This window comes from Homo sapiens, chromosome 14, assembly GCF_000001405.40.
Source record: "Homo sapiens chromosome 14, GRCh38.p14 Primary Assembly".
Taxonomy (NCBI): Eukaryota; Metazoa; Chordata; class Mammalia; order Primates; family Hominidae; genus Homo; species Homo sapiens.
In genome coordinates this window covers 69166191-69611713 of record NC_000014.9, presented here as the reverse complement: position 1 = coordinate 69611713, position 445523 = coordinate 69166191, and the positions used below count along the sequence as shown (strand labels likewise).

The window sequence follows — 445523 nt, the reverse complement described above, 5'->3', positions numbered from 1 at the left end:
CGCTCTGGCCGGCGCTGTGGGCAGAGGAAGCGGGCGGGAGGGAGGGAGGAGGTGGGGCGGTCGCCGGCTTCGGAGAATAGAACGCGGCGGTAGCGACGGCTGCAGCGCCCGCGTCACTGACCCAGCTGTACCGCGCGGGCGGGGGAGGCCCCGCGGAGGGGAGGGGGCGGGGAAGGGGCGGGAAAGGGGCAGGGCCAGGCGCGCACGCAACGGCGCCGGCGTCGCGCCGCCGCGACCGCCCCGCCGGGAGGCCCTGCACGCACGCGCCGCCGGCCGGGCCAGGTACCCAAGGGAGAAGCGACGCGGTTGGGGAGGTGGGGGGTCCTTAAAGAGACAGTCCCTCTGCGCTGGAGTGGATGGGGCGGTGGCACCGACTCAGCTGGACTATGCGGCGTTTCCAGTGCGCTCTCCAGTTCGTTTACTATTATTATTATTTGCATGATTGAATTACTATTATTTGCAAAGAATTGTACTGCCCTGAGGTTTACAAGGCTTTTGGCGCATGTTGCCTTGTTAGCTCTTGAATTGCTCGTCTGACCTAGCTCGTCTGAAGCAGGTTATTATCTCCCTGTTAAGCAGTAATCCGAACTGTGGTTCCTAGCCTGCCAACATTAAAGCTGCCCGGGGGGTGGGTGGGGGTGAAAATGCAGATTCGGGGCCCCGAATGACCTCCAGCCATTGTGATTCAGTGGGGTCGGACTTGGGAATCTGTATTTTCACTAGCATTCTGAAGTGAGTGATCCTTCAGCATACTAAAAGCACACAAGGGATCTCAAGGTTGAGAAAACCGCAGTTCAGAGCCAGGACTGGCAGAGCCCGGGCTAGAAGCCTGCCACATTCCTAACTGTATTTCCCCTCTTGAGCCTTGCCTTCTGGGGCTATTTTCTAGCACATACTGAGTGAGCAGTTTGTGCACTGTATGGCTACATCGTTTATTGGTGATCTCTCATGCAGTGTGTCCTCGGTTTATGTGTTTACAGGGCCCGTGGCGCCTTGATGGGGAGGACTCTGGCTTTTTATCTTTGTACCCCAGGGCCTTGCACCGTGTCGGTCTCAGAGGTCCTCCATAAGTGTTAAGGAACTCCTACTTGTAAATCAGTGGTAGAGTCCACATCTGGACCTACAGACTTGTGTCTTTGCTGCAGCTTGGGTCAGGCAGGCCTCTTCTCCCAGATGCTCTTGGACAAAAGGATACACCTTCTCAGGGCCTCTCACCAGGCCTAGTTCTAGTAGGCTTTCGGGAAAAGCACTGTGAATTAACAGGGCATGTCCTTGTGAAGTAGCTTGAACCAAATAAACAGGATGCTCCTCCCCATGCACACAGACCCATCCCCAAAAGAACCCTTCCCTTCTGGGCCCCACAGCAACCTGTGGCTCGTTGCTATAATGCCTTTTTCATAAGTCTATCCTTGTTCTGCCTTCTTTCTTCCTTGCCTTCTTGGGTCCAGACTCATTAGAGAAGATGGGCACCCCTCCCTTCCTGCTCATTTGGGGCCACACTGCCCAGACCACTAGAAGATTGAAAAGCACAATTCAGAACTACCTGGGTCTGCCTCAGAGCACAACCAAATCAGTGTGGGCAGCAGGAACATGCCAGGCAGACCCAAGGCTCAGGGAGGGGACAAGGGGGAAGGAAGCAAGGGAAAGGGATGGAGGAAGAATTGGAGAAGATGAATGGAGGAAGGAGAAAAAGAAAGAAAGGAAAGGGAAGAAAGCAGGCATGGATGGTTCAGGTCAGATCAACTGCCAAAGTAACTGAGCCCCTGGCTGTGCACTGAAGTCAGTTTGGCCATTAAGAGGCTCAGTAACTTCATACAAGAACTGCCACCTTATAAAATCCCTTGTGAGACCCTATGCAGATCTGTCCATCACTACCCAAAAATCCTCAGTCGGGCGCGGTAGCTCACGCCTGTAATCCCAGCACTTTGGGAGGCTAAGGCAGGCAGATCACGAAGTCAGGAGTTTGAGACCAGCCTGGACAACATGGCGAAACCCCTTCTCTACTAAAAATACAAAAATTAGCCAGGCGTGGTGGCACATGCCTGTAATCCTAGCTATTCAGGAGCCTGAGGCAGGAGAATTGCTTGAACTCAGGAAGCAGAGGTTGCAGTGAGCCGAGATCGTGCCATTGCATTCCAGCCTGGGTGACAGAGTGAGACTGTCTCAAAAAAAAAAAATCCTCTCCCAGACCTTCAGGGTCCACAGAATGAACTCAAAGTCATCAGCAAGGACTGTAGTATCCTGTGCTGTCCACAGTCCGGCCCAAATGCTCTCCATCCCTCCACACACCCCACTCCAGCCTCCCCATACCACCTGCTGGTCTCTAACAAGCCATTCCTGTCACAAACCAGGTGCCCATGCTGTTTCCTCAATCTTGAAGGCCTTCTCTACTTACCCTTCAGAATCTTCCCAAGGCTGCTGCTTCTACTTTTCTGTGGCACTTTGGTTGAGCCCCAAAGTGCCACAGAAAAGTATTAAATTAAAATTTTTAAACATTTTAAATATTTAATTATTTATTTATTTATTTTGACGGAGTCTTGCTCTGTCGCCCAGGCTGGAGTGCAGTGGCATGATCTGAGCTCACTGCAACCTCCGCCTCCCGGGTTCAGGGGATTCTCCTGCCTCAGTCTCCCGAGTAGCTGGGTTACAGCTGGGATTAGCTTCCATTTCCTTCTGCTTTGAATTGCCAGAATCAGGGTCAAGTCTCCTCCCTTTATAAATGTCAGCTCACCAGCCTTTCCTGTCTTCTCATCCCCTCCTATCTGAAGTTCCACTGGCCTCTTCAGTACAGCTGACGAAAAGCCCCTGTTACATTCTACGTATAGGCCTTGCTCTTCTCACCCGCAAAATGGAATGGTACTTCCTGGCCTGGGGTGAATATTATCTTTCTGCCATTGAAAAGATCTCACAAGATGAAGGTTAAGAATAATTTAGACTTAGACATTCTCAAGTGGGAGGGATCATAGATTTTTTTAAATAAAATTCTTTAAAATTTTTAAGATTTTTTTTTAATTTAACAGCTTTCTCACACCTGTAACCCCAGCATTTTGGGAAGCTGAGGCAGGCTGATCATTTGAGGCCAGAAGTTCAAGACCAGCCTGGCCAACATGGCAAAACCTCGTCTCTACTAAAAATATAAAAATTAGCCTGGCGTGGTGGTGCACGCCTGTAATCCCAGCTATGTGGGAGGCTAGTCACAAGAATTGCTTGAACCTGGGAGGCAGAGGCTGCAATGAGCTGAGATTGCGCCACTGCACTCCAGCCTGGGCGACAGAGTGAGACTGTGTCTTAAATAAATTAATTAATTAATTAACAGCTTTATTGAGATATTCACATACCAGCAATTCACAGTTTAAATTTGTATTTATTTTGTATAACTTTACAAATTGTACAAATTTGCACATGTACAATTGTACATTTAGAGTGAACAATTCAATGGTTTTTAGTATATTTACAGAGTCGTACAATATTTTAGAACATTTTCATGACCCTAAAAAAAACTCCCATACCCATCAGCAGTCACTACCATTTCCTCCCTCCCTACCACCTTCCCTGCCTCCCTCCCTAGGCAACCAACAATCTACTTTCTGTCTCTATAGATTTGCCTATTCTGAGCACTCTCTATAAATAGAATCATACAAATATGTGGCCTTTATAATTGATTTTTTGTTTCTTCCACCTAACAATCAATTTTAAACCAGAGCTAATTTTTTATTTTCACTTTTCAATTCAGACCCTGCCTTATTCTAAAAGGACTTAAGATGGCTCTTTGAGCTAATATTCCTGGGTCCTTCCAGATTTCCAGCATAAATCTTTTTTTTTTTTTTTTTTTTGACGGAGTCTTGCTCTGTCGCCCAGGCTGGAGTGCAGTGGCATGATCTGAGCTCACTGCAACCTCCGCCTCCCAGGTTCAGGGGATTCTCCTGTCTCAGTCTCCCGAGTAGCTGGGACTATAGGTGCGTACCCCCACACCCAGCTAATTTTTGTATTTTTAGTAGAGACAGGGTTTCACCACGTTAGCCAGGCTGGTCTCAAACTCCTGACCTCAGTGATCAGCCTGCTTCTGCCTCCCAAAGTGCTAGGATTACAGGCGTGAGTCACCACACCTGGCCAATTTCCAGCACAAATCTTAATATTCTGCTCTAAATCTAGGTGCTGGAATATGGCATGGGGGTTAGATTAGTCCCAGTTGGTGGTGAGTAGAATAGCCAGCCATCCCAGTTTGCCTGGGACTAAGGGGATTCCTGGCACATGGGACTTCCAGTGCCAAAATTAGGACAGTCCTGGGCCAATCAGGATGAGGTAGTCACTCCTATGATAAGAGTCAGGAGGCACAGTATTCCTTTCATCTCCCAGGAATATAACAAGGAGTGTGTGCCTTTACTGCTTGCAGGGCAGGACAGAGGAGTTTGGCTCTCTGAAAGTGAGAGAAAAGGTTCAGAATAAGTACATGGAATCTCAGTTGCTATGGTTATTACATACAATAGTAGTAATGACAGCTACTATTTACAAAGCACCTACTGTATGTCAGGTGCTTGGTAGGGACTTGATACGTGTAACCTCTAATTTTGGCAACAGTCCTCCAAGTTAATTATCATTAACACCATTTTACAAGCAAGGCTTAGAGAGATTTTTTTTTTTGACATATCAAAACCACATAAGTATGTATGTTGCAAAAGCAGAATTCATTCTTGTTTGTCTGTTCCAAAGGTCACACTTTCCCAAATAAACCATGTGCTTCCTCCCACCCCTAATAAAAATAGCAAATAAAGATTGAAATTGTCCTCATATATCTCTTGCTTTTTAAAAAAGTGCTTTTTTGCATACCAGCTAGTTTTTTACAACATCCCCATAAAACGAAGAGACATTATTGTCCCCAATTTTACCTATAAGGAAGTTGAGGCACTGAAAGGTTGCTAGCTTGTCTGATCTCATATAGAAATTAGCATGAGTTTCATGTTTTGATTCAAGATTCCTTGGGCAGCTTTCAAAGCCCTGTGAAGGTAAACCCATTTGACCCCAGAGGAGGTGGAAGGTGAGGCCACCCTCACCGCAGAATGTCAGAGTCCAAAATGGGTGGGCTGTACAGGGCTAGGCCAACAGGAGCTGAGAAGCAACTCCCACTCCAGAGGAGGAAGATCTAGGCTCAGGAGGTTATCTGAATTTGTGAGCCTGCACCATCACCAGGGGCAACCCTTCTTGCAGCTTGTCAGGAGCCTGTGAGAGCCAGGCTTGGTGACGCAATCCCTGCAGGCCACTGGTCGGAGGGAGCTTTGTAGAGGTCAGAGTTCAGGGCTTAGATCTGGGCTATTCACAGCAGCAGCTATGATTCCCTATCCACCCCAACTCTGACCCTAGCCTTAGAAAATGTGCACTTGAGGCTGCCCAATTAGCAGATACATATAAGAGGGCAACCCAGCCCCACCTGCTTTTCTGAAGCATGTCTTTGACAACATTCTTTCCCTAATACAGGTCAGGTTAACTGGTAAAAGTGTTGGCCCCATTTTTCACACAAGGAAAAGCCAAGGTAGAAAGGGAGCATCCACCTGCTATGTCTCCAGATGGTATCCCAGTGGAAGATGAATGAATATCAGATCCCCCCCACCCCTGGTGCCAACCAGCCTGATGACCTGCTGCTTGCCCTTTGCCCAAGGGCTGGGCAGTGACTCTAGGAGACAATCTGCAGGGAGGAAGGAAGGGACTGGGGATAGCCTAGGGCCTGAGGCCTTTCTAGACAGAGCCAGCCCACAAACCCCTCCCACATACACACACACACACACACACACACACATATACACACACACACACCTACACACACACACAGCTCCTGGTCATTGGACACTGTATTCCCTCCCTGATGGTTCATTTTCATGTGATTTAATGGTGAGAAGACAGAGCTATATGATTGGCCTTGCTAGCTCTGAGCTGCCAGTGCATAGAGGAATGGAGTTGCTCCCTCCTTCAGACTGTCTGGGGAGGCAGGGATAGGGCTGTGAAGCTCTGGCAGACACAACACCTCAGAAGGTTCTTGGCTCCAGGACTTGTTGGCTGGATCAGTAGGGTCAGTCCCTCTTTTGGCTGGCCAGGGACCTTCAAAATCAGGGTATTTTGATACCTCCAAAATCAGGGTATTTTGAAGGTGCTGATGATGGACCCCAAGGTGCAGCTTTGCCCCCAGGCATGTCAATGAATCCCCTGAAAAAAGCTCCAATACATTAAATATGTACTGTCTGCCAGATACTTTGCTAGTGGCTCCACATACATGATTTTATTTAATCCTTGCAATAGCCTCTGAAATAGGTATTAATACTATTATCTTCATTTTGCATATGAGGAAACTGAGGTACATAAAGTTTAAAGATGAGGCCAAGGCCACAGTTACTAGTAGCATGTCCTGCTTCTTAGGGAATACAGCTGTAATTTGCACTGTAAAAACCAAATGTGATTTTTAAAGGGGGACCAGAGCAGGTTACCTGCAGTGGTGTGCTGAAGAGTGCTCAAACTGTCAAGAATCAATTCTAAAATGTTCAAGATTTTTGTAAGCTAGTTGTTAAACACAGCCTTTGTTAAAAATTAAATTATGGCCAGTAGCAGTGGCTCACGCCTGTAATCCCAGCACTTTGGGAGGCCAAAGCAGGAGGATCACTTGAGCTCAGAAGTTTGAGACCAGCCTGGGCAACAGAGTGAGACCTCTTTACAAAAAATACAAAAATTAGCCAGGCATGGTGGCACACGCCTGTGGTCCCAGCTACTCAGGAGGCTGAGGTGGGAGGATTATTTGAGCTCGGGAGGTCAGGACTAAAGTAAGCTGTGATTGTGCCACTACACTCCAGCTTAGGTGACAGAGCAAGACTCTGTCTCAAAAAAAACCAAAAAAATTAAAAATTAAAAAAATTAAATTATATATATGTAAAATTAAATTATAGTTGTTAAAGTAATAAATACTCAAGTTACCACTTCCTAATTATTAATTATTTTACTACATTGTATTTTTTTACTTTTTCTGCCTCCCTTCTCTTACATTATACTCTTATCTATGCTTTCAAGTTTATTTACATCTCTTATGAAGTACTACATCATATTATGCCACTTCTCATCTCTTCTCAACTCCACATTCAGTGACATCACATTGATAGTTTGAAATCAGATACAGTGGAAGTATTTACACCACAGAAATTACTAAATATAAATCAGCTCCCACCTATAGAACAAGTTGCTAAACATTTACAATTGAAATGTGAAACATTTACATCTGGAAAACTGAAAGCTTCCAGCACCAGGGTCTGTAGCAGTAGTGGAGGAGGTGAACCCAGGGCTAGCTGAGCTCACCAGCAGAGCCAGCAGGGTTAGTGGGTGCAGGGCACATGTGGAGTATCTCTAGGAGGCAGCCAGACCCCATAGTCTCCATTTTACAGGGAAGGTGAGTTCTGAGGCCAGGTGAGAAATGTTTGATGCCTCAAAAGTGTGTCGGTTCCAGCTGGGTGCAGTGGCTCATGCCTGTAATCCCAGCACTTTGGGAGGCCAAGGCGGGCGGATCACCTGAGGTCGGGAGTTCAAGACCAGCCTGACCAATATGGAGAAACCCCATCTCTGCTAAAAATACAAAATTGGCCGGGCATGGTAGCACATGCCTGTAATTCCAGCTACTTGGGAGGCTGAGGCAGGAGAATGGGTTGAACCTGGGAGGCGGAGTTTGCAGTGAGCCGAGATCATGCCATTGCACTCCAGCCTGGGCGAAGAGCGAAACTCTGTCTGAAAAAAAAAAAAAGTGTGTCGGTTCTATTTGAGATGCACTCCACCTAGATGCACCATAAAGATTTCTTACTTTCCATATCCCCCAATAGAGTATGTTCTCCAGTTACCAAGGGAGATGGAGGGACAGGAACCTGAGAGGAAGCCTGCCTGGAAGAAGGGGGCTGCTGGTCCTCAGTCCCTTGTGAATGCCCAGCCTCTAGTGGTGGGATTAAGAATGCAGCCTCTGCCCTCCAACCTTAGGTCAAGACGCTCAACCAGAGTCTCCCTCCACAGAGTACCATCATGGCATTTCCCAGCACAGAGCACAGGACAGCTGGGACAATCCTTGTGGGACAAATGGACGATGGACAGAAGCATCTGCTTCCAACAGGAGGGTCTCAACCATCCCCTTAGAACCTATGCCCCCTTTGGATAGTATTTTATGACATCCCCCATTCCACTACCATGAAATGAAAATCATAGCATAATCTGCCTACACACATAATTGCAAAAAATAAATGCATGCATAGGTTCACCAAAAGACACGTACAAGAATGTTCACAGCATCATTATTCATAATGGCCAGACACTAGAAACAACACAAATGGATATGGTATGTCCACATGATGAAAACGAACAAACTTCTGCCAGGCACGGTGGGCACAGTGGCTCATGCCTGTAATCCCAGCATTCTGAGAGGCCAAGGCGGGCAGATCACTTGAGGTTAGGAGTTTGAGACCAGCCTGGTCAACATAGTGAGACCCCGTCTCTACTAAAAATTCAAAAATTAGCGGGGCATGGTGGCGGATGCCTGTAGTCCCAGCTACTCGGGAGGCTGTGGCAGGAGAATCGCTTGAACCTGGGAGGCGGAGGTGGCAGGGAGACGAGATCGCGCCACTGCACTCCAGCCTGGGAGACAGTGAGACTCTGTCTCAAAAAAAAAAAGAAAATGAACAAACTTCCAATTCACACAACAACATGGATGAATCTCACAAATACGATTTTGGCTGAAAGAAGTCAGACATGAAAAAAGCATGCATGTATGTTTCCATTATATCAAGTTCAAAGGTAGGCAAAATTAATTTAAGGTGTTAGAAGTAAGGAGAGTAGTTACCTAGAGGAGTTGTGACTGGGTGGCACCATGAGTTGGACTTCCAGGGTATTGAGAGTGTTCTGGTTATGAAGGTGTGTTCATTTTGCAAAAATTCATAGAGGTGTACTCATAAGATTTGTCCACTTTTTTGAAGTATGTAGTTATTCAATAAAAAGTTTACTTAAAAAAAAACAATCAATCAATACAATGCCCTAACTGTAATATAAAAAAGAAAAGGCCGCTTGCACCTAGAGTCAATTCATAGCAATTACAAATGCAGACAGATGTAGGTGTGTGATTTTAGTGATGCAAATGCCTTCAACAATGTCGCTATTATGTTCTGATATGTTCAGCTCTTGGTAAAATGCTGAAAAATAAAGCACATTTTTCCTGTAGTTGTATTCTTTTTCTTTCTTTTTTTTTTTTTTTTTCTGAGACGGAGCCTCACTCTGTTGCCCAGGCTGGAGTGCAGTGGTGCCATCTCGGCTCACTGCAACCCCTGCCTCCTAAGTTCAAGCAATTCTCCTGCCTCAGCTTCCCAAGTAGCTGGGATTACAGGTACCTGCCACCACAACCGGCTAATTTTTGTATTTTTAGTAGAGACAGGGTTTTGCCATGTTAGCCAGGCTGGTCTCAAACTCCTGACCTCAAGTGATCTGCTCGCCTCAGCCTCCCAAAGTGCTGGGATTACAGGTGTGAGCCACCACGCCCAGCCCCTGTAGTTGTATTCTGATCATTATAACAGGGTTTTTTGTTTGTTTATTTATTTGTTTTCCCTATAGAAACATCTAGTGGAAGGCATACAAGAGTCTATGACTTTGTATAGGCACACAGGATGGTTCTATGCTGTGTAGGGCTATCTATTGCAGACTGACTATGCCCCCTTGTCTGTGAAATGGGAGTGACAGCAGTACCTGCTTCATAAGGCTGTTGTGAAAATGAAATGAATTCACTTCAATGAAGTGCTCAAAACAGCAGTTGGCACACACGAGCACAAAATAAGTGCTTGATATTATTTGTATCATCCTGGGCCCTACCCACTAAATGCCAATGGTGCCTTCATCGTCATAACAACCAAAAACACTCCCACAGATGTCCAAACAGCCTCTAGGGTTGACACTGCCCATAAAGAACCATGGCTTTAAACCTACTGGATGAACAGTACTTACACCAAGTAGCAGTGCTATTCATTGATTCATTCATTCATTCGCTCACAAAGCAGTCTGTGCTGAGGATTGCTTTGTCCAGCTCCTGCCCTCAAGTTTCTGAGTAGGGAGATAAACGTGTCCACAAGTAATAACACAGTGTGATAGTGTTTACATAGCCCAGAGGTAGCAAAGTGTCTCTCAGGCTCCAGCCCCCGGCAGAGGGGTTTGATCTACTTTGTGGTTTGCTTTCATTTATTATTATTATTATATTATTATTATTATTATTATTATTATTATTAGAGATGGAGTCTTGCTCTTTCGCCCAGGCTGGAGTGCAGTGGCACGATCGCGGCTCACTGCAACCTCTGCCTCCCGGGTTCAAGCGATTCTTCTGCCTCAGCCTCCCAAGTAGCTGTGATTACAGGCGCTCGCCACAACACCCAGCTAATTTTTGTATTTTTAGTAGAGACAGGGTTTCGCCATGTTGGCCAGACTGGTCTTGAACTCCTGATCTCAGGTGATCCACCTGCCTTGGCCTCCCAAAATGCTGGGATTACAGGCGTGAGCCACCGTGCCTAGCCATTGCTTTCATTTTTTATTTAGTTGCCAGTATTTGAAGATGAGAAGATTTCATGCATTAAAAAGTCCAAATTTCCTGCTTCTCTTGAAAAATCCATCGCTTTGTAAACATCAGTCCTGCATGTGTATGGTCAGGAGACCTGTGTTTGCCACAGCCCCCACCTGACCTTCATTTAGTTTTCCTACCAGGTCTCTGCAGACCCTGGGGCTTCAGGCCATCTCACAGGTCTGTCTCCTGATAGCTACGGGAACTCAGGACAACTAAAAGCTTCCAGAAGGGGCAGAAGAGTTCCAAAGACTCAGTGCAAGGCAGATAAAGTGGGAAAGGGCTTTCTGGGTGGAAGGAGTAGCATATTCAAAGGTCTATGCTACAAGAGCAGTGGCATGCCCAAGGGCCATTCCCTCATTCATGGAGACACTTGGCAGAGTCCTTAGGCCCACTGCAGCAGGAGGCCAGGGGTAAGCTAAGAGACAGGCCCGAGCTTTAAAGTTCCCAGGTCTAACACCAGCCTGCTCTCCTGCTCTGCACACTGCTTGGCAGAGGTACAAATTCAAAATAAAAGTGAGTTCCAGGGCTGAGGTGCTGTGGGACAATACTCACAGTCTCCTTGCACCTGGGACAGCCCTAAGAGATGAGCCAGAGAGTGAGGGAAGTAGCAGGAACAGCCTGGTCCTTAGGTCTCTGCAGGGCTGACTTAACGTGGTAAGAGTGAAGGGGCAGGAAAGGGCTCCCCTCACTTCTGAAACATATCATTAGGGATGTGCATCCCCTAGCTCAGTGCTTCTCAAACTTTTATGTGCACATGAATCACCCAGGGACCTTGTTAAAACACGGTAGCTCTGAAGTGGAGCCTGAAAGTCTTCATTTCAAACAACCTACCAGGGATGCTGTGCTGTTTGTCCAAAGACCACACTTACACAGTCGCTGGAGCAGGGTTTCTCAACTGCAGCAGTATTGTGTGGGATAAGCATTTGTATGGGCTGTCTTGTACCTTGTAGGATGTTTAACAGCACCCTTGGCCTCTACCCATGTGATGTCGGCAGCAGCCCCCAGTAGTAACAAGAAAAAATGACTTTGGGCCGGGCGCAGTGGCTCACGCCTATAATCCCAGCACTTTGGAAGGCTGAGGTGGGTGGATCACTTGAGGCCAGGAGTTCAAGACCAGCCTGACCAACATGGTGAAACCCCATATCTACTAAAAAATATATGAAATTATCCAGGCATGGTGGCACACGCCTGTAATCCCAGCTACTTGGGAGGCTGAGGCAGGAGAATCGCTTGAACCCAGAAGATGAAGGTTGCAGTGAGCCAAGATCACTCCATTGCACTCCAGCCTGGGCAACAAGAGCGAAACTCCATCTCAAAAAAAAAAAAAAAGAAAGAAAGAAAGAAAAGAAAAGAAAAAATGACTTCAGACATTGCCCCGTCTCCCCTACCAGAGAAGCAAAACCCTCTGTTAAAATTTTAGAGGAACTTTTTTTTTAACATATATATAAGTTCCCCTTCTGTCATGCAGTGGTGCGATCACAGCTCACTGTAATCTTGACCTTCTGGGCTCAAGCAATCCTCCCACCTCAGCCTCCCAAGAAGCTGGGACTACAGGCACACGCCATCAAGCACATCTAATTTTTAAATTTTTTGTAGAGATGAGGTCTTCCTATTTTGCCCAGTCTGGTCTTGAACTCCTGGGCTCAAGCGATCCTCCTGCCTCAACCTCCTAAAGTGCTGGGATTACAGGCGTGAGCTACTAAGCCCAGCCTGGAACTCTTTTTAAAAAAAAATGCCTATGGGCTTTTCTGCAATCTAGAGAGACTCCAAGACACTGGGACAGGGCTGACCATATAATTTGTAAAGCACAGTACAAAATAAAGATGCAGTGACCTTATTCAAAGAGCAGGAAAAAAGTGTTGCTAAAGGTACTAGAATATATAAAGCTTTTGCCTTTAAAAATATTTTATTACGGCCGGGTGCGGTGGCTCACGCCTGCAATCCCAGCACTTTGGGAGGCCAAGGCGGGCGGATCACAAGATCAGGAGATCGAGACCATCCTGGCTAACATGGTGAAACCCCGTCTCTACTAAAAAAAATACAAAAAATTAGCCGGGCATGGTGGCAGGCACCGGTAGTCCCAGCTACTTGGGAGGCTGAGGCAGGAGAATGGCGTGAACCAAGGAGGCAGAGGTTGCAGTGAGCCAAGGTCGCGCCACTGCACTCTAGCCTGGGTGACAAAGCGAGACTCCATCTCAAAAAAAAAAAATTTATTACTTATAAAACATAATGAGGTAATAGCGATACATGAGTAACAACATAAACTCACAAATGACAAAAAAGTACTTTGGTGTCATATGTCATGTAATGCAATAAATCATAATACTTTATTAATATTATAGTATCTTGACCAGATTTTCCGGGCTAACTTTTCTGCAAGTTTATTTATCAGGTTATCAAAATTTACAATTTTAGCAACTTTATTTTCAATCAGTATAACTAACATTGAAAGCAATGTTAGTTGCCATTGGCAAATCCAAGATCACAAATAATTTCTGATTGTTGTGAACAAATGTACTGTACAAAAATTAGCTGGGCATTGGCCGGGCGCGGTGGTTCACGCCTGTAATCCCAGCACTTTGGCGAGGTCAGGAGTTCGACGCCAGCCTGACTGACATAGTGAAACCCCGTCTCTACTAAAAATACAAAAATTAGCCAGGGATCGTGGAGGGTGCCTGCAGTCCCAGGTACTCGGGAGGCTGAGGCAGAAGAATCGCTTGAACCTGGGAGGCAGAGGTTGTGGTGAGCTGAGATCTCTCCACTGCACTCCAGCCTGGGCAACAGAGCAAGACTCTGTCTCAAAAAAAAAAAAAAAAAAAAACTAGCTGGGCGTTGTGGCAGGCACCTGTAATCTCAGCTACCCAGAAGGCTGAGGCAGGAGAATCGCTTGAGCCTAGGAGGCAGAGGTTGCAGTGAGCGTGAGATCACGCCACTGCACTCCATCCTGGGTGACAGAGAGAGACTCTGTCTTAAAAAACTAAAAAAGCAAAAAACAAACAAAAAACCCCCAAAACAAATAATTTCTGATTATTTAATTTTTTATTTAATTTTTTTTTTAGCCCAGCTAATTTTTGTATTTTTGGTAGAGACAGGGTTTTACTATGTTGGCTAGGCTGGTCTTAAACACCTGACCTCAGGTGATTCACCGGCCTCGGCCTCCCAAAGTGCTGGGATTACAGGCATGAGCCACCACGCCCCGCCAAATTTTATTACATCTAGAGATGATGATTCTCATGGAACAATTTTTCCAAACAAATTTAATTCATACAAATCAGCTTCATGCAGGTCTGAATTAATTTACTTTAATTACTATTTTTTATTTTAAAAATTAAAATTATTTTGAGCTCATCTGTGGAAGTGGCATAAATTTAGTTTTAAATGTAAGTTTACACGGCCGGGCACAGTGACTCACGCCTGTAATCCCAGCACTTTGGGAGGCCAAGGCAGGCAGAACACCTGAGGTCAGGAGTTCGAGACCAGCCTGGCCAACATGGTGAAACTCCGTCTCTACTAAAAATATAAAAAATATTAGCCAGGTGTGGTGGTGGGCACCTGTAATTCCAGATATTTGAGAGGCTGAGGCAGGAGAATCACTTGAACCCGAGAGGGAGATGTCACAGTGAGCCAAGATTGTGCCATTGCATTCCAGCCTAGGCGACAGAGTGAGATTCTGTCTCAAAAAATAATAATAAATAAATAAATAAAAATAAATGAAAGTTTATACAATGGCTTTTTTTTTTTTTTTGAGACGGAATCTCGTGCTGTCACCCAGGCTGGAGTGCAGTGGCGTGATCTTGGCTCACTGTGACCTCTGCCTCCCTGCTTCAAGTGATTCTTTTGCCTCTGCTCCCCGAGTAGCTGGGATTACAGGTGCCTGCCATCATGCCCAGCTAATTTTTGTATTTTGCGAAGAGACGGGGGTTTCGCCATCTTGGCCAGGCTGGTCTCTGAAACTCCTGACCTCGGGTGATCTGCCCACCTCAGCCTCCCAAAGGGCTGGGACTACAGGCGAGAGCCACTACGCCCAGCCCCTCAATGGCCTTTTCATATCTCCTCTGACATACCCCATAATTTGTGAAGGTCACATAGCAAAAGTGACTTCATCTTTTGTGTATAATTTAAAACACCTACTATGCATTCTTTCATTGTATCTTCTATTACAAGAAAAATTAATTTTGAAATTGTTTTGCTTGTTAATAATTGGTTTCTCCAAAGCTTCATATCAAAGTATTCTTTTCCATTGAGTACAATGACCTTTAATTTCTCTCTGTAAGTCTATGAATATTTGCTTGCAATTTTGCAGCACTTTTCAAAACTGAAAATTCAAAAATTTTAAACGAATTCTAATAATTCCCTGATATGCTTTATTACGACGTCCATATATATGCTTTTATTTTCTAATCATTTACAGACAAAGTTTACTGCCTGAGATCCAACAATTCCTGTCCTGGAGCTTAGACCCAAGAGTTATTTATCATTATTATTTTTTATTTTTATTTTTTGAGACAGAATTTCACTCTTGTTGCCCAGGCTGGAGTGCAATGGCAAGATCTCATCTCACTGCAACCTTCGCCTCCTGGGTTCAAGTAATTCTCCTGCCTTAGCCTCCCAAGTAGCTGGGACTACAGGGGTGCGCCACCACGCCCAGCTAATTTTGTGTTTTTGGTAGAGACAGGATGTCACCATGTTGGTCAGGCTGGTCTCGAACTCCTGACCTCAAGTGATACACCCGCCTTGGCCTCCCAAAGTGCTGGGATTACAAGTGTGAGCCACCGCGCCCAGCCCTATGAGTTATTTTTTATACAGCCAGGGACAGACAAGCAGGCTTCCCAAGCAGGGTTCCAGCACTGATATCTCATGTAGCCCCTTCTCTTTCCTGTGGTTGCTGATGCTGTCACTGTTGCTGCCACCAGTCTGGGCTCAGGTTCTGGCCACCTTGGGGCCCAGAGGTGCTCCAGACTGTTTCAGGCATGCATGTGCTTGCCGGGCCATCAGGCTCTTTGTTCCATGTTTCTGGTGCTTGCCCTGCCCTGTGTGTGCTGTCACCAGGTGTCTAATCTCCACTGCTCACATCCAGCCTGCATAGACCCACTGGATTTCACTTATAAAACCCAAATTCAGAGATAAAATTATTAAGAATTTCAAGATAGAGACAGCAGAGGATTAAACCAAGACAGAGTCCTTCTGGTACAACTGCACAGGTCGCATGCCCAAGCTGGCTCTGCACTTCGTAGTGATGGGCAATGCATGAGACTGCTGATGCATCTCAATGCAGAATGCATGTGGCAATGCTGATTTGTATGAAGAATTAAATTTCTTTGGAAAAATTGTTCCATGAGAATCATCCCCTCTAAATGCATTGAAATTTATATTTTGAAATAATTTATCAGAATTTCGGGGGTAATTTATCAGTATTCCAATGTTGTCACATCCATAAAATACTTAGTGAGAGCAGTGCTTAGTGAGAAGCTTTATGAGACCAGTTACCATGCGAATGCATTGGCCTCCCAGAGGCAGCGGGAGGGCAGATAGAAAGGGGAGCCAGAAGACTCAGGACAATTTTAGAATCTACACAGAGGCACCTTCTGCACAACTCCATGGGGGAGCTGGCTGCTTGGCATCCCAGAGGGCACAGGAGTCCTCGGTTGTGGCCAAAAGCCTGTTCATAAGGACTGCTGCTTCTCACAGTAATTCAGGGAGCAACCCACCAGCTACAAGGCCTTCTACCTATCACCTCTAACTCCCTGCATTTTCTCTCTGTGCCGCTATCACATCTATTCCTTTTCCTGACTTCCCTTCAACTTCAACTTTTTCCTTCTTCGTGCTTCTCTTCCAACCCTTCTAGAGTGCCTGCCCTACTCACCTTTGCAGAATGTCATGCCTGGGGGCAGGCTCAGATCTTCTTTGGTGGTAAGAAATACTTTCAGAGAAAAGTTAATTTCAGAGGAACTAGAGAGATGAAAACCCTTCTCTCATCAGCCAAGAATAAATGAGAAAAACATGACAAAGGGGAACGGGCCTCAAAATGCAAGTATCTTTTAAGGCTTCAGTGAAATCCAAGCCTCCAGCCTCTCAACAGCTTTCAGGGAATGTCGTCTCAGCTTCTGAAGTCACCGCCCAAGAACAAGCCCAGGTCTTGAGCTGAGATGAACAATGACAGCAAAGAGAATTTGCTCAGCTAATGGAACATCCCAGCCCAAGACACGCATTGTCAGTGATGACTCTTGGGCCGCTTCTAATAAATTACATGTGTGCTCGAGGTCTCAGTTAAAAGAGCATTTCACATTCATACCTACCCAATAAGGCAGGGATTATCAGCCTTACTTTAGCAATAGGAAATGAGGGCTCAGAAAAGTCAACTAACTAGTTCAAAGTCACCAGCTAGTAAGTGTCAGAGCCAGGATTCAAACCCAAATCCAATGCTCTTTTTTTTTTTTTTTTTTTTTGAGACACAGTCTTGCTGTGCCACCCAGGCTGGAGTGCAGTGGCGCAATCTCGGCTCACTACAACCTCTGCCTCCTGGGTTCAAGCGATTCTCCAGCCTCGGCCTCCCAAGTAGCTGGGACTACAGGCGCGCACCACTGCGTCCAGCTAATTTTTGTATATTTAATAGAGACTGGGTTTCACCATGTTGGCCAAGCTGGTCTCGAACTCCTGACCTCAGGTGATCTGCCCACCTTGGCCTCCCAAAGTGCTGGGATTACAGGCCCAGTGCTCTTTTCTTTTCTTTTTCTTTTTTCTTTTTTTTTTCTTTTTTGAGACAGAGTCTCACTCTGTTGTTGCCCAGGCTGGACTGCAGTGATATGATCTCGGCTCACCACAACCTCCGCCTCCCAGGTTCAAGCGATTCTCCTGCCTCAGCCTCCTGAGTAACTGAGATTACAGGCACACGCCACCATGCCCAGCTAATTTTTGTATTTTTAGTAGACATGGGGTTTCACTATGTTGGCCAGGCTGGTCTCAAACTCCTGACCTCATGCTCCGCCTGCCTTGGCCTCCCAAAGTGCTGGGATTACAGGCATGAGCCACCACCCCTGGCCTCCAGTGCTCTTTTCTCTGTACTGTGTGATAACGTGTCTTTTCCCTAAAGCTACTCTTAAGCAGATCGCTGTAGTCAGCCAAGTGTATCTTTCATCATGTTTGTTAAGGTCCCCTGGCTTCTCCTTTTTGCCCCCTTTGCCCAGACTCAACTGCCCAGTGCTTCAAACTGAAATGGCAGAATTTCAGGCAGGCCCAGGGAAAGTGGCTTCTAATTGGCATACCTCTCTCGTCCCTCAAATCACCTATTCCAAAAGGCAGTAAGATCAGCTCTGTCTGAGTGGCTGGGCTTTGTGTGCAAAAACGTGGTTAATGGATACAGTGCCTACATTATTTCTACCATTTCTCAAATCCTGACTCCTTTGCAAACTACAGACATGAAGTTGTTCCCATTTTTAAAACAGGGAGGCTGAGTGTGAAGCTGGAAGAGGCAGGAATATCCGCTAAGTCCTCCGTGGGTGAGGTGTCAGGGAGGTGTTCACATTAAAACTTCTTCTGTGCCTTTCTTTCACTTTGGAAATGACTCACTGTGATTCTAGTCTCTTGGGGGGGCTGACGGGGGCTCCCCAGGGACCCCTGATGACAGCTGACCCTTCCTAGGTCTCTCCATTGGTGCAGTGTCTGTGGGTCTTTGTTCAATGGTTTTTTTTGAGCTATCCAAATCCCAGTCCTTGCCTGCTGCCTGCCTAGCTCTCTGAATGCTCTCGATCCACAGGCAACATCTGCTCCAGAGGCTTAATCCCCCATTTGGAAGGTTTCCCTTCTAAAATCTCTGGCCTGGCACCACTCCCAGCCCTAGTCAGCAAAGAGCTGCAGCGTTTATGTGGCTTTTCCAGCAATAGCTTTGTATGGTGTAGGGGGCAGCTTTGATCTCTGTGTTGCTGGGAAGGGTTGAGAATGGAGGAGGTACAAAGAAGAGAAGAAAGGAGGGCCTGCACACACTTGTTCAGGCTCAAGACCTTGCGCCCAGCACCTGAAGGCTCTGTACAGCCCTGAGGAGTCAACAGGTGTGATTTACACATTTAAAATGCAACTTTGATACTAACCCTCAGGCAGAAATATTTGTCAGTTTTAGGAGTATATTGTGGAATTTGGAGTTAAGGGGGGTGTCTATCAACGCATCTTGTTATCTTTTGGAGTTAGGGAGTGTCTATGAATGTACGTAGTTTTCTTCTAGTTATGAGACATTTAAATATTTTGTGATCGTATTAACAAAGACACTATGTCTACAGTCCTACTCTCTGGATGCCTCAGCTTCGTAGATTATTCTAAAGTCTTGCTGTATAATATGCCTCAGAAGAGGACACGGCTTTTGTGACAAGTGATGACACAGATGCTCAAAAACAAGAAGTAATTTGACAAGGTTACAGAAATTTTGCAGAGAAAACCACATAATTAACAATCCAGGCTGGGCGCAGTGGCTCCCGCTTGTAACCCCAGCTATTTGGGAGGCCAGGGTGGGTGGATCACCTGAGGTCAGGAATTCAAGACCAGCCTGGCCAACATGGTGAAACCCCATCTCTACTAAAAATACAAAATTAGCCAGGTGCGGTGGTGTGTGCCTGTAATCCCAGCTACTTGGGAGGCTGAGGCAGGAGAATGGCCTGAACCCGGAGGCAGAGGTTGCAGTGAGCCGAGATCGTGCCATTGCCCTACAGCCTGGGCAACAAGAATGACACTCTGTCTCAGAAGAACAATAAAAAATAAACAACAACAACAAAAAAAAATCCAATGACTCCCAGACCCCCCAAATTTAACAAACTCAAGGACCCAAGTTCCCCATGGGTCACCCTGGCCTCAGAACCCTGCAGCAAATCCTCCAGACCCTTCTATCTTGTCCCAGACCCCAAGAGCCCTCACTCCCTCTTCCAGCAGGCCCATCTGTAGCCTTTCTAGAGGCACCGAATGTTCAGTTTGGGAATCCATCCTGGGATCTCTCAGACTTCCCCACCAAGACACACACTCTGACTCTAGCCTTCCTAATGTCCAGTTCTCCCTAGAGCCCCTTGGAGCCACAAGTCTCAGCAACACCCACCCCCAGCCCACCCCAACCTGTACAGGACTGGCTCTTTCACTGGGTCCAGGAATAGGATTCAGTGAAAACCCATTGCCTCTGACTGGTTGCCTTCTGCAGCTTCCCTAGGGGACAAGAACACCTCCCGGGCTCTTGCACCTGCACTCTAGAGGCCTCATTTTTCTCTCCCTGAAACTGGCATTGTTGGATGGAAAAATGGTCTCACACTCCTGATGCCAGCCCTGGATAGAATCCTCTGTCCCCATAAGGCCCTCAGTGCCAGTGAGTGGTCCTCCCCTCCCATTGTCAGTTTGGTAAGGCACTGCTTCCTCTCCATTCCACATGAGATGATTTGCAAGAATCAGAGCTTGGAAAAGATATCTGGGGTTCAGTGGGGGCCATGCCCATCCACCCAGAAAGACAGCCACTTGCATGTAAAGTGTGTGTTCTTTAGATTATCTCTTTGCAATCTTGGGGTCTTAACTGGCTGTTGGCCCAGCACCATCTGTAACTGTGTTTGAGTCTGAGTGTCTAGGAAAACCATGCTTGTTTGCAGTCTGCCATGGTTCCCTCCACTCGGCACTGCCGTATACCTCACATGTTTACAAGAAGCTGCTGTAGAGGATACAGTTATCTGGCTGACATCTGAACATTTTTAAAACAGAGGGCTTTATGGTGAGTGAGGCAGCTCATTTTCAGTCAGATCTTCTCTGGGAGGTATGAGGAAGGTATTCTCCAGCAATTGGTCCCCTCCCCAGGGACAACCATTGTTAACTAGTCTTTGTACCTCTATGAGCTGATCTGGATTTCAATCTTGATTCCACTAATTATCTAGGGCTAAAAGAGGGTAGGTGTAAACCAGTGCTCACCTCTGCTAAATGAATTCTTGATAGGCATCAAACATCTTTAAAATCTCCAGTTAAATTATTGTCTGTTCTTAACAAGGCAAAGCAGCTAATTTTTTTTTTTTTTTTTTTTTTTTTTTTTTTTTTTTTTTTTTTTTAGACGGAGTCTCGATCTGTCACCCAGGCTGGAGTGCAGTGGTGCGATCTTGGCTCACTGCAACCTCCACCTCCCGGGTTCAAGCAGTTCTGCTGCCTCAGCCTGTCGAGTATCTGGGATCAGAGGCATGTGCCATCACACCCGGCTAATTTTTGTATTTTTAGTAGAGATGGGGTTTCACCATGTTGGCCAGGCTGGTCTTGAACTCCTGACCTCAGGTGATCCACCTGCCTTAGCCTCCCAAGGTGCTAGGATTACAGGTGTGAGCCACCATGCCCAGCCGGATATCATTTTTTTTTAAATGGGGGTTATACATACATATATCTGCTGTTTGTACTAATTATCGTTTGAAGCATAAACAAGAACCTGATTTTGGTGCCACTAAGTCGGGAAACTGGGAGACAGGAGTCACTGGAAGACTTCCTTCTTACTGTATATCCTTTTGTATTGTGTGAATGTTTTACATTTGTATGGTTTCTCTTATCCAAAAATAAACTTTTTAAATGTAAAAAAAAAAAGTGGGGGGCGGGGGGCGGGTGCAGTGGCTCATGCCTGTAATCCCAGCATTTTGGGAGGCCAAGGCAGGTGGATCACGAGGTCAAGAGATAGAGACTCTCCTGGCCAACATGGTGAAACCCCATTGCCTCTGACTGGTCGTCTCTACTAAAAAACCCACAAAATTTAGCTGGGCATGGTGGCGGGCACCTGTAGTCCCAGCTACTTGGGAGGCTGAGGCAGGAGAATTACTTGAACCCGGGAGGCGGAGGTTGCAGTGAGCTGAGACCGTGCCATTGCACTCCAGCCTGGGCAACAAGAGTGAAACCCCGTCTCAAAAAAAAAAAAAAAAAGAAAAGAAAAGAAAAAAGAAAAAGAAAAAAATACAGAACAAAGTCCACATCCTTTAACCCAGTAATTTTACTTCTGTGACTCTATCCAAATGAACCAATCAAAAATGTGCCACTTGTAAGTAGTGCAACATGAGAAATACACAATATCTCACATTGGGGGATGTCTCAATAAGCTATGGGAAAATATATGAAGGGATTTTATTCAGACAATGGAAAGATGTTTACATACAGTTCTCGACATCACTATAAAATGCTTATTGTGTTAAAAGAAGGATGGTATTTACTTATGTATTAAATATGTAACTTAGGTTTGTGCAAGCACTGTTTTTAGTGTTTATAACTACTATTGGCTCATTTACTCCTCAAATAACTCTCTGTGGTAGACACTAATATTACCCTCATTTTTTGGATGAGACTGAGGGATGGGAGGTGGAATCCCTTGCTCAGAGTCACACAGGTAATAAAAGGCAGATCTGGGATCCAAGCCCAGGCCAAGCACCCAGAGTCTGCCTCTAGCCCCTCTCCTCCACTGCCTCCCTAAACATCTAGACAAGCATAGACACATCAATAAAATCATGCATATGCACAGTATGATTTCAGTATGTTTTCTTTCTTTTTCTTTTTTTTTTTCTTGACAGAGTCTCAGTATGATTTCAGTATGTTTTCTTTCTTTTTCTTTTTTCTTTTTTTTTTTTTTTGACAGAGTCTCAGCCTCCCAAAGTGCTGGGATTACAGGCGTGAGCCACCACACCCGGTCCCAGTATGTTTTCTTAAGCCTAGAAAAGAAATTATGCCAAATGTCATCAGTGATTGCCTATAGTAGATAAGGGATTTAAATGATTCATTTTCCTTTTTCTAATGCTTTTTTTCTACTTTAGATATTGCACATATCTCTTTTATCAATGAAAAAAAAGAAGAAAGAAGTAAAAGAAATCTAATTCCTTGTAACTCCTTCCCACTGACCCTAGATTTTTCTGGAGGCAGTGCTTGTGCCTCCCCATATCTCCTCTGCCAGGAGTAAGTGGTTTTTCCGCCCCATCCTGCTCACTGTCCTGGTGGCAGTTCTCCAGGCGAGACAGTCTAATTTGTCCATGTGCAGCCCGGGAGCATGCAGATCTCCTGGTGGGTCTGACCAGCACACAGGGGAAAGAGTCCATCCCCTTCTCCACCCCAGACACTACTTTATCAGCGCAGCACAACAAGATCGTGTTAACTTTACCAGACCAACTGAGACTCCAGCCTCTCTCACTCAGCCCAGTCCAGGCAAGTCCACAGTACCCTGGGCCCAAGCACAAGACCTGACATTTATCCTAAACAATTTCTTGAAACTCAGTCTAGAAGCACAGCTCACTTAATCCATTCAAGTTGATGCTGTTTCTCAAAGATGCCAAACCTACCCCTGCCTACAGGCCTTCCCCAGACACTCCCCACCTGGCTCCCTTTTGCCACAGATGTCAATTCCTAAGAGACACCTTCCCTGGCCATTCAGTGTAAAATGGACTTATCCTATTGCCTCACTTTATTTTTATTTATATTTATTTATTTATTTATTTATCAACTTCTTGGGCTTAAGCGATCCTCTCATCTCAGCCTCCCAACTAGCTGGTACTACAGGCGCACGCCACCATGCCCAGCTAATTTTTTTTTTTTTTTTATAATCAGGGTCTCACTACATTGTCCAGGCTGGTCTTGAACTCCTGGGCTCAAGGAATCCTCTCACCTCAGCCTCCCAGCGTGCTGGGATTACAGGTGTGAGCCACTGCACCTGGCCATGACTTTATTTTTCATAGCACTTCTGTGAAATGTTTTAAAATTGGTTTACTTCTTTATTTTCGGTCTCCTTCCTAGGATGTAAGCTCCATGAGAGCAGGACTTTGTCTGCCTTACCTCACATGTCGCCCAACACTTGGAAGGAGTTCACTAAATCTTTGTTGGATGGATGGATGGATGATGGATAGCGGAGTGGAGTTTGTCAGTGCTGGTGAGACCCTCAGACGGTTTTCCAAGCCCAACTCACCGCATATTAGCTATGTGACCTTGGGCATGTAGCTTACCCCTGCCAAGTCTCTGTTTCCTCATCTGTCACCTAGGGACATCATTCCTACTTCTTAGAGTCATCATGAGAATTAAATACAATGCAAAAGTGTGTGGCAAAGTGAAACAGGCCAGGCATCTAAATGCTAACTATGATGATTTTCATTATCTCTCTGCCCAGATTAGTGTCATCTTTGATCACTCTATCTACATCCAAGTTATCAATATCCCTTCAATGGCACAGCACTCAGGACAGCACTGCCACTAAAGATGCCACCATCTGGCTATGCTCTAATCGGGCATATGTGTCCTCATCCCATCTGCAGAGGGTCTACAGGGGCTTGCCTCTTGTTGCCAGCACTGCCTGGCTCTGCAGCCTACTCAAGAAAAGAAAATGAAAGCAGCCTGACTCCATTCGTCATGATTCCTTCTTTTCCTTTTGAGGCTCACAGACAGACCGTTGGCCAGCCTCGCCCAGGACTGACGTCAAGTTCATCTTTTGCCCTTGTTTGGGCTGGGTCCTCTGGCCCAGCGATGGAACACTTGTGTACCTTCACCTGGTGCCCTGGGCTGCTCCAGACCCTGGCCTCTGGCTGTGCCAAAGCAGGAAGGACAGACTCAGGGTGTTGCCTGTTTGCTCTGGTGGGGAGAGGCTAAGAATCGCAGTGACGTAGGGAGAGAAGAAAGATGGACCCATGTGGCAGGAGATTGTGCTCAGGGTAGAGTCAGCAAAACACTGACAAGATTCCCCAAAACTCTGGCCAGAAAGTGCCTGAGATCTCCGTTTTTAGATTCTGTTCTTTAAAGATACTTCATCTGTATGTGTCCTTGAGTAGAAGGCAAGTTCTCCTTGAAGGGGACACGTTTCTCTGCTGTCATCTTAGGACAACTTCTTTGAGAAGGAGACTCTAGTTCCTGCAGCCATTTGAGAAGGGGGCTGGAGGGGCTGAGCCAGGAGGTTTTGGGGGTGAGGCCCAGGTAGAACTTTGTGGCAGGGAGTGCTGGGGTGTGCACCCACATGGGCCACCCCACAAGTTGATGGGGAAAGGGGGCAAGTAGGGAGTACAAGGATGGAAGGGGTTCTCTTCTCCCCACCCACTTTGCCTGGCTGACTCCCATTTGTCCTTCATATCTCAGTTTCAGCACCAATTCCTCAGGGAAGCCCTGCAGGCCTCAGAACAAGTGAGATCCCCCTGTCATTCCCTCCCAGAGCCCACACTTTTTATCCATAGCTCTTACCACAGTTACAGTTAAGGCTGTCGCAAGGTGTGCGGGTATCTCGCCTCCATCCACGAACTCTCTGTGATGGCAGTGGCCAAGTCTATCTGTTCACCACTGAGTCCGAGCACCCAGCCCTGGGCCTGCACACAGTAGGCACTCAGCCATATGGAGTGTTGTATGAATGAATACATGAATGGAAGAATGGACAAATATAACTGGGAGGACACAGTGCAGAGGCACTGCAGCCCCTTCTCATTTTTCGCTGGCCTAGTTGGACACAGAGGACTTGGGTAAGCGGGGGGAGGCTGACATTCCATTTCCTATGCTGGGGCAGGGGAAGCTGGTGTTTCCCAAAGATCCATATTGTCATTGTTCCAGCTGCATAATGAATAACAGCCGTTCCTCCCCAAGGAGGAAGTCATTTTCCGAGAATCAACATAAAACCCACAGGAAAGGAAATAAACATTTAATGCTCACCTACTATGCCAAGCAGTTGGGTATCTTATTTGACTCCCACAACCATTCTGCAAATCAATTATAATTCTTATTTTTACAGATAATGCAACTGAGGCTCAGAGACAATAAACAACTTGTCATGTTCATTTTTTAAAAAAAGAAAGGCCAGGCACGGTGGCTCATGCCTGTCATCCCAGCACTTTAGGAGGCTGAGGCAGGGTAATCGCTTGAGATCAGGAGTTCGAGACCAGCCTGACCAACACGGTGAAACCCAGTCTCTACTAAAAATACAAAACTTAGCCTGTCATGGTGGTGCACACCTATAGTCCTAGCTACTCTGGAGGCTGAAGCAGAAGAATTGCTTGAACCTAGGAGGCAGAGGTTGCAGTGAGCCGAGATGGCACCACTGCACTCCAGCCTGGGCAACAGAGTGAGTGAGACTCTGTCTCAAATAAATAAATAAGAATAAAAAAGAAAGAGCTGAAATTTGGATACATGTATGTGGTTCCAAGCCCATGCTGTTTCTAGTGTACCAAGCTTTGGTGGCAGAGGGTGTCATGGTAAGACATCCCTAGTTCTCAGTGTCGGGGGAGTGCCCACGGCTGACTCCTTGCTTGCCTCTCAAAAACTGAAGGCATAGATGGGGAGAATCTCCCAAAAAAGGAGGAAAGCAGAAGAGTATGAACAGAGAAGTGGGACCGAGTGTACTTCCATTTATTCCTCAAACTCTCACTGAATATCTATGTCAGACACAGGGGCTGGGGAGGAAATGTCATAAAATACAGGTCCTCTCCTCACAGAAGTCACTGTCTAGTAGGTGAACTGGATAAGAAAATAAAACATTACAATTCAGTAAGTTTGCGGTTATAGGGGGTTATTATTTATTCCTTTTTTATGTTTGAAGTTATTTTTTATCGATGTTTTTTGTTTTGTTTTGTTTTTTTGAGACAGAGTCTTGCTCTGTCACCCAGGCTGCAGTGCAGTGGTGCAATCTCGGCTCACTGCAACTTCCGCCTCCCAGGTTCAAGCAATTCTCCTGCCTCAGCCTCCCTAATAGCTGGGATTACAGACGCACACCACCACGTTTGGCTAATTTTTTGTATCGTTAGTAGAGACGGGGTTTCGCCATGTTGGCCAGGCTGGTCTCGAACTCCTGACCTCAGGTGATCTGCTCACCTTGGCCTCCCAAAGTGCTGGGATTACAAGCATGAGCCACCACGCCCGTCTCACCCAGGAGTTTTGATACCACACCTAATCACACACCAATTTTGTTGATTCTCTCATACCTTGTCTCTACATGCAGATGACCAGAGGAGGGACGCCACCTGGTGGTAAGAGTGTGGAGTGAGCATTGAGTTCCCTTCTCAAAATTTGCCTCCAGTAAACAAAATAATCCTGCCTTCTAGTCAACCCTATCAAAGAGCTGAGCATCAGGGAAAAACTCCGATCTCCAGGAACAAATGACAAAAAAAAAAAAAAGTAGAAGGCACTGTTTCCAAATGGAGCAGAGGAACTGAAATCCAAGTTAGAGACATGATCTATAAACACACAGGAAAGCAACCAAAAGAAAGCTTGGATTTGCTCATCATTTCATCTAAATGTAGTGATAATAATAATGACTTTCCACTTACTGCGTAATACTACGTTCCAGATGCATGGGTACACTGTGCTGTGTGCTGAACATATTTAATCTCCTTTAATTCTCAGCAACAACCTTATAAGGGAGATATTACTATACCCATTTTATGGGGAACAAATGTCAGTTCAGAAAGTTTGAGTAACTCCCAGGATCACACAGCCAGGACCTGACAAGCTGGGATTTGACTTCAGGTCTGTGGACTCTGAAACTCATGATATTAACCATTAGGTTAGACACCTGATAGATATGGCCATTCAACAGGTTGAAAGTGGATCTCATCATCTTTGCTTCTCTTCCTCCTCCACTTCACACCTCAGCGAACAGCACAACCTGTCCTCCCCACACCTATCCAGTTGACCAAGCCAGACATCCAGGCAGGTTTGTTTTTGTTTTTGTCTTTGTCTTATGTTTGAGACAGAGTCTCACTCTGTCATCTAGGCTGGAGTGCAGTGGCACCATCTTGGCTCACTACAACCTCCACCTCCAGGGTTCAAGCAATTCTCCTGCCTCAGCCTCCCAAGTAGGTGGGGTTACAGGCACCCGCCACCACACCCGGCTAATTTTTTATATTTTTAGTAGAGAGGGTTTCACCATGTTGGCCAGGCTGCTCTCAAACTCCTGACCTCAAGTGATCCGCCCACCTCAGCCTCCCAAAGTGCTGGGATTACAGGCATGAGCCACTGTGCCTGTCTCACCCAGGAGTTTTGATACCACACCTAATCACTCACCAATTTTGTTGATTCTCTCTCATAAATTCACATTTTTTTCCTATGCTCTCTATCCTCACTGCTGCTGCCTTAGTTCAGGCCATGCCCATCTCTTGCCTGATTAGAGGGTCTCCCAGCAGTCCCTCTGCTTCCCAGCACATGTGTGATTATTTATTTATTTTTATTTATTTATTTATTTTTTGAGACGAAGTCTCACTCTGTCACTCGGGCTGGAGTACAGTGGCACGATCTTGGCTCACCGCAACCTCCGCCTCCCGGGTTCAAGCAATTTTCCTGCCTCAGCCTCCTGAGTAGCTGGGATTACAGGCACCTGCCACTATGCCCAGCTAATTTTTTGTATTTATGGTTCCACAGGCTGTACAGGAAGCATGATGCTGGCATCTCCTTGGCTTCTGGGGAGGCCTCAGGAAACTTACAATCATGGTGGAAGGCAAAGGGGAAGTAGGCACGTCTTACATGGCTGGAGCAGGCAGAAGAGAGGGAGCAGGGAGGTACTACACACTTTTAAACAACCAGCTCTCATGATCACTCATTTACTCACTATCACGAGAAACAGCACCAAGAGGATGATGCTAAACATTCATGAAAGACCATCCCCATGATCCAATCACCTCCCACTAGGCCTCACCTCCAACACTGGGGATTACAATTGACATGATATTTGGGCAGGGACACAGATCCAAACCATGTCATCCCTTTAAAGAAGTAATTAAGGCTGGATGTGGTGGCTTATGCCTCTAATCCCAGCACTTTGGGAGGCCAAGGGAGGATGGCTTGCAGCTAGGAGTTGGAGACCAGCCTGATCAACATAGCAATACCATCTCTAAAAAATAAAAAGTAACTAAGTTAAAGTACAGTCATCAGGGTGGGCCCTAATCCAATGTGACTACTATCCTTATAAGAAGAAATTAGGACACAGGAAACAGAGGGACAAATGTGAAGACATAGTGAGAAGGTGGCCATCTGCAAGCCACGGAGAGAGGCCCCAGAAGAAACCAAGCTGCTGACATCATCATCTTGGACTTCTCGCCTCCAGAACTGTGAGAAAATACATTTTCGTTGCTTCAGTCACCTAGTCTGGGGCATTTTGTTACAGCAGCCCTAGCAAACTAATACAATCAAGAAAGGAAATCAGACTCAGCAAGGCTGAGGGACCCACCTAGCGCTGTCTAGCTCCTTAGTAATGCATTCATCACATTCTGCCTGTGACCACTCTCTTATGTTGATTATCAGATAAAATAATGGATTTAACTCTTATTATTTAACTTCTTGAGTGTTTGGGTCTTATTGCTCCAACTGGCACTCAGGGTAAGGGGCCTTGTCTTCCCCTTCTCAGTATTTGCAGATATCCTAGCTGAGCTTGGTGCATCTTAACAATAACTTTTTGATGCATTTCTTGTTGTTGTTGTGTGGTTGATTGACACATTTGGATGGGTAAAAAGGAGCCTGATGGCTGGGCATGGTGGTTCATTCCTGTTATCCCAGCTGCTTGGGAGGCTAAGGTGGGAGGATTGCTTGATTCCAGGAGTTTGAGGCCAGCCTGGGCAACATAGCAAGAACTCATCTCAAAATAAAAGTAAAAATTAAATTTAAAAGGAGCCTGATGGTAAATTCCTGATCCCCAAGAGACACATACAAAGGTAAATTCCTGATCCCCAAGAGACACATATTCTGCCAGTGATCACACATATTCCCAGAAGTAGAATATGACTCATCTCTGAATGTCTAAATATATATATTGGGATGACTGGTCTGAGGCATCATGGAAGGCAATGGTGCATAATGTTCTAAATTAGAATTGTCCATTAAGAAGAAAAAGGAGGGGGGGCTAGGCACAATGCTCATGCCTATAATCCCAACACTTTGGGAGGCCAAGAGGGGAGGATTGCTTGAGCCCGAGAGTTTGAGACCAGCCTGGACAACATAGTGAGACCTCATCTCTACAAAAAATTAAAAAATTGGTGGGCATGGTGGTGCATGCCTTTAGTCCCAGCTATTGGGAGACTGAGGTGGGAGGATCACTTGAGCCGTGGGGGTTAAGGACATAGTGAGCCATGATCGTGCCACTGCACTCCAGCCTGGGCAATAGAGCAAGACTCTGTCTCAAAAAATAAAATTAAATTAAAATTAAGTTAAAATGTAAAAAGAAAGAAATACATCAGTGCGTGTGTGTGCGTGTGTGTGTGTGTGTGTGTGTGTGTGTGTGTGTGTGTGCGTGCATGTTGGCAGGCAGAGGCACGGGGGAGAGGCCAGTGGGAACAGTGGCTGTGATGCCAGTGTAGCCTCTCTGAAATGGAAGGGGCCTAAAGGGACTGAGCAGAGAAGTGGCTTATGCCAGAGGCAGATGGCCCAGCAGGAGAGGCAGAGACTGGAAACAAGCCTGGCTCCTGAGCACCAGCCTGTTCTTTCAAGCACAAGCATTTCACAGAGGAGATGCCCATGGGGCAGCACCCCTGGTTCCTGGTCATACTCAGGAAGGAGGACGCTTCTGCAATATCATACAAAAGGCTGGTGGATGGAATGAGGTGCAGCCCTTCACAGAGTGAGAGAAAAGCCCATTGGATTAATCATAAGGCTCCCTCTACATCTCCGCAGTGACGCAGCTTCACAGTTAAGGGCAGGCTGGGCCTCTCCTGTCCCACGAGACAGTTCTTAAACATGAGCATCACCTGCTTAAGAAGCCTAACTCTGAAGATTCACCAAAGCAGCTTAATGGCTCAGGGTACTTTAGGTAGTTTTATGGTACACAGAGTGGGCAAAGTAGCACTACTTAGATCTCATTTCCTCTCGATGCATCCAGCAGGAGGGCTACCACTTACTGGACCCTAAGCAATTGAGAGCAGAAACAGACAAGAACCTGTCCTGCAGCTTGCAAGTCCCTGCCACCTACACACCAAAATGTAACAGTGGTGGTCTTTCAGCAATGATTTTTCTACACGTGATTTTTTTTCCTTCCTTTTCCTGTACTTTTTCATTTCCTCTTTTGATGAACATATATTACTTCATTAAAGTATGAAATAAAACACTTTACTTTTAACAACTATTACCTTTTACCTGCTGGTTTGTGTCCTAAATTTCTTCTTAAGGCTTTAGTCTCAGAAATTGGGAATGGTTACACATTAAGCTGTATATAGTTCTGGGTCCAATCAAGATACAGAAACCACATAGCAATTTAAACAGAGAAGCCTAACACAAAGAGGTATGAAGCTAACGGTTCCCCAAGGCTGAAGGAGAGTATTCAAGGAAGGACAACTTGGAAGGAGAGTTCCCTCCTCAAGACTGGGGAGCTGGGTGCAGTGGCTCATGCCAGTTATCCCAGCATTTTGGGAGGCTGAGGCAGGAGGATCACCAGAGGCCAGGAGTTCAAGACCTTGTCTCTACAAAAAAAAAAAAAAAAGATTGGAGTTCAGACCTCCTTAGAGGAGGTATTGTTACAGCCCATTGGGTGACACAGAAGTCTGCCCAGGGCAGAGCCACTCCACAGCTGTTGAGCAAGCAGGAAATTATAGGTAAGCTGAGGCTGGTGGGAGGGAGCCAGAGTGCCACTACGGGTATGAGGCCTGGAACACCTGGTGTCCACCTCAGGAAGGCACTGGAAGGTGGTCACCAGGCCTGGGCCGGGGCTACAAGGTCACCAAGGGGCTGTTATGGAGATGCAACTGGAGCAGAGTACCACAGACGTTCCCACACAGCTGTACCACCACTAACCACACAGCAGGGGCAAGAAAAAGCAAATAGCACCGCACACAGGATTGGGAAGAGTAACCCCCTTCCTCCTGCAACATTGCCCTGGTTCCCCCTACTGGCAAGCCTTCATATTGGGCTCACTGTCAGGCAGAAAACGCTTACAGCAAACGCTTACAGCACATCACCCCAGAGAAGGTACTGTAGGGTGAACTTGGAGCTATGAGGCAATACATTGATGACTGGCCCAAGCTGTTATCAGTCATTAGGACAGGGGTTGGCAAAGTGTTTCTGCACAGAGCCCGATAGTAAATACGTCAAGCTTTGTTGAGTCAGACAGTGTCTGTCCAAACTACTCAAGTCAGCCATTGTGGTGCAAAAGCAGTACAGATACTATACAAACAAATAAGCATGACTGTGTTCCAGTAAAACTTGATTTACAAAAACCAAGCAGTGGATCTGGCCCACAGATCATAGTTTATCAACTCCTGATGTAGAACTTTAGAGTGAAAAAACCTCTGTTCTGCAAATTCGACTCTACTGAGAGGAAGGAGAATGGATGAGCGTGAGTACACTGAGCTGAAGTGGGTGGTGGGGGCTGTGCAAAAGGAATTTAAATGGAGATGATAATGTCTACACTGTATTTGTCTAGATTAGTGAGCTAGTAATATTAAAGGACCTAATGGTGTACCTAATTGTTATTATCTGTAAGGGTCTGTGTAAGGCAAAATAACAGTCCATATTGTGCCTTCCTTTTTGAAAGACGAAGTTGAGGCTCAGAGAGGTTAAGAAACTTGCCTAAAATCACACAGCCTGGAGGAGCTGAAATTAGAACTACCCATCTGCCTTTTTTTTTTTCTTTTAATGAGACAGGATCTCACTCTGTCGCCCAGGCTAGAGTGCAGTGGTTGCAATCCTAGCTCACCACAATCTCAAACTTCTGGGCTCAAGTGATCCTCTCACCTCAGACTCCCACAGTGTTGGGATTACAGGTGCCAGTGACTGCACCCAGCCCCATCTTTTTGCCTCCCAAGCCCACATTTTTTACCATCATATCCACTATCCCCACTCATAAGAAGCAGGTGAGTGTTCCCAAATTGGGCTGCTGTCTTTACTGGGTACTATAATAAAATTGGATTTAACACTCTTAAATTACAGCAGTCTAGAGCTCCCAACCTGAAGTGAAATCCATCTCCTGAAATGTCCAAGGCACTTAAAGATGAGAAGTGGGAGATACCTGACAATTCGATGGCACCGCATTGACTACCAAGTCAGTTCCAGCAAAGTGGCTGGATATGTTGGTGTCCTATTTCAAGGCCCCCTTCTCCTGCCCTCTCCTTGCATGACCTTCCCAGATGCAGAATCATTCTTTAATCAAAGGTAGAACATTTGTCGGGCTTCCCCTTAAGAACTTGCAAATACTGCAGATGTTGATTCTCACCATGTCTGTAAGATAAGGTTTATCAAAATAAATGGTAACCAGCCGGGCGCAGTGGCTCACTCCTGCAATCCCAGCACTTTGGGAGGCTGAGGCGTGTGGATCACGAGGTCAGGAGATCGAGACCATCCTGGCCAACATGGTGAAACCCCATCTCTACCAAACATACAAAACTTAGCCAGGCGTGGTGGTGTGCGCTTCTAGTCCCAGCTACTCAGGATGCTGAGGCAGAAGAATTGCTTGAACCCGGGAGGTGGAGGTTGCAGTGAGCCAAGATCGCACCACTGTACTCCAGCCTGGGTGACAGAGTGTGAGACTCCATCTCAAAAAAAAAAAAGAAAGAAAGAAATGGTAACCATTGTATCACTGCTTACTGACAATGTGCTGGTCTAGGTACTTTGCATATAGCTGTTCCAGTTCTGCTAACACTCTTGGAAGGTAGGCATTATTGTCCCTATTTAACAAATGTGAAAACTGAAGGATAAAGTTAACATCTACATAGTTTTTCCACAGCCATGATTAGCCATTGAGGGAGGCAATTTAATAAGATTCTATGCAAGGGGGGAAAATGAGGTTTGGAGAGGCCAACTTGCCCACCCTACTCATCTCCATCTGAATCTACATGTCTACAGACACTCAGTTTGGTGTGGAAATATTAATACAATGCATGTGATCCACTTCAGAATCAGACAGAGCCAGGTCCAAATCCCAGCCCCACCTGTACTAGCTTTGTGACCAACTGCTTTTCTCTATTCAGAGCAATTTTTAATGTCATTTCTACATGTCTTTTTTTTTTCCCCCCGAAACGGAGTCTCACTCTGTCATCCAGGCTGTAGTGCAGTGGCGCCATCTCAGCTCACTGCAACCTCCGCCTCCCAGGTTCAAGCAATTCTCCTGCCTCAGCCTCCCAAGTAGCTGGGATTACAGGTGCCTGCCACCATACCCGGCTAATTTTTGTATTTTTAGTAGAGATGGGGTTTCACTATGTTGGCCAGGCTGGTCTCCAACTCCTGACTTCAAATGATCCACCCACCTCGGCCTCCCAAAATGCTGGGATTACAGGTGTGAGCCACCGTGCCCAGCCAATTTCTACATATCTTGTAAAGAGGATTATTCCTTCCTTCCTTTTTTTTTTTTTTTTTTTTTTTTTTTGATGGAGTCTTACTCTGTCACTCAGGCTGGAGTTCAGCGGCGTGATCTCGGTTCACTGCAACTTCCACCTCCCAGGTTGAAGCAACTTTCCTGCCTCAGCCTCCCGAGTAGCTGGGATTACAGGTGTCTGCCACAATGCCCAGCAAATTTTTGTATTTTAAATAGAGACGGGATTTCACCATGTTGGCCAGGCTGGTCTCGAACTCCAGGGCTCAAGTAATCCATCCAACTCGGCCTCCCAAAGTGCTGAGATTACAGACGTGAGCCACTGCACCCAGCCATCCTTCCTTTCTTGACAGAGTCTCACTTTGTTCCCTAGAGTGAGAGGCTGGAGTGCAGTGGCACAATCACAGTTTACTGCAGTGTCCAACACCCAGGCTCAAGCAATCCTCCTACCTCAGCCTCCAGAGTATCTGGGACTACAGGTGTGCACCACCACGCCTGGCTAATTTTATTAATTTTTGTAAAGACAAGGTCTCACTATGTTGCCCAGGCTGGTCTCAAACTCTTGGGCTCAGCCAATCCTCCCGCCTTGGCCTCCCAAAGTGCCAGATTGCAGGTAGGAGCCACCATGCCCAGCTGGACTGTTTTTCAAGGATGATAGAGATAGAATCTCCCTCCAGGGAAGCAGGGAGATTTGTTTGCAGTCCAGGATAATAAAGATAATGCTGTCACTGGGGCAATGGTTGAGCAGGTTTGCTAGTAGCCCTGTTGAGAAGTTTAGGGTTTACTAATCTCTACCTAATTCACTACCTGTCTATGACCCATGGGACACATGGAGCAAGGGGAGCCAACAAAAGCATGATCTCATGCTGCCTGCTGTGCCATGAGTAACAAAGTCAGTGGTTTCTGACCCTGGAGTCTCCTGTCTTCTGCCAGCATATACAGAACAGTGGCAGGCTCACCTGTTAGTATGTAAGTAGGGTAAAATTCCAAAGGCTTCGTGTTCTTAAAACTACTACCTGAATGTCAAAAGCATCAGTAATTCTCACCTCCCATTGCACCTCAGCTTCCTGCACTTGGCATCTGCCCTAGTGCAATACTAAGCTGTTTTTGCCAATGTCACCCAAGACTCATAACTGCCAGTTTCAGTGGGTATTTGACTCCAGGTGAAACCTCCTGGACCTCTGCAGCCCTTAACACAAGGGGCACACTCTCCTTCTGCAGTGCCCCACTGGTAGCTCACACAAGACCACACTTTGCTGTCTGTCCTTGTTGCACTCCTTGTTGGTCCCCTTCGTGCACTCCTTTTCCCTTAGCAGCCCTATCCATGCCCTGCCAGCCTCTCTCATTGCTCCACCTGCCCTCCCTGAGTGATCTCACTCACACTGTTGGTTTTAGGAACCAGGTATAGGGTCACGATGTCCTAATTCTAGCTCCAGTCCAGATCTCTGACACAACTTATCAGCCACCTGCTGAGCAGCTCCACCTCAATCAAGAGGTCCGAAAAGGAAACCATCCTTCCCTGGCCCTCCCCATCACTATGTGCTGTATTCCTCCTGCCACTGTTCCTCTCTGGCCCCAATCCTTCCTGCCTGGGGTGACCACAGTGTCCAGCTAACTGGGCTTCCTGCCTCCTCTTGGCCCTGGCCTTTGTAAAGCCTCCACTTCACTGTTGCCAGAGTTATGTTCCTAAAATAAAAACCAAATCATGTCATTTCCCCACTTAAAACCCTTCACTTTCTCCTCACAGTCTACCTGACAATGTCAAGGTTATTTTTTAAAATTTAATTTTTTTTTCTTGAGATGGAGTCTCGCTCTGTCATCAGGCTGGGGTGCAGTGGTGAGATCTCGGCTCACTGCAACCTCTGCCTCCCAGGTTCAAGCGATTCTCCTGCCTCAGCCTCCTGAGTAGCTGGGATTACAGCTGCATGCCACCACACCCGGCTAATTTTTGTATTTTCAGTAGAGACGGAGTTTCACCATGTTGGCCAGGCTGGTCTCGAATTCCTGATCTCAAGTGATCCATCCGCCTCGCCCTCCCAAAGTGCTCGGATTACAGGTGTGTGCCACCACACCCAGCCAAGGTTATTTAATGCATAGTTCAATATTCCCTCTAATGTTATGTCCCATCCTCTCCTCGACTTCCCTCCATCAAGCACTCCTCCGGTCTGTCTCCTACGGCCACTATCACTCAAAATGGAAAAGAGGTGGGCAGGAGATGTCTCAAAATAACACTCATTGTATGGCACTAACTGGTTATAATTGTTATTATCTATAACCAGGAAGTCATAAAATGTTGCATTAAACACCAGTTACATATGTTCCACCTGCGTCAAACCCATAAGTGTTCTTAGTTTTTGTTTGTTTTTATTTTGTTTTATTTTGTTTGAGACAGGGTCTCACTCTGTCACCCAGGCTGCAGTGCGGTGGTGCAGTCATGGTTCACCGCAGCCTCAACCTCCTGGGCTCAGGTGATCCTCCCACTTCAGCCTCTGGAGTAGCTGGGACTACAGGCACAGGACACCACCCCAGCTAATTCTTGAAAATTTTTTTAGAGATGGGGACTCGCTATGTTGTCCAGGCTGGTCTCAAATTCCTGGACTCAAGTAATCCACTGGCCTCGACCTCCCGAAGTGCTGGGATTACAGGTGTAAGCCACCTTGCCCAGCCTGTTTTTAGTTTTTCATTGAAAAAAAAAAAATCACAATTTGCATCAGGCGCCATATTTCCACCCAATTATTCGCTATCAAGTTTGTTTGCTCCTCAGGGTTTCCTTTAGAAACAAGCTGAGCAATTCCTTCATTCTACCCAGTTAGGCTGCTGAAAGACTAGGGTTTCTTGGTGATTTATATATCGATATCTATCCATATCTATACCTACATCTACCTGTATGTGTGTAGTGTATATATATACATATTATATGTGTGTATATATGTACATATATACATTTAAACAAAAATTTCTCCTTCGTCCTCGAAGCAAACAAACCAGCACCCTCGAGTGTCCGCCAGGAGGCGCAGGGGGCAGCGTGGGACCTGCGGTACCTCCACGGTTGTAGAGGTGTAGAGGGATGCCGCAGCGACGGAACCGGGCTTCTTTTTTAAAGAATCAATGTGAGGGAAGGGTGCAGAGCCGCGTTATTTTAGGGAGACATTGTCGCACTCCCCCTCCCACGTGTAGGTAGCATCTGGGGTGCGTGCGCCCTGTTCGCAGACCCCATGGAGAGACGCTGGCGGCGGCAGATGGGGCTCCTTTCACGGTTGCAGCCGGCAGTAACCCGACCCCGCCGGCGCAGAGACTGAAGAAGCGCAGGGGACAGCGGCGAGCTGCGAACAAAAGCCCTTGGCGCGGGGCCGAAGCCCAGGACGCGGGGTGAGTAAACCGGCTCGGGTACCGGGAGCTGCGGGAACCTGGGCGGCCAGGTTCTTTGCACTCCAGGAGCCCACCCACTGGGATGCTGTGGGGGAACTCGGAGGGCACCCGAGGGCGGGTATCTGAACCCCGACTGGGGTGGATGGTATCTTTAGCACATTCAGACTTGGAGGAGATCCGGTGCGTCTGAGAGTATCCAGGCACCTTCTCCATCCCCAGCAAACACCCGGTGGGGGTGGAGGTGGGGGCGGAGGCGGCGTGCAGAGCCCTCAGTAAGCCCTGCCAGAGCTGCTGGAGCAAGAATCCATCACCCCTCCCGGAGAGGCCTTTGGGGACTTCTCCCAGCCCTTTAATCACCCGGGGGCCTTGCGACCGAGTCTCCTTTGGCAGGGGAAATCAACCATAAACTTCTTCCCTTAGGCAAATGGGGTCCCTTGGGATGAACAGGCCTCTTGCTTTTTTGTTCCTGCAAAGCTGCATCCCCAGTAGCCCGCCTAAGCTACAAACAAATACGCTAATCCTCCCGGGAATCCTCCAGCGCCTCCCTCTCTAGCTCCTGCCTGCACCTGGATCTTTTCATCTTAACTTGCAGCAGAAAGGGGATGCATCTAGCGGGCTAGGCGCCCAGAGGAGCCTCGCCACAGGCCTCCACCCCGCATTCCGGGGCTGAGGGAGACCCAGGCTGCTCTCTGAACACGAGTGTCCGCCCCACCCCCATCCCCGTTCTGGCGCTCAGCCTGGGCTTTCCGACATCGGTTTTATGATTTACGTTCCACCAAAGCCTCTGAGCCTAATCCGAAAGCGGATTAAGTTGGGATGGGGTGACTATGGATGAGGAGGGGGGAAGAGCTCTCAGACGTATTCCTCGATGTCCCTCCTTGTGATCTGCAGAGATTCCAACAAAGGACGGGGCTCAGCCATGGTGGACCCAGTGCCTGAAGAAGAGAAGGCAGGAGCGGAACCCGGCGACTCTGGAGGGGACGAGGCCGTGGCGTCCGTGCCCCCTGATTCCCAGGGCGCACAGGAGCCCGCAGCTTCCTCGGCCTCGGCCTCGGCCTCCGCGGCGGTGCCCCGCAAGGCAGAAGTCCCATGTGCAGCCGCAGAAGGCGGGCGGCGGGAGCAGTCCCCGCTGCTGCACCTCGACCTCTTCAACTTCGACTGCCCAGAGGCGGAGGGCAGCCGCTACGTGCTGACCAGCCCCCGCTCGCTAGAGGCCTGCGCCCGCTGTGCGGTCAAGCCGGTGGAGCTGCTGCCACGGGCCCTGGCCGACCTGGTGCGAGAGGCTCCGGGCCGCTCCATGCGGGTGGCCACCGGCCTGTATGAGGCCTACGAGGCGGAGCGGCGCGCCAAGCTGCAGCAATGCCGGGCCGAGCGCGAGCGCATCATGCGCGAGGAGAAGCGGCGTCTTTTCACGCCTTTGAGCCCCGCGGCCGCCGCCGCCGCCGCCGCCGCCGCGGCCTCGGCCCCGAGCGCGGGCAGCAGCAGCAGCTGCAGCAGCGCCAGCCTCCCGGCCTCGCCCGCGCCGCGTGCGGCCCGCAAGGCTTCCCCTAGTCCCTCCTCCGCCCGGACCCAACCTCCGCCAGCGGGTTCTCGAACAGGCAGGAAGAGCCATTCGCTGGACTCACTGTCCCGCCGGCGTGAGGGCGCCCTCAGCTCCGAGTCGGGCGCATCGTCGTCATCCTACAGTGGGGAAAGCTTGAGGGAGCTGCGCTGGCCGCCTCGGGCCTCGGCCAGGAACAGCTGCCCAGCGGGGTCGGCGTCCTCCACCACCAACGCTCCGGGCCGCCCGTCTGCCCTGACCCTGGTTCCGATCACCGGCCGCAGCTTCAGCCTCGGCGACCTGAGCCATTCGCCGCAGACCGCTCAGCACGTGGAGCGCATCGTGCGTCAAGTGCGTGCAGAGCGCGGCCTGCGCGGGGTGCCGGAGCGTGACCGGAAGATCGCGGCGCTCATGCTGGCGCGGCACCAGGAGGAGCTCCTGCTGCTGGAGCAACGCGCGGCTGCCCACGGCCAGTGGGAGCTGCAGCGCGTGCACGCCAAGCAGCGGCGGGAGCGCGAGGAGCGGGAGAAGCAGCGCGCCCTAGAGCAGGGCCGCCGAGCCTGGGCCGCGCAGGTGGAGGAGCGGCGAGGCCGCCGTGGCCGCGAAGAGCGCGAGGCGGCGCGGCGGCGGCAGCGGCAGTACGAGCGCAGCGAGGAGCGGCGGCGGGAGCTGGCCGAACGCCAGGGCCTCCTGCGGCGGGAGCGGGCGGAGCGCGCGGCCCGGGAGGATCGGCTGCGCAAGCTTCAGCAGGAGCAGAACCTGAAGCAACGTGAGGAAGGTCTACAGGAAGGGCGGGAGCGGGCTGAGCAGATCCGCAGGGAGCGCGCCCAGCGCGCGGCCCGCGCCAAGCAGCGGCAGGAGGGCCAGCTGCAGCGGGAGAAGCGGGAGCTGAGCCGGGCCGAGCGGGCGCGCCACGAGGCGCTGCTACAGGGTCGGACCCGGCAGCAGCGCCAGGAGCGAGAGGGCCTGCGGAGCTCGCTGGAAGCCAGTTTGGGCCGTGCGCAGGAGAACTACGAGCATTTGGTGGAGCAGCGCACCCGGGAGCTGCGGGAGCGGGCCCGGCGAGAGGAGCTGCAGGGTCGGCGGGCCAAGGAGGCGGCAGAGCGCAAAGAGCGGGAACATCAGGCGCACCTGGAGGCGCTGGCCCGGGCGGGGGAGCGACGGCTGCAGCACGCGACGCAGGTGGCCGAGGAAGCAGTGCAGCAGAAGGCGCGGCGCGTGGGCCAGAGCCGGCTGGAGAAGGAACGAGCCCAGCGCGCCAACAAGGAGAAGGTGGAGAGGGACGAAGACTGCCGCCGGCGAGAGCTACTCCAGGCCATCGGGCGCAAGCTGGAGCGCAGCGAGCAGCTGACGCGGGAACGGCGCAGTGCGCTGGAGAGCGCCCGCTCCACAGCCCGGGCTTCCTTCCACGTGCGTGAGAAGGTGCGCGAGGAGACCAACACGCGATCCTTCGACCGCATGGTGCGGGAGGCCCAGCTACACGCCAGCCTGGACCGCAAATAACTGCGGCTCTTTGCCAGCCAGATTGGCACGCACAGCCCCCTGGGGCCTCCCTCAACCACTGACCATCGTGGGAGTCCCCGCTCGGTGCGCAGCGCGGTGGCCTCTCGAGGCTTCTGACCAATGAGGCAACAACAGTACAGACGTTTGGGACCTGTCAGCTGGCCCCCTTTGTTTTTAAAACTTACTTCATTTGGAGATGACAGCACAATCTGCCCACATCCACCCTTGATGGCTCCCGCACCGACCCTTGCCAAACTTCCCTATGTGTCTCTTGGGCTGGAATAGAGAAGCTTGGGGGAAAGGGGCTGATCAGGACTGGTGAGAGGGCCCCCCAGGAGAGGGCAGAGGTGGTTGTCCCCACCCCTTCTGCAGCAGTTGCCCCAGGCACCTGTTCGACATTGGTGTCTGAGACAGTGTTGCTACTGCTGAGGGAACATCACCCTGGCTCACCTCCATCTTTCAAAATATGGCAAGCTGCACAAATCGCGGAGGCCTCCCAGAGAAACACAGCTCCTCCAAGGTGTCAAGCCACGCCCAAATGATCCAAAAAGCAGTTGATTTTTTAGACCTTTTAATCGGCCACCTGAGCAAATTCTCACCAGTTTTGATAGTTTTCCAGTTTAGTCCCTTGGGTTTTCTAGTTAGACAGTCATCTGCAGATAATGTTCAATTTTTGTCCTTTGCCCCCTCCCTCATTCTACCAAGTGGCACAGGAAATTGGTTGGTTTGGTGATGCTGTTTAGCTTTAATAGAAACCCCCAGCCCCTGGAGGGGCTGGATTCCTTTGGGAGCAGTGTTCCATTCCATTAAGCTTCCTTGCAGGGTGGGGCCCACTCCATGAAGACAGCAGTCATGCCTTAAGAAGCAGAGCTACCTTACGTGCCTGCCCAGGCTGTTCCTGCCTAAATCTCCAGCCCTGCATGCCGTCTCAAGGGTGGGCCCCAGAGAGTTTGGAGTGTAGGATTCCCTCTGTGAAGGAATCATCTCTACTTCTCTGAGGACAATTAGGGTATCCTTGGCTGCTTTACTGTGGTGGCCGAAGAGCTGGAATTGCCTTTGTTGAGAGTTGTGTTCACTATCAGTGGTCGTGTACCTTCTCCACCTGCCCCCAGGAAAAAGAGTCTCCCCCTTAAATTTCCTGGTACCCCCTCACCTATGCCTGAAAGCATTTCACCCTCTCAATGCCTCACCTTTCCCATTCGCCAGATGGAACCATCAGTATTCCTCTCCTGGTACCGCAAGGCCTCCTGGATCCAAAGCACCATGTCAGTATTATTTGTTGGTCCTTTTTGTGCCTTTCTTGACCTGGAGGGGGAGGCAGGAGGATTGCTGTCAGCCTAGTTTCTTTCTGGGAATATGGCTCCCTAGTGTTGGAAAGGGCAGTGCCTCGTGGACAGATGGTCATTTAGCCTCTGGGGTGAAATACTTGCAATACCAGGTCACTCTGTGGTCCAAAAGGTCACATTCAGTTGTCATCAGGCAACTTTAACCCTTAGAGTGCTTCCCTTCCATTAAGCTGAAATTGCCCCACGGCCATATCCACCCATTGACTCTGCCTTCATCAAGGAAGGTGGGAAGTAAAACATCACTTTTTACATTAAACCAGGATCAGGAATAAAATGTTACCAAAAAAAAAAAATGGAAACAGGGTAGAGAACTGCTACATTAAACATATTTCATATATATTCTGCTGGGTAAAATTGTCCCTGAAATGGCTGATTATTACACACACATCCATACACACACACTTTGTCAACCCTTCACCCCCACTCCATCACATGCCAACAAATATAAAAGGTGTATTCTGTAGAAGGAAGCAGTGCTTGGGTGTTAGGCTCAAGATATCATGAAACAAGGAAAGGAGCTGTTTACCGAGGTTTTTTTATTGAATGGGTGAATTTTTTCCTTAAATTTTCTTCTTGTTGATAACCAGGTTGTCAGTGAGTTGAAATAATTGGTATTATCCATGAGTCAGAAGCATTTAACTAAAAGGTTAATGTGATTCTGGTTCTTACCTTGTGGTTCTTGAGTTGGTAAAGGGCTTTTGAAACCATAGAAAATTCCGCTTTAAAACTACTTACTTCCAAAGTATGTGCATTCATTGGAGGAGACAATCTGATTTTTCAGATAAGGCACTGAAAGGAACATAGGTGGTCTTGCCTGGACCTTTACCTAGTTTGTTTTCTGGCTTACTGAGTGACTTTGGGTTGATTGCTTCTCTGTGCCTTGGTTTCCCCAACCTGTAGAATGGGGGATCATGATTTCTGCCCTGTCTGTCACACAAGCACTGTGAGAATGAATCAGAATCCAGATGGGTTCCCCACTTCTACAACTCTGGAACCAAAGGTGCAATTGCTATAAACAGGTAGGGTCAGGTAACTGTACCGTGGTTACAGAGTGTGATGTACTGTCATGACCTGGTGCAGAAAGGAGTAGTCTTGAAAAGCACAAATTATGGTATCATGTGTTGCAAAGGCCCAGGCCTGAATCTCACCAAATTAGAAGTTTGCACTTAGAGAGATGCACTGTGTAAACGCAGAAACTTTTAGATTCTTCAAAAAACAAAAATCCACATAGCCAAGTAGAATTAAGGCAAAAACAGGGCTGGGTATGGTGGTACATGTCTGTAATCCCAACACTTTGGGAGCCCAAGGTAGGAGGATCACTTGCATCCAGGAGATCAAGACCAGCCCGGGCAACATAGTGAAACCCTGAAAAAAAAAAAAAGCAAAAACAGAAGCCAAACCTAGTGACAATAAAGAATGTTGCAGACCATCTGCTAGAGTATAGGCCGACCTCCATATTCTAGGATAAATATCCATATTGCTTTCTGAGGAGAAGCAATTTCCAGAATCGTTGTCGGGCCCCTTGTTTATATCCTTTTCTTGAAGCAATGCCAGAGAGAAGAGGTTGTTTCCTATTCTGAAATGCAGCAAGAGAATGTTGGAGGTGGAACAAGGATAGTGGGTGGAAAAATGGCTCCTGATGTATATTCTTTTGGGTGGAATTGTCCCTAAATGATATTCTAACAAGTGCCCAGAATTTTCTTTAGAGCACCATGGTGGATGTGTTCTTACCACCCAGGGGATTGCAGCCTTGAAGTGACCACAGACCTTCACATTTGTCCTCTTGGAGCATCCCCTTGTTCTACAAAACAGAGACTGTGAAATGAAGTGAGGAGGTATGGGAGGCATTGGAAGAAGCTTAGGTTTAGTTCATTACCATGGAAGCAAGAAGGACAAAACGATTTCAGATTAAATCATCAGTGAAGCTTAGTTTAGTGTCCTGCTCAGGCAGTGACCCAATGCCTACAACCCTATCTAGACAGGATGGTGGAAGATTCTTTTTGGAAGCATGCAGACTGTGACTCTCCAATGAGGGTAGTAACCGGGATTTGCTAAAGGCAAAGACCCTGTAGGATAGTGAAGATATATGAGAATGCAGTCTGTGTTCAGACTATTCTGTAAAATCCATCACTTATCATTTCTTCACCTTTACAAAGTCCATTGAAATAGAGGTGACTCTAAATAAAGGGCTGTATCTTGTTTAGCATAGAATCCCCTACAGCCAATGGTTTTACATCTCACATATGGTAAGCACGTAGATACTGGATGGCGAGAAGGACAGAGGGATGGATGGACAAATGAATGGTGACCAGAGGAAATGTGTATAGACCAGCTAGGCAGGACTCCATTCATTCAACACATTTTCAGTGAGCCGCTGCTATGTGTCAGGCACTGCCCTTGGTGCTGGAGAAACAGCCTCTCCAATCATTGACCCTGGAGATCACGTATGTACAATGTCATGAGCAGACGACATCTTTGTTTCCATGTTGGGGGCTTAACAACCTTCTCACCTGAGTATCCATCTGCAGGCAGACCTGATGGTCCCTCAAGGCACTAACTTCAAACACTGTCAGCCTCCTAAGGACAAGTCATCCACCATTCAATCATCATTTAGTCACTGTTGCTCTCTTTCTTGGAGAAGCCTTGATTAATCAGGTCAAATTCATGCTATGCCCTTAATCAGCTTTAAATTTCAGTAAACAAAGAGATAAACTGAGAGAGAGAGATGAATCACCTTCAAGGGCATTACCTGTCATGCCTTTAAGAGAGGCAGCATAAATAATGATCTTCGACCTAGAGAACCGACCCTCAGGCTGTGCAGAGTCCTAATTCACCAAACGTCATTTGGTGCCAGCTCCTCATCTGACTGTTCTTACTGAGACAAGAAAGTCAAAATTGCAGGACCATTTCCAGTTTAAAAGTCTCAACAAAAAGAAATTTCTGGTTAATACTGAATCCATAAAGAGATTTAGTAAACCAGAATATCTCACTTCTTAAGCCTTCCAGGTAATTGAGCCCAAAGATTGCTATGTAGGCTTGCCTTTTCTCTGCTGTATGACCACATCTTCATCCAGTGAAACATTTGGCAGAGGAACATGAGGAAACTTGGTATTTCTTCACACAGCCTGCAAAGGGGCTTTCAGGGACCCAGAAGCAGAAAACTCTCAGTTCTGGAAATGTTGCTGAGGCCTCAGGTGTCTGGCATAGCACCTGAATATTACACCTCATCATATGCTTTGGTTATGTGTGTCTTTAGACAAGAGCAGTTCATCAGTTCATATGTGCTCTGTTACACAGAGCTCCCTGGCATCTCTCTCTACATGCATCTCCTCCCAACCCCATGGATCTTCCCAACAAGCCCCCAGCCCTTCACTACTATCCCTGGTGCTGCTTTGGTTTCCAATAGGTCAGGGCTGGGACAGAGGGTAGAGTTCTTGCCGTTTTCAATGCTGCCTCTCTTAAAGTCATGACAGGCAATACCCTTGAAGGTGATTCATCTCTCTCGCTCTGTCTCCCTCTGTCTCTGTCTCTCTTCCTCTATCTGTCTATCTTTTTACTGTAGCAGATGTTAGGATATGGAATGTGGGATGGTTTCTTTCAGAGAAACGCTGATAATGTGATCATTTGCAGTGTTATTACTTCCCAATTCATCAAATACAGTCATGTCTCAAATGAGCATAAAAACCTAGTCCAAAGTGATTTTTAAATTAGCTGTCATTTTGAAGTGTTCTTGCCTTTCTTCCTCTCCACTAGTACAATTTTTTGTTTGTTTGTTTTGGTTTGGTTTTGAGACAGTCTTGCTCTGTCGCCCAGGCTGAAGTGCAGCGGCACCATCTCGGCTCATTGCAACTTCCGCCTCCTGGATTCAAGCAATTCTCATGCCTCAGCCTCTCAAGTAGCTGGGATTACAGGTGCATGCCACCACACCTGGCTAAATTTGTATTTTTAGTAGAGATGGGGTTTCACCATGTTGGCCAGGCTGGGCTCAAACTCCTGGCCTCAAGTTATCCACCCACCACAGCCTCCCATAGTGCTGGGACTATGAGCCATGGCACCCAGCCCTCCATTAGTACAGTACTGATAGCATATTTTTGTGTCAGACACTTACACAGTTCACAGGACTTTCTTGTGAATGATCCATATCTTCTGTGTTTGAGCACACATGTGCAAGCGTGCATGCACATACACATGCGCACGCCCACCCTTACTGCTTCCAGCATCAGTGTTCTTGCAAAGGGAGGAACTATAGCCATCTTATTCTTCCAAGGAGAGCTAAGTTCTGGGAAGGCTGAGCTGCCCCTTGTAAGGTTCCATTGCTCCCACCTGCCTCCAGCCCCAAGGCTGCTTTAGGCTGTGGCTTGTGAGCATGGTGTCTGCATCTCCCAAATCCATCATCGAGCCTCATGTTGACGAAGGGTTTTCATGCTGCCACTACACTTCTCCTTCCCAGTGCATTCTCTCACTGGGTGTCAGAGATTTACTGGGAGATAGAATTTAGATACCAAAATGCCAGCATTCGGGAACATAGTATAACAAAATGACTGACGTCCATCAAATTCTGAAAATCTATTCCCTGTGGTTATCACAACTTAAGGCAAAGAGTTTGGCAAAGGAGCAAGTGTCTTGACTTATTCAAGCTATTCTCAACTTGTTCCTCTTGTCTTCTGTGAAATGGAGACAATAGATCCTATCTGGTAGGGAGCTGTTAAATCATTTAGTTCTTGGAAAGCAGTAGCACTTAATTTGTGGATACTGTTATCCTAAATTAGAGAAGATGGTAAAGGAAGGAATGGGGTAGATCGAGCTTAAGCCAGGTGGTCCTGGTGGACACCAGACTTGAATGGTAGCCCTTTTGGGGGTAGTCCTTGTTGCGTGGCAATCTTCCAACCATTCCAAATGAGGGGCTCTGGAAAAATGGTTCCCCTGGTAATAAGCAGTAGTCCTGGGGTTGTGGGGGCTGGGGGAGGTAGGGATTTACTTGTTTACCCATTTACCTTGTTTGGCAATAAAATTGACATCTGATAATAATTTTGGAAATTTTATTTTAAGACTTCTTAAATGATGGGTAAAATGACAGAATGCTTTAAAATTTGTGTATCTTTCTAGGGCAAAAGAGGGTGTGCTTCTGTCCTGGTGATGCCCAAATTCTATGATAGCATCTTCAGCAGGACCAAGTAGGAGAGGTTGTGGGAGAACCACTGTTCAGGGGGACTCTGGTACTACAGGGTGTGGTGGTACTTGGCAGGAATTCTGGACTATACAGCCATCTTCTGCTATGGCCACACAGGAATAAGGAAGAGGGTCTGGGACAAGCCTAACCTGGGAGAGTGCTGATGGGCTCACTGTAGGGGTAGTGTTGGAGCAGGAAGGATAGAGGTGGATATGCCTTAGCATCACTTCATCCTCAACTAATGACTTTCCTTGAGAAGCCTCACCAAATGTCCCCACTCTCCCTTCCTGGTCCTCTGGCCCTGTTGACAACTGCATGGAGCCTAGCTTCAGGCCTGGGTTTGTAAATGTCTGTTCTCCTCTTTGGACATACATCAATACACAGAGGTGCTAAACAGGTAGGCTGGCCCATCCTGGCTCTCACTGTGCATGGGGAAGTGAGGATGAAGAGTATGGCAAGCTTCTAGGCACTCTCCTACCTCATCAGCTTTCTTCCATCCTTGGATAACCTAGAGGGATGCCCTAGTGGACCTCAGAGTACTCCTGAATCCTCAGCAAAATTGTACAGTAGGCAGAGTGTGCTTCCTAGGAACATCTGCTTATTTCCAGAGAACCTGCAGGGTGAGCAAATGCATAGCAGAAAGGAACAATTTGCTAATGCTGGGATTGCAGGGGTAATGATAGCCAGTGTGTACTAAGCACTTACACTGTGCAGGCTACTATTTTAAGCACTTGATTCTCACAAGATTCTCTGTGCGGTAGGTACTGTTATTGTTTCCATTTTACAGATGATAAAATTGAGGCATAAACTTTAAGCAATTATATGCCCATAGTCACACAGCCAGTGTTGAGCAAAGTCAGCTTGGATTCCCTTAGTCTGGCTGTACAGCACATGCTTTTAACCAGTATGTTCTGTTGCTTCTTGGTAATCGGAATGATATTTTATAACCAAGGGGACCTCCTGGAGCATCCCAATGGCAGCCATTTGAATCACTGCCAGCAATATCTATGTGTAAGGCCTGCAGGGAGAAAGCTTAGATTTCACTGGAGCTTAGTGCCACCAGGTGGGTCCTGCTGGCACTAAGGATGGACTGAGGCTCACTGCCCAGAGACAAGACGAGGGACTCTTGTGCTGACCCTGAAGCTTACCACATCAGGGATGATGCATATTCTAGAGCAGAGGTATTCAAAGGGTGGTCTTTGGGCCAGCAGGATCAGCATCAGATATTCTGGGGGTGGGAACCTCAATCTGTGTTTTCACAAGCTCTCCAGGTGATTCTGATGTAAACTTAAGGTTGAGAACCACTGCTCTAGAGCTATGCTTTCCAATTCAATAGCCTCTAGTCACATATGCCTATTTGAATTTAAATTAGTTAAATTTTGTGATAGCAACAGAAAATGAAAAAAAAGTAAGTTAATTAAATTTAAGTAAAACTAAAAATTTAGCTCCTCAGTCACACTAGCCACATGGCAAGCACTCAGCAGCCACATATGGCTGGTGGCTAGCACAGATATCAATGTTTCCATCATCACAGAAATTTCTGTTGGGTAGCCCTGCTCGAGAACCTTGCTAATCCAGAGTGTGGCCCACAGACCAGCAGCACTGGTCTTAAATTTATTAGAAATGAAAAGCTCAGGCTGGGCTCGGTGGCTCATGCCTCTAATCCCAGCACTTTGGGAGATCAAGACAGGCGGATCACCTGAGGTCAGGAGTTCAAGACCAGCCTGGCCAACATGGCAAAACCCCCATCTCTACTAAAAATACAAAAATTAGTCAGGCATGGTGGTGGGTGCCTGTAATCCCAGCTACTTGGGAGGCTGAGGCATGAGAATTTCTTGAACCCAGGAGGTGGAGGTTGCAGTGAACTGTGATGGCACCACTGCACTCCAGACTGGGTGACAGTGAGACTCCATAAAAAAGAAGGAAAGAAAGAAAGAAAAAGAAAGGAAGAAAGACAGAAAGAAAGAGGGAGGGAGAGAGGGAGGGAGAGAGGGAGGGAGAGAGGGAGGGAGGGAGGAAGGGAAATGAAGAGCTCAGACTCCACCCCAGACCTTTTGAATCCAAGTCTGCTTTTTCTTTTCTTTCTCTCTTTTTTTCCCTTTGGCAAGGTCCCCAGGTGATTCGTGTTGCACATTAAAGTTTGACAAGCACTGCTCTAGAAGGCAAGTCCAACTCAAGGGCAGTTTGTATGTGTGATTGATTAACTCCCACTGGTAGATTCTCCCTCCTCTACCTCCTTGTTCATTGGTAATTATTTACTTTATGGCAAATTTGTATCATTTGTGGCTAGGCTTCAACTTCCCAGGCCACCAGATTACAATATTGTGGAGCTTGAAGGGAAGTTAGATGCCATCCATCTGTCTATTTGAATAATAGGAATAAGGCCCCTCTCCTGGACAGAAATTGTGCTCCAGACCCTCCACGCGTTCTGATCTTATTGCGGGTGGTTGCAAGTGTCCAGGACTTGGCTTCCAATTATCACTAGGTATGTAGTTTTCCAGAAGACTTCATTCGCTAAAGGCAGACAATTTTTTTTAAATCAATTTTAGAGCATTTAATAAAAATCTCCCCTTTGCTCTCTCCATCTTCAGGCTGCCAGCTGCCTGTTTTTATTTTCTGGGCATTGTGTATACTCAGTATTCCCACTTATAACTGGCTATTTCTTCACATATAGGTGCCTGTTTTCATTATCACATGAAGCCAGGGGATTGTGTTGGAAAGTCTGGCAGTTCACCTGCTTCCTTCCTGGGAAGGGAAATCCAGTGGGCTTAATCTCACCTGATCCACAGGTGGCATTTACCAGACAAGCCCATCTTGCCTCCTGCTTGCAATTCACAACAAAAGGATATGAGGATTGAAGCAGTCTCATTGTTTGATGTGGATTCAGCCAAAAGCTGTGGGCCTGGGTTTCACAGTCTGCCTCTGCTGCCCTAGGTGGGTCTAGAGTTCTGCCTGGAATCCCACTTCTTACAGCCACTAGAAGAAGTGGAAACAAAGAAAGCAGGGAGGGAAGTGTGCAAAAACCTCTGGGAAGGGAAAGGGCTGGTTTACAAGAGGTCATTAAAATAAGTGAAAGCATCTTTATGTTCAAAAAAGGAGAGAATGCAGTGAGAGCATCGAAGTAAGGAAATAAAAAGGGAGAGGCTGGGAAATACTAGTCTGATGCCACAGACAGAAAAATTCAGGCGGGATATATATCTCAAGGGGCTGAGGATAGCTAAATAAGCCCATGCCTCAACAGAAAAATAAGAGGCCCGTCACTAGAGCCATCTTAAAGCAGCTGAATCAAGATCCAGGGAGGAGGAAGGAGAGGGCAGATGCCTCAGAACCTGATAGTTGCTATTTAGGTCCTGATGCAAAATGCGTTCATAGTCTGTAGATGTCATATGTACATAGATAAGGGTAAGCACAGACTTTTCAAAAGTTGCCAAAACTTCTCATAAGAAGAATGGCTCTTCCCATGATCCTCTCCTTCCCTTTGCCATCTTTTCTTTTCCCCTGGAGCTGCCACCATGAAGGTCAAGTTGTACAGTTTAAGCGGGTACAAGGTCTACCCTAGACATGGAAGGCGCTACACCAGGACGGACAGGGAGGTTTTCCAGTTTCTTAACGTAAAGTACACGTCAGCTTTCCTTTCCAAGAGGGACCGTTAGTAGATAAACCGGATTGTCCTCTACAGAAGAAAGCACAAAAAGGGACATTTGGAAGAAATTCAGAAGAAAAGAAACTGCCAAGCAGTCAGATTCCAGGGGGCCATTAGTGATGCATCTCTTGCTGATCTAATGGCCAAGAGGAATCAGAAATTTGAAGTTAAAGAGGCTCAACGAGAACAAGCTCGCAGGGCTGCTAAGGAAGCAAAATAGGCTAAGCAAGCATCGAAAAAGATCCACAAGGGCGTCCCCTAAGCAAAAGATTGTGAAGCCTGGGAAAGTTTCAGCTCCCCGAGTTGGTGGAAAAATGCTAAGTTGGCAGATCAGATTTTTTGTTTTGTTTTGTTTTTTTGAGACAGGGTCTCACACTCTGTTGCCCAGGCTGGAGTCCAGTGGCGTGATCTTGGCTCACTGCAGCCTAAACTTCTCCGGGCTCAGGTGATCCTCCCACATCAGCCTCCCAAGTAGCTGGGACTATAGGCTCATGCTACTACACCTGGCTAATTTTTAAATTTTTTGTAAAGGTGGAGTTTTGCCACATTGCCTAGGCTGATCTCTAATTCCTAGGCTCAGGTGATCTGCCCACCTCAGCCTTCAAAGTGCTGGGATGAAAAGCATGAGCCACCATGCCTGGCCCAGCTCAGATTTTAAATAAACATTGTACTATATTAAAAAAGAATGTACAAGTAATACAAATATATAGTTTCTTGTGCTTGTGATCAAACCAATTAACACATCTTTGGAGTCCATTAGAAGATACCTTTTCTCTATATGGGCATGGGAATGGATCTAGCCTCTACCTCAAGGAGTAGAAAGAGTATACAAACCTTCTCAAGGAAAAGGCGTATGCTCTGTAGCTTTCAGGGCATAATTAGTAGCATATACATCATTTGGAAGATGAAGACGACGTGGACACAGAGTACCAGGATTTAGAATAATTTAGAAGGGAAAAGATTGTATCAGGCAAGAGAAAATCTATTAATGATTTTCTTTAATGATCTTATCTAAGCCTGATGAAAGTGTCAAGTCACCCCAAAGCTTTCAATTAGGTTGAACAATATGAAATTGTCAATATTCAACTGTTTTTGACCTACAAAGCTGCAGACAGTGGTGTGGCAGGTGCCCTAAATTGGCTGTCTGAAGTCCTTGCAGGAACTAGGTGTGGGAGGGTAGAGGGGGTGTCCAGGTGGCTAGGACATCTAGGCCCCATGAGGAGCTGGCACAGATGGGTCAAGGGCAGCCTGATGGCATACATAAGCAGAGGGCAGCTTTTCTGTCTGCATGAAGCATAAATTTACATCAGAGCATCTAAATGGTTGAGAGCCCACTTGGTCTCCTCCCACAGATTGGGCTGCACGGCAGTTCATTTCCCTAGAATCTGTAAACTTCGGCAGAGGCTATGGCCTTCCGTCTGCCACAAGCTCCCAGGAGTCCTGCAGGAACCAAGGCAACCAGCAAGCTGCTGCCTGCACAGAATACCAAACAGCAAACAGCAGTGCAGGCTCCCATCCCTCTGCCGCGGCTGGCTTCCCTGGCACTAGCTCTGTCCTCCAAGAGCCCTTTCTTTTCCTCCATTGTGGCTTTTCTACAAACCCACTTGTTACCAGGTGGCAGAAATACACCCACAGTTCAACAATATGTTTCTAAAACCTTCTCCATGACAACGCAGAGCAATGAGCAGGCTGCCAGATCAGAGCCAGCCAGAGAGGGGCCCTGGGGGCAGACAGTATAGAAACAGCACAGAGCAGCCAGGGATGCCAGAATTCTGCTTTGGCAGTAAGGCAGCCTGGGGGCTAACACCCCAAATTCTGGGACAGCGGTCAGGAGACCAAGTAGACCAAGGAAGCAGTGAATATATGTCTATGGATGCCCAACAATGATGATTTATAAACCTTTATTACAACACAGAAGCCAAATGGTTCAGAGCAGCTTGGACTTTCTTTCTCCTTGAAAGATCTTTTGGCCAGGTGCGGTGGCCCATGCCTGTAATCCCAGCACTTTGGGAGGCCGAGGTGTGCGGATCACTTGAGGCCAGGAGTTTGAGACCAGCATGGCCAACGTGGCAAATACAACTAAATCTAAATACTACTAAAAATACAAAAATTAGCCAAGCATGGTGGCACACATCTGTAATCCCAGCTACTCAGGAGGCTGAGGTGGGAGAATTGCTTCAACCCGGGAAGTGAAGGTTGCAGTAAGCCAAGATCGCACCACTGCACTCCAGCCTGAGTGACAGAGTAAGACTCCATCTCAAAAGAAAGAAAGGAAGGAAAGAAGGCAAGGCAAGGAAAGGAAGAGAAAGAGAGAGAGAAAGAAAGACAGAAGAAAAGAGAGAAGGAAGGAAGGAAAGAAAGAAAGAAAGAAGGAAAAGAAAGAAAGAAAGAAAAGAAATAAATAAATTAGAGAAAGGAAGGAAGGAAGGAATAAAGAAAGAAAAAGAAAGAAAGGAAGGAATAAAGAAAGAAAAAGGAAGGAAGGAAGGAATAAAGAAAGAAAAAGCAAGGAAGGAAGGGAGGGAGGGAGGAGAAGGAAGGGAAGGAAAGAAAGGGCCGGGCGTGGTGTCTCATGCCTGTAGTCTCAGCACTTTGGGAGGCTGAGGCGGGGGGATCACAAGGTCAGGAGTTCCAGACCATCCTGGCTAACATGGTGAAACCCCATCTCTGCTAAAAATACAAAAAACTAGCCGGGCATGGTGGCACATGCCTGTAATCCCAGCTACTTGGGAGGCTGAGGCAGGAGAATCACTTTAACCCAGGAGGCGGAGGTTGCAGTGAGCCAAGATTGCACCATTGCACTCCAGCCTGGCGACGGAGCAAGACGCCGTTTCAAAAAAAAAAAGAAGGAAGGAAGGAAAGAGGAGAGAGGAGAGAGAAAGTATAAGAAACCACCAACAAAGAAAGACATGGGTTTTTCAATGGGCTGCCATTGTCTTGTGATGGGACAAACTATTTATAAATCAAAATGTTGCCAGGCAGCTGGGTGTGGTGGCTCACGCCTGTAATCCCAGCACTTTGGGAGGCCAAGGCAGGGAGATCACCTGAGATCAGGAGTTCGAGACCAGCCTGGACAACATGGTGAAACCCCGTCCCTACTAAAAATAAAAATTAGCTGGGTGTGGTGGCTCACGCCTGTAATCCCAGCTACTCGGGAGGCCGAGGCAGGAGAATTGCTTGAACCTGGGAGACGGAGGTTGCAGCGAGCTAAGATCGCGCCATTGCACTCCAGCCTGGGTGACAGAGTGAGACTCCACCTCAAAAAAAAAAACAAAAAAATGTTGCCAGGCATGATGGCTCACTCTTGTAATCCCTACACTTTGGAAGGTCAAGGCAGGAGGATCACATGAGGCCTGCAGTTCAAGATCGGCCCAGGCAAAGTAGTGAGACCTCATCTCTATCAAAAATAAAAAATTAGCTGGGCATGGTGAGATGCACCTCTAGTCCTAGCTACTCGGAAGGCTGAAGCAGGAAGATTGCTTCAGCCCAGGAGTTTGAGGGTACAGTGAGCCGTGATTATGCCACTCCACTCCAGCCTGGGCAACAGAGCAAGATCCTGTCTCAAAAACAAAACTAAACGAAATGGGGTACTGAAGGCTCTGAGCTCCCGCCTGGGATCAGAAGGATATATTAATGTCAGATGCATTGAAATTAGACCCTCTGCCACCAGTCAGGGCATCAAGCAAATCCAAACTCAGGGAATCTTGAGCCACCTGTCCTTGTTCTCCTGGGATTTTCAAATAGGCCTAGGGCTCCCACCATCTCTATTCCGCTGGACTCTTCTGATGGGTTCATTGCCGAGCTCCTGCTCTGATGTCAATACCAGTTCTCACTGCAGGGCAAGTGAATAGACAACCTCCTTGTGTGGTCACTTACTCTCCACACAAACAGAATACACAAGGGAAGGACCCCAGGCACCCCAGCTTTGGTTCTGGAGTAGCTCATGGCTGCAGCTATTCTAGGTTACATCGCATTATTTTTAGTTTCCTAAATTGCAGGATCAGCTACAGAACTTGCAGTGCCCAGGGCAAAATGAAAATGCATGGTCTCTCATTTAAAAATTATTAAGAATTTCAAATGGACAGCAGAACATTAAAGCAAGGGTGGGCCCTTCTAAACTCAGGGCCCTGCGTGACTACACAGGTGACAGCCTTCGGGAAGCCAGCCTACCAAATCATTGTACCTGGTAGAAGAGGCTGTAGACAAGTCACCAGGAGATAACATTTCTGGAGTTTTTAACTTTGAGATTGATTAGGATTTTTCAGTTGCAAAACCAGACTTGCATTGGACAAAAGGAAAAAATTCAGACACTCCCTTTTGTTATGTCTTTCTTTATCTAATTCCTGTTCTGATCCTTCTCTACACATGAGAACAAGGGTTAGTGAGTGTTTCTTTAGGACCATCTGACATGGATGGCAGGACACAACCTTTCCCAAAGTGGGAGAAGCTGGTTTCTCCCCATTCACTAAGAATCAGCCCTCTCGCAAAATTGTATCAAATCCAGAAAACCCTGGCCTTTTGGTCAACTTGGGCAAATCACATAATTTCTCTGAGCCTCATTTTCCTCATCTGTAAAGTGGGGACCATAATGATACCTACCAGGCTGGGTGTGGTGGCTCACTCCTGTAATCTCAGCACTTTGAGAGGCCAAGGCAAGGAGGGTGGCTTGAGGCCAGGAGTTCAAGACCAGCCTGGGCAACATAGCAAGACCCAGTCTCTACCCCTAAAAAATTTTTAACAACAAAAAACGGTATCTACTGCACAGGTTGTCATGAGGACTAAGTGAGAAAAAGCATGCAGAGAAAATAGCACAGTGCCTGGCACATACTATGTGCTCAATAAATAGCTTTTTTTTTGAGACAGAGTCTCGTTCTTGTCACCCAGGCTGGAGGGCAGTGGTGTGATCTTGGCTCACTGCAACCTCCGCCTTTCAGATTCAAGTGACTCTCCTGCCTCAATCTCCAGAGTAGCTGGGATTACAGCATGCGCCACCTCACCCAGCTAATTTTTGTATTTTTAGTAGAGACAGTTTCACCACGTTGGCCAGGCTGGTCTCAAACTCCTGATCTCAGGTGATCCGCCCACCATCTAAACCCAAAGCACTGGGATTAGATGTGTGAGCCACCATGCCCTGCAACAAATAACTTTTATTATTAATTTCATCATTACTTTTAAGTAGGTGATTCTAAAAGTTGAGCTATGTTGAAATAAAGGTAACCACAAGCTAAACTATTACTTCTAGTTTCACCCTCAGAAAGAATGTTCTGGAAGGGATGCAGAGAGGCTGACTGGGGGTGTCCATGTTCAACCCAGATCACAAAGCCTAACAGTCCACTAGGGTGGGATCAGTGACATTTAATTAAGCTCCCGAGTTGTCCCTCCTTCCCAAAGCTGAATAAAGGCATGTTCCTTTTCAATTCACAGACAAAATTAAGTCAAAGCATAAAGCTGTCTTACTTTTAGATTTTCCCCTATGGTATTTTTTTCTCAAGAACTTTAAAGTCTAAGACCACATAAATTCAAGACTTCAAGGGCTTTGTTACCTGAACAGGTTTAAGTAAGATGAACACGAACTTTGAAGGTAACCTTGCATCAACATTGGCTAATGTAAGCAGAGGGTATTAGTGGCCCCCAAGATTCCCCTGTTTGATGGGACTCTTTGAAGGTGACCTCCCCTCCTGCCCCATCTCACCCTGTGCTCTACTGGGGAGGAAATATGAGATGACCCATCAAAGACAGGACTGCGGAGAACAGCACCACTATCAAAGGTCTCCGCAAATGTGAGAGCTTCTGGTTCTACCATCAAGGACAGTTAAACCACCATAATTACCTGGTTGCAGTAGAGGGCATGCCTGAGTCAAATAGGAGGTCTGAAGCTTCTCCCCCTGAGTTGGCACTTTGCTTTTTCTCAAAAGCACCAGTCTTACTCTTCTTAGGCAACAGGACAGAGAGCTCCTGCTCTGGGGCAAACTTCACCCACAAAAATCTGCTTACACGGCCGGGCACGGTGGCTCACGCCTGTAATCCCAGCACTTTGGGAGGCCGAGGCGGGCAGATCACTTGAGGTCAGAAGTTCCTAACTAGCCTGGCTAACATGGTGAAACCACATCTCTACTAAAAATACAATAAAATTAGCTGGGCATGGGATTAGGCAGGCACCTATAATCCCAGCTACTTGGGAGGCTGAGGCAGGAGAATTGCTTGAACTCGGGAGGCAGAGGTTGCAGTGAGCTGAGATCACACCACTACACTCCACCCTGGGCAACAGAGTGAGACTCCTTCTCAATTAAAAAAAAAATCTGCTTACACCTCCAGCTGAGGGTGGCTGGCCCCACTGAGCCCTCAGGAGAGCTGCCATGGTTTCCAGCCCTCCTGAGCAGTGAGATCACAACTGTGTGTATTTGGAGGTCAGTTTAGGAGTGTGGATGACGTTGTGCATTCAGTCCCCAAAGCAGAGGCTGATGGGTGGTGAGGCCAGCCCACTGTCCTCTTCTAAACCCTCAGGTTAAAACGAAAGCCACTGTCTGCAGAAAGAACCCCAAAAGAGGGCCTGGAAAAACAGAAGGAAGCACTAATAAAAAGCAGCAGCATCTAACTGCTGCCAAGGGCAATGCGCTCAAGAAATGTCTTCAAGGAAAGGCTGGCTGGGAGCCAGAGCCCTGGCTTTCAGAGTTGGCTGCAAGACCTTGGTCCTTGTAGGCTGCATAGCGCCTTCTACACAATGACCAGAGAAGTCCACCAGGACTGCTCCATCCCAGATTCGTTTGTTTGTTTGTTTGTTTGTTTGTTTGTTTGTTTGTTTTGAGACAGGGTCTCACTCTGTCACCCAGGCTGGAGTGCAGTGGTGCAACTATGGTTCACTGCAGCCTCAACTTTCTGGGCTCAAGCGATCCTCCCACCTCAGCCACCCAAAGTGCTGGGATTACAGGCATGAGCCATTAAGCCCAACCCCATCCCAGATCTGTAAATAGACCTCTGTAGCTGTGTATAAATTGAAAAAGTTTGCATGCCTTTTCCAATTACATTTGATCTGTGAATCCTCTCCCCACCCCACCCCTGTTTTTTTTTTAACCAAAGCCTCTGTTTTTGCCTAGGTTTTCCAGGCAAAAATAGTCTAGTGGGGACAACTGCTACTACACTTCATGGACCTGGTCACATACTACCAGGTCTCACACTGGGGTGGGATTCTGCTAATAACTATGGACTTACAGAAATATACTCACATAGACTGGTGTCCAGCACTGGGCCAGGCCTTGGCCATAGTCAACAAGGCCCCTTGGGGAAGGCTTCTTTCCAGGGTCTGCTCTGGCCAACTGGTCATGGAAGAAAGCCCTGGGCGTGTTTGGAGGAAGGGAGAAAAAAAAAATGGGAATTGTTCTTTTGTTTTTGCTGGAGATTAAGCAGGTGGACGTGCTTACGATCCCTTTAGGCAAGAACTAAGGCAGTTTGTAAGCGTGTGGCACTATCATCGATTTATTCAACATTTACTAAGTGCCTACTGTATTCCTGTTCCTGAGAAAACCTGCGCAGATGAGACCATGGTCCCTTCCTCATGGTGCTCCTAGTCTTGTGGGGCTTGCAGACATGAGGGCATGAGTGAAGGCTCATAGGAAGCGCTGGTCTTGGAGGGTCAGAGATGGTGAAGTGACATCTAAGTCAAGGTGGGAGAATGAGCAGAGGCTGAGAAGAGGCTTTTCTCTTGCATACTAATCTATAGGTAGGTGAATGGTCCAGGCTGGGAAGATAGTCCCATGTCAAGAGGTTGTCTGGGGCCCATTGCCATTTTCTAGGGTGTTTTCCTCATTTGCATGATCAAAGCTAACAGACCAGCACCACTCCCACATTCCAGGAAGAAAGATGGAAATTATGGAAGGCAAACAATTTCTTCTTGAAGAAGCTGCACACGTCACTTTTGCTTGCATCATTCCTCTGGCCAGAGCTTAGTCATGTGGCAACTCCTGGCTGAAAGGGAGGCTGGAATCTATAGTGTCTAACTAAGTAGCCATGTATCTAACTAAAACTAAGAGGGAAGAAGGGGAGATGGGCACTAGTGGGCAATTAGAAATCTCTGTCCCAGGAGGGGAATAATGGTCTATGGAATTGCATGGTCAAGGGCAAGAGACACAAGAGAACAATGAAGCTGGGGAGGGATGTGCTAAGCATTATATCAAGTGCCTTCTTTTCTTTCTTTCTTTCTTTTCTTTTCTTTTCTTTTCTTTCTTTTTTTTTTTTTTTTTTTGACAGAATCTTGCTCTGTTGCCCAGGCTGGAGTGCAGTGGTGCGATCTTGACTCACTACAACCTCCGCCTCCTGGGTTCAAGCAATTCTTCTCTCTCAGCCTCCCAAGTAGCTGGGATTACAGGCACGCATCACCATGCCCAGCTAAGTTTTGTATTTTTCGTAGAGATGCAGTTTTGCCATGTTGGCCAGGCTGGTCTTGAACTCCTGACCTCAGGTGATCCGCCCGCCTCTGCCTCCCAAAGTGCTGGGATTACAGGCATGAGCCACCACGCCTGGCCAAGTGCCTTATTTCCATTATTTCACATAAGCCTCACAATCCTATAAAAAATGGTTGTTACTATTTTCATTTTGTGGAACAGGACAGTGAAGGTCAGAGAGGTTTGTTGATTTGGCCAAAGTCACCCAGCCATAATGGTGAAATCAAGATATTAATCTAAGTAAGTCCTCCTGCTCCAGAGTTGCTGGTTTCTCCATGAGGCTACACTTCCTCTCCGTAAAGCTACCTACGATGCCATGGGAGATCCAGGCGTCACTGGCAGAATGGTGTCATCAGTGGGGCACTGCAGGGGATGAATGAAGACTATGAGGTAGGGAGGGGATTGGCAACAGTCAGGAGGCAAATCCAAGAAGCAACACCTGACAAAGCCAAACAGTTGTGAGTCTAAGGGAATCCAAGTTCAGATTCCAGTTTTGAGTCTAAGGGAATCCATGTTCAGATTCTACTTTGAGACCATTATTCCTAGTAGTTGAATCTTAGATTTGTGAGGAACCTTTCAAGATACTCAGATGTGAGGATGATCTTGACCCTCAAATTGATTAACAAGATGGCTTTGATCATCCACAGACATCCAGTCCCATCTCCACCCAGAGCAGGAGCCCCTCCCACAGCATGCCTGATGGTTACTCATCATTTCCAACCCAAACCATTTCAGTATTGGGGACCTCACCGCTTCTCCAGCCAGTATGTCTGTCAGACAGCTCCAGTTACCCACGTGCCCTTCTAAATGGTCCAGAACAAGAGGAAATGGATTCCATACAGGTGTAGAGTTCGAGGAGACCCAGCTATCCATTTATGTTGAATACATGTGTGTTTAATCCATCAACCCACAGATTGAAGAGTTCAGAGAGATTAGGGTTCCATCCACCAAGGCCAAGACAGTGTGATTCTCTATTCAGGGCATTTCTCTTCACTGTGATTGTCCCAGGGCTGCGTGAGCCTGAGACCCTGGGCTGTGTGAGTCCAGGCAGCATTTCTCACCTCTGTGAGTGTTAGGCATATTCATTACTCCTTTCACTCTGCAGCCTCACAGCCACAACCTTGAAGAAAATTCCCTCTAAAACTTGCAATACATTGGCCTATGAATAATTCAGTGCTGCTCCTGACTCAGGGGAAGTATTCTGTTTCTGATGCCTCTTCACCTAGAGAAACAATAGCTAGCACACTACAGGGATGCATCGCCTAGATTTGAGTGAATGGATGGGAGGAAAAAGGAAGGGAAGGAAAGATAAAAGAAGACAGGGAGGGAGGGAGAAAGAGAGAAGGAAAGACACAGAATAAATTTCCTCCTTCAAGTGGTCTTAGAAGCTCCCAAGGACTTTAGCTCATGCTGGGTAACAGGCCCTGAGGAAAGAGCTGTGACCAGGTTGTGGGAGCTGCCTTGGTGACAGGTCACCCTGCCTCCTATGGCAGCTGCAGGGGTATAAGAATTGAGTGTGGAGCTCATCCACTATAGAACCATCAACCGAAATAGGAACTTAGAGCCAGTGTGCAAAGCTCCTCCCAGGACGGCCAAGGACCACCCCCACTTTGGCCCAGCATCGCTTTAAGACTCAGAAATGCGGAAGAGGAGAGGAAACAGGTGTGGACTTGGGTCAGATGTTCCAGCCCCAATTCTGCCTTTTGTGGTAGTGGGAGCATGGGAGGGTCCCTAGTGCATGTTGAGGGATGAGGACAGGATCATGGGATCTGGCCAGAAACCGTATCCTCCACTCCTGTCCCATCATAGGGTGGGCAAATGCAAATTATTTATTACTGAAAATTTTTGCCTGGGTGGACCAGGCTGTCCCATGTAAGAGATTCCTTAATGTAGGCTGGGGGGCTCACCTAAGTAGGCTATGTGTCTTTTCTCCTGAAACCCAAACCAACTTAACACTCCCTTAGTAAGGAAAGGTGAGTTCAATAAAAATCACACCAAGGAAAAGCGAGCAAGACTTTCTGTGCAAAATCCATGCTGAGTAGGCGCAATCCACCTACCTCACACTCACACAGAAAGGGAAGTCCCAAGGCATGGCAGAAGAGCCTTCCCCTCACCCCGCACCGTGGTCACCCTCCCCACCATGTAGGCCGAGAACATTATCTCCTCCCCAGGTAGAGGTACTGGGGAGATACCTGAATGACTTACACCTGGCATCATTCTGTTCCTCAAGGATTGAAGACAAGGGTGGTCAGGGCTAGGCAGAGTGGGATTTCAAGGTTCTCTTGAGGCCAGCACTCACTGACCTCTAGTTCCTCATCTTTTTTTTTTTTTTTTTTTTTTTTTTTTTTTGAAACAGAATCTCACTCTATCACCCAGGCTGGATTGCACTGGTGTGATCTCGGCTCACTGCAACCTCCACCTCTGGGTTTAAGCGATTCTCGGGCCTCAGTCTCCCGAGTAGCTGAGATTACAGGCGTGCACCACCACACTCTGGTAATTTTTTTGTGTTTTTAGTACAGATAGGGTTTCACCATATTGGTCAGGCTGATCTCGAACTCCTGACCTCAAATGATCCACCTGCCTCGGCCTCCCAAAGGGCTGGGATTACAGGCATGAGCCACTACACCCAGCCTATTTCCTCATCTTTAAAATGAGAATTGTAAAAGCACCAGCCCTGTTACCTCAAGGGGTGACTGGGGAGTAAGCTAAGGCAGTGGGGGTGACAGTATGTCATGGACAGCAAGGAGCCTCACAGTCACACACCCCAGCTGCACCTGGCTCCTGGGAGGCACACACTGTGTATAAAATGCAGTCCCTGCCTGCAGGCTGCTTAAATGCTAGTCAAAAACAAAACACTCTAGGGACACCCTGAGGAAACAGCACAAGATGGCCGAATACCAATACAACCTGGTATTGGTTCATGCAGATGGTGTGTGCAGTTAGTACGATTGTTCTAGAAGACTCCCACAGCTTTCTCCAATCGGGCGCCTGGCACTCTCTGTGCTTGGTAGGGTCACCAAGACTCCCAGCCCAGTCCTTGACTCTGCAGCTCCAAAAACCCTTTCAGAAACTGCTGTATCCTGGGAAAGGCTTGTGCCAGCCAGCCCCCCAGTCCAGAAAGCCAATGCATTCTTTACAGTGGAAGAGCACCCCTTCATTTGCACAGAGCACACATCTTTCTGGGATGTAAATCCATTCAAGGAACAGAGTAAGAGACCAGAAGTCTTCCTCATAAAAAGAATGAACCTAGAGGGTGCTGGTCCACCTCCCCTGGTGTCATTTTGCTCCAGCACGAGTGCATAGTGATCGCCTCCCACACCCTTCCCACCCAGAGCGTCTTTCTCTCTGGGTCCACTGGGGGTCCTGAGTCCTCATTTGGACCAAACAGTTACTCTCCTGACAGTCTTTTATCTCTCCTTTTTCTGTCCTGCATGAACCAATCTGCCAGGAAAACAAGGAGCAGGTTAGAACGCAGCTTACCTGGTGTGGTTCCTACTTTAGACATTGGCCTCCTTAACAAGACTGACGGTGAGCCGAATCTCCAAGTTCCTCCCCACCTCCCCCCACCCCAGACCCAGGCTTCCAGCCCCAGGGAGCACCATTCCCTTCTGTGATGGGCTGGACTGCGGCCACTGTCCCAAGGACCAACACTGCTCTTCAGGGGAGGCTCCATCCTCCACAGCCAGGGAACTTATAGCAGACAATCTGCTAGGTCCTGGTTCTCAACATTTTTAGCTCACATCCCACCCACAAAAATTCTGTCAAGCTTTACTACCTGTGGTTTGAATGACAAAAACATTGAATAATAATCCTTATTATTATTTATATGAGACAGGGGTTTGCTATGCTGCCCAGGCTGGTGTCGAACTCCAGGGCTCAAGGAATCCTCCCACCTCAGCCTCCCTAGTAGTAGGATTACAGGCACGAGTCACCACACCTGGCTAATTATTATTTTAAATTATATTAGAATGATGGAGGCATTTTCAAACGCTGCTGTACCAGGTCCACATGCTGACACCCCACCCCCACCCACTCCCAGGAGAACATTCCCTTCCACTCCCACCTTGTCGTGAGCCGCTGTTTTGGAGTGATCCCTTCAAATGGACCTTCCTGCTCATGCTAGTGAATCAATTCCGCCAGCATCCGGAGTGCCAGGCTCTGTACTGATGTAGCTCAGCCTGTTTGTGGGTGGAGTGGGGGTGGGAAGAGGCAGTTTCCAAAGAAATCACCGCCACAAAATTCAATAGCTAAAGAGTGAGGATTTTTCTTTGTTATTTATTTTTTAAATTTTCACTATTATTATTGTTTTAGAGGCGGGTCTCGCTCTGTGGCCCAGGCTGGAGTGCAACAGCTCGATCATAGCTCACTGTAGCCTCGAACTCCTGGGCTCCAGTGATCCTCCTACCTCAGCCTCCTGAGTAGCTGGGACTACATTTCATTTTTTGTAGAGATCTCCTTATGTTGCCCAGGCTGGTGGAGCAAGGATTTTTCTAATTCTGCTTTTGAATTCTGTGGATGGCTCTGGAGTGAGGGATGGCACCCCTGTGAGCATAAGAATATCTAGTGAGCTATAGAAGGAAGATAATCTTGGAGCACAGCTGGACCTGCGCAGGGAGCACAGAGAGCGGGGGGCCGGTGCCTGGCGCCCCCTGGCGGGACTGCGCGGTGCGGCGAGGGAGGGGCACGCGGAACCCGCCCGCGGCCCAGGGACCCCAGCCCTCCGCCTCCAGCTCTGCGGTCTGCACGAAGCGCGCATTTACCCCAGCACAAATTCCTGCAGACGACTGACGCTGCGTGCCACCTCACTCACCAGGCAGACGAGAACCTGGAGGCCTGCAACCAATGGTGTCTCTTTCCGGAGGTCCCTGGGGGCGTTCTCGCTGTTGATTATCCCGTGGAGCCCGCAAGGCTTTGTCTGTGCTGCCAGTGAGACAATGAGTGCTGAGCCTCACCGGCGTTGGATGTGAAGGAAGGCGGCCGTGTCTCGCCCACCCTGGCAAGGCCACACGCGTGTCCCAGCGTGGGATGCGGGGCGCGGGGAGCCAGCCTCTGCGAGGAGATGAGGTCCTCGGGCGCAGACAGCAGCAGCCACTGGGTGGGGTTGAGACAAGCCCGGGAACAGGGGTGGGGGAAGCGGCCGAGACAGGATTCCAGGAGAAGGGGCGGCCAGGCAAAGCACCTCCCCTCCCCTCAGGAGTGCATCGGAGTTGAGCGGTAGGGAGGGAAACCTCGCAGGCGTGGATGATCAAAGTCAGATCTTGTAGCTCTAATCTCACATTTTTATGCTTATTTATTTATTTATTTATTTATTATTTTTTGAGACAGAGTCTCGCTCTGTCGCTCAGGCTGGAGTGCAGTGGGGTGATCTCGGCCCACTGCAACCTCCACCCTCCAGGTTTAAGCAATTCTCTGCCTCAGCGTCCGGGGTAGCAGGAATTATAAGGCGCATGCACCACGCCCGGCTGATTTTTTGTATTTTTAGTAGAGACAGGGTTTCACCATCTTGGCCAGGCTGGTCTTGAACTCCTGACCTCGTGATCCACCCACTTCAGCCTCCCAAAGTGCTAAGATTATAGGCGTGAGCCACCACGCCCGGCCTTATGCTTATTTTTTAAAAGGCCACGAATTAGCATTGAGAACCTCTGGGCCACAGCAGGATAGTCTTAGGGCAGAGGCTGGGAAATGTGGCCTTGCAAGGAGGTCAACAATGGGGAGAGCAGAAACTTGTCTCTGGGGACCCACGGTACCTGGTCTATATTATCCATCTCCCTTTTGTCATTCCTTGGGCACCCTGGTTTTGAGCAAATCAGCCTTGTTCTCAATCTCCATGGCAGCTGGTCTTGTTGGGGTGCACCAGGGTTAGACCACTGTCATGGCTCCTCTCTCACTCCCTTGATGATCTCATCTGCTCTCATAGTTTAAATACCATCAGCATGGGATGACTCCCAAATTTCTATCTGCATCCCGGGTCTCTCTCCAAACCAGGCTTATATACCCAGTTACCTACCTGATATATCCACCTGGATGTCTAGCAGACATCTCAAACTCAACATGTCCAAAACTGAAACAGCTGATCTTTTCACCTCTACCCGCTCTACCGGCAGCCTTCCTCATCTCAACTGACGGCAACTCCATTCTTCCCTGCCAGAATCTTAAGAGTCATTTTTCACTCCTCTCTTCCTTTCACACTCCTTGTCCAATTTGTTATGAAATTCTGTGGACATTACCTTCCACATATGTACAGAATCTGACATCTCACTGCCACCATTCTTATCACTATGGTCTCAGCCACCATCATTCCTTATCTGGATTTCTGTAGAAGTTTCCTAGCAGGTCCTTCTGTTTCCTACCTTTACTCCCATGGCCTAGTCTCAATACAGTACTGGGTGGTCATTTAGAACATAAGGCCGATCATGTGGTCCCTCTGGTCAACCTCCCTGCGATGGCTCCCATTTCTCTTGGAGGAAAAGCCGAAGGCCTTACGTGGTCTACAAGGCCCTATAGGACCAAGTCCCATCGCTTCTCTAACCTCACCTCTCACTATTGTCCTCCTTGCTCTGCCCACTGCAGCCACAGTGGACTCTTTGCTGTTCCTCCAACATGCCGGGCACATTCCTGCCCCAAGGTCGTTGCTGTAGCCACACCACTGCCTGGAGTGCTCTTCCCAGATATTCTAATTCTCACCTCCTTTAATTCTATGCTCAAATCTCACCTTCTCAATGAGGCTTGGTATGGACTGAATTGTGTCTGCCCTCCAAATTCCTATGTTGAAGACTGTGAAAAGAAAGCAAATCTCAAGAACCCCCAAATCACGTCAAAGGGAAAAGTCAAGCTGAGAACTGCATCAGGCAAACCTGCCTCCCATTTTATTCCTAAATGATAAGATAGTTACAAAGATAAAAAAGCTACATACCTCCCTCACAATTTCCTCATTAGGAAATTCTGGGGCCCAAGATTTTTACGCTGAAATGGATCTGCTGAATTTTACCCGGACAATGTGAATGGATAACCTATCTTCACAGGCATGGGACAAATGACAGAACTCTAAGTCATCCCTCTGCTCACTTGAGACACATGCATATCTGATTGCTTCCTCTGATGTAAAAATGCAGATTCACTGAGCTAGACATGGCATAGGGACTACTCCTCTACCACCCCTCCGCCCCACCCACCCCCCCACCTCATGTAAATTATGTATTCAGTGAAAGGCTCATCAAAGACTCAAAAGAAGTCTGGGCACGATGGCTCACGCCTATAATCCTAGCACTTCAGGATGCTGAGGTGGGCAGATCACTTGAGGTCAGGAGTTTGAGACCTGCCTGGCCAACATGGTGAAACACTGTCTCTACTAAAAATACAAAAATTAGCCAGACATGGCGGTGGGCACATGTAATCCCAGCTACTCTGGGGGCTGAGGCAGGAGAATCACTTGAACCTGGGAGGCGGAGGTTGCAGTGAGCTGAGATTGCGCCACTGCACTCCAGCCTGGGCGACAAAGTGAGACTCCATCTCAGAAAAAAAAAAAAATACAAAAAATTAGCCGGGTGTGGTGGTGCATGCCTGCAATCCCAGCTACTTGGGGTGCTGAGCCACGAGAATTGCTTGAACCCAGGAGGTGGAGGTTGCAGTGAGCCGAGATCATGCCACAGCGAGATGGCAGCCACCTGCAAGCCAGGAGAAGAGGCGTCAGGATGAAACCTGCCTCGATAGCACCTTGATCTTGGATGTCCAGCCTCCAGAATCATGAGAAATGTTTCCGCTGCTTATGCCACCCAGCCTGGGGTATTTGTTATGGCAGCTCTAGCTGACTAAGACAAGGCTGATCCTGCCACTCTATATGCTATTGCCACCTGTCCCACCCTTCTTCCTAGGGCTCCCAAACTCCCTTCCTTGCTCTACCTTTTCTATTTACCATAGCTCTTAATGCCTTTAGATATATATTATATAATATTTTTTCTTACATACATTGTGTATCGTCCATCTCCCCTGCCAGAACATAAGCTTCATGAGGGCAGGGATTTCTGTTTGGTTCACTAATGTATCCAAGTGCCTGGAACAGTAAGTTTCTGGTGCATAATGGCCATTCATTAAATCTTTGTCAGATGAAGGAATGAATCCTTCTCAAAGAGGCAAAAGGAAGCAAGGAGAGGGGTTTTAATTTATCTTAGAGCTGCTAATCTTTAAAGGGGAAGTCCATCCAGGGGATGGACAGAAGGGCTGAGCAGGCCTGGCTGTGGCCTCAGGCACACAAAGGGCTCAGGAGACTGGAGACAAGGTCACTTGGCTGGCACCATTCTCATCTGAGAGTCACACATTTTATTTAAAGGAGACAAGGTTCTCTGGTGGAAGCAGGAAGACATTCCGAGCACACAATATGCACAAAGACACAGAGGCAGGAAGCTCTCTGGGAATAGAGATTTGCAGGGAGTGTGAGCAGAGGACAGTGACAGCAACACAGAGTCCAGAGAAGGCGAGATGAGGAGGAGGACTGTCAAGCTCAGGTACTGAACTCTATTTGACCAGGAATCTGGAGCCGCTGAAGGATTTAAGCAGGGAAGCAAGCTGATGGGATTCACTTGTTTGAAAGATCACTTGGGCAGCAGCTGAAGGAGAATCTGGCCACAAGGAGACCACTTAGGAGAGGGGGCTACACTTGTCCCAGGTACCTCACGGCAGTGTGCTTTTCCTCATGCCTTGGGAAGAAACGTTAAGCACAGGCACATACATCTTTGTTAACAGGTAACAGGAAAAGCTAGTGCCAGCCTGCCCCCCGAAACCTCAGGGGAGAGAGGGAAACCCAAACTTGACACCACAAGGTACTCCTACTGACCTCCCTACTCAGAGTGAGATGGACCCACATAGTCGGGCTTTTCTTTCTTTGGTTCTTAGCAAGAGAGGGACTCATTGACAGGCAAATATGATTCAAAATACTCCAGCCTCAGCGTTTTCCTTGAGACCTTCCCATCAGGCTGTTGCCATGACAACCATTGCTGACCCAGGCTTGAGGAAGCGGCAGCTGGATCCCAGAAAGGATGTGGTCCTGCTACTGCCGCTGTTCCTCAACATGACTCACCCTGTGATGCAACAGTTCGTCCTGGCAGGTTGCACCTCATACACACCCATACCTCCGCATCTATCCTCAGCATGTATTCTCCCTACCAGCCAGGCTGGGCCTGCCAGTGGCTGTGTTCTTGTCCAGGTGTTTGCAGTGGGAGAGAGCAAAGCCATCATCATACAAAGAACTAGAGGCAAGCAGAGACAGCAGCCATCCCTGTGGCAGCCAGTCCCCAGTTCTAGGCGCTGAGGCCCTGGCTATTATGGCTAATATCGTGATTCAGAGTCCTTCCCAGCTTTGGATGCCACTAGATTGAGGTCAGGAGTTTGAGAACAGCCTGGCTAACATGGCGAAACCCCAGAGTGTCCTATTTCCAAGTGGATTCTTCTCAGTTAGTTCCCATCCACCTCTTTGGCCCCATCTGAAGAAATCGCTTCTCCTCTCTATGCCTTCGTTTTCATAGCTCTGAAATGGAGAGAACACATCATGTTTACGGTGTCTCTTCTCTCTAGGAGCTGTTAGGGGAGCAAGAAGAGACAGCTTAATGTCAGGAATATGTCACGGGACTCAAGGAGTGGCCGAATGGTTCATGGTGAGGAGAGGTGGAGAGGCGGAGAGGGACCAGCCCACAGACCTGTCCTAAGGACGGGGACAAAGCGGCGTGCTGCAGCACAGCTCCTACTTGTGGGCTTCTGGAACTTCAAGTGAAAAATGCATTCAGCCGCCACACCGGGGAGAGGGCAACCACGACCCCCAGCTTTCCTCCCTGTCCTGAGGGTGCTCCACGGGCATTAGATCTCAGCTCCTCAGCTCTGACTTACAGGCCTTATGCTTAATGCCAAACAGACAAGCTCCACTGTGAGTGTACGTGTGCGTGTGTATGCACACATCCAAAGGGGCTTGGAAGAAGGGGGAAAGGCTTTCAAACAAGGGGCTTACAAAGGTCAAATCAGATGCAGTGAGCATGAGCAAGACCGCCATCACTCATTCAAGGATTCGCGCAGCCCCTCCTAAGTGCAGACACTGCTCTCATCGTCACAATGTATGTTTATATAAAGCTTGATGGTTCACAAACGTCTCCCCTACTTCAGCTCTGCATCCTCTCAACAATGTGTGGGGTAATAAGGGCAAGTATTAAACCACGTTTACATTTGAGAAATGTACATTTATAAATGAGGACTCCAATGCTCAGAAATATTAAGTAATTTGCCAAAGTCATAGCTTGTAATTGGTGATGCCCAAACTCATATACAGGGCTTCCAGTGCCTCTGCACCATGGCTGTGTTCTGTATCCTGGAGGCTGTAGCCTTGTATCTAGAGTTACTAGCACGAACTGTACTGAGAAAGCCACCCAGCCACCTCCAGTCTCTCTGAGCAGACAGAGTGGGTGGAATCAGCAGTGCTAAATGATGGGGTTTCTGGGCACTCCTGGAAAATCTCCTCTGCCCAAAAATTTCTCAAGTAGAGAGTTTCATTATTTAGAATAAGCACCACAGGTTCCACTAACTTCATTAGCCCTATGGGTCACCAGGTCTGTTAATAATGTTCACCAGTCATGAACATCTTCCTATTTGGTGGTGTGCCTGATATTCAGGACAGCATCTCAAGAGATTGTGGCAGGACAGGCAAGTTGGGGTTTTTGTCTTCTTTTCTTGGAGAGGCCCTAGGCTGCTGGGACTCTCCTCCGCCTGCACAGTGCTGCTTACAGTATGCAGCACAGACCATCGACTCCTCATCCACAATAATATTCATCAACACCCTTTTTCCTAGACACTCAAACTATACCTCCCAGACTCCCCCTGCAAGCACATGGGGCCATGTGACCACGTTTCAGCCAATTACATGAAAACAAAGGTGCTCTGAGCCACTTCCAGGCACAATGGAAAGGGGGAATCCTTATGGGTGACTGGAGAATATGCCCCCAGGCCAAACTTGGAAGCCACCAGTTGATGATGGAAAAGTAGCTATTATATAGGTCCTCAAATGACATATAAAGGACTCTGGGCCAGATGCGGTGGCTCATGCCTGTAATCTCAGCACTTTGGGAGGCCCAGACAGAGGATTGCTTGAGCTTAGGAGTTCGAGACCAGCATGGGCAACACAGCAAGACCTTGTCTCTACTAAAAATAAAAAAAATGGCGGGGCGAGGTGGCTCACACCTGTAATCCCAGCACTTTCGGAGGCCGAGGTGAGTGGATCATCTAAGGTCAGGAGTTCAAGACCAGCCTGACCAACATGGCGAAACCCCATCTCTATTAAAAATACAAAAAATTAGCTGGGCATGGTGGCACATGCTGTAAACTCAGCTACATTGGAGGCCGAGGCAGGAGAATCGCTTGAACCCAGGAGGCGGAGGTTGCAGTGAGCCAAGATCACGCTACTGCACTCCAACCTAGGAGACACAGCAAGACTCCGTCTCAAAAAAAAAAAAAAATTAGCCAGGTGTGGTGGTGGGCACCTGTGATCCCAGCGACATGGGAGGGTGAGATTGGACGATCCTTTGAGCCCAGGAGATCAAGGCTATAGTGAGCTATCATCATGTCACTGCACTGCAGGCTGGGTGACAGAGGGAAGCCCTGTCTCCAAAAAAATAAGTAATAAAGGGCTCTGCACAGTCAACTTGCACAAACAACCAGAGTTTTTGTCTCTATTGTCTCTATTGCTGCATCTAGGACCAGAGCAGTGCTTGGCACATGGTATATATCACCCAACTTACGACACCAGCAAGTACCAGGCACATCGTCATTTTATGTGCCAATAAAAAAGTAGAATGCTGCCAATTGAACTATGACACTCTCCTTTCACTTAGAATTTTTATTTTGTACTTATTGAGAAAAGCTTTTATAGATTCAGTTCACCGTAGATTTCTATTATAAATCACTTTTGTGCATAATAAAACAGTAAAGAGAAGTGAAAGAAGTTGGCTAAGATATTTCTAGAATTTCTTCTCATTCCAAATCTGACTCCTCTGTTTTTGACTCAGACTTGAAAATGACCATCTTTTTTCACACACTGTCATTCTCTGTGGCATCAAGAGTGTTGGTGATGAAACGTTTCTCAAAAGAATCCATAAAAGAACTCAGGGTGGGTCATATGTGCTGGGTTCTTAAAACCAGCTTCATGGCCGGGCATGGTGGCTCATGCCTGTAATCTCAGCACTTTAGGAGGCTGAGGCAGGCAAATCACCTGAGGTCAGGAGTTCGAGACCAGCCTGGCCAAGGTGAACCCCGTCTCTACTAAAAATAAAAATAAAAAAATTAACCGGGCTTGGTAGTGGGTGCCTGTAATCCCAGCAACTCAGGAGGCTGAGGCATGAGAGTCGCTCAAAACAGAGAGGGGGAGGTTGTAGTGAACCAAGTTTGTGCCACTACACTCCAGCCTGGGCAACAGAGTGAGGCTTTGTCTCAAACCAACAACAACAATAACAAAAAAAACAGCTTCATAATTTTGTGGATTTAGCTTGCTGTTGACTCCTATAATCATGAATGCTGCCAAACATGTCGAATTCACCACTTCCCCCACACCACCATTTGATTCTTATGGGCTAAGAGCATGCTTCATGATTGTTTGTGGATTTTTTCCTCCAAGCTATTGACACACATTCTGCAAGTTCTGACGTTAGAATTTTTTTTTTCTTTTTTTTTTTTTTTTGAGGCCAAGCCTTGGTCTGTTGCCCAGGCTGGAGTGCGGTGGCGCAATCTTGGCTTACTGCAACTTCTGCCTCCTGGGCTCAAGTGATTCTTGTGCCTCAGCCTCTCAAGTAGCTGGGATTACAGGAGCACACCACCACACCCAACTAATTTTTGTATTTTTGGTAGAGACAGAGTTTCATCATGTTGGCCAGGCTGGTCTCAAACTTCTGACCCAAAGTGATCCACTGGCCTCAGCCTCCCATAGTGCTGGGATTCTAGGCATGAGCCACTGCTCCCAGCCAATGCTGGAACTTTTGATGTTTGCACAGGGAATGATAACCTCATCAAGACTGCAGCATGGCCAACAGCAATTGCAAGATGCCAAGAATTTAAGATACAGCCCAACTTCAGAGATTTTTAAGTTGTGAGGACAGCGGGGAAGCATCACAGAATTTTTAAAAATATGTTGTAGGTTCTCAATAAATATTTGTTGAATGAGTGAGTAGATAAATTCCAGTTCCCTTTCGGTGACTGGAAAATGCTTTGACTTCCTTGGGAAAAGGCCTTCAGACTTTGAGGATCATACAGTTCTGATAAAGCTAAAGTGACTGTGTTGGTTAGACTGTTCTTTTGTTTGTTGTTGTTTTTAAGATGAGGGTCTTGCTATATTGTACAGGCTGGGCTTGAAGTCCTAGGCTCAAGTGATCCTCCCTCCTTGGCCCCCCAAAGTGCTGGGATTACAGGCATGAACCACCGGGCCCAGCCTGGTTAAATTGTTCTTATTTGCAAATGAACAGAAAACCCAATCGAAATGGCCTAAACTGGCTGGGTGCGGTGGTACATGCCTATAATCCCAGCACTTTGGGAGGCCAAGGTGGGAGAATCACTTGGGTCCAGGAGTTCAAGACCAGCCTGGGTGACTCATGGCTAAAAGTTACAAAACATTGGCCCGGTGTAGTGGCATACACCTATAGTCCTAGCTACTCAGGAGTCTGAAGTGGGAGGATCGCCTGAGCCTGGGAGGTCGAAGCTGCAGTGAGCCCTGATTGTGCCACTGCATTCAATAATTAAGAATAATTTCTTAATTATTTCAAAAGTAGGGGGCCAACTCCTTGTTAGGTCTGATTAGATCATAGTTGTTCCTACCTATTGTAATAGAGTTAACACAGCTCTTGTAGGGGCGGGGAAAATGTCAGCACTTCTTTTCCTTGTTGTATGCTTATACTTGTGCTAATAGTATGACTTGCAGCTTTATTGCAGGAAATGTTCAGAGCCATGTATGCAGTCTATGAGGGTTAACTTGTTAAAACTAGATAGTGTAATCTGTATACTCATTTCACAAGATGTGAGTGAGACCTTGTCTCAAAAAACAAAAGCAAAACAAAATGGCCTAAACTATAAGGAAACATAAGTTAGTTCATATCACAAGGAGCCCTGAAATTGGGCAGATACAGTGTTGGCTAATTCAGTGACTCTGCAATTCAGTAAGGACTATGGCTTCTTGCCATTTTTCTGCTTGGCCATCCCAGACATGCTGGCTTGGTCCTCAAGCCAGTTGCCCTCATGGTCCCAAGTTGGCTGTCTTAGTTCTAGTGTCATATTCAGACATAAAATATCCAGTAGAGAGAAAAGGATCGTATCTGCCCCATGACTCTTTTTTAAGGAGAGAAAATCTGTCCCAGAAGTCTTCCAGTGGGCTTCTCATTTCAGTGGCCAGCTTGGGTCGCATGCCCACTCCTAATGAAATCTCTGGTAGAGAAGTGAAATTGCCATGATTGGATTAAACTAATCAGGATTTACCCTCGAGCTTGAAATAGAGTTCACCTTTCCCTTAGGGGTGAACCGGGATTTTGTTCTTAAGGAAGAAGTGAATGAATTTCAAGTGTTAGGGTAATGCTATCCAAGTGTTTTATTGTACAGTAAAACTGTTTTCAGCATCACTCCCCTTATACATGTATTATATTGTCAGAGAAAATATCTCAAGGCTCAATAGTTGCTTTTTTTTTTTTTTTTTTTTTGTAGAAATGGAGTCTCACTATGTTGTGCAGGCTGTTCTTGAACTCCTGGTCTCAAGTGAGCCTCGCCCTCCCAAAGTGCTGGGATTACAGGCATGAGTCATGACACATAGCCTCAGTATTCACTTTTTATGAAGTACATCATTAATGATGAGTGAATGTAAATCCATACTTAAGCACTTTTGTGGCAAACACTACTGGTTGGCTAATTTAGCAGATACTCCTAACTCCCTTCTCTCTTGCTACCACTGCCACAAAGACTAGAAAGCCAAATAGTCACTCTCAGCCTCTTTTGCAACTGGAGGTGGCCATGTGATCCAGCTCTGGCCAACAAAATATCTGCAAAAGTTTTTGAGGTGCTTTGGGGAGTTTTCATGAAAAATAGGTCAAAGGTGCAGACATTGCCTTTTATTTCCTTCCCACCTTCTTCCTGCCATCAGTGCCGATGTGATGGCTGAACATCTTGCAACTGTGAGAGAAAGGCCAAGAGAATGGCAGAGAAGCTGGCCCTCATTTCTTTATGTGATTTAGCAATATCATCAGCTGCCTGCTTTCAGTTCTCTAGATACATGAGAAAAATAAGCCTCTGTTTGTATAAACATGCCTGTAATCTCAGCACTTTGGGAAGCTAAGGCAGGTAGATCACCTGCGGTCAGGAGTTTGTATAAGCTGCCATGGTTGGGCTTTCTGTTACTTGCAGCTGAATACCTTCCCAAGTTTTCTTAATTATTTCAAATGTAGGGGGACAACTCCTTGTTAGGTCTGATTAGATCATAGTTGTTCCTACCTATTGTAATAGAGTTAACACAGCTCTTATAGGGGCGGGGAAAATGCCAGCATTTCTTTTCCTTGTTGTATGCTTGTACTTGTGCTAATAGTATGACTTGCAGCTTCTTTGCAGGAAATGTTTAGAGCCATGAATGCAGTCTATGAGAGTTAACTTGTTAAAACTAGATATGTAATCTGTATACTCATTTCACAAGATGTAAACTACAATGCACCACAATACCCTGAATATGACATGGGAGAGTGCCATTGTCACTTCCTCCTCCAAATTGTGGCACTCAGAAACCCTCATGTGATCATGACATAACATCCCTGGCATCCAGGGTAAGTGAGGGTGCCAGTGTCAATATATGTATTGAAACTAAGGAAGACTTCATTTTCTTTTAATTATTTTAGAGAAGAAAACCCTTCAAGAAAAAGTTCTGCATGTTTATTCCCCATGGCCCAAAGGGGCCATCATGTGTGTCCCCAGGGTGCCCATGCCCCTCTTTGGAGACCATTGAAGTTGACCCACAGTATCTGCTCCAGTGACCTGGATGGCAGGTGCCCTGCTCTAGACAGCCACGTGCAGGAAGCTGCCTTCAAGTGGATGAAGGCAGGCGGTCACAGGGGAGAAATGGGGATGGCATTTAGTAATGTGTCAAGGTAGAAGTGCTATTGACTCCAAAAACAAAAATGATTTTTCAAAAATATGCTGATACTCATTTCCTGCAAATGTAACATTCTTCCCAAAAAACCTCCATAAGGTAGAGATTTTATATAATCTACACCAGGATTGGAGGAGAGTTTTGGGAGCATCTAATTGCACACCCTCATTTTACAAAGGGGAGGTTGGATGTCTCGGATTAATTGTTGGCTCTTCAGGATCACCCAGGCCTTCAGATCCCCAGCCCAGAGGCTTCCCATTGGCTGCCTCCTCTAAGAGGTTACTTCTCTTCTAGAGGATACTTGATGTGGGAAGTGTGGATGAAGGGCAAAGAAAAGAGAAAATCAAGAGAGTGCCAGCTTGGAAGTAATTGAAGGCAGCAAGAAACTAGGCCTGTTGGCCAGGCACAGTAGTTCATGCCTATAATCCCAGCACTTTGGGAGGCTGAGGCAGGAGGATCACTTGGGGCCAGGAGTTTGAGACCAGCCTGGACAACATACCAAGACCCCACTTCTACAAAAAATAAAATTAGTTGGGCATAGTGGGACATGCCTGTAGTATCAGCTACATGGGAAACTGAGATGGGAAGATCACTTGACCCCAGGAGTTTGAGGCTGCAGTGAGTTATGATCTCACCACTGTACTCCAGCCTGGGCCACAGAGCAAGACTCTGTCTCTAAAAATAAATGAAAAAAAGAAATGACCTGTTACTTTGCAAAGTCCTTAGGTTGAGAAACTCTGAACTTGTTACATTGGACTAACCAGACTTCCAGAAAAGAAGAGTTCTTAGGAGACCAGCAGTTACCAAACAGCTGAGTTAATCCCTTAAGAACTCATGATAGAAAATCTCTGAGTGAAGATTCTTGGGACCTAAAATATAGAGGAGCTCAATATATTTACTGAATGAATGACTGAATGAATGAATAAGGCAATGGAAAAAAGTCACTTAAAATTTTTACATTTTTTTAGGGGATGCTAGAAAAAGCACTGCCCTTGAACTCAGATACAAGCTGACCTTCCAGTTACAAGCTGTGTGACCTTGGGCAAGTCCCCCAAACTATGTGGGTTCCATTTTTTTCTGTAAATCAAGGAAAGATATGTGAATACAGAAGAGAAGTCAATGTGAAAGTGCATGGTATATAATGGACTCAGTAAGTGATGGACAAAGCAGAGTCCTTTGTTTCATACCTTAAAGGGGAGAACAAGGGTGAGACTCAACACCAATAGTGCAAAACTGCAGCAGATTGTCACCAAAACCCCTCCACCCCCGCCGTCTCCCAGAGGCTCAGCTCACTTTCCCATTGGAATTTGCAAGCCAGCTCGGAGCATGCTGCCATCTGCTGGGAAGAAGATAGACGTGAACACCAAAGCATCCCTAACACCAGGCCACAGTGGGGAGGGAGAAACCTGGAAAAGGAAAGGGTAGGGATCCAGTTTCCTTTGGCTGTGACTCTCTTGTCCTTTAAGACATCCAGGGCCCTCCCCATTGGCCAACAATTTGTCAGAAGAATGAGATTTCAATCAGGTTTTCTCCTGAAAACTGATAGGACATTATCCAACTTTAAAAAGGAAGGAGATTCTGACATACGCTACAACATGGATGAATCTTGAGGACGTTATCGTAAGTGAAACAAGCCAGGCACAGAAAAAGACCAATGCTGTATAATTCCACTTATATAAGGTATATACAGTAGTCAAAAATCATAGAGACAGAAAGTAGAATGGTGATTGCCAGGGGCTGGGGGTTAGGAGAATGGGGAGTGTCTAATAGATACAGAGTTTGAGTTTTACAAGATGAAAAAGTTCTGGAGAGTGGTTGCACAAAATGTGAACATATTTAACACTACTGGCATATATTATATTACACTTATAAATATATACATGTGTGGCCGGGCACGGTGGCTCACGCCTGTAATCCCAGCACTTGGGGAGGCCGAAGTGGGCGGATCACGAGGTCAGGAGATCGAGACCATCCTGACTAACATGGTGAAACCCCGTCTCTTCTAAAGAAATACAAAAATTAGCCAGGCGTTGTGGCAGGTGCCTGTAGTCCCAGTTACTCAGGAGGCTGAGACAGGAGACGCGTGAACCCGGGAGGCGGAGCTTGCAGTGAGCCGAGTTCGTGCCACTGTACTCCAGCCTGGGCGACAGAGCAAGGCTCCGTCTCAAAAAAAAAAAAAAAAAGAAGAAATATATACATGTGTGTGTATGTGTATATATATATATATATATATGTATGTATTTTGAGATGGAGTCTCATTCTGTTGCCCAGGCTGGAATACAGTGGCACAATCTCGGCTCATTGCAACCCCCGCCTCCTGGGTTCAAGTGATTCCTGTGCCTCAGCCTCCCAAGTAACTGGGATTACAGGTGGGCGCCACCACGCTCGGCTAACTTTTGTATTTTTAGTAGAGATGGAGTTTCACCATGTTGCCCAGGCTGGTCTCAAACTCCTGGCCTCAAGTGATCCACCCACCTCAGCCTCCCAAAGTGATGGGATTACAGGTGTGAGCCACTGTGCTCAGCCTCTGTACACTTAGAAATATTAATAGTTAAAATGGTAAATGTTAAGTTGTGTGTATTTCACCACAATTTAAGAGCCAGTAAGTGAAAGAGATAAGCACGTGGTAGACACTTGACTTCATGCAATAGAATCACAATAAATACGTGTTGAACGAAGATGGAAAGAAGTGGCATGGTGGCTCACACTGGTAATCCTACAACTTAGGAGGCTGAGGCAGGAGGATTGCTCAAGCCCAGGAGGCTACAGTGAGTTATGATTATACTAGTGCACTCCAGCCTGGGTGACAGAGCAAACCCTGTTTCTCAGAGATGGAAAGAAGTGATGCTGACTGATGGTCTCAGATACAGGGTGAACATGACAATAGGCATCTTTTCTTTACCAGAAAAGCCTTCCAAGCAACTATGATTAGTCACAGTTACCTTTTCCTTGAGGTGATAAATTAGTTATCTTTCCTATTCTCATCTCAAAGCAAACATATATTTTCATAGACAGTTCTAAGGATGGCATGGCATTGAGTGCTACCTGAGCCAGAACCTGACATCCTGTATGTTCTTGATCACTTGTAGCAGTGGCAGCCAATTTTCTGTTGATTTCAGGGATGCAAAGTCCCAATCATAGAACTTCAGAACCACAAAGGCTCTGAGCAGCCTGTAAGATTGAAGGGATTTCTCTCCTGCTTACTAAAAATGCATAAATACAGTAAACATTTTAAATAGTGACTTTTCAAAAGCCACAGGAGCCAGCAAGTGGCAAAGCAGAGCCTTCCCCCGCACCCACAGCAGCAGACAGTGCACAACAACTTCTTCCCCTAGGTCTCGTCTTGCCACTGGAGTCACTGCTCTGCAAGGGGGAAGGCTCTCTTTGTGGACACTCCAAGGCCCACCAACCACAGCTTTTGCCAGGATTACAAGGGGAGGCTGAGTCTGTTCACAATGGGACTCTCAGCCCAGAGGCAGGTGTCAGATCCTCCAGGGGAAGGGTGGTGGAGTGCAAAGAGAGCATGAGCCCCCAAATGCAGCTGGCTCTGAAACTGCCTGGATGTCTCCTGGAGCCCCTGCTGTTGAGCCCTTGTGAGCAACTCTGACTCACCCCAACTTCCCTGCCCAACTGTCAAGTCTCAGCCAGAGGCATACTCAGAGTTGACAGTGACAGGTAAAGTTCACCACAAGGGATTTGGTTATTAAGGTCCCCACCCCCCAGGACTCCTGGACTTAGAGTATTTCCTATATTTCCCATGAACACCTTTAACCCAGTAAGATGGAGTGAAGTTCATTTCTGGGTCAGAAGAGCTGTAAGCCATGGGTGGAAGCCCACGTCCAGGGAAGGGAATGGGAGATGGGATGTGCCGAGCCAGGAGAACTGAACCTGGGGATGTTGACACCACAACATTCCACACCCACTCGGAAGTTTGAATAACCAGTTTCTCCCAGTTGCTTTGTGTGTCTGGGAGTGGCTCTCTTTCAGGAGGTAAAAACAACCATTGTAATCTCTCCTAAAGCCTTGCAAAAGACATCCCTCAACTCCTGTTTGCCAGGGGTGGGGTGAGATAAGAGAAGTCAGCAGCTTTTTCTCCAAGAGTCAAAGCTGCAGAGTTTCTGACTTTGGAGAGACCTTGCAAGGCCTGGGGGTCTGAGAAGTGTCAACATGGCTGATTGCAGAAGCACACAGTTCCACAGGGACTGCTGGACTTTATCTGAGGGCTTCAGGACTATTTTGCCCAGTGGATTTATTTATCTTCCTATTGGATAAAATCTGACACACCTGGACTGGCTCCCTGAGACTTGAGCAAGTTTTGTTCCACTATCATCATTCATTGTGGACTCCAAACAGGCTGCTGAGACTATGCTGAGCTGGGTGGGCTTGGAGTGGGTTGGGGGCAAGAATTACATCCTTCCAGATGAATAGAGGGAGAGCATTCTTGCAAGGACTGGGAGCTGGGGAATGGGTCAGAACCCAAGTGTTTCACGATCTCTTGCTTCATCCATTAACATCATTGGTGGAAAAGCACACAAACCAAACAGGAGGAGAATCCAGTCATCACCATTTCTCACTCATTTCTGGCTCTCCTTTATATGATTACTAAACAAAAGCATACACTTCCCCACATCAGAGCAGGTAAAACTGTCAGTTTCCAGCAGGGATACTGAAACTAGCAGGCCATAAAGCTAGGTATCCTGGCTGGGCATCATGGTACGTGTCTGTAGTCCCAGCTACTCAGGAGGCTGAGGTGGGAGGATCACTTGAGCCCAGGAGTCTGAGGTTATAGTGAGCCATGATCACACCACTGCACCCCAGCCTGGGCAACAGAGTGAGACTCTGTCTCTTAAAAACAAAAACAAACAGGAAAACCAAACAAACAGGAAAACCTCACTAAACAAAAAACCTAGGTATCCTTTGTCTCCCTGAGGCTATTCTCACTGGCACAGTCAGTCCTGTTCCTTTAGTCTGTGCTAAAATCAGAAGAAAATCTAGCTGATAGTCCTTGTTACACAGGGACAGCCAGGACCTCAGGGCTGGAACACAGATTTTTCAATTAATTATTAGGAGGTGCAGCAGTGGGGAGCACTTCCTCAAATGTAGAGAAGCATGTGCAGGAGTACGTATTAGAGACAGGACAAGCAGATTCCATAATTCTACATTTGGCCTGCAGGTAGCAACATCTCTCTAGCAATGACCACACCACATACTTAAATAGATACTGCAGGAAATGCATTTAATTGGCCAAGGAATAAGAGTTTTGTTTTTAAAAATTAAAAAAATTACATCAACATATCTCCACTAAGTAATTTCCACTCCTACGTATTTTGATATAGAGATGTTGCTATTTTTCTATTTACAGTGCTAGGTACATAGTGAGCTTTTAACGAATAAACACTTATGGATTGTTCAGTTGGCTGAAGATAATTCAGACTTGCCTGAGGCATGGAAAATACAGGGTGAGAATAGGAGGAAGTATCGATTGGTAAATGTGCATGGAAAAGCACTGCTACAGTTTGAATGTTTGTTCCCTCCCAAACTCACACTGAAATTTAATTACTATCCCAGTAGTTTGCAGGATTAAAAAAAGAAATTTGATTGCCATTGTAACAATATTAAGAGGTGGGACCTTTTTTTTTTTTCTGAGACAGAGTTTCACTCATGTTGCCCAGGCTGGAGTACAATAGCACAATCTCGGCTCACTGCAACCTCCACCTCCCAGGTTCAAGTGATTCTCCTGTCTCAGCCTCCTGAGTAGCTGGGACTATAGGCACCCACCACCACGCCCAGCTAATTTTTGTATTTTTAGTACAGGTGGGGTTTCGCCATATTGGCCAGGCTGGTCTCAAACTCCTGACCTCAGGTGATCCGCAAGAGGTGGAACATTTAAGAGGTGATTTGGCCATGAAGACTCTCCCTTATGAAAGGATTAATGTCATTATCGAGGGGGTGGGTTTGTTATAAAAGAATAAGTTTGGCCCCTCTTGCTCTCTCACCCTCTCTTTGCCTGTCAACCATGGGATGATGCAACAAGAAGGTCCTTGCCAGATGCCAGCACCTTGATATTGGACGTCTTAGCCACCATATCTGTGAGCCAGTACATTTCTGTTCCTTATAAATTACCCAGTCTCAGGTATTCTGTTACAGCAGTACAAAGCAAACGAAGACTAGCACTTTCCTGTCTGGTTAATAGCTCGCCCAAGAAAAACAAATGCATCTGAAAATTATGAAAGATCTCTCTAAAAGCAAGCCATGATTAATTCTTTTAAAAAAAAGGAAACAGTAATCTTGGTTTTATAAATATTCCCCTTCAATTCAAAGTTCATCCTTCATACGTGTTAGAGAAACAAGTTCCAGGTTTATGCATGTTATACACGTTTAAAGTTTTACATTTAGGCTCAGCCCTGTCAAATGCATTTATTCCAAACTGACTCAGCCCTCTCCCCAGCTAGATTCTGCAGAGACTGTATGAAGCCACCAAAGTCCACCCATCACTGAAAGGAACCACTGAGATTAGTTTTGGCAGGAAGCACTGAGCAAAGAGCAGGGCAGCCCGGCCTGGGCTCGGCCAGCCTAGCAGCAGATGTGCATGTGTTCTTAGAGGCAACAATGCTCCTCTTCCCACAGAATAGGTTGTGGGCTCCCAGGTTCTTGCACTTTTTGCTGGGACTTGCCCCGAAGCCATCTGTTTATCTCTCAGAACTTCTTGGTTTTCCAAGCAGCAAAGAATGAGCACCTTTAATGTCAACAGTGTCCAAGAGCACCCTGATCCCAGGTGGACCCCTTTTCTGGAGGCCAATAGCCTCAGGTAGCTTTGGAGGGTGGGCCTGCAGGGAGAGGGTCTGGGCAGTCTGTCTGTCCATGAGTGAGAGACAGACACACCCTTCAGCCCCCTGGAGGGTGGTGGTCTTCCACAGAAGCTGCAGATTGGCGTTTCAGCTTCACTCCCAATGACACTGAGCCAACCAATGACTACTGGCCTCATCACAGGCCCAGGGTCCCCAGCTGCCAGAGTTCATGGTCACATTGCTTCACAGGCTGAAATCTCTGCAGGGAGAGGAGGCAGCAAGGTGACTGAAGCAGGGGCAGCTGGGAAGGAGATATCTGTGATCTCTCGACCAGCAGGAACACTGCCTCCCTGCGCAACCAGAAGTACATAATGCAGGAACCAGAGTGACTTTCCTTCACTCCTGAGCTTGTTTTCCTTGTGTTTGTTTGAGACAGGGTCTTGCTCTGTTACCCTGGCTGGAGTGCAGTGGCACAATCTCAGCTCACTGCAGCCTCAACCTCCCAGGCTCAATCAATCCCCTCATTTCAGTCTCCCAAGTAGCTGGGACTACAGGCATGCACCACCATGCCCAGCTATTTATTTTATTTTTTTTATTTTTTGTAGAGACAGGGTTTTGCCGTATTGGCCAGGCTGGTCTCAAACTCCTGACTTCAAGTAATCCTCCCGCCTCGGCCTCTCAAAGTGCTGGGATTACAGGCATGAGCCACTGTGCCCAGCCCACTCCTGAGCTTGTTACGTGTCCTCTGGGGGAGCCCCCAGCATCACTGCTGGCCCCAGCTCCCAGCCAGGGCCCTAGGTACACAGGCAGGAGGGACTGGTGCCATCATTCTACCCTTGCAGGGTGCCAAGGCTGTGAGTGAGCTCACCAGAGGAGGAGGGGAATCAGTGGGTGGCCCCACAGCCAGGGCCTGAGCTCAGGAAAAGCGGCACTGTGGCGGGTGTGTGGTATGTCAGGAGCCCAGAAGCTGCTGTCCTAGGCCCCTTTCCTCCTGCACAGCATGATGTGGTGTAAATGAGGGGTCTCAGCTGAGGGACATTTTGCTGAGTGTCAGAAGCAAAGGGAGGGTTAGGAAACCCTGGGGAAAAGGGAATGTCAAGGTAGGGAGGCAAGGCCTTTCTACATGAGGACCACGGGCAGGGCAGCAGAGTCCCAGAGAGGTCCAGTGGGCACCAGGGAGGGCTGCCATCTTCCTCAGTGGGGCAGACCCTGCCTGATGGCACAGTGGTAGACAGCACCTCCCCACCCCACTCCCTAACCGACACAAATCTCCACATACAACCAGGTCCTGTCCTCACCTCACCATGACAACCAGCACCCAGCTCAGGCCTGCATGGCCCTGGTGTGGACCCAAAGGTGGGGTGTGGGGTGAGGATGAGGAAGGCAGCGTCCATGTCCTTTGAGGGCAAGGCTGGCCCCCAAGTGGAGCTCCGGCCCAGAGGAGACATAGGCTCCAGACCAGAGAGGCCAGGAGCTGGTAGAGTGAGGCCTCCCTCTGCCACCCCTTCCCCTCCCCCGCCCATCCAGGGGAGACTTGGGAAGCAGGGGAGGAGCGCCCATCACTTTCCACCCCGGGAGAGTGCCGAGGGGGCTCCAGGCTGGGTGGCCATGATGTGGTAGATGGATTCCCGGAAGCGCTGGTCCCTGCTGAGCCGCTTGGCCACCTCCTTTAGCTCCTCCATGTTGTTGGCATCCAGCTGGGAGGTCATGAAGGACTGGGACGGCTTCACTGGGGAAACAGGAGCCCAACAGCCCTGTGAACAGTGCTCCCTCCACGAAGGCCTGGCCCTGTCCCCAGCCTCATGCCACCCCCTCACTCCTTTATGTGTGCCAAGCTTCTTCCAGCCCCTTCCCACACACACGGGCTTCCATATCCTTTGAGAAACCCAGGGCCCTGAGAATTCACCCGTTTGCCCAAGGATGGTGGGGCCAGGTTCAAGGCCACACTCTCCAGCCTCAGAGCTGGGCCAACCCTTCTGGCTCCCCATGTTGCCCTCTTCCTGCCTTGTCACCATCCCACCAGGGCACGCAGACAGCCACACTCACTGTCATTCCAGGAGGTGCTGGACCGGCGTCGGTGGAAGCGGCAGCTCTTGATGCGGCGAGTGGCTGCCTTATGGATGTACACGGAGTTCTTCATGATCACAGGCATCTTGGCCTCCAGCTCGGCATTCCGGATGCACTCCTCAAAGAACCCTGTGGCGGCAGGGCCAGGAAGGGTGGGGTTCCGACTGCATCCTTACCCCCAGCCAGTCCCTCCCTTCCCAAGGATCCTGGTGAGATTGAGTGGGAAATATTTTGACCCCGTCCCTCGAGATTCCAGAGCCACCTGCTGAAGGGGACTTTCTTTGCCTTTCAAACCACAATCTGCAGCCATCTCAGGGCACGTCTGCTGAGAACAGAGCTCTGAGCTTTTGATAAATGGAAGAAGCTCCTGGCTTTCCTCTCACCACAGATCCAACAGCCACAAGAAAGCAGTGGTGCTGAGATGCCTGCAGGCAGGTAACTGGAGAAGAAACCCTTCAATATCCAGGGAGCACCTCATGCCTAGCAGACCCTGTGTGGGTTTCCTGGCTCTACAGGGCCGGGATCCCATCTGGGGCTGAGTGCCAAAGCTGGGGGCCAGGGCCTAGAGGCAGGGCTTACTTTTCAGATGGCTCACATCAGCCCGCATCCTCTCCTCCTTCTCCTTATTCCGCACCTTGGAATTCAGCCCCTGTTCCAGGCTTCGCAAGGCCCCTTCTGCCTCCCGGAGACGCCTCTCCAGGTCCATGCGGACCTTCACCTCAGCCTGAGGTTGAGGAGAGGGAAATGAGAAGGAAGTCAGGTCCTGGAAGTAGCTGCCATCTTCCCTGGAAGCCTTCCTTGGTCACCCCTGGCTCAATGGGCGTGGATGGGAGTTATCACATCCCGCTTCTGAGTCTTACCCTTTGAACCAGATGGACTGGACTTGGCACCTGCACCCAGCAGGTGTCTGTCAATGATGCAGCAGACTTGCTGCTTCCCCTCGTGGTGGCTCCATCCCCCATGCCTGGCTGTCTGGTCAGACTGACAGAGATAATTCATGCAGCTACCCGGTAAAGTGCAGGGGTGGAAGGGGAGTCTCCAGGGAAGGGGAAGGGCCCTGGCACCAGCAGGCCAGGTCGCACCTTGAGCTCCCGCTCAGCCTGCTGCTTCTCTGCCGTCAGCTCCTGCAGCGAGTTCTGCAGTGCCTGGGACTGGCTGGAGTAGAACTCACGCTCCTCCTCCAGGGCCCGTGAGCGCTCCTCGTTCTCCTTCATCCTGTAGGGACAGAAGAGGCACTTTCTCAATGCTCACTCGCCAAATGGGATTGCCAATGGATGGACAGCTCCTCTTAGAGACCTGGGCTGGAGAAACCTTGAATCCCAGGCTTTATGAGCCCCTGAACTTTGTGGGTCCAGGCACCCAGGGGATGAGATTGATGGTGTGGTCAGTGCTGGGAGCCCTAGGTTTAGAGTCAGAAGACTGGAGTCCTGGGTCCAGAGGTTGCTTGTTCTGTGACCTCAGAAAAGTCATACAACCCCCCTGAGGCTCCATTTCCTCATTTGTAAAAGGGGGCTTAAAAACTTGCCCAGCCTGTCACAAAGCATGGTGACAAGGACTTAATAAGTCTGCATGGTTCACACCATTGCACAAGATAATTATCAAGCCAGCTTTGGGTAGTGAAAGTTCTCTTCCCACTTTCCTGGTGGGAAAACAGAGTCCTAGGCAAAAGGAAGTGAGTGAGTCCTACTTGGTCAGTGCCAAGTAGAACCCAAGAGTCTGGATGTCCAGTTCGAGGAAAGTCCCCAGACCCCAAAGTCAATGGTGTCTTCAGGGGTCGGGGCTCCCTCACCGCTTCTCTGCCAGGAGCTTCTCCTCTAAGAGCTGCTGCATCTTCTCCTCGATCTGCCGGAGGTTGCTATGGAGGCCCCCACTGGGAGGGGGCTGCTCACTCTGATTGGCCAGTGTCTGCAGGTGGTTCTCGTTCTCCTCCAGCATTTCCAGGGTTTTCTTCTTCTCTATGGAGAGTTCCTGGCATGGAGGGAGGCAAGGAAAAGAAAAGCCCAATTTAGGTTCTCCATCGTGGCTGCCCTCACCTGCTTTTCCGTTTGGGGGAGTGACCCACTCCTCTCTCAGTCCTCTATGGCCGCTGAAATGTCTTCATTCTTCTCCAGAGCTAAAAGGCCCAGATCTCTCCCACAACAGGGCAAGGTTACTCCTCCATCAAGAGTCATAAAGGAACCCAAAGTGCCTTCCAGTGGAGACGGCACCTACTAGAACGGGGTCGCATGATCTTCTGGGGTCCTGGTTCCTCCAGGGGTGAATGAGGAGACATAGTGGGCTTACGTGAAAAACACCCAACAGGAACCAGCCCAAGAGCATATTTAGATGCTCTCACAAACAGAGCGAGGCTGCAGTGAGCTATGATTGCACCACTGCATCCCAGCCTTGGCAACACAGCTAGAACCTGTCCCCAAACCACCCCCCACCCCACCTCCAAAAAAAAGATGTCCTCTCCATTTATCAGACTGGGATCTTGTACTCAATGGCATTACACAGAAGCAGAGTTGAAAATATCCATGGGAACCACCTCCCATGATGTGAAACAGGGAAAGATAAATGAATAAAGGCCCCACAAGCTCCAAGGCTCCAGTCAGTCAAGGGAGACAAGAAACCTTTGCAGCCTTGAAGGTAATTCATGCGTACAGCACAGGTATGGGCCATACACCATATGTGCCAGGCCCACTTCAGGGGATGGGCTTGGAGAGACCATGAAGACACAGTCTACTGAAATTCATAGTTTGGAAAACACACCTAGCATGTTAAGTCCCATAAAATATGTACAAAATGCCACGGGAGCCAAGAGCTCAGAGTAGATACCTGCCTTGAAAATCAGAGAAGCTTGACTGAGGAGATATTTGAGCTGAGACTTAGAAGGGTGAATAGAAGTTCTCCAAGCAGAGAAAAGGTGGAAATGATACACTGTGTAGAAGGAACAGTGTGGGAAAAGGTATGGAGCATGAAAGAGCTTGCTTCCTTGGAGTACCTGAGCTCCGCGGTTTGGAGCAGGGGTTGGGAGTCTGTGCAGGGCATGGAGGAGCAGTGAAGGGAAGAGTGAGGCGAGAGGGAAGGGGAGACCAGGGCCAGAGTTTTCACTTGCTTGCCATGCTAAGGAGTTTGTACTTTGTCCTTGAGGCTTGTCACCTCCCCACCCCATCCCAGTTTCTGTGGTATCAGATGATGGTGACCTGGCAGTTGATTTCCCTTTACGTTCAATGTCACTCAGGAGCAGCTAAGCGAACAAGACACAAGAAGGAAGCGGTGGGTAGCTCCACTGCCCACCTTAACCAATCCTCTATCTGGTATAAAAATGTAAGCACCAGAGGTGGATTTCCTGAGGCCATGGTAATAGCAAGGACAAGCCTGAATTTGTCCTTTTAGGTCTGAGAACAGACACTTCTTGCTTTGGGCCTCATGCCTCGGCCAGAGTTTTCAATGATCCATAGAGAAGAGACCCTTTAGATCAGCACCCCTCCATGCCCATTTCTCTTACAGATCACCCCCTGGGGAAACACTGCTGGAAAAAACAGTGTCATGTGGTCCAACCAACCAGCCTGCCACCTGGTCAACTAACCCACCAGCAGCCCCTCACCTCCAGTGTCTGCTGCAAGGACTCCGTGAGGTGCCTCAGTTCCTTTTTCTCTTGTTCTACACCCTTAAGGCATCTTGCAGTCAGTTCCAGCTCCCTGTGGAGACAGAGGGCTGGGTATGGCAGTGCCCACTCTCCCCACCCCCCACCAATCACCTCTGCACTTAGAAATGCTTTTGCTTCACTTCCTGATGGGGCTCAGGAGGGCTCTTGAATGGCCAGCCCCTCTGCACAGCTGGGCCCTGACAGCAGCAGTAGGGGCCTGGAGTTGAAAGTAAGTCCTGGCCACATGGGGTTGGAGTCACTTGCTCCAGGTACACATGCATCTGTCACCTGGAATAAACCTAGGGCCACCCCACAGGCAGAGGGAAACACTGGAGAAACAAAGGGGCCCCAGCCTCACCCTGTCTTCTCTGGACAGCACTTGCTAGAACCCATGGTCATTCTGACATAGAACATGGCTAAGGCCCCTCTTTGGGTTAGTAACAAGCTCCTTGCTGCCTTCTTCACAAGCTTCAGTCACCTTAGGCTTTTACACTAGTGTCCCCTCATCCTACTTGGAAAGTCTTTCCCTTCTCCTGCCCAATTTTCAAAATCCTACTCACCTTTCAAGGCCCATCTCACTCAGCCCTGTATTCAAGCCCACAAGCATCATGCATGTGTCTCAATTCTCGTAACACAGGAAATCTGCACCATGCCTTCTAGCACCTGATTACATATTATTACACTAATGTTTCCTGGGTATGAGTCTGGTTTCCCCAACCAGATCATACGTCCACTCTTCAAGGGAGTGGACTTGTCTTCTATTCCTTCTAATACCTGGCAACATTCTGGAAGCTGAGTAGGTGCTTGGCTATTTACTTAGTAAGATCCTCTGGGTTTTTCCCTCCTCAAAATACATAGTTAATTGACACCCTTGGATAAGGTTGTTATAAGAAAACAGTTTCTGGGCTATCACTGATCATGTGTGGTGATGATAATGATGAGGATGAGGATGACGATGATGACTACCCCACCCACAGCAGCAGTCTCCACATTCCTGGAGGCTGCCTCAGAATCACCTGGGGTGTTTTTAAAAAATATATAGATTTCTAGCCCTGGTGCGGTGGCTCACACCTGTAATCCCAACACTTTGGGAGGCCAAGGTGGGAGGATCGTTGAGGACAGGTGTTGGCGACCAGTCTGGCCAACATGGCAAAACCCTGGCTCTGCTAAAATTACAAAAATTAGCCAAGCATGGTGGCACATGTCTGTAATCCCAGCTCCTCAGGAGGCTGAGGCACAAGAATCACTTGAACCCAGGAGGCGGGGCTGCAGTGAGCCGAGATCGTGCCACTGCACTCCAGCCTGGGTGACAGAGTGAGACTCTGTCTCAAAAACAAACAAACAAACAAACATTTTTATATATACATATATACATGTATATAGATATATACATGTATATATATAGAGAGAGATTTCTAGGCTCTACCTTTAAAAGATTATAATTCAGTAGATGATTATAATGTACAACTAGGTTTACAAACAATACATGGTACTAAAGTTCTCAAATGACACATTCCCAAAAAGGACTATGCAGGAAAGACAGCAAATGTTGAGGGTCTTGGCCAACAGCAAGCACCTCTAGGCCAGCGTGTCCTGTCTGGCCCTGGGTGAGAGAGGCTTTCATGAAGGCAGGGGGCTTTGTGGCTTGGAGGGATGCTCCATTGCCTTATGCTCTAGTGGGTAGAAATGACCCCATTTATCTGGGTCAGGGGAGTCTACAGATTCTTCTGGGAACACTCAAACCTGGAGCCTTGGAGGACAGACTCAAACTGGGATAGACCCAAGCCTGGAGCCTTGGGAAGATAGCATCTCTGAGGTGGAGGCCTCCTCAGATCTGACGGGGAAGGTGGGCTCTGCATGCCCTAACTTAGTGGCACCCCCAATTCCCAGGCACCACCACCACCTCTTGATCTGCTCCTGCTCCATTCTCAGCTCCTGCACCACCTCCTCGAACTGCTGCTTCTCGGCCTCCAGCACCTGGTTAAGGCGCTCAAGCTCCTGAAGAGACCAGAGAGGAAGAGAAGAGTCACAGGCAGCAAAGGAACCCTGAGATCAGGATCCCCCACTCTATCCCAAGGGACCCTCTGGGATTTAGCACAGCCTGGGTCATGTGCTGCACCAGACCGGGAATTAAGTTCTAAGGCCCGCTGGCCCCACTCATTGATATGTAGTCCTGACAAACCCAAAATCTATGATGAATCGAGCCCACTGAAAACACATTTTGCATGCTGAAGACTGGGTTTAGGAACACTCCCAACATTACTCCCTGTGGCTGGAGGAAACTATAATTCTAAATATCTACTCTGCAGGGCAGCTCCAGTCACTGCCACCATCAGGCGGGTTGGCTGTCCCTCACACCTGGAGGAAAGAGTGGTGAGTGTGTATTTCCATTCGAGATCCCTGGAGTGATGTCTGTTAGAAGTGGCAAGGAAAAGCTATTCCCAACCCAAAAGTCAGAGAATAAGGACTCTATTTTTCTTGAGGTATCTGGGAAGCAATGACTCCAGGTGGCTTCAGCTTCCCTCTGCTCCGGCCCCAAAGTGGAGGAGAACTAGAAAGTGCAGGACAGGCCCCAGGGGACCAGACTTGCCCCTTCAGGAATCCCAGGAAGCCCAAGTGTTTTCCCAGCAACTGTGTGTCCTCCAGGAGTCCTCTTTTCCTGGGGTTCAGTGGCAGGTGGCATTGGGGGGCACATTTCACGTAATTTGGCTTGAAACATTTTTGTGACAACTGCTTTGTTCCTCCACATTTTACACTGTGGGAGGATATTATTTCCACATTCACTTCCTTTCTCATCTTCCAGCTCCAAATTCCACTCTCATTTTCACCTGGGGGCTTTGTTCCCAAGTTTAATGGAAACCCCACTGGGGAGGGAGGCTGTCTATATGGAGAAGTTGCCATGGGCTTTGAGGAGATGCAAAGAAGGAATAAAACATGAGGCAGAGGAAGGAGCCTGCGTTCAAACCCTATGACCTCCATTTCTAAACTACTTACCCAAAGAGTTGCTATATCTTTCCCTTCTAATCATTACTGGCACTTTGGGCATGGATCACTGGTTACAAACTGACCTCAGTTTTTGCCAATTGTTGTCACCACCAAGACTGCTCACTGCTCACTGGTATTATTATTAATATTATTATGTTTATAGATGGAGTCTCTGTCACTCAGGCAGAGTGGCACTCGTGCAGTGGCACGATCATAGCTCATTGCCGCCTTGAACTCCCAAGCTCAAGCCATCCTCCTGCCTCAGCCTCCTGAGTAGCTGGGACCACAGGCTCAAGCCACCAAGCCCAGCTCTCACTGGCATTCTGATGCTCCTCCTGGGCACACCACATGGCCACAGTGCACCTGGTAAAGGTGAGTGGGTCCGTGGGACTAGCTAAAGCCAATGGAATGAGAGCAGAAGTGTGTTACTTCTAGGCAGTTGCCTTTAAGAGGCAATGCATGATGTGCTACGTTCCCTTCCCCCTGCCATGGCAACCAGTGTCTATATACAAGATACCATATATAGACATAATATAAATATAATTAAAATTGTATTCTTTTTTTCTTTTGAGACTGAGTCTTACTGTTGCCCAGGCTGGAGTGCAGTAACACAATCTCGGCTCACTGCAACCTCTGCCTCCCAGATTCAATCAATTCTCCTGCTCCAGCCTCCCGAGTAGCTGGGATTACAGGCACTCACCACCACACCCGGCTAATTTTTGTATTTTTAGTAGAGATGGGGTTTCACCAGGTTGGCCAGGCTGGTCTCGAACTCCTGACCTCAGGTGATCTGCCCACCTTGGCCTCCCAATAAAATTTTCTTCTTATAGACCCCAATCCCTCTTTGATGAAATAAGAGTTTGGAGCTTCAGAAAAGTTTGAAACTCCCTATATTATTCATTCTCAGTAGCTAACACATGATATTGGATATTGCTTATGATGATAAACCCCTTTATAGCCTCAGATTCGACAAACCTCACATATTCCCTCTCCTCAGTGGGCTCTGCCTCCTGGGGCAGAGCCGTTTAGAGGCCTGGGGAAATTACAAGCTGTAAGCATCCCTGGGCTTACACTGGAAAATAACAAAGGTGCCCAGCTCTTTTTTTTTTTTTTTTTTTTTTTTTTTTTTGAGACAGAGTCTCGCTCTGTCACCCAGGCTGGAGTGCAGTGGCACGATCTCAGTTCACTGCAAACTCCGCCTCCCTGGTTCAAGCAATTATCCTGTCTCAGTCTCCCGAGTAGCTGGGATTACGGGCGCGCACCATCACACCTGGCTAATTTTTGCATTTTTAGTAGAGTTCAGCGGGGGTTCTACCATGTTGGCTAGGCTGGTCTCGAACTCCTGACCTCGGGTGATCCACCCACCTTGGCCTCCCAAAGTGCTGGGATTATAGGCGTGAGCCACCGTGCGCGGCCAGGCGCCCAGCTTTTACAGGTCTGGGGCCTCTGCCGCTTCACAAATGATCACCCTGGACCCACCTGGAGGCTCCACCCCATCCCTGGAAAGTCCCTTTCTCTAACACTCCAACTTACAAACATTTCCCGTTACTTGATATTACGCTGGGATATCCTTTTGTAGTTGAAAACGGGGGAGGGTCAATGATTAAAACCCATTCCTTCCCTCCCTGGCATTTAAGTGCCTCGTGACGCCAGCAGATCCCAGCTATGCCTCTGAGAAGAAGAAAGTGAATGTGATCCACCTGAAAATAATACGGCAAGACAATCATTTGGCTTGGAATGACTGGAATTCCCTTCCTTCCCCAGTAGTCCCCTATATATGTGATAAGGTGCTTTTCTACCTGAGTCTGTACTACATGTGCCCGCACAGCATTTATTGCTCTGTGAAAGGGCCAGAGAAACAGGCACCCATGAGTCAGAACCCTCCAGGGTCAAAGCAACTTTAAAGGCAATTAAAGTCTCCATCAGATGCTTCAGTCTCCTGCTTGGTTTTCCTGCCAAGAGATGGTCCAAGCTTTGCTTGACTGGCTCTCGTGACAGCCCATTTCACCCCTGAACAACCCTGATAAAAGCCTTTTCCTTACAGGCTCAACCCTCTGCTATGCTCAGCCCTGCCACTCCCTGACAGCTATAAATACAAAAGCATTTATGAATAATGAAGATTTTTGTTGAAAGTTTTGTGGGGCTTCAATGAGAGCGTTCTATTTCATTTATGGAGCAAAATTCCCCTCCAAAATCTCATAAACCATCTCTGTCTCTTGCCCAAATTTTTTCTCCCTTCAGCTGCTGCCTGGCTTCCTGGGCCTTTCTCTCTGTCTCAGCTGTACTCTCTCCTGAAGCCCCTCTCCTCAGCTAGGAAGCCTGCATGTCCCTGTCACCAAAATAAGAGCTAGGGAACAGCTCTTAGCAAAACAAAACACAGGCAAAGCCAAGGACAGCAGCCAAAGCCCAGCCACTCTGGGCTGCTCAAGCACACCTAGGGGAGGAGGCACCCCATTTCCACCACCAGCTCCACTTGAGCCAAAAGCTGCCTACCTCATAATCCTTCAATGGGTCCGGCTTATCCCCCTTGAGGCCATAAAACAACACTAACCTCTTTTCTCTTCAAGTATTTAAAAGAGCAATTCTGTCCTCAAGTCTCCTCTCCTCCAAGCCAAAGAATTCCTGTTCACCACACTTCACAGGGCATGATTTCTCATCCTCAGTAAAACTAATTGTATTCTTGAAAAGAATGCAATTCTAGACTAGACTCCTGGTTAGGAAGACTTAATACAGTAAAGATTCTTTCAAATTAATTTACGAGCTCAATGCAATTCCAGTAAAAACCTCAGTGAGATTTTTTCTTATAATTCTATTCATTCATGCTACACATATTTATTGTCTAATATGTTTCAAGCATCTGCCAAGCTATGCACTGAGGATATGAAGATAAGCAAAAACAGCTGTATCCTTGCTCTCAGGGAGCTCACAGTCCAGTGCAACTATTAATAAAATCAGGGCCGGGAGAGGTGGCTCATGCCTGTAATCCTAGCACCATGGGAGGCCGAGGTGGGAGGATTGCTTGAGCTCAGGAGTTCAAGAGCAGCCTGGCCAACACGGCAAACCCCATCTCTACTAAAAATAAAAATACAAAAAATTAGCCAGGTATGGTGGTACAAGCCTGTAGTAGTTCCAGCTACTTGAGGGGCTGAGGCAGGAGGATCCCTTGAGTCTGGGGGACAGAGGTTGCAGTGAGCCGAGATCATGCCACTGCACTCCAGCCTGGGTGACAAAGTGATGCCCTGTCTCAAACAAACAAACAAACAAATAAATAAATAAATAAATAAATAAATAAATAAATAAAATCAGATCAGGATTGTAGATCAAATGCAAACATCAAATATTACCAAAATAATCAGACACATTAGAGTAGCATTACAAACCAAGATACATGATATGCAGGACAGGGACATGGTTCTATGTAGAGCTACCCTGATGGGAGTGAGGCAGGTATGCGGTGTGAGGTTAGGGGAGATCAGGTGATTCTTTAGGTGACAGATGAAGATGAATCAATAGAAGGAAAAAGAAGGAGCATTCCAGGCAGAAGGAAAGGTAGGTACAAAGGCCCTGTGGAAACCTGCTGCCCTGAAAGAACCGAGATTGGCCCACATGGTTGGGCCCAGAGTGACAGTGAACATGACTCTGGGAAGCTGGACAGGCTGACAGTGGCTATCGTTTATTAAGCACTTCCTATGTTGCAAGCAGTTTGTATGCAATCCTCCCAACAGCCCTACCATGGAGTACTGCCTCAGTTCAGAGAGTGCTGCGCCTGCCCTCTCTCTGTCTGCGCTAGATCCAAGGCAATCTAGACCACTCCTACTCCCCCACCCCTCCCTGCTTCATTTGCCATTTATGTGCAAATGACTCCTATGTTGATACCTGTCGTCCCTACTCTTGGTTGAGCTCCATCCTCTTATATCCAACTGTTGGCTTCACATCTCCAGCCAGATATCCAAAGATATCATAAACACATGTCCAAGAACAAATTCATGATCTTCCCCACCAGAGCTTGTGATCTTCCAGTGCACCCTGTCTCAGGGAATGCACCACCATCCACTGCTTATGCAGGTGAGAAACTTGGGATTCATGCTTCACCTCATCCTTCCCCACTCTACTCTTTCCCACTCCACCCTCAAGTCCAGTTCGTATTGCCCCCCACCCCCAGCCCCCACTCTAGAACCTGCCAGGCAACTTCTCTTCATCTCACTGCCCTGCTCTGGTTCACACTGCTATTAGGTCTTGCCTGGACTAATGCAGTGGCCTCCCACCTGGGCTCTTTGCACTCTTTCTGGCCCGCCTTCATCCTTTTCTCCATATTGCAGCCAACTTCACTATTTAAAATAGAAATCACTGTAATCCCAGCCCTTTGGGAGGCCAAGACAGGCGGATCGCCTGAGCTCAGGAGTTCGAGGCCAGCCTGGGTAATATGGTGAAACCCCATCTCTACAAAAAATACAAAAAAATAGCTGGACATGGTAGTGTGCACCTGTGGTCTCAGCTACTTGGAAGGCTGAGGTGAGAGGATCACTTGAGCCCAGGAGGTCGAGGCTGCAGTGAGCTGAGATCGTGTCATTGCACTCCAGCCTGGGTGATAGAGGGAGACACCCTCCCCCGCAAAAATGGAAATCAAAACATGATACCCACCCTTTTTCCTTACTCCCTGCTCAAAACCTTCATTGCTTCTTCTTGGTCAGGAAGAAGGATCAAAAATAGAAGATTATTTAAATAAAACATCACATACAATGAATCAGTACATTGCCATTAAAATTGATGTTTTCAAAGAATGTTAAAGGACATGAAAAATGTATAATGTTAATGAAGGTATGATGAAAAGTATAATGAAAAGGCAGTCCATAAAACTGAATATCCAATATGCTGATAATTATATTTAAAATATACCATATATAAGAATAGTATATAGAGAAAAAAAGGCTAAAATGAAAAGCACCAAAAAGTTTGGTGACAGTTGTCTGTCAATTATGGGATTATGGATAAATTTTATTTTCTTATTCATGTTTTACAAGTTTTCTACAAAGAGCATGATTTCTACAAATAGGGGAAAAGTTACATATTAAGGAGGAAAAAGAAAGAGAACGGAAGAACTTCAGTTTCCAGTTCAGCATGTAAGGAATTTAGAAGTTGTCACTTTATTCTAATAAGTAAAAAGCTGAACAAGGCAGGACACAGTGGCTCACTCCTGTAATCCACAAAGTGGATCACTTGAGCCCAGGAGTTTGAGACCATCCTGGGCAACATAGTGAGACCCTGTCTCTAAATAAAATAAATTTAAAAACCAAACAAACTGAAAAATCAGCAAGTCTTCTTACATCATCAGAGAAGTGAGGTCATAAAGCAAAGTTCTATTCCCAAAATTGAAAAGACAGGCAGATTAATATAGCTTGGATATTTGTTCCTGCCCGAATCTCATGTTGAAATGTAATCCCTAATCTTGGAGGTGGGGCTTGGTGGAAGGTAGTTAGATTACGGGGGCAGATCCTTCATAAATAGCTTGGGTCATCCCCTTGGTGATAAGTGAGCTCTCCCTCTGAGTACACATGAGATCTGGTTGTTTAAAGTGTGTGGCACTTCCCCGCGCCCATGCTCTCTCTCTTGCTCCTGCTCTGGTCATGTGACATGTCTGCTCCACCTTCACCATCTGCCATGATTGTAAGCTTCCTGAGGCCTCCCTAGAAGCTGTGCAGATGCCAGCACCATGCTTCCTGTAAAGCCTGCAGAACCATGAGCCAATCAAACCTTTCTTTATAAATTACTTAGTCTCAGGTATTTCTTTATAGCAATGCAAGAATGGCCTAAGACACAGATACAGAGAGTCACATTAATGAGGCAGAAACTACCAGCAGAAACCTCCATGGGAACCAGTACTGGGGTAGGAAAACCTGAACTGCAATTGACAAATTGCTGGAGGTTCAGTTTGAAGAGTTAAAACTCCAGGGGGGGCCAATCTTAGGGAGGCCTCCTCACTTCTGTGAGTTATAACTCCAGGAGCTCTACCAGGTTCTCAGTGAATATAAGGGGAAAGCAGCCATTTGGAAATGCAACACAGCATTCTGTTTTTTTGTTTGTTGGTTGGTTGGTTTGTTGAGACAGAGTCTCGCTCTGTCACCCAGGCTGGAGTGCAGTGGCGTGATCTTGGCTCACTGCAACCTCTGCCTCCCGGGTTCAAGTGATTCTCCTGCCTCAGCCTTCCATGTAGCTGGGACTACAGGCATGCACCACCACACCAAGCTAATTTTTGTATTTTTAGTAGAGACGGGATTTCGCCATGTCACACAGGCTGGTCTTGAACTCCTGACCTCAGGTGATCCAACTGCCTTGGCCTTTCAAAGTGCTGGGATTACACTGTGCCTGAGGCCATTCTGTTCTTCTTTACAAAGCCTGCCATAAACGATTATACCAGAGCCTAACCTGTTTTATCAGAGTGTAACCTACTTGGGGGAAGGGAAATACCAAATTCCAGCCCACTGTACCCATGCTATTCTACCTAAGGTGGGGGAAAGCCCTGAGAAGCATTTATGAAGTTCACAGTCCAGGGGCGCAACTCACCAAAAGGCTAAGACCACCACATCACTAAAGGCCTATTCACCACAACTCCTTTTACCCAATACATCGTGGCCAGGGAAAAAATAAAGGGCATTCAACAAAAAATCACAAGGCATACTAGAAGGTAAAAAACACAATTTGAAGAGATAGAGCAAGCATCAGAACCAGATTAGATATGGCAGGAATGCTGGAATTATCAGACCAGGAATTTAAACGCAAACTAAGATTAATGTATTAAGAGCTTTAATGGCAAAAGTAGACAACATGCAAGAACAGATGGATAATATAAGTAGAGAGATGAAAATTCTAAGAATAAAAAAGAAATTGCAAGAGATCACAAACACTGTAAGAGTGAAGAATGCTTATGATGGGATCATTGCGAGACTGGACATGGCCGAGGAAAAAAAATCTCTCAGCTTGAGGCTATGACAATAGAAATTTCCAAAACTGAAAAGCAAAGAGAAAAAAGGCTGAAAAAAAAAAAACCCAGAGCAGAATATCGAAGAACTGTGCGACAACTGCAAAAGGTGCAAAATGTATAATGAGAATAATCAGAAGGACTAGAAGCAATATTTGAAGCAATGACTGAGAGTTTTCCCATATTAATGTCAGACATCAAACCACAGATCTAGGAAGCTAAGAGAACACCAAATGAATAAATGCCCTAAACAAACCATATCTAGAAATTTCATATTTAAACTTCAAAAAATCAAAGATGAGGAAAAATATCTTAAGAAGCCAGAAGAAGAAAAAATTACCTATTGAAGAAAGAAGATAAGAATTACATCTGGCTTCTCAGAAACCATGAAAGCAAGAAAAGAATGGAGTGAAATATTTAAAGTATTGAGAGAATAAAACACCAGCTTAGAATTCTGTACCCTATAAAATCATCCTTCAAAAGTGAAGGAGGAATACTTTCTCAGACAAACAAAAATAGAGGGAATTTGTTGCCAGTAGACCTGTCTTGCAAGAAATGTTAAAAGAAGTCCTCAGGGAGAAGGAAAATGATATAGGTCAGAAACTCATATCTACATAAGGAAAGGAAGAGCATTGGAGAGTGAATAAGTGTGTTAAAGCAAAATAAATATGGCCTGAGAAGGACTCCATACTTTTATATTTGAGTCCTTATGGATGAACTGTAACTTAGCTTAACAGACAAAATTGAAAACCTAATTTAATAGTATGCACCTGTAACAATAGCTGAGTGTTAGCCAATCCCAGCGGCCACACTTCAGCCACTCATAGACTGCTGAATGTCCAAACTGCGTTCAAATAAGGCAAACACCAAGCTGTAACCAATCTTGCTGCTTCTGTACCTCACTTCCGATTCCTATATGTCACTTTACCTTTTTTGTCTATAAATTTGTTCTGATCACAGGCACCCCTGGAGTCTCTGTCAATCTGCTGTGATTCTGAGGGCTGCCTGATTCGCGAATCTTTCATTTACTCCATTAAACTCTTTTTTATTTTATTTTATTTTATTTTATTTTATTATTTTATTTTATTTTATTTTATTTTTGAGATGGAGTCTTCCTCTGCCACCCAGGCTGGAGTACAGTGGTGCCATCTTGTCTCACTGCAACTTCCGCCTCCTGGGTTCAAGTGGTTCTCCCGCCTCAGCCTCCTGAGTAGCTAGGATTACAGGCATGCACCACCATGCCCAGGGTCTTGCTGTCATCCAGGCTGAAGTGCAGTGGTACAATCATAGCTCATTGTAACTCCTGGGTTCAAGTAATCCTCCTGCCTCAGCCTCCTGAGTGGCGAGGACTACAGGCATATGCCACTATCCCTGGTGAATTTTTTTCTTTTTTCTTTCTCTCTCTCTCTTTTTTTTTTTTCTTAGAGACTGGGCCTTGCTGTGTTGCCCAGGCTTGCCACAAACTCCTGGCCTCAAGCAATCCTCCTGCCTTGGCTTCCCAAAGTGCTGGGATTACAGGCATGCATCACTGTGCCCAGACCACAAATATAAAATAATAGAAATCATGTAATGTCTGCTCCTAAACCAAAGTGGAATTGTGCTAGAAATCAACAAAAGAAAGTTAACTGGAAAATCCACAAAATACTTGAAGATTAAAGAACACATTTCTAAATAACACATGTGTCAAAGAAGAAATATCAAGAGAAATCTAAAGATACTTTGAACTAAATGAAAATACAACTCATCAAAATTTGTGGAATGTAACAAAAGCAGTGCTTTGAGAGAAATGCATAGCATCAAATTAATATATTAGAAAAGAAGAAATATCTAAAATCAATAATCTAAGCTTCCACATTAGGAAACTAGAAAAAAAAAGAGAAAATTAAATCAAAGGTAAGCAGAAAAAAAGAAATAAAACAGAGCAGAAATCAATGAAATTGAAAACAGGAAATCAACACAGAAAATCAACAAAATCAAAAGCCAGTTCTTTGAAAAGATAAATAAAATTCATAAGACTCTAACTAGGCTAAATAAAAAGAAAGAAGACACAAATTATTAATATCAGAAATGAAAGAGGGAACATAACTACAGACACCACTGACATTAAAAGGATAATAAAGAACTATGATGAATAACTCTATGCCAATAAATTTGATAACTCAGATGAAATGGACCAACTCCTTGAAAGATACAATCTGTCAAAACTTACACAAGAAGAAACAGACAATTTGAATAGGCCTATATCTATTAAATAAATTGAATCAATAATTAATGCCCTTCCAAAACAGAAAGCACCAGGCCCAGAGGGGCTCAGTGATAAATTATATCAAACATTTAAGAAACTATACCAATTATCTACAATCTTTTTTTCTCAAGATAGAAGCCAAGGGAATATTTCCTAATCCATTCAATGAGGCTAGAATTACCTTACCAAAACCTAATAGAGACATTATAAGAAAACTACAGACTGGCCAGTCACAGTGGATCATACCTATAATCCTAGCACTTTGGGAGGCCGAGGCAGGCAGATCACTTGAGGCCAGGAGTTTGAGACCAGCCTGACCAACATGGTGAAACCATGTCTCTAATAAAAAATACAAAACTTAGCCAGGTATGGTGGCGCACACCTGTAATCCCAGCTACTTGGGAGACTAAGGCACGAGGATCCCTTGAACCTGGCAGGAGGAGGTTGCAGTGAGCTGAGATGGTGCCACTGCACTCCAGCCTGGGTGACAGAGCAAGACTCTGTCTCAAAAAAAGAAAAAAAAGAAAAGGAGAAAAAGAAAACTACAGACCAGTATCTTTCATGAACACAGATGCAAAAATTTTCAACAAAATATTAACAAATCAAATCCAACAATGGTCTGTGTGAGGTGGCTCATGCCTGTAAACCCAGCACTTTGGGAGGCGGAGGCAGGTGGATTATCTGAGGTCAGGAGGTTGAAACCAGCCTGACCAACGTGATGAAACTCCATCTCTACTAAAAATACAAAATTAGCAGGGCATGGTGGCACATACCTTTAATCCCAGCTACTTGGGAGGCTGAGGCAGGAGGATCGCTTGAACCCAGGAGGCAGAGGTAACAGTTAGCCAAGATCACACTACTGCAACTCTAGCCTGGACAACAAGACTGAAACTCTGTTTCAAAACAAACAAACAACAAACAAACAAACAAACAAAACAAAGAAAACCAAATCCAAACGAATAATACATCACAACTAAGTGGAATTTATTCCCAAGTATACAAGGCTGGTTCAATATTTGAAAATCAATTAATATAATCCATCACATCAACAGGCTAAAGAAGAGAAAAAGAATCACATGGAAAAAGCATTTGACAAAATCCAACACCAATTGATGATGAAAACTCTCAACAAACTAGTAATAGAGAGGAACTTCCTCAATGTGATAGAGAACATCTACAAACACCTACAGCTAACATCATACTAAATGGTGAGAAACTAGAAGCTTGCCTGATAAGATCAGAAAGGAAGAAGATGAGGATGTCCCTTCTCACCAGTGCTTCTCAACATTGTACTGGAATTCCTAACTAACACAATCAGACAAGAAAAGGAAATAGAAGGTATACAGATTACAAAGAAAGAAATAATACTGTCTCTGTTCACAGATGACATGATTGTCTATATAGAAAATCTGGAAGAATTGACCAAAAAAATTCCTGGAATTAATAAGCAATTGTAGCAAGATTGTAGGATACAAGATTAATGTACAAAGTCAATTATTTTCCTATATACTGGCAATAAAAAGGTGGAATTTGAGATTTTTTTTTTCTTTTGAAGATAGGGTCTTGCTCTGTCACCCAGCTGGAGTGCAGTGGAAATTTGAAATGTAACAACACATTACCATTGACATTAGCACCCTCCAAAATGAAATACTTAGGTATAAATCTAAAAATAATGTACAAAATCTATATGTAGAAAACTACAGAATGTAATAAAAGATATCAAAGAACTAAAATGAAGGGATAGTCCATGTTCATAAATAGGATGATTCAATATTTGCAAGATATCATTTCCCAACTTGATCTATAGATTCAATACAATCTCAATTAAAATCCCAGCATGTTGTTTTGTGGAAACTGACAAATTGATTCTAAAGTTTACATGGAGAGGCAAAACACCCATAATAGCCAACTCAATATTGAAGGAGAAAATTGGAAGACTGAGACTACCCAACTTTAAGACTTACTATAAAGCTACAGCAATCAAGACATTGTGGTATTGATGAAAAAATAAACAAATATATAAATAGAACAGAATAGAGAGCTCGGAAACATACTAACATAAATATAGTCAATTCAACTCTGACAATGGAGCAAAGGCAGTACAATAGTATTGGAAAAGCCAGTCTTTTTTTTTTTTGAGATGGAGTCTCACTCTGTAACCCAGGCTGGGGTGCAGTGGTGTGATCTTGGCTCACAGCAACCTCTGCCTCCTGGGTTCAAGTGATTCTCCTGCCTCAGTCTCCTGAGTAGCTGGGATTACAGGCGCCCGCCACCACGCCTGGCTAATTTTTGTATTTTTAGTAGAGGCAGGGTTTCACCATGTTGGCTAGGCTGGTTTCGAACTCCTGACCTCAGGTGATCCACCCGCCTCGACCTCCCAAAGTGCTGGGATTACAGGCATGAGCCACCGTGCGTGGCCTAAGATAGTCTTTTCAACATATGGTACTTGAACAACTGGACAGCCACATGCAAAAGAAAAAAAAAAGACTCTACACAGACCTTAAACACTTTTCACAAAAAATAAATCACAATGGATCATAGAGCTAAATGCAAAACACAAAAGTATACAACTCCTAGAAGATAACATAGGAGACAACCTAGGTGATGTCTACAAAAAGATTTTTATCAAGGTGATGAAAATCTACAGTACTGACTTTTTAAGACATAACACAAAAGGCATGATCTTTGAAGGAAGTAATTGATAAGATGGATTTCATTAAAATTAAAATTTTATTCCCTGTGAATGACATCAAGAGAATAAGAAAACAAGTCACAAACTAGGAGAAAACATTCCCAGACACATCTAATAAAGGACTGTTATGCAAAATATACAAAGAACTCATGAAGCTCAACAATAAAAAAATGGGCAAAAGACCCAGACATCTTAGCAAAGAAGATATAAAGATGGCAGGCCAGGCACAGTGGCTCACATCTGTAATCCCAGGATTTTGGGAGGCCAAAGTGGGAGGATCACTTGTGTTCAGGAATGCAAGACCAGCCTGGGCAACAGAGCAAGACCCCATCTCCATAAAATGTTGGGAGCCGAAAAGGCCAAAGGGATTGTGACCAACTCAGCATTCTACTGGCGGCTATATGATCAAACAGCAAACTGTTTATCATGAATGTAGAATGTGAGCAAACTTACACACCTGCCACCAAAAGGCTTACTGAGGGCCATCACTCCCTGGCGCTGGGCTCCTTGAAGTTACCTGTTGAGAATCTAGTGCCTATTGTTCAAAGAATGCAGTCTCACAAGCTTGCTGTGAATCAAACAGTCAACTGACAATTACCCGATAATCACCCCCACTTTCTCACTATCTCTTTTGCCTAATAAATATGGAGGGCTGTGTAAAGCTCAGGGCACTTGTCCGTGAGGTGCCCCAGACCCCTTCTTCCAAATATACTCTTTCGTCTCTTGTCTTTTAGTCCCATGTTTGCCCCCATTTGTTCAGTCCACCAGGGATTGTGGCAGGCAACAACAAAAAATAAAAAATTAGCCGTGCATGGTGGTGCATGCCTGTAGTCCCAGCTACTTGGGAGGCTGAGGCAGGTGGATCACTTTAGCCTGGGAGGCTACAGTTAACCGTGATCACGCCACTGCACTCAGCCTGGATGACAGTGTGGGACCCTGACTCAAAAATAGTTTTTTTGTTTTTGTTTTTTTTTTTTGAGATGGAGTCTTGCTCTGTCACCCAGGCTGTAGTGCTGTGGCACAATCTCGGCTCACTGTAACCTCTGCCTCCTGGGTTCAAGCAATTCTCCTGCCTCAGCCTCCCAAGTAGCTGGGATTATAGGCACACATCACCACCCCCGGCTAATTTTTGTATTTTAGTAGAGACAGCATTTCACCATGTTGGCCAGGCTGGTCTCGAACTCCTCATCTCATGATCCGCCTGCCTCAGCTTCCCAAAGTTCTAGGATTACAGGCGTGAGCCACCACGCCCGGCCTAAAAAAATAAATAAAAATTTTAAGATGGCATATAAGCATATAAAAGGATGTCCAACATCATATATGATTAGGTAATTGCAAATTAAAATAACAACGAGCTACCGCTAAACTCATGAAAGTGGCCAAAATCAGCCAGATACAGTGGCTATGCCTGTAATCCCAGCACTTTAGGAGGCCAAGAGGGGAGATCACTTGATCTCAGGAGTTCAACATAAGGAGACCCCATCTCTATAAAAATAATTTAAAAAAATTAGCCAAGTGTGCTGGAGTGCACCTATAGTCCCAGCTACTCAGGAGGCTGAGGTGAGAGGATCTCTTAAACCCAGGAATTCAAGGCTGCAGTGAGCCACACTCCACTGCACTCCAGTCTGGGCAACAGAGCAAGACTCTGTCTCAAAAACTAAAAATTGAAATAAAAAATAAAATAGCCAAAATTCAAATCCCTGACAACACCAAATGCTGGCAAGGATGTGGAGCAACAGGAACTCTCATTCATTGCTACTGCAAATACAAAATGGTACAGCTACTTTGGAAGACAGTTTGGCAACTTCTTACAAAACTGAACATATTTTCACCATGCAATCCAACAATCATACTCCTTATTACTTTTCCAAATAAACTGAAAATGTATGTCCACACAAAAACCTGCACATGGATGTTTATAGCAATTTTATTCATAATTGTCAAAACTTGGAGGCAACCAAGATGTCCTTAAGTAGGGAGAGGGATAAACAAACTGTAGGACATGCGGATAAGGTAATATCATTCAGCACTGAAAAGAAATGAGCTATCAAGCCACAAAAAGACACGGAGGAAACCTGAATGCACATTACTAAGTGAAAGAAGCCAATCTAAAAAAGCTACATACCATATGACTCCAGCTACATGACATTCTGGAAAAGGCAAAACTATGGATACAGTAAAAAGATCAGCAGTGGCTGGGCACGGTGGCTCATGCCTGTAATCCCAGCACTTTGGGAGGCCGAGGAGGGGGGATCATGAGGTCAGGAGTTCGAGGCCATCCTGGCTAACACGGTGAAGCCCCGTCTCTTCTAAAAATACAAAAATGGTGGCACGCGCCTGTATTCCCAGCTACTCAGGAGGCAGAGGCAGGAGAATCCCTTGAACCCAGGAGGCAGAGGTTGCAGTGAGCCGAGATCGCGCCACTGCACTCCAGCATGGGCAACAGGGCAAGATTCCGTCTTTAAAAAAAAAAAAAAAAAAAAAAAAAAAAGCAGTTGCCAGGATTTTTAGGACAGTGAAATGAGCATTTTTAGGGCAGTGAAACTATTGTGTATGATACTACAGTGGTAGATACATATTGTTATACGTTTGCCAAAATCCAGAGGATGTACAACACCAAGAGTGAACCCTAATGTATGCTATGAACTTTGGGTGACAGTGTGTCAATGTTGACTCATTGATTGTAACAAATGTATCACTGTGGTGCTGGATATTGACAGTGGGGAACCCTGTGGGGAACAAGTGTTATGTGGAAAATCTCTGTATTTGCTGCGTAGTTTTGCTGTGAATCTAAACTGCTCCAAAAAATAAAGTTTATTAAGGAAAGAGAAATTCTCACTTCCTTTCTCATTTCTTTTCCACTTTTCACTTCACCTGTATGTTTCTTAAAGGAAGCCAGTGTCCAAGTGTAGCCTGAGAATGCTGATAAGAGTGGAAGTTACCACTTATAAACCTGGAGCAGCCAGAACTTGCTGTTCCTGAAGCCCAGCATGGCTTGAGTGTTTGTAGCAGCCCCATTATAGACTGAGTTGTCTGCTAAGCCCTGCCACAATTCAAACCTTTCTCTACTATATCGTGTGTTCTGCTGAATCTTGGGTCTGACTTAAGTTGCAGGAGTATAAAGGTGAGAAAAAGTCACTAGAAGGCACACTTCAGCTCAATGAAAGGAAGAGCTTTCAAATAACTGAGAAATCATGCAAAGGACACCTCTGGAGGTAGTGAGTCATTCGTCACAGAACCAGGAACAATGTCCACCAAAAAGGTTGACAAAGAGCTTCAGTTGTAGTGGCACATTTTTTCCAACTCAAAGAGTCTGTACTCTGACTGTGAGCACTCCAGGTGGCAAGAACCTTGCCAGAAACCCTGCCCTACCCTGGGCATTTCTGATTTTTCTCCTGCACCTGCTCATGTGCATGGCTGAGCTCTCACAACTCAGTCAGAAGGGGAAAGGTAGGCAGGCTGCCCTCCTCCAGGGGTGAGAGGGATAAGGCCAGAGGGAGCCAAAGACCAGGAACCCAGGGAAGGGCATGGACTTCCGGCTCTGGGAAGATGAGTCAGGAGGGTTCCCCCTGCACGCTCTGCTCATTCCTCCAGAGTCCCAGGACTTTTCTGCTGCATGGAGGATGTCAGGACTGTACATCACACAGTGCACAAGGGCCTTTCCAGTTCACAAATCCCTTCCCCGCGTTCTACTTCATTGGGCCTCGCAGCAACCCTAGAAGTACGCAGCAGCCAGCATAACTCTAATCAGACATCCCAGATGGGGGGAAATTGAAGCTCAGAGAGGGTAACTGACATGCCCAACATCACACAGTCAGTGATAGAGTTAAGACTCCAATCCAGGTCTCCTGGTTCCATATCTTCAGTCTTTCTTTAGGCCATGTTGTCTCAAAGAGACCACAGCAATCAGCAGAAGAACCTTCATCTTATCACTAGGCCATTACATCAATTGCCTCAGCGGCTCAAGGCACACCCAGACAATCTCTGACCTGAGTGCAGATGGGAAAAGTGCAGGAGACAGGCAGACCCATCCTATGCATGAGAAAGTTAAGGAAGAAGAAACTTTGACTGAATGACTCAGTGGCAAAGACTAGAACCTGAGCTCTATTCCAGATCTAGAGCATGCAGCTGACAAAAAATGAGAACTGAGGCACAGTTCTCTCCATGCCCAGAACAGCCTTCATGGTGGGTACCAGCTGGGCCTGAGTCTCATTCACATTTTATACCAGAAAGCCAGGGAGTTCACAGCTGACAGGCCTCCCTCCTTCCCTGTGCTGTGGCATTAAGGGAGGCCTGTGTGCAGTGGGTCTCCGCTGTCCTAATTTCCTGGCTAAAGACCTAGATAGAGTGTCTAAATTTTCCTCCAGCCAACTGCTGCCCCAGATTTAGCCTCTCTGATGGATAAGTCTGTCTCTCTCCCTGCCAGTGGCTGTGTCTGCCACTCCATCCCATCCCTGGGCACCTGTTTTTAATTTGCTGACAATACAGAAGCCTTGCTTGAAATGTATAGAATTGTGTGCAGAAAATGCCAAAACCCTAACACAGGACCTAGAGGAGAGCCTGGAGACACAGAGGACCAACTCTGGTGATGGAAGAAGACTCATTGCCATTATAATGCCAGTCCTCAAATCCATGCCATCCAAATACAAATCCCCATTCTTTTTTTATTTTCTCTTTAATCAATGAAATGATTCTGAAGTCCAGCTGGAAGGATAAAATGAGCAAGAATAACCAATACAATTTTAGAAGAAGAAAAATGAGGGTGGATTGTCCTGTTGGATTAAAATTAAGATGTAAAGTTGTGAAAAATCAATCCCATTCATTTACTAATTCATTCCACAAACATTTACCAAGAACTCGTCTTGGGCCAGGAGCTGTGCCAGGCCCTGGGAATATTTGGGGTGCAAAGGGGACATGATGCTTTTTGATGATATGGCCTGTTTCAGAGCCCAGGGAGGGGTGGGTGGGAAAACTGAGGACTTCCTAAGAGTCAAGTTAGAGGTTCTGAGCCAAGGCTGATAGCCCCTGCCCTGTGACTTGCCTGGGAGAGGACAAGGACAAGTGACTAGGCAAAGAAAAGTGAACTAAATAAGGCCCTCCCTCTGCAGGCTGCTCTGGTCAAGCCACTCTGCTGCTTCAGGCCTCAGACAGTTCACTTGCAGCATGGGCCTATATTAATAATACGATCATAATGCTAACAAACACAGATATTCGTTAAGCATGTACTATGTGCCAAACACTTTATATGGAACATCTCACTAAATCATCACAACATCCCTAAGATGGATTCTATTATCATCTGCATTTTTCAGATAAGAAGATTTGGAGAAGTTAAATAACTTGCCTGAGGTCACAAAGCTAGAAGTATTGAAGGTCAAATACAAATACAGGCAGCCTGGCTCCAGAATCCACGGTACTACCCACTACCGCCCCCTGCCCTTAATATGTGGTAATGACTCCTCAGAACAGGCAAGGCCCAGTGCTTCGCTGAGATTTTTTTTTTTTTTTTTTTTTTTTTTGAGACGGAGTCTCGTTCTGTCGCCCAGGCTGAAATGCAATGGCACAATCTCAGCTCACTGCAGCCTCGGCCTCCCGGGTTCAAGCGATTCTCCTGCCTCAGCTGCCCGAAAAGCTGGGACTATAAGCACGCACTTCCATGCCCGGCTTATTTTTTTTTTTTTTTTTTTTTTTTGAGACGGAGTCTCGCTCTGTCGCCCAGGCTGGAGTGCAGTGGCGCGATCTCGGCTCACTGCAAGCTCCGCCTCCCGGGTTCACGCCATTCTCCTGCCTCAGCCTCCCGAGTAGCTGGGACTACAGGCGCCCGCTACCACGCCCGGCTTATTTTTGTATTTTTAGTAGAGACGGGGTTTCACCATGTTGGCCAGGCTGGTCTTGAATTCCCGACCTCAGGTGATCCACCCGCCTTGGCCTCCCACAGTGCTGGGATTACAGGCGTGAGCCACTGCGCCCAGCCTGCACTGAGATTCTAAATGAAGAAGAGGGCTTCGGTGGCTCCCCTCCTTCACACAAGGCAAGAGTCTCCTTTACCCTCCAGTCTGCCTCAAGCCAGTGCTTAGCCTGCTGTGGACTTTTGACATTCAGAGAATGAAGGAACTTCTGAGATCATCAAGCCCAATCACCCTCAGGTGCCAGATAGCCCTCTATGGATAACAGAGGGCATTATAGCTCCCGTGAACATCATTGACAAGCAGCTCATTACCAACTGATGCAGCTGATGACACTTTGGATGGCTCTTTCTCTAGAAGGTCATCACCCACCCTTTTCACTTTACTCCCAGGGGTTGGTAAGGAGAAAGACACTTCTTACCAACAAGTTACAGCAAGTCCCAAGCAAGCACTGTGATCCCATTTGGCCTCCCCGCCCTGCCCCATCTGATCTTCTAGCAAGTCCTCTGTGCACCCAGCTCCCCTGCATCATTCCCTAGTGCTAGAAACGTGAGCCATTACACCACGGCTGCTGAGAGCCCCTTGGTGTGCACCTACCTCTCTCTGCTCCCTCTGAAGGCAGAGTTCTTCGGTCTCTTCCATCAGTTTGTCTGCCAAAACAAGCACACACACACACATGCACACACAATCAGGAAAGTGCTCTGAGGTCCTGAGGGAGCTGGTGCCTGAGGTGGTCGCTGTCACCCCCAGCATCTCCCAAGGAAGGGGCCTGCAGCCCTGCCAGCCAGAGGGTGGGCCAGCTCCTGGTGATGGAAGCTGCCACCCTCCTTCCCCCATCATCATCCTGCTTTTTCTTTTCCTAGGGTTATGAGGGGCCTCATCCTTGGAAGTTCAAAGCAGTCTCTGCATCCCCCAGGCCTGCTGCACCTGGGCTAGTCCCACACCCACCTTCCACCTGCACTAATGTCTGGCTAGTAAGGAGGGCAGAACCTAGGAAGTTCTGAAGCAGGCATAGGGGAGCAAGTGCTGGGGCCCCAAGTGTCTAAGCAGGCAGAGGGGAGAGGGTCCCAGGCTGAAGGCAAACCCTCAGTCTCATCTTCTCTCCCAAACAGTGCATGTTTACCAACCTGTCAGGGGCACAAGGTCTGGAATGCTGTGGCAAGGTTTAAAATGGCCTGGGGCAAGGGTACTGGGGACAAGCCAGACCCTGGGGACCCAGGATAGGATAACAACATCAACTCCACTTATGGAGCCCTTACTGCATGTCTGGCTCAAGCACTTACAGACATTGTCTCATTTAACCCAATCCTCTAAAAGCTAGAGACTATTTTTAACTCGATTTTAAGGATGAGGAAATTGAGGCTTAGAGAGGCTGAGCTGCCTAAAGATATACACAGCTGAGATGGGTGACAAATGATGAAGCTGGATCCAGAGCCCAGGCTCTTAACCATCAGACGCTCCTGCCTTCAGTCATGTTGGCCAAAAGGATGCGTAGTGTACCAGGAAGCCCTCCAGGTGCCAAACTGGTCTCTGTTCCCTCATAGCCCCACCTGAGAGACCCTCATCCCTGCTGCATCCTTTACCAAGCCCCTGGCTATAGCCCCTGGTCCCCAAGTGCTGCTACCATTAGGGAACCACCCCTCCAGCCAACCTAAATACTCCTGCTTTTCCTTAGCCAACTGCAGCCCCTGGGCCTCCAGGCTTTTGATCATGGCTTCTCCCAGCTGGGCATTCTTCCAGGTCCTGGGGAGGGAGGGCAGATGGGACAGAGGAGAGAAGAGGAAGAAACAGAAAATCATTAAAACAGAAGGGTAGAGGGGAAAGAGAAGGCATACGTTTTGTACTCGCCCACCCTTTCTCCTCCAGAATCTCAACTTGCATTCACTCTGGCACCCATGGCTCTGGGCATGTCACCAGCACGGATCAGTTACAGTAGCTGGAGGCTGGCCCAGGCTGCAAAGTGGGCCACTGGGGGCTGGGCCAACAGCACTTTTAGAGCAGGGAGGAGATTGCTTCCTGGGTGGCTTTTTTACATTACTGAATGTCCGCTACCCAGTGCAAGGCCTGCCACAGAGCACACGGTCGGTGTTTTTGGAACTAAAAGCATGACCTAGCCTGACTAGGCAGGTGTCAGGACAGTGGTTTACATAAAAATGGACTGGGTTGGCAGGAGATTTCTGTGATCTTGACCCTAATTTACAAAGCACTAGCTCTAGTCCTTGCTAGAATTAATTATGGGCCTGGGGAGGTGAGATGGGTGTCAGGAGGCATCAAATACAACTCCCAAGAGTTGGAGACAAATGGTACCCACACCTGCCACCTGTGACCTAGACACTTTTCAAGCTCACTCAGGGGACCCCTCACAGATGCTCTAAAACCTGGCCTGTCTGCTCTCCCCTACCCTAGCCATCTCCCACAGCCCTGGCCCTGTGCCCACCAGGATCCCAGCAGAGAGGCAGGGAGTTCAGGGGCAGCCCCGCCCACCCCATCCTGGATCTGCAGGCTGCCCTCCTGGCTGTGAGCACTTACACCTTCCCAGACTCCTGCAGCATCTCCAGCCACTGGGTCTGCTCAAACTCCGACTCAGCAGCAAGCAAGATGTTCCCCTGCCAGGAAGAGGAGCCATGCGCATGCCTGAGAGGCAGCCACGCTGAGGGTGATGGAGGCCCAGCTCTGCCCTGTCACCCACCCCACATCCCTGGGTGCTGATGCCCCTCTCCCAGGCCAGGACATGGGATGTGTGTCCTGAAGAGGCCTGAGAGGCTGGTCTGCTCCTGCGGAGCCCAGGCTGAGGGAAGAGCTTTACTCACATGGAAGTCCTGGTGGGAGATCTTCATGGCATAGGGCATGCTAGGCTCTTCCTTGGGCTCCACCAGGCAGCCCCCCAGAGGGATGACGCCCTGAGGAAGAACCAGAACAGGCAGCCCCCACCCCACCCAACTGGGGTCACTCAGGGGTTCTGGGGGCCCCTGGACAAAGCCAGTTCCTGCCAAGTGCCCCAGGATGGAAGCTAGACCCTGGGGCCATGGGACAGAGGCCAGAACTGATGTTCAGAGAGAAGAGGAAGGGTTGGGGCAGGGTCTGGGGCACAGGAGAGTGAGGGTCCAGCCCAGGACAGGGGCAGGGGGTCTTTTGCCCCAAGAGGATTTGCTCTCCAGACTCTCTGCTAGGCCAGAGCAAGAGCGCAGTCCCCTCCCCTCACAAGATGCAAGCTCTGATGCCCGCACTGGGCCCTCCCCTGCTGTGGCCCTGGGAGGGGCCGCCTCACCTTAGGATGTATATTGAAGTATTTATTGGTTTCAAAGCTCTTTTTTTCGCTCTCAGAGTAGTAAAGCAGAAAGCTCTCTTTGATGATGAAAAACCTATAGTGGGCGGTGGGGAAGGAAAAGCAACCAGGAGAGAAGGGGTGAGGTTTCTTGGGACAACAAGAGCACCCTTGGGGGCCCTGGACTCACATGGGAGCCCACAGGGACACCAGCTCAGCCATCCTTACCAACTCAAGCTCCACACCCTCACAAAGGCCTCAGCTGGCCAGTGACGTCCCCACAGGCAGCTGGGCCCCTGCACAGGTGGCCAGCTGGAGCGGGAGCCCCACTACTGGCTTCCAGGTCTGGCTGCCTCTGTCCCGCTGAACCACCACCCTGGCTCAGCACAGCAGGAGAGCTGTGGTTCTTCCCCTTGGACACCTTCAGCCCCTTGAGCTCTCACCTCCAGCCACTTAGGGTCTCCTCTAGGAAAAGGAACGCAAGAAGATGCAAGATGCTAAGATGGGTCTTTGGCAAGTAACATGAAAGCTGGCAATCTGCAGCCCCGAGCACCCCAGTGTGACATTGGCATTCCGTTTGTCTCAGGCTGCTCCCCAGTCTCCTTCTTCCCTTTGTCTCGGGCTACTCCCCAGTCTCCTTCTGGGACTCAGGTCTAACTGAGGGCTCTGTGACTTTGGTGCTTTTTGACTGCTGGGGAGGCCACGTCCTTGAGGTCAACATGTGGAGCATTTGGACCTGCCCCAGGGGCTCTCCCAGGACTCATGTTTGGAGCTATGATGAGCCACCAAGCACCCTCTAGGGGAAGGTCCGATTGGCGCTCAAAGCCCAGAGATTCAGGGACACCCAGAGTGGCTGGCTCCTTCCTCCAGGGCCCCTGCTAATAAGTGCTGTTGTAGTGACGGGGTGTGAGCAGAATGTGGTGGCGATTCTGAAAGCTGGTGTGAGTGTGTGTGTGTGTGTGTGTGTGTGTGTGTGTGTGTGTGTGCACGTATGAGAGTTTAAAGTTTACATGCAGGGAGAGTTGGAGCCAGCTCAGATGGGCTCATAAGAGCCCACAATGTCAATCTCTTCCCTGCTCTGCATTTGGTCACATGGTGTTGGTAGCTCAATAGTGGCTGTGATGGGAGTATTTGCACCATGCAAGTCCAATCCTACAGAATTGCCTCAGCTCCCTCCCCCAAGAGCCTAGTGTAAGCATTTGCCAGCACGCCACTGGTCGAATGGGCCCTCTTGTGAGGGGCTTGAAAACTTGCCAGTGAGGCTGGGTTCTGTGGCTCACACCTGTAATCAATCCCAGCATTTTGGGAGGCTGAGGCGGGCGGATCACTTGAGGTCGGGAGATCGAGACCAGCCTGGCCAATATGGTGAAACCCCATCTCTACTAAAAATACAGAAATTAGCTGGGTGTGGTGGCGCACACCTGTAATCCCAGCTACTCAGGAGGCTGAGGCATGAGAATCACTTGAACCCAGGATGCAGAGGTTGCAGTGAGCCAAGATCACGCCACTGCACTCCAGCCTGGGCAACACGAGTGAGACTCCATCTCAAAGAAGAGAAGAGAAGAGAAGAGAAGAGAAGAGAAGAGAAGAGAAGAGAAGAGAAGAGAAGAGAAGAGAAGAGAAAACAAAAAGAAACCTTGCTGGTGAGCATGACGAAGTCAGTGAATCTCTGAAGGTCCTACCAGCCACATGATCTTTCCTAAGGCCACAGCTGCTATGCGGAGGCAGGCCTGGGACTACTGGCAGCTGCCATCTGAGGAAAGTGAAGCTCAGCTCTGTGCTGTGGTGTGAGCCTCATGTCAACCCATTTTCTTTTCTTTTTCAAAAATAGAAGGCTGGGTGCGATGGCTCACACCTGTAATCCCAGCACTTTGGGAGGCTGAGGCAGGTAGATCACTTGAAGTCAGGAGTTTGAGACAAGCCTGGTGAAAATGGTAAAACTCTGTCTCTACTAAAAATACAAAAATCAGCCAGGTGTGGTGGCTCAGGCCTGTAATCCCAGTTACTCAGGAGGCTGTGGCAGGAGAATCGCTTGAACCCAGGAGGTTGCAGTGAGCAGAGATAACATCATTGCACTCCAACCTGAGTGACAGAGCAAGACTCTCTAAAATAAAATAAAATAAAATAAAATAAAATAAAATAAAATAAAATAAATAAAATAAAATAAAATAAAATAAAACAAAATAAAATAGAAACAGGGTCTTGCTATGTTGCCCAGGCTGGCCTCGAACTCTTGGCCTCAAGTGACCCTCCTGCCTCGGCCTCTCAAAGTGCTGGGATTACAGGCTGAGCCACTGTACTCAGCCCCATTTTCTTTACCTGAACCTACCCTCTCTGACCGGCCACATAACAAACACAGCCCTGTGGCCCCTGCTCAGGGTTGATACCCTACTAAAGCCAATGCTCGTCCTAGGCCTTTCTGCCCCCACTGCGGAAACAGCACATGAATACCACCTGCTGCAGAACCTCAGTGACATTCCAGGCCTGCCAGCACCTGACCTCTTCCCACCTCTCAGCTTTCCTGCCATGTCTGCCCTTCAGCCTCTCTGTCCTCCAGTCAACTGCCGAGCTCACTGTCCCCTGCCTGCTACACTTGCGTGGTCCTGCACATGGAGTTTGTGTGGCTTGGCCTGGAATGCCCTCCCTCTTTCTCTTCAGCCAGCGGGACCCTTCCCACCCTTGGTGACCCACCCAGGCCACACTGATTTCTGGGCTCCTTCTGCACTTGCTAGCAGAGCCTGCACTTGGCACTTAGGCCCACTGCCACATCCCATGTATGCATCTTGCCCCAATGGGGCATCAGGCTCCTGGAGGGCAAGTCCATCCCACTTCAGTCCCATGGGCCCAGGTAGGTGTCCCCTGGCTGTTCCAAGGGAATTTCATAGAGTAGTTAAGAGCATATAGGCTTTGGCATCAGAGAGACCTGACATTTTCCGGCTGGGGTTGGGGGTCCTTCGGCAAGTCAGCTTTCCTTTCTGAGCCTTAGTTTCTCTATCGATAGAATGGGGATAATAACAACTACCTTATGCGGTTATTTTGAGGGTCAAATGAGATTGCGCTCATCACCCCACCAATCTGCGGAGGACTCAGGACAGCGCTGAGTGATGCATTCCATGGTCTGAATACAGTCACTGCAGTAAGCAGCACACGACTGTCTCCAGGGCCACCATCTCCTCTCAATGGCTTTGGAAATGCTACTATGGACTCAATATGTCTCCTCAACGTTCATATGTTCAAGCCCTAACCCCACATGTGACTGTATTTGGAGATAAGGTCTTTAGGAGGTAATTAATGTTAAGGAAGGTCTTAAGGGTAGGGCCCTAATCCAATAGGACTGTGGCCTTATAAGAAGAGCTCTCTTTCCTGGCTGGGTACAGTGGCTCATATCTGTAATCATGACAGTTTGGAAGGCTGAAGCAGGGGGATTACTTGAGCCCAGGAGTTCAAGACCAGCCTGGGCAACATAGCAAGGCCTTGTCTCTACATTAAAAAAAAAAAAAAAAAAAAAATTAGCTGGGCATGGTGGTACATGCCTGTAGTTCTAGCCAGGAGGCTGAGTGAGAGGATCACTTGAGTCCAGGAGTTCAAAGCTGCAGTGAGCCGTGATCACACCACCACTGCACTCCAGGGTGGCCTCCAGCCTGGGTGACAGATCAAGACCCTGTTGCAAAAATAAATAAATCAAACCTCTTTCACCCTCTTTTTCCTCTTCCTCCACCGTGTGGGGACATATTGAGAAGGTGGCCATCTGCAAGCCAGGAACAGGTGCCCTCATCAGAACCTGACCATGTGGGCAACTTGATCTCAGACTCTCAGCCTGCAGAACTGTGACCAAATACACTTCCAGGGTTTAAGCCACCCAGTCTATGGCATTTTGTTATAGTAGCCCAAGCTGACTGAAACAAATAAATACCTTTATGCCTTCCTGTCACTTCTGGAGCCCCACCCACTTAAGGAAAAGCACTGTGCCAGGGCTGGGAAGTGGGTGGGCAGAAGATCATTAGACACATGGCAAGGAGAGCACAGGGCTCTGGGGTCCACCAACCCCCATCCTTCAAGCTGCAGCCTCAGGCAAACTCCCAGCCTTACTAAGCCTCCCTTTCTTCCTCTATAAAATGCGGGTACAAATAACTGTCTCTTAGGGCTGTTATAAAGATTCCTCCATTGATTCAGCAATTACTGAGTTGCCACTGTGTGCCAAGCACTGCTCTAGGTGTTGGAGATACAGTTGTGAACAAGACAGACAAAAATCCCTGTCTCCTTAGAGCTTACACTACTTGCATGTAGTGGGTGTCGGATGACGAATAAATGAGACATAGAGATGTCATGTGCCAGATGCTGACATATGCTATGGAGGAAAATAAAGCAGGTTAGGGGGAATTGGGAGTGGGCATGGGTCCATGTCAAAGAGGGTGGGCAGGGACAGCCTAGTTAAGAAGGTAATCTTTGAGGAGAGGTAAGGTGTTTCCAGCAGAGAAGCTGCAGGTGCAAAGGCCCTGAGGCAGGAAGTGTGCCTAGCTCTCGAGGGAACTGCAAGGCTGCGGCAGTTGGGCCAGATTGCATAGGGCTCTATGGCCATGGTAATGACAATAATGATCAAGCTAACATTTATAGAGTACTTTCCACATACCACACCTCATTCCAAGCAGTTACTGCTATTAATGCACTTAACACCACTCACAATGATGCTATGAGAGAAATGCTCCCTGCATTTTACATGGTCAGAAATGAAGCAGAGAGGAGGCATGACTTGCTGAAGGTCACAGCACTAGTTGGTAGAGGCTGGCTTTTTCTCTGAGTAAGAGAGACAGCCACTGGAAGGCTTTGAGCAGGAGTGACCTGGCTTACATTGCAAAAGTCTCGACCCTGCTGTGTTGAGGGCAGATTGTCAGGGTAAAGGCAGGGAGATTCATTAGGGGATGTTGCCACATATCGTTAGGGGGCAAGAGAGGATCCAGTGGATGGAGGCATGTAAAGTCCTCAGCACTTGCCTGGCACACAGAAAGTGTTCCCTAATGTCATATCCCTTCTTCTCCTCGTGCTTCTGAAGGACAGCATAAAGAGGGGCAGGGGAAGGAAGGTGGATGTTCAGGGTAGTCTTTGCTCTGTGAGGGCCAGAGTTCAGTAGGGATTGTGAAGGGCCCACACATCACACATGCCACACCCGGCCTGGCTGCAGCTGTCCCCAGAATGGCTTGGGTGGAGATGGGGGTCAAGGGAGGGGAGCTAGCATGGACCTGGAGGAGGAGGACGATGGCCTGGCAGGCAGGAATGAGTTCGGCCCAACGGAGGGCTCACCTGGCAAGCAAATTTCTAGGACCCAAAGATCTGGCCTTGCTTATAAACCTGTCTCAGTGACAGCCCTGCTATTTTAGCTGCCCCTTCTCAGCATCTTCTCAACAGGCAGGGGCTCAGAACACCAGTGCCCTGCACAGAGGTACACTTCCTCTTCCCACCCTATTCCAAAGTCCCCTTGTTCCCTGACACTCTCATTCTGACTGCAAGCCAGGGGCCACGTCTTCCCAGGCCCTGCGCAGTTGGTCTGGCTAGAGACGGCCCAAGGGCGAGAGATGGCTGCCCTTTCTGCAGCTGTTCTCATGCATTGGCTTCTGTGCTAAGGGTTCCACATGTATTTGATCCACGTCACAATTGTGGACGGTTGGGCATTTTATTCTCATTTCACAGATGAGGAAACTGAGGCTTAGAGGCAAAACAGTGTATGCAAAGCCATACTCCTAGGGCAGAGGTGGAACTGGGATTGGAACCCATGGTCAATAGTCCCTACACCTACTTCCCACAGCCACTGCCTAAGGAGCTGCTCCATCCAGCTCCTGACCAGGAAACAGATGGGCCAGAGGCTGTAAGTTTCAGGGTTGGGGTAGCCAATGTTAGAGCTCTGCCACTGACTGGCAATGTGACTGGGGCAAGTTACCTAAGGTAGGTAGGTCCCCACCGTGCAACTTGAGGATAATAATAATAATACCTATATAATAATAATAACTATATCTCATAGAGCTGTCAGGATAATGTTCCCCTAAAGACTTAGAACATGGTGGTAAATATTTAATAAATGATTACTTTTATGATTAAAATTATTATTTATTATGATTGGGTTCAGACTCAGTAATAATAAGCTGCACTCTCCCCTGACCTCCTTTTCCATTTGTGCTCACAAGGCTGCTACTGGAGGGAGCTCTTGGCTCCAGCCCAGCTGGCCAGCTCCCTGACCTCCCAACACATGGCTTATCCCTGCATATGCTGCTTCCCCCTGCCCCCCGTGTGAAGCCCATCCCTCCTTCCAGACCCAACATCAATCCTGGGAGAAGCTTTGCCCATCAGCTCTGGCCCTTTTCTGTCCCCATGTGTTGGGGTGAAGCCCGGAGCATTGGGTGAGGTATGGGGCTTGTGTCAACGCTGGCTGTCTCTCTCTCCCATCATAAAGAATAGTATTTTCATTTCCAGATTAAAGAGCATTCGCAGGGTGCCAGGACACTCACCTTGCTAAGAGAGTGGCCAGGGAGAGCCGAGTTAAGAAGGTAATCTTTGAGGAGAGGTAAGGTGTTTCTGGCAGAGGAGCTGCAGGTGCAAAGGCCCTGATGCTAAGTGTTTTATTGACTTTATCTTATTTAAATTTCTCATAACAACTCTAAGAGAAGTTAAATAATATGTCCCAGATCACACAACTCAGAATGGCGGAGCTAGGATAGTTGTGAACGTGCTTGTTTTTTCTATTTCACTAGTGAGGAAACTGAGGCACAGAGGTTTCTCTAGTGAAATAGGAAACTATTTCACTAGAGAGGAAACTGAGGCATAGAGATTAAGCGACTAGTAAGTGGCAAACTCAGAACACGGTTATTTCTGCTGACAAAGCCCAAGTTCTCACCTGCTGTGCTCTGTGATGCCTGGTCCTCCTCATTACATGTGACTGGAATTGTTTCTCTTCCTAGAGCTTATCTCTGCTATCTCTGCAGAGTGACTGCAAGCTGCTGGTCAGCTCAGGTCAGAGAGCATGACTGATTCCCCTGGTACACCAAGCTACTATGCTGGGCCCTGGAGCTTGATGATTTGCTGACCTCAGGGAGCTGATAATCAAAAGCAGGAGAAAGAGTGTAGAAACCAACATACTTTTAAAAATAGCTAATATTGGCCGGGTGTGGTGGCTCACGCCTGTAATCCCAGTACTTTGTGGGACCAAGGCAGAAGGATCATTTCAACCCCGGAGTCCATACCAGCCTGGGCAACACAGGGAGACTGTCTCAACAGAAAATTAAAAAATTAGCTGGGTATGGTAGCTCGTGCCTGTGGTCCTAGCTACTTGGGAGGCTGAGGTAGAAGTATTGCTTGAGACCAGGAGGTCGACGCTACAGTGAGCTGTGATCATGCCACTACCCTCCAGCCTGGGCCACAAAGCCAGACCCTGTCTCAAAAGACCCTAAAAAACAAAAACAAAACACCTAATGTTTATCAAGCTCCTCCTTTGTGCTAGGTGCTAAACACTGTTCTAGTAACAGCATTGTGCTAACTCATTCAACTCCTCACATGAGGTAGGTGAGGAAACTGGGGCATAGAAAAATTAAATAATGCCCCAGATCACATAGCTGGGAATGGGGGAGCTAGGATAGTTGTAAAGCATCAAGAGGATACACCGCAACATTGTAAAGCTCCAGGGTAGGCTTTAACTTTGTAACATACCAGGGAAGTACTCTGCAACATCGTAGCATACCACAGTACACTGTAACTTTACAACACACCAGGAGAGTAGACTGCAACATTGTAATGTGCCACAATATATTGCAACATTGTAAGTTTATATTAGGTATAGGAAGAGTGAAGACCGGGAGGAATCAATGGTTTAGGGGTCCAGCCAAGGGAGCTCCCCAAGATGTGACAACTAAGCAGGGCTTTGAAGAATGAATAGGAGTATCTTGGGAATTTGGAAGGAAATGGAAGTGGGAGAGATCCATTCCAGACAGAGGGAACAGCATAGGCAAAGAATAGTGTGTTCAAAGTTATAAAAATATCTCTGGTATTATTGGCAGAAAGTGCAAAGGGTGGGCAGTGGTGCAGGGGAGGTGCGGTAAGGAGTGAGTTAAGGTCAGAGAGCAGGGACAGAGCGGGGCAGAGTGAGTAGTCCTTGTGAAGACGCTGGACTTCTTCCTGCAGACAAGGGGAGCTGCCAGCAAGTTTCAAACAGGGCACTTATAAGGTCATATTGTAGTTTTAGCCATAGGGAAGTCCACAACCAGGCAAAGGGAAAATTAAATTTATTGGGAGGTACAAATCAGCAAGGCTCATCGAAATGTTAAACAAGGGCAGAGTGAGCAGGAACTGGGATGACACGATGACCAGGACTCTAGCTTGGGTCACAGAGTGGCACAGGTGCCATCCAATATGAATTAGGGAATCCAAGAAGGGTTTTCTCAAGCTTTAGCTTTGTCCCCATCTTCTGCCCCCCTCCCCAGTGCTCTGAATGCAACAAGGGCTCAACCAGAGCTTGATGGTCACCACTGCCTCATGATAAGCCCATCTGGAGCCAAGGAAAATGTTATCTAGAACCACAGGTATCTTCTATGTTGGGCAGGTCCTGTTAAACAAAGGCCTATCCAGTCTCTGTCCACTCAGGTGAGCTCCCTAATGTTTGGAGATGCGAATGCCACTGAGTTTAGGAGTAGGAGCTAGAAAGGGCTTTGCTTAACAGAGTGAAAGAAATTTGAATTTGGGGAAAATCCTGTAGGACAATAGGGAGGAGGAGTGATGGCAGAGTGCAGAGGAGAGAGGATCCTGGGAGGATCCAAGAGTCCAGAGAGAGAGTGATGTCACCATCTCTGGTGACAGCGAGGTGGGGTGCCTACCAGAGACCTAACGCTCAATTTGAAGATGTTTGCAATTCTGTAATTTAAATACCTCCTCTGCCCTCCTCTTTGCCACAGCTTCCCTTCAGGATAGGCTGCTAGACTCATAAATACCTGCTGTGTTTATGCAGCAGTGTGGAAGGCTGGAAAACTGAGGAATAAAAGCTGAGTTCCACCTCTGGTTGTGCAACAAGGACCGTGTACATTGGTCAGCAAATTAATCCATCAACCAAGAAACTAGTTTACAGCCTCTTAGAGATTAACAGAAACCTTGGTACAGATTTTAGACTTCCTTTAGATATGGGATTTGGTCTTGGGACCAAATTTATCTCACTCTCAAGAGAGCAGCAAGAGCCTAGTGGATGTGTGAGTTACACATGAGTTACATTTTCCAGGAAGGCGAACATCCAGCCTGGCTTCTCCCTCTTCCCCGGGCACAAACTTCCAGAATAGGCCCAGCAGCCAGTCTCCCTCCTCTCCGAGCCTCCTGGATACTGAGAATGGCTATGTAGGGGGTGGAACTGGAGAAGGACTGCCCTCAGAAGTGTCCTTTTCAGAACTGGCAGAAGGAAGGTAGAAATGACACAGCCCCAGTGTGTGTCCCTTGTGTCCATTCTGGATGGCCTGGTGTGCTCAGGAAATGCTCATCCTGGCCTGTGCTTCTCATCTGGCATCCAGTCTAAGATGGCAGAACAGCAGGAATTCTATCTGTGAAATGCATGAGTCATGACACATTAGAGTTCAGAGAGATTATCAAGTCCAAGGGGGCTCAAAAAACTTAGTCCCCCTGGAACAAGTATTCCAACAACAGTAAGACAACCGTAATGTGTAAAACAGGAGTCTTCAACCCCTGGGCCCTGGACCAGTACCAGTCCATGGCCTGTTAGGAACTGGGCCACACAGCAGGAGATGAGCAGGTGAAGCTTCATCTGTTTTTACAGCTTCTCCCCGTGGCTGGCATTACCGCCTGAGCTCCGCCTCCTGTCAGATCAGCGGCGGCATTAGATTCTCATAGGAGCACCAACCCTTTTGTAAATTGTGCATGGCAAGGGATCTAGGTTGCACAGTCATTATGAGAATCTAATGCCTGATGAAACCACCCCCACACCCACCCCTGTCCTTGGAAAAATTGTCTTCCATGAAACCAGTCATGGCACCTGGTGCCAAAAACGTTGGGGACTGCTGGTGTAAAACATATAACAGGGGGCTCATGCCTGTAAACCCAGCACTTTGGGAGGCCGAGGCGGGCAGATCACCTGAGGTCAGGAGTTTGAGAACAGCCTAGCCAACATGGCGAAACCCCATCTCTACTCAAAAATACAAAAATTAGCCGGGCATGGTGGTACATGCCTGTGATCCCAGCTAATCGGGAGGCTGAGGTATGAGAATTCCTTGAACCTGGGAGGCAGAGGTTGCAGTGAGCCAAGATCACGACACTGTACTCCAGCCTTGGTGACAGAAGGAGACTCTCTCTCAAACAAACAAACAAACAAACAAACAAAAAATATATATAACAGTGCAGAGGTATTGCTTGAAGTGGGTGGGGAGTCTTGGAGCTGTACCCCTGTTCCCCATTCCCTTGTGGTAGACTCAAGGCACCTCTGGGGTCATTTGTGGCACACAGTTTGACCCATCCCATTCCCACTCTATAGATGAGACACTGCTGGCCAGTGGGGTGAAATGCCACAGCCTGGATCATGCAGCTGGTTACTGGCAGAGCTGGGGCTGGAACTTGGAGCACCTGCCTCTAAGCTTAGATTCACTTTCTTTTTTTTTCCTTTTTTTTTTTTTTTTTTTTTTTGAGATGGAGTATCACTCTGTCCCTCAGGCTGGAGTGCAGTGGCTCAATCTCTGCTCATTGCAACCTCCACCTCCTAGGTTCGAGCGATTCTCCTGCCTCAACCTCCTGAGTAGCTGGGATTACAGGCACCCACCACCATGCCTGGCTAATCTTTGTATTTTTAGTAGAGACAGGGTTTTGCCATGTTGGCCAGGCTGGTCTCCAACTCCTGACCTCAAGTGATCCACCCACCTTGGACTCCCAAAGTGCTGGAATTACCAGCCACCACACCCGGCCTTAGATTCACTTTCTACCATACCCACAGCTGCTCTCAGAAGCAATTACTTTGTTATTTTTAAGTCTTGGGTACAAGGAAGCTGAACTCTCTGCAAGCTGGAGGTCTGACCCATACACAGGTGAGACTCATTTTCAAATAGGACATCAACAGCCATGGAGGGCAGCTCCTCAGGGAGTGGGTGAGAAAGAAATGCCACCTGTTTGCACAATTAACTCACTTAACTTTGGCAGACCTGGTCTGGGTAAATAATCATACGACCCCAGTGACCTGATGTGTATCATTTCATTTATGGCTGGGTGATCCAGAGAGTGTGCCCATCTCCCTAACCCAAGGATTCACTGTAACCTGGATGCTACCAGCACAGAAAGGGAAGAGGGTGATGGGTAGAGGAATCTGAGGAGACTCAGAAAAGGCACCTTCCCCCTGCCTCTGTGCCTCAGTTTCCTATCGTGAGCTTGGGAGAACAGCTCTGGAACAAGGAGCCAGAGAGTGAAAAACACTATGAAATCTTCAGAATAAAGTAATTTGGTCACTTTTTTTTCTGGAGGCAGAGACACTGTTCCCCAAGTCCTTCTTCTTTATCAATGCTGAAAGAGCTCCTCTGCTCTGTCCCCTCCCCAACTTCCCACACACATTAGCAGAAGATCCCTGCCCCTCAACTGCCACCTGGTCACTGTTCCCCACACCCTATGTTGCCACTCTGGTAGAAGTTTGAAGAATAGAAGTTTATTTTTTAAAGGGGGTCCTTCAGGCACCCTCCACAGAGGAAATGTTACAATTCTGCTTGTGGGATACCTCACACAGCCAGCTGAGGGAAATGCCAGGGGTGCCAGAAAGTGAGACCAAACCCCAGGGTCACCAGGGTGAGGCTGAGCCTAGTGCCGTGAAGCTGACATGATAGGCTCTTCTCTCTGCTCTGGGAAAGCTCGGCATTGGTGTCACCTCTGGGAAGCAGTGCTGAGCACCAAAGTCAAAACCCTGGGCTCCAAATCCCTGTGGGAAGAAAGTCTCCTCTAGTCTTTTTGGCATGGTGACCCTCATCTGCACAGATAATCTTTACACACTGTACAGGTTGTGGCCTGAGATTTAGGACACATGGCCACTGTCTCCATGGCTCCACTGGCACCAGGTGGACACAATGAATCTTAGCTCCCTAAGTCAGGGACCCACCGATGCTCTGCAAGAGTAAACTGCGGAGCTCGGTTCAGGCCCTACTGGCTACCCTGCCCCTGGGGAGGAGAAGGGGTGAGGAGGATTATAGATGCTCCTGTTGCAGGAAGGAAGTGGGTGGGTCCTCCTCCTTAGGGGTTCCGGCCTTGGGAAGTGTTCAGCAGGGATTTGGGAGGTGGAATAGAATGCTGGAAAAAGCATTCAATCTCAGGAAAGAATTAGTCTAGGCCAAGCCCTCACAGCATGACACTGGCTGAGGCTGAGATTTCCCACCCCCTTCCTCTTTGTCCTGGCACTGCCCAGGTCTTTGCACTTCCATCTCCACTCACAGACCAAGATGAGGACACAGTCAACAGCCTTCCCTTCTAGACATCTCTCCCAGATTATCTGATCTCTGCTAATTAATGCTTTTGATTCCCTTCCCCTTTTGTTGCCCCCAGGAAATAAGTTGACCCTTCAGCTCAAGGGCACCTTCCCACCCCAGGCAGGCAGGGCTGCTTGGGCGGTGGAAGCTGGAGGCACAGGTCCTAAGACAGACCCTGAGTGGAAAAGGTTTTATAGAACCCAGCTGGCCACAGCCAGTTCTCTCCAGCTTATTCTTTACTAATGCAGTGCTGAGACTTTTCAGGCCCCCTCCCCTTAACTGCTCCAGCCAGGGCATTGATCGCCCTAATGGCAAGGCTCTGCGGTGGCGGCCCTCAGCTGCTCTGTCCCCAAGTCTTCCTGTGGCTGCTAATTAGCTGAGCCCACAGACTCTACTTTACAAATGGGAAGCTGGGGCCCAGGGGGCCCTGATGGGAAGTGAGAGGGGGCTGAGCTGAGCATCTTTCTCCCCCACACCCAGGCCCTCTCTGGCTGGCTCTGTCACTGACCCAAGACTAAATAGCGTGTGTGTGTGTGTGTGTGTGTGTGTGTGTGTGTGTGTGTGTTGTGTATTCCCAGAACTGAGAACACAGAGGCCTAGAATGGGCAGGTGGGATGTTAGTTCTTTCTTGAGCCCCAGGTAGTCTTTGCACAGTGGCAGCTCTGAAATTCCTACAAAGGAAGGGAACCCAGGTAACAATCTCCTTGGAAGGAGGCTAAAGGACTTGACTTTTAGCTGTATTAGCAGAGCATACATACTGCTCAGACTCTGATTGCATCGTTTCGGGTGGCTTTGGGGGCCACGGTAGTGGATGGAGGAGAAGATGGAGTCTCTGGGTGGGGGACACTAAACCTCTCCAAGCCTCCTTGGCACTACCATTGTGCTTTTAGCTGGGGGCCTATGCCCTGTACTCCTGACACTTCCTAGCCCTGGAATCAACTGTAGGTGCAGAGACCAGTTTCCCAATGTACCTGCAGTGGTGAAGGGGAGGACCAGGGGACATACCCTGGGGGTCACAAGCACCTAGCATTTTCTAGGGATGCTGTCAGGTGAAAATGTCTGGCAAGAGAAGTCTTGGTTGACAGGACCCAGAACAGCAGCCAGACCCAATAGAAAAGAAAGATTAACTATCTGGAGCTGCTGAGGCAGAAGAAAGATGGGTGGTGGGGGGAGATATTCTGCTAATTGTGCTTGAATCTACACACAGCCTTTCCACCCCAGCTCTCCTGGCCCTGGGGGCTGTAGCTCACATAGCACAATACTGGAAGCTCCCCAAATACACTCCATGTTGCTCCAAGCCTTCATTTAGGGGGTCAGAGATAAGCTGAACTTTGGAGGAACTCAAGAAGCCTGTATCCCATTAAATCCCAGAGAGAAACCTGTCAGAAGCAACAAAACAACATGAAACCAGAGATATAAAATGTGAGCTACTGTCCACAGCTCCATTTGTTCTGCGGTCTTATAGAAACATTAAATTATTCATCAGAACAGAACATCAGCACCCACCACTACCACATCCACATGATCTGTGGTCCTGGGAACATTGGAGGCCCCCTCTGCTCAGGGGCAGACTCATAGAGTGTGGGATGGGGAAGGGGCATCTGGATACCCCTGGTTTCCTGGAAGGGTCACACCTCCGCGGAAGGGCTGGACAGGGTCTGCATTCTCCAGGCCATACCAGTAGTGAATCTCAGAACTGAAATTGACTGGAGAGTGGAAACTGTCCAGAAAATGGCCCACAGCACCTGCAGCCAGTTGGGAGCTTCCTGCAAGTCCAGGGCTGTGAACTCCCTCTTCCCTCAATACCTCCCAGGCTAATTTGTAAGTGGAGAGTGGCTACCGATGTCCGCGGAGTCGCGTCTGAGTTGGGGACCAGGCAGCTGGGGCTGAAGGATGGTTGGGACTACCCTGTCTCTCTCCACCACCCCTTTCAGAGGATCAATCCTTGGCAGAACCAATCTATCCCCTCCTTCACTCCAGCTGCCTCCCTCCTTTCCAGCTCCTCCGTCTGAAGCACTAGAATCTCTCTTCCCTGTGCTCACTTTTAAAAAAATTATTTCAAGGGACAGTTGGAGGGGTTGCCAAGGTCACTTCCCCATGGACAAGCACCCTTCCTGGCCCTTCCTCCCTCCTTAGCCTGAGCCTTTCAGAAGGGCCAGGTCCCTCTCCGTCTTAAGGGTGGGTGGTTGGCGGGAGGGAGACACTCAGGCCCGGTCCTCGCGGCCTGGGTCAGGGGTTGTGAAGACGATGGAATTGACAGTGGGGGTCCCGGGGTTGGGGGCATCTTTGGCTAGAGATGGAGTTTCTGCCTCCCCTCAGTCTGGCCTGATCTGACCTAGCTGGGATCCCACCCCGACCACGGTCTCTTCTGCCCACACCCAACATTCCCACTCGAGGGTCAGGTTCATTCCATAGAGAATTTGCCACCGCCCCAGGGCAGGGGCCCCATCTCCATTCTCCCGGCCCAGACTATGGTCCACATTTTCCTGCGGGAGCCAGTGTAGAGTGAAAAGGGGTGACGCCAAGGTCACACAGGAAAGCAGAGGCACGACGGCGACTGGAGGGGGTGGGAGGGGTAACGACGCCCAGGCTCTCTCCCCGGCGGTCTCCTTGGGGCGCGGGGGCGCACTCACCGCCGGGACCACTTGGCCGACGGCCTGCCGAAAGGCCTCTTCCACAGCACGCCGTAGAGCTGCACTTTGGTGCTGATATCCAGGGCGTCCGAGTCAGCCTGCTCCAGGGACGGCGAGGGCGACACCGAGTTGGACTTGGACGTGAACATCCTGCCTCAGCGGGGCTGTGCCCGGCCCGGACCCCACCTCCCCGGGGTCAGCAGGGACTCGGGGCGAGAGGCGAGGGCGGAGCCGTCGGAGAGCGTCCCAGCGAGCAGAGAAGCAGAGCGGCCCGGCCCGGAGCTGCAGCATCAAAGCGCGCTGGGCACTGGACGCGGCACCAAGGGGGCGCAGGGCGCGTAGCCGGCGGCTTGGGCTCCGGATTGCAGAGGGCCGGGCGGGAACTCCGCGGGGAGGGTGGCTCAGCCTCGGGCCGGCAGCATCTCCTCCCCTCCCGCCCTAGCCACCCACCCCCCCGGCGACAGCCCCAATTCTGGTGGCCCCGATTGGCTGGGAGTGGCAGGTGAGCCGGCGGGAGGCCGGCCTCGGGCGCCAATCAGGGCGGGCGCCGGCTGGAGGGCCGGGCTCCGTGCGTCCAGAAGGTCCCTGCGGGTCGCAGGGCCCGGGGACTTGGCCGCAGCGCGTCCCCGTCCCCGCCCCGCGCGCCCAACACCACCCCGGGGTCCCTCTCGGCGAGCAGCGCCGACATCGAGACGAGGGCCACGTCCGCTTTGCAATGGGGTTGGAGGCACTCCTGCAGACACCTGCTCGCCTCGGGGTGGAGGAGAGGACGGAGCTAGGGCGTAGGGTCACACACTCCGGCCTGGAATTCCACCGCAATTCCTACCGCTCCGTGAACTGCGGCGGTCTGGCTTTTCTCCCCAGTGAAGTGGCGATGCCTGATGCCCCGGGCAGGCGGGTGGCCAGGTAGGACTTCAGGAAGTGCCCAAAGTGCCCGCATGGGGAGGGGCTCCATCAAGATTGGGTTCCCCCCAACCCTTCCCCCTCAGGTGGGTTTCACTGTGCTCCGCCGCCGCCGCCTAGCGCGCATCGGATCGGATTTCTCTTCCTGGAACCTGACCGTGTCTGTGTCGGCATTTGGCACTCAACGCCAGTCTGGAGCTATCCGTGCAGTGTGTGTCCGTGATTTATCTGCGCGCCTGGCCCGCGCTCCCTGGGACCAGCTGTTCCATCCGCTTCCGCTCCTTTCGGAGTTGGCGTTTGGGGTGACCGGCTCATTTTCAGGCCAGGGAGATGCCGGCCGGGCCCCAGGGGACCGCCTCCTCCCGGCAGGTGGAAATGCTAGGCTGGCACAGCTGCCTGCCCCGCGCCACCTGCCAGGCGTGGAGACCGCGCAGTGAGCGGCCGCCCGCCAGACCACGCCGCAGTCGCGCTTTTCCAAGATGAGGAGCCAAGGACGCCTCTGGAAGTCGGATTGCAACAGAAGTTTACAAATGGTTAGCCCGAGAGCCAGATCCACATTGCTTTATGAATTTGCCCCAAGTTTTTAAATTGAGGTATACTTCATGGTAAAATGCACACATCTAAGTTATTTCTTTGATGAAGGTATATAAGATGTAACCCCACCCAAAGCAACAGACAGAACATTTCCATCACCTGCAGAAAGTTTCTTCATGCCCCTTTATAGTCAATCAGCCCCCCAACAACAACCACTTGTATCATTCTTACCACCTCTGCACAGTAGACTTAAGTCTTTGAATGTAATGCCTAAAGGCGCATCCCCACAGGCCCCATCATCCCCTATTGTCTGACCTGCCTGGCCCCTCTGCAGGCATTTGGATGTGTGACGCCCACTAGATGTTCCCCAAGGCCATGCTAGATCTCCCCATTTTATGACTCTAGCTAATCATCACCCTGGTACTCTTCCCTTAACCCCCTCTGGGGTTCCCAAGCTCAGACAGCATCCCCTTGTTGCTCACTGTCAAGAAGTGCCCATCTGAATTCCTTGCACTTCTCTCATGGCTCAGGCCCCCATGCAGAACATCTCAGGCCAAGCCTTAACACAGGGCCCGGGGCTTGGCTCCATCAGGTGGGAGGAGGTGGGACTGGGAAGATGATGAGAGCCCGGGGCCAGAGTACAAAGTGGACATTTTCTGTATATTTTTTGTCTATTTCTGACACATGGTCTAATGCTTGGAAATCTTCCCACTTTAGGAGCCCTGCTTTTCTTTTCTTTCTTTTTTCTTTCTTTCTTTTTTTCTTTCTTTCTTTTTTTTTTTTTAGAGAGATGGGGGTCTCATTATGTTGCCCAGGCTGGTCTTGAATTCCTGGCCACAAGTGATCTTCCCACCTCAGCCTCCCAAAATGCTGGGATTACAGGTGTCCTGCTTTTCTAAGATGAAAGCTAGAAAACTTGTGTTAGGAGCCTGTGGTCTGGAGTTCACCAGTCAAGGGCCCCTGACTTTGAGTTGCAGGTAACAAATGTGAGGAAAAAGCATACACAGGCTTGCACTTTTCAAGGGAACATGGTGGCACATGCATCTGACGTGCCTTGGGTGACAGCTGTGTGCTCCTGGGGTGGCAGCAGCATGTGTGGTGGGTACCACAGCAGTCATGGGGAGGTGGGCTCCTAGTAGTGCACAAACAGCAGCAGCAAGAACTCAGGGGCAGCTGCAGCATTCTCATCCAACAGCTTCTGCAGCACTTCTTAGATATGGTTCCTGGAAGCTTTGCCTCAGGCCTGGCTCCCTGGCTCTCCCAATATCCTTTTAGTACATTCATTTCTTTTCTGCTGAGTCAGGTCAGTTGCAGCTTATGGCTGCTGGTGATGAGGACTAGTGGTGAGTTTGTGAGCCATGTGGGCCAGAGAAAGGCAGGATACCTGCAATCATTCAAAAGAAGTCCTGCACGGTAGGGCCCAGTGAGCCCAGATAATCCTGGGGAAGGCTGATTCCTTCAATAAGAGAAGTGAAGCACAGGTTTCTTCAATGACAAAGAGCAACCAATCTTTACCTATTCCCTCTGCATACAGGACGTATGAATAGACCTCAGATAATAGCAGTTAAGGCTGGGTGAAAGGAAGGCTCTGAGGCAAACAGCTGGAGTTTGATCAACCACTAGATACTTGAGTGGTTTCTGTTCCCCTTGACTAACCAGCCCAGACTGCACCAGGTCAGCCTTGGGAGAAGCTGTTTCTGCTTCCATTGTGTTCTCTACCTCAGCTGGTAGGCGTGCTGAAATCCTGGCTGAGTTCTACAGAAGACAGAACAAGCCAGGTGCCAATCCTGTGCGCTAGACCAAGTGGGTCAGGGCCGCCCAATCTTGCCAGGAAGTAAGTGAGACCAGTCAGGGGTGAAAACTCAGGATCCCTAAGTGCCCTACACTGCTCAGACACAGAGCTGATGTTCTAATACATTATTTACAACAGACACATTTCATTTAATTTTTACTATAGACCTATGAGGTACATACATATTATTTTTAGTTTTCCAGATGAGAAAAATAAAGTTCAAAAGCGTTGTCTACGTAAGTCACATAGCTAGTAATTTCCCAGAACATGATATAGGTCCTAAATATGTGTTGAATGAGGGAAAGTGACAAGCTGAAGTTTGGCCTGAGTCCTTAGCCCTTCCCCTTCACCTTGCAGCACACTGTCATGTGAAGTGAAGTGCAGTCTAGGAAATACTAGACCACTTTCAGTCTTTCCTCTCTTTTCAGGAATTTTTCTCAATTGCCAACTCACCTAGGGCTCAATTTCCTGTAGAACTGACAAAGCAATTCTACGAGTGCTACAGAATTTTAGCTGTGCTCAGGGATAGACTCCTAATGAACATATTTTTTTGTTGTTGTTGTTAGAGACAGGGTATCACTCTGACCCAGGCTGGAGTACAGTGGCGTGATCATAGCTCACTGCAGCCTCGACCTCCTGAGCTCAGGTGATCCTCCCATCTCAGCCTCCTGAGTAGCTGGGACTACAGATGCACGCCACCACATCCTGCTATTTTTTATTTATTTATTTATTTTAAGAGATGAGGTCTCACTATCTTGCCCAGGCTTGAACATACATTTTTATAATATTGTTTTATCCGTAGTCTGCAGGCAGATGTGATAGTCCCCACTTTTCCATAAAACAAATATTAGCATGGCCATTTTAAGTGACTAGCCCATGGTAAGGAAATGTGTGAATACCGTAGGGAATCCATCTCTTCAATCTTATATTTCAGGCTGCGCGTGGTGGCCCATGCCTGTAATTCCAACATTTTGGGAGGCCGAGATGGGTGGATCACTTCAGGTCAGGAGTTTGAGACCAGCCTGGCCAACATGGCGAAACTCCATCTCTGCTGAAAATACAGAAATTAGCCAGGCATAGTGGCGCATGCCTGTAATCCCAGCTATTCAGGAGGCTGAGGCAGGTGACTTGCTTGAGCCTGGGAGGCAGAGGTTGCAGTAAGCCAAGATTGTGCCATTGCACTCCAGCCTGGGAGACAAGAGCAAGACTCTGTCTCAAAAAAGAAAAAAAAAAATCTTATACACAAGGGTATTATTTAGCCCACTAAAACCAGGAATGGGCAGGAAACATTGCCTAATAGAAAATGGTGACAGAGGTCACCTGGAGTCATCGTTATTGGACTACCATGAGCCACAGAAGCTCCCAGCAACCTGGACAAAAGTGGCTCTTCCCATAGTGCCAACTCCTCAGCTCCCTGCCCCTCTGTCCCTGACCCCACCCTCAGGCAGGCCACGTCGTGTCTACTTGTTTCCAGGCTTGTGCCAAGTGAAGGACCCAGGAATGCTGCGACTCTGGCTTCAGCACCGGCATCTGTCTGTCAGCTGGGCCCAGCCCAAGTATCCCTGAGGGGCCAAGAAGCAGAAGAGGCAGAAAGACCTGAGCTCCAGGCCAGGCCCTGCTGCAGCACCAAGTGTCATCCATGGAACCCCTTTCCCTCCTCCAAGCCTCCTTCCACCATTCAGGCTCCTGCCCTAGATTGCACAAGGCTGTGGCACCGATTTCAGCTGAAACCATACCCTCCTCTGTCTTCCCGTGGATCTTTGTCCATCGCCCATTCTAACACACGTCTGTCTGCCTTGTTTGGAGTTTTTCTGTATGTGTTTTCTTCCCTTTCAAACTTGGAGGTCCTTGAAGACATAGTCCAGGGCATGTGGTGGGTGCTCAGCAAATGCTTACTGAATCGGTTTGTCCTCGCTTAGCCTCTGTTCAGGTGCTGCCATTTCCTGTTTCAATTTGCCAAACAAATGGAGACTGACCTATCAGGTCCTCAACTTCCCCTCCTCTATAAAATAGTCTGTGTGTGTGGCGGGGGGGTTGGGAACGTATGTGAAAGCAATCTCTAGATGGCAGATTGGTCACCTGCTTCTAGTGTTAACATAAGTTTAAGTCCAGGCTCTGCCACCAGCTGTATGAACTAAAGACAATCACTGGGCTTCTCTGGGCTTTCGTGTTCTGAAGGAACTCCTCCTTCCACTCTCAACTTGCTTCATGTCCAACTTTTTTTGTTATTATTATTATTTTTTTAGAGATGGGGTCTTCCTATGTTGCCCAGGCTGGCCTCTAACTCCTAGGCTCAAGCGATCCTCCTGCTCTGGCCTCCGGAGTAGCTGGGACCACAGGTCCACACCACCATGCCTGGCTCATATTCACCTTTCTCACTAGGACTGTGCAATACCATTTTCTGGTGACTCTTCCCACCAACAGCTGACTCCCTAAATAATCCAGCTCCCCACCATCATGCGTGCTCTTTTCAAGGCCCCAAGCTGATCCTGTAAGTCTCTTGTGTAAAGCCCTCTGCTGGGTCCCATTCCCTTGACCCCAGCTCCTACCTCCTGACTTTGGCTCTAACACTGATACGGTTTGGCTGTGTCCCCACCCAAATATTATATTGAATTCCCATGTGTTGTGGGAGAGTACTAGTGGGAGGTAGTTGAATCATGGAGGAAGGTCTTTCCAGTGCTGTTCTCATGATAGTGAATAAGTCTCACCAGATCTGATGGTTTTAAAAAGGGGAGTTTCCCTGCACGAGCTCTCTTCTCTCATCTGTCACCACGTGAGACATGCCTTTCACCTTCTACCATGATTGTGAGGTCTCCCCAGCCACATGGAACTGTAAGTCCAATAAACCTCTTTCTTTTGTAAATTGCCCAGTCTCAGGTATGTCTTTATCAGCGACGTAAAACCAGGCTAATACAAACACCCTTCACAGTCTAGTCCCTGGCCCTGTCCGCACTCAAAAGTTTGTACCAGTAGAGTAGGGTGCTGCTGAAAAGTTACCCAAAAATGTGGAAGTGACTTTGGAACTGGGTAACAGACAGAGGTTGGAACGGTTTGGAGGGCTCAGAAGAAGACAGGAAAATGTGGGAAAGTTTGGAAGTTCCTAGAAATTTGTTGAATGGCTTTGGCAAAAATGCTGATAGTGATATGAACAATAAGGTCCAGGCTGAGGTGGTCTCAGATGGAGATGAGGAACTTGTTGGGAACTGGAGCAAAGGTGACTCTTGTTATATTTTAATAAAGAAACTGGTAGCATTTTGCCCCTGCCCTAGAGATTTGTGGAACTTTGAACTTGAGAGAGAAGATTTAGGGTATCTGGTGGAAGAAATCTCTAAGTAGCAAAGCATTCAAGAGGTGACTTGGGTGCTGTTAAAGACATTCAGTTCTGTAAAGGAAGCAGAACATGAAAGTTCAGAAAATTTGCAGCCTGATAATGTGATAGAAAAGAAAATCCAAGCCAGCTATGGAGATTTGCATAAGTAATGAGGAGCCAAATGTTAATCCCCAAGACAATGGGGAAAATGTCTCCAGGGCATGTCAGAGGTCTTCACAGCAGCCCCTCCCATCACAAGCCCAGAGGCCTAGGAGGAAAAAGTGGTTTCATGGGCCGGTCCCAGGGTCTCCTGTGTGCAGCCTAGGGACTTGGTGCCCTGCATCCCAGCCACTCCAGCCAGGGCTGAAAGGGGACAACGTAGAGCTTGGGCCATGGCTTCAGAGGGCACAAGCCTCAGGCCTTGGCAACTTCCACATGGTGTTGAGCCTGCAAGTGCAGAGAAGTCAAGAATTGAGGTTTGGGAGCCTCTGCCTACATTTCAGATGTATGGAAACACCTGGATGCCCAGGCAGAAGTTTGCTGCAGGGGCAGGGTTCTCATGGAGAATTTCTGCTAGGGCAGTGCAGAAGGGAAATGTGGGGCAGGAACCCCCACATAGAGTCCCTACTGGGACATTGCCTAGTGGAGCTGTGAGAAGAGGGTCAGACCCCAGAATGGTAGATCCACTGACAGCTTGCACCATGCACCAGGAAAAGCTTCAGATACTCAACACCAGCCAGTGAAGGCAGCCAGGAGGGGGGCTGTACCCTGCAGAGCCACAGGGGCGGAGCTGCCTAAGACTATGGGAACCTACCTCTTGCATCAGTGTGACCTGGATGCGAGACATGGAGTCAAAGGAGATCGTTTTGGAGCTCTAAGATTTGACTGCCCTGCTGGATTTCAGATTTGCCTGGGGCCTGTAGCCACTTTGTTTTGGCCAATTTCTCCCATTTGGAATGGCTGTATTTACCCAATGCTTGTACCCCCATAGTATCTAGGAAATAACTAACCTGCTTTTGATTTTACAGGCTCATAAGTGGAAGGGACTTGCCTTGTCTCAGATGAGATTTTGGACTGTGGACTTCTGAGTTAATGCGGAAATGAGTTAAGACCTGGGGGACTGTTGGGAAGGCATGTTTGGTTTTGAAATGTGAGTACATGAGATTTGGGAGGGGCCAGGGGCAGAATGATATGGTTTGGCTGTGTCTCCACCCAAATCTCATCTTGAATTCCCATGTGTTGCAGGAGCAAGCCAGTGGGAGGTAGTTGAATCATGGGGGTGGGTCTTTCCTGTGCTGTTCTCGTGATAGTGAATAAGTCTCATCAGATCTGATGATTTAAAAAGGGCCAGCCTGACCAATGTGGTGAAACCCCATCTCTACTAAAAATCCAAAAATTAGCCAGGCTGTGGTGGCACATGCCTGTAATCCTAGCTACTTAGGAGGCTGAGGCGGGAGAATTGCTTGAACCTGGGAGGCAGAGGTTGCAGTGAGCTGAGACTGTGCCACTGCACTCCAGCCTGGGTGACACCAGAGGGAGACATTGTCTCTAAATAAATAAATAAATAAATAAATAAATAAAATAAAGGGGAGTTTCCCCGCCCAAGCCCTCTTCTCTTGTCTGCTGCCATATGAGACATGCCTTTCACCTTCCGCCATGATTGTGAGGCTTCCCCAGCCGCATGGAACTGTAAGTCCAATAAACCTCTTTCTTTTGTAAATTGCCCAGTCTCAGGTATGGCTTTATCAGCAGCGTGAAAACAGACTAATACAAATACCCTTCACAGTCTAGTCCCTGGCCCCTGTCCGCGCTCACTCACAGTCATTCCCCTGGCCCTCTGCTCCAGCCACGCTGGTTCTGCTAGCCTGGGAAGGTCCCATGCTCTTCACATCTTCTCACTTGCTGTCTCCTCAGTCTACAATGCTTCTCTTATTCCCAAAATCCCTCTTCAACATTCAGCCCAAAGACTTCTTTAGTGATGTCTTTTAGTTTTCTTTTAAAACATTATTATTATTATTTTAAGAGATAGGGTTGCTCAGGCTAGAGTGCAGTGATGCCATCATAGTTCACTGAGCCTGGAACTCCTGAGCTCAAGCAATCCTCTCTCCTCGGCCTCCCAAGTAGCTGGGATTACAGGTACATGCCAAAACGTCTAACTAATAAACTTTTTTTTTTTTTTGAAATAGGGCCTAGGGATCTTGCTATGTTGGCCATGCTAGCGTTGAACTACTGGGCTCGAAAGATCCTCCTGTTGCTGGGATTACAGGCATGATCCATTGCACCCAGCAGTGATGCCATTTTTTTTTTTTTTTTTTTTTGAGACAGAGTCTCACTCTGTCACCCAGGCTGGAATGCAGTGCCTCGATCTCGGCTCACTGCAACTTCCACCTCCTGGGTTCAGGGGATTCTCATGCCTCAGCCTCTGGAATAGTTGGGATTACAGGCACACACCACCACATGCAGCTAATTTTTGTATTTTTAGTAGAGACAGGATTTTGCCATGTTGGCCAGGCTGGTCTCGAACTCCTGACCTCAAGTGATCCACCTGCCTCGGCTCCCCAAAACGCTGGGATTATAGGCGTGAGCCATTCCACCCGGCAGTGATGCCTTTTCTGATGCCACTTCCTCCTCCCCTTGGTTGAATTATATTCCTATTTTGATTGTATTTCCTAAGGCCACGATGGGCCTTGGGCTCCTCTACCTGCGCAGGACTGGGTTTCCCCCAGGGCAACCCAGGAGAGAGTTGAGGTGGGGCACAAGGTACCACATGAAGGTGCAAAGCCAGTAGGCCAAAGGACTATGGGGGAGGGAGAGCCACAAGGGTGTGTGGGCACAGAAGACTAGTTGACCCATCTCTGGGTGCGCTGGGGAGTAGGGTCCCCCGGGGCCCCTGTGGGAAGCCTCACTTGCGGGGAAGCACAGCCTGAAGCCACATAAGCAGGCCCCCGCTTCAAAGTCTCTCTCCACTTGAGCTCCCTGGCACTAGACTAGATGGGCTGTGTTCTCATCAGCAGGGCCAGCCTCTTGCTAGGCTTCTACCCCACCCCACCCTCTCACTGCCCAGTAATCACTCACACCCAATGTTGCCAATGCAGAAGCGTTTTTGGGAGTGGCTGGAAAACCATGCCACCCTGTCAGCCTGCCAGCTACTCTACCGCACTAACATTAGCTCTTGGTACCCACCGGCATCGCTGTGGGCAGCACACTCAGCAGACACCCTGAAGGTATTCAGTGCTCCCTCTTGTGGGTGATGCATGAATTAGAATATACATTAATTTGGCTTCTAAGAGCAAGTATATTTTGGGAATGGTAAGAGGCAGATATGTTGAGTCTGGCCAATAAGCCCATAGCCATTTATTGCTATGATCTCACACACTCTCCCAGAACATCTAAGGGAAAGCCAAGATGCTGGCCCCTCATCTAGAACAGAATTAGCAGTTCACTGGACTAGGAGCCAAAGGCTGGTCACCAGCGTTAGCTCCATCTTTACTCAATGAGAAGACTTTGGTCAAGTTACTTTAAAACACTCTTGTCTTCATATATCAAAAGGGAGCTAACCAGGAACAGTGGCTCATACCTATAATCCCAGAGCGTTGGGAGGCTGAGGTGGGAGGATCAACTGAGCCCAGGAACTCGAGGTCACATTGAGCTGTGATTACACCACCACACTCCAGCCTGGATGACAGAACGAGATCTCCAATCTCTTTTTAAAAAAAGAAGGGGGTGACCAGGACATCTAACTCTCTGCATCATACTTTCTTGGAATTTTTTTTCCAGGTTCAATAGCATGTTCTTTTCTGGCTTTGTTACTAAACTGAATTTGCATCCGCACACCCGGTGGAGCAAAGCCAAACACGGCCATGGGGATTGCAGTCAGAGAAAGTGAGGCATTTATTGCAGGGTGCCAAGGAAGGAGAATCTGGCAGTTTATACTTCAGACCAGAACTCCCAAACAGCTTACAGGCAAGACTTTCTAAAGGCAGAGGTTACAAGCAAAGTCATAAGCCATAAATTAATACAATGGAGGCTATACGTTGGTTTGACCTAAAAAGGTGGACATCTCAAGGCGGGTGGGGCACAGGTCACAGGTGAATTCACAAAGATTTTCTGATTTGCATTTGGTAAAGGAGGCAAAACTTTGTCTAAAAATTCGGAGTTAGCAGAAAAGAATGTTAGCTCTGGCCCATGGTCGCGAACCGGTGGTCAGAGTTCAGCCCTCATTTCCCCCTATCTGAGGTCTATGTGCCAGCAGATCATTTGGTGGGGGTCTGGGTTTCTGGAAAGCAACTCAGGAAAATATGGTAAGATATTATCTTTAGTTTCTAAAGGGAACCAAACTTTCTGAGACTCTAACTTCCTTGGTTATTGTTTTAGGCTGCTTTTGCCTTCTTGCTTATGAAATTGCTCGCCCACTTCTCAGGGCTAGCTAGGTGCCTGGAATTTCCCTTGAAGGAACTCAGATTTTCCTTTATTTCCTTGATGAGTGGGTGGGGAGGGTGCCTGGCAGGCTCCTAAGAGGAGTCCCCGCTCCTCTCAGTTTGTCAAGTACTGAGCAGGGCGAAGGCAGGGACAGATGAAAATACAATATAGGTTCTACTGCCATTCCCACCCTCTGCCCCTAGCCCAGCAAACACCCAATTCAGATGGGGGCTGGAGGGCTGGAAGGAAACAAGAGTTCAGGAGTGGAAGCTTTGGTGAGACAGTAGTTGAAGTATCTGAAGATGGTTATCAAATTCTGCCCTCAAGAGCATTCCAGACATAAGCAAGCAATCCAGGTCCTTCTAGCTTCCTCGAAGACCCCAATCTCCCCCTCGATCCCCTTCTCCACTGGGCTCCCTCCTCTGATGGCTCCTGAATTTGTCGGGATTCCTCAATTCTTGTGCAACCAGAGTGGGACACAAACTTTTACTCACATTCCTGTCCAAAAATTACAAAATTGGGCAGTGGCTAACATGGTAACAAAAATCAGTGGCTGAGCCAGTAATAGGATCCGGGTTTTCTGATTCCTAAATTAGTCATACAGCACCTTGCTGTGGCTGGTCAGCACTGAGTTAGTAACCTGAACCCAGTTAATTTCCCACCTGTACACTCAGTTCCATGCCCTTTCTGATACTGCTAACTCCCAAGCAGCCCTCACCAAGTGAGGCAGAGGTGGAGCTACACACACGCAGGGTCAGCAGCTGGTCCTGCCAGGGATCAGGGCTGCAGCTGGGGCGGGGAGAGGGAGGGTTGGTGGGAGGGTGGGGTAGGGACACATTCTGAGAAACATGTCCTTAGGCAATTTTGTCCTTGTTTGGACACTGTAGAGCAGTGGTCCCCAACTTTTTTGGCACCAGGAACCAGTTTCATGCAAGACAATTTTTTCATGCGCTGGAGTTTGGGGGGAGATGGTTTCAGGATGATTTAAGTGCAATACATTTATGGTGCACTTTATTTCTATTATTACATTGTAATATATAATGAAATAATTATACAACTCACCATAATGTAGAATCAGTGGGAGCCCTGAACTTGTTTTCCTGCAACTAAACGGTCCCATCTGGGGATGATGGGAGACGGTGATGGATCATCAGGCATTAGATTCTCATAAGGAGCATGCAACCTAGATCCCTGTGTGTGCAGTTCACAGTAGGGTTCATGCTCCTATGAGAATCGAATGCTGCCGCTGATCTGACTGGAGGCAGAACTCAGGTGGTAATGCTTCTTCACCTGCCGCTCACCTCCTGCTGTGTGGCCCGGTTCCTAATAGGCCAAGGACCAGTACTGGTCTGTGGCCCGGGGTTGGGGACCCCTGCCATAGAGTGCACTTACACAAACCTAGATGGCATAGCCTACCACACACCTAGGCTGTATGGTACAGCCTATTGCTCCTAGGCTACAAACCTGTGCAGCACATTACTGTACTGAACACTGTAGCCAGTTGCAATGCAATGGTAAGTATTTGTGTGTCTAACCACAGAAAAAGGTGGAGTAAAAATACAGTATTATAATCTTAGAGGACCATGGTTATAAATGTGGTCCATCATTGACCGAAACATTGCTCTGTGTTGCATGGCTGCTTTATAAAGCACATGACACGGTGATTAACGTTACCGAAAAAGAAATAGAGCAGCATACAGAACATGGGGGTGGGGACAGGTTACAGTTTTAACTCACGCGGTCCCGGTAAGCCTAATGGAAGGAGACATTGCATCCAGAGTTGAAGGAGGGGGAAGAGCATTCCAGACACAAGGACAAAGACTCAAGGTTGCTTACTTCTTACATTATAAACAGTATACGGGAGGATGCAGCTCTAGCTTAGAAGAATTAAAAACAGACATACATACATGTGTAGGCAGGTGAGTGTTTGATTCCCTGGGTTGCTGCTTGAAGGGCTGTGGTGTTGGGTGTGCCGCCTGTGTGTGATTCTCTCTCTGGTTGTGGGTGAGTGACCGAGTGGGCATGTGACCATCGCTGTGTGTGGTGATTGTTGTGACGGTGTGTGGTGTTTGGTTCTGACTCAGCACGGGTCGTTGAGTGTGTGGCTGGGACCATTGAGAAGTAGATACACACTTGTGTGTGACTGTGTAAAAACGTGTGAAACATTTTCTCACCATTTCCGTGAAGCAGCCGTTTCACCAGAAGGTTTGGAAGGAACCTTAAGCTCTGGAAGCCTAAGAGTTTATCTGGTAATTAATTTTAAACATTATATCTATGGTAAAAATAAATGTGGATTATGAAGGAGAAGACAAAGTCAGCAAAAGTGAGATGTCAAGGAGCTTCCTGTGTATAGGTTGACATCTCTCGGCCAAATACTAGACTACCATGGGTGGTGGTTCATTCTCTTCTGCTGTTAGGCACCTTTGGCATGGGAAAGTGTGGGGAGCCCTGGACTTGAGACATCCTGAGGCAGCATGATTCTGAATGACTGGGACTCCGAGGTCCTGGATGCTGGCCAGCCCCTGCGATGCCCAGTCCTGAATGAGAAAACCATCCCTATTCAAGGTAGTACAGTTTGTCCTTGAACCAGGTCTAGACTCCAGAGCTACTCTCTCTTGGTTTGATCCAGTTTCTCTCAGACCTTGTGACCTCTACAGTGTAGTTAAGAGTGTGGACTCAGGAGCCAGAATGCCTGAGCTCCAGCTTCAGAGATGTGCCTTGGTTTCCACATTTGAAAGTGGGGATGAGCCAGGCGTGGTGGCTCATGTCTGTAATCCCAGCTCTTTGGGAGGTCAAGACGGGAGGATCCCTTGAGCCCAGGAGTTTGAGATCAGCCTAGGCGACATAGGGAGACCCCATCTCTACAAAAATAAAAATTTAAAAATCAGTCGGGAGTGGTGGTGTGTGCCTGTGGTCCCAGCTACTCAGGAGGCTGAGATGGGAAGATTGCTTGAGCCCGGAGTAGAGGGTGCAGTGAGCCATGATCGTACCACTGCACTCCCAGCCTGGGGAACAGAGCAAGACCCTGTCTCAAAAAAAAAAAAAAAAAAAAAAAAAAAAAAAAAAGGCCAGGCACGGTGGCTCACGCCTGTAATCCCAGGCCTTTGGGAGGCCGAGGCAGGCAGATCACAAGGTCAGGAGATCGAGACCATCCTGGCTAAAACGGTGAAACCCCGCCTCTACTAAAAATACAAAAAATTAGCCGGGCATGGTGGTGGGCACCTGTAGTCCCAGCTACTCTGGAGGCTGAGGCAGGAGAATGGCGTGAACCTGGGAGGCGGAGCTTGCAGTGAGCCGAGATCGCGGAGCTTGCAGTGAGCCAAGATCATGCCACTGCACTCCAGCCTGGGCGACAGAGCGAGACTCTGTCTCAAAGAAAAAAAAAAGAAAGACAAGAAAGAAGAAAGAGAATTGTAGCACATAGCTCACTGAGTTACTGGGGAGGACTAAATGTAAAATAATGCCACTACTGCTGCTTCTGATAAGGATGATCATGGGCAAGAAGTTAATGCTTTCTTTCTTCCAAGGTGCTTTTTCCAGGAAATACACCACATTGCCTCTTTCTTTATACATTCTTCAGGAGAGGGCAGAGGCAGCATTTCCCTTGTAGACACAGTGATGTGGTGGAATTGCACACACTTTAGAGTCAGACAGACGTGGATTCAAATACCAACTCAGCCATTTACTAGTTTTTTTTTTTTTTTTGATCTCTGTCACCCAGGCTGGAGTGCAGTGGCACAATCTCAGCTCACCACAACCTCTGCCTCCCGGGTTCAAGCAATTCTCATGCCTCAGTATCCCGAGTAGCTGGGACTGCAAGTGTGCACCACTACGCCTGGCTAATTTTTGTAGTTTTAGTAGAGATGGGGTTTCACCATGTTGCCCAGGTTGGTCTTGAACTCCTGACCTCAAGTGATCTGCCCACCTTGGCCCCCCAAAGTGCTGAGATTACAGGCATGAGCCACTGTGCCCGGCCATTTACTAGTTTCTTAAAGCCTGTCTTAGTTTTCTTTGTTCATAAAAAAAAGAATGTTAGTGCTGGGCTTGCAGCCTGGTGCTGAGGATCAAATGAAAAACTGTAATTAAAGCAAACCTCAGACCTTAGTTACTGATTACTGATATTAAGAGACAACTTGGCAGGGCACGGTGGCTCACGCCTGTAATCCCAGCACTTTGGGAGGCCTAGGTGGGTGGATCACCTGAGGTCAGGAGTTCGAGATCAGCCTGGCCAACAAGATGAAACCCCGTCTCTACTAAAAATACAAAAATTAGCCAGGCATGGAGGTGGGTGCCTGTAATCCCAGCTACTAGTGGAGGCTGAGGCAGAAGGATGCCTGAACCTGGGAGGCGGAGGTTGCAGTGAGCCGAGATCATGCCACTGCGCTCCAGCCTGTGCAACAGAGTGAGACTCCGTCTCAAAAAAAAAACTAAAAAGAGACAACTTAAGTCTGGGAGTAGTGGTTCACACCAGTCGTCTCCGTGCTTTGGGAGGGTGAGGCGGGAGAATTGCTTGAGGCCAATAATTCTATGTTGCCTAGGCAACAGAGTGAGACCCCCATCTACACAAAAAAATTAAAAAATTATCCAGGCATGCTGGCGTGCACCTGTGGTCCCAGCTACTCAGAAGTCTCAGGCAGGAGGATCACTGGAGCCCAAGAGTTCTAGGCTGCAGTGAGCTATGATCTTGCCACTTCACTCCAGCCTGGGCGATAGAGCGAGAGAGACCCTGTCTCTTAAAAAAAAAAAAGAGAAACAACTTAAGAAAGAATGGTTGAATTTTAAGCTTGTGAGCCTATAGTTCAAGGAGACAGTTGTAAATGTATCCAACCTGACCTTATTCATAGTCAGGACAGTGTTGTGAGTTCAAGAACAGAGAGTAGCTGCCAAAAATAATGATCTTTTCTGTGTTCTCTGATCCTGGGAAGGGGTGAGTGGCTCTAGTTTCCCTCTAACATCCTCCTCTCTCTCTCTCTCTCTGTGTACATGTGTGAGTGTTTGCTTATGCAAGAAAGGAAGGAAGAGGACCGAGCTGGTGCAAAGCCAGCTTCTCTCAGGGTATCTTTCTTCCATACCATCTCTACTTCCTCAGAATCCTTGATCTGCCAAAGAGAAATCCGGAAAATGATGAAATGGCCATTTCACTTCTATGTGTTTTGAATGCAAATATGCACATTTTGAATGTAAAATAAAATTTCTCTTCCTAAGTTGAAAAATTCCATTTAACAAATGACTTTTTTAAAAACCCCTAATTCTATAGAAATAAATGGTGATTGTCGGGTGGGGCACAATGGCTCATGCCTGTAATCCCAGCACTTTGGGAAGCCATGGCAGGAGGATGGCTTGAGATCAGGAGTTTGAGACCAACCTGGTCAACATAGTGAGACTCCATCTCTACAAAAAATTAAAAACTTAGCCAGGCATGGTGGCATGCACCTGTAGTCCTGGCTGCTCAGGAGGATGAGGTGGGAGGATCGCTGGAGCTCAGGAGTTTGAGGCTGCAGTGAGCTATGGGCTTATGATTGCACCACTGCCCCTCCAGCATGGGTGACAAAGCAAGACCCAGAAAGAAAAGAAAGAAAGAAAGAAGGAAGGAAAGAAAGAAAGAAAGAAAGGAAGGAAGGAAATATATGGTGATTGTCGACAAATGTGAAAGCACTTATAATAAAAAGAATAAATCAAACATTACTCACAATTCCACAATCCAGAGATAATTACAGTTGAAATTTGAGGGTATAATTTTCTGAACTAGTTGTATTCATTTATCTCTGCCCTTCTTTTTCACTATCCTTATATTACAATTTTCGAAAGGAGTATCTGCCACATGCAGTCTGGTAAACTGCTTTTCATACCTGAAATTAATCATGAACATATTTGTAATTACATTTTTGATCTCATAGTATTCCATTGTATTGCTTTTCCATAATTTAACTAATCTGTTATTGTTTAACTCACGGCTCTGAACACTGGATAAAAACATGGTCCTATCCATGAACTATCTCCCTTGTCTTAACTAACTCCACAAGTCCTCCCAAAACATGTGAATGCCTGACCTCTTCATGAATAACTGTGTTTATTTCTTGGCCTACTGACATTCAAGAATGTGGCCTTTATTTCTCGAAGGAGTGGGGTTGATCGAAACCAGCACAGAAGGCTGTGTATCAAGATGAGGTATTGGAGAACTACAGGAATTTGGCTCACTGGATAGACATCGTTCCACCATGGTTGAAGATGTAACTCCTGTTCAGAAATGATTTATTAGTGGTGAAATTCCAAGGAGCTTCTGAGGTGCCTCCTGTTCACAAATAGTTGAGATTTGAGGGTTGATAATAAGCAGCTCTACTGACCCTCACCTGAAACTCCATCTCCCCCAAATCCCCACCTTTTTTTTTGAGACAGAGTCTGGCTCTATCACCCAGGCTGGAGTGCAGTGGCACAATCTCAGCTCAGTGCAAACTCTGCCTCCTGGGCTGAAGCCATCTTCCCAACTCAGCCTCCTGAGTAGCTGGGACTACAGGCACGTGCCACCATGCCTGGCTTTATTTATTTATTCATAGAGACAGGGTCTCGCTATTTGCCCAGGCAGGTCTCCACCTCCTAGCCTCAAGTGGTCTTCTTGCCTCAGCCTCCCAAAATGCTGGGATTACAGGCATGAGCCACCACACGGGGCCTTATCTTCCCCTTTCACCAGATTGACTATCCCACCTACATTTCTGGCTATTCAGTGATTGCTCTTAATGACTAAGGGACAGGGTCTGAACCCTTAAACCAAGTCTCTTATTTCCTCCTGGAGGAGTTTGTATTTCTCTCATTTATGAGTAATATGTTGGTATATAAGAAACAGCCCTGGATGATAGGAAGTGAAGTGATATTTTGGTGCTGGGGGATAGAATCATGTTAGGAGGAGGCTTTGCATGGGACATTCTGCTTTCCCTGAGGAGTGACTGCCTTGCTCTCAAAGAGGGTAATTAACAATGTCCAGGGGCCAGAAAGTTAGAGGAGAATGACAACCTAGAAAAGACCTTTTGAGTTGGAAACAGGAATCTTAAGTTTCAGTAGAGTGAGATGAACTCAGTTTAATGAGGGCTAAAGTAGAAAGATTTCCTTCTCTGAGATATGAAAAAATTTTATTAATAAACAATATGGGACATGGCAGCATGGCTCATGCCTGTAATCCCAACACTTTTGGAGGCCAGAGCAGAATTTCTTGAGCCAAGGGGTTCGAGACTAGCCCAGGCAACATAGCAAGACCTCATCTCTGCATACGAAAAATAAAATTAAAAAAATTAGCTGAGTGTGGTGGTGTGTGCCTGTAGTCCTAACTACAGGCTGAGGCTGAGGTGGGGGAGGGTTGCTTGAGCCCAGGAGTTGGAGGTTACAGTGAGCTGTGATCCTACCACTGCACCCCAGCCTGGGCGACCCTGTCTCTAAAAAAAAAAAAGAAAAAAATTACAAAGCGGCATAATCACAAATATGTGCCATTTAGTAACAAGAAATAAGTTACTCATAACTGAAAGTCCTTGTCACTCAATTTATGTATTTTTACTAGACTATATTAACACAGGTAAATATTTCTAACTATAAACAAAATTTTGTTCCAGCTTTCAGTCACATAAGATTACATCATCCCATTTTTTCCTCTGCTGGCATAATCTCAATGAGATATATTATTGTATATTTAGGCTAATTCCAATTTTATGCTATTAAAAATACATTTCCCATAAACATTTCTAGGCGAATATATATTTTTGTAATTGCTTATAATAAATTCCAAAGGTGGAAGGCCTGGGATAAAAAGCATAAATATATTCAAACTCTTGGTATGCTCTTTAGAAATGTAGTATCACTTTACACTGGCTTCCATTTTATCCATTTTTTTCTTTTAACATTTCACTATTTTGTCCAGCTACCATTTACTGCATATATGGTATAAACCTAGCATTTAATCTGATTGCTTTTCTTAAAATTTCCCAACAATTACCATTGTGTTTTTCTATGCTGTGGCTTTTTCTTTTTTCCTTAAGTCATCTTTAGCCATATTTTAGATTCTTAAATATTCTGCTTCTTACTGCTGGGCTCTTTCATTCCACTATCTCTGTGTCAGTGCTTGCATTGAGACTTTGTCAGTTTAATTAGGCCCTCCATGTGTCTTCCTTATTTTTTTTTTTTTTTTTTTTTTTTTTTTTGAGACAGAGTCTCGCTCTGTCGCCCAGGCTGGAGTGCAGTAGCGTGATCTTGGCTCACTGCAAGCTCCGCCTCCCGGGTTCACAGCATTCTCCTGCCTCAGCCTCCCAAGTAGCTGGGACTACAGGCGCCCGCCACCACGCCCGGCTAATTTTTTGTATTTTTAGTAGAGACGGGGTTTCACCGTGTTAGCCAGGATGGTCTTGATCTCCTGACCTCGTGATCCACCCACCTCGGCCTCCCAAAGCGCTGGGATTCCAGGTGTGAGCCACTGCTCCCAGCCCTTCCTTTTCAACTATTCTTTCCTCACTCCATTCCAGCTGCACTTGTCTTTTTGCTTCTTCTTGAACAAGCCAAGTAAGCTCTAATGTTAGGACCTGTGCTCTAGCTATTTGCTGTGCCTGGGATATTCTCCTCCCAGGTATCTGCTTGGCTCAGGTACTCACTTCTTTCAAGTCTTGGTTCAGGTTTCACTTTTTTTTTTTTTTTTTTTTCCAGACAGAGTCTTGTTCTGTTGCCCAGGCTAGAGTGCAGTGGTGCGATCTCAGCTCACTGCAACCTCTGCCTCCTGGGCTCAAGCAATTCTCATGCCTCAGCCACCCGAGTAGCTGGGATTACAGGTATGCACCACCACGCCTGGCTAATTTTTGTATTTTTAGTAGAGACAGAGTTTTGCCATGTTGGCCAAGCTGGTCTTGAACTCCTGGCCTCAAGTGATCCCAAAGTACTGGGATTACAGGCGTGAGCCACCACGCCTGGCCAGGTTTCACCTTTAAGTGTCCAGCTCTGACCATCTGTGTAGTAAAGAATTAGGCGGCCTTTGTCTTTGGTTTCTGGGAAGTAACCTCTAATTCTCTGGAATTTCCTGAGTGATAGGAGTATTCATTATTCACGGTGGACTCCTGGGATCCCACTTGATAGTTTCTGCTAACACAGTGACTCACGGAAGACCCCTGGATAGTTTATGTTTGCAAGATGACTCAGGCTGGGAGCTGGCCACCCGGAAAAGCCAACCATGTAGTTAGAGTTGGGGCTTTGAGTCATGTGATACCAGTCCAACCTCCAGGAAGGAAAAGGGGGCTAGAGATTGAGTTCAACCACATAGCCAATGATTCAATCATACCTAAATAACGAAGCCTCAATAAAAACTCCGGATACCAAAACTCAGGAGAACGTCCCTGGTCAGAGTATTTTCATGCTTCAATGCTGGGAGGGCAATGTGTCCCTGAGAATGAGGGAAGCTTCACATTTGGGACTCTCTCAGACTTTGCCCCAGGCACCTCTTCTTCTGTTTCTGGTCTGTCCTTTTTGCTATAATAGAACTGCAATCATAACATAGTTTTTTCTGGAGTTCTGTGAGTTGTTTTAGCAAATTACTGACCAGAGAGTGGCTGTGGGAAACTCCAAATTTGCAGCCAGCTAGTCAGAAGAAAGGATGACCTGGTAATTCCTGAACTTGCTGCTGGTGTCTGGAGAGCAGTTTTGTGGAGGAATGTGCCCTTAATGTTGAGTTCCCATTTTTTAAGTGTACAATTCAATAGCTTTTGGTAGGTTCACAGAATTGTGCAGCTGTCATCCCCAACATGTTTTTTGAACTTTCAAATTTCTGATCTGGTTCAATCAAAAAGGAACCTCCAATCCAGGTTAATCACTGGAATTGATTATTTCATCTCTTCAGACTCTCTTAATTTAGAACAGAATTCTTCCTTTTTTTTAAGTGAATTTTTTGAGACAGAGTCTTGCTCTGTTGCCCAGGCTGGAGTGAAATGGCGTGATCACAGTTCACTGCAGCCTTGACCTCCTGGGGTCAAGCAATCCTCCCACCTCAGCTTCCCAAGTAGCTGGGACCACAGGTGCATGTCACTATATCCAGCTTTTTTTTTTTTTTTTTTTTTTGAGACAGAGTCTCGCTCTGTCACCCAGGCTGGAGTGCAGCGGCGTGATCTCGGTTCACTGCAAACTCTGCCTCCCGGGTTCGCGACATTCTCCTGCCTCAGTCTCCCGAGCAGCTGGGACTACAGGCGCCCGCCACCACGCCCAGCTAATTTTTTGTATTTTTAGTAGAGACGGGGTTTCACCATATTAGCCAGGATGGTCTCAATCTCCTGACCTCGCGACCCACCCACCTCGGCCTCCCAAAGTGCTGGGATTACAGGCGTGAGCCACCGTGCCTGGCCCCAGCTAATTTTTTTTTTTTAATTTTTTGTAGAGATGGGGGTCTCACTGTGTTGCCCAAGCTGGTCTCAAACTCCTGGGCTCAAGCAATCCTCCCACCTCAGCCACTCAAAGTGGCTGAGATTACAGACATGAACCATCACACCTGGTGACACTGACTTTTAAAGACTTTTTATTGAGCTATGACATAAGGTAAAAAGCACAAATCATGTGTACTGCTTTTTCACCTGCTATAACCCTGTAACCAGCACCTAGATTAAAAAACAGATCAGGCCGGGCGTGGTGGCTCTCGCCTGTAATCCCAGCACTTTGGGAGGCTGAGGAGGGCGGATCATGAGGTCAGGAGATCAAGATCATCCTGGCTAACACAATGAAACCCCGTCTCTACTAAAAATACAAAAAATTAGCTGGGCGTGGTGGTGGGCACCTGTAGTCCCAGCTACTCGGGAGGCTGAGGCAGAAGAATGGCGTGAACCTGGGAGGTGGAGCTTGCAGTGAGCTGAGATCACACCACTGCACTCCAGCCTGGGCTACAGAGCAAGACTCTGTCTCAAAAAACAAACAAACAAAAAACAGATCATGTGAGCAGGAAAAAATAAAATAAAAATGACACCAAACAGAAAAGGATTGGTGGCTATTTTGGCTAAGCCCAGGTGTGTGTGTGTTTTGATCTCAGGGAAGCCTCCCGAGTAGCTGGGATTTACAGGTACCCCCCTACCACACCTGGCTAATTTTTCTATTTTGAGTAGAGACGGGGTTTCACCATGTTGGCCAGGGTGGTCTCGAACTCCTGACCTCAGGTGATCTACCCACTTCGGCCTCCCAAAGTGCTGGGATTACAAGCGTGAGCCACCATGCCTGCCCTGAGCACAATCTTTGTAACTAGCTATACATGTAACTATACATATAGAAAACCAGCACAAAGTGGGCCAGTAGTATTTAATGAAATCTAATGACTAACCATAAGTCCACAGAGGGAGAAAAACATTTATCAAATTCACACGTCACGTTTCTAATCAAATCTCTTTAATTTCCAGGGTCAGTTGTTCATAGCATCTATCTACTCATATAACAACTCTGCCCTATGAAATGAATCCACTGTGGTTTGGATCTGTTGCCTCTTTCTCTTTTCTGAGAGTAGAGAGAGCTACCTTCGTAAATAATATTTGCTAACAACAGCAAGGCAAAAACAATTATCAATGCATTTGTGTCTTTCAGGGCAGATTGGTCTATCAAGTCCTTAATTTCCCCTCTCTCCTTTCTCCCTCCCTTCCCTAAAGGATGTGCCTGTGGTAGGTACATCTTTCTACCATCCATCACAACTTTTCATTCTCTTTTCTGATGTTCAAATACAGGTCAATTCTGGTCATCAAACAAACTGCCAAAAGGATAAGTAATGAGCCACTCAGATTAAGGTATGCACTAATAAAAATTTAATATCAGAAAACAGCATTTTTTTAACCATTCACAATTAAAGTGGAAAGAGACAAAATTATAAGGCAGCCATCCATGGAATGATTTCATGTTTACAAGGGATCCAGAAAAAGGGACATTTAAAATCACTGTTCCAGCTATTGAACCAGGGGAACTGCAGTCTTATCCCATGAGACTTCTAACTTGCTGGAAGATGCCACAAGAAAAAAAGATCAAAGCCAATCTCCTTGTGTTAAGCCACTGGGTTAGGCTGAGTATATCTAGAGAATTCCTAAATGGTTGTCTAGTTCTTTCCCACAAGTTACACATTTCCTTCAGGCCTCCTGAGGTGAATCTAGATGTCTCAGGTACAAAGAGGTTTTAATTTCACAGCATCTCCAACAGTGCACTTTGGGTGATGTGGACCATTCTGTATTGAGCAGAAATTTTCTAATGGAAGGAAGGTTCCTCTGCAGAACAACTACAGAGGATTTTCACTTAACACTGCAGCAGTTCTGGATGAATCTGGTCATGATTCTCAGTCTCCCAAGGGGCTCAGGGGCCCACAAGGCAGGAACATCCTTTGGGGGTTTGTGCTGCTGTCATACGGTTCCTGTGTTCAGTCCCTAGCTACCATGTGTTTCAGGGGCTTAATACACTCCGATGCTGGTGTGTCCTCTTAGTTCTAATCCTTGAAAAAGAGAAAAACCAGGCAGTGACACTTAGAAGTAGGCTGGTAAAAAAAAAACACAATCACATTTTCTCCTTTCTGCAAAGAAAGGACAACTCAAAACAGCCACTCCCTTTCTTTTCTCTAATGATTCAAAATACCAGAACAGGGCTCACTTGGCTGTTTTGAATTGGGAAAGAAAGAGGTGAAAGCGGGGAGAAAGAGAAAACACATAACCTCTAGGTAGGTAGTACTGTTTCCAACTGTCTACGTTCCAGTGCAGAATCTTTGCTAAAAAAAAATTTGGCAATAGTGTGCACAGGAAAACTGAATCAAACCTGGAACATCACTGCTTTCTTGAAATGGAACTGACAAGCAATTAACTGGAGAATAAGTGAGGGGAATGGAGCAGTAGTATTCTTTAACTTAATTTGCCATTTAAGAGAGCACTTGGAATCTGAAGAAAGTCTATCCCTACCAAGGAAACGGAGTCAAATTGCAATTAAGATTAACTTTGGTTATATGGAAGCAAGAATCATGCTTCTCATCATCAATTGCGTCTCTTTGGTAGCCAATAATTCCATCTGTAATCATGGCAGCAACTTAAGTATTGCCAATGTTTTCAAATGTGTTACAGCATTAAGGCATCCACATCTAAAGAGGCAGTTTTAAACAAGAGGAAAACGGAACTGAAATGTGCCAAGAAGTGAACACGGACATGGCCTCTCCTGGAATACTGCCCACCATGCCAGCAAGCTCTTCCTCCAGTCAAGAAGGCCTGTGCCACGCTGCTTGGTTCCCTGCTGCCTGAAGATGCATTTGAGCCCTATGAGATTAGTATGGCTATTTCTGTCTGCTGACCAGGAGAGAAATGAGTAGTTCTCGAGGCAGCAGCTTTAAAATCTGGGAAAGCCCATACATAGCTTCTGAGAGCTAAGAGGGCCCTGAAAGGTTTGCTTGTTAATAGTGAGGTCCAGAGGGGAAGGCAAATTTGGAAGTCAGATGGTTCAATCCTTGCCGGAGTTCAAGGCTCCATCCAGCAAGATATACTAGCCAAACTTTTAAGCATGATGGCAAGGCACTGCTGAAAGAGGCTTTGGCCAGTAGAACAAATTACCATTGCACACAACAATATGATAGAAAGCACTACTGTCCAAACCAAACCAGACACTACAATCTGCTATTTATTTGACAAAGTCAGTTTCCAGAGAGAATCTAGGCAACCATATAGTTTTGAAGGACTAGATGAAACCTCAAGTCTCACACCAGTCAGCTGTTAACATCCAATCAAGGAAGTCATTTGGACTTTCCATACTATACCTTCTCTTGGTAGTAAAATTGTATGCAATTGTTGCCAATGACTACATACAACTGTATCCTATTTGTGCTACTTTCCTCACTGTGGCCAGCAGAGGGCTCACAAGCTTTATTTCCACAGCTGCTGATCCAGTGACAAATTCATGAAGGAAATAAATCATAGGCATGCTAGCTTATGCGTCATAGAAAACGTTTTTACAAACTACTACGTCCACTGCCCTGAAGAAACTAGTCTTGGTTCCCCCTTAGTGTAATGTGTTTTGAAATGGTATAGAAAGTAAAAATAAATTAATAATACAATATTATACACTTATTTGACAAGACAGGGTTTACAAAAATTTTGGCAAATATGAAAAAAAAATTATCCTAGTCTGTTAAACACTTTTGCTATCTCAATTGTTTAAATTACCAGATTAGTGATTGTGTCAATTTACACATGAGGAGGTGGTATTTTAAGGGCTCAACAAAGCGGCATTTGACACAAAGGTAATTTCTTTGAAGGGGGATAAAGAATAAAGATATTATTATCTTCATTATTACAGTTCGAGAAGTGGTTGTCCTGATAAGAATTCATCCCACACAAATATTAACACCAGCAGTAAGCAGCAAATTGTGGCGAGGAGAGGCTAGAGGGAAAAGTTAGAAGAAAAGCAAAGAAAAGACGAAGAGACAAGAGACATGATTCCAATAAGCTTTAAATCAATAGGCAAACACTTCTCATTTATGATCCATCTTGCTACAGGTGGTTATGTGAGAAGACACAGTGTCGCCAAAGCTGACCTAGTATTTAGGTCCCTAGAGGGATTGCTGATCTGCTAAGAGAAATAATTAAAAAAAAAAAAAACAAAAAAAAAGGACAACCATACATTTTGGTAGTCTTTTAAAAAAAGCTACTACAAAGATATCAATAACCATCCAAAAATCACTTAAAATTTAATATCCCTTAATTTCCAAAGACACTTTGTGATCTGACTGTTCTTGAAGGAAAGCCTAGAACTGAAACTACTAGAACTTGGCTCCTCTCTAGGAATGTGGAGACAGGTATTCTGCAAAGGAGAACTTGACAAGGAATGCTACAAAATACCAGTCACCTCTTTAGAAGCTCCTCCCACCTCTCCTGCTCCATTTGATGGAATGGCAGGCTGGATTCAGAGAGGCACGTGCCAAAGGAGCTGTTTAAATCCCTCTAGACATCCCTTTTCAATGGATATCTCTTTTGAGTATAAAGAGAGCTTTCAATGTGTCTTGCTATCATTTTCCTGACCCTAATCCCAGATTAACTAGAATCACCTTTAGCATCTAAGTGAGTGGGTGCTATGACCTTCCATCAACGCATGTGGCATAGATGCTAAAGCACCAGTCTTACATGGTGGGAACCATGTTAAAAATCAATGGATAAAGTAGCAGAGCCTCTAAACTAAGAAGAAAGAGACATAGCTTAATTACAGAACACTGTATTTTCATAATCACTATTTCATTGTGAGTATGAAGTTCTCCTCTTTTCCTTAAAACTAAATTCCATCTTCCCTGAGAATAGGGTTAAGAGAAATATTAAAACGCAAAATGTCAAGGGCCTTTTAAAAGATAACACAATGGGATGTCTATAGCTAACTGCAACGTAAATGTGTTTCTACTCTAAAAGCTTTTCCATTACTCAGGTTTTAACCTCACCTCCCCTCTGGACTCTAGGAATACATGTAGAGATGCGCAAGGTGAGACAAGAGACTGAGGAAGTGAGTAGCTGTCACGTGCCGGCTGTTCTCACTGGATGGCAAACGGCCCTGGACCAAGGCTGGACCTTGAACATTTAATGCTGGTGTCCTACTGACAGGATGAGAGGGATGAGGCAACCCAGAACCAGGGCTGCCACTTCCAGGCGGCTGAGGCCTCTCCCTCCCGTGGCATCGGGCTTGTGGCTGTGCCCTATTCCGCCCACCTCAGGGAGGACATGTACTGTGGCAACATAAAGAAATGTCCCGGCAGAGAAAAGCATGGCCACTCCCGTGGCGTTCACCTCTGAAAGGGCTTCTTTACTGCTCTGTGAATTAGAAGAGAGAAAGAGGAAAAACTAAGTCAAGTAAAATTCAGGGTCAGGAAGAAGTCCCAGTTAAAAAACACTCACTGTTCTTAACTGGTGCTGTCTAGGACACTGGGGACATCTAGAGAACACAGCAACTTTAAGTTATTCATGGGAAGCTTCCAAATAAGGGTTTAAGAATATCAGTGATGTACGCAATTGATTTTTTAAAAAATTTATTGTAAATCAACAATTTATAATTATATATATTTATAGGGTATAAAGTGACATTATGATTCATGAATAAAATGTGGACTAATTAAATAAAACTAACATCTGTCATCTCAAATATTTATCATATTTTGTGGTGAGAACATCTGAAATTTACTCTTAGCAATTTTGATATGTACCACACACTATTATTAAACTATATTCACCACAGTTCCATCATTCTGTCCATCCATTCATTGACTGTATCTGTCTTTAGAGATGAGGTCTCGCTATGTTGCCCAGGCTGGAGTTGAGTGGCTATTCACAGGCACAATCATAACACACTACAGCCTGGAACTCCTGGGCTCAAGCAATCCTCCTGTCTCAGCTTCCCAAGTAGCTGGGACTACAGGTATGCGCCACTGCTCCTGGTTCACAATTGCTTTTTAAAACGAACTTTAAGTGCTGGTTCAACAGGTTTGGCTTGTATTATTCTTGAGATAGAATCAACAATATATTATTGCAGATATTAAATTTCAGACATAAATTTATTTATTCTACTAATATTTAACAAGCATCATCTATGCACCAGGCTCTGGGCCAGGTGCTTGAGATACAGTGGTAATCAAGATGCAGTAGTTGACCTCATAGAGCCTAGAAATATCTCTTAAGCAGCCGGGCGTGGTGGCTCATGCCTGTAATCCCAGCACTTTGGGAGGCCAAGGTGGGCGGATCACGAGGTCAGGAGTTCGAGACCAGCCTGGCCAACATGGTGAAACCCTGTCTCTACTAAAAATACAAAAATTAGCCGGGCATGGTGGCGGGCGCCTGTAATCCCAGCTACTCCGGAAGCTGGGGCAGGAGAATCGTCTGAACCTGGGAGGCAGAGGTTGCAGTGAGCCAAGATTGCGCCATTGTACTCCAGCCTGGGTGACAGGCAAGATTCCATCTCAAAGGAAAAAAAAAATGTGTGTGTGTGTGTGTGTGTGTATATATATGTATATCTCATAAGCTAATCTTTATAAAACTAATTTCAACCTTTTCTGTTAAAAAAGTAGACCTATGGACTAAGACAACTAATTAAAATTTTAAGAAAAGGACATCCCATAGATGCAGCAAGTAACTCCATGTCTCCAGAATTATCAGCACCTTCCTGTCAAAAGGTTAAAAAACTGACACTGATTACTGAAGTGATAGAGTAATCTGTTAAAGGGAACAACATACTGCTCACTGAAAGAAGAGAAGGCTCTTCAGGTAAATGGAAAGGGTTTTTATAACACACTCTTAGCATCTAAGATCAACAAACCCTTGCTTAACAGGAACTTAGCCATTCTTTATCTCATTTTTCACATGTTCCTATTAATATGGGTTTTACTGCCAAATACTGAATTGACTGATGCTCAGAAGAATCAATGACCTTTAGAGAGGGTGTTGGGGAAAGCAGTTCCCATCAACTAGCCCTGAGTCAGTTTGCTTCTAAGATTTTCCTCCAGTTGCCTGCCAGTTGACATCTGGGTAAAATGCGGAGGGTTGTTGCTCAGAGCTACAGACAGGATTATAAGGCATGGGAAGGTCCAGCTTGGAGTCAGAAGAGCACATGTTACCTCAGGTCTGAAGCTATGTTCAGTACAAAGTATTCAATAGAAAGAACTGTACAGTTACTATCTGGGGACGTGAGAGCTGGGAGAAGAGGAGGAACGTGAAAAATGAGACCAAGAATGGCTAAGTTCCCGTTAAGGAAGGGTTTGTTGATCTTAGTTGCTAACAGTGTGTTATAAAAACCCTTTCCATTTACCTGAAAAGCCTTCTCTTCTTTCAGTGAGCAGTATGTTGTTCCCTTTAAAAGATTACTCTATCACTTCAGTAATCAATGTCAGTTTTTTAAACTCTTGACAGCAATCTCTGCCCAGCTGCTGCTCTTCTCAAAGCGGCTATGTGGCTTGTTACTCACGCTTCAGGTGTCTACCTCACATTAAATATGGACAGATTTGACTTATTAGATATCTGTCAAATGAAGCTAGCATGGCTGGTTACGTTATACTATTTTAAATATTGAAGCGCTATCATATTTATGCAAATATTCTTGGAACTGATTGATAGGGAAGAAGTTTTCAAATTAAATGAATAAGAAAATGCTAATATGAAGAGGACGCATTGGAATTAAGATATTTACCCTGTATAGTTTTTACTCCTAATTTTATCTTTAGTTTGAGAGAGTAATGTATTGGAAAAATTCAATCTAAGAGATCATAAATTCTAAGAGATCACAAGACACTGGTTTAGATAGCTGGGAATAGATTAGCTTACCTTACTCAGTCCTAAGTATGTCACCATGGACATAACTGGTGCTGCCAATGCAAAGACCAGCAAGTGCTTTCTGATTCGATTCCGCTCTAAGCCAGCATGCATCAAGAAGGAAACCAGTCCAAAAGCAGCTGGTGCCTGGAAATAAAAAATCATCTCTTATTATCATTCTAGAAGTATGGGTTGCTTCTACATCAAGAAGTATATGCCATTTGACTATGATTTCTCATACAAAGAAAAACTCACAAAAGGCCAGGCACAGTGGCTAATGCCTGTAATCCTAGCACTTTGGGAGGTCGAGGTGGGTGGATCACCTAAGGTCAGGAGTTCGAGACCAGCCTGGCCAACATGGTGAAACCCCGTCTCTACTAAAAATACAAAAATGTGTGGTGGTGGGCACCTGTAATCCCAGCTACTTGGGAGGCTGAGACAGGAGAATCGCTTGAACCCAGGAGGCGGAGGTTGCAGTGAGCCGAGATCACACCATTGCACTCCAGCCTGGGTGACAAGAGCAAACTCCATCTCAAAAACAAAAAACAAAAAACCCACACACACACAAAAAAAACCAAAAAACAAAACCAGGCAGAGTACAAACGCTGAGCTATGCCTCTTAGGAATTAATGTTCTAAGCCAAGAAAAGATCCTATTTGTGTGTTTCTTGGATAGTAAAAAAGAGAAACAGTCAAGAAAAGAAAAATACTTTTGAACAGAAATTATTACTATGAAATATAAAAATCTGAGGAGAATTTGACAATTTGTGTATATGTCTACACAAAAAAATTGAAACCCCTCAAGGAAAAGCTTAAGAAAATGGGAACAAGAAGCTATGAACAGATTTATTCAATTTTCCAAAATGAATAGCAATTATGAAATGAAGAAAATGTTCCCATTCCAGGAAAAACATTAAGGACCATGAGAAATTTTAATTATGAATACACTCAATACCAAACCTTACACCAAAATGTTGCTTACCTTATGTAGCATGATTGCCACAAACACAATTAACTGGACACTGGTCTGTGAAGTAGATGCTGCTGCTCCCAAAGCAACACCATCAGCTATATTTGGAAACAAGGAAACATAAAATACTATAAACAACAACAACAATAACAGTGTAGTGGTTGAGTGTATGAGCTTTACAGTCAGGTCCAGCTGGATCTAGTAATGTTACTTAACCTTTCTACATGCCAGCCTTATCTTTAAAATGTGTTCAATGAAGTATGTATTTCTTAGGGTTTTCATGAGGATTAAATGAGATAACTTATGTAAAGAGCATAGCATCTGGCCCAGAGTATTCAATGTTAGTTATTTTGGTTGCTGTTGTTGTTATTGGAAAACTAACATTCAATTTTCCAACTAATCAAAAATCCATTGATTAGTTAATCAAATTCTAACAAGGGAAATACCAAAGAAGAATTTCAAAGGAAGCATCTCTTAATCTTATAGGTTAAGAAACAAAATAGTCCCAGCTACTTGGGAGGCTGAGGCAGGAGGATTGCTTAAACCCGGGAGGTGGAGCTTGCAATGAGCCGAATCGTGCCAGTGCACTCCAGCCTCGGCAACAGAGTGAGACTCCGTCTCAAAAAAAGAAATAAATAAAATAAAGATACTAGAACTCTATATAGATGATTACTACTTAATAAGTAAACACTGGTTGAATGAATGAAATTTGTTAGAAAAGCATATTATACTTAGAAAGGGCCAGGTAACAGTGTACCACCTTTCACATGCCTTTCTTTGCCACTGACAGAATTCTATTACTAGGACTAGGTTTGGGTTATGATTCTAAAGTGTACCCTGTCAGCAATGCTAAGATCTCTGCATTCCACTGCATACCACTTCTGCTTAAACTGGTGTTTTGCATATAAACTGGTAACAGAGCTGTTCAGGACAGAAGCGCCAAGGCTCTTTTCCAGATGACATTCTAGAGCCAAGAATGAAAAGAGCAAACTTCTTCTTAAGAGCTAGACAGTAAATATTTGAGGCTTTGCAGTTATTTGGTCTCTTGCAACTGTTCAATTCTGCCACTGTTGCACAAAAACAAAAGAGATGGATCATTGTCATTGTCTATCTCTTCCTCAGCCTCCTGCAACTTTATCTTCATTCTAACATCAGTCACATTTGCCTTTCTCCATTTTTTATTGCCATCACCCTAACCTAAATTTTCATCACTCAAACAAACCTAAATCAGCAATAGGTTCCCTACTCTCATTTTTCCCTAATCAAATTCACTGTCACAAACAATACATAAATACATGGGCAAGGCTGTGTTCCAATAAAACTTCCTTAATTTGAATTATATAATTCTCATGTGCTACAGTATGTTCCTCTCTCTCTTTTTTTTTTTAAACCATTAAAAAGTATAGAAACCATTCTTAGCTTGCAAACCCCTGACACTGAGCACACCAAGCTTGTGCTTGTGTTGGAGGACTTCATTAAGAAACCTTTTCCTCAAAGGCCAGTCCAAGAGCATTCAATGAGGACGGTCCCTGAAATATAAACACTAAGGTCTCCCCTGTGCGATAGAAAACAAAGAAGTTCCACTGCAATCCAACCCTACCTGCAGCATGGACAACCAGACCCAGCGTGGTGGTGATTTTGGAATTGCTAGACCTTGCTGCTTCTGGATCTAAAGTGAAAATGAGAAAGACAGCGTTAAGCTATGTGAGACAGAAACTGTTCAAACATTGGTCTGGAGGTGAAAGAATTTCACTAATGTTGGCCAGGCTGGTCTCAAACTCCTGACCTCCAATGATCCGCCCGCCTCACCCTCCCAAAGTGTTGAGATGATAGGCGTGAGCCACCGCACCCGGCCACTATCTTTTTTCTTTCTGCTTCAAACCCTTAGAAGATTTCCCTGTCCTGAAGAGGTGGCTAAGAGGGAACTCTTCATTTGACTCAGCCCTACCTTAACAGAAAAATCACTGAAATGTGTAACCCCCAATGGCCCCAACTTCCTCCTATTCCTTAATCCTCTTCCTCTACTATTCCAAGGAAAGTGATCTATGGCCTCTGATCATTTCTTTCCAGACCAATCTAATTGTCATTGTCTATCTCTTCCTTAGCATCCTGCAACTTTATCTTCATTCTAACATCTGTCACATTTTTATTGCCATCACCCTAACCTAAATTTTCATCACTCAAACCTAAATTAGCATCAGGTTCCCTACTCTCATTTTTCCCTAATATAATTAATCTTACACATCCGTGTCAGATTCATCGTTTGAAAACACCACCCTTGGCCGGGCACAGTAGCTCACACCTGTAATCCCAGCACTTTGGGAGGCCGAGGCAGGTGGATCACCTGAGGTCAGGAGTTTGAGACCAGCCTGACCAACATGGTGAAACCACGTTTCTACTAAAAAATATAAAAATTAGCTGAGTATGGTGGCGGGCGCCTGTAATCTCGGCTACTTGGGAGCTGAGGCAGGAGAACTGCTTGAACCCAGGAGGCAGAAGTTGCAATGAGCCGAGATTGTGCCATTGCCCTCCAGCCTGGGCAACAAGAGTGAAACTCCGTCTCAAAAACAAACAAACAAAAAACCCACCACCCTTATGATGTGTCAGTTACCATTTAAGAATCTGCTGCTTTTCAAATTCAGGGCAAACTGCTATATTAGATAGGTTCTTAAGCCCTTTATCAACTAGTTCCAACTTATTTCTCAATGTCCAGTCTAGTTAAACCAGTTTGCTTAACACCATCGAACAAAACCTTCTTATTCTCCTTTCCCCAAGTCTCCTCACCTGTAATTCTTGGCACATACTGAACTTCTCAGCTTGTTAAGCCAAAACTTGGACATCAATCAAAGTCTAACTACAGAACCACTTCCCTCAAGAAAGAATAAAAAATTGAAGACTAAGCATGGTGGCTCATGCCTGTAATCTCAGCAGTCTGGGAGGTCGATGGGGGAGGATCACTTGAGGCCAGGAGTTTGAGACCAGCCTGGGCAACATCACAAGACCCTATCTCTACAAAATTTTTAAAATTTAGCCAAGTGTGGTGGTGCATGCCTGTAGTCCCAGGTATCTAGGAGGTTAAGGTGGAAGGATCACTTGTGCCTAGGAGTTTAAGGCTGCAACAAGCTATGCTCATGCCACTGGACTCCAGCCCGGGTGACAGAGCAAGACCTTGTCTCAAGAAAAATTAAAAATAAATTTAAAAAATTGATTCCAGCTCAAAGCAACTCTCCCCTTGCCTAGACCTAGTGATCTATGCAGGCAGTCTTCAAAGGTTCCTCTATACACCACCTCAGATATACAAAGCCATTTTCACTTGAATGTTTTCTATCCCCAGATGGACTGTAAATGCTAAAGCATTAAATTTTCTACCTCTCTTTTCCTTTAACATGTCTGACAGAATGTAGCACAGCACTAGGCACCCAATAGTTACTTAATAAATCCTTGCTGAAGAGTGAAAAAAGCATTTATGTGTATTAAATAAAGATGTTACTGCTCTTGTAGGAAACATACAAGTAAATAAAGTTAAAAGATGGGGACATCAAAATGCCAGGTAAAATGACAGATGAACATCAGTCAAGTAAGTTACAGGGGATTTAATCTTCTTAGGAGTCCAGCATACAAAAGGAAGGGGTTTACAATGGAAAAAGTATACAAGTAAAGTAAGATATTACCTCTTATTAATAAATGATATTTTCCTATTAAAACACTGCAAAGAAGGGAAGCTAAAGACCCTAATCACTCTGCGCCAGCAAATAGCTCAATGCTACCCTGAACTGGAAGGAACAGTCAAATTACACTGTGTGCAAGCTGGCTCTGGCCTTTTTTTATACAAAGGCTTATCATCCAGTTATACTTAGGATCTTAAACAATTAGAGGCTTTAAAATTAGAAAGTTTTTATAAACCTATAAAGACTGCAGTTTAGCATAAATTTAATAAATACATTTTATTGACATTTTATAATACATAAAACTCTGCAGAAAATAGGTAAAACCAGGTCATCAGACACGAAAGCCAGCAAAAATAATGACTTCAGAGATAAAACAGGAAGAAGAATAATGGAACACAAGCTACATTTAACTCTCTGTATAGGATTACTGGCTACTACTGCGCCCACACATTTTATTTTTATTTTTTTAGAGACAGAGTCTTGCTTGTTGCCCAGGCTGGAGTGAAGTGGTGCGATCACAGCTCACTGCAGCCTCGAACTGAAATGATTCTCCCTCGCATCTCAGCCACCTGAGTAGCTGTGATTACAGGCAAGTGCCACTATGCCTGGCTAATTTTTAAAGTACTTTTTTGTAGAGATGGGTCTTGCTGTGTTGTCCAGGCTGGTCTCAAACTCCTGACCTCAAGCCATCTTCCCACTTTGGCCTCCCAAAGTGCTGGGATTACAGGCGTGCACCATTGTGACTGGCCTGACAATCACCATATATATCTTTAGAATCAGGTTTTTTTTAAAAAATCATTCGTTAAATGGAAATTTCTTTCAACTTACTGAGGAGGAAAAATTTTATTTCACATATTTAACATGTTTACATTTACATACATGTTTCAAAACACATAGAAGTGAAGTGGCCATTTCATCATTTTCCAAATTTCTCTTTGGCAGATCAAGGATTCTGAGAAAGTAGAATGGTATGGAAGAAAGATACCCTGGGAGAAGGCTAGCTTTGCCCCAGCTCGGTCCTCTTCCTTCCTTTCTTCCTTTTTTTTTTATTTTGAGATGGAATCTTGCATGGTCACCCGGGCTGGAGCGCAGTGGCGTGATCTTGGCTCACTGAAACCTCTGTCTCCCAGGTTCAAGCGATTCTTGTTGCCTCAGCCTACCAAGTAGCTGAGATTACAGGTGCCCGCCACTGCGCCCAGCTAATTTTTTTGTATTTTTAGTAGAGACGGGGTTTCACTATGTTGGCCAGGCTGGTCTCGAACCCCTGACCTCATGATTCACCCGCCTCGGCCTCCCAAAGTGCTGGGATTACAGGTGTGAGCCACCGTGCCCAGCCCCCTTCCTTTCTTGCATAAGCAAACACTCACACATGTGTATACACACACACACACACACAGAGCAGGATGTCAGAGGGAAACTAGAGCCACTTGCCCCTTCCCAGGATCAGAGAACACAGAAAAGGTCATTACTTTCTGCAGCTACTCTCTGTTCTTGAACTCACAACACTGTCCTGACCATGAATAAGGTCAGGTAGGAGAAATTTACAACTCCCTGAACTATAGGTTCACAAGTGTGAAATTCGACCATCCTTGTTTCTTTTTCTCTCTCTTTTTTTAAGACACAGGGTCTTCCTCTGTCACTCAGGCTGAAGTACAGTAGCACAATCATAGCTTACTGCAGTCTCGAATTCCTGGGCTCAAGCAATCCTCCCATCTCAGCCTCCCAAGTAACTGGGATTACAGGCACATGCCACCATGCCCAGCTAATTTTTAAGATTTTTGTAGAGACGGCGTCTCGCTTTGTTGCCTAGGCTGGTCTCAAACTCCTGGGCTGAAGCAATCTTCCCGTCTTGGCCTCCCAAATCGCTTGGGATTACAGGCGTGAGTCACCATGCTCAGCCTACGTTAAATTGAAACTGACAAGAATCACAAGAAAAATGTCTTGGAGCCCAGTGTGGCCAACTGTGTGATACAGCCAGAGTCCAATACCACCCAACAGTGCTTCTCATTTGCTGTTTGGAGTAAGGCACAATAAAACCATTTATTCTTACATCAACTTTCCAAGATAAGATTTTATTAAAAAATATAACTCTATGGAAAAAAATTTAACACATAGTAAATACAAGGAGATTAAAAACCGTTCTAGACCAAAATTATTTTGTTTTGTTTTAAGCTTACTCCCATAATTTTTTTAAACTCTAATTTGGAAATAATTTTAAACCTTCAGTAAAGTTGCAAGAATAGTAAAAAAAAATTCATACATCCTTTTCTCAGATGGACCAATATATTGATTAACATTTTGCCTCATTTGCTTCATCATTTATACTCACGCTCTCTGTACACACACACATTCTTTTTCTCTAACATTTAAAAGTAAGTTGCACACATCAATAACCCTTTATCCCCAGATGCTTCAATGTGTATTTTCTAAGAGAAAAGATATTTTCTTACATCATCACAGTACAGTTATCAACACTGACACTTTTTCTAATTTTCTTGCATATTGTAATTTTGTCAACTGCTCAATAAAGTACTTACTTCAGGGCATGTTTCCTTTCCAGGAAGGATCCAGTCTAGAATCACACATTTCACTTACTTGTAACTCTTTAGTCTCCTTTAATCTGGAACATTTCCTCTCGCTTTGACTTTTATGACATTGCCATTTTTGGATAATATATTCTCCTCCTTTCTTGTTTTTTTAGTAATAAAAACTTTTGTGTGTATGTCCTTAAGACTACGGGTTCTTGGATGAAATGTTATAATGGTGATGATGCTTCTCCGGGTATCACATCTAGAGGTGCAGGATGTACATCTGCTGCTCACTGGTGGTGTTAATTCTGAATTATATCCTGGACATTGCCAACATTATCTCATGGATAGTCAGATTTTGTTATATTCCTCCAAAGAGTGACTTTTTTGTTTGTTTTGCTTTAAGTAGCTTGGTTGGATTAAAACTGCAAAATGTCTTTTGGGTTGCTGCTCAATTTTCAGTTTAATTTTTTTTTGTGCTTTTTTTTTTTTTTTTTTTGAGACAGAGTCTCACTTTGTTGCCCAGGCTGGAGTGCAGTGGCGTGACCTCGGCTCACTGCAAGCTCCGCCTCCCATGTTCACGCCATTCTCCTGCCTCAGCCTCCCGAGTAGCTGGGACTACAGACGCCCGCCAACACGCCTGGCTAATTTTTTTGTATTTTTAGTAGAGACGAGGTTTCACCGTGTTAGCCAGGATGGTCTCGATCTCCTGGCCTTGTGATCCACCTGCCTCGGCCTCCCAAAGTGCTGGGATTACAAGCCTGAGTGACTGTGCCCCATCACTTTTTTTTTTTTTTTTTGGAGACAGGGCCTCCCTCTGTTGCCCAGGCTAGAATACAGTGGCACAATATTGGCTCACTGTAACCTCCCTGTCCTGGTCTCAAGCTACCCTCCCACCTCAGTCTCCTAAGTAGCTGGGAGTACAAGCGCAGGTCACCACGACCAGCTAATTTTTGTATTTTTTTGTAGAAAAAAGGTTTTGACATGTTGCCCAGGCTGGTCTCAAACTTCTGGGCTCAAGCCATCCACCCACCTTGGCCTCCCAAAGTCCTGGGATTACAGGCATGAGCCACTGCATCCAGCCCAGTTTAGTTCATAATTATCTTCAGCTGAGCTACCTGGAGTCTGCCAAGCATGGTTCAGGGTCAGCTGGAGACCGAGGCAGTTCATATACAGAATTTGGGGCTGAGTTTCTCTTCGTTCTAGGATTCTCCCTTATTTTCAGTGCTGTAACCACTGAAACTCCTGAACTCTGTCCTCTGGTTCTTCAGTCCAGAAAGACTGAGTTTTCTATCAGAGTTTTAGCTGTCCCACAGGGGGCTGACTACTGAAAGCAGTAAAAATAGGAAATGCACCCTGTTCTAAGTGTTGACTCCCTTCCAGAATTTGCTTGCTTTGGGTTGCTCTCCACTGGTTTTTTGAATTCTGTCCAGCATTTTTAGTTACCTGTAAGGAGGCTGATCTGAGAGCTTACTTGGTCATATCAAAAGCAGAATGCTTGTGACCTTAATTTTGACTATCCGATCAAGGTATCATCTGATTTCTTCATTTAGTTACTTCTTTCCCCTTGAAGCCAATAAGGAAATAAAAATTTGCCCCCTACATTTAACATTCATTGATGATGCGTGCCTGAGCCAACCTTTAAGGAGGGTTGCAAAAATGAGTATTTTTCCAACTCCAGCACTCTTTCTACATTTAATAATTGGAGCATTCTACTATAAGCAAGTGCTCTCTCTCTCTCTCTCGCTCTCTCTCTCTCTCTCTCTATATATATATATATATATCACAGATGGGCTCATGGATTCCCATTTTTTTTTCTTTTTCTTTTTTTTTTTTTTTTGAGACAGAGTTTAGTTCTTGTCTCCCAGGCTGGAGTGCAATGGCACAATCTTGGCTCACTGCAACCTCTGCCTCCTGGGTTCAAGCAATTCTCCTGTCTCAGCTTCCCCAGTAGCTGGGATTACAGGCGTGTGCCACCATACCTGGCTAATTTTTGTATTTTTAGTAGAGATGGGGTTTCACCATGTTGGCCAGGCTGGTCTTGAACTCCTGACCTCAGGTGATGCACCCGCCTAGGCCTCCCAAAGTGCTGGGATTACAGGTGTGAGCCACCGCGCCCAGCCAGATTCCCATTTTTTGAATGGTTTATGCTTTATTACTGTTCTTAATTATGTTGGTGCTCAACTTATCCCACATGTGGCCAGTGGGAACCCTTTTAAGAGGGTTCCTATATCCTATGACATGCTCCCATCTTCTTCCTTCCTTCTGTTTTTTTCAGTTCTAGATGTTCCAAGCTCACTTGTACTTACCCTGCCCCTGTCCTGGAATCAGCCCTGAGTCTTCTCTGAAAGGCCCTGGCTTGCTCATGCTAGTGGGATGTCTTTATTTCTAGGCCCCATCTTCAGACAGAGCTAGGACATATATATATATATATGTATATATAAATATATATACAAAACCAAATACATTTAGAAATCCCGAGTCCAATACTTCCAATTCCAATAAGTCCCTATAGGGGTTCTTTCTTGCCTTCCTCCACTCCATACTTGTGTGTTCCTTCTTCCACACTTAGAACCCTGACTCCACCAACATCAACATGACCCATTGACTCAATCCTATAAAACATCTAAAGCAGCTTCAGAACTGTTTTGCCCATTCCATTACAAACAACAACAACAACAACAACAACAACGAGTTCAGTATTTGTTTATGGTTTTCTCCCAACTCTACCCAAGACTAAACATATGTAGTCAAATACTACATTCATAATTTACTTGAATTAGTTTTTGTTAAATCCCTTCAGTGTGATTGTATTATTCACTTGAAATACAATTCATCTGTTTCAGTTAGCGCTCCCATCCATATTGGTTTCATTCTATTTTTTGAATATGTAGAACATTAACATGTTTCCAAAAGTCAGAATTATACCAAAAAGGCATGCTCAGGGGAATATCATGTGCTCCCAAAACCCTTTTGCCCTCTCAACTCCTCCACCTCACCCCATGCAGTTAATAAATGTCTTTTGTTTTCTAGCCAGTTCTTCTTCTGTTTCTTTTTTGTAAAGGTAAGTAGATACACTTGACCACTGCACTGAACAATGTGGATGTTGGAGTGTTGACCCCCTACACAGTCAAAAATCCACATACAACTTTTCACTCCCCAAAAACTTAACCACTAATAGCCTACTGTTGATCAGAAGTCTTAATGATAACAAAGTCGATTAACACGTATTTTATTTGTTATATGTATTAATACTGTATTTTTACAAAAAAGTAAGCTAGGTAAAAGAAAATGTTATTTAAAAATCATAAGAAAGAGAAAATATATTTACTATTAAGTGGAAGTGGATCATCATAAAGGTTTTCATCCTCATCATCTTCACATTGAGTAGGCTGAGGAGGATGAGGAGGAAGAGGAGGGGTTGGTCTTGCTGTCTCAGGGGTGGCAGAGGTAGAAGAGGTGAAGGAGGTGGAAGGGGGGCAGGAGAGGCAGCCACACTCAGTGTAACTTTTATTGAAAGAAAATCCATGTATAAATGGACTCACACAGTTCAAACTCATATTGTTCAAAGGTCAACTGTATGTTTTTCTTATTTCCCCTTCTTTCTTACATAAAACATAGTATATGCTAGATGATCATTACATTTTTTGCTTTTTTTTTTCCATTTAACAATACCTCCTGGAAATCTCTCCCTATCAGTTCACAGATACCTGAATCTTTATTCTTTTATTATTATTTTTTTTAGAGCGACAGGGTTTCGCATTGTCTCCCAGGCTGGAGTGCAGTTATGCGATCATAGCTCACTGCAGCCTTGAACTCCAGTTTCAAGTAATCATCCTACCTCAGCCTCTCAAAATGCTGGGATTAAAGGGGTGAGCCACTGCGCTCTGCCTGAATCTTTATTCTTTTCTACAGCTACATAGTACTCCATTATGTGTACATACCATAGTTCATTCAGCCAATCTCCATGACTGAACATTTAAGTATTTTCCAATGATAAATAATGCTGCATTGAATAATCTTGTGCATATGTATTTTCATATTGGAGCTGTATTTGAGTAAATCCCTAGAAGTGGGATTTCAAAGGGTAAACATATATGTAGTTTTGTAAGATACTGCCAAATTCCTCTCCATGGGCATTGTACCATTTTGCATTGCCACCCCAATATATGAGTGCCTATTCTATCACAGCTTTGCCAATCGGGTGTATTGTTAAGCTTCTGAATTTTTGCCTGACAGGTAAGAAACGGTATCTCAGCATAGCTTTGACTTGTATTCAAGTGAAATTGAACATCTTTTCATAAGTTTAAGGGCCATTTTAATATCTTATTGCGATTATCTGTTCATGTCTTTTGTCTGCTTTTCTGCAGATTTTTCTGTCGACCAAAGATTCTTAGCCTGGGGTCTATAGAGGTGAGTACAGGTAGAATTCAGGGGATGTCTGTGACTTTAACTTGAAAAAAATGCGTTTTTATTTTTACTAACCTCTGAAATTTAGCATTTCCTTTGTCTTTATTTTTTTTGAGATGGGATCTTGTTCTCTTGCTCAGGCTGAACTGGAGTGCAGTGGTGTGATCGTGGCTCAATGTAGTCTCAACCTTCTGGGCTCAAGTGATCTTACCACCTAAGCCTCCTGAGTAGCTGCGACTACAGGCATGCCTCATCATGCTTGGGTAATTTATTTTTTTTTCGTAGAGATGGGGTCTCACCATGTCTCCCAGGCTGATCTTGAACTCCTGGTCTCAAGTGAACCTTCCCCCTCAGCCTCTCAAAGTGCTGGGATTACAGGCATGAGCCACCACGCTTGGCCACATTTCCTTTATTTTTATTATCATTATTATTTTTGAGACAGGGTCTCACTTTGTCACCCAGGCTGGAGTGCAGTGGCGTGATCTCAGCTCACTGCAGCCTCAACCTCCTGGGCTCAAGCGTTCCTCCCGCCTCAGTCCCCCAGTAGCAGGGACTCCAGGTGCGTACCACTATGCTCAGCTAATTATTGTATTTTTTGTAGAGATGGAGTTTTGCCATGTTGCCCAGGCTGGTCTCAAACTCCTGAACTCAAAAGGATCCGCCCATCTTGGCCTCCCAAAGTGCTAGGATTACAGGTGAGTCATGGTGACTGCCCCCTCATTTCCTTTAATTATGAATGCAGACAATAAACCACAAGTAATATCAGCACTATCTTTACTGCCAGTAGAAATCAGACTAATCAGGTTATTTTACAGTTGTAGATTATCTTTAAATTATCGCTTTCACTCATCACTACTTTAAATTAAGGACTTATAGAACTGCTGCCATACTGCATGATTACAGCTTTCCTGTCTGCAGATGCTCATGTGATGGAGCTGGGCAACTATCAAGTAGCTCTGCATCTAACAGTCACTCAGCCACCAAACAGTGATAGTCACAAGGCTCTCCCATTGGGGACCAAGATACTTATGCTGCTTTCCAATATTTCCTATCTGCAAAATTCCCTGCTGACATATCTGAAAAAATATGTCTACACATCAATCCCTGGAGAAGTTTTATAACTCTCAAATTTATTTCTATCACCACAGGATCGAAGTGTATCATGTATCAGAATCCTTTTTTATTAATATAAATCGTATGAAAAATGTTGACCTAGCCAAAGATAAATTCATTGATCTTAAAACAAAACAGTTACTATGACTGGAGTCAAATTTGAAAAGTCTTGGGGAATTCTAGTTGTCCTTTAGAGAAGCTTATGATTCCTTAAAAAGCAAGCTACAAATGTGTTTAGGTACATTTGTAAGAAAATACCTTTGTAAATCAAGATTTTCTACACCAATAACCATCAAAACAAAAACCCAAAATCAACTAGATGTTTAACTTGACATACATGTTGCCTTGTTACAGACTACCTCATAATTTAATGTTCTTAAGCCAAGCATATTATTATGTAATAGCTAGCATACTAATGTCCTAGAAAATAAAATTCAACTCTAACTTGTTTAGGATTTAAATGTATTATCTCATTATTTAATGCACTGATAAAGACATACATTACTATATCACAAATTTGTTCTGATGTTTTAGTAACTGTATTTCAACAAAGGTGGTTTTCTCTTTGATCTTATGTACTATGTTTTATACATTTAAAAACAATATTCCAATAAAAGGTCCACAGTCTTTAGACTGCCTAAGGGCTCCACAGCAAAAAACTAAGTTAAGAACTTCTGCCCTAGACTCTCAACCAAATGTGACAACTTTAAGACAAGCAAAGTAATAAACCAATAAACACTTCTTTGCGCCACATGCCACAACTCACTAGCTCTCCCCACTTAGTTAAATGTTCACTAGAACCCAAGGAAGACAAGAGTTTTAGCACTAAATATGGCCACTGATACAGACTGAAATATTTGATCGTTTGTAACTTTCTCAACTGCAAATGTATTGCACTGCCCAGAAAGCCTTGGAGCCACTCACCGTCAGTAGAATGCACATGGGAGTTACCAATCTGGTCCACCAGCAACATGAAAACGAAGCCCAGAACGAGGGAAACACCAATATAGGCATGCAGCTGTGTGTGGTCGTGGCTGTGCTCATGTTCATGGACAACTGATTTTTCTGCTGCTTTGTCTGATGCAATCACATTATGTGTTTCACTTGCTTGGTGGTGTTTTCCTAGAGCAGAATAAACCATAAAGAGAAAATATGTTTTTCCCCTAAAAACATTTTCATGTAGGAGTTTCCATTCTTTGTATTTCAAGCTCTACTTACTTTACTGTAAAGACATCCACTTTTTATATTGTAATCCAGCCAATCATTAACTCCTTCAACTTAAAGTTCATGATGAAAAAATTCCCAAATGTCTTCTGCCTTTGGCATGCAGACCTTCTGACTGCCTATTATTCTCAACACCTGGGAAGTGGAAGCAAATCACCATGCAAGAAAGCAATCATATTCCCAAAGGGACACCATCCCCAAATATTCCTTTATCTGAGAAATTCATGCCAATCTCACCAGAAAATACACTGTTTTTTTCTGATGAAAATAGGCAAATGAAGAGCAGTAACAATGAAAATAATTGCAATCAAATTCATCTAGTTTATACCTAGGCTGAGATAAAAATGTAAAATAAGGAACAAATTGAGTAGAAAATTTTTAGCTTTATAAAATATCAGCAGACAATTGCCAGCAAGAAACCAAAAGGGCAGAGCAGTTTAAGAGGCACATCCTTCAGTCTAAATTCAGTTCTAGAAATATGGAGGTTGGGAGACTCTGAACTGCAGTAAATGATACCTGGCCAGCTGATAATCCCAGTTTACAGTAACATATTTGTCATTTAAAACATAAATGCTTCAAAAGGCCAAAAAGCTTATCTTTGCTATATTTCATGAATAGAGAATAACATACTAGACATTTATCATTTATAATCAGATTAAGCAGTTTAAGCCTTCTTTAAAAATTGAGACAAGGTCTCATCTTTCACCCAGGCTGGAGTACAGCAGTGGTGCAATTATGGCTCACTGCACCCTCGACCTCCCGGGCTCAAGCAATCCTCCTACCTCAGCCTCCCAAGTAACTGGGAAACCACAGGCAAGTACCACCATAACCAGCTAATTTGAAAATTTTTTTGTAGAAATGTGGTCTCCCTATGTTGCCTAGGCTGGTCTTGAAATCTGGGGCTCAGGTGATCCTCCCACCTTGACCTCCCAAAGTGGTGGATTACAAGTATGAGCCACTGTGTCCAGCCTAGAGATCCTGTCTCTTAAAAACAAAACAAAACAGGCCAGGTGCAATGGCTCATGCCTGTAATCGTAGTACTTTGGGAGGCCAAGGGGGGCAGATCACGAGGCCAGGAGATCAAGGCCAACATGGTGAATCCCCGTCTCTACTAAAAATACAAAAACTAGCTGGGCACGGTGGCGCGTGCCTGTAATCCCAGCTACTCAGGAGGCTGAGGCAGGAGAATCGCTTGAACCAGGGAGTCGGAGGTTGCAGTGAGCCGAGATCACGCCACTGCCTTCCAGCCTGGCAACAGAGGGAGACTCTGTCTCAAAAAAACAAAACAAAACAAAACAGTTTCACAAAATAATATCCAACCTTACAACAGTTACAATGTACTCTTCTGTTTCTTTCTCTGTCTCTCTCTCTTTCTTTCTTTTTGAGACAGGTATGGCCCTTTCACCCAGACTAGACTACAGTGGTGCAATCTCAGCTTACAGTAACCTCCATTTCCTGGACTGAAGTCATCCTCCTACCTCAGTCCCCCAAGAATCTGGACTACAGATGTGAGCTACCAAGTCCTGCTAATTTTTATATTGTTTTTGTGGAGATGTAGTTTTGCCATGTTGCCCAGGCTGGTCTCAAACTCCTGAGCTCAAGTGATCCGCCCACCTTGACCTCCCAAAGTGCTGGGGTTACAGGCTTGAGCCACCGTGCCTGACACTATTCTTATGTTTTTGAGACAGAGTCTCACTCTGTACCCAGGTTGGAGTGCAGTGGCATGATATCGGCTCACTGCAACCCTGTGCCTCCAGGGTTCAAGTGGTTCTCATGCTTCAGCCTCCCGAGTAGCTGGGTTTACAGGTGTACTACATGGTGAGTTCTTGCAAGATCTGATGGTTTTTAAGGGGCCCTTCCCCTCTTCATTTAGCACTTCTCCTTCCCGCGGCCTTGTGAAGAAGGTGCCTTGCTTCCCCTTTGCTTTCCGCCACGATTGTAAGTTTCCTGAGGCCTCCCCAGCCATGCTGAACTGTGAGTCAACTAAACCTCTTTAATTGACCTTTATAAATTACCCCGGCTTCAGGGCCTTTTGTGGTTACATATGAATTTTAGGATCGTTCTATTAAGGTTTATTTGGCTTACAGTTCTGCAGGCTGTCCAAGAAGCACGAATCTGAGGATCTCAGGAAGCTTCCAATCATTGCAGAAGGGGAAGAGGAGTCAGTATTTCACAAGACGAGAGAGGGGAGGGGTGCCATGCTCTTTTAAACAACCAGTTCTCTTGTTAAATTATAGAGGGAGAACTCACTCATCAGCAAGGGGATAGCACCAATATGTGCATGACGGATCCACCCTCATGACCCAAACACCTCCCACCAGGCCCCGCCTCCAACACTGGGATCAAGTTTCAACACTAGATGTGGAGGGGACAAATATCCAAACCATAGCAAATGCCACTGGAATTATGATAGGGGTTGCATTAAATCTGTAGATCACTTTGGGTACTACGGATATTTTAACAATATTAATTCTTCCAATTCATGAACACAGAATACCTTACTTATATTTTCTCCAATTTTTTAAATCAATGTTTTATAGTTTTCAGCATATAGATCTTTTACCTCCTTGGTTAAATTTATGCCCAAGTATTTTATTTTATTTTATTTTCTGATGCTATTATTATTTTTTTAAAAATTATACTTTAAGTTCTAGGGTACATGTGCGCAACGTGTAGGTTTGTTACATATGTATACATGTGCCATGTTGGTGTGCTGCACCCATTAACTCCTCATTTACATTAGGTATATCTCCTAATGCTTTCCCTCCCCCTCTGATGCTATTATGAATGAAATTGTTTTCATAGTTTCTTTTTCAAATAGTTCATTGTTAGTGTATAAAAATGCAACTGATATTTGTATGCTGATTTTGTATCCTGCAACTTAACTGCATTTGTTTATTAGTTCTAATTTTTTTGTGTGTGGAATCCTTAGGTATTTCTATGCATAAGATCATCTCACCTGAAAACAGAGACAACTTTACTTCTTCCTTTCCAATGTGAATGCCTTCTATCTTTTTTGTCTGCCTGACTGTTCTGGCTAGGGCCCCCTATATTTTATTTAATGTAGAGTAAAGTGACAGAAAAAGCCACAGTTAATCATACCTCTATAAAGAATCTGATACATGGCATTCTTACAGAACTGATAAAAATGAGTGGGATAATCTACATTGAGCCATGGCTGACAATAGCAGTTTTGACAATACATCACATTTATATTTTCATCTTTGACCCAATAGTCTACCTTCCTAAACATACCAATTCTAACAGTCCAAAGAATTTTGAGATGTTTTCAAATTTTGGCTGCACAGTAAAGTGCTGCATTACCCAACAATCTTTGAAGTTCTTAAAACTTGTTTCTATAGACAGTTTTTTTTTACGTGAAAGCTGATAATCATCTAATTCCAGTGATTTTAGAGCTATAATTACAGAAGAGTAAGAGGTTCCTTTTTACATTAATTAGTATTTAATAATGCTTATTAAAGCATCAGAGCACTTAGTTAACATGATATACTGAGTTCTGAAAACAATGTATTATAATTATAAGGTCCACAGAAGAACGAAACCATAGGCTGTAGTAACATGTATACAAACGTCTTTCTTGAAGTACGAAGAAAAGTTGTTTTGGTCTACAATAAAGAAAGAGGGGGGTCAGGCGCGGTGGCTCATGCCTGTAATCCCAGCACTTTGGGCGGCCAAGGCAGGTGGATCACCTAAGGTCAGTTGTTCAAGACCAGCCTGGCCAACATGGTGAAACCCCGTCTCTGCTAAAATACAAAAATTAGCTATGCCTAGTGGCAGGTGCCTGTAATCCCAACTACTAGGGAGGCTGAGGCAGGAGAATCACTTCAACCCAGGAGGCGGTGGTTGCAGTGAGCCGAGATGGTGTCACTGCACTCCAGCCTGGGTGACAAGAGCAAAACTCTGTCTCAAAAAAAAAAAAAAGGGTAAGGGAAGAGGGTAAGAAAAGAGAGAGTAAAGCAGCAAAAACAAAATTACAATGATATGTCTAAACTCATCAGTATGAAGAAAGATGTAAAAAATCTGGAGACAGCTTAGCTGAAAGGTAATATCATGGTTAAGTTACTTCACAGATTTTTTTGAGTTACTCTTCCCAGCACTTTGGGAGGTTGAGGCAGGTGGATCACGAGGTCAGGAGTTCAAGACCAGCCTGGCCAAGATGGTGAAACCCATCTCTATTAAAAATACAAAAATTAGCTGGGCATGATGGCAGGCACCTATAATCCCAGTTACTTGGGAGGCTGAGGCAGAGAACTGCTTGAACCCGGGAGGTGGAGGGTGCAATGAGCTGAGATGGTGCCACTGCACTCCAGCCTGGGCGACAGAGTGAGACTCCGTCTCAAAAAAAAAAAAACAAACAAAAAAACTTCTTTAACAGAGGTATTAACATTTTACATTTTAAAAGGAATGTTGGAGACATCTGATGCTGGCCATGTTACAGTAAGAGCATTTTGACGTCAATCACCCACTGATTACAACAAAAACTGGACAAAACACACCAAAAAACAACTACTTCAGGACTACAAAAAGTAAACAACAGCAAGTGAAGGCAAGGCAGCAAAAACTTCTAGAAAAACCCTGTCTTTCCGGCCAAAGGACCAGGAAAAGAGGTTGCTAAGAGGTAGTGAAGTACAGGAAAGTCTCCCCTTTTTTTCTCTACCTCCTCTTTTTTCTTTCCTGGTCCTGCCTTTAAGGCAGCCCCAGTTGCAGAACTGCATGGTGGCAACAAAGGCAGTTAAAACCCCATCTTTCTGGCCAGAGCAAATAGAAAAAGGGATCCCAGGCCGGGCGCGGTGGCTCACGCTTGTAATCCCAGCACTTTGGGAGGCCGAGGCAGGTGGATCATGAGGTCAGAAGATCAAGACCATCCTGGCTAACATGGTGAAACCCCGTCTCTACTAAAAATACAAAAAATTAGCCGGGTGTGGTGGCAGGCACCTGTAGTCCCAGCTACTCGGGAGGCTGAGGCAGGAGAATGGCATGAACCCGGGAGGCGGAGCTAGCAAGGGATCCCAGTGGTCTGAAGTGTATGGGGGAAACCTGGTTATGCTGTTCTGCCTTTTCTGCTGTTACTTTCTTTTGATAGAAGCCCAAGTCACATGGAACTATGTGGTGGCAACACATGTAGTGTTGCATGCAGCCACAGCTCTATAGAGAAACCTTGTCTTTCTTGACAGAGGACCAGGAAAATGGGGTCTGTTTGCAAAACAATGTGGAAGGAACACTGGAGAGGAAAGAGCTGAGAGAGGGGTTCTTTAATCCTATGTATAAACGGCACAAGTCCCAGGCTCACCCCTGAACTCAGTATACACAGGACATAGCCAAAGCAGCATTGTAAAGGCTTTGAAAACTCAGCTAAAATGAGAACCATCATCCAAAAAACAAAAAACAAAAACAAAACAGAACTTTTAGGCTGAATCTAAATAGGTTAACTTCCTGCTAAAACAAAAGAAATAAACATTCTCCAGAGATTTTGACGGGACTCAGATTCTCAAGTTATCATATTCAAAATGTCCAGCATACAACCAAAAGTTATTTGACATACAAAGAAACAGGAAATTTTGACCAATTACCGAGGGAAAAGACAATCAACCCAACCCACAGATCACTCAGATACTGGAACATTCAAAGACTTACTTAAAGCAGCTACTCTAACTATGTTCTCTAAGCTAAAAATAACATACTTTTGGAAAAATAATTTTTAAAAAATAGAGACAGGGTCTTGCTATGTTGCCCAGGCTGGTCTGGAACTCCTATACTCAAGTGATCCTCCCCCACCTGAGCTTCCCAAAGTGCTGGGATTACAGGCGTGAGCCACTGCGCCTGGCCGAAAGGTAAAAATTCCTCAAATAAATGAACATCCTCAGCAGAGAAACAGACACTTATAAAAAGAAACGAACTGGAAATTTTAGAACTGAAAAATATAATATCTAAAGTAGTAAATTCACTGGATGAGATCAATAATAGACTGGAAATGGCTGGGCACAGTGGCTCACGCCTATAATCCCAGCACTTTTGGAGGCCAAGGCAGGTGGATCACCTGAGGTCAGGAGTTCCAGACCAGCCTGGGCAACATGGTGAAATCCTGTCTCTACTAAAAATGCAAAAATAAGCCAGGCGTGGTGGCACACCCCTGTAATCTCAGCTACTTGTGAGGCTGAAGCAGGAGAATCGCTTGAACCCGGGAGGCAGAGGTTGCAGCAAACCCAGATCACACCACTGCACTCCAGCCTGGGCAAAAGAGCAAGACCCTGTCTCAAAAAAAAAAGAAAATAGTAGACTGGAAAGGACAGAGGAAAGAATCAGGGAATCTGGCTACAATGGCCGAGGTAAGAAGTACAAATTAAGATCACGTGGCTCACAAAGTCTAAAATATTTACTATCTGATGCTTTACAGAAAAAGTTTGCTAATCTCTCGTCTAAACACATCAATTAGAAGACAGAGGTTGTCAAACTAGAGTTTAAAAAAAATGATACAACTATATGCCATCTGTAAGAAGTCCACTTTAAATGAATGGCACTGGCTAAAAATAAAAGGATAGAAGGGAAAGATATAACCATGGAAACACTGATCAAGAGAAAACTGAATGGTTATATTAAAATTAGATGAAGTAGACTTGTGAACAAGAAATATTACCAGGAATAAAGAGGGATATTGCACAATGATTAAAAAGGTCAATTCACCATGGCATAGCACTCCTAAACATGTAGGTACCTAACCAAAGAGCTTCAACATACATAAAGCAAAAGCTAATAGAAATGAAGAGAAACAGATAAATCCACAATCATATTTGAAGACTTCAATACTCCTGTCTTAGTAATAGAAGCAGAAAATCAGCAAAGATATAGAAGACCAAACAACTTGACTTGAAATTTACAGAACAAGAGAATGTACATTCTTTTCAAGTGTGCATGGAACGTTCCACAAGATAAACCATATTCTGGACCATTAAAAAAGCATTTACAAATCTGTAAGTTTTCAAATCATACTAAGTATATTTTCTTACCATAATAAAGTTAAACTAGAAATCAGTAACAGAAAGAATCGGGGGCAAAACCAAGCAACCAACCAAATTTTAAAAACCACCACTCAAAAATTTGCAAATTAAATCACACAATTCTAAGTAACACACGGGTAAAAGAGGAAGTTGCATGAAAAATTAGAAAATATTTTGAACTAAATAAAGATAAAAATATAGCACACTAAAATTTTGAGATGCAAATAAAGCAGTGCTTAGAAAGAAATTTATAGCATTAAATTCTTTTTTCTTTTTTCAGGGAGGGTCTTGTTCTTTCACCCAGCCTAGAGTGCAGCGGCATAATCATGGCATGGCTCACTGCAGCCTCAGCCTCCTGGTGTGTGTGTCACTGCGCCCACCTAATTTTTCTGTAGTCACTGCGCCCACCTAATTTTTCAAATTTTTTTGTAAATACAGGGTCTTCATATGTAGCTCAGGTTAATCTCAAACTCCTGGTCTGAAGTTATCCAGCTGCCTTAGCTTCCCAAAGTACTGGGATTACAGGCGTGAGCCACCATGCCTAGCCTAAATTCTTAGAAAAGAATAGGCCAGGTGTGGTGGCTCACGCCTGTAATCCCAGTACTCTGGGAGGCCGAGGCAGGTGGATCACCTGAGGTCAGGAGTTCAAGACCAGCCTGACCAATATGGTGAAACCCTGTCTCCACTAAAAATACAAAAATTAGCAGGACGCGGTGGTGGGCGCCTGTAATCCCAGCTACTTGGGAGGCTCAGACAGGAGAATTGCTTGAACCCGGAAGATGGAGGTTGCAGTGTGCCGAGATCATGCCACTGCACTCCAGTCTGGGCAACAGAGCAAGACTCTGTCGCGCAAAAAAAAAAAAAAAAGAAAAGAAAAGAATTACATGCCTGTAATCTCAGCACTTTGGGAGGCCGAGGTGGGAGGATTACTTGAGGCCAGGAGCTTGAGACCAGCCTGGCCAACATGGTGAAACCCCGTCTCTACTAAAAATACAAAAATTAGCTAGGCCTGGTGGCACATGCCTGTAGTTTCAGCTACTTGGGAGGCTGAGGCATTGGAATCACTTGAACCTGGGAGGTGGAGGTTGCAGTGAGCTGAGACTGTGCCACTGTACCCAGCCTGGGCGACAAAGTGAGACCCTGCCTCAAAGAAAGAAGAAAAGAAAGAAAAGCAAAGAGAAGAGAAGACAAGAGAAGAGAAGAGAAACCTCAAATCAATGAGCTTCACCTAAAGAAACTTTAAAAAGTACGAGGAAATAAATCAATTACTTGAAAGACACAACTTCCAAAGCATACTCAAGAAGAAACAGGTAACTTGAACAGTCCTATATCTATCTATTTAAAAAACTGAATTCATAGTTAATAACCTTCCATCATAGAAAATGCCAGGCCAAGATTGCAAATTCACTAATAAATTCTAACAAATATTTATGGAAGAAATATTATTGATTTTATATATTCTCTTCTAGGATATAAAAGAGAAGGGAACACTTCCCAAATCTAAGAGGCCAGCATTACCCTGATAAAACCATACATAGATGTTGTTAGAAAGGAAAACCACAGGCCAGTATTCTTCATGAACAGAAACACAAAAATCCTTAATAAAATATTAGTAAATTGAATCCAGCAGCATATAAAAAGAATTATATATAATAACTAGGAGGTGGGTATATGCAAGTCTAGTTCAACATTTGAAAATCAATCACTGCAATTCACTCCATTAACAGACTGAAAAAAGCACCTGATGAAATTCAACAACCATTCAAGATAAACACTCTCAGCACACTAGGAACAGAATGGAACTTCCTTATATCATTAAAATGGCCATACTGCCCAAAGCAATCTACAGATTCAATGTTATATCAAACTACCAACATCATTTTTTACAGAACTAAAAAAAACTATTCTAAAATTCATATGGAACCAGAAAACAGACCAAATAGCCAAAGCAATCCTAAGCAAAAAGGACAAAGCCAGAGGCAACACATTACCTGATTTCAAACTACACTATAAGACTATAGTAACCAAAACAGTGTGGTCCTGGTAGAAAAACAGACACATATACCAATGGAACAGAACAGAGAACCCAGAAATAAAGCCATATACTGACAGCCATCTGATCTTCAACAAAGTGACCATGGAGGACTCCCTAGTCAATAAATGGTGCTGGGATAGTTGGCTAACCATATCCAGGGGAATGAAACTGGACCCCTACCTTTTACCAAATACAAAAACTAACTCAAGGTGGATTAAAGATTTAAATGTAAGACCTCAAACTATAAGAATCCTAGAAGAAAACCTAGGAAACCACTCTGGACATCAGCCTTGGGAAAGAATTTATGACTAAGTCCTCAAAAGCAATTGCAACAAAAACAAAAACCGACAAGTAGGACCTAATAAAACTAAACAGCCTCTACACAGTAAACTATCAAGAGAATAAACAGACAACCTACAGAATAGGAGAAATTATTCACAAACTACACATCTGACAAAGGTTTAGTATCCACAATCTATAAGGAACTTAAAAAACGGAACAAGTAAAAGACAACCACATTAAAAAATGGGCAAAAGACATAAACAGACCCTTCTCAAAAAGACATATAAGCTGCCAACAAACATGAAAAACCACTCCAAATCACTAATCGGCAGAGAAATGCAAATCAAAACCAAAATAAGATATCATCTTACACCAATCAGAATGGATATTATTAAAAAGTCAAAAAACAACATGCTGGCAAGGCTAGGGAGAAAAGGGAACACTTATACACTGTTGATGGGAATGTAAATTAGTTCAGTCACTGTGGAAAGCAGTTTTGGAGATTTCTCGAAGAATTTAAAACAGAGCTAACATTCAACCCTGCAATCCCGTTACTGCATATCTATCCAAAAGAAAACAAATCACTGTACCAAAAAGACACCATGCACTCTTATGTTCATCACAGCACTATTCTCGATAGCAAGGACATGGAATCAACCTAGTTGCCCATCAACGGTGGACTGGATAAAGAAAATGTGGTACATATACGCCACGGAATACCATTCAGCCATATAAAGAATGAAATCATGTTCTTTGCAGCAAGGAGGATGAAGCTGGATGCTATTATCCTAAGTAAATTAATGCAGGAACAGAAAACCAAATACCACATGTTCTCACTTACAAGTGGGAACTAAACATCAGGTACTCATAGACATAAAGATGGCAATAATAGAAACTGGGGACTACTAGAAGGGGAGGAAAGGAAGACAGTAAAAGGTGAAAAACTATTGGTATGCTCAGTGCCTGGGTGATGGGATCATTTGTACCCCAAACCTCAGCATCGTGAAATAGACCCAGGTAACAAACCTGTACATGTACCCCCTGAATCTAAAATAAAAGTTGAAAAAAAAAAAAGAGAAACAGGGAATCCATAAAAAACCTATATCTAACCTCATATTTAATGGTGAAAGACTGAATGAAAGTAAGGCAAGAATGTTCATTTTCATCCCTAATCAATCTCATAATGGATAGTCTAGTCAATGCAATAAGGAAGGTAAAAAAAAAAAAAGGCAGATAGGAAAGGAAAAGGTTAAGCTGTCCCTATTCACAGACGACATGATTATTTACGTAGCAAATCCCAAGGAATCTACAAAAAAGTGCCTATACGTAATGAAATTTCTTATATTAGAACTTTTTATATACTAGAATACTAGAAATTGAAAACATTATAAAAGTATTATTTACAATTACTAAAAACATGAAATATTTAGGCATAAATCAATAAACTATCTGCAGATCTGTATGCTAAAATTACAACACTGATGAAATAAATCAAAGAAGATCTAAATAAATGGAGAGATACACTGGGCTCATGGGTTGGAAAATACAATATTCTTAAGATGTCTATTCTCCCCCAAATTTATAGATTAATCTTGGTTAGAATCCCAGCATGATTTATTCCATAGATATTTGACAAGCTGATTTTAAAATGTTTATGGAAAGGCAAAGAAGTTTATGGAAAGCCAAAACAATTTTCAAAAATAAGAACAAAGTGGGCTGGCTGGGGTGGCTCACACCTATAACCCCAGCCAAGGTAGGAGGGTCACTTGAGCCCAGGAGTTCAAGACCAGCCTGGGCAACAGAGTGAGGCTGTCTCTATATAAACAGTTTAAATAATTAGCCAGACATGGTGGCATGCACCTGTAGTCCTAGCTGCTGGAGAGGCTGAAGTGGGAGGATTGTTTGAGCACAGGAGTTCAAGGTCACAGTGAGCTATGATCATGCCACTGCACACTCCAGCCTGGGTGACAGAGTGAGACCTTGTCTCAAGAAAAAAAAAAAAAAAGAAAGAAAAATAAGAACAAAGAAGGACTCCACTACTTGATTTCAAGATTTGCTATAAAGCTACATCAAGACAACGTAGTGCTGGTAAAAGGTAAACATACAGATCAATAAAACAGAACAGAGAATCCAGAAATAGACCAACACAAACACAGTTAATTGATTTTTGACAAAAGTGCAAAGATAATTCAATAGAGAAGGGATTTTTTTTCAAAAAATAGTGTTAGAACTACTGAATATCCACCCATATGCCAAAAAATGAACTTTCACCTGCATTCAAAATAGATCATAGGATTAAATGTAGAACTGAAAATCATAAAAGTTCTAGAAGAAAACAAAAGAGAATAACTTTGTGAATTCGGGCTCAGCAAGGGGTTTTAGATATGACACCAAAAGCAAAATCTCAAAAGAAGTAACTGATAAATTGGACTTCATCAGAATTAAAAACTGCTCTCTAAAAGATACTGTTAAGAGAATGAAAAGATAAGCCATGAACTAGGAGAAAATGTTTGCAGAACATGTATCTGATAAAGGACTTGTATCTAGAATATATAAAGGACTCTCAAAACTCAGTAATAAGGAAACTCAATTTTTAAAATGAACAAAATGTTTGCTATCACCACAGAAGCTATAACAATGGCAATTAAGCATATGAAAAGATGTTCAGCATCATCACAGGGAAATGCAAATTAAAACCACACTGAGATATCACTATGCTGCTATTAGAATGGCTAAAATAAAAAACTAAAACAAAACAGACAACACTAAGTGTTGACAAGGAAGGGGAGAACTGGAACTCTCATCTATTATTGATGAGAATGCAAAATATTACAGCCACTTTAGGAAGAGTTTGTCAGTTTCTTTATGAAATTAAACATATATTTGTCATGTGACCCAGCAATCCTACTTGCAAGTATTCTTTTGTCTTGCTCTGATGCCAAAGCTGGAGTGCAGTGGCACAATCTCAGCTCACTGCAACCTCTGCCTCCCAGGCTCAAGCAATCCCCCCACTTCAGTCTCCCGAGTAACTGGGACTACAGGTGTGAGGCACCATGCGTGGCTAATTTTTTGTAAGGACAGGGTTTCACTATGTTGCCCAGGCTGGCACCTGTAAGTATGCAAGAAAAATAAAAACTCATGTTCATACAACAACCAGTACATTAATAGTGACTTTATTCATAGTCACCCAAACCAGGAACCACCCATATATACATCTTCCAACTGGTGAAGGAATAGCCAAACATGGTTCATGCAAACAATGAAATACCACTCAGAAAAAAAAAAGGTACAAACTATTGATACACAGAATATAAGGGGACTTCAAAAAGCTTGTGGAAAAATGGAATTAAAAGATTAAAAAAATTTAAAAATATAAACATTATTACTGAACATAAGCTCTATCAAGTGTGAGACACTTTTGTAAATGATGATACCAGCTATTTAGTTCACCCCTAAATAACTGAGGGTCCTGGAAATTTAACCATGTCAATGCAGTCTTTTTTACATTATTAACTGAAGAAAAATGGGTACCCTTTATAGATTTTAAGATTAGGAAACAAAAAGAAGTTGGAAGGAGCCAAATCAGGACTATAAAGCTGATGCCCAAAACTTTCCTATTGAAAACCTGGCAAAATTGCCCTTGTCTGATGAGAGCAATGAGCAGGAACATTGTCGTGGTGGAGGACTCTGATCAAGCATTTCTGGGCATTCTTCTGCTAAAACTTTGGGTAACTTTTTAAAAACCATAATACGCATCTCATAATACGCAGATGTTATGGTTCATTGGCACTCTAGAAAATCAACAAGTAAAATGTCTTGCACATCCCCAAATACTGTTGCCAGTGACCTTTGCTCTTAACCGACCCACTTCTGCTTTGACTGACCACTTCCACTTCTCAGTAGCCATTGCTTTGAATGTGGTTTGCCTTCAGGATCGTTGGTAAAGCCATGTTTCATCTTCTGTTACAATTCTTTGAAAAAAACCTCCAGGATCTTGATCCCACTTGGGTCCCATTTCCATTCAAAGTTCTGCTCTTGTCTGCAGCTGATCTGGGCACAACTGTTTTGGCATCTATCGAGTGGAAAGTTTGTTCAGTGTAAAATTTTCAGTCAGAATTGTGTAAGCTGAACCAATTTAGAGGGCTATGGGGTTGGCTATTTTTTGTGTTGTTAATTGTTGGTCTTCTTTAGTTAGGGCAAGAACAAAATTAATTTTTTCTTTGAAAATAGGTGTGGATGGTCTGCTGCTGCAGGCTTCATTTTCAACATCATCTTGTCCCTTCTTAAAACAAGTTAGCCATTTGTAAACTGCTGAATTCTTTGGGGCACTGTCCCCATAAACTTTTTTTTTTTTTTTTTGAGACAGAGTCTCGCTCTGTCGCCAGGATGGGGTGCATGGCACAATCTCGGCTCACTGCAACCTCCGCCTCCCAGGTTCAAGCGATTCTCCTACCTCAGTCTCCCAGTAGCTGGGATTACAGACATGCGCCAGCACGCCTAGCTAATTTTTGTATTTTTAGTAGAGATGGGGTTTCACCATATTGGCCAGGATGGTCTCGATCTCTTGACCTTGTGATCCACCCGCCTTGACTCCCAAAGTGCTGGGATTATAGGCGTGAGCCACCATGCCCAGCCCCCATAAACTTTTTGTAAACCATCAATGATTTTATCATTCTTACACCCAACCTTCCCCATAAATTTGATGTTTATTCTTGTTTCTATCTTAGCAGAATTCATGTTGCTCCAATATGGGCTCTTTTCAAACTGCTGTCTTAACCTTCTTAGTGCCTCTAAGTAGATCCTGTTCAGACATGTTATAACAAGTTAGCGCAAGTTCATTTTAGTGCAAAAAAGTTTTTTGAAATCCATGCATAGTTTTTCCATAATACACATTTTCCCTTCATATACTGACCCTCAAATGCATTATGCTAAGTAAGAAGCCAGACCCAAAGGTTACATGATTCCATTTATGACATTCTGAAAAGGCAAAACTATATAGACAGAGATCAGTGGTTGCCAGGGGTTGAGAGTGGAGAAAACATTACAAATGGACAGCACAAGCATACTTTTTAGGGTGACAAAACTATTCTGTATTTTGATTGTAGTGGTGATAACATCACTCTCTATGCATTTGTCAAAACTTGTAGATGTGTACACCTAAAGTGTGAATGATAAATATATAAATGAAAATATTTTTTAAAAAATTTAAATGACTTAGGGCTGGAAACTAATCTATGATGAAAGGTTAAAGAGACCAGAATGCTTATTTTCAGAAGAGACTTATAAAGCACTTTGTAATCTGTTTTCAAATGACACCACAAAATTACTCTGGCTGGGTACAGTGGCTCACACCTGTAATCCCAGCACTTTGGAAGGCTGAGGTGGGTGGATCACTTGAGCCCAGGAGTTCGAGACCAGCCTGGGCAACATGGTGAAATCCTGTCTCCATAAAAAAATCTGAAAATTAGCTGGGTGTGGTGTCATGAGCCTGTAGTCCCAGCTACTTGGGAGGCTGAGGTAGGAGGGTCACCTGAACCTGGGGAAGTCAAGGCTGCAGTGATCACACCACTGCACTCCAGCGTGGGAGACAGAGTGAGTCCCTGTCTGAAAAAAAAAAAAAAAAAAATTATTTTGGGTCAAAAATCAGGAAAACTGAAAATAAGGGAATGCAACCTGTGGTGTTATTTTATGTATGTGTGTGTGTGTATGTGTGTACATATGTGTATATATGTAAACACATATATACATAGTATATACACTATACACTTACAAACATATACACACACACACAAACGTTATGTGTATATATTGGTTTTTGTCCACAGTTCCTGGTTCATAACTTACATAGCCTTTGTTGCAGTCTTTTGTTATACTGTTGGGTGTGTTAGGCCTCAACAGCAGGCTTCTGACCTTCTCCTGCCCTCTTTTCACCTGCCCCAAGGCAGGACTTGGGGTCTTAAGCTCCCATGAGAGGGTACGATCCTAAACCCTTGGGGGAGGAATGCTAACATCTTGAAACTTCCATAAAAACCCAAGAGGACAGGGTTCAGGGAACTTCTGGCTAGCTGAACATATATGAAGGCTGATAGAAAGGTGAAGAATTCATCCATGTGCCAGGAGGGTGGCGCACCCCAACTCCACAGGGTCAGAAGCTCCAGGACCCAGGACCCTTCCATACCTTACTTAGTCTTTGTATTTCTTCATCTGGCTGTTTGGCTGTTTATCTGTATCCTTTAAAATATCATTCTTAGTAAACTGGTAAATGTAAGTGTTTCTCTGAGTTCTGTGACCCACTCTTGCAAATTGACTGAACCCAAAGAGGGGGTTGTGGGAACCCCAACTTGAAGCCAGTTGGTCAGAAGTTCCAGAGGCCCAGGCTTGCGACTGGTGATGGGTGAAGGAGGGAGCAGTCTTGGGGACTGAGCCCTAGATCTGTGGGATCTGATACTGCCTCCAGGTAGACAGCGTCAGAATTAAATTGGAGGACACCTGGCTGGTGTCCACTGCTTGGTAGTGGGGAGATATTGCCACGCATCTGGTTACAGAAGTTTTTCTTCTGTGTTTATGATTGTTGTGGTGTGAGAGCACAGGAAAAACACGGTTAGAGAGAGTTTTTCTCTACACACAACCTAACACACGGTAGATAATTTTAGTCTTAAACTACACCTGGGCTGGGTGAGGTGTCTCACACCTGTAATCCCAGCACTTTGGGAGGCCAACTTGGGAGGATCGCTTGAGTCCCGGAATTGGCAACCAGCCTAGGCAACAGAAGGAGACTCTATCTCTACAAAAAAAAATTAAACATTAGTCAGGCATAGCAGTGTGCATCTATACTATAGTCCCAGCTACTCAGGAGGCTGAGGTGGGAGGATTGCTTAAACCCAAGAGATTTCAGCTGTGATGGCAAAACTGGACTATAGCCTGGGCGACAGAGTGAGACCATGTCTCAAAACAAACAAATAAAAAAAAAAACCCAAAACCCCCAACTATACCTGAAACAGGGTATGTAAATTATATCTCAAATTGATATTAAAAATAACACAAAGAAACTATACTTGAAGCACTTCTTTCCTCTACTCCAGTGTTTCTGAAACTTGTTTCATAAGAATTGCAGACAGCTTGTTAAAAATAGATATTCCCGGGATCCTTCCTGGAGGTCAGGAAATCATACTTTTAAAATGTGCCTCTTCCTCAAGGAATTTTCATTATCAGACAACTTTAGAAAACAACTGCCACCCATAAAAGGACAAATGTTAGGATAGTGATTTCTATAGTGGAATCACATCCCAGAAAAATTCAAGATGACCCACTAGAATATGAAAGAAAATACTGTTCTATGTATATTTAAATCTCAGGTCTCAAAAATATTCCTGTTTTAGGAGTGTATTTTATAATGTACACATTAAATCAGTGCAATAGTGCATGTAAATCATTCCTCCCTCCCTCTGTAGGATGTGTGACCATAAAAAAAGTAGAGACCACTGCTTTAAGGCTCCTGATTTATTACTGTTCCCCAATGCAGCTGACCACTCCTCAGCCCCTGTCCTATCTTGCAACACTTCTGCAATCCTCATTTATATCTGCCAAAACTCTTTGTCTATCAAACCCCAGGCCTAAGAGCATCACCATTCTGGATAAAGGACACAGTTCTTTTCCTCTACCAAGATCTGAAAAAGTATTTATTATATTGTATCTAGTAAGAAATTTGGAAGTGCCTACCTCTTTATACTATTCTTAACATCTGGTAGACTTGGTACTTGAGGATTCAGCTCATGGATTTAACAGCTGTGGTGTCAATCCTTCACAGGTAACTGTGAAGTTTCATGACATGTAGTAATCGGATTTTGCTAAGTCACAAATGTGAATCAAGTATGCTTTTCAGCTGTGTGAAGGACCAAATTACTTTGCTGGTGAGTAAGCCAAGCTGACCACCAAGCATTTACTCTCACACAGCTATACTGTTCCCTCTGCTTGTTGCTATTAGGGTCAGGAAAGGCCTCTTTAATTTTTTCAGTTATCCTTTACTGCATGGGTCCTCATCAATTATCTATAAAGTTTACTGTAAAGGGTCCTTAAATTTAAATATTTATATCTATATATTTTTAAATTAAACAAAAAATGCAGCCACTATCATGTGGGATTTGGGAAGTGTTTGAGTAAGCATTAAAAAAGAACTGTCATAACTTAAAATGACTCATTCATGCACTGTGGCAAATAAACATTAAGTGGTATTCATGAATTGGGACATTCAGTTGACAAACTGCTAAGGATGTGTCAATATCAAAGATATCAAGATATCTCTCAACAAATCTTCTCAGGGTAGAACTCTATGGTAAACATGAACTGTGCTCAGAAAACATACCACTAAGCTTCATCCTGCTAACCCTCCAAGTCAATAACATATCTCAAATAATGCTCTTCCCTTTCTCACCCTCAAGAATATCTTCATAAAGGGCATGTACTCCTTCAGGCACGATGACTGCCAGAGCAGTTCCACAGAGAAGGCCAGCACCCAAAACAGTCACCAGCTTCAGTCGTTCCTGGGGAGAAAGCAAAAGAAATAATTGCAAACTTTGATTAATTAATGGGAAAAAGTTTCTCAAGTATCTGTAATCAAGACTGTGAGCTGCTCATTTGTGAGACCAACATCTACAATAGACAGCGAAGATGAAAAATGATCAATTGCATGAGTAATGCCAAGTAAAACAAAGAGATGAATTTTTTTTTTTTTTTTTTTGAGACAGAATCTTGCTCTGTCGCTCAGGCTTGAGGCAGTGGCGTGGTCTCGGCTCACTGCAGCCTTCGCCTCCCAAGTTCCAGCGATTATCCTGCCTCAGCCTCCCGGGTAGCTGGGATTACAGGCGTGCACCACCACATCTGGCTAATTTTTGTATTTTCAGTAGAGACGGGGTTTCACCATGTTGCCCAGGCTGGTCTCCAACTCCTGACCTCAGGTGATCCGCCCGCTTCGGTCTCCCAGAGTGCTGAGATTACAAGCGTGAGCCACTGTGCCTGACTGAGATGAAATTTTTTAAATGACCAGGTTAACAATGATTTGGGAAAATGTCTACTATCCATGATAGGAAGAATGAGTACACTTTAATACTGGAAGGAATGTGAATTGCTACAACCTCTGGAGACTACAGTTTGGCATTTAGATTTAAAGCCTCAAAAATGTGAACTCTTTGATCCAGAAATTTTACTTCTAGAAATTCATCCTAAGAAAGAATTGTGCAAAGATGACCACTGTGCTTATTACTAATGCAAACCTGAAAATAAATGTCCAATAAAGGAGACTGGCTAAATAAACTATAAATTTCATCAGAGTACCACACCACTCAGCCATTAAAAATTAAGAAATAAATATGTTAATGGATATAGGAAGTCACAATATGCTGCTATGAGGAAAAAGCTGATGGCAATCAATATGTATTGATAATCTCATATTTATAAAAAATATTTATAAGTAGAACAAGTTATATTAAACATTAACAATTTTTTACTTAAAATTTATAACTTGCAATATATAAATACATAACTTTTAAAACATTTATAATTTACCTACAATAAACATGTATTACTCATACGATGAAAAAAATGTATTTAGACATCAATGCTAAAATTCTTCTGTGGTTTTAATCCAACTTAATCCTAATTGTCTTCTTTTTAGCCAAGTTTGAGGGACTCCCTCTTGTCATACAAAAAGATTAGGTTTCAAAGTTTCTTGAAGCAGCAGTATACCCTAATATGACTTACTGGGATCTTAGAAGTATGAAAAATGATCTTAAAAACTACAACTAGGTGGGTGGATCACCTGAGGTCAGGAGTTCGAGACCAGCCCGGCCAACATGGTGAAACCCCGTCTCTACAAAAATACAAAAATTAGCTGGGTGTGGTGGTGTGTGCCTGTAATCCCAGCTACTTGGGAGTCTGAGACAGGAGAATCACTTGAACCCAGCAGGTGAAGGTTGCAGTAAGCAGAGATTGCACCACTGCACTCCAGCTTGGGTGACAGAGCAAGATTCCATCTCAAAACAAAACAAAAAAACCGGCAAGGAGAGCCAGGCCCGGTGGTGTGCACCTGTAGTCTCAGCTGCTTGGGTGGTGGAAGCAGAGGATCGTTTAAACCCAGGAGTTCAAGGCTATAGTGTGCTATAATCACATCTGCTATAATCACTGCACTCCCACCTGGGCAACATAGTAAGAGCTGTCTTTAAAAAAATAAAAAATAATAAAAAACTACAAGAAGCCAGGCATGGTAGTACGTACCTGTTGTCCCAGATATGGGGAGGGTGAGGCTATAGTGAGCTATGATCTCACTGAATTATACTCAAGCCTGGGCAACATAAAGAGACCCCATTTTTGAAAATAAACAAAACCACAAGGGAATAATTATATATGTTGTTTATGAAAAAGTTTCAATAATTTAATGGTACATCATGAACTTCATCTGTTTGTTTCTTTTAAGAGGTTAGTTAGCAAACAAGCGGTCCATTCCAAGATGGCCGAATAGGAACAATTCCGGTCTGCAGCTCCCAGTGTGATCGACGCAGAAGACAGGTGATTTCTGCATTTCCAACTGAGGTACCTGGTTCATCTCACTGGGACGGGTTGGACAGTGAGTGCAGCCCAGGGAGGGTGAGCTGAAGCAGGGCGGGGTGACACCTCACCCAGGGAAGCGCAAGGGGTCAGGGGATTTCCCTTTCCTAGCCAAGGGAAGCCATGACAGACTGTACCTGGAAAATCGGGACATTGCCACCCAAATACTGCGCTTTTCCAACAGTCTTAACAAACGGCACACCAGGAGATTATATCCCGCTCCTTGCTTAGCGAGTCCCACACCCATGGAGCCTTATTCACTGCTAGCGCAGCAGTCCAAGATCCAACTTCAAGGAGGCAGCCTGACTGGGGGAGGGGCGTCTGCCATTGCTGAGGCTGGAGTAGGTAAACAAAATGGCCGGGAAGCTCGAACTGGGTAGAGCCCACTGCAGCTCAAGGAGGCCTGCCTGCCTCCGTAGACTCCACCTCTGGGGGCAGGGCATAGCTGAATAAAAGGCAGCAGAAACTTCTGCAGTCTTAAACGTTCCTGACTGATAGCTCTGAAGAGAGCAGTGGTTTTCCCAGAATGGTGTCTGAGCTCTGAGAATAGACAGACTGCCTCCTCAAGTGGGTCTCTGACTCCTGTGTAGCCTAAGTGGGAGATACCTCCCGGTAGGTGCCGACTGACAACTCATACAGCCAGGTGCCCCTCTGAGACGAAGCTTCCAGAGGAAGGATCAGGCAGCAATGTTTGCTGTTCTGCAGCCTCTGCTGGTGATACCAAGGCAAACAGCATCTGGAGTGGACCTCCAGCAAACTCCAACAGACCTGCAGCTGAGGGACCTGACTGTTAGAAGGAAAACTGTTAACAAACAGAAAGGAATAGCATCAACATCAACAAAAAGGACATCCACACCAAAACCCCATCTGTAGGTGACCATCATCAAAGACCAAAGGTAGATAAAACCACAAATACAGGGAGAAACCAGAGCAGAAAAGCTGAAAATTCTAAAAACCAGAGCACCTCTTCTCCTCCAAAGGACTGCAGCTCCTCGCCAGCAATGGATCAAAGCTGGATGGAAATTCCTTTGACAAGTTGACAGAAGTAGGCTTCAGAAGGTCAGTAAAAACAAACTTCTCCAAGCTAAAGGAGGATGTTCAAACCCATCGCAAGGAAGCTTAAAACCTTGAAAAAAGATTAGACGCATGGCTAACGAGAATAAACAATGTAGAGAAGACCTTAAATGACCTGATGTAGCTGAAAACCATGGCATGAGAACTACGTGACACATGCACAAGCTTCAGTAGCTGATTCGATCAAGTGGAAGAAAGTATCAGTGATTGAAGATCAAATTAATGAAATGAAGTGAGAAGTTTAGAGAAAAAAAGAGTAAAAAGAAATGAACAAACCCTCCAATAAATATGGGACTATGTGAAAAGACCAAATCTACGTTTGATTGGTGTACCTGAAAGTGATGGAGAGAATGGAACCAAGCTGGAAAACACTTTTCAGGATATTATCCAGGAGAACTTCCCCAACATAGCAAGGCAGGCCAAAATTCAAATTCAGGAAATACAGAGAATACCACAAAGATACTCCTCGAGAAGAGCAACCCCAGGACACATAATTGTCAGATTCACCAAGGTTGAAATGAAAGAAAAAATGTTAAGGGCAGCCAGAGAGAAAGGTCAGGTTACCCACAAAAGGAAGCCCATCAGACTAACAGCGTATCTCTCAGCAGAAACTCTACAAGCCAGAAGAGAGTGGGGGCCAATATTCAACATTCTCAAAGAAAAGAATTTTCAACCCAGAATTTAATATCCAGCCAAACTAAGCTTAATAAGTGAAGGAGAAATAAAATCCTTTATAGACAAGCAAATGCTGAGAGATTTTGTCACCACCAGGCTTGCCTTACAAGAGCTCCTGAAGGAAGCACTAAACATGGAAAGGAACAACCAGTACCAGCCACTGCAAAAACATAACAAATTGCAAAGACCATCAATGCTAGGAAGAAACTGCACCAACTAACGGGCAAAGCAACCAGCTAACATCATAATGACAGGATCAAATTCACACATAACAATATTAATCTTAAATGTAAATGGGCTCAATGCCCCAATTAAAAGACACAGACTGGCAAATTGAATAAAGAGTTAAGACCCATCAGTGTGCTGTATTCAGGAGACCCATCTCTCATGCAGGGACACACATAGGCTCAAAATAAAGGGATGGAGGAAGATCTACCAAGCAAATGGAAAGCAAAAAAAAGCAGGGGTTGCAATCCTAGTCTCTGATAAAACAGACTTTAAACCAACAAACATCAAAAGAGACAAGGCCATTATATAATGGTAAAGGGATCAATTCAACAAGAAGAGCTAACTATCCTAAACATATATGCACCCAATACAGGAGCACCCGGATTCATAAAGCAAGTCCTTAGAGAACTGCAAAGAGACTGAGACTTCCACACAATAATAATGGGAGGTTTTAACACCCCACTGTCAATATTAGACAGATCAACAAGACAGAAGGTTAACAAGGATATCCAGGACTTGAACTCAACTCTGCACAAAGCCAACCTAATAGACATCTACAGAACTCTCCACCCCAAATCAACAGAATATACATTGTTCTCAGCACCACATTGCACTTATCCCAAAATTGACCACATAGTTGGAAGTAAAGCACTCCTCAGCAAATGTAAAAGAACAGAAATCACAATAAACTGTCTCTCAGACCACACTGCAATCAAACTAGAACTCAGGATTAAGAAATTCACTCAAAACCGCACAACTACATGGAAACTGAACAACTTGCTCCTGAATGACTACTGGGTAAACAACGAAATGAAGGCAGAAATAAAGATGTTCTTTGAAACCAATGAGAACAAAGACACAATGTACCAGAATCTCTGGGACACATTTAAAGCAGTGTGTAGAGGGAAATTTATAGCACTAAATGCCCACAAGAGAAAGCAGGAAAGATCTAAAATTGACACCCTAACATCACAAAAGAACTAGAGAAGCAAGAGCAAACACATTCAAAAGCTAGCAGAAGGCAAGAAATAACTAAGATCAGAGCAGAACTGAAGGACATAGAGATGCAAAAAACCCTTCAAAAAAATCAATGAATCCAGGAGCTGGTTTTTTGAAAACATCAACAAAATTGATAGACCGCTAGCAAGACTAATAAAGAAGAGAGATGAATCAAATAGATGCAATAAAAAATGATAAAGGGGATATCACCACTGATCCCACAGAAATACAAACTACCATCAGAGAATACTATACACACCTCTACGCAAATAAACTAGAAAATCTAGAAGACATGGATAAATTCCTGGACACATACACCCTCCCAAGACTAAACCAGGAAAGAAATTGAATCCCTGAATAGACAAATAACAGGCTCTGAAACTGAGGCAATAATTAATAGCCTACCAACCAAAAAACGTCCAGGACCAGACAGATTCACGGCCGAATTCTAGCAGAGGTACAGATTCACAGCTGAATTCTACCAGAGGTACAAAGAGGAGCTGGTACCATTCCTTCTGAAACCCTATTTCAATCAATAGAAAAAGAGGGAATTCTCTCTAATTCATTTTATGAGGCCAGCATCATCCTGATACCAAAGCCTGGCAGAGACACGACAACAACAAAAAAGAGAATTTTAGACCAATATCCCTGATGAACATCGATGCAAAAATCCTCAGTAAAATACTGAGGATGCAAACCAAATGCAGCAGCACATCAAAAAGCTTATCCACCAAGACCAAGTTGACTTCATCCCTGGGATGCAAGGCTGGTTCAACATACGCAAATCAATAAACATAATCCATCACATAAACAGAACCAAAGACAAAAACCACATGATTATCTCAATAGATGCAGAAAAGGCCTTTGACAAAATTCAACAGCTCTTCATGCTAAAAACTCTCAATAAACTAGGTACTGATGGGACGTACCTCAAAATAATAGCTATTTATGACAAACCCACAGCCAATATCACACTGAATGGGCAAAAACTGGAAGCATTCCCTTTGAAAACTGGCACAAGACAGGGATGCCCTCTCTTACCGTTCCCATTCAACATAGTGTTGGAAGTTCTGGCCAGGACAATTAGGCAAGAGAAAGAAATAAAGGGTATTCAATTAGGAAAAGAGGAAGTCAAATTGTCCTCTTTGCAGATGACATGACTGTATATTTAGAAAACCCATCATCTCAGCCCAAAATCTCCTTAAGCTGATAAGCAACTTCAGCAAAGTCTCAGGATACAAAATCAATGTGCAAAAATCACAAGCATTCCTATACACAAATAACAAGCAGAGAGCCAAATCATGAGTGAACTCTCATTCACAATTGCTACAAAGAGAATAAAATACCTAGGAATCCAAATTACAAGGGATGTGAAGGACCTCTTCAAGGAGAACTACAAACCACTGCTCAACGAAATAAAAGAGAACACAAACAAATGGAAGAACATCCCATGCTCATGGATAGGAAGAATCAATATCATGAAAATGGCCATACTGCCCAAGGTAATTTACAGATTCACTGCCATCCCCATCAAGCTACCAATGACTTTCTTCACAGAATTGGAAAAAACTACTTTAAAGTTCATATAGAACCAAAAAACAGGTCGCATTGCCAAGACAATCCTAAGCAAAAAGAACAAAGCTGGAGGCATCACACTATCTGACTTCCAACTATATTACAAGGCTACAGTAACCAAAACAGCATGGTACTGGTACCAAAACAGAAAGATAGACCAATAGAACAGAACAGAGGTCTCAGAAATAACACCACACATCTACAAACCATCTGATCTTTGACAAGCCTGACAATAACAAGAAATGGGGAAAGGATTCACTATTTAATAAATGGTGCTGGGAAAACTGGCTAGCCATATGTAGAAAGCTGAAACTGGATCCCTTCCTTACACCTTATACAAAAATTAATTCAAGATGGATTAAAGACTTAAATGTTACACCTAAAACCATAAAAACCCTAGAAGAAAACCTAGGCAGTACCATTCAGAACATAGGCATGGGCAAGGACTTCATGACTAAAACACCAAAAGCAATGGCAACAAAAGTCAAAATAGACAAATGGGATCTAATTAAACTAAAGAGCTTCTGCACGGCAAAAGAAACTACCATCAGAGTGAACAGGCAACCTACAGAAGGGGAGAAAATTTTTGCATCTACCCATCTGACAAAGGGCTAATATCCAGAATCTACAAAGAACTTAAACAAATTTACAAGAAAAAATGAAACAACCCCATCAAAAAGTGGGCAAAGGATATGAACAGACATTTCTCAAAAGAAGGCATTTATGCAGCCAACAGACACATGAAAAAATGCTCATCATCACTGGTCATCAGAGAAATGCAAATCAAAACCACAATGAGATACCATCTCACACCAGTTAGAATGGCGATCAATAAAAAGTCAGGAAACAACAGATGCTGGAGAGGATGTGGAGAAATAGGAACGCTTTTACACTGCTGGTGGGAGTGTAAACTAGTTCAACCATTGTGGAAGACAGTGTGGTGATTCCTCAAGGATCTAGAACTAGAAATACCATTTGACCCAGCCATCCCATTACTGGGTATATACCCAAAGTCTTATAAATCATGCTGCTATAAAGACACATGCACACGTATGTTTATTGCAGCACTATTCACAACAGCAAAGACTTGGAACCAACCCAAATGTCCATCAACGATAGACTGGATTAAGAAAATGTGGCACATATACACCATGGAATACTATGCAGCCATGAAAAAGGATGAGTTCACGTCCTTTGTAGGGACATGGATGAAGCTGGAAACCATCATTCTGAGCAAACTATCGGAAAGACAGAAAACCAAACACAGCATGTTCTCACTCATAGGTGGGAACTGATCAATGAGAACACTTGGACACAGGGTGGGGAACATCTCACACCAGGGCCTGTCATGGGGTAACACTTGGACACAGGGTGGGGAACATCACACACCAGGGCCTGTCGTGGGGTGGGGGCTGGGGGAGGGATGGCATTAGGAGAAATACCTAATGTAAATGGCGAGTTAATGGGTGCAGCAAACCAACATGGCACATGTATACATATGTAACAAACCTGCACATTGTGCACATGTACCCTATAACTTAAAAGTATAATAATAATAATAATAAAGAGGTTAGTTAGCAAAAACAGTAGCTCTATTATCTCTGATACATTACTGAACTTCTGACTGAGGGGCTGGGAGCCTAACTAGCTTTTGTAAATATTATCTCTATGGGAAAATAGTTTTTTTTAGCTGAAAGGCTGGTTGAAACATCACTCCCTCCTTGTTTGGAGAGGAAGAAAGGGATCTAGGTATCTATTGAAAAAGGGGAAACTAAAGCTGCAACGTCAACACCAATTAATACTTGCCATATAGCAAGAGAAGAATCCCCCCTGATCCCCAGCACACAGCCAGGTCAACCCTTATACATTCAGAATGGCTACTAGGTACTTGTAAACTGAGAGTATTCCAGTGGTTGGGGTACTGGCTTGGGAGGCAGAACAGACTCCATGACGCTGACAAAGGATTTGTATTTGAAGTAGAAAGAACTTCTACAACTCAATAATAAAAGACAAACAACCAATTAAAAATGGGTAAAACACTGCACAGACACTTCACAAAAGATGTATGAATGGCTAATAAGCCCATGAAAAGGTGCTCAACATCATTTAGTCATCAGAAAAATGTAAATCAAAACTATGCAAGATACCTTTTCATACCCATTAAAATGGCCAAAATTGAAAAGACTGACAACTTTAAATAATTACAAGATATAGAGCAACTGGAAAACTCACACATTGCTGGTGGCAGCATAAAATGGTACAACCACTTTGGAAAATTAGCAGTCCCTTATAAAGTTAAACTAGCATTCCCCTTTTTCATTTCCCCAAAAGAAATGAAAACATATGTCCACAAAAAACTTGTACAAGAATATTCATAGAAGCTACATCAAGAATAGCCACAATCTGGATCAGATGTCCATTGACAGGAGAATGGATAAACAAATTGTGGTATATTTAAACAATGGAATACCACTTGGTAATAAAAAGGAATAAACTGCGGCTACATACAGCACATAAATGAACAAATCTCATAAACATTTTCCTGATGTTTGAGTGAAAGAAGCTTTACACAAAGGAGTATATACTGTATGAATAAATGTATATGAAGTTTAAAAACAGGCCAAACTAATCTATAAAGATTGAAATCAGAACAGTGACTGCCTCTGGTGACCAGTGATGAGAGGGTGGCCACACAGTGGGGATTCACTGGAAAGTGGCATCAGGTTACTTTCTAGAATAACAGATATGTTCTAAATCTTGATTGGGATGTTACATTTGTAAACATTTGCTAAAATTCATCAACCTATATTAAGATCTGTACCTTTCATTCTATAAAATTATCTATTTATAAAAAAATTAACTGGGCAGTAATTTACTTAGCCAGGATTTCTGAAAGGATTCATTTTAGAATATTCAGTTTTAACAAGGCTTCTTTCCTCACGGCAGTTCTCTGAAATCAAGGTCAGAGATCTAATTCGAATACTAAAAGGCCCTTCCAAAAATTTTCCTTAAACAATCTCATCTGCCATTCAGATACTTCTCAAAAATAATTCACCACAATTTTATGTCAGTAACATTATGGGGAAACCAGTGGTGTTCACAATTCTGGATCAACCCACAATTCACTAGGCACTTACCAAGTGCTTCATAATACTCTACCCTAGGGTCACATGAAAAACTACATTGAGATAAGTTTTAAAAGCAGGAAAAGAGTTCGAGACCAGCCTGGCCAGCATGGCGAAACCCTGTCTCTACTAAAAATACAAAACTTAGCCGAGTATGATGGTGCACAACTGTAGTCCCAGCTACTCAGGAGGCTGAGAGAGAATCGCTTGAACCTAGGAGGCGGAGGTTGCAGTGAGCTGAGACTGTGCCACTGCACTCCAGCCTGGGTGACAGAGCGATACCCTCTCTCAAAAAAAAAAAAAAAAAAGAATATGAAATATAAACAGGAGTTTGGTGCAAGTTTTTAGAAAGCCACAGTAAAGGTTTTTATTAATCTTTAGACCCATGTTTTAAAAATAGGGATATTAGCTACCAAAGTTATCAATTCAAATTAAAGAACTGGGAGAAAATATAAAAAATGATTTTCTCTCAATATATAGATGGAGAATCGAAGGCCAAAGATGAGAAGTGATTTGCCCAAGATCACATGACTAAGCTAGTTAGTGGTTACAGGGATGATTAGATTCAGCATTGCACTCCATGACAATGCTCACTGCATAGCATAATACATACAATCCATTATAAAAAAATTTATCTCCAAAAAAGATGATATTCATGCAACCTTTCAAAATAGTATGAATCAGCAAAATCCCTCAGCAACACCGAGAGAAAAAACAAAATCATAAATAGTTGTAATTCTTCTCTATTGACAGTTTCTAATGGTTCATGACAAAATAAAATAAGGACAATACAGTGAGCACATCATAAAGCTTTATTTCTTCAATATAAAGATCTATTTTTTATTCTGAGATTATATCCTACCTAATTTTGGTTATAATGTCCTTTCTTTTAAGAAATGATGGTGACAACAGTTTTTGTTTTTATTTTTAGTGTCCTTACATGGCAAAATTAAAAGGAGGTAATCCTGTATCGATTCTTTGAAAAAAAATTTTTTTTTTTTTTGAGACGGAGTCTCGCTCTGTTGCCCAGGCTGGAGTGCAGTGGCATGATCTTGGCTCACTGCAAGCTCCACCTCCCGGGTTCATGCCATTCTCCTGCCTCAGCCTCCCGAGTAGCTGGGACTACACGTGCCTGCCACCATGCCTGGCTTATTTTTTGTATTTTTAGTAGAGACAGGGTTTCACCATGTTAGCCAGGATGGTCTCGATCTCCTGACCTTGTGATCTGCCTGCCTCGGCCTCCCAAAGTGCTGGGATTACAGGCGTGAGCCACTGCGCCTGGCCGAGTCTTTGAAATTTTAAATATATGACTGATCTATGAAACCCAAAAGCTGGAAAACCCTGATCTAAGTGCAAACATGAAATTATAATGCCATCAAACATTCAGAAACAAAGAATTTGAGTTTGTAGGATGAGACCATCAAGGTAAATCTGAATGAATCATCTAGCTTTGCAGTATTTCCTTCGAAGAAAGGCAGCGTGAGGTAAAACTATTGTATTGTTTTCAGTTCACTTTGAAATTAAGTGCATTTATTTACCAAATGAAGTTAAATATCCACTCAACACTATGTTTACTGTTTGTCCCTGTAACCCCTTCCCCACAAAATTACCAATTCTGTCAGGGCAGAGATCTTTAATTTACTGCTGAATTCTCAATTTATAAGGAAGTATCTGGCACACAGCAGTTTCCCCTAAATATTTATTGAAAGAATGAATTAAATGCCCACCACCAAGCAAAGCACTGGGGACTTGGTACCGGCCACTGGGCTCTGATACAAACAATTACACAAATGTAGCGGAACCTCTTTAGAATATTTGTGCCAGGAAATAGACCTCATATATTCCTTGTAACTATATCAAGAATTTTCAGTGATTAGTTGATTCAGAATTGATAGTTTCACTCAAGGGGCATGCAGATACATTTATTTATTTATTTATTTATTTATTTATTTATTTATTTATTTATTTTTGAGATGGAGTCTTGCTCTGTCGCCCAGGCTGGAGTGCAGTGGCGTGATCTTGGCTCACTGCAAGCTCCGCCTCCCGGGTTCATGCCATTCTCCTGCCTCAGCCTCCTGAGCAGCTGGGACTATAGGCGCCCGCCACCATGCCCGGCTAATTTTTTGTATTTTTAGTAGAGATAGGATTTCACCGTGTTAGCCAGGATGGTCTCGATCTCCTGACCTCGTGATCCACCCGCCTCGGCCTCCCAAAGTGCTGGGATTACAGGCGTGAGTCACTGTGCCCAGCCGGCAAATACATTTAATAAAGGGCCATAGGCTGGGTGCGGTTGCTCATGCCTGTAATCCCAGCACTATGGGAGGTTGAGGCAGGCGGATCACGAGGTCAAGAGATCGAGATAATCCTAGCCAGCATGGTGAAACCCCATCTCTACTAAAAATACAAAAATGAGCTGGGCATGGTGGCATGTGCCTGTAGTCCCAGCTACTCGGGAGGCTGAGGCAGGAGAATCGCTTGAACCTGGGAGGCAGAGGTTGCAGTGAGCCGAGATCCCGCCACTGCACTCCAGCCTGGGCGACAGAGCGAGACTCCGTCTCAAAAAAAAAAAAAAAAAAATTCTTTACCTGATCATTTTAGACTCAATCTGATTTATTTTAAGCGCTAGAATTGTGGCTTCATGTATTTGTATGGCTGTATTCTTTCACACAACTTGGGATTCAATCTCAAGTTGTGTTTATATTAAAGTTAACAAAATGCTGACAGGTTCTTTCTTTTGCTTATGGTAAATCACTAAAAAGTTTATTTAAATGGAGAACTACAAATTCCAAGTGTCATTCAAGATCAAAAGACAGTTCCCAAACCAACAGTTTCTGTCAGTGAAATGAAGTATTTGCTCAGGAGAGGCATGAACTGTGCAATGCCATTGGTTTTATGTTATCTCATTTTAGAAGTTCACAGTTGCAGCCTGACTGAACCAAAGGATCTGCTAGATACATTAATTAAAACAACAGCTTGCACTCTATGCCGTTAACCATCAGCACAAGCTTTGAAGTCAGTTTAATATTTCTTGGCAGACACCAAGGTAATTAAATGGTCTTTCTTTCCCTGCTCACAGAAACAGTCAACAAATTGGTTCACCTAAAGACAAGCCAACAATTTTTAAAGTTTTTTTTTTTTTTTTTTTTTGAGATGGAATCTCACTCTATGACCCAGGCTGGAATGCAGTGGTGTGAACCTGGCTTACTGCGACCTCTACCTTCCAGGTTCAAGCGATTCTCCTGCCTTAGCCTCCTGAGTAGCTGGGATTACAGGCATGTGCCATCATGCCCAGCTAATTTTTGTATTTTTAGTAGAGACAGGGTTTCACCATGTTGACCAGGCAGGTCTCAAACTCCTGACCTCAAGTGATCCACCAGCCTTGGCCTCCCAAAGTACTGGGATTACAGGCATGAGCCACCGCATCCAGTCTTTAAAAGCTTTTGATACGGAAAACATTTTATCTCAATTTTCCTTGTGCCATGCCCATTTTAGTAGTCAAAGTGTCAACTACAGCTTCCTAAAAAAAAAAAAAAATCAAAGGTACATCTCTTATCATAAGATTGATCCCTTCAAAGTTTTAGGCACTGAAGAGATAAAATATCACAGGCTATGAAGTAACTCTTGTTCAGGCAACAAAGTTTTCCCCCATATTCTTACAAACAAACCTGCTTCAAGAAAGAGATATTTCTTAATGTCAATTTAGCCACTACATTATCTGCTGCTAAGTGTTAGTAACAGATAATAAAGAAAACTCAGATCTAATTTGGTTCTTCAAGTCCTTACAGCTGAAACAAGATGCCCAAAAGCTTCCTGGCTCTAAGGAGCAGCTGTGTGAAACAGGACAAGTCTTTAACCTTCCTGGGCTTCATGGCCTCCTCTGTAAGAAGGGGCTACTGCTACTAGTATTATTATTGTGTAGGAGCAGGATATATTAGTGCACTTAGCAGAGTAGGGGTTGTTATTACTTGTCTTCAACATCATCAGTAGCATGCAAAAAAAAGCTTCTAAGCACCTCCACTGCAAGAATAATGAAAGTTCCAGTGAACGAAGTTACAATTCTGCCATGTTGCCAGGGGCATATAAGCTTCCTATTTCCTAACTCATTTGACATCAAGGTTACTTAACACCTTCTAAGGCAGTAATAACAAGCAAGTACTTTATTAATGCCATTTCCTCCAATCTTGGAAAATAAGATTAATTTATTTTTCTTTTTGCATAAAATTCCTTTCTAAACATAAAAGAAATAAATATAAATCCCGTAAGATTGTTTGATGTAACTACAAAGCCAAAACAAACAAAAATCCATTGAAAAATAACCTGGAAAAGCATTGCCAACAAATATATCATTGATACATAAGAGTTCAACTGAACCGAGCAGACTAAAATAGTAAATATACCTTTTCCTCTATGAAATTGGTACAGTTTTAAAAATGAATAATGATAATGTTTGTGAGAATATAGCGTTATTTGCATTTGTTGTAAAAATGCATTTTAAAAAACTGGTAATATAGATTGAGAACCTTCTGAAGAACATTCATGCCCTTTATCCCCATCATTCTATCCCTGAAAAAAATAATCTGAAATACACTCAATGCTTGAGACAAGAAAATATTCATGCAACACTATTATCATGACAAAAATGTAAAAACATATTAAATGCATATTAAGAATTTCTGTACATAATTGAATGTAATGAGGACATTTTTTAAAATGCCCAAGGCAGGGCACAGGGTCCCCTACTGGCAATCCCAGCACTTTGGGAGGCCAAGACAAGACGATTGATTACTTGAGCCCAGGAGTTTGAGACCAGCCTGGGCAACATAGTGAGACCTTGCCTCTAAAAAAATACAAAAATTAGCTGGGCCTGGTGGCACATGCCTGAGTCCCACCTACTAGGGAGGTTGAGGTAGAAGGATCGCTTGGGCCCAGGGTGCGGAGGCTACAGTGAACCAAAACAAACATGCCACTGCACTCTAGCCTGGGTAAGAAAGTGAGACCTTGCCTTAACAACAACAACAACAAATGACTAGAACAAGTTTTTAAGAATAAAGGAAAATGCTTATGATATACTACCAGGTTATAAAAGGGAGAATGTAAATGGTACATATCAACCATAATTAACTATGTTAAAAATGCAAACAAATAGAAAAAAAGAAACAAAAATGTTATTAGTGATTCTAATTGAACAGTTGGATAATAGATAATTTTATTTTCCTTTTATACGTTACCGTATTTTCCAAATTTTCCACAGCGTCTTTTAAAAAATTGTTAATTTAATTAAAGCCTATATAAATAGGGGATTTGTACTTACTAAACTTGAGGCCCAGTTTCCTTATCTACAAGCAGGACAAGAATTCTTCCCTTTCAAGGTTACTGTTAAAATCAACGTAGAACCTGACATATCAGTTGACATGTGTCATTAATTATTATACTATAGTCAAATTAGAGAACATAGTGTCTTTAATGTGAACATAGAGATGTTTTCCCCTCTACTAAGTGATTCTAAACAACTGCACTTTGACGTTGTGTAATAATTCAAAATGTTTTTCTGTCTCTCCCATCCCCACTGCCATGCTGTAACTTACTTCCTCTACTTGCTTGCCCACCCCTTCTACATTCAGAGGGCTTAGAAATCAGGCAGTCTAGAGGCTTGTAGACTCACAAACATGGGTTGTTTGGCCCACGCACTGATACAATATTTGAATAAGTAGCCAAAGGATAAAATTCAGGAGACTTCATATAAAAATCCAGATTTCTAGCTTTGGAAAAATAGGAAGATTTGGTGTCATCAAATGATATGTGCCCTTTAGATGCCCACAGTTCTCACTTCTCCCTAATGACTCCCAGGCACTGACACTGAAGGTCAGCTGCCATATATCATGACACTGGGGCTGTCTTATTTTACTCCAGGCTTAATTCTCTGTTCAGCCTTATTTGATTTTATGATCCATTACCTACCTCTATCAGTCAGGGTCCTTTCATCAAAGAGAAAGCATAAAGTAATTTGAAGAGAGAAAGTTTAACATAAAGAATACCTACAAAAGGGGGCTGGGCATGGTGGCTCATACCTGTAATCCCAGCACTTCCGGAGGCCAAGGCGGGCTGATCAACTGAGGTCAGGAGTTTGAGAACAGCCTGGCCAACATGGCAAAACCCTGTCTCTACCAAAAATACAAAAATTAGCCGGGCGTGTTGGTAGGCAGCCGTAATCTCAGCTACTTGGGAGGCTGAGGCAGGAGAATCACTTGAACCCAAAGAGAGAGGTTGTGGTGAGCCAAGATCATACCACTGCACTCCTGCCTGGGCAACAGAGCAAGACTCCATCTCAAAATAAGAAAGAAAGAAAAAAGGAATACCTATAAAAGCATAAAAGGGGACTAGAATGATGAGGAATTGACTAAGAGAGAACCGTAAAGAATATAATAGCAGGGCCGGGTGCGGTGGCTCATGCCTGTAATCCCAGCACTTTGGGAGGCCGGATTCACCTGAGGTCGGGAGTTCAAGACTAGCCTGACCAACACGGAAAAACCCTGTCTCTACTAAAACTACAAAACTAGCCAGGCATGGTGGCAGGCGCCTGTAATCCCAGCTACTTGGGAGGCTGAGGCAGGAAAATCTCTTGAACCTGAGAGGAGGAGGTTGCAGTGAGCCGAGATCGTGCCATTGCACTCCAGCCTGGGCAACAACAGCAAAATTCTGTCTCAAAATAAAAAAAAAAAGAAAGAAAATTGGCCGGGCGCAGTGGCTCACGCCTGTAATCCCAGCACTTTGGGAGGCCTAGGCGGGCAGACCACCTGAGGTAAGGAGTTTGAGACCAACATGGAGAAACCCTGTCTCTAACTAAAAATACAAAATTAGTGGGGCGTGGTGGTGCATGCCTGTAATCCCAGCTACTTGGGAGGCTGAGGCAGGAGAATCACTTGAACCTGGGAGGCGGAGGTTATGGTGAGTCAAGATCATGCCATTGCAGTCCAGCCTGGGCAACAAGAGTGAAATTTGGAAGGAAGGAAAGAAGAAAGGAAGGAAGAAAGGAAGGAAGGAAGGAAGGAAGGAAGGGAAGGAAGGGAAGGAAGGAAAGGAAAGAAAGGAAGGAAGGAAATTAACGTCAGATAAATACAGGGTTTGCAATAGATAGTTTGATGTAATTATCTATTAGTTACCCTCAAGACCTTTTCATTTAAAAATGAATTTCCATGTAAGAATTTCCAGGGCTGGGTGTGGTGGCTCATGCCTGTAATCCCAGAACTTTGGGAGGCCGAGGCAGGCAGATCTCAAGGCCAGGAGATCCAGATCATCCTGGCTAACATGGTGAAACCTTGTCTCTACTAAAAATACAAAAAATTAGCTGGTTATGGTGGCACGCACCTGTAATCCCATCTACTGGGGGGGCTGAGGCAGGAGAATTGCTTGAACCTGGGAAGGGGAGGTTGCAGTGAGCTGAGATCACGCCACTGCACTCCAGCCTGGGCGACAGAGCAAGACTCCATCTCAAAAAAAAAAAAAAAAAAAACAAAGAATTTCCAGTCTAACTAATATTTATTTCCATTTTATTTCAATAAGTTAAAAACTGAATATTAGTATTCAAGGAAGACTGAGATTTCTGTAATTTCATTATAGGTTTTAAGAAATACCAGTACTCATACTTAGTACTACTACTTTTTTTTTTTTTTTTTAAGACAGTCTCGCTCTGTTGCCCAGGCTGGAGTGCCATGGTACAATCTCAGCTCACTGCAATCTCCGACTCCAAGGTTCAAGCAATTCTCCTGCCTCAGCCTCCCGAGTAGCTGGGATTACAGGCGTGAGCCACTGCGCTCAGCCCAGTGTGGAATTCCATACTGAGCTGAAGGGGATCTTATCATTCAACAAAAGTCTCATCATTAAATTCTTTAATTAGAGGAGAGGTTAAGACTATCATATACAGAAACATTCTGAATCCATTTCATGTCATCTTCTCTTGAAAAGGATGTCACTTCTTGAACAGCACAATTTACGACTAACCTGTGAGGATGTCAAGTGTGAAATTCATCTTGGATAGTTCACAATAGGAACTACTTCAGATTCCAAATTGGCAGGTGTTAATTTAAAAGGCATCTAAGACATATTAACTTATTTCTTATAGGTTTCAATGGTATTTGGAGACTGTTTACCTCTGGAGTTTCAAGTTCTACTCCACTGACTAGGCAGAAAGCATGAGATATACTGTGGAAGGTATGAAAGATGTTCCTAATTTGGGGAGCTAAAGGCATCAATTTAGGTAGATCCTATTTTCATTCCTTCTTTACACAGCATTCATTAGGAAAGGCAACATTTAGTAGTCAAGTGACTGATTTGGCAACAGGAATCAAAATGACTTAGTTCCAAATCACACCTCTACCAGAGTCTGTGACCTCTTCAAGCCTGAGTTTGCTCATTTGTAAAGTGAGGTTTAACAGTATCTCATAGTCTTGGTCCTGAGGATTAATAAGATAGTGCATATCATTGCCTGGTATACAGAAAGAGCTCAATAAACATTATTAATATTATTATGCAGATAAGTCTTAATTATGTTTATCAATATAGTATCCTGGAGAAAACAAAGTTTTTCAGGAAAATAATATTGAATCATATTGCAACCGGATTTTATTTGATCCAAACTTAGTTTTATCAAGGATCCTTATGAAACAATAATCTGTAGTTCAATCTGAGAAAAGACAAGCTGATGATTTCTTTCCAGATATGGATAAATTTACTGAGATTGCAAAGTTTAAAATTTTATAATTTACGTTCATTCATCTGAGACAGGGTCTCACTTGTTGCCCAGGTTGGTCTCAAACTCCTGGCCTCAAGCAAACTTCCAGCTTCAGCCTCCTAAAGCACTGGGATTACAGGTATAAGCCACCATGCCCGGCTCAAATCTTAGAATTTACAAATGAAATTCCAAACAGGTATAAAATCTCTTGTATTACCATAAGAGGGTAAGAGCAATGTACCAGACAATATAAAAGTCCTTAAAAATGTAACATTGTTAAATCTACTTCAAAGAGAACCTATTGTAGAGGCAGAAGCATACTGAATAAATCTGTTCTTCAGACACAATAAACCTTTGATTTGCGGGTAACTCAAACCCCTAAAGATACTTATTATGAATGAGTCAGTTATTATAATCAGACACTGATATGGTTTGGTTGTGTCCCCACCCAAATCTCATCTTGAGTTGTAGTTCCCATGCGAGGGACCTGGTGGGAGGTCATGCTGTTCTTGTGATAGTGAGTTCTTGCTGTTCTTGTGACAGTGAGTTCTCACGAGATCTGATGGTTTTATAAGGGGCTTTCCCCCTTTTGCTCAGCACTTCTCCATCCTGCCGCCCCATGAAGAAGGATGTGTTTGCCTCCTCTTCTGCCATGATTGTAAGTTTCCTTAGGCCTCCCCAGCTATGCTGAATTGTGAGTCAATCAAACCTCTTTCGTTTATAAATTACCCAGTCTCAGAAATGTCTTTATTAGCAGTGTAAGAATGGACTAATACAGACACAAAACTTTAAAACACGAAAGAACAAAACAAAGCTTAAAATGAGAGTAAGTATAATGAAGAAAAGAGAGTTAAATACTAAGAAAAATAGTATAAAGCAGGGAGGGTAGAGGAAAAGCCCTGGCCTCTCCAAATAGAATGGTAAATAGTAATGCAAACCAAACCCCACAACAAGACCTTTGGATTCCAAACAAATTGCCGAGAAGTTTCCATGACTGCGAAGGGGAGGAGGGGGAGGAGCTTCCCATTATTAAGTCTGTTTCCAAATAAAAGGTTTAACAATTATAAATTAGAACAAAGTTATAAAAATGAAAATCTTTACAAGTTTTTCTAATCAGTATTGAGAATCTGCCTCAATATTTTTGAAAGTTTTTATTATGTTCTAGACATAGTGTTAAGCCTGTGCTTATATTATTTCAACCTCACAACAATCCTAGAAGGTCATTTAACAGAAGAGATTTGGATTTTAATAGCTTGTTCAAGTAGTAACATTGACTTTGAATGATACTGTCTCAGACAGTCCCTTTTGAAATCAGTGCATTATTAATCATATTCATCTTTAAAATCATCCTAAGAATAGCACTACTTTCATCTGCCAACTTATGGATTTATGCTGTTGGTTATTTTAGGGAGTAGGTCTCCTTATGTTGCCAGTGGCTATTCACAGGCACACTCATAGCTCACTGCAACCCTGAACTCCTGGGCTCAAGTGATCCTCCCACATCAGCATTTGGAGTAGCTGGGACTAACCAGTGTGTGCCACTACATCCAGTTTTGCTGTTTTTGTTTGTTTGTTTTTTGTTTTTTTGAGAGGGAGTTTTGCTCTTGCTGCCCAGGCTGGAGTGCAATGGCGCAATGTTGGTTCACTGCAACCTCCGCCTCCCAGGTTCAAGCGATTCTCCTGCCTCAGCCCCCCAAGTAGCTGGGATTACAGGCACGTGCCACCACGCCCAAATAATTTTGTATTTTCAGTAGACACAGGGTTTCTCCGTGTTGGTCAGGGTGGTCTCGAACTCCCGACCTCAGATGATTCGCCTGCCTCGGCCTCCCAAAGTGCTGGGATTACAGGCGTGAGCCACCACGCCTGGCCTGCTTTGCTGTTTTAATACATGAAAAATGTGGCATTATAACTCAAACTGGTCTGCAATAAGAAAAGTATGGCAACTGAGATAAAGCCTTCAGAAATTTTTAGAGCAATATGATTATTACAATTATAGTAGTAATTTTTTATCTGTTGAATTTAACAATACATTTGGGCTTGTATTTTCTATGTCTTTTTTTCACTTCATTTTCCTACTATTTCATTTTTATAAGTGTATTGGTATGGATTGAAATAAAAATTAAAAACAAAAACTGATCCTTTACCAGGCAGTTTGAGGAATATTGCTGTAGAGCTCTGAGCCAAAAACAGCTTGCTCTCTGTTACCAGCTCTGTGACAAAGAGGAGACATACTCAGGTGAGTAACAACCCTCAGATAATCAATCTGAAATCCCACTTGAGCCATCTGTTTTTGTATCATAGCTCCATTTATCAACTGCAGCAGCACTGAGTTTATACTAGGTAATATAGGCTCTCAACCTACTTATGTAACATTGTTATTTAGAGCCAAAGAAAACTACTCATTAGCAATTCAATCGAAAAAACATAAGACAGTGTTAACTATAAACCAACGGGTCTCACTCCCTTACCAAACAGGGCTTCCTTTGTGTAAAGCATGCTTTGGCCTCCTTTATTTATTTATTTTTATTTATTTATTTTTATTTTTTTCTGAGACAAAGTTTTGCTCTTGTTCCCCAGGCTGGAGTGCAATGGTGGGACTCGGCTCACTGCAACCTCCGCCTCCTGGGTTCAAGCAATTCTCCTGTCTCAGCCTCCTGAGTAGCTGGGATTACAGGCACATGCCACCACGCCCAGCTAATTTTTGTATTTTTAGTAGAGATGGGGTTTCGCCATGTTGGCCAGGCTGGTCTCGAACTCCTGACCTCAGGTAATCCGCCCACCTCAGCCTCCCAAAGTGCTGGGATTACAGGCGTGAGCCACTTAGCACCTGGCTGGCCTCCTTTAAAAGTTAAAAGTGTTTCTCTTTCCTGTATACTGAAAAAATTTACATCCTGATTATCATAGTTACTTATAATTGCATTTGAGAATCGGATTTTTTTTCCTTTGTTTTATAAATTTTTAAGGCATGAAAGTACAGTTGCCAGGTCAAAGGGCAAGGAAGAAGGCCACAAAAGTATCAAGAAAGGTAGTTTTGGGGTGAGGAGAAACTGACAGAGAAATCAATGTCACATAAACCTCTTGGTGGGCACATCTGGCAGGTAGACCCCACCACTACTGCAATTTCAGACTACCTAATTTTAACTCGTTTTTAAATACTAATCTTGCCATAATTGATCATCTGACTTTTATTCCTGTTCTGAGATATTTTTAGAAAAAGTATTGAATGAGAAAGCAGCAGCAAGATTAAAAACATGAATAAAAAGCATATCTTTTCATGTAAATCAAGCTTGTCCAACTCATGGCTCGTGGGCCGCATGCAACCCAGGAGCACTTTGAATGAAGCCTTACACAAATTCATAAACTTTCTTAAAACATTATGAGTTTTTTTTTGCATTTTTTTTTTTTAGCTCATCACCTATCTTAGTGTTAGTGTATTTTATGTGTGGCTTGAGATAATTCTTCTTCTGATGTGGCCCAGGGAAGCCAAAAGATTGGACACCCCTGATGTAAACGAAAGTGAACTGTAAAACAGTAACACTAGCCTCTAAGAAAGCCAGACTTCCTTAAAAAGGCAAGTCATTTATCCAGTGTAGGAGTTTGGGGAATTATTTTCTAAGGAAAGAAATGGTGCTTTCCAGTCCCCCGTGAATGAAATTTATTTTTACAAATTTACCATCTCACTAGTTTCATTACAACATTGGTCCATAATAATGGCATAATTTACCTAGAAAATATGTTTAGTTCCTAGGAGATAGAAATCCTAGTTGAATTCTAGGATGTCTTTAAGTTATATATAACTTTCATTTTTTATTCTAATAGCTCAAAATGCATTGCATCTACTCTAATAATAAACAGATATTATGAATGCTGATTTTAGCATTTTAAGACCTACAGCTGGAAAAGACCATCTGACCGTCAATTTAAGAAAGCCACAAATGACATGACATACTAATTATCTGTATTAATGACCCAGTTATTAACACCACTCCTGTAAACATTTCCTTCTAGTGAAAAAGGAAATAGTATATATCCGCATATTGCAATAATCATTCAAGGTAGTTTGAAAAAATACTGGAATTGGTAAAGTTAAAGGCATTTTATAGAAATAAAAAGTTTTACTGGTTGCTTATCAGAATTAATTATGATTATTCATAAATGTTACTTCAATATGTTTAAAAATACACAAACCAACCCAAATCTCACACATGTCAGCCCTACTAATGTCAATTCAATTCTAATATAGTTATAAGAAAATATGGTTATGTCAAAGGAAACATAGCAGGTTCACAAAGTACTGGGCAGGCAGGTAACCCAAATAAGTGAAACAGGCTTCAAGGGCAAGGAGGACTGTGCCTAACAGCTGCTACTCAGCCCGACCCAACCTTTGCCTCTAGGAAATACTGGTAAAGAACAACAATAATAAACTTCTGCTAATGGAACAGTCTGCAGGCTGGATTTGGCACACAGGCTACCATGTATATGTACCATGTACCTTTGCCGAAATGCTTAGTGGCTACGAACTAGTCTGAGTCAGAAAAGCTAGACTGAAAAAATACCTCTCTTCTGATTCTAACAAACTTCATGAACCTATCCAGTCTCCGTTTCCTCATCTATATGTCACTGATTTTTATTTTCTTTTTTTTTTTTTTTAAGAGAAAGAGTCTCAATGTTGCCCAGGCCAACTCCTGGGTTCAAGCAATCCTCCTACCTTATCCTCTTGAGTAGCTAGGACTACAGGCGCGCCCCACCGCACCCAGCTTGAGTTTTTTAAGTGAAGTTAGGTAATGCACGTAATTTTTTAAAATGCTATCATTAGATGCTGAGGGGTACAGATTAAAAAGGAAACAGAAAAAGAACAACAACAATTTAAGCATCTGTTCCATCTGGCTATGGGCTTTACTTTTCCTCAAACTGACAACACCTTGTCCCACCTTCTTTCCCACCCACAGGCTATTTTCACCTGTAATGTCTCCTCTTCCTCAGGTTTCTTCAAGGTGTACTTAATATTTCATTTATACCTTTCCTTTCTACTTCAGGCCTCCTTTGAAAGTACTTTCAGGAATGGCACTGAAACTAGGGCCTATTTTACTGCTGAACTCTAGGACAAACTCATGAAATCTTGTTCCCTTTGAATGTAGTAGTTTTTCCCCCCTAAATCTTTGAACGCTGTGCACTTCGTGAATTCCTTTTGCCTACCTAAAGGACCTATCAGCATGTTCACTGAACAGTGCTTTCATCTATCCCTCTTCCCGGGACCCTCGCTTAACATCTGTTCAAGGTGCCAATCAAATTAACGAAAATGTCAAAACGTATTAACCAAAAATTCATTGCTAAGCAAATAGATTTGAAACAACTTCAGAATATCAATTCCAAGGCTCCCCTTCTTTAAAAGGAAATGTGAGTTAAGAACAATCTTAGTTTTTTCTTACATTCATTCTAGTACAGACATCCAAAAAACAAAACAGCTTTCCTCAGAAAGGTGTGTTTGACTTTCTCAAAAGGAAGTTATCATATTGATTTCAGTTCATGTAGAAAAATAACATTCTCCATTTCTTTTTTTTTCTTTTTTGGAGACAGGATCTCACTCTGCTGTCCAGGCTGGAGTGCAGTGGCCCAAACACGGCTCACTGCAGCCTCAACCACTTGGGGTCAAGCGATCCTCCTGCCTCAGCCTCATTTGTAGGGACAAAGTCCCGCCACGTTGCCCAGGCTGGTCTAGAACTCCTGGGCCCAAGCGATCCTTCCACCTCAGCCTCCCAAAGTGCTGAGATTACAGGCGTGAGCCACCGCGCCCAGCCCTCCATTTATTTTCTTGATAACAATCTGGAATCTTGATTCCATGAAACCTCTGAGAATCAAAAGAAATGTTATGGTGCCTCTCTCCAGGTAAATGCACAGAACCTCAAATTTTTGTAAGCAATTCTAGGGGATTCAGAATACTCCAGGATCTTCCGTGGAATATCTATCCACCCCAGGTTAAGAATTCCACTAATGAATATGAGGTTTCTTTCTATTATTAAGTGTCATGTATCTTTTAAAAAAGATAGTCTTTCTTAATGAGACCTTCAGCTTTGAGATTTAACTAGGGAAGCAGCTTCCCTTTGCAACTAAAACTACTATCTCACAGCCATCCTGACAGCTGACAGAAAATTGAGAATTTCTTACCTCTGAGAAATTAACAGCCAAGGGAATGATTCCGGCCACGTAACATCCCACCAACATAGCCAGAGACAGCAGGCTAATGGAGATGAAATCATCCATTCTGCCCTCCTTTATTCACCCACAACCACTAGACAACAAATTTCCAGTGGCTTTAAATGGTGCTTAGGTTCTTTAAACAGGTGTGGTGGTTCCAAGAGAGTGGGCTTTCCAGTTCTTTAGGCCTTCCCACCAGCAGATGTGTTCACGAGGCACCTTCCTCTTGAACGTACCCGGCAACAGACCCTTTTTGCTGATATTAGCACCAGAGAAAGCTTACAGCAATCTAAGGTCCCAGGCTCTGGGTTCTCAGATGCCAGTCATTAGATTCTCGTGGGTTAACAGAGATGGGAAAAGTCAATGGGGAAAATGTGCGAATGATCGATTTCTTCGATTGTCGGATTGAGGGTGGCACAATGTCTTAGGCGGCGGCGGGTAAGTGACTCAAGCGAACCTGTTCGTTCCCTAGGCGCCCCTGTCTCCAAGAGGCGGCCCCGAAGGTGATCCGCCCCCCAGAGCAGGAAACCAGCCCACCAGTCCCAGCAAACTCTCCTCCGAGCCTGGGATGAGGAAAGGAGTCCTGCAGGTCTCTAACGATGGGTCCTAGGGGTTCAGCAGCAAAGTTGACACAAAGCTGTCTCTGCCCTATACCCGGTGCTGCCCATGGTACTGCACTCGACCGGGCCTTGACCCGGAGTCGCCGATACTACAGCTGCCATGGCCGCCAAGTGGCATCTCTTCATTCCATCCACTTCCGGATTGTCTAACCACCCCCTCCTTTACAAAGGCACTTCCGGGTTACAACCGACCTCCGGCCCAGGATACTTACGTTGCCGCCATTTTTGAGTAGGGCTAATGAAAGATGTCTGATGTCACTGTCTATACCGGTGATCACTTGAGCCGTATGTTTAATAACGAAAGTACGGAAGACAGCGTCTTGAAAAAAAATAATTCTTCCTAAAGCTTGGAAACTTTCCCTTACCTTTTTGCCTTTATCGAAGATGGCTGAAACAGAGTCAGTAGCTGCTCTAGCTGCCGGAAGTGACTGTGCCTCTATGATCCAAAAGGCTCTTTTGCGTTGCACTTTCGACGACTTCCGGCGGCTCCTCTCGCGAGGATTGGCTGTTAGCGGCGTTGTAGTTAAGCTCGTGTAACGGCGGCGGTGTCGGCAGCTGCTGTAGCGAAGAGAGTTTGGCGCGATGGTGAGAAAGGCCTCCGCGGCTACCCGAGTCCGAGTCCCCGGCCTCCAGAGCGACCCCAGCCCCATACGTTTTCCCCTCCCCACGAGCCCCATGCAGCGCCGCGTGATGCTCCCCGCCACTCTAGTCGGTGGATTGACCCTTCTTCCCGCCGCAGGGACGCCAGGCCTGACTCTAGGCCTCGGAGCCCCGGTCCGCCCTGCGGTTGCGCGCCCGCCTGCTCGCTCGGGTCCGGCGTGCCTTGGGCCTGAGGATGAACTCTCTCCCGATTGTTACTCGGTAGAGGGAGACGTGGGGGAGGTGTTTTGTTTTTTGAGATAGAGAGTCTCACTCTATCGCCCAGGCTGGAGTGCAGTGGCGGGATCTCAGACCCCTGCAACCTCTGCCTCCTGGGTTGAAGCAATTCTCCTGTCTCAGCCTCCCTAGTAGCTGGGATTACAGGCGCCCGCCACCTCGCTCGGCTAATTTTTTTATTTTAGCAGAGACGGCGTTTCACCATGTTGGCCAGGCTGGTCTCGAACTCCTGACCTCAAGCAATCCACCCGCCTCGGCATCCCAAAGTGCTGGGATTACAGGCGTGAGCCACCGGGCCCTGCCGGATATGGTATTTTTCCCTCCAAATGCTCTAGCCTGCTGTAGGAACAATGGGCCAGGGTTGTCTAACTATTCTCGAAGCTGACAGATCCAGCTATACCCAGCATGTGGGCCAGGAGAGGACGTATTTGCTTTGCAGTGTTTTTTCAGCTTTCGTTTTCCTGTGCTCTGCCTTTTTTTTTTTTTTCCTGTTTTTGAGACCTCTAGGTATTGCGTGTGGCGCGTCCCTCAGCCCTCGATCCTGTACTTATCTGTATTTATATCCTCTTGGGGCTGGAGGCTGAAAAGTAGGCTCAGCTCAGAGACCAGCTCTATTAGAACCCAACCGGGATGATCAGTAAGCTCCAATTCGAAGAAAGTGACCAAAACTGGCTTGAGAGGTGGTATAATCTGTAAAGAATTTGAGCAGGAAAGCATTGCCATTTAAAAATGATAACCACTTGACCACAGTTTTTAAAATGTATCATGTTATGTTCTTAGTGATTTTTAATCCTTGTCTTTGGGCAGTAAGTACTGAAAATAGTAAACTTTGCCCGGTGTTCATTTTAAGACTAGATATAAAAAGCAACATGCTGTATAGCTTTTTCCATTCTTACCCTTTCAAATTAGTCCTTTAATTTGCATTAGAATTGGAATACAATTATTATAGTAGCAGTTGAGATAGCTAGTGTATAGGGCAACCTCTGTTGCAAGAATGCACGTGGTTTCTACAAAATTATTTTTTCTTAAATGACTCGTTGAAACTTTTTGAGTAGCTAGCTTACAAAGACTTCTGTATAACAAATAATCTAATATGATGCTTTCTGTGGCTTTTAAATCGATTTAACAAAGGCTTTGACTGCTCAGGTTATTACAGGTGAGAGTTAATCCTTCGTCTCTTGTCACCAAGTTCCGTTTTTATGTCAAACCCTCTGAAACTTTTAGTCAAAGTGGTTTAGTTCTTGATGGGGAGAGAAGGGTATGATAACCCTTGGTTTTGCATGTCATGTTAAATGTACTATTTTTCCATTGTTTATTCAGAAAGTCTGGGCTTCAGCTATTTCTGTTCCAATTTGATGGTTAAAAATTCTGATCATTTTGTCCAGGCGCGGTGGCTCACGCCTGTAATCCCAGCACTTTGGGAGGCCGAGGCAGGCAGATCACCTGAGGTCGGGAGTTCAAGACCAGTCTGACCAACATGGAGAAACCCCATCTCTACTAAAAAGACAAAATTAGCCGAGCATGGTGGTGCATGCCTGTAATCCCAGCTACTTGGGAGGCTGAAGCAGAAGATTCGCTTGAACCCGGAAAGCAGAGGTTGCGGTGAGCTGAGATCGCGCCTTTGCGCTCCAGCCTGGGCAACAGGAACAAAACTGTCTCCAAAAAAAAATTATGTTATTCCAAAACAGTTTAGGGTTCCTGTTAGGAAATTTTTGTTTTCTGGTTTTTGGCTGAAAAATACTAGTACAGCAGAAGAGAAGGAAAAAGGTGAATAGTTTGATTTGGGACTGGATTTACAGTGGAGTTGCATCATACTTGCATTTAATTAACCTTACACATGTAGCAGAAAATTGGATGGGTCATATTTTCAACAGACCAGTGAATTCTCAGCTGGATGAGATTTTTTGCTCCCCAAGGGACATTTGTAACAAAGAATCAGTCAACCCAAAAGGTAATAGAGCCCACGTTGAGAAAACACTGAGATTGATTTGTTAGTGACTGATCACTAACAAAAACATGTTTCCCAGTGAGCACGAAGTGGAAGACAAGTCTGTCTGCTATGGGCATTATTTCACATTTCTCATAGTGTGATGACCTAACTTTCTGTGTGATTCTAATATGTGATTTTGGTATGAGAAAGCCCAGTAAGGCAAGTCATCTACTAGGTGAATAGTTTAATGGATTTTTAAGGGTAATTCTTATGATATGTTTATATTGCTAATTTATCTACTGCTTTAATGTTAAGTCTAACCCCTGGATAAAATGTGACTTTGCTCTTACGCTGAGGTTGGAAAAAAAGCTTAAGTTGAAACCATGCTTGTGATTATTATACTATTTCCCCTTTTGTTTCCTTTCATCAGCCCATCTGAGTTTTTATTAGTGACTTAAGAGCATTAAAGATGGAAAGTGACCACTGGAGACAGAAAACCTAAGCAGGTTTATAATTTAGTTGGGAAGAAAAGATAGAAAAGGAAAAGGAGGGCAAGGTAGCTTATACTGATTACTTGTAGGCAGTAAGTACGGTAGGACTGGGAGACTTAGGGAGACCGTACAGCAGAGTTGTGAATCCAGCTAGATACTATACTTAGACTAAGACATCAATATTTTTGTGGGAAAAGTATCCTAATGACTTTTTTTTTTCTTTTAAGAGATAGGGCCTCACTCTCCGATGCAATGGTGTGATCATGGCACACTGCAGTCTCAGCCTCCTGGGCTCAAGGAATCCTCCTGCCTTAGACTTCCAAAGTGCTGGGACTACAGGCATGCACCCGGCAAATTTTATTTTTTTGTAGAGACAGGGTCTTGCTATGTTGCCCAGGTTGGTCTCAAGCTTCTGGCCTCAAGTGATTTTCCCCCTCTCAGCCTCCCAGAGGATGAGGATTATAGGCATGGGATGCCATGCCTGGCCTCTCTAATTACATTTTAATAACTAGCAATCATTATTGCATTACAAATGGGGATTTTTTTTTATCATACTATGAATTTCTCAAATAGAAACTTATATTGAAATCATGTTTTCCCCTGCAGTCTCACACCATTTTGCTGGTACAGCCTACCAAGAGGCCAGAAGGCAGAACTTATGCTGACTACGAATCTGTGAATGAATGCATGGAAGGTGAGTTTAACACTAATCAAGGGGTAGAAAAATGTCTCATTTAGGAACTGGGTTTTTCCCCTCCAAATTTTTTTTTTTTAATAGTCCATCCACCCCAGGCCCTGCCTTTATCACTTCCAACCCTCCAAATTTATTGAATTGCTAATTTTAGGAGGGAAAGCAGATATTTAGGATGGACCATAATTATTGAACATTTTATTTATTTGTTTGTTTATTTATGTATTATTTGAGACAGAGTCTCGCTCTATCACCCAGACTGGAGTGCAGTAATGCGATCTCGGCTTACGCAACCTCCGCCCCCCAGGTTCAAGTGATTCTCTTGTGCCTCAGCCTCCCAAGTAGCTGGGACTACAGGCATGGGCCACCACACCCAGATAATTTTTTGTGTATTTAGTAGAGATGGGGTTTCACCATGTTGGCCAGGCTGGTCTCGAGCTCCTGACCTCAAGTAATCCGCCTTGGCCGGTTGAACATTTTAAACATTAATTATGTATATAGTATCCTCCTTGCTACAAGTATTAGGTGTTTTTTTTTTTTAAACTAATGTATATAATGAGTGACTTTCCAGAGCTGCTTGTTGTTTTATAAATATTCTCTTCTTATTTGTCACATGTTATTTTGTTACAGTATGGAAATATTTTACAGGTATCCCTTATATATTCTGGTTAAGCTCAAACACTATAGGCTTGTGTGTCTGTCTGTTTTTAATAGGTTGTTTTAATAGATTTAAGGGATACAAGTGTAGTCTTCTTATATAGATATATGGCATAGTAGTAAAGTCTGGGCCTTTTTTTTTTTTTCCTTAAGACACGGGGTCTTGCTCTGTCACCCAGGCTGGGGTACAGTGGTGATAATGGCTTATTGCAGTCTCAGTTTCCTGGGCTCAAGCAGTCCTCCTGCCTCAGCCTCCCAAATAGCTGGGACTAGAGGCACCTGCCGCCACACCTGGCTAATTTTTTGGTTTTTTTATAGAGATGGGGTCACTGTGTTGCACATGTTGGTCTCAGACTTCTAGCCTCAGGCAGTTCTCCTGCCTTAGCCTCCCAAAGTTCTGGGATTACAAGCATGAGCCACCGCGCCAACCAAGTCTGGGCTTTTATTGTAGCCATCACCTGGTGTACATTGTACGCAGTAGTGATTTTTCATCCCTCACCATTCTCCCACCTTTTGTAGTCTCCAGTGTCAGTTATTCCACTCTGTCTGTCCATGTGCACACATCATTTAGCCTCCACTAATAAATGAGAACATTAAATGTTTGACTTTCTGAGTTACTTCACTTGAGATAATGACCTCCAATTCCATCCATGTTGCTGCAAAGACATGGTTTTATTCTTTTTTTAATAGCTGAGTAGTATTCCATGGGATGTGTGTGCATGCATTCTCATACACCACATTTCCTTTGTCTAGTCATCCATTGATGGATACGTAGTTGATTCCATGACTTTGCTGTTGTGTATAGTACTGCCGTAAACGTATGAGTGCAGGTGTCTTTGTTTCTTTTTGTTTTTTGAGACAGAGTCTCACTCTGTCGCCCAGGCTGGAGTGCAGTGGTGCATCTCAGCTCACTGCAACTTCTGCCTTCTTGGTTCAAATGATTCTCCTTCCTCAGTCTCCTCAGTAGCTGGGACTACAGGTGTGTGCCACCACGCCCAGCTAATTTTTGTATTTTTAGTAAAGACAGGGTTTCGCCACGTTGGCCAGGCTGGTCCCGAACTCCTGACCTCAAGTGATCCACCCACCTCGGCTTCCCAAAGTGCTGGGATTACAGGCGTGAGCCACCACTCCAGGCCATCTACTCTAATTCTTAAAGAAGAACATGGCATTTTTTTCTTCATCTCTTTACAGATCCATTTCTCTGCTGACATTTCTGCCTGCTATTGATGTAGATTTTGTATGCAGGCTCTCTTAGCAAATTGTTACCTAACCTACATTATCATGTTTGGTCTTTGATTCTGCAATACTCTTATTTCTCAGGGCAGTTTCAGGGTTCTAGAAAAATTGAACAGAAACTACAGTTTTTCCGATATTACTCTCTTTCTTCACCCCTACACAATTTCCCCTATTATTAATGAATTTCACTGGTGTGGTGCATTTGTAACAGTGGTGAACCAGTATTCATTACTGATACATTGTCATTAAGTAAAGTTCATAGTTCATACTAGGTTTCATTCTTATGTCCTACATTACTGTGGATTTTCCCAAATGCGCAGTGTCATGTGTCCGCCATTACAGCATCACACAGAATGGTTTCACTGCCCTGCCCTAAACATTTCTTGTGCTCTACCTATTCATCCCCTCCTACCCCACCCTCAACCTCTGGGAACCATTGGTCTTTTTACTGTCTCCATAGTTTTGTCTTTTCCAGAATGTCATATAGTTGGAATCATTATCGTGTGTGGCTTTTTCTTAACTGGCTTTTTTTACTTAGCAATGTGCATTTATTATGTTTCCCCCATGTCTTTTCATGACTTGGTAGCTCTTTTTCTAAAAATTAAAAGTGGTGATTTATTTCCCATTTAAAAAACTAAAACAAAAAAATGTTAAAATAATTATTAAATAAGTTCTCACATGATGTGGTTGCCAAATGGTAATTTTATTATTCTTTTTTTTTTTTTCTTGTAGTAAATATTCCCCTGTAGATCAGAGCATTTTTTTCCTCCCCCCTTTTTTTTAAGAGCAGTTAAAGACTTTATTTAAGACCATGTTTTTAGAGCAGTTTTAGGCTTATGGGAAAATTGTTTGGAAAGTACAGAGCTCCAGCATACGCCTTCTTTCCTCCCCTTCTTAGTTTCCCCTATTAGTGCATCTTCTATTAGTCTGATTACACTTGTTGGGATTGGTGAATTAATATTCATAGATTATTATTAACTAAAGTTCGCAGTTTATGTTAGGGTTTACTGTATGTGTTGAACATTCTGTGGGTTTTGACATGTATAATTACGTGTATCTACCTTTACTGTATCATACAGAGTAGTTTCACTACCAGAAATCCCCATTGCTCCACCTATACCTCCTTCCCTGCCACCACCCCCAAACCCCTGATCTTTTTACCATATCTGTAGTTTTGCCTTTTCTGGAATGTCATGTTAGAGTTACGGAGTATGAAGCCTTTTCAGACTGGCTGCTTTAACCTAGCAATATGCTTTTTTTTTTTTTTTTTTTTTTTTTTTGGCGTGCGAGACAGAGTCTTACTCTGTCACCCAGGCTGGAATGCTGTGACGTAATCTCAGCTCACTGCAACCTCTGCCTCCCTGGTTCAAGCGATTCTCCTGCCTCAGCCACCCAAGTAGCTGGGATTACAGGCCTGCGCCACCATGCCTGGCTACCTTTTTTTGTATTTTTAGTAGAGACGGGTTTTACTGTGTAGGCCAGGCTGGTCTCAAACTCCTGACCTCAAGTGATCCGTCCACCTCAGCCTCCCAAAGTCTGGGGATCACAGGCATGAGCCCCCATGCCTGGCCAACCTAGCAGTATGCTTTTATGGTTCTTACTTTTTGTGTGTGTGGCTGCATAGCTGATTTCTTTTTATTGCTGAATAATATTCCCTTGAATGAATGTACCATGGTTTGGTTATCCATTCACTTATTGAAGAGCATCTTGGTTGCTTCTATTTTTTGGCAATTATGAATAAAGCTGCTATAAACATTTCTGTGTAGGCTTTTGTGTGGACCTAAGTTTTCAGCTCATTTGCGTAAATACGTAGGAGAGTGATTGCTAGATTATGTGGTACAAGTATGTTTAGCTTTGTCAGAAACTGCCAAACTGTCTTCAGACGTGGCAGGACCATTTTGCATTCCCACCAGCGTGAATGAGTTTCTGTTCCACATCCTTACCAGCATTTGGTGTTGTCACTGATTTAGATTTTAGCCATTCTAAGGTATCTTATTGTTTTAATTTGCAATTCCCTAATGACATACAATGTCATCTTTTCATGTGCTTATTTGCCATCTGCATCTTTATTGAGGTATCCAGATCTTCTGCCTATTTTTCATTGAGTGATTATGGTTAAGTTTTAGGAGTTCTTTGTATATTTTTAGACATTAGTCCTTTATCAGATAGATGTTTTATAAAGGTTTTCTCCCCGTTTGTGGTGTCTTCTCACTTTCTTAATAGTGTCTTTTGGAGCACAAAAGTTTTTTATTTTTATAAACTTTAACTTGCATATTTTTGTGTTTTTGGTGTCATATCTAAGAAACCATTGGTTTATCCAAGGTCACAAATATTAATGCCTTTATTTTTTTCTATGGGTCTTATAGTTTGGGCTCCTACTTTTAAGTCTCTGGTCTGTTGTAGAGATGTGTCCAACTTCATTCTTTCACATGTGACTATCCTGTTGTCCTAGCATCATTTGTTGAAAATACTGTTCTTTGTTGAATTGTTTTGGCATGCTTGTCAAAAAGCAGTTGACCATAAATGTGAGGGTTTGTTTCTGGACTCTCATTTCTGTTCCATTGATGTAGATACCTATCCTGATGCCAATACCATATTGTCTTGATTGGAGTAGTTTCATAGTAAGTTTTGAAATCAGGAAGTTTGAATCCTCCAGTGTTTTTCTTTTTCAAGATTATTTTGGCTGTCTTGGGTCTCCTGCATTTCTGTGTCAAACTTAGGATTAGCTTGTTGGTTTCTGCAAAAACAGCTTGGATTTTTATGGGAATTGCGTTGAATCCGTAGATCATCTGAGGGAGTATTGGCATCAGGTCTTCCAACTCATGAACATGGGATGTCTTTCCATTTATTAAGCATGGTGTGGTGGCTTTACTTTCTGCATGGCGTGGTGGCTCACACCTGTTATCCCAGGACTTTGGGAGGCCAAGGTGAGCGGATTGCTTGAGCCCAGGAGTTTGAGACTAGCCTGGGCAACATGATGAAACCCCTGCTCTCCAAAAAGTACAAAAATTAGCTGGGCATGGTGGCGCGTACCTGTAGTCACAGATCCTTGGGAGGATCACTTGAACTTAAGAGGTCAAGGCTGCAGTGAGCTGCAATTGGGCCACTGCACTCCAGCCTGGGCAACAGAATGAGACTGTGTCTCAAGGGAAAGAAAAGAGTCCTTCCATGACATTTTATAGTGTAGGGTGTACACGTTTTGTACTACTTTTGTTTCGTTTATTTCTAAGAATTTTATTCTTTTTTACGCTGTTATAAATGGAGTTTTCTTAATTTTATTTTCAGACTTGTTGTTAAGGCATAGAAATAAAATTTATTTTCATATACCAATCCTATATCCTGCAACCTTGCTGTACTCATTTCTTAGTTCTAATAGATTTTTATTGTTTCCTTAGGATTTTATATCTGTAAGATAATGTCATCTGCAAATAATGATGGCTGTACTTCTTCCTTTCCAATCTGAAGGCCTGTTATCTCTTTTTCTTGCCTAATTGCCCTGGCTAGAACTTCTAGTACAATGTTGAATACAAGTAGCGCAATAAATATTCTGGTATTCTTCCTAATCTTAACAGAAAAGCATCCCGTCTTTAACCATTAAGTATAATGGAGGCCGGGCATGGTGGCTTATGCCTGTAATCCCAGCACTTTGGGAGGCCGACGCGGGTGGATCACCTGAGGTCAAGAGTTCAAGACCAGCCTGGCCAAAATCGCAAAACCCCGTCTCTACTAAAAATACAAAAATTAGCCGGGTGTGGTGGCACACACCTGTAATCTCAGCTACTCGGGAGGCTGAGCCTGAGGCAAGAGAATCGCTTGAATCCGGGAGGCAGAGGTTGCAGTGAGCCGAGATTGTGCCAATGCACTCCAGCCTGGGCAACAAGAGCAAAAAATCCATCTCAAAAAAAAAAAGTATAACTGTGGGTCAATGCCTTTTTAACATATACGAATTTATTTTCCTAGTTTTTATTTTCTTTCCATTCATTAACTCATGGGTGATATTCTGTGATCACAATGTAGTATGCCAGTAGCAATAAAAAGCCCTAAGATAGTTGTTTAATAGTTCTGTGGTTGAATAGTGTTTTTATTAGGAAATTTATAAAGTTAATTTGGAGCTAATAAAAGGCTTATGTATACAGTATAGGACATGTTTTTTCTAGATAACTAGCATTTATGTCACTTAGCCATTCATCATAGTAGTCTTAAAATAGTTGACAGCGGGAATAGACTGAAAAGGTGTATTCTCCTTTTGTGGGAATAAGAAAGGAGAGTATCAGGCCGGGCACGATGGCTCAAGCCTGTAATCCCAGCCCTTTGGGAGGCTGAGGCACGCTGATCACCTGAGGTCAGGAGTTCAAGATCAGCCTGGCCAACATGGTAAAACCCCGTCTCTACTAAAAATACAAAAAGTTAGCTGGGTGTGGTGGCGGGTGCCTGTAATCCCAGCTACTTGGGGGGCTGAGGCAGGAGAATCGCTTGAACCCAGGAGGCGGAGGTTGCAGTGAGCCAAGATCTCATCATTGCATTCCAGCCTGGGCAACAAGAGCAAAACTCCATCTCAAAGAAAAAAAAAAGGAGAGTATTATTGAATAAAAACTAAATAGATAATATACTCTATAGCTAATTATAATTAGTAATGTGGGCTTGCTATTAATGATTTTGCTCATTATCTTTTTTATTATATTTAAGTACTTATATCCTTGTTCATGTGCTAATGCTTTATGTGTATTATTTCAAATAAACCTCACAATTCTATGAAGAGGCACTCTTAACTCTGTTTGACAGGTGTGGTTCAGGGAATGGCGTCGTTTGTCCTCGGTTTGACAGGGGCAGAGTTGGAACTAAAGTCTGTCTGAATCCATAGTCTAGGATTTTTTGTTTGTTTGTTTGTTTGAGACAGAGTCTTGCTCTGTCACCCGGGCTGGAGTGCAGTGGCCGATCTCGGCTCACTGCAATCTCCACCTCCCAGGTTCATGCCATTCTCCTGCTTCAGCCTCCCGAGTAGCTGGGGCTACAGGTGCCTGCCACCATGCCTGGCTAATTTTTTGTATTTTTTTAGTAGAGACAGGGTTTCACTGTGTTGGCCAGGATGGTCTCTATCTCCTGACCTCGTGATCCGCCCGCCTTGGCCTCCCAAAGTGCTGGGATTACAGGCGTGAGCCACTGTGCCCGGCCTAGTCTAGGATCTTAAATATACATTAGGATAATCTCTTTCCTTGTTGCCAATTTTTTTTTTTTTTTTGCTCTGTGGCTTTAGGAAGAATTACTGAAAAACCTGTTAAGACCCACAGTGTTATTTGTTTGAGCCATCAGATGGCAAGTCTTTAAAGCCCCTTAGCTCCAGTGGTTTGAAGTAATCATTTTATTATTAAGACACAAAATAGTTACATCAACATTGTGGTGAATTTCTCAGCTGCCCAGACTGGAGTGCAGTGATGCAATCACGGCTCACTGCAGCCAAGTGATTCTCCCACCTCAGCTTCCCAGGTAGCTGGGACCACAAGCACACGCCATCACGCCTGGCTAATTTTTTAATTTTTGTAGAGATGAGGTCTCCCTGTGTTGCCCAGGCAGGCTGGTCTTAAACTGTGGGGCTCAAGTGATGCTCCTGCCTCAGCCTCCCAAAGAGCTGGGATTACAGGCGTAAGCCACTACACCTGACCTGGTGAATTTATAAAATAAAAAAGTATTTGCTAGTGGCAATAATCAAAAGCCATCAATCTATCATCTTTTCCCCAGCCCAACTTTATTAAAGTAAATATGATATCAACATATAGCACAGCTCATAAGCACTGCTCATATCTAGAAGTGTATGCGATTGTAAGATTTTGCTTTTTTTCCTATCCTTTCTTAGGTGTTTGTAAAATGTATGAAGAACATCTGAAAAGAATGAATCCCAACAGTCCCTCTATCACATATGACATCAGTCAGTTGTTTGATTTCATCGATGATCTGGCAGACCTCAGCTGCCTGGTGTAAGTATTAGCCAACATGTCTTTTATCTTGTATTTTCTATTGCTTTTCTGTCTGTTTGAGGTGATTTATGGTATTGGGAGCTAATTATGTGCCTGATACTGATCTTTGCATTTGCATAGTGTATAGTAATTAATATTTCTCTTACAGAAATAAGAGATTGGCAACATAAAGCCAAAGGCACAGAAAAAAATAACTTTGCTAATTGATATAGTTAGTATCCAGAAAGGATCCTAATTCAGAAGTTCCATGTGCCTCTTCTTTGTTCCTTATACCTAATTTTTTTTTTCCTTTACAGTCTTTGTCTTAAAGCCATTGGTTTTGGATTAAAACTAAGATTATCTTTTTTTCATGACATTTCAAAAACTTAAATATGCGTATAGCTGAAATTTAATTTCAATCCTACGCTGTGTAAGTACGTATATTTTGGTATGTTAGAGTGAGATTTTTTAACATATTTGTTATAGTTTGTATTGATAATCTGCTTCTGACAATTACTAACAAGGAGCATAAAGTGTTACTGTAGACTTACCTAATCTTTTTTACATTAGCGAACAGAAATTGAGTGTAAATACAGCTCATTTAACCGAGGAAAATGGAAGCACCTTATGATACAATACTCAATCATCAGATACTTGAATATTTATTACATGTCAGGTGCTGTGCTAGAAGTTGAAAGAGCAGTGATGAGAAATATACAAGTCTTACTCATAGGCACTTCCTGGATCACCACTGGAGCCAATCATGGAATGTGGCTGCACCATGCTGTCTCCCCAAAAGTTCCAAAACACGCATTTCCTTGGGATGTTTGAGTTTTGTTTTCTGTACCTCTTCATTGTGTTCCGGTTGTAGCCATTTCACTTTGATCACTCAGAACATTCAAATGAATGTTGCATGGTACTTTAAGCCATTCAGACATCTATAGGAAAAACATACCAGACAGAGGGGATGAGGGACAGCTAGTGTAGAAGTCCTGAAGTAGGAGTGCCTAGCATGTTTGAAGTCATTAAGGAAGCCTTTGAGGCTGCAGAGGAATGAGTGAAGGAGAGTGTCTTAGGAGATTGGAGGAGCAGGGAGCAATGATATCCTGGAAGCCAAATGCAGAAGTGTGTCATATCATTGATAGGACAGATATGTGAGGACTGAGAATTTAATTGACCCCTGGATTTGACACTGTGGAAGTCTTTGGTGACTTCCAGAACGGTTGTGGTAGAGTGCCAGGAGTAAAATGCTTACAGATTTCAGTGTATGGAAGGGAATGAAAAGAGAGGATTTATAGGTGGCCATTACAGGCTTGCTTTTTTTTTTTTTTTCCTTTTTTTTATTTAAAGAATTTTGCTTGAAAGAACAGAAAAATGGGGTTGTAGCTGGAGAAAGAAATTGCTTTTTTTTAAGTGGGAAAAGTAATGGTAAGTTTGCAGGCTGATGGGATGATGTACCAGAGAAGGAGAAACTGATAGCTCAAATTGGCTCTTGGACAGTTCAATCATAAAAAAGGGAGGACAGGCAAATTTGGGAGCTGGGGGGAATTATCTTCTGTATGCTTCAGTTATCTCAGAAAGATAAGGAGCAAGGACATCATTTGAAACAGGTGTTACAGGTTTGTGGAAAAGTAAGAAATAAGCTAGGAAGGTGAAAGAATTAGGGAACTGCAATTAATTCAGGGATGCATTAAGTGTCCTCCAAAGTACCTATCTGATAGTGATTTAAAGTGAAATCAGTCATTGTGATCATGGGATTTTTTTCCTAGTCTCTCTCACCTGGATGGTTACAGGTGAGGAGTAGGTAGAGAGTAAAGATTTTGCTAAAGGTTGAGGGCATATATGAGGACAACAGCAACGACTGAATGACCATGAGCTTTAATTGGGGGTGTAGGAGGAGGTGCTGGAAACAGAGGTAGATCAGTTCATTGTAGGTCCCACTGGATCAAGGATTGCTCACATTAGAGTGTTAGGAAGTGGTGATCAGAGAATGACATGCTTGAAATTAGGAAATTGAAGTAGTTGGAAATGACAAGGTCTAGGGATCTGGCCAAGAGAGGGTAGGAGATGAGATCATTAGAGGAAAAGACTTCATGGAATTGGGAGGCCTAAGTGTTGACAGAATCATCCACTGGATATGAAATTACCAATAATGTGTATATTAATTGATAGAATTTAAGAAGAAGTTGCTTTGTGTTTGTTCACTGCTGCATCTCTGGTACATAATTAGTGCTGAGTAAATATTGGTTATATAAATGCACGTCACTTGTGTTGTTATTTGAGGAATAGCTTTCTAAAATTATTGATAATTTTCTATTTCCCTTATTTATATTACAGAGCTATATTCTGCATTGATTAAAAATTAATGGTTGTCTTTATGGTTTTATAAAAGAACCTTACTGAAACATTCAGGATGTAATCCTGACGCTTTTGGGATGTCATACTTACTCCCAGTAAGTGGGAAGTAAACTTGAAGCAAAGGATCATGTTTTACTTGTCTTGGGAGGCTGTGGTTAAGAGCTAGCTGGAGTGGCAGAATTAGACATAGCTGGGTTTGAATCCTGGGTCTACCATTTGCTAGCTCCCTTTGACAAGGCAGCTTTGTATTGCTAAACTTTAGTTTGCTAATTTGTAAAATTCAGACAAATCTAGTTCATAAGACTCCTTGTGAGGATCAAGTGCTTGCTGAGCACAGCATTATTAGATATGCAGCAACTCCCTTTTCAACTAGATTGAAGAAGTCAGGATAGAGTTTTATTTTTAATTACAAGCATGTTCTTAAATTTGCCAGGAGTAGAATGATATGAATTTTAATGTCTACGTGTGAGATAAATTATAAATTTCAAGGGAGATTTAAAAGGTGTTGAGGTTTTTTCAACAATATGAAAATTGAGCAGAGTAAAACAGTTACAAGTGACATGTTAATGATATACAAGTATGTCATTAATGACATAACATAACTTTTCTAACTTTGTACTAGACTTTATAAAAAAAAAATTTTAGAGACAGGGTCTTGCTATATTACCCAGGCTGGTCTCAAACTCCTGGGCTCAAGTGATCCTCCTTCCTCAGCCTCCCCAAGGAGTGATATTACAGGCATGAGCAACTGTGCCCGGCTGCATTAGACTTTAAAATGTAAACTAGAAACCATATCTAGCATACTAAACTGATTTTTAATACAATATTTGCTATATTAAAGCAACATAGGGGGAAAGCTTTAATTATTACCTAGATAATTCTTCCCACCTACAGTATTTCCAGAAATATAGAAGAGAGGTTAATGATAATTTATGGTTTTTTAGTAGTTTCAGAGTGTTAAAAACCGTAAATTATCATAGCTTGAAAACCTGTAACTATTTGTTTGTTTCTAATGTTGAAAATTTTTTGGCCTCTGAAAAACTTTCAGAATCAAATTTAGGATTTAAAACTATTTTCCCCAGGTGACTTTGGTTATGTCCTTTTTGTTCTTTGAATATTCAGGAGAAATAAGGTATTGTTTCCAAAGAGGTAACCCACTGCCACAGCACATCCTGTGATTTGGGCCGTTACTCCTCAGACCAGAGACTGGGTCCGTTTTTGGTTTGTAGATGGTTGTGTGCTCATAGTTTCTATTAAATTTACATGGCAGTGACCTAGGACTTTTTTAAATTAATTCTTTTTAAACAGCGTAGGTGGAAATGGAATAAATAAGATTCTACTTTGTAACATGACTAAACCCAGAGCAAACTGACCATGCATTAATAATAAAATGTAGGCATGAAAATTTGTATTTCGTATACTTAAAGTCAGAGTCAGATTTTTCCAGTTTTCTGATCTGTATGTTTTTTAAATAAGCTTTTTGTAAGATGAAAATAATGCCCTTTTGATTATGCAGTATTTTCTTGTTTGCTTAGAGACATAAAGAACATTTAAACTGTCAGTTATTATAATGACAAGAGGTATTCCTGATCAGTAAGAGAAGTTATCACTGAAGACATTTCTGATTTCACTGCCCAGACCCACAGCTTCTGTTCTTATATAAACCTACATTCATTGACCATAACAATAGGTTAAAAGATTCATCTGTGCCAATGACTAGGCATTTTATTAAAGTATTTAACATTTAATTGTCTCATTTTCAAGTGCCAGTTAACAGCCATCGACACACAGCTTTCCATAAAGAAGGCATTATTGCTTTTTTTTTTTTTTTCTTTTGGAGATAGAGTCTTGCACTGTCGCCAGGGTTCAAGCGATTCTCCTGCCTCAGCCTCCCGAGTAGCTGGGACTACAGGTGCGCGCCACCACGCCCAGCTAATTTTTGTATTTTTTTTTTTTGGTGGAGACGGGGTTTCACAATGTTGGTCAGGATGGTCTTGATCTCTTGACATTGTGGCCCGCCTGCCTCAGCCTCCCAAAGTGCTGGGATTACAGGCATGAGCCACTGGCACCTGGCCTACTATTTGATGAGTTGGAAAATTGCATGCAAGTTGATGGATTCCTTAATGTTCACAAACCAGAGTGATTTTTGTTGGGGGGAATGGTATAAACAAAGCCTGTCCCACCCAGATATGATAATTGTGAGAAATTTTGTTCCTTTTTAAGTTATTTTCCAGTGTTAATATAAATGTTATAGTCTCTTCTGCTACATTTTGCAGTAGACTAGCTTAGAGCTTATTTAATTAGGAAGCATGGACAAAGAGTTTTCAGAAAAAATTAAATTTTAGAATTTTTAAATTTGGTTAAGCATTTTTAAAAATGGGAATCTTGTACATTTTTAATAAACCAGATTGTGACCTTACTGTTCAGAGGAAGAATATGATGTTAATTGTATAAAGCATTCCTACTTTGGAATTTATTTCCCTTGCCAAAAATTGTAGTTTAGGTTTCTAACTTAGTGATTAACAGTGAGGACTCTGGAGTCAGGAGTATTTAAAATCTATCTCCAGTCCAGCATTACCTAGCTAATAACTTGCTTCACTTTTTAAAGCCTTGGTTTCTCATTTATGAAAAAGGAGGCCAGGTGCGGTGGCTCACGCCTGTAATCCCAGCACTTTGGGCGGCCGAGGCGGCTGGATCACTTGAGGGTCAGGAGTTCAAGACCAACCTGGCCAACATAGTGAAACCTGGTCTCTACTAAAAATACAAAACATTAGCTGGACGTGGTGGCACACACCTATAGTCTTACCTACTCAGGAGGCTGAGGCAGGAGAATCATGTGAACCCAGGTGGCAGAGGTTGCAGTGAGCCAAGATGGCACCACTGCACTCCAGACTGAGTTACAGAGTGAGATTCTGTCTCAAAAAAAAGCAGGGGTCGGTGGTGGGGGTGGTGGGAAGTGAGGATAATTGTACCTACTCACAGGGTTGTAAAAATGAGTTAATTCAGATAAGAATTTAAAGCGACACCCAGTACTCTGTGACATCTTACTAGATACTACTCACAGTCCCATTGGAGTTTTACTGCTAATGCTAGTCTGTGTACTCCTTTTCGTTCTGATTAGAGATATTTTGGAGCTTACTGTATCTTCTGATAATTCTTCTCCATAGGCCTCTAGCATTATTTATTTTAAAAAGCAAATCCTAAAATATAGGTTTAAGATTTCCTTAATACTTTACAGGGGGAAGGAAATTAGCAAGAAATCTTTGTTGCCAGTACATGTTTTTTAAAGGTTTTTTAGTTAATTCAGAATAAACATTGCAAATCTAAAGTTTGTTCTAGTATTGTTGTTTTTGTTTTTTTGAGATGGAGTCTCACTCACAGGAGTGCAGTGGCACGATCTCGGCTCACTGCATCCTCCACCGGTTGAAGCAATTCCCTTGCCTCAGCCTCCTGAGTAGGCAGGACTACAGGCGTGCACCACCATGCCCAGCTAATTTTTGTATTTTAGTAGAGACAAGGTTTCACCATGTTGGCCAGGCTAGTCTTGAACTCCTGACCTCAAGTGATCACCCGCCTCAGCCTCCCAAAGTGCTGGGATTACAGGCATGAGCCACTGCACCCAGCCAATTTTTTTGTTGTTGTTTTTTAATCACTAAAGGAACCATAAAAATAGAAACTATGTAGGAGGAAGAACACATGGTTTCTGGTCATACTCTGTCAAGAAGTAGATATGTAACATATTGGGCATTTAACTTAAAAATTCTAAGTCATGTTTTCTTTTTCCACTATAAGATTGTACTAGGTGATATAAAGTTCATGTCACTTAAAATTCAACGACTGTGTAAGTAGCTCTTTCAGCTTTTCATTAAGTTCATTTTTGGAAATGTGCACATCTATGCCATCATTGGGCAGTTATAATTTGGGGATTTAAACACCTGGCAGTGATTGACCACTGTGACTTTGCTTATTCCCTTTCTCTCCTCAGTTACCGAGCTGATACCCAGACATACCAGCCTTATAACAAAGACTGGATTAAAGAGAAGATCTACGTGCTCCTTCGTCGGCAGGCCCAACAGGCTGGGAAATAATTGTGTTGGAAGCACTGGGGGGGTTGGGGTGGGCTTGGAACACAGGTGTGTACAGCGTGCTGTAGTGGAAGTTTTGTATCATAGTAATCCTGTTTCCACTTTGTTATACTCTAGCCAAGATTGACTGTATTAGATGAAATGTGAGGATCTTGTTCAATCGGAAACCCCCGTTACCTCCTCTTTTTCTTTCTCTTTCTTTTTTTTTTTTTACTTAAACATTTTTATGATGATTTAGATGGAAGTTGTTCTTCGTCACTTAATGTTGGTTCCAGTCCTTCAACTGTTCATATCTACTTTATAACATTCACATACTAACCCTTCTTCAAGATGGGGTGGGGGGTGGAAATGCAGTTTAGCCATGTCCTCAAGATAAAGTCTTGGTAAAAATAAATAAATGTCCTTTAGTTATATTTTCTCCCTGAGTGCTTTTTTTTTTTTTGTCTTTGAACATTGAATTTTCTTGCAAAGCATTTTTTCATTTTAAGTTTAAAAACCAATAGCTGCTACACAAAGAATTTGAAGAAAGTTTAAGTAGTGCGCAACACATTTTGCTGTGAAGCTAATAACACTTTTACCTCACTTTTCCAGCATAATTAAATGAATCTTAATTATAGCTCCAAGGTTTGTACCTACTATTGACGCAAACGTTATAAATGACTTTCTGGTGATAAAGCTTGTCCGCAGCAGCAGCAGCAGACAGATGAACTTCTTAGTGTTGATCAGATGAAGTACTCTTTCTAGGAGGTCTTTGTGCCCTTTTCAGAGCCTTCAGTTGGATACTAGTTACCCACTACTGTAGGGAAGCTATAAGGGCAAGGGAAAAACCACAAAAAAGTGTAAGATAGTCTTGTCTCTTTTTTGTTGTTGTTTTTTTGAGACAGTCTCACTCTGTACCCAAGCTGGAGTGTACTTCCAATCATGTCAATCATGTATTTTCAATCAGCAAGTACATGAGCACTCTCTGATTCTGCTATTAGCACTTTACCAACAGCCAGTGATATCTTGACACAGCATAAGATTGAAAGTTTTTTGGAAGGCTCATGATTGGTTTAATATCCCCCTGTTCCTGCCTCTACTTGCACATTAGGGCCTTAACTATTTTTTTTGTTGTTTTATGCAAGACAAAATTTTACCTAGAACATACTCATATGTGCTCAGTTTTTCTATAGAATAATCTGGTTAATGAAATGTTATCACTGTACCAAGAGATTATTAGAATTTTAGGGTACCTGACAAAATTAAGTAGAGTTGTAGTTAATGTTTCACTGTGAAACCAACCAAATTTTAAAGCTAAAATAGGCCGGGTGCGGTGGCTCACGCCTATAATCCCAGCACTTTGGGAGGTTGAGGTGGACAGATTATTTGAGGTCAGGAGTTCAAGACCAGCCTGACCAGCATGGTGAAACCCTGTCTCCACTAAAAATACAAAAAGTAGCCGGGCATGGTGGCACACGCTTGTACTATCCCAGCTACTTAGGAGGCTGAGGCAGGAGGATCCCTTGAACCAGGGAGACAGAGGTTGCAGTGAGTGAGCCGAGATTGCACCACTGCACTCCAGCTTGGGTGACAGAGACTCTGTCTCAAAAAAAAAATAAATAAAGCTAAAATAATCTCACACAAAAAGAAATAGATCCAAAAGTAATCTGATTGTCCTGTTTTTCATTTGGCCTGTCCTGCTAAAATAGTTTTATTTCTTTAACAAATAGAGGATCTTTGGCTTTATTTATTTATTAATTTATTTTTTAAATACTCTAGAGCAGATCTGAAGGGAATGAGTTCCCTTGATTCTCAGATATAGTACCATTTCTGGTGTTGGGCTTACAGAGGAAAATATGAGAAAGGAATGTGAGAAAGTATCTGGGTTCTAGATGTTGAGTGATGAGAACAAAAAGAAGGGGAGCAGTGTTTGGAATCATTAAAAGCTTAAGGAAGACTAGAACTGGAATAAATACAAAGAAACATTTGTCTATGTCCCATAATACACAGAAAAAGAGCCTAAAGTAGCCTTTTTGTGAAGGTGAAATGTGCAATGAAAGTTTCTGTGGTTTGGCCTAGGTACAACCACTGTCCTTGTGTTAGAGATTTAGAGTGTTGGTTGATTGGCCTTTCCCCAACCACAAGTAAAACAGGTTTGATTTCCGCTTATTAAGTGATATTTTATACTGCTACATAAAGGTGAAACCTCCCAGACAGATTATACAATTTCCGATTCTCTAATCCAGATTTATAATCTAAATTTATATACCTGAGAATTTCTAAAATATTTCTTGATAATGGCCATTTCTGTCCTGTAGTGCTTGATTTAAGAGGTCCCAGGAGTATAAAAAGAGTTCAACGATCTCACTTCCCTTCCAGTTCTCTGGCTTAATATATTTCCAGCAACTTACTAAATGCTCAAACAGGTTATGTGTCTTAACTCCCATTGTTGGGACAGAAGTAGTAGTGAACTGTTTTACTTTCAGCAAGAGAGGGACTTAAGGGATGAGCAAATAATTTTGTACTGTCCTAAAAGCAGACCAGGCTGGGTTGGGGGAGAGAGGACAGGGTAGTTTTCTCAGTATGATTGTCAACTTTACATCAGGATGGTCTTCCTTTATCAAATTGTTTTAACTAATCATTTGAAGGTTGGAATGAAAATCAGGATTGATACATAAATTGATTAATGTTACTATATTTGTAAGGATACTTTTATGTTCATGTTCTTTTTTTTTTTTTTTTTTTTTTTTTTTTTTTGAGACAGTCTCACTCTATCACCCAGGCTGTAGTGCAGTGGTGCAATCATGCCTCACTGCAGCCTCAATCTCCCAGGCTCAGGTGATCCACCTTAGCCTCCTGTGTAGCTGGGATTACAGGTGCACACCACCATGGCCAGCTAATTGTTTAAATTATTTTTTGTAGAGATGAGGTCTCCTTATGTTGCCCAGGCTGGTCTTGAGATCCTGGACTCAAGTGATCCACCTGCCTTGGCCTCCCAAAGTGTTGGGATTACAGGCATAAACCACTGCACCCAACCTAAGGATACTTTTGGAAGAAATATTAATTTATATGTTAGCATAATGATACTAGTATTGCCACTTAGACATAGCATTTTACTGCCTAGGAAATATTTCTACATATTTATCATCACAGCAACCCTTTGAGATAGGAAATAATTATATCTCTATTAATGGTAAAAATAAAAATAAAAATTTAGATTGCCTAAGTGATTCACCAGATCACAAAGCAATACCAAAATTTTGCTAGATGAAAAAGACAAGGTTTTAACCTCAAAGACCTTGAAGGGGAGCCCCATAATATGAATAGCTGTGCTAAATAATGGACCTCTAATTCTTGTCAAAGGGACCTTTTTAGACTCAATCAAATATTTGGATTCACAAGACCTGAAGAGGTCTTACTTGGCACCAATTTAATCAAAAGCACAGGGGACACAGAAAACAGCTTGCCAGCCCAGCATCATCAAGTGTTTCTCTTCCACGGGAGTATTCCTCATGGCAGTTCACACAGCCATCCAAGAATTATCCTCCGAACACACGGAAACACACAGTAGCTCAGATGCAAGAGATAAGACTTAGGTAAGTGCAAGAGCTACCCCAACTTAGAAGCTTCATGTACAACAAGAGCCACTAACTCTTGTAATAGCTTCATGGACATAGTTTCTAGGTCCCTGCAAGGAGCATGCCGCATTTACAAGTCATTGTATTCAGAGAAACACAAGGCCATGTCTTCCCATCAGGTATTCATTGTTTCTCCCAGTCTAGGTGTAATTTATCACATAAGGGCCATGTTTCTCATAAGCAGTCTTGTCTAGTAATACATTGCACCATTGTGTTTCCTCAGGAACAGAGCTACAATGTTAACCCAAGTTGACCATGAGTCAGTGTATTACATAATGGTGCAATGTATTACTAGACCAGATTGCTTATGAGAAGCATGGCCCTAAGTGGTTACCTTGGGTTAACTTTCTAGCTCTGTTCCTGAGGAAACATAATGGTGCAATGTATTACTAAACAGGATACTGATGGAATGATTAACCTCAGAAGAAAAAGTGACATGGAAAGTTGAAAGAGTTTGTGTTAAATGGTCTTAACTCATTAAATGAGTAAAATGAATTACTATCTTGGAGGAAAGGAGGCTGGGCATAGAATGGGGAGTCAGAAGAACAATTCTCAGAGCTCATACAGGGTGAGGAAACATAATCTGACCACTAGAGTCCTGTGTCACCAACTAAGGGATTCACTGAAGCCTCCAAAAGTGTTAAAATTTGTAATAAGACCAGTGGTCCCTTAAATTAAGGCTACTATGGATTTACCATAGCAAAGTTTAAAAATGGATCTTAGGCCAGGTGTGGTGGCTCACACCTGTAATCCCAGCACTTTGGGAGGCCAAGGCAGGAGGATCAAATGAGCCCAAGAGTTGGAGGCTGCAGTGAGCTATGATCACGTCACTGTACTCCAGCCTGGATAGCAGAGTGAGACAGTATCTCAAAAATAAAAAGTATGACAACAATAGTGTAAAGGACAATAGGGGGAAATGGAATACATGGTTGAAATGTTTTTTAACGTCGACGGTAGACTGAAAAGTTAAAGATGTCTATTTGAGGGCCAAGCATGGTGGCTAATGCCAATAATCTCAGCACTTTGGGAGGCCAAGGCAGGAGGATCACTTGATGCCAGGAATTCTAGACTGCAGTTGAGCAACATAGCAAGACCCTGTCTCTACGAAATAAAAATTTAAACATTAGCCAGATGTGGTGGCATGTGCCTGTAGTCCTAACTACTCAGGAGACTGAGGCAAGAGGATCACTCAGGCCCAGAAGTTCACGGCTTCAGTGAGCTATGATTGCACTCCAGCATGGGTAACAGAGTGAGAACTTGTCTCACAATAAAATAAAGATCTCTATTTGTAAACCCTAGAGAAATCACTTTAAAAAAAAAGAATCCAAAAGAAGATAGGATATCAGGATAATGTGGAAACCTGCGGTTGGAGGAGTTGCCATGGTAATGTTAACTCCCACCTTCATCTACAGGCTTTTGTTGTGGAGGCTTTTGTTTTACTGTGTGCCAGGACCCCAGAACAAAGAATAGGTGGGAAAATAGATAACAAACAGCAATATGGTAAATTTAGACCCAGTCATTAATAATTTCATTAAATGTAAATGGTCTAAACATTTCAATGAAAAGACTCGGATTGTCAGACTGGATCATGAAGCAAGACACCACTATATGTGGTCTATAAGAAATCCACTTTACATGTTAAGACACAGATACAATAAAAGTGAAAAGGATGCGGAAAGTATGTCATGCAAACACTAAGCATTAGAAGCAGGAGTGGCCATACTTAATATAAGGCAAGGAGACTTCATAACAAGGAATATTACCAGGGATGAAGGGGGATGCTTTGTAATGATAAAAGTGTAGCTTCATCAAGAGACATAACAATCCTAAAAATACGTGCACCTGCTGTCGTTTGCATGTGTCTCCCAAAGTTTATGTGTTGGAAACTTAATCCCAAATTCAACAGTGTTGGAAGTAAGGCCTAATAAGAGTTGATTGGGTCATGAGGGTATGAGCCTTATGAATAAATTAATGTCATTTCCGCAGGAGTGAGTTAGTTATCATGAGTGGTCTTGTCATAAAAGTGAGTTCAGTCCCCCTGCTCTCTTTCTTGCTCTCTTTCTTGCTTTCTGCCTTCCACCATGGGATGACATGAAGGCCCTTGCAAGGTGCCAGTGCCATGCTCTTGGACTTCCAGGCTCCAGAACTGTGAGCCAAATAAGTTCCTATTGTTTATAAATTACCCAGTAAGTATTTTGTTACAGCAACAGAAAATAGACTAACACATCACTCAGTGACAGAACTTCAAAATACATGAATTAAAAACCTCGGGATATTCCAATGTGCAATATACCACTACTGTTCAAAATGTTGCACACCTGAGTATCTTGAGCAGATTTTTATTTGGTTGGTCTGTGGTGGACTCACAGTCTACAATTTTAACAAACTTCCAGGTAACCACACTTTGACTAGCAAGACATCCTACACATACTGCTTTTCATGAGGTAGCATAGGAAAATGCCTGGTATATAGTAGGTGAACAGTAAATAGTGATAGAATCTGACTAAACAGAACAAGGCACATAAATGGCAACAAAGATGAACAAGAATGATCTTAGGCAGTAGGGATAGAGAAGAGCATAAACTTTAGTACATGAAGCAGTATAACATTTTTATGGGAGGGAGTGCTGGGGGAGTGTTAAGTGGACAAGGAATCATAAGTAAGTAACAAGCATAACACTGAAAGACTACTCACACTCTAGGCTAGACATTAAGGCAAGTGAATGATGGGCTAGGAGATAGGAGGGGCTGAGAGGCTGAAATCATGAGGGCACTTGAAAGATGGAGAAGTTGAAAGAAGCTAGATGATGGTCTGAGGGGAATTTCAGTGATACCTTAGAGGAGGGCCAGGCACAGTGGCTCACGCCTGTAATCCCAGCACATTGGGAGGCTGAGGCGGGCAGATCACTTGAGCTCAGGAATTTGAGACCAGCCTGGGCAACGTGGCAAAACCTCATCTCTACAAAAAATGCAAAAATTAGCTGGGTGTGGTGGCATATACCTGTAGTCCCAGCTATGCAGGAGGCTGAGGTGGGAGGATTGCTTAAGCCCAGGAGGTCACAGCTGCAGTGAGCCAAGCCGAGATTGTGCCACTGCACTCCAGCCTGGGCAACAGATTGAGACCCTGTGTCAAAAAAGAAAAAGGAAAGAGAGAAAGAGAGAGAGAAAGAAAAGAACAAAGAGAAAGAAAAAGAAGAGAAAGAAAAAAGAAAAGAAAAAGAGAAAGAAGACTTAGAGGGAGATAATCTCTTAGTGATTTGCTTTCCTGTCTACTCCACTACATAGTTTGTCTTGTAAGCCTAAGAAAGATGTTTTGCCTTTGAAGATAATAGTAACTCCTTCAGCTACATTTAGAGATCCTGTGTCAACATATCTAGCATACCCTTTCTTTTTTGTAATTATACACTTAAGTGGATGTTCAGTTTGAGACATACTGTGAAAAGGTTGGTTTAAAAGCCTTTTCTGTGCCAGAGGTAATTTTCTTTATGCTTTTCAAGAGACTATGAAGAGGCTAATGAGAACTGATGACATCGCTTAACTGAGACAGGCCCTGCATTCTTGTCAATAGATGTTTGAAGTTAAAGTGTGTGGGCTGTAATTTAAGAGAAATGGGATAGATCATGGTTTCTTTCTTGGAAGCCCAGGGTTGGAGGAGTTGTCATGGTAATACTAACTCCCACCTTTACCTACAAGCATTTGTTGTGGAGTACCTACTCTGTTACAGGACCCTTGGGCTTGGCCAACTATATTGCCTCTCTAGCCTTGGAGAAAAAGAGTATAGTTGAGTCTTTTAGTGTCTGTTCCATGGTGAGTAGTTTGAAGAGTATCCCACAGTTCTGGGTCCTTGCCCTGCAATGCCCCTGGCCATTCTAGAGATCACTTTGTCCTTGACACTGTCAGTGAGCTCAGAGACCTGTTAGAAGTATGGTCACCAACTTCCACCTACAATGCAACTCCAGGAAGGATTACCACAATGCTCATCCCAATTATTTTGCAAATCCCAATGGGAGGTTGCAGGTATAATGACAGAGGGCAGGAAACCTCATGTTTCTTGCAGAGTGTTAGGAAAAGATTTGAAGGTGCAGGTACTGAAAGGCTGTTGAGGACAAATGCTTATTAGAATGAAGTTGATTAGAGATCAAAGTCCTGCTTGATACCTCAACGTATCCTTGATACCCTTGCTTCTCTTAAGCCAGGCCCTCTGAATCTTTTCAGGTACTTGGATTGAGAAATTACTTCTTTCCTTCTTAGAAAAGGCTGAAGATCCCAGGCATGGTGGCATGCGCCTGTAATCCCAGCTACTCGGGAGGCTGAGGCAGAAGAATCTCTTGAACCTGGGAGGTGGAGGTTGCAGTGAGCCGAGATCGCATCACTGCACTCCAGCCTGGGCAACAGAGCAAGACTCCATTTCAAAAAAAAAAAAAAAAAAAAAAGGCTAATGATCACTACTAAGACAATTATGTATTTGAGCCTTGTGACCTATGTGTGAATGGTGAGCATCTCTGAATACTACCCAGCATTCCTGCAACAGACCAGTGTAGATATTGGGATTCCACAGTTTGTATAAGATTCTATGTCAACAGACCCCGTATCAGTGAGTCAGTGTTTGCAGCCAACACGGAGTATGTTGCCCCAAGAGCCTGTGGATGGATCACTCAGGCTTCCCAACAAGGACAACCGCCTCACCTCCCCCTGCCCATCACCAGCTTTGATAGGCACTCCAACCCCCAGCCACCTTCTGCCTAGACAAGCTCCTCTTCCTACTTGGGCTCTAACTCCTCACTGCAGGCCACTCCTGCACAGGGATGCCCTACTCATCCTGCTCATCCATAAAGGTAACTCCACATTTATGTGACCGGCTGTCCTAGTAACAGTTATGCTGTTTCCACCTCATTTTCACTGTTTAACTTAATCCTCGGGTAAGTGTAGAGCCAGGTGAATGATAACTTATTATTATTTATTATTTATTTTTTTATTTTTTTTGAGACAGTCTTGCTCTGTCGCCCAGGCTGGAGTGCAGTGGCACGATCTCGGCTCACTGCAACCTCCACCTCCCGGCTTCAAGCAATTCTTCTGCCTCAGCCTCCCAAGTAGCTGGGATTACAAGCTCACGCCACCACGCCCGGTTAATTTTTGTATTTTTAGTAGAGATGGGGTTTCACCATATTGGCCAGGCTGGTCTCCAACTCCTGACCTCATGATCCACCCACCTCAGCCTCCCAAAGTTCTGGGATTACAGGCGTGAGCCACCACGCCTGGCCAATGATAACTATTATTACAAAACAAACTCTTAAGAGTTTTGCACACTTTCTATATGTACGTTATACTTAATCAAATGTATTCCCCAGCAATATTTAATATTGCTGTTAGGCCGGGTGTGGTGGCTAACGCCTGTAATCCCAGCACTTTGGGAGGCCAAGGCGGGTGGATCACGAGGTCAGGAGACCGAGACCATCCTGGCTGACATGGTGAAACCCTGTCTCTACTAAAAAAAAATACAAAAATAAGCTGGGCGTGGTGGTGCGTGCCTGTAATCCCAGCTACTCGGGAAGCTGAGGCAGGAGAATCGCTTGAACCAGGGAGTGGGAGGTTGCAGTGAGCTGAGATCGCACCACTGCACTTCCAGCCTGGCGACAGAGTGAGACTCCATCTCAAAAAAAAATAAAAAAATTACTATTAATACAATACTACCAGAAAGAAGTCTAAAAACATTCATGTTACCGTGAAGTTACCCCTGTATCTTAGTGGAGGCCAAGGACCCCAGGGCAGTCCAGTCACCAGCTGCTCAGGCAAGGAATCTTGTTCAACTTCCGGCACTTCTTGATTCTCTAATAGGCTATCCTTGTAGCACTTTGATTCTCTAATAGGCTGTCCTTGGCCCTTTGGTAAGGGCCAAAAGATCTGATAAAAACATAAGGACTGTTTATTTGGTTTTTAAAATTGTATCAAGCTATTTCAAGAAATATTTTTAAATTGCTAAAGCTGCTCACAAAGCAGTAATGACCCTAGCATAGGTGGGATCTTGCCTTTTGCATTGATTTGCACTTGGCGCACTGTTCCTGTTGGAGATGGAGGGCAAAGGAGAAGATAGCACCAGGAGGCTCCTTTGCCCATCAGTATAAGATTCCAGCAGTATTAAGGAATTATTGTGATTTTTAGATTTGATAATGCCATTGTGGTTATTTTTTCAAATTCTCTTTTAGAGTGTATACTGAAATATTTACAGATAAAATGACATATATGAGATGTGCTTCAAATAATCCAGTGGAAGGGTGTAGATGAAACAAGATTAGCCATAAATTGATAACCTGGGTGGTGGGTTTCACCTCTTCTTTTTCATATGCTTGAAACTTTCCATAATGAAAAGTTAAAAAAAAATAAAAGATTCGATCACAAAGTTATATCCTATCTTGGCTACTGCATAGCGGTAGTGCTAAAGCCAGTAGGAACACTTCTAAGACTGACAATGCATCCATGATCCTTACTCCTCCATAGGGCTTTACCATTCACAGACCACATTCACTGCTCCACTCCACCTGGATACGCTGCCCCACCCTCTCCCCTCAGCCTGAGCAGAAGAGGGAATGATGCATTATCAAAGCAGGGCATATTTGGGCCACAAAAGAAGCCTTTGTTGAGGACGACTTGTCTGGTTGCTTGGCAGGCGGAGCTTGCAAGGAAGCCCGAGGTAGCTCTGCTATGTCAGGCTGGTGTTCTGTAAGCCTGGGAGCAGTGGGGAATGTTTGGGGCCACTGAAGCTGCATTTCTGACACATGCTAATGAGCTCGCCCAGGGATGTAAACAGAGTCAGCACTTCAAACTAAATTCTGGTGACATTTAACAACCCTTGCTTAACCACCTCCCTAGACTGCTTCTGACTGGACACAAGAATGCCAATAGAAAAGGGGGCATTTCCCACCTCTGACAGCTTTCCAATGCCAGTTTATAAAAAGCTGCCAAATGTGCCCAGCCTCACTCAGTGTGGGCATCCCCAAAGGAGAAGAGCAAATGTGTTTTCTGAATTCCCAATTTCAGGCCTCTCCACTCATCTCTACAATCTTCCCCAGTCTGGTTGGGAAGTAAGCTGTCCTCAGGGGGACCTTAGAGAGCTCCTTCAGGGAGTCGGAAGACTCATTAAGCTGACAGTTGACAGCTGATTTTGTCATGCTAACTTTAGACTGTTCCTAATCAGGAGCCACTAGTCCCTGAGGTGGTTGTGTTCATTGCCTACTTGTAAAAGTAGGTCTTTCTCTAGTTTTGAGTGCACGTGGTTGCGTCACTCTGTAGGTAACGTGGACAGAGCTGGGGAGGCCAACAACATGGATGTTCCTATTGAAGAAAAGTTAACCACTCCGTTCCCTAAGATCAGCCGCTTGCCTTGAAGACACATGCCAGTGGTTCACAGTGGAGCTCACCACCCCTCCTCATGGACCCCATCCAAAGCAGCTCTGTCTTGAATGGTGTTGCTAGCCAGCCAACCTTTCACGGCTGAGGTCTGGGTACAAGCTTTCATTTCTTTCTTCCTCACTTTCCACATCCAGTTGGTCAGCAAGTCTTGCTTTTATCTTTGTCTCTCTGCCTCTATTCATTTATTTAATTATTCATTTCCACAAATATTTACTTAGCACTTACTATGTGCCAGACACAATGTTAACATCTGGGGATATAATGGAATAAGACCGTCTGCCATGATCCCTCCTTCCATTCCTATGTGTCCTCCTGTTTGGGCCCTAATCAGAACCCCAGTGCCTTCATCAGGCCCTCATCAGTTATCATCTGCAATAGTTTCCTAATTGATCTTCCTACCTCAGGGTGACTCTCGATCAGTTAGTCAGTCATCATTCTCTCGTTACAAATGACAGAAACCCATCCTGACTTAGCTCAGGCAACAAGAGTGAGGGGTATAGTTTATTGAGTTGTGTAAACAAATTACAGGAATGGCCAGAGCACAGGTGAGTCTTAGGATCAAGTGGAACCAGAAGCTGATGGGCAACAGGAATGCCTGCTATTTCTGGTCCCTGCTTCCCTTGAAGTGTTAGTGTCATTCCCATCACAGGCCAGCTCTTTCCCACAGGGATGCCCATTGTCTTCGAGTTTTACCACTTTAGAAAGATTCCTTCTTTCTAGTCGAGTTAAAAGATCCCAAGAAATGTTCTGACTGGACTGGCCCAGCTTGGGTTACCTGCCCTGAGGACATGGTGGGATCTGTGTGGTGGGCAGCCTCTGAGGTGGCCCCCAGTGATTCCTGCCTCCTGGTAGTCAAGCCCTCGTGTAAACCCTCCTCTTAGGGGAAGGCTGAACTTATGAATGACTCTCCTAAAATAGCATACAGCAGAAGTAATGAGATCTCACTACCAGTATGAAGTTACAGAAGGACTGTGGCTTCCATCTTAGGTGTGCTCTCTCAGTCTCTCTGAGACTGTTGGTTCCAAGGGTAGCCAGCTGCCATGTTGTGAGACAGCCCTATGGAGACAGCCCATGGAAGTGAGCTTGGAAGCAGATTCTCTAGCCCTGCTTGAGCCTTGAGATGACTGCAGCCCTGGCTTGACACACTGATTGCAACCTCATGAGAGTCTCTGAGCCAGAACCCTCAGCTAAGCCACTCCTGGATTCCTGACCCATGGAAACTGTGAGATAATAAATGTTAATTGTTTCCAGCCACTAAATTGTGGGGTAATTTTTTACACGGCAATAGGTAGCTAATAGAGTCTATAATAAAATGGAAGTTTCTATTCAACCCACAAGGGAAAGAGCTTTTCCCAGAAAAAGGAGGCAGGAGGTTTTGGCTGATAAAGAATAGACATCCATCACTACCCTCTAATAGTCTGTCCTCTTCTGTGCTATGGAAGAGGACGTTTTTCATAATGAAAATCTGATTATATCACTTTCTTGCCATTCTTTCTCTTTTCTTTTTCTTCTTTTTTTCTTTATTTAGAGATTGGATCCCGTTCTGTTGCCCAGGATGGAGTGCAGTGGCACAATCATGTCACTGTAGCCTTGAACTCCTGGGCTCAAGCGATCCTCGCACCTCAGCCTCCCAAGTAGCTAGGACTAAAGCTGTGCAGCACCATGCCTGGCTAATATTTAATTTTTTATTTGGTAGAAACAGGGTCTCCCTATGTTGCCCAAATTGGTCTGAAGCTCCTGGCCTCAAGCAGTTCCCCCCCACCCTGCCCCATCTCCACTTCCCAAAGCGCTAGGATTATAAGTGTGAGCTGCCATGCCTGGCCTTCCTGTATGGAATTCTTTTTCTTTTTTCTTTTTCTTTTTTTTTTTTTTTGCCTTGCACAGCCCCTGCTTGGAATTCTTGAAGCTCTCTATCACTCTTAGTTTGTTCATGCTGTTACAACGAAGTACCATAGACTGGGTGGCTTATAAACAACAGAAATGTATTGCTCCAGATCCGCAGGCTGTAAGTCCAAGATCAGGTGCCAGGATGGTTAGGTGCTGGTGAGGGGAGTCTTCCAGGTTGCAGGTTGCAGATGGCCACCTTCTTGTTGTACCCTCACATGGAGGAGAGTTCTCTAGGGTGTCTTTTATAAGGGTATTAATCCCATTCATGAGGGCTGCCACCCTCACGACTTAATCACCTCCCAAGAGCCCCCACTTTCTAATACCATCACTTTGGGGGTTAGGTTTCAACATATGAGTTTGCGGGGGTGGAGCACAAACATTCAGTCCATTGCACATTCTTAAAATAAAATCCAAATTTCTTAGCTTACCGCCCAAGGCCCTTCATGATCAGCACCTGCCTACCTGTCAAAACTCAGCCCCCAAAAATCCGCCTCCCTGTTCCCTGTACGGACCACACTTCTTGCGATTCCACAAGTACACCCCACAATCTCTCCATGCCTCTTATACCTTCTTCCTTTTAGGGGTACATCTCATTCCTCAAGGCTCATACACTTTAACCCTTAATCATAGGTTAAGGCTCCATTCAGGCGTCACCACCTCCAGGAAGCCTTCCATGATAACCTAATCCCTCCACCCCAGCATGTTCTGACATGGCTTATATTGCACTGTGTGGGACTGTTGGTGTGATTGTCTACTTCCCTCAATCATCTCTGCTCTTTGAAGAGTGAACTACATATTTCACATTGGAATCCCCAGTGCCTTCTAAATCATAGGTTCTCAACATATGTTTGTGATTCATTAATCAATTAGCTAGTTAGTTGATTTTTGGTATCAGGGAATTACTCTCACTTGTGTATGCCTATTCATACTGGTTCCATTATAAAGGAGTATGAGGCAGGGAGGGAGGTCAGCTTTCATTTTTATTAACTAAGGTTCATAAACAAATTAAGTACACATGACCCTTGATCCATGATACCCTCAGAGAGTTTTACAGCAAAAACTAGAAGCTAATTTAGTTGTAGTTATGAAGGAAATCATCAGGGTTTTATGAGAGAGAATAATATTTTGAGCTGCTTGAACATGGATGAGCAGAGGGCCCTGTAAGGGCTGACATTTAAGCTGAGACCTGAAAGATGAGAAGGAGCCCCTCAGGCAGAGTCGGGGAAGCACGCAGAGGATCTGCTGTGGGAAGGTGCTAAGCAGAGAATAACTTGGTGCCTTCGAAGGATTCAGAGAAGACTGGCACAGTGAATGAGAGGGCAACTGGATAGGTAGGGAGGGGGCCATCATGGATTGAGGTGGGGGATAGCCAAGGGACTGGAGCTTACTACATGGGAAACCCCCATGGGCATGCATCCACTCTACCCATGCTGCTCATTCATTCATGTCATTCATTCATTCCTCTGTGAAATCTTACATCACTACTTTCTCTGCCCAGAAAGCTCTTCCCCAATCTTTCTGACTCCTATCACCCAAGTCTTGCATCAAATGCCAACTGATGCCCCATCTGAAGTTAGCCCTTACCCCTCCACACCATCTTCCTAGTGACTTTCCGTTGTCCCGTTTTATTTGTACATAACACCTATTACTATCTTGGAATAAACTTGTGCATTTTTTGGTTTACTTGTTTCTCTGTCCCTCTAGACTATATGTGCTATGGGGTCAGGGACCTTACGTATGTTGTCTACTGCTGTGTCGCCTGTGCCTAAACCCTGCTTGGTATGTAGTAATGATAAGTATTTATTGCATTATTTCATTCAAATAGCCAGCAGTGTTTTCTTTTTTTTCTTTTAAGCTCAGGGGTACATGTGCAGGATGTGCAGGGTTGTTACATAGGTGAACGTGTGCCATGCTGGTTTGCTGCACAGATCATCCCATCACCTAGGTATTAAGCCCAGCATCCATTGACTATTCTTCCTGATGCTCTCCCTCCTGTCCCTGAGCCCTCCAACAGGCTGCAGAGTGTGTTGTTCCCCACCAATGTGTCCATGTGTTCTCATCATTCAGTTCCACTTGTAAGTGAGAACTTGTGGTATTTGGTTTTCTGTTCCTGCATTAGTTTGCTGAGAATAATGACCTCCAGCTCGATCCATGTCCCTGCAAAGGACATGATCTCGTTCCTTTGTATCAATTAGCCAGTAGCTTTTACTGTCTACCATGTGCCAGACCCAATGCCAGGTACCAAGACAAAATAGACATACATTCCACCCAGAGCTCTGAGCTTAAAAGGGCCCCACACTTGGTTCAATACTCCACTGTCATCGTTTGAAATTATTAATTATTTATGAATTAGATGACCCATATTTTCATTTTTCACTAAAGCCTCCAAATTATGTAGCTGATCCTACCCCCACTTTAACTCCAGAAAGCTCCTAGCACATTCACATTTGGAAACAGTTTAGGGACAAGTCAGTAGACTTGGCATACTATTGTTAATAATTTTAATAGAATTGCCTAATATATTTAAGGGGACATAAAGAGTAAGTGGTTTACAGAAACAGCATAGATTAAGACTCAATTCTGGGAATCAGACATCGTTGGATTCCAGGCTCTGCCATTCCTAGCTGTGTGACTTTGAGAGACTCACACAACATCTCTGAACCTTGATTTCCTCATTATAAATGGATATCATAATAGTGTCTACCCTGAAGAGCTGGCTGGGTAATTAAATGAAATAATACTTAAAACACTTAGGTCAGGTTCTGGGCATCCTGAAAAGCGGGTTCCATCACTCAGCCACCTGCTCCCCTTCCTTTGGCTCCTTCCACCCTCCTGCCCACTCCTGGGGTGGGAAATCTGGGTCAATGTGAGTGGCTCCTAAGCAAGAAGAATATTGAAGAGAAAAAGCAAGGAATTATGACCTTCAGGGAAGCAATAACATTTTGCTTAAAAATTGCTTGAGCAAAGAATTTGTAGATATTTGCAATTTGTATGCAAATACAGACTCCTATATCCTGAGCTGAGACATGGCCCTGGGCAAAAGCTTGAAGAAGACGACTGTTGGACCACAGAGAAGCCTGCATCAGTTTCTCTTTGCTGCCAGTTTAAATGAAAACCTTAGATAATTTCAAAGCTGCAGTTTCCACTGCCTTAGCCTTTCAACAAATCCATTAGTATGGAAGGCAGTTTTCTAACAAGGTAGATGCATCCCCATCTGTATGTACCGCATCATCTCTGCTGTATAATCTTTGTTCTCACATTCATTGTCTGTTTAATCAAGCACTGATTTGGCATCCACTTGCAAATGCTGTGTCTCCTATGCCTGATGAAAAAGAATTTTCAGTGGGTCAAACCTCACCTAATTTCATGAAAATGCAAGTCAACAGCCAAATTAAAAGAGGAAGCCGAGAACAAACTGACAAAGAACAATCCCCCAAGACTCTCAGAACTGATGGAGAACAGTAGTTTTATTGTACTCATCGCCACTTGTTCATTCATTCAAGAAACACTTACTGCAAGCACCCACCATGCACGGGGTACTATACTAGGTGCAATAGACAAGTCTTTGTCTTCATGTAGTCTGCAATCCAATTGGAGTACAGAAGAGCACAGGCCATTCCAATGCAACCCTGATTCAAGGTAAAAGCGGGGAAGTACAGGCACTCAGGGAACCTCTAGTGGGGGCCAGTCACCCAGTGGCTAGGGATAGGGGTGGAGAATCTCAAGGAAGCTCCTGGCATTCTTGCCCTTGGATTGCATCCATTTGTCCAATCCATCCCTGACAGGATTCCTCTATCTGCAAGGTTAACAAGATCGGCATGCATCTGCCTTGAATGCGTGCCCCCTTTTAGAGCCCAGGAACCAGGGTTAGGACTGGGGTTAGAGTCAGTGCCTTCTAGGAGAGGCTCATCTTGCCTCAACAGAGCCTCATTCCATTCATTCATTCATTCATTAGCACACACTTACTGACCACTTCTGTACCAAGCTCTGGCAATCCAGCCGTGAGCAGGACAAATACTTCTTCCTCAAGGAACTGGGGCAGTTTTTTGGGCACCATGCCTCTTTTTCTTTTATTTACTTCAGCTCATTGACAAATGTTATTTAAATCTCACAGCACCCCTAAGAAGTAGTTATTATTATCCCTGCTTTGCTGGTGAGGGGACCGAGTTTCAGAAAGTTCAAGTAACTAGCTGCAGGTTGCCCAGCTAGGAAGGGAAAGGCTTCAACTCTAGGTTAGACTCCCAGCCTCTTCTCTTTCTCCTCTGCTGGGCAGACCGAATCCTGGGCTGGGAAGGGGCCTTCCGACAGCAGCTTTCTCTGTGTTGTTGATAATATCTGTGGGTCCTTCTCGGCAGCGTGACTGCCATCCTCCCTCAGGCCTGGTGATGGCAGCAAGGCCATGCGTGCTCTACGGCCCCCACAAGCAGAGGGCACTGGCCGAGGACTGTCTCCGCAGCCTGCATCTTCCCTGCTCCAGGGAACCTAAGTCATGTCAGACAGGGATGCAGACAACGGTGGGACAGCTGTGCTCTGAAGACCCCAAACAGAACCACTCTTCCTGCCTCATAACCTTCCCTCCCGGTCCAATATTCTGATGGTTTTCAAAGCCTTGTTGAAACATCAAGTCCCCTGCTGAACTCACTTTGCTTTCTTCACAAGGTAAAGCAAGTGTCATGAAGCAAGGTTTCAAAGCCAGACCAGCAGTCTTCCACTCAGGAACGAAGTAGGTGCTGGGACTCCCCAGCCTCCTCTCTCTGGTCAACTTCCCACCATTTCAGGCCACCATGTCTGAGCTGCAAAGTCTTGCCCTGGTGGCTGGAGACAGTCCTGACCAGCTGGAAAATTCAAAGCTTTAGAGTCTAGCAGCTCTGGCCTGCCCAGGGTCGCATAAACGTATCCTGAGGATTCCCAGACTGCTGTTTCCACTTTACAAGACCTGATGACAGACATTTTCCCATTTGATCTGCTCCCACATCATACCCATTTTTCAGTTGAGAACAGTGAGGCTCAGGATGCCTAAGCAGCTGGCTAAAAGTCTCCCAGCTCAGAAATAGCTGGGCCAGAGCTACAGCAATTGTTCTCTTATTGTGAGGCTGAACTCTCCTCTCTATCCCTGCAGTCCAACACAGAAAACCAGCCAAGAAATAACTGAGATGGACACATTTGGTTATAATAATTTTAAATAAGCCTCACTGCTTAATGAGCATGCAGAGATCCAGGCACCTGGTGGAAGCTGTGGGGCTCCACAAAGCACCCTGGAGCCTCCACCTCAAGTGGACAAAGCCACAAGGCAGAGTACACACGGGTCTGAACAAGCTCAAAACGAATGTCTGAGGACAAATAAGGCAGAGCAGAGAACCCTGAGGCCGGGAGGACATTGGGAACAAATACCCCTGGCCAGGAGGCAGGGAGAAAACAGGCCATGCTGGACATAGCCCTGGGCCCTCAGGCCAGCTCAGTCAGGGGTCTCACCCTCCCGAGCCCCAGAGAAGATGCCTGGCCCCAAGGCAGACCATTCGCAATCGCCTCCAGAGCTACATCACGGGACATTGTATTCTTGGATCTACCATGTCCTGTGCTCCCAATTTCCTGCCCTGTGACTTTATTATTTATTTATTTATTTTGAGATGGAGTCTCATTCTGTCACCCAGGCTGGAGTGCAGTGGCGTGATTTCGGCTTACTGCAGTCTCCGCCTCCCAGGTTCAAGCATTTTTCCTGCCTCAGCCTCCTGAGGAGCTGGGATTATAGGCATGCGCCACCACACCTGGCTAATTATTGTTTTTTTAGTAGAGACGGAGTTTCGCCATCCATGCCAGGCTGGTCTTGAACTCCTGACCTCAGGTGATCCACCTGCCTCGGCCTCCCAAAGTGCTGGGATTACAGGTGTGAGCCACCGCACTGGGCCCCCTGTGACTTTAGGTGCTTTAGCCTCTCATCCTGTTTCTACATCTGCAAAATGATGATTGTGGAACCAACGTTGGCTCATCCTACCTCCATTCTAAGAATCAGCCATGTAAGGATACGGGATGTGGGGACAAAAGCTCTCAGCCTGTTAGAGCTTTGCACAGGGCCTCAGTGTCCTCAAGTGCAACATGGGGATAACAGTACAAACATGTCAGTGTTCTATGAATATACAGACTGATGGGTGAAAGGCAATAAGGAGCAGCAAGGAGCATGGACCCTGGATCAGACTTCATGATTTTAAATCCTGGCCCTCCATCCTGCCAGCTGGGTAATCTTGGGCAGATATGTTAACTTCTCTGGGCTTTGATATCTAGTTTGTAAATGGGGTGGTATTGAAAATACCTACCTGATAGAGTTGTAAAGATCAAAGAAGATAAAATGTGTGTCTCAGTGTTTGGTCAGTGACTGACAGGACCAGTTATAAATGTCATTGAATGGAGTACTCATAGAAAGGGCTTTGCCATGTAACTCACGGTAAAATGTATGCCTGTCCTGCAGGCTGGAGGATGCAGCACTGATTCCTTGATTAATAGATCTTCTGAGGCAGAAGCTCTTCTAGAATGAAGTCAACCATATGTGGCTGGTATTGGGGAAGAAACTCATAAATCATGCAAAGCGAGGCTGGCATGTGGCAGCTGGTTCAGTGGCAACCCTCAGCCCAGCCCAGTGCCCACTCTCCCTCCGCCTCAGAGTGATCCATCACTGCCCAGAGCTCTGTGGCAGGCAGCTTGCTTAGCAGGGGCAGGGCCCGCAGCACCCAGCTCTCTGAGCCTTCTGCACCACGTGGTGACACGTGGCCCCGTCAGGGGACCAGAACCCATCTCAGTCACCAGAACAGTGGCTCTCAAACCTGAGCATGCATCAGAATCCCCAAGAGGCTTGTTAAACTCAGAGGGCTGGCCCCACCCCCAGAGTTTCTGATTCAGTAGGTCTGAGTGGGGCCCAAGGGTTTGCATTTCTTCATTTCTTTTCTTTTCTTTTTTCTTTCCTTTTTTTTCTTCTATTCTTCTCTCCTCTCCTCTCTTCTCTTTTCTTCTCCTTCTTCTTCTTCTTTTTTTTTTAGACAGTCTCACTCTGTCTCCCAGGCTCAGCTCACTGCAACCTCCACCTCCTGGGTTCAAGGGATTCTCCTGCCTCGGCCTCCCAGATAGCTGGGACTACAGGCACTGGGCATCATGCCCAGCTCATTTTTGTATTTTTAGTAGAGATGTGGTTTCACCATGTTGGCCAGGCTGGTCTCGAACTCCTGGCCTCAAGTGATCCACCTGTCTCAGTCTCCTAATCGGCCTCTTCTTTTTTTTTTTTTCTTTTTGAGATAGGGTCTCGCTCTGTTGCCCAGGCTGGAAGTGCAGTGCTGCAATCATAACTCACTGCAGCCTCAACCTCCTGGGATCAAGTGATCCTCCCGCCTCAGCCTTCTGAGTAGCTGGGACTACAGGCATGCACCACCACACCTGGCTAATTTTTAAATTTATAGTATAGATGAGGTCTCACTATTTTGCCCAGGCTGGTTTCAAACTCCTGAGTTCAAGTGGTCCTCCTACCTTAGCCTCCCAAAGTGCTGGGATTCTAGGCAGGAATCGCTGTGCCTGGCCAAGAGTTTGCATTTCTTTTTTTCTTTATTTTATTTTATTTTATTTTTGAGACAGAGTCCCACTCCGTCGCCAGGCTGGAGTGCAATGACACAATCTCGGCTCACTGCAACCTCTGCCTCCTGGGTTCAAGTGATTCTCCTGCCTCAGCCTCCCGAGTAGCTGGGACTACAGGCGTGTGCCACCCGCCTGGATAATTTTTTGTATTTTTAGTAGAGATGGGGTTTCACCACATTAGCCAGGATGGTCTCGATCTCCTGACCTTGTGATTGCCCACCGCGGCCTCCCAAAGTGCTGGAATTCCAGGCGTGAGCCACCGCGTCTGGCCCAGAGTTTACATTTCTAATAAGTTCCCAGCTGAAGGGGCTGGTCTGTGGGACCATTGACACATGCTCCTGTGAGAGTGAGTTTAAACCTAGCTGTTTATCCTTGGGCAAATTTCTTCTCTCAACTGAGCCTCCCCTCCTCATCCATAAAGTGAGTGTATGAGAACCTACCTCATTGGAGTGCATATGGTAGCCTTACTAAGATTCTGGGTACCCAGAAAGTGCTCAATCTGTGTCAGTCCTCAGCATCACCAACACATTGCTGTTGAGACAACTAATGAATAGGGAGGGTGGAGTTGTGGCAACATCAAACTTGTAAGAAGTGAGACGAAAAATGGACAAGTGTATATTGCGTGCTTTCTATGTGCAGTGTACTAATTCCTAAATGCCAAAATGCTTTATCATTAAAAGACAAAGCAAAACAAAAACAAACCCAGTTAGAATGCTTTATCTTTAATTAATTCATTCAGCAAACAAACATTTGCTGTAAGTCTGAGAAGCAGGTTCTGTGCTGTAGCAGTGGGAGGTATGAAGCTGGAGCAGGCGTGGTTCCTGTCAGCAAGGAGCTACAATCTAACAGAAAAAAGAGGACAAGACTAGAGAAGACAGGAACACACCATAGCGTATGGAGGAAGGTGATGACAGGCTGGGAAGGAACGCTCAGCACCCTGAAGAAGCAAGCTGGAGAGGTACTTTTCAGACAGGTGGGGGATCAGGAAGGGTTTCCTTGCAGAAGCAGCACTTGTCTGGGAAAATGGGTAGCATTTAACTCATGGAGTTAACAAAGTATGGGGCAGAAGAAACAGCAAAAGCACAAACAAGAGAAAGCAGAAAGCAACTTCGCACTACACGACTCAGGTCACTTTGGCTGATTGTAGGGTGAGGAAGAGAGAGTGGAAGCCGAGGTTGGCCTGGCTGTCTGCCATCAGGCATTGGATAGTTGTAACCATCGGTGGTTCATGGGGCTCCTCTGAGAGCATTCCACCGTCTTTGTGGGGCAGGTGTTCAGTATACCACTGTGGGCTTGATGATGGGTGTGATGATGACGCACCGGTGTGAGAGCTTGCATGTTCTAGGAGGGGGAACCCCCCGGAGCTCTAAGCACTGCCAAAGCCAGCTCACCTTCCCAGCATCCTTCAGAAGGAGAAGTCAGTCCCAAGCCCCCACCTGATGGCTGCAGAACCAAGGCCACACCGCACACCCAAGAGAAAGCTCCCAGTGCCACTCTGCTGCTCCACCTGCTGCCCCCACAACTTACTGTGACCTGATTTAACCTTAGCATCCCCCACACTCCCACCCCCAGGGAGGCCAAGGCTCTGGAAGGCAGAGTCATCCTGGGCGAGGGGCAGCCCCTGCCCTTGTGGGCAGAGAAACCTGGAGCTCTGCAGCTGCCTGACAGGGTTGTGGGAACTGCAGTCCACCCACGGGGAGAGGAGCAAGCCTCCTGCCATGCTGAGAGCCATCTCTGACTCAAACTGTGGGGAGGGGCCCAGACAGAGACCCCATCGAGGTGGCCCTAGAGCAACTGTCTCCAGAGACTCTTACCTCCTGGTTCTCCTGCCAGAGAGTCCCCCAGACTCTCCTGCCATCCCTAGTTTCCCATCCAACTGAGGGTCTCCCAGCTGGGGACTCTCCACCACTGCTGGGCTCAGACCTCCGGGTCCAAGATGTGGTCCCTACATTCTTCTGGCTCCTGGGGAAGTACAGTAAGGAGTACAAGGGTAGCCTTCTTTCCCCCTGGCTTCTCCCTCTTGTAGTGAGTCCAGTGCTGAGTGTCAGGGTACTCAATCCAGGGCCCAGCTCATTCTGATTCTCTCCTGCACAGCTTCCCCTCTCTGGGCCTCCAGCTCTCCTTCCTGGTGCATGGGACTTAAATGTGCAAACGCATCACTTGGACCACTCAATACAAACACAGGAATTCTAAGCCTCCCCGTCTGGGTCAGACCCAGGAGCATACAGGTCTACAATCCCTCCAGGGATACTGAGCAGGTTATCTGGACCACATCTTAAGAGACACATATTTGAAAGACAAATTGTTGAAAGACCGGCTTTGTTTTCAGATGGCTTGAGGGGATCAGAAGCAACCTGAGAGCCAGGCAAAAACAAGTCTTTCCTGGAACGCCTCCACCATGAGTATCCCTTCTCTCCAGAGAAGGATCACTAATTCCCGTACCAACTAGACCCACCTTCCCGAAGGAAGAATACCGAGCCCTGGAGGAATGGTCCCTAGCTCAAGAAGCACAGGCTGTGTCTGTTGGGGTTGAAATGGCTCCCACAGCTTCCTTCTAGAATTCTCCTGTTGTAACAGGCTGGTCTACGTCACCACAATGCTGCCTGCAGGGTAAAAAGCCCAGGCCACCCAGCAAGGTACCAGCTGAATTGCCATCTCTGCTAGTGTGGCCAGTGGACTTCACCAGACCTTATCCAGTCCAACCTTTATCCAGCCTGAGGCAGGCATTGCCTGGAATGTCATTTCAAGCTGTCCTGGAAGCATCATCTTCTGGAGAGAGAGCACCAACTCACTGACGCTCTGGGTGAGAGCTCCCTCTCCTTGCTCCCATAGCTCCTGCCTTCCCCTGTAGCTTTTATCATGTGGTATCACAGTTGCTGCTGATTGGTCCATCTCCTCTGCTAGAATATTTGTTCTCGAGGGCAGGGACCGTTTCTGTCTTGTTTACATTTGTGTCATCACCCCTAGCAAAGTGTTTGGCATGTAGCAGGCACTCAGAAAATGTTTATTAATAATAGTAATGACATATTGATTAAGCATTTGGAAAGGGCCAGATGCTTTGCGATCAGGCTTCACAAAAAAATCCTTTACGGCTATGAGTACCCCATTTAACAGGTAAAGAAATCAAGGCTGAGAGATGAAATAACTTATTCAAGAGCTCAGTCAGGCGCAGTGGCTCACGCCTGTAATCCCAGCACTTTGGGAGGCCGAGGCGGGTGGATCACGAGGTCAGGAGATGGAGACCATCCTGGGTAACACGGTGAAACCCTGTCTCTACTAAAAATACAAAAAAAATTAGCTGGGCATGGTGGTGGGCGCCTGTAGTCCCAGCTACTCGGGAGGCTGAGGCAGGAGAATGGCGTGAACCCAGGAGGCAGAGCTTGCAGTAAGTGGAGATCATGCCACTGCTCTCCAGCCTGGGTGACAGAGCAACACTCTGTCTCAAAAAAAAAAAAAAAAAAAGAGCTCACAGCTGGCAAATGGCAGAGTAGTGAGGGATCCAGCTGAATGGGTATTTTTTGAAGTTGATTTGAATTTTTATTTATAGAGATAGGGTCTCGCTATGTTGCCCAGGCTGGTCTCGAACTCCCCTGGGTTCAAAGGACCCTCCCAATTCAGCCTCCTGAATATTTGGGATTACAGGTGTGAGCCACTGCGCCTGGCTTGAATGGGTCTTAAAGACCCAAGAGTCCGCACCCCTAGTACACTCTTCTCCACGCTTCACAGGGCTGAATTAAGCAGGAGAAATTGTCCTCAGATGGCTCTGGAGCCTCAGTCCAGGTCGGCTACTCAGACAGCCCAGCTGCAAGCCCAGGAGAGTAGGCCCTCCCCTGATCCATCTCCAGGTCTTTCCTAAGTGCCTGGCAGTGAAGACCTCTTCCCATTAGAGAAGCTGGCTGGGTTGCCCCCTCCTTCTGGAGGAGCACTGACTCAGACCATCACAGGGACACACAAATACCAAACACACTGAGAACATTGTTGGCAATGAAATTACAGACGTTATAAATGCCAGCCTTTCCCTTCCAGGTTTCCTTTCCTGTTCCCTGGTGGGAGAAGGACCACACCCCATGCAGTGCTGGGAGACATCCCCCGCAGGCCTTGGGGTGCTGGAACCCTGGGACGACAGTCATATTGTCCAGGTTATTTCTCCCAACTGCAGATGGAGACAGCCTTCCTGAGGGGCCAGGGGGAACAGCCCTTGTAAAAACTGAAGCCAAGTCACAGAGGCCCAGGGATCCTCAGGAACAGCTCCCTGCTGTACAAATGGGAGTCTGGCCCTGGTGCAGAAGTCCCTTCTGCTGCCCTGCCCATAGGCTTTCGGGGGACTCTCCTGCCAGTGACGTAACTGTTAATACCCAGCCTGGGGCTTTTGCTGATTCCTCCAGGGCCTGGCTAAAGGCTGACAGCCTTATCTCCTAGGGAAAAAACTGGGTGGCACAGAAAATGGGCTTTGGGAGAGGTAGGTTTGGAGGAGAGCAAGCAAGAGGAGAGAGCCTGACTCAGGAGAAGCAAGCACCAGAGCCCTCCAAGGCTGAGGGTGAAAATAGATGGAGAGTGGAAATGGGGCTCAGCGCGCCAGGAGGGAGCCCTGAGTAGGCGGTGGGTGGTGGGCTGTGCTCCCTGAGAGGACGGAGGGGTGGATGGGGGAATGGAGGCTGCAGCCAAGGTCTTTTACAGTGACTTGCTCCTAAGCCCAGACCAAGCTGGACATTGTAGCCAAGGTGTATTCTCTGCAGCCAGCTAGGGCTTTGCTCCAGGCTCCTCAGGCCCAGGGGTCAGAAGTTCTGGGTAACTCCAGATCAGCAGCCCCACGGCAAAGTGGGGCTGAGGGCAGAAATGGTTGCGTCCAGGAGAGGCTAGTGGTGTGCTGGCCTGCCAGCTGCAGTTCATATGTATGTTGAAGCAGCGTTTATTTTTACCTGGGTAGGTTCAGCTTCTGATCACAGACATGGTGGGGGTTTTCCATTGGTTTCCATGGGAACATTAGGCAGAGCATCTGCTACCCAATCAAGCAAAGCTGGTCTGGTAAGACTCTTTTCAGAATTATTTTGCTGTTTTTACCCAGGAAGTATGTCCTGCCTGAATTTGTACCACTGCCTTCTTGTGTGGTAGAGCAGGGGAGGGCAGCTCCGAGGGGACAGGCCTGGCTCACAGGGAAGGAGAGAGGGCTGGCTAAAGGCAAGCACGGCGGCAGGGCAATACCTATTTGGAGAAGCAATTTGCTTTCCATTTCTAAGCCCCAAGTAGAATCCCATAATGAGGCCACAGGAGCCTGGGCTCCACCTGACCTGTGCTGATTCCTGGTTTTGGTCCAAGGCCTGCCCTTGCAGTAGGGCCACCTGTTGGCCCCCACCAGAGCAGTCAGGAGTTCCTGGGGCACCACAGGGCATGGAGGCCGACGAGCAAGCTACCAGGTGCAGGACAGGGCTAGACTTGAGCATGTTCAGTTTCACTTTTACAGAAAGGAGGCCCGGACTTTCCCCACGAGGCGGGGGAGGGTGTGCTGAAGGGCTAGGCCTGGAGGCAGAAAGGAAGGCGCTGGTGCATGTGGACATGTAAGAAGTGGTTTTATTCCAGGTGTGTGTTTCATAAAGACGAGGTCCTCAAGGACAGCTAGTGGCACATGCTTTGGTCAAGAAGAGGAAAAGCAAAAACAGAACAGGGCTGCGTTGCCACAAAGGACCGGCTGATAAGTGCAGAGCCTGATCTGACCACAGCAAAGGACAGAGAGACCCTCTTGAAGGCCCTCTGGTCAGCAGTCCTCTTACATTCAACAGGCGCAGCCCCGGCTCCCCAGCCCCAAAGGTCCATGCCCGAGTGTGGCCCAGGCCTTCTAGTCCATCCTCTGGGGAGAGGCCTTTGCCCTGGGCCCAGTTCTGTCCTAAGCTGTGGCAGGAGGCTTCCCAGATGAACAGGGGATCTGAGGCTGCACCTGGCTGCGGAAGAAACATCACGACAGAGGACAGGCAAAGCATGGCCCTGGGAGCGAAGGGGCCTGCGCTGGCAAGTCCAGAGGGGTGCACTTGGGCACGGGAGTGCTGCCGAGAGGACGCTGGTGAGAGTCAGGAGGCGAAACTGCTGGAGAGCCCTCCAGAGCAGGTGCTGCGGACCACAGACACTTGGCTGCTGACCCCAAGGGCCGTGTGGAGGGAGCAGGCGATGGCAGTTTGAGCACGCCAGGGAGGAAGATTAGGGGGTGGCAGCTTGGGCAGACAGTGGCTTCAATCCAGAGCAGAGGTTCAGGCCCTTTGGGGATCAGGGACCTCTTTTAGAAGCCATGGACTTTTTCCCCAGGAAAATGCATGTATGCACACACATGCAGTATTTTAGGGACAATTTCAAGAGATTCCTAGACCCTCTAGAATCCATGAACTCTATGGGTATGTGGATCCTTGGCCTATGAAAGACAGGGGGCTCCTGTGGTAGGTATATCTGCCCCAGGCTGGTCTGCTTTGTAGGGGAGACCCCCAGGGTCCTGGTACCAACAGTCATTTGCCCAAGAGCCAGTGGGGTGAGGAAGCAGGGTGTGGGGATAGCAGGAGCAGTTCCAAGACAAGGCCGTGGGGTAGATGTGTGGATGTGTTCTCAGCGGCTGTGAAAAGGAACTGGGAGTTCTCTTCACAAACAGGAGCCACAGCCAGCCTCCCAGCACAGTGCAATAGCTGACCCTTCAAGAAAATCCCTCCTGTAGTAGGGAGGGGAATAAGGGTGAGGTTGAGCCCTAATGACTTAGGGGCTCCTGTAGCGGGGAGGGGAATAAGGGTGAGGTTGAACCCTAATGACTTAGGGGCTGTTCTTGGTCCAGAAGGGAAGTTCCCTTCTTTCCAACCACCCATGATGCTGTATTGACAGAGGCAAAAACCTTTGAGAAAGCAGGAGTCAAAAATGACAAATGAGGCTGGGACTACTCAGGGATGTGTGTGGCTACCCGTCCTTTCAGTGGGTCCTGGCGGCAGGGACAGGGCACTAGCTGTTCATTAATGCCCGAGAGAGAGGTCTCAGCCTGACACATGGCCAAATAGAAGTGGAGTCTGTTTAATAAACTACGCCCGAATCTTCCCCTAAAGATCCCTCTGCAGCCTCTTGCTAAGAATGTGGGCACCCACAGGCACAGGACCGGAAGAGGCAGCGTCGGGCTCAGACCCTGGGGCTGGTAAAGTGTGGAAGGGACTGTGTCCTGGGTAAGAGACCTTGTTCTTTTGGTGCTTTGCTGCTCTTCTATCCATGTTCATTTGCAAATTACCCATCCTTTGCTGCCAAGACACCATCCGTCCCCACCCAACCCAGTGCCACCCTGGGCTTGGCATCTCTGACAGGTCACCGGGCTTCTCACCTCCTTCCTGTTCTTCAGCTACCCCTGCAGGCTGCCCCTCTCCCCTTCCCTCTTCCCAGCCTTCAGCCTCTCCATCCATGCTGCCCAATTTCCCCTGGCCCTGCCTGCCTGCACAGCTGGGCCTCATGACCCAAAAGACCCCTGTGTGGGCTTCTGTCCTTGCTTTCTCCGGGCAACAAGGGAGAGACCACACACTATTGTCCCAGCCCCAAGAAGCGCCAAGGGAGAGGACAAAGGGCCAGGGGCACCTACTCAGTCTCTACCCAGCAACAGTCCAGCACCCTGACCATCTCCTCTCCCGGGGCAAGGCCAGGACAGCACTGAGGGCATCGGGGCGTGCCCGCCTGCGCCCTCCTAGAACAAGCTTTGGAGAACGTGTGTCATGGTGGGTATTTGCTGATGGTCCTGGCAGAAATGTGAGGAGATGGGAACAGCCCACTTTGCACTCCCCCACCCTAACCCCCTTCCGGTCCCGAAGTCTCATGCAAAAGGTACAGGAGGCCCCAGGGCTACCGTCATGTGTGTGGCAACAGCTGCCACTGCTGGGCCTGGGCGTCAGCCTGACACTTGCTGGTCACCAGCTGGGCAGGCTTTGTCTCCAGGCAGAGGCCACTGACTGAATGCTGGATGAAAGATCCTTTTCTCCTCCATTTCTAGGAGGAACAGAGATGGGTTAGAAGAGGAAGGAGAAAACAATGATTTAAAAAAATAATGTTGTACTTTCATTCCACATGTATGCACACAGCCCTTGTATATAACTAGGACACATCCCCCTCCTCCTTTCTTTTTAGGCATGACCTTGTTCTTACAGTGGTGCTACCACAGCTCACTGCAGCCTCGAACTCCTGAGTTCAAGCAATCCTCTTGCCTCAGCCTCTGAGTAGCTAGGACTACACCTGCATGCCACCACGCCCAGCTAATTTTTAAATTTTTTGCAGAGACTGGGTCTTGCTATGTTGCCCAGGCTGGTCTAGCTAGAACGTCTCACCTCAAGTGATCCACCTGTCTTGGCCTTCCAAAGCACTGGGATTACAGGCATGAGCTACCATGCCCAGTCATGCCCCTCATTTAAATCAGGCTGTGTGTTCCTATGTAAGAGGCTGCCCCCATCCTGCCTCTAACACCAGCTTTAAGCCCTGCCCTTCCCAGCAGGGCTCTTGCTTTTCTGTAGTTTGCAGAAGTTCCTGTCCAGATCAGAGGAGGAGGCAAAGCAGAAGTCCCCTGTGTTTATTTACAATTTAGCTTGGTTGCCACGTGCAAATCTGCATTTCCAGCTTCTATGTAGTTATTGGACCCAGTTTCTTACATGGCATCAGTTGCTGGGGCTGAGGATTTGCCCTCTGCCTTAGATGGGGCTCTTGTTCTGCAGGTCACCATAGTTCCTGCCTGGTCCCGACTTTTCTCCTATTGGGGTTTTCCCACCAGCTCCCTGTAGGCACTTGAGCTTGTCAGTCCTGGCCTAGGTAAATCTTTTATTTCTGTAAACAAGATTTATTCTTCCTAAGCTTCTGACCTGTGAGGCCAGTAATCTACACCCCCTAGTGGGAAGCTGCCTTCTTTGTAGGGATGAAGTGTGGGGCCAGCAGGGTGGTGGGAGACTGGAGGTCTCGCATCACAGAGTCATGCAGGGGCTCCTGGTCAGTGCCTTCACCTCCTGGTGCCTCCCCGACCCCGGGTTTGACAAGGGGGAGAAGAGTTGCTCCTGTAGAACATTACGGAAGTGCCTGGGTGGAGGATGGAGTGTTGCTTGGAACATTTATGAGAAGGGATGAGAGGCAGAGACCCAGGTTTCAAGGCTCAGGGAAGAATAATAGTAAGATAGGTCTAGTTTGGGTTTCTCTCCTATTTGCCTCCCATTGCAACCACCTCCCCTCTTCCATCTTCTCTCATTCACCGTGTCTTCGATTAGAGGCAGGAGTGCTTGTGACCATGTGGAGGAAGCCCAGAGGGCTCTGAGGGCAGTTGGTGGACAGGGAGCAGCTGAGGGGAGAGAGATGAGCCCACCCAGCTGCAGGGATAGGGCTAGGGCTGCGGGGGGATGTGCACACAGGGTGGAAGGCAGGGGCGGAGCCTGGGCTCCCAGTGGGAATGCAAGGACGTGATGGGTAGGGCTGAGACCCAGCCTCTCTGGGCCCACATGGCCCCCGCAGAGAGCCTAAAGGTCAAGGGCCTTTGGATCCCCCCTCCTGTTTCTTCATGCTCTTCTAGTCCTTGACATTTACCTCATGTAGGCCAAACCTCCAGCAATGCCCAGCTGGAGAGAGTATGGCCATCCTCACCCCAGGGAGTCGTGGTGCTTGGAGCTACCTCAGCATCTAGCCTTCTGTAATATAGTGTCTTACTCCCTTCTTTCTCTTCCACTAAAGTGCAAATTCCCTGGGGGTCAAGGACCATGTCCGTTCATCCTTGTGGCCAACATGATCTGTACATTCTCTGGCACAAGGTAGGCACCCAGTGACATTTTGTTTGTTTGAGACTGAGTCTCGCTCTGTCACCCAGGCAGGAGTGCAGTGACACGATCTCGGCTCACTGCTACCTCTGCCTCCCGGGTTCAAGCGATTCTCCTGTCTCAGCCTCCTGAGTAGCTGGGATTACAGACGCGCGCCACCACGCCCGGCTAATTTTTGTGTTTTTAGTAGAGACGGGGTTTCACCATTTTGGTCAGGCTGGTCTCGAACTCCTGACCTCATGATCCACCCATCTCAGCCTCCCAAAGTGCTGGGATTACAGGCATGAGCCACTGCACCCAGCCGTCATTTTGTTTTAAGATGAACGAATGACTGAATCACCCAATCATTAGGAAGTGCTCCCCAAACAGCGGGATTCTCACTTCTTATCAGTGCTATTAGGCACAATCTCAGGGCTTCTTGACTCTCCAGGCCACTCAATTCTGGGCTTGTCTGAGAAACAATGTCACATCACCCACTGTCCCATCTCCACATCTTGGTTCTTGCGGATTCCTTGTGAGGTAAGCAGGGGAGGGAGCCCCTTATTTTATAAGTGAGGAGACTGAGTGAAGGGAGGGGGAGGGAAGACTGAGCTGGGGCCTGCTGACTCCATCACACCAGGTCTGAGGCACAGGAGCCTCTCGGATACAGGAAACCCAGCTAGCCTTGGAAATAGGACCAGCAGGGGACCAAGAAGGACGGCCCGGATTCCAGAAGGCATTGGCAGTGGGATAGCTGGCTCATCCTGTCCTCCTGGGAGAAGAGGGGCACAGGCACCCAGAATGCCATCGGGAGCCTGGCAGGACTTGCAGGGGCAGAATGAATGGGGCCAAGGAGATACCTACACACCCCGTAGGCTGGGTCAGCACAAAGGGGGAAATGTGTGATTCAGCCCCAGAGGGGCAATTGAGTGGAGGCTTTGCTCGGAGATAATTCCTCAGTGGGAGGGGGTGGGCGTGGGCTCAAGGATTTGCCCTCAGAGAGGTGGGTGCTCTAGGTGCAGGAGACACTGCACCAGCCCCACTGCAGGGCAGGGCCGAGGGTGGGCTGCATCCCCCCACCATCCAAAAGCGCTTAAAGTGTCCCACAGGTCCAGCAAGTGGGCTGGGCACACAGATCCCTCAGACACACACAGGCCGGAGGGAGAGGCTGTGGCTGCTTTCCAGAATGGCACAGCAAACTGCTGTTCATCCTTTAAAAAACGTGCTGACCCAAGCAAAGAAAAAGGGGTAGGAGGAAAACCATGCAGGCCAAATCAGAGACCCAGGCACCCTCCTCACTGCTTGCACCGACTGAGGCAGGCTAGCCAGTGGCAGGCACAGGGAGGGCTTCTGAGGAGGGTGAGCAGGGGAAGTGCTGGAGCAGCCTCTGGGCCTTGGGTCCCATTCCCTGGGTGGTGAGGGAGCCCTCCAAGACAGGAAGGGAGTAGCACAGAAGAGAGCTGGCTGGATTCTGGAAATCCACTGTCACTGGTTGCTGTGTACCCTGAGCAAGTGACTCCACCTCTCTGTGCATCACTTTCTTCCTTGACCCTGACCTGTCTCCCAGGATTAGTGGTGACAGTGTGGGTGAGAGTGTCGGATCAATGGAAAAAGCAGTGCTCACGTGAGGCTGGTCATGCCAGCTTGGACATCACTGTGTCTGGAGCTCAGTTTCCCTAGTCTGCCAACAGTCAAGAAATACTTATTGAACATCTACTATGTGCTGGGTTAAGACTGTGGGCCTAGAAGTCACTGACCTGGGTTTGAATCCCAGCTCCACCCCTTCTCAGCTGTGTGATCTGACATATATTCTTTAGATTCAGCGAGCCTCAGCTTACTCACTTATAAAATGGAGGTAGTACTAGAACCCACGTCACTGGGTGGCTGGGAGGATTAGATGAGATGATCTATTTCAAACTTCTAGCACAGACTGTCAGTAAAAGCTAACACTTATTTGAACTGTGGTGGTTGTCAGGAGCTAGGGATACAGTGTTAACAAGACAAGTGGTCCCTGCCTTCATGGAGCTCACAGCCTGGCAGGATGGCATTAAACAAATAATTACCCAAAGAAGTATTTCCTCATGGGCAGAATAATTGGCTTGACCTAGATGTAGACTTTGCTCCCCCTCCCCACAGATCCTCGCTCTGAAGGGCTTATTTGAGTCAATCAGGGGCTCTCCTGCCAAGGTCTGCCACCCTGAGGCATGGCCCCTCGGGCTGCTGGGCCTCTGGGCCAGAGGCAAGGAGACTCACCTGCTTGCCTTCTCTAGGGTTGCACATCTGCAGTATGACTGGGGATCCAGGGGAGGACATTAAGGTGGAGGTGGCAGCCAGGCACTTCCCCTGCTGCTGGATGAGGTGGTCACTGAACAGCCATGCCTGCAAGGCAGGGAGCAGAAAGGCCAAGTCAAAAAGTACAGCGATGGGTGGAGAGATGGGTAGATAGGGGATAAAGCAAAAACACGGCATATTTTTGTAAGATTTCTACAAATAATTGTAGGAGCTAGGGTAGATGTATGGGTATTCACTGCATAATTCTTACTATTTTTCTATATGTTTGAATTTTTTGGTAATAAAATGCTGGGGTGGGGGAGCTTAGCTGGAGCTGGCCAGAGGGCAGTCAGGGCTGTGCCAAGAGACTGTGGGGGATGAGAGAGAATGACAAGACATGGAACCAAGGCAGCTGAGAGCTGGTCCTCACTGGAGTCTCCATGACCTGCTTTAGTTTCGATGTGGGTGCAACACTCATATGTTGCACCCATGTGCGCACAGGAGTCTTGGACATTGCCTGTCACATGAGCCGACCCCAGCTGGATCTCAGGAGACAACTGGGCACTATCTGGGCAGCTCTTCTCCCTCGGCAAGAACAAAGCAGGTGGTGCACACAGGATACCCAAGTGACAGGCTGGAAAGGGGATATGAATGTGTAGGAGCAGGGTCTAGGGGCCCCTGGCAAAGTGGGTTTGTGTAAGATGTAGACAGAGGAGGAGAATGAGTAGGGGGAAGTCCCTCACCCCACTCCTGGACAATGCCTCCAGCTCTCTCCCACTCCCATTCCTACCCGAGGTCCTTACCTGGGCGGGCTGCGGGTTCTTGGCAGACCCTCTGCAGATCCCCATTCCAAGCAGGAAGTCACCAGCTGTGTTCTGGCCCTGAGATTCTAAGCAGTTCACCCCCTGCTTAATGATGCCGGGGAGTGCTTCCTTCACGGGGACCCTGAGAGAAAAGGCAGCAGTCAGGCTTGTGCTTTCCCCCCCAAGGCTTACCTACACCCTCTGCCAGACGTCAGCATCCTATCAGCTCTGGGAGCGCCGAGGTCTCCGTGGGAAGGGGCCCGGGAGCAGCCTGGCCAGCAGGGGGAGGTGAGGAGCAGGAGTGGCCTCTGGGAAGACTGGGCCTCGGCCCCAGGGGTTCTTCCAAGTGGCTCTGGGACCCTCTGCCCTGGAGGCTGGGCCTGAGACATAGAGGATGGGGGAGCCATGGGCGGAGCTCAGGCTGGAAAAACAGAGCCCCTCAGTCCAGAAAGAGGAAAGCCTCAGGAGAGCCTGGGGCCAAAATGCATGCTCAATAATCAATCCCAAAATGACAGGGAAGGGAGCGCTTTGAAGAGGCAAATTAAACACAAATATGAAAATGTGTTTAATCTCAGTAATGATTAAAGAACTACGTATCAGAGTCACCAATGTTTATTTACCATGTATGTACATTTGTACACACACACACTTAATTTAATGACAATGCCCAGTGTCGGCAACAGCTGTGGGACTGAATCTTCTCACACCTTCCTGGTGAGAGCATAGATTAGCACAGCTTCTCAGGAGGGCAGTGTGCTATTGTGTCTCAAAGCCCTTAAAAATGCACACATCTTTGACCAATATTGCCCCTTGTAGGAACATATCCTACAAAAATAATTATAAATGTTGTAAAAGACATTCATCTCAGAGTGGTTGATTATATTGAAAACACCAGAAATTTCTAGATATCTAACAACAGGAGCTGGGCTAAATAAATTCGGATTCATCCATACGATAGAAAACCCTGTAGCCATTAAAAATGACTTATGGCTGGGCATGGTAGCCCACACCTGTAATCCCAGCATTTTGGAAGGCCAAAGCAGGAGGATCACTTGAGACCAGGAGTTCGAGACCAGCCTGGGCAACACAGAAAGACCCCATCTCTACAAAAATTAAAAAAAAAAAAATTATCCAGGCACAGTGGCACATGCCTATAGTCCCACGTACTTGGGAGGCTAAGGTTGGAGGATCACTTGAGCCCAGGTAGTTGAGGCTGCAGTGAGCCATAATGCCACCACTGCATGTCAGTCTAGGCTTCAGAGTGAGACCCTGTCTCAAAGTAAATAAATAAAATAAAATTTTAAAAAATGACTCTGTGAAATGATACTTGCTAGTATGGAAAAATGTTCACAGCACACTATTAAGTAAAACAGGCAAGTTTTAAAATATTATATTATTAAAACACTTTATATGCCCAGGAAAATATGCTTATACACACATACAGACACACACACACACACACACACACACACACACACTGACACCTTATGGGTAATAAACCTGAGGAAGCTGCCGGCCCCAGCTGCTGCAGGCTTGCATACCTGAGTTCAGGTTATGTTCGTTCTTGGATTAAGGAGTCACCAGGCCTGGGAGTTACAGGGGAGCAGGAGGGATTACAGCGTGTGTGCCTTCTCTGCCTCCTGTTACCTCTGTCAGTGAAACAATCTGGGCCTGGGGGGTTGGGCCATTATAAGATGTTTGGCATTCTTTGATGTGGACATCTGCAGGATCTAGACCAAACCAGGTCTTCCTTCCTCAGGGGTGGCTAGAAGCCGCAAAGTTCCAGAACTGATCTGCTCACAGGAGGCTCAGAGAGACCCTTTCAATTCCTCTCCCACACCCCTGGCAGCAGCCTGTGCCTCTCCAGACTCCCTTTGGGAGGCATTGCAACTCTCTAGCAGAGGTGGCAAACTGCTGGCTGCCAAGCTGAATCTGGACCCTGGACATGGTCTGACCTGCATAGCGTGGTGGTTGTTGCTTTTAATTAGTTGGCAATATTGAATGATTTTAAGGTTACATAGAAACCTTCAAATCTGAATCTAGCTTCTCTTAAAAATTGGAAGATCAGGCCACAATGAGCTTGCATTCCAGAATGGTACTAATCCACTGCAGTGAGTAGCAGCTGCCCCCTCTGAGTGGGGCTTCTGCATCGCACTTTGCCCCAGTCCCCACAACTCTCTATTGTCTCATCCTTACCCATTTGACTTATTGACATCACCTGCCTGACCACTGTAAGAATTTGAGTTTGCAACCCCTGCCATGTGCAAGCATGTTGGAGGGCAGGAGCTCCACACTCTCAGCCTCATCCAGGAGCAATGTGTTACATTTCCCTTCTCTATAGAGACAAGATGGGTACTGAGGCCTCTTTGATAACTGCACAGGGGGAATACAGCACGAGGGCCAGGGGTTGTTCCAGACCCTGCTACTCCCTTGTTGCTTAGGGTGTTGTGCAAGCTGATCAGCTTTCAGAGGTGAGGTGGATACTGACCAAGAGTGGCAATGCCCAGTGATGCTTACGGAAGAAACCCTAGGCTTGGGAGCAATCTCAAGATCAGATGCAGCTCCTAAGCTGTCATCGTGGTAGCAGTCCTGGAGCAGCTGGAATAGCAGTCGTCACCATCCTTCCCCAGCTCCCCAGCAGTGCCAGGCTAAGCTGTCCTGTTTGTCAGCAGCCCTCTAAACTCTGCATCCACTTCCTTCTCTATGGGTCTCTTCTATGTACACAGGCTGCCATTAGATCCATTCCCCAAGACACTACTTCTTTCTGTTAGAAAACTGACATACTGGTTTTGTTAGAAGAATGCTTACTGCCATTTGCTTGGAATTAGTGTCATGAATGTGCAATGTCTACTATGCAACTAGCACCCTCACAAACATGGTGTGCTTGTGCAACGCACAGCCTGAACAACTGTTCTTGATAGTCCTAATGCAAGTAATAAATTAGCAGTTCCTGAGGCCAGCTGCAGAGCTCTAACCTGGAGAAGGGGCAGAGCCACGGCAGGCCTAGGAAAGCAAAAGCCTCTTCTTTCAGCCTCCTCGGTCTCCCCACTGACTGTTTGCAAGTGTAGGCAACTATTTAGGGACCCCCTGTTTGGAGGAAAGTTGGTATCACTCAGGCCTATGGGTCCCCTTTCTAATCAGCAAATTGATCCACTCCTGGCCCCTCAGCCTAGGAACTGGGGGTGAGTAATCCAGACAGGAATGAGGTCTGGGGTTTCCATCTTAGCAACAAAAAATTATTTTAACTTTCACACAGTGGCAGAACAAACAGAAGAGGACTTCTGCTCCTCATCGACGTAGCTGGTTCATCTACTCTCCTGCCTTGTGATCGAGCCAGGTTTCTGATAGTTATGAGACACTTCTTCCCCTTGGTCCTTGGGGGTGTCATCAGACCCTGTGGCAGGGCACTGAGGTTGGAGAGGAAGGGCATTCCCAGGCCTCCCCCACTCTTCCCACAGGCTGCCCAGCTCCTGCCCTAGGGCTGGAACTAGTGGGCTTCACCCAAATGTTGTATGAACGCTGACACAGTGTAAAGAAGTGACTGCTCTTTTTTCTTCAGGGTCTCAGAAATGATGCATCTGAATGAACACTGTCCCCTAGAAGTGACCACTTCAGGAAGTTGCATTTTCATAAATTAATGTTCTTCCCATCACAGCTAGTGTCCAGGGAGCTGGGGTTATCTAGGCCACTGACTTTCTTCCAGTGACACTGCCAGTGCTCACATTGTTCTGGAACTTCTTGGAAATTGCTCCTAGAGTCAGTTTAATCTTGTTCATTTAGAGTCATGCTGTATTTGGGACCTGGGATTATAATTATCAGGGTTAATCATCTCTAGCTTATTCATTGCACTTGGCTACAACTTAATGGTGGCTGTTGGCCAAAAATCAAACCTGTCCTCAAAGGACAAAGATTTGCCTCTTTCAAGGATATGCAAGCTCTGAGGGGTGGAGTGTTCTGGAAAGCCATGGCAGCATCCTTGAGAGAAAGCTGGCAGCGGTGGGACACGTGTTCCCCAAGGTGACAGCTATAGAGGGCGCATGCGGCTTTTAGACATGATTGAGGCGTACGGACTGTGCAACTTGTTCCATTAAAAATATTTACTGAGTGCCCATTTTATGACAGGCACTGTTCCAGGTGCTGGAGATAAAGCAGTGAACAAACAGATCAAAGCCTCCACCCTCATAGAACTTACAGGCAAGTTCAGGGAGATACAACAAAATTAATTGGCCAGATAATGCCGATGATAATAACGGCTACAAGGAACATGGAGGAGACGATGCTGGGGAGGGAGGCGGAGCTGCAAACTCAGAGTGTTCAGGGAAAGTCTCCCTGGGAAGGGGACGTTTGAGTCAAGGCCTGAGGAAGGTGAGGAAATGAACCACGTGGATGTAACTGAGACACTGAAAAGGCCATCGTAGCTTATTGCCCACTGTCCTGTGAGAACGCACACATATTCCCAGGTAACTACAGCTCGAGTGCACACATCATTTGCATTTTGTTTTCTCATTTGCCAGAGCAAACATTTCCCTGTGTTTTCTTCACAGTTTCTATGATTATAATATTAATGGGTGCATAATATTTGTTTAGATCTATGTATAGTGATTCACTGAAGCCAACCCCTATTGTTGATTCTCTCCTTTTCTTTTCTTTTCCTCTCCCTCTCCCCTTCCTTCCTCCCTCCCTCCCTCCCTCCCTCCCTCCCTCCCTTCCTTCCTTCTTCCACCTTCCCTCCCTCCCTCCCCTCACCTCCCCTCACCTTCCCTCTTCCTCACCCTAACACTTAGGCTGGAGTGTAATGGCATAACCAGGGCTCACTGCAGCCCCTACCTTTTGGGCTCAAGTGATCCTCCCACTCATAGGTGTGTGCCACCACGCCCAGCTAATTTTTTGATTTTTAGTAGAGACAAGGTCTCATTATGTTGCCCAGGCTGGTCTCAAACTCCTGGACTCAAGCAATCCTCCTGCCTTGGCCTCCCAAAGTGCTGGAATTACAGGCATAACCCACTGTGCCTGGCGGTTTCTCATTTTTTCACCACAGCTATTGATCTGCTGGTCAACAGCTTCTGCTTTGGTTGCTTTATTTCCTTAGGATAAACTCCCAGAAGGGAGAGAACAGGGCTAAAGGGGACGAATGTCTCTGCAGCCTTTGCTATGTAATGCAGTGTTGTTTCCTAAGGGGATAACGTCCATATCTAGATCTGAAACCATTAAAAATTCGGTTCCCACCACACCTAATTTATAACCCCTAGTAATGCCCTCTCAGTTCCCCCACAGCCGTCACGTGAAGATAAAACCCGGCAGCTAGAAAGCCAGATCACCAGTGTTGAGGAGATCTAAGGGTGGGGTGGGACCAAAGCCGCTGGCCCCAACCACCCCCTACCCGCCTGGGGGATGCACAAGATGAGGGCTGCACTCACGTGAGCTCTGGGTAGACGTTCTCCAGGTACCAGCGGAAGGACTTGCAGTTCATCTTCTTCCTCTGCTCTATCCGCGTAGCCACACTGTAGGAGGAGGCAGGGCTTGGGCTTTGGCCTGCCAGTGTGGAAGGCAGCCCGAGGGAGGATGCCAGAGGCCTGTCCCCCAGCCCCAACTATCTCAGGCAGGCAAGGACCAGGAGACTTCCAGCCTGCCATGTCCAGCCCTGGCCACTTATCTGATGTTATTCTCTGACTTGCAAGCTCAAGGCAGGTCTCCTGGCTATGCCTCACTCATCAAATTCCTGCCTGGAGCTCACCTTTCAGGGTGAGCACAGACCATACGGGACCATGCCTTTCTCTCGGCTTCTCACTCCTTAAGACCTCTGTTAGCAGACCATGAACTGGTCTTTATCTTTGCAGAATTAATGAGAAGTACAGGAGGAAGGTCTAACAGCAGGAAGAGCAAGCTTTAAACATCTTTAGATGTGTTGGCAAATAAAACCATTAGATGTGTCCTTGGGACACCGCCATCCTCACCTTCCTCAGGTACACCCACCACAATGGCCACTGGTTGACGGCCCTCGTCACCAGCTATCTGAGCCTCAGTTTCCTCTACATTCAACTGGGGACACGACCACTCATCTCAGAAGGCTTTTGTGAGAATCAAGTGAATTAAGTGTGAAGCACTTAGCACAGGGCAGGTGCTAAGTAAATGTTAGTTCCTCATTACAAGAAATATTTAGTGACATAACTTATTTTTTCAAAAAAAGGGAGATAGATATGAATAAATAGGGAGAAGATTCATTGATCATCATTAATAGTGTTTTCAAACTTTTCTGACCACAAGCTTAAGTAGGAGATAACTATCTTACATTTGTAATATAATACGCCCCATGTACAGTCAGCCCTCAGTATCTGTGGGTTCTGCATCCATGGATTCAACCAACCTTGGATCAAAAATACTTAGGAAAAAATTTCAGGCCAGGTGCAGTGGCTCATGCCTGTAATCTCAGTACTTTGGGAGGCCAAGATATGCAGATCGCTTGAGATCAGGAGTTCGAGACCAGCCTGGCTGACATGGTGAAACCCCATCTCTATTAAAAACACAAAAAATCAGCTGGGCATGGTGGCACGTGCCTGTAATCCCAGCTACTCTAGAGGACGAGGCAGGAGAATCGCTTGAACCCAGGAGATGGAGGTTGCAGTGAGCCTAGATTGTGCCACTGCACTCCAGCCTGGGTGACAGAATGAGACTCCATCTAGAAAAAAAAAAAAAAATTCCACAAGGTTCCAAAGCCAAACTTGAATTCGCCACGCATCGAGTACCACATTGAATCCATGCAAATGACGTGATGTGTAGGCATTGTATTAGGTATTATAAGTAATCTAGAGATGATTTAAAATATTCAGGAGGTTGTGCATAGGGTATGCAAATACTACACTATTTTATATCAGGGACTTGAGCATCTGTGTGGATTCTGGTATCCGTGGGGGGTCCTGGAACAAATCCCCTGCAGATGCAGAGGGGCAACTGTACATGTGTAGGTACATGCATGCACACACATGCACCCACAACGGAAATAAGAGTTTCATAAGGACAATACTAACCCTTAACTGCAATCAACTCTTATTTTCTATCCTGCTCTGTACTAATCTAATCTATAGGGTTCTACTTCTCTCTCTCTCTTTTTAAATGCTGGTCACGACCCACTAAATTGATTTCACAACCCATCTGCATTTTGAAAATGCTTAACTAGACCATAGTCCTAACAGTCCATGACAGGAAAATAGGCTAACAGATCTCAATTTTGAACAGGGAGTGGAGGCAGAACCCCAAATGCTTTCTGCAGGCAGCCCCCTCCTAAGCAGTTCCACAGATGCCTGTTCTTCTGCAGGCAGCTGTGGACAGGCAGCTCTTTTTCATAAGCGAGCCTTCTCTCCCATGAGATTTCACGCTCCTCAAAGCCTAAGGTCTTGTCTCTGCGGTTGCATTCCCTCCCAGGACCCAAAGAAGCCCATTAGAGTGGGACCTCAGTGGCTGGGGAGGTGGCGGGTGGTTCCCTGGCGTACATACCACTTCGTATTTTGCTGGGGTTGTGCTAATGTGGGTAGAGGGAGTCAGACAGTGGAGCTGGGGGGGCCCACCTGCCGAAGGCCTTCCCGATGGCCGAGGGCCGGGCCTCATAGTAGTATTGCTTGTATTCATCCATCCACACTTCTGCAGTGCGCTTAGTATTCCTAAAAGGAGAGGAAAGAGCAAAATAAGGTCACCAGGGAAGCAACAGGGTTAGCGGTCAGGATCAAGATTAATCGATCCATGAATACAGGACGATGAGAATCTCAGGAGCAAGGTGATACTTGGATGGTATAGATTAGCACGGTCCTTTTGGAAGACAGTCTGTCAATACCCATCGACTTTGTAGGTATGCAGCTAGACTTGGGCAGCTGCTGCTCCAGACGCTGTACGAATAAGCATGAGCTCGACAAGGTGAAGAACCATCCACATGTACGAGGGTGCTCATGACAAGTCCCTCATCCTCCCCTGCCAACCTCCTCAGGAGAGCAGACCGTGGAGTGGTCTTCTAGGACATTACCCACTCTCCCTTGAGACTAGTGCACCCTGTAGCTGGGGATAGGGATGGACAGATGGTTGATCAAGTCAGGGTTGGGGCACAGGCATCCATGACCAGCACTCGGGGCTCCATGAGTGGAGAGCATGGCTTAGTTGGGGATTTGGCCAATTTTCCGAGACTCATATGGACAAAGGAAGTCCATATGAGTCTCAAGGCAAGAGAGACCTGGTGGCAACTCCCTCCACCCCTGAAGGTACCTGCAATCCCAGGATGTTACCAGAGGGGGCAAATGGGGAAACTGAGGCCCAAGAAGTGAGGTGGCTGCCCACAGTCACATAGTGATAACTGGCAAGGCTGGGGGCTTGGGCCTTGGTGTCCTCCTCTGAGTCCCGTGCTCCTTTCTCGGTGACCTACCTGATGTAGGTGAGGGCATTACCCTCAGGGAAGTTGTAGGGGTGCCGTTTCCTGAAGACATGGCCCACCCGGCTGCAGGGGACGATCTCCAGACTGCCACCACACATCCACACCCTGAAGGAGAGCTCTGCAGGAAATAGTAGCCGTCAGGAGGAGGAAGGGGTTCCTTGGCAAGTGAGGGTGGGAAGGGGCTGGCTTCCCTTCCCTTTGGTGTCTCACTGGAGGTACATGTTGGGGTCGGGGCTCCTGGGCCTGCTCAAATGGAGTGCTCCCACTCCTTGCACAGGTTCCTGACTGCCCACTCTACGTGTGTACGTGCACATGCACACACACACATATACACATGATCCCCGTGGCCCATTCCAGGAAGAGCAGTGGAAAAAGCTTGAAGGAACACCAAGAACATAAGTAGAAGGAAAACAACCAAACAGTGGCATCATTTCCAGGCTCTGTCTAGAAAGCCCCAGACAGACATGAGCTAAGGAAAAACACATCTGCTCGTCAGCCAGCTCTGTGCACCTGAGAGGTCGGAAAACCAGCCACCAACCAAACCACAGGCTGCTCCAGCTGGCACCTCTTGGGCTGGCCCCAACCTCCCTCTTGACCCAGTTGGTCTCCTTGTACAGGCTCTCACTGGCCCTCTTGAGCCATGCCTCCTTTTGACAGCGGTGGTGGAGCTGAACCAGCTTTTGTGGATGACTGTGGTCCCCAGTGGTGTCGGGAGAGCAGTGGCCATCCTGCTGCCCAGAAGGGGACCTCAAAAGTTACCACTCTGATCTCCGCTCACCAGTTGCCATTTATGGTAAGGACCCACCTTGACAGCTGGCTGAATCTCACATAATCTCTTTTGATTTCGTACTTTCCTTCATATTAACCCTATAGTCTCTTCCCACTCCTCAGCTGGCTCTAAGGACACTCATGATCTCCAACCAGGCCTGGGGGCTCTCACGTGGCATAGCTGGTCAGGACCCTCCCAGTAACTAGCAAAGGGCAGAGTGGAGGAAGCAGGACTAAAGCCCACCTCTGGCCAGCCTGTGTGCACCAAGTGACGTCCAGATGTGGTTCAGGGCCAGGACCGGACACTTGGCATACCTGGACCCACATGTAAGGATGGCTATATCAATGGGCTTCCCTAGGTCTGCCTATAAACTGCCAGGCATCCGTCCCTTCTCCTGGTCAGAGCTCTGTGTTTGGCCTCAGCAACTAAGGCGTAGAACTGGGCACAGTCCTGGGGGGCCGAAGATCTGCATTCTGGTTCCATTTCTGCCATCCCAACTTTGTTATGCTAGTTAAGTCACTTCATCCCACTCAGCCCATAATGTCTATAATATTATTAACTATTGTTATTATTATCAACAATGGCCATAACAATAGCAGTAACCATCCATTTACTGAGTACTTACTACATGCCATGCTCTTTCTATCCAATATCTAATTCTCACTGCAACCATGTGAAGTCAGGATTTTTAGCCTTATTTTTTTTAACGAGGACGTTGAAGCTCAAAGTTGTTAAATAACCTCTCCAAGGTCACTCAAATATTCAGTTGCAGAAGTGCAGCATCAAGTTCACATTGTGTCCAGCAAGCCACACTGTCAGATTCTTTAGTTCACTCAGCAAATTTTCATTATATGTCAGACACTGCTCTAGATTCCCTTGTACTCTAGCAGGGAAGTGAGAAGACGGGAACTCCATAAAATAAGGGGCAAAAAAATGCAAGTAAACAAGAAAATGCATAAAAATGTAGCATGTCAGCCAGGTGCGGTGGTTCACGCCTGTGATCTTAGGACTTTGGGAGGCTGAGGGCGGCAGATTGCCTGAGCTCAGGAGTTCGAGACCAGCCTGGGCCACATGGTGAAACCCCGTCTCTACTAAAATGCAAAAGAAATTATCCGGGTGTGGCGGCATGCACCTGTAGTCCCAGCTATTTGGAAGGCTGAGGCAGAATTGTTTGAACCCGGGAGGCAGAGGTTTCAGTGAGCCAAGATCGTGCCACTGCACTCCATCCTGGGTGACAGAGGGAGACTCTGTCTCTAAAAATAAATAAATAAATAAAATGAAAAAAATAAAAATAAAAAATAAAATAAATACAGCATATCAGATGGTAGTTAGGGCCATGGAGAAAAATGAATCAGGCTGGGAGCTGAAGAGGGCCAGTGGATGGTGGTGGGGGAGGACTAAGACTATGTTTTAAACCAGGCTGATGAGGGGAGTTGTCACTATAAAAGGGACATTTGAGCCAAGACCTGAAACAGATGAGGGAGCAAGTCCTGTGGCTAGCAGGAGAAGAGCATTCCGGGCAGAGGAGCCGGCAAGGGCAGGTCCCTAGAGGCAACAGCACAGCTGGCAAGTTCAAAGAGGCCATGCTGGCTGGGGGCGGTGGCTCACGCCTACAACCCCAGCCCTTTGGGAGGCTGAGGCGGGTGGATCACCTGAGAGGTCAGGAGTTCGAGACCATCCTGGCCAACGTGGTGAAACCCCGTCTCTACTAAAAATACAAAAATTAGCCGGGCCTGGTGGTGTGTGCCTGTAATCCCAGCTACTCAGAAGGCTGAGGCAGGAGAATCGCTTGAACCCTGGAGGCAGAGAGTGCAATGAGTAAGATTGTGCCACTGCCTTCCAGCCTGGGCAATAAGAGCAAGACTCTGTCTGAAAAAAAAGGAGGCCGTGCAGCCCACGTGGAGTGAGGCAGGGTGGGAGAAGTGGGAAGTGAGGGCAGGGGTGTGGCTGCGGGGCTGCAGGGAAAGGCAGATACCCTGTAGCCAGTAAGGAGTTTGGGTTTTCCTCAGAATGACATGAGAACTCTTGCAAGGTTTTGAGCACAGAAGCAACATAATCTATGTTTTAAAAGGATCCCCAACACATCTTTGTTGGGGATCCTAACCTTGCACATCTGCCAGCCCCACTCAAGGTGGCCTCTGGGCTCCCGAGTTTGGAATTCTTTGGGGACAAAAGAACACGTCTTGGTTTGGAAATCTCCCTTCCTTCAATAAAGGAATAAAAGGAAAGGCTCAAACCCACCAGCGACAGGAGTCTCATAGCTCAAAACTGGTCCCAGCGGCTGAACGTCTGAGCACTGCAGCTAGCCCAGACATTTCTTTGAATTTCTTCTAAGAAACAAAACCCTTGCCAGAACCACTCTGTGGTTCACCTTTCAAGTTCTCCAACCACGGAGCCCTTGCCTCAGGCAGAGTTTGAAATGAGCTGTTTGATCATTCACTTGTTTCTCTGTCTCTAGCCTCAGAAAAAAAAGAAAAAGAAAAAATGGCCTTTGGAGGCAGAGCAAGGAGACTGTGGGTTTCCCAGCTTTCCAAGTCTTCACAGGAAACTGGCTTTGCCAAAGCCCTTCAGGCCGAGATTGAAGACACAAAGCGGGTCACTTGGACCCAAAACACATGAAAGGGGTCAGAATGGAGGGGTCACTGCACCCCAGTTCCCAGAATTTACTTCTCTGAACCCTGCCTGGAAACAGCCTCCAAAAGCAAGTTACAAAGCTGGGGGAGTCCCATGCCCATTCCCACTCCAGCTGGTTTTGAGTCGGGATCAGGCCTGTTGCAAGCCCCCTCACTGCTATTTTCCTCATCAGGGAGAAAGAGTTAAAGAATCCCTGCTCCTAACGTCTCAGAGACATAGACTGTGCCTTTGCCAACGTCCCACAACACATAAGTGGCTCTGGTAAAGGAGCTGCATACGCCCATTAGATGTGGAGTTTCCGGACTGAAATCTAGAAGGCAGCATCCACCTCAGTCTTTCTACCTGTCAAATGGGTGAGATACCACCAGTGCTAGTTATTGCTCAGAACACCTGGTCAGGAAGAAGAAGGAAGCAGTGGGAGAGGGCTCTGTGAAGGACTGGGCCCACCAAGAGGGCAAGAACAGGCCACCAAGGACCTGCCCCTGCTCCTGGAGACCCCCAGAATGGTGCTCCCCACCGCCCCCGTCTCCACGTCGCTGTTTGTGAGACAGCCCCTGGGGGCTGCACTGCTGGGTTCCCTTCCTCAGGCAGACAGGGAGGCACCAGCAGGAGATGACGGGGTGGGGGTAGAGTGAGGGTGAGTGTTTAGCCCTGACACTCTCCACCTGGTGCCATGGGCTGGCTGCATGTGCCCCAAGACCACAGCTCCATCGTGGGGTGCTCCCTCACCCTGTCTTTCAGACCTTGGGGTGGTTACAGCTCCCAGAAGTCACAGCCCTGCCCAGTACTGTGCTGTCCCTATGGTTCCCTCTATCCTGCCCGCACCATGTAAATAAGCCCTTTAATAAACACTCAAGTCGGTTGCACCTTCCGTATTCTGCCAGGACCCTAACTGATGCTCACCCTTTATCTAACCTCCATCTCACTTGCAACCCTGTTTTGCAAATGAAGAAACTGAGGTTCAAAGAGTTGACTGGCTTGCCAGCCCACACATACTGGAGTCCAGAGTTTGGGCTCCGATCCCACTTGGTAACCCTTCCCTGGTACTCTGTGGCCCCAACACCGTGAGCTGAGAAGCAAGTGTGTGAGGGTCCAGCCCCCTCCAGCTCCCTACTGGAACACTTTGCCCCCACCTCTGTCTCCTTCGCTGCTGCTTCAGGGCAGGGAGGGGCAGCTTCCTGTGCTTCTGAGTCTAGAGACTGCCTAATGACAGTGGCCACCAGCACTGTGACCTGCCTTTAACTCATCACCTCATTTAGTACTCATAACAACCTCTTGAGGAAACTCAGACTTTAAAGGGCTTTAACTTGCCCAGGGCCAAACAGCATGCAGGTGGTAGGGTCAGGGTTTGCACCCAGGCCATCTGACTCCATCACTTAGCATTTCACCACCACCCTCTACCACACACCTCCCAGCCTTGCTGGTAGGGAAGCAGCCACGTGTGTAAGCTGTGGTCTGTGATACAGTTGTGTGTTCTTCCACACACATGTCCAGCCATGTGACCACGGGCTCCCCCTAAATAGAACCTCTTTGTTTACTAGCTGTGTGGCTCTGGACAAATTGCTTAACTTCTCTGTGCCTTGGGTTTTAAAATCAGTAAAATGGAGATCATGGTACTTACCTCAGAGGGTCCTTGAGAGAATTAAATGACCTCATGTGTGTAAAGTCCTTAGAGCAGGTCCTCACGCATAGAAAGTGCTCTGTCAGGGTTAACTGTGGTTATTACTGCTACTGTTATTTTCACTGTCACTATTTCCCAACTCACCAAAATTCTCTCCCCCCCAGATGTCCATCTGGGCATCATACTTTCCCAAGTGGTTAAACCAGGACTTGTCGATCACGAAGATTCCTCCAGCTATGACAGGCGTCCTGGGAGCAAGGAGAGGGAAGACGCAACACGTGAGCTGGAGAAGCAAGGAGGCCCTTTAGATGGCCCCAGGACCCAAGACCGTCTGCCTCTAGATCCCTCCCTGCAGAGTCACTGGGGCAGGATGTCTGGCCAGCTCCCTGGCCCCCCACATCTGTTCCCGTGGCCTCTGTCCTCGCTGTCCCTGCATACAGGGTCCGAAGGCCCAGAACAGAGTCAGCACTTAGTGCGCCTCAGGAGCCCAAGCGACCGATACAGCCTCCCAAGAGCCTCCCAGGCCCCTGACCCAGGGAAGGAAGGGGTCCCCCAGAGCCCACCGCAGCTCTGACCTTATGGGCCTGGTGGGGTCTGTCCGGGTCATCTTCTGCTCAAGAGGGATCTGCTCCCACTTGAAATGCAGGCTCCAGTCGAACCCTAAGGGACACAGCAAGGTGAGGACAGAGCTCAGGGCAGAGCTGCGGGCTGCTGAGACCCTTCACTCCACCACCCCTCGGAGTCTCCCCTGATCAGAGCCCTGGGCTCTTCGTGCAGTCCCTCCTTCATTCGGAATGAGCCAAGCTCCTCCTCTCAGGAAGTGTACCATCTACTGGGTAAGACAGAAGCTACAAAGATAAATAAATCAGTGGAGACTATGTCAGCTGGGGATGAAAGTACTAAAAAAAAAAAAAAAAAGAAGAAAACAAAGAAGGAGTGCCCATACTATTAATATTTTAGTTAGAATAGTCAGGAAAGGCTCTCTGGTGACTTTGGAGTAGAGACCTGAATGAAGGATAGATCCATGAAGATACCTGGAGAAAGGGAATTCAAGGCAGGGGCAGCTGCCAGTGCCAAAGCCCTGAGGTGATTTCCCAAAGGGGAAATGCCTGGCTCCCTTCAGAATCCCACTCAGACTCACAATCTAACTAATGGCTGGGTCCATATACTGGGAGTCCAGATCCCAAACAGGAAATCCACTGTGCCCGCCAGCTCCCAGCAACAGATTCTCTAGAGCAGCACAGTTCCATAGAACTCTCTGCAATGATGAAATGTTCTGTATCTGCATTGTCAAATATGGTAGCCACTAACTTCATGTGGCTACTGAGCCTTGAAATGTGGCTAGTACAGTTAAGGAACTGCCTTTTAAGTTTTATTTAATTTGAATTAATGCAAGTTTAAGTAACCAAAGGTGACTATTATCTACTGTACTGAACAGCCCGTCACAGTCCAAAAGAAATATAATGCAAGGCACAAATGTAAGCCAAATACGTAATTCAAAATGTTCTAGTAATCACATCAGAAAAAGAATATATGAAATTAATTTGGACGAAATATTTTTAATGTAATATATCAAAAATATTGTCATTTCAACATGTAATCAATACAAAAAATTACTAATGAGGTATCTTACATTCTTTCACACTAAGTCTGGGTAACCTGTGGGTCTTCTATGCCTATAGCACTCTTAATTCCAACTAGTCACTTTTCAAGACTAGTCATATTTCAAGAGCTCAATAGCCAAATGTGGCTGATAGTTGCCATACACAACACTGGTCTTGACCATCTCTGGGGCGCATGTGTTAGGAAGTCATGTGAGGCTGAGGGCTCCCTACTCCCCATCCTCAAGACAGCTGTCACATCATGGCCTTCTGCCGGGACTTGTGGCCATGATCCCTAGGCTGGCAGCATTTGGGAAGAAAGTGTCAATATTTGGAGGGAGGGAAAGATGAGAGACTAGTCTGGCTCTGCTACTGATTGTATCAGAAGCCTGCAACTGCCAGCTCTGCTCCTTTGTCCCCAGTCCCAGGGCTGCACCCAATCCCTCTTCATTTTCTCTTTGGAGGTGGTGGAAGGGGTGTTCATGAGGGTCTCTGGCACAGCTGGAAAGAGCAGCAAGCAAGGGTTTTTGCCTGCCTAGCCTCACCTACCTCCTTTCATGTCTACAGCCCCACCCCCGGGAGCAGAACTCACCTCCACGAAGGTCAGCAGATGCTGCAAGGTAGGCAAAATTATCCAGACTGATGACATCAATGATGGGACTCACCACGCGGGTGTGGTCCTAGGAGAGAGATGTGAGATGGTGTGAGGCCTGGGACTTCTCTGCAGAAAAAGGCCTAGCTGCCTGCTCTGGGGAGAAGGCCTCTCTGAGACATGGGGCACTCAGCACTTCCTGCAGGGTATGCCCAGGGCCACCCCTCAACCCTGGCAGGCTCCTGGCAGCTGTCCTGCATCACCACACCCAAGCTCCTGGATGTTCCTATTTGGCTCCCATGTACTCTCCAAGCCTCTTCCTCACACATTATTTTGAGCCCTGCTAGAATCTCACCTACTCCATGAAGCCTTCCTTGACTGCTGCAGGCTGAAGGATTTTTTCCTCTTTTAAGCTACTCTTACAATGACAGCCTAGATGATTCCTGGGACAGTGACTCACTGTGCTGCCTGAAGTGGCTCTTCTATTTCTGGTCTGAACTGTTGCTTTATTAATATCATTTACCTTTGTATTATAGTTGTTTGAGTCTTCCCAATGGGACTACTAGCAGCTGGAGGGCAGGGGCTCCGAGGTCCCCATGTAATCTGGGTGCTATCCCTCTCATACCACATCCACTGTTACAAGGTCAGACTCGCCACTCCCCGCATCACCTCCCAGAACACAAATCCAAATCCAAAACCTTGATGAATAATGTTGATTTTGCTGGCCTCTTTTTTGGGGTGGTAGATTATGTCATATACCACATGTAAAACTTCATCACCCTTCATGAGCCTTCTCATCTTTCGCCCTCCATGGGGGACACGGAACAGAGCCTCTTCTTTCTTCTCCTTCCCCACTCTGCTTTCACCCCCAAAATCCTCTTGTCTGGAACTTGGAATCCAGCTCTGCCCCTCAGTTCCCACCCTAGATCAGGATAACGGAAGCCCGGGATGGGGCTGATCAACAGAGACCTTTGATGGTTTTTCAGTGCTCTGTGGAGGGCCTCACCTCATCCTTTTTATAGACTTTTTTTTGTGCTGAGATATAAAATCACAGGTTTAAAGTACACAATTGATGGTTTTTAGTATATTCACAAGATTGTACAACCATCACCACTATCTTGTTCCAGAACATTTCACCACCCCGACAAGAAACCCAATCTACTTTCTGTTTCTATAGATTTGCTTATTCTGGACATTTCCTATGAAAGGAATCATATAATGTATGGCTTTTCGTGACTGGCTTTCACTTCACGTAGGTTTTCAAAGTTCATCCATGTTGTAGCATGTATCAGTTCTTCATTTTTTTAATGTCTGGATAATTCTGTTGTATGGATACACCACATTTTATTTACCCATTCGTCAGTTGATAGGCATTTGGATTTTTTCTACCTTTTGGTTATTCTGAATAGTGCTGCTCTGAAGTTATTGTGTGAACATATGTTTTCATTTCTCTCGGGTCTACACCTAGCAGCTCCACTGCTGGGTCATATGCTAACTAACTTATGTTCAAACTTTCGCAGAACTGCCAGACTGCCTTCCAAAGTGGCTGCCCTACTTTACATTCCTGCCAGCAATATATGAAGGCTCCTGATATGGTTTGGGTATTTATCCCCCCAAATCTCATGTTGAAATGTAATCCCCAAGGTTGGAGATGGGGCCTAGTTAGGGGTGTTTGGGTCATGGGGGTGGATCGTTCATGGCTTGGTGTTGTCTTCCTGACAGTAAGTGACTTCTCGTGAGATCTGGTTAGTTTAGAAGCATGTAGTACCTCCACCCAACTCTCTCTTGCCCCCACTCTCGCCATGTGAGGTACCTACTCCCCCTTCACTTTCTGCCATGAATAAAGCTCCCTGAGGCCTCCTCAGAAGCCAAGCAGATGCCAGTGCCATGCTTGTACAACGTGAGCCGATTAAACCTTTTATTTGTAAGTTATCCAGTCTCAGGTATTTCCTTATAGCAATGCAAGAATGGCCTGATACAGCTCCTATTTCTCCATGTCCTTGCCAGCACTTGTTATTGTCCATCTTTTGGATTCTAGCCATCCTGGTAGGTGTGAAGTGGCATCTCATTATGGTTTTGAGTTGCACTTCCCTAATGACTAATGATGCTGAGCATCTTTTCCTAGGCTTATTGGCCATTTCTATATCTTCCTTGAAAAAATGTCTACTCAAATCCTTTGCCAATTTTTTTTTCTTGAGATGGAGTCTCGCTCAGTTGCCCAGGCTGCAGTGCAGTGGTGTGATCTTGGCTCACTGCAACCTCTGCCTCCCGGGACCAGGTGATTCTCCCGCCTCTGCCTCCCAAGTAGCTGGGAGCACAGGCACCCGCCGTCATGCCCAGCTACTTTTTGTACTTTTGTAGAGATGGGGTTTCACCATGTTGGCCAGGCTGGTCTTGAACTCCCGATCTCAGGTGATCTGCCCTCCCCGGCCTCCCAAAGTGCTGGGATTACAGGGGTGAGCCACCGCTCCAGGCCCCTTTGCCAATTTTTAAATTGGGTTATTTGTCTTTTTATGGTCGGGTTGTTATCACCTCATCCTTTTCTGCCATCTGTCCAAATCCTCCCTGTTCTGGAGAACAGTAGGCACGTGGCAGGGGCCCTCCTACCCTCTCCTCTCTTTGAGAACAACATCCTCTGCTCCCTCTTGCAAGGGCTTCCCAGCCCGAACAAAAGCTCTCCCAGCACAGGATCCTAACTCTCCAAGGAGAAAAACAACACCCATTTGTAGCAGGAGCTTTGTAGCTCACCCAGGCTTTCATCCAATTTCATTCTCACAATAACCCAGTGGGATAATTATGACAATTATCCCCATTTTCAGATGAGAAAACTCAATAAGGTGAAGTCACTCAGGGGGAAGTAGACTATTTGGGCTTCCTACGATGCCTGCCCAGCTTCAAATACTGTCCCATAGGCCTCGGTGCCAGGAACGTAGTGGCTGAGTCCCCAAGGACGCCCAGCTCCCCAGAGACAGTGGCTCACCTCCTTCACCCGCTGCAGCATGGGCGGCAGCCACTCGGTGTTCACTTCGCAGTGGCTATCCAGAAAGGTGAGAACGGTAGCTGCAGCCACGTCCGCCCCACGCACTCGGGACCGGATCAGCCCTACAAGAGGAGTAGATAGGGCTTGGCGCTGGGACTGGGCCAACTGGCTTCCCACCTGTCCCCCAAAGTCCCAAGGCTCTCCTCTCCTTCAGGGGCTGAGGCTTCCTGAGTTATTGTGATTAGATTTGACTTTATACTTCTGCTTGTTTCCTGCCTCCCTCCCTTGCTTCTTCTTATCCACCCATCAACCACCATCACTCCAGGGTCACACCCCGAGTGCCCTCTATGTGCCAGTCACTGTCTGGGCTCTAGGGACACACTGATGAACAGTCACAGTTTAGAGCGTGGAAAGTGCAATAAAGTAGTTTGATCCCAAAGGAGAACCAGAAAACAAAACTTTTTCCCATGGGAACCTCTGGGTCGTCCCCTCCATCCATACCCCTATGTGTAGCATGGAGATAATCTTCGAGACTAAGATAGGCTTAAGTTTGTATGGCAGCCCCTTTCCTTACCTTCAGCATGTTATTTAACCGCTCTGAGCCTCAGTTTTCTTATCTATAAGATTCAGAGAGATAATAATCCCTGACTGTCAGGATCAAACAAGACGACAGGGACAGAGCTTGGTGCCTGGGAGACCCACACATGTCAGGTTCTGTTCTTCTGTGCCTGTCCCCCGATAGCCTCACCAGCCTCATTTTGGGCAGCACTCTGCTCTGGGCGGAGACCTGCCTGGTCAGGAGGGAGGAGGCCCAGCTTCTCCTGCCCCTGCCAGAGTGGCCATGTGTGCCCTGTGAGCTGTGGGAGGGAAGGGCCTCACTCTTAGAGCTCTGAGTATAAGCAGCTCCTTGGAGACATTTCCCTAGCCATGCCTCTGCCCCAGACTCTGCCTCTAGCTGCCTACCAGCCCGCCAGCCAGCCAAAAGCCCATCAATCTCCACTCCAAAAGTGTCTACAAAGCATCGAGTCATAAATTTACATTTACTGTTGTCAAATCCAGGGACAGCATATTCCCAGACCTGACGGTACCTACAGCCCAGTGGCTTGGGAAGGATTTAACTTCGGCCACTTCCATTCTGGTTTGAAGGTCTCCCTCACTGGTATTCTTGTGGCCCCTTGGCCTGACTGGTCTTTCTTTCTTTCTTTCTTTTTTTCGAAACTGAGTGTCGCTCTGTCACCCAGGCTGGAGTGCAGTGGCGCAATCTTGGCTCACTGCAACCTCTGCCTCCTGGGTTCAAGCGTTCAAGTGATTCTCCTGCCTCAGCCTCCTGAGTAGTTGGGGCTACAGGCATGTGCCACCACACCCAGATATTTTCGTATTTTTAGTAGAGACGGGGTTTTAGCACATTGGCCAGGCTAGTCTTGAACTCCTGACCTCAAGTGGTCTGCCCGCCTCAGCCTCCCAAAGTGCTGGGATTATTTTAAACATATCAATCACATCCCTCTCTTACTCTAAAACCTCAGTGGCTCCCTGCTACCTCTGCCTTATGAAGTCAATGCTTTCTTCTGGCTTCCAAGGTCTTCTATCATCTCAATTCACTCCATCTATTCCCCATGCTGACCAGGCCTGGGGTCTCGCAGGAAGGGAGTATGAGTATGAGTAGGCGGCTGGCCTTTGGGTTGGGCCCCACAGGTTGGAGCCATGGCTGCTCTATTCATCACCCTGGGCAAATCGCTGAAGCTCCTTAAACCCCAGTTCCCTTGTCTGTACAACAGGCACAGTGGGCTGAGTACAAGGACTGAAAGTAGCAAACCGGATGCCCGCAGGGGAGGAGACCTCAGGAAAGGGGCTGTTAGTATTGCGCATGCCCATACCCCTGACTGATGCCTTTGCTTGCAGAGTGCACAAGCTGGCATGCCCTCCCTTGCTCCCCTTTACCTGTCTCATGATGCCCCCACACCCCATTGAGGCCCATTCCTCCATGGAAGCCTTCCCTGCTCACTCCAGCTCTCCTCTGATATCCATGCTATTCATACACAACCACAGCCAGCCTGTGGCTGCAGTGGATTCTGACCCCTTGGCTATGTAGTAGCTCTCCGAGGGCAGGGACTATGCTTTGTACTTCCTTCGTGTCCCCTAGAGTGCCATGCACAATGCCACGCTGTAGTAGCTACTCCAAAACACATCTGGATTGGAAGTGAGATCACATCTGCTTTATGCTTCTGGATTTTTCTCAAAGCCTTTCCACACAGCCTGTCTCATGCAATCCTTACAATCACCTTGCAAGGCAGAAAGGGACTGTCTTATCCCATTTCTCAGGAGAGACAGCTAAGGCAGTCAGAGATGGAGCAACTTGCCTACAGTTGTGCCTTGATGGGGCTGATCTGGGAAGGAGGAGAGTCTTCTGCAGAACCTGGTCTCAGCCATCAGGAATGCAGCAGGACCATGTTGGCTTGGTGTGCCACGGCACCAAGAGAGAGTGGGGAAGTGCACAGGATGACACCAAGATGGGCCCTTGGTGGGACCCAGGGTGCAAGGACTCACCTTCCCGCCGATCATTGCGCAGGCACTTGACCTTGGGGATCCTGGTCAGGAGTAGACAGTCTTCCGCTGAGGATGCAAAGAGGAAGGCAAGCTCATTTAGACATGGGCATCAGGCCACTAGTGGTTTGGCTGCCATGAAAATTGCCCCATACTAAGCCCAGGAAAGGGTTGGGGATGGGGATTGGGAAGAGGTATGGTCATCACTACTGGCCGAAGGGTTGCCCTGCCCCACTCTCAGGCCAGACTGAGGAGTGCCTGTACCTATGGCAGTACTCCACTCCACCTCAGGGAGCACTAGAAAGCACGCTTGGGGGTGGCTACCAGCCCAGCTATCATCTGCATTTGGCAGTTGTAATAATGAAGGATGCTGTTGATTTTCTTTACTTTTTAAAAACAATATCATCTCACTAGAGTCCCATCCAAAGCAACACCCACCCTTCTTTCCCCTCCTTTGACACCAGGGAACAGGACCAGGGAGGGGTCCTAGAAAAGACAGGATCCCTGCTGGGGGCAGAAAGGTGTCTGCGATGGTCAGGACAACCTCAGGGTGCTTGCCTTGGTGTTCTGGGGAAACAGGGACGAGGGCGGAATGGAGGGCTGCAAAAAGGAAGGTGACTACTCACGATCTGAGCTGAAGTCATCCACTAAAATGATCTCCTGGATCAAGTTGGCAGGAGTTCGGTTCAGGACACTACAGTAGCAGTGGAAACAGAGAAAGAGCCTGGATTTAGGAACCACCTCCCATTTTTACCACTCCCGGGGCCGTGGGACTCCCCAGCCGCCCAGCTCCAGGGCCAGCATGCTGGGCGCTCCTACCTGAATCCTATTCTTGTCTAAGTTCATTGAGGAAATGGGGAGATGGGAGTTCAACTTGACCACAAGCCCAGGCTTAGCAGGAAGAATCCACCTCCAATCCACCTCTCTCTGACACTGACAGACACTGCTGGGCTTCCATCACCCTCCTGAGGCCTCCTGTCTAGCCCGGCCTCCCTCAGCTCCTGACACCTGCATTTCTGCCCTTGTCCTGGACATCTGACCTGGTGTTTGACTGTCGCATTCCTCTAACAGTTTGACTTCTGGGGTCTTCCTGGCCCTGATTCACCAGTCTCAGCCTCTCAGAAGTACAGGACTCAGCCTCCAGCACCTGCTGGGCTTCAAGCTGTCTGGCCACAGCGCCCAATCCCAATGTCCTCCCCTGCCAGCACCACTGAGATGAGAGTCCCATGGCTGGACTTACCTCTTCACTGTGCGCAGCAGGGTGGAACGGGCCTCATTGTGGAAGGTGATGATGACGCTGGTGGCTGGCAGGTCCGAGGAGTAGGACACAGATGGGCAGCTGAGAAGGGAGCACAGAGGTCAGAGCCAGCCATGAGGGCATCCTCAGGGCAGGTCAATGTTTTTCTTTGTCCAGTCTTGTGCCTGAGAATACTTCTGCCAGGCAGAGAAGGCACACCAACAGCCAGGCCAGAGGCCCCGCGCCTCCACCCCCATGCTGCATCCCACACTGGCCCAGAACCCCGATGCCACCCATCCTGGGGTCCTGGGAGGGAAGCAGCAGGTTGGGAGACCTTCCAAGGCCTGGGGGCTCTTTACCAGAGATCTCAGAGCCCCCAGAGGGGGCTCCCTAGTATATACAGATACTGCACCAGGCCCCAGGATACAGCCCTGACCACACTCTGTCGTATGGTGGGGGGTATGTGCGAGAGGGAAAACTACCTCTGTTTGTCCTGATACCCTAGAGTTTCTTCCTTCTCTCTTCCCAGCTCAGGACATTTGGTAGAATCTGCAGAGGAATCACCCCTACCCTGGCTGCCAGGGAATTCCTCCCTGTCACTGCCCAACACTGACAGCCCTGCTGCAGACAACAAGCTGGGGAGCAGTCTCACTCCTCCCAGGGTACTGGGTCCCCTGGAGGAAACAAGCCTCTGTTAAGACACCAAAGGCCTATCCCGTCACTTCCTCCCTCCCCAGCCATCCATAGACACCACATTTTCTGGCCTACTGGCTCCCTCTCCTCTAGAAAGGGAGTGAAAACAATTCATTCCTGCCAGACTTCATCCCTGTTGTTTCTGCGTATGCATTTATTTGAGCTCCTGGGGTGCTGGAAGGTGGCCTCCGTTGCTGGTTTTCATAGCAATCTTCTTTATTACAATTGCTCTCTGACTATTCCACCAGTGCCCGTTTTTTCATTGTGGCATTCATTCTACTGACAGCAGCTTACAGCCCGAATTCCCAGGCCTGTTTCCTGCCCTGCAGAGCAGACCAGGTCAGACAGGCAGGAGTCCCACTAGCCTGGGACCCCCCTGGGGGAAATCTTGAGAGGCTGTGCAATAATTCTCCTTGAGAGGGGGTGTAGGGTAGTGGTGGCGGAGGGAAATTTGCCTTCTACCCCTTGAGAAACCATGCTGTTCAAGGGCCTATGAATTGTGGGGGAGGGAGTGAGCTTGGCCGGCTGAGCTGGGGTGTGCTGGGAGCAGCAAATACCTCCTAAGTGTGCACCCTCCCAGTGCTGACCTCCAGGGCCCCAGTCCTCTGTCCTGATCCCCCAACCATCCGGTGCCCAGAAAGGAGGGAATCGGGACAGTGACGTCTCCCTGAAGGGGGCAAACCCACCCACACCCCATCTGAAGGGTGAACTTGACCTCCCCACCGGCTCCCTCCAGCCCTTTCGGCATGCATGCCTCTGGGATTGATGTTACTTAGCATGGGGGTTTATCTGGCTCCCAGGAGCCAGGAGCCTCTAAAGGGGTTTGTCCCAGCCCTGAGTTTTGAGTTTGGAGCTGATGGGGTTTTCTCTGTGATCCTCCTCGGCCTGTCTTATGTGGTTTATGTCCCTTTGCTCCCCTGGAGCGGGCTCCCTAGATTGAGGCTGGACCAGAAATGAACCTGACAATTTGGAGTCCAGCGGACACTACAGCCTGCAGGGCTGCAAGGAAGAGCAGCTTCTACCAGCAAACTGGCCCCACCATGGCAGGAGGCCTGCCCACTAAAGCCAGCACGTCCTTTGCTTCCCTACACGTGTGCATGCGTGCGCGCGTGCGCGCGCACACACACACACACACACACACACACACACACACACACACACACACACACACACACCCCGTGAGCCACCTCAGCTTTCTTTTTTCTTTTTTGAGACGGAGCCTTACTCTGGCACCCAGGCTGGAGTACGGTACTGCGATCTTGGCTCACTGCAACCTCTGCCTCCCAGGTTCAAGAGATTCTCCTGCCTTAGCCTCCCGAGTAGCTGAGATTACAGGTGCCCACCACCACACCCAGCTAATTTTTGTATTTTAGTAGAGACAGGGTTTCACCATGATAGGCAGGCTGGTCTTGAACTCCTGACCTCAAATGATCCACCCACCTCAGCCTCCCAAAGTGCTGGGATTACAGGTGTGAGCCACCGTGCCTGGCCCACCTCAGCTTTCTGACAGGGCCCAGCAGCAGCATGTGGCACCTCATCAACCCACCACTACCCTGGATTTAAAGCGTCTCATTTAAAAATGTACATAGCCCCCAGGGCAATTCCCCCTTTAAGTTTCTCAGTGAGCACCTGAGGCGGTTCAGAGTCAGGTAAGCTGGGGGGTGAACAGAGATTATCCAGGGCAAGCCCTCAATTCACAGATTGGGGCCAACAGATCCTCTAGACCCTGGGACTAGGTCAGCCATGGCTAGGGCTGCCCATGAAAGGTCTCTAAGTGGAGCTATGTGGATGTAACCTCTTCTGCAGCACAGGCAGACAGGAGGGGATGCTGCCCAGGACTGGGTGAGAAAGAACTTCTGAGGCCCAGAAACAGCCAGCAGGCCTGGTGGTGTCCTTGCCGCGAAGCAGGAGTACTGCCTTACTTGGCTGCATGAGTGGTTTCTGGAGGCTGACAGTGCTGGCGTTACAGGACAGCAAGGCCAAGGTCTGGGGCTCCCCCAGCCCTGTGTTCATCTCACCTTGCACAGGCCACCAAGCACCCTGGACTTCAGGCATGCATCTGTGAGTGACAAGGAAGGTGCTAGAACCAGGCCCTCTCGCACCCTCACCTCACCTATACCCTTTGTGCTGTGGAGTAGCTGCTTCAGAAGTAAAAGCAACCTTGATCCAAGTCATTGTTGCTACCCTCAAGCCAGGACCAGACGGAGGCCCAGCCTAGCTTTGAGCACACAGCTGCAGGCACAGCCGTGAGTCAGCTCCAACAGCGCCCTGGCCATTCTGTGAGATGTCTGCACAGAGCACAGAAGAGGGGCCCAACCTAGCCCGGGTTGGGAAGGAGCCTTCCATGGAGGAGAGGACAGTGAGCCAAGTGTCCTCGAAGTGAGCCAAGTAGCTCAAAGGGTAGGTGGGGCGGAGGAGGTGCGTTTAGGCAGAGGAAACAGCATGTGTGAAAGCAAGGAAGGAAGGAGGGAGGAATCTGGGACTGCAGGACCATCAAGTGCTGGGGGAAAGGTGGGTAAGGCCAGGTCATGGGGAGCGGGGGGTGGTGCTTCAGCATCAGGAACTCAGACTGTTCGTGCAGGTGACGGCAGGAAGAGGAAAGACTGGAGATGGTGACTTTCACCCTCTAGACAGAACACACAAGGGCATAGACCCAGAGAGGGGCTAATGCCTTGCTTAAGGCCGGTCACGCACACTGAGCTGGGATGAGAGTGGAGGCTTCCTTGGTCCTGGTCTAAGGCCTCTCCCACCTCACCATACTGAGAGAACTAAGAACAAGACTAGGAAGCATTTCTGGGAGTTGCTGAGGAGGTGGAGCTGTGGTGCAGGAAAGGGAGGTCAATGGGGTGGGCCACAGCACCCCACTGTTTGCAATGTGCAGGGCTGTGACTCTCTCCACTTTAGGCACCACCAGTAAGGCCCCAAGAGCGCCTGGCTCACCCACTGCCACGGACCTCCTTTGGTCCCCTCCCAGGTCACTTTTGCTGGGGCGCCAGACTGAAGTGCCTTGGGGCCTCCTTGGCCCCAGCGGAGCGGTTTCCTTGGTCTTGGCAGGGCCTCAGTAGGCCAGGTAAACCAGCAACAGAGGGTGAGGGTTTTTGAATGTCTAAATCACTGGACACAGTCTGAGGAAATCATCCTCATTTCTTAGATACACGTAAAAGAAGACAAACTAAACAATGTTGGCTTTCTCTCAGTCTTTCTTCCTCCACTGACACGATGGAGGCCGTACCTGTAATGGCGGGTGTCCCGGATGGGCCGGTCTGGGCTCAGCTTGTCACTCTCCAGCTGGTTGAAGGCGTGCTGTCTGTAGGGGTCCTCTCCAGCCTTCAGCTGCTTGGCCGACAGGTAGGCCTTCTCATCAAAGCCTTTCGAGGGAGTTCCTGTCACCTGAGATGAAGGTCAGCATCAGAGAGGACCACAGGCAGGAGGACCCCACTGCTTGGCGAGTGCTCAGCACACACCAGGCGGGAGCCAGCCACGTGGCCTCATTTGTGCCTTACGCCAACTCTATGAGGAGGAGACCATTATCTCCCCCACTGTACAGAAGAGAAAACTGAGGCTCAAGAGGGTTTCTTTTTTTTTCTTTTTTTCTTTTTTTTTTCTTTTTTTTGACACAGGGTCTTATTCTGTCACCCAGGCTGGAGTGCAGATCTTGGCTCACTGCAACCTCTGCCTCCCAGGTTGAAGCGATTCTCCTGTCTCAGCCTCCCAAGTAGCTGAGATTACAGGTGCGCACCACCACGCCTAGCTAATTTTCATAGTTTTGGTAGAGGTGGAGTTTCGTGGTGTTGGCTAGGCTGGCCTTGAACTCCTGACCTCAAGTGATCCACCCACCTCAGCCTCCCAAAGTGCTGGGATTACAGGCATGCGCCACCGCGCCCGGCCATCAAGAGGCTTTTTAAAAAGCATCCAGGGTCAGAGCTATTAAGTCACAAGGTCTGGATTTAAACTGGTCATTCCGACTCCAAAGCCCATGCTCTTAACCAATGTTCTTTGCGGGATATTGGGGGGGTGAGTCCTGGAGTGCACCAGACCTCTAAGGCAAGGTGTCCTGAGGGGACTACAAACCAGAATGGATGCTGCCAAGCGCCTGCAGATTGACAGTCTCCTAGGCAGAAACTTGGGCCTAGCCCTGGCCTAGGCATTATATGAGGCACCCGATCAGTAAAACACCAGGGCTTGGACAATCTGCTGCATAAAGAACTACCTGTAAGGACAGCAAACCCCTGCAGGCTGATGCCAGAGCTACCAGAACTCAAGTGCTCAGACAGTGATGCATCTTCTCTGGGACTTTTGCTTGCTCCTGAAATGGCCCCTGTAAGATCCACTGGTCCCCAGGCACTAAGTGCTGGGCAGTGATGGATGGCAGATGCCATTGCCCATCCCGTTCCTTCATGGCCACACCCTACCCTGTGCTCCCAGAGTCTCCAGCAACAGACACTGGGGAAGGACACATCTGAAATTAACAGATGGATGCAAGCACCCTGACATCTCATTACTTGAACCAAACTGCTGGCTGGATGTTCTCCAGAGTGCCATGAAATATCATCAACTGTGGGTACATCCCAACTCCAACTTTCCGCCCAACCATCAGCCCTGGGCTGAAGCTGGGGCCCCAGAGGAAGCAGAAAGGAGGGTGAGAATTGCCCACTCACAAAACTCTTGCATGAGGATGCTATCACAGGCCTAGTCCTAGAGGGATGGTCCCAGCAAGGCAGCTAGACCTGTGGGGAGTGGATCGCTGTGTGGAATGACACTGGGACTGTCACCAGCAGCTCAGGGCCTCTATGTTCCCCTGAGAGCCTAGCCCCCGACCTCACTGGACAGGCATGCCCAGGGTCCGGGGAGCTCTGATCTCCTGAACTGCTGCCACTCTGTAGCGATACTACCTTCTAGGGTTGCCTCCTGTCCTAGGAGCCAGTTGGAGGTTCCCTGAGGGCAGAACAGTGAGGGAGATGTCCTCGTGTCCACTGGGCCCACCCCATGCTAGACACAGATGCTCATGATGGTAACACTGCTGTGGCTGCTGTGTGGAACACTGAGGTGGTGCCATGCCAGAGACTGAACAGATGTGGCGGAGCCCCCAGTGAACTCAAAATCCATTTCAGGAAAGACGGAAGATGGAAGGAAGGAAGGAGGGAGAGAGGGACAAAAGGAATGTTCTGGCTTGGGCCCTGGATCGCCAGAAGGATCCAAGCCATCCAACTCTGAAAGGGAGAGTGATTCTTTTTGTCCTTCCCACCTGGGAGAGCGATGGATGCCCTCTTAGCTCTAGGTCAGGGAAATGGAACGGAGCCTCCAGTTGATGGCAAAGGAGCTAAAATTAAAGAAAAACTGCAGAGGGATGATTTGCTGAAGCTCCCAAAGGGAGAGTATGCACTTCGTTATCCTCCAGGTCAGCTGTGGGAAATAGCCATGTTTGTTTATTTAGGACTTACGGCCACTCTGTGGGCTCAGGAAACCTCTGAGTCCTCATCCCACACTCATTCATTGCCCAGTGAACATTGACTGACAGTCACCCATCTACCAGGCACTGGGGCACCCTTCTGAATCACCTAAACATGCATTCATTTGTTTATGAATGCTTGCATTCACTCATCCATTCATGCATGCATTCATTCAACAAAGCTCCACCAAGCGCCTCCTATGTGCCAGGAAGCAGAAGTAAGGTTTCTGAGATAGTTCCCCCTGCCCCAGCCTGCTGCCTTCCCCACTTCATTCAAGGCTTCCTCAGGGCCATGGAGACTGTTGGGGAAGAATGTCTGCTCAGGCCCAGGCTCTCTAGAGAGGTTCCTCCCAAGGCCTCGAAATTGAGTTACACATCCTCAAAGATGCTATTGGGAAAAGTAAAGTCTGCTGTTCCCTTCCACAAGCCATACTCTCTGGGTGGTCCAACCCCGCTCCAGGTGGTATCAGGGTTTGGGGTTTGACTCTTCACCTGTGAGACAGGTGTCATGGAAACAACAGGCCCAGAGGCCTTAGCTCTCCTTTCAGGATGACCCTGCTGTTCCTTGGGGTTGGAGCTGAAATGTCAGTTGGCCCTGAGCCAGTGAAGTGAAGGGGATCCTGAGGAAGGGTAGGTTGTGGCTCCTGGCCACAATTCCATGACCTCTGAAGGGCTTTCACTTCCTCTCTCCTCAGCTCTCTCTGGCCTCGCCCCGGTCACCACCCAGAGCCGTTCTACTTCCGATATGTAACCCCAGTTCCCATGCCCAGATCATAATCATTTCCTTCCAGCTCTTGAACTCCTCCTTTTGCCTTTAGCCCCATTCTTTGATCTTGAGACTTCAGGTCTTTGAATGTCCCACGGGTGCCCCTAACTTGGCATCTCAAAACAAATTCCCCACTTATCCCAAAGCTGCTGCTTCTCCTGCATTCCCTGTTGCCGAGATGAGCAGTTCCACCCAAGTCATGAATTCACAAAATCGTCTTTGATGCCCTCCCATGCTCCATAGCCTGATTCAATGTCTGCCCTGTGTATTCATAGGCAGTGTACTTAACAACACTGGTATTAACTCAGCAAATACTGAGTGAAAACCTACTATGTACATACACTGGGTAAGAGGCTGGGAATGTGGAAATAAACAAAAGGCAACATAACCCCTAGAACAGGAATCCAAGCATCTGGTCCCTTTCATGCCCCATCCCATGCCAGGCTTGGCCATGGAGGATCAGAAAGAAGAAACCGCCAACCCCAAGCTCAGAGCGGAGCTGGAGAACTGACCACAGAACCTCACCCCACCCTGACTCCCACTGGAGCAGGAGTCTGCAGATGTCGTGTGACCAGTGGATGCTGTTTCCCTCCTCCCCTCTTCTAAAGGGGAACTGTGCTGCTGCTAGCCTGCATTCCATCCATGTTGCTCACTAAGTGTATTGGCGAGGGAGTAAATGCATCATTTGGCACTTGGCTGCAGGACCATGAGGAGCTATATCTGGACCAGCTCAAGAGACTGGAGATCCTGGGCTTGGAGCCACTAGATGGGACTAGCTTGGCTGCCCTCTCTGGAGGGGGTAGTGAAAGTATTTTGGGTTGTTGGTGGAATTCTTATGTCAAGCAGGGGCACATGTCACATGACACTGACATTTGTGCTTTACTTCTCTTTCTTTTCCACTAGATGGTGAGCTCTTCCTCATGGGGCTCCCTGCACCTGGCACACAGTAGGTACTCAACAGGTGGTTGCTGAATCAAGGAATAGATAAGTAAATGAATGAATACCTAAATATTGTCCCTGCTCTCAAAGGACCTATAATCAAATGGAGAGAAAACAGCAAACAAATGGGACCCTGTGATACATCACGTGACCTTCAGTGCCCCCCCCCCTCACAGACTACAAGCCCCCAAGCTCACAATGGCCTGAGGCGCTCTCTGGGCAGGTGTCACCTTGCTGAACTTGCTTCCACTGCTGCCCCTTACTTGCTCTGCTCCAGCCACACTCTCTTTCTGTGGAAGGCTCCTCTGTGTAGGGCCTGCAGGGCCCTGCTCAAACCTCCTGCAGGACGCTGCTCAAACCTCACCTCCTCTGTGAGCCTTCCCCAACCACCACATGTAACTCTGTGACCCCAACCCGACCCTCTCATTCCCTGCCCTCCTGCAGTGTTTTGCTTCTCCTAAGGCACTCATTGCAATCTCACAGTCTATATGTGCTTTACTTATTTATTTTAGGGTTTTGGCTACCTCTCCCCACAAGATTATAAGCTTCACTAGGGCAGGGGTTTTCTGTTTTGTCTCATGCTGAATCCCAAAGCCCAGAGAAAAACCTTGGTGATTGTAGGCACTCAAAAACAATAGCTACTGAATACATGTGTAATCTCAAGCCTCTCCTTCCTCCTTTCCCCACCATCCCTGCACCCTTGGCCAAATACAATACTTGAGACTGAGGTGGACCAAGCCGGCGTATGGTAGTTTGCCTGTCTTGGAGATCTTCTTCCCCACTCATAGGCTTCTGGCAGGACTGTCATTCACTGTCCCCTGTCCCACCAACACCCCAAGCACCACCACAAGGGTGAGCACAAGACCCTGGCTAGGCCAATCTCATTACTGCACCTCTAGACACAGTGATTGGTTCAGGAATGGTCATTTGATTTGATCTGGGCCAATCAGAATCTTCCCTGAGACTTTTCTATACAATGAACTTTTTTTTTTGCCAGCACTGCCAAGCGTGCAAAATGAGAATCTTCTTGTCCATCACATGGAGAAACCTTGTCTGAAAAATGAACCAAGAAGAAACAATCAGAACCAAGAGATGTAAAGTATCTATCTACCTACCTACCTACATATTTTTTTTTTTAAAAACTGATTTGAGTTGGGTGTTCTTCTCTAGTGACCAAAAGTTCAGAGATATCAGTCCTGCAGTTCTTCCAATAAATAGAAAATCATTCTCCACAAGTAAAAAACAAAGTCAAACCCAAAACCCAACAAGTGAGTCACTGACAACAATGACAGTCACTGGTGTCAACACTCCATTCCAAAATATCAGGCCCGTCTTTGGCATTTGGCCAGTGGCTTAAGTCTAGAGTTGGGTGGGGCATTCCCAGCCTTCCCCAGCAGGCAGGGCGGTGTTCAGGCTTTGAGACTGGGGGTTCCATCTGGACCATGGCTCCAGAAGCCCTGGTGTTGCCATGGTGAGGAAGGAAGGTTGGGGAGATGGTGAGTGACAGGCTGACGAGCCTCCCACATCCTTCCAGCCTCCTGCTGAGAGTTCTTGGCTGATGTTTAGACAGTTGCCTCCCTCCCCAGTCTTTGTACTTTTAGGGAGTGCCAAATCCAGCACTTCCGTGTCCAATAGGTCAATCACATCTGAAATGGTTTAAGTTGAAATAATGACTTTTTTCTATAAAATGGGAAGAATTACTGTCTCACCTTGGACAGCTTTATTTTCAGTCTATCATTTCGATTAGACCTTGAAACTTCCCTAACTTGCTTCAGTTTTTTTTTCCAGCTAGATTTGCTTATTGCTTCCTGCTAAATTTAGGAAACAAACAGCAAAGAAGAAGGTTTAAAATAAGAAAGGAAAATATTTTCCATGTCATTTTCATCAAAAACAGTTCAGTCCAAATCTCCAAGCCTTGTAAACTTTCTTTTAAAACATACACATACCCCTAAATTTTAGATTTAAACAGCTCTGACTCATTTTAAATAATTGTTGCCCAATTTTCTTTTACTGCCAGTAAAACAGGTACCTGCTGGGTTTACCTTTCACTAAATTTCAATGAAACTGCAAGTAAAAAGGCTCTGGCCCTATTTTATGGATGGCCCCTGACTTTTTTCCTGAGTCTGCTATAAACCAAAAACACCTGGTGAATAAAATGTGATTTCCAACCACTCCCCACTCCCCTGGGAGTAAAATCTTACCTGATTCTCTGTCCCAAGTTGAAAGACTGCCATTCATTATGAGAGCTGGGAAGCTAAGCACATAATTCGACATCTCTGAGCTCAAGGTCTCAGGTTCCAACTCTTCCAAATGAAAAGGAGGGTTCCACAGGGCCTCCCTGAGCCTGCCTCAGGAAGTAGCCAACCCCACTGGGCTGCCAGTGGTCTCATCCAACCAGACAAGGTGCTGCAGGTTGCACAGGGCCAGGAACCTCAGGTTGGGTACAGGGGAGGCCTGAGTGGAGTATCAAGGGTCCCTCAGGAGTCTGCTCCAGACATGTCCCCATCTTCTGCTGCACATTGCCTCAAAAGTGGCAATTATAGAAGTGACTGGCCAGGGCTTTGAACTCTCATGGCTCTGGTATAGAATGGCAGTTCTTACTGCTCTCTGGCCTTGGAAAGTCACTTCCCTTTCTGAACATGTTTCTTCTTCATCTGGAAAATGGAAATTATCAAGAATGCAATGCATATAATGTGCTTTGCACAGTGCCTGGCACATAAATTGTGATTATTATTATTAACTAACGAATTGTTATTAACTATTATTATATACGTTGTCTGCCTTTTTGTCAGTAGTTCTCAACCTTGGCCACACATTAGAATCACGTGGGAAGATGGCAAAAAGCCTGATGTCCAGGCCATACCCAAGACCAACTAAACCAGAATCTCTGGAGGTGGGACAAAAGCATCAGATGTTTTTAAAGCTCTCCAGGCAGTTCCAATGTGCTACCAAGTTGAGAGCCGCTGCTTTGTACAAACTCATGATGGTGAGGGGCTAATCACAGGATCTTGGAACTACGAGGGACCTTAAAGGCTATCTCCTCTGACCCCGTTCCCAGGAAGGCTAACCGCGAGTCTGGTTTTTGGCCTATATTTGTATTGACCAGGAACTTCACCATCAGCAGAGCCAACTGAAACTCAGCTAGAGCCACCATGGTTACTATGGAAATCCACTACCTTGCAACACTTCTGTCCCACAGGCCTGGGAGGCCCTAGTTTAATTACATATCCAGAACACGAGATAGGAGCTGCCTGGGGAAACCCACCTAAGGCCTCCAGTTAGATTTCCCAACACATCCTAATATGACTCCTCCAGGGGTACTGATGACTGCACAGCTTTCCAACACTACTGGTTTCACTGAGAAAGAGTTCCTGTGGCCTTATGAGTGCTTGTGGTTCCAGTGATCTCACCAAGAAAGTGGAGGGAGGCCCACTGCTTATTCCCCTAGGGATCTGAGCCACCCAGGGTCCTCTACCTAAGGCTAGGCCAAGGCATCAGGCCCGCCATTCCAGGCAGTCTCTGCTCAGACCCGAGGGTCCTCTCCAGGTCCACCAGGCTCCCCAGGTCTCCATTTCCCGCCCTTTGCCCAGCCCAGAGGCCATCTGCGGATGGAGGGAGTGTGAGGCTGGTCCATGCCAGAGATATGTGATGCTCGGCTTGCATCTGCTTATCAGTTTCGCCAGTGCAAATCAAGCATCTCTGAGTCTGTGAAGGGTACAAAAGCCCTACCTGATCCTTCCAGCCACAGCTGCTGTAGCCCAGAGTATGGGGGGAAGACTGGGCATCTTCAACAGGAATGAGCTGATGCTGACGGCTCATTGAGGGTCTACTGTGCACTGGGTGCTATGCCAAGGGCTTATTTCTATCTCCAAATGCTCCTCTTATTCTTATTTTACAGAGGTGGAAACTGAGGCCTAGAGGTACAATAGTATGCCCAAGGTCACATAGCTGCTGAGTGGCTTAGCCGGGACCAAAATTGAGGCTGTCTGGCCACAGAGCCTAAGCACAAAGCTTTCTCTGTGTGCCTTCAGACCAGCTTGTGGCTCAGATGTCCTTGGCATCCCCTCTTGCCAATTCTGAGTCCTCAGCTCCAAAGCAGGCTGGCCTCTGGTGCCCGGCACACAGCTGAGTCCTGACAAGCTCAGGCTGGAGGTCGCTTCCTTCCTTGGCTCAAGGATCAGGGCATCAGCTCGTGGCTCAGATAGGGACTTGCCCAGTGCTGTCACTCCTTGGCCTGGACATGCGCTTCTTGACTATGGCTCAAAAGAACATGGAAGAACAGAAAAATACAAGAGTTTGTGTACTCAGACCAAATCAGCACACCACCAGATTTCCTGGGTCCTCTCAGCCAGCGACACCCTCAAGGTCCTGATGACCCTCAGCAGCAGTCACACCTAACGGGAGACAAAGTCATTCTTGCTCAGGGTACCAGTCCCTCAAACAACCTGGTCCTGCTCTATGGCTGAGGAAAAGGACATGAGCAGGATGAACTGCTGAGACAGGACAACCTCAAGGCAACTGAGGCCCCAAGAAACACCCTCTGGGCTAACATGGGGTCCAGGTCGGTGCCACTTCTGCTGTAGTCACAAGCGCAAAGCGTCAAGGTCTGCATGCCATCATTGTACTTCAGGTATTTCACAGTCAGTATCTATCGAACACGGACTGATCACAGTTAATTTAAAAAAAATTTTTTTTAGAGATAGGGTCTTGCTCTGTTGCCCAGCCTAGAGTGCAGTGGCATGATTCTAGCTCACTGCAGCCTCAAACTCCTAGGCTCAAGTGATCCTCCCACCTCAGTCTCCTGAGTAGCTGGGACTATATATATTAGACAGATAGATAGATATAGATAGATAGATAGATAGATAGATAGATAGATAGATAGATAGACAGATTTTTTTTTTTTTTTTTAGAAACAGGATCTTGCTATGTTACGCTAGGCGGGTCTCAAATTCCTGGCCTCAAGCCATCCTCCTGCCTTGGCCTCCCAAAGTGCCGGGATTATAGGTGTGAGCCACCACCCCTGCCCCAACATATTAAGGGGGAAAAAAAAGCAATAATGGGCCGTATAACATATAGAACACTTATAGTGTGACTATTGCAAAGATGGTGACAGCCTTCTGCCCCACCAACTGAGGTCGGGACCAGCAGGCCAGGATCCAATTCAACACATTAGAACTCAGCAAGCCTTTGATTGCCAGCTGGGCATGTCGGTTTATAACACTTTTCAGAAGAGAGAGCCAAAAACAGAGTAGTGGCCGATATGGCACATTATTGGCACTGTGGGTCAAATTTAGAAACACATTACCTGTGGTTTGTGACTAGTAATTAATCGGTTAGGTTATACTCTCACAATAATGTCCACCAATAGGACAGAGCATGACAAAGGCAGATTTTTTTGAATCAGATTAAATGTAAGGAAAAGGGAGAGGGGAAGGAGAACTTGGGAAAAATCAGCCTGCCTCTTGTGTGACTTTCTTTGAGGCTCTGCTGTGGTTCGAATATGTCCCCTCCAAAATTCCTGTTGAAACTTAATCCCCATTGTGGTGGTATTAAGAAGTAAGGTCTTTTGGGAAGTGATTAAGTCAGAAAGGCTCTGCCCTCATGAATGGATTAATGCCTTTATAAAAGAGGCTTCAGAGAGAGTTCACACCTTTACGCCCTTTCACCTTCTGCCATACGAGGACACAGCATTTGTCCCCTCTGGAATACACAGCAACAAGGTACCATCTTGGAAACAGAGAGAGCAGCCCTCATCAGACACCAAACCTGCTGGTGCCTTGATCTTGGGTTTCCAGGCTCTGAAACTGTAAGAAATCAATTTCTGTTGTTTATAAGCCACCCTGGCTGTGATATTCTGTTACAGCAGCACAAAGACAGGACCACTGCTGGAGCAGGTGTGACCTGTCCCCTCAATAAGACCATGCCCCTGGACTGCCTCTACCCCTGTAGCCCGCATTTTATCAAGGCACAAAGTAGCCATAAATTTTGGAAAGAGGGATAATACTATTTTTTTAAAATTTTATTTATTTATTGAGCTGGGGTCTCATTCTGTCACCCCGGCTGGAGTGCAGTGGTGCCATCACAGCTCACCGCAGCCTCAACCTCCTGGGCTCAAGTGATCCTCCTGCCTCAGCCTCCCAAAGTCTTGAGGTTACAGGTGTGAGCCACCGCACCCAGCCCTAATTTTTTTTAGACAGAAAAAACCCTTTTGATTACTTCTGGGATGCCATAAAGGCAGTTTCATTCCATCAGAAAACAGAGACACAAATGTTCCGATCATAGCATATTTTAGATGCATGTACAGGGATCAATGGAAATGTGGCATTTATTGCAGTTTTGCACAGTACACTGAACCATACATTGTTAGTAAAAACAACACAGTTTCATGTATTGTAATGTGATAGAAATAAACCACTGATTAGGTATATTTGTCCATGTTTCCCTTTATGGCCACCCACCCTGTAGTTAAACAGACCTTAAAGGGAAGACACAGCTCATGCTTGGAAAAGATTCAGTGATGTAAAGACATACATTCTCCTTGACTTAATCTATGAATTTAATGCAACTCTGATCAAATAACAGCTGTGTTGGGGGAAGGGAGATTCAGCTGGAAGAGTTTAAACATGAGAGAACAATCAGAGAAAATCTGAAAAAAAAACTACCTACCAGGTTTTAAGATATACCATAAGACTACAGATGCTATTCATATAATAGTATCCTATATCTATAGGATATAGATCTATATCCTATATAGTAGTATATAGTAGAATACTACTATACTAGTAGTACCTGTAGTCTTATAGTATGTCTTACTATAAACAGATCAATAGAGGAGAGATCAGAAATAGACCCAAATACATGTGGAGGATTGGCATAAGATACACTTGTACTTCAAATGGCAGTGGGGAGGGAGAGCTATGCCATTCAGTGAATGATGTTAGGAAAAGTGACTAGGCAATGTGGAAATCAATAAAGCTGGACTAATTTCTTCAACCAAAATAAATTTCAGGTAGCTCAAATATTTAAACTGAAAAAGAAACTTAAAAGTATAAAGAAAAAAATTGGTCACTTTTCATTTATTTTCAATCTTGGCCATAAAGCCCATATGTCATAAAAGAAAACACTATACAAAGACTTAACATTTTTATATGTCAAAAATGTCATAAAGTCAAAATACAAACATCACGTTGGGAAAAAATATTAAATAAAAATATGACAAAGAACTAACTTCTGTAATACACAAAGAGCTCTTATTAATCAATAAGAAATGAACCAATATTTAAAAAGGAATATAAGCTTAAAGGATATGAAGAAGTTCATAGAAAAATGAAATGTGTGGCTGGCTAGTGGCTCATGCCCATAATCCCAGCACTTTGGGAGGCCAAGGCAGGAGGATCACTTGAGGCCAGGAGTTCAAGACCAGTCTGGGCAACACAGCAAGACCTCATCTCTACAAACACACAAAAAAATAATAAAAATAATCCAGGTATGATGGTGCGTGCTGTAGTCCCAGCTACTCAGGAGATTGAAGCAGGAGGATCACTGGAGCCCAGGAATTCAAGGCTGCAATAAGTTATGATCGTACCACTGCACTCCAGCTTGGGTGACAGAGTGAGACCCTGTCTCAAATAAAAAAAAAAAAAAAGAAGGAAAAGAAAGGAAGAAAGAAAGAAAGATGAAACGTAGGTGGCACATCTCAAGAGGTCATGAAAGCTTTGTGCCCCTTTCCCCATATCTTGCCTTATGCATTTCTTCCATCTGGCTTTTCCTGAGTTATATCCTTTTATAATAAATATAAGTACATGTTAAAAAAGGAAAAATAAAATAAAAATAAAATGCAAATGGCCATTAATAAATGAAAAGATGTTCAACCTCATTAATGACTAAATAAAAATGCAAATTAAAGCAAGATCTATCTGGTTGATTCTGCCAGTAATAAAAAATTACAGAAAACAAAAGTCAAAAACTAAAATGAGACATAATGTCTTGCTAATTCATCTGGCAAAGTTCAAGAATAATTATTAATTCTCAGTATTTTGACAGTTTGAAGAAATAGAAGCTTTTATACATTGGTGAATGATACATTGGTATAACCATGACAGAAGGCTATTTGTCAACATCAGCATTTAAAAATATTACTCTTTGACTTAGCAGAAGTTTCATTTCTAGGTAAAAATACACTTGATTTCCTGAGACAATTACAGTGTACATTCCTGTGCTCTCTGGAGCCCTTCTGAATGAGCACTTGTCCTGGTTTAGGCAATAGATTATATGGTCACCTTATATTTCTAGGCATTAGCCCTACAATTAAACTCATGTAAATATGTGAAATGTACAAATATATTAATTACTGCATTATTTTTAATAAAAATGGTGGAAATAAATCTCTATCAGTAGACAACTGATTAATTAAAGTATACTTTATCCTTATACTAGAATTCTAAAGGAATGTTAGAAGAAATAAATATATACAGTGTGATTCATTTTATATAAATAGTTTATAAACATATGCATGTGTAAATGCATAGGTATACCTGAAAGAATACACAGGAAACCGCTCTACAGGGGTCACCTCTGGAAAATGGCATGGGGGTGAGATAGAAAACTGAAGACTTTTACCTTTTCCTTCATACATGTCAGGTTTTTTTATATAAATAAGGATTTATTTTTTATAATAAAAATTTTTAAGAAACAGGTGAACCTTAATTCTCTACCTAAGATAAAAGGATTGAGCTCATTACTGTCATCATTATCATCATCATCCTCAGAGTGAAACTCAGGGATAAATACATTGATGAAAAGTAAGTCCTTCCTCAGCTGTAACATCTGAGGGCCGAGGTACCGTCCGGAGTAGCTTAGTCCTGATGGACAGGAAGGAGAGGAAAGTGGAGGAGGGAGAGGAGCAAGATGTGGAGGCTGAATTGCAGAGTCGGGGTGGGAGGTGCTTTTGCAGGTGAATTCATCATTCGTGTGATGGTTGGCAACCCAACTTGACTTTGCCTGATTTCTCCCCAAAGCACAAGCCTAACAGTTGAAAACAGGGTGGGACTGGGGGTGGGGGCCGAGAAGCCAAGCCTTTCCTCACCTGTACTGCAGACATCAACCACAGAACACTCCCAGGAGGCTGGTACTTAGGTACTTAGGCACATGGGCAATTGGTGCCATTTCCTTTTCCGTCTTGACCATTAAAAAACATATTTTCTAAAGTTCCTGATGTGAGTGCTTAACTTAGTAACTTAGTTGAGGTGGGCAGGCAGGGCAAGGAGAGCTGAAAAGGGATGTCAGTCAAGTTCCTCCAGCTAGACCACAGCCACTCCATAGCGGCAGTCAAGTTAACCTCTGAGTGAAGCAGTTTCCGTAGCTGCGGAAAGGAGGTAATGGTACTGCCTTGGGGTGTCAAGCACATCGGGTCATGGGAGGCCATCACTAAATGACTGTATAAAAGGAGGGGGTTCAGCAAGATGATCTCTGAGTCTTCTTCCACCTCAAATATCAAATGAGCCGGAACAATATCCACTCATCCTATCATTGTTCAATACATATTTATTGCAGATCATGGAGCAAATGCTGAAACAGTGAGGACTAGGTCTCTGGACAAGGCTGCTGAAGAGCTGAGAGCTTCTTTGTGATCTGTCGCTTTGCTTGGCACACAGTAGCTGCTCGAGGTACGTTTGTCACGTGAAAAAGTGTGTTCATTGCGCCCCAGAGACCTACGCTCCACAGGAGCTGAAGGAGTACCAGCAGCTTTGATTAGGTGTCAACTAAAATGGGACTTGCTCCCTTGGGGATCTCGAGCTTTGGACAGGAGATAAAAATACAAAGGATTCTAGAACAGAGGAGCCCCAGGAGATGAGCTACCCTGTGAGTTCCCCTGGTAGTTCCCGCCAAGTGCATGAGCTAGGCAGATGCGCATGCTAGCTTTGGATCCGGGAGGGACAGAGATGTGTGTTTTATTGAGGTTGAGGGTCCTCTGTGAGGAATGACATTATTGCAGGTTAATGGTGGATAGTGCTTTTCTTCCTTACCTAATATCTTTGAATACTGCATTAAATTGTTTTTAAGCCACCGGAATGGTTATTAAATTAGTACCCTTTTGGAAAACAGTCTGGCAGTACGTTTCTAGTGTTTTATCCTTTGGCACATGGCCTCTTCTATTTCATTCTGTCCATTACCTTCCCCTAGACATGGCAGGGTGCCCCAAAACTCCCATCTACCCAGAAGATTTCAGTTTAACCTTTGGAAAGTATAAGTGACAAGGGTAAATATGCCCTCTCACCCAGGATTCCTATTTTAATCATGATTCAACTTATAGACAAATATTAGGCAGAAAGATGTTCATGATGGTTTTGTAAGAATGAAAATTTGAAAATAATCTAAATGTTAACAGCAGGAAGAAGAGTAAATAAATTATGTTCTCTCAACTGAATAGAATATTTAGCAACGATTTACAATATTTGATATAGGCTGTGGGGAACTAGGTACTCTTTAATACATTATTAGTGGGAGTATAAACTGGTATAAATCTTTTAGAGATAAATTTAACAGTATGATCAAAAGTAAAAAAAAGTGTACATGTGATTCAATTTTAGGGGTCTTTCCCAAGGAAATGATTAAAATTTGGTTTCACTTATAACAGCAAAAGATTGTGGGAAAAAAACCCTAGTTCCAACTGTAGGAAATTGGCTCAGTAAGTTATTATATAACAACAAACAGCCAAATTAATTTTGAAAAGGAAAAACAAAGCTGGAGGCATCACACTTTCTGATTTCAAAATATATTACAAAGCTACAGTCATCAAACAACAGTATGGAATTGGCATAGACACAAAGAGACCACTGGAACAGAATAGATACCCCAATAAACCCATCCATATATGGTCAACTGATGTTCGACAAGGGTGCCAAGAATACGCAATGATGAAAGGATAGTCTCTTCTACAAATAGTGCTGGGAAAACATGATATCCACATGCAAAAGAATGGAACTGGGCCCCTATCTTATGCTATACGCCAAAATCAACTCAAAATGATTAAAGACAAATATAAGACTGGAAATTGCAAAACTCCTAGAAGAAAACATAGGGGAAAATCCTCATGCCATTGGTCTTGCAATGATTTCGTGGACATGACATCAAAAACACAAGCAACAAAAACAAAAATAAACAAAGCCGGATTAAATCTAACTAAAAAAGCTTCTGCACAGCAACGGACACAATCAACAGAGTGAAAAGACTGAGAGAAAATATTTGCAAGTCATATTTCTTATAAGAGGTTAATTTCCAAAAATTCTAAGGAACTCCTACAACTCAACAGTTAAAAAAAACAAAAACAAAAAACTAGTAACCTGATTTAAAAATTGGGCTCAGAACTTGAATAGACATTTCTCCAAAGAATATATACAAACAGCCAACAGGTATATGAAAAAATGCTCAATATCACTAATCATCAGGAAATGCATATCAAAACCACAATAAAATACTTGTCAGGGCTAGGCGCAGTGGCTCACACCTATAATCCCAGCACTTTGGTAGGCCAAGGCAGGTGGATCACCTGAGGTCAGGAGTTCGAGACCAGCCTGGCCAACACAATGAAACCCTGTCTCTACACAAAATACAAAATTAGCCAGGTATGGTGGCACATGTCTGTAATCGCAGCTACTTGGGAGGCTGAGGCAGGAGAATCACTTGAACTGGGGAGGCAGAGATTTCAGTGAGCCGAGATCACACTACCCCAGCCTGGGCAATAGAGTGAGACTCTCTCTCAAAAAAAAAAAAAAAAAGATACTTGTCGGATGGTTATTATAAAAAAAAAAAAAAGACAAGTGTTGGTGAGGATGTGGAGAAATTGGAACTCCTGCACGCTTTCAGTGGGAATGTGAAATGGCGCAGCTGCTACAGAAAACAGTATGGAAGCTCTTAAAAAAATTAACAATAGAACTTCCATAACATCCAGCAAGCCCACTCTGGGTATTTATCCAAAAGAATTGAAATCAAGACTTTGAAGGGATATTAGCACTCCTTTGTTCAATGCAGCATTATTCACAATAGCCAAGATGTGGGAACAACCCAAATGTCCATGACAGATGAACGGATAAAGAAAATGTGGTAGATGCATACAATGAAACTATTCAGCCTTGAGAAAGAAGGAAATCCTGCCATTTGCAACAACACAGATGAACCTTGGGGACATTATGCCAAGTGAAATAAGCCAGTCCCAGAAAGACAAATACTGCATGATTCCACTTATTTAAAGTATCTAAAATATGATGATGTCAAATTCATAGACATCAAAATGTCAGATTCATGGTTGCCAGGGGCTATTGGGGGAGGTGTAAAGGAAATGGGGAATTACTAATCAACAGGTGTGAAGTTTCAGCCAAGCAAAAAGAATGAGCTCTAGAGTCTGCTGTACAACATCGTACCTATAGTCAATCATAATGGATTTTACACTTCAAAATTTGCTAAGAAGGTAGGTCTCATGTTATGTGTTCTTACTGCAATAATATAAAAGAAAAAACCACATATGGAATTAAAAGCCCTACATTTTCTCACTCATTGACATGTGATCTATTAGAAGTTATTTAAATTTTCTGAATCTCCATCTCTTCACTTATAAAATTAAACCATAATAGAACCTGGACTGAACTCTCCAACTCTGTCAAGAGGGCAGAAATTTACTGTTGGCCTTTACCAGTCTGTTTCATATTTCAAAAGAATATTGGATATTGCAAATCAGAACTGAAGGGGTAAACTTATTTAACCTGCGATTGGTTGGTGTTTTCCTGTCATTTTAAGAGGCTAAATTTGTAGTGGGCAACTGTGAAAATACTTGTACAATTTTAAAGTGTCATCATTAAACGTGAGCTGATCCCTCACCCCCACCCCCAAAAAGAGCCCGGAAAAAAAGTGATGGAAGACTCCTTAAATAGAACACATTGCAATTATAAAAATGACGCAGAAATCAACATTTTTTAACATGGAAAGATGTTCACTAGACACAGTTAAATGGGAAAAAATGAGCTACAAATTAATATGTGCATTTTGATCCCATTTTTGTTTATCTAGATGTTCTCATTTATCTTGCTGAATAATTATACCTCTGAAATCAAGAAAAAATAACAATAATAATATTAGCTATGAAAGCTCTGTAGCAGTACAGAAAAATGCTTGCACAATAAAGGGAGGAAAGGGCAGGATAAAATTGTATACACTTTGTGATTGCAGTTGTGTAAAAATTACGGACCTTGACAGGAAGGGTATACTGAAAACTAAAAACTGTGATTTGTTAGGATGGGAAGATTATGGGTGATTTTCCATCCTTTCGGTTGTTACTATGTTTATGTAATTGTTATTTTTTAAGTGGGAAAAAATCTTTTCAGACTTTTTCCTCTGTAGCCTCTCCCCTTCTTGGAATGGCTGTCTTTATGGTAAGTAAGGCTGCTTACTAAATATAACGCATTACATGGGCCTAGTGTACAGCTTACTGCTACTTTAATGGAGAAAGGATGGTCTCTGCAACACATGATTGGAGCTGACTTTCCCTGGGTGAAGTCTCTGCCATCTCTACCCTATTTCTTATCAGCCCTGATCCCTGACCCCAAGCAGCAGATGCTATTGGGCTAACCAGCCCCTCCCTTTGGGTTCTTTAGCACCTTCAGGCCCCATCCATTTTAGCTATCTTGGATCCCACCTGGAGGCTCAGGACCTTGCTGAGGCAGAATGACGAGCAAATGTAAACCAGTAACAATGGGTCAGGGCGCCCTCACATACAGCTGTGGAAGGTACATTTCTTTGTAGAAAACAACTTGGCAAATGCATCAAAAGCCTTTAAAATGTTCACAACCTCTGGTCTAGCAATTTTGATTCTAGGGTGTTATAAAATAATAAGTAATGAAGATGTAGGTACAAAGATACATGCTTAATATTTCTTAGTAAGATATTGGAAATAATCTAAATGTCCAATAATGGGAGAGTGGTTAAATTATGCATTATCACAAGGTTGCCATGTAAAATACAGGATACCCAGTTAAATTAAAATTTCAGATAAGCAACAAATAATTTTTTTGGTATAAGTATGTCTCAAATATTGCTGTAAGACACAGTTATTCTAAAAATGTATTCTTTTTTATAGTATTTGTTTATCTAAAATTCAAATTGGGATATAGTTATACTAAAAATTTATTCATTTTTATCTGAAACCCTAATTTATCTGGATGTCTTGTATTTTTACTTGCTAAATCTGGTCACCCTATATGTCCATATGATGGAATACAATATAGCCATTAAAATTCATATTTTTAGTGCAGTAGCTTTCAAATTGTGTTTCTTCTCTTCCTGTGCTTTAACTAGAGCATCTCACCTTTTATCTCTTTTATATTTTAGACTTCTGTGCAAGATTCGGTTTAAAAATAAGGGTTCCATTACTAAACAAAGTTTGAAAAACACTGTTTTAGAAAACTAACAACAGGAGACAGTGCTCATAAAATAGATATTACATAAATAAAAAAATCATGTTAAAATCAGTATGATTCTAGGTTTGTGTGTACATGCCCATACACACACAGAGAAAGAGAGAATGAGAGAGACAGACAGACATCAAACACACTGGAGAAATCTTTTTTTAAAAAAACAGTTATTATTTCTGGGTGCTGGGATTATAGGTGATTTTTGGAAGATTTCCAGAAGATTTTTTTCAAGTTTTCTTCAATGAATAAATGCATTTACATTTTGAAAAAGAATCACTATTAAAAATATCTACCTTCTCAGATGACACTAATACTTTAACATCATTAATTCTCTGTATCTGTGATTATTAAATCAGGGAGTTATGAACTCTCTGGGGATCTAATGAAATCTGTATCCTATTCTCAGAAGGCAGAGTCACACAAAACTTTGCATGCAGCACCCCCACCTCAACTTCTTGTTAAGAATCCCTCTTGAGATTCTGTTTTCTGTGTGTGTGTTTGTTTGTTTTAGATGAGGTCTCACTGTCACCCAAGCTGGCGCCATCTCGGCTCACTGCAACCCCGCCTCCTGGGTTCAAGCGATTCTCCTGCCTCAGCCTCCCGAGTAGCTGGTACTACAGGTGCACACCACCATGCCCAGCTAATTTTTTGTACTTTTTGGAGAGAGCAGGTTTCACCATGTTGCCCAGGCTGGTCTCAAACTCCTGAGCTCAAATCATCTGCCTGCCTTGGCCTCCCAAAGTGCTGGGATTACAGTAGTGAGCCACCACGCCCGGCCCTTCCCTAGATTCTTGATTCTAGAATGCAGTTACTTAACTCTGCCTGTTTATAAAGCCACATACTTTGGGCTGGGTGCAGTAGTTCACACCTGTAATCCCAGCACTTTGGGAGGCTGAGGCAGGCGAGTCTCTGAGATCAGCCTGGCCAACATGGTGAAAGCCTGTCTCTACTGAAAATACAAAAATTAGCCAGGTGCGGTGGCATGCACCTGTAATCCCAGCTATTAGGGAGTTTGAGGCAGGAGAATCACTTGAACCCAGGAGGTGGAGGGTGCAGTGAGCAGAGATCACACCACTGCAGTCCAGCCTGGGCAACACAGAGAGACTCCGTCTCAAATAATAATAATTTAAAAAAATAAAGCTACATACTCTGTCCCTGAGGCAATGGTTCTTAACCTTTTCTGGGTGATGTAGGGAAGAGTGATCGCACACCTGCTGAGACCCTGTTAAAAGCTATGGACTCTTTCCTCAGGAAAAAAGCACACATAAACTCTCACGCAGCTGCAGGGGCTTTCAGAGGCTCACAAACTCCTGAGGTCCATTCTTGGAGTCCAGATTCAGAATCCCTGGTGCAATCCCAAGCCTTTGGCACTCCCTGGAGCCTGAAATCCCCAAGTTCCTTTTGGGCCAAACTGGTTAAACATGGATTTTGAAAAAAGGAACAAAGCCAGGGATAGAATTAGCTCAGCACTCCCAGGGGGCTGCCTCACAGCAAGCACTTTAAAGTGTGTGAGAGAGAATATGATGCAGAGGAAGAATTTCTTGTACTCTGAGTACCGCTGAAAAGCATTCAATTTGGGAGGGCTCCACGGACAGGAAGAACCAGAAGGTAAATCCCAAGTTGGTACCTCTGACTTCCTATGTCCCATGCCTTTGGGATGGGGCGGGGAGGGGAGTGTGGGGGTAGGAACAGGAGTTTTGCTTTAATTCTGAGTTGGATGTCCTCTTGCTTTGAAAGATCTCTCAAGAAGCTGTACCAAGAACCAAACTCCAAGACCTCTACCAACTGTCATTGCACAGGGGACTGCTAGGACCTAGGAGGAGGGCCTGCAGGTAGGGCAGGTGATTTGGCAGTAGCTCTCCAGAGGTTAAATGGGCACACCCCAAGTGAAATGGAAGATTCTGCAGATGACTCAAATCAATATTTAAAACCATTCCTGCAGGCTTCAAACATCACCCCAGACCCTAATAGGCAAAAGCAAGCGTGGTTTTCTGAGATCAGAGAATGCTGCCTGGGCTCCCTAGAGGGTAACGGCTCTTAGAGGTGGCCTTAGAGGTGGCAGCAGCAGAAGCATCACTAGCTACAGCCCCAGTGACAGCAAGGGCAGGAGTGGCATCACCCCAGTGCTGATGCTGCTCAGTGTTTCCATTTCTGGGTCTGCATATTTGTGAATATGTGAGTGTGCTTATGTGTATACACAGGCACAAGCTTTGCTGTGGACAGGGATGTGTCTGTGTGTATCAGAGCACATGTGTGTGTGCGGGTGTAGCACACACACACTTTAAATACAAGTTCTTCAAGGGGACACAGAGGGGTTCACCCAGTGGTTAGAGATTCGCTTATTTTGGAATTGACTTTTGTTTTTTCAAGTTTCAGAGCCATTTGTGGGGAAAGGAGGCAGCACCCTAGGAAACATCCCTTCCTAAAATGTGCACACACGTGCTAAAAGCAGCCGCTGATGGGCTGGGGAAGAGAGGCCTGGCTCTCTGGGGCTTCATCCTTTCATCCTGCTTCTGAGGCTGCTCGAACTCTTGTAACATCTCAGAGCTGCTCCATCAGACCCTGTAACACGGACACCTTGGTGTCTTAGAAGGAGATAAGGACAGAATCTGTGGGAAGCCTCCACTGTAGCCTGAAAGTTCCATGGTGAAGATGGGGTTCCCAGCAGCCAGCCCAGGGGAGTGACAGTCACAGGCCTCCCAGAGACCTGGCCCAGGAGTTTCCTCAATACGCTTCTTGGAGGCTTTATGAAGCAGAAGCGTGGCTAGGGCTCTGGGAGGCAGGAAGACCTGATTTGAGTCTCAGCTCCCCACAGTGAGCAAGATGTATAATTCACTCAGCCTCCACCTCTGCACCTGCAAAATGGGGACAATGACAGAACCTCTTCCTTAAGGACATTAGGAAGACTCAAGGTAATGCCTCCACAGCACACTGCTCAGCACTCCCCACCCCACCTTACGGATGAGGCTGCCCCAGCTCTGGAGCACCCCCGGAGGTCAGCCACAGTCTTTGCTGCAACACCATCACAGTGGAGCATCTCCCTTTGCACCATCCTGTGTGCCTTGCGAGTATTCATTCCAAAGTACTGCCAGATAAACTTGCTGCATGCAAACCTCCGTCTCCGAGTCAGCTTCCTAGGAACCTGAGACTTGAGGCGAGATCCCTTAGGGAGCAAATGAAGTGAGAACAGCCTTGACAAACAATTCTGGAGGAACAGTAGGGACAAAAACCTCACTGGAGTGGATTCAAGAAAGAATGAAAGGAGAGAAACAGCACAGCAAGGATAGGCAACTCTTTCCAGGAGTTTTGCTGTTTTACTAGGAGCACAGAGATGCAGAAACAGCATGCCATTTTCCCAGGGCTACTGCACGTGCTGAAATCGGGCCCTAGATATGGACACCTGTCCTGTCTGCCTCAGTCTCAACTGCACACAGATGTTTCTTATGCTTCATCCAAATTGTCCAGTTGTTCTCAGCAGAAGAACTGCTCTGATACAAGCTAGTTCATTCTAGCTGGGAGCAGAAGTGCAAGGCCTCGGCCTTGGGTGATGTCCAGAGTTGAGTGTCGGGATCTCTGAAGACACAGGAGGCAGCTCCCTCTTGGCTGGGCCTACCTCTGCAGGACAAAAGCCTCCAGCCCTTGGGTAAAGGCAGATGCCTGGCCTCCCCCGACTCCAACTCTCCTCAGTCACACCTGCCTGCCTACAGCTCCAGCACCACAGAAGATACCCAGTAAAGCCACTAGCAACCTTCCCACTAGGCCCCCAGATCTGGCTTATTAAATTGTCTTCTGTCACAAGGACCACTTACTTACAACAGCTGTTGCTGTGGCAACCAGGCAGCCAGCCTTCCGCTCCAGCTAACAGCCATGAAGCTCCTGCTGACTACTTGGCTTGGGCAACTGCAGGGGAAGTTGCCCCCAAAGTGTCTGTGAGGATGGAACATGGTGGAGGACGTGGGAAGTGGCGACAGGGAACGGGAGGCTGATTGTGAAGTGCAGAGATTTGGAATTGTTCTATCATTCCCTACCAACAGGTTGGAAGAGCTATGAGATGACTCCCGCCAGAGGGGTTCCCACACCTTCTTGTGATATAGGCCACTTCTCCAGCAACACCTCCTTACCCACTCCACTCCCTATCTACAAGCTGAAGGAGGGAGGGCCCTCCAGGGGCAGAGAGAGGGCCACACACAGCTAGAACAGAATCCTGCCAATGCAGGTGAAGGGCGCTGGGCACTCACCAGCCCTGAGAAAGAGGGGGGCATCAGGAACTGGCATTGGCAGGCCCCAACGTTGCTGTTGAGAGGCTGTAACTCCTCTGCCCTCCTGACTCTTCCTGAGAGAGGGGCTGCTTTCTTTAACCAGTCCTGAATGTCTCTAGTCTGAACTTGTAGCTGAGTGACTAGAGATTTTGAAGTTGCATAGATGAGTGTTCAAACCTTAGTTTTTTCAGTTGCTACCTGTTTAACATGAGGCAAATTACTTAACCTCTCTGAGCCTCAGTTTTTGTAGCTGTAAAATAGGGGTGAGTACAGTACCGACCAACAAACTGTTTCAAGGATTAATTGAGATCGAGCACATAAAGTATGTAAGACACAATGCTGGCACATAACAAGCTCTCAGTAAGTCGGTAGTATTATAGTTATTATTGCTATTGTTATCATCACCGACGATTATGTCACTAGAAGACCTAGAGGCTGAACACATAATTGAGAGACTTAGAAGAACTGAGAATGATAAAAGAAACCTCAGCATGTGATCTACAATATGGTATTATTTTTGTTTTTAAAAAAATGTTAACTGGATATCTCTAAGTGACAGTGTTATGTTTTTCTTTGTAGTTTGTTTTTTTTTTTGGCTTTTCCAAATACATAATACTAATGCAATTAGAAAAAAATACTCTTAAAGATTGAGGATGAGCATTAAAAGTGAGCTAAGTACTAAAAACCATGGACTGGTACACTTTAATGGGTGAATTGTATAGTATGTGAATCATGCCTCATTAAAGCTGTTATTTTTAAAAACCTTAAAACATGAGTCAAGGTGTATAAGAATAGCCCATTCAAAAATTCTTAACATAAAAATGTATAAACTAAAGCAAAAAGAGTAAAAGAAAGAAAGAAAATGAGGCGAGAGCTAAAAAACAGAACTATTATGTAACAGTTAAAAGGTCTGATAACTCACTCTATTGGTGAGGCAATAGGAAATCAAGAACTTGCGAGTGTATACGTCTGCTGGGAGTGTCAATCGATACGACCGCCAAAGAGGGCAAATCAGTAAAAATTACAAATGCTACAAATGGACATACTCTCTCACCCAGCAATTCCTTTTTAGGAAATATATCCTATAGATATTTTGCATGATGAATGACATATGTACAAGGCAATGAACCACAGCATTGCCTGTTAAGAGTAAAAGACTGAAATAATCCAAATGTCCATCAGTAGGTGGCTGATTGAATAACTTATGGTATAGCTACACAACGAAATAATATGTAGCTGTAAAAATGTAAATAAAAGAATGAGGAAGCTGTCTTCTGATATGGAAAGATTTCTAAGCTATACTATTAAGTGAAAAAGAAATCAAGGTACAAAACAGTATATGTAATATGCTACCTTTTGTGTAAAAGGTGAGAAAAGGCATCTATCTATCTATCTATCTATCTATCTATCTATCTATCTAGCTCTATCTGTCTGTCTATCTCTATCATCTATCTGTCTATCTATCTATCTATCTATCTATCTATCTATCTATCTATCATCTATCTGTCCATCTATCTAGTTTTATTTTGTGTTGAGACAGGGTCTGGCTCTGTCATACAGGCTGGAGTGCAGTGGTGTGATCTCGGCTCACTGCAACCTCTGCCTCCCAGGTCCAAGCAATCCTCTCACCTCAGCCTCCTGAGTAGCTGGGACTACAGGTGTGTGCCACCATGCCAGGCTAATTTTTATATTTTTGTAGAGATGGGGTTTTGCCATGTTGCCCAGGCTGGTCTTGAACTCCTGAACTTAAGTGATCTGCCCACCTCGGCTTCCCAAAGTGCTGGGATTACAGGCATGAGCCAACACACCTGAGCAAGACTATATATTTATATTTTCTTGCATATGTGATGTGGTTTGGCTCTGCGTTCCCACCCAAATCTCATGTTGAATTGTAATCCCCAGTGTTGGAGATGGGGCCTGGAGGGAGGTGATTGGACCATGGGGGAGATTTCTTATGAATAGTTTAACACCATCCCCCTTGGTGCTGTTCTCATAATAGTGAGTTCTCATGAGATCTGGTTGTTTAAGTATTTAGCACCTCCTCCTCCTCCTCTCTTCCTCCTACACTGGCCATGTGAAGTGGCTCACACCCCCTTTACCTTCTCCCATGATTGGAAGTTTCCTGAGGCCTCTCCAGAAGCAGAAGCTTTTATGCTTCCTGTACAGCCTGCAGAACCGAGAGTCAGTGAAACCTCTTTTCTTTATATATTACCTAATGTCAGGTATTTCTTTACAGCAATCCAAGAATGGACTGATAACGATATGCATAAAGAAATTCTGGAAGGGTCCATGAACAAAACGGTGGTTGGAGGGAACTGAGAACTGAGCAGATGGGGGATAGGACTTTCCAGAGTGAAAGAAATATCTTCTTATACTCCTTGGTCTTAGAACCTGATTAATATATTACCTATGAGAAATTAAGTACTCCAGAAAAAAAAATATATTGTGAGTGGTTTCGATGAAAGAACAATGGCAAAATGTTAATGTTAATTTTTTAATTTTTTTTGAGATGGAGTCTCGCTCTGTCGCCCAGGCTGGAGTACAGTAGTGCGATCTCAGCTCACTGTAACCTCTGCCCCCTGGGTTCAAGCAATTCTTCTGCCTCAGTCTCTCATGTAGCTGGGACTGCAGGCACGTGCCACCATGCCTGGCTAAGTTTTGTATTTTTAGTAGAGACAGAGTTTCGCTATGTTGGCCAGGCTGGTCTTGAACTCCTGACCTCAAGTGATCTGCCCACCTCGGCCTCCCAAAATGCTAGGATTACAGGTGTGAGCCACTGTGCCCAGCCTAATTTTTTTTTTTTTTTTTTTTGAGACAGAGTCTCACTTTGTCCCTCAGGCTGAAGTGCAGGGGCGCAATCTCAGCTCACTGCAGGCTCAACCACCCTGGCTCAAGCGATCCTCCCGTCTCAGCCTCTCAAGTAGCTGGTACTATAGGCATGCGCCACCACACCCAGCTAATCTTTTGTATTTTTGGTAGAGACAGGGTTTCCCCATGTTGCCCAGGCTGGTCTCGAACTCCTGAGCTCAAGCAATCCACCCGCCTCAGCCTCCCTAAGTGCTAGGATTACAGGCGTGAGCCATGGCACCCGGCCAATGTTAAATGTTGAGGTGGTTGATGGGCCCGTGGGGGTTCATTGTATGTTTAAATTTTTTCGTAATAGATTATTAAAATTTTAAAAGGTATTCATAAAGATCAAAAGGTGGAAACAATCCAAATGTCTATCATCTGGTGAATGAAAAAATATGAGGCATATCCATTCCATGGAATATTATTCATCAATAAAAATGAACAAACTACTAATATAAACTACAACATGGGTGAACCTCAAAAATATCATGTGAGCCAGCGCGGTGTCCTGTGCCTGAAATCCCCGCTCCTTGGGAAGCTGAGGCAGGAGGATCCCTTGAGCCTAGGAGTTCAAATCCAGTCTGGGCAACATGATGAGACTCCCCTCTTTAAAAGTAAATAAATATTTAAAAAATCAGGTAACGTGAAAGAAGCTAGTCACAAAAGACTGCATATTGTAGGTTCCATTGATATAAAATGTCTCCCCTAAAAAGCAAATCCATGGAGACAGAGAGTAAATTAGTGGTTCCCTAGGGCTGGGGGTGGGAAGGGGAAGTGACTGTATGTGGGCATGCGGGATCCTTTTGGGATAACAGAAACGTTCCAAACTTGATTATGGTGTAAGTTGCACAAGTGTAAATTTAGTACAAGTCCTTGAATTGCAGTTAGAACTAGTGAATTTTTTTGGTATGTAAATCGTACCTCAGTAAAGTGGCTTTTTAAAAAGGTAAAAGGGGGCTGGGCGCGGTGGCTCATGCCTGTAACCCAGCACTTTGGGAGGCCAAAGCAGATGGATCATTTGAGGTCAGGAGTTCAAGACCAGCCTGACCAACATGGTGAAACCCCATCTCTACTAAAAATACAAAACTTAGCCAGGCGCAGTGGCACGCACCTGTAATCCCAGCTACTTGGGAGGCTGAGGCAACAGAATGGCTTGAACCCAGGGGGTGGAGGTTGCAGTGAGCCGAGATCGCACCATTGCACTCCAGCCTGGGTGACAGAGCGAGATGGGAGGCCAAGGCGGGTGGATCACAAGGTCAGGAGTTCAAGACCATCCTGGCCAACGTGGTGAAACCCGTCTCTACTAAAAATACAAAAATTAGCTGGGCATGGTGGTGCACACCTCTAGTCCCAACTACTCAGGAGGCTGAGGCAGGAAAATTGCTTGAACCTGGGAGGCAGAGGTTGCAGTGAGCCGAGATTATGCCACTGTACTCCCGCCTGGTGACAGAGCAAGACTCCGTCTCAAAAAAAAAAAAAGTATGGGTTCTGGCATTGGCCTCATTGGGTGAAAATGCCAACTGTCCCAGTGTAGCTGCTCCTTTATCTTCCTATTCCCTTATCAGTAACATGGTCCTGGGAATAACTAATGCTTACTATAAAGCCAGGCATTGGTTCCAGCACTTTACATATATTAATGCGCTTAAGCCTCACAACTCTCCTATGATCATCATCATTTTACAAATAAGAAAACTGGGCACGGAGAGGTTAAGTGACTTGCCTGTGGTCACACAGCTAGCAGGCAGTAGGGCAAGCAGTAGCCAGATTTTAAGGGCCAAATGCTTAACCACCATACTGTACCACCTCACAATGACATCACCTATTTCAGGTTGTTATGAGAATTAAATAAAAACAATGAATACAAAGTACTTGACATACAATAAGTGCTCAATAAATGCTAGTCAGGGAAGAAACTACTGCTTAACTGACTCAAATGGCTTGAATTTGTCCAATTGTATTTTGAAGTGTTTGGGGAGAAAAAAGCCAAGCCTGTTTTAAGAAGTATTCTGTCTGAAACAAAAGTGCTTAACTCTACAGAGCCTCTGTAAAGAAATCCCTTTTCTATCTGGTTTAGACATTAAGGGGTGCAGCAAGAAGCCAATGCAGTTCCTACCGCATCTGGGTTTCTTTGCAGCAGTGAGGCAGCGTGCTGAGGTTTAAGGCCCAGGCTTTGGGGCAGGACAGAACAGGGCTTGGTCCTGGCCCCTCTACCAATATGGCCATCTGATCAGTGACAAGATACTTACCTTCTGTTCACTCTCAGCTTCCTCATCTGTAAAATGGGTTGGAAAAAAAAACCTGCTTGGAGGTTGCAAGGAGGACATAATGTAATATGTGCAGAGTGCTCAGCATAGGTCATGGCACATATTGAGGGATTAATAGGTTCAGTCAATTATCTTCCACCTAATTTTCTTGTCACCACAGATGCATTTCTCATTACAGTTCATTAAGGAAGTGTAGCACTTTGTAGAGGAAGGTTAACAAAAGGTCTTGTGCTCTCAGCACTGTGATTTGACTCTCCACACTAGAAAAAGGCTGCCCAATGGGCCAACCCTGTCATCAGCCTGGAGGGACGACAGGAAATTTAGCCACTGTGTACAGCAAATCAAACTGGTAGGGGGAAGCCACCATCACTAGACTAATGAGAAAAAGATGAGGTGCTTTAAGTAGATCTGTGACTTTGGTATAAGAAAGGTTATTGTGGGTAGGAGGGAATGATTCTCCATCTCCCCAGAGAACAGAGAAAGAGCCACTGGGTCTAGACTGGGGCAGGAGGCTGGCTAAGCTAGCCTTAAAGGACTTTCCACGGGCCATTAAACTGGCCAAGGGTATGGAAGGAGACTCGTCTTGGTGTCATTAGGACGGAGATGCGCTCAGGAGCAGTCAGCTGTGCTCCTTCCCTGGGGCTCTGGGATGGCACTCCCATTCCCTGCCCTGCCTGCATTGGCCTCAGGCTCCTCTCCTAGGAGGAGCAGGGCCCAGCAGGGGCAGCAGCATTAAGCAGCTGACTCACCTTTTCCCCTCTGTCTCAGGACAGAGTTCATAATGGGAAACAAAGATGTGGTCCAGCATGCCAGCTAAGAGCACTAACTCAGGAATGAGGCAACCTGGATGGGAGTCCCGGCTCTGCCACTCACTAGCTGTGTGGCCTTGCACAAAGTACTTCACCTCTCTGTGCCCACTTCCTCTGTGCTCCAGGTCCTACCCCACATGGATATTGGGAGAAGAAAATTCTTAGCATGCCTGGGGACAGAGTTAATGCTCCATAATTAGCAGCTACTGTTAAGCTTGTGTTGAGGTTAAGACAGAGCCATCCACAGGTCCCCTTTCCTGCCAGAGATTCTTGTCTTGAGGAAGGACCCAGGATGCCATCAGGCCTGTGCCCAGGAGGGGTATCTGAACCCCTCCCAAGTTAGCAGTGCCTGTGGGGTCACACCCATTACAGGACTTCGGGTGCCTACTATAGTAATGACCTACCATAGTAATGACCGTGGTTCCTTCTGCTTTTATGGCACGGATCAGTTTGCAAAGCAATTTCACACGGTTTCTCAGTTCGGCTCTTATAAGCCTGTGAGCATTCTCATGGTAGCCATTTTACAGATGAAGAAATGGGGGAAGTCAAGGGAGGCAACGCAGCTAGTGAAGAAGGACTGAAGTCCAGGGGGTGGAACTCCTGTTCCACATGACCTTGAGCCTTCCTGGCAGAGGCGAGGATTGTCTTTCCCCATCCCACTCCCTTTCCTCCTGAGTGCCTGTGCCTGGTGGTCGGTGAGCACAGCATGGAGGCCTGGCAGGCTGGCTCAAGGTCAGGGCTTGGCGCATGTCTGTGGAAGAAGGTGCCTTTCCCATTGTTCTGACCAAGAGCAGGGTGGGTGGGGACCCTGACCTCACTGGGTTGTGTCCTTGTCAAGTCAGCTGTATGAATAGCTGGTCTACTGGAAGCCACCCAGCCTAGAGACTCGGAAAGTCAGAGCCAAGTCTCCCTCTTATCTAATAAGCCGGGGAGGGGGGCTTATTAGATAAGAGCTTTGGGGACAAACTTCAAAAGTTCCCACATAAAATTTTATTTTACTTTATTTTTTGAGACAGGGTTTCATTCTGCTACCCAGGCTGGAGTGCAGCGGCATGATCTTGGCTTACTGCAACCTCTGCCTCCTAGGCTCAAGCAATCCTCCTGCCTCAGCCTCCCGAGTTAGCTGGGACTACAGACACATGCCACTATGCCCAGTTAACTTTTTAAAATTTGTCGTAGAAACAGGGTTTTACTATGTTGCCCAGGCTGGTCTCGAACTCCTGGCCTCAAGCAATTCTCCTGCCTTGGCCTCCCAAAGTGTTGGGATTATAAGCATGAACCACCACACCCAGCCTGGAAGAAGTGTCCTTGACACTTGAGCTTCTAACCCTGTCTCCTGGCCGGCGGGCTGCCGCACCCCAGAACCATGTCTCTCAAGGGAGCTCTGTGGGTCCTGAAGCTTCAGGGAACCTTCCCTGGTGACGTTACCTTCCTCTAACACAGTTTAACTGTTGTCAGTCATGGAACCTGGATGGAAGGTTTTGGCACTTAATTCTTTCCATTTAAGGCTGAAATAGCATTTCCATTCGCCACACTCATTTTCGAGGGCTGGTAATTTTCTGAGACCATTACCATTTGGACTGAGATGGTTCCAAGCCCAGAGGTGAAGCACACGAGTTATTTTCCTAAGCCAGTCTGAATTCTGGGAGGCACTTTCAAGAGTCACATTCTTAACGTGAATCTTTCAATCATTCTCTGTCATAGCATCTTGGGGTCAATGAGAGCCTTACTATTTTTGCAACCTTTTCAACTGCTTTTGTCAGTTTAAAACCATCAACAATGAAACCGAAGGGCAAAGCCCCTGCCAACATCTTGTCTCAGCTCCTCTGCAGAGGCACCAAACACAGATGATTCTGGGAGTCTGTCCCTGCCGTGCTGTTCCCAGCTGCAGGCAGCCTGGGTTCAATTCTGATGTCTTGGGACAGCTTTTTCTTCCCCCGCCTTCCTGTTTGCTTGCAAGGCCATCCAAGATGTTGGTTTCCTGAGGCAAAGGGTCCTTCTCCTGGGAACACCATATTCGGTAAAACAACAGCTGCCTCCTAAGAACCTTGCAAAGATCTGGCAAGATTGTGTGGGTCAAAGTGCAAACTTGAGAGCATCTCCAAATAGCAGTTCCGGTGAGAAAGATGAACACATGGCGTGTGACAATAACTACCACTGTGGCACTGTCTCTTGCTTTTTAAAACCTTACACATTAGATCATTGATATTGACCAACAAAGCATATGTTCATATGAAATTCATTAACAAAAATAACTCAGAACAGGCCAGGCGTGGTGGCTTATGCCTGTAATCCTAGCACTTTGGGAGGCCGAGGCGAGCGGATTGCCTGAGCTCAGGAGTACAAGGCTACCCTGGGCAACACGGTGAAACCCTGTCTCTATTAAAAAAAACAAAAAAAAATTAGCTGGGCCTGGTGGCGGGCACCTGTAGTCCCAGCTATTCGGGAAGTTGAGGCATGAGAATTGCTTGAACCTGGGAGGTAGAGGTTGCAGTGAGACCGCGCCACAGCACTCCAGCCTGGGCGACAGAGTGAGACTCTATCTCCAAATAAGTAAATAACTCAGAACAACATCTACACTGGGTTCTGGGGACAGCGTTTGTTTTGGGAAGCCTAGTATCCATTTCCTCTTCCTAAGAGCACCCGTTTCCTTCCAGGAAGACTCCTGGTGGAGCATCCAGGAGTCTGCCCCACCACCACTATCACCACCATGGAAGCCAGGGCAGTCCTTGTAGGCCCCTGTGGAGACTGCCCACTTCTTCCCACCAAAGGGCAACCACAGGACATAGGCCGAGCCAACAAGCCGCTCTCAAGCCTTAGGCCTGAGGCCAGCAACTGAGATTTGTAGAGTCTGAACCTTCCAGCGAGCTGAAGCCTTCAAAAGTTTTGACCACAGAGACCTTCTGAAGCATCCTGGTTTCCAGTCTCCCCTGCATCACATTCCCTGATGACTTCAGTTAGTTGTGCAAACTTAAAACCAGAGACTTCAAAATGGATTCACTGGGCCTCATACAAGTTCAAGTGTTACATAATGACTTCCACATGGACTCAGCCACTCTCAAGACTCTCCAGCACCTTGGCATCCCTCAGAGGCCGCAAAAGGGAAAACAATGAGACTTCTATTTGACTGGGTATGGTGACCCACGCCTGTAATCCTAGCACTCTGGGAGGCCGAGGTAGGAGGATTGCTTCAGGCCAAGCGTTTGAGACCAGCCTGGGCAACAGGGCGAGACCCTGTTTCTACAAAAAATTTAAAAATTAGCCAGGCATGGGGGTGTGTGCCTATAGTCCTAGCTACCCAGGAGGCTGAGGCAGGAGGATCACTTGAGCTCAGGAGGTTGAGGCTGCAGTGAGCTGTGATCACACAACTGCACTCCCACCTGGGTGGCAGAGTGAGACCTCGTCTCTAAAAAAAAAAGAAGACTTCTATCCACTCGCTAGGATGACAGCCCATGCCAACACCAGACTCAAATATGCCCCTGCTCCACATGTGGGTTCTCTCATTCTCCAGGTGTTGGTTTTTCTGGACCTCATATTGAGTTTTGAAGTTTCTGATGCTGTGGAAGCTATTTTCCAATCTACAGAGTTCTGGGTTGATTGAAACCGACTGGAAGTTCTGATCCTTGAAGAGATAGCCTAGGAAGGGCCCATTAATCTCATTTTCTCTGAGTAATTCCAGGTGGTAAACTAGTGAGGCCTGGTGCTGCAACTCGCCAGGCCTGGCTAGGTGCTCGGTCAATGCAAAATGAATGAAGGAAACGTGGCCAGCCTGCTGGGTGTTGGGAAAGCATAGGGGCCAGGGTTACTGGTGGGAGAGCCGCTGTTTCACATGGGCCTCCTGTGTCAATGGGGGTCAGGTTTGGCAGCATCCCCACTAAAATTCATTCACCACCAATTGCATCAGAGGTTTCTTTGCTGCAGGCTGTCAACCTGTTCCAACTGCCTTCTGGTTTGCCTTAATGCAGAACAAGTGCCCTGTGGCTTTCTAAAGACGCAGCAGGGGGTAGTGGGAAGAGTCCTGCCGGGATGCTGGAAGCCAGGAGGCCTGGATTCCAGCCCTAGTCTGTCCAAACAAGCTGTGCAACTTTAAACAAATGATACTCTCTCCTGACCTTCATTTCCTCCCCCTGTAAATTAGGCCACTAGGCGGCTGTCCAGGTCACTTCCTAGATTTGACTGGCCCTTCTTTCAGTCCCTGCTGGAAAGCAGTACACAAAGAATTGAGCTAGGCAGTGGCAGACACTGTCAGTTTGCTTTGGACTTGGAGGGTCACTGATCCCAAGAAACACTTTTGGCTCTTAGCACTTCAGTCTTTGAGGACTTGAGAAACTTCAGGGAGAATTCAGAGCTCCTGGTGCTATGGAGGGTTTTCTCTGAGTCCTCAGAATTAGTCACCAAATACCCAGGCGAGGATCAAGAGGAAAATTTTCTACAGGATTTGGGCCCTGCAGTTAGGATTTTTGGTTAGCGTATCTCACTCAGAGGCAGCTGCATCATTTCCAAGCTGTGTTTTCACCTCAAATCTGAACACAAGAGGCAGTGTGGTCCAGGAGAAAAAAGTGCAGGTAGGAAAGGCGGGCTCCGTGTTGGCTGTGCTGGCCAGCAGATGGCTGTTTGCCTTTGGACAAGTCACTTAATCTCTCTGGAGGTTGGACTTGATTTCTATTCACTTATTTATTATGTATTCCCTGGAGCATTACTCACAGGGAGACAAAACATCCAGAGACGTGTAAGGGAGGGAGCAGGTACCCCCTCCCACTTCCAGTGAGGGAGCTCAGGCTACGGGAGCAGTTGTAGTTGCTATATTGCACCAAAAGGGAAACGCTGTGTGCTACTCAGTTCTGTTTGCTAAAAAGAAAGATTACCCAAACGTCAGGAGATAAACACTTCTTTCTTGCACTGAATTCTACAGTTCACTCATCCTTGCGTTTAGCCAGTAAACACTTACTGAGCATCTGGCTAGGCAGCCACTGTGCTGGGCCTGCAACAGCAACCAGACCTGAGGCTCCTGTCCCCAGGGAACCAACAGGGATTTTATCTCTGGGATGTATTTCACACAGTGGAGATACAATGATGTCAATGGCAATTGTACAAAAGATGCTCAAAGGGGCCCTATGAAAGTGAAGGGTGTGATGCAGAGTTGTAATTGCACAAAGATGGACCAACAGTGGGCAGAGTCACAAACCATGGTGAGGTGTGTGGGGTCTTGATCTGGAAAACCAGGAATGGTGAGTGACTCATATGTCCGGGAAAGTCTCTTGATTCACTGATGGGGGCTACACTGGTCAAGAAGATGCCGTGTGTTCTGTGGCAGGCCTGGGGTAGACGGGTCCTGTGTTTTTGACTGGAAAGAGGGCAAATTGTGTGGAGATGCCAGTCAAGACCTGCCTGATCACACTCCCTTTCTTTTTTTTATTAAAACATCGACATTTTATTATAAAATTTTTCAAACATTCTGAGAAGTTGAAAGAGTTGTATAGTGAACACCCATCTGGATCCCACTGTTAACATTTTGCTATATTTGCTTGATCATACAGCTCTCCTCTAACCATCCTTTCATCTGTCAGTCAACCCATCCTGATTTTTTGGTGCACTTCAAAGGAAGCTGTAGACCTCAGTATATTTCACTTAAACCCTTCACATGCATATTATTAAGTAGGAGTTATGTGTGTGTAAAATGCACAAATAAGAGTGCCTTTGGCCGGGCGCAGTGGCTCATGCCTGTAATCCCAGCACTTTGGAAGGCTGAGGCAGGCAGATTGCCTGAGGTCAGGAGTTTGAGACCAGCCTGGTTAACATGGTGAAACCCCATCTCTACTAAAAATACAAAAATTAGCCAGGCGTGGTGGCAGGCACCTGTAATCCCAGCTACTCCGGAGGCTGAGGCAGGAGAATCACTTGAAACCTGGGAGCCAGAGGTTGCAGTGAGCTGAGATCACACCATTGCACTCCAGCCTGGGCTACAATAGCGAGACTTCATCTCAAAAAAAAAAAAAAAGTGCCTTTGGATGAATTTTGGTAAGTGCATACACCTGTGTAGTCCAAATCCCTACCAAGAAATAGAGCAGTAATATCATTCCAGAAAGTTCCCTCATCTATCCCTTCTTACAGGATTCTGCCCTTGTCCCGCGTGCCCTACCCTTTGTTGTCCTACCCTATGAGTTCTGCGCCCTGTGGTTCTGAGCACCTGGCCACAGTGAGTTGCCCAGGCTGGGCACCTCACCCAAAGGCAAGCCAGCCAGGTGCTGGTTAAAGAGTGATCTTTAACCTCTTTGGCCTGGCTTGGCAGGGTAGGCCACACCTACCAGAGGCTCTTTCGAGAAGTGGGAAACTGGTTGCACTGGGGCGGGTGGGGGAGTCAGACCAGGATGCTGAGCTGAGGGGCCATGAGGCAGATCTGGGTTGGGGTCACTATGGTTGCATGCCATGTGCCAGCAGAAGTGTGGAAAAGCCAGAGCTAGTGAGGGGTAGGGGGTATGTATCCAGAAGATGAAGAAACTCTGTGTGAGAGATGGCACCGTCCCTGAGGGACAGATGGAGAGGGGGGCTCAGCTTCCTCCCCTTTCAACTGCAGTTCCAGTTCTCTGGTGTCCTCACAAGACCCTCTTTCTCTGAGGGTCAAACAGGCCCTTTCTCCATGCGACTGCCACAGCCCCAGCTACAATGGTGCCTACAATGGAAATGTAGACGATGGTACATTGTGCAGGTACAAAATTGACAGTGTGGCATAAAAATTAAAGGATCTTTCTTAAATGGGAGCCATCCTGCTTCCGTGTGTGATGGGCTATCAGCATGACCTCACTGCTCCTGGAAGATGATAACAATAATGACAACAGTAATGATGAGAAAACCACACATGACACTACACATTTTAGAGGTGTAATCTCATTTGATCCCCCTGACAATCCTATTCCCACAGCAGGCACTTTTATAGTCCCTGTGTTAGTCCATTCTCATGCTGCTATAAAGAACTGCCCCAGGCTGGGTGCAGTGGCTCAAGCCTGCAATCCCAGCACTTTGAGAGGCCGAGGTCAGGAGATCGAGACCATCCTGGCTAACACGGTGAAACCCCGTCTCTACTAAAAATACAAAAAATTAGCCGGGCGTGGTAGCGGGCGCCTGTAGTCCCAGCTACTCGAGAGGCTGAGGCAGGAGAATGGTGTGAACCCGGGAGGCGGAGCTTGCAGTGAGCCGAGATCTTGCTGCCCCACTCCAGCCTGGGCGAAAGAGCGACACTCCGTCTCAAAAAAAAAAAAAAAAAAGAGTGCCCGAGACTGGGTAACATATAAAGGAAAGAAGTTTAATTGACCCACAGTTCTGCATGGCTGGGGAGGCCTCAGGAAACTTACAATCATGGCAGAAGGGGAAGCAAACACGTCCTTCACAGGGTGGCAGGAGAGAGAAGGGCCGAGCAAAGGGGGTTAAAAGCCCCTTATAAAACCATTGGATCTCATGAGAACTCACTTGCTATCAAGAGAACAGCATGGGGAAACCACCACCATAATTTAATTACCTCCCACCAGGTCCCTCCCACGACACATGGGGATTATGGGAACTACAAGATGAGATTTGGGTGGGGACACAGCCAAACCATATCAGTCCCCGTTTTGTGACTGAGGAAACAGAACAGAGGTATACTTTGCCCATGTTCACACAGCTAGTAAGTTGTGGAACCAGAATTCACCATATTATGAAGCCGCAAGTCACAGCATTTTGCTGAATAAGAGGTTCCTGTACCGAAGCAGGTGCTCAGTGAAGGCCCCAGAGTCCTGTCCAGGGTGGGTGGCAAGTTTTCCACCCGGGAGCATTATTTGTCATGAGTGAGCAGCCACGTGTAAAAGCCTCCTGGCCCTGGCTCCCCAATGTCACCTTCGTCTGCACACGCCACACGGGGTGAGTTAACTGGAAGTTACAGCCCTGGAGCTGACACGCTGCTGGGAGTGCCTCCTTATACCTATCTGTGTGCAGCTCCTGAGACAGGTGCATTGATCTCTCTCTCCTTGCTGCTGCTGATGGGCCCACTCGCCTCTGGAGTCTGGAGGGTAGCAGGATGGCCTGGCTGCTGGCATTGAAGTGGTGGCTCTGCTTCCTTGTGCCTGAAGAGCAGGCATCCCTTTCTCGAGGAACTGCAGCAGGTGTTTGGGGGAAGATAAGGAGGAGGTCCAGCCCTGAGAAGTTGAGTCTAGTCTTAGGAGAGGGTCAAAGTTTGTATAGCAGGGCAGGTGTGAGCACCCAAAAAGCAGGAATCCATTTTTCCAAATCAGGATGGGTAAGGATGAGCCAAATCATTCTTAAGCACACCCTCTCCTGGTATTTATCCATGCCTCTGTTATCACCGATTCCCACCTTACTGTAAGCAACTTGAAGACAGGAGCTAGAATGTCTTGTTCATCTTTGATTTGCCAGCCCCCTGTACAGTTCATGACACATAGTAGGTGCATAATGAATATATCTTAAATGAATGAATACATGACACAGGGAAGACGAGAAAGCAGAGGGACAGTAATACAAACAAAAGGAATGCAGCACTTACTAAGTGTTGGGCACCATTCTAACAGCACCACTTAGAGTAAATAATCAAATCTTCTTAACTACCCTGTGATGTAGGTATGAGGCATAGAGAGGTTAAGTAACTTGCCTGAGGTCACACAGCTAGTAAGTGATAGAGCTAAATTTGAACCCAGACAGTTAGATTCCAGCATCGGTGGTCTTCATCCCTGTGATGACTACCATCCTGTCTATCCTACCTTGGAAAAGCTCCCTGGCACATTACACAAAGCTCCTCACCAGCCTGAGCCCAAGAGTCAGGACTCGTAAGAGGCCAAGTGTGACCCTGGTAGACAAACCATTATCCTAGCAACCACAACATGGGTGATGCAGACTATGAAAGACCAAGTGAGCAAAGAAACTGCAGCCATATCAATACTGGCCAGCCTCCCTCCGATTCAGGCAACATTTACTGTGTGCCCACCAAGTGCCAGGCACTGTCCAGGACCTGATGCAGCTAAACTAGGTGCACTCCCTGATGCGCTCAAGGAACCCAAGTGACTGACATTAGTGATCCATCATTTGTGGATCGTACTAATGTGTCCATAGTGTCTTTTCATGTAATTCTGTGACCTTAATCATGCTCATTTTATTGATGAAGAAACCGAGTCTGAGAAAGGTGAGATCACTTGCTCCATGGTAACTGCACAAATTTACAGGTATCTGCATGGCAGGTGCTGATATGGTGGTACAGAAGTGAACACCACAGATGGCCTTGCCCCTCATGAGCTGTAATGCTAGTGGAAGAGGTGGGATGGAGAGCAGTAGAGAACATATAAAAAATCATCTCGGCCAGGTGCAGTGGCTCACACCTGTAATCCCAAAACTTTGGGAGGCAAAGTTGGGAGAATCACTTGAGGTCAGGAGTTTGAGACCAGCCTGGCCAACATGGTGAAGCCCCATCTCTACCAAAAATACAAAAATTAGCCAGGTTGGTGGTGTGTACCTGTAATCTTAGCTACTCAGGAGGGATGAGGCAGGAGAATTGCTTGAACCTGGGAGGCGGACGTTGTAGTGAGCCAAGATAGCACCACTGCACTCCAGCCTGGGCAACAGAGGGAGACTCTGTCTCAAATAAATAAATAAATAAATAAATAAATAAATAGGACAAATTCTTAAGCCTGCACTTAGAGCAGATACGGGGCCTGCACTTAGAGCAGATACAGGGCCCGCACTTAGGCAGATACAGGGCCCATGTTCACATTATCCTTATAAAAGGGAACCCTAAAAAAATCATTTCCAAGGGCGATCATCGTGGGGAAGGCAACAAAGCAAGGTACAGGCTGGAGAGGGCTGGAGAGAGGAGCCAACCATGGTCAGATCTGAGGAGCTAGGGGTGTTCTAGGCAGAGAGGATGGCCTGTGCAAAGCGCCCAGGGCAGGACAACTTGAGGTCCTGTTGGAAAGAAAGGAGGTCAGTGTGGAAGGAGCACAGTGCATGGAGGGAACAATAGGAGATGAGGAAAGTCGGGGACTCGAATCCAGGTCTGGTTGACTCCAGGCCTGTGCACTCCAACGCCACACAACACTGTGTCCACACAGGCAGCGGGCAAGGGAACTACTCAAGGAATCGCCTCCAGGGGATGCGGGTGGTCCCAGGTTACAGCCTCTCTGAAAGCGATGAAACCTCACCATGCAACTTGAGTTGTCTTCACATAAAGAAAACAAAGCCCAGCTAGTGCAGACATCGTCTTCGTCAAGGCTGACGTTTCTCATAGTTTCTCTGGGACAAACCCCATGATGTAACGTATGAAAATTCATAATCCTAACACTTAGTCTTTGAAGTGCTCTGTGCATGCAAATACTTACCAACAGGAGGCAATTTCAGAATGAGTGTTGTTTCTTTAATGACCCTCATGGTTACTTGGGGTTTAGACAGGCACTGGGGACAGTCTCAGCTCCTACCCAGCACCCACCCTCGGGCAGAGGACTGTGTCTGGAGTAATGGGAGACTGTATTGGGTTCTTCAATACAGGCTTGTAAAATATCAGGTCTCAGAAATGGCACATGTCTGTGTGCTGGGATGGAGAAAGGCTGACGTCAGAGTTCTTTAACAAGCCACTTCTCCTTGGGGTCACGTGAGCACATGAAGCCCAGGAGTGGAGGGTTCAGCTGGTGTCATGACTACACAGGGATGCAGCCTCCAGCCCTGCTGGCAACAAAGGAGAGAGATTTCCACCGCCAGGCTCACAGAACATTGAAAGCGGGGAGGGCAGACAAGCAGAGCACTGGGTCCACCAGCTTTGCAATTGTCCTTCTTTTCCTCTCATCCTTTTCCTCCATCCCAATCCAGGGGTGCTTTGGGGACTCTGAGTGGGACCCTGCACACCTAACAAGGTCTGGAGCTGAATTAGGTTCTCCCCGTCTTTATATGCCTGTGTGGTTAGGAGCCCAGATGTCTGCTGTATATCCTAGCACTGTGACTGATTAGCTGTCACACCCTCTCTGAGTCTCAGTTTTTTCATCTGCAAAATGGAGATACTGACAGTTCCTTGTTCACTGCATTAAATCAGAGAAAGTGTCAAGCTTTTTGGTCTGGGTGTGACACACAGTAGGCCCTGTAGGTTCAACCACTGCAGAGTCCCCAGGTGCTCACGATGGACCAGGCACTGTGGAGGTCAAGTACGATCGCGGACTCTGTCCACTGGGTATACAAGGAACAGCTAAGGAAAAGCAATCTGTAGCACAGTTGGGTTGGTGCACAGCAGCTGCTGCCCTGGTCTCGGGGGTTGGTGTGGGCATGTGGCGAAGACTCCGTGTTTTTATTAGCCATGAGCAGTTTGGCCACCTTTACAACTCACTGCAGCGAAGGCAGTGGGGGCTCCCCTAAGGGCTGTAACCTCAGCTTCTTCCCCAAGGGGAGGAAAGGGAAGAGAAAACATCATGAAACTGATGGAGCCAGGCCCTCTCAGGGAGCTATACAACCTGGAGGTAAATAGCCTTTGGGCCCTGGAGTTGCCCTCTGGATTCGAATCTGGATGTTCCCCCAATCTGCCACCAACTCTGGGACCTTGGGCAAGTGACTCAACCTCCATGGGCCTCATCCAGGCAACAATGTTCATTGTATACTTTCTAGGGGTGGGCACTCTGCTGGATGCCTCAGCTCCCTTATCCAGCTAAAACGGTAAGAAAAAGTTATGGTGATTCCTCAAAAAATTAAAAATAGAATTACCATATGATCCAGGAATTCCACTTCTGCATATATACCCCAAAGAACAGAAAGCAGCGTCTTGCACAGATACTTGTACACCATGTTTGCAGCACCATTATTTACATTAGCCAAAATGTCGAAGCAGCCCGGGAGGTTCACTGATGGATGAATGGATAAACAAAATGTAGCATAGACATACATAGGAGTATTTATTATTCAGCCTTAAAAAAAGGAAATTCTGACACATGCTACAACATGGATGAACACTGAGAACACCACACTGAATGAAATGAGCCATCACAAAAGACACCACTTACAGGATTCCACTTATATGAGGTACCTAGAGTAGTCACAGTCATAGAGACAGAAAGTAGGATAGTAGCCTCCAAGGGCTAGGGAGAGGGGAAATGGGGAGTTAGTGTTTAATGGGCGTAGACTTTGAGTTTGGGAAGATGAAAGAGCTCTGTAGATGAATGGTAGTGATGGTCACACAACAATGTGAATGTCTTTAATGCCATTGAATTGTACATTTAAAAATGGTTAAGATGGTAAAGTTTATCTTATATGTATTTTACTACAATACAAAATTTTAAAAATAAGAAAAATAAATCAATACCAGGCACCATTATTTCTGTTGCATAGGGAACATGAGTAGGTTATTCTAGGCTGGGCTCTCCTGTAGTCTGTGTGGCTTGGGAACAGAATAAGTACCAGCTTCAGGGTGAAGTTGCAGTCTCTTCCCCCAACAGCCCAGTCTTATTTCTTGGCCTAGGCCCCCTCCATTCAGGCTACAATCCCATGAGATGACCCTACAAGATGGAATTGGGGTTACTACGCCAAGCCTTTGCCACACCCCTCACCTGATGTTCCTTCCTGTGTCCACCAAGCACACGCTCATCTTCAAAGATTCAGCCCTCAGTGAAGCTGTCCAAGACTGTGCTATACTCGGCATACGCCCTGACACGGCCCCCACAGCCTTTCCCACACCCACTCAGTCCCTTACAGGGCTGAGCAACTTGAGGGCAGGAACTGGGTCTTACTTATCCTTGTAAACCAGCTTCTAGCTTAGTGCTCGTTGCACACAAGAAAACCAATGCTTTTTCAGTGGAGATCTACATAACATTTATTGAACACACTTACTGTGGACAATGTTCTGAGATTTACAAAAGATTGTCTCATCTTAACAACTCTAAAAGGTAGTGCTATCGTTACCTTCAGGGTAAGACAAGTGAGGCACTCACCTCAGGTGCAAATGTAAAGGGACCCCCCAAAACTCAGTAATCAAGGTAAGTAATATTTTAATGAAGTATTTTTAAAAATCAAAATTAATGCAAAAAATTCTTAATGAACAAAATATTAAAATTTAAGATAAATGGCCAGGCGTGGTGGCTCACGCCTGTAATCTCAGCACTTTGGGAGGCCAAGGTGGGCAGATCACCTGAGGTCAGGATTTCGAGACCAGCCTGGCCAACATGGTGAAACCCCATCACTACTAAAAATACAAAAATTAGCCAGGAGTGGTGGCGAGCGCCTGTAATCCCAGCTACTTGGGAGGCTGAGGCCGGAGAATCGCTTGAACCTGGGAAGCGGAGGTTGCAGTGAGCTGATACTGTGCCACTGCACCCCAGCCTCGGCGACAAGAGTGAGACTTTGTCTCAAAAAAAAAAAAAAAATTAAGGTAAAGACAGGATCTGGCTCTGTGCATAGATAATTTGCCTCACCCTAATTCCAGCCCTGTCAGATCCTGTCTTTATTTGAAATTTGATCTTTTGTTCAACAATTTATTTTGAGGTATTTATCTAAGGAATTAATCAATGCTATGTGCAAAGATTTGCCTTCAGGAATGCTCACTGTGTTGTTTATAACTATGAAACACGGACAACACATTTGGTTAGACCATACGAAACTGCCAATTTGACAATTTTTTACCTAAAATACAACATTATATAGTCCAACCTAATCTAAACATTCATCATTTATGAACTGTGATTATATAGTCTATGGAACAGTAGACAACAATGAAATCCTAGACAGACATTTAAAAATATTTGGAAGAAGATTATGATACAGAAGAGTATTCGTGATATAGTGTTAAATAAAAAGAACAAGTTACAAACAGTATAGAATCTATAATTTCCTTTTTTTAAAAATCAATCAAAAAAGATCTGAATCAATTATTTGCCAAAACATTAATAGCAGTAACCCTGAATGGTAGGATTTGGGGTGATTTTTATTTCCTTCCTTTTGATTTCCTGCCTTGTAAATTAAACACATATTATGTCTAAAGGGACAGAATATGACCAGTGTGGTGGCTCACGCCTGTAATCCTAGGACTTTGGGAGGCCAAAGTGGAAGGCCTGCTTGAGCCTAGGAGTTCAAGACCAGCCTGGGTAACATAGTGAGACCCCGTCTTTCCAAAACATTTAAAAATTAGCCGGGCATGGTGGTGTGCACCTGTAGTCCTAGCTACAGGCTGAGGCTGAGGTGGGTAGATACTTGAGCCCAGGAGTTGGAGGTTATAGTGAGCTTTGATAGCACCACAGCACTCCAGCCTGGGTCACAGAGGGAGGGCTTGTCTCTAAAAAAAAAAAAAAAAAGATGGTATTTCATTGTGGTTTTGATTTGCATTTCTCTGATGGCCAGTGATGATGAGCATTTTTTCATGTGTCTGTTGGCTGCATAAATGTTAGAATGGCGATCATTAAAAAGTCAGGAAACAACAGGTGCTGGAGAGGATGTGGAGAAATAGGAACACTTTTACACTGTTGATGGGACTGTAAACTAGTTCAACCATTGTGGAAGACAGTGGGGCAATTCCCCAAGGATCTAGAACTAGAAATACCATTTGACCCAGCCATCCCATTACTGGGTATATACCCAAAGGATTATAAATCATGCTGCTATAAAGACACATGCACACGTATGTTTATTGTGGCACTAATCACAATAGCAAAGACTTGGAACCAACCCAAATGTCCAACAATGATAGACTGGATTAAGAAAATGTGGCACACATACACCATGGAATACTATGCAGCCATAAAAAAGGATGAGTTTATGTCCTTTGTAGGGACATGGATGAAGCTGGAAACCATCATTCTGAGCAAACTATTGTAAGGACAGAAAACCAAACACTGCATGCTCTCACTCATAGGTGGGAACTGAACAATGAGAACACTTGGACACAGGATGGGGAACATCACACACCGGGGCCTGTCATGGGGTGGCGGGGAGCAGGGAGGGATAGCATTAGGAGATATACCTAATGTAAATGACGAGTTAACGGGTGCAGCACACCAACATGGCACATGTATACATATGTGACGAGCCTGCACGTTGTGCACATGTACCCTAGAACTTAAAGCATAATAATAAAAAAAGGAGAAAATATAATAATAAAGGCTTTTTGTCTTTGATCTCATACCTTTCTATCAAAAGAATTTGTCATTTGTCCTTCATGAAGACACACCCATTTTGACTATTCAGCCCTTTTACAGATTGGCCTGCAGGTCCTGGGATCTCGTCTCTCTTGCCTTGGCTCTCAGCAGGGAAGTCCTTTCTCCATGACCAGTGCCTTCAATGCCAGTCCATCAGGGTTGATCTTCAGGTTCAGAAGAATCGAGAATCACTTTGATTGTCCTCCAGGCAAGTGACCACAGTGCCACGTGCGTGACAGGCTTGGGGGAACAGGCATTTTGCCTTCAGTCCTCCACTGCACCCTCCTTCTCAATCAGCTGAGATCCAGCAACCTTAAGTCACAAGCTCGCTCTTTCCTTTTACTTTAAACATGCTTTAAAATCAGAGTTTTTTTATTCCAAAAAGGACAAAGACAAAGAATACTATTACTTGCACTGCCACCAGAATTAACAACTGTTTATATTTTGTTAGATTTGCTTCAAGCTTCTTTCTTTCTTTTTTTTTTTTTGAGATAGAGTCTCACTCTGTTGCCCAGGCTGGAGTGCAGTGGCGTGATCTCGGCTCACTGCAACCTCCACCTCCTGGGTACAAGCGATTCTCCTGCCTCAGCCTCCTGAGTAGCTGGGATTACAGGCGCACACCACCACACCCAGCTAATTTTTGTATTTTTGGCAGAGACAGGGCTTCACCATGTTGGCCAGGATGGTCTCGATCTCCTGACCTCGTGATCCGCCCACCTCGGCCTCCCAAAGTGCTGGGATTACAGGCGTGCGCCACCGCACCCAGCCTCCAAGCTTCTTTCTTATAAAAAAACTGAAGCAAACAAACAAAACCACAAAAACAACAGAAACAAAACATTACAGATAAAGTCACACTCTCTTTTGATCCTCTCTCCCATCCTTCTCCAGGACACTCACTGTCATAAGTGCGCTGTGTATCTTCTTTGGTCTTCTTTTTTTTTCTTTTTTTGGAAACAGATGATATGATTTGGCTGTGTCCCCACCCAAATCTCATCTTCAATTGTATCTCTCAGAGTTCCCACATGCTGTGGGAGGGACCCAATGGGAGGTAACTGAATCAATGTGGGTAACTGAATCATCTTTCCCGTGCTATTCTTGTGATAGTGAATAAGTCTCACGAGATCTGATGGCTTTATCAGGGGTCTCCACTTTTGCTTCCTCCTCATTCTCTCTTGCCACTGCCTTTCATCCTCTGCCATGATTGTGAGGCTTCCCCAGCCATGTAGAACTGTAAGTCCAAATAAACCTCTTTCTTTTGTAAATTGCCCAGTCTCAGGTATGCCTTTATCAGCAGCGTGAAAACGGACTAATACATGTCTCACTTTATAGCCCAGTCTGGAGTGCAGTGGCATGATCATAGCTCACTGCAGCCTCATGACCTCCCAGACTCAAGCAATCTTCCCACTTCAGCCTCCAGAGTAGCTGGGACTACTCGGTGCATGCCACCATGCCTGGCTAATTAAAAACAAATTTTTGTAGAGACAGAGGCTTACTATGTTACCCAAGCTGGTCTCAAACTCCTAAGCTCAACCAGTCCTCCTGCCTCAGTCTCCCCAAGTGCTGGGATTACAGGTATGAGCAAGTGTGCCTGGCCAGTTCCACTTTTATACTTTGAGATGTATATGTGCGCATGCGCACACACACACATAGACACACCCAAGGATGATATATGGAATTGTTTTGTATTATTTTAATTTACATAAATGGTATCATACTAAATCATCAATTCTGCAATGCAGTTCTTTTCCTCCCTAACATCATATTTTTCAGCTCCTTTCATACTGATATATATATATACTGATCAATTTCATTTATTTTACTCCTGCAAGGTACTCCATCCCAAGTGGGTGGTCCTGCTCCCTTTGCATAGAGCTCTCTAGGGTATAATAAATAACACCAAGAATTTCCCTGACCTCAGGGGTTCTACTTTGGAGAGGCTAAGCCAATTGCAGGGGCTCTCCCCAGGCTGCACCCTTCTAGTCCCTAAGACCTTCCAAACTCTGCCCCAGTCCCTCTATCTTCCCACAGCTATGGCACCTGCTATGGTCACCCCTTTCTCGTTCCAATCCTTTGTCTGATCCATGAGTACCTCTCTGCCCTCTGAAGCTCCCCATCCTGACTTGAAGAGATAAGGGAACTAAGATCCTTCACAGAATCTGTTTTCCCCTTGTAAGCTGTGCCATCAGGTGGTGGGTATCCTGACAAGTAAGTGTGTCCATGGCTTTGAAGCCGGGCAGCCCTGGTAGAATCCTGGCTCTGTTGGCAAGTAACCTGCCATCTCTGAGTCAGGTTCTGATGTGTAAAATGAGGACAGTAACATTCAGCTCAGGCCTGCTGTTCTGGTCAAGGGGGAAAGTACCAGAACAAGCTGGACAGTCAAAAAGTGCTTCTATCCCTGCCGTCCTCCAGTCTATTCTCAAACCAGCAGCCGCAGCAGTCTCTCAAAATCTTACTACTCTTCTGTTTATGAGATTTCCAAGGCTGCATCACACATATACAAGGCTTGGCAATATTTGCCTTGGTCTCCCAGATTGCTTGCTCTGGGGGAAGCCAACCACCATACTATTAAGATGCATTACTACGAAGGCCTCCCACAGGAGGCCTGTGGAGACCCACGTGGAGAACTGAGGTCTTTTGCCAACAGCCAATGCCAACTTGCCAACAATATGAGAGAAACACCTTCAGTCCTTTAGATAACAATAGCCCTGGCTGACATCTGTTTGCAACCACATGAGAAAACCCAGAACCATTTAGCCAAGCCACTCCCAAATTCCTTGACCCAATGAGAGAGAATAAATAATTATTGTTTTAAGTCATTAAGTTTTGGGGTGATTTGTTATGCAGAATTAGATAACTAATATACAAATTAACAAATAATAACATATTACAAGTTTGCATACTAATTTGTGTAACAATTTGTATACTAATGCTTGTATAGCATTTACTACGAGTTAGGCAGAATTCTAAACTCTTGATGTGAATTAACCTAAACTCTTGATGTGAATTAACTCAATCTTCAGAGCAACCCTCTAAAACGCGGATTACTAGCATCCTCATTTTCCAGATGAGAAACCAGAGGCATGGAATGCTTAAGTAACTTGCTAGTAAGTGGCAGAACTAGAATATGAACCCTGACACTTTGGCTGCAATGTCTGTGCCCATAACCACTACGCTATGCTGCATCCTGAACAAAGCCATCATCAGAAATTTAGCACCAAGAAGCAAGACATGTTCTCAAATCCACAGCTCCTGTTTTTAAGCAAAGAAGAGGAAAGACAGAAAAAGAGCCAACCCCTCCCATTTCTTCCAGACCCTGCAGATTCCTACTCTTCTTGGGTTTACGGCTCTAACTATGTCCTATCTTGCCAGTAGGCTGAGCCCAGACCAGAGCCAAGCTCACCTACACCAAATATGTGAAGTGGGTATTGAGACTTTCCTGACAGGAATGCTTACTAAAATGTCACACATCTCCTTAGCTAGGATTCTGGCCCAAGGAGATGAGAATGTCTCTTCTGCACATGTTCTGGCTCAGTGTAAGCCTCATCCCTGCTTCTTCAAAGTGGCTGATGTCTTAAAGCATGTCAGATCTCTAAAGTGGAGAAAAATCACTCCAAGAAGACAACCTCACCTAATGCAGGATTAGTAAATACAAGGTGCATGTCCTAGGGTCCCTTTCCAAGCCCTTTACAGACATGGCTAATCGATCATAGCCTCTTTCCCGCTCAGCCTGGAGGCAGCTCCAGAATCCTCACCACAGTGCTCCAGGCTGCCACTTCCACAAGTTCTGAGTTGGCATTAGAGCTGAGACCTACTTGTCATTCTGGCTGTAACAGGACAAAGACGAAACACCAAAAGCAACAGACTGGAAATAATCCCTCTACCTTCCAGGGGAGTAAAAGGCTTCTCGCCTCCACTGCTCCTACCCCTCCTCCAAAACCCATTTTCATCACAGCAAGAGCTTAGAAGGGATTTCTAAAAGAGAAGACACTGCACAAAATATTGACCTTGTTTTTAATGATGATATGAGGACTAGAGCCCATGCTGGGAGGTATCCCATGCTCACGGATAATGGTGAATTAGGAACCAATAGCTCAGCAGCAGCTGGACTGGAAAGATCTAATCCTGAAGTCAAGGTAAACTAGGATGCGTAGCCAGATTCTTCACTTTGTATACAGTCATGCATTCCTTATCCATTCTGAGAAATGCGTCATTAGGCAAGTTCATCACTGTGCAAATGTCAGAGTGCACTTACACAAACCTAGATGGTATAACCTCCAGCACAACTAGGCTATATGGGATACCCTATTGCTCCTAGGCTATAAACCTGTACAGCATATTACTGTCCTGAATGGTAGGCGATGGTAACACAATAAGTATTTTCACATGTGTACGTATCTAAACGTATAAAAAGTAGAGTAAAAATACAGTATAGAAGATAAAAAATGGTAGACTTGTATAGGGCACATACCATGAATGGAGCTTGCAGGACTGGGAATTGCTCTGGGTGAGTCAGTGAGTGCGTGATGAGTGAATGGGAAGGCCTAGGATGTTACACGACTTTATAAACACTGTACATGTAGTCTACACTAAATTTATTTTTTAAAATAAAGTAATTGTGCTGCAACATTACAGTGGCTACAGGGTCAGTAGGGGAGGAATATTTCAGTTCCATTATAATCTGATGGGACCACTGTCATATATGTAGTCCCTGGTTGACCAAAACATTGTTGCAGCACATGACTGTATAACCTTCCTTGGACAACCTCCTAGCACTTTTTATTTATGTATTTATTTATTTATTTATTTATGACAGAGTCTTGCTCTGTCACCCAGGCTGGAGTGCAGTGGCACGATCTTGGCTCACTGCAAACTCCACCTTCCAGGTTCAAGCAATTCTTGTGCCTCCCCTTCCTGAGTAGCTGGGATTACAAGTGCATGCCACCAGGCCCGGTTAATTTTTTTGTATTTTTAGTAGAGATGGGGTTTCACCATGTTAGCCAGGCTGGTCTTGAACTCCTGACCTCAGATGATCTCCCCTCCTCAGCCTCCCAAAATGCCGGGATTACAGGCACGAGCCACAGCACCTGGTCCCTCCTAGCACTTAAGAGAGGGGATGTGAATGAATGTGAGCACCAGCACTGCCCAGTGGAAACAGACTGCAAGCCATGTATGCAAGTTAAAATTTTCTAGTAGCCACATTAAATAAAAAGAAACAGACGAAATTAACTTTAATAATGTTATTTCACCTAATATATCCAAATATCATTTCAACATGTACAAAATACTAGCAAGGTATTTTAGTTCTTTTTCTAAGTCTGTGAAATCCGATATATATTTTACAGCAGATTTCAATTCAGATACTAAATTTTCAGCACAGATACTTGATCTGTATTGAGATTTCACAAAAATTTACAGTTGAAAATATAGATTCCACATACCGAAGTTCTAAACATTCCCAAATGTTTCCCCACAACTAAAATGAGTGTTGTTTCAAAACTTAAATCAATGAGAATCAAATAAAATGAAAAATTCAGTTCCTCAGTTGCACTAACCACATTCCAAGCACTCGGTGGCCACCTGTGGCCGGCAACCACTGCACTGGTGAGCACAGTCTGGACCCTGTGATGAGGAGGGCTCTCCCCAGCCTTGGGCAGATGCCAGCCTCCCATCAGAGCTCCTGTGACTCAGCTTGGCTTCGGGGATCCCAGGGGCCGGCTCCTCTGAGCACTCTCGCTCAGACCTGTCACCTTATGCCCAGTTTTCCTCTCTGCCAGGGCCCTTTCTTGGGCTCTCTGGTTGGCCTGCCCTCAGCTTTGCCCCAGCGCTGGCCTTCTGATCTCCCAAGTTCCATAGGTCTTGAGCTAGCCCATCCTCACCCCGCTGTGAGTCCCAGTTCCAGAGCCCCGGCCCCGGTGTGGTTCAGGGATGCTGCATTGTCTGGAAGAGGTAGTTGGGTGACGCTGTGTTCTCTGCTATACAAAAAACAACTGGAGTTGGCAATTCCGGGGTGCATCCAGCGATGAGCCATGTCCCGTTGTTGTTTTGGGAGAAGGCCCTTGCCATGTTCATGCCCCCGCAAGGCACCACCAAGACTGCACTCACACATCACCGTGGGTAGCCTCTGCTTTCCACTTGGAGAAGTGCTTTGGCCTGCTGCTCCCTTGCCTTCCCTGGTCCCTGCGGTGTGTTTGCCCTGACCTTTGGTTCTCCTTCATCCGGCCTCTAGGTTGGTGCGGTATTTGTGGGGGCTGTGCTCAGTCCTAACTGCTTCGCCCCTTCAAACCACCAGATCCCCAGCAAGACATCACTAGGCGATCACGTGTTCTTTCTCCCTGAGCCCCAGGCTGCACTTCCCCTCATCCCTGGGATAATGCCCCAAGCCTGCCACATGCCCCGCATCTCCCTATCCAGTGAGAACTTCCACAGGGAGAGGAAAAGATGACTTCCAAGGAAATAATCAGGTCACAGATGTGTGAGGCGTCAGAAGTGAAGCCCCCTGGAACGGACCGCTGATCCAGCAACTTTGGAAGGCAACTCGGGTTGCCCCAGTGGGCTGTGGCAGCCCAAGGCCAGCTTCCCTTGACATGAAAGACCTTGAAATATCAGAAGCCCTCCCATACAGTTTGTTTAAAGAAGCTACAGGCAGAGCTGCTGTGAGAAGATGAAGGGATGAAAATCTGAACTTTGACAAGAAGCATCTCACAGGGCACGACTGCCAGGGGATTGGAATTGTGTGTGACCTAAACCACAGAAAAAAGGTGCCTGCAGCTTGCCAGAGACACACGACACTGTGTCATACCAGTCACCTGGGCACTGAGGGAGCCATCGAACCTCAGAGGACACACCTCAGATGGGCCGGGCAGAGCCGTCTGCCTCCTGAGGGCAGCCCCTTTTATCAACCACCTGCCCGAGAAACAGCTGCGCAGTGCCCACTCCTGCCCAGCAGTGACTACTCCCCGCACGAGTGCCTACTCTGTGTCTTAGGGAAGGCCCCGACAGGCTTCAGCCTCCAGGGGGTCTGCTTGAACAGAGGAGAAGCTGTGGGGAGGGGCAGGGATTCCAAGTTCCTGCATTGCCAGAAAACAATTTCCAGAGTCCCAACTGTACCAGAAGAGAACACCACGAACCAGACAAGGAGACAAAGGCGGGCTTGATCAGGTACCACCATTCAGAGGAATTCTCCATCCCACACAAAACTCTCCCTCCAGACAGAGTCCTCCCCAGCCTGCCCACTCCAATATTTCAACAAGGGCTCCGTTACCTTTTCCCTTTTACATCGCTTCAGGCACCGGCACCCTCCACCAGCCTCACATCACACACTACACCCCCGACACATACATCATACACACACACACACAAACACACAAATGCACACAGACACACACACACATACTACATACACAGGAACCCCACATCTCACACACCACACAGACATACACGAACCCCACACATCACACACACACTACATACACACAAACCCCACATCACACACACACTACACACACACAAACCCCACACATCATATACACACCACACATACCACACACACACAACATATAACACACATACATACAAACCCCACAAATCACACACACACACTATATACACACAAACCTCACATCACACACATCACACACACATAAGCCCCACACATCACACACACACAAATGCCACACACACACATCACATACTACACACACATACACAAACCCCACACATCACACACACACCAGACATACCACACATACACATACCACACACAACACACACTACACCACACACACACACGTGCGCCCCATATATCATACATCACACGTTCTATACATACCCATACAACACAACATACACACTACACATACACATACCACAGACACCACACACCACACATACCACACACAACACACATTGATCCCACATTTTAAGGAAATGAAGTGTTCCAAGACACAGAACATTTTCCAACGAACCTACACTTACCTCCTTAGGAACCAACGCTTTTATACACACACATTATCCTGAGAGGGAAAAAAATCTTAAAAAAAGAAAAAAGAACCAACACTAACAACTAAATTTGACCATCTTGCTGGAAAATGTTCTGAAATGAATGACACAGTTCCCTGACTTACCAGCCTGTGCACCGAGTGGAATTTATCACTTCCTGATGATTCAGGGACAGATTTCTGAGCCTATCTTTACCACAGCCTGCAAGGCCTAACGTGTCTGGCCTCTGCTGTGGGCACTTTTCCTGCTGCTCCAGCTGCCCCTCTAAGCACACACTCTCCGGGATGGTGCCCTGGCCCAGGCTGTCTGGAACACTGTCTCCCTAGATGTCCGCATGGCTCACTCTCTCTTTGCATGCCAATGCCATCTCCAATGAAGTCTTACCAGAGGCCTTTCCTGGCCATCCTTTTCCCATCTTTCTGCTCCCTTATGCTGCTTTACTTTCATAGTATTTGCCACCACCTAATATATCTTTCTGTTTATTTTCTCCCTCTCCCCACTAGAATATGAGCCCCTTGAGAGCTTGGATTTTACCTGGTTTGTTATTTCCAGGCCTGTAACAGTCCTGGCACATAGTACATGCTCAGTAAATAATTGTCAAGAGAATGAATAGATGCTGCCTTCAGCATTCGGACCCTGTGTGTGTGTGGAGGCAGGAGGGGCCCCTCCTACCTCACACGGCCCTTCCTGGCTAGGCCTTTGCTATCAGCTGTCACTTCTCAGTGTGTCAGCAGCTCCTAGCAATTCCCTCATCTTGCTTCATCCAATCTACTATATTTGTAACCTAGGAAAACTGAAAGTTGCCAGGAGATGACCAACCCCCTGAACTACTGAAACCAGTTTTTATAAACAATGTTAATTTCCAGACTGTGGCCTATGGGCAATTCCATGCCTGTCTTCTGAGTAAAGTCCATGGGTGTTGTGGCTATTTATGCTCTGCAAAGGGGTCTTTGTAGCTTCCTTCTGGTCTTCCTAGATTGTTGAGGTATCTGAAGTCCACCTGTAGACACTTCTGCATACATGCCTGTGTGCATTCTCAGACACACTCACAAATATCTTAGGCTTCTAGTACAGCGGGCAGGGAGCAGCGTAGCTCCATCAGACAATGTTTCAAGGGAAGAGAAAGGGGAAGGATGAGGGCCAGTTTATTCCTTATGAGAATTTAAAGGTTACAGCCCTTCTTAATACATGTGGTCGAGGTCTCTGTACACCTCACCCTCTGGTCTTATTCTCCTTAATTCAAGCACTATCAGGACTTAAGCCCTGGCTGAAGGCCACCTCACTTTCGCGGGAGAAGTTCAACAAAGTCCAAGATTATTTCAGCTGATAGGGACCGCCGAGATCCTGTAGTTCAACCCTCACCTGACAGATGAGGAAACTAAGGTCCAGGGAGTGGGACTGACTCACCTAAGGAAACACAGTCCCTTGAGGGCAGGGCTGAGCCTAGAAGTGGGATCACTTGGACTTCATTCACATCCTCTCTCCATTCCCTCTCTCCATCCCCTGCTGACAGCCAACATCTGTTTCCATCCTGGGCCACTCCACTCTGCCTGGCCCACCTAGGGGCCAGGAAAATCCTGCAACAGCCCAATTCACATTAAGGCATGTCACTCACCTCTGAACTCTGAGACAAAGTCATCCCTGCTCTACACAGAGCCACACCTCACTTTATGAAACAGCAAGAAAGAGGAGCTTGTGCTCTTCAGCGAAACGTGAAGTTGTTCCTAATGGGTCTGGAAAAGTGGAAAGGCTATACCTGGGCAGACCTGCCTCAATGCCTCCTCAAATTTTGCCTGAGCCTTATCTTGCCTATATAATATGATCGACAAGCTTCTTCCAGTCGCCCCCTCTTTCCCAAAGTACCTCTGGCCTGCCACTCCTATCTGGTCTGAAATGTTCACAGAAGTTCCCTGGGTGACCATACTGTCTCTAGCCAGATACAGTTCAAAGGCGCATCTGAAGTTTAGGGGTGTGGGGAGACAGGCAGGCCAGGGCTGTGGCTTCTCCATAAGCACACAGCTCAGGGGCACTGCCAGCCAGCGCCGCCCCAGGCAGCAACAGTCAGGGGTCTGGGAGACAGGACAGGTAACCTGGAAATCACACCTGGGTTGGATTGGGAAAATAGAAGTGGAATATGGGAAGGTCAGACTCAAGGTGCCTCCACCAGGCAGAAACACCTATGCAGGCCTCGGTCTTGGGAGAGGAAAGATGCTAAAGACCAGCACCTCCAACTTTGCAGCTTTGTCTCTGACCAGCCTTGGCTTCCTCTCTCTGTCCTTGCTTGGCAGCTCCAAAGGAACAGGGGAGAGAGGAGCACAGCAGCAGTTATGGATTTCTGGTCGTTACCCTGTCCTGGGCTGGCCTCAGTGCATGGGGCCCGCCTACTTCCCAGGGTGCAGGGCTCTTGCAGTGCAATAATTGGGCCCTATTTCATGACAGAGAGTCTTTTTTCTCCCTTTCCTGCTGCTGTTGGGAGCACTTATGGGCCAACGGGGAGTGTGGAGAGAAACCCTGGCCAGCCTTTGGACTGCTCCCATGTTGGATGGTTCTGTGAGAATGTTTTCCTTCTGCTGCAAAGAAATTTCTCTCCCTGCATCTTTCACCTCCTGGCCTCAATTCTATTCCTTGGAACCCTACAGAATAATTCAAATAAGTCTCTTGCCTTTTCTGAAAGTTGGCTCAATGCTAAGTTTTGATGGGGAGTCAGAAGTGTGAGATGTGGTTAAGAAGGTTATACTTTGATTTTGGAGTCAAGAGTGATCTTAACCAGTCACCAAATATGTTTTAAAAATAATTATCCTTATTGGTTTGAACATTATCATGTCAATGGATGCTTATTACAGAAAATTTGGGGGTAAAAACCCAAAAGATGGAAGGAGGGATTGCCCATAATCCTACCTCCCTACTGCCAACATTTTGTTCTGTATCGTTTTTGCATTTTTTTCCCCATCGAATGTTTGTGGAGCGAATACAAAGCAAGGTGCTGATTCAGGTGCCCCAGAAAAGATGTGCTGATAGACCAGGCTTGGATCTTGACCAGAAGATGCTCCAGGGGAAGGAAGACATGAGCCTGGGCTTTGGAGTGAGAAACACCTAGTGTCGGGTGCACTTACTAGTTGTCAGAGCATGAGTAAGCGTGTTTACTCGTATGAGAACTTAACAATGGTACCTATCTCATTAGGTTGTTGAGGGGATTCAGAGAGGTAAGCCTGTAAAACACACAGCATCCAGGTCTCCAACGAATGTCATCACCATCAACATAACAGAGTATACAGTGATTATGGAGGCTAGACAGGTACGGGTCAAAGACCACAAGATTTCAGAGAAGAGGGACTAAACCACTTGACACCGTTTTCAGAGTGGGCTACACACAGTCGGTGACTGTACCAGGCAAGCACACTGATTAACTGAACTGAATTTACTGCCCAAGTATAATCAGCAGTTAACTCATGTCTGAAAGCTCGGCTCCTCTGCTCCTTTCCACGTCTGTTTAGCCTCCTGTGTCTTTGCTCTGCTGTTCATGGGGAAGGTGCTTAAGGTCTCCTCAAGAAGCAGACAGGGTATAAATCTTCAATCTTGTAACTGTAATGAAGGCTTGGCTATAGGCTCCCCTCTGACCTCAGAGAAGCTTCCTCCATTACAGTGAGACAGTCCCGTGGGCAACTCAGCCTGGCCCTGGTCTACCAGTGTCCTCCTACCTCTACCTTAAATGGCATTTCCAGAGCCAAGGGTTTCCTCTGCCTGCAGCAAGGACAAACACAGCCACCATGGAAGAAAGCCATGCTCCCAAAGATCTCGGAGCAGCTCGGGGGTAAATTGCTGTTACAGCACAGAAATAAAAGACCTGCAGAAGCATGAGCAGCACCCTAAAGCTAGTCCCGTGCCCTTGGACCTCTGGCCTTCCAGGAAGGTAACTCTCGGGCTGCCAGCCCTCCTCCCCACCCCCAGTCTTAGTTCCCTCTGGGCTGACCCCATGTCCCAGAGGCAGGTCTCGAAATGGCCCAGGAACAGACCCCATTGACAGGAAATCAGGCCCTTTATATCTGAACATTTTTGGCTGGGCGCAGTGGCTCACGCCTGTAATCCCAGCACTTTGGGAGGCCAAGGTGGGAGGATCCCCTTGAGTCCAGAAGTTTGAGACCAACCTGGACAACATGGAAAGACCCTGTCTCTACAAAAATATATAAAAATCAACCAGGTGTGGTGGCACACACTTGTAGTCCTAGCTATTCAGGATGCTGAGGCAGGGGAATCGCTTGAGCCCAGGAGGTGAAGGTTGCAGTGAATCATGACTGTGCCACTGCACTCCAGCCTGGGTGACAGAGTGAGACCCTGTGTCCAAAAAAAAAAAGAAAGAAAAAGAAAAGAGAAAATAAAAAAAGAAAAGAAAGAAAAGAAAAAAATCTGAACATTTTGACAAAGGGAATTGTGGGTGTTTGTGCTTCTTCCTCCTCACTCTCTTTCTCAAGTGTGGTACCTAAACCAATTAAATACAAAATCACTTTCTGTTATTATATTTAGGCAAATCATATTCCCACAGTTCCAAAATGCACACATTATAAATAAAATATAAATTATTTTAGATCTTATTAAAGCATCCGCTCTCTGAGAACACTACCAGAAAAGCCATCATTTGCATCCCCTTCTGCTAGGTAAGTGGGGGCTTCCTGCGAGGCCTCAAGGGTTCCTGTGGGACCTTCCACTGACAGGAGCATGTTCCTCCATAAGCAGAAACTTCACAACACCTTTCAGGAGAACTCCCCCTTAAAGCCATGTATTTACATCTAGAAATGGAGCTATCATCTGCTTATCTCAGGATCAACAAACCTTGCAAATCATTTAACTCAATTTCAGCCGACAAAATAACCAAGGTCCAGAGATGTTAAGTATTGTGTCCATGGTCATTCAGTAGTATCCCAATTTCAGGCTAAGAAACTCCGGTTTAAGAAATTCTTGCCTAAATCTTTCACAGTTCTAAATAGGAGACTGTTGACACAAATGAGTGCACCTATACCGAAAATGAGTAGTCTTTTTAAAAAATGTAAAGTGAAATTCCATATAACACCTTAGCCTCCCACCCATGCCTGTTAGTGAACTGGCATATGGAAAACCTAAGTCCCAAACCAAAACAACCACAAATGTTCTCGCCAACTGTGAGGACTGAAGACTCAAGGCCGGCTGTGTCAGCCCTGCCTCCCAGTTTGGCTGCTGTCCTGTCCCAGCGTGCATCAGTGTAGATTCAAGGGGATGTCCCCAAATCTACTGCCTCGCTGCATCGGGTACAGCATGGAAAAATCACAAACCTTGCCGCATCGTAAGCAGCCATATAGGGATGGAATCAGTATCTCCCTTTAGCTTTACAGATTCCATAGCCAAATTTTTCACATCAAAATTGGTGACACTTGGGCCGACAGCAGGACAGAATATTAAAAATCAGGACCTTCTTGAGAAATCTGGCCATACGGTTGCCATGCCGACACCCTGTAATGCCAAACAGGCATCTCCAAGGTCCAGAAGCAACTTGGCTGGCTTCAAATAGTCCAGACATTGTGAAAGCAGAGCTGCCTCCAGGTCCAGGCGCTTCTGCAGACCCTCCCTTTCCCAGCTCAGCTCTCTGATTCCCCAAGGGAGCAATGATGACGCCTGTCTGAATTTGCCAGCCTCTGACAGCAGGGCTAGCCACATCATTCTCTAAGAATCTGAAAATCCACATGCAGCATCCTGGCCCAACTAGACAGAGAAATGTTTCTGAATAAGCGGTTACCACAAATTGCAGGGAGAAAGTAAATCCTCAGCTGCACCTGCCCCTTTTAAGTTGAACAAAGCATTCAATGCCTGCAGAAGCTTGAACGTACATCCCCCACCTCCTTACTTAGAGCCACCTCCTTACTTAGAGGTTACAGTTGATAATAAAATATTAAGGAGATATGAATATAATACAATAATATTAGGGGGATGTGAAGCATTGACTGCCCCCAGAAATGGGTGAGAATCCTATTTCACTCCTTTAAGAAGCCTTGCTGTGCACTTTAGGAGGCTGAGGTGAATGGATCACATGAGGTCAGGAGTTTGAGACCAGCCTGGGCAACATGATGAAACCCCATCTCTACTAAAAATACAAAAATTAGCTGAGAGTGGTGGCGCATGCCTGTAATCCCAGCTGCTCGAGAGGCTGAGGCATGAGAATCGCTTGAACCCGGGAGGTGGAGGTTACAGTGAGCCGAGATCATGCCACCTCACTCCAGCCTGGGTGACAGAGTGAGACTCCATCTCAAAAAAAAAAAAAAGAAAAAAAGAAATCTTGCTGTGTGCATCAATGTGGGGATGCAAGGAGCTTCCAGCACAGTTCCCGCATGCATCACTTACATTCAGCTGCAAATCACATGGAAGAAATAACTGGAAGAGAGGAATACAATGAAACAATGCAAGGCAGTTGTCAAAAGTGGTGCCTGACGGGGGGGTCAGTGCTGGTGGAACAGGCATCTAAAGCTTAAGAACAAAGAGGGAGCTGGCTGTGCCCCTAAGTGGCCACAGAAGGCTCTGCCACTCCCAGGGACTTCCATTCTCCCTTTCTTCCTGCACCTTCACTTCCCAGCTCCCAGGTATCTCCCTGATACTCCTTCATACTTTAAACTTAGCTTCCCGCTCTGAGACCTTTTCTTACCTGCAGCAAGTCAAACCCTGTGGGAATAAGCAGGGACAAGAGGATGTTTACTGGTGATTCTCATGACCTCCAATTCCCACCCCTCAAAATGAGTGCTGAATCCTTCCAGCAGGTCCCCTACACCATTCTGGGACTCTTGAGAAATGTGAGCGGCCCTCCCAGTGCATCTTACAGGACTCTGGAAGGAGCAGGAGAGAGGTGCATGGGCCAGGTCAGGGTTCAGGTTCCGGGTTCCAAAGCAGAGGCTCTGAGCAGCAGTCTCCTGTGCTCTCTTCCCTCCTCTCCTCCCTGCCCAGCCTCTTTCTCCGCCCCTTCCAACTCAGACCCTCTTCTCATCGCCTCACCAGAAAGAGGGACAGAGCATCTGGCCAGCCTGCCTTGCCTGAGACTAGGGCTCTTCCTGCCACTGAGTATGAATGTGGCAGCCTGGGCTCCTGGAGAGGAAGCTCCCTGGGGTCTGGAGGCCACTGCTGGTTTGGACAGTTCCAGCTCCAACCTGTCCCTCTGCTCAGATCACAACACTCTGGGGCCTCAGCACAGGAGGCTTTTCCTTATCAGTTTTCTGTCCAAAGGGCGACAAGTGCTTTGGAAACAGTGTCCTGGGAGAACAGCCCAGAAGGGAACAGTGCACCTAATCAGGCTTGCCCCCAGAGAGTTCACCCAGACTGGTATCTAGGACAAAACCCACAACCTCACCCCCCCGCCCCAGGTCTCCTCAGGCAAAGCCCTGAAATAATGTTTCCTTTGCAGGGGACTCGGAATCTGGGGCAGGATGGGAATATGAGGGGACACTCTCCAATGAACTTCCCGATATTCCTGGGGTTCAGATCCGCGTCTGGATGCGTTTCTCGGATTCGGCTCCACACAAGCCTCAGCCCTCCGGACCTTGCACCTCCCCCGCGGATCTCCTCACCCCTCCACCCCCAGGCCCAGATCTTTCCTTGTCGGAATCGCCACGCTTCCTCACTCCTTTACCCCCGCCCCACTCGGCTCTCCTCTTCCTGGTCCTCATCCGGCCAGGCTGCCCCGCCCTGGTAGTTCCCGAGGGTCGTCCGAGGCTCTCGTCCACCAACCGCCCCCGTCTGGAAGAATGCGCCCGCTCGAGCGCACTCTCGGCGGGTGCCAAAGCCTCCCGCCTCAACAGGTGCCCCTGCCTGGCCACGCACAGCTCTGTCACCTGGGGCTCGGACGGAGACGGCGACAGGATCGCCCCCTGCAGGGCGGCTGCGGCTCCGCACGCCCCCGCCCGGGTCCCCAGAGCGCCAAGGGCCCCCGCAGCCCCGCCGCCGCCCCCGCTGTGCCACACTGCCTTTGTTTCCCTGCCCGCTTAGATGTCGCGAGGCTGACTTCATGCAAGGGTATCGCCAAGTTCGGGCGCTGACACTGCCCACCTACCCGTGGTGGCGGACCCTAAGGTTGGGAGTGAGAGACGCGTACAGTGCGAGACCTCTCCTCAACCCAGAGAACTCCGGGGAAGCTGGGTGTCCGCGCCGAAGAAGCGGGTTCAAGTTGACCCGGCTCAGAAGGGGGTTCGAAGCCAGGCGCAGCGCCTAGAGAGCCTTCCCCTACCCACGCCCCCACCCGATGTCCTCTGCCCCCAGAAGGCTGGAGAGGGGCTGCGCACTGCCACCTACGCGCTCGGCTGCGAGTGGTTCCCACCGCCCGCTCGCCGCGCGCTGGGCCCGGCAGCCTTCCGGGGCACACGAGGCTCCCGCAGCCCCCAGACTCCCGGCCCCGGCAGCGCAGAGCCGGGAGAGCCGCCACGTTCCCAGCCGCGCGCGCACGCCGGGCCCACCAAACTTGCAGCACTTTCTCCCAGCCCCCACCCTCTGTCACCCTCCCTTAGTCGGTGCGCCCCAGCCCCGCCGCCCGGCAGAGGTTGCCATAACAACGGGCAGGAATGCTCCAACATATACAAAGCCGGCCCGGCGCAGCGGGCACTCAGCCCTGGCCGGGCCCCGCGCCCTCGGCCGCCGCGCAGGGTCTGGACGCGCGCCGCGGCTCCCTAGCCGGCCGGCCGACGCTCGGGGCGTACTCACAATGAGCGGGATGGTGCGGTCCTCGCGGAGCTGCTCCGACCTCCTGCCTGCCCTCTGCGCGCCCCGGCCGCCGGAGGATGCTGCGTGGGCTCGGTTGTCCTGCCATAAGTAGTAGAAAGTGCCCAGGATCCAGGCTACGGTCAGGATGGCGATGGCATTGGCGCGGATCTTCCTCATGGTGGGCAGACGGGCGCCCCAGGTGGGGGACTGGGCCGGCGTGCTCTCGGGGCCGGGGCGGGGGCGCTCGCAGCCCCAGCTGTTTGTTTTCGCTCGCGCCTAGCTGCTCAGTCCTGCAGAGCAGAAAAAGGAGAGAGGTGGGGGGGCGGGGGGGTGATAGGGAGAGACAGGATCGCGGAGCGATCCTCACGGTCCTAATGCCCTTCAGCCCCGAGCGCGCGCGTCCCCCGGGCGCCCATTCATTCGTGCGCAGGGCCGGCCCCGCGCTCCAGCCGCCGCCGGCTGACCCACCAGGCCACTGCGCACTGGGAGAGAAGCGCGCCGAGTGGGAAGCGGCGCGGGCCTTCCTCCCGCGCCCGGGAACCCGGCGAGACAGACGCCCGCGGCGGAATGGCGACTGGCCAAAGCCAGCCTCGGCTCCCACCGCTAGGTGACCGAACGCCCGGCAGCTGCCCCCGCGCGGCCCTGGTCGGTCCTGCCGACCCACACCCACCCCCGGACCGAGCGGCCTTGAGTCACCGACTGGAGACGCGCGACCCCCGACCTGGGCCCGCGCCGCGAGCTGCAGTTCCGGGCTGCGCTCTGGCGCGGGATTCAAGGTGTGTTCGGCGAGTCCTTGTGTAGGGGCGGCTGGGCGGGGGAGAGTCCTGAGTTTGTACTGGAATCTGCAGCTGAGATTAGCCAGACCGGGCCCGCCCAGAGGAGGGATTGGAAGCTGGTGCACTTGACATTCGAAGAGCGCGAAGGGGAAACGACGCTGCCTCACACCCAGTGCTAGGAGAGTGCGGGTACGGCCCTTCCACATTTTTCGCTGGCCTGGGGCTCCCAGATTTCACGATGCTTCCCTCTATCCCGCCTCATTGACCCCTGGACAACCCTGAAATATCATCGTCAGCATTATTTCATCGGAAAGAAGGGCAGCAAGAGAGGCCGGATGATTCTCCCAAGGCCACACAGCTAATTAGTGGGCAGAGCCCAGTCTAGAAGCCATCTCACCATCTGACACCTTTCGACAAAGTGCAAAACGCGGTGGTGAGAGACGAGGACACAGACATTAAGATTCCGCTCCAGCCCTAGAGGCACTGAGAATCAGAACGTGAACTACTCTTCACTCCAGGCAGAAAGCAAGAGGCTTGGATGAGTTTTAGGAAACCAGCACAGTGTCGGGCACAGAGCGCTCAATGAATAGATGTGTAACAACAAAGTAGGGATCCAACAGAGGAAGAAATAATTTATTGTAAGGTGGCCTTTGGGAAAGCTCTCAGAAAGGTGGATGAATCACTTAAGAGGTAAGGAAGGGGGAGGTGAGGACAGGGGAGAGACTGCAGAAATAGGCCTTGCAAAAATCCAGAGGATGGAAGAGCTTGATGTGTTCAAGAGAGAGAGCTGCCAGGCGTTGCAGGGGGCCTAGGATTTGATAGGAGTTGAGGTTGGCCAGGCTGGGTGAGTCTGAACTCAGGAGGTCCTTGAATGCCGGGGCAGAGTTGTTGAGGAGTCTGCTTCCTGCTGGCACTGCTGGACACCATGGCTACTCCGAAGACCCACATAGGGTCCAGCCTCTAAATGAAGCCATCTGGGGAATCAGGCAAACTGAAGTCACAGCATCATGCCCCCCCACAAGCATCCCATGAGCACCACCCTGACAGATAGAAGTAAAATCAGGTGGCTTTTCTCCATTTCTCCAGCACTCGAGACTGAACCGCACATATAATAGATGCTCAATACATTTCTGTTGAGGTGAAGAAACCCTAGTTGGGTTTTTGCTGAGGAAAACCCAGGGTCATTACTGCAATACGATATCCTCACTCAGAAGACTAATTACGATGACACTTAGACAAGTCCAAAAGTGACCCACGCAGGAATGGGACCTAGAAAGAAGAGAATGCACAAAGAGGGCCTCACAAAGGGTCTACACAAGTAGCAGGGAATTTCAGGCATAAGGTGTGGCAGTCACAACAGGGGCAGGAGTCTGGAGACGCCAGATGCTCTCCCAGGTCTCTCTCCCCTGGGGAGTTTAATAAGACTGCGCCAGGGGCCAGGGCTTGTTTGCATAGATGGAGAAAACCACTGCCAAACCTCCATCTGGTTTCCGCAGGAATCATGGGGCAGATCCAGCGGTGCCATTTGTGGGAGGCCAGGAAAGACCTTGCTCCTTGGGAATCAGGCTCCACAGGCCTCTCAGGTCAACCAAGAAAATGTAAGGGAACTACCCTCCTGGTGCCCCCATTTTCACACATCTCTCAGGTGAGCCAGGTGAAAACTTGGGGAGTAGCCCTGTTGTCATAGGCTGCTCCCCTCATCCCAGCCTGGTCTGTGCATCTCTAGTTGCCTTTGGATGTGGGATTCGAAGACATCACATCACCTATCACCTCCTGGTAAAAGGCTCCAAACTCACCCCTCGGCACGGGGATGAAGCTGGACCATGCTGACTGAAACCAGACAGTTGGGGCTTCTGGTGACTCCAAAAGGAAGGCTCCATGGGGGGAAGGAGGGAGGGGTGGGATGGGCTGGAATGTGGCAGGGTTTCTCACATCTCACCACTTACTGCCCAGGGCTCAGTGGTGAGGATGCTATATATCTGCCCCAAATGGTCACTCCTGGTAGTTCTGTCCCTGAGAGAAGGTTTGCTTGGCCCCCACCACCAGAAAGACTGCACAGAAGTGAAGCGTAGCCTCTCTAGATGACTTCACCACAGTTGTTCCTTAGTTGGGCACTTCCCTGGGGGATGATGGGGGTGGGGTGGGGGTAAGACAGCAAGTAATTGCCATGCTCATTTGACTGACAGGAATTCCACATAGACAGAGGTGGAGTAATGTGCCTGAAGCCATAGGCACTCTGGCAGAGCTAAAGACCAGGAATTGCCACCTTGGCTACAGTCTGTGGTCTTCGTTTCAGATTGTAATCCCAAGTGGGTGCAGAACTGGCCCTCCCTGGGATAGGTTTCAATGCTCAGAAATGACAATGAGTGTTGTTTCCTCTCTGGTACTAGGAATGGACTCCAGCAGCATCACAGAATCAAAGCAACACCTAAGGAATTCACTGTTTCTTCACATACTTTGAACTGTGAAAACAAGAGTCATCATAATAGCTGCAGTTTACTCAGTACCTACCAGGTACTGTCACCTATACTGTCTCTAAAGCCCCTACAACCCTGAGCTAAGGATGATCATATCCCCAACTGCAGATGATGACACTGAAGCTCAACGGCTACTCAACTTGCCTGGAATCCTACAGCAAGTAAGTGGTGAAGCTCGGTTTAAGTCCTGTGCCATTTTCAACGCTTGTGTCTGGGTACGAGTACAGGGCTTCTGAGGCCACTGGGAAATCTGCAGTGTGGTCTGAATTTCTGTATGCAGGAGTCTCACTTTCCCTGCCCACAGTTCTCCGTTTTCTCATCCATAAAAGGAGGGATATAAGATGTCCTGGGGTGGGGGGGTCTCACCAACTGTGCCACTTTGAACTTGCATTTCCTCCTTTTCAGGATTTCTCTTAGGCACAGTTCATATTGTTTTAAAGCTGTCAAAGCCAGCACTCAGGGTAAGCTGGGCAAAGTTCCACATGCCCCTGGGGCTCCCAGATGCCCCAGGGAGCTCTCTGCCTCTGGGCCTTTGGTGTGGGGGTTGTGGAGGAGTGGATAACCGAGGGGGAAAGGGTACAGCTCAGTGTAAGGCCCTGGCTCTGGAATTGGACAACCTGAACTTGAATGCTGATCCTGTCACAAATTAAGAGAGTGGTTTGGGCAAATTCTTAACCTCAGTTTCCTCAACTGCAAAATGGGGCACTGACAGCTCTTACCTCACAACTTTGTTGGGAAAGATAGGATGAAATAAAGTCATGTAAAATCCAGTGCCTCATAAGCACCCCCCAGGGGCTCTCTCCTGCAGGCTGTTGCTGGCTGCTGGAGGTGAAAGGGGCCTCCTGAAAGGGACTGCTCACTATTGCTGCCAAGAACAGACCTGATGCCAGCCTCTTTGGCCATGGCTAATGTCCAGCAGTCATAGACTGTCCTGCCCGTGGGTGGGTGGCTGCATCTTCCAGAGCCTCTGCTGAGCAGGCTGGAGGCAAGGCAGGGGAGAGGCACAGAGCAGGGCCCCAGCCTCCCATTTGAGGTGCTGGGCCAGCTCAGAAGCTCTTGCTCTGTCCACAGCAGCAGGGCCCAGAAGGTAGGGAAGGGACCTGATTGGATACCCTTACTGGCCCATGTCTGCTCTAAGCAGGAAAGAAGGCAGGGATGGTGGACAGAATGTATGTTACCAAGCAACAGGCAATGTGCTGATACACGATCTCAGAATACTCATAACGACCCTGTGAGGAAGGCGCAATCATCCCCCTTCCACAGGGGAGGAGACTGATGCCCACGGAGGTGCCAGCATAAAGTGGAGCATGCGCTGCCCACTGCCAGCTGAGCGCACTCAATGCACCAATCGTCTCTAAGGAAAAGATATTTATAAGGTAGTTTCTATAAACCATTATAGATGGAGGAAAGGACTTAGCTCTTTGAAAGGAACTTGGCAGTTTTCTTATTGTCAATCCTCCTCCTCCTACTTGTCTGATAACCCTGGTTTCTTACTTATTAGTTTCTGCCACTGGAGTAAAAATTCCAAGAGGACTGGGGTTCTTGTATATTTTCCTTACCACTGTTTCCCCGGTGCCTATAGTAGTGGCAAATAGTACATGCTTGTTAGTGTGTAGTATTTGTTTTTTTGTTTGTTTGTTTGTCTGAAGCCCTTGGAATGCGATCGCATAGTTATTTGTTGATGGAAGGAAGGGAGAGGAAGAGGGAAGGAGGAGAAAAGGCAGTGTAGCTCTATGAAAAAATGCACTTCTCTCTTAAGCCAAGCACTTGAGAAATGAGTACAGGACTAGAGCACAGACAAAGGGGGTGATTCGTTTAGGGTCAGGGCGGGCCAGTGTAGGGAGTCCCCTGCCAGTGCTTCCTCCCCAAGTCATGGAGCCAGGGCCAAACCTTCCTGCCCCAGGATGAGGGGGGAGAGAAAGTCCTTTGTGGTCCCATGAGAAGTAGCAGAAGGAATGACCCCAATTCTGGTGGACAACTGCAAGAACCATAAATGTTACCAGGGATCATGAAATAACCCAGGTGTTGCATTTGGGAATAATAGGATTGCAGAGGCTGCAGGCTAATTAGAAATGTGTCAAATGATTTTCATTAACAAGCAAGGAATTTGTACAAAGGAGAAATACATAAATAAAACCACTCCTCAGCAGAGTTGATCCCAGAGGCAGAGCCCTTTCCAAGGCCTCTCTGACCTTCCCGTCTCCACTACCTTCTCCTGAGTCACTTCCCCTTCTCCGTAGCCTCTGCAGAGCTGGGTGGCCAAGGTCCTCAGATCAGACTACATGGCCCAAGATGCCAGGTTAGTGCCTACCACATGCCTGTCTTTCCCTTGAATGGGAGCTCCTCTAAGCAGAGACTGGCAGCCTCCTTTTATGTATCATGAGTTTCTAGCACAGTGTTGGGCATCTTGGCAGCACTCGCTAAATATCTAGGCAGAGTAAATGAATGAATGAATATTGAGGGTGGCAGCTGCTGCTACTCCCCATTCTGTCCCATGAAAATGCCAAATAGCCCACTCAGACTGTAAAGCCAGTGCTTGATTGCCCATTGGCGTGGAATTTCCAGTCCCTTCCTTTCCTTTCCTTCTTGAACACCTACCATGCCAGGCACTTCTAGGTACTGGGGATACAAAAATTAATAGAATCTGGTTGTAGCCTCTGAAGAGTCCAGTAATTGACAATGGGGAAATACACATAGATAATCACAAGATGAGTCCGGGTGTGGTGGCTCATGCCTGTAATCCTAGCACTTTGGGAGGCCAAGGCAGGAGGACTGCTTGAGAGCAGGAGTTCGAGACCAGCCTGGGAGACATAGTGAGCCCTCATCTCCATTAAAAATTTAAAAATTATCTGGGCATGGTGGTGCATGCCTGTAGTCTTAGCTATTCATGAGGGTTAGTGGGGAGAATAGCTTGAGCCTAGGAGTTTGAGGTTGCAGTGAGCTATGATCATGCCACTGCACTCCAGCCTGGGTGACAGAGCAAGACCCTGCCTCAGAGGAAAAAAAAATCACAAGATGATATAATAGAGCTCCACAGAAGCACAGATTAGAGCAGTAACACTGAAGCAGGAGAGAAAGAGGGTAGGATTTGGTGGTCAGTTTGAGGTGGATGTGAGAGAAAGGATTTGAGAATAGCGTGTTAAGTTTCTTGATTAGGAGACTAGTGCTTTGGTGTAATGTAACCATTAACTGAAATGGGGAATATAGGAGGAGGAGCCAATTTGGGAGGTGTGTTCAGTGAACTTGAGTTGTCTGTGGTCGGTCCAGGAAGGCATCTATAAATCCAGATATGGAGCTCAGGGAGAGTGGACGTCGCCAGTCAGGTAGAGATGAGAAAGCCAGAAACACAACTGGGGTGAACATGTTGCTGGGTGGCTGCCTATGTACCCAGCACCTAGGCATGGCAGAAAGGCCATGTTGTCAGAGATGAGGGCTTCTGGATGCCTCGTGTGAAGATGGAGAGACAGAAAACTGGCATTTTTTTCTGCCTCTGTCAGATGCCTTAATTCAAGTCCCTGGACCCAGTCTCTTAGGAATACTCATTGCTTTATCGGGAAACCCAGGATGGACCCCTTGACCTAGGGTTTGAATAAAATTTGTCTCCATATCAAAAAGGTCAGGTGACAAGACCAAAGAGAATTTGAAGAGAGATCCATAGTCCTGGTCCTGCATTTCCTTCAGTTTAATGGTGCTTATAATTGATATCTCCATTTTCCTTGTGAAACTGGGAAGTAGAAATTAAAGCAATGTTCCCAGGATTGGTACATATTTTGAAGCTCTCAGCAAGGCTGAAAATATCCATCGATATATTTTGAAGTGTAATTTCTACTCCCTTACCAGTCAAAATAATTGAACGGGAAGAAAAAGCTGTTAATGCAGGAGGCATATAACATCAGATCTACATTGCCTGGAAATTTACCATTTCAAAGCAATTGAAGGCTTTTACAGCCAATGTTTACAGTCCTACATGTCCCCTTCTCACTGAAGCCACCCTCTGAAGCCATCAAAAGGCCCATCAGTCTGGCTTGGACACTGAAATTGCTCACAGTGTCTGGAGCTGATGCCAAAACAGGGAGGATTTTAAAATATCATCCTGCCATTTTATCAGCGTGTAAATTTTATGGAGTTTCCTCCTGGTAGGTGGTAGGAAACAGCTGGGGCTGTCTATCAGTGCTCATGGAGCCAGTGGTGGCAGAGCTCCATGGTGGCATGGCCAGGCACATCCTCCCCACGCACAGCTTGTCTTCTTAGTTGTCCAGTCTAAGTTGACATTTATCCCTTTTGCCCAACAAGAAAATACCTGCCCAGTGACAGTAAGCCAGAGGGCTGCAAGTTTTTTGGCAGAGGGATGGCGCTATGCTGCCTCTCACAGCCTCTGCCTGGACCCTGAATCTCAGCCCGGAGCCCAGCAGGACAGACAGACAATAGACTTTGCCGGCAGCCATCTTCTGTCTTCTGCCAGTACTTGTGTATGGGTGGGTGGGCGGGTGCATGTGTGCACAGGCTCTGTTTTCAATTGGAATTTGACTTCAGGCTTTTCCTGGAATTACTAATTTCTTTCCTCCTATTTGTGTCCACCGGAGAAAATTTCTAAATCCATGTCTGATCACTTGTCTTTCCTTCCACCTCTGAATCACTTATCTTTACAAAGACCACTACCTAAAGATGGAGCACGCAGTATTTTCTTGGGCAACTGGGACAACTGGGAGATGGGAAACCTGGGTTTTAGAAATGACACTTCAGAATATATCGATGGATATCTTCAGCCATACTGACAGCTTCAAGATACATACCAATTCCAGGAACACTGCTTTAATTTCCACTTCAGTAGCTGATATGCTGTCAGCTAGCATGGTGACCCTGGAAAAGTCACTTATCTGGGCCTCTTCCTCATGTTTATGGGGAGGGCTTTGGGAAAAAAAGGAAGGAAGAAAAAGAAAAGAAGAGAAAAGAAAAAAGAAAAGAAGAAAGAAAAAAGTACTTGGAAGGTCCTTTCAAGTGCTAGCATTTTAGAATTCTATTTACTTGTTTTAATGTTTTAAACCATTCCCTGCCTCAGCAAGAATGATGGGCAATCAACTAGGATACAATTTTCTTTATTATCATTTGATCCCCCCCTCTACATCTTACACACACACAGACATACACACACACACACACACACACACACACACATCCCAACAACTGAAAATAGTCCATTTGTTCAAGAATCTGGAAACTTCTGGATTACAGCAGACTAAAAAAGGAGAAATTGGAAGAATGTACAAGAAATTGGTACATCTGGGGATGCCTCTGAGGAGGGGAGTTTGAGGGGAGCATGAGTAGGAGAGAGACCTTCATTGTATACCCTTTGTGCCTTTTCAATTTTTTTTACCTCTTTACCTAAAATTCTTTTCCAGCAAGAAAAAAGTTTTCCTTCCTCTTTCTTCTACCTCAGGCCTCTCTGCAGCTCAGTGCCTAGGGGAAGAGGAGCCCAGTGACTGAGCTGGAGTCACACGCTGGAAGCTGCCTTCAGACCAGACCCTCCCTAAGGGTCCCTCTCTAGCCAGGCTGGCCAACAGCCTTGCTCCCCCGGCTGCCCCATGGGCCTGGAGGGGTTCTGTGGGTGCACACCCGCTGCTGGCTACCCCTGCCGCCGGCACTCATCTGAGCTGTCGAGCTGTGTAGGGATTCCATTCAGAGTGCTCCAGTAAGGGACTGGCCCCATAGCTCCAGCAGCAGATGGGCAAAGAGGCCTAAGAATTCAGCAAAAGGGGAAGTACATCCAGCCTTAAATTCTCCAGGCTGTGCCATCCCCTTTCAAATGCAGACTGCCTTTGTTTGTTTTCTACTACTAATATAACATGAGGACAGGCTCATAAAAAATAATAAAAGGGCAAGAGATGAGTAGGAGACAGGGTCCTCACAGATCCCTTTGTTCCTGGCCTTATCCCCAAACTGCTTGCCTCCATGTGGCAGAGCTGAGCTGCAGGGTCTCTGGCAGGGTCCCACTGCCCTGGTCTCCCCAGTGCCTGCTCCTCATCAACTTTCCCTCATGACATCCAGCCTCCACCTGACCTTCCTCTTTTGATTCTAACCTTTAATGGGTGCTGGCCCATCACTTGTGTGTCCTATGTTCTCTATGCCCCTCCTCAGATTTCTGATCCCCCCCATTACCTGTTTCACCGACTTATGGCACTGCCACACTGCCAAGAATAGCCATCATCACTGAGGTCTGCTTCCTAGTCTGGAGCTCTCACTTGCCCCACAACCGAGATTGTTCGAGGTAGGAGCCTCTACCGTCCATTCACATACCCCATACCCTACATCTTTCCAGAATCAACACAGCCAATCTCCCCTTAGCAAGTAAAAAATATTCATGTCCTTCCTTTGTATGACCCCTTACTGGGAATCCAGAGATCATGATGCTTAGGTCTTGTAAGTGGTCTCCGTGGATAGGGTGGGAAGAGGCCACATTGGTCTTCTGAAGTCCTAACTCTCTTTGCTAAAAGATACTCTTTTGAAAATGGCTCTGCACGCTGCCCATGCTCAATCTGGGGTGTCCTGGCTGTGCTGGAGCACTGACTGCTGACCTCACATTGCAGGCCCCAGTGTTTGCCACTGCAATGAGCAGCCTCTCCTGCCTCCCCAGCTGCACACAGGCCCAGGTGGGGCTGGGCTGTCCCCAAGCAGGCCACGGGAAGGTGGAGGCAAGAAGATCATCGGGAAGCCATGACAGTCAGACAAGCAGCAGCAGATGGGGATGTGCACTGGGTGGAGTGGACAAATAGCACGAGGAAAATCAGCTTTGGGGACAGAAAAAGCCAAGTGGGAAGTGTAATAAATACTAAAACCAGAAAAGCCTGAAGACAGTCCATCTAGGGAGCAGCAGGAGGATGGCTAACATCACTGGAGTTTAGGTCGAAGGGGAGGACAGCAGGAGGGGTCGAGGTGGTCAGTATTCCAGGGGCTAGGGACAAGAGAAATGGCACAACATAAGTCTCTCGGGAAGGGTCACTCACCTTCCAAGCTGTTGGACTCATTGGCTGCCACAAGAAGAATCTATTTAAAACACACCAGGCATTTTGCCTCATTCTGTTTCCCTGCCCAGAAAAGGCTGGAGCCGAAGGCTGAGGGAGAGGGAAGGATTCCAGCATCAGGACCCTGCATGGATGACATGGCTGAGACCATTCAGGATGGGGAAGATCCCTGCTCCATCCTGAATGACCCACACTTACATCCCCCACCCCCACCTAAGCTGCCAGGCCACTAAACTCCTCGCATATTGAACACAGTCCCAAAGGCAGCTTGTGGTACCATTTCCACTGGGAAATACTCAATGGCTTCCTTCATCCTGTTTTCAAGCTTGTCAGAAAGCAGATGCTGCTCAAATCTGACAGCTGCTCTTAAGGGCACGCTCAAAGGGCACTCCCTGACCAGTGGGAATATTCTTAATGATGACTGAGAGGCCTTGGGTGTTTAGACTATGGCAAGACAAAGGAGCGAGCATGAAAGGGCATCAAGGGTAAAATGGCCCTAGGGAAACCATACGGGACTTGAATTGGAAAACACCAACAGCCTCGCTCCTTTCTCTGGACTGTGTATCTTTGGGAAGTTCTAATTTGGAGAAGACCTGACTCCTTATCCACCTGCCACAGAGAAAGTATTAATAAAATATGAGGCTAGGGTCTATGAGAAGTGGCCCAGGAAAGCCATCTATGCAAATTTTGTTTCCTTCCTACTTGAGAGGGTTGGGGATGAGAGGTCCTTCCTTCCCTGGCTCATAAGCCCATGAGTTGTGTAAAACACTGTTCAAGAAGGCAGAATATAAGCCCTCTGTTGTGCATGATATTCATATTCTTGAAAGAATTAGTGTATAAATCAAATTTTACCTGCCAGAGAAGCTGGCTTTTCAAAATAAATTTGAAGTCAATCCTATGTTTAAACAGAAGGATGGCTTGTAAAGGTGAATAACCATCCTAGGTCACAATTTGCAAATTGGGAACTCTGAATGTCTGACTTGGATGGTGGGGCAGGGGGTTCTGTCTAGAGATTAATCTATGGTTTGCTTTTAGGTTGCAACTAAGCATTACTTTAAAACAAACAAAAGACTGAGTTTTTAAAGAACATTTTTAATGGAAAATTTCAAATATATATATATATATATATAGAGAGAGAGGGGGCCCACTATGATAAACACACAGCTTCAGTGATTCTCAACCCATGGCCAATCCTGTGAGAAACATGAACTTTTGAACCAGCTGACAGATATAGAGGATGAACTTCGTGGTACAGAACAAAAAGAAGTAGTCCTACTCAGGCTGCAGTATCCAAAACGTTTCTGCATAAATGCCCTAAACTAGAGCCTAAAGTGTGAAACAAAGGGGTGGAGAATATTATTGGTTCGCGACCAAATAAGAAACCTGGGAATTAAAACACAAAACAAAACCACACACACATACAATCTCTCTGAGGGATGCAAATTAATAGTAACACTGGTTGCCTTCAAGGAGGGCAGAAAGACTGGAGCGATTTTCATTATATGTTTTTTAAAAATTTTATACTATGTGCACATTTTACCTATTTTTAAAAATTAACTTACTAAAAACAAACATGAAGCTTTGCAATAACCAAATCCACTAGATGTGACAAAAGGGAAAACTGTCTGGACTCAATATATAAGAGGACTTATATTCTGCCTTACTGAACAGTGTTTTACACAACTCATGGGCTTATGAGCCAGGGAAGGACGGACCTCTCATCCCCAACCCTCTCAAGTAGGAAGGAAACAAAATTTGCATGGATGGCTTTCCTGGGCCACTTCTCCTACACCCTAGCCTTATATTCTATTAATACTTTCTCTGTGGCAGGTGGATCTTCATCACATTTTGATCTGGATTTACTGTTTTATAGTAATTTTCTCAGCTAGAAGAATGCACAACCTTCCAATCCCAAAACGTACATCATTAGAATAGGTGCTTCACAAAATATTAAAAACACCAGCCCCTGGTGGTTATATGGATATATGCATTTGTCAAAATTCATTGAGTTGTATTCTTAGATGTGTGCACTTTATCATATGTTACTTATACTGCACTTTAATAAAGTATTGCTAAAAACAAAACAAAAAATCACAGTCCTTGTGGACAAATAAGCCAAAAAATCACCACTTAGAGGTTTGTTGGGTTGGTGGTTCAGAGAAAGCTGCTGTTATGAGGAAACATTATGTGGACTTTTTGCAAAAACTTACTCTTTGGAAACCACCACTACAGCATGTGCTTTTGGTTAAGCATTCCATGGCTGAAACGCAACTCTATGCTGAAATGCCGAGAGGATGAGGCAAAATCTTGGCCAAGGTCAAGTTCTGTTGATGGTCTGAGAGGGGGATGGCAGCCAAGTGCTCTGCACTTGTATAACATTTAAAAAAGAAAAACTAACCTAAGTCATCTTCTGTTCCTTTTTGTAGCCAACTTTAGTCCTGCTCATTGTGTCCAAGAACTCAGAGGCAGCCATATGTGCAACAGCTCAGGCTTACCAAACCTCCAGGGCCAAACATACATATCGTGATTAAAAAGAAACGAAGCCAGCCAACAGGGCTTTAGTTGATTCCATGGGATATAAGGAGAAATTTCAGAATTTTAGATAAAGTTAGGGTCCATCGAGGAGAGGGCAGAGAAATGTAGTTGAGCTTCCTGTTTGGCTAGCTGCCTACTTTTTCTGAAACAAACAACAAAAGGACCCCAATTTGGTAAAAGCAGGGGCTCATGTCTAGATCTAGGTGATTATTGTGGAAAGAGCTCCAAGATGAACACATTTGATACAAATCTGTGTTACACAATGAAAAGCCAATCCACTTTGGGACTGAAACTAAGCACAAGGATGGACTAGAAATTGTATTTTCTGTCAGGTCATAGGGGATGGAGATATAGAAAGAAATGTCTTCAGCAGCTTATAAAATGCAAACTTTACATTTTGCACATGTCTGTCTAGCTGATGCCCAGGCAAAGGCAAAGGCAAGCAGGACAAAGTCCAAGGCATGTCAGGGTTATACAAAACAGGCTCCGGAGATGCTTCCCTGTCTCCCTGTGAGTTCTTCATGTCTTAGCACTCATGGATGGGTAAGAACACGTTAACAGTGTGGACGCCTCCAATATTCTTGGGCTGTTACAACCCCACACACAAAACACAGAAAGAGTATTTTTACTTATTGGTTTAAGGTTTTTTTTTCAAAGTACCCAATTCAATTCTCCATTACATACATATATACATACATATATGTGTGTATATATACATATGTATATATACACACATATATACGTATATATGTATATATACGTGTGTGTGTGTATATATATATAAAATCTTAATTTCTTTATCCTTAAAATGAGAAACAGTCTTTCCCCACTCAATATCCTCCCATCTACAACACCTGGCACACTTGCCTCATTTCCCTTTTACACTTATCTCCTATTAAATCCTAGAGCACTGGCAATGTGGTTAAACATACAGATTTCCCTTCTCTCTTTCTGATTATTCAGTGGACTGGGCGATAGGGAAATGTGAGCTCCCCACACACAGACATCTCTGGTGAGACAGGTATTCTGACACCAGATGGAGAGAGCAGGCTTCTCCCTAGTCAATGAGGCCATGGTGTGGCATCCTGCTTCCCTCATTACCCTTCTTTCCATGCAGTCTCCATTCCCAGCGCTGGGGGTGGGACGAGAGTGTGCAACAAAGCAGAAAGTACACAGTACTCAAGGGAAAGGGCCACATAAGGAAACAGTGGGGTGGATTACAGAATGCTACAGCTAGGAGGGCCCTTACAGCACATCTAATTCAAACCTCTATAGATACAGAAAGGAGCCCAGAAAAGTGATCTGTCCAAAGGCACACAGCTGGTGGCTGGAACCAGAACCTCAGTCACCAGCACACTTTTTTTTGATCCTCCAATACATGACAGAACTAGGTATAGGAAAGAGCAAAATTTAAAGTTCAGTTCATGAACAAGCCCCCAGCCTACCCCATCCCCACTAAACAAACATACCTCCTTTAAAATTATCCATGTTTCAGTCTCATTCCTTTTCAGCCCCCTGTAGCTGACTAAGCTCAAAATTCTGTTTCTTACCCAGGACTTAATAGATACCCTGGTGGCCTGAGTGGCCAGAATCTCAACTCCGCCCTGGCGTGCTGCAGCCTGAGAAGGGAGATCTTTAGGAAGCAGAAGTAGGGGCCGGGTGCGATGGCTCACGCCTGTAATCCCAGCACTTTGGGAGGCTGAGGCGGGCGGATCACCTAAGGTCAGGAGTTCGAGACCAGCCTGACCAACATGGTGAAACCACGTCTCTACTAAAAATACAAGAATTAGCCAGGTGCGGTGGTGCACGCCTGTAACCCCAGCTACTTGGGAGGCTGAAGCAGGAGACTCGCTTAAATCCAGGAGGCAGAGTTTGCAGGGAGCCAAGATTGCATCACTGCACTCCAGCCTGGATGACATGAGCAAAACTCTGTCTCAAAAAAAAAAAAAAAACAAAAAAAAAAGCAGCAGCAGCAGAAGCAGATTCTAAGTAGCCATTTCAACTCAGGAATTTTCTGAACCCAAACATCATGCTTATAATAATGCTGCCTGTAAACTCGGCAGCTTTTGAAGCTTATGCTGGGAGAAAGGCAACAGGCTACCCATCCAGCAAGAGAGAAAAATTCAAGAATAACAAATAGCAAAAAGCAAATGCTTTGAGTTCAGTCTGGAGGGTATGACATTATCTCCATTCAGTCACAACACAAAATGACCTTTGAGGCAGCCTGCACCACATCAGAAGGGGGTACAACCCAGGATGCATGAACTAGGTCCTTTGACAACTCTGTTCCTCTGCAAAGGCAGTTCTTGATTATCTCTCAAATGATTAACCATTTGGTCCAGTTACCCAGTTTCTAGGGGCCTTCAACCAGAGTTGGCCACAGATAAAGCTGGTTAAAAAAAAAATGGTCTAATGTACTTCCCACCTTTCTAAATAACATGCTAGCATTTAAGCAAGGCCTTGCTTCCTCAAGCAAAGGGAGTGACTAATACGTCTCCTAGCAGGCTGGTGGAATCGGTACTTTTGAACACATGGGCTGTGTGGCTGCACGTCATCCCTACTCCATTGCCTGATGCAAAACTACTCCAGGACTGGGACAGGCAGAAGGTGCTGGGCTCTTGCACAAGGGGTATCTTGGTGAATGCCTGAAAATTATACCTGAATTCCAAAACAAAAGTATTTGGGGGACTGAGCACAGTGGCTCATACCTGTAATCCCAGTACTTTGGGAGCTAAGGTGAGAGGACGGCTTGAGGCCAGGAGTTTGAGACCAGCTTGTGCAACAAAGCATGACTCTATCTCTACAAAAAAATTAAAAAATTAGCCAGGCATGGTGCCACAAGGCTGTAGTCCCAGCTACTTGGGAAGCTGAGATGGGAGGATTGCCTGAGCCCTGGAGGTTGAAGCAGCAGTGAGCCATGACTGCACCACTGCACTCCAGTCTGGAGTGAGACCATGTCAAAAAAAAAAAAAAAAAAAAAGTACTGGGGAGATTATGTATTATTTTTATGTTATTCATATCAATCAACAGTTAATCAAAACAAGAATCATTCTTATACCCTCTTTTAGTTTATCTCTTCCAACAGAAACTGATTCTCAGTGTATCCCTAAGGGGATTAGGTACTCTCAAAAAATAACCATCTTATAATAGGAAACATAAAAGACCAGAAAGAAAGATCCATTTAAAATACATAATAATTAGTAAACTAGCAAACTGAGAAAATATCTCCTTTAAAAGAAAAAATGATACTTCTTATAAGGCTGAGACATAAGGAAGGGGAAAAAAAGGAAGAAAGGATAAATAAATGAATGAAAAATTGAGAGGCAGGGTAAACTAAGAACTTAACTTACAGTCAAATGTTAGGGCCCCAAACTAATAGGCGAATAGGAAGGTGAACAAAACCTCTTTCTGCCTGCTGGATTCTTAAGAGTCTAAAATGCATGATTAAAATGGCTTTATTTCAACAGAACACATTTTGTCATCTGATCTCTATCCGTGACATGGATAAGAATAAGTAACTTATGGCTGTGCTCTTAAGCGTAAGCCGTAACAAATCCCTGAATATTGTGCCTCATTCACTTTGGGATGGCAAATCACTAATTGTTTGTGTAGCAGGGAAAAAACATCTGCCTACAGCCTATATTTTAAAATTTAAAATTTTATTTTTTTACCTTTTTTTTACATTTTTATTTTAAAATAAACAGTGTTTCCAAAAAACATTGACTACAAGGGGGAAATGAGGCAATAAGGTTGGAAGAAGGGAAGGACTCAAGAAGAAATGCTGAACCTGCAAACACAATGATCAGGGAGCATGCAGAGAGGCCCTTGCTGTGACACTGTCCTCTCACTGCTACTCCTATGAAGCCCAGTGACTATGCTGGGACACTGGAGCTAAAGGGTCAAAGAGAAGCATTTCATTCCTAAAAGGTGATGTCAATTTGTACTTAGCCCCAGCAATGTGAATCCCCCTCTTCACAGTCCAATTCTAAGATTCCATTCTTAAGAAATTACCAAAGATAGAGCCAAAGAGATATATACAAGAAACTTTATCACATCATCATTGATAATAAAAGTATCTGAAACAACCAAAATTTTCAACAGTGTGGGGATGGATAAGGTAGAACCACTAGAAATCTATTTTCAAAGATTTAAAAACATAGGAAGTTACTCGTGATACCATGTTAATCAGTGAGAGGGTAAAGTTAGGATACCAACCTGTATCTATGTATGACCTTCAATTTTGTGTAAATATACACCTTATATGCACTTTTTAATACTGAAAGGAAATTCATAAACATATCAGCAAAGTTTAGCTCTGTTTTAGATGGAGAGAAGATGGCTAATTTTTATTCTTTGTTTAGATTCTTCTGTAATGAGCATTGTTACTTTTATATCAGAAAAATAGACATTTGCCATAAAATAAGTCTACCCTCAAATCTCTGATTTAAGACGACAATTGTCAGTCTTAGGAAAAGCCTGCTAAAGTTCAAAGCAGACTCAAAGAAAAAAGATTCAAATCTACACAGTGACTCTCTCCTGAAAAGGATGAGAAATCTTGTGTGACGCAGTCTGGCTTTTTCCTCTACTTTGCTGCTGGCTCTATTTTACTGCGCCTCACAGAAAGCTCCATGGGAAAACCCTTTCCCTAGCACCTTAAATGACCTTAAGTGTTTCTCACCTCTTGGCATGAGGATTAGAAGGAAAGAAAATGAAACAGCCCTACTCCCTTGTTTCAAAGGAAAAATTTTTCTTGCAAAGCTATCAAAATGACTTAAAATCAGCTATGCAAAATTTGAAACATAAGTCATGAGTTACGTTCAGTAACCAGTTGCTTTTTTCTCAAGAATGAATATAAAAACAAATCTATGAGTGCCCTCTTGTGGCAAGCCTGACTATTACCACAACCCAAGTACCAGCCTCTCCCTGTCTATTTCCACGGCTCTCCTCCACTCCTGGGCTCCGCATAACACAGCCAGGAGGCAGAGACCCCATAATAACCCACTACAGTGAATGCACATTCCTCAAAGTGGCTGGTACTATTTGTTTTCAAGGATTTCTAGTTTAGATCCCAGAAATGCCTGCCTGAAGACAAGTGGGAATGAAGGGTCAGAAGAGCAAGATGCAGGATGTGCACGTGGGTTCATGGGCTGCTACTGATGGCCGATGGTGACTGTGTCTGGTATATCCATGCACACATACCATGGCACTGCCAGGAGGCAGGGACCTGTAGGATAAATAGCCCCTCCCCTAGGAATGCCAGTTTTATAAAGTCGCGAAGTTTTACATTTACATCCAGTGAGCCTTGTGCTTACAAGTAGTTTTATTATTAATTTTAGAGTAAACATCACCAACTTGGGCACAATTCCAAAATAGAGCTCTTGTTGGATTCTGGTCATAAAATTCTTTTTTAAGCTTGTTAAGATCTTATAAAATAAGAAAGTTTTCCCAATACTTTAGAAAAATTACTAATCATTAATAAGTCGATTTTATACTCAAAGTAATGGCCTAACATTTTGAAAGATGAAACAACGCTCCTCTTTTGAACATCTAATGTATTAAGTAAGCTCAGTGTCCCAGGCTTCAGAGGAGACAGAGAAGTCCTCATATTGCAACCTGACCAGATGACTCTGGGAGTGAATTAAATGCTTAAAAGAGGTCAGTCTTGCAAATTCGATGAAGCACAGAATACAGGGGAACTGATACTGATTCTGATAAAAGATAACATTACTCTCAGAAAGGGGTGAAGCTAAAAATCTTGCAGTTCTGGGGCAGGAGGAGTGCAACAAGCAGGCAACAAACAGCATGAAAGGAAAAGCTGAGTGAATTTCAAAGTTCTATTGGGAGATGGAGTTTGTGGTTCTTTCTGCCCCACCCAGGTCAAAGGCTCATGTCCAGAAAAGGATTTCTCCCAGTGATAGGGTGGAAGTGTGTGGCAGGAAGTTGCTGTTTGGTCCTGGAAGTGTAAAGGAAAGCCTTTTCAAGTACGTGAAGTAGACTGAAGTGACCCAGATGGGATGGATCCCAACCACATGAGTTACGGGAGAGCATGAAGCCAAAGAAATGATAATTATGAAGTTGAATTGGGAAAATAAATTTGACTCCTTGTTCACTTCTCCAGCCTTTGGAAGAACTTTTTCTCCCCTCCTAACAGGACCGATATACTGGACAGCCCCTGTTAGAGATAAACCGAGGCACTAGACAAGGAAGAAATGCATTAAAAACATTTTTTTTAAGTCTTGACAAGTCACTTCTGGGAGAATTCTTCATTTTTCCTCTGCACAGGGACAGCAGAAGAGGGAGAGTAAAAATAAAGGCGAAGGCCTCTCTTGTCCACAAAAATGAGAGGAAAAAAGACCCTGCCCGTTTAAAATCCAAAACCATAAACTCTCCTTCAAACAATATCTTTGCTCCAGCAGAAGCATCCTGGGATTAGTCTAGGTTAGTATTCTGAGTTGTGTCACACAGGCTTTGACAATTAATGATGTACTAAAATGGGAAGAGGTGACTCTTCAACCTTGGCTCCAGCTTCCCACTTGTCCTAACTGGGAGGAAAGCAGCTATCAAGACAGCTGGATGGGAAGATCTTCCCCGAATTTCCGGAGCAGCTTCTGATGGTTGTGGTCCACTGACCACTGCTGGGGCAGGTGCTTGGGCTGCATGGAGTCCAGGAAGTGCTGACGCCAGCGGCTCTCCAGCTGCATGAGGGAGCGCAGGCCACCCTGGCTGTGACACTGCACCACCTTCAGCCCGTGAGGAACATAGTTTTCATTGGAGATTCTGCCAAAACATGAAAAACAAAGTGTCTGAGGGAAACAAGCGCAGGATGGCCTCACAGACAGCTTCAAATGCTGCGCGCCAAGGGTAACTGGGGAGGTTGAAGGACTCCTAAAGGGTTAGTTACTTTGGTGTTTTCGAAACATCCTCTTTCTTATCTCTGCCCTTTTTATAGTCTGAACATACGACTCGCAATCCCAACAGAAGGTATTTGAGGGTTCTGAGCTCTACTGACAGGAAGGCCACTTCATAATGTTCAGCTCCCACGAGAGGGGCACTACCATCCAGCTGATAATGGATGAAGAATGCTGGTCTTCCATTTCTTCCAGGATTACCCAGTGACCAGTTCACCCCTCTTTTAAGTTGTTCATTCTGGGACACAGTATTTATATGAGGCTGTTAAATCGGCCCGCATGTTACACTTTTTCACAACACAATTTAATAACTGAATGTCAAATGCAAGGTAGCATATTTCTTTAGAGCCTTTTTTCTCACAAAAAGATGCCAAGCCACAGTGGTGAGAAGTGTTTCGGTCACAGTGAAATGCTTCCATGGTTGCTCAGTTGTGCAAATGGTGCCATTAAATGAGAAGATGAATGCCTCCCTCCTTCCTAACTAAGCAGAGTCCTTAAAAAACTGCTCCGATGCTGTGTGAATGGTGCTTTCACCTCCTGTGAATAAAGATGACCTTCCTCAAGGAAGCACCCTGCCCACACACACTCTCCTCTCCCTACATCCATACCCCATGTTCAATCCTCCCTCCCAAGACACCCGCCACCCCAGCAGTGTTGGCGTCTCTGGGTATCTGCAGACACTTTATTATTAATATTTAGCTCATGCGCTTCCCACTAACTTGCCTGTCTCCAAACAACTGTTCTTCTCAGTCACAAGTCCAGCATTCATCTACCCAATTCAGCAAGATGAATTTGTTAGAAAAGTCTGTGGCCGAAAGGGGAGGTTTAGCTGCTTTAGAAAACATATTGGCAGCTGGGCGTGGTGGCTCATGCCTGTAATCCCAGCACTTTGGGAGGCCAAAGCAGGAGGATCACTTGAGGTCAGGAGTTCGAGACCAGCCTGACCAACGAGGTGAAACCCTGCCTCTACTAAAAATACAAAAATTAGCCGTGTGTGGTGGCACACACTTGTAATCCCAGCTACTTACAAAACAACATCTATTCTACAACCTCACAAAATAGTTATGGGGATAAAATTCTATAATTCTTTTAAAACCCTGAAAGATTTTTTAAATTTAAGATATAGTAGCAGTTAACCAGTAAGAAATCTAAATCCTACTTTGTCGGGTTGTCATGAGAAACAATTAAGGCAATTTATGTGAAGTTTATTAGCTGGTTTGCTGCAAGATATAGTATATCTATAAATAACTGTTCAATAAATATTTGCAGTATCTGTAATGGATCAGTAGTAATGGATAAGAGTAAAAAAATTTTTGTTTTCTAAAAAAATTAAATATTTGCTTATAATTGGAGTTACTTTTTTATTTTTCAGTTAACAAAAACCAGCATCACGCTCAAGGTTTTGTGAACTTATCAGTTCCCTTATTTCAACTCCTGGTCCTGTTGGAAAAAGTGACAGTTGGGAGGCAGAACTGCGCATGGTAGCCCAGAGCTCTTACCATCTGAGCCACGTGCCCATTCATTTCTCATTTCAGAATACTGCATTGTGTCACAAGAATTCAACTATGTACTCATGGAGAAGGAGGGAGAAAGCAAGGAAGGAAAAAAGAGAAAAGTAATTTACATAGTAACAGCAATTCTGCTCAACATTCCATTCAGTGAGCCGATACCCTGGAGTGCAGGTGAGATAGGAACCATGAATTCATTAGTCACAGTTCTCACAGACCTGTATAAAGTCGGAGACACAAAACCACACATAGAATTGGCCCTCCATCTTTGTGGGTTCTGCATCTGTGGATTCAAACCTCAGATCAAAATGATTTGGGGCCAGGCACAGTGGTTCATGCCTGTAATCCCAGTTCTTCCAAGGCAGGTGGATTGCTTGAGGTCAGGAATCTGAGACCAGCCTGGGCAGCCTGGTGAAACCCCATCTCTACAAAAAATACAAAGATTAGCTGGGTGTGGTGGTGCATGCTTGTAGTCCCAGCTACTTGGGAGGCTGAGGTGAGAGGATCACTTGAGCCTGGGAGGTGGAAGTTACAGTGAGCCAAGATAGTGCCACTGCACTCCAGCCTGGGTGACAGAGCCATATACTATCTCAAAAAAACAAAACAAAAAAACCACAAAACTATTTGGAAAAAAAAAAAAAAAAACTATCTGTACTATCTGTACCAAACATGTACAAACTTTTTTCTCATTACTTCATAAACAATAAAATATAAAAGCTACTTACATAGCATTTGCATTGTATTAGGTATTATAAGTAATTTACAGGTTATTTAAAGTATACAGGAGGATGTGTGCAGGATATATGCAAATACTATGCCATTGTATATCAGGCACTTAAGCATTGGTGGATTTTAGTATCCAAGGGAGGTCCTGGAACCAATCCCCCATGGATACTGAGGGGTGAATGTACTGTATCTCATGGGGAACTTCAGAACTTCGAGGGTGTTATTGGACTATTATTTCATCTCATGTGCTGGCATGAGGATTTACGTCTGCATAGAATGTGTAAGATGCAGCTCCACCACAACTGCACTCGCACGCTAATCACAAAAATGACCGAAATTAAGTGTATGATCTTTAAAAAGGTCAAAGATAGGCACCTCACAAAAGCAAGTTTCCTATGGAAAGGAACTCCTCAAGTAGATTGTTCTATTCCACTTCCAAGGTATCTTAAACTACTAGACACCTACTAGGTGAAGCATGAGGCTAGGCACTGTGCCTAAGCAGCCAATGCCCCCTCCCTGGCAAGCATTCTCACTAAGTAATGAGGGTTAATGTCCCTGGTACATTCCACAATTCCTGTGCTTTGTACCTGGTCTCCAGGCTGGCAGCCTCTTGAAGCATCTCCTCTGTGACCACGTCTGTGTTATAAAACTCTCTGAGTGCTTGCAGCAGCTCCTCCTTTCGCTGAGTAGGCAGGCTCTCCGCGTTGAGCAGGGCCCTGGCCCCAGAACGCACCTGCCGGCGCTCAGGATCTTCCAGCAGGCGCAAGCCCTCCTCAGAGCCGATGGGGGCCTGGAACTCCTTGGCCAGCTGCTGCTTCAGATGGTTGTCATAGTAGTTGGAAATGGCATGGCAGGAGGTGCAGAGCAGCAGCACATCGTGGGAGTTGTGGTCCTTCATCTCGATGGGGAAGTGCTTCCGGTACTCATGTGGAATCACGTTCTTCCTGGAACAAGCCCAGCCGGAAAGCAGCGCTCATAAGTGTATGACAGAGCACATGGGAAGACAGCAGACAGGCTACTGGGGTTCTAACTGGGGCCTAACCATGACTGAGAAGCCTTGGGCACCACCGCCCAACACAGATCACAGAAAGGCAGTATCACCTATTCCACTCTCAGCCCATCTGTGTCTTAGCTTCCTCTCTCCTGCAAGTAAGTACAGACCACCTGCTGTGGGCTTCAGTGGTGGGCCAGCATAGTGACAGGTTAATAACAACCTCTGAGAAGGCTGTGCTCCCAGAAGGGAAAGTCTCAGAGAACTGAAAAGATACTCTAATGGCCTTTGACAACTGGAAAACAACTCTCTCAAGAAGGCCTAGGAACCTGAAAAAGCCAATTTCCTTCATCTGAGGAATACCTTAATCTATTTCCCTGGTTCACCAGGTTCATCATTATTTTCTAAGGAGAACTAAGCTCTCAGGAAAAACTCTTGGCAGCAATGACTTTGTCTCACTTTGCAGGGGAGAAAGGAGGAAAGTGAGTGACTCCACAGAAGCCAGGGAGAAAGCCCAAGTGTCTGGGCACTCAGACGTAGTCGGCAGCCTCACCCTCACAGTGCAGGGGCCCTGATGTGAAACAGTATTACAACACAGAGCAGGCTTCAGGACATCTGGATACTCCATGAATAAAACCATGGCTCAAAAAGCTGGTCAGCCAGTCAAGAGAGGATGAGAGGGACACAGCTTCTGAAGGAACTGGTCTTCAGTCTTTCATGAGCAAAAGGGAACCACTGTCCCCATGACAGACCATTACTGAGTATGGTGTTGCACTCCAGAAACTGAGAAACGGCTCAGGAGGGGTAAGGGCCACTATAGCAAGGGCGGCAGAATACCAAAGCTCTTGGGGAAGCTGGATACTAGGAACAAGCCTCTCAGCCAAAGTGGACAGACTCAGCCACAGCCCCCAAAGGCTCTGCATATGGCTACAAAAGCAATTTCCATCTGCCACAGACAACCAGGGTGGCCCAATGCTGCACTCACCGAATGTAGGAGTCTCTCTTGCCACACACTACACACAGGTTCTCTTTAACCATCAAGTAATAGTCTCCAGGAGATTCGGGCCTTCCTGCAGGTTCAAACCGTAGCTTCACCACAAAGGGCTCTTCACTCACCAGCTCTTAAGAGAAGAGACATCAGTGTTTGACTGCTCCCCCTGCCCCCACCACCACACCCAAGAAGCAGCACTACCTTCACTGTTCTCTGCTATGGCCTGGCAGAGAACATGATTTCTGGGTTGTGCCTACCCAGTCCCATGCATCTCACGGTCTCTCTGCCTTCTTCTATCCCTCCCTCTTCCTTATCTCACTCCCCACTCCTGCCAGCATCCAATGCACCTAATTAGAGATAAACAAGGACAGCTGAATCTCATACCACCAATGCCTTTGTCCAGGTACCACTGAGCTTTTCTTCTATCACAAGTGCAGAGGGGCTGTCCATCAGGAGCATGGAGAAAGCAGTTATCATAAAGAGGTGATTTTCTGCAGGGAAAGGAAAGAGAAATCTCAAACCGGAAGCTAACTGTGGGTCAAAATGTCTGTTGCCTTCCCATGCTCTCTTCTGAGTGACTCAAAACTATTCTCAACACTAAGGTCAAACACACCACTATGGAAAAAACAGAGTGAGAAACCATGTTTAATCCTCACCTGCACTGGGCTAGGAAACAGAACTAAAAATGAATGAGTTTATGCCTCTAGTTTTTACACTTATGGACTAGGACATTAGGGAGTGTGTCAAGTGGTTTACACACAGCTCTGCTGTGAATGCAAAAAAGAACCAAGCAACAAGAAAACTGCCAAATCACTGGATTAAACAAAGTACATTAAAAATTTTAAAGTTCAAGCCAAAGTAATGAGGGCCATGTGGATTTACTTCTAACTCACATGCAGTAACACTTCCTTCAATTTAATCATCCAATTAATTCCTAAAGGCACTTTGCTACAGGGACCAAATTTATGCTCCAAAGTACTTATTAGTCATCTTCCTACAATAGAGGAATAAGTTATACAGGACATTTTTCATTGGCTAGAGAGTAACATTTTCTTGGAGCTGGATGTCATTCTAAATAATCAAATAACATATGAACAAGAAATCAGATGATGCATTTCTCCTGAAAAGTATGAGGCACTACATGTTATTTATTTTCCACAGCTAGCCTGAAACAAGGAAGGAATGATAATTATATCCCCATTTACAGTTGGAGAAGTTAAGGCCTAAGGTCACATCAGGGTCAATGACAGAACTAAGCTAAGCTTTCCTCATTTCCACCCCAACTGTCAATAAATAAAAAGGTAAAATAAGGGAAAAGGAGAAAAATACACAAATAAAGCAAAGGAGAGACCAAATGTCTCTGATGGAAAGAAAAAGCAAGATTAACCCCGGGAGAGCTGCTGCTCCCCTACTACAAGCCTTCTCCCCAGACCCCAGGGAAGCATCAAACCCTTTGCTAAGGCTGGGCCACTGACTCTTTACTAGACAGGGAGTGATTCAGTTACCTGGCAGAATAGCCCACCCCCAGAGGCTTTCTTTTATGTTTTCTGGGGTCTCTCCCTTGGTGGTTGCCTGGCACCATCCCATCCATCTTAGACTTCTTATTTCTTGGCTTCTGCTGAGATTCTGTTGCTTCCCCATTAACCTCTTCTCCCAATCTGCTCATTCCTTTGCTTCGAAATGGGATGTCGACCACACCCTGGCATTTTTCCAAGACTTTTCTCCAGCTACTGTGGTCATCGTTTTTTTCTCCAGGTGAATTCCTAGAGAAAGGGTATCCAAGAAGATGAAGAAAGAGAGCCACTGAAATCTGGGCATCCCTGGCAGCATAAATTACCTGAAGAGAAAAGTCAGAGATCAGTGGAATCTGGAAGGCAAACCAGAGAGAAAAACTTCAAAGTCAATCACAAAGAAATAGATAACTCTTAGGATCCTAATTCAAAATGTACGACAACCTGGGCACCATACACTTCCTTAAAACTTCTTATTATAAAAATTTTCAAACTACACAAAAGTAAATTGAATAGTATGATTAACTCTCATGTTCCCTATGTTTTTAACTAAAATAGCTAAAATAATGACTTACTCTAAATGCTGGAAAATCCTCACCTATATAAATCAGTGAAGTTTCTATCTACTACCAAATTGCTGGACAGATTTCTCTCAAGTTTGGGGGAAGGGTAGTTAACAAAGGCCTGATAACTAGTACATGAAATTCACTTTGGAGGCAGTCATCCTCTGGAATGGCTGAAATCATGATTCATTAAGAGGCCTGTGTGACTGTCAATCAGAAATGAACTGCCATATCTATTAATATGATATTGAAAACAAAAAAAACAAATAGGTTTCAAACATGGGCCTCAAATCAAAGTCACAGGGCCCATTCCTGGAATTTACTTATTTAATAGTGGTAAGTCATTCTCCTAAGCAACTGGTGATAGGCAAGCTGGTCATAAAGAAAAGTACTGTGGGCCAGGTATGGTGGCTCACACCTGTAATCCCAGCACTTTAGGAGGCCAAGGCGAACAGATCACCTGAGGTCAGGAGTTCGAAACCAGCCTGGCCAACATGGTGAAACCCTGTCTCTACTAAAAATACAAAAATTAGCTGGGTGTGGTGGTGGACGCCTGTAATCCCAGCTACTCAGGAGGCCTAAGGCAGGAGAATCGCTTGAACCCAGGAGACGAAGATTGCAGTGAGCTGAGACCGTGCCACTGCACTCCAGCCTAGGAGACAGAACAGGACTCTATCTCAAAAAAAAAAAAAAAAAAAGTAGCGTGGTCAAAACTAAAATTCGGCTGGGTGTGGTGGCTCACGCTTGTAATCCCAACACTTTGGGAGGCTGAGGCGGGTAGATCACTTGAGGTCAGGAATTTGAGACCAGCGCAGCCAACATGGGGAAACCCCATCTCTACTAAAAATAAAAAAAATCAGCTGGGCGCGGTGGCACGCGCCTGTAATCCCATCTACTCGGAAGGCTGAGGCAGGAGAATCGCTTGAACCTGGGGCTTGAACCCAGGAGGCAGAAGTTGCAGTGAGCTGAGATCGCACCACTGCACTCCAGCCTGAGCGACAGAGTGGGACTCCATCTCAAAATAAATAAATAAATTAATTAAATTAAATTTAAAAAAAAAACTAAAATTTTAAAAAAACTAAAATTAATAGCTTTTCCCAACAAAAAGTGTAAGGACTTTAAAATTCTATTATTTCACCTTTAATAACCAAGCCAGTGAATAATTCTATTAGTAAGGATCATTTATACTTTTAGAGTAAAACAAGTTTGGATAAAATTTTCCACCTAGATCCAACAATCTACATATCTATTAGCAGACTGTTTCCCACAGAAGAATGTGTGCTTGAATGAGAAGACTTTAGAGTTCCCTCTAACACATTATTTTCTAATGATAAAGAAACAAATGGTACTAGGATGACTGGAGGTCCACATGCAAAAGAGTGAATGTGGACCCCTACCTCACAAGACACACAAAAATTAACTCAAAATGGATCACAGACTTAAATGCAAGAGCTAAAACTATATGACTTTTAGAAGAAAATATAGGAGCCAATCATCATGACCTTGGGTGAGGCAATGATTTCTTGACTATGACACCAAAAGCATAAGCAATTAAAGGAAGAGATTTTTAAAAAGAAACTGATAACTGGAGCTCATCAAAATTAAAAACTATTGTGCTTCAAACAACCAATGGTAGAAAATACTTTATAGATCATCTATCTGAAAAGGATCTAGAGTATACAAAGAATTCCTAAAACTCAAAAATAAAATAACAAATGACCCAATTAAAACATGGGCAAAGGATATGTATGAATAGACATTTCTCCACGGAAGATATACAAATGGCCAATACCCACATGAACAGATGCCCAGCATCATTAGTCACAAGGGAAATGTAAATCAAAACCACAATGAAATACCGCTTCACACCTACTAGGATGGCTCTAATGGAAAAGACTGACAATAACAAATGTCAGCAAGGATGCAGAACCCCGACACCCTCATACACTGCTGGTGGGAATACAAAATGGTGTAGCTACTTTGGAAACCAGTTAACATTTCTCAAGGATGAACAAGTGGTAACTGACTTGGCAAGCAAGGTTGAAACTAGGCCTATGCAAGTGGTATGGCAAAAAGCCTAAGTTCAAATGAGTTTGAGCCACAGAGACCAGGAAAGCATAAGGAATGGAGACACCAGGTATCTGTGAAGGCAAGGGCGGAAACAGAAGGATAAGGTGAAATCTCTATAGAGAACACTTACACCCTGATCTCCTCCTTTACAGCACAGGGCCAGACAACTATCCCTCCCCTAGCCCAAAAGACAGTAAAAGTTTAAATCATATAATGGTTAAACCACAGAGGATCTGGACCTGGTAATACCAGGCAAAACTGAAGGGAGGGACAAAATGTCACCTGAAGAAAGGGGGATTAAGGGAGAGATTACACATTGAATGTTAAAACCACTGGCACCTTTCCCCCACTCAGTGACTGGAATATAGGCAGTGGGACTTACACTTCTTGAATAGAATACTAGAAGATTCATCTGTGGAGAAACTAAGTCACCTGAGAGAAAAGACAGTTACTGACTTTTTTTTTTTTTTTTTTTTTTTTTTTACTGCTCATGCTCCCTTTCTCAAGAAACTGTTATGAATGTACTCCACCAAGGCAAGAAAGGAAGAAGACATGGAATTTAAAAAACAGAGGATCTACTATGAAAGAGAAAGGTGAAGGGAATTCCAGGCTGATGGTAAATGCAAATTCCAGGATGAGAGTTGGGCAGCAGGCCTAGAGTGCACTCCGTCCTGGGAGGAGCCAGATGATAGAGGGCTCTAGGAGAGAAGGCTCCAAGGGAAAATGAAACAAGTAAGTGACCTGACGTGTGTCTGAACCAGCCCAGAGGAGATCCATAGTTCTGATAAGGAGTCTGGGGTGGAAATAATAGGTACATGGAACACTATGCAAACAAAATACTAATTATTAATCCTGGGAAATAAAAGTAACTGCAGTTTACTATGTGACTCAGCTATAAATAATATAAATACTGTATATTAACCTGATAAAAATGATGATTTACCTAAATTGGGAGGATGGGGAAGAGAAGTATTTGTCCGGGGACAGGGGAGCTGCAAGAGTACTAAACCGTATCTCCCACAGTATGATGTCAAAAGATAATATAAATAAATAAGAAAGAATAACGCATGCATGTAATTTAGAAGTATAATGATAATTACCAGAAAGAAATGAAAGTGGTTGCCTCTGAGGAGAAGAAGGAAGAAGGATTAGGAATGGGGAAAGGTAATGCAGGGAACTACTTACTGCTTCTTAAAATAAGTTATAACTCCTACACACTTATAACACTATATTTTTTTTAAATTATACATTTGTATTCATAAAAAAAATCCCTTTTTCTGAAATGCCCAACATATAGTAAATGCTCAAAAAAAATCAGGACTCTTGGCCAGGCTCGGTAGCTCACACCTGGAGGTTGAGGTGGGTGGATCACTTGAGGTCAGAAGTTCGAGACCAGCCTGACCAACGTGGTGAAACCCCATCTCTACTGAAAATCTAAAAATATTAGCCAGGCATGGTGGTGCACATCTGTAATCTCAGCTACTCAGGAGGCTGAGGCAGGAGAATTGCTTGAACCCAGGAGGCAGAGGTTGCAGTGAGCCAAGACCGTACCACTGCACTCCAGCTTGGGCAACAGAGTGAGACTCCATCTCAAAAATAAAACAAAAGCAGGACTCTTATCCTTTATTTAAGTGATTATTGTAGACCAGTTAGCTGGAGTATCACCAGAGAATGAATCTATTTTAAGGCATCTCCATCCAATACTTATACTATATTTGAGAATTCGAATTTTATAAACAGTTATACTTCAGAAACAATGACTTTCCATTCTTCAACTACTCTGATAAGAAGTACCTGGTCCTCTGTGAGAGTCTCAGCATCCCAGTTGCTGCAACGAAGTAGAAGGGACTTGTCAAGGGGAAAGTTCAAAACAGTCTCAGCGAGGGACTTCAGGCTAAGCCCATTACAGAGCAAATTGTTTCTAAAAGAAACAAAGAAAACCATGCATCAAAAACGGGCAAAGGACATGGACAAGAAAATCAAAAAAGACATATAAATGGCCAATAAACAGAGATAACATACTGAATCTCACTAGAAATCGAAGAAAATGATAATTTGTTATCTATTTGTGAAACACTTTATAAATCCTTTCTGTAGTTTAACTCATTTAATACTCACACCAACCCTGTGAGGTGGCTACATTATCAACTCTACTTTACAGATGAGGAAACTGAGGAACAGAGAGGCTTAGTACTGTGCCAAAGGTCATACAGCTGGCAAGTGGCAGCACTGAGACTCCTACCCATGCAGTGTGCTCCCGAGTCAGCTTTTAGCCTCTATCCACACTGCCTCTAACAGCACACAGTGACAGTGGCATTCTGGGGAGCTGGTGCCAAAGAAAGGAGGGCCTGATGAAGGGGGGCTTTTACTGTTATACTCCATAGACTTTCGCAGAGTTTTAATTTTCACAGCAATATCTTAATGTATTACTTTAAAAAATTATACTTCACTTATAAGATCTTTATATAAGCCAAACTAACAAACTAAAATAAAATTTCATTTTATACTAAAAAATTGTGATAAGTACAGATTTTAATCAGGCCTTCTTTTAGTTTACCAAATCTCCAAACTTTTAGTGACTGTGTCACTTCAGGCAGGGCAAGAGGCTGTTTCAGTCCACGTTGTTATAAATGAGGACCCATACATAAACATGAGGAGGTAATTACGACTCCCCGCCCCAAAAAGACAAGCTGAAATCAAATTTCCATAGGAATAAAATTCTAAAGGAAATCTCTCTTCCTCCCAGATAAGGGCTGGTCTACCATCATTTTTGGCCTAAAGCAGGCTCTACAAACTCAAAGGCTTATTAGGAGGAGCCAGGGTTACAATGGGAGTGGTGGGGACTCTGGCAAACTGAACAGAGCACGCTCATCTAAAGGGCACATATGCTACCCAGCCAAATGCTGCCATCTAGAACTGTAGACTCAGTGTAGTCAGATTACCTAATTTCAAGAGAAGCCAGAAATACAGATTTTTACATTAAATATTCTTGATTTAAACAAAAATTCCCAAAAATATCATATGGGAAAAAAGAAAACCAAAAACCCTTTGCAGCCATAATTTAGCCAGTGGGACCACCAGCTTTTAGCCTGTAGCTTACAGAGATCCCTCAGTAATGTTTGATCTAAAAAGGCTAATTCTAGGTAACCAAAGTTTCACAGAAGGTGGAATGTCTCCTTACAAATTCAATATGCATCTTAGAAGCCTCTAGGCTCCTATACAATTTCACATGTCTCACTATTGAGTCCCAGGCATCTACAAATCTGGCTAAAATATTTGTCCCGCAGCTATAGGAATCCCAGCATTCATACAAACCACACCTCTGCCGCATGGCTAGGTATCGGAGGTCCAGGCACCCCCTAACAACGAGGCCATAATCCTGCAGAAGCTTGCTGGCATCTTCTGAGCATCCCACTCCAACTTTCAAAATGGTGCCATCTGCCAAAATATCCAATAACGTTCTTGGTAGTGTTTTTCCTCCACAGATTAGCTTGGGCAGGCGAACCAAGACACACAGGCCACTTGGGGAGGCCATTTGTAGAAGTGACAGAGGGCTGGCTTTGCCTTCCAAATTTACCTGCAACAGAGGAAGACAAGGTTGTGGTTCACACCTGAGCACAGCAGCGAGCATAACATATAACTGTGACAAAAAAGTCTAAGAGGTACATCCTTAACTTCCCAAAGGTAGCATCTGACCAGGTTTTGGTTTGCATCTACAGATAAGTCTACAGTAACAAATGCAATGGACTTTGTGAAGCAGTGACCTAAACAAAGGTTACCGAGAACCCCAAACGCCAAGGTCTGAAATATAAGTCCATAAACAGCGACCAGCCGACACAGGGGAGCTCTGGGACATACACTGGCAGTCATATGGAACATGCTGGTTTTAAAAGGCTAAGGAGGCTGGGCACGGTAGCTCATGCCTGTAATCCCAGCACTTTGGGAGGCCAAGGCGGGCGGATCACCTGAGGTCAGGAGTTCAAGACAAGCTTGGCCAACATGGTGAAACCCCGTCTCTACCAAAATTATAAAAATTAGCTGGGCATGGTGGCATGTGCCTGTAATCCCAGCTACATGGGAGCCTGAGGCAGGAGAATTGCTTGAACCCGGGAGGCAGAGGTTGCAGTGAGCCGAGATTGCGCCACTGCACTCCAGCCTGAACGACAAGAGTGAAACTCTGTCTCAAAAAAAAAAAAAAAAAAAAAAAGGCTAAGGAAAAAAGGCCCAGGAGTAGAGTGAGAAATGATAAACATCCTCTTTTCATTATCCAGCCTCTCTAATGTACACGCAGGTAACTCTAGTCATTTACCTTATCATCACTGACTCAAGATCCAATTTTTAAAAAGAGGTAGAAGATAGAGTACTGTAAATAAGTGGTACCTGATAATATAATAAATCCAGGTAGCACCAAGTGCTTTCTCAGCATTTTCTAGTCACAAATGGCTTTCATAAAAAGAAAAAAAAATGTATATTGAGCATAAGTTAGGGCCTTTAAATCTTAAAAGATACAAAAAACTTTATACAATAAGTGATCGAGGTTTAATCTTTTTTCTTTTTTTTAGATGGAGTCTGGGTCTGTCGCCCAGGCTTGAGTGCAGTGGCTCAATCTTGGCTCACTGCAACCTCCGCCTCCCGAGTTCAAGCTATTCTCCTGCCTCAGCCTCCCGAGTAGCTGGGGTTACAGGCACGCCCAGCTAATTTTTGTATTTTTTGTAGAGATGAAGTTTCACCATGTCACCCTGGTCTCGAACTCCTGACCTCAAGTGATCCTTCTGCCTCGGCCTTCCAGAGTGCTGGGATTACAGGCATGAGCCACTGCGCCTGGCTGAGGTTTAATCTTTTTGGGGTCATAGATAAGTTTGAAAAAATGCTGAAAGCTAAGGATGTTATTCCTAGAAAAATGTACATACAAAACTCACATACATTTTCAAGGGATTAAAATTTCCCTAAAGCTATCCATAGAACCCAGATTAAACACCCAATAAATTCTAATCCTTCTCACTTGTCAGGAGAGGAATATAGGTGAATCAGTTTGACCAAGTATGGTGAGATCATGGCAAAGCTAGGGCTATCACACTATCACCTAAATTTCCCAGTCCCTAGAATAGTAGTTCTCAACTGAGGGTAATTTTGTACCCCAAGAGACATTTGGCAATATCTGGAAAAATTTTTGGTTGTCACAAGTGGGGAGGAAGTACATAGGCATCTAGTAAGTAAAGGCCAGAAGGCTGCTAAACATCCTACAATGTACAAAAAAGAATCATCTGCCCAAAATGTCAATAGCGGGGAGGCTGAGAAACTCTGCTCTAGGGCAATGTGGTCCTCTTGCTACTGTACTAGCTGCCTGCTGGGCCTGCAGTGCCACAGTTGCATACAAAGTAATGGAAGAGAGCGTGCTGATTTAAGGAATTTATAATCTTACAGGAGGAGTAGGAGGGATACACATAAACACAAGCTCACACACACAGAAAATGACATGGTAAATGCCAAAGGAATGTTTCAAGCAAAGTGTCACAATTAATCAGAGGAGGTACATTGCATAATTGAAGTGACCAAAATCACACAGAGGAAATAGTCAAGATCACAAAAGAACTGCTGTTAAAAAAAAAAAAAAAAAAACTGGGAGGGCTCTGGCCCTCAACTTTTTTTCCAAGTCTCGCTCTGTTGCCTAGGCTGGAGTACAGTAGTGCAATCTCAGCTCACTGCAACCTCTCCCTCCCGGGTTCAAGCGATTCTCCTGCCTCAGCCTCCCGAGTAGCTGGGATTATAGGCGCCTGCCACCACACCCAGCTAATTTTTGTATTTTTAGTAGAGACAGGGTTTCACCATGTTGGCCAGGCTGGTCTCAAACTCCTGACCTCAAATGATCCGCCCATCTCAGCCTCCCAAAGTGCTGTGATTACAGGCGTGAGATACCATGCCCGGCCCTCTAGCCCTCAACTTCTTTTCTAAGGCGGAGTAAAACCATGATCTAACTCACAAAAGACTTACGCTTCCTTCTTAGGCACTGCTTTATCAGTGAGAGCTATTTTCGTATCCTCACACGAAAGCATGCCAGTTTGATCTCATTGTCTATTTCTTGAGGCTCAGCCAAGGTTACAAAGACCTGTGAGAAACACGACTACTGGGGTTCCAGTTCTCTAATAATTCATCCGGATGTGACCAAATCACTTTTTTAAAAATTAATGAGTAGTTCTTTCCCTCTGTGATATCAGCTTTCTCCAAGAAAAAGCTATAAATCTCTACTTCTAATAGCTAGTACTGCTAATTTGACATAAAACTCACTACAAATTCCTAAGGTTCAATATTTGTACCTCTTTACAGTCAGGTCTCATTGTCTACCATACATTAATTTCCTTGTTAATACAGTGGTGAGTAAAAAGAAAAGATAAAATACATTAAATAAATAACTAGATAAATAGACAGATAGGTAAATTGAGTTGTCTTTAATGTTTCTGGATTGTGCTTAAGATCCAATATACTATAATCAAAGTTTTCTCACTAGGAATCCAAATGTTTATGATTCCACTAGGTACATAACTTATATTGAATATATAATTGGAAGAATAATGTTTCTAGGAGAGTCAATTTAGCTTAAAGAATAAGATATCTAGTCTCTATTTCTCATATTTCCCCCTTTTTGCTTTCTAATGTCTTTTTGCCCTGACATCACTACTCATGGGAAACAAGAAACCCTTGGCTTATCAACATTATTAAAAAGTGACACGTTTTAATTTCATTAGCATTATTTAAACCAGTGGTCTTATTAGCATTATTTAATCTAGGGTTTTTAAAATTAGTCAACATATATGAAAATGTTTGAGACATATACTATATATATTTATAAATTACGCACATATAATACTGTATTAATGTGTTATATATACACAAAAGTACAAAGTTTAACTGAACAATAACAACAATCATTACAGATACAATTTCTAACACTCTGCTGTTCCAGTGATTCATTTAGAGAACAATGGGTTAGAGTCCTCCTTCCACGAGCCAGGGGATAATCCATTTTGGCTTCAGTATTCTTAAAAGAAAAAAACCAACAAAACAGTATTCATAAAAAATAGTTTCTGGAATGGCCTGTGATTCTTTAAATGACTTCATGAAGGCTACAGAGAGTAAAGAATGACATGGGACCATCTTCTGGGCTGGAACAGGTTAACTAATGAGCACCCCTAGTCTGTGGAGTTTATGTATCAGTTAAATTTAGACCAGGGTTTTGAGATAGGAATGAGTTTACCCTGTTCAGGCAACAGAACTAAGGCCCAATGTGGCTAGACGCCGATAAGAGTAGGATGAAAAGAGAGTAGGAGGAGACAAAATCAGAGATGCTGAAAGAAGCTACAGCAAGTAAGACCTTAAGAGCATGTAGGTAATTGAGACATCTGCGTTTTATTCTTTTTTTTTGAGACGGAGTCTCTGTTGCCAGGCTGGAGTGCAGTGGTGTGATCTCGGCTCACTGCAACCTCTGCCTCCCGGGTTCAAGTGATTCTCCTGCCTCAGCCTCCTGAGTAGCTGGGACTTCAGGTGCCCGCTACCACACCCAGCTAATTTTTGTATTTTTAGTAGAGACAGGGTTTCACCATGTTGGCCAGGATGGTCTCGATCTCTTGACATCATGATCCACCCGCCTCGGCCTCCCAACATGCTTGGATTACAGGCATGAGCCACTGCACCTGGCCATCTGCATTTTACTCTAAGCAATGGAAGGGTTTTGGGCAGAGGACTGACACAATCTAATTTGCATTTAAAAAAAATATTTTGGTGACTGCATGGAGAAAGGATTGTACATGCACAAGAGTCAAAGCAGGGAGGCCAGTCAAGGGAAGATTTGCAATAGTCCAGGTGAGAGATACTTGAAGCTTGGACTCAGGAGGTAGTAGGGGTGTGATATAGTTTGGATCTGTGTCCCCACCCAAATCTCATGTTGAATTCTAATCCCCAATGTTGGAGGTAGAGCCTGGTGGGAGATGACTGGATCATGAGATGGAGTTCTTATACATGGTTTAGCACCCTTCCCCCTTGTTACTGTATACTGAGTGAGTTCTCACAAGATATGGTTGTTTAAAAATGTGTGGTGGCTGAGTATGGTGGCTCATACCTGTAATCCCAGCACTTTGGGAGGCCAAGGTGGGCGGATCGCTTAAGTCCAGGAGTTTGATACCAGCCTGGGCAACATGGGGATGGGTATGGTGGTGTGCACCTGTAGTCCCAGCTACTCCAGAGGCCGAGGTGGGAGGATCACTTAAGCCTGGGAGGTGGAGAGTGCAGTGAGCCAAGACTGCGCCACTGCACTCCAACCTAGGTGACAGAGTAAAACCCTGTCTCAAAAAAAAAAAAGTGTGTGGCACCTCCCCGCCGTCTTGGTGCTGCTCCTGCCATGTAAGATGCCTGTTCCCGCTTTGCCTTCCACCATGAGTAAAAGCTCCTGGAGGCCTCACCAGAAGCAGATGTGGCCATGCTTCCTGCACAGCCAATTAAACTCCTTTTCTTTATAAATTACCCAGTCTCAGCTATTTCTTTATAGCAGGGCAAGAATGGACTAATACACTGGGTCTACAGGATGATGGTTTTGGGAAAATCACCTTGCTCAGCCTTTATTGCACCAATTATTTGTACCTGTTATGCAAGGAAATATGTAGCCAGAGTCTCCAGAAAGGACCAGGCAGGAGTCAGGGGATCAAAAAGGTATTTAATGTCTCCACCTGCCTCAGGAGAAGGGCAATAATAGCTCCTAAAACATGGCAGAATATTCATTTTGTACAGGTGATTTATCCACAGTTATACCTCATTATAGGTAACTCAAAGAAACCTATACCTCTTTGTGATAGCATGCTGTTATTTCCTGCTTTGTATAACCACTTCTTTGGATTTGCATATATTTTGCCATTAAAGAAATTTAACATATACTGTCTGTTTATTTCTGCCTTTCAATCATATCACCATCCTGTTGGACAACCCTCTGAGAGAAGAATGTCTCACTGATTTTAATCTTAAATGTGGGGAAGACTAGGGATAACAAGTTTGGGAAGAAAAATCAAGAATGAATTCTGTTAGGAACATGTTAAGTTTGAGATGACTATTAGACATTCAAGGAGAGATGTCAAGTAGGCAGGTGAATATGAAAGGCTGGCATTCTGAATTTGAGAGTAATCACCATATCAATGGTATTTAAAGCCATACAATTAGATGGGAATACAGGAAAAGAATGGAAATTAGAAGACATAAATTAGTGGCCCACGGATCCATCTGCTGACTCACAGACATGCTTTTATTATAATATTATTTTTGGTCTCCACGTATTTAAAAACTTACGCCAGAATTTTTAAATTAGTAGAGTTCACATTTTAAAGAATCCATACTCCAAGTTTCTTTTTAAAGAACTGGGCAATCCAGTAACAGTTGGTTTGAACTATATGGCAGCTTTTTCATTTATATGAGGCATGAATTCTCTAATTCACCATATGTCTTTTCAACTGAAGCCAAATGTTGTCTTCACTTACCATCATATTTGTACACCACTATTTTTCTAATACAAAGAAATATTTCTCAGGATCCATGTTGCTAGTAAAACTACAAAAATGAAAGATAGACCCTAGAGGCCTTATGTTTAAAGAAAACATGAAAGGTAATACATTTCCTTACGAATTTAAGAACATTCCTATGTATTAAAAAAAAGCAAACAATCACTCTATATCATTCATTTACAGAACGTGCTTGACTCTTGTAGGCATCTCAGTTTGCAATATCTGGGGTGGATACAGAAGAGACCAAGCCTGACCCATTTCAATATTTAGATATCAGGTAAAACAGGAATCAGAAAAGGAAAAAGTAGAAAGGATAATAAGATAGGAGATAGAAGAATGTGAGTGTGATGCTTTTGAGAGCAAGAATAACGAGTCCAAATAAGTGTCCACTGGACTAGAAAACAAGAAAGCCATCAACTTGACCAGTTTCAGTGGAGTAATATGGAAAGATGTCAGATTAAAGTTGGTTGAAGAATAATGAAGAATAAGAAATTATATCCAAGAGAACAGAAGGAAAGAAACAATAGACATAAGAGTAGAAATCAATTAAACACAAATATAAAGAAGATCAACAAAGCAAAAAGTTGGTTATTTGAAAAGACTAATAAAATTAATAAACCCATGGAAGGAATTATGAAGAAAAAAGAAGCACAAGTAAGCAAAGTCAGGAATGAAAAAAGAGACATTCCTAGTTATCTACCAAATGGGGTAAAATTTTTCAGAGGATATCATAAACAAATATATGCCAATAATTTTTTTTTTTTTTTGAGATAGAGTCTCACCCTACCACCTAGGTGGAGTGCAATGGCACGATCTTGGCTCACTGCAACCTCCACCTCCCAGGTTCAAGCGATTCTCCTGCCTCAGCCTCCCGAGTAGCTGGGATTACAGGTGCGCACCACCACGCCTGGCTAATTTTTTTTTTTTTTTTTTTTTTTTTTTTTAGTAGAGACAGGGTTTCACCATGTTGGCCAGGCTGGTCTTGAACTCCTGACCTTGTGATCCACCTGCCTTGGCCTCCCAAAGTGCTGGGATTATAGGCATGAGCCACCTCACCCAGCCAGCCAATAATTTTTTTTGGAGGGGGAGACAGGGTCTCGCTTTGCTGCCCAGGCTGTAGTGCAGTGGCATGATCATAGCTCACTGCAGCCTTGAACTCCTGGGCCCAAGCCATCCTACCACCTTAGCCTCCTGAGTATCTGGGACTAAAGACTCACACCACCATGCCAGGCTAATTTTTTAATTTTTTTGTAAAGACAGATTCTCATTGTGTTGACCAGGCTGGTCTCATACTCCTTGCCTGAAGTGTGATCCTCCTGCCTCAGCCTCCCATAGTGGTGGGATTACAGGCATGAGCCACTACACTTGGTTTATGCCAATAATTAAAAAATTTTAAAGATAACATATTTAGATGATAAATGAAATATATAACTTATCAAAACTGAGACATTAAGAAATAGAAAATATTAATAGCTCTATAACTATTCAAGAAATTGTATCCATAATTCAAAAACTTCCCTTAAAGGAGAACTCCAGATGGCTTCACCAGTAGATTCTAACTAAACATTTTAAGTAAAAAAGAATGACAATCTTATACAAACTCTTCCAGAGAACATAAAAATAGGAAACACCCCTAACCTGTTGTATGAAGCTAGCATAACTTTTTTAAATCAAAGCCTGACAACGGCCAAGCACAGTGGCTCACACCTGTAATCCCAGCACTTTGGGAGGCTGAGGCAGAAGGACTGCTTGAGCTCAGGAGTTTGACACCAGCCTGGACAACATGGCAAGACTCCCATCTCCACAAAAAAATTAAAAGATTAGCCAGGCATGGTGGTATGCACCTGTAGTCCCAGCTACCTGGGAGGCTGAGGTGGGAGGATTGCTTGAGCCCAGGAATTTGAGGCTGCAGTGAGCTATGACTGAGACACTGCACTCCAACCTGGGCAAAAGGACAACTCTATCTCTTATTGATTGATTGACTTAGAAAGAGTTTCACTCTTGTTGACCAGGCTGGAGTGCAGTGGCACAATCTTGGTTCACTGCAACCTCTGCCTTCCGGTTTCAAGCGATTCTCCTGCCTCAGCCTTCCCAGTAGCTGGGATTACAGGCACCCACAACCAAGCCCGGCTAATTTTTGTATTTTTAGAAGAGACGGGGTTTCACCATGTTGGCCAGGCTGGTCTCGAACTCCTGACTTCATGATCCGCCCACCTCGGCCTCCCAAAGTGCTGGGATTACCGGAGTGAGCCACTGCACCCGGCCCAACTCTGTCTCTTTAAAAAAAAAAAAAAAATGCCCAGCACGGTGGCTCACACTTGTAATCCCAGCACTTTGGGAGGCTGAGGTGGGCGGATCACGAGGTCAGGAGATCGAGACCACAGTGAAACCCCGTCTCTACTAAAAATACAAAAAATTAGCCGGGCATGGTGGCGGGCGCCTGTAGTCCCAGCTACTCGGGAGGCTGAGGCAGGAGTATGGCGTGAACCCGGGAGGTGGAGCTTGAAGTGAGCCAAGATCATGCCACTGTACTCCAGCCTGGGTGACAGAGCGAGACTCTGTCTCAAAAAAAAAAAAAAAAAAAAAAAAAAAAAAAAAAACAGAGAGACAAAACACTTGCTGAGAGAGATGGTGTCTGAGACTGGCATTCAAACAGGAGCAAGAGTTGCCCAGGTGCAGGCGCCAGACAGGAGGAGGGCATTTATCCCAGGAATTCAAAAATCAATGTATTTCAACACAATAACAGCATAAAGAGAGAAGATATATAATTATCTCAACAAATGCAGAAAACATTTGATTAAATTCACCAACCATTCATGATTTAAAAAAAAAACTCTTAGCAAACCAAGAATAGAAATGAACAGATTTAATCTGATAAAGGGATCTACAAACCTACTGCAGATATTATACTTCAAGGTGAAATGTTAAAAGCTGTCATTTTGAGATAGGGCATAAGTCAAGGATGTCCACTATCACCACATCTACTGAACACTGTACTGTGATCCTAGCCAGGTACACCAAGGCAAGAAAAGAAAGAAAAAATGACAAGGACGGGAAAGAAATAAAATGGTCATTTTCAAAGATAATAGTCTATATAGAAATCCAAAAGAATCTACAAGTAATTAGAACAAGTGAGTTTAGAAAGATTCCTTAATACAAGAGAAATATGTAAAACTCAGTTGCATTTTTCCATGTACCAGAAACAGAAAAATGTTTAAAATCTCCATTTATACTTAAATTTAAAAATCACAGAAAACTATAAATACATTATTAAAAGAAACTAAAGGTCTAAACAAACACTTAGATTCAAAAACTCAATATTGTGGTCTAACAATTCCACTACTGGATATATACCCAAGTGAAATAAAATTAGTATGTCAAAGAGATAGCTGCACACCCATGTTTACTGCAGCACCATTCATAATAGCCAAGATATAGAATCAACCTAAGTGTTCATCAACAGAAGAATGGATAAAGAAAATGTGACTCAGGATATAAAATCAATGTGCAAAAATCAAAGCATTTTTATACACCAATAACAGACAAACAGAGAGCCAAATCATGAGTGAACTCCCATTCACAATTGCTTCAAAGAGAATAAAATACCTAGGAATCCAACTTACAAGGGATGTGAAGGACCTCTTCAAGGAGAACTACAAACCACTGCTCAATGAAATAAAACAGGACACAAACAAATGGAAGAATATTCCATGCTCATGGATAGGAAGAATCAATATCGTGAAAATGGCCATACTGCCCAAGGTAATTTATAGATTCAATGCCATCCTTATCAAGCTACCAATGACTTTCTTCACAGAATTGGAAAAAACTACTTTAAAGTTCATATGTAACCAAAAAACAGCCTGCATTGCCAAGACAATCCTAAGCCAAAAGAACAAAGCTGGAGACATCATGCTACCTGACTTCAAACTATACTACAAGGCTACAGTAACCAAAGCAGCATGGTACTGGTACCAAAACAGAGATATAGACCACTGGAACGGAACAGAGCGCTCAAAAATAATACCACACATCTACAACCATCTGATCTTTGACAAACCTGAAAAAAACAAGAAATGGGGAAAGGATTCCCTATTTAATAAATGGTGCTGGGAAAACTGGCTAGCATATCTAGAAAGCTGAAACTGGATCCCTTCCTTACACCTTATACAAAAATTAATTCAAGATGGATTAAAGACTTAAATGTTAGACCTAAAACCATAAACCTTGTCCATGCCAGGACATAGGCATGGGCAAGGACTTCATGTCTAAAACACCAAAAGCAATGGCAACAAAGACAAAATTGACAAATGGGATCTAATTAAACTAAAGAGCTTCTGCACAGCAAAAGAAACTACCATCAGAGTGAACAGGCAACCTACAGAATGGGAGAAAATTTTTGCAATCTACTCATCTGATAAAGGGCTAATATCCAGAATCAACAAAGAACTCAAACAAATTTACAAGAAAAAAACTCCATCAAAAAGTGGGCAAAGGATATGAACAGACACTACTCAAAAGAAGACATTTATGCAGCCAAAAGACACATGAAAAAATGTTCATCATCACGGGCCATCAGAGAAATGCAAATCAAAACCACAATGAGATACCATCTCACACCAGTTAGAATGGCGATCATTAAAAAGTCAGGAAACAACAGGTGCTGGAGAGGATGTGGAGAAATAGGAACACTTTTACACTGTTGGTGGGACTGTAAACTAGTTCAACCATTGTAGAAGACAGTGTGGCGATTCCTCAAGGATCCAGAATTAGAAATACCATTTGACTCAGCCATCCCATTACTGGGTATATACCCAAAGGATTATAAATCATGCTGCTATAAAGACACATGCACACGTATGTTTATTGTGGCACTATTCACAACAGCAAAGACTTGGAACCAAATGTCCATCAATGATAGACTGGATTAAGAAAATGTGGCACATATACACCATGGAATACTATGCAGCCATAAAAAAGGATGAGTTCATGTCCTTTGTAGGGACATAGATGAAGTTGGAAACCATCATTCTCAGCAAACTATCGCAAGGACAAAAAACCAAACACCGCATGTTCTCACTCATAGGTGGGAATTGAACAATGAGAACACTTGGTCACAGGAAGGGGAACATCACACACTGGGGCCTGTCATGGAGTGGGGGGAGGGGGAAGGGATAGCATTAGGAGATATACCTAATGTAAATGACGAGTTAATGGGTGCAGCACACCAACATGGCACAAGTATACATATGTAACAAACCTGCATGTTGTGTACATGTACCCTATAACTTAAAGTATAATAAAAAAAAAAGAAAATGTGATATATAAATCTCTCCCTCCAAAATGGAATATTATTTGTCCATAAAAAATAATGAAATCTTGTCATTTGTGACAACATGGCTAAACCTGGAAGACATTATGTTAAGTGAAATAAGCCAGGCACAGAAAGATAAATACTGCATGAGCCCACTCATATGTGGAATCTAAAAAAGTTGACCTTGGTGGGCATAGTAGCTCCCTCCCATAATCCCAGCTACTCGGGAGGCTGAGGTGGAAGGATCACTTGAGGCCAGAAATTCAAGACCAGCCTAAGAATCACAGTGAGACTTCATCTCTAAAAAATAAAAATAAAAATTAGCCAGTTGTGGTAGTGTGTGCCTATAGTCCTAGCTACTTGGGAGGGTAAGGCAGGAGGACTGATTGAGCCTAGGACCTCAAGGCTGTAGTGAGTTATGATCACGCCACTGCACTCTAGCCTGGGTAACAGAGCGAGAACATGTCTCTAAAAAATAAAAGAGTTGATCTCATAGAAGTAGAGAGTAGAATAGTGTTTACCACAGGCCAGGATGGTTGGGAGGAGAGGAGGATGAGAAAATGTTGATCAAAGAATATATAATTACAGTTACATAGGAGGGATGAGTTCAAGACATCTAGTGTACAGCATGGTGACTATAGTTAATGATGATATATTGTATTACTAAAATGCAAAGATAGTGTATGTTAAGTGTTCTCATCATTAAAAATGATAACTATGTGAAGTAATGCACTTGTTAATTAGCTAGATTTAATTATCCCGCAATGTATATATGCATAAAACATTATACATAATATATATAATTTCATGTCAATTTTTTAAAACCCTTCAATAATATAAAGAAGTCAGTTCCCTACAAACTGATCTATACAATACAATCTCAATCAAAATTTCAAGAAAATTTTATAGGACCTGAAAATTGATTCTAAAACGTATAAGAAAATGTAAGCCAGGTGTGGTAGCAGGCACCTATTGTCCCAGCTACTCGGGTGGCTGAGGCAGGAGAATGGCTTGAACCCAGGAGGTGGAGGCTGCAGTGAGCCGAGATCATGCCACTGCACTCCAGTCTGAGTGACAGAGTGAGACTCCATCACAAAAAAGAAAATGTAGAGTATCAAGATTATCCAAGATATTGTGGAAAAAGAACAAGATGGCAGGTCTTGCTGCCCCAGATATCCAGAGTTATTTTAAAGCAATGGTAAATAAGAAAGTATATAATAATTGGTGCAACAACAGAAAATTAGACAATCAAGAAGACAAAAACAGATCTAGACACATACAGACACTTGTTTTGTGATAAAGTGGCATTGCAGAGCAATCAGGAAAGGTTTATCTGTTCAATCTGTGATTCTAGGCAGATTGACTATCCCTTTAGGAGAAAAAATTAAACTTAACCCTACCACACATCATATACAAACACACCTAAAAAATCAATTTCAGGTGGATTGTAAATCTGAATCGCCAAGGTTAAAACCATAAAACTCCAAGAAAATGACATGGGGAGAATATGTTCATGACTGTGTATAGGGAAAGACTTGATCAACTGTACTACACAGATCTTCTGTTTATCAAAATTAAACATCAAAAGAATGTAAAGGCAATTCACAGAATGGGAGAAAACATTCACAACACAAATTTAACTCCCGGAGGGTTCATATGCAGAATATGTAAAGAACTTCTATAAAGACAACTCGATAGAAAATGAGGCAAAAAAAAAAAAGAAAATGAGGCAAGAGACTTGAATGGACACTGCATAAAAGAGGATATCTAAATGACCATTAAAATACAAAAAGATGTTCAATTTCATTAGTAATCTGGAATATGCAAATTAAAATAATAGTGAACTATTACTACAAGCCCAACAGAATGGATAAAATTTTAAAATATGACAGTACCAAATGTGGACAAGGATGTAAAACAAAGGCAATTTTCATATATAGGGAGGTTAAATTAGTGTAATCACTTCTGAAAACAGCTAGAAACAATGGAATCAGTCATATGCTACGGATGGGAAGGTAAATTCATAAAAAGATCTTGGTAAACAGTTTGGCATCATCTATAAAAGTTAAAATTGTGCGTGCATGTGCACACAAACTCCTTGACCCAGAACTCCACTCATAGACACATACGCCCAATAATGAGTGTAAATGTTCAATTGCACCATTCTTTGCAAGAGCCCCCAAATGTAAATGATATATTGTATTATACACACACACACACACACACACACACACACACACATATATTTTTGAGATGGAGTCTCGCTGTGTCACCCAGGCTGGAGTGCAGTGGCACACTCTCAGCTCACTGCAACCTCTGCCTCCTGGGTTCCAGCAATTCTTCTGCCTCAGCCTCCCAAGTAACTGGGATTATACCTGTATGCATCACCACACCTGGCTAATTTTTGTATTTTTAGTAGAGACGGGGTTTCACCATGTTGGCCAGGCTGGTCTTGAACTCCTGACCTCAGGTTCAGGTGATCCACCCACCTTGGCCTCCCAAAGTGCTGAGATTACAGGTGTTAGCCACCACGCCCGGACTATACTGTATTTTATATATATATATAAATGTCCATCAATAATAGAATGGAAAAATAAGTCATGGTATATTTATACCATGGAACACTATATGGCAACAAATCATAGTCACACCCAACACAGGTAAATCTCACAATGTTTGGAAAAAGAAGCAAGACAAAAAAGAGCACATACTCGATGATTCATTTATACTAAATTTAAAAAACAGGTAAAATTAAACTATAGTGATGAGGGAGGCATGCCTAAGCAGTAAAAGTATAAAGAAAACAAGAAAGTAAATAGACTTTCTTGAGACAGGATAATGGTAACCCTCAGAGGGCAGTGAGGGGACAATGATTTCAAGTGGACACAACAGGAGCTCCTGGAGTCCTAGCAATCTTACGTTTCTTGACCTAGTTTCTAGTTACACAGCTGAGCTGTTCTCTTTACATAAATCATTCAGTGTTTATTTTTGTTCCAGGCACTTTTCTTGATGTGTTATATTTCACAATAAAAAAGTCTAAAAAAAGACTCAGGGGCAGGTTAAACAGATTAGACAAAGCCAAATAAAGAAAAAGGGAATTGTAAAAGAGACCAGAAGAAATCGTATATAATGAATCTAGAGAGACTAAGATATGTTAAATATTAAATTCCAGCAAGAAAGAAGAAAGGATAAAGACAATCTTTAAAGAGAAATTTTAAATTGATAAAACATCAATCCTATTATCCAGATATTTTTCTGAATCCCAAGCTAGAAATAAAACACCTAGACTCATCATAGTGAACCTTCAGAACCATAAACTCAAAGAGAAGATCTTAAGAAGAGATATGAAAAAATTACATTACTTACAAAGAATCAAGGTATAGACTGACAGTTATCTTCAACAGCAATAACGGAAGCCAGAAGGCAATGGAATACTATCCTGAAAATGATAAACTGCCAAACCAGAACTTTACACCCAGAGAAAATCTCTTTAAGATTAAAATCAAAATACAGACATTTTCAAAATGATGAAGTTTATTATCAATGGGCCCTAAACTGTTAAAGAACGATTTTAAGGAAAATGATCCCCAAAAGAAGGTCAGAGATATAAGAAAAATGTAAGCAAAGAAAAAGGTAAATACAAGGTCAGGAGATCGAGACCACCCTGGCTAACACAGTGAAACCCTGTCTCTACTAAAAATAGAAAAAATTAGACGGGCATTGTGGCACACACCTGTACTCCCAGCTACTCAGGAGGCTGAGGCAGGAGAATCACTTGAACCCGGGAGGCAAAGGTTGCAGTGAGTCAAGATTGCACTAATGTACTCCAGCCTTGGAGACTCTGTCTCAAAAAAAAAACAAAAAAAAAGGTAAATACAGCTGGATGCAGTGGCTTATGCTTGTAGGAGGACCAAGTGAGAGGATCACTTGAGGCCAGGAGTTGAAGACCAGCCAGGGCAACACAACAAGACCCCATTTCTACAAAAAAAAAAAAAAAAAAAATTATCCAGGTGCAGTGGCACATGCCTGTAGTCCCAGTTACTCAGGAGGCTGAGGCAGGAGGATCACTTGAGCCCAGGAGTTTGAGGCTGCAGTGAGCCATGCTCACACAACTGCACAACAAAGCAAGACCTCATCTCTTAAAAAAAAAAAAAAAAAAAAAAAAAGGGCCCAGCATGGTAGCTCACACACACCTGTAACCCCAGCACATTTTGGGAGGCCAAGGCAGGAGGATCACTTGAGCCTAGGAGTTTGGGACCAGCCTGGGCAACACAGCAAAATCCTGTCTCTGTGAAAAAGAGATGGCATGTGGTGGCTCACACCTGTAATCCCAGCTACTCAGGAGGGAGGATTACTTGGGCCTGGGAGGTTAAGGCTGCAGTTAGCTGTGATCGCACAACTGCATTCCAGCCTGGGCAAAAGAGCAAGACCCCATCTACAAAAAAAAAAAAAAAAGAAAAGAAGAAGAATACAGGAAGGTAAACACTTTGGTAAATCTAAACAAATATTGACTATAAAACAACAACATAGGCCAGGCACGGTTGCTCACGCCTGTAATCTCAGCACTTTGTGGGACTGAGGCGAATGGATTGCTTGAGTCCAAGAGTTTGAAACCAGCCCGGACCACACCGCAAAACCCCGTCTCTACTAAAAATACAAAAAAATTAGCCAGGTGTGGTGGCGCACACCTGTAGTTCCAGCTACTCAGGAGGCTGAGGTGAGACAATCATCTGAGCCCAGGGAGGTCAAGGCTAAAGTGAGCCAAAATCCCACCACTGCACTCCAGCCTGGGTGACAGAGTAAGATCTTGTCTCAAAAAAAAAAAAAAAAAAAAAAAAAATCAAGAACCATTGGAACCAAGTGACAGTGGTGGCACATACCTGTAGTCCTAGCTACATGGGAGGCTGAGACAGAAGGATCATTTTAGCCCATGAGTTCGAGGTTCAGTGAACTATGATAAGTACCACTGCATTCCAGCCTGGGAAACAGAGTGACACCACCCTGTCTCTAAAAAAAAAAAACAATAAAGAAGAACAAAAATAATAATCGAATAAACATTTACATAAAAGTGAATGAAAAGGAAAGCAAAACAGGAATGGAGGAATAAATAGAGCAAGAATGGATGATTTTTCATTTCTGTCTTCGTTTTTTCTTTTTTTGAGACAGGGTCTCACTTGCTCTGTCGCTCAGGTTGGAATGCAGTGGCGTGATCTCGGCTCACTGCAACCTCCACCTCCTGGGCTCAAGCAATTCTCCTGCCTCAGCCTCCCAAGTAGCTAGGATTACAGGCGCCTGCTACCACGCCTGGCTAATTTTTGTATTTTTAGTAGAGGGGAGGATTTCACCATGCTTGCCAGGCTGGTCTCGAACTCCTGACCTCAAGTGATCTGCCCGCCTCGGCCTCCCAAAGTGCTAGGATTACAGGCGTGGGCTACCGCGCCCAGCCTATTTTTGTTTTCTATTCATCTCTTAAATTTATTCTATCTTATTTTTACAAGGAAGGAAGCCATGAATGACTTTTTCATTGAGTTTTTTATGACAGCAATCAGGAAAATGCAGTCATGCCTAAAGGGAAATGTGGAATCCAACCTGAGTTTAATACACATCAAAAGTCAAAATGAGGTGGGGTTAGATTATTTGCCACTTTAACTTTTCTATGCCTCTGCTATAGTAATTAAAGTGTATTATTATCAGATCAATTACTATTCACTTCAGTCTACCCTGCTGTTGCTCAAGTTATCCTTCGTTTAGTTGGAATAATCCAGGTGCTTGGCACAGGTGAATTTTCCTAATCTGCTAGAGCTTACCACTTAAACCCTATTTTCTTCTATTGTTGCTGATGTAAATAGTTCTAAAATGATGTAACTTTTTACACAGAATAGATTAAAATCACTGATCCTTTCTTGATGGCCCAAGGTCATTGGTATAAACGACTACTACTATTGCTGATATAAAGAAACACCCTCAGTAGCTGTGGTGTAAGGGCTTTTGTGACTACAAAGATTTCCCCACACTGTCAGGTGTTCTCTTTTTGGTCATCACAGTGTTGGCATCTAGTAGCCTCTTCTATCAACCTGTGAACTGATTTTGTGGAGCCATTCTGCTTAGGGACTCTTTTAATTACATTTCCTGGATACAGCAAGAGAAATAGCATTAGGGGTGGAACCTGAAGATGTTATTAAACTGCTGCAATCTCATGATAAAACTTTAACAGATGAAGAGTTGCTTTTTATGGATGAGCAAAGAAAGTGGTTTCTTGAGATGGAATCTACTCCTGGTAAAGATGCTGTGAACACTGTTGAAATGACAACAAAAGATTTAGAATATTGCATAAACTTAGTTGATAAAGCAATGGCAGGGTTTCAGAGGACTGACTCCAATTTTGAAAGAAGTTCTACTGTGGGTAAAATGCTATTAAACAGCACCACATAGTAGAGAAAAATCTCTCATGAAAGGAAGAGTCAACCAATGTGGCAAACTTCTTTGTTGTCTTATTTTAAGAAACTGTCACAGGAACTCCAACCTTCAGCAACCACTACCCTGATCAGTCAGCAGCCATCAATATCAAGGCAAGACCCTCCACCAGCAAAAAGATTACAACTTGCTGAAGGCTTAGATAATTATTAGCAATTTCTAGCAATAAACTAATTAATGTACTTTTTAAAGATATAATGTTATTGCATACTTAATAAACTATAGTATAGTATAAACACAACATTTTTTTTTCCCCGAGACAGGATCTCCCTCTGCCACTCAGGCTGAAGTGCAGTGGTGTGTTCATAGCTCACGACAGCTTCAACCTCCTGGGCTCAAGCAATCCTCCTGCCTCAGCCTCCCAAGTTGCTGGGACTACAGGTGGGTGTCACCACACCTGGCTAATTTCTCTTTTTGTAGAGATGGAGTCTCGCTATGCTGACCTGGCTGACTGGTATTAAACTCCCCGCCTCAACTGATTTTCCCCACCTTAGCCTACCAAAGTGCTGGGATTACAGTCATGAGCCACCGCCACACTCAGCATAAGCATAACTTTTATATGCACTGGGAAACCAAAAAACTCATGTAACTCACTTTTTTGCAAGATTTGCTTTATTGCCATGGTCTAACATCGAACCTACAATATCTCCAAGTTATGCCCATATGGTGAAAATTAGATGATGCAAGCAAAACATATAGTACATGGCTTAGAGTAAATGATGTTTCAAATGTTAACTGTTATCTTTTAAAATCCTAAGTAATAATTTCCATTTAAATAGAATTCCTTAGCTATTTTCTCCACGGCATCCTTATGAAAATGCTACTACAAATATTAACAGTGGCTAATATTTCATGAACACTTACTACTATATGTTCACACTGTGCTGAATCCTTTATGGGGGTGATCTATTTGAATCCTTAGAAAAGCCACTGGAGGTAGGTACCATGACGTTCCTATTACAAACAACCAAACAAACAAAGACTTAGAGAGGCTAAATAGCTTGTCCAAGTTCACGGAATGATAAGTGGGGAAAATACAATTCATATAGGTTTGACATAATTGTAATCCATAATTGTAAGCACTCCGCCATCCTGAGAGGAACAGCAGCTTCTTCTTCTGCTAAAATCTGCTTATAAGCAAGTTGAGAACAAGCTAATTCATTCTCCTTTAACCTTATTTTCTACTTGACTGTCCAAGGTCCCAGTTGGAAAAGCAGAAGTTGTTTTTTTTTTTTTTTTTTAACTTTTGCTTTTTAACTTACCCACTCACAGTCAATTCCAAGTACTGGAAAATCTTCTAATTCACTTCTAAGCAAGGGCTCGATTTGATCCCACTCTGCCTCCTGAGACACCGTCACCACCTTTGCTTTAAGGATCCGTTCCTTCCACGAGGATCTGGGGGCACTGGAGTGCAGCTGATCATCTTCTGGAGGGGGCAGCTCTCTACTGCCCAGCACTTTCTGCTGTGGCTGTTGGGTCACAGGACTCGTTTTACTCCTTCGGCGGCGCTGGATGCCTTTCCAGAGGACAAACCCCCCTACAGCCACACCCAGAAGGGTAGTCACTGTCAAAGCCACTAAGTTCTGTCTAGACATCTTCGACTTTTCTACTCTTTAGAAAAGCATATCACTAATCCCACAATCTGCAAAACAAATGGCAAAAATATATTTATATACAGAATATAAACCTTTACATAAACAAGTTTTCCTCTAAAAAATGCCCCATTTATAATCTCTGTGCCCACAAACTAAAACAACTGCTATAAATTTCCATGTGAAATAGTAGCAATGGTTTAATTTCTTCATCTTTATAATCTCTGTATTCCATCTCTATCTCCATCCTCACCCCAGGAAATCTCCCTGCCCTCTGACAGTTCCCCATGGCTCTCTTAATGATATAAAATCATATCAGTCAAAACAACAGGCTATGTACACAATGAAGTGTGATCTAGGAAGAAAAAAAAACAATAAGCTAGACTCTCACCTCTAACTGCTGATTAATGAATGAATTTTTTAGTTAATGGATCTTCTTCAAAGTATTTTGTATTTTAAACCTTTGATCACCTAACAGTTGAAGGAAAACTGCTTCTCAATTTAAAAAAAATTGTAATCATCAGTCAGTTGGTAGGGAGACTTTTTTTACTTCTCTGGAAGGTGCGGCAGTGAGGGAGTGGAGGAAACAGGTTTGACTCAACACTTTCTGTTGCTCCAGAAGGCTCAGCAGTTCTCCATAGAAACTGATACGGTTATTGTAGGGTAAGCCAGCGGGGGTACAAAAGAGAAAGGATCAGAAAAGCAAAAGAAAAAGGTAGAACTTAGAGAGATATACAAGATGCATAGAAGGCGGATGCAAACTGAAGTGTCCACAGCGCCAGGCAGGTTAATGTAAATCAATGAAGCAAGCCACAAAATAGTTCCTTTTTCATTTTTCTGTAACATGTGGCTTTCTCCATGTAGTTTCTGTTTTCCTATATGTGAGAAAGAAATGAGTATACAGCACTATTTCTGTTCTATTAAAATAACAGTAAAAGTGCAACAGTAAATAGTAAGTGGCCTGGGCCGGGCGCGGTGGCTCATGCCTGTAATCCCAGCACTTTGGGAGGCCGAGGCAGGTGGATCACGAGGTCAGGAGATCGAGACCATCCCGGCTAACACAGTGAAACCCCGTCTCTACTAAAAAGACAAGAAATTAGCCAGGCGTGGTGGCGGGCGCCTGTTGCCGCAGCTACTTGGGAGGCTGAGGCAGGAGAATGGTATGAACCCGGGAGGCGGAGCTTGCAGTGAGCCGAGATCGTGCCACTGCACTCCAGTCTGGGTGACAGAGTGAGACTCCGTCTCAAAAAAAAAAAAAAAAAATAGTAAGTGGCCTGGCCAGGTGCAGTGGCTCATGCCTGTAATCCCAGGACTTTGGGAGGCCAAGGCAGGTGGATCACCTGAGGTCAGGAGTTCGTTCCAGCCTGGCTAACATGGTGAAACCCCATCTCTACTAAAAACACAAAAATTAGCCAGGCGTGGTGGTGGGCACCTGTAATCCCAGCTACTCAGGAGGCTGAGGCAGGAGAATAGCTGGAACTTGGGAGGTGGAGGTTTCAGTCAGCCGAAACTGAGCCACTGCACTCCAGCCTGGGTGATAAGAGTAAGACTCTGTCTCAAAAAAGAAAAAAAAAAAAAAAGTAAATGGCCTTTGGTCTCAGGGCCAGGGAGAAAACATGGAGCAGCAACCATTCGGCACAAGCTGATGATCCTGTGCAGGAAGAAGGCCCAGTGTGGTCAAATACTTTGCTTGTTTAAGATAAGTCAGGTATCTGAATTTTACATGAAATGTCACCATTTTTAAATGCTGGCAATAAACTTACAGTTTTAAAAAATATTGCGCCAGCCAAACAAAAACACCCTAGGCACACACCAGGCTACCCATCTGTGGCCTCTGGCCTAAAAGCTAAATTGCCCAAAGACAGAGCAATCAGCTGCACCCTGCCTATACTTCTCTATGGCTGAAGGTTTCCCACTGAATGTGTATGGTTTTTATTACTATTTAAAAGTTTCATCAATAACTTTAAATTTTTTTTTTATTAGATGGAGTCTCTCGCCGTCGCCCAGACCTGTGTGCAGTGGCATGATCTCGGCTCACTGCAGTATCCGCCTCCTGAGTTCAAGTGATTCTCCTGCCTCAGCCTCCCAAGCAGCTGGGACTACAGGGGTATGCCACCATACCCAGCTAATTTGTGTATTTTTAGTAGAGACAGGGTTTTACCATGTTGGCCAGGCTGGTCTTGAACTCCTGACCTCAAGTGATTCACCTGTCTCAGCCTCCCAAAATGCTGTGATTACAGGTGTGAGCCACTGCACTGGGCCAAAAAAAAAATTTCATATTTACAATAACTTCTGGATTATAATCATGCCTGTAGAGATATGTGAGTATTAGAGAAGAAAAACTGAATTACAACAATTATTAGAGTAATAATGAAAAGTGGTAATAGTTATGCTGTTTTAAAAACATTTACTTTATTCCAGAAACTGTGCTAAGAATTTCATATGTATTTTCTCCAGTGCTTTTATTGAAGAGGAAACTGAAGCTTAATGAGATTAAATAACTTGTGTAGAGAAACTGCTGATTAAGGTAATCTGAGAAGACATAAAAGTCCTTCCCTTTTCCACTCTAAACAATGCAAATGCTGGAGAAACCACTGAAAAGATAAAAATGTAAAACACAGTTAAGCCCCCAAAAGAAAGAAAGAAATCATCAGGTGCCAGAAAGGGAGGAGGAAACCCCAAGTGGGTGGAAGGCTGGGCGCAGTGGCTCATGCCTGTAATCCCAGCACTTTGGGAGGCCGAGGCAGGTGGACGGCTTGAGCCTAGGAGTTTGAGATCAGCCTGGGCAACATGGTGAAACCCCATCTACACCAAAAATATAAAAAATTAGCTGGGCGTGGTGGCACATGCCTTAAGTATCAGCTACTTGGGGGGCCTGAGGTGGGAGGATAGCTTGAGCCGGGGAGGTCAAGGCTACAGGAAGCTGTGATGGTGTGCCACTGCACCCACTGCACTCTAGCCTGGGTGAGAGAGTGAGACCCTATCTCAAAAAAAAAAAAAAAAAAAAAAAAAAAAAAAGTGGGTGGGTGGGAGATGAAGCTGGGCAGAGACCAGAACTCATGCCAGCCCCAGCGCTGGAGTATATCAGCAACCCAGAGGCAGAACTCTAGGCCACAGGCCCAAGACACAGCTGGAATCCAGGGGAGTGCCACCCTATCCACAAACCAGAAGTATTTACCCACCTTGGCCTGGGCAAGCCACCTGCCCCAGGCCAAAGGCATGAACAGAGTCCCTTGAAAGAGGAAAATTCCTCAGCTGGGTGCAGTGGCTCACACCTGTAATCCCAGCACTTTGGGAGGCCAAGGCGGACAGACAGCTTGAGCCCAGGAGTTTGAAATCAGCCTGGCCAACTTAGTGAAAGCCCGTCTCTCTACTAAAAACACAAAAATTAGCCAGGTGTGGTGGTGCATGCCTGTAATCCCAGCTACTCCAGAGGCTGAGGCATGAGAATCACTAGAACCTGGGAGGTGGAGATTGCAGTGAGCCAAGATCACGCCACTGCACTCCAACCTGGGCAACAGAGTGAGACTATGTCTCAAATAAAAATAAAAAATAAATTAAAAAATAAAAGACAAATCCTCAAGCCTACACTTCTCTATGGCTCAAGCAGATACAAGGCCCAAGTTCACATTATCCTCATAAAAGGGAACCCTAAGCCAAGAAATTGAATTTACACTGGTTCAGAACTGGTAAATTCTATTGGAACCAGGCAGAGTCTATCATAACACACACACACAAACACACCCCACATAGGAAACATACAGGACTACCATGGAAGATCAGTCCCTAGAAGGGGTCTCACAATGAATCACAACAAAACAAAATCCTAAAGCCAATAAAAATAGTGCATAGAGCCATCAAACAAAGATTTCCATACTTGAGATCTGAAAAGGACTTTAAAGAATATTCAGAGATATTAATGAAAATAATAACTAAAACAAAGACAAAAATATATACATTCTAGATATGAAAAATATTTATTAAAAATTTTTAAAAACTCAATACTCAATAGACAGGTTAAAATGTAGACCAGACATACAGAAAGAGTTAATGAATTGAAGAAAAAAATCTGAGGAAGTCACCAGAATGTAGTAGACAGATAAAGAGGGAGAAAACATACTGAGGCGAAGCATGGTGTCTCACGCCTGTAATCTCAACGCTTTGGGAGGCCGAGGTGGGAGCATCACTTGAGCCCAGGAGTTCAAGACCAACCTGGGCAACATAATGAGATCCCATCTTTACTAAAAAAAATTTTAAAACAGAAAGAATACACAACAAAGCAGAGACATGGGGAATGGACTGAGAAACTCCAATATTCATGGAATAAAGATTTGGAATGTATGAAGGGGGTCAGATTTGGTACTATTCTCTGAGCCCCAAGCTGGATAAATTAAATCTATTCACAAAAAGACTCATATAAGAATGTTCATAGCAGTTACTTATTTGTAACAGCCAAAAACTGGAAACAGCCTGTTGGCCTGAATGATTAATGTGTGACTGTTGGTTCATTCATTGTCTGTCCATGAGAACAGGAACCTTAACTGGCTTTGTTACCACCATTATCCCCAGTGACTAGCAGGGAGCTGATGATACTCAGTAAATATTTACTGAATGAATGAAATTCAGCTCAAGGTATTATATGTTAACATTTGTATGATAAATGTCTCTAATTCAATCACCAGATTACAACATTCTGTTTATTGAAATGAAAAAAGTTTTTTAACCTTATCGAGCCTTGATGTTATAAAGAGGTAGTATGGTTCAGTACTGGGTTGGGAGTCAGAAAAAAATTAAACTGTGGTAACAGTTTACTCTGGGATCCAAGCTTTTCGATCCCTCACTAAATCTCATCAGTGAAACAATCTGTCATTCTTAAGTTTTTTATATAAATTAACTGAACATAAAACTTTTTTTTTTAAGACAGAGTTTCACTCTGTTGCCCAGACTAGACTGCAGCACAATCACGGCTCACTGCAGCCTCGACCTCCTGGGCTCCCACTTCAGCCTCCTGAGTAGCTGGGGGTACAGGTGCATGCCACCATGCTCAGCACATTTTTTGATTTCTTGTAGAGATGCGGGTCACACTATATTGCCCAGGCTGGTCTCAAACTCCTAGGCTCAAGTGATCCTCCTGCCTCACCTTCCCAAAGTGCTCGGGTTATAGGTGTGAGCCTTATGCCTGGCTAAATATCAACGGCTACCTAATGATAGTAGGATTATTAACAATTTTTATTTTTCAAATTTTATACGAATATGTACATATTTGTAATTAGAAAAATACACTCTTTTTAAACTGGTGCTCTTTAGAGATAGGCAATCCCACTTGACAAAACACAGAATCATATTCTTGGAATAAATCACACTTTAATGAGTTAAATGATTATGTATAAAGTGTTTGAAATGCAGTATATGGTAGACAACACAAGACCTAACATCAAATAGCGTAGGCTTAAATCCAGCCTCTGTTACTCACTAGCTGTAGGAACTTAGCCAATTTGCCAAACTTCTCTAAGCCTCAGTTTCCTCATCTGCGAAACAGGAAGGACAGTCTCCTCATCTGTGAAATAGGAATACCATTATGTAGGATTACTGTGAGGCTTAAGTAAAATGATAAATAAAATTCACCTAGTATATTGGCTAGAACATTAGGATTCTATAAATGTTAGCTATTACTACAAAACCACAGAACTTCTATTAAAGGAAATCAAAAAATCAGAGTTAAAATTTTGGAGTCAAGTTCAGCTCCCACCCAATTCAAGAATCCTTTCCATGATAATCCCAACAGATCATGACCTAGTCTCTGACTGAATACTTCCAGTAACCGAGTTCATCACCTTCAGAGGCAGTTTTTGTTGAAAGTCCTTGCGTTCTATAAAAGTTTCCTGCTTACAAATTGCCCTCTTTGACAGCCTCTGCAATGACAAGTGTTTACTCCCTCCTTAAAGCCTGTTAAATAGGTGAAGAGAGCTCTGAGACTCCCCTTATAGTCTTCCTGTGACCTGGTTTATAGACTCTCCTGGCCAAGGCCTTCTGCACAGACCCAAGTTTGTTAATGTATCTCTTCAAATGTGGCATTCAGGTCTATACGCAATACTTGAAGCCAGGCATGATGGCTCAGGCCTGTAATCCCAGCACTTTGGGAGGCTGAGGTAGGCGGACTGCTTGAGCCCAGGAGTTCAAGACTACCTAGGGCAACATGGTGAAATCCCATCTCTACTTAAAAAAAAAAAAAAATTACAAAAAACTAGCCAGCCAGGCATGGTGGCATGCACCTATAGCCCCAGCTACTGAGGAGGCTGAGATGGGAGAATCACCTGAGCCTGGGAAGTCAAGACTGAAGTGAGCTGTGATCACACCACTGCTGTCCAGCCTAGGCAACAGGAGTGAGACCCTGCCTCAAACAAACAAACAAACAAACTTGAGACACGGTCTAACTGATGCAGGCTACAGTGATACTATTACTTCCCAGCAGCTGGATCCTATATTAATGCTGTATGAAATGATACATTTTTAAGTAACAGAATCTCATTGTTGGGTCATATAAAGCTTGTAGTAAATTAAAATTCACTGATGCCAAATCAAGTTCTTCATTTTATATATTTGTAATTTATATTTTGTACTTAAATCAAAAATCCTTCTTCTAAATTTCATCTTGTCTGTTTCAGCCAAATGTTTCATCTATTGAGGCCAATCTGCATCTTGATTATGCTTCCCTCTCAAACATAATTTTACATAAAAAACTGAATATTTGTTTTCAGAGAAAATAACATCTCCTAACATACGGTTTTATTAATTCATTTTTATTTGAAGAGGTTTTGTAAACTGCATTTTTTTTTCTTTTCCAGCCAAGGGATTCATTCAGCAAACTTTTTACACAACACATTATATAAGTCAGACACTGATAGACCCCGGGTAAAAAGAGTCGAAAGGCACAATCTGCCTTCGAAAAATTCATGATTTAGCCAAGGAAAAATACACGTAATGAACAAGTTGCAAAGAGTGGGATAACACCAACAAGTGAAGCACACACAAGTACATGAATGGCTTGGACTTGAGGAAAGAGTGGGGATATTGTTTTTATTTTTATTTATTTTTTTGAGACAGGGCCTCACTTTGTCACCCAGGCTACAGTGCCGTGGCATGATCTCAGCTCACTGCACCCTTGACCTCTTGGGTTCAAGTGATCCTCCCACCTCAACCCCCCCAAGTAGCTAGGACCAACCACAGGCACATGACAGCACCCCAACTAATATTTTGTATTTTTGGTAGAAACGGGGTTTTGCCAGGTTGCTTGGGCTGGTCTCAAACTCCTGAGCTCCAACACCCGCTAATATTTTATATTTTTGGTAGAAACGGGGTTTCGCCAGGTTGCCCAGGCTGGTCTTGAACTCCTGAGCTCAAGCGATCTGCCCACATCAACCTCCCAAAGTGCTAGGATTACAGGCATGAACACCACACCTGGCCGAGTTGGGGTATTATTAAGAGAAAACATGGCTGAGTGCGGTGGCTCACACCTGTAATCCCAGCACTTTGGGAGGCCGAGGCAGGTGGAATACCTGAGGTCAGGAGTTCAACACCAGCTGACCAATATGGTGAAACCCCATCTCTACTAAGATTACAAAAATTAGCCGGGTGTGGTGGTGTGCGCCTGCACTCCCAGCTACTCAGGAGGCTGAGGCAGAAGAATCGCTTGAACCCGGGAGGCGGAGCTTGCAGTAAGCCGAGATTGCACCACTGTGCTCCAGCCTGGGCAACAGAGCAAGACTCTGTCTCAAAAAAAAAAAAAAAAAAAAAAAAAAAACAGAGAAAACACTTGCTGAGAGAGACGGTGTCTGAGACTGGCATTCAAACAGGAGCAAGAGTTCTCCAGGTGCAGGAGCCAGACAGGAGGAGGGCACTGCAAGTGGAGGGAACAGCTTGTGCACAAATGGGAAGGGCAGGAAGCACCACAGGATAGGTGAAACATTTAAACAACTGTAAAATGTAGGTGGGCACAGTGGCTCATGCCTGTAATCCCAGTAGTTTGGGAGGCCAAGGTGGGAGGATCACCTGAGATCAGGAGTTTGAGACCGGCCTAGTCAGCATGGTGAAACCCCATCTTTAATAAAAATTCAAAAATTAGCCAGGCATTGTGGCATGTGCTTGTAGTCCCAGTTACTCAGGAGGCTGAGACATGAGAATCACTTGAACCCAGGAGGCGGAGGTTGCAGTGAGCTGAGATCATAACACTGCACTCCAGCCTGGGGGACAGAGTAAGACTCCATCACAAAAACAAAAACAAACAAAAAAAACCAACGTAAGATGTATTATACATGTAAAATATACACCAAATTTTTGAATACTTACTACAAAAAAAGGATGTAAACTTTTTATAATTTCCATACTGATTTTTTTTTTTTGAGATGGAGTTTTGCTCTTGTCACTCCGGCTGGAGTGCAATGGCACGATCTCAGCTCACTGCAACTTCTGCCTCCCGAGTTCAAGCAATTCTCCTGCCTCAGCCTCCCAAGTAGCTAGGACTACAGATGCCCGCCACCACACCCGGTTAATTTTTGTATTTTTAGTAGACACGGGGTTTTACCATGTTGGCCAGGCTGGTCTCGAACTCCTGACCTCAGGTGATCCACCCACCTCGGCCTCCCAAAGTGCTGAGATTACAGGCGTGAGCCACCACGCCTGGCCTCATACTGATTTTTATGGTGACTTCTTTATCGTGGTAAAATATATATAACATAACATTTACCATTTTAGCCTTTTTTTTTTTGGAGACAAGGTCTGGCTCTATCGCAAAGGCTGGAGTGCAGTGGCGCGATCTTGGCTCACTGCAACCTCCACCTCCTGAGCTCAAGCCATCCTCCCATCTTAGCCTCCCAAGTAGCTGGGACTACAGGTAGTCCCCACGATGCCTGGGTAATTTTTTTTTTGTATTATTTTTGTAGAGATGGGGTTTCACAATGTTGCCCGGGCTGGTCTCAGATTCGTGAGCTCAAGCGATCCCCTAGACTCGGCCTCCCAAAGTGCTGGGATTACAGGCCTGAGCCACCACGCCTGGCCCATTTTAGCCATTTTTAAGTGTACAATTCAATGACAATAAGTACATTCACACTGCTGTGCAACCATCACCATCACCCATTTCCAGAACAACTTCATCCTTGCAAATAGAAACTGTAATTCAACAAGAATTCCCATTCTCTTCTAACCCCTGATAAGCCCTATTATACCTTCTATCACTATGAATTCCATATTGATTTTTTAATATTTATGTTGAAATAATGCTTGGAATATACTGGGTTCAATATAGTCATGTGCTGTATAACAATGTTTCGGTCAACAACAGATGACACATACAATAGTTCTACAAAATTATAAGATTACAATGGTGCAGAAAAATTCCTATTGCCTAGTGACATCATAGCCATCCTAACCGTCCTAACGTTGCTGCACAATGCGTTACTCACAAATGTGTGTAATTATGCTGGAGTTAACGAACCTACAGCACAGCCAGTCGTATAAAAGTATAGCACATGCAATTATGTATAGCACATACCTGATAACGACAATAAACGACTATGTTACTGGTTTATTTATTTACCATATTTTTTATTTTACGGTGTACTCCTTCTACTTATAAAAAAAATTAACTGTAAAGCAACCTCAGGCAGCTCCTTCCGAAGTTATTCCAGAAGGCATTGTTATCATAGATACAGCTCCATGCCTGTTATTGCCCCTGAAGACTTTCCAGTGGGACAAGATGTGGAGGTGGAAGACAGTGATATTGATGATCCTGACTCTGTGTATGTCTAAGCTAACATGAATGTATGTGTTTGTGTCTTAGTTTTTAACAAAAAAGTTTAAAAAGGTAAAAAAAAAAAAATTTTAAGTTGAAAAGAGCTTATAAAGAGATAAACATTTTTATACAGCTGTACAACATATTTGTGTCTTAAGCTGAGTGTTATTACAAGTCAAAAAGTTAAAACAATTAAAAAGTTTATAAAATAAAAAAGTTATAGTAAACTAAGGTTAACTTATTATTCCAAAAAAATTTTAAATAATTTGAGTGTAGCCTAAATACACACGTGTTTATAAGATCTAAAGTAGTGTACAGTCACGTCCTAAGCCTTCACATTCACCCACCACTCACTCACAGGTTCACCCAGAGCAACTTCCAGTCCTGCAAGCTCCATGCATGGTAGATACCCTACATAAGTGTAACACTATTTATCTTTTCTTGAGACGGAGTCTCACTCTGTTGCCCAGGCTGGTGTGCAGTGGCGTGATCTCGGCTCACTGCAAACTCTGCCTCCCAAGTTCAAGCGATTCTCCTGCCTCAGCCTCCTGAGTAGCCGGGGCTACAGGCGTGTGCCACCACACAAGACTATTTTTTAAATTTTTAGTAGAGACGGGGTTTCACCATGTTGGCCAGGCTGGTCTCGAACTCCTGACCTCAGGTGATCTGCCCGCCTCAGCCTCCCAAAGTACTGGGATTATAGGCGTGAGCCTCCATGCCCGGCCCACTGTTTAGCTTTTATACCACATTTTTACTGTACTTTTATGTTTAGGTATGTTTAGATACACAAATACTTACCACTGTGTTACAACTGCCTACAGGACTCAGTACAATAACATGCCATATAGGTCTATAGCCTAGGAGTAATAAGCTATACCATACAGCCTAGGTGTGTAGTCAGCTATTCCATCTAGGTTCGTGTAAGTGTGCTCTATCGTGTTCACAAAATGACACATTTCACAGAACAGATCCTCATTAAGTGATGCCATTACTACAGTTCACCTTGTTTCTTTTTATATCTTTAATGTGGCTACTAGAAAATTTTAAATTGGGGCTCACATTCTACTTCTAATGGACACTACTGTGCTAAAATATAATGTGCAAGTAAGGAAATAGAGATGATGCTGGAATGAGTAGATACAGGACAAGTCATGAGGGGCCATCATTATCCTACAGGACACTGGAGAGCAAATAACAGACTTATAAGGAGAGTGACAGGATGAGACCACCATGGTACTAATGTGGGTGCTAGCCTGGAGGAGAGCAAGGCCGTAGGCAGAGAGACCTGTTAGAAGCTCATAAAGCAGAGCGGAGAGGCAAAGAATACTCGAATTATGGCAGAGGAATGTAGAATGAAAAAGAACCACAGCTCCTGAACAGAATGACTGCATCACAACCACCTGGAAAAACAACAAAGTCATCAACCAACTTTTAGAAATTATATGGTAATTCAGAAAGTCTGATGAGTATAAAATCAATAGCTTTCCAAACCTATTATAAAAATGTGAAAAAAGAAATCTCATTCATAATAGCAATATACCTGTATACTATTTTAAAACTACATAAAAAAACCACATAATCACATACACAAGTCTAGGAAAGAATTCAACAAGAAATGTGTCAGATCAATACAAAGAGGAACAGAAAACTTTAGTGAAGATCTAGAAGAAGACCAGAAGAGTGGAGATGTATGATAGCAGCTGTCAAACAGGACCAATCATGTGCCAGGCACTTTACATGTACATATATACTCATATTAAAGTATTCATTTAATCCTTTCAATAACCCTATGTGGGAGGTACTATAATTATCCTATTTTTGATAAGAAGAAAAGATTGTTTTATAGAAATACTCAAAATAATATGTAAATTCAATACAAACTTCATTTTAAAAAACTTTTTAAAAGAATGAATTGACTGTGTGCAGATGAGAAAAATGGATGCAGCAACATGGATCAGCTGGAGGCCACGACCTGAGTGAATTAATGCAGGAACAGAAAACCAAATACTGCGTGTTCTCACTTGTAAGTGCAGCTAAACACCCAGTACACATGGACATAAAGACGGGAACAACAGACACTGGGGACTACCAGAGGGGAGGGGAAGACAGGGAAGGGGGCCGCAGGCTGAAAAACGACCTATACCCAATACCTGAGTGAAGGACTCATCCATACCCCAAACTCCAGCATAACATGTTACCCATGTAACAAACCTGCACATGTACCACCCTGAATTTAAAATAAAAGTTGAAATTATAAAAAAAAAAGAATGAATCAACCATCGAGACAGCGAAAAGACAACCCACAGAATGGGAAAAAATATTTACAAATCATATATTTGGGAAGGGTGTGTATCTAGAATACACAAAAATCTCTTACCACCAAATAATAAAAAGACAGACCAATTTAAAAACTGGCTAAGAATCTGAATAGGTATTTCTGTTCTTTATTTTTTAATATATTTTTTAGAGACGAGATCTGGCTCTGTTGCCCAGGCTGCAGTGCAGTGATGCAATCACAGCTCACGACAGCCTCAAACTCCTGGGCTCAAGTGATCCTTCTGCCTCAGCCTCTTGACTACAAGTGTGCTAACTGAACAGACAAGTCCAGCTAACTGAATAGACATTTCCTGATAGAGGGTATACAAATGGCCAATAAGCACTTGAAAAGATGTTCAATATCATGAGCTGTTAGGGAAATGCAAATCCAAACCACAATCAGATACCACTTTACACCAAGTAGGATGGTTCTATTCAAAAAAACAAATAAGGCCAAGTATGGTGGTGCACACCTGTAATTCCAGCACTCTGATCCAAGGTGGGAGGATCACTTGACGCCAGGAATTTGAGACTAGCCTGGGCAACATAGTGAGACCCTGCCTCAAAAAAAAAAAAAATTAATTGGCCAGGAGTGGTAGTGTGCCTATAGACTTAGCTACTTGGGAGGCTGAGGCAGGAGGATTGCTTGAGTTCAGGAGTTTGAGGCTGCAGTAAGCTTTGATCACTCCACTGCACTCCAGCCTGGTCAACAGAGTAAGACCCTGTCTCTCAAAAAAAAAAAAAAAAAGTGCTGGCAATAATGTGGAGAAATTAGAAATCTCATGCATTGTTGGTGGGAATGTCAAATGGTACAGCTGCTCTGGAACACAGTCTGGCAGTTATATAACCTAGCAATGCCACTGGCAGGTATATACCCAAGGGAAATGAAAACACATGTCCGTACTAAAGTTCATAGCTATTCATAATAGCCCAAAAGTGGAAACAACTCAAATGTCAATTAGTTGATGAACAGATAAATAAAATGTAGCATATCCGTATGTTATGAGTTGAATCGTATTCCCCAAAAAGATATGTTGAAGGTCTAACCCCCAGGACCTGTGAATGTGACCTTATTTGAAAATAGGGTCTTCGCAGATGTAATCAAGTTAACATGAGGTCATACTGAAGTAGGGTGCGCCCTTAATCAACTATGACTTGTGTCCTTACAGGAGGAGGAGAAGAAACAGGCTTACGCTGAGCGAATCCAATGTGCAGACAGACACACAGGGAAGGTGACCATTTGAAGACGGAGGCAGAAACTGAAGTTGTGCAACTGCAAACCAAGAAATGCCATGGATTGCCAACAACCACCAGGAACTAGAAGAGGCAAGGTAGGATTCTCCCCTAGAGCCTTCAGGAAGAGCACAACCCTGCTGACACCTTAATTTTGAACTTCTAGCTTCCTTAACTGCGAGAGAATAAACCTCTGTTGTTTTAAGTCAGCAGTTTGTGTTACTTTGACCACAGCCCTACAAAATAAATATACCACAGGATGAAATTTCATTCAGTAATAAAAAGAATGAAGTACTGAAACATGCTATAGCATGGAAGAATCTTCAGTACATTATCCTAAGTTAAAGCAGTCAGTCACAAAAGACTACACATTGTATGATTCCTTTTACACAAAACACCCAGATCTCGAAAGACAGAAATATTAGTGGTTGCCTAGGGCTGGGGTCTCAGGGGAGTCAGGGATAGGGACTGACTTCTAATTGGTATGGGTTTCTTTTTGGGGTGATAAAAATGTTCTAAAATTAGACTACGGTGATGTTTGCACGACTCTATGAATATACTAAAATCATTAAATTGTACACTTTGAAGAATTGTATGGTGTGTGAATTACTTCTCAATAAAGCCATTAAAAAATGATTTGGAGCTGCGTGTGGTGGTTCACACCTGTAATCCCAGCATTTTGGAAGGCCAAGGCGGGTGAGTCACTTGAACCCAGGAGTTCAAGACCAGCCTGCGCAGCATGGTGAAACTTCATCTCTATAAACAATACAAAAATTAGCCAGTGTGGTGGTACACACCTGTAGTCCCAGCTACTTGGGGGGCTGAGGCAGGAGGATCACTCGAGCCCAGGAGGTCAAGGCTGCCACTGCACTCCAGCTGAGTGACAGAGTGAGACCTCATCTCTCTTTTTTTTTTTTTTTTGAGACAGAGTCTCGCTCTGTTACTCAGGCTGGAGTGCAGTGGTGCAATTTCAGCTCACTGCAACCTCTGCCTTCTGGGTTCAAGTGATTTTCCTGCCTCAGCCTCCTGAGTAGCTGGGATTACAGGCGCACACCATCACGCCCGGCTAATTTTTGTATTTTTAGTAGAGACTGGGTTTCACCATGTTGGTCAGGCTGGTCTCAAACTCTTGACCTGGTGATCCGCCCGTCTCAACCACCCAAAGTGCTGGGATTACAGGCGTAAGCCACCGCGCCCGGCTCCCATCTCTTAAAAGAAAAAAATAATTGACAAGTTGACTGTAAAATTAATCTGGAAAAGAAACTAATAATAACCAAAAATATTGTTTTTTAAATGAGAGTACATGAGCTGATATAGTATATGACTTCCAATAAAATAATAATCATGATGGAGTATTTACCCTATTAATGTCAACATATAACATATAGTTTAATATAGGATGTTGTGGTATTGGTCCAGCAAAATAGAAAAGTATGCCATAGAACAGAAGACAGTCTAGAAACAGATCCTGTATGATAAATGAGCACATGAGGCCAGGCGAGGTGGCTCATGTCCATAATTCCAGAACTTTGGGAGGCTGATGGGGGAGAATCTCCTGAGGCCAGGAGTTTGAGACCAGCCTGAACAACATAGCAAAAACTCATCTCTATCTCTACAAATAAAAATTAAAAAGAAAAAAAAGAAATTAGTACATGGTAAGTGTGGCATTTCGGATTAATGGTTCAAGAATGGACTGACTAGGCCGGGCGCGGTGGCTCACACCTGTAATCCCAGCACTTTGGGAGGCCGAGGCAGGTGGATCACGAGGTCAGGAGATCGAGACCATCCTAGCAAACACGGTGAAACCCCATCTCTACTAAAAATACAAAAAATTAGCCAAGCGAGGTGGTGGGCGCCTGTAGTCCCAGCTACTTGGGAGGCTGAGGCAGGAGAATGGCATGAACTCGGGAGGCAGAGGTTGCAGTGAGCTGAGATCGCGCCACTGCACTCCAGCCTGGGCGACACAGCGAGACTCTGACTCAAAAAAAAAAAAAAGAATGGACTGACTGTTCGAGGTGACAGTATTTGGAAAACAACAATCACACACACACAATTCCAGAGGAATTAAAGAAAAAAAACTATTCCCACAAGAAGAACTTCAAGGAGAAAACAGAGCTTTAGGAGAAAACCCTCCTCTCTCTAAAAGTAGAGAAGGATTTTTCAACTTCAGCACAACTGACATTTTTGGCTGGTGAAATTCTTTGTTGTGGGAAGCTTTCCCGTGCGCTGTAGGATGTTTAGCAGCACCCTCGCTTTTACTCACTAGATAACCAATAGCAGCACCATCCTAGTGGAACAAACAAAAAATGTTTACAGACATTGCCAAATAACCCCGAGAGCAAAAATCTCTGCCATTTAAGAACCACTCGGATTGGGAATGATAGCCACAAAATACAAACACACACATAACAGACTGATAAATTAAAACCTAAAATTTTAAACTTTGTTTCAACAAAGATGCCATATAGTTAAAAGACAAGCAACAACTTAAAAAAGCAATAAGCAGGGAGTAAATATTATAAACACATATGAATAACAAAAGATCAAAATCCAGAACATATAAAATACTATTATAAATCAATAAGGAAAAGACAATCCAATAGAAAGAGATGTTTCTCAAAAGAGGAAATACAAATGGCTGACAATCATGAAGATGTTCAATCTCAATAGTAATCAGGGGAATGCAAATTAAAACAGCAAAGAGAAATCACTTTTCCATCCATCAGATTGGCAAAAACAAAAAAGATCGATACCATTAAATGATCAAAAGAGCATGGTGGGCCAGACACGGTGGCTCACGCCTGTAATCCCATCACTTCGGGAGGCCAAGGCAGGCGGATCACTCGAGTTTAGGAGTTTGAGACCAGCCTGGCAAATACGGTGAAACCCCGTCTCTACTAAAAATACAAAAATTAGCCAGGCGTGGTAGCGGGTGCCTGTAATACCAGCTACTCGGGAGGCTGAGGCAGGAGAATCGCTTGAACCTGGGAGGCAGAGGCTGCAGTGAGCTGAGATCACGCCACTGCACTCCAACCTGGGCAACAGAGCAAGACTCTGTCTCAAAAAAAAAAAAAAAAGAGAGAGAGAATGGAGGAAATTATTATCCACCGTGGGTGGCAGTTTGGCATTCCTAAATCCCCATACTCTCCCACCCAGCAATTCCACCTGCAGGTACCCATCCTTGAGAAATGCTCTCACATGGGCTCTCACAGAGGTGTGTGGGAAGGATGTTCTCCGCCATACTGTGTCTAACAATGAAAAACTGGAAACAATCTATGGAATCTTACATAACCATGGAATTTACAGAGCAAGTAGAAAGAATAGGTAGATCTCTAGGTACTGACAAAGAAAAAATTCCAAGACCCGTTTTTAAGCATAAAACGTCAAGTTGTGTAATGCATAAAACATGCATATTTGTAAAAGTTTAAAGCGAAATCTTACAAACATATATCTTATACGTACACATACTTGTCAAATAAATGCAAAGAAAAATACACACAAACTGACAACAGTTCTTATTTTGTGGGAAAGGGACTGGTAAAGAAGGTGGAGATGGAAAAAAACAAAATCAAAGAGGATCTGTCTTCCACACTCCCCACCCTCACCACCAAGAACATCAAGCTAAGAAAGATCTGTGTTTAAAATTTTTACATAATTTTGTTACAAGGCTTTATGCACGGACTATAACTAGAATATTTTAAAAATACATTTTTAAAACAAGCTCAACTTGACCAAATTTAATCCATCTTCCCCGCTGCGCCCCAACCCGCACTTCCTAATTCCTATGATTAACAAAACCTTTCAATTCCTTCTATCCTTGGAACAGAACTAAGAAAATAAAGTATAATTTCAATTTTGTGTTTTTGAGGAGAGGGTATATAAAGGAGTTTGAATGTTGGAATCATATCAAAAGCTTATCGGGGGATTGGTTTGTTTGTATTTTAAGGAGCAGATGTCAATTTTGTAATAAATAATGATTAAGGTTCTTAGTTTTGATCCATCCCAGGGATGTGAAAAGCCAAAGAGGTGGCTCCCGGCAAGGCCCAGAGCAGGGTGTGGTCTGGGAGGACAGGGATGGTAGCGAGGGTGGCGGCTCACACGAATCCAGGAGAGAAAACAGCAGCTGTTGCCGCGTCGAACCCGCAGCGCCCGAGGAGCTACCAGGTGCCGCGGGCGGGGCCTCCTTTTTAGCTGACTGGGACACGCAGCCTCGAAGGTCTGGTAGAGTCTCCCAGGGAGAGGGTAAGGGGGTCGAAAGGAGAGGCCCAAGGAGGGCGTGGGAGGCCGCGGGCAGGGGTGAGGCCCTCCTTGCGCACCTGGGTGCTGAACCGCCCCGCCGTGTGCGACGGGGGCGAGGGGGTCACGCCGAGGGGCGGGGAGAGGGGCAGGGCCAACTCGCTCCGGGACAGCGGGGGCCCCGCAATGTCACCCCCGTACACGGTAATATCCCCCCGCTCCACGACCCCTCTTAGTCTGCACTGGAAGCACCCCCTGCCCCGCGCACAATCCTGGTGCAAGGCTTCGCCGGCTTCTGAGCCTCACTTACCTGCTGTCTCGGACTGGGCCGCACACCTGCAGCGGGCTCACGTTAAAGACCTGGAACCTGTGCGGCCGCCTGCGCGCACCCACCCGGATTCACTAGGGCCGTAACCACTTCCGTTCCTGCGACAGGCCTGGAGGACGTAATCCCAGCTGGCGTGTGGGAACGGGCAACGCCATTTTGTACGGAAGCTACTGGGGCAGGTGATGCCTACCCAGTCTCTCTCCTCTGTTGAACAAAGGATCTGTTAAAATTGGAAGGGCTTAACGTCTTCTTCAGAAAAGTGACGCATTTGTTACTGGGATGGTATGTTTGTGTTTTGGTTTTGGCTTTGAAGGGAGAAACCTCCAGAACTCTCACAAATGTAATATGGGACATCGAATTTTCCTTCTTTAGTATCCTGCGTACTGTTTTTCTGCTAAACGATAACAGTAAATAGAAGGAAAGACACTGTATTTAAATAATGTAGTCTTCATTAGCAGTGCACATTATCCTATAGCCACTATAATAATTTTATGTACCCTCCTTTTTTTTTTTTTTTTTTTTTTTTGTAGATACTGTCTCCCTACATTGCCTAGGCTGGTCTCGAACTCCTGGGCTCAAGCGAACCTCACAACTCGGCCTCCCAAAGTGCTGGGATTACAGGCGTGAATGCCCAACCTATGCCATCTTTTATAGCGATAACCACAATACTTTTTGTTTATATATTAAATCGTTCATCCAATCAGTCTTTATTAGCAATTATATGTGAGGCAGTTAATCTGTGCTACATGCATGCTTTTCCTTTCTCATGGAATGTGTAAAACAGAAGGAGAAATGAGATGTGCATAAATAACCAATATAAGGTATAATAATAGCTACCATTTGTTGACTTTGTGCTCACCTGTTGCTAGGAACTTTGCAAAGCATTTTACTTATTTTTTCTCCTTTAATCCCCATAACAACCCTGTGAGGCAGTACTATTATTAGTGCCGTTTTACATAAAATAGAAAAAGGTTAAATAACTTCCTCAAGGTAATTCAGCAAGTAAGCACCGGAGTTAGGAATCAAACCTCATATTTCTGATTGCAGAGCATGTGGCCCCATCCTTTATACTATATTGCCTTCAATACAGGGGCAAATGTTTTAAATTCCATTGAATGAGTACCCATGGGGGAAATTTCCAGCTATTATAGAGGATTAACTCCCTGAATTTTTATCTGCTCCATCTTGAAACACTTAAAAAACAAAGGATAAAGAGGAAATGCAAATTAAAACCACAATGAGATATAGCTAAATGAAAAAGAAAATGTCAAGTATTGGCAAGATTGTGGAGCAACCACAACTCTCATATGCTCCTGAAGGGAACATAAATTGATGCAATCACTTTGTTTAACTGTTTGGCGGTATCAACTGAATCTGAATATGTGAAAAGACTTTGTTCCAACAATTTCACCCCTAGCTGGGGCACAGTGGCTCAACGTGTCATCCCAGCACTTTAGGGATTTTCACTGTGTTGCCCAGGCTGGTCTTGAACTCCTGGCCTCAAGCGATCCTCCCACCTCGGCCTCCCAAAGTGCTGGGCATCATGGTGTGCACCTGTAGTCCCAGCTACTCCAGAAGCTTAGGCAGGAGGACGTCTTGATCCCTGGAGTTTGAGGCTGCAGTGAGTTGTGATCACACCACTGCAGTCCAGCATAGGTGACAGAGCTAGACCCTGTCTCGAAAACAAAAACAACAAAAAACAATTTTACTCCTAGTTATATATATGCAACTGAAATGTCTGCATGTATTCACCAAAAGGACATGTACAAAAAAAAGCTCATACCCATACTTTCAACAGCCCCAAACGGGAAACTACCCAAATATCCCTGCTATTAGAAGTCACTGTATATAATGATTAATCTTAGGGTAGTAATAACTGGAAGGGAACATGAGGAGGTTCACGAAGTGCTGATAATGTTCTATTTCTTAATCTGAGTGCGGCTTTACATGTGTGTTCAGGTTATATTTGTGAGCACTTTTCTGGTTTCATATATACTTCGATAAAAGGGTTTTTAAAAATGATAGTAAAGGAGTGAAAAGTTTGTTAACCCAAAGAAGAAAGAACAGGAAAGGACATAGTACCAAACTAAAAAAAAAGATACAATTTTAAAAGATAGAAATTAGATTAGAATGGCAGATACATTGTATGCTTGTATCAAAATATCTCATGTACCCCATAAATATGTACATCTACTGTGTGCCCACAAAAATTAATAATTAAAAACAAAAAGAATAGCAGAATATTGACATTTGGAGGATTTCATAAAGAACTGTCTGGGTTCACAAGCAATCACTCTACATTAAGGCCCAGTCAACAAGACTCATCTGTGCATACAGAATTTCTAATCAGCTTTTAAAATACAGTTTCTCACTTTTAAATATGAGAAGACATCCAAGAATCACCAGTCATTATGGGAATGTCTGACATAATTAATTAACCTTTTCTAAGGAGCATGTATAGAACTATGTAAAGAACCCTCCATTCCTGAGGAAGACAAAGAAAAGAACTATGTCCTCAACGATGTGAAAACACAAATTGTTCTCAAATATACTTTTCACATTTACAGGGAAGATTTAAGAAAATTAATTTTGATTTAGGCCATTGATTATCTAACTGGTTGCTGTTTTTAAAATCAAATAATTTTTAAAAATGTAGGCTATTGAGCAACTTTTTACAAATTGCAAAAAATTGCTATCATACAGATCACATTCTCTGACTACATTGCAATTAAGTTAGAAATCAATCATGAAGCTGGGTGCGGTGGCTCATGCCTGTAATCCCAGCAGTTTGGGAGGCTGAGGCAGGAGGATCACCTGAGGTCAGGAGTTCAAGACCAGCCTGGCCAACACGGTGAAACCCTGTCTCTACTAAAAATACAAAAATTAGCCAGGCACAGTGGCCGATGCCTGTAAACCCAGCTACTTGGGAGACTGAGGCAGGAGAACTGCTTGAACTGGGGAAACGGAGGTTGCAGTAAGCCGAGATCGTGCCAATGCATTCCAGCATGGGCAACAGAGCGAGGCTCCATCAAAAAAAAAAAAAAGAGAGAGAGAGAGAACGAAAGAGAGAGAAAGAAAGAGGGAGAGAGGGAAGAAGGAAGGAAGGAAGGGAGGAAGGAAGGAAGGAAGGAAGGGAAAGAAAGGATTATTTTTAAAACTCCGTGTACTTGGAAATTACGTCTGTAATCCCAGCACTTTGAGAGACTTAGGCATGTGGATCACTTGAGCCTAGGAGTTTGAGACCACTCTGGGCAACATGGCAAAACTCCACCTCTACCCAAAATACGAAAATTAGCTGGGTGTGGTGGCACACACCTGTGGTCCCAGCTACTCGGGAGGCAGTTGTGGGAGGATCGCTTGAGTCTTGGGGGCGGAGGTTAAACAATGGCTAAAATCCAAAACACTGCCAACACCAAATTCTGCTAAGGATGTGGAGCAACAGGAACTCTCATTCATTGCTGTTGGGAATGCAAAATGGTATAGCCACTTCTGAAGACAGTTTGGCAGTTTCCTATAAAGGTAAAGATAGTCTCAGCATGCAATCCAGCAGCCACACCCTTGGGTATTTACCAAAATGAGTTGAAAACTTAGGACCACACATAAACTTGCACATGAATGTTGACAGCAGGTTTATTTATAAGCTGGAAACAACCAAGATGTCTTTCAGTAGGTGAAAGAATAACCAAACTGGTACATCCTTACAATGGAATATTATTCAGAACTAAAAAGAAAGAAGTTATCAAGCTGCAAAAAATAACATGGAGAAACCTTAAATGTATATTGCTAAGTGAAAGAGGTCAGTCTGCCATGGCTACATACCGTATGGTTCCAACAGTATGACATTTTGGAAAAGGCAAAGCTGTAGAGATAGTAAAAAGATCAATGGTTGCCAGGGATTCCAGGGGAGGAGGAAAGGCGGAATAGCTGGAGCAAGGGGATTTTTAGGCCAGTGAAACTATTCTGTGTGATACAGTAATGGTGGATACATGACATTAGGCATTTGTCAAAACGTGTGGAACTGTGCAACATGATGAGTGAACTCTAATGTAAACTATAAACTTTGGCTAATAAGGTATCAATATAATTTTGTAGCAAATGTACAATACCCGTGCAAGATGTCAATAATAGATGAAACTGCAACTGCATGTGGTGAGGGGAGGTATGTGGGAGCTCTCTGCACATTCTGTTCAAATTTTCTGTAAACCTAAAACTGCTCTAGAAATAAAGTCAATTAATTTTTTTTAAAAAAGGTTATTGTGTGAACTATCTAAAATACTTTATTCATTTGTTTATTCATTCCAAGGACAACTTAATGTCAAGCACTGGGCTAGGGATTCATGGGACATCATGTGCAGAAAATTCACGAGGAACTGTGGCCGGAAGTGCTGGTTGCCCACCTAGTATGCATTCTCCCTTTCCACTTAGGGGGCATTAAACAATTGCATTTACAAAATACAATTTTCTGTCTTCATTAGGAGTAGGTGTGGCCATGTGACTAAGTTCTGGCTAATTAGTTATAAGCAAAAGTTTTTGCATGGGACTTTTGGTAATGTTTCTAAAAAGGTGACAGGCTGGGCGCGGTGGCTTATTCCTGTAATCCCAGCACTTTGAAAGTCCAAGGCGGGCGGATCACTTGAGGTCAGGAGTTCAAGACCACCAACATGGTGAAACCCCATCTCTACTAAAAATTCAAAAATTAGCTGGATGTGGTGGCACATACCTGTAATCCAAGCTACTTGGGAAGCTGGAGCATGAGAATCACTTGAACCTGGGAGGCAGAGGTTGCAGTGAGCTGAGATTGCACTACTGCACTCCAGCCTGAGTGACAGAGCGAGAGACTCTGTCTCAAAAAAAAAAAAAAAAAGAAAGAAAGAAAAGAAAAAGGGGATGAAGAGGACAGAGCTGGGTGTGATGGCCCACACCTGTAATCCCAGCACTTTGAGAGGCCAAGACAGGAGGATCACTTGAGCCCAGGAGTTCAAGACCAGGCTGGGCAACATAGGGATACCCCGTTTCTACAAAAGAGTAAAAAATTAGCTGGGCATGGTAGTTTGTGCCTGTAGTCCCAGTTACTTGGAAGGCCAAGGTGGAAGGATTGCTTGAGCCAGGGAGGGCAAGGCTGCCAGTGAGCCATGACTGGGCCACTGCACTCTAGCCTGGTAGACAGAGATTCTGTCTCATAAATAATGAGGGGAGAGACAACTCCCACAAGGCCTCTTTTGCCTTTTGTCATTGCCCTTCCCCTTCTTCCTTGCTTATACTAAGACCTGATAGCTGAATCTCCAACAGTTCTCTGCCATCACAGTGGCAATTTAAAATGAAATCCAGGTGCTTAGGAAGACGGAGTGGAGAGGTAGATGTAGCCTGGATCCCTGATGCCTTCTGTAGTTTCCATACTAACCCTGAGCAACCTACCTCTGAACTTTGAACTTTTTTTTTTTTTTGAGATGGAGTCTCATTCTGTTGCCCAGGCTGGAGTGCAGTAGCACGATATCGGCTCACTGCAACCTCTGCCTCCCAGGTTCAAGTGGTTCTCCTGCCTCACCCTCCTGAGTAGCTAGGACTACAGGTGCATGCCACTCCACCTGGCTAATTTTTTATATTTTTAGTAGAGACGGGGTTTCACCATATTGGCCAGGCTGGTCTCGAACTCCTGACCTCGTGATCCACCTGCCTCGGCCTCCCAAAGTGCTGGGATTACAGGTGTGAGGCACCACACTCAGCCTGTACTTCTTTTACATGGGAAAATAAACCTCTAATTTTCTTAAGCTACTGCAGTCAATGTTACTAGTGGTAGAATCCAATCCCTAACTGATATGGAAAACAAAAGATATTAATGATAAATGCATGCCACACCAGTCAACTAAAACCTATTTAATACAATGCCCAGCACTGAAGATACACAAAAAAGGTAGAAGATAATGATGGAGGTCAAAATTTAGAGGAATCGCTGCCTGATAGACTATTTCTGAAAAATCTTTCCTTCCATTGATTTTTTTTTTTTTAAGAAACAGGGTCTTGCTCTGTTGCCCAGGCTGGATGAAGTATAGTGGCATGATCCTAGTTCACTGCAACCTCAAACTTCTGGGCTGAAGCAATCCTCCCCGCTCAGCCTCTCAAGTAGCTGGGACTGCAGGAGTGCACCACCACACTCAACTAATTTTTTAATTTTTAGTAGAGACAAGGTCTTGCTGTGCAGCCAAGGCTAGTCTCAAACTCCTAGCCTCAAGCAATCCTCCCACCTCAGCCTTCTAAAGTGCTGGGATTACAGGTGTGAGCCAGTGTGCCTGGCCCCTTCCGATGATATTCATTTTTTTTAATCTTTTTTTGAGATGGAGTCTTGCTCTGTCACCCAGGCTGGAGTGCAGTGGCGCGATCTCGGCTCACTGCAAGCTCCGCCTCCCGGGTTCACGCCATTCTCCTGCCTCAGCCTCCCGAGTAGCTGGGACTACAGGCGCCCGCCACCACGCCCGGCTAATTTTTTGTATTTTTAGTAGAGACGGGATTTCACCACGTTAGCCAGGATGGTCTCGATCTCCTGACCTCATGATCCACCCGCTTTGGCCTCCCAAAGTGCTGGATTACAAGCATGAGCCACCGCGCCCGGCCCTTCTGATGATATTCTATCCATGCTTTCTACCCACTGATTCCTTTCCTCTATAAATTTGGGTAATATTATTAGGTACTATACAGACTATAAAATATATAGCTATTGTCTGTGCACTCAAGAAGCTCTGGAGCTACTTGGAAACACAAGAAAGAATGTTTGTTAGCAAATGAGAAGGGTTTTTGGTGGTTTAGAGAACTTTGTTTCTGCAATAAGTGGTGTGTTTGGGGCAAAATGAGGTGCCGAGCTGAATTGCTTTGTAGGGTAAAAGGATAAGGAATTAGAAAGCTCAGTGAGTCAATCAAAGATTGAGAAGGGAATCAGCAAGGCTCCAAAATTATTGCAAAGAAGATATCTACAGAGGAGAGACTTTAGGGGAGAAAGAAATGTTTAAGATGTTTGGGGAGTTGAATTTAAGTTGCTACGGGGTTTGTGAATGTTACCTAACTTCATCTTCTATCTTCCACAGGTAAGGTTCAGCAAAGTCTATGTCATTCTCTAATCCTTTTGATCCAGCGGATTCTTTGGAGGAATTTGAATACATATTGGATTTTGCATCCAGGTTTGCAAGAGGAAAATACAAAGGTGACTTCTGGGCCTGCTGGAGGTGGAGGGTAGAGGATGGACAGCTGACATCTAGTCACAGAGGAAAGAACACAGAAAGAGATCTCCAGTTAAAGCTGATAGATTGAACCACAGACAACCCACCTCCTTCTAAAATCCCTCTAGAACAATGGTTTAAAAAAAGTGCTTTAACATAAAACTTCAAAATCAAAAAGATAAGGAAAATGATGAAAACCACTCAGATAAGAAGAGAGGATATTTATGCAGAGGCTGCTGTCGTTGGGAGTCCGCCACCATACCACTATACTTTGGTGAGACTTGAAGGCAGGCAGGGAGTGGAAACACTTTATGCTGTAGTGAAAAAAGGGGAAGGCTTCGGTATGCTCTGACTGGAGATCATTGTCATGGGGAAACTGCAGGTGGGCTAACTAGAGGCTGGGCTTCTTGTGTAATGGTTTGGCTTTCTCTGGTTGGTCCTGTGTTGAAAATAGGGGCAAAATATAGGGAAGCTGACTCATTGACCAAGCCCTGCCCAGGCTGGCCAATTGCAGAGGTTGTGGGTCAGAGTTCTATTGTCATATATGGTCTGGCTACTGTCTGTTTATATAATCCGTCTCTCAGAGAACAGTAGAGGAGATCAAATTATTAACATTTTGGAAGCTGGAAAGCAGGAGGATAGTGTGAGCTGAATTAGCAGACTTGCCATCTATCAAAGGGGATAGCCAAAAGCAAGCCAGATTTGCCCCAGAGAACCACCAAAGGTTCAAGAATTGGCAGCACCAGGTACCCCCAGAAGCAGGGATAAAGTGGGGGCTGAAATTGGACAGTTGGTTCAAAGTCTATTTCAGAAGCATTAGACCACTGGATTTCTTCCCCAGCTCCCAAATGACTGCCTGGTGCAAAAGACTCAGGATTGATTCCCTGGAGAGGGTAGGTAGTTCTTTGTCTAGTTAAGGATGGGATGCCATAACAAACATGCCAATTCAGTGAAAGTACCTACTTTCAAGACTCCTGCTTAACTCCCCTAAATCAGCAGCCAATGTTAGAAGCCAAGTGTTAAAGTTTTTCAGATAATTTTGCTATAAGCCTATGGAGAAATTTCATTACCATCTCATAGCAAGGCCTATAGTATAAGAGCAGGCCTATAGTAGCATATGGGGGAAAGTCTAAAAGACTTTGAAATGGACCAAAAGATTATTGAGAAATGGAAAACTGCATTGTTTTAAGTATCCCTTTCCAACTTATCAGATTCTGTGGGGTTTATACCTTTCATTGTCTTTGAGGTATTTAACAATTCTAAAGAGATAGACTCTAACTTGTAGAAAACTAAGAGTAACATAAATAATTATCGTCTTTAGATATACAAATAAATTCTGTTCTGAGAAGTTTCTGTTGACTTCCCTTTCTCACTGTTCTATTCAGAACATTGATTTCAGGTGGGGTGTAGAGGCTCATGCCTATAATCCCAGCACTTTGGGAGGCCAAAGCAGGAGGATTGCTTGAGCCCAGCCTGAGCAACATAGCAAGATCCCATCACTACAGAAAAAACTAATTAACGGGGCATGGTGATGTGCACCTGTAGTCCCAGCTACTAGGGAGGCTGAGGTGGGAGGATTGCTTGAGCCTAGGAGTTTGAGGTTACAGTGATGTATGATGGCACCACTGCACTGCAGCCAGGGCAACAGAGCAAGACCCTGTCAGAGAGGTGGGGGGTGCAGGAGAGACAGAGAGAGAGAGAGAAAAGAGAGGAGAGAGAGAGGCTGGGTGTGGTGGCACACACCTGTAATCCCAGCACTTTGGGAGGCTGAGGGGGTGGATCACCTGAGGTCAGGAGTTCAAGACCAACCTGGCCAAGATGGTGAAACCCCTGTCTCTACTAAAAATGCAAAAATTAGCCAGACCTAGTGGCTCACACCTGTAATCCCAGACACTTGGGAGGCTGAGGCAGGATAATTGCTTGAACTTGGGAGGTGGAGGTTGCAGTGAGCCGAGGTTGCACGACTGCACTCCAGCCTGGGCGACAGAGCAAGACTGCCTCAAAAAAAAAAAAAAAAAAAAAAAGGCCGGGCATGGTGGCTCATGCCTGTAATCGCAGCACTTTGGGAGGCCGAGGCAGGCGTATCACGAGGTCAGGAGATCGAGACCATCCTGGCTAACATGGTGAAACCCTGTCTCCACTAAAAATACAAAAAATTAGCCGGGCGTCGTGGCAGGCACCTGTATTCCCAGCTACTCAGGAGGCTGAGGCAGGAGAATGGCGTGAACCCAGGAGGCAGAGCTTACAGTGAGCCGAGATTACACCACTGCACTACAGCCTGGGCGACAGAGCGAGACTCCGTCTCAAAAAAAAAAGAAAAGACTATTTGGTAAGTCACTCACTGGGCTCTTAACTGAAAAGTAAGTGGGTGGATGACTGGTTTCTTAGAAGTTTTAATCCCATTAATTTATTAGAAATTTGTGTAGGCATTTTACAAGAAATCCTAATTTCTTGCTAGAAGGAAGCTTTCAATTACATCATGCAAAAAGATTGCATCCTAGTCCAGGTTTGGAATTTTTTTCTTTTGTAGGATGATGACTCTCAAATCTCCAGTCCAAAGCTGTATCTCTAAATACTTACTATACCAGTGCTATTCAGAGTACTAGGATAAAGTGAGATAAGGACCTCACTCCAGAATGTAAATCAGCATTCTGCTTCCTTCATTGAGAAAGAGAAAATCTTCCTACAAAAATGCTAAGGGAACTAAACCTGGTGTTTAGTGACACAGTTGCTTTACATTATGTGACAAGCTTTTATCTTGTTGAGGACTGATAACAAATTGCATAAAATGTGGAATAAATGCACAGTGAAATATTACTCAGCCTCAAAAAGGAATGCAACTCTGACTCATGCTACAACATGGATAAACCTTGAAGATATTATGCTAAGTGAAATAAGCTAGGCACAAAAGGACAAATATTGTATGATTCTACTTATATGGAGTACCTAGAATAGACAAATTCATAGAGACTAAAAGTAGAATAGTGATTACCAGGGCCTGGAGGGTGGAGTTAGTGTTTAAAGGGTACAGAGTTTCAGTTTAGGATGATGAAAAAAATCTGGAGACAGTGGTGATGGTTGCACAACAAATGTGAATGTACTTAATGCCACTGAACTGTATGCTTAAAAATGGTTAAAAGGGGCTGGGCATGGTGGTTCCTGCCTGTTATCCCAGCACTTTTGGAGGCTGAGGAGGGATGATCACTTGAGCCCAGGAGTTTAAGACCAGCCTAGGCAAGATAGGGACATCCCATCTCTACAAAAAATTTAAAAAATTAGCCAGGAGTGATGGCACCTGCCTGTGGTCCCAGCTACTCAGGAGGCTGAGGTGGGAGTACTGATTGAGCCCAGGAGGCTGCAGTGAACTATGATCGTGCCACTGCACTGCAGCCTGGGTGACAGAGGGAGATCTTGTCTCAAAAAAAGTTAAAATGGACAATTTTACTTCATGTATATTTTACTACAATTTTTTTAAATTGCAGACTGGCCAGTAAAGAGGCCACATTTTGAATTGTGCTATATTAGAGTCCAGGCTCTCTAAATATATCAACTCTGTTGGGGTTGGTATATTTACAACCCCTACAAACTAGCTCTTCCCTACTCCACATACATTCTACCCCTCTCTCCACTTTTCATTTAGTTACTAAAGCTAGAAACCTGTGAAATGTCCTAGACTCTTGCTTCTCCCTCATGTCGTTGTATGTAATCTGAACAATGATTGCCTAACTGTGCTGGTTATAAAGAAATTGTTCTGGGCTGGGCACGGTGGCTCATGCCTGTAATCCCAGCACTTTGGGAGGCCAAGGCAGGTGGATCACCTGAGGTCGGGAGTTCGAGACCAGCCTGGCTAACATGGTGAAACACGGTCTCTACTATAAATACAAAAATTAGCTGGGCTCCTCCTTCAAGTGTTTGGTCCCAGTAATCTCAATCTTGACCTTTTATTTCCCCTGTCTACTTCTTACAGTCACTACTTCTTTGTTCCATTTTCCCTTTTTAATTCTCCAATACCTGTGATATCTCTAATAATTCTTTATATTAATTTTCTCAGTTAAGATTGGCCAGGGGGAAGGGGTGGCTCACACCTGGAATCCCAGTACTTTGGGAGGCCAAGGCGGGTGGATTGCTTGAGCCCAGGAGTTCGAGGCCAGCCTAGGCAACATAGCAAAACCCTGCCTCTACCAACAAAACAAAAAATTAGCCAGGTGTGGTGTTGTGCACCTGTGGTCACCGCTACTTGAGAAGCTGAGGTGGGAGGACCACTCGAGCCTGGGAGGCAGAGGTTGCAGTGAACTGTAATCATGCCACTGCACTCTAACCTGGGCAACAGTGCAAGACCCCATCTTAAAAAAAAAAGAAAAAAAGATAACTGCTATGATATGGCAGTTCCTTCCAGCATTCCACTTCTGGGTATATATTCAGAGTCAGAAGCAGGGTCTCAAAGAAGAGATGTTTGTTTTTGTCATGCCTGTGTTCATAGCAGCATTATTCAAAATAGCTAAAATGTGGAGACAACCCAAGTGTACACTGACAGATGAACTGATAAGCAAAGTGTGGTATATACCTACAGTGGAATATTATTCAGCCTTAAAAAGGAAGAAATCCTGACACATGGATGAACATTGAGGACATTATGCTAAGTGAAATAAGCCAGCTACCAAAAGACAAATACTATATGATTCTACTTATATAAGTTAGGACAGTCAAAAATCATAGAGACAGAAAGTAGGATGATGGTTGCCAGGGACTGGGGGGAGGGGAAATGAGGAGTTATGGGTTTTTTTTTTTTTCTTTTCTTTTGAGAAGGAGTTTTGCTCTGTCACCCAGGCTGGAGTGCAGTAGTACGATCTCAGCTCACTACAACCTCTGCCTCCCAGGTTCAAGTGATTCTCCTGCCTCAGCCTCCCAAGCAACTGGGATTGATTATAGGTGCCTGCCACCATGCCCGGGTAATTTTTGTATTTTTAGTAGAGATGGAGTTTCACCATATTGGCCAGGCTGGTCTCGAACTCCTGACCTTGTGATCCGCCCACCTCAGTCTCCCAAAGTGCTAGGATTACAGGTGTGAGACACCACTCCCAGCCGGAGTTACTGTTTAATGGGTACAGAGTTTCAGTTTCACAAAATGAAAAGTTCTGGAGATGGATGGTGGTGACGGTTGCACAGCACTATGAATATATTTCATACTACTTGAACTGAACACGTGAAAATGGTTAAGATGATAAATTTTATTATGTGAATTTTACCACAATGAAAATTAATACATTTTATATTGAAAAAAATAACTCCTATGGCTTCCATTTCTTCATTGAATCCTGACTAATACAGAAAATGGTTTTCCAGGAGTTGTTCCAGGGAACAGACTTTCAGATATAGGATTTATTATAGCAGTTTATTTGGTCATATCCTTAAACTCAAATGCAATGTTGAGCCACTTGTCAATGGGAAATGGAATGTAGTGGTATCACAAATAATCAACTTATCGTCTGTAATCAACTTTGTCGAAGTGCCTACTAAAGCAAGTAATTAGGAGCCACATTTGACTGTTTGACAATGATATCTACAACAACTCTAGGTTATTCATGGCTTTATTTGAATGCACCGAGGAACTTATTATAAATTAAAAGTACAGGTTATTAAGCATTCAATTCAGGCCAGGCTCAGTGTCTCGCTCCTGTAATCCCAACACTTTGGGAGGCCAAGGTGGAAGGATTGCTTGCACCTATGAGTTTGAGATCAGCCTGGGCAACATAGTGAAATATAAAATTGACTGCACGTGGTGGCCGGTTTGTACCAGACTCTTTGGTAGTCTCCATTACTTAGGAGGCTGAGGTGGGAGGATCGCTTGAGCCCAGGAGATCAAGACTGCTGTGAGCCATGATTGCACCACTGCACTCCTTCCTGGGCAACAGACAGAGTGAGACCCTGTCGCAAAAAAGCAAAACAAACAAACAAAAAAACATTCAGTTCAAGTCACAGAGTACAAAACTTCTATAGCAGCCCTAAAAGAATTCCTTATTTCCTGTACCTCCAGACTTATCTTTCTAAAAATCAAACATAAAATTTAATTGTGCAATTTTCAGAGTTACAATACAATTTGATCTCACATCCTTGCTAGATATCTCTAGTGAAAAATAGGGCACTGACTGGGAGGGGCATAACGCTGAAACTGGGAATGGGAGTATTGGGTTGACTCAAAGAAAGTCGAAGTTCTACAATGTCCAAACTCTCTAAACATCTACAAGGCCAGTAGAAGCAGTCCTTCTTCCCTTAAAGGCACTAGAATAACATCATTTGTGTCAGGCATGGTGGCTAACACCTGTAATCCCAACATTATGAGAGGCCAAGGTGGGAGGACACCTTGAGGCCAGGAGCTTGAGACCAGCCTGGGCAATATAGCGAGACCCCATCTCTAAAGAAAAAAGAAAACAAATTTAATCACTTGAAGGATGTCTACTTTCCTCTAGTTTCTTTTTCTTTCTTTCTTTCTTTCTTTTGAGAAGGAGTCTCACTCTGTCGCCCAGGCTGTAGTGCAGTGGCGCGATCTCGGCTCACTGCAACCTCTTCCTCCCAGGTTCAAGCGATTCTCCTGCCTCAGCCTCCTGAGTAGCTGGGATTACAGGTGCGCACCACCACGCCCAGCTAATTTTTGTATTTTTAGTAGAGACAGGGTTTTGCCATGTTGGCCAGCCTTGTCTCTCAAACTACTGACCTCAGGTGATTCACCCACCTTGGCCTCCCAAAGTGCTGGGATTACAGGTGTGAGCCATGGCGCCCGGCCTACTTTCCTCTAGTTTAACTCCAACCACCGATTGTTAACTGTAGATCAGGATTTCCCAACATGTTGGGCTGGATAATTCTTTGTGGGAGATGTCCCATGTGTTGTACGATATTTAGCAATATTCCTGACCTCTACGCACTAGATCCAGCAGCACCTTCCCCTCCAAGTTGTGACAACCAAAATTGTCTCCAGACATTGCCAAATGTACTGTGGGAAACAAATCATCCCCAGTTGAGAACCACAGCTCCACATCTATAGCTAGGGTTAGATCCCGGCATGTTCCACAGTGTGGCTGGGAAGAAATAACTTATTCTTTCAATATTTTGCTAATTTTTATCTGCAGATATGTGAAGAACATGTGAAAGGGAGGATTCTTCCTTTCCAAGAAGGAAACAGACTAAGAAGACAGAATGTAACACTGGATTTGGTTGAATTGTTAGCATGGGTGCTTTTACCACAAATTCTGGTTTTAATGTGTTAGCTTGTGCAGCTGGAAACCTCTCTAATAGTTACTTGGTTGGTTGCCTGAAACTTTATTTCAGCAGTAGGCTACTTTCAATAGTGTTGAGATGCAAGAACTTAGTGGCATTATTTAGAAGACGCAATCCCAAAGTTTAAGGAGATAGAAATGTTGGAGCGAATCTATAATATATGAATGGCCACCCTCTCACTATATCACCTAAGAGATCCCAGAGGACATGCTCTCCACTAAGGCACTGAGAAATACATTAGCAGATGGGCACCAATATCCTTGTAAACGCTATGGTCGCTGTTTTCTATAGGTAGATATGATAAAGGAAGATGTTATAGTTGAGATGGGTTCCCTGATTTTGATGGAGGTGATGGGATCCTGGGGTGACAGAGGACAAAGACAATGTGGGTCAAGAGACAATGTATAGACTCCCTTTCAGAGTATAATATGAAAAAGAAGGGGATAAAGAGTGGCTTTACAGTGTAGAAACCTGACAAACACTACTTATCAAGGCGATAAGTCACGCTGGCAGTATGTGTAGTTGATATGATTTCATGAGAATGGCATTTCACCTCTATAGCTTTCCTCCCAAAAGCACATAACCCCAGTCTAACAATGAAATAAATCTCAATCAAAACTCAATTGAGGTCAGATATGGCTCACACCTGTAATCCCAAAGCGGGTAGATCACCTGAGGTCAGGAGTTTGAGACCAGCCTGGCCAACATGGTGAAACCCCATCTCTACTAAAAAAAGACAAAATTAGCCAGGTGTGGTGGCACATGCCTGTAATCCCAGCTACTTGGGAAGCTGAGACAGGAGAATTGCTTGAACCTGAGAGGCAGAGGTTGCAGTCAGCCAAGATTGCACCACTGCAGTCCAGGCTGGGCAACAGAGCGAGACTGTCTCACAAAAAACACAAAAAAAAGAAAAAGAAGAAAAAGCTATTCAACTTTCTGGAGATCTGGAGAACCCCTGAGCCATACATGCTTTGGGTACACTGCAAGTAACCCAACCAAAGATAAAATAAGTGAGCTGAGATTCACTCTGCAGCCCAGAGTCAGAGTTTGCAATATGAGTCCAACCAAATTAATAGCATGCTAAAACAAACATATAACAACAAATCAACACTTTATTTTTTATTTTTCATTTTTTTTTTTAGAGACAGGGTCTCACTATGTTGCCCAAGCTGGAATACAGTGGTTATTCACAGGTGGGATAATAGTGCACTACACTACACTCCTGGGCTGAAGCAATCATCCTGTCTCAGCCTCTCAAGTAGCTTGGACTACAGGCGTGTGCCACTGCAACTGGCTTTCAACTCTTTAAGGAACATAATAGTATCTAGTGTTCACAACGTAACATTTGCAATGTTCAGAAAACAACTCAATTATTTGACAAATGGCTGGGTGTGGTGACTTATACCTGTAATCCTACTGCTTTGGGAGGCTGAGGCAGGAGGATGGCTTGAGCCCAGGAGTTTGAGACCAGCCTGGGTAACATAGGGTGACCTCGTCTCTAAAAATAATTTTAAAAAATTAACCAAGCATGGCGGCACACACCTGTAATCCCAGCTACTCAGGAGTCAGGTGGGATGATCACTTGAGCCCAGTGGTTTAAGGCTGCAGTGAGCCATGATTGCATCACTGCACTCTAGCCTGGGTGACAGAGGGAGACCCTGTCTCAGAAATAAACAAAATTATTTGACATATGAAGAAAAAAACTATGTAGCACATCTTCTCAAGAGAAAAGATAATCAACAGAGACTGACACTGATATGACATAAATGCTGCAATTGTCAAGATTTAAAAGCAGATCTTGCAACTACATTCAATGATGTAAAGGAAAAAATGATCTTTCCACATGCCTCATTACCCAGAAGCATCTAGCCTGGTGGAATGATGGATTAGCCTAATGATGGCTTGGTTTCAGCACCAGCACCTGTTGAGAGATAGCATCCTGAAAGACTGAAGTTTTGTTTTACAAAATTCCATATATATTCCCGTATATCATGCTGTTTCTCCCACAGCCAGAATGCATGGGTCCAGGAATAAATGGTTGGACATGTAAGTGACTTTTCTCATTCTTACCCCTAATAACCAACTTGTGGGATTTTTAATTCCCACCTCTGCAACTTTGAGTTCTGCAGGTTTGATGAACTTTGTTTCCACAGAGAAATGCTTCTATCATGAAACACAACACTAGCTCCATTGAATGAGAAGTTGAGATACCACCTGGCCATTTTGGGCTCTGAGGAGCCACTGAACCAATAGCCAAGAAGATATTGCTCAACTGGCTGAAGTGATTGATCCTAATTACCAAAAGGGAATTGAGTCTTTGTTACACAATGAGGACATGCACCCAAGAGTTTCTCTTGAATCTAAGAGATTCTCTGGGAAGCCTCTGAGCACTCCATGTTTAATAGGAAAGATTAATGGAAAATTAAGGCAACCAGAAAAAAGCAGAATGCTGAAGAAAATTTAGATCCTGCAGGAATGAAGGTTTGGTTCCCCAACCAGGTAAAGAACCTAGACCAGAAAAAAAGGTTCTTGTGGAAGATAAAGAAAATAGTAAGTGCAGAACAAACATGGTGGCTCACACCTATAATCCTAGCACTCTGGGAGGCCAAGGCGGATGAATCACTTGAGCTCAGGAGTTGGAGACCAGCCTAGGCAATACGGTGAAACCCTGTCTCTACAAAATATATATATATATACACACATACACACACACACACACACACACACAGATTAGCTGGGCATGGGCTACTCAGGGGGCTGAAGCAGGAGAATCGCTTGGGTCCTAGAGGTGAAGGTTGCCGAGGAATGGCCAAGGTCGCACCATTGCACTCCAGTCTGAGTGACAGGAATGAAACCTCATCTCAAAAAAGAAAAAAAAAAGAGAAAATAATGAATGTATAGTGGAAAACAGCAGTTATAAATGTCAACTATGACATCATGACCACTTAAAGAAATGAGCACACTAACATCTATGCATATGTTCTTCCAACTTTTTATGTGTGTACAAAAAAGGTAATCTCTTCTGATTTCCCTTATAGTTTTATAGTAATGATTGCTGGTGATGATTGACTTGACAATTTGTCTTTAGGTTTCAATATATTCAGGTAGGACCTTGACTGAATTTGAGAAGTATTAGCATTGCCTAAATATGGATACTGCAACTGTGACTCAATGGCAAGCATTCTCCTGCCTCAGGACATTTGCACTCAATGTTTCCTCTCCTTGGAAGGCTCTTCCCTAGATATCCATGAGTGCTTCGCCCTCACCTCCCTTAAATCTTTATTCAAATGTCACTTTTCTCAGCGACATATTCCATAACCACCCTATTTAAATTCCATAGTACTTATCACCATGTAATGTATTATAGGCCAGGCACAGTGGTGCACTTTGGGAGGCCGAGGCAGGCAGATTGCTTGAGCCCAGGAGTTCCAAACTAGGCTAGCCAACATGGTGAAACCTCGTCTCCACTAAAAATACAAAAAATAGATGGGCTTGGTGGTGCAGGTCTGTAGTCCCAGCTACTGGGGAGACTGAGGAAAAACATATTATATGCCAGGCGCAGTGGCTCACGCCTGAAATCCCAGCACTTTGGGAGGCCAAACCAGGTGGATCAATTGAGGTCAGGAGTTTGAGACCAGCCTGGCCAACATGGTGAAATCCTGTCTCTACTAAAAATACAAAATTAGCCTGGCGGGGTGGGACACACCTGTAATCTCAGGTACTCAGGAAGCTGAAGCAGGAGAATCACTTGAACCCAGGAGGCAGAGGTTGCAGTGAGCCGAGATTACACCGCTGCACTCCAGCCGGGGCAACAGAGCAAGACCCTGTCTCAAAAAAAAATTATATATTTTTACTTGTTTACCTTAGTTGCTTTCTGTGTCCCACTGCCTTTAGAATATAAGCTTCTTAAGGGCAGGGAATATTATCCATCTTTGTTCAAGGCCATATCGTCAGGGCATAGAACAGTGTGCTCAAGAGATATTTATTGACTATGGGACACTATGCTATGCAGGAATTTAAAATAATGAGGTAGATATAGATGGTTTGGCTCTGTGTCTGCACCCAAATCTCATCTCGGATTATAATCCCCAGAATCCCCACGTGTTGAGGGAGGGAACTGGTGGGAGGTGATTGGATCATGGGTGTGGTTTCCTTCATGCTGTTCTCATGATAGTGAGTTCTCACCAGAACTGATGGTTTTATAAGTGTTTGACAGTTCCTCCTTCACACACTCTGTCTCACCTGCCTCCATTTAAGACGTGCCTGCTTCCCCTTCTGCCATGATTGTAAGTTTCCTGAGGCCTCCCCAGCCATGTGGAACTATGAGTCAATTAAATTCTTTATAAATTACCCAGTCTTGGGTGTCTCTTCATAGCAGTGTAAAAAGGGACTAATACAATATATAAATGCTAAACTGTTAATCATGGTTTCCTCTCAGAGGGTGAGTGGGATTGGGAGAGGGGGTAAATATGAATTTTAACTTATTACCTAAGTTAAAAAATTTTTTTTCAATGTTGGGAGACACTTGACAAACTTAACAACTTAAGGAGAAAGGTTAGTAGCACTGGAGTGGATTAATGTGTAGTAGAAAGTGGGGATAACTGATGGAATGAGTTAAAGATAAAATGAGAAAATAACATGAGATGGTTCTTGGATAAGATGGTACTTGGATAAGGAGTTTTGCAGTGGAGATGACGCAGGGCAGGCGAGCCCCATAGTGAATCTTAGCCTGCAAGGGTTCTTGGCTTTGCTCAGGAAAGAATTCAAGGGCAAACCAGAGATAGAGGAAAGCAGCTTTATTCAAGAGGCAGTGTTACAGCTCTGTGACTGCTCCTTCCAAGCAAGGCTACCCCCACAGGCAGAGGAGCAGCCCAGGACAGTTTTGCAGTCACATTTATACCCACTTTTTTTTTTTTTTGAGAGAGAGAGAGTCTCACTCTGTCACTCAGGCTGGAGTGCAGTGGTGCAAGCTCGGCTCACTGCAATCTCCACCTCCCAGATTCAAGTGATTCTCCTGCCTCAGCCTCCCGAGTAGCTGGGAGGCACCCGCCACCACACCTGGCTAATTTTTGTATTTTTAGTAGAGACAGGGTTTTGCCATGTTGACCAGGCTGGTCTTAAACTCCTGACCTCAGGTGATCTGCCACCTCAGCCTCCCAAAGTGCTGGGATTATGGTGCCCACCCTATACCTACTTTTAATTGCATGCAGATTAAGGGGCGGTTTATGCAGAAATTTCTAGGGGAGGGGTAGTAATTTTTGTGTCATTGGATCATTGTCATGGAAAGGAGTGGTAATGCCAGGGTGTTGCCATGGCAACAGTAAATTGACATGGCATACTGGTGGATGTGTCTGATTGAAAACTGCTTTCACCCTGGCCCCATTTCAGCTAGTCCTCAATCTGGTCCAGTGTCTAAGCCCTATCTCTGGAATTGAGTCCCGCCCCCTGCCTCAGAGAGACCTGGTTGGAGTCCTCAACTCATGGCTTCCATGATCCTTGTGAAGCAGATGGGGAGGTCAAGGCTAAGGGCAAGGGCGTGGGTAGTATGCTCAATTTCTGAGGGTTTAGAGAAGATGTTACGGTCCTATTAACAAAATTACTTTATGTAATCCTTTCTCAGTTCCATGAGGTGTCATTATCTCTACTTTACAATATTATTCTGCTCTACAAATGTAAAAACAGAAGCACAGTGATTATACAGTTTGTATAAGACTACTTAGCTGATGAATGATGGAGACATTTTAGGAAGTTCTAACCCAGGCCTCTCTGACTTCAATTTACTGACCTCATTTAGGCTTCATATTCCTCCATAATGAAGTACAAATAGTCCAGTGACCCCATTTTCTAACACAAGGGTCCCACAGCAGAGTGGGATGGGCACGTCCAGGGTATGCATGATGATCCATTAGGGCACTGGAAGGCAATGTTAGATTTCTATTTATATTTTTTAAATCTAAAAGAAGTTCACCTTTGCTAGTATTTAATATGCAGATAGACACTGGCATCCTTATTTGGTCTGGATGCCAGCTGGTTATGAGTCATTTCAATATCTTGAGAGAGACATAGGAGTTCCACAGCACAGATGGAATGATAGTGGTGCTTCCCCATATTATATTTTTTTGTGCCTAAGGGATGACATCAATATGCTAATTTTGTAGAAAAAAGACTTTTACATAGCAGAATCTTTATAATACAGTAGTCTATGATGAAATGGTGATTGATGATGAAGATGTTTGACTTCACTCACAGGTTTGCTTGGTCTTTCTTGTCAGAGTATTAAAAATAGAATCTATAAATAACTTGCACTTTTCTTTGACAAAAAGACAAGCATTCAAACTGTGTTGCCTTTTTCGATGATAATGTGGCTGTCAGTATATGCTATTTACAGATACTAATAAGCAATATTTTAAAATTCCATTTCTTTAAGGTAGGGTTGATAATTTGACAAGTGGGGAAATAATTGCTTTTTGGAAAGCTATTGCAAAAGAGTATTTCGAAAAATTATATTTGGAAGCGTTTCCATTTTGGTGTGACTTTTTGCTAAAAATTATATAAGTATGTAACTTATAGAAATGCTCATATATAAAAATATAGTGTTTTCTGATTAATTGCAAAGACAGCTGACTATCATGGAAGATAAAAATTAGCTGAATTTCAGTAAAAACCTTCACAAATTGGTGAATGAAATTGAAAAACCAATTTCATTATTGAGTAAGCCTAGACAATAATTCCTCCATTTAGAGTTCATATTTTTGTCAGGTTTATTTCCATCAAGTAATAAGCTAAACAGATCATAGAAACAAGCCTTTGAAATTATTGTTATTATTATTACTGAGATTGAGTCTCACTCTGTTGTCCAGGCTGGAACGCAGTTGTGCGATCTTGGCTCACTGCAACCTCCACCTCCCGGGTTCAAGCAATTCTCCAGCTTCAGCTTCATGAGTAGCTAGGATTACAGGCACGTGCCACCACACCCAGCTAATTTTTTGTATTTTTAGCAGAGACGGGGTTTCACCATGTTGCCCAGGCTGGTCTTGAACTCCTAACCTCAACTGATCCACTTGCCTCGGCCTCCCAAAGTGCTGGGATTATAGGCATGAACCACTGTGCCCGGCCTCAAATTTATAATATCGTAATGTGCTAAACCACAATTTCAGAAATAAAGCAGGGTCAATAAAGTTGCTCTTAAAAATAAATTAGAGCAAAAAAAAAAAGGTTTTTTTAGGCTGGGCAGGTGGCTCACGCCTGTAATCCCAGCACTTTGGTAAGCTGAGACAGGCAGATAACCTGAGGTCAGGAGTTCAAGACCAGCCTGCCGGGCCTGAAGGAACCCCGTCTCTACTAAAAATACAAAAAGCAGCTGGGCATCGTGGCACACACTGTAATCTCAGTTACTTAGGGGGCTGAGGCAGGAGAATGGCTTGAACCCATTAGACGGAGGTTACAGTGAGTAGAGATCACGCCACTGCACTCCAGCCTGGGCGACAGAGTGAGACTCTGTCTCAAAAAAAGAGGGTTTTCTTTGTACAGATAATAAATGTAATTTTTATATGCATACATAAGTGTGTATATTTTAAGTATTTAAAGAAACAGGTAACATAAATATATGCATCAACATAGAAATAAAAATTAGAATATAGATGATTTTACACACAATGTTGTAGCACTGTCTGCCAGTCTGTGGTGGTGGTTCTTCATGCAGGCAAGAAGGAAACATATACATATGTGTGTATGTCTGTATATAAATATGTTTCACACATACATCTATCTATATATTCACACACACAAATAAATACATATACTATATAATTACATATATGTATATATAAAGTAATATACATAAATATATGTATAAAATATAGCCAGGCAGGGTGGCTGGCACCTGTAATACTAGCTACTCAGGAGGCTGAGATGGAAGAATCACTTGAGGCCAGGAGTTCTGCAGCAGTCTGAGCAACATAGCAAGACCCTGTCTCTTAAAAAATAAATAAGTAAATAAAATAAACATAATGCAACAAACACACACACACCAACACACATGCAGATGCACTTACATTTATATTAGGGGCTCTCTTGCCACGTGCTGGCAGGGAAGGGGGCCAAAATGGCCATAAGAGTCTTTCTTTGTCAGTTCCATGTGACCCCATGCTGCTAGCAAACACGAGGCCACCGGCTTTTAACTAGAACCAGCCCAGGTGGCATCACCCTCCAGTGGGAAAGCTGTTCACTTCTCTCAGGTCTGTCAATCAGTACAGGTGGTCTTCTCTGGAACACTTCAGGTGGGTCCATACAATGGTGTCCCGGTTCGGGTGGGTGGAGAAGAGGCTTTCTGTACAGAGGAAGGAAGGCTAGGTCTGAGGCCTCAGGATATACTGGGGGCAGAGTGAGTGTGGGTGGGGTAAAATGGTACCAGGCTGGAGGGACAGTCAGGCCAGGGTTAGACTGCACTGACAGCCACTAGAGGATTTTGGGGGCCAGGAAAATGAACCTCCGACACTGAAGGCTACACAGTCCTCAGTAAGCCTGTTCTGGCCAGTTCCAGCTGGATCCACAGGACCCTCCAGGGCTTCAGCAGGGCCAAAGAATACTTGGATTAGAAAAAGCTGAGGAGATAAGTGCCTGAGGCCTCTTCCACAAGTTTGAGAAGTACAGAAAACAGGTATTTGGCTTGACAAACACATATGGACTCCAAAGTAGGTGTCAGACAAATCTAGTTAGAAGCAGACCACTGGGCCCTGCCACCCCAAGTCAATGGATGACGCCTATTCCCAAAGTAGGGCCTGGCTTGTAGGGCAAGATAGGGCCATCATACACAAAATGTTATATTTTTTAAAATACTGAGTTTATTTCGGCAGCATCATCATTTTGTCCTTTAACTTTAAAACATTTTTGTCATTTTAAAAGGTACACAAGATATTAGGACTGTATTACATGCTTCTAATGTATGAATAACTTAGGGTGCATGTTGAAAAATATTTAAAGGTAAGTTTGTGATTCAATAATGTAGAGATCATTGTTCGAATGCAGGGTTTCTCAACCTGGGCACTATGTACACTTTGAGCTGGAGAATCTTTTCTTGTGAGGAGTTTTCCAGTGCATTGTAAGAATTTAGCAGCATTTTAGGCCTGAACCCACTAGATGCCAGCAGCAGCACCCCCTCCTATACACAGTTTTGACAACCAAAAAGTGTCTCCAGACATTGACAAATGTTCCCTTAGGTTAGGAATGCCAGATTTAACAAAGTGAAAACAAAAAATCAGAACACATTTACAGAAAATTCTTTTTTTTTTTTTTTTTTTTTTTGAGACTGAGTCTTGCTCTATCGCCCAGGCTGGAGTGCAGTGGTGTGATCTCAGCTCACTGCAACCTCCGCCTCCTAGGTTTTAAGCAATTCTCTCTGTCTCAGCCTCCCGAGTAGTTGGGATTATAGGTGCTCACTATCACACCAGGCTAATTTTTGTATTTTTAGTAGAGAGGGGGTTTTGCGATTTTGGCCAGGCTGGTCTTGAACTCCTGACCTCAGGTGATCCACCCGCCTTGGCCTCCCAAAATGCTGGGATTACAGGTGTGAGCCACCGCACCCAGCCAAAAACTTCTTTATTCCAAATGTAACTGGTTGGTTTATGCCTTATCTGGCAACCTTAAAGGAGAGGGGAAGAGGGGCAACATCCTTCCCCAGTTGAGAAGCGCCATTCTTTTTGCTTCTTCTTCTTTTTTTTTTTTTTTGAAACGGAGTCATGCTCTGTCACCCAGGCTGGAGTGCAGTGGCGCAATCTTGGCTCACTGCAACCTCTGCCTCCCGGGTTCAAGTGATTCTCCTGCCTCAGCCTCCTGAGTAGCTGGGATTAGAGGTGTGTGCCACCTCACCCAGCTAATTTTTGTATTTTTAGTAGAGACGGGGTTTCACCACATTGGTCACCAGTCTGGTCTCAAACTCCTGACCTCAAGTGATCCACCCGCCTCAGCCTCCCAAAGTACTGGGATTATAGGCATGAGCCACCGCACCCAGCCTCTTTTTTCTTTTTTTAAAGCAATGAAGTCTCACTACGTTGCCCAGGTTGAAATGCAATGACTACTCACAGGTGTGATTATAATGCATTGCAGTCTTGAACTCCTGGGCTCACGCAGTGCTCCTGCCTCAGCCTCCCTAGTAACTGGAGCTACAGGCATGTACCACATCTGGCTCAAGAATTGCCATCTGAATGAATTATTATGCCTATAATATTCCCTACAACATTACTTCTCTCCCAGCCTCATCCTACCTTCCCTTCCCTCCCCTTCCAAATTCTTCCACTGTGTTCTCTGGAACTAATGATCCATAACCTGCAAAAGCCCCTGCCATTCTCAAGCATTTCCCCCAATTTCTTACCTTTATTAAAACCTGGCAGTCTCTTAAAGACATTTTCCCTTTTGCTCACCTAAACGGTAGCTTTTTATGCTCTCAATTTTCACATACCTCAAGGATGAGAAGTGTAAGGAAATTTGGAATAAGCAAAAATGTAACTGGTATTTCCAGGGGAAAACTATACATTCTTTAGAGCACACCTTTCCAAGGTATCTGATTCTACCCTTTTATTGCTTGTGAGGTATTTTACAACTCTGTAAATTGTAAATAACTGACAGCAGAGTGCAAAATAATTCTTATCTATAGACATGCAAGTAAATTCTGTCCAGTGGCAGTTGAATTGACTTGCCTCTCCTACAGTGGGATGAAGCCAGTTTTACCTACATTTTCAAGTTCATTTCCATATGCCTGATCTATAAATGTGGATTATTTTAAAATGTACAATTACATTATTATTGACTATAGTCACCTTGTTGTGCTATTAAATAGCAGGTTTTATCCATTCTTTCTAATTTTTTTTTTGCACTCACTAATAACCACCCCCACCTCTCCTGCTCC

The 445523-nt window shown here is 45.3% G+C and overlaps 7 protein-coding genes, 2 long non-coding RNA genes and 1 pseudogene across 38 annotated transcripts in view, besides 19 other annotated features; 5 read left to right on the top strand and 5 right to left on the bottom strand.

Moving 5' to 3' along the window:
* SUSD6 (sushi domain containing 6) overlaps positions 1-118 on the bottom strand; it is a 103549-nt gene extending 103431 nt beyond the window's left edge. The window contains exon 1 of the mRNA NM_014734.4: positions 1-118. This exon is cut by the window's left edge and continues 115 nt beyond it. The gene's annotated coding sequence lies outside the window, so the exon portion shown is untranslated.
* Positions 1-369: part of a silencer, noted in NCBI's record as "silent region_5882", that runs on past the window's edge. NCBI's record gives its function as "represses an Ori minimal core promoter by ATAC-STARR-seq in GM12878 lymphoblastoid cells {active_cell/tissue: GM12878}" and the evidence as "EXISTENCE:reporter gene assay evidence [ECO:0000049][PMID:35858748]".
* Positions 16638-16808: a silencer, noted in NCBI's record as "fragment chr14:70061623-70061793 (GRCh37/hg19 assembly coordinates)". NCBI's record gives its function as "represses an EF-1alpha promoter that drives an FKBP-Casp9 reporter gene in an ReSE screen in phorbol 12-myristate 13-acetate-treated (for megakaryocytic differentiation) K562 erythroleukemia cells {active_cell/tissue: K562(+PMA)}" and the evidence as "EXISTENCE:reporter gene assay evidence [ECO:0000049][PMID:32094911]".
* Positions 36843-41915, top strand: CCDC177 (coiled-coil domain containing 177). The gene is made up of 2 exons (NM_001271507.2): positions 36843-37172; positions 38064-41915. The coding sequence occupies exon 2, from the start codon at positions 38092-38094 to the stop codon at positions 40213-40215; it is 2124 nt and encodes a 707-aa protein (NP_001258436.1). The 5' UTR covers positions 36843-37172; positions 38064-38091; the 3' UTR covers positions 40216-41915.
* Positions 50204-50714, top strand: RPL24P3 (RPL24 pseudogene 3; annotated as a pseudogene).
* Positions 63846-64402: an enhancer, noted in NCBI's record as "H3K4me1 hESC enhancer chr14:70014029-70014585 (GRCh37/hg19 assembly coordinates)". NCBI's record gives its function as "activates a minimal SCP1, AML or CMV promoter by ChIP-STARR-seq in naive H9 embryonic stem cells {active_cell/tissue: H9 hESC(naive)}" and the evidence as "EXISTENCE:reporter gene assay evidence [ECO:0000049][PMID:30033119]".
* Positions 80163-143970, bottom strand: PLEKHD1 (pleckstrin homology and coiled-coil domain containing D1). Of its 4 annotated transcripts, none has more exons than XM_017021290.1 (13): positions 143248-143970; positions 111506-111599; positions 111048-111137; positions 110767-110843; positions 109889-109980; positions 108835-108887; positions 89337-89431; positions 87392-87485; positions 85592-85770; positions 84885-85017; positions 84382-84526; positions 83782-83931; positions 80163-83464 (listed from the first exon to the last, which is right to left on the bottom strand). In XM_017021290.1, the coding sequence occupies exons 3-13, from the start codon at positions 111084-111086 to the stop codon at positions 83295-83297; spliced, it is 1227 nt and encodes a 408-aa protein (XP_016876779.1). In that variant the 5' UTR covers positions 111087-111137; positions 111506-111599; positions 143248-143970; the 3' UTR covers positions 80163-83294. The 4 variants fall into 4 exon arrangements, with proteins under 4 accessions (XP_016876779.1, NP_001154970.1, XP_011535064.1 ...); NM_001161498.2 differs by lacking the exon at positions 143248-143970 and adding an exon at positions 126600-126986; XM_011536762.2 differs by lacking the exons at positions 110767-110843; positions 111048-111137; positions 111506-111599; positions 143248-143970 and adding an exon at positions 110090-110157.
* Positions 81930-82099: an enhancer, noted in NCBI's record as "experimental_36437 CRE fragment used in MPRA reporter constructs". NCBI's record gives its function as "activates a minimal promoter by MPRAs in K562 erythroleukemia cells, with activity observed for the introgressed 14:69996417 variant allele {active_cell/tissue: K562}" and the evidence as "EXISTENCE:reporter gene assay evidence [ECO:0000049][PMID:34662402]".
* Positions 143971-149323: 5353 nt separating the features above from the next.
* Positions 149324-213330, bottom strand: SLC39A9 (solute carrier family 39 member 9). 8 transcript variants are annotated; one of them, NM_001252152.2, is made up of 8 exons: positions 213264-213330; positions 187512-187620; positions 169742-169882; positions 169448-169645; positions 158405-158473; positions 156817-156902; positions 155848-155982; positions 149324-153351 (listed from the first exon to the last, which is right to left on the bottom strand). In NM_001252152.2, exons 4-8 carry the CDS (start codon positions 169494-169496, stop codon positions 153121-153123), a joined length of 570 nt encoding a protein of 189 aa, NP_001239081.1. In that variant the 5' UTR covers positions 169497-169645; positions 169742-169882; positions 187512-187620; positions 213264-213330; the 3' UTR covers positions 149324-153120. The 8 variants fall into 8 exon arrangements, with proteins under 8 accessions (NP_001239081.1, NP_001239080.1, XP_024305416.1 ...); NM_001252151.2 differs by lacking the exon at positions 169742-169882 and having other exon boundaries at positions 213111-213330; XM_024449648.2 differs by lacking the exon at positions 169742-169882.
* Positions 151377-151426: a silencer, noted in NCBI's record as "silent region_5881". NCBI's record gives its function as "represses an Ori minimal core promoter by ATAC-STARR-seq in GM12878 lymphoblastoid cells {active_cell/tissue: GM12878}" and the evidence as "EXISTENCE:reporter gene assay evidence [ECO:0000049][PMID:35858748]".
* Positions 211998-213197: an enhancer, noted in NCBI's record as "BRD4-independent group 4 enhancer chr14:69865234-69866433 (GRCh37/hg19 assembly coordinates)". NCBI's record gives its function as "activates an origin of replication core promoter dependent on BRD2, P300/CBP, MED14 and CDK7 cofactors, and independent of BRD4, by STARR-seq in HCT116 cells {active_cell/tissue: HCT116}" and the evidence as "EXISTENCE:reporter gene assay evidence [ECO:0000049][PMID:35650434]".
* Positions 212730-213069: an enhancer, noted in NCBI's record as "active region_8637". NCBI's record gives its function as "activates an Ori minimal core promoter by ATAC-STARR-seq in GM12878 lymphoblastoid cells {active_cell/tissue: GM12878}" and the evidence as "EXISTENCE:reporter gene assay evidence [ECO:0000049][PMID:35858748]".
* Positions 213166-213406: a silencer, noted in NCBI's record as "fragment chr14:69865025-69865265 (GRCh37/hg19 assembly coordinates)". NCBI's record gives its function as "represses an EF-1alpha promoter that drives an FKBP-Casp9 reporter gene in an ReSE screen in phorbol 12-myristate 13-acetate-treated (for megakaryocytic differentiation) K562 erythroleukemia cells {active_cell/tissue: K562(+PMA)}" and the evidence as "EXISTENCE:reporter gene assay evidence [ECO:0000049][PMID:32094911]".
* Positions 213399-213906: an enhancer, noted in NCBI's record as "NANOG-H3K27ac-H3K4me1 hESC enhancer chr14:69864525-69865032 (GRCh37/hg19 assembly coordinates)". NCBI's record gives its function as "activates a minimal SCP1, AML or CMV promoter by ChIP-STARR-seq in primed H9 embryonic stem cells {active_cell/tissue: H9 hESC(primed)}" and the evidence as "EXISTENCE:reporter gene assay evidence [ECO:0000049][PMID:30033119]".
* On the top strand, positions 213415-231586 carry ERH (ERH mRNA splicing and mitosis factor). The gene is made up of 4 exons (NM_004450.3): positions 213415-213483; positions 216802-216889; positions 224631-224751; positions 231074-231586. Exons 1-4 carry the CDS (start codon positions 213481-213483, stop codon positions 231174-231176), a joined length of 315 nt encoding a protein of 104 aa, NP_004441.1. The 5' UTR covers positions 213415-213480; the 3' UTR covers positions 231177-231586.
* Positions 213907-214415: an enhancer, noted in NCBI's record as "NANOG-H3K27ac-H3K4me1 hESC enhancer chr14:69864016-69864524 (GRCh37/hg19 assembly coordinates)". NCBI's record gives its function as "activates a minimal SCP1, AML or CMV promoter by ChIP-STARR-seq in naive H9 embryonic stem cells {active_cell/tissue: H9 hESC(naive)}" and the evidence as "EXISTENCE:reporter gene assay evidence [ECO:0000049][PMID:30033119]".
* On the bottom strand, positions 225377-352083 carry GALNT16 (polypeptide N-acetylgalactosaminyltransferase 16). Of its 7 annotated transcripts, none has more exons than XR_007064036.1 (17): positions 351247-351556; positions 290846-291003; positions 286924-287022; positions 286310-286377; positions 285687-285752; positions 283143-283264; positions 280163-280250; positions 278545-278629; positions 278114-278217; positions 272937-273063; positions 272095-272187; positions 269950-270033; positions 264533-264674; positions 263712-263837; positions 259544-259683; positions 231810-231980; positions 225377-225668 (listed from the first exon to the last, which is right to left on the bottom strand). XR_007064036.1 is itself a non-coding variant. In XM_017021498.2 (17 exons), the coding sequence occupies exons 2-16, from the start codon at positions 351421-351423 to the stop codon at positions 259546-259548; spliced, it is 1677 nt and encodes a 558-aa protein (XP_016876987.1). In that variant the 5' UTR covers positions 351424-351536; positions 351968-352083; the 3' UTR covers positions 254672-258382; positions 259544-259545. The 7 variants fall into 7 exon arrangements, 6 of the variants coding, with proteins under 6 accessions (XP_047287574.1, XP_016876987.1, NP_065743.2 ...); XM_017021498.2 differs by lacking the exons at positions 225377-225668; positions 231810-231980 and adding exons at positions 254672-258382; positions 351968-352083 and having other exon boundaries at positions 351247-351536; XM_047431618.1 differs by lacking the exon at positions 231810-231980.
* Positions 250688-250767: an enhancer, noted in NCBI's record as "active region_8636". NCBI's record gives its function as "activates an Ori minimal core promoter by ATAC-STARR-seq in GM12878 lymphoblastoid cells {active_cell/tissue: GM12878}" and the evidence as "EXISTENCE:reporter gene assay evidence [ECO:0000049][PMID:35858748]".
* Positions 256871-257370: an enhancer, noted in NCBI's record as "active region_8635". NCBI's record gives its function as "activates an Ori minimal core promoter by ATAC-STARR-seq in GM12878 lymphoblastoid cells {active_cell/tissue: GM12878}" and the evidence as "EXISTENCE:reporter gene assay evidence [ECO:0000049][PMID:35858748]".
* Positions 257401-257500: an enhancer, noted in NCBI's record as "active region_8634". NCBI's record gives its function as "activates an Ori minimal core promoter by ATAC-STARR-seq in GM12878 lymphoblastoid cells {active_cell/tissue: GM12878}" and the evidence as "EXISTENCE:reporter gene assay evidence [ECO:0000049][PMID:35858748]".
* Positions 262513-263013: an enhancer, noted in NCBI's record as "H3K4me1 hESC enhancer chr14:69815418-69815918 (GRCh37/hg19 assembly coordinates)". NCBI's record gives its function as "activates a minimal SCP1, AML or CMV promoter by ChIP-STARR-seq in primed H9 embryonic stem cells {active_cell/tissue: H9 hESC(primed)}" and the evidence as "EXISTENCE:reporter gene assay evidence [ECO:0000049][PMID:30033119]".
* Positions 276474-276974: an enhancer, noted in NCBI's record as "H3K4me1 hESC enhancer chr14:69801457-69801957 (GRCh37/hg19 assembly coordinates)". NCBI's record gives its function as "activates a minimal SCP1, AML or CMV promoter by ChIP-STARR-seq in primed H9 embryonic stem cells {active_cell/tissue: H9 hESC(primed)}" and the evidence as "EXISTENCE:reporter gene assay evidence [ECO:0000049][PMID:30033119]".
* Positions 276975-277475: an enhancer, noted in NCBI's record as "H3K4me1 hESC enhancer chr14:69800956-69801456 (GRCh37/hg19 assembly coordinates)". NCBI's record gives its function as "activates a minimal SCP1, AML or CMV promoter by ChIP-STARR-seq in primed H9 embryonic stem cells {active_cell/tissue: H9 hESC(primed)}" and the evidence as "EXISTENCE:reporter gene assay evidence [ECO:0000049][PMID:30033119]".
* Positions 310917-314040, top strand: LOC105370549 (uncharacterized). Its single transcript, XR_943979.3, has 2 exons — positions 310917-311061; positions 311600-314040. It is a non-coding gene; the product is annotated as an uncharacterized LOC105370549 (long non-coding RNA).
* Positions 350451-350510: a silencer, noted in NCBI's record as "silent region_5880". NCBI's record gives its function as "represses an Ori minimal core promoter by ATAC-STARR-seq in GM12878 lymphoblastoid cells {active_cell/tissue: GM12878}" and the evidence as "EXISTENCE:reporter gene assay evidence [ECO:0000049][PMID:35858748]".
* GALNT16-AS1 (GALNT16 and EXD2 antisense RNA 1) lies at positions 351187-428696 on the top strand. 5 transcript variants are annotated; one of them, NR_184249.1, is made up of 4 exons: positions 351187-351424; positions 354413-354660; positions 415513-415674; positions 427217-428696. It is a non-coding gene; the product is annotated as a GALNT16 and EXD2 antisense RNA 1 (long non-coding RNA). The 5 variants fall into 5 exon arrangements; NR_184252.1 differs by lacking the exon at positions 351187-351424 and adding an exon at positions 351969-352712; NR_184251.1 differs by lacking the exons at positions 351187-351424; positions 415513-415674; positions 427217-428696 and adding exons at positions 351969-352712; positions 372497-372643; positions 379829-380386.
* On the bottom strand, positions 367696-420216 carry EXD2 (exonuclease 3'-5' domain containing 2). Of its 10 annotated transcripts, none has more exons than NR_034164.2 (11): positions 420123-420216; positions 407714-407797; positions 401911-402290; positions 401513-401602; positions 382642-382898; positions 381116-381242; positions 376683-377014; positions 375562-375668; positions 375172-375307; positions 373783-374139; positions 367696-370830 (listed from the first exon to the last, which is right to left on the bottom strand). NR_034164.2 is itself a non-coding variant. In NM_001193360.2 (10 exons), exons 3-10 carry the CDS (start codon positions 402241-402243, stop codon positions 370614-370616), a joined length of 1866 nt encoding a protein of 621 aa, NP_001180289.1. In that variant the 5' UTR covers positions 402244-402290; positions 407714-407797; positions 420123-420216; the 3' UTR covers positions 367696-370613. The 10 variants fall into 10 exon arrangements, 8 of the variants coding, with proteins under 8 accessions (NP_001180289.1, NP_001180291.1, XP_016876910.1 ...); NR_034165.2 differs by lacking the exon at positions 420123-420216 and adding an exon at positions 419675-419943; NM_001193360.2 differs by lacking the exon at positions 401513-401602.
* Positions 372368-372992: an enhancer, noted in NCBI's record as "OCT4-NANOG hESC enhancer chr14:69705439-69706063 (GRCh37/hg19 assembly coordinates)". NCBI's record gives its function as "activates a minimal SCP1, AML or CMV promoter by ChIP-STARR-seq in naive H9 embryonic stem cells {active_cell/tissue: H9 hESC(naive)}" and the evidence as "EXISTENCE:reporter gene assay evidence [ECO:0000049][PMID:30033119]".
* Positions 419806-419995: a silencer, noted in NCBI's record as "silent region_5879". NCBI's record gives its function as "represses an Ori minimal core promoter by ATAC-STARR-seq in GM12878 lymphoblastoid cells {active_cell/tissue: GM12878}" and the evidence as "EXISTENCE:reporter gene assay evidence [ECO:0000049][PMID:35858748]".
* Positions 428697-445523: the final 16827 nt, after the last annotated feature.

Excerpts from the sequence above, each read along its gene's own strand:
- EXD2 (NM_001193360.2), bottom strand. The coding sequence starts at position 402,243 with ATGTCTAGACAGAACTTAGTGGCTTTGACAGTGACTACCCTTCTGGGT. Across the intron at positions 375,669-376,682 it reads GGGGTGGGCTATTCTGCCAG|AAAATCACCTCTTTATGATA; the intron begins GTAACTGAATCA and ends CTTTCCCTGCAG. Across the intron at positions 374,140-375,171 it reads AAGAGAGACTCCTACATTCG|GAAGAACGTGATTCCACATG; the intron begins GTGAGTGCAGCA and ends GGCTTGTTCCAG.
- SLC39A9 (NM_018375.5), bottom strand. The coding sequence starts at position 212,344 with ATGGATGATTTCATCTCCATTAGCCTGCTGTCTCTGGCTATGTTGGTG. Across the intron at positions 187,621-212,248 it reads TGGCTGTTAATTTCTCAGAG|GAACGACTGAAGCTGGTGAC; the intron begins GTAAGAAATTCT and ends CTTTCTCCCCAG. Across the intron at positions 153,352-155,847 it reads CATACTTAGGACTGAGTAAG|AGCAGTAAAGAAGCCCTTTC; the intron begins GTAAGCTAATCT and ends TCTAATTCACAG.
- GALNT16 (XM_017021498.2), bottom strand. The coding sequence starts at position 351,423 with ATGAGGAAGATCCGCGCCAATGCCATCGCCATCCTGACCGTAGCCTGG. Across the intron at positions 264,675-269,949 it reads AACGTCTACCCAGAGCTCAC|GGTCCCCGTGAAGGAAGCAC; the intron begins GTGAGTGCAGCC and ends CTTTTCTCTCAG. Across the intron at positions 259,684-263,711 it reads ACCCTAGAGAAGGCAAGCAG|AAATGGAGGAGAAAAGGATC; the intron begins GTGAGTCTCCTT and ends TGTTCCTCCTAG.
- CCDC177 (NM_001271507.2), top strand. The coding sequence starts at position 38,092 with ATGGTGGACCCAGTGCCTGAAGAAGAGAAGGCAGGAGCGGAACCCGGC.
- ERH (NM_004450.3), top strand. Across the intron at positions 216,890-224,630 it reads TGTGAATGAATGCATGGAAG|GTGTTTGTAAAATGTATGAA; the intron begins GTGAGTTTAACA and ends ATCCTTTCTTAG. Across the intron at positions 224,752-231,073 it reads GCAGACCTCAGCTGCCTGGT|TTACCGAGCTGATACCCAGA; the intron begins GTAAGTATTAGC and ends TTCTCTCCTCAG.
- PLEKHD1 (NM_001161498.2), bottom strand. The coding sequence starts at position 126,748 with ATGTTCACGTCCAAGTCCAACTCGGTGTCGCCCTCGCCGTCCCTGGAG. Across the intron at positions 110,844-111,047 it reads TCTCCCACCAGGACTTCCAT|GGGAACATCTTGCTTGCTGC; the intron begins GTGAGTAAAGCT and ends TCTTCCTGGCAG. Across the intron at positions 85,771-87,391 it reads CCTTGCAGCAGACACTGGAG|GAACTCTCCATAGAGAAGAA; the intron begins GTGAGGGGCTGC and ends CCTCCATGCCAG.